The 481087-nt window shown below is 39.6% G+C and overlaps 6 protein-coding genes and 1 non-coding gene across 30 annotated transcripts; 3 read left to right on the forward strand and 4 right to left on the reverse strand.

Annotated features, from left to right (window-relative positions):
• Positions 1-9469: 9469 nt before the first annotated feature.
• ACACA (acetyl-CoA carboxylase alpha) lies at positions 9470-281533 on the reverse strand. 6 transcript variants are annotated; one of them, XM_039256327.1, is made up of 56 exons: positions 235263-235452; positions 225394-225440; positions 222329-222581; positions 199943-200075; positions 197397-197535; positions 191195-191304; positions 190330-190411; positions 188800-188898; positions 187384-187490; positions 182947-183057; positions 177524-177733; positions 173985-174155; positions 172929-173090; positions 172404-172567; positions 168606-168756; positions 167540-167643; positions 165020-165101; positions 164449-164594; positions 163458-163608; positions 161651-161785; positions 161148-161294; positions 160618-160806; positions 159837-159937; positions 159078-159166; positions 154004-154128; positions 146883-146996; positions 144997-145110; positions 143918-144007; positions 142052-142170; positions 129493-129516; positions 126717-126860; positions 125833-125929; positions 124808-124915; positions 120229-120285; positions 119951-119995; positions 112115-112156; positions 111093-111308; positions 109395-109550; positions 106818-107021; positions 102085-102240; positions 100180-100326; positions 83714-83983; positions 79181-79278; positions 75074-75194; positions 74396-74506; positions 52572-52715; positions 51861-51981; positions 48090-48186; positions 44862-44958; positions 43621-43756; positions 36634-36811; positions 34786-34898; positions 21344-21498; positions 20501-20671; positions 13557-13693; positions 9470-11828 (listed from the first exon to the last, which is right to left on the reverse strand). In XM_039256327.1, the coding sequence occupies exons 3-56, from the start codon at positions 222553-222555 to the stop codon at positions 11705-11707; spliced, it is 7041 nt and encodes a 2346-aa protein (XP_039112258.1). In that variant the 5' UTR covers positions 222556-222581; positions 225394-225440; positions 235263-235452; the 3' UTR covers positions 9470-11704. The 6 variants fall into 6 exon arrangements, with proteins under 6 accessions (XP_039112258.1, XP_039112254.1, XP_039112253.1 ...); XM_039256323.1 differs by lacking the exons at positions 225394-225440; positions 235263-235452 and adding an exon at positions 281456-281533; XM_039256322.1 differs by lacking the exon at positions 225394-225440 and having other exon boundaries at positions 235263-235349.
• LOC120248130 lies at positions 28750-28941 on the reverse strand. The gene has a single exon (XR_005532499.1). It is a non-coding gene; the product is annotated as a U2 spliceosomal RNA (small nuclear RNA).
• CUNH17orf78 (chromosome unknown C17orf78 homolog) lies at positions 246721-261656 on the forward strand. Its single transcript, XM_039256328.1, has 5 exons — positions 246721-246778; positions 248668-248754; positions 249456-249701; positions 256717-256880; positions 261578-261656. The coding sequence occupies exons 1-4, from the start codon at positions 246721-246723 to the stop codon at positions 256803-256805; spliced, it is 480 nt and encodes a 159-aa protein (XP_039112259.1). The 3' UTR covers positions 256806-256880; positions 261578-261656.
• Positions 281534-282024: 491 nt separating the features above from the next.
• Positions 282025-334140, forward strand: TADA2A (transcriptional adaptor 2A). 4 transcript variants are annotated; one of them, XM_039256359.1, is made up of 16 exons: positions 282025-282078; positions 284469-284594; positions 292893-292999; positions 294017-294076; positions 303361-303452; positions 305311-305468; positions 306727-306815; positions 308474-308546; positions 317693-317756; positions 319561-319604; positions 322734-322844; positions 324939-325010; positions 328386-328518; positions 329317-329360; positions 331424-331497; positions 333016-334140. In XM_039256359.1, exons 2-16 carry the CDS (start codon positions 284570-284572, stop codon positions 333199-333201), a joined length of 1332 nt encoding a protein of 443 aa, XP_039112290.1. In that variant the 5' UTR covers positions 282025-282078; positions 284469-284569; the 3' UTR covers positions 333202-334140. The 4 variants fall into 4 exon arrangements, with proteins under 4 accessions (XP_039112290.1, XP_039112293.1, XP_039112292.1 ...); XM_039256360.1 differs by lacking the exon at positions 282025-282078 and adding an exon at positions 282923-282942; XM_039256361.1 differs by lacking the exon at positions 284469-284594 and having other exon boundaries at positions 282057-282078.
• Positions 334141-342373: 8233 nt separating this feature from the next.
• On the forward strand, positions 342374-366909 carry DUSP14 (dual specificity phosphatase 14). Of its 4 annotated transcripts, none has more exons than XM_039256369.1 (3): positions 342374-342609; positions 363831-363913; positions 365572-366909. In XM_039256369.1, exon 3 carries the CDS (start codon positions 365664-365666, stop codon positions 366258-366260), a length of 597 nt encoding a protein of 198 aa, XP_039112300.1. In that variant the 5' UTR covers positions 342374-342609; positions 363831-363913; positions 365572-365663; the 3' UTR covers positions 366261-366909. The 4 variants fall into 4 exon arrangements, with proteins under 4 accessions (XP_039112300.1, XP_039112301.1, XP_039112298.1 ...); XM_039256370.1 differs by having other exon boundaries at positions 342374-342592; XM_039256367.1 differs by lacking the exon at positions 342374-342609 and adding an exon at positions 343490-343621.
• Positions 366910-370452: 3543 nt separating this feature from the next.
• On the reverse strand, positions 370453-453861 carry SYNRG (synergin gamma). Of its 10 annotated transcripts, none has more exons than XM_039256341.1 (23): positions 453823-453861; positions 447036-447076; positions 443614-443735; positions 429962-430092; positions 429240-429345; positions 428595-428706; positions 423567-423776; positions 422128-422361; positions 421146-421223; positions 417115-417311; positions 416269-416517; positions 414219-414352; positions 408856-408974; positions 408591-408653; positions 404023-404970; positions 393678-394136; positions 391776-391939; positions 390921-390974; positions 390048-390144; positions 387836-387984; positions 372506-372616; positions 372118-372153; positions 370453-371109 (listed from the first exon to the last, which is right to left on the reverse strand). In XM_039256341.1, the coding sequence occupies exons 2-23, from the start codon at positions 447070-447072 to the stop codon at positions 370978-370980; spliced, it is 3942 nt and encodes a 1313-aa protein (XP_039112272.1). In that variant the 5' UTR covers positions 447073-447076; positions 453823-453861; the 3' UTR covers positions 370453-370977. The 10 variants fall into 10 exon arrangements, with proteins under 10 accessions (XP_039112272.1, XP_039112265.1, XP_039112264.1 ...); XM_039256334.1 differs by having other exon boundaries at positions 393678-394271; XM_039256333.1 differs by having other exon boundaries at positions 393678-394271; positions 423474-423776.
• Positions 453862-457043: 3182 nt separating this feature from the next.
• On the reverse strand, positions 457044-477826 carry DDX52 (DExD-box helicase 52). Of its 4 annotated transcripts, none has more exons than XM_039256355.1 (15): positions 477722-477826; positions 476479-476674; positions 472008-472138; positions 470885-471070; positions 468934-469077; positions 468228-468339; positions 467074-467146; positions 466363-466566; positions 464352-464442; positions 462211-462300; positions 461927-462077; positions 461660-461735; positions 460323-460394; positions 459667-459759; positions 457044-457317 (listed from the first exon to the last, which is right to left on the reverse strand). In XM_039256355.1, the coding sequence occupies exons 1-15, from the start codon at positions 477806-477808 to the stop codon at positions 457260-457262; spliced, it is 1764 nt and encodes a 587-aa protein (XP_039112286.1). In that variant the 5' UTR covers positions 477809-477826; the 3' UTR covers positions 457044-457259. The 4 variants fall into 4 exon arrangements, with proteins under 4 accessions (XP_039112286.1, XP_039112285.1, XP_039112288.1 ...); XM_039256354.1 differs by having other exon boundaries at positions 462211-462333; XM_039256357.1 differs by having other exon boundaries at positions 462211-462333; positions 476479-476640; positions 477722-477799.
• Positions 477827-481087: the final 3261 nt, after the last annotated feature.

Raw genomic sequence — 481087 nt, forward strand, 5'->3', positions numbered from 1 at the left:
TTAAGCGTCCGACTTTCGCTTAGGTCATGATCTCGCGGTTCGTGGGTTCGAGCCCCGCGTCGGGCTCTGTGCTGACTGCCAGCTCAGAGCCTGGAGCCTGTTTCAGTCTGTGACTCCCTCTCTCTCTGACCCTCCCCTGCTCATGCTGTCTCTCTCTCTCTCTCTCTCCTAGAAATAAATAAAATAAAATAAAAGCACCAAATCTTAACCAGCAGCCCACCAGAGATATCTGAGATTAATATACCTTGATTTTTTCTTCCCTTTCCCTTGTGTGATTGCCATATTTGTTACATTTACATATGCTATAAACCCCAAATACAAAGATACAATTATTGTCTTTTTTTATTCAACTATTTTTTTCTTTTTCTTTTTCTCTTCTTTTAGAGAGAAAGCATATGAGCAAGTGGGGGAGAGGGGCAGAAGGGCAGATGGCAGAGGGGGTGAGAGAGAGAGAGAGAGAGAGAGAGAGAGAATCCCATGACCCAGAGATCATGACCTGAGCCAAAATCAAGAGTTGGATGCTTAACCAGCTGAACCACTCAGATGTTTTTTTTCTTTTTTTTTAAATTGAAGTATAGTTAAAATACAATATGTTTTATGCAATCGTATCCATGTATTTACCTTTTCAAATGCCTGTTTATTTCTTTGTGCAGATTCAAGTCACTGTCTGGAATAATTTCTTTATAGCCTGAATGATTGCCTTCAATATGTCTTGTAAGGTGGGTCTTCTAGCAATAAATTCTTGTGGTCTTTTTTTTCTGGAAATGTCTTTATGTCATCTTTTTAAGAAAGATTTTATTTTTTAAAAGTAATTTCTACACCCACTATGATGCTTAAACTCACAACTCCGAAATCAAAGGGTGCATGTTCCATCAACTGAGCCAGCCAGGCACCCCCTCATCTTTGTCTTAAGGATAGTTTGTCAGATATAGGATTCTTGTTTGACAGATTTTTGTTTGTTTGTTTTTTCCCTTATATCACTTTGAATATATCAGCCAACTGCTGATATTCCATCTTCCATTGCTGTTGTTTTTTGTTTTGTTATTTCTCTATATATGATGAGTTGTTTCTCTCTGGCTCCTTTCAAGATTTTCTCTTCCTATTTCAACAGGTTGGCTACAGTGTGTCTAGATATAAATCTCTTTGTGTTTATCTTCCTTGAGATTTACTGAGTTTTGTGGACCTACAAATTGTTGTCCATCATATTTGGAAAGTTTTCAGCCATTATTTCTTCAAATATTTTTTTCTGCTCCCTTTTCTCTCTTCTCTCCTGGCATTCTTAATATATTTTTTTAAATGCTTGCTTTTGAGAGAGAGAGAGAAAGAGAGAGAGAATGAGCAGGGGAAGAGTAGACTGAGGGGGAGACACAAAATCCAAAGTGGGTTCCAGGCTCTGAGATGTCAGCACAGAGCCCAAAGTGGGGCCCAAACTCATGAACTGTGAGATCATGACCTGAGCTGAAGTAGGACATTTAACTGATGAGCCACCCAGGTGCCCCATCTCCTGGCATTCTTATAACACATAAATTGGTATACCTGACTTTGCATGGGTCTCTGAGGCTCTGTTCTTCACTCTGGACAATTTCTATTGCTCTATCTTCAAGTTTACAGATTTTCTTCCACCTTCTTGAATCTACTATTTAGTCCCACTAGTTAATTTTTCATTTGTTATTGTACTTTTAAACTCCAGATTTTAAAAAATTGTGGTAAATATACATAACATAAACTTTACCATTTTAACAGTTTTTAACTATACAGTTTGGTGGCATTAAGTATACTCACATTGTTATGCAACTATCCCCACTATCCACCTCCAGGACTTTTTCATTATCCCAAACTGAAACTGGCACCAGTTAAATGATAACTTCCCATTTCCTCCTCCCTTCAGCCTCTGGCATCCACTATTCTATTTTCTGCCTCTCAATTTGATAATTCCAGATACCTCATATAAGTAGAATCATACAATATTTCCTGTTTTGTGTCTGGTGTAATGTGTCATTTTGTATAAATGTCTTCAAGGTTTATATTATAGCATATATCAGAATTTCATTCAAAATTTCCTTTAAAATTTTCTATCATAGGTGATTTGAAGTTTTTATCTGTTAAGTTGAACATCTGGACCTACACAAAAATTGTTTCTATTGTCTATTTTTTGTTTCTTCTCCTGAGATGAGGATGGGCTATACTTTCCTGTTTCTTTGAATGTCTCATAACTTTTTGTTGAAAATTGGACATTTTTGATAATATAAAAATTATGGATTCTGGTTTTTCTCCCCAAGGTTCTTTTTGCTTTTGTTTAATAACTTGACTAGACTAAACCTGTAGATTGTGTTTCCCTTATGGTGTGCAAATGCTGACATTTCTGCTCAGTTTTTCTTTTTAAAAATTCTTGTTCTTATTTTTTCTCTTGTTCTTTTTTTAAAGATTTTATTTTTAAGTAATCTCTACACCCAACATGGGGCTCAAACTCACAGCCCTGAGATCAAGAGTCACATGCTCCTCTGACTGAGCCAGCCAGGTGACCCGCTTTATCTTTTTTTTTTTTAATTTTTAATGTTTATTTATTTTTGAGAGATCGAGAAAGAACAAGAGTGCGAGCAAGGGCAGGGAAGGGGCAGAGAGAGACGGAGACTTGAACTCAAGAGGGCTTTGACCTCATGAACTATGAGATGAGACCTGAGCCAAAGTTGGACACTTAACCGACTGAGTGACCTAGAAGCCCCTCACTTGTTCTTAAGTCAAACTTCATAGGTCTCACCTTTGTGCCTAATGGTCAGCCAATCACCTAATGGTCAGCCAAAGATCTGGGCAGATGTTGTGCTCAAAGACCTTGTGCCATTAAGGCTTCTGCCTTCTGTTGATGCGGGGTGTGTGTGTGTGTGTGTGTGTGTGTGTGTGTGTGTGTGTTGGAGAGCATATTAAAAAAGCAGCTTTTTAGCCTGCTCTGGCTTTTGCATTTCTGATGGAAATGTTTCTTGCATTTCCTCTACAAGTGTGTACAGGATTGCAGCCACTTAGGGATGTGTGGATAGATTGTATCCTCTCTGGTCTGTGGCATGGAGAGCTTAAAAGACTTCCTATAAACTCTTATTTCTCATATATGTTAAATTTTTGGCCAGGCTGCTGGTCTGTTGTTTCCCACTGAGATTAATAATGATACTGACAACACCACTGGATATGGTATTTTTACCCAGACTTTAGCTTTATCCATGATACCAGATTAGAATCCTTCTAGGTATGGAAGAGATCCCAGGGGTATTCTCATTTAGCCTTCTCCTTATGTACTCTCTGGAAACCAAGACTCCCCAAAGCCTTTGAGCTGCTCAAGACCCCACCGTAAGGACAGCCAGACTTAGAGCTTAGCCTTTTCTGTCTTAGTCCATTTGGCTGCTGTAACAAAATTCCACAAACTGGATCACTTATAAACAGTAGAAATTTATTTCTAACAGTTCTGGAGGCTGTAAGTCCAAGACCAGGGACCACATGAGTGGGTGAGGGCCCTCTTCTAGGTCACAGACTTCTTGTTACATCTTCAGCATGGCAGAAGGGGGAAGAAATCTCTCTGGATCCTCTTTTATAAGGTACTGAGCCTATTCATGAGGACTCTGTTTTCATGACTTAAGCACCTCTCAAAGGCCCCAGCTACTAGTACCATCACCTGTAGGCATTAGGATTTTAGCATAATTTTAGAGGTGGGAGTATAGACATTCAGACCATAGCATTCTGTCTCTAGCTACCAAAATTCATGTCCTTATTACACGTAAAATACAGTCATTCCATCCCAACAGCCTCCAAAGCCTTAACTCATCCCACCATCAACTTAAAAGTCTAAAAGTCAAAGTCTCATCTAAATAGCATCTCTGTCAGACATGTGTGAGACTCAAGGTATGATATATCCTGAGGTAAATTCCCTTCCAGCTATGAACCTGTGAAATCAAATTATGTGCTTCCAAAATGCAGTGGTGGGAAGTACAGCATAGACTTTCTCATTCCAAAATAAATCCAGAAGGAAGAGGTGGCAGGTCCCAAGTTAGTCCCAAACCAATAAGGCAAACAACCTTAAATCTTAAGGTGGAGAACAGTCCTTTTTTTTTTTAAACGTTTATTTATTTTGAGAGTGTGTGAGTGGGGGAGGGGCAGAGAGAAGACAGAGAGAGAGATTCCCAAGCAGGCTCTGCCCTGCCAGCACAAAGCCTGATGCCGGGCTTGAACTCATGAACTGTGAGATTATGACCTGAGCTGAAACCAAGAGTTGGACGCTTAACTGACTGAGCTCCCCCCGGTGCCCTTAAAAACAATCTTTACAACTTGCTACCTTCCAGGTACACTGAGTGGGAGGCTCATCTTTCACACTGGACCCCCTGCAATGTACCTGCCCCCGCCCATGGCTTTGCTGGGCACAGTCCACGTGGCAGCTCTCCCAGGCCAGAATAGTGTCAGCAGCACTACTGTGGAGTCTTCAGGAGGGACTCCACGCCCACGGCTCTGCTGGGCAAAGGTCTGGTCTCCACAGCTTTGGGGTGGGGCTCAACATCTGGCTAACTGAAACCCCGCCTTTTGAAACTGAGGCAGCTCTGATTGTCTCTGAATTGCCTTTGGGGTCCTTCTTACCTTGTCTTAAAGAAAAGAGCATGTTAGAAGTAGAATAGTTCTATGGTCCCATCCTGTAAATCTAAGCCCGGCAACTTTCCTGCTTTCCTTCCTGGCTCCTTCCCCTTTTGTTCAAACAGGCTGTTTTCCTGCAGGGGTGGTTGATTGAGACTGAGGTTCTCACCCATGCTAACCAAAGGGTCACTTGGCCATACTCTTCATGTTCTCTTCAGAACATGCTTCCTAATTTTTTGTAATATGGGTAGATGGAGAATTTTTCAAATTTTGCATTTCTGCTTCCCTTTTAAAATTCTGTCTTTAAGTTCTTTCTCTCTTCTCATATTTTACTATAAACATTTAAAAGAAGCCAAGGTGCACCTTCAATACTTTGCTTAGAAACAGCTTCAAACAAATACCCAATTTGCTTGCTCACAAGTTCTACCTTCCACAAAACACTGGAACAGGAGCATGGTTCAGGCAAGTTCTTTGCCTCCCCACCCACTTTTTTTTTGAGAAGAGCGGGGTGGGGGGGCAGAGAGAGGAGAGAGGGACAATCCCAAGCAGACTCTGCACTGCAAGCATGGAGCTTGATGTGGGGTTCGAACTCACCAACCGTGAGACCATGACCTAAGTTGAAGTCAGACCCTTAATCCCAAGCAGACTCTGCACTGCAAGCATGGAGCCTGATGTGGGGTTCGAACTCACCAACCGTGAGACCATGACCTAAGTTGAAGTCAGACTCTTAACTGACTGAGCCATGCAGGTGCCCCTCTTTGCCATTTTTTTTTTTAAACAAGGATCACCTTTCCTGTAGTTTCCAATATCACCTTCCTCATTTCTGTTGAAAACCTCATCAGAAAGGCCTTTAGCATCCATGTTCCTATCAACATTCAGTTCACTGTCATTTAGGGATTCTCTGAGGAGATGGAGGCATTCTTTACAACTCTCTTCCTCTTCTGAGCCTTCACCCAAATCAGGTAAAAAGGTCTCTACATGGCAATGTAGGTTTTTTCTAATATGGACCTCCAAACTCTTCCAAAGCCATTTCTACATTTTTAGGTTTGTTACAACTCCTCACGCCTGATATCAATTTAAAAAAGAAAATCCAACTTTATTGAAGCATAATTGACATACAAAATTGTAAGGTATGTAAAGTGAATATTGTAGTGATTTGCTACACATATACATTGTGAAAGGATTCACTCCATTTAGTCAACACATCCATCACCTCACTTTTTTTGTGTGTGTGAAGACAGTTAAGTTCGACCATCGTCAAAAGTTCAATTATACAAGACAGTGTTATCAACTGTAGGCACCATGTTGTACAATAGTACTACATTGAATAAAAGCAATGACTGCGCATCCTTATGTTGTGCTTGGTCTTAGAAGAAAAGCTTTCAGCTTTACACTGTTGAGTTTGATGTTAGCTGTGGGTTTGTCATATATTTATACTATGTTGAGGTACATTCCCTCCTTATCCACATTTTCAGGTTTGTACGGCAGCAGCATCCTGGTTGTTTTTTGTCTTAGTTCATCTGGGCTGCCACAACAAAATGAAGTCTGAGATTAAGATGCCAGCACGGTTGGGTGAGGGCTCTCTCCTGGGATCCCCGACCTTAAGTTGTATCCTCACTTGATGGAAAAGGGAAAGGTCTCTTTGGATCCTCTTATAAGGTGCTAATCCTATTCATGAAGCCTTCACACTTACGACCTGAGCACCACCCAAAGGCCCCACCTTCTAATTCAGGGGATGAATTTCAACACATCAGTTTTGGGGGACATTCAGACCCTGCCAACTCATCAATGACACTTTTGCTCAGTGTCCATGTAACTCAGTGTCCGGAGACAATCCCTAGATTCTGCTCAGGTGAGGGGGTGGTTTTCTGAAAGTTTCATGAAGAAGACACTCCAGAGTGACGATAAGCCCCATATCTTGTGAGCACAAGGAAGGGGCAGAGCGTGGAGAACCCTAACATGTTGAGAATTCGCTACTAATGCCCACTGCTTAGTTTGTGTCAACTGACTTAAGGTAATTTTTCAAAAAGCCCCTTTGAGTTGTTATTATCTGTATTTCACACATTGAGAAGGCAGGAAGTTTTCCAAAGAAAAGAATGAGGGACCAGATAGTTGAACCCAGCTCAGGCTTATACCAAAGTCTATGCTTTTATTTTCAGAATTTTTAAAAATTTTATTTTAGAGAGAGCAGGGGATAGGGGCAGAGGGAGGCAAGGAGGGAAGGACGGAGGGAGGGAAGGAGGGAGGGAGGAGGAGAGAGAGAGAGAGAGAGAGAATCTTAAGGCTCCATACTCAGCACAGAGCCTGATGTGGGGTTCGATAATCATGACCTGAGCTGAAATCAAGAGCTGGATGCTCAACCAACTGAGTCACCCGTGTGCCCTATGCTCCTTTAAGTGGCTATGAATGTACCTATTTGTGTTAGCATGAACAAGAGTGCTGTTAGCTTTTTCCTAATTCAGAGGTTGGACGTCGTTAGTAATTTCTGTCTCTCCTTACCCCCAGTCCTTCCTGCTAACTCCAGAAGACCAGTGATAGAATGTTTGGGATTAGGCCCATCATACAACCATCTCTGAACTACAGTCTATTTTCTCTCCTTACAGTTCCCAATGGGTAGAGCCCACTGGGTGGTTCAGAGTCTTCTCGGAGCTGAGGTGCCGTTATCATGTCCCACTCCCATTCCCTCCAACCCCTGCAACCTCAAGGAACCCAGTTTTTGAAGATTTTGCCTACACAAACATGCATTTGTGAAGATATCCTGTTCCCATGATTTATTATCATTAACTGTCCATTGGAACTTCTGGCCAAGATGAGGTGGCAAGTACTACCTGAGTTGGCAAAACTGTCATCAGAGACCATGGTGAGCTTTAGCTGCCTGAGGCACACATGGGATTTCTGGAGTACTGAAAATAGCTGACAGTTGCTTATTTATCTCTATGCATCCTGGGGTGTCCTGGACTAACTGTCCTAGGTGACCCCCAGCTCAGTGACATACACACATGGGACTGGGTCTGAAGCTAGATTTCTTGGCATCCAAGGTCTTTTCACTGTTACGCTTTCTAAACTTTTGTACTCAGCCTTCCCATGCCCCTAGACCACCAAAGGTTTCCCACTCTCTCCAGGACATAGCTTCTTCCTCGGCCTAGCACTTCTATAAATCCATGGTCTGTCACCTGGTTGTTTTTCACATATCATTGCTCATCCTCCTGCAGAGCACTGCTGTTCCTTTCCAATGTTCCTAGCGTCCCTTGATCAACTGGCAAATGTGCGTGCCCTGACTTGAGACACCTTGCCTTCCTTTCCCATCTGGAAACTACACTCTACCAGGAGCCTTCAGAGCTTATCTATACCACTCATGTGGTCCTTACAGCTTTCTGTCGCACTGTGTAGATCAGGCAGATTCAACCGGTGCTCTTCCTGTGCCCAGGCCAAGGAGCCAGCATTGGGGTGAATGTTCACCTCCCAGCTCAGTTCCTCTCCAGGCTTCTCACCAAGCCCTGCACACTGGAAGGGTCCTCCCTGTGATAGTCATTAGACACCTGTATTCATCACTGTGTCCTTGTTTTTCAGTTGGGGAAATGTAGGTGGGCCTGGGACTAGATCACAGAATCACTGCTGTTCAAGCTTTTCCTAGTAATACCAGTGGAGGTTTAAAATTTTCTTCAAAAGAAAGCAATTTCCCAGAGGCAGGAGCAGAATTTTTTCCCATTCTTCCTGCTGACCATCCCCAGAAGCACCAACAGGTGTGGGCTGAGAGCAAGGACAGCTGAAAGTTCACATCTTGGGGTCTGCTTCTGATGTGTCTGCATAGGGAGGAGGGAAGGCCCAAGGCCTCTGTACTGACCAGGAGGCCCTGCGGCAGCTGGAGGCCAAGAGCAGCAGTTTTCCTCCTGGGTCTCCCCTTTTACTCTAAGAACATTGACCTTAAGGGGATTCAAATGGATGTATATGTACAATATATTATATATATAAAATAAATATAAAGTATATTTAAAATAAAGCATTTCATTAAAAAAAATTTTTTTAATGTTTTATTTCTCTAGGAGAGAGAGAGAGACAGCGTGAGCAGGGGAGGGTCAGAGAGAGAGGGAGTCACAGACTGAAAAAGGCTCCAGGCTCTGAGCTGGCAGTCAGCACAGAGCCCGACGCGGGGCTCGAACCCACGAATCGTGAGATCATGACCTAAGCGAAAGTCGGACGCTTAACCGACTAAGCCACCCAGGCGCCCCTAAAGCATTTCATTTTAGAAAAAAACATCTCTATCCCAGAGAGACAGACATAGCACACGGAGTTTAATAATCAGCAACGGCCAGTGCTTCCCCTTCCTGATCTCTTGTGGCCTCTTTCTTTGTAAATGTTTGGGGACTGGTGTTTGTTCTTGCTTCAACCATGTGAATTTAGAGAGAAACTGAGGCAGAGGGTTGAAGGCACACAAGCATGAACTTCCTGCTCCTAGTGCCTTTTTGTACCCAAAGACAGCCTTCAAAATCCATTAAGCAGCTAAATTGAGAATCTACCTTTCCATAAAACTGGCCTGCAGTGAGTTCTGAATATGGTCTGCTATTAGCTTGACCCAGAAAATCCCACAATCCCGCATGCAAATCAAGAGGTTCAAATCTTCGTGTTCCTTTTAGGAACACCCCTGAAGCTGCCCAGGCCATCAAAGGTATGTGTATCTGAAAAGCCTCCAAATCTCTGAAAGATGTCACTGTGCAGTAGCAATGCATGCATGCTGTTCTGTCACGATAATGGCCCAGCTTTCAGCAGCAGGGCAGGGGCTCAGCCTACCAGTGCTGAAAGCTCCCTGCTTAGAGTGGAACACGAATGAGGTGGCTGGGTGTGGGTTGAAATGATAAACAGTGACTCTTCTACAAATATGGAAGTTTATTTCAACAAAACATGAAAAGAATACATTTGATTGACACTCCTTGTTCATCAGGGTATGTGTCCATCGATTTCTCAACGAGACAAGTGAAGGCTGCTTTGTGAATGAAGTGAATATGGCGATCTCAGCTCAAGCAAGTCTTGGTCAATACATCCTTTATACTCCTCCTCACTCAGTAACCTTGCCTATGTAATGGGCTGGATCCCCCAGGTTACTCACGTTCAATGGCTCTTCCTGACTTCTCTGTATGAAAAATCCCTGTCTGGGGTAAGACCTACAGTGAGGTACTCTGGGGATAGGGGAGGAGGCATCACAGACTTTTAGAGAGGAACCATATTCATTTACTGAATCATAATTTGGCGAAGGGAGATTGGTAACACGAGTGTAACCCACTCTGCCTCTGAAGAAATGCCAGAGCAAGCACAGGTCAGGTGGGGCGTGCAGGGGGTTTGTGCTACTTACAGGTATGTGCGATTTTTCTAATTCCAAAAAGTATAATCTGGTCCAAGATGAATCCAGTTTTTAGTTAAGCAGACACCAGCCACAATGGATGCTTCTATCTGGACTGAACATTGTTCCCCACCTTTTCCTGCCCTCTCTGATGGTGCTTAACACCTGTGCCTTGCACCGGGGCAGCCTGGCTGAGGCTCCGAGCTCTAGCAGGCAGTCAGTTATGTATCCGGCTACACAGTGCCCATGTGCACAAGTGGTTCCTGAAAAAGGGAGGTGGGGCTCTTTCTTGTGCGTGGACTGTAGGGTTAAGGCTCAAAACTGTAGCTTGTACAAAAGTGTTCATACCACTGCTTCCAAAACACCTTAGTGATATCTTTCCTCCTGGGCCATCAGGGACAAATGCAATTAGCTGCACCGTAAGAACTGCATGCTATACCAGCCCTGATCACCTGCCACTCCTCCTGTAGGAACACCAACGGGGGAATCAGTAAACTCTTTCCTTGGATAAACAGGTTGTTGAAAATAAACTCTCTCCACCATTGGTGAGGAGGCCCCTGCCGCTGGCCAGGGAGGGACCGGTGAGCCTGGGAGACAGCAGCACCATGACGGAGTTGTAGGTAATCTTAAGGTAATGTGGATTCCGTGTTCCCTGGAAGCCTGCTCACATTGGGGAAGGCCAGTTCCTGGTGCTTACAGCAGAGTTGTCACCAGGGTTCCTTTCAGCAGCTATGGGGAGACCGGCTACACCTGCTGCTTGTGAACATTTCGGGGAGAGATAAGACCCAAAGGAAGGATGAACGTTTGCTGCTGGGAGAGTTGTCCTGGAAAAAGAGCTGAGTGACTCTGTAGGCACTATTGACCTTTTATAACTATCAAAGCTCCAGGCTTAATAGTAAGTAATAACCTTCCAAATCCTAAAATGAGAGACATTCCAGCCCACTCTCTCTGTGGCATGAGTAACTATAGTCCAGCACTGACAGAGAGGGCCGCTCCCCCAGCTCCGGCTCTCATGTTGCCCGCACAGTTCCCATCAGGTGCATGCAAGGTAGTGGTAGGTGAACCATCTTTCTGTTTGTTCTAAGAGAACCAAACCCACAGCTGATGTCCCTAAATCAACAGCAGTGACTTGGTCTACCTTTTTTTCTCTGCTTCTTAGATTATGTTTTTGCCCTCATCTTCAAGTTCCTAGGGAGCTTGCAGATTTCATACTCCATGAATGATAAACAGGTACCTTGGTGTGATTAAGCTGGGAACTATTCCCCTCTTGTACCTAGTGCGTACCAGGCTGAACGTGAGGGTAAAAAAAACAGCGGACTCGAGGCTTCCTCCTCACTCCAGCCCTCCTCTGCTGCCCGTGGCTGCAAGCTCATGGGGCCAGAGGTGAGTAAGGGCTGCTGAGTACCTCCCTGGGCGGGTACCAAGGAGTTGTCCAGATAGGAGCAGCAGCCCTGCTTTTGTGTTGTAAGACCTCATGGTACATGCTTGTACCCTTCATTGCCTTCTCGGGTCCTTGCAGGGAGAGAGGTTCGTAGTCATAGATATGGCAATAAATACTGAATGGATGGGTGTGACCAGTGTGGGCTTTGTGACCCTATGTCCAGTATGTCATGCATAACCTGACAACATTCAAGGGGAAGCAAAATGCCACTTTGATTCCAGTGCTGGGTCTCCTGTGCCTTCTCATCAGAGTGGTTTCAGGTGTAAGAGGCAGCTCTAGCCCTTTGCTCCAGAGGCAGGGCAGGGATGGGCAGGAAGCTCTTTCTATGTTGAAGGGGAGTCCATCGTGGAGAGGATCCGTACGACTTCTGCTCGCTGAGTGGGTGAGATGTGCTGGGTCATATGGACGATGGAATCCATGGCAACCTCGGGATTGGCCTGTACCAAGCTGGAGAGGAAGATTTGGGATAGTGAAGAAAAGAGAGGCAGCAGGCTCTGGATTAAGGTGGCTTAAGAATTGCCCAATAACCTGCTAACAGAATCCATGGCAGACACTTCAGTCACCACCTCACCTGATTTGTTTTCCTACTTGAAAAAAGTCCCCCACAGCAAGGCAGGTACAAGATGGACTGGACACATTTTGAAATGTCAAAAAGTAAGGAATTACTTAAACAAACAATGGGGACATGTCACAAAGAAAGTGGAACTGGCACAAAGGCACTGCCACTGGCTAAGTCTTGGACATTTTGGGCATCGAAGTAAATATAATAATGAACTGCAAATTATTTAAAAAAATAGACACTTGTTGCGATGAGCACTGGATGTTATATGTAAACCAACTTGACAATAAACTATTTAAGAAAAAAATTAAAAAAATAAAAAATAAAAAAACAGAAACTCATGATTGGTGTGGACTAATGAATCCACACACGACTGAGGAGAGAAGACTTCCTGCTTACATGACAGCTGGAATGGGGACTGTGGAGGATGTGGAGTTGGAAAGTTGTCTGGGGTCAGACAAGAGTCATCCGGGGACCCAGGGGAAATCCTGACAGCAGGATATTTGCATGGTCTCAAAGTGTCTCCCCTCAGACTGCGGGGAGTCATTAGGGGTGGGGCGGGATCAGTAATTACACACTGGGGAAACTGAGCAACATCCTGACCAGATGATTCAAACATCAGGAGGGACAGATGGCATCAGGTGTCCAGATGTGGTACCCTGTGAAGGCCACTTCATGTATGTAATATACTAGTGGAGAGTGTATAACCTGAATCTAATCATGAGAAAACATCAGACAAAATCAAAATGAGCAACGTCTTACAAAATAGTGGAGGAGATAAAAGCTTCTATCAATGTTAAATTTACTAAAATTGATCTTACTGTGGTTATGTAAGAGAATTCTATCTTAGCAAATGCACACTTTAGTATTTGCTTTACATAGGGGCACCTGGGCGGCTCAGTCAGTTAAGGATCCAACTTTGGCTCAGGTCATGATCTCATGGCTTGTGGGTTCGAGCCCCATGTCGGGCTCTGTGCTGACAGCTAGCTCAGAGTCAGGAGGCTGCTTCAGATTCTGTGTCTCCCTTTCTCTCTGCCCCTCCCCCACTCATGCTCTGTTTCTCTCTGTCTCAATAATAAACAAACATTAAAAAAAAAAGTATTTGCTTTATATATATATTGGAGAGCAAGGACCCTCACAAATGATAAAGCAAATGGGGTAAAATGTAAATAACTGGTCCATCTGGGTACAGATTTGTTCTCTGCACAGACATTTAAAAATGTCTCCCAACAGTCTCCTCATCCATTCAATGGAGAAGACTGAAGACTCTAGAATAGAACTAACTCTTGGCTGAGGGAGAGGAGGAGATAGTTCCCTAAGAAGCTGCCATGAAATCAGCTTTTCTCACAAGATCTGCACTTGGAGCTAATAGTTGGGCACAATGAACTAAGCCTTCATCTAGCTGAGATTACTAAGTGCCCCTAGGGACCAGTAGCTGAGAAAGAATTGCATTTCAAGGCTCTATTTTTATCTGTGGGTCAACTACAGCAGTCCCAAACAGAAAGAAACCACAAAGATTGTTAAGGCATCATTTTACAATTTGTTCTTAAATCTTTGCTCCTTCCAAAGAAGCGGGCCCAATTTTTCTTACATAAGCCCCCCACTGAGGGTCTCACCTGCGGATCTGCTTGAGGACATAGTCTCTACTGATGTATTTGATGTTTTCCTCAATTACTGAGCGAGCGCCATCTTCCTCAGTTAGCTGTTTCTCCAGCCACTCCACCAGATCCTTGTTATTGTCCCAAACATAGGCCTGCAAGAAGATGACCCCGGGTCAAACACCTGGGGCCAGGCCAGGCTGGACACCCAGATTATTCATTATCTGGAAAGCTTGTTCACTGTACAATAGTTGTTCATGATTCCCCACTATTGTTGGCATTATAGTAGTAAGAGGAAAGAGGCCTCAGGACAGGAGCTGTTCTCATTCTCTCTTTCCTTCTGTTGGTACAAGATACATCTTTGAAGTATCCAGTTGGGCCCCTGCAGGTGTTAGTGCTCACACTCTGAACTCAAATCTTATTATTCTAGGTCTCTACCTATTCCACCAAGGCTGAGACAAGGTAATCGCCTGATGAACTTGAGAGAAAGAGTCAAAAGCCCAAACTGTTTAGTAAAGTGCTGACTGAGAGGCACCTGGCTGGCTCAGTCAGTAGAGCATGCAACTCTTGATCTTGCAGTAATGAGTTCGTGGCCCATGTGGGTGTCGAGTTTACTTAAAAAATAAGGTCAACATGTGTTAAAAAAATGAAATGTGTCTTTTTTGAGGAAGTAAGACATAATTCTTAAAATGTAAGTCTCTGGCCCCTGCTAGGCTGGCAGATGGGTTGCCTGGTTGTGGGAGTCTTTCAACAGGGCACGGAGGGGGACTGATGTGCGGGAAGTCTTGCTGCTAGGGGAGAGCCACTAAGTCAGAAACCTAGCCTCCATTTTACTTACTATGAGAGTATTCCAATGGGGCCCGGCATCTGTAACCCTGAAAGTCTCAACAAACCACCTTGTGCCTTTATCCTGAGATCATTTAGCTGAGTATTTCCTAGGTAGTTGACTACATAATAATTCAGGAGTGTGTTAGAAACCTAATAGCCTTCTCCTTGCTCTCCTCTCCTCTCATTTTCTTTACAAATCATTTAGGAATCGTTTTGTTAATGGTTTCCGGAAAACCAAGTAGCACCATTAGGGCTCATTCATATTTATGTCATTTTGTTTGGGTAATTAAACACAAAGCTCGTCATTTAAAGGTGCACTATCCTTCTCTGTTATCACTAACGAAGTCAAAGCCAGAATGACAATGAGTTTGGCGCTGTAATTTAATAGGTGGGTGCATCAGGGACTCTCAGAGGCTTTGAGGCTTAAGATGCGGCTCAGGAAACCTTGCATACAAGCAAAGGCATGGGAGCCATGGCTGGAACTTCAGGACCTACCTGTGAGGCACAGAGGGAATGTCTTCTTCACACCCCTCAAGGGCAGTACGCAGTCAGAAACTGAGCACTGTGCAGTTTTCGAACTTTCTATTTCATGTCTTCTAAAGTAATGGCTTCTTGCAGACTCTCACCTCCTTATTTCTAACTTAGCTGGTGAGTTAGCTGTGACTGGTTATTTATTATGTCATGTAACTGACTTCCACATTTTAAAAATTCTTAAGGAGTCCTTCACAGTTGAAGGATTAAGGAGGCCAGGATTAAGGGTCAGCAGTTCACCTTTTCTGGTTCTTTTGTGCAGTTCTTTTTCTGGTGCCCAATGTGCCTGTCTGCTTGGAATCGAGGCTACACAGGTCGGCTCTCTTAGGGTGGGATGGCCACACCAGCCTAAGCCTGAGCTAGTCTTCCCACTTCGTTGTGCCTCCGTCAGGACTTGGCTGCCATCTCTGAGGCAGACGGCAGGGAAGTGTCTTGTTTGAAGAAAGGGAGGTGCTGCGTCATTCTACTGACAAAGGGGGTGGGTGGTGAGGTTCCCCCGACAAGGCAGTGGTCTTCACTCTGGCATCCCAGCGCCTGTGCGCCCCACATGTGGACTGGATACACCAGGACTCTTACCTACTGCTGTCCAAATTTGGACATTTCCATCTCTATCATCAGTAATTTAGATTTCTCCAGGGTTTGAGGACTTGTGCACTTGCCCTTACTTATGCAGATTTGGTGGGGGGGTGGACGGAAGGAATAAAACAATGAATGCTTCTTGGGTTTCAGATTGGAAAAAAAAAAAACCCTAGATTTACCCAAGAATCCCAAAGCCTTTAGTTTAGGAGAATATTTAATACTCTTATTAATCATTTTTAATCCGTTTGCTTTTAATTAAGAAACAGCATGATGCTTTCCTATCAACATATGCCAGGGAGCAGATTAATTGTGGCTTAAGATAACTCTCCTTGATTGGTGTAATGTATTAGCTAACGAGATGCCTGCTTCTAACGATGCTCAGACACTATGCTGGAAAGCCAGCTACCCTCTAGAGAAAACTCTTCTGCCTTCCCCTCCTGCAGCCACAGAATATACTAGGTGTTTAAATTAAACATTAAAAAAAGTTCCTAGACAGGATTAAAGCAACCCATTCCAAGTTTTGGAGTTGTTGCTCTAAAGTCTCCTCTTTGAAAATATGGTCCCCATGTATGAAAGATTTGCCTTTCACTCAAAATACAATTGGATGACAACCACCAAGCAGGACCTCAGTAAAGTTTAGGTCACAGAAAAGTATACGAAGGCAAAGGGTTGCAAATCTTGGTCAAAGCATTTTTAGCAAGAATAAAACTTAAGTACCCACAACACTACAGGTTTTTCTTAACACACCTGGGATGGTTTAATGTACTGTTTTGCCCTAACTTCCTTCCCCTGGGTTAAGGAGTCTACAGTTCCATGTTTGCCTCCTAGAACAGAGCTGTAAGATTCATCATTCCAGCCATACAGAAGGACGGGCCGGCCTTATTCCCAGAAAGAAAGGAATTATCATTTCCCTCCTTAAAATTATGAAAATGTGGCTGATTATTACCATTATTCCAGCGTGGATTTTGAGCAAGTGTGAAATGCTGGGCTGCTAATCTCATGACAGGCTTGGGCTCTTGAGTCATTACCTGCCTCACACTAACCCCAATCACAACATTTTAGTACCAATAAAATATTGATAATTAAACATCACAATACTGGTCTTATAGTAAATGCTCAGTAGATACTTTATCTCTCTCTGCATCAGTGGATAAGTATCTCAGGCACTACTCAACCTCACTAATTGTATGTAGTAATTAGTCTATCGTACAAAATCTAAATGACCTGTTTAGAAAGTTTCATTTCTAAGTATTGGATAGCTGTTAAGCCCTCCTTATTCAATGTACAGGAGGACCAGAGAGTGACCAGGGCAGTCTGATGGATGGGAGTCCTGATTACCATGTCCTGTAGATAACTCACCTAGTGAGCTGCCTGGAGACACTGCTGGCAATGTGATTTTTCCCGAGACTTTGGAGTAAAAGAGCAAAGAGCCATGTGGGCTGGGGTGGCCTGTGGACCCTGTCTCCTTGGAGGTACTTCAATCTCAGCTGCAGGCCCACACAGGGCCAAGCAATGTTTTCCAGGTTGCGCCTTCCCTCCTCCTTCCCTGGCCCTAAATCAAAAGTTTTGTCCAGGGGTAGCATGAGGCCAGCCTTTGGGGACAGTGAGAATCAAACAACCCTATCAACGGTGCTTTTTCCCTCGGTCATCCTTACAAGGGCCTCCAATGGCCGACCATATCATTTGAAAATCCAGAGTAAGAGTGTATGGGTAGTTATCTGGACAATAAGGATGTACTACGGCCTCCTAGATCATGGATAAGTTAGAGGGAGCCAAATCAAAGGACATTTACCCAGAATCTACTGTGTTCATGGCTCCTGCCAAGATCATTAAGTTATACATCTTTAACTCTTAGCTGACGTTATGATGTTTTACCTTCTGGCATGCTGTGTGGAGAGAAGAGCAGCAGATTGGCACATTCTGAGTGTCTACTGAGTGCCAAACATTATGTCCCACACCTACCTTATAATGTCATCTTAAACTCACTGGACCCTGTGAAAGAAGCATCATCTCTATATTACATATGAAGAGATGGAAGCTTAAATAGATAATATGTCCAAGCCAGCAAATGGCAAAGCTGGGATGCACAAAGTTTGTGAGATTCCAAATACTACTTCTCACTGTCCCAGGTAGAGTTCTAATCCCATTGGGGCTGGGGAAAAAATTAGTCTGTCTGAAAAACCATATACCTCAAACTGTGGATCTAAGAATCAAGAGAAGAAGCCTGCCTGTGAAACAAGCATGCATCGTGTTCTTATGACCCAATTTAAACCCAAGTTCTTGTTACTGTTTTCAGGGAACTGCAGTGATGCTTTTCTCCTCTCTGCAGTGAAACTCTGAACCATAAACCGTACTATTTCCTACAACAAGACTATCCTGGTGGATTCAGAAGAATCCTATAACTCAGGCTAACAGATTTCTCTATGGGAAACAAAAGAATTGCACTGCTAAGGTATATAACATCACAGTATCTTCAAATTTTCTGTCCACAGATCTCTTTCTTCAGGGTTAAGATAACAAACAAAAACAAAAAACAAATTCTCTGGGACAAAAGGACACCCACATGGCTAACAGATGCCTATAACTAAATGTCTTTCCCTACCAGTAACTACAATGAGGCTCAGAGGGTCACTTTCTGGTGCAAGCAAAGCCAAGGTCTAGAATCAGCCAGTGTTTGTTCCTGAGACACAGTGCACACTATCTATCACTGTTTGAAGAACCAAAAAAAGGGGTGGGGGGTTGTGACATTTTTAAGGTTTTAAGCCATTCCCAAACGCAGGACAGATTCTATGGAGGCATCACAGACGGCTTCTGAACGCTGCAATACTTTCTTCTCTCAAGGGTGCTACAGATTTTATCATCCACCCCACACTAAACTAGGTCCTGCTGAGCCTGCAGAATACAGAAAGAGGTTTCAAAGCCACATCATAGCATAATCACCATTCCTTTCTTCTCCTCAGCTGTCCTCCTGGACTAAAGAGCTCAAGGGAACACTGTCTTTTGTAGACGGGAGGGAGGGACTAGCCTTAGTTCTTGGGTATAGCTGGTTCCCAGTGTCTTAGGCAGCTTCCTCCTGACCTATGGGGCTGGGGTTGTCTCCCACACTTGATTTCTAGCGTGGAGTCTGTGTACATACAGCCAACTGTTCTCTCCATATCTATAAGATGGCAATGACCGATTTCTCCAGACCCTGGATACAGGATGCTAAGGAACAACGGAAGGGCCTATCCACTCACTTCATGCTCAGAGGGAAGCTATTCCTTCTCCGCATCTTGTGCTTACTGAGGCCCTGCACGTCCATTACTGACTAATGTGGTAGGAAGGTGGTGCGAGCCTCTCCTGGCCACACACACACACACATACAACACACCATTTACCTAGCCAGCCACTCTTAACTCGAGAACAACCTCTTATTTTACACTTGCGTGACTTTCAATGCCAACTTCCACTAGAAGCTGCCAGTAGCCACTGACAAAATTGTCTCACTCAATTATGATGCCACAGACTGACCTTAACCTGAACCAGATGTCGCATAAGGCTGTGCTCGCCCACTGCACATCTGAAATATTTATCTAAAGAAGCTTTTCAGTCATAAAGAAATGGGTAGGCTTAACACAGAGGTGAATCTTAGAAGCACCCAGATTCACGAGCTTTAATAATGACAAATCTTGGAGTTCCTTCCTGAGAAAAGTCAGCAGAGACATCAGGCCACACTTTGCAGGAAGAGGCTGACAGGCCTGCCCTCCCTCAGTACTCTTAACCCAATAGGCGCCGAATATTTCGATCAAAACAGCTATCAGGAAAAGACACTTTCAGCATACACTACCAATATTCTGATAAGATTTATATATGACTTACTTTCAACCCATATAATAACTACCAAGAACAGTTTCTTTTTCTTAGTAAAAGGACATAGAGAGATAAAAGTTCCAACTCTTTCTTCCCATCCTTCCATGGACTGTCCTGTGTAGACCACAATTCTAGGGGAAAATGTTGGTGCCTGGTCACCCTCAGCCCAGACCCCTCTCATCCCAGCCCTGGGGCAAGAACACCAAGGACCATCTCAGCAGGGTCACTGGTCCAAGGCATGTGTCCTCACCATGGGATCATCCCAAGAGGATTTGGGATTCACAGTTCCCTGAAGTCAGAGTGGACATTTCCTTTCAGCTTAGATGTGAAACCATAAGATCTTTAGTTGAAGCCTAAATAAACCATCACCTCCCATTAGACTTCTTGTACTTGACCCCTTTCACTTCTACCCTCCACACAGCCTCCTGAGCAGTCTTCCTATAATGCAAATTAGAGTATGTCACTCTGCTGCTTTACATACCTCAGTGGTTTCCCACAGACCTCAGTCCAGACCCTTAACACAGCTTCTATGGCCCTGCAGATCCTGATCTGAGCCATTCTGAAATATTTACAGTGCTTTGGATGTTTGATACTCTTGCTATCAGGCTTTGAAAACATGCTACTCTTTCTTCCTGGAACATTCCTCCTACCTTCTCCTGATCCCCTGATGCCTCTACCCTAATCCCACCCTTTTCTTCTGGTTCATTCCTACTTTGTTTTCAGGTTGGCTGAGACACCACTTCTATAAATCCTAGACTCTCCTCCTCCTTCCCAGAGTGGCTCAGGTGTCCTTCTCTGTATTCCATGATGTGCTGGGTCTGCTGTGTTTAATACCAGCCACACTGTTGTATGTGACCTCTTGGCTAATCCCATCTCCTCGTTGAGATGGTAAGCTCTGTGTGGATGGGAACAGTATCTGCCTCTTTCAATTTTAGGGCCTAATGCAGTGTCGGATATATAGTAAATACTCAAAAAGGTTTGCTGAATGATACAAAGAGCAGCAAAAAATGTCCTACGACCTCTTGTAACAACCCATCATGACCTATTACAGTGTGGGGAGGAAACAGGGCTTAGGCTTGTATGCTTCCCTTCCACTTCTGCCTTCAGAGGTCTGGGGATCCTCAGGTGGGGGTGAGGAGCACAGCACCAAGATTCCTTCTAGGGCACCCACCTACCTTCACAGTTCCTTCCACTTCTACAAACCAGCGCCTTAACATGGCCTGGATCTGACCATCGGTGAGCTCTGGGTTGGCATTGTGGATTTTCTTTTTGACCAGGTCCTCCAGCAAGAGACGCCTCAGCCGCCAGTAGAAGAAGGTACGGGATGTTTTCCAATCCAGAATGTCCTACATACAGATAAGAATAAGCTTAGTCATCCCAGCCGTAATTCCTGCTCAGTGACTAGTCCAGAGGGAACTCCATACACACAAAACCCTATCCTCTAGCAACCCCTTCAGAGACTTAAGAACTGGCCTTGACTTTCAGCCCTTGCAGCTATCTCACCAGTTCAGAGGTGCAGTGCTCTCCAGAGCACTGTGCACAGTAATGGGCCTTGTTAATGCTAACCTCACACATGGCTGAGACGTTCTGGGGAGGGGCCTGTGACTTTCCAGATAACAGGACAGTGAGCCCAAATTCATTTGGAGCAGAATGGCTCACACAACATATACATAGATCAAATGTGAATATGGTGCTGCTGGAACCCTGACACTGGTGTAATCCACAGCCTGAGGGCCACCTGGGTAGCTGTCCCCAGTGAAAGCACATGAGACTCAGTTTCCCACCAGCAAAATGGAGTTTGCCTCTCAAGGAGTCCCCAGTAAGGTAAATCATAAATTGTTCTGGGGTGATCATGGATATACAAAAAAGGGAAAAGTCTCTCCAAAAAAACTGAAAACAGTTGATCTGCACAAGCTGTTTTAATCCATCCCTGCTTGTGATCCTACGAGCATGAGACATACACTCACTCACTCGCAGGTCTCTGACAAGTCAGGAGAAGTGGCAACCACTGTACTTACGTTAATAACACCCTTCTCCTGCATCCGGCCTGGTGTATCGTGCAAGTCAGCAAACTGAACGGCTACCTGATGGTAAATGGGAATTAGGAATTCCTCCCGCTCCTTCAACTTGTTCTCCAGCTCCTTCCGCTCAACTGGGCTTAGCTCTGGGGTGCCTGCAATTAAATAAACCTGCCCATCACACTCTATGGTGACCAGGAGTCTTTCTGTACAGAAGAAGCCACAGTCAGGGGAAGCACAAAAACACCCCTCCCCCTACTTTGTGCCCTGGCTCTCCAGTGTCTTCACCACCTCTTTGCTGAGTAACAGGACTCCGAGATGCCAGACTGGTCCTTATCTTGCCATGGGGAGCCCACATGTCCTCCTTGCCCTGTGGAGGTCACAACTATAAAAGCAACCAAGGGAGTTCCTCTCCTCAAGTCTTCCCTGAGCAGGTGCAAACCACCACCTGGGGGCCTGTGTCTCTCATTGTTTCACTGACTGACAGCCAGACCCCTCCTTCCCCATGCAGGACACCATGCCCATACCTGGCTGACCAGTATAAGAGCAGCTGGACTATTCTGAGTGTGGGACACAATAGGGGAACAGCCCCTATGCCTTCAGGCCCAGACCAGCAGCCTCTTCTCCCATGTCCACACAAGTCACCTGTCCAAGGATTCCAAAAGTTGCAAGCTGCTATTACCCCACAGCTTCTAGTCTCAGGTTTGAAAACTTTTAACCTGAAATTTGCAGAATCCATCCTAATTAGAGCCAGATTTGTGTGTCTTATGCCAGCTCAGTAGATTAGATTAGCCAGCTTCCTAGTCTTTTGCTGGGCTGCTACTGCCAGAAACAACCCCTGACCAGAGTGATAAAGACATTCTAGTTCTTGGGCTAAAAGTGAAGGAAGAGGGGAAAAAGAGAAACACAATTCACAAATCTCATTTGGATCACTGAGCTCATAAACACACAGTACCTTCAATCAACAGATTCCTCTAAGGGATCTGGAATTTCTTACGACAGGGAGGAGGCCCCGCCTCCCTCCACTCAATGGTGTCCCAGTAGAGGTACTGCTATATTGTGCTTTTTTCCCTAATTACTCTCAGAATGGGCCTTGCAATCAATATCGAAAATTTAGTTGCCTGCCTAGTAAAGAGGAGTAAGTCCCGCTGAAGGAGCAATAGGTGACAGCCCCTGGTGTTGGGGACAACCTCAAGTGCTTTGTCACCAAAGCTGACAAATAAATACATGACCACAGGTGATGGGTTGCAGAAGAGAAAGTTCTATTTCAAGCATGTCTGTCTGGGAACAGGCCTTGCTTTTTATGCCACTATGAATCATAAGGCATAAACAGCCTTGGGCTGCTGAGTGAGCCGTAAGTACTATACATAAACACATGTAAATAGAACAGGGATGTAGCTATAGTGCCTAGCTTCATTTTTATGAGATTTTTAGATGCCCACCTCCACCTCTTCTTCTTCTTCTTTTTTTTTTTAAAGCCTATCATTACTTGAAAACTGTGAGGAAGAGAGCTGAAGGCTATCTCTTCTTGGGCTCTCACACAGAGGGCAATCACTGACCCATCACATGGGAGCCCTAACACTTCAGCAGCCTTCTTTCCACTCCAGGCAGTAAGCAGGACTGTGAGATGAGATGAAGGCCCGTCCAGTCTAGGGTGGATCTGCCCAGAGAGTCCATGGAGGAGAGAGAACTGGTTTCTTCTAAGATGAGACTGTCTCAGTAGCAACATTGATGATGGCAATTCTGACAGGGAAGCAAACATTTTTCCTTCTCTAGTAAGAGGAACCAAGACTCCTTGGAGAAACGATTGATTCTAGGGCTGGGGCAGGAAAAACAGAAGATGAGCCTGGAACATACTGTCACAAAAAGCAAGGAAGCACTCAAGAAGTGATGGAGACATGTTAAAAGGGCATAGGAACCAGTTTGAAGGTGTTCCCACTGGCCACATCTGGGGCAGTCCGAGTACCAAATTTATCATAAACAGCATGATGATGTTAGTTATCAGACAGAATATTTGTAGAATGAAATCAGAGCCCGTGAGTGCATCCTGATATAAATAATTAGATGGGGGGGGAAAGGGAAGGGAAAGTTCTCGTCTCCTCCAGTAGAATAAGAATTCAGGGACACAGAAGGGATGATGGGTTTAGGAAAATCACATTCTTGCCGCCATCACAACAATCAATTCTGCCAAGAATCATGAATGGATACTAAAACTAGTGGGTGAGGGTTTGACGGGGAACAGGATATTTACATAGTCTCAAGGTATCTCCCCACAAATTACTATTAGTGAATAAAACCTTAAACAAGTAATCAAAATTACCATCAACAAGAATTGGACAAACTGACACATGCCTCCTGGTAAGATGTTCTGAGAAGATCATAAATAACCCTTTTGCAATATTCCTGCCAAAAATGTATTATCTGAATACATTAACCATGGGGAAATGTAAGACAAACCCAGATTGAGGAACATGCTATAAAAAAGTGGCCTGGAACACCTAGCTGGCTTGATCAGTGGAGGTGACTCTTGATCTCAGGGTTTGTGAGTTTGAGCCTCTCTGATTAGGTGCGGAGAGTGCTTAAAAAACAAAACAAAAACAAAAATAAAATAAAACAAAAAACTCCACCCAAGGCCAGTGACTTCAAAAAAAGCCATGATGATGAAAGATAAGACCAAAGAACTATTCTAGATTAAAATAGACTATGGGCACCTGGGTAGCTCAGTTAGTTGGGCTTCTCTGAAACTGAGCCCCACCTTAGGCTCTGTGCTGGACATGGACCCTGCTCAGGATTCATTCTCCCTCTCTCTCTCTACCCCCCAAACCTCCCCTACTCAAAGTCACTCTCTAAAATACATACATACATACATACAATAAAACAGATTAAATACTTGAAAACAGATTACAGTGTGTGGCCTGGGGTTAGATCTGTGATCTGAACAACAACAAAGTCTGTAAAAGACATTGTTGGGACAACTGGTAAACTCTTGATATGAATTGTGAATTAGATAGTGGTATTGTATCAATGTTACAGTTCCTGATGTAGATAAATGTCTTGGGTTACATAAGAAAAAGTCTGTGTTCTTAGAAACACACACGAAATATTTATGGATAAAGCAGCACGATGTCTACAGATTATTGTCAAATGGTTCACAGAAAATGTGTGTGTGTGTGTGTGTGTGTAGAGGGTGGGCAAGCAAGCACATGTAGATGAGCACAAAGAAATAATAAAGCAAATAGGACAAGATGTTAACAATAGGAGAATCTGAGAAAAAGTCATCAGAAGTCCTTTGTACTAGTCTAGTAACTGTTCTGTAAAATTTATCAAATGTAAAGTTAAAATACAAACCAGGCTAAAAAAATGTTTTTCCTGGCTCCCCAATGCTTGAAATCAGAAATGAAAGTAAATATTTATAGGGTACTGGGCACTATTCTAAGTGCTTTGTATCTATTAACTCACTTAATCCTTACAAGCACCTTAAAGTTGGTATTCTTACTATCCTCATCTTACAGGTGAGTAAACTGAGGCACTGAGCATTTATGTAACTCACCAAGGTCTCAAAACTAGGAAGGGGCAGAGCCAGGTCTCAGGTATAGCAGTGAGCCCCTGAAGATTTGGGGCACTATGTTACCTTGTCTCTTCTTGTTTACTTGGGGCAGAGAACAAGTAAGTCCATCAGTAACACAATTTCTTTAATTTCAGAAAAGGCTAAATGAAGATGGCAGGCTCCTGGCTGATAAAGATGAAGTTCCGTTCCATAAGTGAGACCAAGAGAGTATCTCCAATAATTTCTGCTCTATAGACCTAATACGGTTTCTTGGGCAGGTCCAAGATATACATTTTTAAACTTTATCCTAATATTTGTTACAAATATTGATCATAATATTTACCATGTTACATTTATTAAAAATTTTTTTTTACATTTATTTATTTTTGAGAGACAGAGATTACAAGTGGGGAAGGAGCAGAGAGAGGAGACACAGAATCTGAAGCAGAATCTGAGCTGTCAGCACAGAGCCTGACATGGGGCTCGAACCCATAAACTGTGAGATCATAATCTGAGCCTAAGTCAGACAAGACACCCAACCAACTGAGCCACCCAGGTGCTCCTACCATGTAACATTTAAAATATGTTTATGATATTACCTCCTGAATCAGGAATGATCGTGGAACCATTTCTTTATATCCCAAGTTGCCTACAGCATTACTAAATATCCATCCTCCAACTCTCTTTACATTCTACTCACACACATTCACACTGATAAGAACACAGGTGTCATGTGGATTTGGTTGCACAATTTTAGAACACTGCAAGTGAAGTTTTTATATTAGCCCAGACCTGGTTCCTTGGTTGCCAGGGTGAAACAGAAATGTATACTTTACTCTGTGAGCAAGCAGTGGTCTCTACATCATCCAAGAAAGTGCCGATTCTAGACTTGTTCATTACAGTGATTCAAGAACTTGTCTTTTGATACTGTTGGGGAGTATTTATTTTGTTTTTTAATTTTTTAAAATGTTTTATTTATTTCTGAGAGAGAGAGAGACAGCGTGAGCAGGGGAGGGTCAGAGAGAGGGGGAGATACAGAATCTGAAGCAGGCTCCAGGCTCTGAGCTAGCCGTCAGCATAGAGCCCGACGCGGGGCTCAAACACACGAACCGTGAGATCATGACCTGAGCCGAAGTCGGAGGCTCAACCAACTGAGCCATCCAGGTGACCCATGATGGGGGGTATTTAAAAGTTCATGTAGATGGTTTCTGTGACATGGGACCTGAAAGGCACTAAGCCTTTCTATTTCAAATGCCACCTTCACTGTTTTCTACTCTTCTGTCTAAACCTGCCCATGACTTATAACTTATGCACACTTATCACTAAGGGCAAGTACTTGGCATCCTCTGTGTTTTACTCCTTAACCAAATGGTAAGTCTAGCTTGGGAGAGTACGTCATTCACTCTTGTGTTGTAGAAATAGCCACATTCAGGCACAGCAATTCAGGCAGGAGACTGGTTGTACTGGGGGACCACAGTTGTACAATACTTCTGTACTGGTTGGCAAACAGTCACAGTCCCAAGCACTCTGGGCATCCACTTCCCTCTCCTGGGTACTGCAGCCACTCATGCTCCAACCCCAGGATCCCTGAAACCTGCTGGGCAGCCCTAAGATTTAAGGGTAGCTCCTTATGTTATTGTGAGATCAAGAACTAACATAACAGCAGGTAAAATCACAGCCCTGCTTGGGGCGGCGGGGACGGGGAGGCAGGGTGGTGGTAGGGATAAGGGATGGCAGAACTGTGGATATGGAATGAATGGGAAGTTCTAGGCCCTCAGAATATCCTCCATCTGGGTAAACAATGAACACTGTGCTTGTACATGTATACATATGTACATGTACATATAAGTGCATATCTGTAACATATACATACCATTTACTGAGCACCTACTATGTGCCAGGCACCACACTTCAAGCTTTCAGGATCACATAGCTCATAAGTCACCATGCACAATTCAGACCTAGGTCTGGTCAGCTGTTAACACTGCTGCCAAGCAGGAGACCTCAATGTCAGAGTTGAGCTTCCCAAGTTGCTTTACATACATTATCTCTAATCCTTAAAACAACCCAACCTTATAGACAGGGCATCTATTTTACAAATGAGAAAAACAAGGGTCTGAAATGTAAAGGTATTTGCCCAGTGGTATCTAGTTCTTAAGTAGCAAAGTCAGGATTTACACTTGGGTCTGGCTACCTTTAAAGCTTGTGTTCTTCCACGTGAAATTATACCAATGGCAGTAGACGGGCAATCAGTTGGAGAGTTTGGTTCACTGTGTTAGAAGAGTTAAGAGCAGAGCTCAGCACTGGGTGCAGAGGTGGAGGACTTCTGGGCTTAGGAGCATGGCATTCTGGAAACAAGGCCTTGCTTTACCAAGCTGGAGGGACAGAGAAGGCTGGCTCCTGGACTAACAAAGGTCTTGTCTACCCAGTCAAACTATTCCAGAGCTTTAAAAGAATAATGACATAAACACCTACAATGCTCTGGCCCTCCTGAGACTAGGAAGATCACAGAACATTCCCCCAAAGGTTGCCTTGTTTGATTCCTTTAGTAATGCCTCTGATTGTAGTTCAAGACCTACCTCAATAAAGCATCAGAGCAAGGAAAAGACAGAAGTAGAGGATGTATGTATTTTAAAATGCACATGAGAAAGTCAAGGACTTGTGTGCTTTAAGTGGGGGTGGGGGGGTGGGGGGGAAAAAGATTTGCAAGATTTTCTAAAAATAAAAGGCTGCTTTTAAGCTAGTTAGACCCGTGTGTAGCACACGGAGGACCCCTCTCTCCTTGTACAGCAAAGCAGCCAGCCCTGGTAATGATTTAGGGGAGATTAACAAATATGTCAATGTCTATTTTCTGCTTAATTTAAAAGCGGCGTCTATAAAGATTTTTGACTTCTGAACCCTGTTCTCCTGAAAGAAAGAAGGTAAGAATGAGGAGGGGGATAAAGAGTGATTATCCTATCATTGATCGTTTGTCAGGAGCATTTCTTATTCACTGGACTATTGTAAAAAGCTAAGCTCTCGATCAATCCTGTAAGCTCCCTGTACAATTAAATATCTTGGAATGGTTTTCTTTCTTTTCTAGCCAGATTGCAGGGCCTCAGGGTTTTTAGGAAAGCAAGTCGTTGTGTGAGTGTGTGAGTGTGTTTAAGAATAAGCTACAGAGAGGAAAGTCATTCTTTTCTAGAATCCTACTTACTTCAGGAGAAGAAAGGTAGATTACTCCCATCTCTTTCTTCCCAAAATAAAAAGTCCCCATGAAATCCTAAAAATCCAACCTTATAGTTAAAAAATGTTTTCAATTTAAAAGAGCTAAATACAGAAGAGTAATAGTCCGTACTAGTCTGATCCAATAAGAAGAGGTAACTTTACTGAGATGTTACTATGTGCTAGAATTGCTTAAGTACTTTTCATCTCATTTAATCCTTGCAAACACCCTAAAAGATGACTACCTTATAGATGAAGAAATAGAGGCACAAAAAAGTGGAGTAACTTGACCAAGGCTGCAAAGCTAGGAAACCATGGAGCTGGGATTTGGGCTTAGGTAGTAGTCCGGCTTCAGAGCCCATGCTCTTTTTATTTTTATTTATTTTTTAATTTTTTAAAATGTTTTGTTTATTTCTGAGAGAGAGAGAGAGGTAGAGCATGAGCAGGGGAGGGTCAGAGAGAGAGGGAGACACAGAATCTGAAACAGGCTCCAGGCTCTGAGCTAGCTGTCAGCACAGAGCCTGACGTGGGGCCCAAACCCATGAACCGTGAGATCATGACCTGAGCCGAAGTCAGACACTTAACCAACTGAACCACCCAGCACCCCACCCATGCTCTTTTTAAATTTAGTTTTTACTTTTAAAATTTCCCCCAAAGTGGGTGCACAGTTCCTGGAAGTACTGTAATACCAGATGGACGAGTGGAGTGGATGGAGCAAGCTCCTATTCCATCTCCTAATTCCAAAAATCCATTTAATATATTGTCCTCGGATAGAGGACATATCAGATATTAAACTGATAAGAACAGATACTATACTTGATCTTAGCCAAAAAGCCTGAGAAGCAATATAGAGCCAATGCCCTTTAAATGAAACAAGTTAAATTGACCTACAAGTGCCCATAGGGCAGCAGCCTGTCAGGTGTTCCTGAGGCCAGGACATAATGAAAAGCCACGTCTCTCCTCCATGGGGTCAAAGCTGCAGAGAAGCTTCCAAGGAGAGAGTTGATTTCTGCAGCAGGAGGTGTTTTTTACCCAGCCATGACACTGAAGGAGGGCAGGAGGAGGTGAGCCTCACCCTATGGATGAGGAGATCACATCCTATGGTATAGGATTTGGGGGGAGGGGTGAGACCCTCCTCAAATCTTAGAATGAAAATCAGACTGGTAGGCTGAAAATTCTCTGCTCAGCCAAAGGCACTAGGTGACCTTGCAGAAATCTCTTTTCTGTGCTCAATTTCTTGTTTATGTAACAACAACTCTAAGCTGGCAAAAAGGAAAAATGTTTTATAAAAGAATGTGATTTAAAGTGTTTTTTTAAAAAAATTTTTAGTTATACTAAGAAGGCTTATGTAAATTTAAACCCAATTTCAACTTTTATGGGCCCTTCTTCCTTCTCCTAGGAAAGCAATTTGCTTTGATTGGTTAAATACTTATGAAACTAAAGAAAAGGACTAGACCACCCACCCTCCCTCACTCAGCTCCAGAATATCTCAAGATATAAGCACACACACCCATACCTCAACCTTGAGACTCAAAAATCAGCATACAAAAGACTGGAATCTTATTAAGATTCAGAAGTACAAACATAAGTAGATGTTTAAAAGATCTGTGTAATCACATTTTCAATGTTGAAAGAAATTTCTCTATAAAGACAGTAAGATAGGGTGGGGGGAAAAAAACCTTGCAAAACTATTTCTGTATCCATCACAGGTGTGCCTTTCTTTACACAAAAGCATTCTTGAAAAACTGCGTAAATCAGATCCTGTTTTAAATGCCTTAAGGGAGCTATTTTAAGGAACCCTGCAGTGAATCCTTTGGTAAAGCAAATAATCCTTTTGTAATGGGAATAATTTCTCCCAATGTATCTAGTTTTTTTAAAATCCCATTTTCATATATCTGCTTTTCTTCAAAGGGGGCCATACCTATCTAAATACAGCTGCATTTGCATATTGATTTTAACAGTGATCCTCTCAGGGATGTTTAACCCTAGGTTCCCTGCAATGGTGTTAGTGCTCTGCTGTTCATATTTTTAAAAATCATTATAGTAACCCAGAGGTTTCCAAATTGGAATGAAACAATCTATTACCCCCTCTGCAACCCTGTCCCCCGTACTCCCTCATGCAAACAGTCCACACACAAGAGTCAGGGAGCCGCACAGAATTCTCTGAATTCTCATGGCAGTAAGTCTTGAAGTCTTAACAATTTTCCTCTCCTTTGTTGCTCCCCCTGAATCTACCCGGGACAGGGCTCTGGGTCAGCTCGTGCCAGGTGGGAACAGTGCCTCTCGGACATATTCTGACAACAGCCTGAAGGTAGGTAGAAGCTTAGGTTCAGTCCAACAAAATGCCAGCCAGGTCTCTCTGCCTGGTGGAACTGTGAATCTCTGTTTCCTGGGAAGAGGCAAGCCCAAGTGCTTTTATAAATACAATCAGGTTAATGGATCAGATCAAAACAACTCCTTCTCCTTTTCCCAGAAAATGCTGTCACTATTGCACCAAATTGCATCAAACCAAAGAGCTTCTGAATCAGTGTGATGAGGTGTGTTGTAAGCTGCTGCTAATTAAGGGAAATGGAACCAGCCATAACCTTCCTGGGCCTGCCTACCTGGACAGCCACGGTACCAGTGAGGATGTTCCGTGTGTACTACAGGTGACAGGGCAAGAGGCCACATCCCAGGCATTAGTATTAGAAGAACCTCTTTCCTTAACTTTCCAGGTTAAGGATGCTGCTTTCTGACTCAGACAAGCAACTCCAGCTCTTTTCAGCTTACGACTTCTTGAAGATGGACGCGAGATGGAAAAGCACACACAGCTTGGACACTTTCATCAGTCCTGTCAGAAGACCAGCTTAACTCCTGAACCCTCTTAACCCAAGGAAGTGTCTTTTTCTTGTCATCTGGCCACTACAGAGAAGGCTTGGGGTGAAGGCTTTCTAGAAGATGTCTACAATGTCTACAGACACATTCATCCTCACATGCAAGCCATAATACTCCCTCTGGGTGCTCTGGGCACAAGGCGTGCTGGTGGAAGGGCCAGGCACAGGCCCGCTGCAGTGCTCAGCCGGAGTGGCCTCTGCCTGTGTCAGACAGGCACTCTTAGGGAGTGCAGTGTGGGCACAGCCGAGGTGCTACATGGCAGGCTGCCCGGGAACAGGGCCACGTTCAAAATGTGAGTCTGGAGCAGGATAATTTCACTAAATGGCTCCTTTACCTAGAGACTATTTGTGTTGAGGGAGAGGGGCAGTGGGGAACTCATGACTGCTTCACAGAGCAGCTTGCTCTCTCTTTCTCAATTGATTTGTAAGGGTAAGAACTCTGGAGAAAAATCTTAGGTTTCTGTGTCAAGAGGCCAGGCTAGGAAGGTCATCCTATCCCACACCACTCCTGTTCCTGGCTCTCTGAGGAAGTAGAAGGATGTCAGAGAGACATAACCGGGGCTCTATTTCCATAGAAGGAAGTGAATTTCCATAAGGCAACCAGACTGGTAGGATGTTATCCTTTCTGCACAGACTCTACCAAGGCTGTTCTGAGAATCCAACACTGTAAGACTGTGGTATTGGGGCTTATATCACATTCCTTTCTCTTTTTATTTCCACCAGGAACCAAATATGTATTATTTTCATTGGCTATGATAATCATAGGACTACAATTAGTAATTCACCACCTTCTACCCAAACTATATAAAATGATGAAAGGTCATTTTTTAAAAATAAGAAATCTGAAAGAGATGAAGTTAGCTTTTCAGAAATTAAATATTACTCATTATCCTTAGAGAATAAATACTAATTATGTTTTTGAACACAGTCAAATCAGTTGTGCTCTAAGTGATCTGACAGCGTGCTCCCCAGTGCAGAGGCCAATCCGGGAAGAGATTGGGAACATAAGATAACATCCACCTCTACAGGCTTTCTCCTAAATCAGATTTTTCTCAGTGGAATTGGCTTTAGATGACAAAGGGAAAGAATTCCTGTTTAATTTTGATCAGGCTCAGTATTCAGCTGAGGAAATCCTGACAAATGCAGAACAGAGGGAACCAGAATTCCACTCTGGGCGCTGCCATACATTTATTCTGTATCTTAGATGATTTATTTAAATCTTCTTTTTGCCTTAATCTCTCAATCTAGAACATGAGGTCATTTGTACCCACTTTGTGTGAAAGTATTTTGGCAATCTTTGGGTCTAGGCATAGAGAAAAGAGCCAAAAGCCTAAGTGAACCCAAAAGGAACAGAGTTCATATCATGTTCTGCTACATCTTTGCTGGCCTGTGACCCCACAAAGACACCTGGGTATGTATGATCTCCCTGAAAAACTGCAACTGCCTGAGGGACAAGACCACTTTTTCTACTTCTTTTGTATTTCCTTTCCTATACCACTTGCCCCAAAAGTATACCTGTGCTACAGAGATAGCAAACATGGCTATCTCCCTCTTCTGATAATTAAGGTGGGAAGGAAATGATGCCAATCCCCATGTTTGAAAAATGCTTCACAGATTCAAAATGAATGAACATTCATCTGATCTTCACAGTGGCTAGGTCAGGGCATTATCCCCACTTTCTAGATGAAGAAACTCATGATCAGAGAAGTTAAACAATTTACCTACAAGCAACCTAACTGAGGCTTACACATGATTATTTTTATTCTAGACCCACTCTCATGTTTCTGACCTGCCCTGGGCCAGAGCTGCTTCACATTTAGCAGACTAAGGAGTCTTTCTCCAGTGGCATTTTGGTCAAGGTTAAGTAAATATGGTTTTCTTCAATGCAGAGAGGAAATTGATAATGAGATGATTTGTAACAAATGATTAAAGGGCCATCACTTGGGAATCTCCTCCCTCTCCCCTTCCTGTATTTCAAAAGTTAAAAGGTGCTGGGTGAAGATGGGAGCGATATCACTTTCCTTCAAGAGAAAGTAGCTTTGGCCCCACACCCCTCACCATCCGGTTGCTCTGCAAACAGATGTCAGTGAGGATCCCTCTTCCTACCACCCAGTTACTCTGAAGGGATGATAACAGCCATTGGGGGGTTAAAAAGAGGCAGTGAACCCCCAGTTAATGAGTAGGAATTCAGCAGGCAGTGTAAGATAAATGGAGCTCTCTCTGCTTCTGCTAGAGTCAGCATGAACTGCGGCCCTGCGGCTTGTTTGTGGCAAATGGAGTGCGCGAAATATCAAAGGGCAGTGATCCAGAAGAAGACCGACTTTGACAAATTTTAAATTGGCCAGAAAGAAAACCAGCAAAAAAGAAAAAAAAAAAAAAGAAGAAGAAAAAATGAAAAAAGGGAGAGAGAGAAAATTATGCAACTCACTGTGTCCTGCAATTGTGGCATTGGTGCCTTAGAATTTAGTGGTAAAAACAGCAGAACGATTGCCTGATGCTGGGAGCAATTATGAGCTATCTAAGTGAGATGCTTATCAGTGGCTGAAGCTTTTAGAGCTCTCACTATATACAGTTGTGAGGAACTTGCTTTTGAGCTGCAGTTACTTTAATTAAAGTCTATGGGGTTGGTCAGAAGTAATTATCCTGTTTGGAGAAGAGACAGAAAAAAACCACCTCAACAATTCTGGGTGGCAATAGATTTTAGAAACAGCTTGGCCAATTCTTGTTGTATGTGTGAACGTCCCATAAATGGATCAGGCTCTGATGGGTTAGACTTATTGGTGGTTGTTACCTAATGGCAAACAATGGGAGGCACACAAGTCACTGTGTCTGGCAGGCAACCTGATTCGGGGCTCCAAACTACCAGGATGTGTGGTCTCCAGAGTGCAGGCAACACTCAGAAGTTTTTGTGTCTAGATGGTGAGCATATAAAGGGTCCACAAATGGTACTTTATTAATTAAATTACTATTTGAAATATAAATGAACTAGCACCTCTCCTTTTTATGCCTTCCATTCATGGAGTTTCATTACATTTTAAAGACACTCTGTTCCTAGAAAAAAGAAATCCAAAGCAAACTAACAAAAGGACCCCAAGCAATTATCTTCACTAGCCTAGTGAGGGGCTCAATGGGAGGTCTGGGCAGAAAATGAATGTTTTAAAAGAATCTGAAACACATTCAGTCTCTGGACTTGACATAGGGTCCCCACAGCTTAGTCCTATATGCAAGCCACAGCCCTTCCAAAAGCTCCGAAAACAAATGAGCAACAGAGCAGTGGCTGGAAGTATCACGCACAAATGTTCCTAGGGCTGTGTGCAGTCTTTACTTCTATTTCTCTAGCTTGGGATAGCCCTGGAACTCCACCTGGGTAGGTCTCCAGCTTGTCTGTCCCATGACATTGACTCACATCCCTCAGAAATGAGGCGGGCTTGTCCAAAGAGACAACCAGAAACAGGACTCTTAAGACTTCTGAAGTCTTTTAAGCATATTCTCTGCCTGATTAGCTTACCCCCAATAGCAACTTCCAGCTAACTGTTCTTTACAAGGACATCCACAAGGCCAGAAAAATGGACTGTGTGAATTATAAGAAAATATCAGAAGAAAACTTGGGTGACTTTTGCTTTTTTTAGGCCCCACTTTCCCTCCTATTACATACACTATTTCATTCTACCAAGGCTCTTACCATATAGAGGACAGTAAATAAAGATTATCATGAATTTGATCAAATGCTTCAGTGCCTCCTCCCCTGGCCTATGAATGCACTCATTACAAATCAGTTGAATGGCTCATTGATTTGCCAGGAGGACAAGCAGACATACCCAGTCGCTCAGCCAAGCTAATGTAGACTGGGTCCACCCGACGCATGGTTTTCACCAGATCCTTTTTGCGGAATTTGATTTCTACTGTCCCTTCTGGCTCCAGAACCGATCCCCTGGATCAGAGATAAAGAAAATAAAACAGAAATAGAGGCACTTTAAAGGAAGGAGACAACTGAATGAGGCTGGTTACAATATGCAGACCAGGAAATAGCTTCATTATGGCTTTGGCCACCCATGGCTCACAGGAGTAACCCTAGGGAGAGAGGCAGGCATCAGAAATGTCTAAGTGGGCTGTGAGAAAGGCCTGGCAAAAAGCAATTAAAATAATTCTCATTACCACATTAGTCTACTTCCATCTCAAAAGAGGAATACAGATTCCACCATCTACAGCGGATAAGGGTAGCCAGAATCACATTATTTTCCAGGAGGGGAAAGAAAAAAAAGACAATGTAGGCACTGTGGCAGGGGGACAGCCTCCAGCGCTTAGGCTGTACGATGAGGGGTCGATGCTGATCGGTTCCACAAACAGCTGTCAGTCTGCTGGCAGGATGACACACTGGGCCGGGCCAAGCAGGAGAGAAAATGTTCTACCTACTGCGATGGAGAGGTCTCAGGGTTATTTCTAGTGCATACTAATTTTGTTCTATTACCAGGAACTTTACCCTAGACAATTTGAAAAAAAACAAAACACAACTTTTCAATAAAAAAAAATTACAGCTAGTACTTAGTATATATATACATGGCACTGTTCCAAGTGCTTACACATGAATCTTCACAGCAGTCCTAAACCCAGTCTACATTCTCTATGAGAGAAGTTACTATTATCTCCCATTTTACAGATGAGGAAACTAAGGTAGAGCGTGTTAAGAGACTTGTTCAAGCCTAACAAGTAAAGCTGCATCTGAAACCCAGCGGTCTTGTTTCACAGTCTGCAGAGAAACTGTTTGTGATCTGGTATCAGATCAGGGCTAGATTTGGATTTAAAAATAATAAATCCCTGGGTGTAGACTGCTAGCTGACTGATTTGACAATAAAACTACTGGCCTCTCCCCAGCAGCATTTGAAGTAGAGCTAAAATTCTGTGGAAAGAGAGAAGCAGGTACTCTAATAAAATGATCAGATACAGGAACTGGCATGGAAAATTTCTTTGAAGAAATACAATGTGAAATATCCCTATTTTGGAAAGGGCTGAAAACTGATTGTGAAAGGAAGCTGTCTTACTTAAGTGGTTTTGGGGACCACCTCTTGAAAAAAATCTGGGACTTTCCCTTGCAGTTCTTTGGATGCTGTAAACACTGTTCTCCAAGTGTCCTAGAATGCCAGAGTGCGACACCGGACTCTGAGGGAGCAGCTCTGGTTTGGAATTACAGAAGGTGGGTGCTATGGTACACCTCGGTGACGGCCAGCTTGTTCCACAGACAAGCAGTTCAGGAGAGTACAACTCTCCAAGTTCCTCGCCAGCCGGTTAAGGCTTCAGAACTCTGGACTAACAATTTAGTTTTTCTACCCCAACTCAACTTCAGCTCTGTCTGCTCCATATCTAAGAAAAAGATAGTGAAGAGACCTATTTGAACAACAAGCAGAGAAGAGAATCTCTCTGAGTCTGGGGATATGTGGGAAAGAGGACTTCCTGGCAATAAAAAATCTAGGGTGGGGGACCCCACTGGGAGAGCCTGCTTTCTTTCTCATCCTAGCAGACGCTATTTAGGAAATCTATTTTTCTGACCTTGGAACCCTCTGGAAGTAGAGATTCAAATAAAATTCTCTTGGTTATAATGTTCTCCAGGAGGAAACCAATAGCTAGAGGATGCCCAGAGGCAGTAAATGGAAAAAAAGAAGAAATGCTACCTGCTTTCCCGGTCAGCATACATCTCCATGTGCCGGGGGTTGATGGTGGGGTCAATCACAACCCAGGAGCCACCCCGGAGCTCAGCCTGAGGAGGAATGTAAACCAGCACAGGCTGGGAGCACTCCCGCAAGCCATCCACGATGTAAGCACCAAACTTCAGCACTTGGTCATACATATCTATGGAGAAGGAGATGAATTACAAATGATGAAACAATGCTTCCAAACATTGTTCACATCATGGCATACATAGAAAACAGTATTTATATGGTAAACTATGCCTCTACGAGGAGGTTGTTCAGACCAGAAGTGACAGGTCTGGGGGTTCAGCCACCTCTGGTCCTGTCTGGCCACCCTAAAAACTGAAAGGACAGGGATTTCCACCTGTATGCTATTCAAGACTCCACAGGATTTTCAAAAACACAAGAGAAGTGCACTTTCACGAGACAGTGTGCAAGCCCTATGGATTGCATATCCATTTTATATCCTTTCTGAATTTCTGGATTCTGGTTTCATCACATTAATTCACACTTGCTCTACAAACACTGAGTATTTTTCATGTCAGTATGTGATCTCTCTCACTACATTAAGTTTTCTGAAGGAAGGAACTATTCAAGCTCTTTTCAAGTCTCCTCATAATACTTAGAATATGACAAGCTCTTAAAATGTGCAGCTAATGGAAATGGAGCCTTCAAAATTTTTATCTTCAAAATGGCATCTTTCCTCTTGGTATCCCCAGTGTCTTGTCCAGTGCCTGGAACATAGTTAGCACTCAAAGTAAGTATCTGCTGAATGAATGGGTGAGCACATAACACACTTTGGAAAGAATATAATGAGAAAGAAAAACAAGTTAATTCTTTGACAGTTCCATTTTTACTAGGGCATCAATATGAGAAAACATTTAAAATGCATATGTCTTTATTGGAAATATCACACAGCCACATAAAAAGAAGAGCTACCTCTTCATTTTGCAAAAGGGTACACTTTGTAATCTCTCCCAAGGCCAGGAGCAGCCTGAAGAAAAGCCACCCTGGTGCATAAATAAAGTTAAGTCCTTGGAAAGTAGGATCAGTTATTATTTATTTCCCAACAACTTATGGACTTCTTCCCATTTCCTAGCTCACTGAAGTCTGCACATGGCTTAAGTTTTGGGTTTATGATTCCAGATGTTTAATGAGCAGTTCAGCGGAACCACAATGGATCCTTTCTAAACACAAAATAACAGGTTCAACTGAGTTCAAACTTTCCTATCAAAGCAAGGATCTCAATTTGGAATAAATCAATTCTGGAAATCCAGAGCAAAAAAGCATTTTTCAGAAAGTTAAGAGCAAACCCAAATAGAAATTGCTTTCATTGTAGTTACTGGCAAATTAAACTGCCACCTTCTTCAAAGTAAAAATGGCTCTTTTTATACAAACCATCAGTGAGCACAGTTAACTGCAAAGTATATGCCTCTCTCCATTGCCCAATGTGGCTGTCTGTGAAGACTTCAGAAACTCCATGAATTCAGAAGTTGCTCCAGGAAAAACTCCCTACCCTATGAGGAATGTGTATGGTCATATACTCTGTATATAGGATCAGAGCAAAGACATTTATCCCTTTGGGAGAAAAGCAAAGACCAAAAAAATTTACTGCTAATTACACAACTGCTGTATGAAGAGCAGAGAATAAAGGACTTTAAGCGCTTTACGCTAATTCTGTGGTTATGAAAATAATTGCTCAGTTCAAATTATTTTAACTAAATTAATTCTTTAGTGGATATTTCAACCAGTGCTACATAATAAAATAATTGTGTAATTAGCAGTACATTTTTCAGTGCTGCCAAGAGTACAGTCTTAGCCTCAGAACAAGTAATAGAAAGGAGTGGCCCTCAGTGGTGTCATGCACAGAGAAGAAATGGAAGACATGGATAAAAGGAGAAAGTAAAACAACAGAAAAAAAGCACACAAAAAAGTCGTCCTATGTGAAAGAGGAAAAAGTAAGTTAGAGGTAAATGAAGACAGTGTCCAGCCTCCTCATTGACTTCTGTTTCTTAAAGATATACCCACATCAAATTTTGTCTATACAATCTATGATTAACAGACCCAGCCCCCAGAAAGGCCTTTATTTAAAATGTGTGTCCATTTATTTAATTTTTTAAACTCAAGTTCATATGCGGGCCTGGGTGGCCCAGTCGGTTAAGCATCTGACTTTGGCTCAGGTCATCATCTCACAGTTCGTGAGTTTGAGCCCTGCGTTGGGCTCTGTGCTAATAGCTTGGAACCTGGAGCCTGCTTTGGATTCTGCCCCTCCCCTGCTCACACTCTCTCTCTTTAAAAAATAAAACGTAATTAAAAAAAATTTTTTTTAAACCCTCAAGTTCATAGTATATGCAAATAGTTTGGGATGAAGCTGAGTGTGCATTTTTTACTTTCTGAAATAAACTTTGGTCCCTCTTCATCATCACGGCTAGTTTACTGCATATCAGGGAGCATGATTTCATCCACATACACACAGATGAATCATTTAATCATCAGAAAACCATGTTCTTCTACTCAAGTTATAGGTGGGTACACTGAGGTTTAGTTAAGTGAGTAAGTGGCAGAGAATAGGACTTGAACCCAGATCTTTTTGACTCTTTAAGTCGACTTTCTGCGACCTCATTCTTACTGGAAGGAAAGAGCGTGAGGCCGAGGTAACCTTTCTAGCATCTGAATACAATGGCTGAGTAAAATAAAAACCAGAAAAGAGACTGGAATAAAAGACTAAATATTTAAATTTAAAATGTAAATTTAAATGTTAATATTTAAAAAGTATTTTAAATAGTTCCTAGATGACACTACCAGCTATGTGAAGGGCTTGGATCTGACTGCCAAGCAATTACCTTCAAGCCTCATGACTGGGAGTAGAAAAGGGGCCCCAGGCTTCATTAAAGCTAACAGGCTTGGAATCAAAAACAATGCCTCCATCTAACCTGGAACACCAACAGACCTGCAATCCAACCATCAAAACACACGAAAAGCAACAAAAGGCTGTTAAAATATAAACTGACAAACACAAAACAAACTACAAACAACACGCTCGTACTGATCACAGCAGCCCAAACCTCACATTCTGAAGGGCACGCTGAAGTATGTGGCCATAGTCTGACACATATTTGTCTGAAATCCCTTCCTATTTGAGATAGAGCAAAAGCACAGCCAAGAGTAGCAGGGGAGTGTATTCCCAAGGGTTTAGGCTAGAAATCAGTCTAAGGAATTTTAAAGCTATGCATATGCTGACTGTCAATTCTCAGGCCATGGGAAAAGCAACTGAGAATGGACAATACTGATAGGTTCTTCAATGACGAGGAGGGGGCTTGGCACTTTCTAACACTGTGAGCAAAGCGCATCTGCATATGATCACACAGCCTTTCTAGTGCTCTCAGCATTCAAGCACCAACCCTGCCTGGGGCATTCATTGTTACACAACATGGATAAACCATGGCAGCCACATGTACCAAACAGGGGAGCAGGGTGGTAGGGTGTTTCCACAGTGCCCCATACTCTTGAAACTGGAATAGATCTTATTGGCTTGGGGCGAGATTATCTGTTAGAAGCTGAAGGTAAACATTAGGCATATACAAGCTGCATACACATAATGTCAGTTCATAATGGCCGGCTGACATAGTCTTTCAACATCCAAGTAATCAGAGAATTTAAAATAGACTTTCATTCCGGTTAAAGTTTTCAATAAATGTTTTTTTATTGTTATTTATAACCTGTCCCAGGAAAAAATAATAAGTATAACATGAAAAGCCAACTGAGAGTGACCCTGTAGCACCAGCAGTGAGGCAGCTTAATATCACTGGGATTTGCATCCTATCAAGCTATTCATGCTGAGGCTGGGACCCTGGTGCTAATTTCTAGTAAATTTCACGCTTGATGTCTCCCTGTTGTGGGTCATTGCTGGTTCGTCTAAATAAACTGCTTCCAAATGGCTCTTCCATCTAAATATTCAGCCAGTTTTTATAATTTAATTTTGCATTATGCTGAATAGCCTTCCGGCCAGATAGAACTCATTGGAAAAAAAGCACCAATACCATCTTGACATACTTTTATTTATTTATTTATATTTTTACTGCTCGAATTAGACCTCCTAGGCTGACTAGTAAAGAGTTTTTTTCTCTCTCCACTAATGTCAATTTTCAGCATAGCAAGAGCTGTCTCTAATCTTTTCCTACTCATTACACACAATTTTGGAGTCATTTTACCCACAGTGCAGTCGGCTCCTGGCTGTGTGTTTGTGTGCACTGAGGGATGGCATAATTGTTTATTTTCCCTCCCTGCATAATCCCCAGCCAGTATTGAAACCAAAACTGCAAACATCTCCCCAAGGGATATGGAATGACTCTCAGCTTAGGTCCTTTTACATGAGATAATATGTAGAAAACATCCTGACCTGTATGTAAATATGAAAGGCAATGTTCTTCCCCCTCCTACATTCACACCGATCTCTATCTTCCCCAAAGCTTATTTATCTTAAGTGATAATGGATGCAGCAGCACCAAAACTCAGAAGGCAGAACTAGCCCTGGTCTGTATCAGGCCAGTAACTCATTTTTGACCAGGGGCAGGGGAGAGAAGGGAATGGGGGAAATTATTGTTTAATGGGTTCAGATTTTGTGTCAAGGATAATGAAAAGGTTTGGGGTATATTTAGTGCTGATTGTTCCATAACACTGTGAATATATTTAATGCCACTGAATAGTACACTTACAGATGGTTAAAATGATAAATATTATGTGTACTTTGCTGCAATATGAAAAAAAAAAAAAACTCCTATCTGAGCACTTGAAGTTTCTTATCACAATGACCAAGGACAGCTTCAAAGCAGAGGACAGGTAGGTGGTTCATAACTTTCTCAGGAACCTACACAGTCTATTCTAGGATGTTCTAGTAGACCTGGTTTGGTCCTAGGCTCTAAACTCAGCCAATGGTGTTGGAGGAAGTCAGACAGATCTGGGTTCCTCTCCCAGCTCTGTCATTCTTTAGCTAAATGATCTTGGGAAATTTACTTAACCTAAGTCTCAATTTATGTAAAAAGTAGATAAATAATATAGCCTACCCCTCAGAAGTGCTCATTATGATGATTATGTAAAATAGTACACATAAAATGGTTAGCGCAGTTTCTGGTGAAAGGAGCTCAGTGACTCTTAATTGTTGTTGCCCTTATTGTTACAGGGCTAGCAGCCGATCTGGGACTGAGCCACAACATGCAGCAGAACTGAAGCTTTTCCTACAAGCAGCAAATTTCTGAACTCTGAACTCTTTAGGACAAAAAAGCCAGGCTGACTTACTGCTAAGGAAGGTCAGAAAGAGTGAATTCTCAGTGCCTCTCAGGAAGACAGGGAACTAAGGAGTACTGGTATTGCATTCTCTCCTCTAAGTCTTGATGCAAAACATACAGCCAAGAAATCTGGGATGAGGTGAAGCCGGATGCTAAATAAACCTCATATAAAGGAATGAAAGGAGTCTCAGGCTCCTCCCCGAGAAAAAACACTTCAGAACAGTATCGGACTCCTTGGAACACTGCAGTATTTTGTTTATACTATATACCTTATGGCTTTATCTATCATTCTGCCCGAGACCTTTTCTTGACTCCTTGAGGCAGTGTCTGTTTCTGACTCAGTTTTGTTTTCTCGGAAACAGCTAGCATAGTTCCTTGCATGTAGGAACTCATAACATGTGCAGGATTGACTTGTTTAACCTACAATTTCAGTATCTTATGGCATTTCCACTGATTTATCATCTTTGTCACAAAATTCACCTCAGAGTCTATCATAGTATATAAACATTAATTTGCACGTATAGTCCAAGTCTCCCCCCAATTAAAGTGCAAAATGTGGTGGATTTCCAGCAAATATGGGCAAAGGGAAACTTTACAACTAAAAAAAAAAAGAAAAAAACCCACCTAGTCTTCTACACTTTGCCAGCAAAGCCTGGCTGTACAGGGCTTTTCCTAGCCAGGTGAAGGCAAAGTTGTTGGTACAAGGCTCTAATCTCTCTCCACACACAGCTGATAACCTATAAAAGGGTTAACCTCCTCAGGCTTTTCCTCCCTCAGAGCCAGAGGTGCTCCTGCACCAAGCTATTTCTGGATTCATTCTTTTGCATTTAATACGTCTGCATCTCTGACCACCCTACTCCAGCACTGCCAACCTCTCCCTCCTTGCATTGCCCTCACTTGTTTCTACTGCTTCAGAACCCAGATATCTCCCCCGGTGAATGAAGCTGACATTCATCAGTGTACTCATCGCCTCCTGGTATGTAGTTTCTGGCCTCAGCATGGCCATGAATCTCTGGCCATTGGAGAGAGAGTTTTGCTGCTGTAAGAGGTAGAAGGTGTTTCCTTTGGCTCGCCTTTTCAATCCACAGTGGCTCTGCACAGGGAGGATTCTCAGTAAATGGTGATATTAGCTGCTGAGATCACTGATTCCCATAGTACAGAACAGAGCCTGTATAATGATGGTCTAATATGCTGGAGCCACAGGCCCACGGCTGTTGTTGGATAAGAATGAAATACACCATAAATTACCACAAAGAACAGCCTCTGGTACAGAATTTGTTTGTTTTCTTCTGGTGAAGCCTAATTTCAGTATCTACCTTGGTCATTATAGAATGTTAGAGCATAACATCAACAAAGAGTATGCTCAGAAAAGAGCAATCAGATTTCCCCAGGACCATCAGAACAGTCTATCATTCACCTGGGAAAGCAAAATCCACAACAGCAGCCCATCTAGATAACACCAGTAGATGGTTCTAAAATTTTGTATGGAATTGTAAAACATAATTTTCCCACTCAAGTTGCAACTCAGAAGATATATTTCAGAGGAAGTATAATCCCCAAAAAGTCTAGGGTGAAGACTGTCAGGATATCCATTAGCTCTGCCCAGTATAAATCCTCCTTCCTTGTGCTGTTGAGGTTCTCGGGAATCAGTTATGCCCCTCCAGCCCAGAGCCAGGCCAATCACCTTTCATCCCACCGGAGAAGCCTCTCCAGTTGGCAAAGACCATCAGAGGTAGCCCTTCACGGTTGAAGTCCTTGATAGCCTGATAGGTCTTAAACGCAGAATCTGGAAACCAAACCTGGCCAGCCTGCTGGATTATCTATTGGGGAAAGTCAAAGAGGAAGACACAATTAACAATGGGGCTTGAGGGGAGTCTCTCCAAGGTGAACAAGGTTTTACTGGTTTACTTTAAAAACTCAACCAAATCAAACAAACAAAAACCATTATTCATCAAGAGGATCATCTTTTCGGGTGCCTGGGTGGCTCAGCTGGTTGAGCGTCCAACTCTTGATTTCAGCTCGGGTCATGATCTTATGGTTTTCGTTGGGTTTGAACTCTGCCATTGGCCGTGTTGACAGTGTGGAGCCTGTTGGTGTTCTCCCTCTACCTCTCTCTCTGATCCTCCCCCACTCATGCTATCTCTGTCTCTTTCAAAATAAAATAAAACAAAACAAACAAACAAACAAAAAAAGGGATCATCTTTGAAGTAAAGAAGAAGAAAGGATTCTGGATCTTCGACTTTGTTAAATACTCCTCTTTTTAAGTCCTGAGTACACCACCACTCCTTAAGTCAGAAAGAGAAAACTTTACTGCTTCTAATGGATGAATGTGTTCTTGGGAATCCTCATTCAAGGTTTCCCGAAGGTAACTGTAAGCAGCTCACCTACGCTAGTCCTCAAAGCAAGCTAGCGGTATGTAGTTTATAGTCCTCTGACTTCTGTGCTTAGCACAGCTTTCTCCATCCTGAAGTTGATCAGTAAACCATTGATGTGACACTGCTGAGTAACCTCCTCCCTGGTTTCCCCCACCCTCATTTGCTGGATCTTATCAGAATGTAAACACATAGTCTACCCTTTTAAAAAAGTAGATGGGTGGCAGTGTTCACATGTGGCCATTAGGGCAGACTTCTTATCTCTGTGTGTTCAAAGAATCTGGGACCAAAGAGCCCTCAGTTGCAATGAATCTAGACTGTTTTCCAGCATCAACAAGATGACTGTAAAGGCCTAAGTAATTTTTCAGGTAGACTGTAGTCCATTTAGAGTCACCTTAGAAGTGAGCACATGATGGTCTGAAATTATTCAAGGATGCTGACTATCATTCCCTCCAAAATTGGTGGTTGGCAATGCCTCTGATATGTCCACAGGTTTTGCAGAAGGGAAATCTGGCTCCGAGTACAGGAGCACAGGGTACTTGAGGTCACCTACCTTGGCTTCAGAATCCAGGTTTGCAGGGTCGGCTGGGATACTTAGCTCCACTGTTCGGGTTTCTACGGCAACTACTCCTACAGGTATTCCTCCTAGCCTGATAAAATAAGAGCCAAATAAGAACCTGATGTATGAAAACGTACAGATAGTCATTTATTTTTCCAGCCCCACATCAAAACACTGGGTTGGGGGGACTGGAGATTACAAATACAAAGAATAGAGGGAAATCTGACTCTTCTAGGGGTGAAATGTGAGGCTCTGGATTTGATAAATACTATATATACATTTTTATAAATCCAGGGGAGCCTCCCCTCAGAATCCCTTCTAATCTCCACATGATAAATTCAAACCAAGGGTTGACTAGGGGAGCCTCAGCAGTTAAAACTTCACAGTTTAGATGTGTGTGTGCACATATATGCACACACCTATCTCTGTGGATGCCAAATGAAATTTCTCAGCTCACTCTAGAGCATCGTTTTGGTGAAAACAGAGGGAATAGGTCTGAAAGGTAGGAGGCACCTGAAGCTTTGAGTAACTCTTTTTTTTTTTTTTTTTTTGAGAGTAATTCTTTTAATAAATGCTGATGTTGTTAGAATAGAGCTCTCATTTCTACAGAGTACTAACACTGTGGTTCTGGATAAGATTATTTGAGGGTACAGTAGGTCCTACACTGGGTATATGAATGGGAAATGTGTAGATGTGTTATGGAGATGATGAATAAGCCCTTAACTTTCTCTCATTGGAAGAAAACAGGGATAGCTTGCAGTAGTAACTTTGGTAAAATAGGTGATCTATATTGAAAGTATACATTTAATCTCCAACATATGTTAATTTAAAAAACTCTCCAGCTAAAGTCTCTGCATCTATGCTCCATCATTCCCTCCCAAGTTGGTCCTCAGAAAGATTTCCTGGTAAAAATCAGGAAGAAAGAAAAGAGGGAGATGGCAGTTGCTGCAAGGTATGGTATGAGTGCTTGCTCTGGAAAATGTGATTCAGGCTGCACTTTCTCATCTGTGTTCCTTGGGGCTGGGGCTGGGATGGGTTATAGTCATTCGTTCCCCACAGCATCTCCATAACAAACTTTTCCATGAAGGATGGTCTTACACTGGCTACTGGAAATGGATTCTTGTCATCACAAGAGACCTGACAGGGGCCTGAGTGGGGACCACCCACCCCCTTGTCACTTGCCTGCACTGAATCAGAATCAAAAGCCCTCTAGACAACCAGACAATGAGCAGGAGGTACACAAGAGGGTTTAGAAATATTTCTGTTCACAATGATTAACAATCCAACTGGAAACTTGTAATTGCAAAAGCCACCCTAAATCGGTAACTTGTAACTTATATATTAGGGCCCATGTGCCCTAATAAAGAACATCTTTATCCGAGTATTACAGTTATTTATTGAACTTGAAAACAGCTCAGAACAACTTCTGTTTTCTATTATACTTCATATAAATTTTATCAGGCTAGCACATGAAGATGCTACATCTTGTTTTATAGTGTGTCCCTGGACAAGGTGCCATGGAATAATAAAAGACAATTTACAGCCAATAGCACACATATTCCAAACATACATACCAAAGATGAGTTTTGGCAGCACTTACAGTAACAATCCCAGAAGAATACATTTATATTTATTTCTCGAAATGCCACTGCTTTTGAAAGAAGCTAGCTCCATTTGTGTTTTATATACTTGGAAGCATGTGTATATGTTTGGAGTAAGAGGCCCAGAACTCATCAGACGGAAAGAAAGGAAGAAGTCAGAGTGGGTGTTGCAATAAACAATGGCAGAGCTAACTAAAGCCAAGCTTGACTGATCTTGCTCATAGAACAATCCCTATTCTTCCAATCATAAGTGTAAAGCATTATTTTCCTGTTTCCCGTCGGAGAATCTTAAAGACCTAAACTAAGGTTTTGCTTTCTGAGGCTTAAAATCTGTCATGTTTTTTACAGACAGGAAAACTGAAGCAGAATAGGTAACAGACAAATTTTCAAAAAAGTTGGTCTGAGTATGATATAAGGGCCCTCCATAATAAACCAGATTCTGGTAGAAGGGTTCTCTCTCCAGTGTACCCCCCTCCACCCCCTCCTCAGAAGGAATTTTACCAGGAACAAGGAATAGTTCTGGGACCCAGAGGCCTGTGGTGAGGGAGAAGACCTGAGACATGAGAGAAAATGGGAGTTAGCCCCTGAGAGTTTCAGTCTGAGCTGACTCCAGGCTTGCCTCTTAGGCAGAGTCACAGTGGAAGACCCTATCTGTTGGATCTTCTGTCTGATGGCTCCTTGTCACTGGCAGCGTGAGACATGCTGACCTGCTGTACTGGGAGAACCACGAAGACTAGAGTTATTTTCAAGGCTAAAATCTAAATCTCAACCCAATGTGGCATGTTTGAGAATCCTGAGCAAGTGCCACTTTTCACCAAGATAAGGAAAACTGATTGCCCCCGGGAGGAAGGTGAATTCCAGATGTGGGTCCCTGGGGCAGCATGTCTCCGCAGTGCAGAACAAGATTAGGATCAGCCTTGGCAGGTGCTCATTATAGCGGGCGCTACAGATGATTTCATGCAGAGCTTGCTATTGAGTGAAGCACTTCTTAGAGGGGTATTAAAATTTAATAGAAACTTCAAATTCCCATTTGAAAATTATAGGTAGTCCAGCAATCTATTCCAGTTTATTTTACTAATTCCTGTTTCAGGCAAACTTATTTATTTGTTTGTTTGTTTGTAATTCAAATCTGATGATAAACCAATATAGTGAGTTTGTTACTTTAATAATCTCACTGCCAGGAAGGGACTCCTTCTAGGGTACATAGATCTTTTGGGTTACATGGAAAGGTAGATGAGTCTGATTCATTTGTCACCTGCCTCTGAAAGAAAATGGTCTTTGGGGAAGGGGAAGGTCATTGGTGGGCTATGGCTATTGTATTTGGGCTTTATAGCCCTCAAAGAGCTTTTCTTTCAGCATTATAAAAAGGAAATGTCAAAACCAGACTTCAGACTAAACGCATCATTGGAGTGACACACTAAATGACTACTGGAAACCAGCCCTTCAGTTATGCTGCCTTGGGCATGACTATAATCCAATATTCTTAGAAAGTTTAGACAAAGAGAGCATTATTGGTAAAACAGAATAAAACAAAACAAATCAAACCTATATAGCTATGGCCCTTTACTCTCTTGTTTTTAGTTGGGAGGAAGAAGAGCTTCCAAAACAAAAGAACTCTTACCTGGCTCTGCCAACCACCACAGTCTGCGCCCAGGGTTGCATGATCTCAGAGAAAGATCCATAGTCAAAGAATCCACTCAACCACTGACCTTTTTGGGCTACAGAAGGGAAAGAAAGAGAACAAAGGGAGAATAAAGACCATCAATCCACTGAAAATGCACTGGAACTGGCAAATTTAAGGTTGGATTTGGGGGATTATTTTGGGGAGTTTGTTGTTGTTTTTAACCATATTATAATAGATGCATGCATTAGGCAGCTGAATGTTCATCTGCCTTCAGACATCATCTCCTATTTCATTTGCTAGTCTGCATAAAAAGAATCATTTATCAGCAAAAGCATCATTTATTGTTAAACGATGGGGTTCAGCTAGCAGAGAGTTTGCATGCTTTTAAGTAAATAACTTGGCTTTTTTCAAAACACCACAAACATTTGTCAAAAGGCAGCCAAGTCATTAAAGTGTTTTCAAAATGTCTATTTCTATTTTAAAACTTAGCTTACAATTTTTTTTGATTCCACTGACTTTTTTGTATTGGAAAGCTGAAGACAGTCAATGATAAGTATTAATGATCAGATGAGGACCCAAATGTGGGGAAAGGAAAAGGGGCATGGCTTCTCTGCTAGAAAAGCAGCAAGATACAACTACTTAACTTATAGCTGACAAAGTATAATCTTTCTCTAAGGGTCATGCCCACATACTCTTGATACTTAGAAAAATAGAACGGTTAATATGCACACAATTAATGTCATTAACCACCCTTGCACATAGAACTTCCTTCACTGGCAAGACACATAACTTTCGACATCTCAGGTTAAGAAAAAAACTTTTGTCCCACAGGTATCCATGTTTGACCAAGGCCCCATAAAAGCTTCTGCAAATAACTGTTTCCCAGCTTGCCCCTCAGCTCATGGTTTCTCAGTGATCCTTCTAATTTGAACTTGGCCCTCTGCCCCTTAAAAACCCAAGTCCAAAACCAATTAAAAGTGGAGATCCGAGCAAGCTAACCTCTGCTGACTTAAACAGGATGGAGAGTGTTTTATCAAGACTAAATTTGTAATTACTGTGTTCTACATTCCTTGCCTCTATGGCCCCAGTGTAAAATGTGATCATCCATCTCAAAATTATCTCTCTATCGTGAGCCCAAAGCTGATCGTTTAGATTCTGGTCTCGTGTTGGGCGTCAGTTTGAAGAATATCACAGCACTATCTCCTCTAATAAATGACTTTAACTTTTCACCTAAAAGATATCTGCTTTAACTTATCACAGGGAATCATCTGCTTTCTTTAACGCTTCCACTAAATTAAAATCTGAAGTCACTCGATTTGGGAGCGAGTGCTAGCTGCACATAGACAGCAGGATGAATTACTAGGGAGTCGATGAAAAAATATTATCCAAACACAGAAAACTTAGTTTATCACAAATTTCATTTTATTCTGTGGATCTCATTAATAATGGCCAGGATAATGCCCACCTGCATACACACACATCTGTTCACCCCATGAAAAAGGGCTCAAATTTTTAAATTTCCAAATCAAACTTCTAAATGTATCAGGATACTGAAATTTTAACTTTGTATGGTTGGATCATTTTATGACTCTTATTTCAATAATAATGATTTGGAACCATAAGATTCATCAAAATGGAAAGACTTTCTTCTTTTAAAACTTTCCCGCCTTGTATTTTGACTAGGGGAGGGGAGTCACCGGTAGGCTATGGCTCCTGTAGGTGGACTTCACTCCCCTCCCCAAACCTTGAAGAGCAGGTTGTGTTCAGTTCAGATGTAGAACTTAGAAGTCAACTAAGATGCTCCGCCCCCCTCCCCACTCCCGCCATCCTCCTCATGATTCCCAGGAGAAGTTTCACTGACTCTTATTCTGAATTCTCCCAGAAAAGTTCTGGATTTTAAGTATGACAGGATCTTAGGTTCATAGTTCTTATCATAATCATGGCACACATATTAGAGGTAGGGAGATTACTATGGTGATTTTTCTGGCTATGTAGGAAAAACTATTTTGTTTTATGAAGAATAACAAGAAAAGGAAGGCACTGAAGACAACAGGTAAAAATTGAAATTGAAATTCCTCTGGTGAGTTTTCTATACTATCTATAGTTGGGCTGCAGATTAAGTTCCAATTCCTAAGTAATAGCTGTGTGACCTTGCACAAATCACTTAACTTCTCTGAGCTTTTAAAGTGGTGACCTCGGGGTGCCTGGGTGGCTCAGTCGGTTAAGCGTCCGACTTCAGCTCAGGTCACGATCTCATGGTTCATGGGTTCGAGTCCCGCGTCAGGCTCTGTTGCTGACAGCTAGCTCAGAGCCTGGAGCCTGTTTCAGACTCTGTGTCTCCCTCTCTCCCTGACCCTCCCCTGCTCACACTGTCTCTCTCTCTCAGAAATAAATAAAAAACATTAAAAAAATTAAAAAAAATTAAAGTGGTGATCCCTCTCTCTCTTTTTTTTAATCTCTGAGAAGTAGTAAGCCTAAAAAAGATAATGTATATGCAAGTGCTTTGCAGTCCCACCTAGCTCAAAGTGGGTACCCACAGAGGTTTAGTAAGTCTTCCTTACATAGACTTCTTTTTTCTTTCAACAAAATCACAATGACTCGTAAATTTAATGAATTATCTTCTGCATTCTATTCTTCTTTGAGATAAGGCTTTCTTTGAAACAGTTGCAATAAATATGCAAAAAAGAACACTTTCTCAAACAACCTGAAAAAAATTAGACTCAAAATGTAGTTGGGGCTTCACAAAAGAACCACCTGAGAAGTAAGGTTTGTTAAAACAGCCTAATCGACTGGCAAGTGAGAATGTACATTCACCTTACATGGAGTCACCACTGTTTTTCTGTTTCATTTTTGTTTTACAGATAGGTCAAATCAGTCACAAGACAGGGATATATGAGATAAACATGGAGGAAGGGCTTGTTCTCACTCGCTGTATTTATAAAATCAAGAGTTCTGAATAATCTCATCATGAATAATGACCTTACAAAATAACCTCACGTTAATAACCACAGCAAGTCCCAATACTATTACCAATATCATATAAGAAAAGAAGAGCACATGCAGGCTGGATACTCAGAAATAGTATGCTGAGAAGAGTTGTGGTCATGTTCTACACTGAAGAGTCAATGTCTTTCCTAAAACTGATCTGATGAATCTCTGTTTACAGAGACTGGATGGTCAGAGATTCTAATGACTTTATTGCTTAGATTTAACTGTTCTAAAGTCTTTGAATCCATTAAGGAATAAGTGCTTTAATAACAGAATTAACAGAAGAAAACGTATTAATGATTATTGCTTATGACTCAGAGACCGACTTGTACATCTAATTTCTTGTTTCTCATTTGTTCTGGAAGTGTTTTCCATCTAGATCTTTGGAGAGCTGGGTTGTTTTTTTTTTTTTTTTAATTTTTTAATGTTTTATTTATTTCTGAGAGAGAGAGAGACAGTGAGAGCAGAGGAGGGTCAGAGAGAGAGGGAAACACAGAATCTGAAACAGGCTCCAGGCTCTGAGCTAGCTGTTAGCACAGAGCCCGACGTGGGGCTCAGACCCATAAACCGTGAGATCATGACCTGAGCCAAAGTCAAACGCTTAACTGACTGAGCCACCCAGGCACTCCTGGAGAGCTGTTTTAAAGATCTGTCTCATTTCCAGAGCTACTAAAGTACCTCTGTTTTGTCATGTACTGTTGTGCAGAATTGGTTAGTGAATAAAAGGAAGACGGACAGCCTGAGGGCCTGGGTACCACAGGACCCTCAAAAAATACATACTTGGGTGAGGACGGCCTGCTAGCATCCATCGAGGATCATATGGGGCCTTCGTAGGAACAAATTCGATGATTCTATCTATAGGATCCTTGGAGTTCAGGATAGGTACTAAACTGTGCACATTCTGAAAGGCAGTGAGGAGGAAAGAGGGGAGCAATCAGTGAACAACAGGTCTCTAGTCTCAGCTCAGCCATAATCGTTACAAAGGTATTAGGGATCACATAGGGAATCACACCCATCCATCCAAGTCATCAGCGAGAGGCATCCTGACTCTATGCCAAGGCCTGAGAACATGCACAGGTCTCAAGTATCATGCAGGGGCCTGGCAAAACGTGGTACATTCTGACTCTTGATTTCTGTGTACCCATGCTTTCTGGGAAGCTTCCCAGGGGGATGGATGGCTATTACAAAGGAGAAAACCCACAGTGAGGAAGAAGCCTTGATACGGTGGGATCTGAGCCCAGATAGGCCATGAAGACTTCTATGACTGGAAAACATCAGAAAGGGGCCTATACCAATGAAATCCATTATCATTTTAAGGTAGAAACCCAAAGATAGCTGCAAGGAAAAGAGAAACCAACAACTTCCAGAGGAGTATTTCATAAAACAATTTCTCCCCCATAAGGAGGAGACCTTAAGCAGAGAGGCCCTGTGATCTGGGATGGAAAGCTCTGGTTCTGTGGGCTTTGTCAATGCTGGGTAGGAAAGGCTCACCTTAGGCATGTAAGACAGCCAGTGCAGGACAGTGAAAACCCCTTCAAAGTCATCACAAACGGTGCTGTGGGTCACCCCATTGTTGTGCATGATCTGGATGCCCCCGAGCTGGTTATTGGAGGTGTATACTTCCCGCCCAAGGACCTAGAGAAACAAGCAAGAGAAAAGACATTCATCTTGACAGAAATAAAGGCAAAGTCTATTTTGTGATTCCCACTAAAATGGGTTCTTTTCTCTACAAGACACAGATTCCAGTCTCTGTGGTTCCTTTTGTCTTAAAAAGAAAGCTTAGAAAAATCAAATAGGCTTTTGTATAATCACATATGTCATGGCAATTTAAAATCCAGCAACCCTCTCTCTCTCTCTCTCTCTCAGCTGCCATAGACACATGGCACACTTCGACTCAGCTACAGCCATGGTGCTGGGTGAGGCTGGGACCCTGAAGTGCAGGCTACCTCACCGTGAGCAGGCCAGCGGAGTTGCTACACATCTATAGAAAGTGGTAACATGCATGGCTTTTGTCAATCTTTAGTGACAAGTCTCAGTTAAACAAATGCTATGAGGTTTAGATTTCTAATTTTTTTTTAAAGGATTACTTTCCCCCTTACAACATTTGATTTTTGAAGCAGGTCCCCACACACAGCCCTAAGGCTGGCAACATCCTGAAGTGACCCTTGATACACACACAAACCCTTGAGTCTAAAGTCCTCTTTGTGTGCTGAGTGGAGGGCAGTGATTTATACCCAAGCCTGCCTCTCCTCTGTCTTTCTCTCCCAAGGTTCCAGGGAATACACAGGGCCTCCATCCCTGGTGTATCTCTGGAGGAGTTTAACCCGTGTGACGGTGAAAGGTACCTGCAAGTGGAAACCACAAAGTTTCCCTCAAAGAAGAAAAAAAGGAAGAAAAAGTATTCGTGGACTTGGAAATTGTAGGGTTTCTTTTTCCCTCGAAGACTGGTTAATAATTTCTTTCGGGGAGGGAGGTTTTCTGACCCAGCAATGGAAGCTGGGCAGCTTGATCACTGACTATTGCAAACTGCTGAGTGGGTAGTAATTGCCAGTCATCCAGGGTAGCCCTGGAGAGCTCTAAACAGTTGTAGAGTGCTTACTGTATTTTACCTTTTTTTTTCCCTCTCCCCTCCTCCTTCAGAAAATAACAACACAATTTTTTCTTCCATAGTGGTAACTTTTACTCATTTTTAGTCTCTGGGAAGAATCTAATAAATGAAAGGCCAGCAAAATCTACTTGTATATTCCTATTTTGCCCCTTCTTGTTAGGAGCTTTGAGATGTTCCCCTTCATGCTGGGTCAGCCCCTACATCAAGACGGAAGTTGGTGACCAAAGTAATCCCCTCAGTATGGCCCAGCTGGCCTCAGACCCATTTAACTTCAGCTAGGAAGGATGGAAGAGACTCTCTGAAAGGAATATAGAAAGCAAAATTGCTCTCAGATTACTACCTTCCTTGGTGAGGAAGTGCAGAGAAGCAGTATTTGCAGACAGCCCTGAGCTGGACGACATGCTGGCGACTCCTCTGAAGGAGGGGAGACCGTATCTGACCACTGGGCTCCCCTCCTCCTCCCAGTCTGTCTTTAATCTCAGCCCAGGCACTGTGGCTCCTTTCTCATTCTCCTGCTGTCTCTTTCCATTTGCCCTCTCTCTGACTGATACACTGATCTCTCGGTCACTCGGCTTTCTGCTCCACTGAGTCCATATTACTAATAACACCTCCGCCACGGCCAGTTTACCTCATGAAGGCAGGAGCACATCATTACAAAATAAACTCATAACTTTGACATTCTAGCAAATACACGCCGTTTGTTATTTTGATGGCTTTAGTCTTTCTAACAGGCAGAGGGCATTACATACCTGTTTCATTTATATCTTTAAATGTGTGCACACATGTACAGTCACACATGCATCAGGAAACAAAATAGAACAAAAAATCAACCCAAAACAAATGTCCAAAGCAGTCAGTTGATGGGGGACCCTGGTGGAAGCAAAAACCCTGTCACTCAGGAAGGCCATGCTCTGATGTGGCTCTGGTTTTATGGACGTCATAAACCTGATGGCCCACAACTGGTCCTTCTGGGACAGACTGCCTCTCTGCCAGAAGTCATTCAGTGTGATCAGCAGTATTTTTAATTATTAAAATAAAACTGGAAAGAGGGAAAAGAAATAAAAAGGAGACACTGCACTGACCCTGAATATCTGATATTCACAATCTATGTCAGGAGCCAAGAATTCCTTGCTGCCTGGAGAAGGACAAATACCATATGTTTGCACGTATAGGAGGATTAGGAGGAACTTGACGGAGGACCAAGGGGGAGAAGAAGGGGGGAAAGGGTGGGGGAAAGGGAGAGAGGCAAACCATGAGAGACTCTTGAATGCTGACAAAAACTGAGGACTGATGGATGAGGGGGGGAGGGGGGACGGGCATGGAGGAGGGCACTTTGGGGATGAGCACTGNTGGGCATGAAGGAGGGCACTTTGGGGATGAGCACTGAGTGTTATGTAGAAACTAATTTGACAATAAACTATTTGTAAAAAAAAAAAAAAGAATTCCTTGCTGCCTGGAAGAGAGCTGGGGCCATTTTGTACTCAGAAACATGGTTTTCTTTCATATGAAAATGAAACAGTACTTAGTACATGATAATGTCCATCTGCTTAGAGCCTCAAACTCCTCCAAAATTAGCGGACGGACAAAGGACCAAATTTGGAAAAAGGGACCAAAGCAGACCAAAAGCTGCTCAGCTATTTCAAATACACCTTCCTCACACATCTTTGTCCCTCATTTAGAAAGGGAAGATGAGCACTGGGTATTATATGGAAACCAACTTGACAATAAACTATTTAAAAAAAAAAAAAAGCAAAGAAAGGGAAGAGCATCCAGGACTGGGCTCCTCTCTGAGGCACTGCCACTTGCCCATTCTACCCCATATTCCTCTAAATCAATGGGAGACAGACTTGGAAGGAGGAAGAATTTAATCACTTAGCACATCTTCCCTTTAGAAATAAAACTCAGCTCTGACTCTTTGGCATTGTTCTCAAAGGCAGTATTTGTACACTTCAATGGATTCAGAAAGAAACCTAACCAGGGCTTATGACTACCAAGGACACTATGTCTGGACTAAAAAAATGTTTGTCGTGAGAGAAAATTCATTTACTTTAGCAATTAAAGGGAAAAATTATAGGATAGACTAAAAGAGTATCCAAACGGCGGTGACTGGCCTTATCTTAGGAGACGGGGGTGGGGAGAGAAGGACACACAGAAAGGAAACCTGCTTCACTAATCACAAACAAATGCGAACAATCATAGATACTTAACAATCGGCGAAGAGAAAGCAGTCCCCTCCAGTTCATCTTCAATGACTGTATGTTTGGAGCATGCACCAGTAGAATGAGGGCGCACACAATAGCTCCTGATTTATAGGAGTCGTTGCTGACTCAAGTGGTTTTAATGATTTTAGAATACTTCACAACAAAAGCTCCAACCAAAGAAGCAGAATCTGAGCTAGGACAAAATCCATTCTGCCTAACTCTGAAATGATCGCGCTTGGAACAGTTACGCAAACCCTGATCAGTATCCAGAGAGGCAAAGAAAAGAGCCCACACAGACAGTACCACTGTTTTATTACTTGGTGTTGCCCTAGCAATTTCTCACAGAAAAATTTGGGGCACACAACCCTCACCAACATAGTATCTTCACGAAGCAGGTGAGCTTCATTCATCAGTTTTCCAGTTCTGACATACACATTTCTATACAAATCAAGCTGCTTGCCATTTTCCATTTCCCAAATTACTTTTCTCACATTTCCTACTGCATGATACAAACTTTTAATTTCTCTTCCCAACAAGCATCAATAACACAGGAAGAGCCAGTCAAGCAGAGGTGGCTCCTGAGGTCACATTTTGCGGCTCCCCAGGTGTAGGTGGAGAAGCAGTACTACAAAATATTAGGAACAGGCACTGCCTCAGGGTTCCCCGCTAAAGAGTGCCCACACCGAAAGAACTGAACAAGGGCTGACTCCAAGAGGAAAGAGGATCTTCATCCACTCAATATAAACTTAAGCCTCATCCCTCACTTCATTCACTGAAGCTGGCAGACCCGAGAATTAAGGGTGCCACATAAACGCCAGTGATTAGCAGAGACACCATTGTTAAGGGCTCCAACAAAGATGCTACACAGCCTTTAGAAATTTGAGATACATGAGAAGTACAAACGAAAGCAGTCATACATACATGCTAAGGCCTCTGCTGCTGCTGCTGCTTATCCAGAGAGACTGCAGACAGCTCAGGTTTACCACAGCTGACAGGCAATGAAAACAGTCTAATATACCGCCTGCTTTCTCCCTTAAATCCCTTTTTGGAGACCAAGATAAACACGTTCTTCCTCTCCCCAGTGCTCCAGATGTTTGACTGAAGTGGCAGAGCATTGTGAGGTTCTGTGCAAATGAAATCACTATGTAATACTGAATGAGTATAGTATTTACTTGTCAGGATATTTGTCAGCACAGGCATTGAGATTTCCAAGTTTCATAGATGCAACTTAGCTCAAGTTTTAAAAAACTGCCCTTGTCCTGATATACACATTATGTTGGGGGCCTTTAGACTTATAGGCAAATATTTGCAATCATTTGCTGAAGATGTGAACAAAACGGATACCTATCGATGGAATAAAAAGTGAAACCTACTGCTGTTTTCCGAACCCCTTTAGCCAATCATTCCTCCTTTAAACAATTCTTGGTTCAGGCAATCTTCTATTTAAAGAAGCAGGAAGTGGGGCGTCTGGGTGGCTTAGTCGGTTAAGCGTCTGACTTTCACTTAGGTCATGATCTCACGGTTCGTGGGTTCGAGCCCCGCGTCTGGCTCTGTGCTGACTGCTAGCTCAGAGCCTGGAGCCTGTTTCAGAGTCTGTATCTCCCTTTCTCGCTGACCCTCCCCTGCTCACGCTGTCTCTCTCCTAGAAACAAATAAAAATATTTAAAAAAAAATAAAATAAAGAAGCAGGAAGTACAAAATTCCTCTTGTGTTTAAGAATTTAGGCTACACGAACTGAGTCCTTGCTGCATTCCTCCTTCTCATTAGGGTATTTCCATTCTCAAGATGATCTGAGGAATTCTGTAAATTTCCCAAGCAATCATCATCACTGGACTTTATTCATGATTCCAGACATTAAAGTCACTCTAGGATCGGTCAGGTTATGCTAAAGGTTTGGCTAAGGCATAAAAAAGATAGATATGAATAAAAATAAGTGGGAGCAGAAAAAAAGTGGTAAAATAGAGACAAAAGAAAGGAGGAAGAAAGAGAGAGGTGAAAAGGGAGGGGGAGAAAAGAGGAAGCGAAAGAAAAAATATGCAATAGCTCATCTACTCATGCTGCTAACACCCTCCTCTCTGACCTGAGAGGACTACATTTTTAAAAGCTGACAAGTAATTCAATCTCCAATTAACAATTTTAAGTGGTGCAGCACATATTCCTGTGTAAATGTTTCTCTAGGACTATATCCAAGGGTGAATGGAATTAAATCTCTAGGGAGACAGAACTGGTGTCTTTGCGACTAAGAATGTCTTGGGGTTCCCAAAATATAGCCTCTTAATACACAGACTCAGGGTGTCAACTTCTTCTCTCTTCTTCACTGGCACTTGTCACTGGCAAACTGGAGTGCTGGTTGGCAGCTGGTAGGCTAGGGTTGTGGGTAGAGAAGGAGCACAATGACCCACTGCTGGCATAGGATGGGAAAGCTTCTGACCTGAGCCACAGCTAGATTAAAGACCATCCGTTGTACGACTAAAAATCTCTCTATGAACAGCAATATTATGAAGTAATCAGGTCTGTGGATGGGTAAGTTGGAGTAAAAGGGACTGTGCAACCAGAGGAGGGAGAAGATATTTGGCCAAAAAGAGACTGAGATACAGGACACCCAAAACACTGGAAGACCTCTGCTTATGGAGGGGGAGAGGAAAATAGAGGAGTGAATTAGATGGTAGAAGGATGACAAGGATTTGAAGGTGGACTGTGTGAAGAACAAAAATGAATTTTCAGTGGAATGGGGGTAAGAAGAGCCACATGACAGTTTACTTGTCAAACGTATGAGAAAAGACATAGGTTTCCAGAGTGAAAACTGACTGTCAAAAAGAAATCACTTGTCTCAGGGATCCGTCAACTGCTCATTTAGCTACAGATTGGAGCATACTGACAATACATTATTCCAAATATAAAAATTTTTGAAAAGTCTAGTTTATTGAAGTATAATTTACATATAGAAAAACAATCTACTTTTAGGAACAGAATTCTATGAAGTTTGACAATTACAGATCGTCATATAACCACCACCAAAATCACCCCAAAAGTTTTCTTCACCCAAAATTTCCCTCAACAGGGTGGGATCAAGATGGCAGAGTAAGAATATCCTGGGTTCACCTCCTTCCATGGACAAACCAGAACTACAATTACATATAAAACAACTATCTCTGAAAATGAATTGAAGACTAGCAGAAATGATTTTTACACAACTAAGAACAGAAAGAAAAAGCCACACCAAGATGGGTAGGTGGGGCAAGATGTGGTCTAGTCAGGACCCACACCCCAGCTGTGGTGACCCACAAGTGGGAGGGATATCGCAACTGTAAAGGCCTTTCCTAAGGAATGAGGGGTCCAAGCCCTATATGGGATCCCCAGTACAAGGGATCTGCACCAGGAAGCAGATCCCCCATAACATCTGGCTGTGTAAACCAGTACGGCTTGTCCTGGAGGGCAGCAGGAAACTGAGACTTCTAAGATTTTCAACTAATTTTAGGGCATGTGCTAGAGGGGCAGATATCTGTTAGAATATTCTCCAGGGAAGAAAGCACTGGCAGGCACCATTTTCTTTACCCCTCTTCTACCTAGTTAGCCTGGGTGATGGTGAAAGAACAGTTTTGACACTCTCCGTCTCCTGTGCCAGCACTACTCACCATACCCCAGCATTCCCATGTGGACTCCCCAGCCCCTATCCACCTACTCTGGCAGAGTCCTTCCCAAGTGGCTCCCCACCCTGTCACACCCACGGGGTAGCCTCCACCAACACCAGAGCCCCTCCCCTCCAGTGGCCCCTGCTCCAAGGGGCCAGCCTCACACACCAGCAAGTCTGCACTAACTGTGGCCCAGCCTCAACAGGAAGGTGTGTGCAGCCCACAGGGGAGACCTTGGGGCCGGGGAGAGGGGCAGGTACTTGGGCTGAGTGACCAGGGTAGTTTTGTGCTACTGGCCCCATAGGATATCCTCTACATAAAGCCACTTCTTCAAGATCCGAAGATAAAACTGATTACCTAAACATAAAAACAAACACAGAGAGTTAAGGAAAATGAGGAGACAAAAAAACAAGCTCCAAATGAAAGAATAAGACAAAATCTCAGGAGAAGAACTAAATGAAATGGAGAAAAGCAATCTACCAGATAAAGAGTTTAGAGTAATGATCATAAAGATGCCCACTCAACTCAGGAAAGGAATGGAAGAATATAGTAAGAACTTTAACAAAGAGATAGAAAACATAAAAAAGATCAAATGAGAAGTAAAAAATACAATAACTGAAGTGAAAAATACACGAGAGGGAATCAACAACAGATTAGATAATGCAGAAGAATGGATCAGTGATTTGGAAGACAGTAGTGGAAAACATACAACTAGAACAGCAAGAAGAAAAAAGAATAGCAAAAATGAAAAAATAGAGGTATTTAAGGGACTTCTGGGACAACATCAAGCATACTAACATTCACATTATAGAGGCTCCAGAAGGAAAAGAGAAAAAGAAAGGGACAGAAAACCTATTTGAATGGCTGTGAAAACATCCCTAACCTGGGGATGGAAGCAGACATCCAAGTCCAGGGCACATCAAATAAGATGAACACAAAGAGACTCACACCAAGACATGTTATAATCAAAATATCAATAGTTAAAGAGGGAATCTTAAGGGAAGCAAGAGAAAAGCAACCAGTTATGTACAAGGGAACTCCCAAAAGACTACGAGGTGATTTTTCAGCATAAACTTTAGAGGGCAGAGGGAGTGGCATGATATATTCAAAGTGTGAAAGGAAAGGACTTATAACCAAGAATAGTCCACTCAACAAGGTTATCACTCAGAATAGGAGGAGAGAGAAGGGGTTTCCCAGACAAGCAAAAGCTAAAGGAGTTCATCATCACCAAACCAGTCTAACAAGAAATGTTAAAGGGATTGCTTTACTTTTATTTGTTTTATAAATAGGTTTCATGCCCAGTACAGAGCCCAATGTGGGACCTGAACTTACAACTCTGAGATCAAGACCTGAGCTGAGATCAAGAGTCAGACACTTAACCAAATGAACCACCCAGGTGCTAACGGACTCCTTTAAATGGAAAGGAAATGGCCATAACTAGAAATAAGAAAGTAATGTAAGAAAAAAACCTAACTGGTAAAGGTAAACATATGGTAAAGGTAGTGGATAAACTACTTACATAGTTAGCATGAAGGTTAAAAGACAAAAGCCGTAAAACTGCCTAGACCTACAATAATTAGTCAAGAGATACAACCAGAAAACAATCAACAAAGTAGCAATAAGTACATGTCTCTCAATAATTACTTTAAACGTAAATGTACTAAGTACTCTCATCAAAAGACATAGGGTGGTCGAATGCATAAAAAAATGACCACCAGGGCACCTGGGTGGCTCAGCCAGTTGAGTGTCCAACTCTTGATTTCAGCCCAGGTTGTGATGTCATGGTTGTGGGATTGAGGCCCATGTTGGACTCTCTCTCCCCCTCTCTCTGCCCTCTCCTTGACTCACATGCTCTCTCTTTCTCAAAATAAACATCAAAAACAAAACAAAACAAAGCAGAAAACAAGACCACCTATATGCTGTCTATAAGAGACGCACTTCAGATCTAAAGACACACATATATCGAAAGTGAAAAGGACAGAAAAAGATATTCCATGCAAATGGAAATAAAAGAAAGCTGGGGTAGCAATACTTATATCAGACAAGATAGACTTTAAAACAAAAACGGTAACAAGAAACAAAGAAGGGCATTAATAATGATAAAGGGATCAATCCAACAAGAGGATATAACAATTTCAAATATCTGTATACCCAACATAAAGGGACCTAAATACACAAAACAAATATTAACAGGTATATAGGGAGAAACTGGCTGTAATACAATAATAGCAGGGGACTTCAATATCCTACTTACACAAATGGATATATCACCCAGACAGAAAATCAACAAAGAAAACAGTGGTTTTGAATGACACATTACACCAGATGGATATATACCTACACACATACACATATATATCCATGCATGCACACACACACATATGCACACACATCTATATATAGAGAGAGAGGGAGGCAGAGAGAGAGAGAGAGAAAGAGAGGGAGGGAGGAAGGGAGAGAGAGAGGGAGAGAGAGAGAAAAAAAAACATTCCATTCAAAAATAGCAGAATACACATTCTTTTCAAATTAACATGGAACATACTCCAAGACAGATCACATGTTAGGTCACAAAACAAGTCTCAATAAATTTAAAGAGACTGAAATCACACCAAGCATCTTTTCTGACCATGATGGTACAAACTAGAAATCAATTACAAGAAGAAAACTGGAAAAAACCACAAATATGTGGAAGATAAACAACATGCTCTAAATAACCAATGGGTCCCTAAAGAAATCAAAGAGGAAATCAAAAAATACCTGAAACAAATGAAAAGGGAAACGCAATGTTACAAAATCTACAGGATACAGCAAAAGCAGTCCTAAGGAGAGAAGTTTATAGCAGTGAAGGCCTAACTTCAGTAACAAAAAAATTTCAGATAAACAACCTAACCTACTGAAACTAGAAAAAGGGCAAACAAAGCCTAAGGTTGGCGAAAAGAAGGCAATAATAAAGATCAGAGTGGAAAAAACTAAACAGAATAGAAATGATCAATGAAACTAAGAGCTGGTTCTTAGAAAAGATAAACAAAACTGATAAACCGTTACCCAGATTCATCAAGAATAAAAGGGAGAGGGCCCAAATAAAAATGAAAGAGAAGTTACAACCAATAACAAATCTCGGTGTCAGGTCTGTGAGATCAAGCCCCGTAACAGGCTCTGCACTGACAGCACAGGCCTTTGTTCTCTGTAGTAAGAGTCTGATTTTTTTTTTACTCTTTTTTGTTTTGTTTCTTAAATATGAGTGAAACCATGTGGCATTTGTCTTTCTCTGACTGGCTTATATCACTTAGCATTGTATCTTCTAGGTCCATTCATGTTGTTACAAATGGTAAGGTTTCATTCTTGTTTATGGCTGGGGTAAACTTTTTCAAAGTGGTTGTATCATTTCACATTTTTAGCAATATTTATGAGAGTTTCAGCTGTTCTGCACTCTCACCAATACTTAGTATTTTCAGTTAAAAATTTTCTCAAAATTTTTTTCTTTGAGTGGTGCCTAATCGTGGTTTTTAATTTGCATTTCTCTAATGACTAATGATAAGCAACCTTTCATGTGCTCTTTTGCCATCCTCCTACCTTTTTTGCTGAAATGTCTGTTCAAATTTCTTAAGAAAGTTAAATTTAAGCCATTAAAATTTTTTTTTAAAGTTTATTTTTGAGAGAGAGAGAGAGACAGAGCACAAGCAGGAGAGGGGCACAGAGACAGGGGAGAAGCAGGCATCAGGCTCTGAGCTGTCAGCACAGAGCAGGTTATGGGGCTCAAACCCACGAACTGCAAGATAATGATCTGGGCCAAAGTCAGAAGCTTAACTAACTGAGCCACCCAGGCGTCCCTGAATAACAATCTTCTATCATATGCTTTCAAAAGATGGAAATTAAAAAAAAAAATCCCAGTAGTTTTCTGTTAAGAACAGAAGATGTGAGGTTGGTGTGGAAAGACAGAGGGCTGTGTGACTGTCTGTGCCCACCAATGGCTAGGCAAAGAGTTTGGTGCTCACTGTGGTCTGGCTTCTTGTAGAGTAGCACTTAATGGTTCATCTTGGCAGGTTTTTTTTTGGGGGGGGGAGGGTTTTATTTATTTATTTTTTTTAGAGAGAAAGAGCGAGAGGGAGAGGGAGGGAGAGAGAGAATTCCAAGAAGGTTCCATGCTGTCAGTGCGGAGCCTGACGTGGGGCTGGATCCCGTGAACCGTGAGATCTTGAACTGAGCCAATATCAAGAGTTGGGATGCCTAACCAACTGAGCCACCTGGGCGCCCTTGGGCAGACTTTTCATTTGTTTTCTAATTTATATCATGTGGGCAGCAATTTACTTTTTAAGTTTAGAACACACGAAAAGCCTGCTATTGTCTTTCAAGTCTAAATTTGAAGCTCCATGAAAGCAGAAATCGTAACCATAGCATAAGAACAGAACTTTACACATAACAGGCATGTAATAAATGCATGTAACTGCCATAATTCTTAGTGTTCTACAAAAACTCAGCTTTGATTTATATTTTCAGCAAGCTGAATCAATATAAGCAAAAGAAATCTTCCATGTTAATGTTACAATGTGCAGCAGCTTTTTTTTTTAAATAGTTTATTGTCAAGTTGGTTTCCATATAACACCGAGTGCTCACCCCCACAAGTGCCCTTCTCCATGCCCATCATCCCCCTTCCCCTCCCCCCACCCCCATCAGCCCTAGGTTTGTTCTCGGCATTCAAGAGAGTCTCTCATGGTTTGCCTCCCTTCCTCTCCCTCACTATTTTCCCCCTTCTTCTCCCCCACGGTCCTCTGTTAAGTTCCTCCTAATCCTCCTATACCTGCAAACAAATGGTATCTGTCCTTCTGTGCAGCAGCTTTCTTAAACAAAATGTTTTTCAATTGTCCCATCCTTTTAGTTTTCTCTATTGCAGACACTGGGTTTTTATTTCAAAATTCCTTACCTGAGCTAGATTTAAGCTAGCAGCTCTACCTAATATAAAGTCATATTATATTAGGGTTGCTCTACTGAGCTGCACAAACCTGCTTTATCTGTTGAGAAAAGGCATATTTTATCAATGGGTCAGATAGAAAATGAAGATATTCAAGACTTGATTGTATGTTCCAATGGTCCTCGCTTCTATTTGCATCTTATGCTGTTAGTGAAATTTGGGTGGATTCTTTTCCTTAGTAACACGTATTTCTCAATTTCTCTTAGGTCAGGCTATTTTGAAAGGCTTAAATTCCAAACACTGAGACATTATTAAAATTAGGAACCAGTCAAGAAATCAACCAGAAAAACCTGAAGCCTGGGTTTATAATCTGCAGCTCAATCTTAACAGCTCTTACAGCTTCTCCTTTCAGAATTCAACACTCCTGACTGTGTACATTAGCTGATTAGACTGTATGAGGATGGCCACTCTGAGAGGGGACATAGCCAGATTTGGATCCAGCATAGGGAACATCTCCTGGAATGATGAACAGCCAGGAGCCAGGTTTCTAAATAGTTTCATTTCCTGCATTTTTATCATATTCACACAGCAGTCTGTGCACAGTCAGAGCTCAGGTCTGTCTTTCTTCTAGGAAAGTCTGGAGTCCTTGCATTCCTAATCTACCAACGTGTGCAGTTCTTGCACTTTTAATTTATGAGTGTTTAGGGGGGAAGTCTCTGACTTGGGAACATATTGGCTCGGTCTAATGCTTGAAGATTATTAAACTTGGAGCTATGCTCCACTATCAAGTCTACAGATCTTTTATTTAGAAGATATGGTGCTCTAAATGCACAAAGAGCTCCCTGTCACCTTCACATTAAAGCCCCTAGTGCCTGGTAAATGGAATTATATAGCTGTCATCTCCTTTCCCCAAAGTTTTAAGAGTACAATGGGCTCATTTTTTCACACTCCATCCCAGCTTCAGAACTAAGAGACCTACTTTGTATTGATTTAAGGTCTCAGAAATAAATAAACCTGCTTCACTGCTGTGATTCACAACAAATTCATGATACACTATTGCATGATATATTTCAAGCTCTTGCTCTGGCTCTCTTTTTCCTCTGGTGAGTGATGGGGGAGGTGGGAGGTAGTGGGGAACTGCAAAGCTGACAGCCTGATGGTTATTGGAGATGGCTGCTGACTGCAAATCCAAGAAAAGACACTGTTGGAGGACTATAGCTTTTTTTTTTTTTTCTTTTTTTCTTTTTTACTGGGGAGCAGGGGTGAGAAGCTAATTTCCTTGTGTTTCAGGCTCGGGTTGGGGAGAAGAAAGGTTAAGGGGAGAAGATAAGGGTAAATGGAGTAGGCAAAGCTTCTAGTGAACACTAATTTGCAAAGACAGACCTACGAACATTTGTAGAAAGAGAGAAAGGTGAAGAAAATCCAGCATAAGAAGGTGTAACATAGGACTGACTGGAAAAGGAAGCAGCTGAACTGCTCCATCTAAGGGATCAGTTAACAGTCCTAAGAAGGCACTCAGCTGGAGTGTAGGAACAATGTTTATTAGAGGCAGAAAGCGCAGAGACCCTGCATGCCACAGAATCTGTGAGATAGGGGTTATTTCTTCACTCTTAATACTCAGGAAGCAGCATGATCCTGGAAGTTGTCTACTCCGGAGACAGGGTAGAGAAATGACAAAGGGCCACAAAAAAAAGTGAGCCAGAGATTGCTGAAGTGAGAGGGTAATAGATTCTAGTATTTTAGATTTGGCTGTGTGCCCTTAGAGCTTTAGAGTACCTCAGTCTATAGTCATCTTTACTGAGTCCTTAAATAAGTACTATCTAACTGTGGACCCAATGAGTTTTAACTAAATACAGTTTTATCTAAATACACAGAACCCAAGGCATGCCTGGGTCACTGTCAGTTAAGCATCCAACTTTGGCTCAGGCCATGATCTCAGCGTTTGTTGGTTTGAGCCCGAAATCGGGCTCCATGCTGACAGTGTAGAGCCTGCTTGGGATTCTCTTCTGCCTACTCCCCCTCAAAATAAATAAACAAATGTAAAAAAAAAAAAAAATACACAGCACCCAAGAAAACATCCTCCAACCGTGTAGAGGGTCAACAAGGCAAGTGATGGGGAAGCAGGAGATAATAAGGCTCTCAAAACCTTGCATGACACTGTGCGGCAGACCCCTAACCTTCTCCAGAGTACTTCCAAGTTGTATGCATTTTAGCTGCTTCTCTTATAATTACTACTTATTTCACAGTTTTGGCTGGCAAGAACATTATTTCTGAATCCAGTTTCCTTTCTATCTTTGTCATCTTTACTCTGTTCTTAAGACAAGCCCAGATTCTGAAAACAAAGTACATGGGAAAGATTTTGGTTCCATTCAATTCCATACAGGTTACACCCTAACACTGGGAGTTGCTTTGTTAATTCTGAACACAACTTTTTAAGAGGAATTGGTCTGTATAATCGAACAGGCTGTAGCTAAATGTGAACTTCATGCAGATGAAAGCGATTGGCTCATCAAGTACTGAGCTCCCCTTCAGTTGAGTTTTTTAAGCATAACTGAATGGATGTTAGGGAGTAACACGTTACAGAGGAAATTCCAACACCACTTGAGTGGTTGGACTTTTGAGGATATTCCACTCCCAATAATTATAATTCTGTGACTACCTGCTGTCATCAATAGTTAACATCATTAACACCACCACTATCACATGGCATTTATTTTTCTGTAATATGAATAAGAAATGTGATTAACAAAGTTTTCTTTGTTTATTCTTTATTATTCTTTACAACTCTTATTCTGAATTTTGCTACTATGTAAAAACTTCACATATCACTAACATGTAGTAATCTCACTAGGTATATAATATCCTAACATGTAGCAACTATTTTATTTTATTTATATTTTTAAGTTTATTTATTTATTTTGAGAGAGGTAGAGACATTGTGATTGGGGCAGGGGCAGAGAGAAAGGGAGACAGAGAATCCCAAACAGACTCTCTGCACTATCAGCACAGAACCGGATGCGGAGCTTGAACTCACAAACCGTTAAAATCATGACCTGAACCAAAACCAAGAGTCGGACACTTAACTGACTGAGCCACCCAGGCACCCCTGTAGCAACTTTTAGACCATACCTACCCTCCTTCCCAATCTATCCTCTCCCTCCTCCAGCCTAATATGGTTTCCTGGCTACAAATCAATAGATACCTTCACAGCATAACAGAATGCTAAACAGTAAAGAGAATTTAAGATTAAGAGATCCTCTGGTCTTCACCTTAGGATGGGAAATGTATTTTATAAAGAGGAAATTGAGGTCCCAACAGATTACAGTCCAAAATTATTTATCTAGTAAATGGCACGGAGCGGAATGATGAAAAGTTTTTTGTTTGCTTTTTTTTTCTAACCTAAAAGTTCAGCATTTTAGATCAGTAACTTCAAAAAGTTTCAGCATTTATAATATTGTATCAAACACAATAATTCTTGAGTCTATATTTAATGCTCCAGGTAGGGCCTGAGAGCGCTGCTTCCACCCAGAGGTTCAGTACTGATAACTTGTTTTAGGTTCTCCCAAGTCATTAGTCTCCAAGCCATCCATACAGGGCTCTCTTAGTCAGAGGCGATTTCTCTAATGAAGCTCTCAGGGAAATTCTACCCTGCAAGATCTCTAAACCAGACAGCTGGAGATCAGGCTGAAGGCAGATCATAATGACTCACTATGGAGTCAAACATACCTGGTACAGTTTTCTACCAAACCTGAGGAACATCAAATAAAAAAACAAAAGACCGCCCCCCCCATGGGGCTGGGTTTGCCCATGTTTTGTGTGTGGGTGTTGGGGGTCCAGGGTAATAGGGTTTGAAAACTAAGAAGATGTACCCATCACAATCTTTTCTGAGAACCCATTCATAATGCTAAAGCGAGCCTTACTCAGAAAGGAAGCTCAAATGCCCTCTTTAAAAGGAGAGCTATCCCATCTGGAGCTTCCGGAATACAGGGACTGTCTATTGTGAAAATAGGTAGTTAGGGACTTTTAAAAATGCAAATTGCTGGTCTGATCCTTAGAGTGATTATGGGCTATTGTATCAACAAGTCCTTAGGGACTACTGTAGACAGATGACTGACACATATACTACCCTATCAGGACCCAACATGGTGCCTCTGACGTTAATGGCTTTCCAAAGTGCAGTGATTGTTTTTAGATAACACCTATTGGGAAAGTCAATACATGAATGTACTGCCAAGGCCAGCACGGACATCTAACATTTTCTTAAAGGAATTTTTGATTTTCAAAGGATCAGAAAGTATAGAGAACGTTGTGTTTGTATTTCCTTTCCAGGGTTTGGACAAGGTGCTGCAATGAGAAAGTACCCTAAATTCAGCTTAGGAAACACTACAACACTGTCAGTGATTTACCTATATTAACTCATTTAATCCTCATAAGACCTGGTAAATAGGTACTATTATTATCCTCATTTTACAGTTAATACAACTGTGACCCAGAAAAGCTAAGAAAATTGCCCAAGTTCACACAAGCTAGTAGGTGACAGAACCAGGAATTAATAAACCCAGGCAATTGGGCTTTAGTGTCCATGATCTTAACCACTGCAGCTCTTTAAATTATGTGAATGTTACAATGCTGCCTCACTGCAAGAGCTAAATAATCTCCCATTCTTTTTCAAAAAAATATTTATTATTTTTTTAAAGTAATCTCTACACCCAAAGTTGGGCTCAAACTCATGACCTCAAGACCAAGAGTCACATGCTCCCCTGACTGAGCCAGCCAGGTGTCCCTCTTTCCTTCCCTTCTTGAGCCTCTGTAATTCTCTGATGCTGTGTGTCACAAAGTCAGGGGTGAGTATGGAGAATGCCCAGTGCAGGTTCCCAGTCCTACAAGATTGTGGGAGGAGCTCTGATATGGCACACAACGGAGTGAGCAACTACTTCACATTTCATATTGCACAGATACATAAAAATATGTATTTGCAAACTGAGATCTAGAGGACTTGTATCAAGTCTTAAAAACAAGATTAGAATACAGACCTAACATATATAGCCCTAGCGACACCATCATATAATTTCTTTTTCCTTGGCAGATTCAGTGGAAACAAGGGCCTGATCTCAATTAGGGAGATAAGATTATGGCATTCCCCTCTCCCTAACGCAGAAACTTTATTTTTCATTTATTTTTTTTAATGGTTACTTATTTTTGAGAGAGACCAGAGCATGAGCAGGGGAGGGGCAGAGAGAGAGAGAGAGAGAGACACAGAATTGAAAGCAGGCTCCAGGCTCTGAGCTGTCAGCACAGAGCCTGATGTGGGGCTTGAACTCAAGATCTCAAACTGCAAGATTATGAGCTGAGCTGAAGTTGGACACTTAACCGATTGAGTCACCAGGCGCCCCAAGCAGAAGCTTTAAAATGTCACATGTCAACTCCTGAACGAATCTATAATCCCATCTCTCACAGCCATCAGCACATGCCTTACCTCCATAGACAATAAGGACAGGCTATAAATTGCAAATTCTGATTTCTCTGTGTATACTTCAAGTCTGGGGGATGGACTGAGGACTAGCAGGCTCTAGACTCCATCAGTGTTCCCTTACAATGCTAGGTCCTGCTAGCCTATCCAACACCTAATGTCATCATATTAGAGACATTATGTACAAACAGGAATGGTGGAGTAGGGGAAGTAAATCCGAAAGTTACTGGAAATATCCACTGGCATGTTGACTCAGAAGTCTGTGACAGTAGAAACTGTCTCAGCCCCTTAAGGCTCTATCTTAACCAGTTCCCCAAGCATACTGGTTGCTATCTTTGCAAGGCTAATATGACACTCTTCCAGCAGGCAAACATCCATCAGGTTTGCCTTATCTCTCAGTGAGGCATTCTGAGCAATCTGACACCTACAGCCTACAGTTTGTAGAGCTAAGAACCTATGGCCTTCTTGGGGGCCATGCAATAGCAGACCTAGAAAACCCAGATACTACACCCCTCCTCAACTTGGTAATATTTTGAATGTTTTAGAAATTATTACAGGCAGAGAACAAGATAGACAAGGAAAGAGAATACAAATACTGAGATAATGGGGGAAAGGGATAAAAATACGAATGTGGGAAGCACCCTCCGGTTTTGGAACAAAAGACACAGTGTGGCAAAGGATGATGCCTGTGAATAAAATGTGTAAACGTACAGTAAAACCACTGAAAGTAAAAAACAGGAAACCTCCAGAACATTTATATTTTATTTGCAGGTTACTACCGTTGGCTACAAAAGGAAATCCTTTACAAAGTAAGAGTCTTTGGAAGCAAAAGGTAGGAAGGTCTGAACTAATTAAAAAAAGGTCGGCTAACGACAGGCAACATCACGTGTGCACTGAGATGGAGTGTAGCCATAAAAGCTTGACACATACATGCAATGTATTAAGTTAGGAATGTGTCTCTCTCCAGCTTCATATCTATTAAAGGAAAAATTTACATGTTGCTGTATTATAGAAGTATGATATGTGGTGTGCCAACCCTTTCTCTTCAAATTGAACCATGTTAAGTCAAATCAGCGATGGGGGGGTAAGGGGATGGGGAGGGGAGGAGAAAAGCAGGGAGAAAGAAAGTTTCAAAAAAATCTCTGCCTCAGCAAAAGTTTTCATTAAAATTTTAGACAAATGATCCCTGTGTCCTTCTCCCTTGCTGCCTGGGGCTCCATGCTATTTCTATGCAAATAACAACCTCGTGGTTTATATCTTATTATTTCCACCGGAGCTGCAGCGACATGACCTGAGACGTGTAAGAGCTGGGGGGGGGGAGGGGGGCGGGGGGGAGGGGACTTGAAGAGGAGAGAGAAAGAGAGAGAAAGAGAGAGAGAGATGGAGTGGGTGTTCACTCAAGTGTGAAAAAATATTGTCAGGAGTGAGCATCAAGAACAAAAAAAAATTGCAGGGATAACGTGTTTATTTCAGTCCCCCCACCCCCAGCCCCCACCCTACCCCCCCTTGCAAACCGGCACCTTTTAAAATTCATTGGGCATCAGGCGATCATGCACAATCCATCTGCTTTCACTTTATCATTTGCATTTCATGCCTCCTGGCTTTTGATGTGCTGATACTTTGATGCAGTCAGGAGACGCGCATTATCATTATTTCAATTTTCAAAGGGGTCAACGGGATCGGCACTTGCACACACAGATTTCTTTTTTCCTACAACCTCTGCACACCCCCTCCCTTCCTATTCTTCACCCCAATGTTTAACATAAAGGATGAAGACTCAAAAAGGTGGGGGTCAAATGTTTACAGTCTAAAAGCTTGCGTATACCACCTACATTTCCACTTTGCACAGGTACACGCATACTCAAGCAAAATGGTCAAGGCTTAAGGAGACTCTACAGTGTTTTCAGACATGCACAAAGACTTTCTCACACATGGATACTCAGGGAGGCACACAGAGAGAAACAGAGGGATCTAGAAGCAAGATACAGACACAAAGAAACAAGAGACCAGTACTCACGCAGGAAGAGACACACACTCTAAGTGATCTGCACACACCCATAAGAGACAGATTCCCACAGTAAGAAAGGCAAAGAGAGATGTCGAAAGACACCAATACATACAAAGACAAAACATGCAAAAGGAGTGAGTCAGAGGAAGCAATCTATGTTTGCAGCTTCCGTATAGTTTCCTTTTTCATAGTGGATAGGCGAAGGTGCAGAGAGGACATTCTGAATGAATTTGCATGAAATCCGGTGTCTTCCAACAACACGTCTGTGTACTTAAGAGGCACTGACGTAAAGACAGTGAAGCAGGCAGGGCAGGATTAGGTAACCTCTATAACTTGATCACTCCCTTCAGCTATAAATGATCATTTCCTTCTGTAAATGAGCATTGTTTGGTAAGTTACAGCTGCAGCTTTCTTTTCCTTTCCCCTGCAACCACACTTCTCCTTTAACAAGCAGCCCTGCAGGCTAGGAAGAAGGGGAACATAATAAATCTGATCAGAACGATTCAACCAGATTTTAAGAAAAACTCCCTAATGCTTCTTTTATGGCACAAGTAAAATTCAACTGGCAAGTTTTTAGGCAAAAAACAAAAAACAAACAAACAAAACCCCCCAGCAGCAGCAACACCTTTGCTTTTCATAGTATTCTTTGTGTATAACACATGAATAAGGAGAAAATAAGAAAATGTAATGAAATACCCTTCAGAAATTAACTCTCTGTCCAGGTATGGGAATACTGGTGTCTTCTTTAAGTTCCATACTTACAGATAATCGTACCTACAATTATTTTTGACATTTATCAATATCTCATCCTAAGAAAGTATCCAAAAGAGCAACTTAAAAAATTAAACTTGGCAGTTTCTCCCACTGCAATAATCTCCTGGCAGTTCACAATCTCTATTTCTAAGTTACTCTCTAAAGGGGAGTGGGGTATGCAAGTTTGCCATTGTTAGCATGGCTTTTTGCTTTTCCCTAGAGGGAAAAGCAAGCCCAGAGAAGGATACAGACCTCTTAGGAATGCAAAGAGCAAACTGCATCAGATGATTCTCCTCATTTCTGACATCTCCAAAAGCTAATTGGACCAATGGTTATGTCCACTTTTAAAAAATGAAATAACAAGACACTTAATTCCTATCCTTCCACTGGAAAGTCAAGGCTTGATAAAGTTTGTGCAAGTCCAGTAAACCCAGTATCTGATACAATTCAGTGTGCATATAACTCCACAAGATAAATCACCAAACTGTACAAGAGAGAAGAAAAGGGAACTGAAATTGTAATGAGGACCAACACTTTGTGCCAAGTGCTAGGTATTCTTACTTATGTTTTCTCGTTTGATCTCCACTGTATCATTTAAGCGTGTAAATTATTATCCCCTTTTGACAGACAAAGAAAGCTGAAGAGCTGAGAGGTTACATGAGTTGCACAAGGTCAGCCAACCAGTCCCAGACTATTACACATTCCTGGCTCTGGAGAGAAAATAATCTTCCTATGTCTGCAGAGAAGTCAGAACTACATTGTCTTATGTATATTCAGGTATTCTTAGATAGTTTTCACTCTTACAAGCAGTGACCTCACCAAGCAATTTTTTTTTCCTTTGGAAATGCCTCTGTGAGCTTGAATTGAAAAGGCGCAAGAATTTCTTTTGAAGGGATGATAAATCTCTGTCATACTCTTTCCCAGAAATCCATCCATGCATCCATCCACCCATCATTCCATTCAATATTTACCAATTACTTCCTCTATGTACAAGGGATCATTGTTAAGTGTCCTTTTTAAGAGGTTCATTCGCAAAGTTCTCAGAACATTAAAACTTGACACGTTCAGAAGATGTTTCAGAGACAGCTCCACATCTGGGAATAGATCTCTTCACTTACTTATAGATGAGAGAAAGGGAAGGAGGGTAGGGAAAAAAAAGCATTCAATTAATTCTCTTTCTAGAAGGACACTAGAATGTAAGCCCTTCATTTAAAAAAAATTTTTTTGTGTGTGTGTTTTATTTATTTCTGAGAAAAAGAGAGACAGCATGAACAGGGGAGGGTCAGAGAAAGAGGGAGATACAGAATCTGAAACAGGCTCCAGGCTCTAAGCTAGCTGTCAGCACAGAGCCTGATGTGGGGCTCGAACCCACGAACTGTGAGATCATGACCTGAGCCAAAGTCGGACGCTTAACCAACTGAGCCATCCAGGCGCCCCTAGAATGTAAGCCCTTCAGAGCAAGAGTTCTACATGGATTATTCATGAACATATCCACAGGACTTGGAACAGTGCCTGGCACAGAGTAGATACTCAAAATATTTGTTGAATATGATGAATGAATGAATGAATGAATCATTAGGTAAGCAAGGCAATGGGCAGGAAAGATGGAGGGAGATGAGAATGATTCAGGGAAGCATGGACTGAATGGCTTCTCTTCAATCAGGATCTTGAATTAGGAATTCACAATCATCTTCATATAGCTTCACACACTTCCCTCTGACCCTAGAAACTTACTTTGTTGAGGGCTCCAGCTCCAGTCAGAATTAAGTGAGAATTTTCAACCTGGATTGTTCTCTGTCCCAGCCGGACAAGGTAAGCCCCAATTCCAATAGCCCGGCATGTAACCTTAAAAAAGATTAAATCAAAAAGGGAGAGAGAGAGAGAGAAAGAATAAATTCTACATGTCACATATTTATGTCCCCTCCCAAGCTGTAAGAACTAAGGCACAGATATACAAAATCTACATTAACAGGAAAAAAAATGCTTTTTATAAAGTTTGTTAAAAAAGCCCCACAATTCCCTGGTCAAAGAAAAGAAGGTACAGAATTCACTGAATGATTCAAGTATAAGACACAAAGGTTCATAGGTCGTTTACTTCTCTTATATTCTTCCCATTTCATAGATGCTTGTCATCTATACTATAGGTAAGAACAAGAAAAGTAGTTAAGAGAAGAAATTCAAGCTATTAAAACTTTAGTAAAATATTTAGAGAAACAAGTTAAACTAAAGGCTAAAGTGAGGTGCTAGGTTTTTCTAGGAAATTCAATTACTTACATTACCATGTATAATTAAAATCATATTGTAAATAATTTTTAAGAAATGTTCTCATATCTGAATAGCAGAGATGGGACCAAAAAAACTCTTAGCCACACAGTCAGTTCTTCAAAAATTTCACATTCTGTTAAGATTTACCAAGCTGATGGTGATGATCTCATCATAGGCCAATGAGGATTCTCCAGCAATCATTCCAGAGCCTCGAAGGTTCTCTGCTCCAAGTCCCTCTTCCTTCCCAATAATATCGGTTATCTTGTACCTATCAGATACAGCCATGCCAAATTATAAAGGTTAAACACAAGAACAACAATTCACTAAAAGAATAATCACTCTTAAAAGGCTGCTGAAAGCATACTGAAAGCTTATTTAATGCCAGGGCTCTATACTCATCTTATACTTTTCATTCATTTATCTTTCCTTCTTAGATTGGTGCCTATTTTTTCTGGAAGCAATATGGAATAGTCACAAGAGCCAAATCTGGAATTAAGTAGACAGGTTTAAAACCCTGCTCTGATACATACAGCCATGTAACTCTGGAGATAATAGTAACTCTATAAAATGGAGATAATGGTGTCTACCTCTAAGGGTTGACAGAATTAAATTAAAGGAACAAAGAGAGGGCTTGACACATAGATGGCGCTCTGATTTTAGATGCCCTCTCTTACTTTCTAGAACAAGTTTCTTAAAAGCAGGGTGAATGTGTATCTCTCTATAATCAGCAATAGCCATTAAATCAACAATTTTAGATACACGTTACAAAGGAGTAAAAAAAAAAAAAAAAGAAAAAGAAAAAACCCAGAGGCATAGTGAGAATGCTCAGGTCAGTTTCTCAAGTCAAAAAATTCTTTCTCCTTTCAAGACAGGATGAAGGGCAAGATCAAAACAGTGTACTCCTATTCCTACTCTTTTTTAAGTATCAAGTGCATACACAGAGGGGTCCTGGCTCTAGTCTTTTGACTAGAGGGGCAGGTAGAATGTGTGTGGAAGTGAAATGCTGGCCAAGTTGTCCAGAAAGCATCCTGTGGATCCAGTGGGAGCTACTCGTCTGTCTTCTTGGCAGGGGATTAGGAGTGATAGCTGATAATGGGAAATGGGAGATGGGGAGTGGAACTAATAAAAGAAAGGAAAAATATAAAGTTGGAAGCAGAGATGGGCATATATTATTTACAGTTCCATGTGTACCCAGAAAGCTTGGCACTAGGCATAGTTTTATAAATTGAAATAATAAATAAATATCCCGTAGTGGCTCTTAAACTACTATTTTGCCCCCATCTTTCTCTAATCCCTTCTTTCTTTACTTCTAAACTTCCACCAATTCTTTCCCTTTGCCCTTGCTGTTGGCCTCTGGCTTTGCATTTCTGCTTCCCAGATTCCCTGGCCTTTCTATCTTTAGCCTCTCCCAGGAATTCTCCATTCTTCCTTTTTCTCTGAATCTAGGCTTTAAATTCTAGAGTTATGTTACAGGTAAAGCTAATCTCCCTTAAAGGGTTAATGAGCCAAAATAATTGGAGGGAGGGTTAATATGTCCTTTCTAGAAGGCTCATATGCCATATAGTCACAAACACTCATGGGCCCAGTCAGCCTTCCCTACAAAGCAGATCTTTTCCTTCCTAAGGATTACATATTGCTTCACAGCTATTCATGACTTGTTAAGTGGCATTTCTCCCTTTGTATTACATGAAAAAGAATACAAATTTCCTGTTTTCTCCTCTATGATCTGAGTCTTCTACCATTGAGACAATCATTCTTTAAAGTAGTATCAAATTTTAATGTTATTTGTAATAAAAATCTTTGTATAGTGTAATACATGTATAGTGTATACATTTTGTACAGTGTGTCTATGTATACATATAAAAGACATAGTATTTTATATATATATAAAAATTTTGGTCCTTACAACAGTCCAGTGTTATAGGTAATATACTCTCCATTATTACAGATAATAGCAGCCAGGATTTTTGACTGCTTACTACGTACTCAGTGCTATGCTAAGGGTTTTACATATATAAATTTACTTGATCTTCATCTTACAGATGAGGAAACTAAAACTTAGAGAAGAAAAATGACTTGCTTTAACAAAAACAATATGTACAATAGCCTTATAAACTATCAGTAACAAAGAGTTAAAAAATATAATGGGGAAGAAGAATCCATTCAGAATAGCAAGAAAAAATATAAAAAGGGATGCCTGGGTGACTCATTTGGTTGAACATCTCACTCTTGATTTTGGCTCAGGTTATGATCCCAGGGTTGTGGGATCGAGTCCCATGTTGGACTCCATGCTGAACATGGAGCCTGCTTAAGATTCTTTTTCTCTCTCTTCCTCTGCTCCTCTCCCCTGCTTCTACTCTAAAATAAAATATTTAAAAATGCAAAATACTTAGGAATAAACATTAAAGAAATGGCAGACTCCATTTTATACCCACACTGCAGTGTGTCACAGCACCTCAGGTGACACAGTGAACTGCCAGGGGCACTTCAGGGTATTTTATATATTTTAGAGAAACACTATGAAATGTAGTATCTGTTGGATCCCATGTTACTAGCATTAGGTGGTTCATAATTAAACATTAGATAATGCTACATTCCTTTTTACAATGTCTTATCTTTGCAAAGCTGGGTTTTCATAGTTTCTGTGAAAAAACAACAACAAAAAAAATCCCAAGTCCTACGCAAAAATCAATGCAGAACAAGAAACAAGAGTGGCTATATTCAACCTAAATCCAAGTTTTGAGAGTTCCTATAGGTGCAAATGTCCCATCTGTAAGAAACTGTAATTATTTAAAAGTGATAAAACTTCCAATTTATGTGTATATTTTCAAATAGTTATTAATTTGTTAGAGTATAAATACTTATTAAGTTCTCTGGGTCTGACTACTTAGCTTTAAGCTCAAAGCTGTAGTGAAAAAATTACTGAGACAGCAAGGGTCTTATGAACCAAGACGGACTGAGAACTTCCAACATAACCTATATGAAGAAAACCACAAAATTTTTAAAGATACACTTGAAAAAAATGGAAAAACATGCTAAGTTTTTTCTTGGGAAGAGTTAATAATCATGAACATCTTAGATTTCCTAAATTAATTTATAAACTTAATGTAACTTGAATTAAAGTCATTATGGAAAGTTTCTGGTAATTAAAAACAATGAGACAAATATAAAATGACAAAAACAGCTAATAAAACATGGGGAAAAAGTAAGGAGGGAGGAAATCTGCTGCATTAAAACAGTTAAAGTAATGTGGCATTAGCCCAAGAATAGACAGCACAAAAAAACAGATACAAAACCTAGTAATTGAATTAAGATTATTAGAAAAGTGAGAAAAGTATGAATTACTCAATAATTGATACTGTAGTAGTTGATTAACATTCTGAAAGTACTTGCAGACAGATTGTAGAAATGGTGAACCTCACTAGTATTCAAAAGTATCAGTTAAAATAACTGCTGTTTGTATCCTATTAATTGACAACAATCAATATTGGCAAGGGGGGAGAAAAATTAAAGGGGAAGAATGCAGTATGATATCTGCTCATGGAGTATGGGTCTTGGGAAGGCGATCTTTAATTATCAAAAATATCTTTAAAATGGACATACTTTTTGACCAGTAATTAATTCCACTTTTTAGAAACTAGCCCAAAGGGAATAATAAAAGATATTCCTAAAAGTTTATTTAAAAGAACACTCAGCCCAGGAATATAGTAGTAAAAAGTTGGAGCTGTCTGAATGTTCAAAAAAGATAAAATTAAATAAAATTTTATCATAATAAAATATTATCAAGCCATTAAACATATTCTCAAATAATATTTTAAGAATATACAAAATTTCCCCCAAAATAATTTTTAGTGAAAAGTGCAAATTACAAAAGAGGTTTTTCTATTGTGATTCTGATTATGTAGAAAAAAGTTGTATATATACAGAAAAGACAGCAAGAATATAATACACATTAATCATGTTCTCTCTTGGTAGGTTTGTAGCTGATTTTTATTTCTTCATAATTGTTTAGATGTTCCAACTTTTCTAAAATGAGTAAATATTATAAACATAATTTAAAAACCTTAATCAGTAAATAAGGTCTTTAATTAATTAGTGTTAGAGCTATGATAGAAACCTAAGACCTCCAGATTATGTAATAAGCAATCTTCATTGCTCTTTCAAGGTCATGATCAGCAGGGCAGTGAGAAAGAAATGATCATATTCACCTTTCTTTAATCCATGGCTAAATTATTTTGATACATATTCACCTACCTGGATTCTCCTTCATCCTCTACATGTTCACAATGGACAGAGTTGAGAGCACTGACTCTCTTATAATCCTGAGGGGTCAGATATAAGTATTTGTATCCCTGTGAAGCACAAATAGTTTTTAACTCATTATTTGCCATCATCACATACCCAGAAGACATAGCAAAGCATGCATAAACACTTTGTTCCAAAATGAGCTTTAAATTGCCACATCACTTCCTAGAGTTATCGTCTAATAGAATACTAGCGTAGACAGTTCTCCTTTAAAGATGGAAGTGCCTATTTCTCTAGTCACTGACTGTCCTTGAAATAAGATATCTTGTAGCTACCACTGTGACTATATTCCAGTCATTTTTGATCTTTTGTGACACCTCTATTAATGATATCAACAAAAAATTAAAGAAATGTGTGCATTTCTTTAGTAATGTGAATTACCATTCTTTACTTTTTCAAATATGATGGGGTTGCCTGGGTGTTCAGTCAATTGAGTGTCCAGCACTCTAGATTTCAGCTTGGGTTATGATGTCACAGTTCATGAGATGAAACCTTAGATTGGGCTCTGTGCTGACAATGAGGAGCCTGCTTGGGATTCTCTGTCTCTCCCTCTCTTTCTGTCCCTCCTTTACTCACGTGCGTGTGTGCATACTCTCAAAAAACAAATAAACAAATTTAAAAAAAGAAAGTAAATGGGTAAGAGATAATTGAGAGGATAACAAAAATGGGAAGGCAATATTAAAACCAGAAGTCTATGCAGTGATAATCATCAATGAATACTGAATTCATGCCTTTTGCATTTTTATTATTTTTTATTAAAAGATTTTTAATATTTATTTATTTTTGAGAGAGACACACATACACACATACATAGAATCCAAGGCAGGCTCCAGGCTCTGAGCTGTCAGCACAGAGCTCAATGCGGGGCTTAAACTTAAGAATCGTGAGATCGTGACCTGAGCCAAAGTTGTATACTTAACCGACTGAGCCACTCAGGTGCCCCTGCCTTCTGCATTTTTAAATAAACAACTTGTAATTCCCACTTACATTTAAAAATTTATACTAAGTTTTCGTAATTATTTTTACAAATACATACACACCCTCAACAAAATAGTTATATGTGTTTAACAAGTGAATTAGTCACTCAGCCAAAAACAAAAAGGGTAAACAGAGGAAGATGTTTTAAATACTGTGACAAATTATGCCTACCATTTAACTCAATGAATTTGTCCCACAATGAGCACAACATGGAAAAGACATGAATCTGCCACTGAATTTGTATGACTTATGACAAGAACCTTGTAGTGCTAAGGGTCCTGAAGTATGTCAGTTGGCATGTTTTATTGAGTGCCTCTTATGTGTAAGGTACTGTTCTAGGCACAAGTAAAACAGGAATGAACAAAACAGACAAAATTCCCTGGCCTTATGGAACTTATGCTCTAGTGAGAGAGACAGAAAAAATACAAATAAATAAAACATACAATGTTAATGAGAATAATGTTTAAGTGAAAAAAAACAGAGTCGAGAAGGGAGACAGAGCGTTGTGACAGGTGAACTTGTAGAAAGAAAAGCCCACGGAAGTCTTCATTGAAAGTCGCTTCACTGAAGAGTGGAGGAAATGAGACATCAGGATATGGGGGGCTGGGAGAGGAAGTATTCTAAGCAGAAGGAATTGCAGGTGCAGAAGTAGGGGGATATGAGTGTGCCTCAGAAAGAGTTAAAGAGGCCGGTGGAGCCAGGGTGGAGTGAGACTGTCTGAAAGAAATGAGGAAAGGGCAATATTGGAAAGCCAATCTATGTAGGGCCTTGGGTTAAAATTCACATAATACTGGCCATTGTTGTTTTTGTTTTGTTTGTTTTTTAGTAATCTCTACAACCCAACATAGGGCTTGAACTCACAATCCTGAGATCAAGAGATGCATGCTTCCCCAACTGAGCCAGCCAGGTACCCCAAAACTGGCCATTTTAAAGAGTTTTTAATATATCCTGATGTTGTACACTTATCACCACTCTCTGATTCCTGGCCATTTCCATCACCCCAAAAAGAAACACTGTACCTGTGAGCAGTCACGAACAATTTCCATACACTTTTAATAGGAATTTTGTCTAAGTATAATTTACATGCAATAAAATCCCTTGACTTTAAGTACTGTAGTTTGGTGAGTTCTTACAAATGTATACACTCATATAATCACCGCCACAATAAAAATATTAGAATATTTCTATTATCCTCTGAAACACTCTTACATTGAAAAGATGTCTTAGCAAAGAAAACTGAGAAGGAGCAGTTAGGAAGCCAAAAGGAAACTATGGGTCCTAGAAACCAAGAGGACAAAGTATTTCAAGGATGAAGGAGTGACCAACTGTGTCAAATGCTGCTAGGGCATCAAGTAACTCAAATGAAGACCAAGATTCATGACAGAATTTAACAGTATGGAATCCATGGTGACCCTGACAAAAGCAGCTACTGTGAGGGTGTAAGCCTACCTGAGGCGGGTTCCGGAGAAATGAGAGGAGAGCATCTGGAGGCAGCAAGAAGAGACAATGATCTTAAGAAGCTTTGCTGTCAATAAGGGTAGTGATTGGGGGGTAAATATTTGTAAGCTAAAGGGGTAGATTCGGTAGAAGGAAAAAGTGATGATTTAAGATGGAAAGGGTAAGTGTCCAGGAGGACTGACTGGCTTGGGACAGGGGCAGGGACTGTCCATCCAGAGTACAGAGGAGATGGCAGAGAATAAAGGCACAGATGCAGATACGTGGGAGCTTGTGGATGCTTTCTTCTCATTGCTTCCATTTGCTCAGTGAGCTGGGGAGCAAGGTTATCAGCTAAGAGGGAGGATGGAGCAAGACTGCTTTGGAGTTTTTTTTTTTTTTAATTTTTTTTTTATTTTTTAATTTTTATTTCTAGGAGAGAGAGAGAGAGAGACAGCATGAGCAGGGGAGGGTCAGAGAGAGAGGGAGTCACAGACTGAAACAGGCTCCAGGCTCTGAGCCGGCAGTCAGCACAGAGCCTGACGCGGGGCTCGAACCCACGAACCGCGAGATCATGACCCAAGCGAAAGTCGGATGCTTAGCCGACTAAGCCACCCAGGCGCCCCAAGACTGCTTTGGAGTTTTAAAGAGAGAAGGGAATATGTGAAACTGTCCATCAGGAGATTTGCAAACTTGAACTGAAAGTAAGCCCAGTCAATAGCAGTGGGTATATTTCTCCATCAGTGTTCAGCTATGCAGGTTCATGTATGTGAGTACATGGAGAATACTGGATTTACATAAAGTTTTTTTTTTTTAGAAGAGACAGAGTAAGCAGGATGAGGATGAGGAAAGAGGCAAAAAAGTTGAGGGTGTAGAAAAGGTGGTTATTATAATATTATTATAATGATTAACCTATGACTGAAATTGGAATGAAAGCAGACAGGAACGAAATAAAGATGTAAAGAAGGAGTGAAGGACAGAAGAAAGGTTGTAGGATCAACAGATGGAGATTCTGGAGGGTTCAAAGGACTGTTGGAGTTGGTATACTACAGAAAATGAGCTGGAAAGATAGGATGGAGGGGTGGCAAAGAAAGGGATGGTTGTAATTAAGATTATAGGGAAGAAGAGGCTGAGCTAGGGTAGAAGATAGGAAGTCAGGATCTATGAGGCAGGATTACAGAATGGATCATCTATATGGATACAGAAGTTACCAAGAATTATAACAGGGCTAGTTGTACCGGAGAGAGTGACAATGTACCAGCAACTAAAAGATGCAAAGAATGAGGGATGACCAGAGTTGGGGACCACTATAATAAGTGGTGGTTTGACACAATTTCATCACATTAAATTCAAAGATGGGGGTTTTCAGTGGCTCAGCTGGTTAAGTATCTGACTCCTGATTTCAGCTTATGTCATGATCTCATGGTTCGTGAGACTGAGCTCCATATCAGGCTCTGCGCTGATAGCACAGAGCCTACTTGGGATTCTTTCTCATTCCCTTGCACTCTTTCTGTCAAAATAAATAAATAAACACTAAAAATAAAAATGGGGGTTTTCAGAGAGAAAGGAGGGAAAAGGGCCTGAAAGTAGCAATAAGGCATTAGGAACACACTCTTCTCCCTCTAGGTTCAGTGGTACACGAGAAAGAGAGAGATCAGTCACTCGTTAAGAGGGCTAGGGGAAGCAGCCTTTAGAGGACAGGCAGATTTCAAGTAGAGAAGAAGCTGAGGATACAAGGGCTTTAGTAAATGATCATTAAGTCATGGAAGCCACAGTGGAATAGTTTAAAGATAGGTATTTCTGGCTTAACATGTCTCATGATGAATGCATATCTATCTTCTCTGATGTTCAACTCAAGAAACAAGCTGGAGAAAAAAGTCAGTGAATATATTGATAGAATTTGTCTCCAATATGGTTATAGCTCACTTTGAGTGTGGACTTTTGAACTTAAACCTCTACCTTTCCCCCTACCTCTTTACATGTGTAGATACACACACACACACACACACACACACACACACACACAGAATGATATACTGTCTTGAAGTTTTATCTTTTCTTAGTCTGTACCTTGTAAGGATCCTCAGGGTCTACCCAGGCCACATGAAACATATGACGAATTTCCTCTGCCAGTCCAATTCGTGCTCCGCTGTTGGCTGCTACAAAGATGCGTGGGATGCCCTCTGCCCTGGCAAACTCAGAAGCTCTGAGAAACAGCAAATCTTCTTGGGGCCCAAAGGACCCAATTCGGTATGTGATGTCATTGCCAATAACAATGATATCTCGGCCTTCTGGATATTCAGGACTTTTAAGGGTCATTTTCCAAGCTACCATGCCAATCTGCAAAAGCACAAACAAAAAAATAAATAGAAGCTTCTTACATGCTCAATTTTTTTTTTCAGGTTCCCCGAAGGTATCAGACTATACCTAGACACAGCCTTCACGTGAAGATATGCACTGCTAAAGAGCCAAGTTTCCTCTGGGAAACTAGAACAAACATTCTAATTCTAGCATATTTTTTTAGGTTATGGTGAGAACAGCTGGCTTGCTATGTATTTCACAGTTGTTTCAATTCCTTCTTCCAACCTGCTTAGAAAAGATGAAAAGCCAAAGTCTAATACCCTCAAGATACATGTGGAAGAACGCCATGCTACAGGCAATTAAATCCAGAACTCCCTAACTTACTATTCTAACTACTAAGACACTAGTTCCATCTTCAGTGAGATTCTTTCTGAGAAACTTCTTACACAGGAGAGAAGAGGAGAAAGAGAATCATCTTTCACAGACTATACAACTTCTGTGATCCTTGGTCCTTTTACTGTTCTCCAGCATTTGATAGGAATACCAGCAACATTCTTTACTGGCTAGCTTCAGGTATCCTCCATTTCTGCAAGAATTCACTATAGCTCAACATTGCATTCTTGCTCTGAGCATCTCTTGCCACTTTCTCCCAGTACCAGGAAACCAAAGCATGAAGAAATGATATATGTAAATTTCTACTCTCTGTTCAGTAGCATTTGACCAGCTACACAAATAAATGATATTGACTTAAAAGGCAGGGGTGACATGTCTCTTCCCAAATCCTCACAGCCCTCTCTTCTTTTAATCCCCTTCTATATGAGATCTAGTCAATCCTTCTACTTGTTTATTTGCTAGTTCCATTTCTTTTCCATTCACTCATACGCCAGTTACAGCTGCAGTTTTTCATGCCTGCCTGTCTGTTTCCCTATACCCGGATAAGTAATGCTTTCCATTCTTTTTTCCCCCTATTTCTTTCTGTCTCCCTCCCACCCCCCACTGCACTCTCATCTTCCCCCCTCCCCCCCACCACTTGCTCCCAAACACAAAGCCTACCAGATAGGCATTCCTGGTCCTGCCTAATGGAGCCCAGCCACATCTGCAGCCTTGGTCCCTCATCCCCAGGCTGCTGCATATCACCTCATTGGGGAGCCGGCCATCAAGAAGGACCATTAACAGATGTAAATAGCAGCATCCCTGGAAAGCCACATGCATCACCCAGACTCAACCGGGCCAGTGATCATAAGCTCTGAGTACACATTCCTCAATCCAATTGCACATCCACTGTAATCAGGCTGGTTGAAGCTTTCCACACAGCTATTTGTGATTCTCAGCATTAAGAAATATATATATGAAACACCTACAGATAAATATAAGCTATTTAATATATCATACCATTGGCCAAATACAAATCAAAATGGGTATAATACACAGAAAAGAAAATCCAATCACCTTCAGAGATAAGGTATTATTCTATCTGCTCGTTATAGACACAAAAAAGGAAGGAGAAACAGATCATCCAAAATATAGCATGGAGAAACTGCAAGTATCAGGATAACTTTGGACACGGTTTTTAAGAAGCTGGCTAATATAATGCTTGTGTGGGGAGAAATATTTTACCTGCCTTCTCACGTGGCCCTCTAACCTAACATCTCTTTTGTTTTTCATGAAGGAAAAGCTATTTCCTCTAAATGCATTTGTAGTTAGGAAGACTGGTTTTACACCAAATTTTATGATATATTAACCTTAGCCACCTAGGCTAGAAGTAACTTAGAAACAAGCCTTGAAGAATCTACTTCAGCATTTGCATGCTAATGCAAACATTGTGTCTGTGTGGTACTGGGCAGGCAAATAATACTCTTATCTTTTGTTATTACCTGGGGACTCTGTGTCACTTGGGCAGTCAGTTCAGCAATTGGCTAGGTCATTATACTTGCAATATTGACTTCTAATTAGGTGTCAACACAGCAGCACCAAGAACACACTACTCTTTATCAATGTCTTTCCAAAGTGTGTTCCTCATCGACCACCTCCCTCCCCCTTTAAAAAGTACCAACACAGAATGGAGAGCACTATCCCAGTTTTCATATAGTGAGATTCCCTAGTAGAGGAGGTTAAGTTTTGAGTAAGCATAATGGATAAACATCCAAGAAAGCATCTATTGCTCAACTCATACAGAAATTTAAATTTTTTAAAAATTTTATTTATCTTTGGGAGAGAAAGCATGTTCATACATGCATGCATTGGGGAGGGGCAGGTAAGGGAGGGGGCGGAGAGAGAGAGAGGAGAGAGAGGAGAGAGAGAGAGAAATGGGGAGAGAGGGAGAGAGAGAGAGAAAGGGAGAGAAAGAATGAATCCCAAGCAGGCTCTGTGCTAACAGCAGGGTTCGATCTCACAAACTGAGAGATCATGAACTGAGCTGAAATCAAGAGCTGGATGAGCCACCCAGGCACACCCCTGAAATTTATATTTTATTGCTAATTCAACAATAGGGAACATAATGAAAAAGATGGGCTTTGGAGTTAAACTAACTTGGATCCATATCCAGGCCCTAACACTTAGCAATTGTGTGACCTTAGAAAAATAACTTTATTGAGCTTCAATGTCCCCACATACAAAATTAATACTCCCTATGGGTTTGATGAATAAACTATTTGAAACAGTAACCTATTATATTATCTTCAACATACAAAATTTGCCCCTTTCTCTCCTCTCAATCTATCCAAATCTTGCCCATTCTAAAAAGATTCATTCAAATTTCACTTCCTTAGTAAAGCTTCACCTAGTCTAAAATGACCCCTTCCTTCTCTGATCTCCTACTAAGACGTTCATGTAGAGAATTCATTTGATAATTAATCATATATTGCCTAGGACCGTTTCTAGCTTGCCAGCCTAAACCATTTTATCATCTCCTCCAGTGTCTAGCAGGATCCCTACACGTAATACGGGAGTAATAAATATTTGCTGGTTCCATAGTCATTTCATTTTTTAAATGATTCTTGGAAAATAGTCAACACCAAGGGCTTAGAACACTGTCCATGACTTATCTCTAGGGATCACAGAGTAACAGTCTTAAACATCATTCAACTCTTCTATTTTTAAATATAGTTGTTTTTTCTTTTTAATGTTTGTTTATTTTTGAGAAAGAGAGAGAGACAAAATATAAACAGGGGAAGGGCAGAGAGAGAGGGAGATACAGAATCTGAAGCAGGCTTTAGGCTCTGAGCTGTCAGCACAGAGCTGGACACAGAGCTCCAACTCATGGACCTCGAGATCATGACCTGAGCCAAAGTTGGATGCTTAACTGATTGGGCCACGCAGGAGCCCCTCTTTTATTTTTTAAAAAATAACAAGAGTAATAGCTCCCATTAAGTGAACATCTATCACATGCTGTACTATACTAAATATTGACAAATACTGATAGTAGTTAAGAGATTAAGCTGTGGAGTGTCAGCCTACGTTGGTCCAATCTCAGCTTTCTTATAGCTGTATAATCTTGGACCAATCACTTACCCTCATATAGCTTCAATGTTTCCAATTATAAAAAGTCTTCAAATTATTAGTATTAATTCAGAAGCAGCTGTTATTATTGCCATGAGAAAACTAAGGTATAGAGAAATTAAATACCTAGTTTTATACCTAGTATGTTTATTTTTTAAAATATGGTTCACATTATTTCCTTGACTAGAGAAATTATGGAAGTATGTTCTAGACTAGGGCCACTGTAGTTAGCAGAAACAATACAGCAAGATGAACATTAGTTATAACACAAACATAAATGTCATCAATCCTTAAATTCAATGTGGTATTCTGGAACAGAAACACAGACATCTGTAGAAAAACTGGTGAAATCCAAAACAAAGTCTGTATTTTACTTATAAGTATTATAGTAATATTAGTTCTAAGTTTTGATAATTATACCTTGGTTATACAAAGCATCAACATTAGAAAAATCAATGGTTTCAGTTAGATCTATTTTCACACACCTCTTTCAGTAGACATAAAGATTATTTGAGCAATAGGAATAATGTAAGATGTTAACATTAGGTATACAGGAACTCTTTCTACTATCTTTGTAACTTTTCTGTAAACCTAAAATATTTTAAGATAAACCGTTAAAAACATAAATGTCATGATGAAAACTTTTTTGGAGGGAAGTAAACTGGCTAATAAGGTCATCATTAGTGTCCTGTACAGCCTTGCAAAACAAAAGCTCTGAAGACTATGGACAGCATTTTAAAATACCCATGATGTGGGGTGCCTGGGTGGCTCAGCCATTGAGTGTCTGACGTCAACTCAGGTCATGATCTCACAGTTCGTGAGTTCAAGCCCCATGTCAGGTTTTGTGGCAACAGCACAGAGCCTGCTTTGAATTCTCTGTCTCCCTCTCTGTCTCAAAGATAAATAAACATTAAAAAAAAATACCCATGATATAATACTATATTTGAAGAGGTAGTATAACAAAATTGTCTTTATATGATAATAATTATGAGAGGCAAAACAGTGTGGTGGTTAAGGGCAGATACTCAGAAGACAGATTTGAAGAATCCAAATCTAAAAGAACCTGACTGACAGAACAGAGAGTCAGAGTTTTCTAGCCATTTTAAGTTATTGACCTCTATGTGTTTCAGTTTCCTCATCTGTAAAACAGGGCAATAGGACCCTATTTCTATTAAGTTTATTATAAGGATTAAATCCATGGTAAGCCTTAGAACAGTACCTGGCACACAGTAAGTGCATAGTAAGTGTTACAATACTGCATCTAAAGGCATGCTGGGGTGGCAGGGGAGAAATGAAAGAAAAGAACATAGCAAAATGAAATGATAATTATTTAGAATGATGGGATTGTGGTTTTTTTCCATTTTCTAAATCTTCCTTAATGTGTTTATTAAATTATCAATGCAATACAAGTTTAAAAGGTAACTAAGACTACCAAATAGTTCATTGAGTGACAGGTATTGTATTATCTTTACTTTAGTGTACATTTGAGCATTTCCACAATAAAAAATTTTTTTAAGGAAAAGCAGCTCACCAGCCTAAGGATTTTTCATACTTTACAAAAACTGACTCCAGGTTTCAGTCCTGCTACAACAGATATTTATATAAAGTTAGGAGAGAGATAAACACATGAAAATTAAAAATCAAGACCCACCTGGAAGGGAGACTATCAAGCACTGCCTTAGTTTGTTGGGGCTATCATGTCATTTTTAAGAAAGAAATGCTCTGCAATGATGCTGCCAAATGTAAACATATGTATCTATAGGTTTATATAATATTAATATCTCTACCTGAGAAGTAACTGCTTCAGTGTTTTTCTGGTCTGATGGTTAAATACATATTTATACTTTTAAAGTCAATATTTGTACAATAGACAAGAACAGTGCCTATCAGCTAAATACATATTTAGGACTGTACCACATGTATTACAAACATGTACTAAAATCGAAAGCTTATATTTATACAGAGCTTTTCATCTTGAAGGGGGCTAAAGAGCTTTACAAACATATGTACATAAAAGGACATTCACACTGATAGGCAGGGAAGGTATCAGTACACCCACTCCTCTGTTCCCCAGCAGTCTGGGTAGGGACACATGGCGTCAACAGATGTGGCTCCGTAACAGCTGCAAAGACATGTAACACACTAATCCACCTTGTGGTGTACAGTCACTGGAAGAGGGCTTGCTTGCAACTTGAGAAGAGCAGCTGCTCTCCCTCCAGCGGAGAAGCAGCCCGGCCATTTCCAGCTTTGTGTTTTTAAATTATTCTTTACCAAACTCAACTAATCACTTGACAAAATTGAATTTGATACTGGAAATGGTTTCTGAATGCAAAATACTTTCTGTCTGATGATGAGAAGTAGGCTGAAAAATGCTTCCCCCTGCCCTTGTTATTTTTTTTTTTTTTTTGGGCGGGGGGAGAGTGGGAGAGAGAGAGAGAGAAGGTCATAACTTTCAGGAGAAATGGTTCAAAATATTCTATCTAAGAATAGCTTCATCTCAGAGGATTGGGTCATTACTTCAGAAGACAGTCATATTTTCCCCCCATTTAATTAGGACACTGTTAAGTTTTTCAGTCAAATTACTTTATATAGATGGGTCTATCTATATTATATACACAATGGAGACTTTATATTGAAAATTCTGCAATCACTATAAAAGTATACACAAGTGTGACAATGTGATTAGGAATGTGACATTTGCTGATTTCACCTAAGCCCAAGTTGCCTAGTATATGAACTGAAAAATAATAGCCAAAGGAAACTCCATCACCGAATCCCCTTGTTCCACCTTCTCTCTCCCTCTAATGCTTTTATGCAAGTGAAACCTAGTGAAAATGACACTCTAGGACTAAGGGTTAAGGAAGCAACAAAAGGGCAGTGACCTGAGAGAGTCTGCAAGTGTGGGTGGGTTTATGGCATAAGGAGGTTCAGACTCAGGCTCCGTGGCCCTGGAAATACACAAGCTTCCTCCCTGACCACTGACTTACCAAATGGTTCTAGGCAGTTCCTGCCAATTACATGTTCATTAATATAGCCATAAATTGTTTAAAAATACATAATTTCAGATTATTTCTGATAACACAGGCTCCTTAGGTTTAAGGTTACCAAACTAAACTAAGGCGAGGGAAAAAGGGAAGAGGATCAAAAGAGTTACTGTGAATAAGCTGAGGATGAGCAGAAATAAATATCTGCCTTATACAAGTTCTAAGGAAGAAAATATTTCTTTGGCCACCATCTGATTCTGGAATAAACACATGCAAGTGAGGGAGGAGGGAACGGGGAGGAGAAAGCAAGCACAGGAGAACAGTCTTATTTAACTGTTTTTATGTGGGTAAAATGATTTGTGCCACAGTATTTCCATAAGAAGTGGGACCATTATTTTCCTGTAGAAACACATTTGGTTTGAAAAGTATCACTGGACAGGATGTGAAAATCAAACTGAATGAATTATTCACAACCCCCGATCAGAGGTGATCATTATTTCTGATGCTCCAAACAGTGATTAGGATTCTGCCCTGAGATGTCATTTTCTCGCTGAGTAATACCAGCGACACAGAAAGGCATTATCTATCTATCCATACATGTATTTTTTCTCCTGGGAGGACCTTGGTTTAATGTTACTATAACAGGTACTAAAAACATGACAATATTAACATTTATTCTGATGGTGCTCATAAATGCCATTAGTCTGACACAAAGCGTCAACACTAATCATGATCCAAAATTAACATCAAAATTGACATCAACATTAATTGTACTACCAGTGTGAAGAGAATGTGCAATTGCGCACACGCGCGCACGCACACACACACACTTTCCAAAGCTGCTGTTACTACAAAATAAAATACTAATATTAAGCTCAACCAATAAATTTGAAGGGAAAGCTAAGGGGCAAAACCGGACAGGATTGTGTTTCTAAGAATGTAAGAAGCATCCATCAACTGTAGCTATCTATGCTGTGGGAAGCAGTTAAAGTATATCTTTGCCATGGTTGCCTTTCTTCTATCTCCTCACTTTGAGTTCAGCTGTAATAATATTTTTCTATGTAGACTTAAATAGAGGTGAGACTGTGGCTTTAACATTAAAGCTTTATTTTCCATGCTAAAAGTCTAACAGTTGAAATTTTCTGGCAAAGCCTCCTGTAGCTATTGTGTTACCACTGCTAATGCCAGGAAGATGACCATTCTGCAAGGCCCTGGAGCAGCAATACAAAGAATTCGCGAGCATTCGAGCTGAAAGGGACCTAAGCATGATTTGCATTGTGGAGATGAGAAAACAAAACGAAGGCCCGGTAAGAAAGAATTTGAACTTGAGTTCCTTTACATACACATAATAAAATGTTACCTCTCCCCACTTTTATATCTTGTATGGAATGTTACATCTTCACTTTTAGTTAGATATTATCAAAAAATAATGACAGTATTAACTCACGTTAGAATTTCATGAAAAAAATATACTCGATGGAATAGTAGAAAAATACTGTATAGGTGTTAAAATGTGCCTTTTTAAACCACAAAGCGATACAATGTTTGACATAATTTGCGCAATTCAGAAAAAACATGCTGAAAAAAATGTCAATGCCTTTCCATATTGTATTATCTGCTAGATATCATATTCCGTTGCCTAGTGTTGTATGATCACATAAAAGAGCTGAAGACAATTTTCTTAACAGCTGAAAAACTCTTTTTCATGCTTGGATAATTCAAAAATGGCTGAACAAACTTACCTCAACCTTTCTAAAAGCGATAAAAGAGGAAGAAAAAAACATTTTCAGAGCAAAAAAATTTTCATCCCAGAGGTAATTTTTTGAAAAATATTACTGATGATTAGAAATAATAATTTCTAATTGAATAGGGGAATTAACTCTCCTGCAATATTTATAAACATGAAACCACAGTAATTTTATGCATATACAGACGCAATGCTTTTAGTAAACATACCAATTTTTTTTTTAAAAAGCATGCAATAGAGCACATACAAGCCAGTGGTATTTGAGAAATGGGGCACAGGAGTAATTGGATGATATGGAAATTAACCAAGTTGGCCTACTGCAGTTCAAGAAGCCTTGCCCATTAATCATACAAACGAATGTTGAACTCTGATGCTCCATGCTACACCTCATCCTTGGGTGTCATCTGTTGCTGTCCTGATGTTCATTATTGCCTTTAGTTGGAGCTGTAAAGTCTCTTGAGATAGGGTACTATATCACATCTTATTTTAGTAAAATCTTAAAACTTAAGGTATATAAAAATGCTGGCAAGTATATCCTTTTGTTTAAAGGCTATCTTATCTTTAGGACCAACTTTTGGAGGGGACTGAGGAGCCACTCTGGTCAGCCAATGGATGTATTAGGATTTTCAGTCAACCTCAATAGGCCTTGGTTCGCTAATAATGAAATGAGTCAAACGAACTAATCCACCTGTTGAAAAATCTCCAATACCAATAATAGCCACTCAGGAAGAATTCTAAGAAAAGTATATGCAAAGTAAATAGGTGATGGGTACTAAGGAAGGCACTTGTAATGAGCACTGGGTGTTGTACTGTAAGTGATGAATCACTAAATTCTACACACTTTATGTCAACTGGGATTTAAATAAAAATTTTAAAAAAGAGAGAAAAGTATATGCATCTCAAAAGAACAGTGTTAAAATTCATTAAAAGTAATTCCATGGCAGGAAGACATACCTTTCAGAATTAGCCACAATATTTTTCTAATGAGGGGCTCAACTTTGGTTCCAAGGATCATTTTATTTATTTATTTTTTTAAATTTAAGAAGCTTTTATTTTTTTTATTTTTTATTTTTTACAAATAGTTTATTGTCAAATTAGTTTCCACATAACACCCAGTGCTCATCCCCACAAGGGTCCTCCTCCATGCCCATCCCCCCTCCCCCCCACATCCATCAGTCCTCAGTTTTTGTCAGCATTCAAGAGTCTCTCATGGTTTGCCTCTCTCCCTTTCCCCTACCGTTTCCCCCCTTCTTCTCCCCCTCGTTCCTCAGTTAAGTTCCTCTTAATCCTCCTATACGTGCAAACATATGATATTTGTCCTTCTCTGCCTGACTTATTTCGCTCAGCATAACACCCTCAAGGTCCATCCATGTTGCTACACGTGGCCAGATTTCATTGCTTCTCATTGCCATGTAGTATTGCATGGTATAGATAAACCACATCTTCTTGATCCATTCATCCGTTGATGGACACTTAGGCTCTTTCCATGTTTTAGCTATTGTTGAGAGTGCTGCTATGAACATTGGGGTGCATGTGCTTCCAAGGATCATTTTAGACAAAGACTTGTAACCAAACATGCTCATTCAGAGGATAAAAGAAAAATGCATAGTATTTCTAAATAAAACTATCTTAAGCACATATTTCATGTCTTTTTCTGTATTTGAAATTCCTATCTTGTTATCCCTAAAGGAGACTCAAAACTGGGATTTGGGGAAGCTGTTGATGAAAAACAAGACAAGCATAAATTATGAATGCTTATATGTAATCAGTGGTGTGTGATACTTTTCTGCTAAAGATCTCAAAGCACTTACACTTTCCCATCTTCAGGGATAGATTGGTGGCAAGGACCATTAGTCTCTTTTTATAACCTGAACAATCAGTGCACAGACCATGGTCCTGTTTTTCAGATTTGCCTTCTTCAGGTCTATTTCAAAGCTCAACTTCAGCATACTACAATACAAATATGCCTCTCTTCCAACACATATCTAAAAGATTGACATGGACTCAATTACTACACCCAGCACGAAAAGGTAAACTGACAGCAAAACAATGAAACAAAAGCACAGTAAAATACATTCAAATTATATTTACATTCAGAGAACTATTCCGAGGCTAAATTGAGTAAAACAACATACAAAAGTCTAATGTTAAACTAGAAAAATATTTGGGTTCTATGTGCTTGAGAGATGGACTCAAGCCCACAAACATGCACAAACTCTCCCCAGTCAGAGTTTCAGAGAGTAATAGGTTCCACTAGAATCTAAGTCCAGGATAACACAAGGAATTCCTTTGAGAGGAGAGAAAATGTCAACCAAGTAAATTCAGACAGAAGGTTATAGTGGTTTTTCTAAAATAAGAGGTCCTTTGGATTAAAAGGGCTAGCCTAAAATTGTCAAAATGGGTCTAATAATTAATTTCTTACAATCTTTCAGGCTTCTATAAGCTTACCAACTTCCTTTCCTTACCAACCCCCAATGTCTTTTTGTTTGTTTTTATGCTCAAATTAGAGGTTTCAAAGAATTATAGCAACATATAAGTGAGGAACAGTGTCAAAATGATAAGATTTGTTTAAGCCAGGGGCGCCTGGGTGGCTTAGTCGGTTAAGCGTCCGACTTTCACTTAGGTCATGATCTCGCGGTTCGTGGGTTCAAGCCCCGCGTCAGGCTCTGTGCTGACTGCCAGCTCAGAGCCTGGAGCCTCTTTCGGTCTGTGACTTCCTCTCTCTCTGACCCTCCCCTGCTCACGCGGTCTCTCTCTCTCTCTTTCCTAGAAATAAATAAAACATTAAAAAAAAAAGATTTGTTTAAGCCAGTCAGTAGATGTGGGAATATTTGATATATCACTCTCCATATTTTTTTAAGTTTGAAATATTTTATAATAAAAAAATTATAGACACTTACACCTTGGTGAAACCAGATTATCAGCATGCTGCCAACAACTAAATATTGGCAAGGCTGAGCAGATCTAGGATTGAATTCCTAATTCCCACCATCCCTACCCTTTCACCTCAAGAACATAAAAGATACCAGTCATGATGGCAACAAGTCTTTAAACTTTAATTTCCACTATTTTTTTCCTCCTCAATCATCTTCTTCCTAAAAAGATGTTTCTTGTAAAAAATGTGTAGGGCAAGGATGTGATAAGACTCAAAAGATCTCCGCCAAAAGAGTTAAAAACGCAATTGCATACTGGAGGAACACCAGGCAAAACCTACCACACTAACTGAAAAAAAAAGGAAGGATACCACTGGATCTGCCTCACCAAACAGGGCAATTCAAGAGGCTTGTCTGAATGCCAAGCTGCTGAGAAGGAAAAACCCTGACACCTAGTGCCTATCTGAAGAAATGAAGCCTTGGAGCAACTCCAATTCTTAAAAGAGTGATAGTGTGTGTGAAGGTAGTCATCAAATTGTATTCAATTTGGAATATGCTTATCTCCCAGAAATATTTTAAGGAAAAAATTTAATGCCACACAAGAATTCCAGTCTTTAGTTGCTGATCCTTTTTGGAATACACATCCTGTACCTGATTATTATAGCTGATTCTAAAGAGAAATCTTCCTCTTATCTCAGTTTTTCATTATGATAGGAGAAATGAGGGCGAGGGTTTGCATGGTTAAAAAGGCCATGTGCTGACAGAGTAAGGAAAACAGGGTCCTACTTTCTGTCCACACTGAAGGTGCTATAAAAGTTGCCTATCATATCCTTCATTGCTGCCCAGTTTCGACATTCATGATTTATTTCATGGAGCAGTTAAAGGAAATATAATAAAAGAATGCTAATAGCATTTTAGAACAAATAAGAATATAGTCTCAGGAAGGCTAGAGTTTTCTTTGTCCTACACCAAGCAAAGTTAAGTTGTTCTCTGTCAAGGCCGTTACCGCCCTTGGCTTGATCTTAGCCTGAGCCTTTTAATAACAGGATTTAGTGCGAAAAGTAGCTGCAGTGGATTGTGAACTGTTACTCAAAATGTTCCCACCTGCAATTACAGCTTCAACCAAATGATCAAAACAGGTTAGCAAACTGGCAGGAAAATGAAAACAATTCTTCCAAAATTGAGAAGCAGTAAAAGTAGAACAGCAGTTTCTTCCTCTGTATCAGAGGAACAGTACTTCCTCTGTATCGAGTCCCAACAGCACACCACTCATCTAGCTGTGAATTTACATATACTGCCCATCACTGTAGCTTCATAGCAGCTAGAATTGAAATAAGTTTAGTCTATTTTGTAATCACATTTTCCACAATTTTCATCTTTACTTGAAACTATTTAAAAAATCCTAGACAACTCATCTTTGGAGCTATTTGCAAGTAACAATTCACAGATTTGGTCTACATCTCTTTTATTCCTACTCTAAATTCATACTAAATGCAATGCCATTCAAACCTGACAATGAGAAAAATGTGTTCTCTTACACTTCTATCATGAATAAGGTGGCATTCCTTCAGTTACATCTTTCTTGATGGGAAAGGGACAACTAGGAAAATAGAAAGAAGAAAGTGGCTAACACCACATCAGAAAATCTCTTTTTCTCCTGCTTTTAACATGGGGACAATGTTCAAAATGCAGGTCACATCTCTGCTGAAACAGCCAATATTCTTTCTCAAATGGCAAACAAGTTACCTAAAACTAAATGGTACTGAATTGTTCCAAGTCCTGGTCCCATCACCATTTTACCTATTTACTGTCCTGGGGGGAAAAAAAACAGGGAAGAAAGAGAAAGCCTGGCCACCCATATAGCCAGTGCTCTGATAAGTACAGGTTGTCTGCTCTTGATTATGGGGAAAACCATCTCGATTCATGGGGAAACTCTGTAGCAATCTCTCATTTACCTTTATTCCTTATATCCATGTGCTAGCTTTTAAACCCAGAAACTCCAATCCTTGAAGGTAATGCAGTATCACCCACAATGATGACCTGGTAGAGCCGTCACCTTTGGAGAACACCACATTATGATGATTTAATGTCTATGCAGCATCAATACATTTACATTGAGTCTTGGCTCTCAGAACATTAAGAGGTCAATTTTTTATTCCTTTTTTAATAAAACGATTTCTCAAGGTTTTGTTCAGATGCCCATTCTCTTTGGGACAGGACAGATTTGCTCCAAATCTCATCAGCTTGAGCTCTTTTCCTTCCCTTCACATCACTCTTGGGGTAATGCGTAGAGTGCCTGGCTCATGACAAACTTGTCTCTTTGGCCAAAGAAAATTAAACTGAAATAGCTGAAAGTCAACTTGCTCTGATAAAACTGGGCTCAGCATGAGGAAATACATCCCACTGATGCCTCATCATCTCTTAGGCACAGCTGTCCCTCAGAATTCTGACTGCAGAAACTCCATCTTCAGATTGGTTGGCTTCTCAGTGAACGTGCACCATTGTATGCTCAAGCTATTGGTAACAGAGTTTTGATACTAATACCCCAACCCCATTCCTGTTGTGCAATACCCTATGATCTAGCTACAGCCACTGACTGACTTACCAGCCATCCCAGGCATTAGTCACTAACTGCTCACAAAAGAACATTGGTCTCACTCCTCCCGAGCTCAAAGACTCAGAAACAGCAAGCTAACAACTCAGCCTCAATCCCAGTCAATCATCTGAAGAAAAGGAAAAGAGAACAAAGAAAATAGGCAACCCTTTAAGGAGGGGAAAGAATGGAACAAGAAAGTGAGAACCGACAAAAACAAAAATAAAAAATTTAAATACAATTAGATTTCTCAATTTCAAGATTATTAAAGCACTGGGCAAAGGGAAACATATGGTCCCCAAACTGACTCTACTGCTTGTAACTATAACACTATACAGCTGTTTAAGACATCCCTTTTCTACCCAGGTTTTTGTTTGAGTCTTAAAGGGGTTAAAAAAACCTTTAATTTTTTTTTATTCGTGTGTGTGTGTGTGTGTGTGTGTGTGTGTGGTCTTTGGGTACAGAGTCCCGTATAATAAGACTATTTGTATTCATACTGGCAGAGTAAACACTACATGTTCATGCCCAGGCAGCTCTGTGCTTGTAATTTCAGCAAGAACAGAGCTCTGTCCCTCTGGGACTTCACTATTCCCCCAGTCTCCATTCGCTCAAACACAGAATGAGAGCAGAGAGAAAGCAGGAGAGAAAGATCATGGCAAGAGGTTTAACAGAGCAGTGCAGCTAGCTCTTGTCTGGCCCAAAATCTCATTTTTTGTTTTAATTACATTAGTTAAGACCATTTTTCTCTCAGCCCCGTGTTCACAAGGGGGTCTTCCATTCCTAAAGACTACACTGTTGTGTAGTTGTGTAAATCAGAATTTAGGTCTAGCACAATGAAGCTTTTCTTTGCTGTTGTGGGGCTCACTATGTAGATGCCACACTGTGGCACAAGCCTCTGCTGCAACTTGGTGTGTTAATGAGTACATATCTATTCTTCTGAAAATTCTATGCATCTTCCCTCCCTAGCCTCTTGCCTTTGCTATTTGTTGAGGCATTCAATTAGAAGAACTGTAAGTCTGATACTCTCCATCTGGTCCAATGGCTGCATCCATCTTAATACCAATTCATCTACTTTTGGCATCCACTGGTATACTTACCAAAACAGCATACACCTTGTATATACGGTAACATTTTTTGAAAAAGATACTGCACAGAATGGAAAATACCACATATTATCTCCAAAGGTCTACCCAGCCTGTTTATGGAGAACACCTGGGTAAAGATTACTCTTTCTAAAGAATGAGATTTATTTAGGGATTCTATCTAAGGTTGAAATAAAATCCTATCTCTTTTTAGGTTTATTATTGTTGTTTTGGTTGTAATTATACCTTAGAAACATAGTTAAAATCAGGAAGAGGAGGAGATATGGTATGACTCTGTATCATTATTAATAGTGCACCATAAGAGAGAGGATTCCAATGTCACAAAATGAATTCTTAGATAACTCAGAAATGGGTCTTCTGCTACATTCTTTTATGTTTAAACCCCTGGTTCTGATTGAGCCCCTTTAAGAATATATTTACCATGATCATAACAGCACTAGATCAAATTACTTCAGTACAGAAAATATACCAAAAAAGGTGTACTAGTATGTAAGTAACCAAATTAAAAAAAAATCAAGCAAAACAATACTTTAAATGTTTTTATTATAGAAAACGTCTGGGGTGCCTGGGTGGCTCAGTCAGTTAAGCGTCTGACTTCAGCTCATGTCATGATCTCACGGTTCATGGGTACGAGCCCCGCGTCGGGCTCTGGGCTGACAGCTAGCTCAGAGCCTGGAGCCTGTTTCAGATCCTGTGCCTCCCTCTCTCTCTGACCCTCCCCTGCTCATGCTCTCTCTCTCTCAGAAATAAATAAAACATTAAAAAAAAAAAAAAGAAAATGTCTCAGGGGCACCTCGGTGGCTCAGTCAGTTAAGCGTCCAACTTCGGCTCAGGTCATGATCTCACGGTTCATGAGTTCCAGCCCCACATCAGGCTCTCTGCTGTCAGCATGGAGCCTGCTTTGGATCCTTAGTCTCCCCCTCTGGCTGCCCTTCCCCCACCTGCACACTCCTGTGTGCATGCTCTCTCTTCTAAAAAATAAACATTAAAAAAAGAAAAATCTCAAAATTTCAGGTATATACAAAAAAAGAGAAAGCAGTCTATTCCTATGTATATATCATCTAGCTTTCATTAACAACTCATGGCCAGTTTGTTTTTTCTATATTCCTGCACTCACCCCTCTATTACTCTGAAGTAAATCCAAGACATTGGATTGCTTCACATGTGATTATTTTAGTAGTTATGTGTAAAAGAAAACATTACTGTTTTTTAGAAAGCAAAACTATAATACCATTTTAAAAAGTACATTATCACACCTAAAAAATTAATAATTCCTTGATTAATGTCAATGTTCTCTCCCTAAAGAACTCTACCAACAAGACTACTATGTGCCTATGCAGCATCTAAATTAATGCTACTCAATGGCCATCCTTACGGAAACCTGCTACTAGCAGGCACAGAGATAAGAAAAGTGGGGGGTGGGACTCAACGACTTGCCTCATTTCCTCCCGGAAGCCTGTTCATGCGGACCAGCTGACCTTGATCATCCAACACGAGCTCAGTATATGTTAGTATGTCAGAAGGCAGGGGGGGTGATGGAAGGAATGCTTGAGTGGACATAGACTCCCAGAGTTTGATCAGAGACTAGTGGAGGAGAGAAGTTTGACTAATCAGTGACAATAAATATTTCAACACACACAAAAATAAATATTAAGTAGCAATCTGATTTTGCTCTTTCCTTTCTAAGTGTTGTGCTGAGCATCAAAACATTAGACCAAATTCTGTAGCTCTCATTCTGAGTTAAAATAGACTTGTCATTATTTTTCACATAACGTTATTTTTCACATAACGTTTTTTACATATCAAAATAAGGCACTTTTCCAACAAAGTCAAATAAATTACTTAGTGATTCTGAATCAGCACAAGAGCATTAACAAATACAATACGCCTAACAAACATACCTAATAATACCCTAAGAAAATTAAAATAAAAAACTAAGTAGCATTAATCCTTCTTTTTTAAAAAAGAAGACAAATCCTAGAAGAATAGAAAAATAGCCAGGAAAAGTGATATGACACACAGCTAATACCAAAAAAATCTAAGAAGGCAAGAATAAAGTTTCTACTAGAGGCTCAGGGGAAGCATCCTTTTCCTAATGTCTTTTCAGATCTATAGGCCCATATGCAGGAATTAGCTCATCAGGGATGTATGACTATTTGTAAATGTGCAGATCAATTCTGCTCAAATTTGAGAAGACAGACACACCTATTCATTTTAAAACCATTATGATTTCCATTTCCAACTTCCTATTACCAGAACAAATGCCTCATGAAGTGGGAACTAGCTGTTTCTTCGGTTGTCTCAAAATATTTAAAGGCAGTATGATGCATTCATACCAACATATTCCAATCACAGTGTTTATGTCTATTCTATAGGAAGAATTACATAAAGTGTCATTTCTATTTATAGTTCTGGCATTGGGGAACAGAACATTCAACCTGTAGGGTAACAATGTTGGCAATACTAAATAAAGGTAGCTGTGTTTCCAGAGAGAGAACTTATAAACAAATGACTACATACAAGAAATCTCTTGTATTTACGAAGGCCATAGAATATTACTTTATTAAAACTCAAATGTGGTAATACTAGTAGTATTGACTAGAAGACTTGGAAAAATCCTGTATTCATAGATTTTTTTTTTTAAAGGACAAATTCAGTATTCTTTTGATATTCTATCTCTTGCATTTTCTGCTGCTGATGTACTTTTCTTACCTTCTATTGATGGAAGAAAAATCTGCAGCATAGAGAGGATTCACCATACAGATCAAAGGAATTTATTTTCAAATAAAGGATGAGAATCATAATGTATTTTCTCATACTAGTTTTTATTCAGCTATAATAAATCTCCCATGAAAGAATTGATACTTTAAACTGTGTATCATGAACTCTATATCCATTTGTATGTCATCAGTATTGATTCTCATCATATTAACCTATCAGCTAATAACCTGGGTTATCTTGGAAAATAGGAAAAAGAGAACTAGAGTTTCAAGGTTTTTTTAATATCCATAATTTGATTATAACTCAGGAAATATACAGCTGAACATAACTCCTCACATAGGTCATGGTAAACTACCATCATAGGCATGCTGTCTCAGTTTACTTCCTTCTCAACAGAGGCTTCTATCCTCACCATTCCTCCTATTAATTCATAAAGAACTATCCAATATTGGAGTTGGCAATCACCAAATCCCAAATGAGACAGAAATGAGAGTAGTGTCAAGATATTTCTTGGCCTCTGGGCCATTCCAGGCTAAGCTGCATCTAATGGAAATTCAGGAAAATCTTGTCTCTTTAGAACATATCAGAGCCACCCCCTCCCCCTCAGGTTGGCACCTTTACCTGTCGAAACATCTCTGGGATATCATATATGTATGTTGTCCCCAAGGATTGTGCCTGGAATCTCTTTGATTGAAGGAGGTCTTTGGTGACATATGGAGTGTTGATTAACATTCCATGCAATGGTCCCTGTTTGTCTCCATATGCCTGAAACATGATCTGCAGGAAAAAGAGAATGACAGGGGGAGTTAAGAGACAGAGAAGAAAATCAGCTGCCTAGAGGGGCTTTTTTCATAAATGTTATTTCTTGACACACGTTTTTGGTGGGTTGAGTAGCTAAGACATGCCTTTACACATTGGATAGTGTTCTCAGTTCTCTATAGATTAACCAACTCCAAAACATGGTATGTGACCAATGATACACCATGGGTTGCTCTCACTTTTGGATTAGTTGAAATCAATAAGAAAGCACACTGTAAATTTCACATCTCAGAAACATACTGACAATGCGTGCCTTCTAAAGTGACTTGAATTCCATATACTCAGAAATGAAGTATGTCAATTAATCCAGCATAGTTCAGCTTTATGCTGAAGAGAATTCTGCTCTTTCTCTAACAGTGGAAGTCCAGGTCAAGACTCTACCCTATTATCTGTGCTTTAGTCTACCCGATTAGAAGGTGCTTCATAAGTGTTAGCAGCCACACAGAGGCTTCAAAGATTTCTGCCAGAAGTGGATTTCACCCATCCATCTAGTCAGTTCTTGTTAGCTCATTAGACATAGCCCATAGTAAAATAAATGTATTTTATATATACATACATATATATAATATAGATATATATTTATTTATACCCTCCAGTGTACTATGTCTACAACTACTGAATAGCTCCTGCAATACCTATACTGTCACATAATGAAATCACACTAATTTTTAACCATTTCAACTCAAGTATTTCTAGAAGAGTATTTCATACTTCATATATGTAGATAGTTTTATTTGCTTATAAATATTGTTAAGGGATGCCATTACTTCAACTCAGTTAATATTTATTAAGTGCCCAGAGAGTACAAAACATTAAAATAGGCACTTTATGCACGAATACATAAAACCTAGATTCCCAACACAGTGAATACAAATGGAGCCTGGGAAATAAGGATATGTGGGTATACACAAATATCTATTCTGGTATAAAATGTATAAGCTTAAATCTACCATTAAGGAATAGATTTGTGAACATGATATATATGTCTAACAACATAATTAAGTACTTTCCCAAACCCTGGATACCATTTAGCTAAATGAATCCTTAGCCCCCTAGCTCAGAGAAACAAATATGTTCTGCTGACTGGTCAGTCAGGTTCTATACTGGGCACAAATTGTCTTGGGCCACTTAAAACCCCACAGTATGGAGCTTTCAGTCCTATTCTATATCACTAGTGGTGAAACTCACTGGGTGGGAGGTAGAATTAGCAATGTCTTAAGTAGAAATGGTAATGTTTTAAGAGATTCAAAGTGTTAGGTGTAGTCAAGGTATTAGAATGAAAAAACTGGACTCCTCAGAGAAGATAAACCAAATTAAAATAAGAAAAAGGAGTAAAAGCAGTAGGTCCTTGGAGCTACATTCCTGTCTATTAGGAAAGACAAGAGCTGTGGGTACAGAATCTTAGGCTCACTTTTGCCAAGATAGAATGAAGTTAGGCTGGTCAGTGGTTAAGCGACATAACTATGTGGACTGAGAAAGGAGGCTGATGAAAGCCCTCTAGGTACTCTTGCTGCTGGTGGGACTTTAAAATGGTAGGACTACTTCAGCGAATAGTTGGGCACTTTTTTATAAAGTTAAAAATATACTTCCTGTGACCTAGTAATTACACTCTCATGTATTTACCCAAGAGAAATGAAAACATATTCTACATAAAGACTTGTAAATGAATGTTCATATAGCCGCTTTATTCATAGTAGCCCAAACTGGAAAATAAAGCTTCAAATGTCCACCAATAGGTGAACGAATATAAAAATTTTGGTACACTCATAAAATGGAATACCACTCAGCAATGAAGAGGAACATACCCAGGGTCTATGAAACATGGATGAATCTCAAAAATACTATGCTGAGCAAAAGAAGCCACATAGACACTCTACATAGTGTCTAATTTCATTTATATCAAATTCTAGGACAGGCAAAACTCATCTATAATAGAAAGCAGACCAGTGGGTGCCCAGAACTGTGACTCTACCTTTGACTGCAAAAGAGAATAAGAGACCTTTTGGGAGTATCAAGATGTTCTCTATCGTGACTGTGATGGGGGTTATACAGGTTTATACGATTTCAGAATGAACTGAAGTATACACATAAAATAAGTACATTTTATTACATGCAAATTGTATCTCAATAAAGGTGACTTAAAAAATGTATATTTCTCCCTTATACTACACACTGGGAATCAAATGACTCATGCGACGGATTACCCAAATCTCTTCTCCCCACTGTGATGGCTGGTATCAGTGTTCAATTACAGCTAACACCACAAAGACTTTACAAGGAAAATGAAACAAAATGAAGCTCAAGCCACTCAACCTTGTTCCTTGTTGTCAGAATAAACGATGTGCTGAACAAGAGGTTGATGGTAATGGATAGCACTGGATGATCAGCTACCTCCATTAATTTCATTTTCTACTATAATGGACATAGTAGTTAAAAACTGGTAAAGTGTTCGTCTTACAGGTTTATGAAAATATACATCTATTTTATATATCATACACCTTTCATCAGTGGCCATCCAAAAGGCTTCTCTTGGGAAACAATCTCTGATCCCATAGTCTGTTCCCTTAGAACCTTGTACCTATTTTATGATAGCACAAATCATAATCATATTACAGACAAATTAATTATCTGTCTTCTTCCACCCTGATGCAAATTTCCTAAGAATAGAGATCACTTTGAATCCATAGTGCCTGACACACTATATAGGTGGTTAATCAACGTTACATCAATTAACAAAATCAATGAATGATACACAGGGTTCTACATTATTTTGAATTCATATAATGACTCACTAGAACAAAGAAAGGGAAAAAATAAATTGGCAGTAAGTATCAGGCAGGCATTAGGAGCGCCAGAGCCGACTTGAAGGCTGTTCCTTTTGCTGGTTCCCTCCTCTGGCCAGTGACTCTGGGGTTCACATTCCACAGTGGCTGTTGAACTCTCTCAACTGAAAAGCCTGAAGGAGACCTCTTCCTTTAGGGTTGCCTAAATAGGTAGGACCCATGGCAATAGGGGTTCTCCCTCAGGCAAAGGGTAGCTCATTCATTCTTTCAGATACTTATTGAGTACTTATTTTGTGCCAGGCGTAGTACTAAATCCTGATTGAAGGCATCTGAGCCTTTCATGCCCTTGTGTCACCACTAGCCAAAATGAAGGAAATCTAAGAGCTTTCTAATAAAAGAAAGGTAAAATAAAGTAGTTATGAAGAACAAACATATTTATCAAAAACATTAAAATCTCAAGTGGCCATCTTATTTTTCACAAGAACAGACCTGCCTTGAAGCCATTGAAGAAGTTAATTAAAAATATCCCTGCCCATGGAAAGCTCTGACTGAAAATGTCTTTAAGGCTGTCTTGAAAAACATCAAATGCAGCAAAAATTATTGAATACTCTTTCTCTTGTTCACCCCTTGCACTCTTGTGCGCACACTCTCTCTCCCTCTGTTTTAACTGTTCACTTCTCACTGGATAGATTTCTCTGGCCATCTAACTGGGAATCAAAGCACAAAATAAAAGGTCACTCTGACAACTATCCAAACTCAGATTTTTAAAATTCATCTTCAAAATACTGGCAAAAATGTCTTTTCTTGCCTCTGCTCTTGGATTTAAAAGGACATAGATAAAAACAAGAGACATATAATCTCTTCCTGGCAACCCAATGCATAGGAGAAATTGAAACCCTTGTGTACACGTACTGAAGCAAGGTCATCCTTTAAACAGAAGAAATGCACTTCCCAAGTTCAGGCCAAAAACCTAAAATAACACCTCAGTTCTTAAGAAGATGTGAGCAATGGTGAACCAACCCAGATCCAGTATCACAGCAAATGGCACAAATATTTAGAAATGAAGGTGGTAACACAGATTAAAAGGAGTTCTCTGTTATGACATAATCTAATGGAAGAGTTATCTTCCATTTTCACATTCTTGATTTTTCTACTGAAAAAGGGGTTAAAATTTGCTACTTTGCTCTTTTGTAGATTTATAATACTCTTAACTCTTTGGAGGAAAATAATGTGTGTAAATGGAATAACATAATGGGTAAATATGAGAAAGTCACTGCTTGACATTGCTCAAGCTATTACATTATGCTGAAATCTTCCTTAAGATCAAAGCTGGTGACATATTTCAACAATTTTCTTTTCTTCACTTGCCAATGAGTAGGCTATCAAAGCTAAAAACAGGAAGAACAGGTCAGCCCAGAGAAGACAAGACTGTTCAGGGAGCTCAAGAGCCCTCTAAAAAAGAATGCTAAATTGCAGAATTACCTCTGGATTGAGGTTCAGCTGGCATCTGTTTGGGCTCACCAGTACGTACGTCACAAAATGTTGAGGGTTTCATAACATCATCATTAAGAACACAGGCCTATCTTATAAGGCAAACGAAGTTTTTCAAATTCATGTGTGCACTGAAGCTGACAGAGGCTAACTCTGCTACATGAACCAACAGGACTTGTGAGTTTGGGTTTTCCATAACAAGGACACATGGCTTATCTTTAGGACCAAATCAAAAGTCTGAGGAGCCCTTGACTACTGTACCTGTGCTGTCCTGGAGTCAGTCACTTCCTTGTACAAGCTGATGTCCAAGTAATAGCCGGACTCGTTTGTCAGGAAGAGGCGGATGGGAATTGCTTTTCCAGTTGGTGTAAGGCGAATGTTGATTTTCAGTTCTGCCTGGAGGACACGTAATTTCCACAGCCGACTTCCGTAGCGCATTACCATGCTCCGCACAGATTCCTCAATCTGTCAGAGACACGTCACTAAGCACAAAACTTAAAACACCTTGTACCTACCTAGAACCTGTTTCAGGTCTGCCCATCTTTGGGAAAAAAGGAATGGAAAAAGATGCTGGTTTCTGGAGATGTGCACTGCATGTATACCTTATAAAAAGTAAGATAATTTCTCCCCAGCCCTACATTTGCTTAGAAACAAATTGGGGACAATTTCATGCCAGCCTGGCATTTGAGTGGGGTTCTCTGGTTCACAACACCCAAATCTGTGCAACTCTCTACCCGTTCCCCAATTATATTCATATTCTATATCAAAGATCTGCAATATCTAAAATTACAAGCCATGGGATTTAAGAAAAAGCCCAAATAAGAATAAAATCTCTAGTTAAACAGCTATTAAGTAGCATTTATATGCATGGTAACTATGTTTCATTGTACTTACAGGACCTCAAATCATCATAGCAATTACCACCATGAGCTTTTTCCTATACAATTTTATTAAACTTTATAATATATGCCTCTTGGTAAATTGCACAAATTAAAGACAGGCAATTTGTAGGTGGTGCTAGAATGTTCTCTCTAAACAGAGCTCTGAAGCTCGGTCCAACTGGGATTTAAGTAGATGGGAAGATATTCCATAGTTTCTCTAAGGCTTATACCCAGGCAGCTTAGTGCTCCTAGTTTTCAGGGTTTGGCAAGTTATTTGGCTTTAGATGGGATTTTCCTTCACTGACAAATGGAATTTTGTTTTCCCAATATGGCTGAAGGCAGCCAGGACATACTACTCAAAATTAACCCATTTTCTTAAATGAAGTATCTTCTAAAATGCTTTCTCAACTTAGAAAGTATCAAAAATATCTTCTACCACCCTTCTCTTATGGTTTTTCAGAAGTATGTGCCACCCTTGCAGTTTGTTTTAGCACCACAGAATCTCAGGTTAATGGATTTCAAGGAGTGAACTTATCTAGTTCCACACTTGCTTGTTCACCAAAGGGTATCTACCTATTCTTTTCTGGAGAGAACAATAGTCAACAATTTCTACATTCAGGAAGGAACCTGACAGTTATCTTATCGATGATTAGAAAGACATAGCTAGGGTGTATGGGTATTTAGAGTGGAAGCAGAGAGACAGATATTAAAAAAAAAAACTCACTGAGAAATGGTTAAGGCAAATCTAAAAATATATACAGTTAAATAGTGTCCTGGCCATGTTTTCACTCCTCCAGCCTCAGCAGTCCCAGAATGCTTAAGAGAACCTTCACTTAAACTAGATGATGAGACTTGATACTCAGTGAGTAGCCCTGCCCTTGGCAACCTATCAGTAGTTTGGAGTCTTGAAGAAAAAAAGCAGAAAATGATTTTTTAGGTCTTAGATATTAAGTTCAAAAATCTAAAGTCCGGGGCGCCTGGGTGGCTTGGTCGGTTAAGCGTCCGACTTTCGCTTAGGTCATGATCTCCCGGTTCGTGGGTTCGAGCCCCACGTCGGGCTCTGTGCTGACTGCCAGCTCAGAGCCTGGAGCCTATTTCAGAGTCTGTGACTCCCTCTCTCTCTTACACTCCCCTGCTCATGCTGTCTCTCTCTCTCCTAGAAATAAATAAAACATTAAAAACAAAAAAAAAAAAAGAAAAAAAAATCTAAAGTCCATGCCTACAATTGATCTTGAGAAAGGGGGATACTGCTTCTAACCAAATTCCACAATACCAAGAGAGAAAAAGGTTAGAGCGAATATAAACAGAGAGCAGCCTGTCTTTATTACACCTGGGATAAAAGGTCAAGTATAGAATCACCCTGTTTACCTTTCTTAAACTATACGGGATGCATTTTAGAATAGAGCCTCAGGACAGAAACCATATATAATACATGTGAAAATTCTTTATCAACCAAATTGTCTCCCTGTGGAAAAATACTGAAGGGAAATAGGTTAGACACTTTGGAAAGTTGTACTGCCTCCCTAAGGCTACCAGGTAAGTTAACATTTAGTGAAAAACAGCAGTAATTTTGCCAAAATGTCCAAAAATAGCAAAGTTATTCCAGATGAGAAATCCTCAGGAACTATATAAAAACAGGACAATTATGATGACAACTATCAAAAGCAGGTACCAATGGAATAACAGAAAGAAACTTTATGTTTTTGTACTGCTTATAAATGACCAGCAAGATAACACTGTACCACCTTCAGCTTTTATGTCTGCTTTCAATGGCTTTATCAAATTTTTTACTCCCTCCCAGAAATCCTGTCTCATAAACATTCTGTAAACTTTAAAGATCAAGGGCTCACCGAGCTAACCAAGTGTACTTGTTTCCAGGTTCAAGTGAGAATAAATATGGATGAATTTCTCTACTTGTGCTTGGTAGTCCTGGGAGAGAAGCTAAAGAGAAATGTACCTTTGATGGGTCCATAATGACTGTGGGCACAAAGTTGAGGAAGATATGGTTGCAGTCAGTGCGAACATTTGTATTATTAAAAGCAACTTCCAATTCATCCATGGCCTCCAGGAGCAGCCTCTCCCCTTCATTTTGTAGATATTCAAAAGAAGCTTCCTATATGAAATGAAAATCACCATCAACATTAGTATATTTAAAAAAAATTTTTTTAATGTTTTTATTTATTTGTGAGAGAGAAAGGCAGCGTGAGTAGGGGAGGGTCAGAGAAAGAGGGAGATACAGAATCTGAAGCAGGCTCCAGGCTCTGAGCTAGCTGTCAGCACAGAGCCTGACGCGGGGCTCAAACCCACGAACTGTGAGATCATGACCTGAGTAAAAGCTGGACGCTTAACCAACTGAGCCACCCAGTCACCCCATCATTAGTGTGTTTTAAAAGAGTCAGTAGGGGCGCCTGGATGATTCAGTGGGTTGAGCATCTGATTCTTGATTTCTGCTCAGGTCATGAACCCAGGGTTGTGGGATCAAGCCCCCATGGGGCTCCACACTGATCATGGAGCCTGCTTAAGATTCTCTCTCTCCCTTCCTCTGTCCCTCTCCCCCACTCATGCTCTCTAAAAATAAATAAATAAAGGGGGGAAATCGTGGGGGAGAGGGAGGAAGGCAAACCATGAGAGACTCTTGAATGCTGAGAACAAACTGAGGACTGATGGGTGTTGGGGGGAGGGGATGGGGGGTGATGGGCATGGAGGAGGGCACTTGTGGGGATGAGCACTGGATGTTATATGGAAACCAACCTGACAATAAACTATTAAAAAAATAATAATAAATATTTAAAAATGAAATTCAATAAAGAAATGGTTATTATACTAACTTAACAGTGCTATGTCATGAATCATAAGGCACCTGTTGCAGATGCTATCTTTCTCCCTAGAGTCAGCCCAATGACCACAGGAAGAAGAGGCAGGCAACGATCCAAGAGTTCCTACCAGCCCTTCCTCCTGCCTCCTAGGGTAACACTTCCTTCTAACAGGTGGAGATGTGGGGCATCCCCAGAGCTATACTTCCAACAGGAACACATTTTACATATACCAAACAGAGGAGTTTAGAAAGGAAATCTGTTTAGAAAGTAAACATTGAAGAAAGGGTATAGATATGGGATGCAGTAATTAACATGCTGGGAAGTGTCTTGCTATACACAGAAACTATCCTACCTCTAGATTGGCTTACAGTGGGGCCATCACTAACTTTTCTCTTTATCTTCTATCATCACCTAACTAACCCTGTAATTTTTCTGTTAAGATGCTTTTCTTTTTCTCCAATGAGTGCTTTTATGCTTGCATTACCAAGAATAAATTTTTTTATGAAAAGATTTATGAAATATTTATTTCTGTGAGAGAAAGGCCTCTCAGACTTCTAATGGCTACTGGAGAGTGGGATGAATGAGAATACAAGCCTCAATTCAAAAAATAAAAACCCAGGGGTTTTCCTGGTTCAGAAAAAGTAGACTGAGGCTGGCTCAGTCAGTAGAGAATGTGATTCTTAATCCCAGTGTCATGAGTTCAAGCCCCATGTTGGGTGTGGAGACTACTTAAGATTTTAAAAAATTAAAAAACAAAACAAGAAATGAAAACCTGATTTTGAATGACATCTGTTTCTCTGCCCCTTCCCTCAGAGACAGCTTCCCACCAAAGTACCTACCTTGGTGACCAGATCAGAATGTCTGATGATTGCACGAACAAAGAACCTGTAGTCTGTCACTTCAGTGCCCACTTCCACCTTGGCTGCCCCAAGATACAGGTGCATTTTATGATTAGCACATGGAATGGCAGTAAGGTCAAAATTTCTCATCCGGTTCAGCTCTAACTGGAAAGCTAGGGCAGGCTCCAGGTGACGATAGATACGATCCTCCTCAAACTGAACCCAAAATTGGAGAATAAAGAGCTCACAAGAGGCAGTTAACAAAATTATATTATGAACATATACGTAAAAGGGACACTTGAAAATAGAAACATAAATGATGATGTGCTAATAAGCAACAAAAATGAGCTACATACAAGGATAATGCTATAGCTTACATAAGATTAGGGACTAAAATACCTATTTACTTCCCAAGATTTCATCATTTATGCTTTTACAAATGGTGATGCTCTCCATTAAAAACAAGCAAACAAAATACCAATTCCCTCAGAACTCCTACTGCATTACTGTCTATACAGTTCATTTCTGACAATTAACCACAGACTGCTTCACATTAATATCTACTTCACATACTGGTGTTTTGTGTTTATACAACTAAAATGCTTACAGGCAGGGTCCAGTTTTATACTCTTATCATTTCTGGCACAGTACAAAGGACACAGTAAATACTCAACAAGTAAACATCATGTAATTTTTAAAAACAGAGATATTTGGCTTTGGAATATTTTATATCTAAAGATTTAAAAAGAAATAATACTACTAAGGACAGTAGTCCTTTAATATATCATTAGGATTGTCCTAAAGCATAGTGATGATTGTGAAAGTTATCGCTTTCCATGGGTAGCTCAATACATTGGACTGTTTCCTACACCAAATTCTTTCTGAAGGGAGTCCTCCTAGGTTCTAAGACACATGTAAGGCAAAGGGAAGTGCAAGTTCAATTAGAGAAAGGAGAATGGCAAGAAGAGCACATGGCAAAGAGGTGGGAGGGCAAAAAAAGGTGGGAGGGAATCAGTCCTTACCTTATCCCTTGCTCGGAACGTGAAAAATTTAGGAAATTCTCTCTGTGGTAAAGAAGGGGAAAGTATGTCAGTCTTTCAAAGATATGGCTCTTTGGGGATAAACACATAGTAAGTACAGAAGCAGTCAAGCATTTAGAAGGCAGTTCCTAGAGTACATGCTCCTTACCTAAGCTTAGCCCAGGGAATAGGAACAATCTTTTGGGTAACCACCACTGTGACCCCATTTCCAAATTTAAAATCACCACACTATTATCCTAACTTCAATAGCTAACCTCTCCTAGGGAAAATAAAATTAGTATTTTTTTTTATCTCCCAAGTGGAAAAAAGTCTTCCTTGGTGTTGCTTTAGGCATAACCTGGCAAATAAAACCAAAATACCCTATGCTGCAGCATTGCAATAGTAGTTACTGGACTGATTTCCCAAGTTTCCCCTTAAGAAAGTCTTCAAATGTAAACTAGCCAGATACCACAGTATTCCCCAATCCATGTTTTTTCTACATTCACTGTTAAGTCAGTAATTCCAAGCATTTAGACAATAACATTCCAAGACAAAGAAAAGTATAAGATGATACTTTGGTCACTACCACCCTATGTATAGGAAAGAGGGGGACAGAACTAGTGAACTTGCATTCATTAGGTCTTACTGCTCTTTTGCAGGGCATTATACAACAAAGCAGCCAATTTCCTAGAACCTTATTAATTAACAAAGATGAATTCAATTAGCAGAGTCCATTAGTTTCTGAAATTTAACTTACTAACACCAAATACCCGTTTCTCGGATGGGAGGCTCTACTGGCAGTGCTGGAATCATGTCATTACTATTTGCCTCTATAGGAGGTTTCATTAGGTATCTTCTTCATTATGAGTGCAATATAATCAAACACTTATTGGTCCAAGGCAGAGAAACCAGGACTAGCTGCCTAAATATTCCTCAATGAGCTTTAGGAAACATGAAGGAAACATGAATGGAAAGCCTTCTAGGTGGCAGGTGCTCTCACATGCTCTCCCACTGAATGCTCTCAACAACCTCTCAGGTATGTATCATGACCCCATTTTACAGCTGAGGAAGCTGGGGCCAAGTGATATGCCCAGGATCATAGAACCAGAACATGAACTTGAGTCTAATACCAGAGCCCATACCCTTTCATTTCTACCACTCTCTCTCAAGTATAGGGTACTAACTTTCTATAATCCAAGTTCCCTGTTTAATCGATTTCTCTTTGTTGAGATGAAAAACAGAAATTAAGACTTTAAAGAAAAAAACAAATAAAGCAGAACTCATGCTGAAAACTTGTGGTTCTTGAATTTACTGAGAACTTCTTGAATACTTTCCACAGGTATTATACCTCTCTTACTTTAACTAAAGCTTACACAGTTAATAAATCTTTTTACATTTTCTTGGCATTTCAACTGTAAAACTGCATTTAACAGGTTTCTAGGAGCTTGTTTAGCAAGCCCAGGAAATCCCTTGTTCAGGCTTGGGTCTTTAAAAGCCTTTTGAAAGTGGGTTTTACACAGCACTGATCTTTTACTGATAATGTTTTGTTCTAAATAATTCCCCCGAATGATAGTGAAGAACATGGGGATGACTTCAAGGTTAAGCAGGAAGATGTTCAGTTGAGTTGTCAGTAGATTTCATGCTCATGGCTTTATATAGCCTAGTTTTGATTTTATTCTTGAGAGGTACGGCTTTCAGAGCATTAGCTAAAAAAGCAACATAGGTCAAAAAAAGAAAAGGTAACAAAAAGTCCTTTCATGAAATTTTCTGAAAGAAGAGTCAAGGTAAGTGTAATAAGATCTTTTAAGCATATACCCTTTTATTCTGCCAGAACTATTAATTAATTTAAATATATTTATTTAGTATACCATTTATTCATGTGTGTATATATGCAGAATCAAAATCACTTTCTTTCAAAAACATCACAATAGTAACAACAAAAAAAAAGCTGTCTTTACCACTCAGCCAATTATGAAAATTTGTAGTAACCAAAAGGCATGGAAAGCAAACAATCCTGAATGGAAATACCTTCACAACAAATAACAAAAGAAAACTAATTTCTTGGCAGGGATGGGCAAAGACTTACCAAAATTGGAAAAACCACTTTCATTAAGATTAGCTTAAAAAAAGTGTTATGAGGGGCACCTGGGGGGCTTAGTCGGTTAAGCGTCCAACTTCAGCTCAAGTCATGATCTTATTATGGTCTGTGGGTTCGAGCCCCATGTCAGGCTCTGTGCCGACTGCCAGCTCACAGCCTGGAGCCGGTTTGATTCTGTATCTCCCCTCTCTCTGACTCTCCCCTGCTCACACTGTCTCTCTGTCTCTCAGGAAAAGAAAAGAAAAAGTGTTATGAGATGATATAAACTTTTTTTTTTTTTTAAATAACTTTGGAGCAATGTTTTAGCTCCAGTGGGATCCTCAATTTAAGTGTGAGGCACTCAAGTCACGAGACGGCCAGAAGTTCTGTGCTATGAGAAACCAGGAATAATGAGAGATTCTTGGGAAGACAGACAAGTTCTGAAGACTTTTACAGCAAGTCACTTCCTTCAGTGCTCAAAACACTGCAGAAACAGAAAACACAGAGAAGAAAAGCAGAGGTCTGATCCTACAGTTGTAGTCAATTCCTTCACCCTACCTCATCCTGAGACTTCCAATTTTTTCACTAACAGCATTCATGCTTATTCCATCACTAATGTAATTGCTTTCCAGGCATTCTACTAGTGTTATGGGCAAATATCATAATTGAATGTACACAAAGAAAAACCCTTTTAGTGTACTGGTACCAAAAACCAAAAGAATGCAACATTTCTCAGGAAGAAATTATACCCCTGCTGTGTTCTAATCAGCCAACCATCATCAAGACAATCAAAATAATTTGCCTAAATTAGCCAATCAAGACACCCTGCAAATCAGAGAATGTGAAAACCTGCCACAGAAAACATCATAGCTGATTATGATACTAATAATCGTGTTAAAAACCTAATGAGATGAAGAAATTGGAAACTTGCCGGTGCAATTCTCTTTTACCTCAACATGCTGAGAACTAATTATATAGACTGTAATTAAAACAAAAACCCAAACCAAACCTTCTAAACAATAGATGATCCACTAGCAAACAAAACTACCAATTTTTTCCAATTTTATTGAGATAAAATTGGCATATCAGTTTTTTAAAGAAATGAACTACTAACCATGATAACTATTTTAAAACATTTTTAAAAGTTTATTTATTTTGAGAGAGGCAGAGACAGTCAGAGAGGGGCAGAGAGAGGGAGGGAGAGAGAGAATCCCAAGCAGGCTCAGTACTGTCACAGTACTGTCAGTGCAGAGCCTGATACAGGGCTTGAACTCACAAAACTGTGAGATCACAACCTGGGTCAGAGCCAGGAGTCAGACGCTTAGCTGACTGAGACACCCAGGTGCCCCACCATGGTAACTATTTTTGATGGTGGGTTCTTCCTTCAGACCCAAATAAGTTAGAATCGATCATATAAAACTGGTAAAACTACAACTATCACCTAGGTGATTTATAGTAGAATTTTTTTAATCGCCTAAAATTGTAAAAGCAAGACCCAAAAGGAAACTTACATGCAAAACTGATTAATCAGTGTTTGGACCTAATGCTTCTGTTTCGGTTGCCAAGGATCAGAAGAAATAGGATTTTTAGGAAAATTCGCACTTCCATATCCTTAACAAAACTTTGGTGAGAAAAATATGGAAAGCTTCAAAAAGCTTACTACTCACACTCCAATCAAACAGTACCTACTGCTACACTTTCTGAAATTCTAGATCTGAAATGTGAGTGAAACTAAGAGACTTAAATGCTACATAAAGCTGGAGAACTGCAGCTGATACAGCTGCAGAAATTCAAAGACCCTGTCCTTTTGCTTTGAAAGCTTCCATTTTTTTTAATAGGAAGGAGATATTTATAAGGATGGGTTTGTTTCTTCTCAAACTTTGTTTAAATATCAATGTTAAGCAGTTATTCAAGCCCCGTTATGGGCACTTGATTGGGCACGGAAACAGCCTCAATATCAAGACTCCTTAGTCCTGGTGGATACTGCCAGCTCCGAGGAGCAGGCTCCATGTTCTAAACGATTCTCTAAGAGACTAAGGCAGTAGCAGACAGTCCAGGGCTCAGCTCTCTGGGACTGTGGTGATAGACAACAAAGTTTTAGAAATGCTTACAGTGTTCACTGGCATCTGAATAAGCACCTAACAATATATACACTTTCTAGGAACATTTACTGTGGCCCTCATTTGTCTTGTTCTGGTTATAAACCAGCATGACAGACAAGGACCATGTAACAACGGCACAGGTGCTTCATTCCACACCAGCCAATGTTGTTCTTGAACAGCCTTGGTAACCTTCCTCCTCTCCTTGCCCCCTCATGTGCACATTTTCTCTTCAATAATATAGGGATTTCACAGTGTAGAACAGGGGAGGCTGCATACATCACAGTGGATTACCCAAAAGCCAGGGAGATCAAGGGATTCATCTCTAACACTCCCAGAAAGCTTCCTCTTTTTCACACTAGACTAACTATGGGGCAAGCACATATCAGATGACATGACAGAGGCTAAGCATCCTCCATGAATGGCAAGCTACCACCAGCAGAGGAACTCACAGCAGCACCAGGACAGTGAGCCCTGGATTTGTACAACTCCTGCCAAGGCTTCCTGGCTATTGTAGATCCTGGCTGGAGCTCAGTAATAGTTGCCCTTGCCCCCTGCATAACCACTAATAATTTCTAAGGAGTCTCACATAAAAACACCCCAACTCCTCTGCCATTCAATGCTTCAGAGAAAATCCAGTCCACACTAAGCCTTAATGTTTTCTATGTCCTAAAGCAATCTTTCCTACACTCGTGACAAGTCACTTGATAATTTAACTTATTTCTCACTTGATGCCACTATAAATAGGAACTGGACAATGATCCCAGGGGAAGACCAGCTGCTGGGTTCATTTCCTGGCAGATTTTGCCTATATGTGTCCCTATTCAACCTATTGGACAGCTGGGAGAACAAAAAAAAATGTTTTAAAGCTGTAGATACACTCTAGGACATGACAAAGATCCAAAGGTAAGAAAGTACAAAAGAGGGGTGCCTGGGTGGCCCAGTCGGTTATGCGTCCGACTTTGGCTCAGATCATGATCTCGCACTTCATGGGTTCGAGCCCTACACAGGGCTCTTTGCTGACAGCTAGCTCAGAGCCTGGAGCCTCTCTTCAGATTCTGTGTCTCTCTTTCTCTCTAAACCTCCCCCGCTTGCGCTGTCTCTCTCTCTCTCTCTCTCTCTCTCTCTCAAAAAAAAAAAAAAAGAAAAAAAGAAAAGAAAGAAGGAAAGAAAGAACGAACAAAAGAAAAATACTGTTCATTGGGGCACCTGGGTGGCTTAGTCGGTTAAGCATCTGACCAGCTCAGGTCATGATCTCGTGGTTTGTGAGTTCAAGCCCTGTGTCAGCGTCTACACTGACAATATGGAGCCTGCTTTGAATTCTTCTTCTGTCTCTGTTCCTCCCCTGCTCATACTCTCTCTCAAAATAAATAAAAATGAAAATGTTAAAGAAAAAAAAAAAAGAATGCTCATGGAAATTAATTGGTTTGGCTTTTTAAAAATTTTAGTAGAAAGTTTTAATCCATCATGGAATGCTTATTACAGGAAACCAGTTACTGTGCTATAGACATCAAGACTCCATCTGAATTATTAGGGAAAAGGAAAATAATTTTACAAGTTCACTATTATTCCCCAGAATATTATATTATCCCAAAGTCAGTGGGAAATGAAATATCACATTAAAACTTAAGAATCTAGGGGCGCCTGGGTGGCTTAGTCGGTTAAGCGTCCGACTTTCGCTTAGGTCATGATCTCGCGGTTCGTGGGTTCGAGCCCCGCGTCGGGCTCTGTGCTGACTGCCAGCTCAGAGCCTGGAGCCTATTTCAGAGTCTGTGTCTCCCTCTCTCTCTGACCCTCCCCTGCTCACACTGTCTCTCTCTTTCTCTACTAGAAATAAATAAAAATATTTTTAAAAAAAGAAAAAGAAAAAAAAGAATCTAGTCCAGTACTCTTTTCAAATCCAGCTCTTGGCTCTGGCATGTCTACCTTAGTTCAGATCAGCATTTAACAGCCATCCTATTTATTCATGGGCTTCCATATTCTATCCCAAGTATCAATTTTATTCTCTAAGCTCTTGATTTTTCTTCCTAAAGCTCCAGGGTTCTCTTTAAGCTCCTCATACTTTTCCACTGCCTCTAGTTTCCTATCTAAAGTTATTGATTGATATATATCTGCATTCTGCTTGATTTACTGACATCAATAACACAGGGGAGTTGTGCAGTCCACATTTCCTAAAGAATTTTTAAAAATCCTAGCTCTTTAACTTGAGGGTAGTCTGTCTTGTTTCTCTATAGACTAGACCAACAACGTGAGCTGTGAGAAGAAAAACAAAATGTCAAGTGCTACAGACCTAATAAACAAAGGGCAATAAAAACAGTCACACATAGGTCTTTGAATTTAGAAATTCCTTTCCAGAACCCAAAGGCTATCTTTATTATTACAAATGAACAGTGCTTGAAAACTAACTGAATTATCTTAATTGTTAATGAACAGTGCTTGAAAACTAACTGAATTATCTTAATTGTTAAAACAAAAAATTTTTTTTAACTTTTTTAAGGTTTTATTTATTTTTGAGAGAGACAGAGCATGAGTGGGGGAGGAGCAGAGAGAGGGAGACACAGAATACAAAGCAGGCTCCACACTCTGAGCTGACACGGGGCTTGAACCCACAAACCATGAGAACCTGAGCCGAGGTTGGACCCTTAACCGACTGAGCTACTCAGGTGCCTTGAAATTTTTTTTTTTTTTTTAAGTTTATTTATTTGAGAGAGACAGAGACAGCACAAGTTGGGGAGAGGCAGAGACAGAGGGAGAGAAAAAGAATCCCAAGCAGGCTCTGAGCTGCCAGGTGTAGAGCCTAAATCCACAAACCGTAAGATCATAACCTGAGCCAAAACCAAGAGTGGGTCACTTAACTGACTAAGCCACCCAGGTGACCCCCAAATAAAATTCTTATCAGGAAGATTAAGACTTCCTGATATCTTCTGGAATCTTACTTAGCTATGGTTAGATAAATTTTTAAGGAAATATGTTAACAATAATCACTCATTTCAGAAGATAACATCTTGATTGCAAACTGGATTTTTGACCTTACTACTATCATTACAATGGGTATGATTGTGGGTATACCATAGTCTGGATGGCAGGCTATTAGTTCTGTTTTCAACAAAATTTTTAATTTCACAAATATTAACAGTTAATTCCGTTAAATGGGAGAACAAGCAATTTAATGCTTCATTTTATTTATTTCCTCCTCCTAGAATTAACCTAAGACAAAACACCAACTTGAATTTTGTTAAGACATTTTAAATAATAAATGATTGGTTTTCAGAATTGAGAATTCTCAATAATAGAACCTGAATCCAACTTTGGTAGAAGCTAAAACCTCAAAGTACAATCAGCAGTTCTTGATTACTGAGTCCCTATATTCACTCTGCACAGAAGATATCAGTAGTTCCCACTTCTTCCTTAGTCATCTGGATAAACACTTGTGTTCATTCTTAACTACTTCTCAGAGTTATACTGAGAATTCATTATAGGGTTAAAAAAAACCCTTTAGCTGGAACACTAAAGAAGAACTGGAAGATTCATTTTAACACTTCCTAAAAGAACCAAACATTAGTCCAGCCCTTCTAAATAACTCACACATACTCTATATTTAAATAATTGGTGTCAAGCAGATAAAACAGTAAGTAATCTTTCATTGTGGCTCCTTTTACTTACATGAAATCTCTGATCCACCTCATAGTTGACCTGTTTTCTGAAATCCTTTCAAATGAAAGACAGAAAAGAAGAAAAAACAGAAGCTGGCAATTAGTAATAAAATTAAAGATGAATTAAGTAAAAAGTGATGAGTTAAATTAATGTCTTTTTCTTGATTAAATTTATAGAAAATAGTTATTAGATTCTATAAGAAATAAGTGATTATAATTCCATATTTTATTTTTAAAAGTTCTAGCAGCAGCATAAGACAGTGGGGGGTATCACTCATGTGCCAGTACCTTTTGTGCAACCAGGAAAGTAAGGCGCCGTATCCCATGCTCAACCAGGGTAGCTTTCTAAGAACAAACACGTAAACAGAAGATAGATGAGATCTTCATTCTTCCTAAGTTTTACCCCATTTAGTCTTCAGAAAGCTCTGAGTGGGCAAGCATCCTTTTTTGAATATCTGCATCTTACCTCAGTACCTTTAAACTTGCAAATAAACAAGTCTCAACCTGGCTCCGATGGAATAGGTTTCATATATTGATCTGAACAAAACTGAAAGAGAACTCTGTGGAGAAGGATCACATGAAGTCACCTAAATTCTCTAAGGACTGATTTACGTCAGTAAAGGTGGACCTTAACACAATTTCTGCTTACCAAAAATCACATTAGTGGGTCTGTATTCAAATGTGAAGATTCATACTGATACAGAAGCTAAATGTAATCAGGAAGAGGGAAAAGAAGAAATTTCCATAACAAAGAAAATTCAGGTCCTACATTCCTACTTACAGATACTACCTATTATCAGATACTGCATTCCTAGAATTCAGCAGAACAAGTCCTGCCCTTTCTAGTTCTATTTCTCCCCTATTTTACATGAAGGTATTTTTAAAAAAGATTCTCTTTTAAAATTGGCAAAATCAATGTTTCACAGGCTTTTAAATTTAGTGGTTATTTACATCTCCACTTGGCATAGGCAAGCAGCACATTAGAAGGCAACAGACCCCAGAGATTTCAAGACAGATTCTCATATAAGTCTTGGGCCTTTGGATCTAAGCCTTTGTCTATACCATACCTCTCACTTATCTCACAAGTAGAGACTAAGAAACAGGTTAATGAAATAAGTAAGGGACATATTTTTAAAGGTCCCTAACAAAGAGGGGCTACATGGCAACAAAGAAAAAAGCAATTTTACTAGTTGAATGCCCTGAGAGAATATATAAATAATACAAATAGAAAAGAAATGTGGATTTTCACAAACTGCATTTAGACTTCGGTTTGATCACATTCCTTGCTATAACTCGAACCAAGAGCTATGTTCTTAAGCCAATTCTTCACTCTCATAGTACTATGTATTTTTAAAATCCAAATTAGCTTCCCCTTATGAACAGGCACATGCCTGAGCCATTTTCCTCCTACTTCCCCATCTCTACTATGGCACTGCTTAGTAATAAAATTAACTTACAGCATAAACAAAAGATAACTGGAAAAATTAATTTTCTAATAATAAATCCCCAGGCCAAACATGAATAAACTTTGGCTTAATAACATTTAAAAAGGATCTGTACTGGCATCATACCCGTTAGTGTAAATAACCAAGTATCGATACTACAGTAAGAAAAAACTGTTTTAGAAAAACAGAGTGGAGTGGGGGCTGCAGTAGTTATCGGTCTTTAAGCATGCCTAGGAGCAGAAACGTTTTTTCCAGCACCAACTACACCACTACAGCCAAGTCCTTCAAAGACAAGCATCAATAGCTATGTTCTGGCAAGGGAAGAAAATAACTTTAATAATGCCATGATTTAAAATCAAAATTGTTATTGCTTTTAAAATTCCACAAGTGGCTGACAATAACAGCAGAGCAACAGGATTCTGATTACATTGTAATAATGCGGGTCTCACAGCAAGTCCACAGCTATTACCCAGCGATTAGGCGTCAGCACCTGGAGAAACTCCATTTACACTGACTGCTTCAATCTCCTCCACAAGTCATTTACAAATATATGATCCTAATTTCTATGAGAGGAAAAAAGACATGCTGGGACTAGAAGATTATTTGGACAATTTGGATCAACCTATTTGATAGTTTAATGTGTGCTTAAAAAAAAAAAACTTTTTCTAAACTGCTAGGAGCATGATCATGAAGTGAAAAACAAAACTAGTTATTATTTCAGGTTTTTTTAATTGCTTTTCCTTCCTTTTCTTTTTATGTTTTCTTTTTCAAAACAAGGAAGTGAAAATGTCAAATATTCCTGGATAAGCACAGTATCTGATGCAGTTAATAGCTTCTTTAGGCTTAGAATGTCAGAAGAGTGTACCCTTAGCCTTTCGAAAAGCCATAGACAAAGATGCTGGATTTCTCAGTGCCTCAGTTTACAAGTTCAGTAAAGGAAAAAGGCAGTTTCCTATTGCCAGTTAATGTTACAAATATATGTAGTAAAAGGGGCGCCTGGGTGGCTTAGTCGGTTAAGCGTCCGACTTTCGCTTAGGTCATGATCTCGCGGTTCGTGGGTTCGAGCCCCGCGTCGGGCTCTGTGCTGACTGCCAGCTCGGAGCCTGGAGCCTGTTTCAGTCTGTGACTCCCTCTCTCTCTGACCCTCCCCTGCTCATGCTATCTCTCTCTCTCTCCTAGAAATAAATAAAAATATTTAAAAAAAAAAAAACAAAACAAAACAAAACAAATATATGTAGTAAAACTAAAATAAAGAAACTGCTTTTTTAAACCAGTGTGTGATGATATACAAGACTTGGATTTGAGGGTAGTAAAAAGCCTAAACAATCAAATATAGGTCAAAACAATCAAATATAGTCAATTAGTGCCTCAAAACCTGGGAATAAATGGTCATAGATTATTCCATTCAAGCAGCAGAGTCAGCAGCCACACACAACAGCAGGTCTCTTGTAGCTAAGGTTACCTTGGTTACTGGTCTCAGGTAATTTTATGAGGTCACTAGTCCAGGTCAAGAAGGAAGGTAAATTTCTCTTCTAAAGAAAAACTCCCAGGCATGTCCCATACTTTCACTTCTCTGAAAGTACCTTTTCCTCATCTTGGCCACTATAATCTCACAGTCAGTTTGTGTGCTGGGAGAGTATAATGGATTAAAGACTCATCTGAAACACAAAGTTACCATCTTTTCCTGAGTAGCTACTATCAGCATTACATGATGTGAATACCTATGGCACTAATTGCTTATATTGCTAAATTAAAATTTAAAAAACATCTACTGAGCTCATTCTCTATAAGAAGCAGTATGAGTTAGGTGCTTTCTATTCAAAAGAAATACATGAGTGTTGTCATTAAGGGCAGCTGAAAAGAGGCGCTTTGGCATCTATCATATGTCACAGTGAAATATAACTGCAGATTATTATTTGAGCCTGTCTAACCATTCCCTCCAATCAGACTATAAGCATCTTCAGGGCTAAGAATGTATTATTTACTAAAGCACCTAGATCTGTGACCCCTAGAGCTGGCATCACAAGCCTTAAATTCTAGTTTTTGGTATATCATCTACCAGTGGGTGATCAAGGGGCCTTAATCTACTTGGGCTTGAACTTTCCCCCACATGTACAATAGATAGAATAATTCCTGACTAATCCACTCCATGAGATTGTGATAAGGTGCAAATAAAAAAAATTATGTAGAAGCTCTTTATAAATAAAAAGTGTCATTACTGCTAATAAATGTATGATGACCAGTTAGAAATGCAAGGACGAAAAGTACATTTTAGTGAGGGCTACTCAGAGAAGGCCTCATGAAAGACGTGAAATTTGAGACAGCTCTTTTAAAAGCAGAAGGAGGGAAGGAGGGAGGGAGGTTGGAAGGGAGGAAAGGAAGGAAGGAAGGGGAGAAAGAAAAATTGGAAGGAAGTTAGTATGAGTAGAAAACCTTCCAGGTGAAGGCAACAGAAGAGATGAAGTAAACAAAGGTAAATGAGACAAAGACTAGATTGTGAGCCTTTGTTAATAGGATGATGTTAAATATCAAGTTACGGACGGATGTATCTTGAGGGTAAGAGCCACTGCTAAGTGGGAGAATACCTTGGTAAGGGGGCATTTTGGAAATTTAACTTTATGGAAGTGAGCAGAACTGAAGCTGGCAGGAGAACAAGGGGAACAGAAGTGGATCACAAGTAAACCTGTTGCCATGCCTCAGTTGTGAGGTAAGGGTTTACACTAGAATGGTAGCAGTGAGAATTTAAAAACTGAGAGGAAAGAAAGGGTAAGAGACACTGTAAAGAGAAACCTCAGAGATCCTGATGTCAGACTAGATGGAAATAAACAAGTACAGATTGTGGGTAGAGGAGTAGATTAACGGAATGGCAAGGGAAGGAAGAAGTCAATCATTCCCGAATGACTAGGGATAAAGGGTTTGGTTACTTTTGTTTTGTTTCTTGGGGGTGCTTGGAGGAGTCATAAGAGGTGAAGGAAAATGATGGAAATTTAGGTTTAAACTATGAAGTTTGATGTCAACAAGATAGTCAAGTGACACAGAAATGAAAGGAGGATGAAGTGTAACTTATATTTTCAAGGGACAGAAGGCAAGGATAGAGAAGGAAATTTAGGGAAATCTGGGCTTAGATTTGTGGAGTTAAGTCACCAAAGGAAAATATTTAGCAGGTGAATGGAAGTTCAAGACAGAGCTATGGGAAAGGTTTAGGAACACAACTTACTTTCCTTAAAAACATTTTGAATATTTGAGGTCTATATTTCTTGACATAAGATATTCATTATATACTATTAAATCACTTTGGAATTACCCCTACAGGCAGAACTATGTAAAAGACATAGCCATTACCAGTGATAAGATAAAAGGGTGGATAGGATACAGCAGGAGGAAAGTGGCCACCATCAATTTCCACCCAACTGAGGACTTACATTTTGTTGGGTAAACTCTCTGAACATAGCTGCCAGTCTGTCATCCTCAATATCACAGTCAGTCTTGATAGCCACATTCAGAATGTGAATTGGTTCATCCCTGGGGACCTGTAACTCAAGAACACAAGACAAAGAAATTAGGAGGCTGGTTAATATAGAGGCAAGGAGAAGTTACAGTACTTGGTAGAATGTCTGAAAAAGAGATACACCTCACAGGACATTCTGGTTTGCCCACTAGTATGAATAAGCAAATGGAAACCATTGACCATCATCCACAACGGAGGTTAAATAAAGTAAAACACCTAACTTTTCAAAGATAAGGTGGCAAAGGCATTAGCCAGAGGCAGCCTCAAATCTTGACTTGACATGAATTCAATGAAGACCACTGTGTCAACTTTTTCACCAATAAAATGGGAATGAAACCATTTGTCCCATTTCTTCACAGAATGTGAAGAAAAATGAGTGGAAGAAGCCATCTGAACATATTCTCATACATTTCCTAACAATTTATCAAACAGTGGAAGGATCAAACCATGGGAAAATCACATCAGGAAAAAACAGAATTATTTGTTTACTGTGAAATGAAAAGAAGGGATTTAATAAAAGGACAAAGTTTTAAACAAAATACCTATTCCCCCCCCTGCTATCTAAAGTCTACCATTCCCTGAGTACTACGATAGCACCGTTCTGCAAATACATAAAACCATCACTAAGAATTAAAGCAACCACAGCTCGTGTCTTGAAAACAACATTCAGAGACTCGGAGGCCGCTGCAAAGGATATAGCTGAGTCTATCTGCTATTCACACTATGGATTCCAAGATTAATAGTTTGTTCTTTTTTAGGTTAGAATTTATATTCCATTTGTTCCCAAAAATATTTTGATGAGGCATATAAAATTAAATAATATAAAGTAGGGTAAAAAGATGAGTTTTTCCCTATAATGTTCCAAAGCCAGAAAGATAGCACATACTATAAGTCCTGTGTCTGAAGTAACAAAACAGTCTCTCAAAGGGAACACTATACCTTGTCTTCATCATACAGAGGTGTGTGACCTGCTTCAGGGAACGTGGGGCTTTGGGGTGGGGAATCACAGAAGCAGCCCATCACTTCATCAAAGATCCTGAAAAATACCAGAGAAATGCCCACCATGAAAACCCAAGTGGCAGAAAACCTAAGTCGCAGGAAACTAATGCTGTCATTGCCAGCCCAGTCCACAAGAAGAATCTATCCTACTCTGTGCTCAATAGTCAACTGAATAGAATCACCGTGGCTAGAGGTGACATGCAAAATTTCACCAAGTGGCAGAAATTAGGAGGATGGATTGTTTAACCTTTAATAAACCATATATATATTTTCTTTAAAAAAAAAAAAAAGAATGATCTACAGCTTTTTTGTTTTTTTCATATGTAAGCTATGAGCACCGCTGTCATCATCGGTCTTAAAGTAACAGAAAGAGCCTGGGACTGGAGCAGTGACAGACCAATGTAATTACCCCTCCCCCTAGGGTAATGCATCAGTATACATCAAGAGATAGATGCTGAATGCATTTAATCAAAAGATGTATCGTCTCTGGTGGGGCTCACTCTGGTGTTGTGTTTAATTTCTCCTGACATTTCACTCATCACAGAGCAGACAGCTTCTTCTGTTAGCTCCTAAGGAAAAGATGGTTTTTGTTTGTTTCTTTTTTTCTGACCAGGCTCATATAACAAGTAGAGGCTTGTAGAGTCTGAATAAGAAGTAGAAATGGTAGAACATACACCTCTCTAAGGACATATACAGCAAGGGCTATATCTCTTTAGCTGGCTCATGGCTATTCTGGGGGCCTTTATTCATTTGGCAGAAATCAGAGACCCCAAAGCAGAGATGCCCATGGCTCCCTTTGCACAGACAGTTCCACAGTATCTTACCTGACAAAATCTTCAAAAGTCCGAAAAGAGACCATTCCACCCATCCGCTGACATGGTGGAGTGAATGAGTTGTCCAACAGCACATCGCTGACACTAGCTACGTGAGTCATGCCATAGTGGTTGAGGTTGGAGGAGAAGGACATTCTAAACAGTAATTCAATCAAGTACATTAGACAAGGAAGTTAGGAGCAGGACTGGGAGAGTAACAATAGAGAAAAGGAGCAAGAAAAAACTCTAAGGTAGGGTCAGGTTGTAGAGCAGATTTGGTTTTTTACCCACTGTGGACAAGACTGGCTTGATGGATTCACATTAACCCTTTCATTTCAATTTTACCCCACACAAGCTATTTTTAGCACCCCAAAATTTCTCCAAATAAAAATCTTAGGATAGTGAAGACTTATATGGCAGTTACAAGGACGCCATGGCATGTCTGATGAATGAATAGCACATGGGGTTAAAAACCATCCTGCATCTTCCCCTTCCCTAAAACATTCCTTCTTTTAAAAGGAAGAAAGCAAGCCAAGTGGGTTGTAACTAGGCAACACTTAATCTACCATAATTCCTAGAGAAAAATGCCGTTAAGTATTCGCAGATAGATATATGCACGTACAACAACAACTAAGTCATTTGGAATATTTTAGTAAATCATCATAGAAAACATTATTTATCATATAGAAACAAGTCACAGTCTATAATAGGAACTTTACTGAGGTATTTACTTCTTCCTTTACTGGGCTATTGGGGACAGCAGTTGTAAGGATTATATAGCTCCTCCCTTTTTGAAAAAGAGACATTTTTCAACTCGAAATTGCAAAATTTCCTTTTTTATATTTAAACACTCCTATTCCAAAGTAAATATATCTTCATCGAAAGCCCTTAAGAAATCCTAGCGAGACGCAAAAGGGCAGAGCATGGGTCTCAAAATATGTGTAAGCATGGCAAACAGGTGCTAAATGGAGATGCTCCAAGAGAACTGTTTGTTCAATCTAAAAACATAAGGAGTCTGTATATTCCTTGATGTACCTCAGCAGTATGTACTAAAAAGTAATACTGGGAAGTATTTCCAAATGCCCAGTCAATCCGGACAGACTGTTAGGAAGGACAAAGTAACAGCTGCCTTCAGGATTTGTCTGACATGTTACTGGCATACTGATCAGAAGCAAGTTCAGAACAAGGTAGGGGCACCTGAACTTTGGGGAGCTGCTCAAAAGTCTCCTTAAAGTGCACCACCTGCAGTGTCATGGGGGAAGAGAGGCAGCAATGCAGACTTGAGATCTGGGTACATACTGTACTCAATTCAAATTGTCATTATAAAAGGCAATGGAATTTTTCAGGGGATGGGAATGCTGCTCACACAGACTATAGAGCCTGACACTCCAGTTTTTATTCCTTTGGCAAATTAGGACTGAAAAAAGCACTTCATCTTCTGATAGTACCAGAGAATGGAAAGGCAGAGTGGGAGAGGAAACCACTGATATCATGAATGAAACAAAACACATGAAACACATCAAGCAAGTCTTATGCATGGTGCTCACTAGAAACTGGGATTCAGAGTTGTATGAACTCAGAAATGCTATCATCCTCTTTTCTAGGATCACCAAACATATTTACTAAAGGAGCAAGTTTGTGAGGCATTGTATCTTTTTCTACCTGCCTGGCATTAGACCGGAAAGATAAAAGGGTTCCACTTAACACTTGAAGGGAACTCCCTCTGAATAAGCTAACAGGCTGTGTTTGTGGCAAACATGGGGTTAAGTATCCTTTTCACTGGACTGAACCCCAGGGGAAATCCACTGTTCGGTTTCCCCCACTACTATGCTCAGGAGCCAGGGCATAGATCTGGCAGGCAGGAAAGAACCAAGCCCCCTTTCCAAGGGCAGACATAAAGACCAAACCAAAGCACTCCCTTTTCTTTCCCCATCCAAACTGAACTCTAAAAGCTATAATCAGTTTTGATTACTTAATATTTAAAGGGAGAGGAACAAAATAAATGTAAGTCTATAAATATTTCAATGTAGAGAACTGATCATCTAGAAGGAACTTGCCACCAACTTGCTTGCTGCTTTGGCATTTTGTAGATTCAATTCCAATCAGAACTGCTATCCTCTCAAACTTGCATTGTGTTGCCTTGCTTGGCTCAGAAGCAGGTGGAATCAAAATTACCAAAATATCACATGTTATATATTGGCCTAGAAACTTCTTCACAGGGCTACATACATCAAAGACTTAAATACACTTTTCAAATGTTAATCTTGTAAGTCTGAAATAAAATTTGATTTTCATATCATTGTAACACTTTAGAAAAGTAACTAACAAACTGATAAAACATGAGATCAGCTATTTCTGCATTTGCATTCTGCTAAAAGGAGACGCAAACTCGAAACTAAAAATTGAAACAATTATGAACAATTTGCCAGGGGAGGAGTAACCTTAAGGGTCTCCTCTGAAAGCCCCACACTAGGTAGAGAAGGTAGCAAAAGATGTTTATGGCAGAGCTGAACAGCAGGCAGACAACTCCCCTGTCATATATAGCTAGATGGGGGGGGCTTCTCCATACTGAGGCTTTCCAAGTGTTGCTTTTTGAACAGCTGAAGAAAAGCTGAAGACATGTTTTCCAAACAGAAAGAATAATTTAGTATGTCCAAAGAGGAGCTCAGGACTCCCTAGCAGAAGACGATACTTGTCAAATGTAGTGTTAATTTATTTCCCTGATTTCACTAGTCTAAGTTACAAAAAAGGTGCTTTTAATTGGAAAAAAAAACTAAACATACAGTACCTGTTAAGCGTGGGGATGTTCCCTCTGTAATTAAACAACCACAGTTAGTTACTGGTAGGTTAGTGAAAGCCATAATAAAAGAATTGTCAGAGCAGTTACAGACCGGACATGAGGAGCTCCAGCCTGGCAGCTCTGGCATTCAGCAGACATAATTAAGTGCTCATGACCCTTCACCCCCCAGGGTGCCTCCAAAGAGGCATGCCTCCTGACCTGCCTCACCACAGCAACTGTTGATGGAAAGGGTCAAGATAGATTTACTGTGGATTTTTAAAAATATGTCTATTACAAAATAATAATGCAGAGTGGTGATTAAAACACAGCCTCATGAAAATTAATTTAAGCTGTATGGATATGGTATATTAAGCTTCAACATGAAATGTCATTCTTGACAAGTCTTACAGAATCTTCTTTCTTATTCCTATTTTACTGAAAATTTAGTAAAGAAGTCCAGAGAAGTTGATTCCACAGCCCCTCCCACCTTAACTGCTTGACTGGGATATGAGATGAACTTATAAACTCTCCTCCAAAGAAAAGTAGCTGGGAATCTAGATTTTTTGGATTTTCTTTTCTTGGATCTAGATTCCCAGCTATCTTTTCTTACACCCCTTTAACCACGTCTTCCTCCCACAGACCAGGGAGGCGAGGGGTGGCGGGGGTGTTGGAAAGGAGGATACTCGGTACTATGGAAGCTTAAAAAACTGAAAAACATGCAGAAATGTAATGATAAATGATTCTATGACTAGAGTGATATACTTTGTTAAAAATCAAATAATCTATACTTTTTAATGATTTTAGGGTAATAATGACTTTTTAAGATTGTTGAAAATTCAAAAACTCTAGGCCTCTCATAAATAAAACCACACCTAAATTTGGCTAGCCATAGAATTTCCTGACCAGGTACTTATCAAAATTATGAAAAAAAGTTTAGGGCAAGAATGGAAATTGTAAGGCAAGTCTCCTCCATTCTCTTTAGTCTTTGCCACCAATGCTTTTTTTTTTCCTTTCCCTTAATTTGACGTAAGTCATTTCCTCAACTGAAAAAAATAATAAAAGGAAATTCTTATTTTCAATGTTAAAAGGGCAAAGTTATACTTCCCACCCACAATTTAGGAGTACTGTAAGGGCATTGATTGGTTGATATCTTAACCTTCTAACATTCTTTTATCAGCATTTAATCATTGTTGGGATTTTCTGGCACACACAGGACTTAATGGGCAGAACATAGTGGGTGGTGCTGATGATATGTGGGAAGGAGGAGAGAGGGAAGAAAATGATGCACTTTCCATGGCAGTGAAAGCAGCAGAATAGACTGAGCTGGCCATATAAATAAAATGCTGTGACATATCACTGCACACAAACTGTATACCTCATGTGATTTGTGAGTAGCAATGCTCTTTGCATCAAACCTGTATCACAGAGCTAATTCATAAGGCAGCAAGAGCAACCTCTGAGTGCAAAATCCTGTGCCTTTGCTGTTTGGGTTCTTTGAGCCTCTCATTCAGGGGAAGGGCTTTCAATTTACAAGAGATCCTTAGCCAGCAAAAAGTATGCACAGGTTCTAGAGCAGAGGGAGTTGTAGCTAAGCAGAAAACTAACAGTAAAATGCTAATGAGAATATAGGAATGTCTTTCTTTTAAGACATCAAGGATTCTAAAGAAAGGACCACCTGCACAGTCTCCTACCATGAACGTCAATTCAGAGAGAAGAATCCTACACCCGAGGCAATCTCAGGCTCCATCTATTCAGGTTTCTGGAATTCAGAAACCAGTATAATCTCTCTAAACTGTTAACCAATTTCTTAAACTATAAAATGGTGCCACTGCTTCTGTAGCTACACTCTAATCCCTTAGGGAGTCTTCACAGGATGAGGGCTAAGTTTTCAGGAGAAAAGGGCCTGAAATGAAAAGAACATCACCAACCAAAAGCCAGCCCTTTTTCATCAGCAATTCTCAAGCTCTCATAGGGAGCCCCCTGCTGCTTTGTTATAGGAACCAGGCACCATCTACACAGTATGGGGTAAGAACAAAAACTCCCAATACCTCCAGTTTTTAACAGAAGGGCCCCAACTCAATCATACAACAGATAAGTAGAGGCAGCTTATCCTCTTTCACAGAATAAGAATCTGTAGGGCTGTACAGGAGATGAGCAGGGAAAGAAGGATGAACTCTATCACCATGTAAACACTTAACCATGTCCATAATCATCGTTCATCTATTGTGTTACCCTTACATTGGGGATATTTGCTCAATTTAAGAATATTACCAGTATGGGATACTGCACACTACTGTGACACACTATAAAGTAGAACCATGGTCTACATAAAGATGAACAACCAAGGTAGAGACTATATGAGTCAAATATGCTATTTATATAGCTTTTAATAAGATAAAAACTACCACATTTCACTGCATACTCATCATGCAAAAATAGTCAAACTACTCAATCTCTGATAAGGCAGTCATCTGCATTTTCAAATACATCACTTTTCATTACTACACATTTGCTGTTTAAGTTTTTGGACACACTTATAATAGATCTTTATGTAGTGTTTTAATAAATACTGGAATCATTTTCCTTCCAGCAGATTAGTTCCATTTTACAGATGTGATAACTGAGAAAGCAAAGGGAATATTTTCCAAGAACATTGCTTAATATACTATCATAAACCAAATTATACATTTTCTCGCCTGTTCCTGAGACTAGCATTCCACTTCAATTTAGACTAAATTTAAAGGACAAGAGAAATCCTTTGAATTCTGAGGTTCTTGGCATTACATCACCTCTGATTTTATTGATCTGCCTGCACAGAATGGCTGGAAAGCCTGCTTCAATATGAATGCAAAGTCAGAGTTGCTGTCTGCTAGCTGAGCCCTCTTTATTTAAGGAACACTGACTTCTCTGGAAGTCACAAGTTCTCTCAGCCTTTTACCATCTCCCTTCCAGCTGAATTTCATTTTGCTCAATTCCAGCTGGCCCTACATAAATCTTTTATCATATAAAAATGCTCCCAATTCTTTCACCTTCTAACTTGGGGGGGGGGGGAAGACCCTATATGAAAATGACAGGGATGCATGCAAACAAGCAGTGGTTACATCAAGCTGTGACTGAAAGCCAGTATAGGGCAAATCTTTTGAAATAAGGCAGCAAAGCAGAATCAGAAGAGGTCGGCTGAATAACCTACTAGCAGTCACTAACAGCACTACCATAGGAGAAAGAGCAATTTGGCTGGCTGTGACCAGTGGTGGTCTCCTTGTGTGACTATATTTCTGCAGGAGAATCCAAATCAAGAGCTGTAAAACACATCTGAACCATGCATTTCTATTTGGCATCTACACACACACACACACACACACACACACACACCCCTTGCAGTTCAGATGCCCTGATTCCACAGTAGAGCTTTAGTTTACAATAAAATGATCATTGCTTCATTCATTTGCAGCTCCTTCAAAGCCCCTTCTTTACTCTGCTGGAAGATTTTGCTCTTTTTGAAACAAGTATGCCAAGAGAGCTACAGCATATTACTGTTGCCTGCTGTATAATTAGCTACAAACCCACAGCACAAAACTACAGGGATTTACAGGTGCCCTGGATTCTGCTTTTCCTTCCCCCTGGAATCAGCTAGTCTTCTTTGACAAGAAGGGACCTTGGGCTACCTTAATGATATATTGAGAGTTTTAAACCCAGCTCTCCAATCTTAAAAGTCTAGAGTGCCAAAATAACACAGCAGAGACTAGAAGCTGAGCCATGGATACAGGAAAGCACTATGGGAAGCACTTAAACCTGCTGAGAACCTTCTCTTCAGTCAGATGCTTGCATCTTATCAGCAGACTACCCTGAATGAAGGAAGCAAGCACTGTAGGATTTTATTTATTTATAGCTCATTCTGGCCTGCTAACTACAACCAAGTGCTCCCAGTGCTAAAAAATGCCACAAGTTGGATAACTTTTGAGTGTCTCAGTAAAATCCAAAGAACAGTCTAATCTCTGGGTGTCAGAGATTATCAGAATTCTCAAGAATGGCAGCAGGCTGCTCATTAGTCACAAGGAAGGCTTCTGATTTCTAAACTTCCTCATAACCTTTATAAGAAGGTCCAGAGGCCACCACTGACAGCTAAACACTGAAGGTGCCCAGCAGCCTAAACTGAGTCATGACCAAAACCTGTGCTTTCATGGGAAAGAGAACACAGCCAACCTCTTCTGGATGTGAAACATAAGAAACAAAGTGCTTGAATTAAAATATTATAACATAGAAGGCCAAGTTCAGAAGGAGCAAACAGCAGAGAAGGTGCAGTGCCAACATGACTTAACTAAAGCATGAATTTCCATCTAAGAAACAGGTGGAAATAAACACCAATAGCTCCTCACCCATTTATATATGTACAGAAACATACAACAAAGTATACTTCTATCTCCTGCATCAATTTTGATGCTTATTTGAATCGCAGATTAAAAGTTAAAAAAAAAAAACTATCTTCACAAATGCGTATTACTTATGAAAATCATTTGTAGTTTTAAATTTCACACTCTCAGATTATCATAATATGCACAGCCACAGAGTTTAAAGGATAATACTTTACATTTGTTTGTATGAATACAGCTATATTCTAAAAGATCAAATACACAGACTGACTAAAAACTTATTTGTTTACAGATTATCTGAGTTACTTAATGTGCCCACAGTTAAGTAAAATTCTAAATGTCAAATGATTCCATGAATTGTCGAAAATAAAGACTTTCAGAATGATGTGTTAGTTTAACAAGATATTCCATAACCAACACCAGAGAATGATAAACTAGGGTTTTGGAATGGGAAAAAAGATACACACACACCCCCTAGGGCTCTAAACTCTGAGTGTTACTAGAGGAAGGAAGAGAAAAGGAAATGCTGAATGATCTAGTCTGAGCTCAAGGATCAATCCATGTAAAATACTGGCTGAATTCACTAAAGAGCTGGGCTGATGGAATCTCAGACAACAGAAATAAATCCTACAGGTCTAGATAATAATAAAATGCTCTTTTAGTGCAGACCAGATGTCCTGACGATTCCTACACCAAGAGAATGACTGAAAAAAACTCACTCACTACTTTAAAAACAATTGCTAACTGGTTACAAGGCACCTTTAAAAAAAAAAAAAAAAAACACCTAAAAAACCCAGGGATACATGGTTGGCTCAGTAGGTGGAGCATGCAGCTCTTGATTTCAGGGTTCTGAGTTTGAGCCCCACGTTGGACACAGAGATTACTTAAAAATAAAATCTTTTGTTGTTTAAAAAATGCTTATTTATTTATTTTCAAGAGAGACAGAGAATATGAGTGTGTGCTGGGTGGGAAGGGGGTTGCAGAGGGGGAGAGAGAGAGGAGAGAAAGGATCTCAGGCTCCACACTGTCAATGGGAGCCCAATGCAGGGCTTGAACTCACAAACCGTGAGAATCATGACCTGAGCCTAAATCAAGAATTGGATGCTTAATGAACTCAGCCACTCAAGCACCCGAAAAATAAAATCTTTAAAAAAACCAACATTAACAAAATCCCCTCCCCTCAAAAAAAATTCTCATACAATAAGAAATAGCCTTTATTTTTTTCTTTTTCTTTCTTTCTTTCTTTTTTTCTTCCTTCCTTCCTTCCTTCCTTCCTTCCTTCCTTCCTTCCTTTCCTTTCTTTCCTTTCTTTCCTTTTCTTTCTTTCTCTTTCAAGAGCAGGGGAAGGGGGAGAAGGGTAGAAGGAGACAGACTCTTAAGCAGGCTCCAACACTCAGTGCAGAGCCTGACATGGGGCTTAATCCCAGGACTCTGGGTTCACGACCTGAGCCAAAATCAAGAGTTGGACCCTCAACCAGCTGAACCACCCAGGTGCCCTGAAAATAGCCTTTAAATCTCAGAAGAAACACAAAGAAATACACACACACACACACACACACACCCCACATATATAGATTTCCTATTATGCTTGAGCCAGGAAAATCTCTGCAGTTTCTGTTCAAGTAAAGGGAATTTAAGAAGAAAAGGGTATATTTATACCAGAAGATTCTCTGGGTAAAGCTCTAATAACTGGATCTTCTGGTTAGTAAGACCTATAGATGTCAAAAAAGTTGCAACTACAGCTCCCAGAAAAAACTTGGAAGTCTTGGGTAGAAGATCAAGAAGAGAACATACCTCAAAGATGTTTTTAATTTTTTTTTTTCTTTGAGACAGAGTATAAGTAGGGAAGGGGCAGAGAAAGAGGGAGACACAGAATCCGAAGCAGTTTTCAGGCTCTGAGCTGTCAGCCCAGAGCCCGATGCGGAGCTAGAACCCACAAACTGTGAGATCATGATCTGAGCTAAACTTGGACACTCAAACAACTGAGTCACCAAGTTGCTCCAAGTAGATAACATACCCTGCCTTGACTGAAGCCTACTTAGCAGGAAGGATGATTCAGAAAGTCACAGAGATTAGAAACTGTTCCATCATCTTTTTTAAAAATGTGTATTTACTTATTTATTTATTAAATGTTTATTTATTTTTAAGAGAAGGGTGGCTAGGTGGCTCAGTTGGTTAAGCATCCGACTTCGGTTCAGGTCATGATCTCACAGTCTGTGGGTTCGAGCCCCGCGTCGGGCTCTGTGCTGATAGAGCTCAGAGCCTGGAGCCTGCTTCAGATTCTGTGTCTCCCTCTCTCTCTGCCCCTCACCCGCATGCTCTCTGTCTCTGTCTCTCAAAATAAAATAAAGACATTAAAAAAATAAAGTTTTAACAGAGAGAGAAAGAGAGGGAGAGGGGGGAGAGAGAGAGCGAGCACGAGCAAGAGAGGCGAAGAGAGAGAGAATACCAAGCAGGCTCCACACTGATGATGGATAGCACATAGCCTGATGTGGGCTTGAACTCCCAAACTGTGAGATCATGACCTGAGCTGAAATCAAGTCGGACACTTAACCAGCTTAGCTACCCAGGTGCCCCTCAGCTTTTGTTCTGTTTTTATATTGAGAGGAGTATTAGAAAAAAGCCAATGGTCCAATTATACTGAAATATACAGTAAGTAAACCTCAAGCAAAAGCTTCAAACAAAATGAATAAGCCCTAGAGATCTATCATAGAACACTGAACCGAAAGTCAACAATAACGTATGGTACACTTAAACATCTGTTAAAAGGACACGTTAAGTGTTCCTTCCATAATCAAGTAAGTTCTGAAAGTCTTTGAAAATGTCAAGCAATACAAAATTCCATGATGAATTTAAACAAAAATAAAAAAGACTTAAACAAAAATAAAAAGACCAAACATGTTGGCCATACACTAAATGTTCAAAGGGTGTCTTCTCCCTTCTTAGAGGCTGTTCCACTTATTTCCAGTGGAATCTGTGTTTTACCTACTGCTCTAAAAATCAAAACATGTACCAATGGGATGGGTCTTCAATGTAAACAGTATCTAAGGTGTTTTTGAGAAAAAATACTCTGCTGTCATTAGTTTGCAGAGAGCCATGTTTCATCTCAACTCATGAGGGTTAAATCACTAGTCAAAAACAAAATGTAAAAACGGAATTTCACCAGGTGACACATATCCAACAAGAGACAGTAGTCTTGCTTTGATAATATAGCTTAGCAAGCTGCTTCTAAGGATTGCTAGACAAAGTTAATCTACTACAAATGAATGCCTAGCGAGGAATGTGAAAAACAAGCACCAGGAAAGAAAATTCAAAAACTGGTTTAAGAATGTATCTGCTTTCTCCCACAAGAATTTTTGGTTTGTTAACCCCAACTGTGAAAAATATTGTAAAATTCTGTTTTGCGTTGAAAAGTAAAATATGTATATTCATATGCCTGTTCTCTGTTCTCATTGAGTAATTTTCAAAAACTATTTACTTGTTTATTTATTTTAGGGAGATAGCAAGCAAGCAGGGGAGGGGCAGAGAGAGAATCTTAAGCAGGTTACATGCTCACCATGGAGCCCGACACGGGGCTTGATCTCAAAATGGTGAGATCATGGCGTGAGCCAAAATCAAGAGATGGATGCTTAACCAATTGAGCCACCCAGGCACCCTTCATTAATTTTTAAAGTATGCATAAAATATTGTAGTAGAATATCTACACTATCAGATGTGGATAATTCTGTAACTAGTAAGAACAAGAAACCTAAGAATAAGAGGTATTTGTTTTTTTCTTAAACCCATCCCAGGGGTACTACCATTAACATAAAATAAAAGAGGGCTCAGTATGACTGTCCTAATTAATTTTTGGTCTAGAGCTGAGCTGCCCATGTGGCTAGGTAGTGTTTGAATTAGGGCTAATCTGTATTGAGACATGCTGTAAATGTAAAAACACACTCTAAATTTCAAAGACTGAGTATGAAAATTATCTCATGAATAATTTTTTATTACATATTGAAATGGTATTTTGGATATGAAGGGGTAAAGAAATTGTTAAAGGTAATTTTATCTGTTTCTTATTACCCTTTTAAATGTGGCCAACAAAAACCTTAGAATCACATATGTGGCTTGCATTGTATTTCTACTGGACAACGGTCTAAGTAGCAGTGATTCTTAACTGCAGGTGCTTATCAGAATTATCATAAGAGCTTTTTAAAAAAGTGGTTCCCTGGAGTCTGGTTCAAAATAAAGCAAAATCATGGTAGTCAGCACTTAAAAAATATTTCCTAGGGCGCCTAGTTGGCTTAGTCAGTGGAATGTCCAACTTTGGCTCAGGTCATGATCTTATAGTTTGTGGGTTCGAGCCTGGCATTAGGCTCTGTGCGGACAGCCTGGAGCCTGCTTCAGATTCTGTGTCTCCCTCTCTCTCTATGCCCCTCCTCTGCTTGTCTCCCACCCCCTTTCTCCCTCAAAAATAAATAATTAACATTAAAAAATAAAAAATATTTCATAAATAATTCTGAGACTCATTAACTTAGAGGTAGGTAGACACAGTTGTGTCCTTGAGCTTTACAAGCTCGGGACTGGAAGTGACACTGGTAAATTGTCTCCTGAAACTTATTTCTGTAGAATAAGAAACAATATGCTCATTGCCTGCTCATTCAAAACAATAAGAATAGGAAAGAATACTACTACTAAAGCTGGAAAAAAAAAGTTGAAACTTGCATCAAAACTAGCTAAAATGAAGAGACCCTAGAATTCTCTTATAAGATGAACAGGTCTATTATATAATAAAGAATTGACAGGCTTTTGTCCCTGCTTCCTAGAAGAGAAATTCTAAGTCCTTGGATTTCTCAAAAGAAACCGAAGTATCTTCATTATTCACGAGTCCCTTGGATTACATCTAAGTTTATGCTAATAGGTGTGGCAACTCAGGACGAGCTGCTCATAGAAAGACCAACCCTATGATTAGAGGGTTGGGGGCTTTGAGCCAGCTGGACCTTTGGGGAGGGGAGAGAGGTTAGAGATTGAGTTTAACCCTGTGGTCTGTGATTTGATCAATCATGCCACTGTAATGAAATCCTGGTAAAACCTCAGGACACTGAAACTCAATGGAACTTCGTGGTTGGTGAACACACTGAATGCTAGGAGGATGAGTACCTGATTCCAAAGGGAAAGAATGGGAAAGCTCTGTGTTCAGGACATGCCTAAACCTTACTCATCTGGCTGTTCCTGATCGGTGTCCTTTATAATAAAACTGTATTCATAAGTATAGTGCTTTCTGATTTAAGTTGTTCTAGTGAATTATTAAACTGGACAGGCTGATGGGAACCCCAAATTTGTAGCCAGTGGTCAGAAGTGCAGGTGGCCTAGGTACCCCACTTGTAGCCCCAACATTTTAGTGAAGGAACAAGCCCTTACTTGTGTTACCTGATCTAACTCAAGGTGGATAGTGTCAGAATTCAATTTCAATACACCAGTTGGTGTCAGAATAAGGTCATACCTTCAAATTGTAACAAAAACATTTGTAAGAAAATATAAAATCTTAAAAAGCTAAATTCAAGTAGCAAATCTATGATACGTGGAAAGGCTGTACTCTAAAATTGAATATATCATTCTGTGATTAAATCTGGTGGCACATTTTATATTCCTAAACTAACAAAAGGACTTTACATCTAAAAAGGCATTGAAGCAATTTTAACATTTTTTTGGTTTTCACAAAGATTATTTTTACCTTTCCTCCTTTATTTGTCCTTACGTTCACCTTCCATCTATGCTGCTGCTACTAACACAGCAGATTATAATTTTATATACACATAACCAAGAAAGACTAGAGACAGAAAACAGGATCAGATCACAGTTCTGTTCAAGTCTGGTCTTTGGCTATAGGGATGTGTAGACTTCAGATGCTGGGAGGGATGAATAACCACATTTTGAAGCCATAACAGGAATAGACAAGATTCATACCCTTGAGATGGAAAGCTGAATAACATTTCTTAACTAACAGTTAAGAAACATTTCTCTTATTTTCCAGTAGACTTTCCTTCACCAAACTGGAAACGTATCCTCAAATAACAAAGTAGGACAGGGAGAGCAATTCAAAAAGACAAGGGGAGCAATGAGGAGGGAAGGAAATCTGAAGCGGCTCTGCAGCCTGACTACAAATCACTGCCCACAGGGAAGAGGCAGTAGAAAGCAGGAAGAAAAGGAGAATGTCCTGAGAATTACAAAGAGCATTAAGTATAGCATGTAGTTCTCTACAATTATTCAAGGAACGCGAGAGAAGAAAGAAGACTGAGCGCTGAGCCCATGTGTGCTGTGAGTACCTCACCGCTTGCTGAAGGACAACCATTCGTTTCTAGAAAATGAGATTCTGAAATCCATGGAGGCAAAAATGTACCAAGAGATGCTTGCTAAATCAAGGATATATGCTTTTCTCTGCCAGCCATAAGGTATTTTTGAGGTAGAGATGTGAAAGGATCTTCTGAGACAAAGAAGAGAAGTACTTTTTCTGAAGATGCGACCGCTCATCTGCTGGCCTCTGCTAGATCAACAGTGGCATCCAGTGGCCAAAAGTCTCAGCACAGACTTCTTTGTCTCTAGGAAGGGTTTCTATTGCTTTGGGTGAAGTGGCAATTCAGAATAAAACCATTTCTGTTGTCTATAACTAAGGATCCCCAAAGACATAAGTGAAGAACCAAAGGCCATAAAGAAGAAATGGAGGGGGGCGGTTTAAGATTGGCTGTGGTATTTATATTTCCTGTGGTATCACTAAAATGAATGAAAATACAGGAGGGGATGAACATATGTGTGGTTGGGAGTCTTAGGTTTTCACTGCTTCAGAATACTTTAAAAATAAATCAGTATACAAGATATTCTTATTTTAAAACCAAAGAAAAACTGCAAAAAATTTCCACATGCACATTTTATTTCTTAAAGGGCTTAGGAAAGAAAAAATAATGGAATTAGCATGGCTTAGTTAAACAGTTTACTTAAATTTCAGTTTACATCTGAAGTGTGATTTTAAAAACTGATTTGATTTTCAGCTGCTAAATTTGGATGTCTGTTTTAAGGGAAAGAATGAAATTGGCTCAGGTATAGCCTTAACCTATAGCAAATATATAGAAAGGAAAAACATTCCGCCCAAGATATTTTCATGTTCCAGCTGCTTGACTTATACTGCTAAAAAAGCGATTTTCTGGCAGTGTTCCAGAAAGTAAAATGACAGTATATTCTGACTTTAAAAAAGAAAAGAACTAATTTCCTCAGTGACATAATACAAGCAAACATGAATGATGGAGTAATCTTAAAATTTTTATCTTACTTAGATTATACTTCATCTCTCCAGGTCAAAGATTTTTTTAAAAAGTGGGTACCAACCATCAACAGATGAATGGATCAAGAAGATGTGGTTTATCTATACCATGGAATACTATATGGCAATGAGAAACAATGAAATCTGGCCATGTGTAGCAACATGGATGGACCTTGAGAGTGTTATGCTGAGCGAAAAAAGTCAGGCAGAAAAGGACAAATAACATATGTTTGCACGTATAGGAGGATTAGGAGGAACTTGACGGAGGAACAAGGGGGAGAAGAAGGGGGGAAATGGTGGGGGAAAGGGAGAGAGGCAAACCATGAGAGACTCTTGAATGCTGACAAAAACTGAGGACTGATGGATGTGGGGGGGAGGAGGGATGGGCATGGAGGAGGGCACTTGTGGGGATGAGCACTGAGTGTTATGTGGAAACTAATTTGACAATAAACTATTTGTAAAAAAAATAATAAGAAGAAAATAAAAGTATCCCCTTCCTTTTATAATTAAAAAAAAAAAAGTGGGTACCAAGAGGTTCTTCTCTCATGATTTAAATCTGTGCATTTTTGGGGCACCTGGGTGGCTCAGCCCTTTAAGCATCTGACTCTTGATTTTGGCTCAAGTCATGATCATGGTTCATGGGATCAAGCCCCATGTGGGGCTCCATGGAGCCTGCTTGGGATTCTCTCTCTCCCTCTCTGCTCCTTCCCTGCTTACACACCTGTGCATGCTCTCACTCTCTCAGAATAAACAAACCAAAAATAAATGAATAAATACATTTATTTTTTGCTCTGTTTCTAGCCAAAACCAAAACCCCATGGAACTGTCATATACATTACTCTCTTCAACTCTCCTCATAGAGATGTGGCTGGCTCAGATGCACATCCCAGCTCAAACTCACCTGTTTGGATGAGATGTGGGCAGCATGAACTGGAATTCCACCACGCAGGTATTGTCCTTAAGCTGGCGATGCTGTACGCTGTTAAGTTCATAGGCAATGTAAGCCCTTCGAACATAAACCTGGTTAAAAAGTAACCTTCAGTAAATATACTCCTTCAGAAACAAACTAAGAGATGGTTAGCCAGGAAAAAGATAGTCTTGAGAAGAGGGATGCAATGAAGAAGAAGGCTCTGTACATAAATAACTTGCTTTAATTAATAAAGCTGCAGTCTTAGGGGCACCTGGGTGGCTCAGCTGGTTGAACATCCAACTTTGGCTCAGGTTATGATCTCACAGCTCATGGATTCGAGCCCCTCATCAGGCTCTATGCAGACCACTCAGAGCCTGGAGCCTGCTTCGGATTCTGTGTTTCTGTCTCTCTCTGCTCCTCCCCTGCTTGTGATCTTTCTCTCTCTCACAAAAATGAATAAACATTAAAAAAAAAAAAACCTACAGTCTTAAAACTACATCCATGACTATAAATGAAAATAAAATTAGCCTGCCTTGTCTGGACACCCCTGGCTGGGCCATAAACCTTTCACACTAACCCAAACTTGGGGAGAAGGCTTCATCATTAGTAAAAGAGAGCATTATTTCGGTAGAGGATAAAAGCAAGCAGTGAGAAAAATGAAAGGTACTGATCTGAGCCCCCTGAGGAGAAAAGGCAGAAGACAGAAACAACTATTGTACAGTTCAACTCATTTACTATCTTGTATCTTTGTTTTGTTGTCCCACTACCCCAAATTATTTTAGATTATTTATATCCCTCAAACCCTAGGCAAAAGCAGTAAGGCATAATTTGATATAACATCTCAAATATACTAACCTGCCTCAAGAGTTAAGAAATAGCAACAGGCTACATCTCAACAAAAACCATTAGTGTGACCTTGTGCACTTCACAGCCAATTTGCCATGCACATAAAATTCTATCATCATGTGAGGTATATAAGGAGATTTCTCATTAAATGACATGGAAGCACTCTAAGACATTTAGATATTTTTTAAAATTTGGTATTTACTGAGTAGGATATGTTACATTCTATCCACAGAATCCAAATAAAAAGCCAAAGGAGCTTGCAACAGACTGCAATGATGTCATATTACATAAAATCATCTAGAACACTTTTCTTCCATCTTCAAAAAACATCTACTTGGCAATTTTACAGCCATTTTCAGGGCCTGCAATTTTTGTGCTTAATGAAGTAGTATGCTGGAAACAAGAAAAGACTTTGAGCCAGACTGACCTGGGTTCAAATGCAAACCCTTCTGCTTATTATCTATGTAAATGTGGACCAGTCAGAGTCAACCTCTCAGAGTCTCACTTTCTTTTTGCTTCATGAGGTAATTGTAGGGTTAAATGAGAGAAACAGTAAAGCACCTAAAACACAGTTCATCATATGTTATTACTTTCTTTCTCATGACAAAATATTTCAATAGAGCTGCTTAAAAATTCAGAATATAACTAAAATCCATTTTATTTTGCCCAACTCACAAAATGGTACATGTTCTGGTCAGCCATATATTTTTCATTTATTGTTTTATAAGGAACCCTAATTTATTCTGAAATGAGAGAATTCAAATACCTGGAAAGTAAAGACAATTGAAAAATGCTGGCAGCTATTATCCTGTGATTGGAGCCCAGAAGTGGTGATTAGTTCAGCTGAAACACTTAAGTAAAGCAAGCATTTGTTTCAAAGGAAAAGAAGACTCTACTCTTTAGCACCAACCTTAAGGCCAACGAAAAAGGACTGATACATTAGCCAAGTGGACAGAACAAATCAGCTAGACGCCAAGAAAAAGGTGATACCATATTACTCTGAAAACTCACCTCCAGAGCTGCCATCCTCACTACCTGGTTGCTGTGATAGAAGAAATTTGGTAGAACATCAAAAATAGATGTTTCAGACAAGATGAGTTTCTGGAAGGTACAGAGACAGGTTAAGCCATTACATCCAAAAGGGAGCAATTTCAGTGGACGATATTTAGCATTTTGAAGCATGTAGAGATAGTAACCTAAGAATTCTGTCTAGGAATGTCATGTTATGAACTCACCTTCTTTGTGCCCCAGCTTCCTCAGCTACAAAATGGGGGTGTGGGGGGGAGGAATAACACCTATCCTCATGGGTCTGTTGTGAGCATTAGAAGAATTAATGTATGTAAAATTCTTAGAATAATGCAGTAATGCATTATATGTTAATATTAGTGTTAAAGACCATAATTAACATCCTTTCTGACATACATCTGTGCTCAACTTCTTACTGTCTCAGTCCTCCACTATGGTAAGCCACAGATTTGGATCCCAGTTGAAACCCTCTATTTCAACTATGAACCAAATAAACAAAAATATCCTTTCCCCCTTTCTAAGTTCCCCAGAAGGAAATCTGACAGAAAGCCTGAAGATTTCCTTGGCTAGACAGACCAATAGTAGTCTTATTTACAGGTAGAAACACAAAGTCATTCCTGAGAAAGTGGTTCTGTCTAAAAAATAATAGTTAAGGTCCTTCCAATTAATAGTAATATCAGCCAATATTCTTTTATAAAATTGACTCTGTATAAAGCTTACTAGTAAGTATCATAATGAAATAAAACTTAAATGACTTAAGTGGCTTTGCCTCTAGAAGACTAACAACTACATGCTAATATGTCTGATTCAAATACTAGATATCAACTAGTGCTACCACTTAATTCTAGCCTAGAATACTTTCTAGATAAAAAGTACAAGAGGTAGAGACTTCATTTTTAAGCTAAACCACAATTCTAATAGAATATTTTATGAAAACAATAACATAAGTATAAATCATTTTATAAAGTTAGGCATGAAACTTCATTACAAATTGATTAATTGAACCGGGCTTAGGAATAGAGAAGACAAGAGTGCACAGTGGTAGACAATGGCTTTATGTATACCTGCAGGTTCTCAATGCAAAACTGATGTCCATACATGTCAATAGCTGAAAGGAAGATAGACTCTACTTGGTTATGGCGAAGCTCATACGATGGCAAATGGGAGGCAATAAGAACCTAGAGTGAGAGCAAAATAAGAGGCATAAGTTCCTGAGGGAGTGATTATTCTAGGCTCCTATTAGGCAGCTCTGATACAAAAGCAATAAATATAAATCTGTAAGTGCAGGCATCAAAGATAAAACAGAGACCAAGTAAAACAACTTCTAGGTCCTGTAACATAAAGTCAATGCCACCAAATACTGCATCTCAGTTGACTCTCACCATGATTTGCGTTGTGGGCAATTTCCCACAGGGAGGCAGGGGGAAGGCAGAGAAAACAGCTTCAATCAAGTTCCCTCAGTGCATGTGATTTACCATTGCAAAGCCGCTAGTCCTGGGGACTGCATGACTAGCCGTTAATTGGGAATCAGGTCTGGCAGGGAGCAGCTGTGGGGAAGGTGGATGTCACAGAACTAGGCTTTTGCAACTCTGAAGTAGAAACAAAGAGTAGGAAAAGCTGCTCTGAAAGCCCCAGGTACTCAGTATCAAGGGGGAGGTATCAGGATGTAACCCCAATGCATGTGAGAGGCAGAGAGAGTGAAAGCAGTGTCACAAACAAACAGGGACACGGTAGGACCTGAATAGTCTCAGCAGGTCACTGAGAGGTTCAATAACTTTGAGTAGTTCAGTGACATGGATACAACTGTAGAGAAAGCAGAAGGTCACTGAACAGCTTCAAATGCTGCTTCCTTGTCAATGCTCGTGCACTGAAACACAAAGGGAGCACCACTTCTTGGCTTCCCCGCTGAAACCTTTTGGAATGGAAATGAAGACTATATAGTGAAACTAACTGGACTTCTTCGGGGTTGTTCTGATTGCTAGTACCTAAAAGTCACTGCATTATCTTTCTGCTTTCCACACTTGATTTTTTCTTACACACTTATGAAAAAGTTTTCACTTGCTTCTAAGTTCCCTTTGGGAAATGAAAAATATTGAGTTCATTCCCATCCCTTAGTTTCCTTTCCCCACGTGACCCTGCTTTACTATCATCACAAGACTACTAGGACAGTCAAGGAATCATAAGAGAATTTTATCAGAGGGAAAAGACTTCTATTTTAAACAGACTCAACATTAATGTTTTCCTTTCTCTTTAAAATAACATACTAAAGGGGTGCTTGGGTGGCTCAGTCAGTTTAGCGTCTGACTTCAGCTCAGGTCATGATCTCACAGTTTCTGAATTCGAGCCCCACGTTGGGCTCTGTGCTGATAGCTCAGAGCCTGGAGCCTACTTCTGATTCTATGTCTCCCTCTCTCTGCCCCTCCCCTGCTTGTGTGTTGTCTGTCTGTCTGTCTCTCTCTCTCTCAAAAATAAATAAACATTAACAAAATTTAAAAAATAAATAAACATACTATGTGGGGGCACCTGGGTGGCTCAGTCGGTTAAGCGTACAACTTTGGCCCAGGTCATGATCTTGCAGCTCATGAGTTTGAGCCCCATATCCAGCTCTGTGCTGACAGCTCGGAGCCTGGAGCCTGCTTCTGATTCTGTGTCTCCCTCTCTCTGCCTCTGTCCTGCTCATGGTCTGTCTCTCTCTCAAAAATAAAAATAAACATTAAAAAAATAATTTTGGCATTATCTGCCAAAACTACAAATTCTCTCTGAAAAATAAATAAACATTTAAAAAAAAAATACTACGTGAAAACATTTGTTTTGAGGGCCATGAGAAGATGTACATAGAAAATGGCATGATCTGTATCAAGTGATTCAGTAAAAAGCTCACTGTATGTAAGACCTGTGCCCAATCTATGAAAACCATTTCTCCCTCATGATAAACAACACATGTCCTTACCTGGCGTGCTCGCAGTGCCACTTTGGCATTGGTGGTCTTACTGAGTTGAGTTAGCTCTGTGAGGATATTCAGCAGCTCATCAGTGAGAGTAGGGTCCCGACCACACAACTGATCCTAATTGTTAATGTGAAAAAATATACATCCACATTAAAAAGAAGTGTGGACAGAACTTTGAAATGGGAAAAGAGAATAAAAACAAAGCAAACACAGCTGGATTAATAAGAAAATGGAAACTTCCTATTATTTGTATCCCAAACAATGTCGTAAAGAAGATCCCAGAAGAAGCCACTGTGAAGGAGAAGCCCAAATCCCTCAGTCATTCAGATTCAAAATTCCTAGTGAATTTCTTTATCACATTATACTTTTAACATGCAGAAGAAATCATCAAGGACCATTAAAAGGGGCCAGGGGATTCTGAGGAAAAAATAACAGATGATGCCTCCAAGTTTTAAGAGGTTTTAAATAACATAGGGACTGGGTCAGGCTTTCCTGTTCCCTCTCCCATTTTTGGAAAGAAGGCAGAATAAGGCAAAAGGAACCACTCCTGGTGGTTTTCATTCCAAACACCAAATGTTCAGCATCCCAGGAGGGTGCAAAACAGAAACACAAGAGCAAATTATTCATTTATAAACACACACTACATAAAAACACTATCTCATATGCTGACAATTCTATGCCCAAAATCATTTATCCCCTTGCTGTACCAAGAATCATTCCATGATAAATAAACATGGTGAATCCTTAGATGGATTAGAGGGAAAAAAATCAAGCTACTACTATACAATCCATGGGTTCATTCAGTTGGGTCCTTCTTCTTTTAAAAATTAAAATTAGTAAAAAAAATCTCTATCATATTTTGAGAAAAATACTTCTCCAGTAGAATATTAGTTCATTCCCTAAATTCATCCATTATCCATGTAATTTTCAACTAAGCTGAAAAAAAAGTGCAGATGTGGATTTTATAAATGGCTGTCCTTTTTGAAATCTATAGAGCTATTTATAGAAATTCTAAATACCAGGGGCACCTGGGTGGCTCAGTGGGCTGAGTGTCCAACTTCATTCAGCTCAGGTCATGATCTCATGGCTTGTGAGTTCAAGCCCCACATTGTGCTCTCTGCTGTCAGCACAGAGCCCACTTTGGATCCTCTGTCCCTCTCTCTCTTCATCCCTCCCCCACATTCTCTCTTCTCAAAAATAAATAAATATTAAAAAAAAATCTTAAACAATATCACATAAATTATGTTTAGGCATAGCTCCCTCTACTTGGAGTTTGAAATAATTGTTTTTATATTGTAGTGAGTTTTTATTCTCCTTCTACTATAAATAGGACATGAAGATGACCAGATCCCAAAAGGCTTCCTGTTGCTGCCTTTTAAGTTTCTTCCTTACCTTGATTATCAGCCTTTTCCCTGAAAAATCTCCAGTTCATACTTAACCTTCCTCATCTCAGAGACACTCTTTATAGAGTGCCTCTATAAACACAAGTATTTAACAGTATAAACACCAAGGTATAAACAAAAGCTTGAGACTTTCAGCTTTTGGGGCATTTCCCAAAATACCTTTTCTACAACCCCTACTGCCTTCCACACCCAGGGTAAACGGTTTGGGAGTACTCAGCACCACTATGCTGGGAAGAAGGCTTCTCAAACATTTTAAAGCAGGAAATACCTCCTGATCCACCCACCAGAAGTCTGCTCCAATTATCCAGAGGTATAAAACACACGATGGGACTTACAGTTAAAGAAGTGCAAGCACTGTTTTCACATGTTGAACACAGGAAATTCACTGATCTGAGGGGGAAATTTCACCTGTTTGGCACAGAGAATTCACTGATCTGAGTGGGGAGGAGAAAGCAGCCTATCAAGTGACTGTAAATCCAGGGTTTGGTTGAGCATGCGGTCATAGACCAGAGGGCCTGTTCCACCTATCCTAGGGCATAAAGGAAAAAAGGAGGGTGAAAATGCAACTGAGCTGCATCTTTTCTTGAGACTGAAGGAATGAAATAGAATTTCAAGGGAATGTATAAAATCACCAGAGACAAGATCACAGGAAGACAGGAGAACAGACAGATCACAGTGAATGAGGAAACCAAGATAAAGTTTTCCTATTAAATCCCTCTTTTCCTAATGTTCCTAATAGAGAAAAAAATTCCTTTCTGAGGTACTTCCTCCATTCATAAGAACGACTCATTGAAAGATCTAAAAACATAACAGGTGTCCTGAGAAGTAAAACTAAGCTGCTCTGCAAAGGGCCAGACTAAAGTCTCCACATCTAACAACAAAAACCAACATAACAAAATAAGAACCTACTACCTACTTTTTCAGACATGATAGCTTTGGAATATTTTTCCTTGAAAGGAAATCCAGGTTTACCTTTTGAGATTAAGCTAAAACAAAGAAATAAAAATGCAGCGATCTTCTTGCCTAACTATAGATCTTGCCTAACTTAAAACAACACATGAAACCCTTTTCTGAAAAAAAAAACATCAAAAAAACACTTTTTTTTTTCCTTTTATCTTTCCACTATGAGAGAAAAGGAGGGAGAAAAGAGGTAGGGAAAAAGAAACAGTATCTGAAAGAAAAGGAACTATGGAGATTTAAAACAATAATCAGGAAATAATTATCCATTCACAATCACCAAATGACAACCTTTTCCCGGGCTCCTTGTGATAAAGTACAGAAACCAGGTCTTTGTGGGATGTAAAGTATCAAATACAGTAGCAATAAACCACTATGTCCATTAGTTTATCCTGACTTGGATATTTTCCATTCAAATATTATTTTGTCCACTGTCATCATGAATACTTAGAAAAGGTTTGGCAGGGTGCTTGGGTGGCTCAGTCAGTTAAGTGTCTGACTTCAGCCCAGGTAATGGTCTCATGTTTCGTGGGTTTGAGCCCTGCATTGGGCTCTGCGCTGACAGTGTGGAGCCTGTTTGGGATTCTTACTCCCTCTCTCTCTGCCCCTCCCCCACTCGCTCTCTCTCAAAATGAATAAACTTAAAAAAAATTTTAAAACAAGAAAAAGATTGGCAATAGAAAATTACATATAGAGTAACCTTCTCAACCCTTTCTTGTCTTTGTGTTGAGGTTCTAAAAGAAACCACTAGACACTGAAGACAATTCTACCCATCAGAACCAATTATCCGAAGATACAAACATCCAAAAGAAGCTTATGGCTCTCCAGCCTAGAGACAGGCTTCCTTTGGGAGGCCCAACATCATCATCTAATTCTGGTGAACATTTTGTAACAATGACATTAAATGGTGACTCAGTTAGCAGATATATTTCCTCAATATAAAGAGGTTCTTTTAATAAACCTACTTGCTGAGTCTGGGATTACAGGTTACTTGCATAAATCTGCAGGCCAAAGTAAAAATAATTATTCAGTAATGGTTAAGGTTGGTAACACATATTTATTTCTTGTGTTTATTCTTAACCTGGATGGTGGCTAACTGCAGAGAATATTTCAGATGTACAGATATAAAAGAAATGTGCTTAAGTGTCAAAACCATAACCAAAAGTATGCAGCTGACTGCCAGAAAAGCCCAAAATAATCTAACTTGATCTTAGCAACCTAAGATACGAAGACAATTCAGAATGGAATGTGACCTAATGTGTAATGCTCTCAAGACATTAACTATTGTTCAGGTAGGTGAGCACTAATCCCAAAATCAGCTATGGACTGGTAGCTTCTTCCAGTCGCAGCTGGACTTTTTGAAATTCCAAGGATGTCATAGGACAAGTTTAACAAGAAATTGCTAATACCACCCTTATTCAGTAAACTAGGATTCACTGAGACACACTGGATAAAATTATTTGCAGTCATGTTAAGAAGAAAAGGCTTCCAGTCTAAACCAAATCAAGGTTCACAGGCACAGTATTATTCATAAGGAAGCATGGTTTATATCATATTCATGTGGCCCATACCAAAAATAACATATAAGTAGTGAGGGGAGGACTACTCAGCATCAAATTGGCTACAGGACATGTACGCTGTTATCTAGACAGCTAACAAAGTAATTTTTATTGGTGCCAATTTGCCTAATTTGGCTAAAGAGTCTCTTAAATATCTCTAAGTAAACATAAATAATATTTCCAAGCTTTTTCCTATGAAATTAAATTTAAGAAATAAAATGAGCTTTCAAAAAATAAATCTGGCTTTCCAGACTTTGGTTTTAATTGAGGCACCATGTTCTTCCAAATGGACTTCTGCATTTTACTTGATATTCTACTTTCCAGATAGGATGAAAAATTAGAACAAATTTGCTCAAGAGGAAAGTTGCCTGAAGCAAGGTACTACTGGGCAAGCTGCGCTAATACCTGGAGGAGATGAGGGGTTCCTTGGAGCAGCCCACATTTCATAACACTGATTCACAGAGTCTGATTGTCTTTATCCCTCCCTCTAGGTTCAAAAGCCCCAGAAATCATCATCAAGCTCAGCAAAGCACACCATCAACATTCCTGCTTCTAGAAAGCAAAGATTGAAATGCTGGGCACATAACCATCAATCAGGAAACCAAGGTAAGCAAAGAAAGGGGAAGTGGCAGAGAACGCAAGCTGTAGAATTCCAATGCTACCATGTCCAGATGGTATCTGTAAAAGACAGTGAGACCTATAGAAAGAGTGATCCAAACCAGTAAAATAGCTTTTATCAGCTACCAACATTAACGCAGATGTAAGGTGGGGTGATGGCAGTGAGACCCTACCATTACCAAAGAAGGAATGAGGAAACCCATACCTGACACTCAGCATTATCACATCAGAAAGGAGCACCTCTCAAGCCTTCATCCTGCTGCACACGACATGACTACCTGGCTCTCAGCTCAAGCGTATCAATTAACTTCTTGATTTCCAAGTCTCTAAGATGAGGTGAAAGCAGCTGATATTTCAAAAGAAACTCAGTGATATGAAAGCCTACAGATCCTACGTTATTTACAGAGTTTTGGTTTGTTTTTTTAAAGAAAAATGTGAAATGCTAAAATAAAGAAAAGGACAAATCCATCTTTCTGGTTCACATCTTCAACCTTTTTTCTCTTCCTCTTCCTCCCCCAACTCCTCCTCTGCTCACCGTCCTATGCATCCAAACCCAAACACTAATGACAGCTCTTTTCTCCAAAGAGCTCAGCCTGTTGGAAAGAAAGTTTGGGCACTATCCAAGCAGGTAAGAAGTAATCAGGATGACAAGGTGGGGAAAAAAGAACAGCAGCAAGTCAGAGTCCCATTGGCTTCTGCCTGTCCTGACTGGCAAAAGCAGAAAGCAAAGCCTCAAACCAGTTCTCTGACAGGGCCCAACGCCTCTGCAGCACCCCCCATGTAATTACACACTTGAGTGACTGGACTCTGAAGAAAATTGAAGGCCTGAGCTCCGAACAGCTGCCATTTTCTCTCTCCATCACACCAGCGTGATTACTTGAGAAATGAACAGCCCCGGCTCAAAGCTACTCCAGAATTCTCAGAGGAAATATGGCTCCGTGTTCCAATAATGAGATTCTTAAGGCAAGCGTTACTTACAATCACTCCGCAAAAGGAGCGAGCCGAGCCCCTATATCTTACAAATTAGAATTTAAGAAACCCAGCGACAGTCTTGGACGATCATTACTCTTCTGCTGCTCCAAGGATTCTGGGCTTTGGTCTATTTTTAGTGCAGAAAACTGTTAAGTCCTTAAAAAGGTAATCATAATAAAATGAAAACTTACCATCATTAGCTCCCTAAAAAGGCAAATACACCTCATTTTAGGTACAAACTGAGAGATTCTTCCACTCTCTCCTCATTACCCTTTTCTGCTGGAAAGTCTTGTTTTATCCAAATGAGAATTAGCAATCCTTGTATTAAAATTAAAAAAAAAAATCTAACTAGTTAGAGATTTCTTCCTTCCTTTGATTGAAAAAAAAATCATCAAATTGCCATAGATAATAGCACTTCTTTGCTGAAACCTGTTACTTGGGGAAGTGGAAATATTATATACTGCCAATACATATTTTTTTCTTTCAAATGCATCTTCTGATTTCCCCACCATCTAGCCATTCTAGGGCAGCAAAGGTAATGAACTCTCCTTGTAATTACATGTTTTTAAAGGTGGCTATTCTAAAAAATATATATATCCTTGAGAGTTAACCAGCTAGGCAGACATGAAGTTGTGGCACTGTTGTTAAACACAAATGTGAGGTAGGTAGTTTCTCTTTATTCTAAACTATGAAAGAAAAAACAGCAGTGGCAATTTATAGTATTTTTTTTCCTCCAAGAAGAAAGGATGGAATCAAGATACCAAAAATTCCAATTCCACAAAGGGACAAGAGAGGAAACTCTAGGTGTAAAATGGTACTTTGGCCCCCAAAAAAGATAAAAAGGCAGTCACAAGGCAGCTGTTCATGGGTTGGGGACTCTAAGAATAGTCCTATTGTTCTCTGATTCCAAGAACTAACTCAATCAGAAGAATCTAGGAATGAAGGACTTATACACTGTGTTTAAAAATCCTTAAGTCCACAAAAATTCTACCCACTGGTCAAATGTACATTAATTCTATTCACATTCTCACCTCTCACTCCCACTTTCTAGTAGTTCTCATATTACGAAGTAATAGGGACAAAAGCATGCATCCTCTACAAGAATCTGATCTTGGAGTTCTATGTAAGTAAAACAGAAAGGGACCAAAGAAGATGCAGAATTAATCTGAATTTCTTTGGTGTAAGGGGCAGTACTGTATTCCTAACACTGGTTTTTCATTCTTACCTTCTGGAACCTAACAACCATTGCTGATATTCAGGGAAAAAACAAAAGAGTTATAGGGAAAAAGTATACTGGCTAGATAAGACAAATTTTTAAGTTACAGTCATGAGTGACACCAGGAAGCACAAGGCATCTCTCAGCAGAGTCAAAAGATTTGAGTTCCTGTGCATGATTCCATGCATAATAGCCAGAACAGCCCCTTCCTGACAGGAGCAGGCTCCTTCAGGTCAAGGACAGAGGTAGAGGTGAGAAGCTGTTCATCTACAACCCAAGCGCCATTTGTGCCAAAATTACAAAAGACAAGGAGCTTTTCCTCTGACCACAGAACCTCAGAATGAGAAACATTTTCTCAATAACATCACATCCTTACAGGTTCTGAAAAATGGTACTCACAATAAGCATTGTGACCAGAAGATTCTTCTTGGTGACTTGAGCGTGAGAGAAGATATAGTTCAGCACAGTGTTCATGTCACTCTTGTTTTCTTCTCGAAGGGCGAACACACATTTGTCATAGTGACCTGCAAGCAGCAAGAAGAACTGGTCATCATCCATGGATGAGTGTTCACGTTTATATGATATTTGTTTGTTGTTAATATCTATAATTCATCTGATAAGCAGTGAAAGGAAACATTTTAAGAATTTGCTTGGATAGGAGTACCTGGGTGGCTTAGTTGGTTAAGTGTCCTGCTCTTGATGTGGGCTCAGGTCATGATCTTGTGGTGAACAGGAGCTCTGTGTTGGGTTCTGCACTGGTCATGCAAGGCTTGCTTGGGATTCTCTCTTAAGAGAGAGAGGATAGTCTCTAACTCTCTCCCAAAATAAACAGAAATTAAAAGAAGAATTTCTTGGATGGATTTGTACAGAATTGGCAGAGAGGTTTAATAAAAGAAATGCTGGGGGGCGCCTTTGTGGCTCAGTCAGTTAAGCGTCAGACTTCGGCTCAAGTCATAATCTCACGGTTCATGGGTTCGAGCCCTGCATCGGTCCCTGTGCTGACAGCTAGCTCAGAGCCTGGAGCCTGTTTCGGATTCTGTATCTTGCTCTCTCTCTAGCCATCCCCTGCTCATGCTCTCTCTCTCAGAAATAAATTTAAAAAAAAGAAATGCTGGACTAGGAGTCAGGCAATCTGGTGTAAATTCTGGGCTCAAAGCCCAGCTCTATTACCAGTTTCCCATGTGCTTCTTGGCAAATCGCTTTACCTCTTTGAGCCTCATTCTCACCCTCCCCTCCCAAAGATAGAAGGAAGGTTTGTCTTAGGATATGAACTGTTGGTGGTAATTCCAACCCCCCACCCTTACTCTAAACTCTTTCATTTAGTTTCCTGGAATGATTTCCTTAGAAAAGAGGATTCTGCTGCTTAAAAAGAAATGTCAATACCATTAAACTTGATGATCTTTAAAGTCTGCCCCAGCTTGAGATTCTGGTTTCAGGTCTGACTCAACTGAAAATGTTTCACCCTAACTATAAGGAACAGGTTTCTGTTTTTGTCTTGGAAGACAGGGTTGATGGAGAGTGAGAATCCCAAGCAGCTCCACGTCCCGCACAGAGCCCAACAGGGAGCTCAATCTCACAACCATGAGATCATGACCTTAGCCTGAATCATGAGTTGGATGCTTAACTGACTGAGCCACCCAGGCTCCCCTAACTATATGGAACAGTTTTAGCTCAAAAATAAAGCCACACAAACTTTTTTATTTAAAAAAAATCTTTTTTAAATATTTATTTTTGAGAGATAGAGCGTGAGCAGAAGAGAGCAGAGAGAGAGGAAGACACAGAATCTGAAGCAGGCTCCAGGCTCCAAGCTGTCACCCCAGAGCGTGACATGGGGCTCAAATTCATAAACCACGAGATCATGACCTGAGCCAAAGTCGGTCACTTAACCGACTGAGCCACCCAGGCACCCTTCACACAAACTTATCAGTATCTGTAAGAGGGATGGCTGCTACCTCTGAAATCATCGTTTTGCCCTATGAATCCATAAAACAGCTGAACAACATGCAGGCATTCCAAATCCAAACTAAGGCACAGATCAAGGAGAACCTTGCATTAAGAAATTTTCAAGTTTCTTATAGTGATATCTACCATGGTATATAAGTAATATTCTTCAGAAAACAGCTGACCCCAGAATTAAATTTCCAAGTAAAAGAGAATTAGTGTTTCAATAGTCTCAAGGTCAGGATTTTATGAAATCATGAAAAAATTAATGGATTTTCATCTTGGTTCAAATTCCATTTTAAGTTACAAACCAGAACAGTTCGACTGCATTACTATGGATTCCTAGAATACTGAATACGTTCAACCAGGGTAACTCGGCTCTGAATTAAATATTAGAGATTAATATAAAACTTTTTCAAAATGAAACTAAATATATCTGAATAAAAAACTTAATTCAGATATATTTGAATTAAGAATTGACAATTTCACATAAGACCTATTTAGAACAAAATAGAAGCTGTTTAACAATTCGTTGTCTTATAAAAACTCATACCTTTCCCAACAGAGACAACTTTGAAGAGACAACAGAAATAATATCTTGGTAAAGTAAATTACTAGGACAAGGACAAATAAAAAGAATATTTACCCAGGGAAGAGATGCAGAGACACTAAGCAGAAAGAAAGCAATGATACCACATTTTAAAAAACTTTTTATTGTGAGATATATATACAGTAGAATAAATAAATACCCATGTAACTACCATCTCTTAGAACATTTTTAATAATCTTTGAAGGATCCTATGTCTCCCCCCTGAGGAATACCTACTAAGCTGAATTTTATGTTACTCACTCTTTTGCTTTTCTTTACATTTATTCCATTTATGTCTCAACATTATATATTTGAAATTCATCCTTCTGTTCATATGTATAACTTGAATCATCAACTTTCACTGCTGTATAGTAATCCATTATAGAAATATACTAGAATTCAATTATTTATTCTACTTGTGTAATCTGAATTGTTTCCTGTCAATTTTGCTATTATGAATTATGAATAATGCTGCCATAAACAGTCCCATATATGTCTCTTTACAAACATGTGTAAGAGTTTCTCCAGAGTTTATTATCTATAGACAAAATTACTAGGTTGAAGAATACATAAAACATTCAACTCTATTAAGTTCTGACAAACTATTTTCCAAAGTGGTTTGCACTTTCAAAATTTGCACCGTCACTTACAAAAGTATTAGAAGATGATCTTTTTAATTTTTGCCAATCTCATTGTGCTTTTGGCTTTCTCTAATTAGCAATGTGACTGCATATCTTTTCATAAATTTGTGGATCATTTGTATCCTCCCTTTTATGAATTATCTTTTTATATCTTTTGACTATTTTTCAAAGAGGTTGTCTGTTACTTATTTATTAACCCCTTTCTTTAGGTGTAGGTTTTATAAATACCTTCTCCCGCTTTGTGGCTTATGTTTTCAGTCTCTTTATGGCATCTTTTCATGAACAGAAGCTCTGAAGTGGGGTCAAATTAATCAGTCTTTTCCTTTCCAGTTTACACTGTGTGTGTCTTCTATGACAAAATCTTCCCTACTCTGAGGTCATGAGGCTATTCTCTTAAAAATTTAGTACTTTTGTATCTTTAGAACACATTTAAATCTTTAATTCATCTGGAATTGATTTCTTGTGTATGGTTTAAGGTGGGGATACAATTTCTTTTTTTTGGTCTTGCAAATAAAGTCTATCCTTTCTACATGATCTATAATGGCTGCTCTGTTATAATGTAAATTTTCATATATGTGTGAATCTGTTTCTGGGCTACTATGTTCCATTGGTCTATTAATCTTTCCCTATACCAATATCACAATCTCTTTATTAATATAGCTTTAGATTAAACCTTGATATTTCACTGGACAAATCCTCCCACCTTGTATTTCTTTAGAAGTATCCTAGTTATTGTTAGATTTTCCTTTAATGTGAATTTTAGAACTAGCTTGAAAAATTCCATGAAAATACCCTACTAGGATTTTTACTGGATTATCAATGAATCTACAGATGAATTCCAGGAGAATCAATACTTTGCAAGTGTACATTCCAATCTAAGACCGTGATATTTATTTAGATCTTCTTTATTATTGTTCGCTCGTTATAATTTTCTTCAAAAGAGGCTTGTACATTTATTAGACTTATTCCTTAGTATTCTGTATTTTGGGTTGCTATTTTAAATGGAGTATTTTTCTAAACTGCTTCTCTAAACACTTGTACTATAAAGACACACAAAGTTCAAAATACATTCGAATTTTGTATTCAACAACCTTTTTAGGCTTTAATTCTAAGAATAAATATGTGGATTCTTTGAGGTTTTCCAGGTAGACATCATGTCATATCATATCTAATAGTGGGAGATTTATTTCCTTATTCCTTTCCAGTCTACATACCTTTTAATTCTTTATCTTATTGCACTGGCTAGGACATACAGTATGGTGCTGAACAGAAGAAGTGAGACCAGGTGCCCTCATCTTATTCCTGTCTTAAAGAGAATGCTCTCAACAATGCTTTCAATTATACCATTATGCATGAGGTATCCTACAGATTTTTTGTGGGGAGACTTTACATGTTTAAAGAAGTTCTATTTTATTCTTCATTTGTCAAGAGTTTCTCATGAGTGAATATTAAATTTTTTCAAGTGTTTTTCCCCCATATCTTTAGGTGACCATGTTTTTTCCTCTTTGAATCTCTTAAATGATAAATTATGTTAGTTGGTTTTTCCAATAGTAATCAAGCTTGCATTAGTAGGATAAAGACATTTTGGTTGTGATGTGTTATTTTGTACATACACTGATGGATTTAATTTGCTAATATTTGCTTGAGGATTTTTGCTGGTTATGAGTGGCACAGCTATCCTTTAAAAGATGCAAAAGGAAGCAAAATATGTAAGAAAATGTTAATATTTCAAGTTCTATGATGTTTCACTGCCACCTTGTGGCAGGAAGCAATATCAGCAGTATGTAGCTTTTAAAATCCTAGCCAGAGGTGTTTCACATTTAGAGACTTCATAAAGCATTTAATGAAGCTCTTCAGAGAAAGCCAGGGATAAATTCCATCTAAATGATACACTGAAAAGTACTGGAAAATCTGAGCCTTCTTCAGATGACTGTGGTTCAATCCATGGATTAGCTGCCAAGAGGCAAGCTCTTCAGATAGAGTTTTTCAATTTCAGCCTGGTCATGACTCAACCAACTCTCACTAAACAAGGTCAGGAAGACATCAACAGGGAATACTAATCTCTACTAGAAAAATTATCTCAGCCCTTTCCCAGAAGGCACACCAGATTCACAATCTCATCAAGCTGTTTCTGTTGTTCTTTCTTTGTCACTAGTGGGATTTGGAGGTTTAGTTTTTAAGAACGTGGTGAGGGGGGAAGAGTTTGTTAATGGCAGGTGTTAGTGACTGGATAAACTGGCTCAGCTGCTGCACAGTCCTACAGGGAACCTTTCTCAGAAACAGTCCTCAGGAAGAGGCTTACCATTCTGGAACTGTGTCTCTACTCTCAGGTACTGCCGCAGCAGATCCATCACCACAGCCTTCATGTGGCCTCGGATGCCACTTCGGTATCTAGGCAAGCAGAAAGAACCTCCACTGAAAAAACCGACGACAGGCTAATACTATTAGATAACAGACTATTTAAACAAGCTCAGAGCTTAAATTCTAAGTCTCAGATACCTGCCTATAGACAACTTTTTTTTTAATAAAAGGAAAGAAAAAAGGAGAACAAAACAAAACCAAAAACCACTTGACAGCCCTACCTAACAACACCCTGGTTCAGTTCCCACTGCTAAATAGAAATGATCATTACACTCCTGAAATGGCTACAGGATATCCGAAAAATTTATGAGCATCTTAGAGTTGAAAATGTTCTGTGAATGTTCCTTCAGTCCTATAGTGGGCTATGTAAGCTAAGAAGAATGAATGTCTTACTCGGCCCTGTGCCAGAAGAAAAATTAACAGTTTCATCAAAATTACAAGGGAAAAAAACAAAAGAATGAAATGTCTGTGCTTTAATAATTCACAGAAAGATGTAGAACAGAAAAAAGTCATCAGAAATATTTTAGCTCATAGTTCTAAGATATTTAAATATCTAAGATATTTAGAAAATACCTATATTTTCCAAGACAAAAGTGCTTTCTAATAAGTCAAACCTGAGATAAATTTCTTGGTGAGTACTCAGAAGAAAGAAAGGTATGGTTATGAACAGGTCTGGGAATCTGTAGTGATATGTAATTACCTCTGTACCAGCTGGACAATGCTCTGAGTGTTCATGAAGAAAACTTCCCGTTCAGATTTCCGGTTCAATGTAGCTGCATGGCTATCTAGGATGTTGGCAATCTAAAGAAGAAAGAGAAAAAAAACTAACGCCCAACCCAACAAAGGGACCTAAAGCATTAGCCTATGTAGCATCACTACCGGTAATCTTAATTATAACACAATAATTTCCGTCTTTCACATGCTGGAAGCAGCTGTAAGTTACTGGGCATAGTTTAGAGGCTTGTGTTAAATAACCAACTTTTATTTCTTTTCACACTTTCCCAGATGAACTAATGAGTGTATCACAAAAGCTACCATCCTACCAGAGGCCCTTGACAGGCAAGAAATGCTTACGGTCAAGGTTCAAACTTTATTCCCCACTTGCCTAGCTTAACTCCCTACATGTAAATTAGCTTTAGAAGCAAAAAGCAAGCATGCTGCTGGGGTAGTAAGAAAGTCACTGCTAATAAAACTACAAATATCCTTCCACTTTAAATTCATAAAATTACTCTAATTAGGGCACAGGCTCAATAATAAACCTCTGTAAAGTAAAAGGCCAATATGTTTTTCTCATAACCACAAATACTTTTACATTTCACATATAGTACTTTCATTACAGGGCTTCTATCTTGAGACACATTAGTGAAGGGCACAATGCTCAAGACTGCAAAAGTCTAACATCCAGACAGTATCCAAGCAAGAAAGAATCCCACAACATGAACTCCATAACTGGTAGCTAGTAGAGAAATGTAACTCTCTACCTGCTGGCTGGGAAACTGACAGAGGACTGATGTGATGTTACTGGCATATTGAGCCATTTCCTTCTTGATAGACTTCTCCACATTGGGGGGAATACGACCAGAGACACTGGTCATGATATCTTGCAATTCTAGGAGAGGCAAGGAAGGATCTCTGAGCGTCTTCATTAACCGCTCCACCCAGTCTTTTACCTGAGAAGGAAATAATAAGATCCAGACAAAATTAAAACGATCTCCAAAATAAAGTGATGTATCTGGATTTAGTATCATGCAGTTTTTACTATCAAACTGTAATACAGGCATCTAACTCTGTCCTTGTTCTCTGGTTTAAATCCCAATTAAATGTGAAGTCAATGACACAGAGAAGCAGCAAGGATTTAAAGACTCCATATCCCACAACTAAAGGTGAGAGAGTTTCAGGCCAACCAGCCTTCTTTTCCTCCTTCTTAAAAAATCCTTATGCGTTTTTTAAACTACCTGGGAGATAAGGTATCGTATTTGTAGACCCTTTCCCCAAGAGAAGTGATTCATACCCTGCTGCTAAAAAAAGGATCTGGAAGGCAGTATCCATTCATTACGTTGACCAGATTATCCAGGACATAATGGAACACTCGATGGAGCTTCTCGCCTCTCAGTGCTGTGCTCTGGTTCCGTGGTAGACTACCTGTGTGAAGCTCAGCCTGTCAACCCCAATGAGAGATCAAGTCATCCACTACCTTCCAGTCAAGTTACACACACACACTGCAACTTAAAGTCATTCAAAATCAAGATCTCCCTTTACTACATCCAGCTACAAGGAGAGAAGTCAATGGAGGAAGCATTTTGAGGAAATCATAGAATCTTAGGATCATAGTAATTCCTGCAAAATCTAGTTCCATAACACTACAGCCACAAATGCAAGGCACGAGATCAAGGGGGGAGAGAGCATCAGAAAAACTAGCAAACTAAGCCCTGAAATCATCTGCCCCCTCCAAACTACCCCTACACCATGTAATCAACTCCTGGAGAGCAATATTAAAAGTAACTTCTGACTTACCTGTTGGACCTTGCTGGGGTTGTCTAACTGCATTTTGGCTATTACACAGCCAGGGTCAAGAGCTGTTCCAGGCCGTTTGACATAATGGATACAGCCAGACTCTACAGCTGTTAAGGTCATTACCATCTTCATCACCTAAAACAATAAATAAAATTACAATTTACTCTCTCTTTAAAATGAACGATTTAAAGTAGCTAGTTTTCCCTTCAACATCTAAGTCACACCACCTCTAATTCTAACCATAATAATGAGAATATTGAAATCTACAACAAAGTAGAAGAAGGGCAATTAGAAAATCTTTCAGGACCTAGCTTTAGTGATTAATGACAGCTACTGACATTTCTTGTTTCTAATGTTTAAATTGATTTTGCCCTACTTTGTGTTTTATATTTAGAATTGATTCATAGTTTAGCCTTCTCATACCCATGATCTAGGTGTTAAAATACCCACGCCAAAAGCTGACGGTCATTCTTTATTCTTCTTTCTCCCTTATCTACCAATTACCAAGCCCAGCCAAATTTCTCAAAAATCTTCCTCTCTTACCATCTCTTTGGTTTAGGGCTCATCATACCAGTCCTAGAGTACTTGAAAAACCTCCCAACAAAATTCCCTACCGCTATACATCTCCAGCGAGGTCACTAAATGCAATCATTCTATAGCCCAAATTTTGTTGTATCAGTTGTCTGTAAAATCCCTCAAAAACTCCTCACTGCCTCCAGGGGAGCCTAAACATCTCAGTGTGTCTCATAAGGTCCTTCATGATCTCAAGTTATGATGACTTACTTAGCATGTTCGCTTGCCACTTCCCATTAAACCTTAGACAATTCTCAACAATACAAATATGTACTTGCAGTTTCCTAAATATACTACACTCTCTTCTGTGCCTTTGTACATGCTGTTCTTCCCTTTAAACATTTGTCCTGCCCTTCTTCACCTGGTATATTACTATCTACCTTTTAAAGATTTTTTATTTATTTTAAGTTTATTTATTTATTGAAAGAGAGAGAAAGGGCGGCGGGGGGGGATCCCGAGCAGGGTCTGCACCATCAGTGCAGAGCTCAGTGCAGGGCTTGGACCCACAAACTGCAAGATCATGACCTGAGCTAAAATCAAGAGTCAGATGCTTAATGGACTGAGCCACCCAGGCACTCCTAAAGAATTTTTTTAATGTTTATTTATTTTTGAGAGAGAGAGAGAAAGTGGGGGAGGGGCAGAGAGAGAAGGGATAGATGATCTGAAGTGGCCTCTGTGCTGACAGCAGGGAGCCCAACGTGGGGCTTGAACTCACAAACCACAGATCATGACCTCAGCCAAAGCTGGATGCTCAAATGACTGAGCCACCCAGGTGCCCCAACTATCTATCTTTTAAAAGCAAGATCAAAGTCCCCTTTCTTTCAAAAGGTCCTCACTTGCTATCCACCACATCTACCAGCTGCACCCCAATTTGGGTTAAGTGACCCCCTGTACTCTGTGCTTAACTCTCTCAGAATTCATATTTCATTACTTGTCTGTTTTGTGGACCCACTCCACTTATCTTATTTTTTCTTTTTATAACCAGTCCTTTGACTGATTCCTGACACTCAGTAAGTGCTGTTGTTGCCTAGTATCTATCTTTGGAGCAAGAGATTCCTCATCTGTCAAAGAAAAACTGTAGCTTTTTATTTGTTCTTAAAATCATGTTCATAAGCCAATTAAGCCAACTGATGCTCTTTACTATTTCTTTTCTGTTACTCTTCAGTCCTAGTCCATCCCAGCAGATGCTTTTCCCACCTTCCGCCCTATGCCAAAGCCCCACCACCACACTGACCTCAATCTCAGCATAGCACTGGCCAGCAAACACATGGCCTCCATCCTCCACAATATACTGGATTAATTTCCCAGCAGAAGGTGAACGCATCACTGATGGGTCATTTTCCTTCTCAAAAACACAGGTCTTATTGCCAATTGTGATGCGATATCTAGGAGATAAGTAGGAGTATGTAAGCCAATAAAGCACCTTGGGTTGTAAAGGAGAACATCAGAATAATGTCAATCTGAAACAAAACAAAACAAAAACGCAACAAAAATCCACAACCTCCCCCTCCCCAGACTGAAAAGTTTATTCTACATACACACAGGAAAACAGAACATTCATTTCATCTTTGCTGGCAATGCACATAGCCAAATTTCCTTCAATAAGGGTCAGATTAAGTAAATTACAGTATATCTATATAATGGAATACCATATTACCATTAAAAAGAATAGACACTTCTATTAAAAAAAAGAGAACATGAAAATGATGATGATGATATAATAACTAACATTTCTTGAATCCTTATTATGTGTCAGGCAATGTTCTATGTACTTTATACGGTGTTAACTCATTAAACTGTCACAAAAACACTGAATGACTGGTGTTGAACGGTCTATGATAGATATTAAAGGAAAAAAGAAAGCGCAGAACAGTATCTAAAGGTTATTTTTATTTGTGAATGTATGCAAAAGAAAAACACAGTAGGTAAATATATAAAAATTATATATACGTATAAAATTTCTGCAAAAATAAACTGTTAACAGTGAGTGGTTGATTAAAAAGATGAGAACTTATTTTTCACGGTCTACTCATAATGGAGTGGCAGAGACACAGTGCTTCTAATTGTGAACACTTTTGTACTCTTGAAATTTTTAAGTACATGTACTATTCTTTTTACTTAAAAAAGAATACCTAAATAGGCTCTGAAAAATCCCAAGAACTGGTGGCTACTGTGAGGAAAGGCTGATACAATGACCAGCAAATGGACCTCACACAGCCCGTTACCTATCCACTTCCTCCTTCATGTATGTGGTATAACTGCTGCCATCATAGGACAGGAGCAGCCCTCCGTCACTCAGCCGATGCACATCTACTTCTACGCATGAGCCGTTCATGATCACCACGTAGGAGTTGGGGGACTGTCGAGTCACCTGTAGGGAACAAAAACCAGAAGGGACAAGTCAGTGTGTCCCTTCCAAGTGGAGCCCCAGACAAAATTTCAGTACCCCAAAGATACAGGTTAAGAAAGATCCGTCAGAGAGGAAGGTGCTCTTAGCATCAGTATCTGTGGGCATGTTGCAAACTAACAGGGTGACCTTAGATGCTTTTCCCTAGTCTGGTTGTTCTCTGACTTCTTTATCTTCTGGCTGCATATGTCACATTGAAGAGCACTAAAACACTTTCACAGAAACATCAAATACTGCTTCAGGCTACTGACACAAATAATTGACTGTGATTTCACTAACACTCTATACTGCAACAAACCAAATATTTCCCCCATCTCTTGACCGAAAGAAAACAAGCTAACAAAGAAAGACAAAAAGTAAGCTATAGTCTTCAGTTGGGTTCAGCATACCTTAAGTACATATTTGACTCCCTCATAGATAAGCTCAACATCTACTGTATTCAGAAGTGTATGAGCAGGAAGAACTTGACCCCTGAAAGAACAACATGAGACACATTTACTCCTAGAAAGTTCCAGAAGTTCCTAAGGAAATCTCAAAGGTTATTAATTGTATGACTTCCTGGAATAAAGACTGGAAACAACCTAAGGTCCATCAGTAAGTAACTGATACATGAATTATGAAAAAGCCTTATAATGTAATATTATACAGCCATGAAAAAGATGAAAACATTTATGTACTAATATGAACTACTCTCCAAATTACACTGTTAAATGAAAAAGGTAAGTGAAATTGAACACTTTCAGAGTATGCTACCATTTGTGTTCTTTTTAAAAAAATTTTTTTAACATTTATTTATTTTTGAGAGACAGAACAGGAGCAGAGGAGGGTAGAGAGAGAGGGAGACACAGAATCTGAAGCAGGCTCCAGGCTCCGAGCTGTCAGCACAGAGACGGACGCAGGGCTCAAACTCACAAACCACGAGATCATGACCTGAGCTGAAGTCGGCCACATAACCGCCATCTAGGCCCCCCATTACCATTTGTGTTCTTAAAAAACAGGGGGTGGAGGGGTGTCTGGGTGCTTCAGTTGGTTAAGTATCTGACTTAGGCTCAGGTCACGAACTCTCAGTTTGTGAGTTCGAGCCCCACGTTAAGCTCTGCTGACACCACAGAGCCTGCTTTGGACCCCCTGTCCCCATCTCTCTCTGCCCCTCTCCAGCTTGCACATATGCACTCTCTCTCTCTCAAAAATAAACATTAAAAAATAGGGGGAGGGGAGAAACAAATATTATGTGTATATGCTTATATATATTTATAATATGTCTGGAAGGTTACAGAAGAAACAGGTAACATGGGTTGACTGCAGGGAAAAAAAACTAGGTGGTCAAAGAACAGATAGAAGAAACTTTTCACTATCTACCTTTTTGTGCCTTTTGAGCTTTGAACATGTGAACATATTACTGGTTATTAAAAATAAATAAGATTAAAACTTAAGAAAAGAGAAATGCTCCACTAAAACCAACACTTATTTACTCTTATCAACTGGGACTTCATTTGGGGTATTAAAAAAAAAAAAAAAAAGGCAACAGGCCATGGCCAAGTTCAGGGGAAAGGGAAGGACACTGCCAAGGAGGGAAATACTATCTATCAAGAAAGAGTTTTGACAATAGAAAAAGGGAGTGATAAAGCAAGTGAGGCAAGAGGTTAGTAGCTGGTGGATCTGTGCAAAGGATATAAAAAAGTTGTTTGTACAATTCATGCCACTCTTCTTTATATCAAATTATTTCAAAATACAGGTTTTAAAAATAAATAAAAAGTAACTAACATTAAGAAGGTGGAGGGGGGGCGCCTGGGTGGCTTAGTCGGTTAAGCGTCCGACTTTCGCTTAGGTCATGATCTCGCGGTTCATGGGTGTGAGCCCCACGTCGGGCTCTGTGCTGACTGCCAGCTCGGAGCCTGAAGCCTGTTTCAGTCTGTGACTCCCTCTCTCTCTGACCCTCCCCTGCTCACGCTGTCTCTCTCTCTCCTAGAAATAAGTAAAAATTTAAAAAAATTAAAAAAAAAAAAAAAGAAGGTGGAGGGAAGCGTGCAGAGATTACATGTGACACGTTTGTACACTAGTAGGCAAACCAAGTAACTAGATTAGAGATTGCATGTTGAGGAACATGAGATTGCATGTTGCAAAGCTGAACTGGTAGAAAGGGGCCAAAGTATATAGAGAGTTGAAAGTCACACTGAAGGATTTAGGTTTAATACACAAGGGTAATGTGAGCTGCTGAAGGTTTTAGTGCATGAAAGCAACACAATGAAAGATATTTATCGTTAAGACTTGAATAGCTGTGCAATCTCAGTTCAATTTTTAAAAATTTTTTCTCCCTTTCAGACACCTTAAAAGAAAGCTGATAGACGTCTAATAACACAGAAGCAAATACAGTGCCTGTGATTAAAGTGCTTTAAAATGATTAACCCCTTGGACCATTCCTCTAGGGACTCAAAGGCAGAGCTTAGTCTCTAGAGCCAGAGTTAGAAATTAGTTGAGCTCCCAAACAGTCTGATCCTCTACTTGAAAGACTTATGAGGTCATCCTGAATATCAGGCTCAATTACGAATTCCTGAAAGGTGTTGCAGGTAATATATGAAATATTCAGGGTTCAATGCCAGTGGGAAACACCAGATTTTCATCTCTGGGGTGGGTTGGAAAGATTTGATGCTTGTATGGGAAGGAATGCTTACTTCAGCTGGATTTGTTTTTAAAAAGCAACCCATTCTAACTTTGGATAAGTTAAATTTCTAAAATCTGTAGAGTCCCAAAATAATTTGCCATGAAAACTCCCACAACTTTTCTCGCCCTTGACTCCATGGTCACTGAATAATAGGTAGCATTCACAAACTGCCCAGGATAGAGAGAAGAATAAATGGATTTTTGAACCAGGACCACTGGTTAGCCTGTCTACGAGCAACAAAGCCTACCTTTCTAAGGAGTGAAGGAAGTTAGAGATGCTATTCCGCAGGCTCACATCTGCCACGTGGAGAGCCCCACACACAACTCCCAACATGGTGTCAGGTCGCTCTGCCTGAATAAAAGAAAGAAAAAGAGGGCAGGTCAAAAGCATAGTCACTCGGCACCATGGTCCCTCAATTTAAATCAGAGCCAAATCTGCTGTGAAGAAACAGCTAGCATTGAGTATCTACAACCTTATTGTTCGATATTTGACATAAAAACACAATTTACTTTTAGAATTTGAATAGATACTTCCATCGATTAGAAATGAAAAACATCTTTGTCTATACTCTCCCTTTTCCAATGAACCAATCAAAGAGGAGATCAAAAAAGAAAGATTTTGTCATAAACAATTCAAGGAGTGCCTGGGTGGCTTAGTTGGTTAAGCATCCAACTCTTGATGTCAGCTCAGGAGCTCAGGTCATGATCTCATAGTTTGTGTGATGGAGCCCATGTCAGCTCTGTACTGACAACACAGAGCCTATTTGGGATTCTCTCTCTCCAGCTCTCTCTCTCAAAATAAATAAACAAACCCATTCAAAAAGGTACAAGGATCTGGCTACTGATAATCTCAAAGAAAAATGGAATATAATCAAAATCTGGACCTTCAGATAATTTAGATGCATCTAAGGATTCTATACAAAATCTTATTCAGACTAGCCCGGTGACTCAGGAACAAAGGGTAACTGCTGATTTAAATGTGACCCCTCTCATCAGCACCTGGTAGATAGATGTAAAAGTGGGTAACCCTGAAGCAAACTTAACATCAAATGAGGACAGACGTATTTCAAATCCCGGATGCCTCTCTTCGAATGTATTTTAGAAAATAATACTAGAACATATAAAAATGACTGTTTAAGAGGCACAAGAACTTTATATTGCCAAAATTACACTGACTTCTGAATTTTTCCAAGTAGATCAACAATCACTTACATTAGAATCAAATAAATTTTCTCTAGTGACATGGACTGATCACACCATAATCCTATAAAAACCCAATCCCAAAAGCTGTATGTCAAGTGGGGAAATACACACCTGTACTTTTTCTGCTATCAGTCTGTCTAGCCAGCCAGTGTCAATTCTATTCAACTGAAAGCTCTCGGTCTCCAACAATTTGATGAGATATTCAACTGTAGTTCGAAAGTCACCCCGAATAGATAGCTCCTTCAAAGCTACCACCATGTTTCTGGGAGAAGAACAGAAGCAGATCTGTTTCAGTAATAAGTGTTTTAGTGTTTTTCAGTCATTTTAAAGAGTCCTTCCAATTCTTTGGAGTCTTAGGAGGGAGGAGACAGGCAGCGCCACAAAGAAATGACAGTATAGATGTGAAGAGTGCTCATTCACGTGCATTCCAGACAGGATTTTGTAAGCCAGTAAACTTAGGGGTTCTGACTGATATTACCATAAAAGCATCAGCAAATTACCTTTCATTATGTAAAATACATAAAAAACTATGTGCAAACCACCCTCAGTTTTCACTTACTGGGTTTTCACCATTCTATTCATTTATTGATGGCTAACTAGGATTAGGGCATAATTCTCCCCTCCTTACACCTTATGTACTTTATTAAAGTATATTTTACATATAATAAAACATACTTAAGTATACTGTTGAATACATTTTAACAAATGCTAATACCTTCATGAGGTTTCAATACAATGAGACAACAGGCTGGGTACAGTCAGGTTAACAGCCTGACCCTGCATGTGAGAGTGTTTTTTAACCTGCATTTTAGACATTTGTGGAAGGAATTGCTCATTAATTTTGTTACTTCCCAATTAGGTGCAAAATGATCTAATTTTAACAAAATTTCAAATGCTGTGAGTTTTTTCCTGTACATTTCTGCCCGGTGACTATCTTGCAAAGGGCAGGTCCTTACTTCAACAAATACTTAATTTATTGTTAATTAGGTATCTCACACACTCAAGACACATAACTAGACTCATAAGGGAGAGAGAATATAGATACAATTACCGCTTTCAAAATATATGGTAGAATATGATAAATTCCAGTAGAAAGATAATCAAAGTGCTGGACTAGTTTTAAGAAGGGAGAAAATCCACCTCCCTATGGTTTCATGAGGCGTGTGGAATCTGACATGGGATAAAAGTATAGGTTGAACAATAGGAATATCATTCCAGTGGTCCAGGCATTCCCTCAGCCTAAACCATTTTTTTGTTTCTCACCTCCATCCTCCTCTCTACACCCTCTTGGCCTGGCTTATTCCTATATGCTTCTTAACTGTCTAGATGTAACTTCTTTCTGGGAAATCTTCCCTGGTCTCTCCAGACTGAGTTAGCAGACTCAGCTATATATTCCTATAACGCGTTTATGTAACCCCACTATTACAGACAGCACTTGCTACACTGAGTTTAGTTGCTTATTGCTGTCTTCTTGTGGATTCTAACGTCCCATTAGAACAGAGACTCTATCTGGGTCCTCATTATATTGCCATCACCCACATATATTTACTAAACACTTACTATGTTCAGGGAATACGGCAGCAATAAGATAAACATGGCCCTGTTCTCATGGTATTTAGATTACCATCTATGGGAAATAATGCTGAAAATGGGGACTAAGGCTATTCTGGAGAATAAGAATATAAACACCAAGCTGAAATATATAGATCCAATGTGACACAGAAAGAAGAAATGAACTGAGCTGAAGAATGAACTTCTGGCATGTTGTCAAGAAGGAAGGTTATTACAGAGACCATATTTTTAATATGCTAGAAGTTAACCTTGTTAGCTTTGCACTGTAGAGAAATGTATAGAGCAGGTCAGGAGGTAAAGGAGCAAAGGCTTCTGAACCAGATTAGAGGACATGTGCTATAGAAAATACTGAGTGGTCTCTGTAATCAGGAGTTTAAACCTAAATACCAATAGAGGCCACTCTGGGAATGTAAATGAGTGAGGAAGAATGGATGGGGGCTGGGTTAGAGAGTTCATGTTTCCTCTAAAAGCAGCAACCAAACAAAGCTTCAGTTAACTTTTACCAAGAGGAAGCAAAACCAGTGTTATCATTATCATCCCATTTTTAAGAGAAGAAAGAAATCTATATATTTATTTCAATCTCCCAATTTTTAAATATTGGCAATTTTTAAAAAATTAACACTCTGCAAGCCAATCAAAACACATCTGTTGCTGTGACTAGTCGGAAAGCCACCAATTTTACAAGCTCTCGTGTAAGCTTTCTTCACTTTCGTAAAGCAGAATATGGCTGCGAAAGAAAAAAAGCATCTTTCTAGCAGACAGTTTTTCTGGTAGTGTTGCTTTAATTTTGAAAAACTTTACTTACAGTTTTGAATAAATGGGAGGAACTGTAGAGGATAGAGAAAAATTAAGAGTTCCCTACTTCTGTATACATTATTTAAAAACCAACCTTATTAATAAGTAGCTATTGACTACTCAGTCAATGGGTACAGTTCAAAGGTCAAGAAAATGGTTATAAATACTTGGTTCAAGAAAATATACAATTAAAAAATAGAAAGAACTGGGGCACCTGGGTGGCTCAGTAAGTTGTGTCTGACTTCACCTCAGGTCATGATCTCACAGTTTGTAAGCTTGAGCCTCGCATCAGGCTCTGTGCTGACAGTATGGAAAGCCTGGAGCCTGTTTCACATTCTGTGTCTCCATCTCTCTCTGCCTCTCCCCCATTCATGTTCTGTCTCTCTCTCAAAAATAAATAAACATTAAAAAAAATAGAAAGACCTAGTTCAATTTTGATAGATAATCTAAAATATCTGAAGTGTTAAAATTATCTCCTGGAGCCCTACTTTTTAGGAAAACACAATTGTTTGTAATATTTTTAATGTTTACTTAACAAGATAAATGATAAATAAAAATTGTTTAATATTTACGTTTAATAGAATATTGATAATACTTATGACATAGCAGTCATATGTATATAAGCTGTGTGTATATTTCACATCACACTGAGGTCTCATAAACAGTGTGGGTAGTTCCCTTATATAGTTTTCACATAACAAGCAGTTTAATTTTATTACTTAAAAAAAGATTGGGGGGAGGTGCAACTGGGTGGCTTAGTCGATTAAGCGTCAGACTTCGACTCAGATCATAATCTCACAGTTCATTGATTTGAGCCCCACGTCAGGCTCTGTGCTGACTGTGGAAGCCTATTTGGGATTCTCTCTCTTTCCCTCCCACTCTCTGTCCCTCCCCCACTCATGCTTTCTCCCTCTTTCAAAAATAAATGAATAACCTTTTTTAAGAAAGTAAAGTATATATATATTTATTTAAAAAAATTTTTTTTGAGAGAGAGAAATAGCAGGGGAGGGGCAGAGGGAGAGAGGGAGAGAATCTTAAGCAAGCTCCATGCTCAACAGCCATGAGATCAAGACCTGAGCCAAAAATCAAGAGTCAGACCTTTAACTGACTGAGCCACCTAGGCACCGTTAACTTTATTATTTTAAATGACTATAGGATATTTACAGCCATACCTTTATTTTGATGACAAGCAGCAGATCCTACCTATGATTTTATATGATGCCAAACTCTTGGTCAAGAATCTACCACCCCCACCAAAACGTTTCTGTGGAAAAATATGATTTCTTTAAAGCAATCAATTTTATAAACTTACCAGAATTTTTGAAAGTAAGAATACTTGAAAAGACTCAGAAAAAAACAGAAAACATCTGCCAAACACTGCATAATTTAACAAAACATGAACCCAAGTACAACTGAAGATGTATTTCCTCCAAAACAGTATAGTACTTCTCCGGCAGACAATTTCCATTCCTGTGCTCACACATTCACTGAAGATTAGAATAAACTTATTTTTTTAATGCAATCAAATGTTGTTATACTCACGAAATTGCTTCCTCTCTGTTTTCTCCCCAGGAGAAGCAATGACCAAACTGAGAATCAGCAAATTCATGAAGGCCCCCTGCAGCAGCAACACTGAAATAACCCCAAACATTCTTATTGCTACGGAAATTCAGTTCCTGAACTGTTCCTGAGCTGGGCTTAAAACCCTGTTAGAGAATGAAGAATATGAGAAACCATATTATATTTCCAAGGAAAAGAACATACATATGGACACTACTTAGGCTCTGTGTTAATCACACACAAAAGCAGAAATGATGCACAAAAATCAGAAAGGCTCAAGAGCCAACATCCAGTGCTACCCGCCCAATGAGGACTTCATAATGACTAAAACTGGACTAAATGGCCAATGGAGCAGTGATTACTTATTTGTCTGCTCTGATGAGACTTCTATAAATTTCCCTCTCCAGAGGAATCCACAAGATATTTCAGAAGCAGACCTTCAGATACCATATTAATATTAAAGTTCACAAGAAAAAAAAAGTATAAACCTTTTAAGTGTTGGGTTACCTCATCTGGATTTTCACTAGTGATCCGAGCAGCAATAACATGGCCCCTTGGGCAAGGAACATGAGCAGAATTTTCAAAATCAATGGGAGCATCACCCCAGGGAGATACTCCATACATCATACGAATATCCTTGATTCTGTACAGAGGGATCCCCATGGCAATCTGAAAGGAAACATATCACTCATTTTTCACAGTTACTTTCCTTAAAATGTGGAGGCTATCAGATTACCTACAAGATTTTTCATTTTAGTAACCTCCACCTAAAATACTCTTTCTATTGTAGCCTGTAATCTACATTAATTGAATAAGTAACTAAGTTGTGTGTGTGTGTCTACTGCATTAAAAGAGCAGAATTAAAATATATATGAGAAGAGACTGCATAAGTGGCTATCCAAGAAGTACAGACAGCTAAAAAGTCCTAACTGTGTCATAATTATTTCATAATTATTCCCACAAACCACTGGAGAAGGTAAATAAATCTTTAGTCCTTAATGGGAACCCAGAAAGAGTTCTCAATGTGGACAAAGAACATATTAGATACAAATAATATCATACCTCACCATTAGCTATTAATTACTGCTTCCATAATAATTTTTTTCCTGGACTAAGTGGAGAAGATATTATTGATAGCTAGCACTTTAAACATTATAAAAATAATGTGCTGCCATCGTATTGCCAGAAGAAACTACAACCACCACTATGATGTGGAACTGCTTTAATATTGAACACATGTAAAAAGGAGTAGAGAACACTTACAAAGGTTTTTTCCAATTAAAATAATCATAAAGCATATTATTTGTACAGTTTCTTTCTAAAATATGACAGTTTCTATCAGATGTGTCTGGCTAAAAAATATGATACTATTACTAGATTTGTACCCCATCAGGAAAACCAACCCATACATCACAGCCCATACAGCATGAGATGAACATTAGATGAGACTCAGATAAGAGGTGCTTTTCTTTATCAGACACCAGGTTAAACCAGTTTCTCAGGCATCTCTGATATTTGGAACTTCTCCAGGCAACTCTCTGAGTCACGATCAGAGTGACTCACCTGGAGTTGTGCTGCAGGGAGGTTGACATCAGCTACCATCTCTGTACAAGGGTGCTCCACCTGTAGCCGAGGGTTTAGTTCCAGAAAGTAGAAGCTTCCATCCTGGCTGTAGAGGTATTCAACAGTCCCCGCACTCACATAACCAACCATTTTGGCAAGTTTCACCGCACACTCAAAGAAGAAAGATAAGTCAACGTAAGTGTCTCACCTTGACCAGCTGGTGGACCTCTACAGCTTCTCCCTGACTCAAATATCCACTGTTTATAAGAGCCATTAAAGGCCTTTGGCTACATAAGAGTAATTTCACTCTCTCTGATTATTATACAAGGTTCCTAGACATGGGTGGCAAACTCAATCCAGAGCTGGGGAAAACTGTTTTTCACCTGGCCTCATAGGCAACCTCACCCTACCAGTTTAAGTTGTATGCAGGCAATAAAACACTATGGCAGACTATTCAGTGTGCCCTGGGTTTTAGTATTCCTGGTAATCTTCCTAGAAACATAACTGTCCAGCTAGAGACTACACTTTTCAATGTCTCTTTACCCAGCGACTCATTTTTTACATATATGTCAGCATTAGTGAGTAATATGTGTAAACCCTGAATCAGGATTTAGAATGAAACTACTTGTCCTCTATTCCTAATTTTCCCCTTTCTGTGGATTGGAATGTAGTAATAGTTCAAGCCAGTTTCCACTATGAAGATGAGAACACACTGAGAATGGCAGAACAAAACAGGCAGAACTTGAATTACAAGACAGCCTCAGGAAGCAGAACTGTCCTACTAACCCTGGAGACCTTACCTCAGATTATGAGAGGGAAGGAAAAATAAACTTCTATCTCATCTAGGTCATTGTATTTTTTGGATCTCTTTTTTAAACAGCTTAACCTGTATACTAATCCATACAGAAATTATAAAATTCAGGTAAGATGCTACTATTTAAAAAATTAAACCATGGGGATGCTACCTTAGCAAAAGAGTAGTGGGTAGCAAGGAAATAAATGTTGCAGACTGAAAAGGTTATGGTCTCATTGTTAGGCATAACAAAACATTTGGTAAACTGTCTTCTACAATAACCTGGAACACCGACAACACACCAACTCTAAGAAAAATAGTTAGAAAAAGTCATAATGTGAAAAAATAACAACTATTTTTGTATCCCCAAATCAGATTAGATTCTCACCCTGAAGCAATCCAGTATCAAAGATCCACTAACAGAGGAAAAATTACTATCTCTAGAAATCTTAGGGTGTGGTTACTCTTACCTGAAGCTACCTGGAAGCATATAGACCAGAAACTGAATTTCAAAATTGTATTTCTAAACATACCACAAACCTGGCCTTGAAAAGCCTGTGACTGATAACTACAATAATATTTGTGGCCCCACTCTTGCATCAACTCTGCCAAAGAAGGCACAGTCTCTAAAGGCCAATCACAGAGAAAACTCAATGAGGAAGAACTTTGCAGGGAATAAAGCCAGGTACTTCAGGGATGATAGAAAAGGGATTTACGGCCAGAGAGCAGAACCAGAGGCAGCCAGGGGGCCAACTGAGGTATTACTCTAATACATGGCAGGAAATCATCATAATTCCTGCCTAAAAGGATTTGGTAACTGTTATGTACCAATGATTACTGTATATTTTTCATCTTCTTTTTTCCAAATGGGACTTATCCTGTTCATATTCCACCACTGTATACTGGGTATATGCTAGAGGGAAGAATAAGGAGTATATAGCTTGTATTTTAGGTCACTGGCCCATGAAAAAAACCACATGAACATTTAATGGAGGGAACTGTACATTACCTAGAGGTCCCAGACTCTGGGCTGAATGTAGTAATTGGATGGGACTTTGGGCTGATTTCGTTGTGGAAAGACTAAATATGTTCTAAGAATGAGAAAAAGGGTATGAAAAGATAATGGGTAGCCAGAGGAGCAGACTGTGGCAGATTATTAAATGCTCTCTAGTGATTTTTCTTTGTGTCATTTAGTAATAGAATCTCCTGAATTTCAGCTGAGTATATGACCACTGAGTTAGTGACCACAATTCATGACGCCCCTACAGGTAGGTGTGATTGTGTAACTAGATTTTGCCCAAGGGGATATGAACAAAATATGGGTAACTTGTGGATCCATTTTTACATGCCTGCCCTCTAAGTCCTTTCTCTCCCCCTCCCACAAGCTACAATATGAACATAATCTTGTGAGAGAGCTTTAATCATGAGGATAATGACACCCTAGGGCAAGGGTTGGCAAACGTTCTCATTAAAGGACCAAACAGTAATTATTTTCAGCTTTGTGAACTATAAAATAAATAAATTAATATGGCTGTGATCTAATAAATTTTTATTTACAAAAAAAGTTAACAGGTTATGGGGCGCCTGGGTGGCTCAGTTGTTTAAGTGTCTGACTCCTGATTTTGGCTCAGGTCATCATCTTACAATTCGTGGGACTGAGCCCCGCATCTGCTTCTCAGCCCTCCCCCACTTGTTCGTTCTCTCTCTCTCTCTCTCTCTCTCTGTGTCTCCTCCCACCCCCACCTCTCTCACAAAATAAATAAGAATAAAAAAAAGTTGGCAGGTTGGATTCGGCTTATAAGCTATAATTTGCTCTTCCCTTTCTTAGTGAATGACACAGCAGTAAGGCTGGGTCCCTGGTACCAACTCATCTCTCAACAACGGTGAGAGAGAGGAAGACAACTTATACTGTGTTTAAGGCACTGTATTTGGGGGGCACCTGGGTGGTTCAGCATCGGACTCTTGATTTCAGCTCAGGTCATAATCTCACAGTCGTGAGACTGAACCCCGTGCTTAGGATTCACTCTCTCCTTCTGCCCCTACCTGCCCCCTACATCTCTCTCTTTCAAAAACAAACCAAAAAAAGGCCACTGTATTTTGGAGGCCTCTTTAATTACAGCAGTTAAAGAATGATTCTTAATAAATTCACACACATGTAGGAATTAAACTTCCAAAACAAATGACCATATATTTAGCTTGTTTGGAATTCAGGTGAAAAGAAATGGAAAATATATTTCCAGTAAGATGAAGACTAAGTCATTGTTTCAGAAAAGACCGTGTTCAGACCCCTAGACTACAACTGTTTCCAAGGGACCTTGCAAAACTGCTGAGAATTCTTTTCTACACAAAATCATAGAATATGTAAACTTTAAAGATGCTCACAGGACCTTCTAAGAGATCACAGATCTGAATAAAGACATCTGAAGACTCAATGATAACTACAAAATGGAACTACCTACTTATCATGAGCTTGCTAAAAAAAACTCAAACTAAGATTAAAAATCCCCAAACATTTTTCTTTTTTACCTCTACTCAAAACAGTACACTGATTTTTATCAAAAAACTAATTTAGGGCTAGAAATATTTAGAGGGAGAAGAGTAGGATTATTTTTCCTCTAGGAAAAGGATATAATCTTATCAATTATCTAGAACCACTTGAAATTCCACTATTCTCAGATTGGTATATTATGAATTGAATGAGTAGTTCTGTGTAAGAAAGCAAAAACTACAGTTTTCATACACACACCTGTTCCATATGTTCAAATACTGCTGGAGTAGCAATAGCAGCTGGTGCTTCTTCAATAATCTTCTGATGCCTGCGCTGTACGGAGCAGTCACGACCAAACAGAGAGATAGCATTGCCATACTGATCTGCTAAGATCTGTACCTCCAGATGACGGGATTGTTTGGCTAGTCTCATCACAAATATAGGAGATCCAGGGACTTCAGTTTGAACCTAAGTTAGAAGAGGAAATAAAACAAAGAGCTTAAGTAATAAGCACTTCAATTCCAACAGGCAGATGCCTATAAGTGTCAGGGACCATGTTAATTAGCAGGAATACAAAAATGAATAAAATACAGTTCATGCCCTCACGTATTTTTAAAATGTTGCATTCTTAGTTATATAACCAATATTAATAGAAGACTGAAACATGTACATCCATCCAATGTGTTACAAAAGTGAAAAATAAAATAATTTGAAAAGACATACACACAAATCCCACAAAAGGATAAAATACTGCCATCAACTCCAGACAGCCAAATGTACAACGGGCTCCAGACTAGATGCTTTCTTGGTTCACATCACGTCACAGAGGGTGTTGTAGTTGAAGGATTCTGATCTTCAATTGTGAAGCATAATGCCGTTAGATACAGAATTCTACACTGGTGGTTACCTTCTTTCAGCACTTTAAAGATAATCCAATGTTTTCTGGCTTCCACTGGTTTCTACTGAGATGTCTGCTATCAATCATTACTCCTCTGAAAGCAATATTTTTCCAGCTGCTTTAAGATTTTATCCTTTTCTCTCTCTTTTTTTTAGGGGGTTGAGGTAGCAGATTTAATCTGTTAATCTTAGATGTGGTTTTCTCTGTATTTGTGCTGTGGGGCTTATAGTACTTTTTAAATCTGTGCTTGGTAACTTTTATATAACTTCAGGATAATTCTTAGCCATTATCTCTTCAAATACCATTTGTGTTCCATGATTTCTTCAAATATTGCTTCTGTTCCACTCTCTCTCATTTCTGAGACTCAAAGTGCATATTAGATCATCTCACTGTATCCCATATGTCATTTATGCTGTTTTGCTATGTAGCAAGTCACCCCAAAACTCGGGGGGTTACTTAGGACAGCAACCATTTTATTTGCTCATGATACTGTTCCTCATCTGGGCAGTTGTTCTCTGCTCTTGCCTGGGGTCACTCATATGCATATCATCATCTGGTAGTTCGAGTGGGGCTGAATGGTCTCACTCAAATGTTGGGTGACTTGTGGTGACTGTTGGCAGGTAGGTCAAGGGAGCCTTTACTGGAACAGCTTATCTCTATAGTATGCGGCCTCTCATTCTCCAATGTACTAGATCAGGCTTCTTCAATGCAGTGATCCAAGACGGTGAGTGCAGAAGCTGCAAGGCTTCACAAGCCCTAGGGTCTAGAACTTAAACAATACCACTTTTGCCACATTCTAATGGTTTAAGCAAGCCACAGGGCCAGCTAAGACTCAAGGGGTGGGAAAAGAGATGCCACCTCTTGATGAGAGGAAAGGCAATCACATTGCAAAAGGATATATATACAAGGATGGGAGGAGTTATTGCGGCCATCTCTGCAAACAATCTACTATGGTCCGCCCTCTGGCCACAATAATTCATAGACCTCCCACATGCAAAATAGACTCACCCCCTCCCAAGACCCCCAAAGTCATCCAATCATGGCATCAGGCTTGACGTCCATTTTCTCATGAATCATGTCCAGTTGTGAATAAGACTCCTTGGGTGCAGCTCCTCAGGTGCAGTTTCTCTTGATCCAACGATCTGGGAACTAAAAAGACAAGTTACCTGTTCCAACACCCCCAGTATTTAATGATGAGATGGGGAAAGGTTAACCATAAAAGATATTCCTGTTCAAAGAAGAGAGGGTAGGAAGTACACAGTGGTCACTGCTCCACAGTAACTCTCTGAAGTCCAGATGGGTACATGTCAGGTTCCCTTACTCTAGAGGCAAGGAAATTTTTTAGGGTCTTGTTCTGGTCCCTGGGAGTGATTTTCATAATCCATGGCTTATGACTCTCCTCTGCTCTTAGCTATGCCCTCTGGGCTCCTGGCTCTGCTCTCTGACAAATCTCTCTTTTTATTAGATGTTTACAGCTTAATAGCTTTCTCAGTCTGCTTCCTGTTTATAGGAAATTGAACACTCAGAAGCCTCTTGGAAGTCTGAACTACCTCTGTCCCTTTTAGGCCCTTTGGTGTGATCATCAGTACAAGTCTATTGAAAACTGTAGATTTCCTATGAATCATACTAGGGGATTTACTCCTTGCCCCAAAAGATACATCCGTAACCTTTCTGCACAGACATATCTATACTTTAGGCATATCAGACTGCTGTAGGATAACACCTTGAAGATTCTTTAAAGCTCTTTCCTTTTAGCTGAGAGGGTAATCTACCAGGGAGTGTCTTAAATATCTCCAAGGCCTTAAAAGATCTCACAGGCATTCTTGACTTGGCCTTCACCCTGAGGTCACTTTTTACTTTGAGGATCTTTGTGCCAGGTAGAGAGACTGGGAATGAAAAAAAGTTCTGTTTTCAAACTCAAGTTTGAAACACCTTCTTTAGCTCACCTCTTTCTTACTATTCCTTAGCATAAGTAACCAGAAGGATTTAAGATACTTTCAACACTTCATCTAGAGATTTCCTTAACACTGATCATTTTATTTTATTTGTTTACAGCAATTGAGTGGGGCTCAGTTGGGTATTTCTTCTGTTCTGGACCAGGAGCTACTAGTCATGTAGCTGTAGTCATCTGGCAATTTAACTGGGGTTGGATGGCTTAACAGGGTCTCACATCATGACTCAAATGTGGTGCTGACTGTCAACATGTAGGTCTAGGAACTCTCAGCTGGGATAACTCAACTCTACTTCGTGTGGCCTCTTTTTCCTCAAAAGGCTAGACTGGGCTCTTCAGTTATCAGTCTGAGGCTCAATTCAAGAGGGCAAGGGCAGAAACTACAAGACCAGTTGAAGTTTAGGCTTCAGAACTTACACAGCATTTCTGTTACGTTCTCTTTGGTAAAGTAAGTCACAAGGCCAGCCAAACTTCAGAGAGTGGGAAAAAGAGTCTTTCTTGATGAGAGGAGAGGCAAAAATCATAGTACACAAGGGCATGTATATATAGAGAGAAATTATCATGGTCATCTTTGCAAATAATCTCTTACATGCTCTTTTCTGTATTTTTCATCCTTTTGTCTCTTCATGCTTCAGTCTGGATTTTCTTCTGAGCTATCTTCCAGCCACTAATTCCCTCTTCAACTGCATCTAATATGCTATTAAACGCCTCTACTTACTTCTTAATTTTAGTTATTGTCTTTTCAGTTCTAGAATTTGTTTCTTCTTTATAGTTTCCAGTTTTCTGACAAAATTATCAATCTTGTCTTTAATTTCCTTGAAAACATTAAGTATAATTACTGTAACATCCTTGTCTGATGGATCCATTATCTAAACTTTCAGAGGGGTCTGTTTACTGACTCATTTTTCTTGATTTTCAGTCATGTAATTTGATATGACTGCTTACTTTTAAATGGTTATTTGATACCACACTCAAAAAATTAATAGAAACAATTTGAGATTCTAGATGTTATTATACTTGCTTCTTTTTGGTGGTTAGAGACACCAGCAATCCTAGAACTCCTTGCTTGAATCAAAGGTTGAATATTTTGAAGCTGAGATTAAATGCCTGTGAGGGTTGGCCTATTTCCAGTTTATTTTTACTCCTAAGGTGTAGTTCCTTCAAGATCCCAACCTAAAATGTGGGAAGTTTCCCAAGGCACCCTCCTTAGAAAACCCTGAAGTCTAAGTTTTGTCTTTTTAGTCTTATAAGACGGTTGAAAACTCTAATCATCTTTTCAACTACTTCTCAAACCAAAAGATGTCACTAGGGAAAAAGTGGCCTTAAATGCCACCTACCTGGGTCTCCTTCTTCTCCTATAACTTAGCCCCTTAATTCTTTACTGTCTTGAAAGGTTTCGAATGCCTTGAAATAGATTTGTAAAAAAATTTTATCCAGCTTTTCTAGTTTGTTCTCAATGGGAGGATTTGTTTGTTATTTGGTTAATCATTATTGGAACTTACGGACTTTCACATAAGACTTCCTAATCTTAGAGTTCTAGATTCTTGAAAATAAGTAGTTTTGAAATACCTTAAGGAATTATACTTTTAAAAATTAACATGCTTTTCCTTTTGCTCCTAAGAGCAAAAGGCCTTTCTTTTAGACCCCATGAAGTATTGATCTTCCTATGAAATCAGGTAAACTATAAAAGGAATGTAGAGTAAAAAGGAAAAAGAAGGAAAAATATTCAAAATCTGACATTCAAAATAGGATAATGCAGCAAAACAATAGACTAATCACCTTTCTCAGTTTGCTGTTGAATGTTATTTGTTTGTTTGTTTTTTAAAGAGGTCAAATAGAAGGTGGCCAGAGATACTAGTAAAAGACAACACAAAGTAAAAAAATGCTGTGAAAAATAAGAACAGCAGGAAGCTAGAAAAGTGAAAGCCCAGAAGGTGTCCAATTTTCCTTTTTTTTGGTTCATCTTTTTCTCGTAGGAGAAAAAAAGTGAGTCAAGTATGTGAGGGTAGCCCAAAGACAGGAAATAGAGAGACTTCTGTCACCCAATTATCTAAGATTCTGAAAAGAGATCATTTCTTTAGCCTCCACAAATAACTTGTAGTATGGCCACACCAACATGGCTGCAAATCAGAGTGTCGGGCAGACAGAGATCTAAGGTTCAGCTTTCCTAGCCAACCCTCAATTACAGAATGCAGACCTGCCACAGGCTTCCTGTGCCAGGGTGCAGTGGCCATGCAGCACAGACTATGGTGCAGACTGCTGAGGTGGCCGACTAGACACACAGCATAAATCCTGGAGCCTACAGTCAATTTGAACTGAAGTGAGGTAGTCAATCCGAAAGCCTGAGCCTGGCCAAGCCAAGAGCATCCAGATTAGGAGCTAACCACATACCTTATCTACAATGCCAACAAAAGAGAAACATAAAAATGTAGAAAGGCTTTCTGACTCTTCCTTATCACTATGAGATCCTGTGAGCCACATGGACCATATAGGGAAGAGGTATCTGAGAAAATGAACACTTTTATATTAAGGAGAATAACTACTGTTTGAATTACCTTATTGAATAAAGCCTTACACTGAATTGGACATTGCTAATAAGCAGGTATGAGCTAGAGAGAAAGACTAGAGTACTTACAGATAAAATAAAAAATTAAGTATTTTCTGGACATCCAAATTATATGATTTATTATTATCTTTTATTTTATTGAGGTATAAGTGACATACATTAGTTTTTAGTGTACAACATAACAGTTTGTATATACAGTGTGAGTTAAATCATGTATCTCTGATACACATGTAAATTCAAGCAAACAAAAACAACTTATATTCTACCTGTCTGAAGAGGTTAGGGAAGTCATCTGCATTATTGACTTTTCTGATTCCTTTCCCTCCTCCTCCTTCTGAGGCCTTGATCATTACTGGATATCCAACTTCCTCCGCTGCCTTCAAGAAGAAAGAGAAAAGTAGAAATAAGAGTAGTATTAACAGGGAAGGAGAAAACTGGCACTTTCTCTCTTTAAGAATGCTGCCATTGGTAGGCCCAAAAGCAGTAAAAGAGAAAGGTCCTGAAGACATACTATTAGGTTAAAAAAAAAAAAAAAGGTAGTAAAACAATATTTGTAACATTAGGTTGAACCAAAAGAAACTGCTTTTTTTGTAGGTAGAAAAATGGTTGAGTATTGGCAATTTCACATGGTTCAATATAAGACAATCCTGTGTAGGTCAAAACAAAATAAAACTGTATGTTTATACATAGTTATGTATTCTTTCATACACCCATATATGTGGGTGCAAAAAAAAGGCTACAATATTCACCAGTAGTGATTTATAAAAAGATAGATATACTATATACTTTTTACCATAATTATTTCTATATTATTAGAATTTCTTATAGTATGCAGGTCTTCATGTATTACCTCTAATTTTATTTTTTTAAAAAGGTATAGATAGTCGATGGTCTCAGTACAATTTCTGACAACATAAAAGATTCAACAAATCAGAACTCTCACATATCCAGAAATTATTTTCTCACTTTTTGTAAAAGATAAAAATAACAAGACACCCAAATATTTTTTTAAGTTTTATTTATTTATCTTAGAGAGAGCGAGAAAGAGAATATGTGAAAGCAAGGGAGGAGTGGAGAGAGAGAAGAATGAGAGTCCCAAGCAGACTCCACACTGCCGGAACAGAGTCCGATGTGGAGCTCCAACCCATGAACAGTGAGATCAAGCCCCAAGAAGAAGTTGGACACTTAACTGACTGAGCGACCCAGGCGCCCCAAGATACCAAAATATTAATAACATTAGTTAGAAAAATAATTTTATTTTATTATTATTTTTAAATATTTTTATTTATTTCTAGGAGAGAGAGAGAGAGCGTGAGCAGGGGAGGGCCAGAGAGAGAGGGAGACACAGACTCTGAAATAGGCTCCAGGCTCTGAGCTGGCAGTCAGCATAGAGCCTGATGCGGGGCTTGAACCCACGAGCCGCAAGATCATGACCCAAGCAAAAGTCAGACGCTTAACCGACTAAGCCACCCAGGCGCCCCAGAAAAATAATTTTAAAAATATATTCTAAATGTGGTTTTCAAATTTAGAGCATTTGATAATGATCAGGTAATAATTCTAAGCTTTCTGAAAATTTATTACATATTCATTAAGTAGGGAGGTGGTTAAATCAATATATGCCCATCTATTAGAATACAGTGCAATTATTAAAAGGGATGAGGTAGCTTTTATATATAATGATATGGAAAATGATCAGGCTGTATTGCTATGGCAAAAGTAAAGGGGGCTGAAGTTAACCAAAATTTAAAATAACTAAGTCATTCCTTTGTCAAAATAATCTAGTGGTTTATGGTTTACATTAATAACAAGACCTAAAATTGTATCAACAGGACACCTGGGTGGCTCAGTCAGTCAAGCTTCCAACTTCAACTCAGGTTATGATCTTGTGGTTTGGTTGGGCTCAGAGCCTGGAGCCTGCTTGGATTCTGTGACTCCTTTACTCTCTACCCCTTCCCCACTCGTGCTCGGTTTCTTCCTCTCTCTCAAAGATAAATAAACTTTTAAAAAATTATAAATAAATAAATAAAAATAAAATTGCATCAACAGAAAGAAGACCATTTCAAATGTGTTAGTTGATTGGCATGAAAATCTTCCATTCACAATTCCATCTCTTCTAAAATTCTCTTAGGTCTATTCACTTCTAGGCTTATTAAACAGCATGATGAAATAGTGTTAGCAAAGAAAGGATTATCCCTGGGTGATAGGGATCAAAGAACAGCCATAAATGTGGAAAAGACTTACAAAAAAACAGGATAGTTCACATGATATCAGTAAGAAGGCAGGCCTTTTAAAAAGATATAAAAACTCTAGTTCATAGCAGCATTCTCAACAATAGCCAAAACATGGAAAGAGCCTAAGTGTCCATCAACGGACGAATAGATCAAGAAGATGTGGTTTATCTATATGATGGAATACTACATGGCAATGAGAAAGAATGAAATCTGGCCATGTGTAGCAACATGGATGGAAATTGAGGGTGTTAAGCTGAGCGAAATAAGTCAGGCAGAGAAGGACAACTACTATATGTTTGCACATATAGGAGGATTAGGAGGAACTTAATGGAGGACCGTGGGGGAGAAGTAGGGGGGAAATAGTGGGGGAGAGGAAGGGAGGCAAACCATGAGAGACTCTTGAATGCTGAGAACAAACTGAGGACTGATGGGTGTGGGGGTGAAGGGGGTGAAGGGCATAGAGGAGGGCACTTGTTGGGATGAGAATTGGTTGTTGCTGGAAACCAACTTGACAATAAACTATTTATAAAAAATAATAAAAATAAAAAATAAAATAAAAAATAAATAAAAAGATATGAAAACTCTAGGCACAGGTCATCCATTTAGAATATTTGCGAAGAAGTTTAATCTCAAGAGGAAAATGCTTATATAATATAAAGTAGCAAAAGAAAAATAGGATTACAAAAATACATATATATATTGTTAGGCCTTAATTTATACTTACCATAATAATTATAAATATGGGAATCTATTAATAAAGATGATCACTATAGGATAATAATATATACTACAAATCAAAAATAGGCCGATAGAAATATATGAATGTGTTATAAGTATGTATCTGTCTCTGGATGGTGGGTCTAGCATCATCTCTTTTCTGGTCTTCCAGATTTTCTACCAGAAATTTTTATGTTTAAAACTGAGATGAGGGGCGCCTGGGTGGCTTAGTTGGTTAAGTGTCCGACTTTCGCTTAGGTCATGATCTCGTGGTTTGTGGGTTCGAGCCCCGTGTCGGGCTCTGTGCTGACTGCCAGCTCAGAGCCTGGAGCCTGTTTCAGTCTGTGACTCCCTCTCTCTCTGACCCTCCCCTGCTCACGCTGTCTCTCTCTCTCTCTCTCCTAGAAATAAATTTTAAAAAAAACATTAAAAAATATATATATATTTAAAAAAAAAAACTGAGACGAGATGGGGCACTTACGTGGCTCAGTTGGTTAAGTATCCAACTCTTGATTTCAGCTGAGGTTCATGGGTTCAATCCCCATGTTGCTGTCAGCACAGAGCCTGCTTGGGATTCTCTCTGTCTCCCTCTCCCTCTGTCCCTGCCCCACTCATGCTCTCTCTCTCTCTCTCAAAATAAACTTAAAAAATTAATAAAACAAAATTATGACCAGGAAATAAAGGAATTTCAACTGATAAGCAAAATAACTAGTTCCTTACAAAGGGCTTCTACTGTTGCAAATTATAGCAAATAGAGTATGAGGTTGGCAATTCAATTAGAAATATTAATTTTCTTATTAAGGAGATTACAAGACAATGTGAAATGCCAACAAAAGAGGAAAATTAGTTGAGCACTCAGCATTCTCCTTGAATTTATAACATACAATTTAAACACAAGTAGTGTGTTTTTCTAAAATAGCCTCTTTCATCATCTACTTGGAAGCATAACGGACACTTCCAACTATTTAAAAAGTGAAAGGGAACAAACTGAAGAGAATTTATAAAAGAAAGAAAAGGCAATGCTGGAGAAAGGATGTCCTTTTGCTTGGGTTCATGTTTCCATAAGGATGGACTGTAATTAGACATTTTCAGCCTCTATTGGCTCCCTCACCCCTCCTCAAGGGAAAAAGAATGAATTATATGATTGGTCAGTTTGGAAGGAGGAACTGAGCATGCACAACTCGGCCTCTTCACCTTTGGGATCAGCCCACTACACACAGCATATGCTCCTTGTCAGCTCTCAGTGATACAAGAAGCTGAATGGCAAAAAGCTCTATCTCTAGAGAGGAACATCTGTGGTTTTTCAGCACCACCAGTACCCAGTGAGTAAGCATGTTTACCTCTGACGTTCAGTTTACAAATCTGATTGTTGCTAAATACTTAAGCCATCTCACCAACATCTCTATTTATAATAAAGCGACATTTCTCTATCTGCCTGGCTTCTTGGTTCTGAATTTAAGCAGGGGAAAAGGTGTGTTGTTTGTTGCCTTCCCCACACACACACACATACTAACAGGTGGTACAGTGGAGAATCAATACTTCCTTAAAGCTCTGATTTAGCCACCTAAGAAATGTTCTGTCCAGGTGAAGGCTTGCTTCACAACAAATTTAAGTTATTTTTGTTAAGAAAGTTATCTTTCGGTCTTACAATCTCAATGTCATCATGGGTGCCTATCATGAATCAGATTTCAAATTACTGTTTGTGACTACAATTGGTCAACTGAAAGACACCACTTCCTAGAGTTAGTAACCTACCTTCAGTCCATCATCCACATCCTTCACATAACCTTTTTGATATAATTCCTGGGGAACATTTAAGATACGTTTTGAAAAGTCATTTTCCTGCCAGTCCACACGAAGACCTGCAATAGATAATAGTGAGTTAAAAGCTGCTTTAAAAACTTCTGTTCTGGTCAATTTTCTGCTATTCCTTCTTTAAAATGCTCTCATATTTATCCAAAATTAAGGATATGTGAGAAAAAAGGATGCTATATAACCATCATCAGTCCTCAGGGTTAACAGCATTTACCTCTAGAAGACCTGACAACTTAGGTCTGGTGAAGCCAGGAAAGCTAATAGGGAGCAAACTTCTAAAAATGCAAGGACATACAAGACCAAAAAAAAAAAAAAGATTTCTCACAGCAACTCAGCAGGCAAAATACCTTCGATTTGTGTGCTCAGGCCTGCTCCAGGGCCAGAGGTCTGGGAAATAATTCAATCTTTATGAGCCCTTGGAAATGGAAATGGCGGTTTTATTGGCCTCAGCAGAGTCATGATTCCATGCTCCCTGAATGTTCCTGTACTCAGCCACAAGGGGAATGCTATAGCCTCTCCATTCAAACAGGAACAAATTCAACCTTTTATTTTAAACTGTTTGACCCAGCAGGTCTGGAGAGGATATTGCAATCCCTCTGGAGAGCCAGAGTAACAGGAGTTCAAATTTGTTCGGTCTCAAGACAATGGTCATTCTCATTTGAGAGACGTTTTAGTTTGCTCCCTGTGCTTGAGTTCTAAGCAAATTTATATTGTTATTACTTATAATGATTCACATGGTACTCTTAAAGGGATTTGTCTCATATAAATCATTTTAAGAAAAATTTTATCCTTCTGTATGCCCAAAAGAAAGCTTGGCTACTGCCCTCACTTTCTGCATCAAGGGTAAATGAAAGTTTGAATTAAACAGCCAAACTAAATAAATCATCAATAGATGGTAGGCTGACATGAAGAAAATGACAATAAACATTTGAGTAAGTGGGTTTTAGGTTTTTTTTAGTGATCCAGCTCACCTGCCAGGCAGGTTCAAAGACCTAATTCTGCCTAAGTCCATCTCTGATGAAGATTCTAGCCTGTCCAGAGTAGATCCAACTCTACAGAACCATATGAGTTTTCTTTCCCAGAGTTTCCTCAAATTCAAATTAAATCTCAAGATCACTTAAATCACAGTTTAGCATCTGTGTAACTGGTACAAAATTTATATTCCTAAGACATGATAAAATCACAGTTGGATCAATTAATCTAGCAGATATGATACCATAAATCAACCTAGATCCTATTTCTTATCCTGAAGAATCCAAATAACACTTTAAATAACCTTAAGACCCAAGCCATAGTCCCAAATATCTTACTGAACTTTTCTGCACCTCAAAATACAAACAAGAAATATTTTCTTACCACTGCCACTCCAGGGAAGAGTTGGGATACCAGCAGTTTGAGCCACTATGGAAGATGCAATCTTATCCCCCAAAGCCCACATAGCCTGGCTTGGAGGACCTAAAAACAAGAAAAGAACCCTGATTGTAACATTTTGGCCTCATTTCCATCACATAGGTTTCATCTTCTATAGAATTATTTTTGTATTTGTCTTGTCTCCTCTACATCATATATCATGGAAATCATGAACTTGATTATGGGGATTGCTGTGTTATGATTCAGCTTTGTACCCTTTAGAGAACTTAATGTAGTAAACTTTTAGAACACAGTGAGAGTTCAGCATGTATACTGAACTAAATTCCTGACAAATCTAGCCCTGATTTTATCATCGTTCATGATCCAACTTGACAAGATTATTGAAGTCCTTTTTTTTTTAAAGCAATCTTAAAATAAAGGACTATAAATAAAAACTTTTTTTAAAGCAATCTTAAAACAAAGGACTGTATATAAAACCTCTAAAGAGATTAATCTCTTTAGAAGATTTATCTCTGCTAAAGGAGAGCAGAAAAGTCTTACGAAACAGCTCTCACTTATAGGAATATAACCTATATGCTTAAATGTGAAGGAGCTGATTCATATTTAAGGGCACAGTCTTAGCATATCCTAATATTCTGCTACATAAAAAAGAGGTCCTTTGGGGCGCCTGGGTGGATTAGTCGGTTAAGCGTCCGACTTTTGCTTAGGTCATGATCTCGCGGTTCATGGGTTCGGGCCCCACATCGGGCTCTGTGCTGACTGCCAGCTCAGAGCCTGAAGCCTGCTTCAGATTCTGTGTCTCCCTCTCTCTCTGACCCTCCCCTGCTCGCGCTGTCTCTTTCTCTCCTAGAAATAAATAAAACATTAAAAAAAATTAAAAAAAAAAAGAGGTCCTTGGTCTACATATTTTCTTAAGGTTAATGCAAAGTTTTAGGAGGCCAGTGTTTTAGAAATCAAAGCCTCCTCCATATCTCACGGAAAAGAAACCAAGGACAGAAAAGACAATCATGATGAAGAAAGATAAGTAGGATGTAAGAAATGAGGACGAGGTATGTGGAATTTGAGAAACTTAAAAGAAGACAATGGGGGAAGGGAAGGAAGAAAAATACTTTCAAAGGAGGAGGCAAACCATAAGAAACTGTTAAATACAGAGAACAAACTGAGGGTTGATTGGGGGGAGAGGGGAAAATGGGTGATGGGCATTGAGGAGGGCACTTGTTGGGATGAGCACTGGGTGATGTATGTAAGCGATGAATCATGGGAATCTACTCCCAAAGCCAAGAGCATACTGTATACAATGTATGTTAGCTAACTTGACAATAAATTATTTTTATTAAAAAATGAGGAAGAGAAAAAAAGAGAAAGAAATGAAGAGGGTTACTCTGAGAGTCTGACTGATGAAAAATAAGAGCCCAGTGCATGTTAAACAGAAGAAAAGCAGAATATAAAGTGGAATATAGGCAAAACTAACAGAGAGAACCAGAAAGACAGGAAGAGTATGTTAGAAAGGTTTACCCATGAAGGCGATGCCATTTTTCAAAAGAAGTTCTGGGAGCTTGGGATTCTCAGAAGCATGACCCCAGCCAGCCCACACTGCCTATAAGGGAAGATAATATGATTCTTTCTTAAAATTCATACTGAAATAACATGATAAACTGTACTACTCTCTACCAAGACTGGCCCCACACTATGAGGTACAATAGCTCCACAGCAGTCTAATCCTTAATTCAGCCTCCATACTTGATTCTTGGCAAACATTTTACAGAACAAGAATAAGCAGTCCATTGGGTCAAAACCTCTGTGAAGAGGTCAAAATCAAGTTGATGTTGATATTAAGATCCAGCTAGTCTTGTTGCTCTTTAGGAAACTCAATTCAAAACCTTCCAACTAGACTCTATAGAGCCTTTTCTAGAAATATTAGTTTTCTTTCACAGTTTCAATTACTTTGGCCACCCAACTTCACATTTATATCTAGTGGTTATACTGACATATACATCTCTACTTTTCTCCTCTCTGGACATTTACCCTAAACTTCCCAACATAATATAATAGGGAAGAAATAATCTATTTCTATACTACCATATTCAAAGCTAAAAATGTTCCATCGGAAACAGGAACTTTTACTTGAGAGTTTGAAGGTGAAATGGATAGAATAAATAATCTCTGAAAGACCCTTACAAACCTTCTGTTTGTTTTATGTTTATTTTTGACTCATTCATTTTTTTCCATCTTTTTCCCCCATCTGTTATACTCATTAAAAAGCTTTATCAATTTTCAACAAAGATGTTTTATATAAAATTTAAAGTTTTTCTCTGGATAGCCGGTGTCTAACAGTAAAATAGCTAAATTTCGTTTGAAAGGACACACTGGCATCTCTTACTTGTACTGGGATCCTTTTAGCAATATCGAGAATTAATTCCACGTTCGCGTAATTGTTGTTGTTTGGTCCTCCTGGCACGGGCACATAGTGATCTGCCATCTTAATGTATTCTGAAAATGCAAGCAAATTAATAGAGAACACATGATTTATTTCCAGAAATAGAAGAGCAGAGCAAAACTACATAAAGGACAAATACCATCACAGTTAACAACTGGACAAACTGCATTAATGGCGTACATCCCAGGACCATTTAGTTAGAGGCTCTGACTTTGTTAAGTCACAGGTGCTAACATGCTAATCAGGAAGTTCTTCTACTCAAACAACAGTTCTCAAACATTTCACAATGTAACCTTTTTGAAGGGCCTTTAAGACCTTTCAAGGATAGTGTGTCACTTAGAGACCTCTGTACATTTATTCTGATAAAAAGTTTTAGCTCTGACACCCTTTATCTTTAACTTGCACTGTACTCTGAGAAAGCCCTTTTCCTGATGTTGAGCTCTGACAAACTGTGAAAGAGCGCAGAGCCTGAAGGGTTTGCAGACTGGCTGGACAGGAAAGGTTAGTTACAGGTATATACCAAGAGCTTGAAAAGAGTTTATCTGGAATGTTGGAGATAATATGTATTTGAAAGACACTTTTAAAAGATAACTTCTCTTTTCCTCCTTACATTTTCTTTTTTTTTTTTTTGCTCAGTATTCCCGTTCAAATTTGTCACCTGATGTCTCTCTCTTCCTAGTCTGGCAATAACAGTAAAGAAGCTACAATGTATTAACAACTATCAATGCTTAATACAACTGTATTAAGCAGTTTATATATATTATTTAATACTCAGAAATCTTATATGTGATAGATATTATTGGCACCTAATTTACAGGAAATTGGCTTGAGCAGTCAAATAACTTGCTCAAGGTCCATCTCCACCATATTTATTAACGTTCCTTCTATCTTATTCTTAATTTTTAAAGGTTTTATATCCTTCTAAAAAAAAATTCCATTCAAAGTAAGATACAATAACCTATAGTTTGTTCAAAATAAAAACAGGTTTATTGTTCTCTTTGACTATAAAAGGGAAAGCATGTTAATTATTTTTTAAAAATTATAATATGTCAAGAGAATAATACTATTTAACAGTCAAAATCGCCCATTATCCCACCACTCAAAGATAAGAGTTCCCGCTCCCATATATTAGAAACTATCAACTGTTAACCAATTTAACAATATACTGTGGGTATCTTCCCATGCGACATAGAGATATATTTAATATATATTTAATGTTTTATATACATTTAATATAGACCTGATATTTCAATGAATGCCTACCATTCAAAAATGTAACAATTCATAATTCATTTAACTACTAACTTAGTGATGGACATATAAGTCATTAATAATTTGGAAAATATTAAAATAATAGAATGATGAATGTCCTTATACTGCTGTCCAATTATACCCTCAGGATATATTCCTAGAAGTAAAATGACTAGGTCAAAAGGTATCCACATCTTCAAAGATTCAACCATGTTAGACTCTCATTAGCAACTTGGATGACAAATTGTACTCTCACCTATATTAGGCATTATCACTCTTAAATTTTACCAGTTTTATAAACTTAAAAAAAATCCCCATCTACTATTGTTTGAGTTTGCATTTCTTTGATTACCATTAGTATCAAATTTCTTATATGTTTACTGTTCCTTTTTCATTCTTCTTTTATTATCTACCTAATTCCTGTTCTCTCTTCCTTTTCTATCATTTTCTCTATTATAGTTAGACATTCTTTGCTGCTAGTATGTTCTTCCAGATTATCATTTGTCTTTAACTTTCTTTTTTTTATTTCCTAAATAGAAATTTTTATTCAGTCAAGTCTATCTAACTTTTCTTCTGTGGTTTAGTCTTTTCTGAAGTTCAGTAGCCCTAGGTACAGGAAAAAAAAAGTTACTTTAATTGCTGACCTACATCACACACACACGTGCGCACGCACGCACACACGCACACAGAATCTGCAAAGGTACAGCTATCACCAACCAACAACAGTTCAGAGTTCTATAACAATCAATCTTCTGTTATCATTACTATAAGACTCTAAAGAGAAGCCCTGGTAAGTAGAAAAAGAAATTGCATCTTAATCACACAGCTTGGATTTCTCCATTATCTTCTGGTTCCCACAACTGCCATAATCACCACCAGAGATGCTATTCTAGAGAATACTCACAAATGAACAAAACTCCCCTCAAAGGAGAACACTCATTTCTTTACTATGGTTTTCATTAATCTTACACCTCTCATGATACAAAAATATGCAACTGGGTCAATCACTACTACCCTCACCATCCCTTAACCTGTCAAGTTGGCCCACTCCCCTCCAGGACTCAGGATAAAGTCCTCTCCTCTTGTTAATAACCAGCTCTTCCATCTAAGGCTCCTTCTCCATAATCTTTTAAATTGTAAAAGTAATGGTGTCTTACACTGGAGTCCCATAATGACTGCACAATGGTAAAAGTTTACTAAAACTCACAGAACTATGTACTTTTCAAACGGTAACTTTAATGGCACATAAATTATATTCAGAAAGCCACTAAAATAATTAACTATTATAATAGAAAGATTAGCAAAAAGGAAAAATCATCCAAAATAACTTAATTCCATACCACTGGTATCCTAATCCTTTCTAGAGTTCTATTTTTCAAATAACTTTTAAAGAACTTGTAAAACTGTATAAACGCATTGGAAAAAGAAGAAACAGAAATAAAAACACCCCAAATATAACTAGTATTGCTGTTGGTATATGTCATTATAACTTTTTTTTCTAACTATGCACATGTCTTTTTCCCTATTATATCATGCTACCAATCTCCTTCCGGCTAACTTTTTTCTTTGCAATTATGATGGACGGTCTGTTCCCATGATCCCAGTTTCCAGACAGTCTCACCTTAAAGAATCCCCTCTCCTTGGGTGTGAACAGTATCTCTGACTTGCTAGCCAAGAGAATAGGGCAAGGGTGGGGAGCTGTCACTTCTATGATTATATTACATAAGAAAGTAACTGATCTTTTACTAGGAGATTTTCCCTTCCTGGCTTTGAGGTAGCAGGCAATCATTTTGGGATGACCCACATGACAAGGAGTCCATACCCAATAACCAGCTAAACATTCAGGCCCTCAATCTGACAGCCCACAGAAAACTGAATGCTGCCAACAACCACCTGAGTTTAAAGCAGGTCCATCCCAAATCGAGCCTCACATGAGACTACTACAGAGCCAGCTGACAAATGACTGCAGTCGTGTGATAACCTGAAGCAGAAGACCCAGCTAAGCCAAGTTCTGACCTACAGACACTATGAGATAATTTCTGTTGTTTTCAACAGCCAAGTTTATGGTAATACTGTTATGTACAAAAATAGTAAATAACGGAGCAATTTATTAGAATGCATTTTCAGACCAATAAATGTTATTGTATGAAATATTTTTTAATGTGTGCATGGTATTTCACAGAATTGGTGTTGTGTATTATACTTAGCTAATCTGCTCATATTGGACATTTAAATTACTCCCAGTTTCTCATTATCTTAAATAACACTACAATGAAGATCCTTGTACACATACATTTGCTTCATTACCGATTTTTGTTTTCCACACTAAATACTAAGAAATATGCTTATTTTTGTCTACCTGTGCTCTTGACTGCATTCCCTTTCATCTCCTCCAGGTCCCCGTGTACTTCCACCCCTTTCCCTCTTTCTCTTTGACTCCTTCCTCTCAAATTATAAACATTCCGAAGTCTCTCACTCTGAAAAATAAAAATCTTCCCTTGGCCCTGTATTTCTCTTTAGTTACTACCTTTTCTTCTTCCCTTCTCAACCAAAATTCTTTAAAAAAACTCATCTATATTGTCACTTCCCATTCATTCCTTAACATCCAATAACAGTCTGCACACTCATACTGTTCCACTGAAACTATTCTTGCAAAATGCCAATGGTTTCCTAATTACTGGAAGGTTCTATTCCTAATTTATTGGACTGCTGACACATTTGACCCTTCCTTATTGAAATTCTTTTTTCCTTTTTCTCTCTTCTGTTTCTTCTATCTCTCCAATTATCTCTTCTCACCACTGTTTAAGGGCCTATCTTCCTGAGTCTATTCCTAAAATTTTACTCTTCTATAAAACTTCATCCTTAGTCCTCTTCTCTTTATTTTCCACCTATTCTTTCAGGGTGTGGTGTTAACTACCACATGTTTGGTGATAATTTAGACTCTTAGTCTCTAGCTCTCATTATTTCTAAGCTCTGGAAGGATATATCCAACTTTTTACAGGATTTATAGGATCTACTTATACCAGAAGTACTCCAAACCTAATCTGTCTACCCATCCCCCTGCCAAAAAAAAAAAAAAAAAAACCCTGCCTCTTCTGGCTGCATTATTATTTTGCCTAGTTGATGGTACTGGCATCTAATTTCAACCAAATTAGAAACCTAACAGTAATCATTAATTCTTCTCCCTATCACCAAATCTTGTCAATTTTACCTCCTAAGTCTCTAAACCATCCTTTTCTTTCTCTTCTCAGCCTCATCATATTCTCTAGTATTGCCTTCCACAAATGGATCTTTCAAGATGCTATCTGAATTATCCATCTAGTTTCTTATGCTAATTTAAGATACATGTGAAATAATGTATCTAGGATTTGCTTTAGAAATTGTGTGAACAGGGGGAGGAGGTGAAAGTAGAGATGAAACAAGATTGGCCATGAGTTGATAACTGTTGATGTTAGATGATAGGTAAATAGGAAGGGATTCATTACACTCTTCTACTTTTAAATTAGAAAAACTAACAACTAATCCATTTAAAATACCAATCCTTAAATGTCCAACACAGACACACACACACACACACATCCCTAAAAAGACAAAGTCTATGCTCCTGAAGATGAAAACCTAGGCTACCTCTGAGAATATTAAATCACATCTTGTACTTTAACAAGCGCATCTGTAGTTTCCACCAAACCACTGTGTCACACCTTCATACATATGCATATACTGTTCTTTCTGCCTGGAACACTCTGCCTAGAACATCCTGCTAATTGCTTACTCATTCTTGGCTACGCATATCTTCTTTCAGAGAACTTTCTCTTAACCCTGCCACCAAGAGCATGGTTAAGATGCCTCAACTCCGTGTTCCTGTAGTACCCTGTGCATATTTCTATTATAGTACTTATCTCACTGTACTGAAATTATTTCTTTCCTAGAGCAAGATCACATTTTATTCAACTATGGGTCTCCATGTTCACTGAGTGAAGGAATAAATGAATTAACAGGAGCATCAGGTAGAAATACATGGGAGAAAAGAAATCATGCAAGGTAGTTTTATGTTTATTACAGACAATTTCATCTTTATAACTATGCAGTGAATTAAGTATTATGATCCTCCTTTTACAGATAACAAAAATTGTGGCTCAGAGATGTTAAAGGGTCAAGCTAAATGATTTCACATAATAATATATGCTTCCCAATAACCTGTACACTATTTCTAAAAAAGAGAACATAAAAATCCCTACTCCTTAGGAATAGTTAATATCATTGTCTCAATAGAGAAAGAACATACACACCAAACAGGTTTAAAATGATAGCTCTTCAAAGAGCTAATGTTATCTATGAGTACTCTACTTTAGAGATTATACTTTAGTGGTAAAAAGAGAGGAAAGACCAGCCATATCTGTCAACTATACCGATAGTCTTTATTTACAACTCTCAGATGGAGGACCATCTGAGTAGAGAGAATATGCAGAAGAGATTACAGAACGAAACCTACTGGGATCCCTCAGGAGGAGGGTAAAAAAGAATCTTAACCCTAAGACTCTCTAAAATTTTCTGAGATGAGCTTTGCTCATAAGGGAAATAGCATTTCCTTCCACATCTTTCCACGTACACATGCTAAAGTATGTAGATTAGCAAATACCTGACACTCGAATAGCATACACCTAGAAACCCCAATAAACACTAGTTAAATTTCTACTTATTTTACTTAGAACATAGGAATCAGTGTTAAGGTTAAATATAGTACAACCACTTGTATATGCCTATTATTGACACTCTTTAAAAAAGAAATCCTTAGGTTTGGGACTCCCCCTAAGTTAACATTCTCCTACTTAAAGACTTTGCTATTCAATGCATTATGCTCAAGGGTGATGCTTTCTCAATGCTAATCACTTACCTGCATTGGCTTTCAGGTCTTCAGGTGTGACCATGACAACAAATCGGATTGCACGTTCATTTCGAAACATCTCATAAGACCACCGACGGATGGATCGCATGCATTTCACTGCAGCAATGCCATTGTTGGCAATAAGAACCTGGGAGGGTGGCGGGACAGGAATTGGAGAAAAGAGTAGAAGAAGCAGGCAATGGCGGAGAAAAAGAAATGAGACCATTTCTGTAAACCTATCTTTCTCTGAAGAGCCAAATTTTCAATACAGAATTTGTGGGGGCGCCTGGGTGGCTTAGTTGGTTAAGCGTCCGACTTTCGCTTAGGTCATGATCTCGCGGTTCGTGGGTTCGAGCCCCGCGTCGGGCTCCGTGCTGACTGCCAGCTCAGAGCCTGAAGCCTGCTTCAGATTCTGTGTCTCCCTCTCTCTCTGACCCTCCCCTGCTCGCGCTGTCTCTCTCTCTCTCTCCTAGAAATAAATAAAAAAAATTAAAAAAAAAAAAAAGAATGTGTTGCTAATTTAGGCAGTTAGGAACCAGCTCCCACATGACCAAAGAATATTTTAAAATGTTAGCCAAGCAAATATTTTAATATATGCCAGCTTTTTTACTTAATTTCTTGAAGGGGAAATTCACAATTTTTCAAATCTTGAGAGCTTGATAATTATTCTACCACACCTGTTACTAGGGAACAGAAGACAAACTTTGGAGGGGTGATGTATTTATTAAGGAATGGAGGAAGACTAAACAGTGCAGTGTCATTCACTATTCTCTGTTGTAGTAAAACAAGGCACAGAGTCCTTTACATGTGTATGAACCATGGCACCAACCACTGCCTCTCTCCAAAATGCTAAACCATAAATGCCTTAAAAGTGACTACCTTACAAAGAACGGCTACGAGAAGAAGAATAGAAGAATCAATGATCCTGAGACTTCTCTGTAAACAAACTTTCACCTCCAGACCTGTCTTGCAACCATGGCCCCAGGATAACACAGGCTAGGGTATACACTATCTTTATTGGAAGATTAACAGAAGGACACCACTGGAATGAAACTTTTAGGAGTGGGAATACAGGCCCCCATCCTTTAATCTTTCAATCACTGCAAGCTATTTCAACCAAGTCATTCTTTCAGTTCTAGCATGGTTTAAATAAAAGGGGCACAGAATTACTCACAACATTTCAAAATATTTGTAATCTCTTTAAGTATCTCATATGGCATATTCCCTCTAAATATCTCAAATACCCAGTAGAAGCCATTATATCACAGTGTATCAAAATATTTAAGCCTTCACTCCCTCAGCTCTCAATCCAATGTGACATAGTATCTCTTCACCACCACCCCACAAGACAATTTCCCATACCCTCTCAGATCTGTGCAGCCCAATCCCCTAAAACCACAGCTTCTTTTATTTTTATTTTTTACAAATAGTTTATTGTCAAATTAGTTTCCACATAACACCCAGTGCTCATCCCCACAAGTGTCCTCCTCCATGCCCATCCCTCCCTCCCCCCCAAATCCATCAGTCCTCAGTTTTTGTCAGCATTCAAGAGTCTCTCATGGTTTGCCTCTCTCCCTTTCCCCCACCATTTCCCCCCTTCTTCTCCCTCTTGTTCCTCAGTTAAGTTCCTCCTAATCCTCCTATATGTGCAAACATGNGCATAACACCCTCAAGGTCCATCCATGTTGCTACACATGGCCAGATTCCATTGTTTCTCATTGCCATGTAGTGTTCCATGGTATAGATAAACCACATCTTCTTGATCTATTCGTCCGTTGATGGACACTTAGGTTCTTTCCATGTTTTAGCTATTGTAGAGAGTGCTGCTATGAACATTGGGGTCCATGTGCTCCTATGCATCAGCATTTCTGTATCCCTTGGGTAAATTCCTAGCAGTGCTATTGCTGGGTCATAGGGGAGTTCCATTGTTAGTTTCCTGAGGAACCTCCACACTGTTTTCCAGAGGGGCTATACCAGTTTACACTCCCACCAACAGTGTAGGAGGGTGAACCACAGCTTCTTTTAAAGAGAACGTTCCAGAGCACGTGGGTGGCTCAGTCGGCTAAGCCTCCAACTTCGCCTCCAGTCATGATCTCGCAGTTGGTGGGTTCCTCGCAGTTCGTGGGTTCCTCGCAGTTCGTGGGTTCCTCACAGTTCGTCGGCTCAAGCCCCACACTGGGCTCTGTGCTGACAGCTCAGATCCTGGAGGCTGCTTGGGATTCAGTGTTTACTTCTCTCTCTGCCCCTCCCCCACTTGTGACCGCATGGGCACACGCTCCCTCTCTCTCAAAAATAAGCATTAAAATTTAAAAAATAAAAATAAAAAGACGTTTCTGACCACTTCATCTTTTAATTAGCTGTGCCTAAATTACCTTAGTGGTAAATACACAGGAAATAGTGAAATTAACAGGATGCTAATGGAGGCAGAGGTTAATTCTGCAGAAAAAGGCAGTTAGTCTCTTAAAACTAAATGTTGGTTTTGAGCAAATCTAGACATGTCTAGGCATTGAATCTCAGGTCCTTTGAAAAAAAAAATTCAGCAAGTTATAACTTACCTTCTCAATCACTTTATTCCCCCCAAAACGAGTAACAAATTCTGCTGGAGAAGCTACAGTGAAATCTCGCTGTGAGTCTATTTTCTTTCGGTCTCGACCTTGCTTTACTAGATGCAAGCCAGACATGCTGGACCTATAAAAATAGAGAAAGCATGAAAGTCTCTAGATGTGGTTTCTTCACACCATCTATCTTGCCTGGGGGTCTGCTTTTCACTACTATACTTATACTATAGTATAAGTACTATACTATACTTATAATACAGCACTTTCAACTGTACCCTTGTGGAAATTTAAGAAAAAAAATAAGTGTTCTTGAATAATAAAAGATAATATTAAGGTTTACCAATGGATATCTTCGAGATAAGCAAAAGATCAGACTGAAATGAGATGGTAGAGATAACAGACTCAGAGAGACTGGGAAAACTAAGAAAATAGCAAGGCTGTCATTAGGTCATGATTCTGGAATACAGATGACCTTCACCTCTGTATCTCTACCTCCATTCTTCTTATGAAATGCACGCTTTTAACTGCCTACTGTTTCTTTGTATATTCCATAGGCATTTCAAAATCAACAACTTCAAAACCAACTACTTTACAAGGCAGCATAATAATATATCATATTCCATCAATTTTAAGACATTCCTCCTTTAAAAAAACTTTAAAAAATATCTGAAATTGATGTGTATCTTACAACTGATGGTGTGCTTTATTTAATTGGCAGTATTTTTTTTCTCAGTGGTACATACAATAATGGTGCCTCTAACAATCAATGGTGTTTTAAGAACAGATAAAACATGGTACTGGAAAAGCATAGGGGTAGGTTTAAAACCAGATCTGTCCACTTAATATCTCTAATGATCTTAAGTAAATAATTTAACTTTACTCAGCTTCCTTTTTCTCTTTGCAAAATACACAGAGTATACACTGTTCTGGTCATTTGCCTACTATCTCTCAACTCCAAGCCCACCCTTTTATGCTCTGCTCTAAGACTCTATAAACCTAATCAGTTCTGCCAATGGAAAAGCAGAATGGTAAGAATAGGGATTTTATTTTTGTTTTTCAACTTTTATCATCATTGTTCCACAGCAACAGAGAGTTAATTCCAGCTTCTAGCATCTTTCAATATTCCTAGTGGGAGCCTCTTTGCATCCCTCAGCAGTACCAGTAGCAGCAGGCTGTGGCTCCTTGGCAGAGTACCAGCCTTGCCATGTTCACCCACCTTCTGGACTGTGCTGCCTGGGCCTATCAATCATGTATGGGTCAGGCTAGGCCTCCACCCATTCTGAACACCAGCTACTCAACGCTTATTTATTCTCAGAGGTGAAAGCATCAGCCCTGACGGGCCTTCTGTCAAGCTCTTAGGTTCTGGTAACCCTACCTCTTCCTTTTTGTTCTCCCAGCCCTAAGAGTAGTAGCTGCTTCTTGCAAGTATTAATTTTGGGGCTACTCCAGAAAATACCCAACTTACTACCAGTTCTCACTCTTGAATGACCACTGGTTTATAATACCTAATGCAGTTTCTCTTTCTCTTACTGGATCTTGACTGATAGACTCTCTTTGAAAAGATGTTTTGGTGGTTAAATGAGATAATGGCTATAACTAAGCACTTACATACACTGTTTAATGGGTAGCTCTTTTCTAATTCCCACCTGTCCTTCCTTTCTCCTGTACTCTAACCTCAATGCTGCAGTAATTTCTTTTCAAAATAAAAGGATATGATTAAAATCTTCCCACAAAGAAAATACCAGGTCCAGACAGTTTTAAAAACCAAGTTCTCGGGGTGCCTGGGTGGCTCAGTCAGTTAAATGTTTGACTCTTGGATTTTACCTCCAGTCATGATCTCACAGTCGTAAGATTGAACCCCACTTTGGGCTCTGCGCTAGGTATGGAACCTGTTTGGGATTCTCTCTGGCCCTCTTTCTCTGCCCCTCCCCTGTTCATGCTCACCCTCACTCTCTCAAAATGAATAAATAAATAAATAAACGTTTTTTAAAAATTGTAAGGGCTCAGCGGTGGAAAAAAAAGAATCTTTAAAAAATAAAAAAAATAATAAAATAAAAGTTCTCTAAAACTTTTAAGGGCAGTAGCTTACCAAACTTCCAAACAATAAGAAAAGAAGTAAAACTCCTCAGCTAGAGTAACACTGATACCAAAACCAGACAAATATGTCACTTATTAAGGGAAAAGTCCAGGTCCATTGTATTCATGACTACAAATGCAAATTCCTGAATAAAATATTCTAAATAGTAGGGTATTGGTGCAAGGATGGGTAAAATATTACTTTAAAAAGTTACTCCATTACCAAGTTGAGTTTGTCCCAGATATGCAAGGATGGTTTAGTTTTAGAAAATCCATAAATGGATTAGATTTCCTAGCAAGCACAATAAATTGAGAAAAAATAATTAGAGTCATTAGGATTGCTAGGGAGGAAATTAAACTATATTTGTGAGTGATATAACCATTTACACAGAAAACACAAAAGATTCTGCATATTATTAGAAATAACAGGAGACCTCGGTCAAGTATCCAGAATTCCAAAAATATATAAAGATTATGTACAGATTATAAATTTAAAAACATATCATGATGTTAAAACAACTAAAATATATACATATATTTTAGATATATATATATACACATATATAAGAAATACATATAGATACAATAAAACTATGTAAACAAGAAGATGAAAAAATGTTATGAACATGTGATGAAGGAAAATGATCATCTGGGTGGGAGAAGGCAGGGAGAAGTACTAAGGAGAAGAGGTCATATAGTTAGATGGAAGTGATGGTCAAGAACCTACCTTTGTTACAGATGGTGGGTTTTCAAATGCTTTTTACATTATTCTTCAAAATAATAAAATAACTAGCAAAATAAATAATAGTAGACCATAAATGGACCAATGAATGTGCCATGAAGGATTATGTTATATAATTCTATACACCTAAAGTTAAACACACACTCCTCAGAGATCAGCTGTCAGTTATTTAGGGAGGGAGCAAAGGGATAGGTAAATTATAACTTAGAATCAATAAGGAGCTACCGGAGTATAAGGAAGAAAGGAAGCAAAGTCTTTATTGATAAAACTAAAGAGGAGAAGTAAATGGTCATAAGATTTTATCAAAGGTTTAGTGAGTTCTGAGAATCATTTATCATCAAAGAGGGGAGAAAAACAAAACTATGTCTTACTTTTAATAATGGGATCCCTTATAATATTCTGAAGTGAGGCACCATGCTGAAAACAAGGGTAGAATAGATCTCAAAATCTATACCTCTCATCTATCTTTTCTCAGGAAGCTATCAGAGAATGCTGTCTTCCAAAAGGAATGAGTAAACCAAGAAAAACGAAACAAAGGGAAGCAAGAGGAACCAATACCAAAGAGAAATGAATTCTCTAAATGACTGTTCAAATTGGAGGACAGACTGCTCCAGGAAAGACGCCTCCATGAAAACAGCGGACAGATTACCTGTTACATTTGCCCACAGAGAAACAAAATTCTGTGTGTGTGTGTGTGTGCGCGCGCGTGTGCGTGTACGTGCACGTGCAAGTGTGTGTGTGTGCAATATATATATGTGTGTTCTGTTTATATATGTGTATATATATGATTGTTTTATATGTATAAACAATAAAACAGTATTCCATAAAATGCTTTTACATACATAAAAATCTTTTTTTTTAAATCTTAGAGAGAGAGCAGGGGAGGAGCAGAGGGAAAGAAAGAATCCCCAGCAGGCTCCATACTCAATGTAGAGCCTGATGTGGGGCTCAATCCCATGACCCTGTGATCATGACATGAACCAATATCAAGAGTTGAACACTTAACCAACTAAGCCACCATGTGTCAAAAATCATTTTTAATTATATATATACATTATGAATGTGTGTATTTCTACAGATAGATAAAATAGCTCAAATGTTTTTTTATTTATTTGACACTCATGGAAGTTTTACTTGATTTTTCCCCCAAAAGGGTGGAAGAGGTCAAATGAAAAGGAAAAGGAAAGGATAACTGTTCTATAGACAAATTTTGTCAACTTGATATTTATTGCTAGTTTTCTGTTTCCACCAAGGTCCAGTTTAATTTTCAGGTAATATTGTTCAGAATAAAAACTCTAGATTGCAAAAACAAGCAAATAAAAAAAGATAATGGAGGAGCCCTTAATGACTGCTATCAAGCCCATCATTCAGGTCTTTCATGTTACTCCTCTGATGGAGAAGTACAGAACTGCAAGAGGCTTGAAGAAGGCCAGGAGGGTCAGACTCATTTCCTCTTCAGCCCCAAGTTCTACCAGTAGGAAGAAGAAAGATCCCAGGGTAAGAGAGCTTGGCACCCTCAACAACTCCAGTCTGGCTGCCCCTTGTCACATTCCAGGACAATGTTGGCAGGCACCTTTCCCAGCCCCAGAGACACATTTTTTAAAAGTTTTCTCAAAACTTTTCAGAAGGATTTTCATACTACACAGAATTGGTATTTCCATTTGCAATAGGTGAAGAGACTTCACTCCTGAAAAACCAGCCAAAGCCAGTGAGCAAATGTGGCTAACTGAGTGAGATCCCTTAAGGAAAGAATAGCACAGCAAGGTCTGTGCAGGGGTGGGTTTTTTCAATACAGCTACAATAGCACATGAGTGCCTGGGTATCTTTGATTCAAATTCTGAATGTAAAAGAAAGGCTTAGAACAGGAGCAAATATAAGAGTTTTTACTCATTTCTTTTTTTTATTTCTAGGAGAGAGAGAGACAGCGTGAGCAGGGGAGGGTCAGAGAGAGGGAGTCACAGACTGAAACAGGCTCCAGGCTCTGAGCTGGCAGTCAGCACAGAGCCCGACGCGGGGCTCGAACCCACGAACCGCGAGATCATGACCTAAGCGAAAGTCGGACGCTTAACCGACTAAGCCACCCAGGTGCCCCTACTCATTTCTTTTAAATAAAAAAGTTTCTGGGGCTCCTGGGTGGCTCAATCGGTTGAGTGTCCGACTTTGGCTCAGGTCATGATCTCACTCACAGTTCATGAGTTTGAGTCCCGCATCGGGCTCACTGCTATCAGAGCAGGCTCCCCTTTGGATCCTCAGTCCCCTTCTCTCTGCCCCTTCCCTGCTTGCACTCTCGGTCTCAAAAATAAATAAACATTTAAAAAATAATAATAATAAAATTTTAAATAAAATTAAAAAGTTTCTTATAGGTACAAAAAAATCACCAAATCAAATTTCCTATAAGTTCCAGGGCTTAGCCGTTAAAGCCTTACTGTTTTTTAAAGATATATATAGCCCAAATAGGGCACCCTAAAACTTACCTTTGAAGCATGTAATATCTCATTTCCTTTGGAAAACCCTCCATATCAAGATGGCAAAGGAATGGAAGCTTTTTCTTCAGGCTTCAGCCTTGTAAATACAAGCTGCAGTCCGTCTCCTGTTGCAGGTGCTTAAAACCCAGGAGGACAAGAGATACTGTGCCTTCTGCTACTTCTTGGCCCTGCTTCAGTCAGACTAGAGTATTCCTGATGGCCTCAAACTACAGTCTTTTTGTCTACTTTGTACCCAGTTTCCATATTTCCCCACCTTTCCTCCTTTTTGTATTTTCTCCCCAGACTTGGTTCACACACAGAATTGGTTGATTTCCCAAGGGGATTAAGAGGAGAGGGGGAGAAATAGAAAAGCTTGTATAACTAGAAAACAGATCTCAGCTCTGCATGAGCCGCAGCAAACATGTTTCAACAACAGTCACTTTCTTCTGACAGTCACCAGAGAAAAGCTCCACAAGCCTCTCCTGGCTGCCAGGAGCACATGACAGGGAGGGCCCAGGGCAAAAAGAAGACGAAGTCTACAAGGACAACTGAGCCAAGAGAATAATGAGGTCATGAAATCCAGAGGGAGGAGGACAGCACCACCTAAGTAGGGTAATTTCTGAGATCCAATCAAAACAAATAATACTGATTAACAGACTGCAAGAAGGGGAAAAACAGGTCAGACAGTAAAGAAAACAGGCAGAAAGGACAGACATCCCACTACTGAGGAACTTTTAATTAAGTGTGAGCCACAATTTTAATTTTTAGCCCAAAGTAGTGATACATGCATGCAAAAACCTTTTTTAAGTAAAGCAACAAAATCTAAGATTTTATTCACCCAAACTTGAAAGTAAGAACGGAACTAGGACGAATGGGATATAGAGAAGATGTGGATAAACTTGAAAGGAAAAGGGGCCCAGACAAATATTTTACACACAGAGGTCTGACCCAGATTAAGCAGGGAAGAGGAAGGGGGAGGAAAAAAAAAAAAAAAAAAACCTGCTTAGAAAGGCTAGGGACATGGATATTGCTATAGAAGCAAATGAGCCAGAAATAGATCTCTTTTAAAAAATAAATAGTGGCTGAATGTTATATAGTAACAAAGTCCTACTTTAGCTTTTAATAAAACAGATGCTAACACTATTGTTCCCTTGTAATGGGAGAGACTTAAATCTACAGAACAGAATTTCTTAGGATAAATCCTCAGGAAAAGTATAATTCACCAGAGTCATGTGGTAACTTCATTCATGTACCACAGAAAAACTCTTTCCCACCAAAATGCTGGATAGAAATAGTTAATAATCTGTTAACAACTTTGCTGAGAATCTATTGATCTTCCAGAAAACCCTCCAAAACAGAAATATACAAATAACCTGAGGCAGAGAGATAGAAGATAAATGATCAAATAGAAAACACATGATTAAGACAAACAAACCCTGATCCTTAGGACATTCAGACGACTCAACCTGAAAAGACTTAACCAGGCCACTCAACATGACCACCAGCCATAAGAGAAAACGTACGTCCTGGTTGTTTTCTGGTCTAGAAAACATCATTTCTTACACGCTATGCCAATGTTCAATAAAGTTTAGTCCAGTTTACTTTTTCCTTTGAAGACCCAAGCTGATGCAGAGAAGCCCTCCTATTTATATGACTCTTCTGAATAACAGGTCTCAAAGAGCACTGAGGTCTTTATTCAGAATAATTACAGTGACCACAGCTGTAGGAGCAGCTTGGTTTTACACATATCTAAGTGTCTCCAGATGTCGGCAGATTCCAAAAGAGAATCATTCTCTGCCTTTGTTATATAAGGTCAACATTCAAAAACAAATAAAGCCTTGGGTATAGAGTAAAACAGGCTATTTTTCACTCAATTGTATCAGAAAAATATACTAAAAAGGTACATTCAGTAATCAAGTCTGTGTTTCCTTTTACCAAAGGGAACTTTCTAAAACAACCGAACACAAACACAGCACACGCAGATCCAAAAACAAAGCTTGAGTTTCTAATCTTTTATGGATGTTGCTCACAATCCTTCTGTAATATTAAAACACCAGAAATAAAAAAGCCACATTCATTCCTCCAACTTCAAAGCATCCCCACTTTAATCTACCATGAATAGTGAGTGTCCAAAGCAGACACATACCTGGCACAAAATCCAACTAGAAGCCCACAATGATCCCAGCATTGTAACATGCCCAGCACCCAGGATGACGTAGCAGTTTATCCAGCAGAGAGTGATGCATGAGCTGGCTTGATTGCAATGCAGTCTCAGTCCTACTGCAGCACACACTGTGAGAGACTGTTTTACACTGGGGCTTTTCCAGGTAGAGAAACCTTGGATCAAGGATAGATCTCTTCTGAAAATCAACCGACCATATATATAAAGGTTTTGTTGTGGACTCTAAATTCTGCTCTTCTGATCTATATGCCTATCTTTGCAGCAATGCCACGGGGCCTTGAAAATTATAGTTTTATAATAAGTTTTGAAATCAGGTAGTTACAAGTCTTCCAACTTTGCTCTCCTTTTTGAAAATTGTTTTGTCTATTCTAGGTCCTTTGGGTTCTCATGGAAATTTTAGGATCAGCTCATCAAACTCTAGAAAGAAAAAAAAAAGCCTGCTGGGATTTTGATAAGGACTATGAGTTTACAGATCAATTTAGGGGAAATTGCTATCTTGACAATACTAAATCCTCTAATCCTTGAACACGGACTATCTCTCCATTTATTTACTTACATCTTTAGTTTCTCTCAGCAATGTTTTATAATTTTTAATATTCAAGTCTTATACTGTTTTTGTTAAATTTATTCCTAAATATTTTGCTCTTTTTGATACCATTATGAATGGAATTAGTTTAATTTTGCTTTTTGCCTGTTCAGTGCTCTTTCCTCTCTCTCTGCCTCTCCCCTGCTCTCTCACACACACATACTCTCTCTCAAAATAAATTTAAAGATTAAAAAAAAATTTAGTATCTTATACTAAGTGCAACAGGAAATCAGGGGGCAGAGAATCCAGCTGAATGACCATTCTATTAATCCAAACAAGAGTTGACGGACTAAGGCTTAAACTAAGACGATGGCAAGTGAATGTATTGAAGTAAATACTGGAGACAGAATCAACAGAACTGAAGTATGATTCCCCAGGTTTCTGACTTAAGCAGAGTGGCCAGAGGTGATATTTATAAGAGGTGGAAAACTATGGAAGGATCAATTTATAGAGGATAGGGAGAAATCAAAAGTTCAGGTCTAGAGATGGTTGGCTGGCTCAGTCCATAGAGCATGCAATTCTTGGTCTCAGGGTCATGTTCAACCCACAAGCTGGACGAAGAGCTTACTTAAAAAAAAACAAATAAAATAAAAAAATAAAAAAGTTTGGGTCTACAGGACATTCAAATGAAGACTTCACATAATTAGCTGAACATAACCAGTCAGATCAGAAGATAGGTATGGGATGGATATCATAAATAATGGGTGTTACTGGCATATAAATAGTAGCAAAGGAATGAGATTAGTACACATTAGAAAGAACTTGTATATCAAGTAAAAGGAATAGAAGGTTCAAGACCAAGCTGGACTAAATGATGGAAGTAACATGAAAAAGGAAGACCTTGCAAAAGAGATTAGAAAGAGTACCAGGGACATAGGAAGAACGACAAGAAAGCATAGCTCTCAGCAGAAAAGAGAAGGCTGTGTTTCAAAGGAAAAAGTAGGCACCTATATAAAGCTACTGAGAGGACTAAAAGGATGAGAACTGAGAAGCACCCACTGAATTTAGCAATACAATAGTCACTGGTGATTTTTAATGTGAGCAGTTTCAGCAGCATTGTAGGGTAGAATACACACTAGTGCATCTCGTAAGAAGGAATGGGAGAAGAGAAAAAAGGAATCGTTCTAAAAAATCTTGGCCCATGATGTGGGAGAGAATTAGGCAGTAGTCCAAAGGGAGTATGGCTATCAAAGAAGGATTTTATAAAGATGGGAGTCATCTGAGCATGTTTGGATGCCAACATGAATGATTTAGTAGAAAAGGAGACATTTAAAATGTAAAGAAGAAGAGGATGTCCAAAGGAAGGAGGATCTTGAGAAGTCCTTAACAAGAAGGAAAAATTAAAATACGAATACAGATATATTTGAAATTAGATGTTGGAAGAATTTCCAGTATGATAGTTTCTATTTTCTCAATGAAATATGAGGCAAAGTTACAAATTCAAAGTGTGTCTAGAAGTGACAGGGGCTAGGGACGGGTGGTTTAAGGACAATGGAGAAAGAACATAATTGTTTTGTGAAAAATGAAAGGCCAAATAACCAGAAGAGAAAAACAAAACAGGAGAAAGAAGAAAAGTTTCACAGCACAGGCAGCATTTGAGAAGGACCTTACAAAATGATGACCCGAAAGGATTAATGGAATTCCAAAAGTCAGGGGAAAGGCATTCCAGAAAGAAATCACAGAGGGGGAGGACAAGAGAGAAAATCCTACTATCCTCTCAACTAGCAGTTCTATTTTCTTCCTTGCCATCAACTTCTCAACACTGTTGACATTACTGTTCCTTCATTTACTACTACTTAATCTCTTGACATCTACTAAAGCTGTTTACCTCAAGAGCCTCGTATGCACTAACTTCAGTGCTTTTTCTTTTTCTTTTTTAAATGTTTATTTATTTATTTTGAGAGAGAGAGAGAGAGAGAGAGAGAGAGAATATGTGTGCATGCAGGCACAACCTGGGAAGGGGGGGCGGGCGGGGTGAGGTGAGGAGACAGAATCCCAAGAAGGCTCCATGCTTCAGCACAGAGCCTGATGCAGGGCTCAATCTCACAAACCAACCTGAACCAAAATCATGAGTTGGATGCTGAGCCACCCAGGCGCCCCTCCAGGGCTGCTTCTCAATCTTACATCTCTTTTCAACACTGTATGTTACATCTCCCACCATAAAATTATCTTTTCCTTGTTTTGTTTTGTTTTGTTTGGTGCTCCTTCTACCTTACTGATCATTTTCTGTCTCCCTTTCTCCCCTCTCCTTCCACCTAAAAGACATTTCCATAAGACACACTTCCCTCCTACTTACTCTCCCTCATAGTGATCTAATCTACCTGCATAACTTTAATTTCAATGCAACAAACATTTATTAAGCATATATTATATGCCAGGCATTGTTCTAAATACTAAGAGTCGTTCTCAGCTCAGGTTTCATTATCAGATTCACCTAGAGAGTACTGGCATGAAGACTGCTGGGCTCAATGACCAGAAACTAATTTAAGCAGTCTGACACACCGCTTAGGAATTCATAGCTTTGTTGTTGTTGTTGTTGTTGTTGTTGTTGTTGTTGTTGTTGTTGTTTTTAATGTTTTATTTATTTCTGAGAGAGAAAAACAGCGTGAGCAGGGGAGGGTCAGAGAGAGAGGGAGACACAGAATCTGAAACAGGCTCCAGGCTCTGAGCTAGCTGTCAGCACAGAGCCCAACGCGGGGCTCGAACCCATGTGCTGTGAGATCATGACCTGAGCTGAAGTCAGACGCTTAACCGACTGAGCCACCCAGGTGCCCCAGGAATCCATAGTTTTTGAAAGCTCCACAGATGTTTCTGTTCACAGCCAAATCTAAGTACTGCTTTCCATTTTATATATGTCTCAGTATGACAGACAAGATGCTTAATGATCACACCTTCATCTTACCAGCCTCTTCCTTCAGACACTAAACACCCTGTCTCCCTCACATTCCAATAATACTCAATGACTTATAACTGCCTGAATGTGCTAGATGTCTCAGTCTAGTATCTTTGCACATGCTGTCAACCCCACCATCACTAGTGTTCCTGCTATATACTTATCTCTGTTGCTTGTCTGTTTTCTGTTCATTCCTTCAAAACTGAGTTCAAACAAATCTGAACTATTGCTGATACCTTAGACCCCAGCACAATAATGATTAAAGCTCTTGTATTGGAAATAATGTTAAGAACCTGGCACAATTTTTGGCTAGACACTAATATATCCTATTGGTAAAAAGGACTCACTGAAGTAATGCTATGAGATGATCAGTTAACCTTTTAGAAAGATCCCAGGGGCGCCTGGGTGGCTTAGTCGGTTAAGCGTCTGACTTTCACTTAGGTCATGATCTCGCGGTTCGTGGGTTCGAGCCCCGCGTCGGGCTCTGTGCTGACTGCCAGCTCAGAGCCTGGAGCCTGTTTCAGTCTGTGACTCCCTCTCTCTCTGACCCTCCCCTGCTCACGCTGTCTCTCTCTCTCTCTCTTCTATAAATAAATAAAAACATTAAAAAAAAAAAAAAAAAAGAAAGATCCCAATGGCCATGTGGTACTTATACTGAAAGAAGAACTAAAATACTCTTGCTATAATCCAAATAAAAAATAAAATAAGCACAATGGCAGCAGCAATGGAAAGAAAATAATGTCTCAAGAATTACTGGGGCACTTGGGTGGCTAAGTCAGTTAAGCATCCAACTTTGGCTCTCAGGTTATGACCTCAGGCTTGTGAGTTCAAGCCCTGCATCAGGCTCTGTACTGACAGTTCAGAGCCTGGAGCCTGCTTTGGATTCTATGTCTCCCTCTCTCTTTGCCTGTCCCCTGGTCATGCTATCAAAAATAAATAAACATTAAAAAATTTTTTAAAGAATTATTGGGGTATGGCATCAATAAGAATACTTAATTAGGTGTGAGGGGTAGAGAAGAGAGGAATCTCACATAGCACCCATATTTCTGGCTTAGGAGACCAGAAAAATGGGGATACTATTAATTAAGGTAGATCAAGAAAGAGGTTGTGACCTACAGAAAAGAGCTAAAGCCAGGAAGCTTTGCAGAAAATCAACAATTAAAAGGCATGTGGAAAAAGCCAAACCTTTTCAAGCACCTGAGAGGGTAGAGTCAGAAAGGAGAACTGGGAAAGAATGTTACTAAAATATAAGGTGTAGTTTCAGGAATGAGTGAAAAGTCAACAGTGTCAAATTCTGCTCATTAGGAAGTCACTGGTTTTTTTAAGTGTAGTTTCAGAGAAGTGGTAGAAGCAGAAGCCAACTGCAATAGACTAAGGAGCGAATGAAACTACCAGGCGACAGTAACAGACAGAGCATTTGTTTATTATTATTCTCTACCAAAAACCACACAAAAATGACAAAAAAATAATAAAAGAAACATAAAGACATAAGAACAAAGAAAACGAAAGAGGAGGAGGACCTAACAGATAAAGACGTCAAAAAATTTTGGGAAACAGAAAATGGGTAGTCAAGAAGTAACTCAGAAACCAAAGAGCCTATGGTATGGAAAGCCTCTTAGAAACAAGCATGATTCGGGGCGCCTGGGCGGCTCAGTTGGCTAAGCGTCCGACTTCAGCTCAGGTCATGATCTCATGGTTCGTGGGTTCAGGCCCCACGTCAGGCTCTATGCTGACAGCCAGCTCAGAGCCTGGAGCCTGCTTCCAATTCCAACTCTCTCTCTCTCTGACCCTCCCCTGCTCACGCTGCCTCTCTCTCTCTCTCTCTCTCTCAGAAATAAATAAAACATTAAAAAAAAAAAAAGAAGCATGATTCTAATTTAGCACTCTGGAAAAACTCAGGAATTAGAATTGTCCAGTATATCTCTATTAGCAAGGGTGGAGACAGAGCTGAAAGCCAAATAAAATCTATAGTTTACTTAAAAGTACTATACCAATGTTAACTATTTAATTTTAATAAATAGAGGATTGCTAGATAAAATACAAGATGCTCACTTAAATTTTGCATTTCAGGCAAACACAAATAATTTTTTATAGAAGTATGTCTAATGCTGTATTTGCAGTATTTACTTTTTATATGAAAAATTATTGCTTATCTCAAATTCAAAATTAACTGGGCATTGTCAACTCCAGATAAATGTACTATGGTTACAAAAAATATTAATAGTAGGGGAAGGTGAGTGACGGATACACAAGAATTGTAACTCTTCTGTAAACTTAAAATTATTTCAAAATAAAAACCTAAAAAAATTAAGCTAAAATATTTTTAGTGACATGAGAAAATATTGTTATGTGGGAAAAAAGCAAGAAATAGAGCTGTGCATTATGATATCATCCACTTAAGTATTTTTTAATGAAATTTATCCTTAAGGTGTAAACATCACCAAAGAGTAACACTAAATACTGACAGCAATTATCACTGGACAATCATATTATGGATTCTTTCTATTTCTTCACACTTTTTGGATTTCTAACTTGTCTATACTAAACATACATCTAATAAGTTTAAAAGTTTTAAGTAGTAAATGCAAACTTCATTTGTAAATTTATGTTCACAGGAAGGAGGGGGAAAATGTATGCATTACACTAGAAGTAATAAAAATAATAAACATTGTCAAGTGGTTGCCCTGAGACCTACTTACAAATATTCATAATTTCATTTCTACAGTTAGCTAAATTTATGGAATAAAGTCTGGAGATTATAATACATACAAAGACAGTTTCTGTTTTCTGAATGGAAAGAGTAGGTGGGAAATAGAGCAAACTATTGCCTTCAAAAATAGTACCAAGTTGCAGATCTCATAATGACCTTCTCTGTCTACTCACTTCTGAGGCACCATGGCAACTGGGAACCTCAGAATATCAAGGAAGGAATATTGAGAGTAAAGGGTTTGGAAAGCTGCTGGGGCAGGGAGAAAGCTCAGGAAAGCTGAATGAGAAATGCTACGAAAGCCTAAACATAAGAACACTCTCACAGGCCCATCTACAAGCTTCCTTCTTTTCGATGTTAAAGCTTGAGACAGATGAGCCAAAGTAGGAAGGAAAAGTGAAATTTCCTGCCATCTCAATAATGGTTATTCTCAACATCTAAACTATAACATTGACAGTATATGTGTACTATAATTAAAGTCTTTCAATCTAAATATCCAAGGTTTAAACCCTAATATGCAAAAGCCTTAAAAAGGTTTCTCTAGTCAAAAAATATTTATTTCACAAAGGATTCCTTCATAATAAATAATATATTACATAGTATGGCACATTTTACCTTTCCAAAAGCTTCTGCAGATATTATTTATTTCCATTACTAGATTTAAATGAAATCACTTCAAACTCAAGAGTTTATTTTTTTATTATTTTTTATTTTTTTCAAATTCAGGAGTTTCAAGTGAGAGACTGAGAAGGAAAGAGAATTTTATTCCAGGTCAAATATAAACATATACCCCTAAAACTGAAAAGTATTTCCTTTATAGCTTTTGATCTAATCACACTGTATTTTATAATGTCCACTTTCATTTTGATTATAAAATTCATTAAAATATCATTAGTGCAACAAAAAATTATTTTGCTACAAGTACTACAGCTATAAAAAGTGTAGAGTGGCAAATTATCCTTTATTTTTCCTTCCATTTCTCTCTAAACCACCAAACTATTACCAGCAGCCTTATACCTTCATGATTTGCTAATGTCATTTTAAACAAGTCACTAGGCACTGTCACACAAAAAAAGCAGTGGGGGCAGAGGGAATATGATAGTTTAAGAAATTTAAGAGACACAATACACAACGTGTGGTCTTGGATTGGATGGGAGTTTGATTAACCAGTATTTTGGAGCCAACTGCACAAATTAGAATATGGTGTGTATAGTAAATGAAATGAAAATTTACTGAAATAGAAAGTGGGAACTTTTGGGGCCACCTGGGTGGCTCAATCAGTTAAATGTTGGATTCCGGTTCAGGTCATGAAGTCGTGGTTCATGGGTTCGAGCCCCACATTGGGCTCTGTGCTGACAGCTCAGAGCCTGGAGCCTGCTTCAGATTCTGTGTCCCCTTCTCTCTGCGCCTCCCCTGCTCACACTCTCTCAAAAATAAAAAATTTAAATTAAAAAAAAAAGCAGGGGACGCCTGGGTGGCTCAGTCAGTTAAGCGTCTGACTTCAGCTCAGGTCATGATCTCACGGTTCATGGGTTTGGGCCCCGCATCAGGCTCTGTGCCGACAGCCAGCTCAGAACCTGAAGCCTGTTTAAGATTCTGTGTCTTCCTCTCTCTCTGACCCTCCCCTGCTCACACTGTCTCTCTCTCTCTCAGAAATAAAACATTTAAAAAAATTTTTAAAAGAACATTTAAAAAATAAATAAAAAATAAAGCAGGAAATTAAATTTTTTTAAAATATTTTATTCATTTTGAGAGACAGAGAGATACAGAGCACTAACAGGGGAGGGGAAACACGGGGCTCGAACCCATGAACTGTGAGATCATGACCTGAGCTGAAGTTGGACGCTTAACCGACTGAACCACCCAGGTGCCTCAAAAAACGGGAATTTTTGACAAAAAAGAGTGCTGATTATAAAATAGTATAGGGGCTCCTGGGTGGTGCAGTTGATTGAGCATCCGACTTCGGCTCAGGTCATGTTCTTATGGTCTTTGAGTTCAAGTCCTCATGGGGCTAGCTGCTAATCAGAGCAGAGCCCGCTTCAGATCCTCTGTCTCCCTCTCTCTCTGCCCCTCCCCTGCTCATGCATACATGTGCGTGCTCTCTCTCAAAAATAAATAAATAAATATTTTTAAAAAAACAGTGTATATAGGATGACCTTATTTCAGTAGAAATGCATACATATATATGCATAGAAAGAATCCAGAAGACTGTACAATAGAGTATTAGCAGGAGTAATCTCTGCATGGAGAATATACAAGGCTTTATTTCTACCTACTTATATTGCTTGTAGTTTACTGCTTCTTTAGAATATATTTTCTAACTTTAAAATTTTTTAACTTCAAAATATTTTTTACTTAAACTTTAACATTTGTTTATTTTTGAGAGAGACAGAGTGTGTGCGGGGAAGGGACAGAAAGAGAAGGAGACACAAAATCTGCAGGCTCCACAGAGCCCTCTATGGGGCTCGAACCCACTAACTGTGAGACTGTGACCTGAGTCAACATCAAACACTTAACTGACTGAACCACCCACATGCCCCCCAAATTTTTTAATAATGTTAACATTTAATTAGAGAAAAATTATTCAAAGAGAACATAAGCATATCTATTATACTCAGGGTTCCCATTTAGCATAGTGGCTAACAGTATGGGTTCTGACTGGATTCAATACAGTTAGCTGTGTGACCTTCGGCATGTTACTTAACGTGTGTTTCAGTTCCCCATCCATAAACTGGGTTCATGAGGTTGTTGTAACAATTAAGCATAGTACTCCACATAAGGCACAGCAGTATCTAGCATACAGTAAAGCACTTGATAAAGTTATCTATTAATTACTACTATCATTCTAATTAGTCACTGAGAAAACACAATTGCTAATTCTTACAGGTAATGTGAAAAACAAGACAGGATGTAGCAGCAATAGGTCAGCTTTATTTCTCACTATTCTTGTCCCCTAAATTTCTAAGCTTCCCTCTTGAGCCAATGGGAGCAAAAACTGAAAGCCACTCAAAGATCCTCTGAGAATCTCACCTCATTGCTATTTCCTCTGGATGAAGGTCCATACAGCTCTAGGATTTTTCTTTTTTAGTTCTAGTATAATGTATAGTGTGTATACAATAAAGTGATTCAATTCTATATATTATTCAGTGCTCATCACAATAAATGTGCTGTTAAACCCCTTCACCTATTTCATCCATCCCTCCACCCACCTCCCTCTTCAGTGTTTTTTAAAAGTCTGTCACCAGGAAGGGCACCTGGGTGGCTCAGTCAATTAAGTGTCCAACTTTGGCTTAGGTCATGATCTCATGGTTCATGGGTTTGAGCCCTGTGTCAGGCTTTGTGCTGACAGCTTAGAGCCTACTGCTTCAGATTCTGTGTCTCCCTCTCTCTCTGCCCTTCCTGTACTCATGCTCTGTCTCTTTCTCTCTCTCAAAAATAAATAAACATTAAAAAAATTCTTTTAAGTCTATGACCAGAAGTGGTATCTAGCAGATAATCCCCAACTCAGTATATTATCTGTTTGCATTCCATGGCTGGTATGATTGGACAAACTTTACAGATTATATCTAATTACAAAATAGCTTCAGAACTCTCCACTTAGATTCTTCTGAATAGTCAAAAATACATCATAGGCAATCACTAGCTGAATTCTAAATTTTCTAAGATATTGAAAAAGTACTTTCTAGACCAGAAAGGAGCCAGTAATGTAACTAACCTGAGTGAACTTAATCTCTCTCTTCTACCAAAACAGCAAACATTGTCTTAAACCCAGCTATAGAACATATGATGGATTTATGTATACACAAATAACAACAAATACAGACTGTTCTCAAATGGAGTCATGCTTGCCACATTAGGTGTTCGATAGGGCCTTGAAGAAGTTTAAGGGAAAACTGAGATGGAGTTTTCAATACTATAACATGAATTATAAGATAAAAAGGTTTAAAGAAATCACACTACCCTAAATGAGACCAACTGTGGGGCTCACCTGTTTCCAACTGGACTTCAACAAGGAAGTCCATATACTAGTTCACAAAATTGATTACAATCTTTGGTTGCTAGCATAACTGTGGGGTGATCTGGATTTACATACACTGCAATGTAAATATTCAGGACAATCTGAACTCAAGTGGCATCCCACAAGGAACAGACATTAATATCCATGCAGCTACATTGCTCTATTATATGCCACCAAATCATACCTGTTATCAAAATTAAGATGCCCACATTCAGTCTTCAATAGTCTTTCTTTTCAAATATTCAAATAAATATTAATAATGAGGTTCAGAAGTAAATCAACGTAGCTGATATATCAATCCCTAACTGATCTTCTCTAAAAAAGCCAGGGCACCTGGGTGGCTCAGTCGGGTAAGCATCCAACTCTTGATTTTGGCTCAGGTCATTATCGCATGGTGGTGAGATTGAGCCCTGTGTCAGTTTCTATGCTGTTGCATGGAGCCTACTTAAGATTCTCTCTCCCCCCTCTCTCTGTCCCTCCCTTACTCACACTTGCTCTAAATAAATTAATACATTAATAATGCCCAACAATAGTCGTTTACAATGAGGCTTATATACTGTCACCAAGCTATCACAACTTTCTTAGGGTATTATTTTCAAGTGTTTGGGTCATAAAGCTTAGAAAGTGATCCATCTACTCTTTCAGTGCTGCTCTAGAAAATATGTGATGCAAATTCATCTCCATCTCTGGAAAAGTCTAGTCTCTGTTCCTACCTATCCACTACACCCATTAGACTTCTCATTTAGCATCAAAAAACAAAGCCCTTGGGGCGCCTGGGTGGCTTAGTCGGTTAAGCGTCCCACTTTCGCTTGAGTCATGATCTCGCGGTTCGTGGGTTCGAGCCCCGCGTCGGGCTCTGTGCTGACTGCCAGCTCAGAGCCTGGAGCCTGTTTCAGCCTGTGACTCCCTTTCTCTCTGACCCTCCCCAGCTCACGCTGTCTCTCTCTCCCCTAAAAATAAAAATAAAAACATTTTAAAAAAAAAACAAAAAAAAAAAACAAAGCCCTAAACTTGAGAGGCCCACTCTCATCCTATACTATGGCAGTCACATTACTTGGTTTTAGATAACCTCTAGTAAACACCTCTTAGGAATGTACCTGCCCCTTTAATCTACATCTTCTGGAAAAGATTAGATTATTCATTCAGGAAACTAAATCTTAAACTCAACCAGTCTCTATCTCTGGGTTCAAAGAGTGAAAAAGAGTATTTAAACCAATACTTCACATTCATGGATGAGGAAAAGGAGTCCAAAGAGGTAACATGAATTCTCTGTGGTCACATACCTTAATTGGTGGCAGATGCAAGAACAAAGTTCTCTCTAAAATCAAGAGAATTTGACTCAATTTAAATTAACCTCAAGGACATCATATCCACAAATGACTTACAAAATGTATCAATGGGAAAGCTGTGTTCTTCTCAACATTAGCTAGTTGAGAAGCAAGTGGGAACTGGCACTGTCTCCTTCCCAGGCTGCTGATCACACTTCAATCCACGGCTCCTCCACAAGCTATGGGCATGAGTTTTGCAACAGTAGGGCATGCAAAAATATTCTCAGGCACTCATACCACTGACAACAGAGTCCTTGCAATATGAGCCATCAACTTTGGGAATGACTTGGCAACTGCAAGCTGCCTTGCAAATCACTGGCTGAGTTTCCTATAATGGTATTTATCTTTATTTATCTTACCATTGCCAAACTCACAATTTCCTAACCCAACAAATGGATATTCTGTTTCACATGGTCTCAAATTGGACAAATTTCTCAAGGTGCTGTGTGGCTTTTAGGATTTAGATTTAACCTAGTCTTTCTGAACAGAGGCATTATGACATTTTGAGGACAATTCTTTTTGCTATGTGACATTATCTAGTACATTGAAGAAGGTTTAGAATCATTGGTCCCCTCATCTTTAAATGTAAGGGTACAGTAGTAGTCCCCCCCTTATCTGTGGTTTCGTGTTCCGAGGTTTCAGTTACCCACAGTCAACCACCATCCGGAAGCAGATGATCCTTCTTCTGACAATATTGTGAGAAGGTAAACAGTAGCCTAAAGTTACATCATAATGCCTACATCATTCACCCCACTTCATCTCATCATGGAGGCATTTTATCATCTCACATTATCAAAAGAAGAGTGAGTATAGTACAATATATTTTGAGAGAGAAAAACCACATTCACATAACTTTATTACAGCATATTGTTGTAGCTATTCTCAGTTATTACTGTTAATCTTTTACTGTGGCTAATTTATAAATTAAACTTTATCGGGGAGCCTAGGTGGCTTAGTCGGTTAAGCGTCCAACTTTCGCTTAGGTCGTGATCTCGCGGTTCGCGGGTTCGAGCCCCACATCGGGCTCTGTGCTGACTGCCAGCTCAGAGCCTGGAGCCTGTTTCAGTCTGTGACTCCCTCTCTTTCTGACCCTCCCCTGCTCATGCTGTCGCTGTCTCGCTGTCTCTCTCTCTCTCCCTCTCTCCTAAGAAATAAATAAAACATTTAAAAAAAATAAATTAATTAATTAAACTTTATCACAGGTATGTATGTATAGGTAAAAACATAGTTACATAGAGTTCAGTACTATCTGTGGTTTCAGGCATCCACTGGGGGTCTTAGAAGGTATCTCCAGCAAATGAGGGGAACTACTGTAGTCCCACCAGTTACAACCCCACACATTTACAAATGACCTTGAAGGGTTAAGATACCACCACCAGTATTAGCCTTCAGGCCAACCATAAGTGAACTATAAAGTAATAAAAAAATGTTTACATAAAGACTTGATCCTTTAAAAAAAAAAAAAAAAAGACACCTCAACCCCTTTTATCCTGCCACTACATATCGCACTCTATTCCTGTTAGCCCAGACATTAGATTGTTTATCAATTCCTTTAAAACCAACTTGTCTGAACTACTTACATAATTAAGACACTTTTATTGTCAGGAAAGTAGAGTAAAAAAATTATTGAAATGAATCAGGACACCCAACACTGAATTCCAGTTTTCTGGCTATTCACTCTTAGGCAAGTTATTTCCCCTTTTAAGGCCTCACTTCTCTCATCTATTTAAATAAAAGGCATTAGGCTATATCATATCTCTGGTTCATTGCAATTCTAGGAATCTGTGACATAAAACATAATTAACTTGCTTAACTCTTTTCTTTTGACCTCCACATAGCTAAATAGGGGTGACCACTGACAGTAACTCATCTTTCAGAAGCAAGGACCCCAAAGTCCCAGGGATAACCAGAAGGCAGGAGAGTCATATTCAGCCAGACTCAGTATGAGATTTTAATACACAGCCTATATCTCCAGTATATAAAAAGAACCTTAATTAAGACCCATTAATAGAAGCACCAAGACTTACTAACAGCAGTAGTAACCCTAATGTTTATCTGAGCTAGACCTATAATCTCAACCTGGATAGCTTTAAAAAAAAAAAAAAAACCCAGCTCCAAACCAAGCCAATATCAAATGAATCAGTCTCTAGAATTCTGGAAATGAGGCTCCTTTCTTAAGGCTCCACCAAGTGATTCTGATGTACAGTGAAAACCAAGAACCACTAATCCAGGCCCTTTGATCTAAGAAGTGCAAAGCAAATGACTCAAGGTTAGTATATCACATACTGGTTGTATAATCAAATATCAATAAATAAGAATAATCCAATGTTACTATTTATGGACATTCTCAATTACATATAGAGAATTCTATTTCTAGAGAAGAAGGAGAGGTCTATACCAGCCCTTTGTTCCTGCCACAGGTTGTTACTGAGGACTGGCCCTGCCAGAAATGGAATATACCTTTCTGACACGAAAGCAGTTCAAAGAAAGATTACTACAAATTTGCCCAACCCTGCATGTCTTATCAGCCATTAAAATAGTTACTTAGGCTCTTTCCATGTTTTAGCTATTGTTGAGAGTGCTGCTATGAACATTGGGGTACATGTGCTCCTATGCATCAGCATTTCTGTATCCCTTGGGTAAATTCCTAGCAGTGCTATTGCTAGGTATTAGGGGAGTTCTATCGTTAATTTTTTGAGGCACCGCCACACTGTTTTCCAAAGGGGCTGCACCAGTTTGCATTCCCACCAACAGTGTACAAGGGTGCCCGTTTCTCCACATCCTCNAGTGTAGGAGGGTGCCCGTTTCTCCACATCCTCGCCAGCATTTAGAGTTCTCTGATTTGCTCATTTTAGCCACTCTGACTGGCGTGAGGTGGTATCTCAGTGTGGTTTTGATTTGTATTTCCCTGATGAGGAGGGATGCTGAGCATCCTTTCATGTGTTTGTTGGCCATCTGGATGTCCTCTTTGGAGAAGTGTCTTTTCATATCTTCTGCCCATTTCTTCACTGGGTTGTTTGTTTTTCGGGTGTGGAGTTTGGTGAGTTCCTTATAGATTCTGGATATTAAAGCCATTAAAATAGTTACAACAATGTTAGTCAAAGTAGTACAGAAACCAGGATTTCTCACCTCTCACTTACTAGATGTCACTAAAACACCCAGTATGTAGAAAGAAACAGTTGTGAGGAACATTTAGGAAAAGACACTTTGAAAACTCGCACTCGCACTCCAGGCAAAATGCATTATTTCCCATTTCTTCATCAAACCTTTAAGTCCAGTGATATAGAAAAGGTGGAGCAATCCTGGCTAAAATTATTCTTGCTCTTTCCAGAATAAAATCAGTGAAACCAATAGGTCAATAAGGTCAAGTAAAATTTCAGTCTTACCTCATGTGCAAGGCCAAGCCGTCCTGTAGGCTGGAAATCCCCAAATCAGAGAGTGTATCTGAGCCAACGGAAACTGGTGACAGAGAGCCCTCCTTCTCCTCCAGTAGGTCCAGCTTCACCAGGTTGCTGATTTCATCCTCTGAGTTATCTTCAGACACAGAACCAATTATGAACCGAGAGTGCTGGTTCAGCTCCAGAGGTTTGGCCAAGGGGGATGGTTCACCCATTATTCCTTCAAAATGAGCTCTCAGAGCTATGAAGAAAATAAGTGAGAAAAGCTAGGTTATAGATAATAACCTATATGTGAGGATAAGTTATTCCTAATATACTATGGCAGGCACTTGGAAGCAGGGTAGCATCTAGAACTAGTTTCTTTGGCTCTTCTATTTCAGGGCTTTGGTTTTCCACAAGAGAGGAAACTCCAGATCATAGTAACTATGCCTAAAAAATTAAAATTAGCTCCCTTTTCCTCAAAGAAATCTCTTTCAAAAAACTGTAAGCCATTCCCAGTCTCTTTATCAATTTGGTAATATCCAAGAGATAATTATGAACAATGGAGAAACCTTTGTAGTAGATGAAAGCTGCTTGTAATACTGTGATTTTGGTTGTCAGTACTGGGGAGAATGTGGTATAAGGATTGGGGAGAGTGGATGTCATTTCAAACTAGGTGTTTAGAGTAAACTATATAACAATCACCTAGTTCCAAACACTATATTTTGAGAGGCTATGAATTTTACCTAAGTGTATTTTTGTTAAATATACACACACAAAATATATTGATATTGATATATATCCATACAGATAAATATATATAGGTTGCTTTAAAGCAAACTCCAGATGGGTTTCATAGTTGAAAAAGAAAGAAAGAAATCTTTACTTGGTCCTCATGAATTTTTTCTTAAATTACATCTGTTAAAAATTCACCCAAGAATGTCTGCTTTTGATTCTAATGTGCTGACATTGATAGGGAGAAAGTGAATCTACTATCAAATTCAAAATCTCTAATTAAAATAAGGGAGGTGTCATCTCAATTAAATATAAGTTTTCTAGATATAGAGCCTTATTAGTCATAACTGGATATTTCCAACAACTAGCAAACTAATTAAAAGATCAAAGCATGGTTCAAAGTCCACAAGAAGAAATAAAACCAAAACTAAACAGTATTTACTCTGTCATTCAAAAGATCCTATTAAAAAAAAAAAAAAAAAAACCTTCAGAACTGCACATCAACTTAGTATTGAACTGCTTATATCCTAACAATTTTAATTCAGAAAGCAATATTCCCAATCTTATTTTGAGGTGCTCTAAAATATGGTATATCAATAAATAACAAATTTATTATTAATAAGTTGTTTATGTTGTACACTTTGAAGTGTAAGAGTAGGTGGCAAGCAGTGTTCTTTGACATTAGATAACAAAACATAGGGGCACTCGGGTGGCTCAGTCGGTTGAGCATCCAACTTCAGCTCAGGTCATGATCTCACTGATCATGGGTTAGAGCTCCACACTGGGCTCTGTGCTGACAGCTCAGAGCCTGGAGCCTACTTCAGATTCTGTGTCTCCCCCTCTCTCTGCCCCTCATGCTCATGCTCTGTCTCTCTCTGTTTCTCAATAATTTAAAAAATGCTAAAAAATAAATTTTAAAAAGATAACAAAACATCAAGATTTTAATATCTTTGGGAATCACCATTAAACCTGTTAAAATTCCACATGCAACATTATTGTTATGTAATTTGTGAATCAGAGCTTATTCATTTACAAAGAAAAAACAGTATTTATAAATGATAAAGCAGTGGTTCTCAAAAAGCGTAATTTCCAGACCAGAGGCAGCAGCAACACCTCAGCACATGTTAAAAGTATAAATTATTGGGCCTACCACAGAGAAACGAACTGTATCACAATTTACAGGTTGAGGCCCAGTAATCTATACTTTAACAAGTCCTGAAATCTGAGAACCACTCTGCTGGAAGAATGAAACAGTAATAACAAATTGCCAGAAATGCTAAAAATATTACTTATAGATATTTCTTAAAAGTGAATTAGAGATTACTTAAGTAACTTTTATTTTAAAAACTAGAATCAAATATAAAAATATCATGGAACAGGAAAAACTTGACATCTAAATTTACTATACATTTCTCCTTTGGAATATTAGGTTTCATTAAAATAATTGTTTTTAAATGTCTCTAAAGTTTATAAAGACATTCACTTCCAGAACTTTAAAAAAAATCCAAATCATTTAAAAAGAGGAAAAAGGGAGAGAAGAAGAAAGTGAGGGAAGGGAGAAAAGTTCTAACAGATTGACCAGTCTGAAGAACACTAAAAGGTACAGCAACAAGAAAAGCTACTTATTTCACATTTTAGAGCAGTAAATAATTAACTTAAAAAAACAAAAAAACAGGAGACCTCCCTCCCCCGCAAAATTCCCAACTCCATCTCAACTAACACATAAAATAATGGCTGCCTACTTCACAAGAGAAATAAGTAAGGCACTCTTCTAGTCTATAGTCTGACTGAAATTAGATGACTACACAAAAAAATAAAATTCAGGAGAAAGGAGCAATTCTCTGATTCCATGGGAGAAGAAAAAGAAATGATTAACTAATAAATGAGAGGCTCCATAAGGTCAACTTCAACTTCAAACTTTCCTTTCCTAGCCAAGAAGCACATGAAGGCTGCCTTCTTAAAGTGTGGCAAAGACTGGAAGCAGCTCAGCTGTCAGCAGCTAAAGAGCACTTCTACTGAGCGGTATCCCAGCCACAAGCCTGCAAACCATCAGAAAAGAGAGGTCATGTATGGAAAATCACTGAGTAGCTATCCAGACACTCTAGAAGCTACTCTATAGCCCGTCCCATTTCCACTGATTCTAGCCCTGAATTAAGGAGAAAGGGGATGGAATACTACCACTGTCAGACCATTCACTTCAGGTTATAGCCCCCAAATCTGCCTATGTCCTTTCATAGAAGGTAACTTTTAACATTAAAGCCTACAGTTTAATATTTTAGCACATGAACATAAACTTTTTATGACACTGTAAACATGAAAGAGCATTATTTGTAACTGACCTCTTATAAGTCTTACTGTCTGAGCAGATATCCACCTCCAAAAAGAACTAAAGAGAGAAAGACAGAGAGATTTGAAGTGTTTTGGTTTTTTTTTAGGAAACCCAAATTTTAGCAATTCCTGTTTTGCTCAGTATAATACAAAACTGATAATAAAGTATCATTTCTCTAGTCAAATCTATTATTTAACTTGAAACATACAGTTCAGTTGTTTAACTGTTCAAATCTATAAGTCAAAAACATTACATTCGAAGACTTATTTTTCATGAGAGTGATGAACAATAACCAAGCTTACCATTTCACAAGTGGCCTTTTCCAATTGCATACTTCGATGAGCACATTCCAACCTTAGAACTTCCAACATTTCATCAAAAAAAAGAGGCAGTGGGAAGAAGAGAACCACTAGATTACCTACAACTCAGTTAGGCTCTGATTATGTTTCCAAATGGTTTATAGCCATGCACAAAGTTGGAAGCCAGGAAGAGGACAGATCTCTCATTAAATTAAGTTCCTAAAACTTTAAGGGACCAATGAGTCTCTACTTACTTCCCAAATCCTGGGTTTTCCTTCTATGCCAATGACTTAAAGGTATCCAGGGTAAAAACTCTCAACTTTGATTATAACAATCACCAGTGGAGCTACTTATTTATTTAAATTAAAAAGTTGTTTTTTATTTGGATATGATTGACACACAATGTTACATTAGTTTCAGGCCTGTGGAGATTTGTAAAAACATGTATATCCAAACTCCACCCCAGCTCTACAGAATCAGAATCATTGCTGGAGGCCAAGAGATCTGAAAAGAGTTGCTCAGTTGACTGACACTGATATATATCCAGGCTTGAGAACCACTGGTCTTCAGTGGGGAAGAAATTCAGAACTTCTAAGAGACGACCTTGAATGACAAGCGACAGGACCGGGGACTGTGCAGATACATTAATTGAAGAAGCTGGATTTGTCCAATTATATAAATTACGTAGTCTAAACTAGCATTATTCTCTACAACTGAGGTAAGGAAGGGGAGTGAGAAGAGGAAGAAAAACGAAAAGTAGTTTGGATCAGATGTAACCAGAGGTGCAGAGATGGAGCTAGAGTCAAAATCTAGGACTCAAGATCAAATTCTGACTCTGCCAAATGCTCGCAGTGCAAACTTGAACAAGTCACATAACGTCTCTGAGCCTTCTCATCTGGAAATATAAAAAGGTCACATGTACCTCAGGGACTGCTGTGAAGACTAAGAGTATATGAAAGGATTCTGTAAATTAAGATGTACTAGACCAGTGGTTTTCAAACTATGGGTTACCACCAAGCAAAATACTAAGAAATAAATTTAGTTGATTATAATCAACGTTTTAAAAATGAAGGAGCAGGCACCTGGTTGGCTTAGTCAGTAGAATATGCAACTCTTGATCTCAGGGTCATGAGTTTGAGCCCCAAGCTGGATGTAGTCATTAAAAATGAAACAGAACAGGGACGCCTGGGTGGCCCAGTGGGTTAAGGGTCCAGCTCTTGGTTTCACTTGGGTCATGATCTCACAGTTCTTGAGTTCGAGCCCTGTCTCCATGCTGCAAGTGTGGAGCCTGCTTGGGATTCTCTCTCCCTCCCTTGCTCTCTGCTCCTCCCCTGCTTGTGCTCTCTCTCTCTTTCTCTCAAAATAAATAAACTTAAGAAAATGAAATACAACAGGGGTGCCTGGGTGGCTCAGTTGGTTAAGCGTCTGACTTTGGCTCACGTCATGATCTTGCAGCTCATGAGTTTGAGCCCTGCATTGGGTTTATAACCTTTGCCCATCACTGTTCATCTCCAGAACTTTTTCCATCTTGTAAAAGTTGGAACTTTTACAACTGAACCTCTGTACCCATAAAACAAGAGTTCCCCATTCTCTGCTCCCCCCAACCTCTGGCAACTACTATTCTCCCTTATTGTCTCTGTGATTTTGACATCACGTAAGAATCATACAACATTTTTTTGTGACTGACTTATCTCACTTAGCATAGTGTCTTCAAGGTTCATCCACACTATAGCATATTGCAGAATGTCCTTCCTTTTACAGGCTGAATAATACTTCACTGTATGTGTATGTCACATTTTGCTTATCTATTCATCCACCAGTGCACACTTGGCTTTTTCCATATTTAAGCTATTGTGAATAATGTTGCTATGGACATGGATTTACAGACTCTTTGAGAGCCTGTATTCAATTCTTTTGGGTATATATCCAAAAGTGGAATTGCTGGATCATATGGTAATTCTATTTTTAATTTTTTGAGGAACTACCATACTGTTTTCCATAGTGGCTGTACAGTTTACATTCCCACCAGTGGTCCCCAAGGGTTCCAATTTCTCCACATCCTTGCCAGCACTTGTCTGTTTTTTTGATGGTGGCTATCCTAATGGGTATGGGTTGGTATCTTATTATAGTTTTGATTTGTATTTCCCTAATGATTAATGTGTTGACCATATTGATGTGCTTATTGGCCACTTGTATATCTTCTTTAAAGAAATATCATTTTAAGTTCTTTGCCTTAATTCAATTCAAAACCCAAGTTTTGAATTGGGTTTGTTGACTTTCAGGAGTTCTTTATATATTCTGGATAATAATCTCGTATCATCAGATACACGATTTGCAAATATTTTCTCCTGTTCTTTGAGTTGCCTTTTTACTGTGTTGATAGTGTCTTTTGATGTGCAAAACTTTTTAATTTTCTAGAAGTCCAGTTTGTCTATTTTTTCTTTTATTACTTGTGCTCTTATTGTCATATCCAGGAAATCTTTTCCAAAGTCAGTGTTATGAAGCTTTTGTCCTATATTTCTTATAAGAGTTTTATTGGTCCAGGTTTTAAATTTTAGAGCCTTGATGCATTCTGAGTTAATTTTTGAATATGGTGTTTAAGGAAGTGTCCGACTTATTTGTTTATATGTGGAAATCCAGTTTTCCTAGCACCATTTGTTGAAAAGGCTGTCCTTTCTTCATTGAATGGTCTTATTAGCACCTTGTCAAACATCATTTGACCATATATGAGAGGGTTTATTTCTGGGCTCTCTTTTTTTTTTAATTGATATATAATTAACATATAATGATACTAGTTTAAGGTGTACAGTATAATACAATAATTCTAAGCATTACTCAGTGCTCATCATGGTTAAGTGTACTCTTAATCCCCTTTATTTCACCCTTCTCCCTTCCCCTACCTTTCCTCTGGCAACCACCAGCTTGTTCTCTGTTTTTAAGAGTCTGGTTTTTTAGGGCACCTGTGTGGCTTAGTCAGTTGAGCATCCAACTCTTGATTTCAGCTCAGCTAATGATCTCATAGTTTGTGGGATCTGGTCCCACATCAGGCTCTGCTAGAGGTGCAGAGCCCACTTGGGATTCTCTTCCCTCTCTCAGACCCTCCTCCATTTGTGCTCTTTCTCTTTCTCAAATTTAAAAAAAAAAATTCTTTTTTAAATCTTATTAAAAAAAGAGTCTTTTTTTTTCTTTATTCATTTGTTTCTTAAATTCCACATGAATGGAATCATGGTATTTAAAAAAATTTTTTTTAATGTTTTGTTTATTTCTGAGAGAGAGAGAGAGATACAGTGTGAGCAGGGAAGGGTCAGAGAGAGAGAGGGAGACACAGAATCGGAAGCAGCCTCCAGGCTTTGGGCTAGCTGTCAGCACAGAGCCCAACGCCAGGCCCGAACCTACGAACCGTGAGATCATGACCTGAGCTGAAGTCGGACGCCTAACCAACTGAGCCAGCCAGGCGCCCCTGGATCATGGTATTTGTCTTTGTCTGACTTATTTCACTTAGCTTTATACCCTCTAAGCCCGTCTGTGTTATTGCAAATAGCAAGATCTCATTCTTTTGGGGCTCTCTGTTTGGTTTCACAGGTCTATATATCTGTCTTTATATTATATGCAGCTTTGTAGTAAGTTTTAAAATCAGGAAGCATGGGTCTTCCAGTTTTGTTCTTTTTTAAGATTGTTTTGGCAATTTGGGGGTCCCTTGGGATTCCATGTGAATTATAGGACAGGCTCTCTTTCAGCAAAAAACATTTCCACAGATAAAATCATGTCACCTGCTTTCCCCACCCCCAATTTTTAATATTTTCTTGTTATACATAATCCCTCTCTTCTAGCTGCACTTTTTTTTCTACAGATAGTTACTTGTTTTTGATTCTTTCATGTTGGAGGTTTTTCTCAGACATCTAGTAATCCTTAATTGTCTGTTTAATTTTAAGAGGGGGGATTGATTAACTTCGTTGTAGGCTGATATTGTGTGACAATTCATGAACTCCAGTATTACTACTCGAGGTTTTTTTCCCCTTGATCTAGTTATATTCTTCAAAGAAGGATCCTTTCAGCATTTCCCTCCTGATTGGTGGGAAGAAAAAACCCAAAGAAGATATACAAGTGGTGCACAAGGTTATAAATGTATTTAATACTGAACTATATGTCCTTAAAAGGTTAAGATGGTAAATTTTATGTATATATATTTTACCACAATAAGAAAAATTAAAGAAAGAAACACCTCAGGGCACTTGGGTGGCTCAGTCGGTTAAGCAACCAACTTGGGCTCAGGTCATGATCTCATGGTTCATGAGTTCGAATCCCATGTGGGGCTCTGTGCTGACGGCTCAGACCCTGGAGACTGCTTCTGATTCTGGGTCTCCCTCTCCCTGCCCCCCTCCCCACTGGTGCACGTGCACATGCGCTCTCTCAAAAATAAACAAACATTTAAAAAAAAGAAATTAAGGAAGAAATTAAGAACACTGCTGGCTTCTGGTGGGTAGAACTAGGTGACTGCAAAACAACGTTGGGGGAAAAAATGTCCCTTTGTATGTTAAAAATTTTGAGCTATGTGAACAGCAACTGAGGATTTTAAATAAGTTTCATAAAAAGTTTTACCAAATTAATTCCATGCCACTCTGATACATTATCCCATATCTTCCTGAACATCTAATCAGACAACAGGCATGTCATTACAGTAACAGTCAACTGTACTGTTACTGTACAGTTAACTATGAGTTACCTCTTCAATGAAGCTGGGAAAAGTTATTATCTCTTCTGATGGTTTTAGATCTATCACCCCCAATACCATGCAATGCTGTGTAAACACTAAGCCTTTGCAGGATGAATGTTCCCTAGGAATTTAAATGAACATTGGAGTTACAAAACTGGGAGACAAGAGACCCGTGTTTATTTCAAATATTATTCCCTAGGAACATTTGGAAGCCTCCAAGTAAAAAGCCATTTTGCAAATTCAAGTCTCTGGGATTATGGGGAAACCTAGCTGGCTCAGTTGGTGGACTGTGCAACTCTTGATCTTGGGGTCATTAGTTCGAGCCCCTTGTTGGGTGTGGAATCTACTTAAAAATTTTTAAAAAATAATAAAATAAATAAATTTTAAAAAGCTCTGGAATTATGAATCAATTCATGCTTATTACATTATTTCATGGAACAGCATTTAGAAAAAGCTGGAGTCATAATTTAGGTGTGTTAGCTTACTTCCTGAGCCTCAAAGATAAGAACAATTTCTTTCTTGAAGAAATATTGCTCTTTTTTTGTTCCCCAAGTCCCCTGGATAAATTAAGTCACTGTATTTCATATTACCTGGCAGAGATGTGAAACTGGAATTTCTAATCCTCTTGGAGTTATAACATCTTATGTGGTTTTAGGGAGATAGTTTTAAATTGAAAATAATGAAGAACTCTCAAAAATTAGTTGCCCTGTCTCTCTTCCTTTCTCAAACATAAAACAAAACAAAACAAAACAAAACCCTTAAAAAGCAGTGCCTGGGTGGCTCAGTCAGTTGAGTGTCACTTCAGCTCAGGTCATGATCTTGCTGTTTGTGAGTTTGAGTCCCACATGGGGCTTTGGGTTGATAGCTCAGAGCCTGGAGCCTTTTTCAGATTCTGTGTCTCCCTCTCTCTCAGCCTCTCCCCCACTTGTTCTCTCTTGTTCTCTCTCTCTCTCAAACATAAAAAAATAGAATAAAATAAAAATTAGTTGCCCTGTGATGCATTAAGTCAGATGATGGCCTGCCTCTACATCAGGTCAGTATCAGATAAAATATTCCCATATTGACTGGAAAACCATACTAAAAAATTCCTAAGTTACATTCCAACACTTACATGCTCTATTAAATTCTTAGATTTTTTAAAAAATATTTATTTATTATTGAGAGATAGAGAGAGGCAGAGCATGAGCTGGGGAGGGGGAGAGAGAGAAGCGGAGACACAGAATCCGAAACAGGTTCCAGGCTCTGAGCTAGCTGTCAGCACAGAGCTTGATGTGGGGCTCAAACCCACGAACCGCGAGATCATGACCTGGGCCGATGTCGGACGCTCAACCGACTCAGCCACCCAGGCGCCCCTTAAATTCTTAAGATTTTATGAGATGGAATCAGAGGGATATTATGTGGCTTGCTTTGTCAGGGCCAGGAATACCACTAAATGCTGAAGCACAAAACACAAACCCAGCTATCTATCCTTCTAGTGCTAATCTACTGGTATTATTCCTACTGAACTCAACCTACTATCCCAATTTGGCATGTGTGTAAATATATACACAGATATGTGTGTCAACTTACATGACTAAGGACAAATTTGAAAGCTGTCTACAAAAACAGAGTAATTTCTAGGAATGTCCTTAGCAAATGTACACTCTATTTCTGTAATAGGAGATAGTCAAGTATTCATAAATGAAACCTTATACTTCTTGAAGAAGATTCTCCAAAACTAAATCTGCTTTTCAAATTTAACTCCATGAATTCAGTTAGAATTTTCAAACTTTTGCATTATCATTTCAAAGATGAAAACCAGAGGGCACCTGGGTGACTCAGTCGGTTGAGCGTCTGACTTTGGCTCAGGTCATGATCTCGTGGTTCTTGAGTTCGAGCCCCACGTCAGGCTCTGTGCTGACACCTCAGAGCCTGGAGCCTGCTTCAGATTCTGTGTCTCCTTCACTCTCTGACCCTCACCCACTCAAAAATGTCTCTCAAAAATGAATAAACTTTAAAAAAATTTTTTTTAAAGATGAAAACCATTTATACAAGGTTATTCTGTCTGGGATGACCACGTTAGAACCCGTACTGCCAGGCAATTTTAATTCCTGATGTCATGTGATGATAAACACTACTATGGTAAAGAACAGTGAGCTTGGGGCGCCTGGGTGGCTCAGTCAGTTAAGCGTCTGACTTTGGCTCAGGTCAGGATCTCACAGTTGGTGGGTTTGAGCCCTGCATCGGGCTCTGTGCTGACAGCCAGCTCAGAGCCTGGAGCCGGTTTCAAATTCTGTGTCTCCCTCTTTCTCTGACCCTCCCCTGCTCATGCTCTCTCTCTCTCTCTCTCAGAAATAAATTTAAAAAAACATTTAAAAAAAATTTAAGAACAGTGAGCTTGGCATGACAAAAGGATAGACTGAGCCTAAGTCCCAAATAACATCTTTGGAAGGCAAAACAAATGGGACACTAACCTTTGGATGAGGCACTTAACATCTTGCTGAAGCCACTTTTCACTTCCTTCTTAAAACATCCTGAGACTAGATGGCTTAGGGTAGCTTTAATAACAAATTGATAAGAGAATTGTACCCTTAGAGCATACAAACTAAGTTTGGTTGGTTGAACTCATAAGAACATATACCTTATCAATCAGATCAATATTCTTTGTGTTCATGCAATGTCCTTACAAAACTATTTGTCATAGTTTCCTACCTATTTAACATCACCTTCACTTAGTCTATCACATTCAAATGGTGAATACTAAATTACAAAATTAATGAAAAAGACAACAACTAGTTGGGCAATAATACATTAAAGTGGAAGATCAATGAAGACTTCCTTTAAAAATGTTAGTCACCTCAACAGGTATAGAAATATTTTTATGAAGGGTTTGGGAAGATGCTCGATGCATAGCTTTTATTATTATTAACCTTTAAAAACATCCTAGATAAAAATATAACATCCTTTTTTCTGAATTGTAAAAATACTCCTCCAATTAGAAATACTAAATTCCAATGTCTAATTCCAACAATTTTTATTTTACTTCTTTCTTCAACTAGGACTGTTAGGATACTAGCTACCAAAAAAAATTTTTTTAAATAAAGAAAAACACTAGCCCTAGACCTGTTAAGCTCGTCTGTGTGACAGGTAAAAAAACGGTCCTACTCATTGACTGAAAAAGAAATAGAATGTTACACAGTGATCTACACCTGAACCTGTTCACAGAATTTAGAGAGGTCAGTATCAGATGAGAGAGTTCTGAGGCCAGCTTCCACAGTGACAGTTCTTTGATATAACCTAGTCATTATCTGAACTGTAAGTTTATTAAATCAAATGACACCATTTCTCCACCTTTCCTCCCATTTTAAAACAATTAAATCATGCTTGATATATTTCTATTCTGCACTGCTAATTCAAAACAAAACTTCTGCAACACAAGTAAACACAGGCAGAATTGTAAACTAATACTATGACGTTGATAACTTTTATATGTCCATTTTACAATGTTTGTTAATTATTCCTGGATTCACAGAAGTCCTCCTGTTACTAGAAATGAGGAAGTTGAGGCAAGAGAAGTGGAAAGAAACTTGCTACTCTGTAGCAAGCAGGCACCTACCTGGACACTACAGCTGCTCTCCTACTCTATTGGACTACAATCCTTTCCTTAAAAACTGCCTATCAGATAGCACAGAACTCATCACAGACATCCAAGGCATCCCCACCAAGAAGTAACAGACAAATCAGAGAACTACTCCCGGAGGAAAAGAAACCATGCAACCAAATCCAGTAACCTTCTCAATCTGTGCTTTGGAAAGGGGGGGCGGGGGGAGAGAATGAAAAGAGAAATTCAGTGGGGCCAACTTCTGTAACTGAAGACCAATACTATTAGGTATACTCCACACACTGGGAAATTACAGAAACAATGGTTAAGTAGAGATAAAATCAGGAAGTCCCCAGGTCTTTGATTTCCATCCTAAACTTAAAGCTCCCCCAAAACAAACAAAAACCCTGAAATTAAGTATTTCCCCTAAGTAGTTGTATTCTTATACGCTTCTATAAAACCCATAAGGCCTACAGAGGTCCCTGATATTCATAGCTGCTTGCAAGTGTTCACTAGTGTTTACTTTCTATCTCCAAACCCAGAATAGTGTTGGCACTGACCCAGGCAGGACCTCCACGCACATTTCCCCCTGAAATCGTTAGCTCCACATCCACTTCCCTAAATTCCATCTCCGATGGCTTCCCTTGGTCAGTATGGCAAACGGGGAGGAGAGCAACGACAGGCATGTACATTTCCTACGTCCCTCACAGAAAACAATAAAATCTCAGGAGCAGGAGCAGGCAAGGAACAACTCAAACTGGCCCTGGCTCCCACCACGATACAAAGACACAGCAGGAGCAACAGAAGCCAGGGGCTCTGCACCCCACACCTCCCTCTGCAATATAAAAAAGACTTTCAAAGCCTGAACCCAATCCTCAACATCCCTTTCCCACGTGGGTCGTCTCCCTCTCCTGACCGCTGGGTCGGATTGGAGAGAGGTCTGGAAGGAATCAAACCACGCCAAGGCTGGGGAGGAAGATGGTAGCGAGCTCCAGGCAGACACCCCAGCCCCTTTTTAGAGGCCCTGGACTCTACGATTCCCAGTTCCGGGGTTTGAGTTCCCACTCCACCCCCCACCCCGAGACCCCAGGCCCCTCCGCGTCTCCCCGAGAGGGAAACTCACGGGCCCTGAGCTGCGGAGAGGGCAGGGCTGCCCAGCACAGGTCCGGACGGGATAGAGCCCCGGCCGCGTGCTGGCGGGAGACGGCCCCCGGCTAGCGACGCTTCTCCCCAGGCCCCAGCCTCCCCAGGTCGGATCACCGGCTCTAGAACGACTGTCACCTCACCTCAACGCGGCGGCGTCCGTGGTCCGGCGGCCCGGGAAGCCTCTGCACAGAGGCGGTGCTGGGCAGGAGGAGAGGCCGGCAGCTGGGGCGATGGCTGACAGGCTCGCAGCACCAGGCCTGCCCGGCACACGGGGAGGGGGCGGGGCTTCACGGCCCCCGCCCCCGCCCCGCCCCGCCCCTGCCTCCCACCTCAGCTTGCGAGCCCCATGAGGCGACTACGTCCGGGGTTACTCCGGGCCGTTCACCTCCGACCCCACTCTCTGCTGCAGCGCAGTGTGGCGGGCCACGAGGAGAGGCGCGGGCCCCGGGGGCCGGGCGACAGCCAATGAGAGGGAGGCGCGGGGCGGAGCGACGTGAGGCGATGCAGATGGTCCGAGCGCCGCTCTGCCATTCGGGGCCCAGCGGCGAGAGGGCGGGCGGGTCCCGGGCGGTGGCGGCGCCCCTGGCTCACCCTTCGCCACCCGCTTTGGTGGGGGTGGGGGTGGGGGTGGGGGCGGGGCTGGCCAGTCCTTCCCCCTCCCGGCGGAGAAGGAGCGGGGTGGGGGAAATGGCCCGACGTGCACCTCCCAGGAGGGAGAAAGGCACCCGGGCCGCAGAAAGTGAGAAGCCAGCCGGCTTGCAATACGGGAAGGAAGTCCGGGACCAGAGGACCGAGCGGAATAGATGGTTTTCGGGCCCGTAAGGACCTTATCGTTTTCAATACTAACCCCTTGAAGAGGTGGGTATTGCATGCTTGAATTGCCCAGGATCACACAGACTAGTTTCCAAGTTAGTACAGGAGTACAGGCTAACTAACCCCTATTCTGGAACAACATAACCAGCCCCCCTGGCTTGCTAGGCAGCCCCAAAGCAGCCCACTCAAAGACTTAAAGTGCAGGATCCTGGAGTACTGAGGGAAAGCCTCAGTAAAGGAAGCTCAGTAAGAAGGGCAGAGTGCCAATGGACAACAGTCCTTTCTCCCTGCCTTGAGCAGGGGAAATAAATGACAATAAATTCCTGATTTCTCAGATGGGAGCAAGCCTCCCAACCTCCATTGTGGTTCCTCCAAGTCACTGAACAGAAGCCAACCAGTTCCTCTAGCTTTAAAAGTTACTTCACAGCAAGACTTTCAGGTGGCTGTGTGTTGAAAAGTAACAGAGTTTCAGTATATAATACAACTATCAGAAGAAAGAGAAAGAAATTAGAGAAAATTGCACTTCAGAAAAATGGGGTGAGCTTAACCCTTTACAAGAATTTAATGAAGCACCCAGAGTACTTGTCTGATCTTACACAGTCTTGTGCTAAAGGTTAGGAGAAGGACAGTGAATGATAATTTCATGGGAAGAAGTTCTTATGCCAGAGGCCAAAAAGTAAATAGGGTAGAAATACACACCTGAAGTCAGTTCTTGGGCTGAAGCAGAGGCAGAAAGATTGGAAGGTTCATCAACAAAGAATATTCACGTAGGATTCCTCATAATACCACTAGGTGGTAGCTTCTCCAAGAGTTTAACAACCTACTTTTTTAGAGACTGGAAACAAATTTGGAAATATTTGGACCTTACAGAGCAGTGAGCCATATTACAATATTGTGTGTGTTGTTGAATGCATCTGTCAAGGAACAGAGATAGGAAAGTCAGAACTTAAAGGTAAATGAGCATAACTTCTGGTTTTAACAAGATGTTTGACTTGACTGACTGGGGAGGGGGGCGGGGGGAGGAAGAAGGAAGCTTTGCCTCTCCCTAACAGAGCTCTCTCAAGCTGGCAAGAAGGAAATGACTTTGGAAAGAACTAAAAATCTTGAGGCTGCCTCTTTTATTTTTCATATACCTTCACCTCCCTATTTCTAAGTAATAGGAATTCTGCCCCCAGTATTCCTTCTTAGTGGTGATGCTGTATATCAGCCTTAGGAGCACTGCAAAACCAGGGGGTTTTACTCTTGGGAACTGTCCCAACTTACTCTTGGGAACTGTCCTTATGTGAAAATTCAGCAAGTCCTTACCTATCCTGCTTCTGACCTCACTGAATATTTGAAGTAATTGAACTCTGAGAAGAACCAGACGAGGAAAGGCCTGATTTAAGAACTACAGTGGAAGAAAATAAAGGATAAGTTAGGATATATACCTAGAACACTTAACATAAAATCTAGTTATTATCAAATATTAAGATGAGTAGTCAGAGAACTATGTCTTTGAAACAATGCATCTAGAATTTCAACAGTTCCTCAGTGTTGTGTTGTTACATGCCACAACCTGCCCATCTCTAGGCTCTTTAGAGCTGTTTCATGAGTTCTTGCCACACAAGCCAATATATCTTTAAGAAGCGGAGGAGGAGAGCCACAGGGTGGAGAGAACTTGCTATACAAGACTAACAGGTGGAACTGTTAGTGGAACTGTTCCACTAACAGGTGGAACTCACTCTCTTCTCGAGTGAATGTAGTGGCATACTTCTAGAAGCTGAAACTAGACAGCTAGGGGCTAAATTGTATTCCAAAATTCGTATGTTGAAATCCTAACCCCCAGTACCTTAAAATGTGAGTATTGGGAATAGGATCTTTAAAGAGGAAATTAAAATTTAAAATGAGGTCGTCAGGGTGAGCTCTAATTCCAAATGAATTGTGTCCTAATGAGGAAAGGAGTGGTGCCTGGCTAGCTCAGTTGGTAGAGTATGCAACTCTTGAGCTGATCTCAGGTTTGTGGGTTCAAGTCTCACATTGGGTGTAGAGATTACTTAAAAATAAAATCTTAAAAAAAGAGAGAGAGATTAGGATACACGGACAGAGGGAAGACCATCTGTGAATCACAACTGATGAAGCACTTACCAGAATTGTGGCTCTTATGCTGGAGAAGATGGCTATCTACAAGCCAAAGAGAGAAGCCTCAGAAGAGACCAACCCTGCGGACACCTTGATCTTGGACTTACAGCCTCCAGAACTGTGAAGAAATAAATTTCTGTAGTTTAAGCCACCCAGTTTTTGATACCTTATTATGTCAGCCCTAGAAAACTAATACAAGCTCCCAAATGTCAAATGGCTTCCAGGTCTTTCAGGACTGTTAAACAAAGGTGTCAGGGACTTATCCTGAGCATTCCAGCTACCTTCCAGCCTTAAAGATGGCGTCTCTTCCTACTGTGGAGAAAGTAAGAAAACTAAGCAGTTTCTGTCTTTAAGGTGATTACAAGCTAGTTAGGAAGACAAAACTAAACACCAAAAACAGTGTCTATGTCTTAACTCCTTAGATGATAGCCATGTGAATTTTATAAGAGCCATAAATGGGAGAGGATAAATTCTCAAAAATGAGTAAGACTTGAGGCACCCGGGTGGCTCAGTTGGTGAAGCTTCTGACTCTTGATTTCAACTCAGATAATGATCTCAGAGTTTGGGAGGCCCACGTATGGCTCCACGCTGACAGCACAGAGCCTGCTTAAGATTCTCTCCTTCTCCCTCTGCCACTCCCCCACTTGAACTCTCTCCGCCTCAAAAATAAATAAATAAACATTATAAAAAATGAGTAAGCCTTGAAATACATAAACAGGAGGTGTGTCAATGTCCAAGCCATTTTGGCACTTTATTTTCAATTCTATTTCAGTTTAGGGCAGAGTTTCTCAATGTTCCACTGACCACCTGAAATAGAGTCACTGGGTGCTTGTTAAAAATTCAGATTCCTGGGTCCCTAGGTGGCTCAGCAGTTGAGCGTCTGACTTTTGCTCATGTCGTGATCTTGTGGTTTGTGGGTTCAAGCCCTGCATCAGGCTCTGTGCTGATAGCTCAGAGACTAGACCCTGCTTCGGATTCTGTCTCCCTCTCTCTCTGCCCCTCCTCTGCTCACGCTCTGTCTCTCTCTCAAAGATAAACACTCAAAAAAAAAAAAAAAAATTCATGGGGTGCCTTATCCAGTTGTGAACGCCTGTGCTGACAGCTCAGTGCTTGGAGACTGGATTGGATTCTGTGTCTCCCTCTTTCTCTGCCCCTCCCCTGCTCATGCTCTATTTTTTAAAAATGCAGACATTTTTTTTAAATTAGTAATTATTCAGTCTGAAGTTTGGGGCTTATCATTATTGTTCCCCTCTGCTGCCAGTGTCTCTATTAAACAGCAATGCCTCCTACACCTGCACTTCTAAGACAGGAAACTCTTATTAGGTCAGACCAGAGTTAAGCCAAGGGAGGAAAGAAAGTGCCTTAATGGGGGGTGCCTGGGTGGCTCAGTAGGTTAAGCATCTGACTTCAGTTCAGGTCACGATCTCATGGTTTATGGATTCAAGCCCTGCTTTGGGCTCTGTACTGACAGCTCAGAGCCTTGGAGCCTGCTTTGGATTCTGTCTCCCTCTCCCTCTCTGCCCCTCCCCCACTCATGCTCTGTTTCTCTCTGTCTCAAAAATAAATAAACATAAAAATTTTTTTAAAAAAAGAAAGAAAGGACCTTAATGGGAAACTGAACAGTGAAGAGCCCACCTGTCCTGGTGGTTGGCCATGATTCCAAATTCCTTAAGTAGCAAGATCAGTGATCAACTTTTAGACCAGAGGATAGAGGAAACACTGGGATATTATTTTCCACTCGCTTCCATTATATAATATACTCTCTAACCTGGTTTCTAGGTTTTTTTTTTAATTTAAAAAATATTTTAAATGTTTGTTTATTTTTGAGACAGAGACAGAGCACAAGCAGGAGATGGGCACAGAGAAGGAGACACAGAATCTGAAGCAGGCTCCAGGCTCTGAGCTGTCCACACAGGGCCTGATGTGGGACTCAAACTTATGAGCCATGCGATCATGACCTGAGCTGAAGTTGGAAGCTTAGCCAACTGAGCCACCAGGTGCCCCTTAAATTTTTTTAATGTTTTTTATTTTTGAGACAGAGACATAATATGAGCAGTGGAAGGGCAGAGAGAGAGGGAGACACAGAATCCGAAGCAGGCTCCAGGCTCTCAGCTGTCACCACAGAGCCCCAAGCGGGGCTCAAACTCACAAACTGTGATATCACGAAGTTGGATGCTTAGCCAACTGAGCCACCCAGTAGCCCCAGATTGCCATGTCTATTTTTACCTTGGCTGACATTAACAAACTCATCTTTCCTCCTATTTTCTGATTATTTCTAATCCTTAGAAGTCCCATTTTCTCTAAGATCTCTTTTACTTCTCCAGCTTCCAATGATCTCTCCTCTGAATTTTTGTAGCAGTCTGGTCACAACCATGTGGTTCAGCATTTATTTGGCTATAATTTTCTATGTGTATGTTGCTTTTAGCTCTCCAACTGAATTTTAATAATCTTAAAGGCAGAAAGCATTTCTTATAGTTTGGTACTCCCCTCTATAGCTCTTAGAGTAGGTGTAGGTATAAATATTAGTAAGTACTTCACTGACTGAGATAAAGATTAGCTCTGTACTTGAGAGGCCACTCTGTTCCGGCTGTCTGCTTATCTGTCTTCATGTCACTTCTGGGAGGGAAAGACTCCAGTAGGGTACTTGGCCTTTTTTATAGATGGACAGACTTCATCAAGAAAGTCAGTGCCTTAATCAGAATTGTGGCTCCAATGTGAGATAAGGGAAAAAGACATAAAAGCCTTATCTGAACACTATGCTTATTTGCTCTGGTCAGCCATTCAGGTTCATCCAGAGTTAAGAGCCTGAGGGAACTTCACACCATGAGGTCAGAAAATGTCCTCAGGGAAGCCACTTTGTAAGACTGCTTCTAATGTCGAAAGGTAGGATTACACAACAAAGAACATAGTTCATAGTAGAGATTCACCACGATATTTTCACATGGGTACTTTGGTTTTCACAAGGCATTTCAGTTGTCCCTCCCTCCTGGTTATCCAGTCCTGAACACATAGTCTCTATCCGTATTTGGTAGTTACTCAATCTTAGCTGCTTCTTCCATAACACCTCCAATATCGTTTCTTTTTTAAACCTAAGTCCTATATACCTCACAACTCAACAGCTAAAGAAAGTTTAAAGGGTCCTTTTACCTAAAGGCAGGAAAATGGACAAGATGACTCATTTAGGTCTTGCCCAATGGTGGGATTTTGACATTTTATATTGATCAGCTTTACAATCTTCTCATGGCTAAACTCATTCTCCTGCAAACCAATGAAAATATTCCTGGTGAATTTACTTTTACTCCTGTCCTCACCTCTTCAGACTCCTCCAGTGTCTCCATTACTCCTTATATATCAGAGTAAGCCTTTTCCTGCTACATGTTTAGGCCTCTGCCTGTCTACCCCAGATACCCTCACTCTTCATTGCTATTATTATATATGCAACACAATATGTAATACATTAGTAATTTTTATTGAGCCTCTATTTTTGAGGAAAAGTGAGCTATCACTCAACTTCATTTCATCCTTTTCTTCAGTCTTAAAGTTTTCCCATATCATAACTTGGACCAGAAGATTTCACAAAGTTCCTCTCCTTTTTTACTCTCTCCTCTAGTCAACACATTAGGCCAGCAGGTAGAAGGCCATGACATGTATGATAAACACAAGTCTTGTTTATCAATCGATCTGATGTGCTCATGTGCACAGCAGAAAGGATAAGGGAAAACAGAAATGAATGAAAACAAAATACAGTTTAAATCAATGAATGAGATAGCCATAATCAATTGAATAGCATAGTTTTGGGGGTCAATAGAGGCAAGCAGAAATGAGAAGGACTGATTTTTGGAACTGGCAATCTAAGCCAAAATACTTCAAGAGCAGCAGGGACTTTGCCTTCTCTGTGTTTTGTATTGTAAAGAGCTTGAGCTCTTTAATCAGATAGACCAGGCTTTAAATCCTGACTCTGTCACTAATTAGCTCTGTGACCTTGAGCAAATGATCCCTTTTCTGAGCCTCAGTTTCCTTGTCTATAAAACTGAGGTGTATATAATAGCTACCTTGTAAGGTGATGTTTTGGATTAAATGTTATAACCAAAATGTAAAGTTTCTAACAGAGTTTGGAACATAACAGGCACACTGAAAATATCACTTCCCCTTTTCCTTCTGTGCCCCTTTCCATTTCCTATGAGTGCTCAGTACAAGAACAAAATATCCTATGGATGTTCAATCAATTCAGGAATTTTTATGTTATTAAATTTACCACCCCACTCACCCGAGGCCAATATCCCATAGAGCATGTGATCAGAGACCTAGAGATAATCTGAATCCTTTACCCTGATTTGGAGGGAGCAAGCAAACAGGAGAAGTGACTGGCCTGAGCTTCAGAAAACCAATAGAAAGCTGGCACTCTGAGTCTCATGGTTGTACCACACTGAAAAGGCTCTTTGGCCTCTTTGGAAAGGATGTGGGACAACAGGAACATTCATGTACTGCAGACAGAAGTTTAAATGGGGACAACCTCTTAGAAAACAATTTGGCATTAATTAGTAAAGCTGAACACACCCTGTCCACCCTATTACCCAGCTTCCATTTCTGAATTTATACTCCAGAGAAACCTTTTTTTTATTACCTTTTTAATGTTTATTTTTGAGAGAGAGATGTGAGCAGGAGAGGAATAGAGAGAGAGGGAGACACAGAATCTAAAACAGGCTCCAGACTCTGAGCTGTCAGCACAGAGCCCGACACAGGACTACAACCCAGGAACGGTGAGATCATGACCTGAAGTTGGACGCTTAACTGACTGAACCATCCAGGCACCCCTCCAGAGAAACTTACCATGATGTGCCCGGGATCATTGTTCACTACAGTCAAAAACTGGAAACAATCCCATGTCTCTCAGCAGTTGAATGAGACATAAAATTGTGGTACATTCGTACAATGGAATATTATAAAACAATGAGGGGGCGCCTGGGTGGCTCAGTCGGTTAAGCATCTGACTTCGGCTCGAGTCATGTTCACACGGTTCGTGGGTTCGAGCCCCGCGTCGGGTTCTGTGTTGACAGCTAGCTCAGAGCCTGGAGCCTGCTACAGATTCTGTATCTCCCTCTCTCTGTGACCCTTCCCTGCTCAGGCTGTCTCTCTCTCAGAAATAGATAAAAAACATTTAAAAATTTTGAAAAAGAAGATAAACAGCTTCTAAGACACTGCCATTGTTTAATTTCTTAATTTGAGTGATGGCTATATGGTGTTTACATTATTATTGCTGTTATTATTAAAATTACACTTCTGTTCTATATATTCTTCTATATGTATGATACAATCATCCCATAATAAAATAAACCAAACAAAAAGATGCATCTTTAAAAAAAAAAGGGAAGCAGAGAATGGTATTAAAATAGTAATTTTAGAGCTGCAAGAGGCCTTCAAAATCATCTTGTCTAACCATCTTAAGAAACTGGAACAGAGGCCAGAGAAGTTAAGTGACTTACTGTGATTCAGAGGCTAATCTAAAACATAGGTAAACCTCCTGGCTTCTTGTCAAGTGCTCCTCCCACAGACCCACACTGATTGGTCCATCCAGTTCTAGTTTCCCACTATCTTCCAGAATCACCTCTCTCACCTGCACAAACCAGAAAAGTTTCCTAGAGCATTTACTTTCAAATGCCCCCTCTCTGTAAAGAGAGCTTACATACTATTCTTATTTTCAAATCTTATACTCTAATATAAACTTTTGCTGCTAAAAAAAAAAAAAGGAAAAAAGATAACTTACCTATGTTATAGCTTTCTTTCCCTCCTAAATTAGAAATGTTTGCTTTGGAGGGGCACCTGGGTGGCTTAGTTGGTTAAGCGTCCAACTTTCACTTAGGTCATGATCTCGCGGTTCGTGGGTTCGAGCCCCGCGTCAGGCTCTGTGCTGCCTGCCAGCTCAGAGCCTGGAGCCTATTTCAGAGTCTGTATCTCCCTCTCTCTCTGACCCTCCCCTGCTCACGCTGTCTCTCTCACTCTCCTAGAAATAAATAAAAATTAAAAAAAAAAAAAAAAAAGAAATCTTTGCTTTGGGGAAAGGAGATCAGGAGAGAGTATCCTCTCCTCCACAAATACTCCAGCCACTTCGAAAACCACTCAAAAGATCTAGGAGTACAGAAAAAGACCCCGGTATTTTGCCTTGTTAATGCAGCTCTCTTGCTTCTCTGTATCCTATAGTATAGCCACACCAATATGCATGCTGACTTTTGGGCCTTTGAGAAACAAAGGAAAAGGAAAGGGTCTAAAAATCGATAAAAGAAAACTCTTCCTCTTTATGTTTGTCCAAGCACAAGGTTTCCTTTGAGAAGAGTGAGCTCTTCTGCCACCTTGTGACACAGAATGACAACAGCGAGCCCCAGATCTTTTCCTACCACAGCTCCAAGAGGACAGCACTATAATGTGGCATCTAAGAAGGAACAAGTCTATAGGATACTTCAAATAGATGGTGGGGGGCGGTGCGGGGACAGTGTTTGATATCAAAAGGGAGCAGAGAATCATGTAATCATGTTAAGATAATAGTAAGCAAAAATCATGAAACTCAGGGAAGGCAACAATGGAGCCCCTTTATTCTCTCTACCTACCTGCCCTGCAAAGTGAATCAGGCAACTGCAGCAGGGAATGAGGCAGTATTGCTCTGGACCAATAAAGATCTAAAATATGTCCCCTCCATTCAGTGGCCTGACTCTTTCTCCTTTCCACAGCAAAACATCTCAAAAAAGTTAGGTACACTTCACCTCTGATTCCCTCTCAGTCCTTCCCTGCTTCGGCCACTCTGCTGGAAATGCTGTCACAAAATTGTCAAATCCACCAATATGGTCTTTATTATGCACAACCTCAACACTCAGCATCTGACCAACTGACTCCTTCCTCGAAAGACTCTCCTTTATTGGCTTCTATACCATCTACTCTCCTGGTATTCTCAGTTCAGATATCACCTCCTGAGAGAAGTCTGCCCTGACCACGCTAAATGTAACCTCTGCACCTTATCACCTGTTTGCTACTTCACAACTATCACAACTTCTAATTATCTTGTATTTGCATTTGCATATTATCATTAGCCCACCACTATTTTGTTTTCAACTGTGTTTATAGTCTGCTTCCCATCTTTTATGTGAACACAGACTTGGTCTGGCTCACTGGTAGAACAGTGACTGCCACACAGTAGGGCCACAACACTTGTTGAATGAATGAGCCACCATGGCTGAAAGTTCAGCACTTCTTCCACATTTCAGGAAATATACTGTCCTTTGGTGACATCTCTTTCCATTCTGTTTCCCTATCAAAATTTCCTTTGAGCTAAATTTAGCCAATTTTAACCGGAATTAAAATGCCAGGAAACAGAGTAATATCTAAATTACGATTTGCCTTGGATCTCATGAACTCCCTCATGGAAAGTCCTTTGACTCAAGCTCCCTTCACATCATTATCAGAGTATCAGGCTCCAGGACCTTCTTACACATAGTCCAACCTATGTTGGTTCCAATGAATTAAATTTACAGTGAGTAGAAAGACTGCAGAAGTTCTGGACTTAGGCAGAGGATCTGAGTAAATCTTCACTTCTGTTGTATGATCCACCTAGCTATGCTATCACAAAGTCTACAGAGTATAATAGATATATACTCTTTGCTAAAAGATAGTTTTAGAAAAATCTTCAGGGGCCCCCGGGTGACTCAGTCGGTTGGGCGTCTGACTCTTGATCTCAGCTCAGGTCATGATCTCACCGTTCATGAGCTCAAGCCCCATGACAGACTCTGTGCTGACAGTGTGGAGCCTGCTTGGGATTCTCTCTTTCTCTCTCTCTCTCTCTCTCAAAATAAATAAATAAACTTAAGAAAAGAAAAACCTTCAACAACAGCTACCTAAGAAAGCCTTCTCAAACTGCAGACTTTCCTAGTGTTCTTAGCTCTTCCTCACAACCTCTCAATGCAATAGTCATGGCAATGTGGTCTACCTATACTCACTTCACTATTCAGGGATGTGAAAATGTGCAAAACTAGGTAGGCATGTTTGTGCTAATATGAATTTATGTGTGTAACTGAATAAGTTCTACGGATTACTTGGTTGGAAATTCTCTAGTTATAGAGGAGAACACAGATTCAGAGAGGTCAAGCAAGTTGTTCAAGGTTATATAGTTAACAGGGCTTATGCTAAAACCCAATTCTATCAATTCCTAGTCCAGTGCTCTTTCCAGTATAATTCACTAACTCATTCAATCCTAGCTTCCTGTTCTATTCTTGAAATCACCTTGCTTAAAAGAAATCTCTACATCTCATGTATAATGTCAGTGTATAAATCTATATGCCTGTGTCAGTAAGCATGCATGTGAATGTCTACGTGTCTATCTGCAAGTATTTGCAAACCATATCACTGAGTGTTTATGTCCTTTATTCTAGGGAAAATTCTAGGTAATTACAGTTCCTTATGTTGGCACCAGCAGTGAAATTGGAGGAAGACTTTTTTGAATCAATCATTAACAGGCACATTTGGTACTCTCTCCAATCAGCTCTATTCCTAGGTTTTTAGGAAATGGGGCAAAATAGTTAGGGTGGAACTAGACTCTCCCAGGGTCAAACTTGGTTACAGGGCAGTAAGAGCACCTAGCAAGAAAACTAAGAGGCTACTTAAGAAGCATGTGCTCAAGCTAACATGGATACCATCTTGGTTTTCAGCCTAATCATTACATCCTATGATGTCAGCAAGAAAGGTAAATACAGGGATCCTGGGTGGCTCAGTCAGCTGAGCGTCCAACTTTAGCTCAGGTCATGACCTTACAGTTTGTGGGTTCAAGCCCCGCATCAGGCTCACTGCTGTCAGTATTGAGCCAGCCTTGGATCCTCTGTTCCCTTCTTTCTCTGTCCTTCCTCCACTCATTCTCTGTCTCTCTCAAATAAATAAACTCTAGAAAAAAAAAAAAAAAGAAAGAAAGGTAAGTATTTTTGTAATCTAATATCCTAGAAAATCCAAAGAGACCCCTAGAATGTGTTTGCGGGCCCATTCCACCAGATAGAAATAAAGCCAATACTCAGTAGGTGAGGTTGTACAGTCATCCCCTGTGTTCTCTTGCTTCTAGGCAGGACTGTAACTTATTTAACTCAGAGAGATAGTTGTTTCATGGTGCAAAGTCTTTAGAGAATGTGATGCATTTTTCTGTCTTATTCATATGACTAACATTGAAAGTCCTCTCACTGATAGATGGCTTTCTTTACTGGAGGGTGCTGTCACACTTTCAGTATTAGCAACACCTAAGACTCCCAAATTCATAACCCTCATAAGATGTTGTCTTCCTTTTTTAAGGTGGTACATCCAAACAGATGGGATATTCTTGGGTTGGGAGAGGTCCGAGTCAGGGTGGTAGGGTGGAATGGCACCATTTGCTTCTCTGTGATAACTGTTTATTTAAAACATGATTTTTTAAATGTTTTATTTATTTCTGAGAGAAAGAGACAGCATGAGCAGGGGAGGGTCAGAGAGAGAGGGAGACACAGAATCTGAAACAGGCTCCAGGCTCCAAGCTAGCTGTCAGCACAGAGCCCAAAGCGGGGCTCAAACCCACGAACTATGAGATCATGACCTGAGCCGAAGTTGGACACTTAACCGACTGAGCCACCCAGGCGCCCCAAAACATGATTTTTTCAAAGTGTCCTAAGATTTCATCTCCAAAACTACCTAATCAGAGTTAAGGCCAAACAGTCAAGGTGCAGAAGTTCAATACATTTAATAAATGAAGAAAACTCACACCTTGTGAATTATGTGCCAAAAAGCATAAACTATGACCTACGGTTTCATGGAAACCTGAAGAGGTACCTTGTTCAAAGTTATGTTTAATAAACTTTCAAAAGGTTATTTTGGGGGGAGGAAAGGGGGCAGAGTGGGATAGAAAGCGAATCTTCAGCAGGCTCCATGTTCAGTGTGAAGCCAGGCATGGGGCTTGATCTCATAACTCTGGGATCATGACTCAAGCCAAAATCAAGACTCGGATGCTCAACCGACTGAGTCACCCAGGCATCCCTCAAAAGTTTAATATAGGAAGGCAGGGGCTCCTAGGTGACCCAGTTAAGCATCCAACTCTTGATTTTGGCGTGGGTCATAATCTCATGGTTTGTGCGATCAAGCTCCATGTCAGGCTCTGTGCCAACAGCGTGGAGCCAGCTTGGGATTCTTCCTCCCTCCCTCTCTCTGCCCTTTCCCTACTTGTGATCTGTCTCTCTCAAAATAAATAAATAATTTTAAAAATATTTTAATATAAGGCAGATAGAGCAAGAATAAGAAGAAATAATAAGCCGCATTTGAAGGAATGGGTTAGTTATCTTTTCATTAACTTACTAGCTAATTTCACTTAACTTGATTTCACCTTCTTTTCCTCCTTAGTAGATTGGTACTCAGTATTCTTTGTGCTAGGCTAACTCCTACTTGTATATATTTTAAAATCTTTTCTGATAGTATTTGATCTCCCAAATTGCAAGTTATATGAAAAGGTACTGCATTATTTTGCATCTCCCTCTCCAATACCTGAAATCTGAAGACTACCCAATAAATTATAAATCCTGACCTTTTCTCTCTTTCTCTCTCTCTCTCTCTCTCTTTTTTCCCTAGAACTCAGAGATAGCAACTGTCATGCGAAACAGCTGCCTGAGCTTTTCCCAAAGGATGTGAGAGGAATCAGGGATGTGCTAGTGCAAGGCAGGGAATGGGCCCTTCCTAAAAAATCATTTTGCCATTCCAGAAAGTCTGTATGTTTAAAAGATGCCTGTCTCTCCTGTTCCCAGCCCAAATCTCAAATATCTTATTTTAAAAAATATTTTTAATGTTTTACTTTTGAGAGAGAGAAATGGAGTGTGAGTAGGAGAGGGGCAGAGAGAGGGAGACACAGAATCTGAAGCAGGCTCCAGTCTCTCAGCCCAATGGGGTCTCAAACCGACGACGAGCTGTGAGATCATGACCAGCACCATGCTTAACCAACTGAGCTACCAGACACCCCTCAAATGTCCTATTTTAAAGATATGTATCCCCTTAAGAAGCTTTCTGGAAGCCAATTTTTAATTAACAGTTATTACTTAAGGCATGGCTATATAAATCAAATGCTGAGGGTGAAGAAAGAGAAGGAGACCACACCCAACCGTCTCTGCATTAAAAACAATCTATGAGCACTTCTCTGGGCTGAATTTACTGCAGTCATCTATCTTCATGAGACCCGTGGCAGGAAGGAGGGAAGGCAGGGCTTGTATATTTAGAACCATAAATGCATGTTGAGGAAGAAGTGAACTAAAAAAGAGAAGTACAGCGTGGAATTTTAACAGGTATCATGAATGGAAGTTGTTTAGCTGGGTACCATTCAGATTAAGAACTGGCTTCATTTTTCTGTCTGGCTTTTCTTCTTCCAGAGGATCAAACAGAAGGCAAAAGGTCTACATTCATTCAAAATCAGGCTGTGGCTACCCTGCAGTGCCTTGGCTCTGGGAGCAAAGTGAAAGTCAACCTTGTATATTCAGAGAAAAGGTCAAAGGTCAAGCATACTCTGAAGAACTTGAGAGTCATTGCTGCTCCCCACAGAAATGGCACTGCCTCTCCAAACTGTCACCTAACCCCCACATCCAAGTTTCACACTGGATCCTTTCTAACAGGCAAAGGTGAGACTGGCAAATAAGATGGAGGTAGGCACTGAGTTTTAGTTGACATCCTTAAAAGCAGGTGGGGCCTAGTATAGCTAAAGCCTCACGGAAAGGGATTATTCTCTCCTTGGGCAGGTCTATGTCTTCTCTGAAAATCAGTTTGCTAATCTCTACAGGTCCTGACATGCTGGAATTTTCATGCAATCTTCATTTCTGATGGGTCCTCTTTTTTTTTTTTCATTTTATTTATTTGAGAGAGAGTGAATGAATGAGCACATGAGTAGGGGAAGGGCAGAGGGAAAGAGAGAGTCTTAAACAGGCTCCACACTCAGTGTAGAGCCCATCATGGGGCTCAATCCCAGACTGTGGGATCATGACCTGAACTGAAATCAAGAGTCAGATACTCAACCGACTGGGCCACCCAGGTGCCCCAATAGGTCTTCTTTCGAGAATTTTCTTATTCGAATTTTATTTATTTTGAATGTACCCAGTAAAATACTCAAATTGCACAGATTTATAGTGAAAAGTGCTGACAGGGTGGAGCCTGCTTGAGATTCTCTCTCCCTCTCTCTCTCTGCCCCTCCCTGCTCTTTCTCTCTCAAAATAAATAAATAAACTTTAAAAAAATAGTTGATAGCTATTACTAAATTACCCTCCATAGCGGTTACTCCATTTTGCACTTCCTCCCACACTGTGAGAATGCCTGTTCCCTCTCACCTGCTGGGCTGCTTAACCCTTAAGTTTCTCTGCTCTGCCCTCCTTTCCTTCCCCTACCCATTCTGTCTGTCTGTCAAATAGTTTATGGTTTTGGCAGTTTCCCTTTACATATAGGCTAGATACATATAGGCAGTTTCCCTTTACATACAACCTAGATGCTACTGCTGGAAAAAAAACTTGACACTTTTAGAGAAACTAGAATAATGGGGGAAAAAACTTTAAAAACCAGTCTGTTTAGAGGACTAGAGATTGGCAAATTAAGTAGATAGATTCTTGGGATGTGGCCTAGGTACTGTAAATTATATATTCTCACAGGACATGCATGAATGGTTTCATTTCCTTGATTGTGCTTTCTAAAGTTCATATGGTAACAATTTGTGTGTGGGGGGGGAACCCTCTTATTAAAAACGTAAAAGATTCTGGGGCGTCTGACTGGCTCAGTTGGTTAAGTGTCGGAGTTCGGCTCAGGTCATGATCTCGTGAGTCCAAGTCCCACTTCGGGCTCTGTGCTAACAGCTCAGAGCCTGGAGCCTGCTTCAGATTCTGTGTCTCCCTCTCTCTGCCCCTACCCTACTCACACTCTGTCTCTTTCTCTGTCTCTCTCAAAAATAAACATTAAAAATTAAAAAAAAAGATTCAGATAGCATTTGGGTTTTTTTAATCACTTGATATTAATGTAAAGTAATTCAACCAGATTGTTTTCCTCCTAACAGTTAACATCCCCCTTGAGTCAATGGCAGGTGTCAATATAGTGAATTTAAGTCATTCTGGAGTCTAGAGCAGTCTGTACAAGGTGGATTTTATTTTGATATAGTGCTGTGCATTGTAGGGTTCTGGGAAATTAAGGACACTATTTCTTAGAAATTTGGAACAAAGAAAACTGGGATATTAAGGGGGTGAAGGGATGCCAGAGATCATCCTGATGTAATTCAAAAATCTTCCCCGGGCATGTTTCTTCTTCCTTCCTTCATGGCACAGTGATTGGTTCCCGAATGCAGAATTTAAGCTAATACCCTGTACTACATGAGACATGCAAAGGGATTAAATGGAGATTTGTGGGTTAGTTTGCAGACCTAATTGTCATTCACATTACATTTTGATGGAACAATGATGAATTCCAAACAACCAATTTATGAATGGACTTTTGAAAAACCACCCATTTAAAAATCTGAAACTGCCCATTCTGAACTTAAACTTACATTGTATACCAGGATGTAAGAGACTCCAAGTACGGTAGAAATAAAAATTAAATAAACAGTCAAATATACAAGGTCATAAAAGAGATGCCCTCTAAAATTACAACACTATGGTTGACATCAGTCTGCACAGAAAGCTGTCCCAGAAACAGTTTGTGAAAATGTTCACAAAGTAGGAATTTGAAACTGTAAGGATGAGAATATACTACAACAGTTAGTCATCAGAAGATGTGGGTCAACATGGAATATAGAAAAATTTATTCTATTTATTACTGTTTATGGAATTTGGCAGATGAAAAGATCCTCTATTATAAATATTCTAAAATTTCTTTCTGGTGGAGAAAGAAGACTCATTAGGTCTTTATTACTAATAGTTTACACCATCTAGTTCTTATTGTTCAGATTCTGTATTAGTCAAAAATTTCTAATTAGATTTCAAAAGAACCTATATATTTATAACAGGGTACCTAAGAGAGAAAAATCCTACCTGATTTGATGGATACATTCATTCTCCTATGTAATTTTTTTTTAAGAGAGAGTGGGCATGCAGGAATGTAGGGGGAGGGGCAGAGGGAGAGAGAGAAAGAGAGAATCTTAAAGCAGGCTCTATGCTCAGTGTGGAGCCCAATGTGGGGCTGGATCTCACAACCCTGAGATCATGACCTGAGCCAAAATCAAGAGTTGGACGCTTAACCAACTGAGCCACCAATGTACCTCTCCTATGTAAGTTTTTTAAACTTTAGTATATAGATTTAGTATATAGATTAGGCTCTTTAAAATTTGATTAGTGTGAACCAACTCCTAACGACTGTTTACCCCATGTGAAACTGGGGTATAGAAGTAATAACATCAAATGAGAGTTTATTCTGTTATTAATATCATTTATGACAAGTTACTTAATTTCTCCAGTGCTTAGTTTCTACAGCTGTAGAATGACAGATTGGACCAGATGATATAATTTCTAGATATAATAAGTGAGGTTCAGATCTGAAGTACAAATTCAACAGAATTATGAATTATGTAAGGCCTCCCAAATAAACTCTTGGTATTATTACAGAATAATCTCCAAATGTGATTTCCATTTAAATATCTATGCCTAATGTTCCCTATTTAATATAAATTCTTTTGTAATAAAGCAAAACATCATCTCTTAAATTATCCATTTCATACATTTGGAGTTTGTATGCCCTTAAAGGGGCATTCTTGCTCAAATATCCTTAGCTAAAGAAAAACAATATTACAATTCCAGCATCACTGGGAATGGAGTGCTTGGATTTACAGATGTGCTCCACCTAAATGCTAAGTTACTTAGCAGATGAGACCTAAAAGAACTGCCAATATAGATGGACATTAATTCTGAAGCTTAGGCAGAACTGAAAACACAATGACAGATGAAGCTTATTAAGTAGACTCTGAAACTGGGCCTCCCAGGAGCTGGGAAGACATGCCACACTGAAATACCATTATCCCTGTAGCTAGAGGGCACAGTTCTACTAGAGGATCACTAGGTTTTTCCTTCTCTTTCAGTCTTAATATATCACTCTGTTTGCAAAGTATTTTCACACCTGGTTCCTCATTTTTATTTGTTTCTGATCTTCACATTACCCCTGTGAAGTAGGTAGATTGAGAATTACTTTATTATAACCATCTTACAGAGAAAGGAAACCAAAACACAGAGCACTTACTTGACTTGTTCAAAGTGAGATTTGTTTATCTTCCATCTCCTCTGTCTCATGAACACTCATGTTATCACTTCACAGAACTGATTGGCATCATGCTGAAAATACTTTATATAATTTCCTCGTTTTTCCTTTTGAACCTGTTGGCTCTCCATCTCTGCCTATCTTTGCCAACACTGTCTCCCTGATTAAAGTGAAATCAGGGACTATTTCTTCCTCTGTAATTTCATGTGCAGTGCCAAGTACTCTGGCCATTGGCCTCTGAAGTCAGGAACTATCATTTTCACATGGACTTAATCAAGACTTGGGAAAATAATTTACAAAAGTCAAGTAGGACTTACAGACCTTAATTTAATAAGCAGTGATAAGAGACCATTAAAAATGAAATAGGAACCAGTGTCTGAATTGGAGTAGGTCAATTTTGGAGCCAAATGGTTAGTTCCAGATGACAGCCAGAACCCATCCGTGTCTCAACACTTCCACAGCTGGTTTAAGTCACCATCATCTTTCATTTGGATTTCTGCAATAGCTTCCAAACAGGTTACTTTGCCTTGACCCTTGTCCCATATAGTCTATTTCTAACATAGCTGTCCAGTGGTCCTTTAAAACAAACTCAACCATCACCCCTCTGCTCAAAACCTTGCAATGGATCCCCCATCCAATCAGAATAAAAACCAAAGTCCTTAAACTGGCCTCCAAGTCTCCTGATACAGACCCATTTCTTTAAGAAATTTCCTCATCTCCTACTACAGTGCCCTGTGCTCACTCCATTCCAGTGTCACTGGCCTCCTTGCTTTTCCTGTAAAACTATGTCAGACACACTCATTCTGCCTCTGGGCCCTTTCTAGCTGTCCCCTCCCCCTAGGTCACTGCTTTCCTAGGCCTGTGCTTAGCTCATCCCTCATCTTCTATAAGCCTTGACTTACTTCTCATTTTTTCAACGAAACCAGCCTGTATTGCAGGTTGCCCAGCCTGTATCACAGGTTGCCCAGCCACTGCCCACTCACACCCCCAGACTGCTCCCTTACCTTGCTCTGACTTTTTTTTTTAGTAGCACTTACCCTCTTCTAACATACCATAAAGTTTACTGTATTTACTGTTGTCTGTTTCCCTGTCTCCCCTCAACCCTTCTTCCCCTTGCTTGTTCCCTTGCTCGAATGCATCCAACTGATATATCCAAAGTACTGAAGCAGCCTGGTACAGAACAGAGATCATTTGCTTTCTGAAAGAATGAAACTGAGGAATGTATGAAGTTGGGTGGTCTTTCATTCTTCTAGCTCTCTCTCCTTTCCCCAAACTGCTCTCAAAGTAGTTGACTTAGACTTTAGGCAGACAGACTTGCAGAGGTCATTAAGGCAAATTATGGTATTTCACATCCTTCCTTGGATGTTGGAGCCAACTTTTTTAAAGGAGGAAACTTTCAACAGTGTTACACTCCCCATCCTTACTATTATTACAGGCTGAAAAATGATAAACAAGACATGGTCTACTACTTCACTCTGATCCTACATTACTCAAGGCCTCATGGGGATTTACTCCATATCCCTCACTACTATCTCTATCCTCATTTATTCTTGGCATATTTTGTATCCACACCCTAAACCTATGGGCAGATCAATGGGGTCAATTAGAAGTTTAGTATCAGCTGGGTAGAGATAAGGTTTTGTCAGGTAAAACAAAGGCAGGATGAAGTTTTCTCTGTTGTCTTTTCATTGTTTCTTTCTTGTTTTATTGCTTTTTTATCAGGGATCTCCCAATGTAAGGTCTATGAAGTGATGAGGGCTGTATCAGAGACTTTTCCTACCACCACCTCAATAACTCCTGGTAATAAAGAAGGAGAGAAAACTACAAGTATTGATGATTTTTCTAGCCCTTTGAAACAAGGTACAGAATAAGTGGGAGTGAGACAAGAACAGAAAAAAAAAGAAGCATTTTTAGCCCCAACATAAGTTTGGGTCTTCTAGGATTTGGGGGGAGGTTGAGAAGTTACATGGAGTTTACACTAGAAAATAGCTCCATTTCTTATAGAAAAAAATCAGCTTCTCTATAAAGAAAGTACTAGAAATGCATGTAGTTTGACACTATTAATAAGCTTTTACCTCCACACAAGTGAGCCTGCAGCCAGATTTAGAGACAGAATGAGTTGTATTTGTGTGGTAGGTCATTCTAGCAATTACATGTACAGGCAGACAACATTTAAACACTAAGCATCATTACAGTGAGGACAACAACGAAGAGCATATTTTCACTGGCACTGTTTTTAGGAAGTGGCTCTGCCTAAACTGGCCAGGCCTCAATTTCTGTAGATTTCAGGTTAGGTTACATCCCAGTTCCAACAGGAGAAATGTAAATGCAACATTAGTAATAACAAGATGCATATGAGCAATTTGCCCCAAGCTTGCCTTTTGACTCCAAAGCAATGCGAATTCACCTTTGTTCCTCCTAATCCCCACTAAAGCCAAGAGGAGCATGGGAAAGGTTATTTTCCAATTACACACAGTGCGTCGGTCTAAGAACAAGGGGAGAGACCCTGAGAGGGGCTGGTGAAGGACAAGTTCAGAACTGCTGTACACCCACCCTTCTTCCTCCCCCGAATGCAATGCCAAGAATCATTCCTACTTGATCATGGCAAATCTCAAATACCAGAGGAGATAACTTATTGGAAGAGGCTGCAAAGGAGGTTAGAGCAGAGCCCATGATGCCCACCCCACTCCTGACTCTGAGTCTGAACTGGAAATTCAGTCTATTGCCTCTGAATCAGGCTAGGCCTAGTAGTCTGGGGAGCCAGAAGACCTTCAAGTCAGACAGTCAATCTCTTTCCTCTCTCAAAGTTTTTCTTCTCCCTCTTCTACTCCTCTCTCTCCTTTCAGACACAGATGAGACCCTAGAGAAGAGGCAGAAATTGAGCATTGTGGTCAAATTTCTGATTGCTGTCACCCTGTTGTTAAGTGGAGTCGCCATTATAGTATTTGTCATTTTTGAAGTCCCATGACCCGTAAGTTTGTTGATGTACAGGGTCCTTGGACTTGATGATAAGACTTTCTTCTGTTCCAAAGGCAGGTTGGCATAATGAAAAGAGCATGGACTTTGGAGTTTGGATAGACCTGCCACTCACGCTTACTAGCTGAGTGGCTTTAAGAAAGTTGCTTGACTTCTCCAATGTCAGTTGGCTCATCTGTAAAATAGGACTAGTGATATTTGCCTCTCATGGTGTTTTTAATTAAGATCCTGTGTGAAAGGCACCTGGCACATAGGAGGTGCCTGCTTATTTGAGTTCCCTTCCTCTGTTGTACTTAGACATTCTCTCGGGAGGGCAGATCCAATGGGACTGAATATTTTCTTTAAAAAAAGATAATTTTCTTTAAATGGCCCAACAAGAGGTTTGGGAGATAACCAAATGCATAGTAGCCACCTGAAATTAACACCATTTTCTCCCTTCAGAGTCAATGTCAGGGAGCCAGACAGCTATGCCAATGCCAGAAGTTGTGCAGAAGGTAAAAGAAGGAAGGACAGAAACCTGGGGCAGATGAATCTCAGCTTGACTCTCAGCCCAAGAAGGAAAGTGGTCTCTGTATGGTTTATGTCATTTGCTTGGAGAAAATGAGGTAAATATATATGTGCTGGGAGACAAGAGCTACTTTGGTTATGAAGCAGATGTTGGTAATTCTTTTATGTGTCAGGAAATAGGTAGGTATTTGTACTCTTCTTTTGTTTTCTTATGATCAGCCCAGCCATGGAGTGCCTGGGTGGCTCAGTTGGTAAAGCATCAGACTTTGACTCAGGTTATGAGCTCACACTCTGTGAGTTTGAGCCCTGCACTGGGCTCTGTGCTGACAGCTCAGAACCTGGAGCCTGCTTCAGATTCTGTATTTCCCTCTCTCTGTTTCTCCCCCACTTCTTGTCTGTCTGTCTCTCTCTCTCAAAAATAAATAAAAACATTAAAAATTTTTTAAAAAGAAAATACATTATTTATGAGCTTCAGATACAAACAATCAGAACATCTACAGTGGGGCCAGGAATTTTTTAAGATTTGTTTAAATATTTTTTAAATGTTTATTTATTTTTGATAGAGGCAGAGAGAGAGGGAGACATAGAATCTGAAGCAGGCGCCAGGCTGTCAGCACAAAGCCTGATGCAGGGCTCAAACTCGCGAGCAGTGAAATCATGACCTAAGTCAAAGTTGGACACTAACCAAGTGAGCTATCCAGGCACCCTTTACTTTTAAGCTTTCTAACAAGTTCCCTACGTAAAGGTGGATTTACTGTGAAATTAATGAAGCTTAAACTTCAAGACCCATGGGACTTACATAAAGCTTGTATCCAATTCTGTATTTTTAAAATTTGTATTCTTTTTCTTTAAAAAGGGTACCCTCAAATTTTAAGAGTTCAGCATCCCTGCTCCTACGTAACATATATACAACAAAGCTTAGGAAACACTGCACTGAAAAGTTTGAATATTTAGCAAAGCAGCTTCTTTCCTCCTGGCCCTTGAGTTTCCTGACAGCCTCATAAGCTCGTAATGCCCTTTGGGATCTAAAACAGATATGACACCACTGTTTCAGCATGGCTGCTTTAAAACCAGTTTCCCTGCCAGAAGTGGACTCAGCCTTTCAATACTAGAAAGTGATGTGTGTCTTCTCTACAACATCCACAAATCCTCGCTAAGATGAGGTCTCTGATACTTTTAAAATTAAAGTTGGGGGTGCTAGGGTAGCTCAGTCAGTTAAGCATCTGACTTTTGACTTCAGGTCAGGCATTGATCTCATGGTTCCTGAGACAGAGCCCCATGTCAGGCTCCATGCTCACTCTCTTTTTCTCTCTCTCTCTCTCTGATTCTCCCCTGCTCACTCTCTTTCTTTGTCTCAAAATAAATTTAAAAACTTAAAAAAAAAATCCTACATGGTGTACTAGAAGCTGAATAAGTTCTGGAGATCTAACACATAACATAGTGATTGTAGTCAATACTATATTATATACTTCAAAATTGCTAAGAGACTAGATCTTAAATGTCCTCACCACAAAAAGAACCACTAATCATATGACATACAGAACTGTTACAATGGTAATCATATTGCATTATATAAGTGTATAGTCAACACACTGTACACAAACTTACACAATGTTCTATGTAAATTATATTTCAATCTTTAAAAATTCAAGCACAGCAGGGGTGCACCTGGGTGGCTTAGTCGGTTGAGCATCTGACTTTGGTTTGGGTCATGATCGCACAGTTTGAGTCCCTCATTGGACTCTATGCTGACAGCTCAGAGTCTGCAGGCTGCTTTAAATTCTGTCTCTGTCTCTCTCTGCGTCTCTTGAAAATAAATAAAACACTTAAAAAAGTAAATAAAATAAAATTCAAGCACAACATTCTTTCCACCCAGGCATGGCATCAAGAATAATTCTTTTTTTTTAATGTTTTATTTATTTCTGTGAGAGAGAAAGAGAGAGAGAGAGAGACAGCTTGAGCAAAGAAGGGTCAGAGAGAGAGGGAGATACAGAACCTGAAACAGGCTCCAGGCTCTGAGCTGGCTGTCAGCACAGAACCTGACACGGGGCTCAAACCCACGAAATGTGAGATCATGACCTGAGCCAATGTTGGATGCTCAACCGACTGGACTGAGCAACCCAGGCGCCCCAAGAATATTTCTTATGACAGTGCTCCAAGTACCCAATGGCAACTTATTTGTCATCTCTGGTGTAGGTTACTATTTTCTATAGTCCTGTGTCTGCTAATATTGGATGATAAGCTCATGTAAATTAGCATGATTTAATCAAATGGATGTATGTTTAGTTCTTTACTCCAATCTGCATTATTTTTTTTCTTAAAAAGTTTATTGTCAAGTTGGTTTCCATATAATACCCAGTGATCATCCCAACAAGTGCCCTACCTCCTCCATGCCCATCACCACCCTTCCCCTCTCCCCCACCCCATCAGCACTCAGTTTGTTCTCAGTATTCAAGAGTCTCTCATGGTTTGGGGGCGCCTGGGTGGCTTAGTCGGTTAGGCGTCCGACTTTCGCTCAGGTCATGATCTCGCGGTTCGTGGGTTCGAGCCCCGCGTCGGGCTCTGTGCTGACTGCCAGCTCAGAGCCTGTAGCCTGTTTCAGTCTGTGACTCCCTCTCTCTCTGACCCTCCCTTGCTCACGCTGTCTCTCTCTCTCTCCTAGAAATAAATTAAAAAAAAAGAAAAAAAGAGTCTCTCATGGTTTGCCTCCCTCCCTCTCCCCAACTATTTTTCCCCTTCTTCTCCCCCATGGTCTTCCATTAAGTTCCTCCTAGTCCACCTATACGTGCAAACATATGGTATCTGTCCTCTGCCTGATTTATTTCGCTCAGCATAACACCCTCAAGTTCCACTCATGTTGCTACGCATGGCCAGTTTTCATTCTTTCTCATTGCCATGTAGTATTCCATTGTATAGATAAACCATATCTTCTTGATCTATTCATCCGTTGAGGGACACTTAGGCTCTTTCCATGTTTTGGCTATTGTTGAGAGTGCTGCTGGGAACATTGGGGTACATGTACCCCTATGCATCAGCACTCCTGTATCCCTTGGGTAAATTCCTAGCAGTGCTATTGCTGGGTCATAGGGGAGTTCTACTGTCTATTTTTGAGGAACCTCCACACTGTTTTCCAGAGGGGCTGCACCAGTTTGCATTCCCACCAACAGTGTAGGAGGGTGCCCGTTTCTCCACATCCTCGCCAGCATCTATAGTCTCCTGACTTGTTCACTTTAGCCACTCTGACAAGCGTGAGGTGGTATCTCAGTGTGGTTTTGATTTGGTATCTCAGTGTGGTTTTGATTTGATCAAAACCTGATGATAAGGGATGCATCGTTTCATGTGTCTGTTGGCCATCCGGATATCCTCTTTGGAGAAGTGTCTGTTCATGTTTTCTGCCCATTTCTTCACTGGATAATTTGTTTTTCGGGTGTGGAGTTTGGTGAGTTCCTTATAGATTTTAGATACTAGCCCTTTATTTGATATGTCATTTGCAACTATCTTTTCCCATTCCGTCAGTTGCCTATTAGTTTTATGGATTATTTCCTTTGCCATGCAGAAGCTTTTTATCTTGATGAGATTCCAATAGTTCATTTTTGCTCTTGATTCCCTTGCCTTTGGGGATGTGTCAAGTAAGAGATTGCTGCGATTGAGGTCAAGGAGGTTGTTTCCTGCTTTCTCCTCTAGGGTTTTGATGGTTTCCTGTCTCACGTTCAGGTCCTTTATCCATTTTGAGTTTATTTTTGTGTATGGTGTGAGAAAATGATCTAGTTTCATTCTTCTGCGTGTTGCTGTCCAGTTCTCCCAGCATCATCTGTGAAAGAGGCTGTCTTTTTTCCATTGGATACTCTTTCCCGCTTTGTCAAAGATTAGTTGGCCATACACTTGTGGGTCCAATTCTGAGTTCTCTATTCTATTCCATTGGTCTGTGTGTCTGTTTTTGTGCCATTCATTATTTCTACTGACCACTGGAAGAAACAGGCCTGAAGGCGAATAAAAAGTCTAGTCCAGAGTTAAAGGTAAGTAGCAACATGGATTGCTCCAATTAACAAAATAAGCTACTAAATGATAAAGGAATAAAAAGAATAAGCAATTTTATAGACATTACCTCATTTGAGCCTCACAGAAACTGATATTTAAACATTTTATTGATATTTAAACTGAGGCCCAAAGAGGTTATGTGACACAGAGCTGACAGACACAGAACTAAACTCCGGGTCTTTTATTCCTATACCGAAGTTTTACTGAAAGCCTTCTGTGTGCCAAGCTCCTTACCTTTAAGAGGCTCACATTGTATATTCATAATAGTTAAGTATCTAGAAAGTACACAGAAAATCAGATGGGCCATGGAATCAGATATACTGAGAGTGGAATAGGATCAGTAAAAAATATTTTGGTCTACAGAGAGTCAAATCTGCCTCTTTTCAAATACGGTGAGATTGTGTGAGTCTGATTCAAGAAATGAAGTGGAATCCCTATACATTTGGGATCCAAAGTAGATGAACACTCAGGGTCTTTTCCATTCAAGGCGAACAGGTAAAGCAAGGGGTGGATGGATTCTTTGCTAGAGGGTTATAGGGTCCAACCAATTGTAGGTTCTCATGCATAAGTGCACCTTGCTGATATTTTCTCAGTGTAAATACAGTAACTTTTCCTAGAATTACTGGGTAACAAAGAGGCAAAATGATGTGTACTTGGAATTAAATGGAGTTTTGTATCAAGCCATCTCTTTGTTGGTATATGAAGAAAAACCCATTTGCATCCTTCTTTATCTCTCATATTTCTTTTCAATCTCTAGGTTGAACAAGATACTCCCAACTCGTCAAGCCCAAACAAAGCTGCAGGAATCACTGTCATTCATTAGACATACTTCTGAAAAGTTCTTCTCCACTCCACACACTGAATGGAGGATACTACACTGTCTTCTCCCTATTATTAACCAATGTTGGCAGGTTCTTGTGGATTTTACACTCGTATCTTCAATGGGGACATTACAAGCAAACAGTAATGCCAGCCCAAGAAGGAGCCCAGGCTTAGCAGTTAGACTTACTCTCATGCAATTGCTACTGACTTAGACACAAGCCTCTGAGATTCACTTCGTCCATCCACACGAAAGGGTATCTTTTCATCCCATCCAATGAGAACAAAAAGTCTTCCCTCTGAGCACTATGAATGGACCTATTGCTCTCTTTGACAAAAGATTTAAACATAGCCTCCAAGGAAGTGGGCAAAGCAGTCACTAGTGTGGCACAGTTTACCAACTCCTCTGTTATCCTCACAGCTCTTTTCATGCTCACTGGCTTTCAACCAGCTTAGGGTGGGGGGGTTCCTGTGTTCCCAGGCTGATGTTCATAGGGTTATGATTTAACCTCCGCCACTATATGTAGCTGTCTACACACTGGTGAGGGGAACACGACCCTGAGCATTCCAGAAATCCTCCTTCTAACTCATCTCCAGGGGGCTTAGGGACTGCATACAAATAGGATACACATGCGGTCTCCTGATAATCCACAACTTTTCCAAGGGAGCCTGACATTACACCCTACACTGTAATGGTGAGCTGAGTATATTTTGTTTTTGTTTTTAAAGTTAATTTATTTTTGAGAAAGAGAGAGACAGAGTATGAGCAGGGAAGGGGCAGAGAGAAAAGCATACACAGAATCCGAAGCAGGCTCCAGGCTCTGAGCTGTCAGTACAGAGCCCAATGTGGGGCTCGAACTCCTAGACCACGAGATCATGACCTGCGCTGAAGTTGGATGCCCAACCGACTGAGCCACCCAGGCACCCCGAGCTGAGTATATTTTGAACAAGGGTTCCAGAACAAAACAATTACGATGATCTTTCTTACAAAGGCATAGCTCTGAGAAAGTCTGACCTGCTCAAGTAAGTCTGGTGAGAAAGCAGGACTAGCTGATCTTAAAAGGAAAAGGTTAAAAAAAAAAAAAAAAAAAGAACACTAGGAAGGATAAGACTGTTGTTTTCCTTTTATTATAAGAGTCTTGAAACCATTCCATTTCATTTTGGTGAAATGTACCTATTTCTAAGTAATTCTGTTTTCTTAGTTCTCTGGTAAAAATCATACACAAATTGTATCCTTCTCTCTTTCACTTCAAGTACTGTCCAAAAAAGTGATTCTCAAAACAATACAACATGGGAAAATATCTTGCCTAAGCCGTTATTTAAGATTCAAGGTGATCCTGGAAGAGATAAAACAGATACAAAGTACAGAAGATGAAGTTTTGCAAATACAGTAGGTAGAGAGGACAGAGCACTGGGGCTGCCATTTGGATAAGTGAGTATATTATTTGCATCCCACCACTGATTCACAACATCACCTCCAGTTTATCCTGCCATATGTGGCTCAGTCTAACCATGAGGTGGCAGGGGTGGGGAGTGGGTGGAGGAAGCTTGCTCTTTCCTAAGACCACCAGGGAGGATGATTAAAAAACATTCTATACTTAGAAGCTCTTGGTCTAAGACTGATGCCTACTTTCATCCCCACCCTTCCCAGACCACTCATGGCAGAATATCCTTTAACCCAGAAACATGAGGTTCCCTAGGAGATGAAAACCGTGGCAAACTTTATGCTTCTTAACTATTCTGCAAGAGTATAATTGGGTAACATTTATACTGACTTTCTTTATAGAAATTCACTGATGGAGGGCGCCTGAGTGGCTCAGTTGGTTAAGTGTCCAACTCTGGATTTTGGCTCAGGTCATGATCTCACCCTGATCAGCCCCATACCAGGCTCTATGCTGGGGCCTGCTTGGGATTTTCTCTCTCTCCCTCTCTCTGCCCCTCCCACTGCTCAAACTCTTGCTCTCTCTCTCTAATAAATAAACTTTAAAAAAATTCACTGATGGAATCAAAATGGTCTATTTTGCTTTGGGGACAATTGGTTTCCTCCAACAACACAAGGTTCCTGAGGATTTTCTGACTCCCTAATTAGTTAACAGTTTTGAATCCCATATACCGGTTGGGATCTTTAAAAACTAAGAGATGGGGGAGACGGCAGAAGGGATTCAAAACTGGGATGTGAACTTTAGTCTGCAGATCCTTTCACAGCAAGGCACCATTCTCCCTGTCTCCACTAGAGGCTCAGTTAGAGACTCAATAAAATACTGTTTCTAAGGAGTGCCAATTATTTCTCTGGGAAGTGAGAAGTCAGTACAATTAAAAAAAAATTTTTTTAACGTTTATTTATTTTTGAGACACAAAGCATGAATGGGGTAGGATCAGAGGGAGACAGAATCCAAAGCAAGCTCCAGGCTCTGAACTGTCAGCACAGAGCCCGACATGGGGCTCGAACCCACAAACTGAGATTATGACCTGAGCTGAAGTCAGATGCTTAACCAACCAAGCCACTCAGGCACCCCAAGCCAGCACAATTTTTATTGCAAATTCATTCTCATTAAGTTACCACACATTGTTTCTCGATTATTAAAGTATATTCTCATTATAATAATTTTTAGGAAATACTGGATGGCATAAAGAATTAAAGAAAAAACAAGAAATTATACCTAATCCTCTCTCCCAGGGATAATCAGTTGATACTTTGATATGTCTCTTTATAGATTTATAAATATATACACATACATATAAAAGACATGTTTCACAAATAACATCATATTCTTCATCATTCTAAAACTGTCCTTCTTTTCGGGCACCTGGGTAGCTCAGTTGGTTAAGTGTCCGACTTCAGCTAAGGTCATGATCTCACCGTTCATGAGTTCGAGCCCCACAATGGGCTCTGTGTGGACAGCTCAGAGCCTGGAGCTTGCTTCAGATTCTGTGTCTCCCTCTCTCTCTGCCCCTCCCCCCCCACATAAATAAACATTAAAAAATTTTTTTAAACCTGACCCTCTTTTTGGACTAATATATTACTGGTATGTTGGTATGTTTCCAGTTAGCACAAATATTTTTTGTTTTATGTTATTATTATCTTATTATTTTTAAGAGTTAGTGGTTTTGTTTATTTCTGAAAGAGAGAGATAGAGTGTGAGCAGGGGAGGGGCAGAAAAAGGAGACACAGAATCCAAAGCAGGCTCCAGGCTCTGAGCTGTCAACACAGTTGACTCGAACTCAGGAACTGTGAGATCATGACCTGAGCTGAAGTCAGACACTTAACTGACTAAGCCACCCAGGTGTCCCTAGATTTTTTTTGAGTATTCTCTATGCCCAAATGGGGCTCAAACTCATGAACCCAAGATCAAGAGTTATATATTCTACTGATTGAGCCAGCTAGGTGTCCCTAAATTTTTCCTTCTTTATTTTTAAAGAAATCTCTACACCACAATCCTGAGGTTAAGAATCATATGCTGTACCAACTGAGTCAGCCAGGCACCCTAACTGGCACAAGTATTAAGTTGTGTTTTTAAAGTCTTAAAATTGAGAAGGCTAGAAATCATTCCACCTTTTTGAAAGGGCCTAAGTCACCCCAATACTTTCTGACAGGCCCACCAATTAGGGTGGATAATTGCTTAGGACAAAGAAGGCACATTCACAGAAACTTCCAATTTAAACTTTTAAAGGCATTACTGAAACATATTAATAGTTGCAATTGTGTGTTAAAAGCATAAATTTGTTCAATATAAAGACTTGCAATATACAACAATTTTTATCTGTTTTGCTGTTTCTTCATTTAAAAAAATTTTTTTAAGTTAATCTATTTTGGGGGTGGGGAGAGGCAGTGGGAGAGGGGAGAGAGAGAATCCCAAGCAGGCCTCACACTGTCAGTGCAGAGCCCAACATGGGCTCAAACCCACAAATGTGAGATCATGACCTGAGCCTATATCAGGAGTTGGATGCTTAACTGACTGACCACCCAGGCACCCCGCTTCTCCATTTTTAACCTGTGATTCATTTATATACCTGTGATCTCAAAAATCAAAAGCAACCTAGGACTCTCTGGACCTCTGAAAGGCCTTGACCAGGCCCTTAGTATCCTTCCTTTTCTCAATTACTAATTAGAGAGGGACTTAAGGAGGGCTCTATTCTAATCATTCTCTATCCTCACCCTCCTTATTTTATAGCTTTATTAAGCAGTGTACAGCAGATTCTGACCTTGAGCATTTTTCCTATGTTTATGTCTAGAAATAGCCATTTTCCAAGGAAGAGTTGCTATATGTTCTTATGACTAGGAGGTAGGAAACCTCCTTTCTTTTTCTTTGCCCTGGACAGGTTAACAATCTTATGGTCACTCCTCCCCTCCACTCTCAGAAACAATTCTATTTCTGTAGCTCACAAGATGGTCCTCATGCTGCCCTGAGTTACCATTTATCTTTTTATGTATACTGTCTAGTTCTTATGCTTAAAGTCTGTGGTTGCTGTGTCAATGTCTATATTATTTTGAATCCAACAAAGCACCACGTTCATAGCAGACACTCAAAAAATATGTTGATAACGTCATACCACTAAATGGATAGCTGAGGGTAGAATAACTTTCTAGAAGAAAATGAGGTAATCTTTATTTTTAAAAAATTTTTTGAAGTAATCTTTATTTTCAATCAAAACTGCTTTTGGTTACCAGGAAGATGCAGACCAATGAGAGGCCATCCTGGAATTGCTGGTTAACACTTGAATTCATCTGTCTGAATTTATATTCTTTTCTCTCATATTTCTTTATCTCTTCATCTTTCTCTCTGTTCCTTATTCTATCACTTTTCTTTTTCCTTCTTTTTCTTTTTCTTTGCCTTATTTAATGACCTGACTTACCAGTCATCTATTACCAGAAATTTCATTTAATCTGAATTCCTGGGGAACTTGGACCCATATCTATAGTTAAATTTCAGGCTCCCAAAGCCTTTTTTCTAACTAACCTTCCTTCATGCAGTACAGTGTAGCAATGGGTGAGCCATGGGTTGTAATGCACAAACTTTTACCAGATTTGTGAATTTGCGCCACCCAGTGGCTGAAGTTACTAACTTCGTCCTCTGAAAAAAGTGGGCATAGATAAATGTAAAATAAGCAAATGCAAACAAATGTTAAGTCTGTACATATTACTGGCCCAAAGGGGCCATTCTTAACAGTCACATACTGTCCTATTTTAAGTCTATTTTCTAAAATTTATAAAATAGGATAAAGAAGAATACATTTAGAGGTATAGTGTCATGGTCTCCACAGAATAAGATGATGCCAAGAAGACTTTCCAAGGATTTATTCGGGTTACTACTTCTCCCTCATGTACTGGAAAAGAAGAATAAAAGTGCAGACTATACTACAAAGTCCGTATTGCTCCCTAGAAGAATCAAATATTCAACAGAAAAGACACTGAATTTATCCTCAGGTTTTCTCTTGGTTGCTTATAACCTTTCCCTTTTTTGGGGGGTGGGGGTTGTTAGTCCTTTTGATTTAAAATAGATTTTATTTTTAAGTAACCTCTATACTCAACGTGAGGCTTGAACTCACAACCCTGAGAATGAGTCTACATGCTCTACTGACTAAGCCAGCCAGGCACCCATGTTAATCTTTTTTTATTTTATTGAATTATAGAAGTCTGTATTCTTGGCCATATTCTTGGACACTAATCCTCTGTCTGTGAAACATCTTACAATCAAAAGTGTATTTCTAAGATATTCCTTGACATGCAGATTTACACATATACAAACTACTGTCAGGCTCTGAAGCTGTGGAAATCCCCTTTGGCTCCAAGAATTTGTTCTGACTTTGCCTTCTATGGCTGCATTTAAAAAGCTATTTGAGGATTGCCTGGGTGGCTCACTTAAATGTCTGCTTTCGGCTCAGGTCATGACTTTATGGTTTGTGAGAGAGCCCCATGTGGGTTGTTCGTGACAGAGCCCCATGTGGGTTGTTGTCAATGCAGGGCCCACTTGGGATCCTCTGTCATTCCCCACCTCCGCCTCTCTCTCTCTCTCTCTCTCTCAAAAATAAATACATAAACTTAAAGAAAAATACATTAAAAAATAAAAAACTATCTGACACATCTACAACTCCCACAAAACTTAACATATTTCTTAGAAGGATTTCAAGGACTCCCATCTTGTAGGACTCTGCTTTGCCAACACATACATGACAAAATAAGGTAGCTGGGTCATCAGAATATTCCCACCCTATTCAATTATTTATGGTAGGAAGAGGAAAAAAGCAGGTCTCATAAAGCTACTACTGTCTGTCACTGTCTTATTCTGAAATTAAACCAGCTAGTAATGCACATGTTCAATTTCAGAATTATTTATTTAGATACTTTTTTTCTAGGCATTTGTAATGACTCAATAGTGTTGAAAAGAATCGTAACATGCAGCAGCAATAGCTAAACTCCTCAGCCTATTTTCCACTAAAAAGCACAGAGCTCTCCATAAAGTATCTTTGCCCAACATTTTTATCTGCCTAAGCACAGGCAAGATAGTCCACATGCCAAAGTAACATCACATTAGGGAAACGTGGCCTCCTTTTCTCTCTGCTGTGATGTCACTGTTTACCCTTTTCAGCTCCCTCCTTCCCACCTAGATAGGAAATAATCTCAACTATAGAAAAAAGGGGAAGCTGAGAAAAAGAGAGATAAACTGATCCAGGAACACGAAAGGAGAGTTCAAGAGCTGAGTGACACAATTGAACGGAACAATATCTGTATCATAGGAATTCCAGAAGAGAAGAAAGAGGGAAAGGCGCAGAAAGAGTCCTTGAACAAATTATAGCAGAGAACTTCCCCAATCTGGGGAAGGAAACAGACACTGAAATCCAAGAAGCACATGAACTCCCCTCAGATGTAACTAGGATCGACCTTCTGCACGACATATCATAAGTAAAACCGGCAAAATATAAGGACAAAGAGAAAATTCTGAAAGCAGCTAGGGAAAAGGGGACCCTAACATACAAAGGGAAATCTATCAGAGTGGTTATAGACCTATCTACTGAAACTTGGCAGGCCAGAAAGGAATGGCAGGAAATCTTCAATGTGATGAACAGAAAATATATGCAGCCAAGAATCCTCTATCCAGCAAGCCTGTCATTCAGAATAGAAGGAGAGATAGAAGTCTTCCCAAATAAACAAATATTGAAAGAATTCGTCACCACTAAAACAGACCTACAAGAAATCTTGAGGGGGACTATATGAGGGAAATGTTGCAAGGAACACAAGGTACCAGAGACACCACCACAAGCATGAATCCTACGAAGGACACAATGACTCTAAGCCCATATTTTTCAATAATAACACTGAATGTAAATGGACTAACTGCTCCAATCAAAAGACACAGGGTAGGGGCGCCTGGGTGGCTTAGTCGGTTAAGCGTCCGACTTTCGCTTAGGTCATGATCTCGCGGTTCGTGGGTTCGAGCCCCGCGTCGGGCTCTGTGCTGACTGCCAGCTCNAAAAAAAAAAATTTAAAAAAAAAAAAAAAAAAAAGACACAGGGTAGCAAAACGGATAAAAAAACAAAATCCATCTATTTGCTGTCTACAAGAAACTCATTTTAGACCTGAGGACACCTTCAGATTGAAAGTCAGGGAATGGAGAAATATCTATCATGCTACTGGAAGTCAAAAGAAAGCTGAAGTAGCTATACTTATATCAGACAAACTGGACTTTAAAGTAAAGGCAGTAACAAGGGATGAAGATTATATATATAATTATTATATATATATAATTATATAATTATATAATATTTTTATATTATATTATATTTATATATAATAATTATATATATAATAATTATATAATAATTACAGGGTCTATCCATCAGGAAGAGCTAACAATTATAAATGTCCATGCACGGAATATGGGAGCACCCAAATACATAAAACAATCACAAACAGAAACAATCTTAAGGACAAGAATGTGCTAATAGCAGGGGTCTTTAACACTCCACTTACAGCGATGGATAGATCAACTAGACAGAAAATTACTAAAGAACCAATGGACTTGAATGACACATTGGACCAGATGGAGTTGAAAGATATATTTACAACTCTACATCCTGAGGCCATGGAATTCACTTTCTTCTCAAGTGCACATAGCACATTCCCCAAGATAGATCACATACTGGGACATAAAGCAGCCCTCAATAAATATAAAGAATTGAGATTATACCATGCTCACTTTCAGATCACAATGCTATGAAACTTGAAATCAACTACAGGAAGAAGTCTGGAAAACCTCCAAAAACATGGAGGTTAAAGACAAATGACATATCAAATAAAGGGCTAGTATCTAACATCTATAAGGAACTCACCAAACTCCACACCCGAAAAACAAACAACCCAGCGAAGAAATGGGCAGAAAACATGAACTGACACTTCTCCAAAGAGGATATCCGGATGGCCAACAGACACATGAAACGATGCTCAGCATCTCTCCTCATCAGGGAAATACAAATCAAAACCACACTGAGATACCTCCTCATGCTGGTCAGAGTGGCTAAAGTGAACAAATCAGGACACTACAGATGCTGGCGAGAATGTGGAGAAACAGGCACCCTCCTACACTGTTGGTGGAAATACAAACTGGTGCAGCCCCTCTGGAAAACAGTGTGGAGGTTCCTCAAAAATTGACAGTAGAACTCCCCTATGACCCAGCAATAGCACTGCTAGGAATTTACCCAAGGGATACAGGAGTGCTGATGCATAGGGGTACATGTACCCCAATGTTCCCAGCAGCACTCTCAACAATAGCCAAAACATGGAAAGAGCCTAAGTGTCCCTCAACGGATGAATAGATCAAGAAGATATGGTTTATCTATACAATGGAATACTACATGGCAATGAGAAAGAATGAAAACTGGCCATGCGTAGCAACATGAGTGGAACTTGAGGGTGTTATGCTGAGCGAAATAAATCAGGCAGAGGACAGATACCATATGTTAGCACGTATAGGTGGACTAGGAGGAACTTAATGGAAGACCATGGGGGAGAAGAAGGGGAAAAATAGTTGGGGAGAGGGAGGGAGGCAAACCATGAGAGACTCTTGAATACTGAGAACAAATTGAGGGCTTATGGGGTGGGGGAGAAAGGAAGGGGAGTGATTGGCATGGAGGACACTTCTTGGGATGAGCACTGAGTGTTATATGGAAACCAGCTTGACAATAAACTATTTACAAAAAAAAAAAAAATCTGACTCCCATATCTATGCTTTCAATGAAAATCCTTCTCTCCTAACCACTTATTCTTCCTGGGGATTAATCTTATACCTTTTATCCTCTAACTGTAGACAGTAGTAAGAACCAACATTTCCTATACATCTTACACATCTACTATGTAAGAATAAAAGCTTTGTCTTCTGCTAAATAATGTTAGGAAAGTAAGTAGGTTAAGGAGTACATTGGTGGCCTAAAGTACCACAACTGCCTCTATCTCCCCATAGCTGCTCTCTTGCTTCTCTTTAATCTGTACACAGTTCTCCACCCTGTAGCCAGAATGAGCTTTTCAACATGCAAATTTGACCATGTTACTCTTCCGCTAAAAACCATTCAGTGACTTCCCACTGCTATCAGGATAAAGCTCAAAATTTTACCAAGACCCCTAAGGCCCTAAATAATCTAGCCTGTCTTCTTCTCTACCCTCATCTCCCCCCACTGTACCTACTCTAGCTTTGGCCACAGTAGACCGGCTTCCTTCCTTCTTGCCAGAGACTATGCAGTTCTCTGTGCCTCAAATACACTTCCTTAGCCCTTCCTTTCCCTTCCTTCCCTACTATTTGCCTATTAAACTCCTACTCATCTTTCAGTTACTGGCTTAACAGCTACCTCCTTCACAGAGTCCTCCCTGACCTCCCAAACTCCACCAGGTTTACAGTGTAAATTTCCTCCTGTGGTATTCATCTGTTTGTAATAGTTTTCCTCGGGCATTTGTTGGGTGCCTCTCTCATAGGTGAGCTACACTAAGAACAGGGGACCATGCCTGTTTTATTTACATCGTGTCCTTATTTCTAGAGCTGTGTCTGACATTTGTAGAGATTTCATAAAGAACTGCCCTTAATGAAAAAAGAGACAGATGGGGCTGAGTGGTTCTCTTTCCTTCAAGGTTCCCAGATCCTAGAAATTTAGAACCCATCTTGTCTGTCTTTCCTTCTTTTACCATGAGTCACCAGCGTCACCCTCATTTCACTTAACCCTCTGAAGGAACTACAATTATTATTTGTACTTTATGGAAGAGAAAATTAAGGATCAGCCACTTGCCCAAGGTCCCAGAGCTAGTAAGTGACAGAGCTAGGATTCCGATGCAAGTAGGTGACCTCAAAATCTCCACACTCTTAACCACTACCAATTTACAACTTTCATTGATATTTCTCTTGCTGGTTGACCTCTTCCTTATCTACTTCTTTATATCTGGAGGATTCGCTCTTTGTGATATGAGTTGCAAACATTTTTTTCTATTTTCCCATTTATGTTTTGACATTAAGGTGTTATTTTGTTCTGCAGAAACTGAGCTTTGGATAGTCAAATTATTAACGTCTGCTTTTATGCCTTTTTTATTTTCAGTCATAATTAGATTTTCCTTCCCCGTGTCAAGATTCTAAAGGAATTTTCTCATATTTTCTGCTTTTAACTTTTATATTTTTATTTAAATATTTAATCCATTTGGAGTTTATCCTGAAATGAGGTACACACTGATATTTATTTTTTCCAGATGGTTATCCAATTGTCCACACCATTTATTGAGTAGCATTGCTTTATTATATACTAATTCCTGTATTTATTTTGGCTTATTTCTGTATATTTTATTCTGTTACATTTGTCTTTCCATATGCTTGTATAATTGACACTTTTTTCCCCAAAGAACATTTTCTAACCTTTTTCTTTGACTTCTCTGTAGTATTTGGCGCTGTTGACTAATTCATTTTCTTTGATGTACTTTAGTGCTATATTGCTAGATTACTGAGTAGGTGAATGAACACATACTTAGGGCACTAACAACTCAGGGGAAGCAAAATAATAATGAAGAAGATATAGGCAGAGAGGTTACCACAGGAAAAATAAGAATTTTGTTGGACTCCCCTTACACATACATTCTATCTTACAATATTTTTATTTGAAAATTTTAAATAAACTCTATGCCCAATGTGGGATTCCAACTTACAACCTAAGATCAAGAATTGCATGCTTGGGATGCCTGGGTGGCTTAGTCTTGATTTTGGATCAGGTCATGATCCCAAGGTAAGAGGATGGAGCCCCACGTCAGGCTCCACACTGAGCATGAAGCATGCTTGGGATTCTCAATCTCTCCCCCTCTCCACCCCTCTACCCAGCTCATGCGCTCTCTCTCTAAAAATTAAATAAATAAATACATACATACATAAAAGAATCACATGCTCTCTCAACTAAGCCAAACAGGCACCCCAATATTTTTATTTAAAATTACACAAGAAGTACCATGTTTTCAGTTACTTAGGGCCTACAGGGTCTTAATAATGCTCTGCTGACCACCCCCAACCTCCCATCTTTATTGCCACTTCTCCTAAATCTACTTTCTGGACTGTGGGCTCTTCCTCTGTATCTTACCTGTTGTCATCCAGATTTCTATTCTTTACCTTTCTTTTCTCTTTTTCTATTCACTGAACTCAGGCAATCTCATTCTCTCCTTTGGCTTCAAAATTTCCAGCAATTTGTGCTAACTCCCTAATCTGTATTATCTGACCTAGACTTCTCCTTTAGCTTTTGAATCTGCCTAGCGAAGGTCACCTGTATATCCTACAGACACCTACAACTTGACATATCCAGAACAAAACCTGCCCTGTCCCCTACAGGTCTGCTCTTTGCCTGATGGTTCCTTTCTTGGTAAACAGCACCACCATCCATCTAGTCAACCACGCTGGACATTTGAAAATCATCTTTAATTCTATTACTGCTCACTTTTCTCCCCCTAATTAATTACTTTTTAAACACTTGAAATCCATTCCATTTCTTCTTCCTCATCCCTATTCTAATGATGCTAGTTCAAGCCCTCATCATCTCTTACTTGGACTGCTAAAACCCCTGGCCTTTCATTTTGTTACTTTTCAGTCCACATCACTGCCAGAGAGATTTAGGTCTAAAACCCAGATGGAATAATGCCACTTCCCAAATCAAAATGCTTCACTGACTTTCCATGGCCTCTGAGTAAAGTGCATAGCCCACTACAGTCTGACCTCTGTCAACCCGTATAATATCAAGTACAGTGGCCCTCCTTTCCTGCTCTCTGTACTCCAGTCACATAGACCAAATTGGCCACCCTATTTCATGCTTGTGGTCTTTGAATAATTTGTTCCTTCTGCTTGGAATTTCCTTCCCACTCTTCTCCAAGACTTAACTCATCATTTCCCAGGGACTTACACCTTAATTCTCCCTACAACTGGTGAGTCCCTTCTTGGAGCCCTTAGAGTACCTAGCACATCTGTTACAGCATGTAATATCTTGCAATTATTTTTATGCCTGTCTCCCCAACTTGACAATGAGCATCTTTTTGAGAACAGAGACCATTTTATTAGTCCTGGTGCAGTCCTTGGCCTCGAATAGTGCTAAGTAATATTTACAAAGTAAAGGAATGAACACATAACAATGTTCTAGAAGTTTCAAATAAAAAGTTATGTTTTGTAAGTTAACTTGTTGAAGACTGGTAGACTTTCTGTCAGAAGACCTCTCAGGCTGTTTTACAGGCTTAGAAACCCAAATTTTCCATATACAGAGAATGGCCCCAATATTTAGAAACAGGTTTACCCTAATCAAGCTCATATGTAAATTTATCAATTACAACTAATAATAGAATTGTCATACGTACAAAAATACTATCCTCTGTACTAGCATATCCTGAACCTGAAAGTAAGCCTGTATGGGAAGCTTTATTATTCATGTATAATTGTTTGCACTCTCAATGGAAGAGAAAAAAAATCTTATTCTTGAGGGGCAAAAAAAAAAAATCTTACCCTTTTTATGTACCATATATATGTATATAAATATGTTTTTATATATAAACAGACATCTATCTGTAATATTAGAACTTCATTGCAGGAAGCAATTAGGAGAAAAAGTGTTTAAAAGGCTCCTTAGGGCTGATAATAATGATAAAAATCTTGAGAAACACTTAAAGTTTAGCCCCTATACTAATTCTTTCTTCAGGAATTAGAATTGGCAGGTTAGTTCTAAAATTCAAATATTCGATGGCATTAGGCCATACAGTAGCCTGTTACAGGGTGATTATGCATAAAATTCATTAGCCAAGACTCTTTCCTTTGAATGGGCACTCAGAAAGTCAGACTCCATAGGCTTCAACTCTTCCATTACTAACTAACCCCTCCTCTTTCAGGAGGGTTCATTATCCCTTTGGATATGCTCAGTATGTATTCAGTATTTTTCAGGAGCCAGACCACTTCTTAAAAACCTTTATATACCTTGGTTGGGATCCATCACCTTATCTTCTGAAGTTGTGAAAAGTAGTGCTTACAAGTTGGAGGTTGAAATTTGAATCTCTACTATGCAGCCTGCTTACCCTCTCTGAGCATCAGTTTCTGCATCAGTAAAATGGGAGTAACAACACCTCTCTTAATGGGCTTTTAAGAACTAAAATGAGAAAATATATATAGAAAGCCTTGAGCAATAGCTATTTCTAGTACCAAATTGGGAGGAGAACCCTGCTGTTTCATTTTGAAAATGTGTTTCTGTGTGTCTGTGAGTACATGATTCAACAGTAGAGTCAGGGAAAACTATTGTCCTTGGCATGATTACAGATTCTAGAAAATTAATAAGGTGAGCAAACACTGAAACTATGTAAAAACAACCAATTAGTCCTTTATGGAAACAGTTTAACATTTAAGGCCTAATTATCATGCAGCACAATAACAATAACATATATCATTAAATACGCATCAGATTAACCTCATCATAAGTTTTACTTGATTATAATAGTAAAGTACTCATTCTGTTACTCTAAGGAACAGTCTCATAGTTAATTGCTCATAATGCATAAGTCTGTTCACTATTTACATTAAGTAAATGGGATATAGCTCGAGTTTGTTCTGTGCTAGCTAGTGGTAAAGCTGGATTATCCATCCTTGATTGCAACTATGTATTGATTTTGTGACCTATGAGATAATTTACACTCTTTATTATGTATAGAAAGGTGCTAAAGAAGCAAGCAGCAAAAGAAATTCCGTTTAATTGCTTAGTGTTCTGGAAACCTACAGGTTTCTAGTAGGTAGATATGATTCAAATAATGAAAAAAGTCTAAGGTTGAGCATTGGCCAACCTAGCCTAGTTCAACTTCTAAACAAGTCCCAGGGTCATCCTGTGGAGCCCTTCTAGAATTAGAATTACAATTATAATTTATTTGACTCTCGCCATGAACTAGGTATTTTATTTTTACACTTTTATTTTTTTTATTTTTAAATTTTTTTTAATGTTTTATTTATTTCTAGGAGAGAGAGAGAGAGAGACAGCGTGAGCAGGGGAGGGTCAAAGAGAGAGGGAGCCACAGACTCGGAAACAGGCTCCAGGCTCTGAGCTGGCAGTCAGCACAGAGCCCGACGCAGGGCTCGAACCCACGAACCACGAGATCATGACCTGAGAGAAAGTCGGACGCTTAACTGACTAAGCCACCCAGGCGCCCCTATTTCTTTTTTTTATTTTTAAGTAATCTCTACAACCAACGTGGGGCTCAAACTCACAACCCTGGGATCAAGAGTTGTATACTATACCAACTGAGCCAGTCCCTGAACTAGGTATTTTAGTTATATAGCCATATCCTTACAAAACTCTTATGAATTAGGTACCATAATTTTCATTTTACACCTGAGGAGAAAAAAGGCACAGAAAGATAAAAGCTTGCTTAAATACTTGAAGGTAGTAAAGGGTGAAGGTAGTAAAGGGTAGTAGTTAAATTTGGTAGTTAAAATTTTTCTGATCAACAGAAGTCACTCAGCAGCAATATATTCCTAGTTCACCTTTTCAGATTCTACCCAAAGCCTGGTGACTCATGAGACAGATATTTTGTACTTTGTATAGATCAAACAGAAGTCAGTGTGGTGAGGAAGAGGCAGAAGACGTGGGAAGCAAAAGCCCAGATTCACGAACACTTTGCTTAATGGCCATGGCATTTTGAAAAATCCTGACTATCTGCTAACTCTTCAGTTTTAAGTTACATTTGGGCCATTTATTAGCTACATTTGGCCAGATCTGTTTTTTTTTTTTTTTAATGTTTTATTTATTTCTAGGAGAGAGAGAGAGAGACAGCGTGAGCAGGGGAGCGTCAGAGAGAGAGGGAGTCACAGACTGAAACAGGCTCCAGGCTCTGAGCTGGCAGACAGCACAGAGCCCGAAACGGGGCTCGAACCCAAGAACCACGAGATCATGACCTAAGCGAAAGTCGGACGCTTAACCGACTAAGCCACCCAGGCGCCCCTGGCCAGATCTGGTTTTCATCCTGGCTGTGCTACCCTGTGACTAAATGACTTTCGGCAAGTGTTTTTTTGTTTTGTTTTTTTACCTTTCTGAGCCTTATTTTTCCTTATCTGTAAAGTAGGATGCAGCAGGGCCCTGTAGGAGAATTTTTTTTTTCCCCTCTTGTTCATCTCTGGGATCTTTAGGACCCTCTTACTTATGCAGAAGCATCCCAGACAGTCTACCATGCAGAGAAAGGACTACATAGCCTTACATTTCTATAAATAAATTAGCAGAAGTGCTTCAACCTTACCTCTGCAGGCTGGTCATAATTGGGGTAGATCAAGTTAAATAAGCAGTTTAGAAACCTTCTGGAAAGAAAGGGACTGATCCCTTAACTCCTTTGACTAGGGTGGTCACAAAAAGAGAAAGAAAAGGAGGGAGGAGTAAGGGGAGTAAGAATGAGGAAGGCAATGCTGCTGAATGCAAGAAGCAGCAGCAGAGGCTGAGGAGGCTAGAACCACTCCTGAGTTGGGCCATAGGGGAGTCTGTGCTTCTATGAAAGTAGCTCAGCATGTGAACTCCAAAAGCTGAGAGCTAAGAACTATAATCTTTGAGGTTCATGTCTTCTGTGGGGTGAAACCCTCTCTACTAAGTATGTCATGGAAAATTCCTTGCCTCGAAGGACCCCTGTAACTGGCAAAGGACTCTGTCCCAGGACCTAAATCTCTGGCTAACTTACATTTACTAGGTATACCTCAGAATTTAAAGGGGAGGAAGTTGAAACCCACAAGAAGGCATAGACTTTCAGACTTTCTGGTTTTATCTATTTGTATACCAAACGGCAAAGAACCACTTCAGTTACAGGAAAAATAAGTATTAGACAAGACAAAGTTTATAAAGACTTTCAGCACTCAGGACAAGTGAATAATAAGAAATGGTAGACAAGCCTTTCCATACAGAGGGAAGCTCAGAAACTGCACCTGATTCCAAACACAGCAGCTTAACAGTTGAAGAGGAGCTATTTGGATATCGTGGACTTGGTCAATGGCACCTACATCACAGACCCTGGCAGTAGGATAAAATTTTCCCTCTTGGATTTCAAGTTCAAAAGCCAATCTCCTCCATTAAGAATGAAAGGGCTTCAGGGCACTTGGCTGGTTCAGTTGGTTGAGTGTCTGACCGGCTCAGGTCAGGATCTCATAGTTCATGAGTTCAAGTCCCATGTCGGGCTCTGTGCTGACAGCTCAGGGCCTGGTGCCTGCTTCAGATTCTGTTTCCCTTGCTCTCTGTCCCTCGCCTGCTCATGCCCCCTCTCTCAAAAATAAATAAACATTTTTAAAAATTTAAGAATGGAAGGGCTTCAAAAATGTGATATCGATCCGTCCTGAAGTTCAATCTTCAAAAATATTACTTCAACATAAACTGATCTTGATATTATTAAATTTCTGTCTTATGAGGTTTTTATCATGTTCCTTTACAGACATGTTGAGTGAGGGGACAAAGAAGGCACTTGGTTATCTCTGCTGTAACGAGTTGAATACAAAGTACTCTAGAAGCATGTTCAAAAGGCTACCTTAACCCATGGGGCACCTGGGTGGTGGAGCCTGCTTCAGATTCTGCGTCTCTCTCGCTCTCTGCCCCTTGCCCACTTGTGCTCTGTCTCTCAAAAATAAATAAAATCTTAAAAAAAAAAAACACACACAAGAAGGCTATTTAACCCAGAGTTTAGAGGGGGTCCTGAGGAAATGATGTCTAGGTTGAAGTGGAAGAACCTTGGCAAAGGAAGCCTGGAAGTAACAGGGGAAATGCAGGTACTTCTGTCTGGTTGGGAAATGAAGAATAAGATGGGGCAGTGCTGACAGAGAAATAGGAAGACGCTAGATCCTGAAGGGCTTTCTACAAACAGTGGCCATATAATTTATTGTACAAACTGAGACGCTTCTGAGAGTAAAATGAGGCAATATTACTAATTACAAGGGGACAACAAGAACAAATCAGGGCTGTCTTAAGCAAATTGGGGCTTATGGTCACCCTATTTTTTTTTTAACTTTTATTCTGTGTGTGTGTTTGAGAGAGAGAGAGAGCTGGGAAGAGAACCAGGGGGAGAGAGAGGAGAATCTTAAGCAGACTCCACGCTCAGCGAAGCGGGGCTCAATCCCATTACCATGAGATCATGTCCTGAGCCAAATTCAAGAGTCCCGTGCTCAACTAACTGAACCATCCCAGGTCACCCTACTTTTAAGTCATGTTCAGGTGCTTGGACCTCCAGGGAAAGCAGGTATCTTCTTCTTATGTATATATTTAAGGGTACTGAAGTTACAAATAAGAATGGACATAGTGTCTGTCCTTAAGCCCTGTCTAAAGAAGAACATATCTAAAGAAACAATTTTAACAGTTATACAACTTTGGTACTAGTCTCTCCTCTGAGCTCTAAATTTACATATATCATTTCTACTGGGACTGCAAAACACAAATCCAAAACAGAACTTTTAATTTTTCTTCCTGCAGCTGGTGTTTCACTTTCCCTCAGCTGGTCGTATAATTGATGCCACCATCCACTACATTGCTGAACACAAAACCCCAGAAAAGGGTTAATCAGTGTTATCCTTCCTCTCACTATGCATTTTAATTCCTGCACATCTTTCTTATGCACAATAACTAAATTGAGGCTTAGAATTCTAATGAGAGCCTAACATCAATTGAAGCTCAGGGTAATTTTCAGGTGCTTGAATGCTATGTTTTTAATGAACAGATCCCAGGATTATGTGGGGATTGTTTTTTCCACAATAGTACAACACTGATGACTCATACTCAATTAGTTGACAATCATGACGTCCAGATCTGGATATATGCCTGAACCAGTCTCAAAAACTTCAGTTTAGGTGAGAAAGACATTAAGATAAATCCTCGAGTGTCTGACCCTATCTCATCTTTGTGGAGATAGTGAGTGGTTGCAGAGGTGTAATGCATACGTGAAACACCAATGTTGATAAACTACCTGTTGAACGACTGCTGTGTAAAAGGACAATTTATGCTTTAAAGAGTAGTTTTAACATTTCTACCATCTACTCTCGACACAGCTGTCAGAGTGATCCTTTCAAAACAAATCTGATTACCTCCCACAATACACACATCATGGAGTCTTTCATGAGCCATCTCTGCAAAGAATCTGCTCTAAAATACATAAAATCCAAATCCACACTCTTTGACAAAATAAGTTTTCCAAATTGTTAAACTCTAAATTAAAGTTTCCTTCAGTCAAAAATTTAAAAAATCTGATTACTCCTTAGCTCTCAACCCTTCCATGGTACTCTACCACATCCTCCCAAAATCCAAAGTCCAACCATGGTTTATGAGATGATGCATGATCTGGTTTCTGCCTGTTTCCCAACTTATTTCCCTAATTTGCTGTGCTGCAGCCACATTGGTCTCCTTGCTTCTTCTCCAACAAGTCAAGCAAGTCAGTCCCTGTCTCAGAGCCACTGCAATTGCTGCTTCTCTTCTCCTAGAATAGTTTCCCTCTGGGAAAATCCACGTGCTGCCTCCCTTATTTAATGATTAGGTTTCTGCTTATGGGCTCTTTCAATTAAGAAGCCTTCCTTGTCTACCTCATCTAAAATGCCATGCCCAACATCACTCCTATCCCTTTATTCTGATTTTTTTTCCATTAACTTGTCACATTACTGGACATTATCTATTATCTAGTAATACGTGTATTGTTTATTGTCAATCTTTCCCACTATTAACGTGAGGCAGAGACTGTTTTGTTCACTGCTGAATTCTCAGCACCTGGAACAGTGTCTGCTCATTAAATATTTGTTGAATAAACGACTAAATAGATTTTCAGGATACATCAAATGTAAAACTACACTATAATGTATCTACTGACATGACGCATAGGATAATGTCAAAACGTTAACTGCTTATTTAACACGGTGGGAGCTGGTTTTCTCATTATTTTCGCTTGTGTGAACTTCCTGATTATTTTTCAGAATGAATTTGTAGTATTTATATACTGAAATATGAATAAAGAGGCTACACCAGCAGAAAATGCAAATGAATTCAAACTGAGACTGGGCAAATTTACGAAAGACAGACTTCTAAATAGATGTAATCGCATAATGGTGTAATTAACCACGGCCTGAATCCCCTTCCCAGCCTCGTGATCCCAAGTTACTTATAAGCCAGTCTCCACGTCTTCACCTGGAAGATGGGGATATTAATAGTGCCTACCTCACAAGGTTGTTTTTGAAGATTAAAATGACACCACGGATGTAAGCTCCTTTGTACAATGCCTGGCATGCAATAAATACTCGACAAATGGTAGCTATTATAATAATTAGTATAAGTCAAAAGAGATGTTAGGACGTACCTAGCCCTCAAGATTGACATCAGAGTGGACCACCACATCCTCTCATCATTGCGCCTCAATCTGGGCCCCTGAAGCCCAAAGAGGGGATGGTTCTTTCCAAAGAGAATTTCGACGTTCCAGAAGCATCTGAATAAAACGTACCCTGTATACCCTTACACCATTCAGTCAGTCTGGTTAATCCACAAGCAGCACAGCAAGACCCGACTGGCCCCAGTTTCCGTCGCGGCAACAGGGGCGAGGGGTGGGAATGTTAGAAACACAAAAGCAGGACGGTATCCGCCCGCTCCACCTCACCGCACTCTGCCGCGGATCGAACGGCGCCACGCACCAGCAAGCCTCTGGCGACCCGCAACGCGCCACACGCAAAAGTGACTGCTGCCTGGACTCAAGCCAGGCAAGCTACTCAGTCAGCCCTATCCCCCTCCGGGCCTCTGCCAGAGGACCGCGGCGGGCGTACGACGAGGCCGGGGCGCGGGCCGAGGGGGCGGCGACAGGGCCGCGAGGGCCGGGGAAAGGCGGCGGGGGCGGCGCGCTCGCGCCTGTGCCGGTCGGGAGCGAGCACGCACGCCCGGGGACGCGCGCGACTGGCGGCTCCCTGGCGCGGAGGAGGGGGACGCGACGAGGTGAAGCACGAGGTGTTGTGGGGCGGGTGGCGGCGGGCGCGAGCTCTCTGGCGGCCGAGGGGGTACCGGTGACCGCGAGGTGCGGCGGGGGAGGGGACGGGCTGTGAGCCCTGCGACTTGGGAACAGGGCGGGCAGAAGGACTTGAGGCGCGGGGCTAAGCTGCGCTTGGAGGAGGGCGGCGCGGGCCCGGCCGAGACCCCCTCGGCCCCGCCCCGCGGCGGGCCTGCGTGCCCCGCCCCATGGGCGGCCCTCGGCGGCAGTGCGCGGCTAGAGCTTTGGCATTCCTGTGTTTACAGTGGCGCGCCTAATTACACTGGCAACAGCAGGTCTGGGCCATGCACCTAACCGACGTTACTTTTTAGGTCTGCAACTAGGCCTTGCACACTAGGTACTTAAGCTCCACTTTGGAGCTGAGGCCGACTAGGCTTAGGTAAAATGACCTGCCCAAGATGACACAGCTCAATAAGGATCGCAGCGAGGAGTTCATCTTTGTCTGCAAAACTCCAAAGCCTGCACGTATCCTCTGCGCCGCACAGAAGGCTGTTCTTCACGTGCCTGCCTGCCTTCTCCCCGTCACTTTGATTTTGGCAGATGTTAATTTGGAGCCACCACCCAACCTTTCATGGATGTTGGCGTCAGAAATATCTCTTGTGAGAAGAACGGAGGGGAAAAAAGAAAATTTCTGCTTATTGCAATATTGTGATTGTGATGTGGAGTGTTTATACATCCTTTACTTGATCAACCTATGTTGAAATATCCCTGCTGTTTACTACCTTGAAGACTGTCCAGGTGGCAGTCTTTCAGAGCTTCCTTTCCTTCTTTGAAAAAGCAGCATGCCTCAGAAGGTTGTGAGGATTCAAGAGGTAATCCACGTACAGTGGGTACAGTACCTGGCCCATGAAAAAAGTTCAGTAAATGTTGGCCATTATTTTATATTACTGAGTATATAATGCCTCTTGCTAAACCCATTTTTCTTCAGAGACTAACCTTTTCTGGGAGTAGAGCAGGCAGAGAACCATCCTATCCCAGCCAATTTCAGAAAAGACAAGTTGTTGATAGCCAATGCTATCTGAATGTCATGCACACTTAATGATTAATTATACCTCGGGGCGCCTGGGTGGCTCAGTGGGTTAAGCATCCGACTTCGGCTCAGGTCGTGATCTCACGGTTTGTGGGTTTGAGCCCCACATTGGCTTCTGTGCTGACAGCTCAGAGCCTGGAGCCTGTTTCAGATTCTGTGTCTCCTTCTCTCTCTACTCCTCTCCCACTCATGGTCTGTTTCTGTCTCAATAATATATAGACATAAAAAAATTTTTTTAATGATTAATTATACTTCAAGCTTAGAATACCAGGTTAAAGAAGTCACTCCAGGAGACTAAAGATGAACATTTAGTTAAAATGAACATTTGTCCATTACATTTTATTTACTGAGTTCTTTCTCTGTTTGCAGTTCAAAGCATACAGATGTGTATTGGATAGTAGTTCCTGCTTTTATTTAGTCTAGAAATGGAAAAAATATGCATCCAGATTGTAATCCTCACAAAGTAGAATGTGAAAAATGTCAGAAAGGAGATAGCTAAGAAGCTTTGGGACTATAGAAGAAGGATGGATGTTTTCTTGACTTAGTCTGAAGTATGATTTCATTTCTACCTTCAAGAAAATAATTTGTACATTGTACAAACATTAAGTATTTGTTCAAAGAGTGAACTAAGTGAACAAATGTATCTTGTAATAATAGGGTTCCTTGGTGTCTACTAACAAAGCCATTCATATTAAACTATTATTAGAGAGGTAGAGGAATGAGAAGTAAAACTGAACAGTTGGGCCACCCTTGGGGATGAGGATCTCAACAGCCAAAGCTTATGGATCAAATTCTTTGATTACTGAATGACTGGGCTCCAACTGCCTTCTTCCTTACATGCCTTACTAAAGATTCAGATTTCCACAAGATAGTTGGTTGCTTTAGCTGTGGGGGTGAAGTATAGAGTATTGTGGTTGAGAAACTGACTCATCCACATTTCATATAGTTCTGGTGGGGTTACCAAAGGAAAGAGCATTAATGACAGAAGTGATACTGGGTAGAGAAAAACAGTGGTTGTGTATTAGAGATCTATAACCTTTATACAGGGCTTACTGTGGGTAATGTACCAGGCACCGTGGTACATTATTTATATGGATTTTGGCTTTAATCCTCACAATAACTCTAGGAGGTGGATTCTGTTTATCATATTCACTTTACAGAAGAGGAAACAGGCTTATAAAGGTAAAATAATTTGCTTATCATTACAAAGCTAGGATGTGGTATAATAGAGTACATTGCATCATCTTCTCTGTATCTTGTTTCTTTGAATTATTTCCTGATCCATGTGCCACTTTTGTTTGTTCTTAGGAGGGCATCAGGCTTTAGTGTATGTTTTGGCCAGTTCTGACCTCTACTTGAAGAGCACTACATTGAGGAAGATCAAAGCAAGACTGTTTGCAAATTAGAGAATGGATCGTTTGGGTTCCTTCAGCAGTAAGTATAGTAGGAACAAGTTCCAGGTGAATTTTAACAGCAAATTGAAGTAGAAGTTGATTAAAAAGAAAAATAAGCACTTTGAAGTGAAACAAAGCCCTGAGAATCTGATCCTGAAGGAATAACAAAGCCCCGAGAATCTGATCCTGAAGGAATAACAGTATCAAATCAGAATAAAATTAACAATACTTAGGGGCGCCGGGGAGGCTTAGTCAGTTAAATGTCTGACTTGGTCCAGCTCAGGTTTCTCATGTTTTGTGGGATCAAGCCCCATCTCAGGTTCTGTGCTGACAGCGTGGAGCCTGCATGGGATACTCTCTCTTTCTTTCTCTCTTTTTCTGACTCCCTCTCTTTCTCTCTCTCTGTCCCTCCCCCACTTGCTCTATCAAAATAAATAAACTAAAAAAAATTTTTAACAATACTTATTGATTGCCCACTAAGCACATCACACAAATGTAACACTCTAGGTCTTGTAAGAAAACTGTGCTCAAGCATAGTATGATTAACCTGCAGTTAGACTTAAGAAAGCAGTTGGATTTCTCTTTAGAACCAGTAACATATTTCAGATGCCTTGTTAAGAAATAATGTCCATGTGGGGCACCTGGGTGGCTCAGTAGGCTGAGCGTCCAACTTTGGCTCAGGTCTTGATCTCGCAGCTCGTGAGTTCAAGCCCCCTGTTGGGCTCTGGGCTGACAGCTCAGAGCCTGGAGCCTGCTTCAGATTCTGTCTCCTTCTCTCTCTGCCCCTCCCCCGCTTGTACTCTGTCTCTCTGTCTCTGTCTCTCTCTCTCAAAAATAAAAACATTAAAAAAAAAAAATGTCGGGGCGCCTGGGTGGCTTAGTTGGTTAAGCGTCCGACTTTCGCTTAGGTCATGATCTCCGGTTTGTGGGTTCGAGCCCCGTGTCAGGCTCTGTGCTGACTGCCAGCTCAGAGCCTGGAGCCTGTTTTAGAGTCTGTATCTCCCTCTCTCTCTGACCCTCCCCTGCTCACGCTGTCTCTCTTTCTCCTAGAAATAAATAAAAATATAAAAAAAAAAAAAATGTCAATGGTAGAATAAAAGAAATGCTCCTCTCCCCCTTCCCTTTTAGGTGGAACTTGTGTTCAAAGAGTGAACCACACTATGATAATCAGAGAATTATGGTGTATATGTGAAGTAAATTCAGGTGGCTACAGCTATGGAGAAAAAAGTATACTGCCTTTTCTTTGTTTCTAAGAGATTTGGCAGAAATAGGAATCCTATTGTTAGGTATTAATAGTGTCCTAATGAGAAGAAATAGAAAGGCACTTTTGGGTGTTGTTTCCTTTTCAGCAATTTCTTTTTTTTTTTTTAATGTTTATTCATTTTTGAGAGACAAGAGAGAGATAGAGCTTGAATGATGGAGGGGCAGAGAAAGAGGGAGACACAATCTGAAGCAGGCTCCAGGCTCTGAGCTGTCAGCACAGAGGCTGATGGAGGGCTTGGACCCACCCACCTCTGACCTGAGTCGGAGGCCCAACTGACTGAGCCACCCAGGGGCCCTCTTTTTTTTTTTTTTTTTTTAATGTTTGTTTATTTCTGAGGAGGGGGGTGGGATTCCCCAACAGGCTCCACACTGTCAGTGCAGAGCCTGACATGGGGCCCAATCCCACAAACTGTGAGATCATGACCTGAGCCAAAATCAGGAGTCTGACGCTTAACCAGCTGAGCCACCCAGATGCTCCTCAGCAATTTCTTTCTTTTTTTTTTTTTTTATTTATTTCTAGGAGAGAGAGACAGCGTGAGCAGGGGAGGGTCAGAGAGAGAGGGAGATACAGACTCTGAAACAGGCTCCAGGCTCTGAGCTGGCAGTCAGCACAGAGCCCAACGCGGGGCTCGAACCCACGAACCGCGAGATCATGACCCAAGCGAAAGTCGGACGCTCAACCGGCTAAGCCACCCAGGCACCCTGCTCCTCAGCAATTTCTTAAAAGGCCTCTTATTTACTGTCATCACACTCCTATGCAAATTTAGGACAGAATGAAGTCTTCAAACACCTCTGGTTCAAATCTCTCATTTTACATATGGAAAAAACCTGAATGAATTTTCCTAATGCTGGAAGTGTAAACAGAAACCACTCCTATTTCCATTTTTAAGATAATTTTTAGGGACGTCTGGGTGGTACAGTCAGTTAATGTCTGACTCCTGGTTTCAGCTCAGATCATGATCTCACAGTTCATGAATTCGAGTCCCTGCTTGAAATTCTCTCTCTCTCCCTCTCTCTGCTCCACCCCCACCCCGCCCCCGGCTCCAGTCTTGCCTCCAAATAAATAAACTTTAAAAAAAAATTTTAAATATAAAATAATTTTGAAACTTTTTTTCTGGAAATAATTTCAAGTTTACAGGACAGTTGGAAGAATTGTACAAAGAATCCCTATACACTTGTTAACCTCTTACTCCATTTGCATGTATTTTCTCTTTCTCTGCGAATGTATATAAGTACATATGGTATATGTAATATATATTTATGTACTGTAGTATATACTTATAGGTAGACATTTTTTCTTCAGAGTCATTTAAAGGTAAGGGACATAGATCATGTCTCTTTACCACTAAGGACTTTATTGCTTATTTCCTAAGAACAGGGATATTCTGTTATACAACTTTAGTAAAGTGAGCAACTTTAGTAAATTTAATATCAAATAAAATATTTTATCCGGTGTACTCCTTGTAGTTCAGTTTTGTAAGCTTGACTCAACAATGTCCTTTATGGTGTTTTTTTCATTCCAGTACAGGATATAGTCAGGGGTCAGGTCTTACATTAAGTTGCTGTGTTTCTTTAGCCTCCTTTAAACTGAAACATTTCCACAGCCTTTGTCTTTAGTGACATTGATACTTTTGAATAATAATGGCCCTACTTCAAAATAGAGGTTTCTCGTTTTGTGTTTGTTTGGGTCTTGCTTTACCCCTCCTTGGCGATAATGGTTTTGAAAACACCATCATGGTGTCTGAGTTCTCCACTGTATACTCTGTATTTTTCTCTTGCATATAATAAACAACCCATAGAAGACACTTTCAGGCCATAAAATATCCTGTGCCTCATCAAAATTTCCCCCTAGATTTAACATCCATTATGATTTTTGCCTGATCTAATCTTTACTGTCATGGTTGTAAAATGATGATTTTTTTCCCCCCAAATCCAGCAGTCTCTCTAAATTTGCTAGTTAGCACTTTCATAATTATATATGTATTATATAATTATATGTATTACACATAACGTATATGCGTTTTGTAATTTCTTGATTATATAATCATGACACCTCCTGTCTCCCTTATTTAATTGACTTAAGTATGGACACATGAATTCCTATTTTCAAGGGGTTATAATTCATTATCATACTTAATTATTTTGGTTTTCAGATTGTCCCAATTTGACCACTGCGAGCTCTTTCATTCAGGTTCCTGGATCCTTGTGACATAACACCCATCACTTTTTTTGAGCATCTCCTTACTTTTTGGTTATATATTCCAGGTGCATCTTGTGTCTCCCCTGCCCCAGCCCTGAAATTAGCCACTTTTCTGTGGAGCCCTGGTCCTTTTAGAGGGGAATGACATTAGAGACCAAGATCTAGTCATTTCTCATTGCTACTAGCATGTCTTTATTTTGGTTCTTTGGCCCACAGAGCTATGAAATATATGTGCATATATGGTGTATACATGTATGCCAATATACATTATATCTGCTCATACATACACTTTTAAGAAATCATGAGTTCACACTGATACCCCCAATTCGCCTTCATAGGCTTTTCTCTTGTTTTCCCCCATTCTTTCATCATGAGAACCTTGACTCTCAACATCAGCGCATTTACTCATTTGCTCAGTTTTTAAATACACTCAAAATTATTTCAGAATTGATTTTTATATACCACTACGTAAAACAGACCTACTTCAGCAAGTTCAGGATTTGTTTGCAATTCTCCCCTGCATTACCCAGGACTGAAGGTGAATGATTAAATATTCGTAAGTTACTTGGATTTTTTTTCCTTTTCAGTGTGGTTATAGTATTCTTTGGAAGTACTTTTGGGCTCGTTTATTCTGCTTTTTCATTTTCCCTTTTTATATTTATTAATTTGTTTTTTGTAAATTTGTATAACATAGATACACTTCCAAAAGTCAAAACTATAACAAAGTATATAAAGAATTGTTACTCCTTCCTATGTCTCTTCCACTCTATTCCGCGACCCCTCCCCCAACCCCTTTGTAGGTGTCCAGCTTCATTGTTCTCTAGTTTATCTGTACTTTATTCCTTTTTGCAAGGAAAAGCAGACATATATATGTTTGGGTCCCCCCCCCCCCATTTCTTATAGGAAAGGTAGCATCCTGTGTATGTTTTTTTGCAGTTTGGGTTTTTTTCACTGAATAGTATCTTCTGGAAATACTATATTAGGTTATAAAAGTCATTCTTATTCTTTTTTTACAGTTGCATAGTACTCTACTGTGTGGGTGCTATAGTTTATTCAACTACTCTTTAGTGCTTGGATATTTAGGTAGTATTTTGTAATTACAAATAATCTTCTAATGCATTCCTATTGGCAGTGTATGAGAATGCCTATTTTTATACATTCTTACTAAGAGTATTATCAAGCTTTTGAATTTTTGCCAATCTGATGGGTGAGAAGTTATACCTCAGTATAGCTTTCTCTTATGAGTGAAGTTGAGTGTGATTTCTTATGTATAAGGGCCATTTTTAAATTTTTCTCTCTTTTTTCTAGTTATGTCTTCATTTCTTTTGCAGTAGGACTTTTTCCCCCCCTCAGTTTTTAAAAGTTCTTTGTATATAGGGGACTTTAGCTCTTTATCTGTATACATCTGCAAATAATTTCTTCTAGCTTATTTGCCTTTTTTCTTCCTTATGGCATTTTTTGCCAAGGAAGTTTTTTGTTTTTGTTATTTATGTAGTCAAATTTATTCATCTTTAATTGCCTTTGGATTTTGAATGATGGTAAAAAAGCCTTTCCATACTCATAGGTTCTAGAAAAATTGTAGAATGTCTTTGTGAAGAATTGTTTGTCTACGTGTATCAGAACCCCGCAGTATGCTCAATAGTTCTAGGAAAATGTATTTTCTGAGGCATACAACAGCATTCTTCATAATAGTGAAAATTTGGAAACAACACAAATACCTACCAGTAGGGAACTGGTTACATTTGTTGTTTTCAATTTTATAAGACTCCATGTTTTCTTTTTTAGAGTATTTTTAGAGCCCCTTCACTCTTTGGAGATGAAATACAGAGATAACATAGCACATCTACACCCATGATTTCAAAGAAACAGAAATAATAATGCCCTAACTATAATACAAAGGATAAATAAAAGAGAATAATGAACTAATGTAATTTATAATAAAATAATTGGTATCTCAGTATGCTGAGATATTTCAGTAGAAGACATAATAATGACAGTCAGATGCTTAACACCCATATGTTGAATCATTGTGCATCTTACAACTACGAAAGCACAATGATTCACATGTGTTGTATTGGTGACTCAGAAACCCCACAAACTTGAATAACTCGGTAAAGTTCCGAACAAAACAAGATATAATCTCCTATAGAAGTACGTGCAGTTGCCTTCCTAGAAAATTAAATGTATTTTAAAACTATCAAAAACATTTTGTTTTATACATAATATGGAATTAATTTCTAGGTCATGTAATTATGAACAGGTTCTTTAGCACCTTGAATGTCTGTTGGGACACTGAAAGTTATGTAGGACACAGGCCACTTTTTTGTTGTGTAGGAAGGTCTCGAGTCTTACAGGATATCTAGCATCCATGGTCCCCAACCTGCTAAATGCCAGTAGTGCTGTCTAGTCATTGTGGCAATGAAAAAGCATTTCCTCAGATTTCCAAAATGCCTTCCTACGGGGCAGTGGGAAAACATTAGGTTAGATAATTGTTACACTAGAATGTTATTCATCCATTAAAAAAGAATGAGGATGTATATGTACTGTCATGAACGATGTTTGACAATATATTGTCAAGTGAACAAAAAGGCTACAAAACATTGTGTATGGTATCTCACTTTTGTTAAATATATATACACCCACACATAAAAGAAAGACTAGAAATCAAAATGTTAACAGAGGATGACTTTATGCGTTTGTTGTCTAAAATATTTTAACTATAAATTGGATTACTTTTACTAAATTATTCCTTCTTGGGGCACCCGGGTGGCTCAGTCAGTTAAGCATCTGACTCTTGATTTCAGCCCAGGTCATAGTCTCAGAGTTGTGAGATCAAGCTCCGTGTTGAGCTCTCTACTGAGTGTGGAGCCAGCTTAAGATCTCTCTCTGCCGGGGCACCTGGGTGGCTTAGTCAGTTAAGCATCCGACTTTCGCTTAGGTCATGATCTCGCGGTTCGTGGGTTCGAGCCCCATGTCGGGCTCTGTGCTGACTGCCAGCTCAGAGCCTGGAGCCTGTTTCAGCCTGTGACTCCCTCTCTCTGACCCTCCCCTGCTCATGCTGTCTCTCTCTCTCTCTCTCTCCTAGAAATAAATTTAAAAAAAAAAAATTTAATTAAAAAAAAAAATCTCTCTCTGCTTATGCTCTTCTCCCTGTTCACAAGTGGTCTCTCTCTCTCTCAAAAAATAAAAAATTGTTTTTTGACGTAAGGATTTAAAAGCTCTTTTACTTGGGTCAGGGACTGATTTTTTTCCCTGAGGAAAGAAAAACAAGCTTATATCGTTAAAAGGATCTGAGGAAGAAGGTAATTTGGTGAAACTTGTCATCTGGCACTTAATATAAAACTGTTTTTGTTGTTCCATGTCAAAATTTAAAATGGGAGAAGTTAGGTAGTTACTGTTCCATATATTTATTTTTAAGCTATTGACAGAAGGATTATGCTTCTTTTCCCTGTTCTTTTCCTCCAGGTCTTAATTTAGAAACAAATGAAAAGAACAATAAATAATCATTACTTGAAGGAGGGAAAGGTGCCTTGAAGAGTGTTTTTTGGACTTTAGGAAGGAAAGTGCTTTTACAGAATGTTAGAAATCCTGCACTAGGCTATAAGCAGCTTAAATCCGTTCATTTTCCTTCAAAGCCTGTGTTTTCTTAGACTCCTGCTGTTGATCATAGAGAACAATTCACCTAGATTGCCCTGACTCTAGAGGGGCAGAGTTCGGGGCAACCAGGGACACACATATCATCCTTTAAATCACTTGAGAGAGTTTGGATTGTACTTCTTGCCTTAATATTTCAGAGATGATATGGTCATTGGAAATGGAGGAAGGTCTGCTTTGTTCTCTCTCTACCGTGAGAGGAAGAAAGGGAGCTTTCCTGGGTTTAAATCTTACTCAGATTTAAAGTTGTATATCCTAAGACATTTATTTATTTGTTTGTTTGTTAAGTTTGTTTATTCATTTTGAGAGAGGGAGAGACAGAATCCTATGCAGGCTCCAACTGTCAGTGCAGAGTTCAATATGGGACTCAAAACTCATGAGCCTTGAGATCACCACCCAACCTGAGATGAAGAGTTGGACACTCAACCAACTGAGCCATTCAGGCACCCCTCAAGACATACATTTAAAGGAGTTTTTCCCTCCAACTTCTTATTGAAAATTTGCAAACTTAAGGAAAAGTTGAAAGAACACTAGAGTGTAAAAACATTAAAAAAAATTAAAAAAAAAAAAAAAAAAAACAGGGCGCCTGGGTGGCTTAGTTGGTTAAGCATCCGACTTTCACTTAGGTCATGATCTCGCGGTTCGTGGGTTCGAGACCCGCGTCGGACTCTGCTGACTGCCAGCTCAGAGCCTGGAGCCTGTTTCAGTCTGTGACTCCCTCTCTCTCTGACCCTCCCCTGCTCATGCTGTCTCTCTCTCTCTCCTAGAAATAAATAAAAAACATTAAAAAAAAATTTTAAAAAAAAGAACACTAGAGTGATTATTTGTTGGCTACTACCTACATTCAACAATTATTAACATTTTGTCTGATCTGCTTTACCCAAAAATATATGTGTTTAATAGGCATGTTGCCATTTTCTCCCTTGCAGAAATAACTAGGACAGGAAACTTGTGTTTGTAAATTTCTCTGCAGGGGTCATCTACCTAAATGGTATGTGTAGTAGTAGACAACTACTATAGGAAGAAATGAAGCTGCCCTGAAGCAAAAGGAACATAATTTTTGTTTTTTCTTACTTAGAATGAGCTCTTCTTATTTCCAAGACAAGCAGAGTCTTCCGTGTAGCTCACCACCTGTGTAGTTATTTACAAATTTTCATCTTCTTGGCACTTAAGGTAATCATAACATGTTTTGAAACTAATATATTTATCTCTTTGTTCTAGATGATCCCTCTGATAAACCACCTTGCCGAGGCTGCTCCTCCTACCTCATGGAGCCTTATATCAAGTGTGCTGAATGTGGGCCACCCCCTTTTTTCCTCTGCTTACAGGTAACTTATTAAGGACATGCTTGCTTCTCCTGGCTTAATTTTATGGATATAATAAATTCAGAGGTCGCTATAGATTATTCAGAAGGACCATACCTTATTAAATCAATTCTTTCTACTTTGTCTTCCATTATACATTTTGCCAGTGAAAACTTGGGGAACAGAGCAGATGAATGACACAGACTGTTGAATATTCCACATTTCTGCGTCAGCCTAATGCTCAAAACTGTTTTTGCCAGTAGATTTGAAGTATTGGGATACAGGAAACAAAATTGGAAGATTATTCCTTTTGATGGTACCTATGACACTGTTTATTGTCTTACTGCAGAGTGATCTTTGGGCAGGTGACAAACAAGGGAACAAATCATTCTGTGATTGATGATAATAATAATAATTATAAGTGCTTGGTCTGTTGTCAGGAACTCTTTTGAGTAATTTATATGAATTAACCTTTAGTTCATCACTGTAACCTTATGAAGTAAGTATGATTAACATCCCCATTTTATAGAGAAAACTCAGGCAAAGAGAGTTCAAGTAATTTCCTCAAGATCACACAGCAAATACGTATTTTATTGGATCCAAGACGCTATTTATTATAAGAAACATCCTAGTTTTAGAAATGTTAAATGGCTGATGGAAGTTGTAATATACTTTGTAGTACGAGATGAATCCTCATTTCAATTTATAATATGAAAAAAAAATACATGTCTCAGAATTGCCTAAATACTTTAAGTATGGAGCTAGGATTCAAATGTAGTCCATCTGATTCCAGGGCTTATACTCTAATCAAAAGAGAAGATGTCTTAGGAAAAAGTCTCCCCCTGCCCCAGATTGTTTTCCTTTGTGAGGGCCACTGAAGAGCCATGATCATGAATGTAGTCATCCTCTTGTGGCTGCAGACAAGATTGAATTCTTAAAAACGCATGACAAGAGTAGAGTACCCCCAAACCATCTTCTATCCTGTAAGAAAGCATTCCAAAAAGTAGTTTTTTGGTAACTTAATTTTCCTTTCTTTTGCAGTGTTTCACTCGAGGATTTGAGTACAAGAAACATCAAAGTGATCACACTTATGAAATAATGGTAATGATGAAGTTGTAGGGAATTTCCATTCATTTGTCAAGTATTGTATTGAGAATGTCTTTTTTTCTTCATCTTCAAGTATCTCCTTGCCTTTTTTTCCTCTTCTGAATTAGGTAATCATTTCCCAGTGAGTGTTTTTTTTGTTGTTTCTTTTTAAGTTATTTGAGAGAGAGAGAGTGAGTGTGTGTGTGTGCGCGCGCGCGCGCATGTGTGTGGGAGGGAGGGAGGGAAGGGCAGAGAGAGAATTCCCAGAAGGCTCCACACTGACAGAGCTTGACACGGGGCTCGATCCAGTGAACCGCGAGATCATGACCTGAGCCAAAATGAGAAGTTGAACGCTTAACTGACTGAGCTACCCTCTGCCCCGAGTAAGTGTTTTAGGGTCTTATGGATCTACTAAGGCATTTAAGTCAAAAAATCATTTTACATGCTCAGATTTTTGGAAGGAATTTAAAAGTACTTTTTGAGGGGCAGTCTCAGTAGAGCATGACTCTTAATCTTGGTGTTGTGAGTTCAAGCCCCATGTTGGAGATAGAGTTTACTTTTATTAAAAAGTTTAAAGATTTTATATATATATATATATATATTTTTTTTTTTTTTTTTTTTTAAAAAGGTAGGCACATCTAGGTTGTTCAGTCAGTTAAATGTCTGACCCTTGGTTTGGGCTCAGGTCGTGATCTCATAGTTCATGAGTTTGAGCCCTGAGTCAGGCTCTGCACTGACAGCGCAGGGGGTGCTTGGGGTTCCCTCTTTCTCTCTGCCCTTCTCCCTGCTTGAACTCTCTCAAAATAAATAAATAAACTTTTCCCCCAAATAAATAAATAAAATTTAAAAATTAAAAAAAAAGCTTATTGAGTTTTACTAATGTAAGTTTAAGAGGTACAGTGCATTTTAGGCTATTGATTAACATATAGTAAATGTATTGTTGCTGTGTTTTCACTAATGATATTATGTGGTTCTTGTGGGCAGTGGTGAAGTTTATGTCTGGCACTCCCTCCTCTTGTCTTGGAGAAATTGGTTACCCTTTGAGAGTTAAGTTATAAAATGAACACAGAGTGAATAGTATAATACATAAAATCACTTTGAAGAGACAGACTGGCTTATGAGCCAGAATAAGACTTGGCTGTAACTTGATTGTTTGTATTGCTGCCTCTGAAGAAGGAATGAGAGGCAGATGCTGGTAGTGTCCTTCCAAGTTCTAGCCAGAGGAATGGGCCCTTTAATAAGTGAAAATGAATATCTGGTCTACTTGGCAGGTATATGTATCTTTGTCAAGATAGTTTTGTCAGTTATTAGAACATAACTCTTAGTTCCCCAAGTAGTTTTCTTACATTTGCCCTCCCATTGACTTTTTCTTACAGGAAAGAATACTGGCTGGGCATCTTAACAGTAATAATTTCACATTGTGGATTAATCCGTTGATATTTATATTAGTTTTCTATTGCTGTCATAGCAAATTATCAAACATTAAGTGGCCTAAGACAACACAAATTTATCATCTCACAATTCTGTAGGTCAGAAGGCTGTTAAGCTCCCCTGGCTTGCTATAAATCCCATAATGTCAAAATGCCAGCCTGGGGGCGCCTGGGTGGCTTAGTCGGTTAAACGTCCGACTTTTGCTTAGGTCATGATCTCGCGGTTCGTGGGTTCGAGTCCCTGTGTCGGGCTCTGTGCTGACTGCCAGCTCAGAGCCTGAAGCCTGTTTCAGAGTCTGTATCTCCCTTTCTCTCTGACCCTCCCCTGCTCACGCTGTCTCTCTCTCTCCTAGAAATAAATAATAATTAAAAAAAAAAAATGCCAGCCTGGGCTTTTATCTAGAGGCCCTGGGAGAAAGTCTGCTTCCAGTCAGCTTTCAATCTGCTTCCATTCTCAGGTTAATGACAAAATTCACTACCTTGAGGTTATAGTACTGATGCTACTCTTCCTTTAATTGGCTGTTGGCCCCGGGCTTGCTCTAGGCCTCTAGAGGCCTCCCTTCCTCCATGTTTGAAGCTAGCAATGGCTAAGAGTTCTTGAGGGTTATTGATGAAATGCCTAGAGCCTCTCTGACTTCTGCCTCATCTTTGCTGAATCTCTCCAACTCTCCTGCCTCCCTTCTTTTTTTTTTTTTTTAAGGAAATTTTATTTATTTATAACAAGTAATCTCTACACCTGTGGGCTTGAACTCACAACCTCGAGATCAAGAGTCTTATCTTCTTCTTACTGAGCCAGCCAGGCACCCCCTCTTGTCTCCCTCCCCTACTTTTTTTTTTTAAAGTTTGTTCATTTAGAGTGAGAGATCGAGTATGAGTAGGGGAGGAGCAGAGAGTGGAGAAAGAGGGAGAGAAAGAATCCCAAGCAGGCTCTCTGTGGTTAGCACAGAGCTGCATACAGGGCTTGATTTCACACATCACAAACCATGAGATCATGACATGAGCCAAAGCCAAGAGTCCCCACTTATCCGACTGAGCCACCCAGGCACCCCTCCATCTTCTATTTTTAAAGGCCCCTGTGATTACATTGGGCCCGCCTAAATTATCCAGGCTGCTATCCCTATTTTAAGGACGATGATCAGTCCCTTAATCCCAGCATAATCCCTTCAGCAGTATCTAGTTAGTATTTGATTGAATAACCAGGAATCAATAATCTTGGGGGGAAGGGGCACATCTTTGGAATTCCGCGTATCACAGTGTCATGATGTATCTACATCAGTCTCTTAAAAATTTAGAAAAGGTGGGGGCGCCTGGGTGGCTCAGTTGGTTAAGTATCTGACTATGGCTCAGGTCATGATCTCACTGTTCATGGGTTCGAGCCCTGTGTCAGGCTTTGTGCTGACAACCAGCTCAGAGCCTGGAGCCTGTTTCTGATTCTGTGTCTCCCTCTCTCTCTCTCTGACCCTCCCCTGCTCATGCTCTCCCATAAATAAATAAAACATTAAAATTTTTTTAAAAATTTAGAAAAGGTGAAATTTAGCATCTCTGATTATTTTGGGGGTCCTGCTTAAGATTAGTTTCTGGGCCTGCAATGCTGAGAGTCAGACCCTGGTCCATAATTAATTAAAGAAATGCTCCTTAGAGTTCGCAGCCAACTGGCTAGACTCGCTCACTCTTCTAAACACTTTCAGCCTTCTAAATAGTTTCTCCACTAATTATAAGAGTTAGAATAATTTTTTTTTATGTTAGACTTTGTTTCATAGAGCATTTATAGGTTTGCAGCAAAATTGAATAGAAAGTATAGAGATTTCCCACATATCTTCTGCCCCCTCCCACACATAGCCTCTCCCATTAACAACATCCCCCACTAGCGTGGTACATTTATTATAATTGATGAACCTATGTTGACACTGCATTATTATCCAGAGTCCGTATTTACATCAGAGTTCAGTCTTGGTGTTGTACATTCTGTAATGTAATATATAATGTCACATATCCACCATTATAGTGTCTCACAGAGTAGTTTCATGGCCCTAAAAATCCTCTGTGCCTTGCCTGTTCATCCATCCCCCCCAACCCCCCACCTCTGGCACCCACTGATCTTTTTACAGTCTCCATAGTTTTTTAGTTGCTTTTCCCAGAATGTCTTAAAAACAGAATCCTGTGGTATATAGTCTTTCACATTGGCTTTTTTCACTTGATAATATTTGTTTGAGTTTCCTCCAAACTCACGGCTTTCATGGCTTGATTGCTCATTTCTTTTTAGCACTAAGTAATACTGCATTGTCTGGACATAGCACAGTTTATCCAGCCACCTAACTGAAGGACATCTTGGTGAATAAAGCTGTTATAAACATCGATGTACAAGTTTTTGTGTGGACATAAGTTTTCAGCTCCTTTGAGTAAATACTAAGGAGTGCAATTGCTGGAGGATCACATGTATAAATATGTTTAGTTTTGTAGGAAACTGCCAAACTTGTCTTCCAAAGTGGCTGTATCATTTTGCATCCCCACGAGCAACAAATGAGAGTTCCTGTTGCTCCACATCTTTGCCTGCATTTCATATCAGTGTTCTGCATTTTGGCCATTCTAATTGTATATAGTGGCATCTCTGTTTTAATTGGCATTTCTCTGATAAGCTATGATGTGAAACATCTCATGAAAATTTTTTTTCTCTTTTGTCAATTGCAAAATGAATGAAGGGAAAATGTGGTTAAAGTATCTATGACTTGAGTTCACTTCAACATATCAGATCTTCAGAAAGCTGGTTTATTCTTCTTATATTCACACAAAAGTGCCTGGAATCAGAATACAAATTTATTCATTTGAATTGTGAAAACAATTCCTTTAAGGAAAATTTAATGTAGGCAGGGTAGATTGATGGTTATCCACTGTAGGGAGAGTGACCGTGAGCTCTCTCCTGCTGTTCTAGGCACCTTGCCTTCTGCATAATCCTGAAAACACTAAATTTCACTCCAAGTCCAATTAATTCTTCTGATTACATCATCCTTTTCTCACATATTCAACACCCATACAAACACATTTCAAAATCCAGTCCTTTGGGGAGTTTTGGAGGTTCCTAATACTTCTTTTTTCCCTGTAATCTTATCTATCCCCAGATACAGAAAAGAAGAATCCTTCCTTCTGTAGGAATGGTGACCACATTTTGACTTTCTACACATGAAGCCACTAAAAACTTGATTTTTTCCTTTTTTTCTTTTCATATGAAACCACAGAAAACTTTAAATGGTTTTTTAGTACTTTTGTCATCTCACAGTGCTTTATTTTTGGAAGTTACTCATGCTGTGGTAGGTGGTGCATTAATCAAGATTTCTGAGTTCTATGCTTATTTTTGTCTTATAATTCTTAGAACCTTGAACAAGTCAAGACACCTCTTTTCTGCCACACCCTTTATACCAGTGATCTTAAAACTTTGGTACCTAAGAATTACCTGGGAACTTCTTAAAATTGTAGATTCCTAGCCCCTGCTCTTAGAGATTCTGGTTAGTAAGGCTGAGATTGTGTTCAGGATTTGAATAACACTGATTCAACTTTAAGAAAACTACCTTATGCCTATTTATTTATTTGTTTATTTATTTATTTTGGTATAGAAAGTCTTTCTTATCTCACAGTAAAGTTGTTGAAGGCTAATTAATATTCTAAAGCATATTTTTAGAAATAACATAGGCTCTTTAACCATGAATTGTCCTATGTATTTATTGTGATACTTGCCAGATTATTATGAATATAGACATAGACTCTGAATATATGATTTAGGCTTCTCTTTTGGATCTGGTACCTCATGTGCTGTGCATATTCATAGTATATGCTCAGATTTAAAACGTATTGCTTATATCAGTGTAATTTCACAAATCATGGAAAAAAATTTTTTTTGTCATCAACAAAAGGTATAACAATTTCTAAATGCCTGTGTAATCTGAAGACCTCTGTGTCACCTTTTTTAAAAAACTTAGAGAAGGGGTGCCTGGATGACTCAGTCGGTTGAGCATCTGACTTTGGCTCAGGTCATGATCTCACAGTTCATGGGTTCGAGCCCCGCATCTGGCTCTGTGGTGACATCCAGCTCAGAGCCTGGAGCCTGTTTCAGATCCTATATTTCCCTCTCTCTCTGACTCTCCCCTGCTCATACCGTCTCCTCTCTCTCTCTCTCTGTCTCAGAAATAAATAAAACATTAAAAATTTTTTAAAATAAAAATAAAAAACTTAGAGAAGATTTTATGCATATACTGAAATAGAATAGTGTTTCAGTTCTTTGTTGCTACCTAATAGCTACTTCAAAACTTTGTGGTGTAAAATAATGAAGGGTCAGGAATTCAGATTGGGCACAGTGAGGGTGGCTTTCAGTTCCACAGAATGTGTTTGAATCTGAAAGTCCACAGGGCTTTTTTCACACCACTTCTGGCACCTCAGAATGGCTGGAATTGGTTGGGAGTAAGCTGGAACATCTTAACTGTTACTTCTCCAAGTAGCCTTAGGGCTTCTTCCTCCCCATGTGGCCTATCCCCATGGTCTTTCCAACAAGAAAGGTGAGGTTTCTTACATAGTGGTTCAGGGCTCCCAAGACCACAAAAATGGAAGTGACCAGGCCTTGAGCAAGTCACAGGTCCAGCCGATATTAAATAAAAAGGGATTGGGGGCGTCTGGGTGTCTTAGTCGGTTAAGCGTCCGACTTTTGCTTAGGTCATGATCTCGCGGTTCGTGGGTTCGAGCCCCACGTCGGGCTCTGTGCTGACTGCCAGCTCAGAGCCTGGAGCCTGTTTCGGAGTCTGTATCTCCCTCTCTGACCCTCTCCTGCTCACGCTGTCTCTCTCTCTCTCTCCTAGAAATAAAAATAAAAATATTAAAAAAAAAGGGGACTGAACTGTGATTCTTACTACCTTTTAAACCTGTCAACTCATATCTTGTTTTATCTAAACTCCCACTTTTCCAGATTATTTTGAAGCAAATCCCCCAGATATCTATCATTCATACAATTTCATCTACAAATGTTTTACTAGATCTCTCTAAAATTTAAAAGTAATTCAATCACTTTTCACATTTCCCAATCATGTCATAAGAGCTTTTTAAAAATATCTCTGTTCCCTTCTCTACCCCTGAAATAATTACTGTTCTGATTTTTATCATCATAGATCAGTTTTGCATATTCTAGAACTGCATATAAATGGATTCATATTGTATATACTCTTATTTCTGGTTTCCTTCAGCATATTTTTGAGATTTATTCATACTGTGTCTAGTAGTTTATTCCTTTTTATTACTGAATAATATTCCACGAATATGACACTTGTGAGTATGACACTGTTGATGGATACCTGGGCTTTGCCTAGTTTGGGGCTTTTATGAATAAAGCTGTTTTGAACATTCTTGTATAAAGGCTTTCTGTGGACATATATTTTTGTCTTTCTTGGGTAAATACTTAGGACTGGAATTGCTGACTAGTTGTAGTGTTTTACACCTCTGCCGGCAGTGAATGAGAATTCTGATCATTCCACATGCTTGCCAACATTTTAGCTTTTCTAGTGGGTTTCGTGTGTAATGGGATCATACATTTTTTTAACTTTTATAGTGTGTTTTCATTGGAATACAAATAAGGTCCATACATTCCAACTGGTTTCTTCTTACGTTTTTTTTTTTTTAATGTTTATTCATTTTTGAGAAAAAGAGAGAGAGCTCAAGCAGGGGACAGGCAGAGAGAGAAGGAGACACAGAATCTGAAGCAGGCTCCAGCAAGCTGTCAGCACAGAACCCGATGCAGGGCTCAAAGTCCCAAAGCAAGAGATGCTGACCTGAACCAAAGTCGGCTGCTTAACCAACTGACCCATCCAGGCGCCCTTCTTACATGTCTTCTATTCTGTGGGTGCCTTTCCCCTACCCTCACTCTTTCTCTTGTTTCTTTTGGTTTATTTGATTTTTTAAAAAACATGAGTTTTTTGTCTTACAGATATTAGTATAGTTTGGATTTTTCTGATTAACATATTCTGCTGTTTTCTGTGTTCCCTATAAGTTGGTAGTTACATATAGCAGCTACATCAGATTTATTTATGATCATTATGTAGATCTGTTCATTAGGAATTGCAAAACAGTTATCTTTTAATCTTAGCACTCTTAATTTATGAGATAAAACAATTCTATAAAAAGAAATACCTCATTATATCTATGTGGTCACCCTGAGGTGAAGTTTGTATAGGAAAGGCAGGATAGATAACATTATTTCCCTTTATGTACTGGGTTTGAATGTATGAGATGGTTCCCTGGCATCTTCTAGATATTTAGAAGAGTTGATGCATTTCAATTCTTTGCAGTTATTATCTTTATTAATGCTCAAAATATTCTATGCTTGGTTAATGGGAGCATCTATAAGTTGGCCTCTTAATCCTTTTGACATGACCCTTATAGTCTTTGAGAATATCCTTGCTTTCCATTATGACAAAATGTTCTGGTCTCATCTGGTACATTTTCTGACGTAGAATCAGGGCTTTCTTCAAAGAGTCGTTTCCTTTAGTGGGGAATAGTATTTAGTGACTGCATACCGCACATTAGAAGTGTTCATTGCTATTGGGTTGGTCATTGTTTCCAGATTTTTTCATTGAACAGTGTTAGGAAATTATTCTTTTGAGACAAAATACATCATAAGTTGATACTAAAACTTTCAATTCAAATATAAGACTACAGACTTTTTACATAGTCTCATAGATCTTATATCTTTTTAACCCACAGCACAATTACTTACTTGCTTCCCCTTATCCCATAACACATCTGCATACAAGAACCTCAGAAAAACATTACCAACACTATTGAAAACAGTTGTTTTTTGTTTTTGGGTTTTTCTGAGAGAAAGAGTGTGTGGGAGTGCTCATGTGAGTGGGGGAGAGGCAGAGAGACAGAATCTTAAACATACTTCACGCCCAGCACGGAGGGTCGATTTCATATTGTGAGATAATGACCTGAGCCAAAATCAAGAGTCGGCCAACTGAGCCACCCAGACACCTCAAGATATTTTTTTTGGCAGTTCTTTTTACTTTTAAGATGTATTCTACCAGAGATTTGTAATCAAATCACTGTGTTTTAAAGTCCTATGGGATGGTTTCTTTCTGTGATTAGGCCTTGAAATAAATTCGTGGGTTTATTTGTTACATTTTTGCTTCTGATTCTTAGGATTTTAAATTTAGTAGTTAGCATCCAATATATACATTTCATTCAGATCTCAAAACGGAATACTCAGAGAGGTGTAGCTTCTATCCTTGTCCTTTTCACCGTTTCCTCCCTCCCTGTGCCATAGGTAACCATTATTTTAATGTAAGGTTTATTCTTCCATTATAAGAAAAATATAAATACATATATGTTTGTATTGCCCTCTTTTGTAGCTAAGTGGGAACATAGTATAATATTTATCTTTTTCTTTGTGCTAAGTTTAAAATAGTATATCTCTACATGAGTTACATGGCATTTATGAGTGATAATATTTATTGGAAACTCTTTAGCCAGTGATGGAAATAGAGGTTGGGGAGATGGACAGCTCATAAGAATATACTTCAGGGGTACCTGGGTAGCTCAGTAGGTTAAGCAGCTGACTTTTGATTTCCACTCAGGTCATGATCTCACGATTTGTCAGTTCGAGCCCTGATTCATGATTTCAGACCCTGTGTCAGGCTCTGCGCTGACAGCTGTCTGTCCCTCCCCTGCTTATAGTCTCTCTCTCTCTAAAAATAAATAAATATTTTAAAAAATGTACTTTAGGAACCTCTCAAAACCATGAGAATGACAGTAATTTGAGTACAAATTAGTATTACATTTAGGTTTGCTGGGTTCCCTTTCTATATCTGTTCTTAGGCAAAACTTTTTCCTCCTTAGACCTCAGATTTTCCTGTTCTTGACCCCAGCTGGACTGCTCAAGAAGAAATGGCCCTTTTAGAAGCTGTGATGGACTGTGGCTTTGGAAATTGGTAAGAGCTTGGTATTAAGGGTTATCCTGCCCTAGTGGGCTCTGAGAAGAAGGTGCTCTTGAAGGTAAAGGGAGGAGCCTCAGAAAGAGGAGTTTGGGAGCTATATGTTACTTTCCTATTGACTCATGACTTACAGATAAGTTCTCTTCCACTCTGCATGTTATTTTCCAAGACTGAAATGGCTCACAGGGACATGGTATGTTTAGTTGTCCATAACTTGGCAGTTGTAAAAGGCCACTTTGGTTTATATCAACATGGGGAAGGTTGGTTATGTCTCTCTGAATATTGGGGAAGTTGAGATGTATTAGTTACTCCTTCTTTCTAAATTTACGAATTTTTCTTGACTCCAGATATCCTCATCATTTAAGTGAGTCAGACTCTAGGTAGATGGTCATAGCTTACTTGCGACTTGAGTTTGGGAAACTTCTTATTCACATTCCCTGTTTTTAGCTTGCAAATACCTGCCTCAGTCCACGCCTAGCAGAACTGAAGAGCACTAATTGCTGTTGCCCCTAGGAGACAGTGCCACCTAATAATAATATTACCACTTTTATTTTTATCTTTTGAGAATATTTTCACAGTAATGATTTCATTTTATGAAGTAGATACCAGGGGCTTTATTAAATTATATTTTGTTCACGAATAATCTGAAACTTAGGGAGATAAGATAGTTTCTTGTGATCACATAGCTTATTAGTGAAGGACTCCTAACTAGATCCTCCCTGTCCTGACTTTCTAGTAGTATAAGTAATCTAATAATAATAGCACATTCTATGCTACCTCCGTTATGCCCAGAGCCCTGAAAAAGGAAACTTGAATTCACTTAACATTTTGCTTGTATTTATTCAGCATTTAGTGAGTATCATAAAATATTGTGTCCAGTGGAGAATACCAAAGAAGATAGAAAAAATCACTCATGAGGAGCTTGCTAGTCATCTTGGGCCTAGTTTTTCATTTTTTGCTTGCCATTCTAATGTTCTAAGATGGACTGATCCTCTCTGTTCCCCTTCAGCCTTGGTAGAGACCACACACAAACAAAAAACTCTTGTTTCTCTATCAACTTTGGGAAAGACACGAACCTTGGTGGTGAGGATGGTAGAGCTAAAAATTATGACATGTATCCTGTCCTCAAGAAGCTTATAGTCCAGGAGGAAAATCAAACTATACATACAGATGATTGGAGTACACAAAACAGAGCATAGGAGAAGGGCAAGTTAAGTGCTGGAGAAGAGACGGGTTGAAGGGGAACTAGAGAGCTTTTACCTCTACCTCTTCATCTGGGCATAGGAGTCAGGATTCTGAAGTACATATTCTGGCTTTGTGCACTTACAGGTTTAATTTTCTCGAGCAAGTTTCTTAATCTCTTTGGGCCTAATTTTTTCTCTGTGAAAATGAAATAATAAGTACTCAACACTACATAGATAACGCAAGGATTAACTTACGTTGTAAATGTTTCTAGCTTAGTGCTTGGCCTATCATAGGCATTCTAGTAAAGAAATGTTTGTTGATGTGAAGTGTTTTATAAACTATAAAACATTATGCAAATATAAAACTGTACTTATGTACATTCTGAATGTTCTAAAGTGGCTTATGATAGCAATTCTTCTCCTGAGGCCTAGCTCACATGGAAATTTACAGATTTTCTAGTGATCTTCCTTTCTTTTGGTGGAAAGGAAGGAGCTTTTCAGATATTATTTCTATATCTTGGAATAGCAAGATTTGGCACATCAGTTTACACCAAAATTGGGCTGTATTTCTTTCATTGTTCTGCTGATACCTCCATGACGTTGGTTTGGAGTTTATCAAATTCCAGACATATAGAATATGGTAAGAACAAACCTCTCTTTTTCTCATCTAGGCAGGATGTAGCCAATCAAATGTGCACTAAGACCAAGGAAGAGTGTGAGAAGCATTATATGAAGCATTTCATCAATAACCCTCTGTTTGCATCTACCCTTCTGAACCTGAAGCAAGCAGAGGAGGCAAAAACTGCTGACACAGCCATTCCATTTCAGTGTAAGTACCTCCCAGTATTGGTAAGAGATACTTAGCTCATCCTTGGGCCCTGTTGCAGTAGCAGATAAACAGTGTTTTGGGCAAATAAAGAGCTTATGGAAGATGGGAGGAGTTGGCATGGCAGTTACTGAGAGTCAGGCCTATAATGGGGTAAGGAGGGGTCGGAGTTCTATACTGGAAATCACGGTGCCCAGATCTGGTGTGTTGTCCCACCCACTCTGAGGCTTGTGAACATGTCAGGCAACTTAAATGCTTCTGTGAGATGAGATGTCCAAAATGAGCCAACCTTCCAAGCTTTGGAGGGTTTATGATTGTAGATACTAGTTATTTCAAGAGTCCAGTATTGAACTCATTATTAATCATCCCAGTGTTAATGTCAAGAAGCAATTTGTTATTTTAGTTCATTTAGTTGTGGTAATAGCTAATTAAAAAAAAAAATCTCATGTGGCTAAGGGACTCATGGGTCTCCTAACAAAACATAACTAAAACTGTGTTGAGTTATAAATGGACGTCTTTCCTAAATGACTCCTAGAGCACAAGTAATAAGATCTGAATGTTTTCTTCACCACCACCACCACCACCTCCTGCCCCATCCTCATACGCTGAGGAAACGGTTTCGTAGCTGACTGACTCAAAGCCTGATGATACCTATTTGGAAAACACTTTGGTTGTTAGCATTTTGTTCTCAAATCCATTAGATCATTTGTTCCTCATAGGAATCCCGTGAGATAGCAGAGGAAGTGCTTTTGTTTTATACATGAGGATACTGAGATTCAGAAAGGTTAAATAGTTTATGCCTCATGGGACTAGCAGATGGAGCTGGGACCCAATTCCAACTAACTTTCAAATTCTGTAAGGTTTTTTTATGCTGCTGCTTCGGGTGAGATTTGTAAATTGAAATTATTCCTAAGGGGTAAGGGAGCTGAAATAGTGTAAATACTTTTGTTCTGTTCTGTAATATAAAAGAAAAGATTCTTGGTTTTCTCTTATGTTAAGAAAGCACAAATCAGAGGGAATTTCCCCGTTTTATTTAAAGAATTCCTTAAGTCTTAGTTTCCTTTTTAAGAACTTGGTCTGTTTCCATAATACTTTATCTTTCTCACTTTTCCCTTTATAAAAATCTTTTGAATTTTATTTATTCTCTCAGACACTGTTTTTCTCCAAACAAAAATATTTCAGTGTAAATGAAGACTATTTCTGTGTCACTTTTTCATGCCAATACTTTACTGAGTAACTAAGAAAACCTAAATTCTTCCAGCTACAGATGACCCTCCCCGACCTACCTTTGACTCCTTGCTTTCTCGTGACATGGCAGGGTACATGCCAGCTCGAGCAGATTTCATCGAGGTAGGAGAAACTTGTTTTTGTTTCATGTGAGACTTATATCTCTTGCCTACAGGTTCCAACCACTAAAAAGAGATTTTTGAAACACTGTAATTTGTAGGGCCTTTGGCAGCCACATTTTCTTCCATTTGAGTGCCTTTTCTCATTCATAAACATGTTCACATATAAAATGTAAAAGTTCTTCAGACCAGGAACCTATTTCTTAAGTTGCATTGATGTTGGCTCTCACTTCCTTAATAGGCATTGAGTTTCTACTTCTCGTTTCACCTTTAAGGGGTTTCAAAGTTGTGCAGTATCAAGGGTTGGCAGACTTTTTCTTTTAAGGACCAGATAGTAAATATTTTCTATAGACCAGAAAGTCTCTGTTGCGGGGCACCTGGGTGGCTTAGTCGGTTAAGCGTCCGACTTTCGCTTAGGTCATGATCTCGCGGTTCGTGGGTTCGAGCCCCGCGTCGGGCTCTGTGCTGACTGCCAGCTCAGAGCCTGGAGCCTGTTTCAGTATGTGACTCCCTCTCTCTCTGACCCTCCCCTGCTCACGCTGTCTCTCTCTCTCTCTCTCTCTCCTAAAAAAAAATTTAAAAAAAAAAAAAAAAAAGAAAGTCTCTGTTGCAACCAAACTTTGCCATTGTTGTGTAAAAGTGGCATAAATAATATTTAAGCAAACAAACATGCCTGTACTCCAATAAAACTTTATTTTCAAAAACAGGGAGTAGGTTGAATTTGGTTCAGAGGTTACAGCGGGCTGACCCCTTTTTTGTTCACAAGTAAATAAAGAATGATGAATGTAGATAAAAACTGTATTTTACTTGTTCATCCATGGAGTTAAAAGCCATGTGAAAGTAATTACAAGTCTCTTGATTTATCATCTGATCCACAGTTACAGTGCTCCTGGAGATAATTTGAAAGTTTAGCTAACTACAAATAATTTTGCTAGCCCTACCCAAACCAGCATTTTGTTCATGGCAGCTCTTACTGTAAAGCTATCCCATGACACTGCTCCTACAAATTGTACTCATTGAGTAGAATATGAACATCTACCCACTGAACTATGTAAGCAATATTATCAAATAAATAGAGCCCTCAGAAGGTAGTAAAAAGGCAAATGAATTAATGCAAACAATTTTCTTATCTAAATACTTGGTGGCCTATTCAGAGTTTAGATTTTATGAACAGACTACTTTTAATTTTTTATACAGTAGGTTTGGCTTTATTCTTGGACTCATATTCTCATATTTTGCTGTCTTTACTGTCTGAAAGTCTCTCAAGATTTTTCCCATGACTTCCTATTTCTTATTGTAGTATCATAACCTTATACTCCATTCAGTATTTTTTTTTAAATATATATTTTTTACTTTAGAGAGAGAGAGCATGAGCAGGTAGAAGGATAGAGGGAGAGAGAAAGACAGACAGAAAGAAATCCCAAGCAGGCTCCATGCTCAGCACAGAGCCCAACGCAGGTCTTGATCCCACAACCCCGAGATCATGATCTGATTCGAAATCAAGAGTTGGATGCTCAGCTGACTGAGCCACTCAGGTGCCCCTCCATTTAGTACTTTTTAACAAGTGTTTGTTTATTTTCTCTTTGTTTCTAAAGCATAGCTACTATGAAGGCATTACTCAGTGCTGATGGGTTTGGGTTGGAAATTTTTTTCCCCAAACAGGAGTTTGACAATTACGCAGAATGGGACTTGAGAGACATCGATTTTGTTGAAGATGACTCGGACATTTTACATGGTAACATTCTATTTTTGCAAATATTTTTATTGATTATAAAGTACATGGTGACACTGTGTTATGTTGGGTGCTAGGAATATAAGGATGAATAAAACATGTTCCCTGCCCTAATGGGAGTCAAAATCTGGTAGTTAAGTTGCTAAATTTATCCTGTTGTTGTTTTTTGACCTCAATAAAAAAGATAATTTGTGATAATGGTGAGAATATCATGTAATGATAGCTGCTATCCCAGTCTTGGACTGTGTGGTCTTTCTTTTGACTGAGGCGAGCCTACACTGAGGTAATTGGTTGAATGGCTCTCACTACCTCCTTAGAAGGAAGGGAATCAGTGTGAACACCTTAGGACTTCAGTAGCAACTAACTGATGGTGTTAAATGCTCACTGTAAATTTGTTACCCCAAATTTCCCACAGTAGAAGAAAAGAATGGAAGTTCTTTAAGGGTTTTTAGACCAAAATTGGGAATTTCTTATTTCTCAGAACTGTTGAATTTTTAGCACTTCTAAATTCTCATATAAGATTAGTCCTCTAAGGATTTATGTCAATTCTTTTGTTAAAATGTAAGTACTTAAATGCCAACAGGGCTGTTAAAAGTAGATGTTTAGACTTTCATTGAATCTCTTTTTCCCTCTTTCCATATACAATAAACTATGTACTTAAAAAAATCCCCAGTCTTCTTTCATTTTAGTCCATAATTGAATGTGATACAATAGGTAAATAACGTTTCTTGTATTCTGTATTTTCCAAACAGCGTCTTTGTTTTTTCTCTCTCTCTCTTTCTCTCTCTTTTTTTTTTTAACATTTATTTATTTTTGAGAGAGAGAGAGAACACAAGCGGGGGAAGGGCAGAGAGAGAATGAACACAAGTGGGGGAAGGGCAGAGAGAGAGAGGGAGACACAGAATCTGAAGCAGGCTTCAGGCTCTGAGCTGTCAGCACAAAGCTGATACGGGGCTCAAACACCTGAACTGTGAGATCATGACCTGAGCCAAAGTTTGGTGCTTAACCTTCATAGATGCCCCCAATTGTTTCCCTTTAATCTGTATCCCAAGCAGGAAAGACCAGTAAAATCCTTGTTGAGTTTTAAGTCCTGTTTTCATGATGCATTAACTGGTACTCTGCCACTAGAAAGGGAATTTGATTTTTCTCTCCATAGAAGAACTATTTAGGTATTTGTTACACCATATCTGGAACCAAAAAGAGTCTTCATAAAAATTTTACGTTTAGGATTTTCTGTCTATATATTTCTTAAGCTGTTTTCTTCTCAAAATTTCATTTGTCCCCTTTTCTCCCATACAACTTTAAGGAAAGTCCAAGTGACGCAGATGGAACTAAAAGAGGAAAGCTTGAAAGCATACTACTTGAGCATTCACTAGATAACACAGTACTTGTTCAGTCTTCCATGTCAGTCTTCTTTTCAAGCCCAGTAACTTGTGTGATGGTCTTTTTCACCTCAGGTGGTATCTCCTTGAACACAATGTGTAGATTGCCATTCAGTATTTCTCATATACACCAGTTTTCATTAAAATTATATTGTTTCCTGGCTTGTATCTTTCTTATTCATAATGCAAAAAAGAAAGAAAAAAGCTACGTAAACATCAGCCTTTGAGATACTGTTCAGAAGTCCCTACTTTTGAAAATCAGAATTTTTCATGTCTTTAACGGCTAAACTATGTCAAAGATTTGCCAGATCACTTCTCCAAGGTCTTCATTCTTTAGCTTCAACATTATCAAGAAAACTGTAGTAATGGTTGGTATTTAATTTCACTCTTCATTCTTTGTAAAAACAAGATTTACAGTTTCTTCCAGTGCTTTTGTGATCCTTTCTATAATTAATGGAGGCAACAGGAAAAAATCAGAAAGAAGCTATTGATTAGCAATTCTTATTTCAGTTAGCATTTCAAACCTACAGCATACTTGATTTGTGTTCTTCTACAATTTCTACAGCATTGTGAGTCATTTAATTTTAGTTAATTTGAATTAGAATCAAAGCATCAGTTACTGATAGTTATATATGAAGCAGCTTTAACAGAATGTAAATAATAACCCCTGCCTCCCTTTTCCCTCTGTCTAGTAGCAAACTATAAGATGTTGAGATGGGTGTTTTTTTGTTTTTTTTTTAAGTATATTTACATATTTTGAGAAAGAGAGAAAGCATGAGCGGGGGAGGAGTAGAGAGAGAGGGAGAAAGACAGAATCCCCAGCAGGCTCCGGTCCTGTCAGTGCAGAGCCTGACACAGGGCTCACCAACCATGAGATCACCAACCATGAGATCATGACCTGAGCCAAGATCAAGAGTTGGATGCTTAACTGACTGAGTCACACAGGTACCCCTAGATGGGTGCTTTTTAACAGATGTTAACATTTAAAAGAAGTTTGGCAGTGCTTGAGATCTAAGGGATGATTGCTGGTACCACAAAAGAATGCTTTGTTTATGGCTCTAGATTTCTTATATTAGCTCCTCTGGCAGTGTGACCCACTGTCCAGTGTGGCATTTGTATGGTCCCTGAGCTAAACACTTTCTCCCAGAACACTCCATGAAGGTGAGGAATTGGAGCCCACAAACACTGAAGAAGGAACAAAAAGGGGATTTCTAAATATACTTAGAACAGAGAGAGGGGCACATATTTTGTGCAATGACTACCTCAGGCTTGCTTCTGAGTCACTGTGTGACCTTGGTCAAGTCTTTGCAGTCTTGCTTGCTGTTTCTTTGTGTCCACTGTCTGTAAAAAATGGGTAACACTGATTAGTCAGTGTCAATATCTCTGATGAAAGAAGGTACATAATTGAGATTGGTGTTATTACCATTCCATGACACCATTATACTATCAATATTACTGAGCATTAATAACATTCCTTTTATGTGCCCTCACTTCTTTAACTACTGCAAGGAAACAGACTGGCTGGGTTTTGTATTCCAACCCAGAGCTGAGGCCACCAAGCCCTTTTCCTCACCCAAAGTCTTTTGCTATGATTCATGGAATTTGTCTAATAAGATGAGTTTGGTCCATTATAGAGGCCTGGGACACAATGGAGGGGTAATTAATTGCATGCCAGCCATACCAGAAGGCTGGGCCTAGAAAGGATACACAAATGAAACAGTGTCTAAGGAAGAAAATAAGGAAGTTCTGGGATCCCTAAATGACACCACCATATATTTTATTGAAATAAGTAGAAATTATTGGTTCAGAAAGACAGATGCAGAAGACATAACTTGGCACTCTCCTGTGTCATGGTATGTTTGGGATCTCAGTGCAGGTGTACAGTATTGTACCTTTTTCCTGGGGTACCATCTCTTCCTAGTTTGCTTTCATTTGGGAAAATCTCTCCTAGATTTATGGACTCCCCTCTCCCAGAGTTTCACAGGCTCTAAAACCCTGAGTGCAGCATCTTCTAATTGCTGTCCCATAACCTAGGCAAGCAATAGGCTTTATGAGCTCCTTGTTATGTGTTAGGTCAGTGTTTCCAATACTTCATACAGTTGCCCATTAGGACAGTTTACACTCCCTCTATTTGGAAAGCTAATTTCAGCAAAATTTCTTGGCTAGGCATGGATACTCCCTTACCTTTTTTTTTCCTTTAAACTCTTTGACTCATATTGTCAGCCTTTAGATCCTTTAATGGTTTGTAGATCAGAGGTCCAGCCTTGTCACTACGTATTACCTACTTATTGGCAGTGCCCTTCCCTTTAAAGGCATGTAAAGCATGTATAAAGTTTGTGCTTAGGACATTTTAGACATAAATGATACTACTCATAATAGCTATTACATACAACCCTTACTGTTTACCATGCTAAGCCCTTAAACACATGTGACCTCATTTGATCCTCACAACACTCTGTGAGTTCAGTATCATCATCATCATCACCATCATCATCATCAATCTCCATTTTATAGATGAAGAAATTGAGGAATGGAAATATCAAGTAACTTGCCTAAGGTCATATAGCCTGCTAGTGGCAGAGCCATCTCCAGGGTATATGCTCTTAATATCGTACTATACTTACTGTCTTTACAACCTTGCATTTTTGTTGCTGTGTGTGTGTGTGTGTGTGTGTGTGTGTGTGTGTGTGTGTGTGTGATGTCACATTTGTTACAGCTTCACTGCATTGCTCAGAAGTAGGGTGGGTACTTTCCTATTTTGTATTCAGGAAAATGCACAAAGGACTTCAAGTAACTTGCCTAGGGCTTCCTAGTTCCTGACTTTAACCATTAGGTCACATTGCCTTCTTTCCTTCCCAGAATTAATTTTGTACATCTTGACCACAAGCTTTTGAGAGAGATGAATTTTAAAGCTTTGCTTCTGGGGAATACTTGAGTCACAGGTTTGTGCTTATGTGGTTGCAGTAGGGATTTTGATTGGCTTTGTTGCAGTTAAGTCCTCTGAATTGGTTTTCTTGCCAAGCAAGCAGTAAGTGCCTTCTGTCAGGAAAACAGAGACATGTTGCCAGCTATTTTGAACAATGTTAGAAATACACTGCAGTGGGAAGGAACTGCCTCTGACTTCTGCCCACTTCTTGAAATATTTTAAGGCCAGCCGTTTGGAAACTTTGTTATCAGTCCCCATTGTACTCACAGGAAGACAATTCTTCCCCCAAAGCTGAGATTTCAGGAGTGACTAGGTTATGGGTGGTTTGGGTTTGTTGTTTTTAATGATCTCTACTTCTTTGTTTTCCCGCTTTACTGGAACTTCCAGTCACTTAAAGTAGAATGTGAACCACTGCTTCTAATTCTTTCAGTGTCTGCCTTCTTTCTGTTCTGCCTGCCATGCTTTGGTCCTCCCTGGGTTATTCATGCAGTTAAGATTTTCTAATCAGTTGCTGCTGCCTGTGTACTTGATAAAGAAAAGAGACAGCTTCAAATATGCATTTTCCTCTGGGAGAATTCCAGTTCTCCATTAGTTTCTCCTTTCCTTTCCTTTGTTCTCCAGAGCCAGTTGCACAGTTCAAACTGCTGAAATGATCCAGCAGTGAAACCAATCATCAGTGCTTAAAGATTTTTTTGGTAAAATAGTCTCTTCATTTTTTTTTTCCTGTTTTTTGGGTTTTGGGGTTTTTTTTTCTTTTCTTTTTTCTTAATGTTTTTTTTTTTTTAATTTCTGAGAGAGAGAGAGAGAGCGAGAGCTAGAGAGCATGAACAGGGGAGGGCCAGGGAGGGCCAGAGAGAGAGGGAGACACAGAATCTGAAACAGGCTCCAGGCTCTGAGCTAGCCTTCAGCACCGAGCCCAACACGGGGCTCGAACCCACGAGCCGTGAGATCATGACCTGAGCTGAAGTCAGACGCTCAACCGACTGAGCCACCCAGGCGCCCCTGGGTTTTTTTGTTGTTGTTGTTGTTGTTTTTTAAATAGATTCTACCAGTGTGGGGCTTGAACTCATGACCCTAAGATCAAGACCTGAGGTGAGATTGAGAGTTGGGTGCTTAACCGACTGAGCTACCCAGGTACCCCTTTTTTCTGTTTTAACTAAGTCATTCCCACCCAAGTCTCAGGAAACAATGTGATAAGTTAACATCTTAGAAAAATAACAGAACTGTGTTTTCAGAATTAGCAGTAATTTCACTGGATCTTCCAGTCATTTTTTTCCTGTTGAACTCATCTTGTTATTAGGTAGATAAATGAGATAAGACACACCAAGAGCTTGGAATGTGATGAATACTCAGTGTGTATTAGCTGTTTACTTAGTTTGTTGTTGTTGTTGTTGTTTTTGGTTTCTCTTTCTGCCTTGAACTGTTGACTACCTAACTCTGTTTCTCATATGAAGAAGAGAGTCCAATAAAAAACTTGTGCTTGATTAGAAGACATACCTTTTCCCTGATCCTACCTGCCTATTCCACCACACAGGCATGTAAAGTGCATCTCACCAGCATAGCAGTCTAGAGCCTATCATTCCATAGCAGTGTGTTAGAAAGCAATGGCAGTGTATGGGGTATTTCATAGTACTTGAGCTTTTATATGGAACAGCCCTATAAGTCAAGAAAGAATTCACTTATAGAAAGTTCTACCAAAAAAACCCCACCAAACACTGTTATTTTTTTAAAGCTTATTTATTATGAGAGAGAGAGCACAGGAAGGGCAAAAAGAGGGAGAGAGAGAATCCCAAGTGGATTGTGCAGGGCTTGAACTCACAAACCGTGAAGTCATGACTTGAGCCAACATCAAGAGTTAGACGCTCAACCAGCTGAACCACCCAGGCACGCAAAAAGTTTGAAAACCATTGCCTTAAATCTTGAATCTGATATTATTGATTTCTTTTTAATTGTGGGCAGTTATAAGGAAAAATAAAGGAGTGTTGTTTAAATTTTTGAACTTATTAGAAATGAACAAAAAAATCCATAGTAATTAAAACTTTTTTCTTTGTACATAAACTTTAAAAAACAATGCATCCACTCACCTCTTCACATCACCCAGCTAGAACGTGTGTTCTTATCTCAGACTCAAAGCAAAATAGCGTAGATAAAATATTCCTGGTCATTTCCCAGTGATTGAAGTTACCTACATATATAGTGCATTTGCTCATAGATTAGATTTTGTTAGATTTTTGTATTTCTTCCTTCTAATCTGAAACTATCCTGAGGGTAGATAGCAGTGAGATACACAATAATGAGTCAGGATGGAGTATCCAGAATTTATTTCTGTTATCAGGGATACCATATTGACAGTGCATCAGAATTGTTCATTGCTCAACTTTTGTTGCTTTTATTGGTGAAAGAAATTAAAGATCCCAATGAGCCATTATGTATTTTACTTGATTGGTTCCATTTTTTTTCCTGCCTGAAAATCTAGTTTCAAGGAAGCAGAAGTGTGAGTTTCAGACTGTTCCATGGAGGTACCCTCAGGGACTACCACTAGGAAAGGTAACTGGAGATAGAGTAGGGAGAAGAGGTTCAGCTACAACAGATCTAACTTGTCTGTTCCAAATAGGAACATATTTTAAAACAAAGTTTAAAAATTACTCTAAGATAACATGTAAATCTATATTGACTCATTGCCCCCATAGGCTAAACTTGAATTTGTATCACACATCCTTCTAATGAGCAATGAGACTGTATTGCTTTTTTTGTTCATCAGTATTACAGAGACTCTAGGCTCTATTTTGGAATGAAGCTTACTATCCTGGATGATGTGATTGTCATATCTTCTAAATTCTTTGCTGCAAGACTTGGTGTGTTAAGAATTATACTACCTAACCTATGAATAGCATATTTCAGTTTTCAAAGGACACATGTCAGGTCATTATGTTTGCTCTAGAGCCTCTTTCTTCTGTGAATACATTGAGTAATTAAAACAAAACCCACTATGACAATAACCTATTTGTAAAAAAAAATAAAAATAAAAATAAATAAATAAATAAATAAACACTAAAAAAAGAAAAGAAAAAAAAAAAAACCCACTAAACTCTCAACTTACACAAACCCTAAGGAGGTAACAAGTAATTAAAATAGTTCCAGAATCTACTAAAATTATTAAAATTTAAGATTCCTTCAGAATCCATAGATTATAGATAAGAAGAATGGTTTAATATAGCATAGTGCTAAGTTAAGCAGTCTTCATATTTTCTTCTAGAGCTGTTAATAGTTGGTATTTATTTCTTAACTGTAGAGGGTCTTCAGATTATAAACCTGTGGGAGTTTTTTACTTCGGAGTGTTTTTTTTAACATACATTTCATTTTTAGATAAGCCAGATTTAGAACATGGGACTACCACAGAGAAGGTAAACATGTTGGGCAGTTTCAGTGCCTTTCCTACTCAAGGCCCTAAAACCAGACCGTCTGGGTTTGGATACTTGCTCTGCACTTAGCAGCTATGTGATCTAGGACAGACTGTCTCACATGCATGGTATATAGGGCATATAAGGGAATGGTACGAAATGAGACTGGGAAGATAGGCAGATTCAAGACAGTAAGGGGTTTTATATAATATGCAAGGGTTTGAACTCCAGTAAATAGATGGGAAGCCACTGGAAAAATTATCAGCAGGGGAAATAAACCATCAGATTATGCTTAAAACCATTACCCTGGTACCACATGAAGGGTTGAATTAGAATAAGGTAGGAGTGGAGTTATTAAAAGAGTACATGCAGTGATCTAGGGGACAAAAGACGGCTGAGCTAAGTACTAGAATTAGGGACAAATAGGAAGAGAAATTTGAGAGAGACTGAAGCATTCAGTATAGATAAAACTGAGTAGATATGGAGAGACAAGAGGGAGAGTCCCATTGATTTCTGTCTTGGACAGCAGAGTTCAGGGAAAGGTAGAGTATAAGTTTGTAACTGAACACATGTGAGTAGAGATATCCAGATAGGGTCTGGAGCTTAAAATAAACATCTGAGTGTGAGATTATGTACTTTGATGGTACCTAGAACCATAGGAGTGGCTGAGTTTATAGGAATAAGGTGAGCAGTGAAAAGAAAGATGAGAACAGAACCCTGAGGAACTCTGAAGATGGAAAAATTGGCCAGGAAAGAAAGAGAACCAGAACTATTGTACTGAGGAAACTTTTGCTGTCTGCAGTTTTCTCCTAATTCCCTGTGTCCTTAACATGAGACTAAAGCCAGAAAAAGATTGGAACATGAGTGACAAAGCAGGACATAGTTTTGGGGTTATTAGGCTATTTAGTGGAACTTTCTAGTACTGAGTGCAAAACCATCCCCTAAATAATTGTTACTCCCCAACTGAAAACTGCTACTCTGGGAAAATGTCTTTACTATACGTTATTTACATTAGTTTTGTTTTGACATCGTCTACTTGAATTTATGCCTATGAGGTTATAACTTCAGTCAGTATTTATTTTTATGACTATTCTAATAGATGCAATGTCTAGCCCATGTATCACCAGAGTTTAGACTCCTGTTCTATGAAAGCTAGTAATATACCTCACAAGGCATGGCCAAAAGAGGTGTTCAGTAAAAGCAGAAGTTGTTATCTATAGGATAATGCCATATAAAATGTGTACACAGGAAAAAAGAACTTTACTGTAATTTACTGATAAAGAAAGTCAGTATCCTAGGACATTTTTGTTTCCAAGATACAAATTGCCTAGACCAGTGAGTGTGGAATAGTTAGCAATATGAGGTTCAAAGTTTAGGACAATTTGGATAAAAGATTTATTTTTGTCTTGGCTTTATATCTATGTGTCTGTCTGTTTATAGCTCTGAAGATGGCTGTAGTAGATATCTATCATTCCAGGTTAAAGGAGAGACAAAGGCGAAAAAAGTAAGTACAGAAAACCGTCCTGCCTTCTTTCAGGTATTGACTATTAAATACCATGTATAGCCCATAAGAACATTCTACCTGTGGCTCATCTTGTCACCTTGAGGAAGACACTGATCTTCCTTGATCCTTAACTTTTCCATCTGTCAAATGGAGGTAATAATGCTTGTCCTTTTTTTGCTTTTTTACCTCCACCTTTCTAACCCTTTTTTGAAGTTATAATGGCCATGAATAATATGGGTACACTGTTGTTGTTGTTGTTGTTGTTGTTGTTGTTGTTGTTTTTTGAGAAACAGAGCAAGTAGAGGAGGGGCAGAGAGAAGGAGAGGGAGAGAATTCCAAGCAGGCTCCACACTATCAGCATGAAGCTCAATGTGCGGTTCAAACCCATGAACCATGAGATCATGACCTGAGTCAAAACCAAGAGTCAGACGCTTAGCCGACTGAGCCACCCAGGTGCCCCTAATATGGGTCCGCTGTTGTAAGGAGAAAAGGAACAGTTAAACTCAAGTTGTTATCAAATTGTTATGCTTTTTTTTAATGCTCTCATTCTTTTTTTTTAAATGTTTATTTATTTTGAGAGCGAGAGAGAGTGCAAACAGGGTGTCAGGGCAGAGAGAGAGAGAGAATCCTGAGCAGGCTCCATGCTGTCAGCGCAGAGCCCAGAGCAGGGCTTGATATCACAAACCATGAGATCATGACCTTAGCTGAAATGAAGAGTCAGGCGCTTAACCAAGCCACCCAGGCGCCCCTTTATTGCTCTCATTCTAATGGCTCATTTTTATGAGATGTCTTACCTAAAAGGATTTCAAAGAAATCCTGAACAAGTTTCAGATACTCTCAAGTTATTCCTTCTGTTTGCAACAGAACAAAAGACATACATTCAGACTGAGAAATTATGGATCCCAGACACTTTTAACAGTTAGATTACAGAGACTTTTAACTGTTCAGAGAAAGGTATGCAGAGGGTATGAGTGTGCATGTGTGTCACCCAAGAAACACTGTGACATCACAGCAACAAAAATGAGAATAAGACTTGGGAGGCACTCTTGCAGGACCAAGATGTGCCCTAAAGTAAAGTTTATTCTCTGTGCCTGGAGTTAGGTTCAGAGAAATACTGAAGAAGATTACTCAGTTGCTGTTGTGAGAAGCTTCATTACTAGTTATGAATAAGTGTGATATAAAATCAAAGGTTCCAGTCACATAACTCTGCATGGTTTACTTAAATTTTATTTTGCTTAAAACACATAATTCAAGCTAGACAGTATTGTAGAACTCAGTGGTTGAGGATGCTGTTTGATCTTACATTTTATGGAGACCCTTCCATTAAACATGCATGATATTTATTTCAAATAGCTTCAAAGCATTATGTGAATGTACACATATAAAGTTGTAAATGTTGAATGTATGATCATGGTGCCATTTTATGGTTTAGCGGTTTCCCTTAAATGGCTATTCTCAATTATCAGTTCCCTAAATTTAGTAGTTTAATTTTTATGACATGGACACAGATTCCCTTCTGTTTCATGCCAGATTACAGACATGTTTTTCAGTATTTGTGAGTGTTCATTCACTTATCCAGCAAATAGTTATTGAGAGTCTACCATGTCCAAGGAAAGGAAAAATATATGATGGTTGAAAGTTTAAAATTGTGTTAGCAGACTCGCTGCTCTTCAGGAACTTGTGGGGAGTCATGTCTTTATTATTCCACCCCATAGTGTTTCAAATGCCTAATAAACGCTGTGTGTGGAAGAAGTATTAAATGTGAAACTAATTATAATATACATTATTGTGGTTTTCATCCTAGAATTATAAGAGACCATGGATTAATCAACCTTAGAAAGTTTCAGTGTAAGTATTAGCTGCTTTCTTTATTTTAAAATTTCTTCCAACATTATTGAACAGTTTTGAACAAATCACTTACAGCAGTAGTTCTTAATTCAAGTTGCATATTAGCATCAATAGGAAGGAAATCTCCCCCTTTTTTTTAAAGTTATCTTCACACTCAGCATGGGGCTCAAATACATGACCCCAAGATCAAGAGTCACATGCTCTCCTGACTGAGCCAGCCAGATGCTCCAGCATATCATGTAGAAAGCTTTAAAAAATTCTCATGCCTGGGTATCAACCCAGACTGTTAAGTCAGTCTCTGAGGATTAGTGCTAGAGCATCTTTATTTTTAAAATATCTTCAAGGCAGTTCTATTACATAGAGTTAAGAACCATTAATATGTGATCAACGTTTTTATGGTAAAACCTTTTTTTTTAAGTAGTATAGTAATTACAGCATGAATATTAATGGGTCATTTTCTGGAACTGGATAGGAACTGTATGTTAAACATAACCGTGATCATCAGATTGTTAAACATTTTTATGGAAAAATCAACCTGTATTGTGCATGGTAGTGGACAAACAAAAGACATTTAGCTCTGTGTGATGGTGAGAGTGAAACTATAATAATTTTTAAGTGAATGCTTACTTTGATGTTACTATTTTAAAATATTGGAGTTACCTAAGCTGAGCAGAAAGATTCCCTGTACTTTTTCTTCTTCTACACTGCAGTTTGTTCAGCAAATAAGAACAATGATCTCGTAATAATTACACTGTTTTTATAGAAATGTTTATAACACTTCTGTGTCACAGTATTCTTTTTTGTAAAAATACCTGATGATTATTGTGCTTCGTATCCTACTTGATAGAATTTTATAGTGTTTGACACTCTGTACCATTGTAGGATGCAGGTCATCTAGTCAGGGGTTAAATGTTTCTGTGATCGTAAATAAGTATGTTACATTTTTTTCACTTTTTGTTAGATTTTTTCAAGTGATTGTGGTGATTTGAGGATGCCACTCTTTTTTTTTTTTAATGTTTTATTTATTTCTGAGGGAGAGAGACAGCGTGAGCAGGGGAGGGTCAGAAAGAGAGAGAGACACAGAATCCGATGCAGTCTCCAGGCTCTGAGCTAGCTGTCAGCACAGGGCCCGACGCGAGGCTCAAACCCACAAACCGTGAGATCATGACCCGAACCGAAGTCGAACGCTTAACCAACTGAGCCACGCAGGTGCCACTGAAGGTGCCACTCTTAATAGTTACATAATATGTTGTGTATATATACATAAATACATAATAGGCCTAATTTAACTTTTATTAGATAATTAGCTTTAGTTTTTTAAATCATTATAAATAATCCTCTGATGAATTTGTGAATAAAGCTTTATATATTTAGAATTTTTTTACTGTTTATTTATTTTGAGAGAGAGAGAGCAAGGGCGGGGCAGAGAGAGAGAGAGAAGAAGAGAATTCCAAGCAGGCTCCCCACTGTCAGCACAGAGCCCAATCCAGGGCTCGAGCTCATGAACTGTGAGATCATGACCTGAGCTGAAATCAAGAGTCAGATGCTTAACTGACTGAGCCACTCAGGTGCCCCATAGAATTTTTTTAAGGTGGATTCCCAGAAGTGGAGTTAATAGGTGGAAGAATGTGATCATTAAAAATGCTTGACATCTGCTGCCAGACTGCTTTCCAAAAAATGGTTGTATCAATTTATAGTCCTTCTAGTAGATGAGATTGCCTCTTTAATCCTATTGAGAACTGTGGGTTTGCAAAAATAACACAATCAGATTTCTATTGCCCTTTTTATAGATAATAATTGGTCATATTCTTATAGCTGTGGTAGTTGGTTCCTGTGTCTGAATGCCTGGGCTTTCAATAACAGGTCAGTAGGATTTTGACCTTTATTCATAGTAGAACTTGACTCGTATAAATTCTGTTCTCAGTTGGTAAACAGAGGTCAGTTTAGCTTGATTATTCTTTTAACTGTATTTTGTCCATATAGAGCTGAGAGGGGGCTTTGTGGCTTCTGAGAAAGAAGTAGCATTGTACAGTGTGGTTTCAGAGTTTTCAACCTCCATTATAGTGAGTGTATGTGACCTTAATATCATAGGCAGAAGGGTTTTTCCAGCAAATTTAAAATTTTTACTCCTAATTCTTCTGTACCATCCCTGCAGGGTGTGCTTGTGTTTTTTTGTTTGTTTGTTTGTTTTGTTTTGTTTTGTTTTTTTGCTTTTGGTTTTGAGAGTTTTTTGGTAGTGAAGATAATCAATCTGTGGCTGCCCATCAAATCAGCACCTGAAATTTGTGGATAATAGTGTCTCCTACAAAGGAAGAGATTGAGCTAAAAAGAGACTTAATTTTCAATAATGATCTTAATTGAAAGCCTGTATCTGTAGTTCAAAAGTGCTCATAACTAGTTTAGTTACTGATCAGCTCATCTAATCAGGACTTACTAATTAACTCATCTAATCACCTGGTTTCAGTGTAGGTCTTCTGATGGAAATGACCTAGTAGCAGTTTTTGGCACTTCCTACCTACTCCCCATGCCCTTTGCTGATACCTCTTTCTATTAGAAATTTGGTCATTAGTGATCCTCAGAGTTACTGCCTGAGGATCAAGTATCTGTATACACAGGATACAGTATCCTGTGTATATGGCCATTTACTTGGATGATAGTTATCAAAATATAACTTCGTAGAAAGAGATCACACATTTTTTAGGCTAATCTACCTCTTCTACGTGCACTTTCCTTGTTTTCCTATGGAAGTTCATACCAAAATTTTGCCCAACATTGTTCCTAAGAATGCATGATCTGCCTTTAACTGTCTTTTCCATTACTGCCAGAGGTCCCCGCCCCTGTACAGATTAAGAGACTGAGGTGTGGAGGTCACCAGGGTGCTCAGTAATGCAGATGACCTTCAGTTCTCTGGTGATAAGAGCATCCCTGTGTGATAGTCACTGTGATGCAGTTATCATTATGATTAATGTTTTGCATTCTTGGCTTTCCTGTTTGCTTCCTGTCATGGGTAAATTAGTCATGTGAGGTTAGGAATAGTATCCTTCCATTTCCCTTCTTGTAAAAGAAATGCAGAGACTTTAGAGATTGTTATATTCTCTATGGCATGGTTGTGTTTTATTTTCTCTGTAGTAATGGAACGGCGGTATCCCAAAGAAGTCCAAGACCTTTATGAAACAATGAGGCGATTTGCAAGGATAGTGGGACCAGTGGAACATGACAAATTCATTGAAAGCCATGCACGTAGGTTGCTTTTTGAGTTTTGTGCAAGTGTGTGTGTGTGTGTGTGTGTGTGTGTGTGTGTATTTATTTAAATAGAGATAATGGTATGTTTTAGGTGAAGTTCTATAAGTAAGTAAGTGAATATTTAAATCTTTTCTTCCTTTTATTACCTTGAAATGACTTGCGGGTGGGACAAAAGCAATTAAAAAGCCTAGTAGCTTTCTTTTTCCCAGATAAACAGTAGTTTTTTTAGTTTCTTCCCTGTTTATTATGGGAGTTTTCAAACATATAAAAAAGTAGGTCTGACAGTGTAACGAACCTCCATGTATCCATCATTTAGCTTCAGCAATTAACACATAGCCCATCCAGTTTGATTTCTGTCACCCCCTCTTCTCCCATCCTCAACTGGATTATTTTGAAGCAAATCCCTGACATTATATCATTTGTTCATAAATATGTTAGCATTAAAAGTAGTTGTTAAAATGGGGACAAGAATTGGATGACTCATGGAGATAGTACTTCCATCATTCTCTCTCTCTCTTTTTTTAAAATGTATTTATTTTTAATGTTAATTTGTTCTTGAGAGAGAGAGAGAGATAGAGCAAAAGCTGGGGAGGGGCAGAGAGAGAGGGAGACACAGAATCCAAAGCAGGCTCCAGACTCTGAGCTGTCAGCACTGAACCCAGCACCGGGCTCAAACCGACAAGCTGTGAGATCATGACCTGAGCTAAAGTCAGATGCTTAACTGACTGAGCCACCCAGGTGCCCCTCTCTCTTTTTTTTAAACATTAAAAACAATGTTTTGTTTTGTTTTTTTATTTCCTTAAATAATTTCTACACCCAGCATGGGGCTAGAACTCACAACCCCAGGCACCCCAGTACTTCCATCATTCTCTTGCCTGTCTTTCTGAGAGACCTTTGCCCAGTTATCATTTGATTTTTCACGATAAAAAAAAAATTAAAGTTGTTAAGGCAATAAGAGCTACACTTTAAAATAATCTGGATTGGGTGGCTTAGTCTGTACCTTTCATTATGAGATTTATGTATTTGACCCTCAAATTTAGGGAAAATGCTTTACCAAGGCTCTGATCCTGTTCTCAACATGCAACTATGCCATTGCATGGCATTAAAGACACTTATCTGTGCCTGGTTGGTTGTCCTCATCAAACACCCTGTTTGGTTGGCATTTTTGTGTGGTTTCTACTGGGTGACTGATCCTTTACTTCCTGTCCCAGTTTGTGTCATCCCTGATTTATGTGTCACTCTAAAGAACTCACTCCATGGATTGTCCAGGCTCTTCCTTCATCCTCTGTTTCAAAGTACCCAAATTTGAATATTCTACCACAAAATAACCCAAGCAGTGCAACCTGATCTGTGTGCACTCAGAGGAGGCAGAAATCTTTGGTTTATGGAAAACAATGCTCTTTTGTTCTTATAGGAGAAAAGCTGTAAAGAAACTATCTGCGACTTAAGCACAGAGCTTTTGTCCTTTCCTTGCAAAAGGGCCACAACAAGTAATAGTAGAGATGGCTTTTATAAAAGAATTTGGTTATGTAGATAGATAAATAGAGGATAAACAGAACAAGGAAACTTAGTTGTTTAAAAAAAATTATATTTCTTCTGTAGCTAATGAATTCAGCCAGTTCACTATGCCATTTTCTGGGAGACAGTTCCAACTGCTTTCTCCAGTTGGAGATGGCAGCCAGAAGACAGCTAGAGTAGATTTTGCTCAGCTCTTGGATAAAATGGTTTTTTTTATGTTTATTTATTTATTGTGTAAGAGAGAGAGAGAGAGAGAGCAGGTGAGAGGCAGAGAGAGGGAGAGAGAATCCCAAGCAGGCTCCACAGAGTCCGACGTGGGGCTCAAACTCATGAACCATGAGATCATGACCTGAGCTGAAATCAAGAGTCAGATGCCTAACCAACTGAGCCACCCAGGCCCGCTCTTGGGTAAAATTTCTAATGAGATGGCATCATTATATCGGATTTCCCAAATGTAATTGCCCAGTCTTTTATGTAAGACAGAATTACTGAAAATACTCAAAAGCAGAAGTATACCTTGATGTTGATTTTGGCTTTCCAATTTTTCTTCTTCGTTCTTTTTGGGATAAACAGTGGAATTTGAACTCCGAAGGGAAATCAAGAGGCTCCAGGAATACAGAACAGCAGGCATTACCAATTTTTGTAGTAAGTATACTTAAGCTACACATTATATCAGTAGCCAGTATCCTCTTAAATTTTTTTGTTTTTTAAAGGAGGGGGAGGAGAGAGAGAGAGTGGGGGAGGGGCAGAGAGAGGGGGAAAGCAAAAGAGAATGCCAAGCAGGCTCCATGCCCAGTGCAGAGCTGGATACAGGGCTCTGTCTTAAAACCATGAGATCATGATCTGAGCCAAAGTCAAGAGTCAGATGCTCAGCTGGCTAACCCACCCAGGCTCCCCGGCAAGTGTCTTCTAAACACATAAAGGAAGTCTCTGAGGCTTTGAGGATTTTTTTGGAGGGGGGGCTTTGTTGACTTTTTAAAAATAAGTTTTCCTTTTTTGAAATGAGTTTTTGATCTTTCCAGTAAAGTTTCTTGTGTATAATCCGTATAAATACCATTATGTGGTTATCTCAGGTAAAATAAAATTGACAACACAAAAGAGAGGTGCTGCTTTAGATGTGGGAATCTGCTATGGCCTCTAAGAAAAGGATTTTGTATTCTCTTTTTTTTAACAATGATTACTTTATTCATAAATTTTAATAGGCCATAAGCTAATTTATTGGTGTCTTTAAGTGTTTACTTTAAAATTAAAACACTTCTTGGGGCGCCTGGGTGGCTTAGTCGGTTAAGCGTCCGACTTTCGCTTGGGTCATGATCTCGCGGTTCGTGGGTTCGAGCCCCGCGTCGGGCTCTGTGCTGACTGCCAGCTCAGAGCCTGGAGCCTGTTTCAGTCTGTGACTCCCTCTCTCTCTGACCCTCCCCTGTTCACGCTGTCTCTCTCTCTCTCCTAGAAATAAATAAAACATTAAAAAAAATAATAAAATTAAAACACTTCTTGATCCATTCGTCCATTGATGGACACTTAGGCTCTTTCCATGTTTTGGCTATTGTTGAGAGTGCTGCTGTGAACATTGGGGTACATGTGCTCCTATGCATCAGCATTTTTGTATCCCTTGGGTAAATTCCTAGCAGTGCTATTGCTGGGTCATAGGGGAGTTCTATTGTTAATTTTTTGAGGAACCTCCACACTGTTTTCCAGAGGGGCTGTACCAGTTTACATTCCCACCAACAGTGTAGGAGGGTGCCCGTTTCTTCACATCCTCGCCAGCATCTCGCATTCTCTGATTTGCTCATTTTAGCCACTCTGACTGGCGTGAGGTGGTATCTCAGTGTCATTTTGATTTGTATTTCCCTGATGAGGAGGGACTACATGGCAATGAGAAAAAATGAAATCTGGCCTTGTGTAGCAACATGGATGGACCTTGAGGGTGTTATGCTGAGTGAAATAAGTCAGGCAGAGAAGGACAAATATCATATGTTTGCACGTATAGGAGGATTAGGAGGAACTTAACGGAGGACCATGGGGGTGAAGAAGGGGGGAAACGGTGGGGGAAAGGGGGAGAGGCAAACCATGAGAGACTCTTGAATGCTGACAAAAACTGAGGACTGATGGATGTGGGGGGAGAGGGGAGGAGGATGGGCACGGGGGGGGCACTTGTAGGGATGAGCACTGGGTGTTACATGGAAACCAACTTGACAATAAACTATTTCTAAAATAATAATAATAAAATAAAATTAAATTAAATTAAAATACTTATTGTTGACTATTAAATGAAAACTATAAATTGATGACATTATTTGTGAATGGCATTGTGGTGCATGGTCTGATTATTTGTATTAACCAAGCTTCAAATGGTTCTTTCTACATGCTTGCATCCCAGTTACTTGAGGTAGTAATAATAATTATATTAATAGCAGCTTTCATCTTTCACCATGCACCAGATCTTTCACTGTGATTCTTGTAATAAACTTAGGAGATAGTCACTGTTATTTCCATGTAATGAAGAAACTAAGATATAAAGTGGTTAAAGAAGTAGTTGTAGTAGAGCCAAGTCATAACGGAAGGCAGTGGATTACAGTAGGTAGCTTGAGATCTAGACTTGGGCAAGTTGGGCTTGGATTCTGGCTCTCCTGTTTACCAGATTTGTAACTCTGTTTAGGTTTCAATTTTCCAAGTTCTTAGAACTAGTAAGGTTAGGTTAGAAATAATGCATGCCAGCACAGTACCTGGCACACAATAAATGCTCAGTAAATGGCAGTTTCTGTTGTTTTATTGGAAAGATCTTTAACATTCCCTCCTTCCTATTGATTGAAAGCTATCACCCACTTCCCAAAGGAAGTAGCCTTGTTGGGTGTAAGTTCAGCCTAATGTAATGGTTCTTTATTTTTAACAATGGAAACCATTGTAAAATGGAATTTTATGTAGTGCCTAGTCTGTAAATAAGATAAAGTAGAACTGCTTTGAAGTCTGGTGGTGCAGGTTATGCATGGAAACCAGGACCACCAGTACATGATGCTACCTCTGCTCTTTAGTAATCCCTGAGATATTTTCATGATATCCTGGGGTTTATGGAATATAGTTTGGAACTTTGGAGTCTATACAGCTTTGTTAACATGTAAAAAAACACCATGCAACTTTTGTTTGACAAGATGTATGAAAGAGACACTGATGCCAGGTTTTGATTACCTGGTATTGATTGGTTCTGGGAAAGAGGGGAAAGGAATCAAGCTAATCAATGAGGACCTATTTTTATTTGTCATTTTAATTGTTTTTTTAAAAAGAGTATCCTTATAGCACTTGTGTAACTTCAGAAAACAGGAGAAAATAGAACAGGGTATAAAGATGACAGTATTATAAACTTGTTACTTTTGGAAGTGGGAAATATGAATGACTCTTATTTGTTTTGTACTTCTCTGTTTTGCAGGCTTTAGTCCCCATATTTCTTTTTTTTTTTTTAAGACTTTAAGTAATCTCTATACCTGACATGGGGCTGGAATTTACAGCCCCATGATCAAGAGTCACATGCCCCACTGAGTGAGCCAGACAGGTGCCCCTGCCCCAAAATTTCTTTTCTTTTTTTTTATTGTTTATTTAATGTTCATTTGTTAATTTTGAGAGAGACAGAGAATGTGAGTGGAGGAGGGACAGAGAGAGAGACACAGAATCCAAAGCAGGCTCGAGGCTCTGAGCTCTCAGCACAGAGCCCAACGTGGGGCTCAAACCCACAAAGCATGAGATCATGACCTGAGCTGAAGTTGGATGCTTAACCAACTGAGCCATCCAAGCACCCCCTGTCCACAAATTTCTCAAAGCTAGAAAAAGAATAAAAATATTAATCATTTCTTGTCAAAAAAGGGATTTCAAACTAGGGGTTATCATGTTTCTCTTAGAAAAATAATTGCGGAAGCAGTTTTGCAAAGGAAACCAAAAAAAGGCAAACTATTTGCTGGTCAGCTAGGAAGCCCTTCAGTTAGTTCTGCTGCATTGTAATCGCAGTTACGCTGTCATCTACACCTTTAGGCGCCAGAACTTATGACCACCTCAAGAAGACACGAGAGGAGGAGCGCCTTAAACGTACCATGCTCTCTGAAGTTCTCCAGTACATCCAGGACAGTAGTGCTTGCCAGCAGTGGCTCCGCCGGCAAGCTGACATGTAAGTAATTAGTCCAGGGAGAAGGAGCATCTTCTTGGATGCTTTGGCTTTTACATGTAGTTTCAGACATTTCCATGGGTACCCCACCCACATAGCAGAGTAGTAATAATTGGGTAGCCAGCAAAACTGAGAAAATTTTAGCAGTCTATCTCAGAAACACTGTGATACTGACAATTTGAGGAACATAGCTGGCCCCCTACTTTGCTGCTTTGATCTTTTTTTTTTTTTTTTTAATTTTTTTAATGTTTTATTTATTTCTGAGAGAGAGAAAGACAGCGCGAGCAGGGGAGGGTCAGAGAGAGAGGGAGACAGAATCTGAAACGGGCTCCAGGCTCTGAGCTAGCTGTCAGCACAGAGCCCGACGCGGGGCCCAAACCCACAAACCATGAGATCATGACCTGAGCCAAAGTTGGACGCTTAACCGACTGAGCCACCCAGACGCCCCTTTATTTTTTAAAATTAGTAAATTCCTCCACCCATGCCTCCTCTCTCCCCCATATCTATTGGAATGATTTCCATTGGCGAGTTGTGTCCCTGTCCTTTCCCTATGATTGGTCTCCATTATGTTCCAGACTAAGAGCTCTTCTGAACAAATCCAAGTGATTTCTTACACCCCACAGAACAGATTTCCCTTCCTCTTTAGTATAGTAGGATATCCTGTAAAACAGTGCAGTCTACCTCATTACATCCCTTTAAAGTAACCAACCTGATAAATGGTACCCAGTCCACGTGGGCTTTTAGAAATTGCCATCTTTGGTGTCGGTGTGACATTAGTTAAATTCCTCTTCTTTGTTTTAGTGATTCTGGCCTGAGCCCTTCTATTCCGATGGCTTCGAATTCAGGTAATTATTTTTCAGGCTGGAGCAAGACTTGATTGTGAAGTTTTCATTCACCCTTTCTGGGAGCAGGGTGCTTAAACAGCTTAATGGGAAGTGTTATCCCAGTTTATAAACATCAACAAGTTTTCAGAATCTTCAGGGTTTGAGTACAGAAACCAAATAAGAAAGAGCTCCAGAGAGGTGTTTTCTTTATTTTACCAGTGTTCATGAGCAGTTCGTTTGCTTCAGTTAGTTGTACCTACCACAGCTTTTGAGATTTGTCTCACAGGGGGCCAATTAAAGGCTTTGTATCCTGAGCAAATTTTCAAGGATTTCTTAATAATTGGGAGATTTGAGGTATTTCTGTTTGTTATCTTTACCTCTTTGGGTGTGTCCTCTATTTTGGGGTTAGTTGATAGAGCAAGATTAAACCATACAATAATCTGGTAATACTTGGTTCTTGGTAATTAGTGAATGGTAATTTGGGGTGGAATGAGTTGTAGAGCTCTGATCCAAAATTGTGGTGTTTCTTTGCCAGTTTTCTTGGTGTTATCCTGCTCCATATGCTAGATTCGCCACTTTTCCCTTATCAGAGCACCCAGACCATGTTATTGTAGAACCTGCACTGGTCAGAAAGATGACGCATCTACACTTTTACCATTCTTTGGAAGCTTGAAACAGTAGACCTTTGATCCCGCTTAAAGGCTCTCAGATTCAGAGTCTAGACCAGGCTCAGAGAAGACTACTTTAGGGATACTTTTAAAAAAAATTTATTTCTTTGTTTCAGGTGATTATTTCTTAATACTTAAAAGAGAAAAGAGAGTCTTTTAGCAAGTAGTCAGGACAGCTGAATCCAACTTTTAGTTTATAAATTTCTTACTTCTAACCCTGTCCCCCGAATCTACATACAGAAATACCAACAATAATAATGTAACACAGTAATAATTAATAATTTGGTATTTGTGCTTTCTGAACCATTTAGTCTGTACTCATTTATTCTTTGTTGCTTCCTAGGCTGGCGTTAGCCTTTCTCACCTCCTGAATTTAGGTTGAGGAGACTCCGTGCTCTTCTTCATGCTCTCAGTTGCTCCTAAGGCAGTGCAAAGTAGAAAGTTTGGATCATTCATTACAACCTAGCCTCTGGTAACTTTGGTGAGGGACCAAATGATTTTAGTCTCCCTTTTTTAGCATTTAGGGTAAGTCTAGGCCTGTTGGTTATAGAGAACCACTTATCCATTTGTCGATACTACAGAGAAGCCTGTTTCTAGCAGAGCAGCCTATAACAGTCCCTTCTCCCTCTTCCCACCTCCTAAAAGTCAACACCAGTAAAACTTGTTAATTTATTATTCTACATTTTCTTTTGCCTGTGTATCCCCCACTAATCCCAAATATACATTCAAAACAAAATAAAAAACTTCTGCCCATCAAACGTCCCATCCTGAGCAGTGACCTCATACTTGGGTTTCTTTCCCCGTGTGTGAGTTCACCTCAGCTTCTAGTTTGCCATATAATGGCTCATTGTTTCTCTGTGTGTATCTTTCAGGTAAACAGGGCTACTTTGGAAGGAACAGATATTCCCTCACATAATAAATAAGAAGGGCCTTTTGCTGGCCTAACAGTCTGCCTTTGATCTGAAGGCAAATGGTACTTGGTTAATTACCATGTTTGCCTTGTACTCCTGGCAGAGTAGTGAGGATTAGGAAATGTCTCTCCTGCAGAGTTGTTATTTCCATTCATCAGCTGTCAAGTGAGGCAGCATATGACCTTTCATAACTGGATGACATCTGGGCTTTAGATTTTAGAATCTCCTACTGGGTGAGGAAGAATAGTCATATTTGATGCTAAGGTATATGTAATTGTGTATTTTAGCAGAGCAAAGGGCACGTGAATTACCATTTATATTTTCAGGTGAACTTTGGGGTGCCCATGTTGCACACCACACTGAGGCCTGAGGAGATGGGGAGAGATTTCTTATCACTGCACATAGTGATCTTGTACCTCAGTGGCCTGGCTGGACTTTGCTACTTTACACCTGAGGAAGGTGGTATGCCTATGAAATATATACCTTTTTTTGTCTGTGTCTGTAGGTAGACGAAGTGCACCACCCTTAAACCTCACTGGCCTCCCTGGAACAGAGAAGCTGAATGAAAAAGAAAAGGAGGTAACAAAAATAAGGGGAGCTAGAGGAAAGAGAGTAGGGTTGATTATTCATTGAGTTGTCATTAAAACACATTATAGAATACAACCCACTTGGCTCTGTTCATGTGACATACATGTGTAGCTCTAGTCTGTCCTAGAATTTAAAGAGCTGAAGAGCTAACCTCAGCAAGTTTCAGAGAATTGCTTTCCTTATTACCCTGCTACTATTCGCCTTTTAAGAGAAGACCATATGGTATATAAATCTAAATAATGGCAACCATCATTTATTGTTACCATGTACCAGATACTATACTAAGTGCTTTATGTGAATGAAATTAATTTTTTATAAATCTAAAATAACTCATATATGAAAATGGTTATTTCCTATTAGAATGGTCACTTTGATAAGTCCTACACTTACTCCAAAAACATAACCTCACTTAAAAGATGTTTGGAATTGTCTCCATAGTATGTATATAAGCTATAAAGAAAGAACTTCATCATCATATATCATCACGTACTAATTTTGATTAAAAACGCCATGACTACTTTTGTTTTCCCCTATAATCATCAGACTTGTCTTCATATTACTTTTGGTTGTTTCAAAAATTTAAATCCAGCTTCAAAAGAGTTCTCCTCTAACATTTTCAAAAAAATATGTGCACAGCTCTGAAGTCCATTCCAAAAGATGAATTCCTCTTTTGTTCCTCATGTGCTCCTCTTACAGTTCCCAAGATCAGTCTCCCCATCTGCCACTCAGACAGTGAGGAAGAGTCATGGAATAGGGCTGTTAGCCTTTTAATTTATCCACCAGAAACAATAAAGATTAGTTTGTGAATAGAAAGAAAGAAATGTTATATTCAAGTATTGCTGAAGAAGGTCACAGGCCATTCTGAGTCAAGTATTGAATGACCTGGGGTTTCAAGCAGTTTTTATTCTTTCCCACAAACAGTGACCTCACACTGCTAATTGTCATGAGGTGTCATGGCAGATGAACTAGAATGGAGCCAGCTTTCTAGATTTTCAGCAGCTGAAGTAGCCTCTTCGCAAGGTCTCTATATTTCTTCCTCCTCCAAAGTAGGAAATGTAATCACAAAAGCAGGGACAGCTACTTTATGCTAATACTAAAAATAATGTGATTCACACTTGGGAATCCAAGTATCTGCACCCTCGCCCCTACTGTGCCCTATGGCTCTTCCCTGACTGGCTATGTTGGAATGTGCTGGGTTGAGAGTTGTGTGGACCTAGGCTTCTCCTCTGGATACAAACTTGAACTCCTTGACAAACCCAGGTGAGCCAGCTGACACATGCTGAAGGCTCTCCCAGCATCATTCTCTGGCTTTCTCTTCCTGAGCGTCTGTCGTTAAGGAGTATTCTCTCCAAGGAAGAGACTAAATGGAATGTGGTCCAGCCACCCAGCAACTCCTATAAATAGTTGGAGGTTGATGTCACTTTTAAAATTTTATTTTGGCTATACCTATTGGATTGAATTACGAGAATGACAGATGTTAATGTTTATTAAATTTGCCATGTCTTGCAGCTCTGTCAGATGGTGAGGTTGGTCCCAGGAGCCTATTTAGAATACAAATCTGCTCTATTGAACGAGTGTAACAAGCAAGGAGGTTTGAGACTGGCACAGGCAAGAGCACTCATCAAGATAGATGTGAACAAAACGCGGAAAATCTATGATTTCCTCATCCGAGAAGGATACATCACTAAAGCCTGAGGCTCTGAAGGCTTGGGATCAGAAGTCACAAGTTTGGAATGTGTGGGCCAAAGGACAGTTTGGGCATTCTGGAGAGTTTCATGTCTGAGCTGAATTCTCATTGTAAATAGAGGAGAAAGACAAAGGAGACCTTAAGTTGTATTAATACCTACTTTCTTCTCCGCCCTGCTTTAAAAACACTCCTGTTGTTGGTGTTGTGCTGCAGAGTTATGTGCTAGATAAGCTATTATTAAATGTGAGTGGGCATTTATTCCTAACACCTCTTGTAGCTAAAACAAGAACCATAGTACCTCACATCAGAGTGTTGGTAGAAATAGAAATGAACCAGTCTTTAGTCCCAGGAGTCCAGCTCAGATCTTTGTACTTGGGAGGTTGGTTTTCTGATTATCTGTTTCACCTTCAAACATTACAGAAAGATTTAAAATATAGAAAAAGGTTATGGAGCATGAGAAAGCTTTCTCTTCTGAGGATTTTTTTAAGCTGACAACTTCTGTTTATGAGCAAAGCGGAGGAAAATCTCCCTGTGATGGTCTTGTCCCAAACTACATCTTTCCCTTTAATGTCTGGCTTTGTACATTGCAGTCTGACTGTCTAATCTGCAGTAGACTTTTGAGGAGGTGGCACCGGATATTAAAATGTCTCTGTTATTTTTAGAATTAATGGATTAAAATGTTTTGCTACTTAATTTGTGGGCGTGTCAAATATTCTGGTAACTAAAGCACACTTAGGGTGTTGAATGCCCGCCTCAGCATGCTGCACTGCCACTGCTAACATGTGTGTCCTGGAGTCACCCTGGTCTTACCGTGGGTTTCCCAGAATACCAGGCCCCTGAGGATGGAGATGACACAACTAACCTTAGCTTTGTTTGGATTGAGACCTGAACCCTAATTTCTCAATGGTGACAGGCTAGCCTGCAATAAAAGCTACTTTTAAAACAAAGTATGTTTTAAAATCAGTTTTTTATCAGTGAAAATATCAGTTTCATATATGGGACTCACTAGATATGAGGATGAGTAACCCCACTACATCTGAAACTTGATCCTCAAACCTTTGTACAAAATAAGCCAAATGCAGAGTCATGGTTAATCCATTTCTGTTAGAAGCAAAGTTGTATATAGAAAGAATTTCAGAATCTGCACAAATAGCCCTCAGTAGCTGACTGATTCTTTCTTTCAGCATTCAACATGTCTAATTAAAATATATGCTTTGGTGAAAGTATTTGCTCAAACTTTTTGACTGATGTAAATATGCATGCAACTTGCTGATAGAGTTATCTAGGGGGTTATAAATGAAAAGGAGACTCTTAGGATCAGAGGGAATTGGAATAAAAGACTTCAATCTTGAAAAAGGGTGGCTTGTGGAAACTCTTTTCTTTGTACTGTCATACCTCATAGAAAATGTACTCTTCCACTACAATCACCACTATTTGGTTGTAAAGGGATTGCCTCTTATTCCTGAAAGCTAATTCCTGTTCTAAAAATGGAGGAAGGATGCATTAGACAAGGATGTCAAGTGATGTCTGTTGTAGTCCCAAGAGTCCCTAATCTTGATTAAGGAAGGCTCCCTGAGAGAGGTGAGCTCTCGAAGCAATGATACGATCGAGAGGAGAGAGAGAAAGCAGATGGAAGTGGGAGACTGTTCCAGACATGGTGGGTGGAGAATGAGTGGAGGCAGCAGTGGGAGTGAGGAAGATGGTACCAAGAGGTGTAGTTGGCTAGGACATGGGGGTAGCTGTAGTAGGAGTGGGAGATGGGAGGATAGTCTGGTAGAAACCTTGGAACTAGTCGAACTCTGAAAACACTGGGGAATCGGTTGATTGGATGAGAAAAATGGCATAGCTGAAAACTGATAGAAAAATAAGGCTGATTTCAAATGACTCGATTTTAGAAAGTAGGATTATTATTGTGCATTGCATCCTTGTCTAATGCATCCTCCATTTTTATTTATTGTGGTTAAGGTTTCTCAAGGTTCAAGCCATGTTTGGGGTAAGGGTTACTCTTTAGTCACTGCATAACCATCTTTGTGCATTTATAATAGGAAAGCACTTGCTGATATTTGATGTGGCTGGCTTAAGTACATTATTTCCTTCCATGTTCTTATCTCCAAAGGAAGGCCTTTTGTGTTCTTAGAAATTCAGAGCCAGCAAGGGCCTTCAAAGTATATCCCAGCCTTCCCCTTTGCTGCCAGACAGAGTTGGCCTTAAACCAACTACACTAATCGAGATCTCTCTTAGTCCATATCATTACGAAGAGAGAGCGATTACCCTGAAATTCAATGACATCAGTAAAGACCTTTTCCTGTTAGGGATTTTTATTGCAATTTGAAGTTAAAGGTTTCTGCTGGAATTTTGTGCATATCCTTCTCTGCCAGTGGTGGGAAATAGAAAACAAATTTATTCCTATGTCATGACACTTCCCATGCTCAAAGATCTAGACTATCTCTCTTGAGACCAACTAACTCAATGGTTATCTCTTTTTGGGTTCCGGTTTTCATTCTTTGTAGTATCCCCTGTGCCCCACCCCCATCCCCCATTTAAATCTGAACTCTGTTAACCAGTCCTTGCTGAGAGGTAAAAAGCTTCCAGTTGAGTAATGAGACAAGCTTGTGGCTAACTGGAAAGGGGAAAAGACCAATGACATTCATCAAGAACAACAGAATTCCAGGTGGTAAGTCACTCTAGCTTTAGGAAATCTGTAGATATGTAAGAAGAGAACTAAAATTTCCAGTGTAAAGAATCAGAGGCCCAAATTGTAAAGAGAAGCTTGGAAAAAACTCATTCATAATACCCTTCCACTTGTCTCAGGGCGGGAGAGTGGTACTGTGTTCTAAACAGTATTCTGGAATACTGTCCATCCATTTTTCAGGATGTCTTTGTGGGTACCTTCAGGTTATACACTGTATTTTTGTTTTGTAGTTTTTTGTATTTTTAGAGGCAGAGCATGAATGGGGACAAGGGGCAAGAGGAGAGAGAGAGAGAGTCATGCTCCACACTCAGTGTGGAGCCCGATGTGGGACTCAATCCCATGACCCTGGGATCATGACCTGAACCAAAATCAAGAGTCAGACACTCAAATGACTGAGCCACTCAGGCGCCCTTATATTATTGTTAACACGAAAAGCTTTCCCAAAATTTCTGTGTTTCATTTGTTTGGATTTTTTTTTTTTTTTTAAGTTTGATTCAGGAGTTACTGATGTATAAGTTTTGCTTTCCTTTCCAATATACCTAGACAGATCTGGTTAACATCTGCCAGAAAGGACCATGTCTGGTAGAGTGGGATACTGCCGTGACTGTGGCCTTGTATCTAAGTTAAGACAAAGAATTTCTCTTCAATCAGACATAATAGCCAGCTCTTCTGAGTGCAGTGTCAGTGAGATTGAGCAGGATTTCCATGTGCAAGTAGGGTCAGAACAGCCTGGTTAGGAGAGTAATGGGCATGCTGACATAGGCACTTAATTTGGGAGAATAGTAGCGAGCATTTAGTGAGTATTTTGGAAACCAAGTAGCCTATCTGCGAAGTAGGCATCAGAACTTAGTTTGCTGCTTTTGACAGTTTGGGGGCTACGGCGTGGGGACACAGATGAATCATTGCTGAGTAGTCTGGAAGGCCAGTTTCTAAGTCTAATAGAGTTCTTTCTGTTAAGTTTTGCCTGCTACCTTAACTTCTCTAAGGAGTACCTCCGCCCCCAGCAACTACCTTGCTTACTGCCTTCATAAGAATATCAACTGCTCTTCAATTGGACTGACCAGGCTTACAAGTCAAGAGATAGCTATTTAAGAGAACGGTGAATGTCTTACATCTGGCATTAAAATTCCTTTGTCACTATGAGTTACTTGCATGTTATGTATTGTATGCTGGGCCCTCTTCCCTGTTAGGAGTAGGAATAATAAGGAAGTTGAGATAAGAATCCAGAAAGTGACCATCAAAAGATTTAAAACCCAAAACTGAGAGCTACAAAAAATTTTGATTTAATAGATGTACCTCTCTTTGTCTTTGCAAGCCCTGTAGTTACCCTTTGCTGGCCCAGACTTGTTTTCTGTCTTTCAGGGCTGGATAATTAAGTCTGGTGCGCTGATTTTCTACTTTGGAGCACAGGAAGCAGACTTCTTTGGCACCACACTAATTATTTGGTGGAATTAATCTCATTCTTAACCAAGCAACACTGTTTTCCAGCTTGCTCTGGTTTCCCCTGAGGTCTTACGTGGCAGAAAGTGTCCACGTGGCTTGCTGACAATGCTGCCTTGGTGCAGGTTACGTTGAACAGAAGTAGCATTTTAGGAAGTGTGGAAGGGAAGAGACCTCATAGTTGTTTTAAGAAACCAACACTTTATTAATCAAAGTAAAAATGCTGAAATACTATTGTCTTACCACCCGTCTTTGGTCAACTGACAGCTAGGTGCCAACTCATGACACTTGTAATGCATCGCTCTTCTCCTTGGAGAGCTGTCTGCCAAGTGTATTCTATTTCTGAAATTTTTTGCAATGACCTAACCTGTTATCTCCCATTCAACAATAGATAACTCCTGATTTGGATTTTCCCCTCCTATTTAGCACCCTTCATTTAGAGAATTCCTTAAAAACCTAAACATTTATTATTTTATAAATAAAAAATTAATGGAACTTGCACTGTGGAGCTTAATTTTAATGTTCCCAATCAGTGTCCCCTGTGAGAAAACTGGTATTAAATTGGGGCTAAGTGTTTTATGTTTTATTTCCCTTTCGAGTCAGGATGTTGTCTGAGATGAAAAGGGCAATTTTGGGGGTAATATAATAGCCTTCCCTCCATAAAATACTGAAAAGAAGTGAAAAGTTTAGAAATGCTCTGAAGACACTGGCTCCCAAGAACCAGGGGCCTTAGAAATGGGCAGACCCCTTGGGAATATGCTGTCTGCTTTGGGGAAAATAGAACAGCTTATCACACAGTATCCTCGTTAGGAGCCTCTTTCTAACCAACGGCAGGCTGCAGCAGGAAAAGCGACTCTACTGGGGGCAGGAGCCAGAGCCCTTATTTTTTATTTATTTTATTTATTTATTTATTTATTTAGCCTATAGGATAGATAGCGCTTTGATTTATTTTTACAAAAGGGCATTTACCTAAGCTCTAGCCATAGATATTGTGACAAGGATGGCGAGCTCACCTGGCAGCCCTCCTCCCCCACCCCAAAAAAAAATCTTTGCCTTGTTTAGGGCGTGCGTGGTTTCAGATTCAGGACACCTGTCAGATCTAAGTCAGCATAGGTTCAACTTCATTAAGCAAAGTAAAACGCTTTTGAGAGCAAAATCTCCCAGGAGGGCCTCCGCCCCCAGCAACTGCAGAAAAGAAGGCGTCTGTGGGAGAGAAGGGTGGCTATAGACGTCATTGTATCTTCCAGATCCCAGCTGTGACCTGGCTCAGAGTTTTACAGTTAAAAATAACCATGGCTTAGAGTTGGGGGAAAAAAGTAAACTGTTGGGTCTCCATGGAAACTAGGAGAGGGATAAAAACCAAGCCATGGATTTCCAGCAGATGTGGCAAGATGGGGTAGATGTTGGCACTGGAGCTTAGAGGCCCTCTGGTGAAAGGGCACATCCCCAGTTAACATCTGGTTAATGTAACCAGACATTGCTCCAGGGCAGCAGGGACACACTTTGCAGCAAAGTTATGTTTGCAGTAACAATGTGTACACCTTAGGTCTGGTAAAGAATTATGTGAGACAGCCAACTTCCTATAACGTAGATTTCCTACTATTTGGCAAAGCAGAGAGCAGGTGAACAACATAGGTTAGATGCTGCCTTTTAACTAATCTAAGAATCTCTGCTACTCCCTCCCCCACTCTTTCATTTATAAGGTCAGAGGTGTGACCTTAAGTAACAATTTAAAACTATAGGAGAAGTCTTCAGATTCTTGAGTTAACATGGACTTTTTCTCCCTTTGAGTAGCACCAGGTTTTTTTTTTCTCTTTGATGTCAGAGATTATGCAAAATTAATTACCTCGGATGTCTTTAAAAGTGTACCTCTTACCGATTAACTCTTTCTTGGGGGAAATTAATTCTATTTTTTCATTTACCCTTTCTTAAAGGTTTCTTCAAAAACATGTTTTTCAAGAAATACATGAATATACTCTAGTTGTAAAAAAAATCACCCCTCTTTTTTCAAATTTATTTATTTTTGAGAGACAGAGGACAAGTGGGGGAGGGCAGAGAGAGAGAGAGGGAGACCCAGAAACCGAAGCAGGCTCTAGGCTCCCAGCTGTCAACACAGAGCCCAACACAGGGCTCAAACTCATAAACCATGAGATCATGGGCTGAGCCAAAGTTGGGCACTTAACTGACTGAGCCACCCAGGCACCCCTCTTTTCCTTTTATAATGACAGCTATATGTTTTCTTGCTTACCTGCCCCAGTGTACTGGAAAGAGCTGAGTGCTAATCTTTGTTCTGCTATGTAATTAATAATAATGCAACCTTGGGCAAGTTTCTCAACCCCTCATGTCTGAAGTGTGGTTGATAATATCTATCTGACTGGGGAGATAAAAACGAAATGGGATAACACACGTGGCACCTTTCTTTTTTCTTCCCATCAAGACTTTGATATTTTCATTATCTCCAACAGGTATGAACAAGCATTTGATTTTTCTGTACCACACAATTCATAACCATGCTAAAGTCTCACAGATGGACACTAAGATCTAAAAGACACAGAGCAAATGTTAAAACAGGCAGATGTGTGTTTTCCAAGGATGTTTATATTGGGATTCTCAGCACTGCATCATTGGTACAGCCCCACGGTTGAATTAAGGGCAGAAAACTTCAGAGATGGATATTAAATGACCTAGTTATCACAGGCATGTTGTAATATTCCCTTATATAATGCCTAACTCAAGAAGCTCGAAGGGCAGAAAACTGTATTTACACTATGATCGTAATTGTACAAATAAAACTAAAAGATCATGCGTAGAAAAAAGATCAGAGAGAAGAGTTGCTATTTGTTGTTCTGGTAAAGTAGTAAATTTATGTGTGATGTTTTCTCTCTCTTTCCTCCTTTTTCGGTAATACGACATTTCTTTATTAATGGGAAAATAAATTCTATGAGAATTATGAAAACTTTCAAAGTAGAAGTTTAGGATGTTTTACATAAGGTGCTATCTTTCAATAAAATAGCACAAGCCTTAGGCAAATTTCTGTAGTAGATAAAATGTTTGGGGACTTCTATCCTCCTAGTTCTTTTATCTTCTCCATATTTATAGAGTGTCCTCCAAGATGCCTGTAATCCACTGTTCTCCAACGTGTCAGAAGACAATATTTAGTTCTTTAGGGGATTTGCATCTTTATAGCTATCAATAGCATATACTCTGGAATTATGAACATCAGCAAGCAGGTATTCAAAACATCCGTGAGCCATGAGACCTGCTGGCACCCTGAAATCAGACTTCTGTAGACAGGTCACCCCTAATCACAGCTGTTCCCCAATGCTGACAGATATAGCAAAGCTGCTGCCAATTTGTTAACCAGAGGCAATGATAGGAATGGAAGATGCAACCATTTTTTCTAAGGGACTCATAAAGGTCTGATTAATCTAATCTAAGTCATTGCCCAAGCAATTAAGGAAAATATTTTTGGGAAGGCAGACTTCAGTAGCCAAGTAGAGTAGAAGTTTCCACCCTCTACTTACTGCATCTAATCAGATTAGCTCTCATTCTGCACAGAAGCTGCACTGCTTCTAAAGCTCTGCTTATTTAGATGTCGTTGGGAGCAGCCATCCCTTCCCTGGGCATAGACAAGTCTTTTGTAGCAGACGGCCTCTAAGATGTATTTACATCTAAGATAATTGATACCTCTAAAAATACCTACGTACAGTCTAGTTATGTGCTGTTCAATAAGGTAGCCTCGTGTCACCAGCCTCATGTGGCTATTTAAATTTATTAAAATTAATTAAAACTAAAATTCAGTCTCAGGCACACTAGAGCCACATTTCAAGAGCTCAAATGCCACGTGAGGCTAGTGGCTACTGTATTGGACAGTGCAGATACAGAACATTTCTATCATACCAGGTTGTATTTATTAAACAGTGCTGATCTAGAAGATAATACCTTCAAATTGCATTTTTGTTGTATGTGTTTGTGTTTTTAAGAGAAAATGCAAATTGGGGGAGAAGGGTGGAGATAGTTTTTTTTTTTTTAAAGTTATTTAGAGAGAAAGAATAAGCAGGGAAGGGGTAGAGAGAGGGGGACAGAGGATCTGACGCGGCCTCTGCGTTGACACAAGAGAGTCCAATGCAGGCTCGAACCCAGGTACCGTGAGATCATGACCAGAACCCAAAGTCAGATCATTAACCAACTGAGCCACCCAGGCTCCCCAGAGAGAGAGAAGCTTAAGCAGGCTCCACTCTCAGGTGGAGCCCAACTCTGGACTCCATCCCACAATCTTGGAATCATCATCTGAGCCGAAATGAAAAGTTAGATGCTCGACGAACTAAACCACCCAGGGGCCCCTCAAATTGCATTTTTGTAGAGGCATACCAACACATTCTGTAAAAAAACACAAAGCATCACCCTGCCCACAGGCATATATAGTCACTAAATGATTTTACTGACTTCAGCACTTCTTCCTACTTTCCTTAATCTCTAGATCTTTGCACATACATCACATTGAACACAAACTATTTTAGCCCTCCTCCCTCCTTTTCACTGATGAGGATATGATTCTTTAAGGTAGACTTAGTTCCTATAATCCATGAAAATGCCTCTTTGACACTAAAGCTGTACTGGAAACCTGCCTTCTGTGTAATAAACAAGCTTGAATCTGAAGACGGATGTATCTATTTGTGTTGCTGAGTCACTGAATTGACTGAAGGAAGTGGGGGTGGAGAAACCAATGAAGTGGCATACAATCGTTTCTATTAGAGATTTTGCTAGTTTGGTGTTCGCATGTCAAAATAAGTCACTAGATGGGATTGGTGGTGGAGAAATGTAGTGTTTGGAAGATGCCTTTCCCAGGCAAGATTTGAACTAGTGTTTTATTCTGAATCAGATTCTGGTTTGTTCTCTTGGAGAAAGATTAATTTTGCCTAACTTTAAAGTTTTAATTCTTCTTTATGAAGGCAAAAATAAACAAATCTTTCCATAGCAGGCCTTTTTAGCTCTCCTAAGATTATCACTAAAATGCCTTCATGTTATATTTTTGTCTGGGAAACTTTTAGACATTCCTGCACCCACGGGATGACTGAATCCAGTCAGAGATCAGGAAGAGCATGAAAAAGCCTCAAAGCTTTTGGTTGAAGATGCCGGGAGACGGAAACCCAAAGCGCAGTTTTTGTTTTTTGTTTTGTTTTTTACTTCCTTCCCCAACCCCTCCCCCCAAAAGTAGGACTACTCATTTGACTCTTCAGCAGTTCTGATGCCAACGATTTGCAACGGTGAGGAGCTGGGTCTGGTGAGTAAAGGGCTGGCTGGGCGTGGTCAGGACCCTTAGGTGTCTGACTCACTGCGGAGCTTTGAGGAAGTCCTTCATACCTCCCCTCACCTGCCAGGGCAGGTTGGGCTGAAAAAATCCGTTTGCATCTACTCCTGTTACAGACGGGCAAACCTAAATTTAAAAAGACCCTCACAGTGACACAGCAGATAAGCCCTCAGCGAATCCATGTGTTAAGCCAGATATCGGACGCCTTATGGCTCTACCTTTGAAGGTACGGGTTTTGGATCTGGTGTTTTGAGACTCCGACGGCACCTGCGGTGTATGGCAGTGGGTTGGCGGTCTCGGGTCTCAAATCTGTAGCTACTTTCGAGTATCGTACAAAATAGCCTCCCAGAGTTACTAGAAACTGCCTGTACCTGCCCAAGCAAAATTCATCCAACAGTTGCTATTTATTTTCCCTTCGGCCCCAACTCCTGGGCGCTCTCGTGCTGGATACAAGGTGGGGGTGGGGTGAGAGGCGGTGATTAGTCACTTACTGCAGTCTTCACACCTTTTATATTTGTATTGTCTTGTCTTTAACTCCCTCGCATCCAGAAAGTACCCCAGTACACCATCCCTGCGCCCCTGACCCAGACCCGGTTTGTAGGTAGACGCTGAAGAGACGACGAGAGGGGTCTTATGTTGTGAGGGGACCCCTGAACCAAAGAGCGTCCAGGCGAGCGGAGCGCCTAGCGCCGCAGCTTTGCTCGGCGGCGGACGGCTCACTGCGCACGCGCGCAGCCCGCCGCTCCGCGCGTCCGCCGCCGGCTTACCCCCGGCAGCGCGCATCTCGCGCCGAGGCCCCTCCCCTGCCCCAAGCGCCCCCCCCCCCCCAACCACTCGGAAGAAGGCGGCGGGGCGCAGGGAGCGTGCGCGCGGCCCGACCCGGGCGCGGGCGGAGGAGAGAAGGAGGGGCGCGCGCGGCGGGCAGCCCGCAGAAGCCGGGAGCCGCGCAGGAGGACGGAGCGCCCGCCGCCGCCTGGCGGAGCCGGTAGGGGGCCGCGGGGCCCGGGCAGGGGCTGGGGGCGGGTGGGACTTTGCGGCTGACGCGGCCTCGGGGGGCTGGCAGGACCGGGCGGCTGGAGCCCCGCGCGACCCTCGTCTCTGGAAACTTTGTACCGGCGTCCACACCTGCCTCCCCCTCCCCGCGGCGGTTCTCGCATCCTCTGGGCGGCGGGGAGCGGCGAGGCCCTGGGCCCTCCGCGGCGCCCCCTCCTCGCCGGCTCTGGGCGCGCGCCCTCCGGCCGCTCCCCAGTGCGGTGGACGCGCCGGCCCCGCGTACCGGTCCTGGGGCTCTTTCGCCAGCATGCTGTCGGCCCCCCTTCCCTCCTCCTCCCTCCTTCCTGACCCTCTGCTTTCCGGCAGCGCCATGGTCTCTCCACCTCACCCGCCGTCAGCATCCACCCGCTCTGAGCCACTGGAGCCGTCGGTGGCTCTTCACATCTTCCATAGGTTTCTGGTGCATCGACAGAAGCAACTTGACTTTCAGCAATGCCAAGTACTCAACTTGAGCGTTTCTCTGCGGTGGTAGATTGGGGTGCACAGTGCTAACGTGTCTTTTCAATTCTCCTAACTACCCTCGCTTCAAAGCGAAGTTGAGTTGTTTGTGTGCGAGAGGAGTCGCCTGCTGGAGCTGCCTTAAGTGGATTGTATAACTATATTTTATTTAGGTGGATGTTGCCAATGGTACCAGCCAGTGTTATGGTAACTGGGCATCCCAGAGGCAAGGGAAGGAGTGACTTACAAATGCAGTTCTACTGTGTGGGGATTTTTTTTTTTTTTTTTTTTTTTTTTTTTTACTGCCTTGCACTTTTCATCCAGCAAGACCTCAAGGCATTTGGCATGTGTTAACTTAGCTGTTCATTGTAGTTTTATAGGAGAGGTAGGTGGAGAGCATTACCATCCCGTTTTACAGATGTAAAAACGGAGGCAAAGAACCAAGTCCTGATTCTCTACTAACCTTAAAGAAATGTGGACCAAGAAACTTAACCCTGAGTTTCTTGGAATTCCTAGTCCATAAGGCCACACAGAAGTATAATGGAATGTTGGAACCTCTTCCCTGAGATTGTACAGATCAAGTAGAAAGTCAGAGAGGCTGGGGCCAGGCATCTGCATCTCCGTGTGAGAGACTCAGCTCTGTCACAAAGTTAAGTGATACTGGACAAGTCACAGCTGCTCCCTGCCTGTTTCCTGTTGTTTAAAATGAGGGGAACAAAGGTGCTGTTTTTGTTTTTTGTTTTTTGTTTTTTTTTTTGCAAAGTTGTGTGAGTGTGCCTGGAAGCTCCACTCACTCTGTTGGGCTGCATTTGGTGATAGTTGTTGTGGACTCATAAAGGCTCCCATTCTTGGGCTCCCTTTAGAAATGCAGGGAATGAGGTGCCCCCAGAATGAATAACTGCCTCCTTTTCACTAGGGACACCTGAGAATTCATGTCAAGGACAGGCTGAGGCAGGGACCCTGACCTGGGTGGGAGGAGAGGGCTGTCGGGTGGAGGTAGGAAGGCACCCTGCACAGGCGGCTTGACACATGGGCCCTGTTCCTGCCTCCAGCTCTGACTCATCTTCTGACGCTTGGGGGAGGAGAGGTAGTTGCTTGATATTTTTGGCTTTCCCCCATAAAACAGGAGACAGTTTCCTTCATTCCAAGTCCCTGTAACGTCAGTGTCAAACGTGTCTATGCTGAGTTCTCATCTGAAATCTTTCATATTGGTTGAATGCAGGTATGATTTCGGTAATATTCCTTAATAGAATGGTATAAATGTGTTTATATATATATATATAAACTGTTCAGGTGTGTAAACCCAGGAAATCCTTTAAAACTTTAGCATGGAAACGTTAGCATTTTTAAATGATGGTCTTTAGGGGAGGAATGCGTGTTTGGTGAATTCCTTTGCAACTCGATTTTAAGGCAAGGTGGATTAAAAATGCTTTTTCCGACTGTCACCAGAAATTCATTAATCATTCTCTCTGTAAAAATTAAAACTTTACAGATAAGGTTAAAGCTTTCTTTTGAGTATTGTTCCCAAAAGTAACTGCTGGGTGTATATTTATTGGTCTGTGTGTATCCTCTCAGACTTTTGTAAGCGTTCTTATGTCTATTTGCACAAAGTGATTTTTTAATTGAAATGAATTGTAAAATTAACCAGTCTTGTTCATAGAGATTTGGTTTCTGTCTAGAATAGGTAGCATGGGTTTTAAGTACGGCTGGTTGTAAAGGCTTATTATTTCTGTAGCATGGTAGTATTTCTCAGGACAATGGGCAAATGGCCCCTTCTTAAACACCCTCAAAGCAGTTAAATCATTAAGATCCTAGGCATTACTCTCGGTTGAAATGAAAATTTTCCCATTAAAAAAATATCTTGGACTACTAATAAATTCCTCTTTGCTTATAAGGAAGCATAAAAGGGAGCGGAAGCAGTGTGTGTTGGGGGGGGGGGCGGTGTTGCTAAAGCAACAGCACCTGGGTATAAACTTACAGAGAACATTTAAGGTAGTAGCTTTAGTTATTTATGAAAGCTTCACTGGGAGACAAAGGGAAATGTTAATATGGGTACAGTTCAAATCAGTAGTTTCAGGAGATGGGTGGGTTCAAACAATTCCTATCAAGAGTTTATATGTTAGAGGACTTTTGCCATGCTAAAGGTAAAATCATTAAGTGCTGAATATTGGGGTAGCAGGTGAATAAGGTCCCTGACCTCATGAAACTGACAGGCTAAGAGTGACATATAGAGAGGAAGTGCTCTTTCCTCACACTGGCCAGAATTGTAATGGTTCTGAATTCCTGGACATCAATGTTTTATTTACTTAACCTTTTTATTGTGAATTATAACACACAGAAAAATGTATAGAACATAAGTGGATAAATTAATGAATTCTTTTTAAGAACAGTAACACCTTCCCTCCTATACTTTCCCAGTGACGGCGTCTCTCCTCACCTCAGAGGTAACCTACCCTAATTTTTGTAGAAATCACTTCCATTCTTGTCTCTCATTTTCACCCCCTAAATATTAATATCTGAACAAGTGTCATTTTTCCTGTTTTCACTTTTATGCAAATGGAATCAAAGTAGGTATTCATTTAAATATTTTGGGGGGGATTAACATTGTATACGTGTGTATATTAAAATGTGTATATGTAAACATATACACACACTCATAATATTTTTTAATTCATAGAGTATGGTATTTCTTTTTGCGATTCATTCAGTTTGTTACCAGTGACTCTGATTAGTTCATTTTCATATGAACATACCACAAGTTATTTATCTATCTGTTGATGGACAGCTGGGTTGATTCTGGTCTGGGGCAGTTATGAACAGGGGTCACATGTGTATGTATCTGCAGTTTTACTAGCTGATGCCTAATTTCCAAAATAGTTGGTAGCAATTTACATTCCTCCAATGGTGTCAGGCTTGAATTTATAATCTGCAGTATTTGTTGTTTAACCATACTGTATTTGGATATTCACACTGTGAATGAATGAATGCCACCAAGGCAGTCTGGTCCCTGGCCCTTTGTGTAGCAGAATATTTATGTATACTTGTTTAATTGTATGGTTTGGACTACCGTACCACCCAAAGGCTAGAGATGATGGTTTTTCCACTCTATATGGTTGACAAATACCCAACAGAATCACTCCTTCCATTTTTTTTAAACATATAGTTACAGGAAAATATAAATATTCAAAGTGAAGTATTAAAAAAAGTATCTAGTTACCTAGAAGTCTTATTTTTGTAAAGAATTTTTTTAGGTTTATTATTATTATTATTATTATTTTAGTAATCTCTAATATACCCCCAATGTGAGGTTTGAACTCACAACCCCTTGATCAAGAGTTGAATGTTTTTCCAAGTGAGCCAGCCAGGTTCCCTTTTAAAGGTTTTGGGTGAATCCTACCTCTCAGGCCACCATATGCTGTGACTTGGTGACTTGAATTGCGCTGGTGAATGCCTGCCGTGTACCCAGCCCTGAATGTGTAGACCAGCAGCGCTGGCTTTTGTGTGTGATGTGTGCAGTCCTTGTTAAAGTATCCTTTGAGGACTCTCTGAGAATGCCCGTGTGCATGTCCAGAACCTTTTTAAAAGGCACTGAGCCAAGGCTCATCCTTCCTTGGCATTTCCAAAGGAATCACAGCTTCTTGGCTGTGGGAATAAGTTACTCTTTTACAGTGTTTAAAATGTACTTTTTTCCCCACATCTGCGTTGGTATGCCATAGTAGAGGTAGTTAAAACTGGATTTGAACTAGAGGATTTCTGCTTTTGAGTAGACAGTTGCCAAGTTAACTTTAATTGCTTGAGTTTGGTGTTGATAGCTGGGTTTAAAGCTATGTGTGTGTGTGGTGGGGCGAGTGTGCTTGAGAGAGATCTGGGGGAGGGGAATGAGGGGAAGGAAGGGAGAAAGAGGGTATGGAGAGATGGGGAGGTTATGTCAGGACAGTTATTAAATTATTAAATTCAGGTATTTTGTTGAGTATCTATAGTGCCTAGTATTAACTGCTAACAGTTTCTTTCTGTCCTTAGTGTAGAATGTTCTACAATTCTGTAGGTTTAGAAAATCCCCCCAGGGATATCCTTTTTCTTAGTTGGAGGGATAAAGAAGAGTAAAGAACCCAAGGAATGTAAGATTTGTAGTTCCTTTTTTATTTCTTCTGTAAGACATCTTAGAAAATGGTTGTATGCTCTATTTTTGGGCTTTACATAAATCATGAGTACTTTTTTTTTTTACTTCTGTATTGAAGTTTTTTCAGATTCTCTAAAATAATCATAATTTTAAAAACTACTTAACTATAAATTAAAAAGTTTTAAAGAAAGGATCAAAAGTAGCATCAGAGGATCTTAATTTGAGTGATAGAGGTAGAAATCCTACTTGTGTTCTTTTGGTACCCCTTTGAGTGGGCAGTGATTTATGGAGGAATTCTGTATTCACCTGTTGCAGGGAAAGGGGCGGAGTGTGGGTGCTGAGGTCATTGCTCTACTGGCCACATAATGTGACATCCACCCACAGCCCTCCCTGCTCACTTCTCATTCCTGCTCTTAGCACTGACAGAGGGTGACCTCCTGTCCAGTTTGGCCAGCTTTTCCCCTGCCTTCTCAGTCTCAGTGAACAAAAACGTTCTTTTGAAACTCACATGCAACTGCTAGCCTTAACTTCTGCCCTTGTCCCAGAAAAGTTTTAGCATCAAAGGCCTTAGGCTCAGGTCTTCTTGACTCCTTATGTCTTTGAGTTTGTGGATACACGTGAGAAAATTCTTCCAGTAGAGTATGTTGCTTCTGTTGACTAGTGAACACGTATGTGGCAGATAGAGCATGCCAGGCACCAGCTTTCCATGCCTGGAAGAGAGAGACTATGAAGTGAAGTTTTGAGAAAGTACTAATAAAAATAAAATCCAGTAGAGTACTGTCAGCGTACAAGTTACATACACATTTGAAATCAAAATTTATAATTAGGAATTTATTAACTTAGCCATTGTGCCACTCCGGTATCCTTGCCAAGTTCTCTTACCAGATCAACTGTTAGTCTGGCTCCCATGTGAAGAGCAGGTGCAGGCCAGAGCCTGGAGGGAGTGGTTCGGGTTGACAACCATTTGTTGCAATTAGTTTTCTTCTATTCCAAATAACTTTTGTTTTTAGAAATTGCAATCATATGGAAAATTACAAAGAACAAGTTTATATCATTACCACCCAAAATTGGTCATACTTATTTTCTTTTATTTAAAAAATGCAGGGTGAGGATTATAAAGTTGAAGCTTCCTTGGGCTCCTTTCCTTCCTTCTCCACTGAGACCGCCATCCCCCATGAATATAGGTTTCACTCCAACCTACTCGATTTATTTATATCTGTTTATTTAAAGTTAAACTGCATTTTTCCTTCTTTTTTTAAGTTATTTATTTATTTTGAGAGAGAGTGCGCGCGAGCGCATAAGTGGTGAGGGGCAGAGAGAGGGAGAAAGAATACCAAGCAGGCTCTGCGTTGTCAGCACAGAGCCTGAAACAGGGCTCGAACCCATGAACTATGAGATAATGACCTGAGCTGAAATCAGAGTCAGATCCTTAACCGAATAAGCCACCCAGGCGCCCCTAAACAGTACATTTTTGATGAATGTCAGAAGGACACAGAAATCTTCAATAGCACTATCACATATGCCATGTTTAGGGGACAGAACTTTCAGGATTAGATGTTGTATATCATTTCACATGGTTCTTGCTAAAAACTGGAGTATTCAGTGTTTGACAGAGTCTCAACTACCTGGTTAAACTTTCAGCTAAAGAGGATCCAGAATGTAAATGAAATGAAACTTGTTTCATACTGGATTATGTCTTAAGTCCAAATAACTACTGTATTATTTTATTTGAAAATAATTTTTTTAAATGTACATTTAAGGAGTTTCTTGTTCCATTTATGCTTGTACAAAGTACAGTAAATAATATTTATCTTTTCCATAATAGTTTAATCTTAATATGATTTTAAATTCCTTTTACAAAGATACTTGCTAGAAATATAAGTTCTCAGACCTTTACCCCCAGAAATTCTGATTATTATGTCTGAGTTGGGGCTTAGGAACATGCATTGTAACCAGCAGCTCACATAATTCTCATGCAGGGGTCCTTAGGACCACGCTTTGAAAATATTCCTTTGGCATATTCTGATGACTTCATAACATAATTTCAACCAACCTTTTCTGTAAAGAGCCTGGTAGTAAATATTCTAGGCGTGTGGGCCATACAGTTTCTGCAGCAACTGCTTAACTCATTTTTGTGGCAGGAAAGCAACCATAGTTAATATGTAACAAATGAATGTGTCTGTTACAATAAAACTTCATTCACGAACACTGTCAGTTTAGTTTCATATTGTTTTTATATCCCATGAAATACTGTTCTTTTGACTTTTTATCCATTCTTAGCTCATGGGCTATACAAAAGCATGTGGCAGGCTAGACATGATCTGCCTGCCACAGTTAGCCAGCCCTTGATTTGAACAAGAGTAGAGTGAGGTTCTAAGGCCATTGCATTTCTCATAGCATATAAATAACAGTAATATAATCTAAAAAGAGTTATATATATTGTCTTATTGTATTAGACTCTTTTTTCAGGGGACAGTTAAAGACAAGGGAATAACTTCAGGGTCCTCTGCCTTTGGACTTCCATTTAGCTAAAAACTTGATTCCACCCTTTGCTAGAGGGGGGACAGACAGTCATTTGTCCTCAGTGGCAGGCCTGCTGTCCCTCCGCAGGGAAAGGGTATGGAGCTTCATGGGGTTCCCCCTTTCCAGTTAATTCAAGAGATTTACCTCATTATCTTACTGTGCTCAGAAACTGTAGTGAGCAGTTAGATTTATTTGATTTATAAAGAAAAAGGGGAAATCGATAAATTAATCGATACTTTATAAATGAAGTTAATTTGCTATAAAATCCCCCCAAAATGTGGAATTGGGCCATAAAGTATGATAAAGAAATCCTTGTAAGGAGGGGCGCCTGGATGGCTCAGTCCGGTTAAGCGTCCGACTTCGGCTCAGGCCATGATCTCACGGTTCGTGGGTTCGAGCCCCACGTTGGGCTCTGTGCTGACAGCTCAGAGCCTGGAGCCTGCTTCAGATTCTGTGTCTCCCTCTCTCTCTCTGACCCTCCTCTGCTCACGCTGTCTCTCTCTCTCTCAGAAATAAAATAAAAACATTAAAAAAAAAAAAAAGAAAGAAATCCTTGTAAGGCAAAAACTGAGGCTCACTGATTGGGTTTTAAGGATGTTGTTACATCCAATAAGACATGGGACTAAAATGATCAAAGGGAGGTCAACTATTCACTTTTGAGCTCTTAATCCTGTGAACTTGATTCTGATTTATAAATTCTTTTTTGTCTTCCTTAAAGTAATAACTTTTAAGGATTGAGGACTTATTTATGAAAATAATCTGCATTTTCTGAGATTTTGTAGGCTTGCTTCTCAGAGGGTAGTAGTGACTTTGATAACTTTGAGGCACACTTTTATCTATTTTGGGTTTCATTGCTGTGTGTAGTTTTTTTCTTTTTTTTTTTATGTACTCTGCATCTTGATGTTCTGACTTCTATAAATCAAAGTTCACTGCTTAACCAAGAATCTGTGATTCATATTTAATTTTTACCACTTACTCCTTGAAGATTTTAAAGGCTCTGCCAATAATTGGTTGCTAGTTATCACCAAACAAATTTAAATGTGATTGTAGGATTTTGCAAACATCTTCTTGGTTCAGGGTTATCAGATTTTTTTCACACCCTAAGACCATCTCATGCCAAATAACAGTCTAGGATTTTTTAGATTCATATCCAGATTATAGATAAAGCACAATCAGACTGACCTTATGTTCCTTAATTTCTTTTCTTTGCAGTTTTTATTTTCTTCCCCAGTGAAATGAGGACATTTTGGTAGTCTTTAGATCAGTTGACCTGTTGTGGTCAGATTGTATGACTAATCAACAAACAGAAAACTCATGGAAAAGGGGTTCCGGCCCCAGTGGGGTTATTACTTTTCTCTGTAGAGTCTGGGAAAGCCTCTTAACCTCCATTTACCTCTGATTCCTCATCTGGGAGCCATGACAGCAGAACGATACTGATCCATGTGAGGCTGAGTGTGTTTATATAGCTTAACCAAAACAGGCACTTGAGATTTTTCCAGCAAGTCCAGTGGGACAAACCAAGGCAGGTTGAGAGCCATGCCTCTCACACTTTACTATGTGTATAGGTCGCCTGGGGTCTTGTCAGCTGTCAAGTCCCATTCCATAGGTCTGGGATGGGGCCCAAAGTTATGCATTTCTGTCAAACTCCAGGTTGGCACCGCTGGGTTTTGGATCACACTGGTAGTGAGGGTTTGTAGAAAAGGGCTTGTGTTCTCCATTTGGAATCCGAAAGTAAGGAGGCTCTTGAATGGCAAAAATGGCACTATGTTTTAAGTGGATTGAAAAAAACCATGCTAGTATCATCTATGAGGCACCTCCCCGAGAAACAGCTCTCTTTTCCAGCCCCATTGACTATTTTACTTTGCTTTGACCCTGTGCCTTCTCTGAATTGCCAAGGCACCCATTGTTTGCACTGCTCATTCGACTCAATGTTAGTCAGTCTTAATCAACTTTTATATGTGTATCTTGTGTCATCTCTTTAGGATGATAAAATTCTAGCATGGGGTGGTGGCTTATGTTACCTTTTTATCCCTGTTCTAGCTATTGCTGCATCACACACCATTCCAAAACTCAGTGGTGTAAAAACAACCATTTTTATGTTGCTCACAGATTCCTGTAGGTCAGGAATTTGGACCTCATGTAGTGAGAACAACTTGTCTTTGCTCCACTATAGTCTGGGGCCTATAGTGGGATATTCAAAGACTGTAGGTGAATATCTGGCTAGGGGCTAGAATCATGAATTTGTCTTTACTCACATATTTTGTAGCTGATCCTGGCTGTCAGCTGGAACCTCAGCTGGGCTGCTGGCTAGAACACCTATGTGTGACCTCTGCACGTGGTAACCCTACTGAGCATAGCAGCTGGGCCCTAAGAGCAAGTCCCAAGACCACAAGGTAGAAGTGTGTGACATGCTTATAAACTAGTCTCTGAAGTGTTATTTTTGCTGTGCTCTTCAGGGTGAGCTGGTCACACAGGAAGAAGGTCAAGTGGGATGGGGGAGATATTGTCATTTGTGGGAAAGACATCTTGCCACAGTCCCTGCAACACTGAGAAGAGGTTGTTGAACACGTGACTCGAACTCAGTAAATACTGTTGTGTGAGTGAGTGACAAGTAATTTAAACACCTAGGTCATCGGATGAGGACTAAATTAAAAGATAGAGTTCCAAATATAAACCGATTATCCCAGAATACCAAAATAAGTATGTGTTCTCACCTTTTAAAGTTATTGACAGTCTCTTCTCCATACATGGGAATAATCTCTGAGTTTATGGAGCTAAAGGTTTTTGTTTTTCCTTAGAGAGAGAGTTTGTGAGTGAGGGGATGGGCAGAGGGAAATCCAGAGAATTTTAAGCAGGCTCCATACTCAGCACAGAGCTTGACATGGGGCTTGATCCCATAACCCTGGGATCATGACCTGAGCTAGGATCAACAGTTGGGCGTTCAAATGACTGAGCCACCCAGGTGCCCCTGGAGCTAAACTTTATAAAGTCTGAACTTTTGTATATGTTACCATATTGTCATGCTTTTTTTCCTGCTCTCTTTGGGTAGACTGCCTATGTCATTCTTTGGACTGTGGTATATTTTCCATCCAGCAGCTGGTTAGAGTCTTAAAATGATTGGCCTTTGGGTTCATGGGATGGTGGTCCACATGAAGACATTGAGATGGTCAGATCACTACACGGGCAGTTGCTGTACAGCACATTATGTGTGCCCTGTGTGTCACACTGGGGGAGTATCTGTGGCCAAACCAGAATGGTAACTCTGTCATTAGCTTTATATGTATTATGGGCATTTATCCTCATCCCAAGACAACTTCTATCAGTTAATTTATGTAGCGGGAAAAGCAAACACAACCCCTCCTCCAGAAGTAAGATGTTGAGGTGGCTTAGCCAAATTATTAAAGCTTTCCAGATGAGTGAGAACATTTTGTGAGTATCTTTTATTTCATTTTTTTTTTTTTAATCTTTATTTTGGAGAGACAGACACACAGTGTGAGCGGGGGGAGGGGCACAGAGAGAGGGAGACACAGAATCCTAAGCAGGTTCCAGACTCTTTGCTGTCAGTCCAGAGCCCGATGTGGGGCTTGAACCCATGAACCGTGAGACTATGACCTGAGCTGAAGTCGGATGTTTAACTGACTGAGCCACCCAAGTGCCCCTCATTTTATTATAATACAAACCTAACTCAGCATTTGTTTGAATTTTATTCTTAGTGTTCGATCAGAAAGGTTGAAAGATTGCCACATTATGAATTTTATTTGTAAGACTATTTTAATTTTTTCCCCCAATGGAACACATTCCTGATTTAATAATGAAAATTAATGAGAAGAGTAACATTTATTTATTTATGGCAATGCAGGCTAACATGCCTCTTTTAAAAAGGGCACGTTAGTACTTAAAAAACAAAAATCAAAAAACCTTGAACATTTAACTGAAGGAGAAAATGTGATTACATAGGCTTTTCAGGTATTAAAAAAAAAAACACTGTAGGCCTCCAGTATATACTGTGCCCTTCTGAAATTCCTAAAGCTAAAAATTATGTAGTCAGATCATTTTACACAGTCATTTCTAGCATCGTTATGGTCATTTTCTGCTTATTCAGTGTGAGAAGAGAGAAGGCAATAGAAGGAATTTCAGTTTTTAATTGCTAATTCTAGTGGTTATTTGCTATGACTTAGGAAAAAAAGGAAGAAAGAAAAGAAAACTAGCCGCCATGCCCTGGGCATGGATGCTCTGGGTAAATTGTGACTCCAGGTAGCTCCAGGTATGGACACTGGTGCTAACTCCAGGCTGGTGCTCCTATCCCAGGAGTTCTCCAGTGCAGGGAGCAGTCAGGTGTTAATAACTTATGCACTTAGATTACAGGCCACCTGGACAGACATTAATTCTGCATTTTTGCTTAGCACTTTAGTGCTTTGATGTTTATCATTCACACAGACCACCAGCAAGACAATTTCTTACAACTTGTTAACAAAGAAGTACCTCTCGGGTTGGCTTAGGACAGCTCCTCCTTTTTGTCTTGCACTCTCTTATTCCCCTCACCCAGAAAATATTTTTTCCTCCAAGAAGTAAATGCAGCTGCCAGAGCAACTTGGAAGGACTGAGTTGAACACCACGGACAGCAACATGGCCATGGCCATTCCTCTGGTCATCTTAGACACAAGTATGCTGCAGGGGGAGTGCATGTTCACTCAGTGCGTTGCAGTCTTTAATCCCTCAAACATGGCTCAGTCTCTTACTCCACTAATAGATACCCTTCCTCTGTCTTCCAGTACATATTTACTGAGCTGATTTTGACAAAGCTGTGTTGGAGTACACATCTGTCCTTTATGATCAGACTCTCCTGAGCTTGGCACTGAAGCATATTAGGGCTTCTTGTTGTGGAGCTGCTCCTTGCTGAGGCCCCTCTGCTATCAGGGAGCTTTCTGTGTCCTGAAGGGTACCCAGGTCTGTGGCAGTATGTCCCTATTCTGGGCGATAGGAAAAACTGGAGTTTCCCATCTGGGCTTTTCTGTCAGTAGCAATTACACATTCTTCTTAGGCAGATCCAAGACCCTTTGGACACACTGAAGGCGCCGGCTGGTGATGTTGGGAGTGCTGTAAGACAGGTGCTGAGCTACTCCCCACAGTGACATAGAAAGGCAGTGTGTGGGCTTCAGCGAGGAGCCCGGACACCTTGGTTCTTTTCCTAGTTCTGCTACGTATCTTCTCTAAGTTGAAATCATCTCACCCTTTCTGAACCTTCTATTTTCTGATCTGTTAAATGGGTCAGGAGTGTTTGTCAGAAGAGCATCAGTTATATCTGTGCCCTCTGAGTGCTTTCTGGGAGACATTGTTTTTCTAAACCTTGGACCCAGCTTTGGCATTTTATGCAGGTTTGTTGGCACAAGACTGACTAGCAGCAGCAGGGAGGGAGCATCATGTCTGTCTCACTTGGATTCTGCCCTGAGGACTCACAATCTGTTTTCTCTGCAGTACCAAGTGGCTTAGCACTGCCCAACAAAAGAGAATTAACAGAGTAATTTGGGCTTCCAGGCCACCCATTACTTATCCTTGATGGAGACCCTTCTGCTAAAAAGATCAGCAAGTCTGGAACCCTTTCCTCAGGAGGGCAAGTGACTTCCCAAACAGAATGATATTTGGGAGACCATAAGACTGAGTCACTATTAATTACACAGTAACCAAGTAACCTGATTGGAAATTTGATTACCATCTTCCAGATTTTCAAAAGGGGAGTTATCACCAGCAGTTTGAGAGCCTAATTTTGTGTTTGTTACTGCAGTGACTTTGCTTTTTTAAATCACTAGGATCGTGCCAGGGGAAAACTTGGAAGTAGCATGAGACTGCTCTGCGGCAGGACAAGATGTTCTCATATAAAAGTTCTGTCCATTTCCATTTACAACTAACACACACATCTGCACACATTTCTTTACGCGACTGTTTCTTGTTCCTCTTCATGATGTGATCTCACCTATATACTTTGTGTATGCCGTCATCAGATAGGGGTCCCCAAAGAAGGTTGTAACCTTGGGTGGGGCAGCACCCTTCAGACACCCTTTCTGGAAAGGGACTTGCATCTATGTGCTCCAGTACTCTGAGTGCCCCAGTCTTGAAGCAGGGAATCTGGATGGCTCACTCCAGCATTGACCTCCACAGTGGTTCTCAGAATGTGTCCTCTGATGGGTAGTATCACCTAGGAAATGCCAGGTATTGAGCTCCACTCCAGAACTACTTAAGTGGAAACTTTTGGGTGTGGTTCAGCAATCTGTTTTAACAAGATTCTGATGTATGTTAAAGTTTGAGAACCAGTCCATTATGAAGCTATAACTTATTTTTTATTGAGGTATAATTGATACATAACATTATGTTTCCGGTGTACAACATAAAGATTTTAAAAAGTTTTTTTAAGTTTATTTATTTTCAGAGAGACAGAGACAGCATGAGCAGGAGAGGGGCAGAGGGAGAGAGGAGAGAATCCTAAGCAGGCTCCACACTGTCAGTGCAGAGCCCATCATGGGGCTTGAACTCACCAATCATGAGATCATGACCTAAGCTGAAATCAAGAGTCAGATGCTTAACCAATGGAGCCATCCAGTGCCCCTAACATAATGTTGTATTTTTTTCAAGTTACTAAAAAAAATTTTTTTAATGTTTATTTCTGAGAAAGAGAGACACACAGAGTGTGAGCGGGGGAGGGGCAGAGAGGCAGACACAAAATCCAAAGCAGGCTCCAGACTCTGAGTTGTCAGCACAGAACCTAATGTGTGGCGCAAACTCACAGACCATGAGATATGACCTGAGCTGAAGTCGGACGCTTAACCAACTGAGCCACCTAGGGGCCCCTGATTTGGATATTTCTATTAGTACAGAATGATCATCACAGTAAGTCTGGTTAATATCCATCACTATACATAGATACACATTTTTTGTGTGTGATGAGAATTTTAAAGATTTACTCTAAGCAACTTTCAAATATGCAGTACAGTATTATTAACTTGTAAATTACATCCCCGTGATTTATTTATAACTGGAAGTATGTATCTTTTAACCCCCTTCATCCATTTAGTGCCCCTCCCCCACTTCTGGCAATGATCAGTCTGTTTTCTGTATCTGTGAGCTCCAGTTTTCATTTTCTTTTTTGATTCCACATATAACTGATACAGTATTTGTCTTTTTCTGACTTATTTCACTTAGCAAAACTCCTCAAGATCTGTTTGTTATCTCTAAGATTTTCTTTTTGTGTGAATAATATTCCATTGTGTATATACATCACATTTTCTTTATCTCTTCAATCTGTTAATGGATCTTTAGGTTCTTTCTGTGTCTTGGCAATGAACATGGGGATGCATATGTTTTTTTCAAGTTAGTGTTTTCATTTTCTTAAGATAAATACCCAGAAGTGGACTGCTCGATCATATGGTAGTCCTATTTTTTTTTTTTTTAAGGTAATCTCTAACCCCAACGTGAGACTTGAACTCATGACCCCAAGATCAAGAGTCACATGCTTTACCAACTGAGCCAGGCTGGTGCCCGTGGTAGGTAGTTCTATTTTTAATTTCTTGTTTTCCATGGTGGCTGCACCAGTTTCCATTCCCACCAATAGTGCACACAGGTTCCTTTTTCTTCACATTCTTGCCAACACCTGTTGTTTGTTGTCTTTTTGATCATAGTCATTCTAACTGTGAGATATGTAATGATATTTCATTGTGGTGTATCACATTGATTTATAAATGTAAATCAGTGCAATCATGCTTCACTGGAACAAATTCCACTCGATTGTGATATATGATTCCTTTAATGTATTGTTGAGTTTAGTTTGCTGATCATTAGGGATATTAGCATGTAATTTTCTTGTGGTGTCCTTCTCTGGTTTTAATATCAAGATAATCCTGACCTTGTAAAATGAGTTTGGAAGTGTTCCCTCCTTTTGTATGTTGGAAGAGTTTGAGAAGGGTGGTATTAATTCTTTAAATGTTTGGTAGAATTCACCAGTGAAGCTCTCTGGCCCTGGACTTTTGTTTGTTGGAAAGCTTTTGATTTCTGATTCAATCTCCTTACTAGATATTGGCCCATTCATATTTTCTACTTCATGATTCATTCTTGGCAGGTTGTATGTTTCTAGGAATTTGTCCATTTCTTTTAAGTTGTCCAGTTTGTTAGGTATAATTGTTTATAATGGTCTCTTATGATCTCTGGTATTTCTGTGGTATCAGTCATAACTTCTCTTCTTTGATTTCTGATTTTACTAATTTGAGTCCTTTCTCTCTTTTTCTTAGTAAGCTTAGCTGAAGTCTTGTCAGTTTTGTTTATCCTTTCAAAGAATGATCTTTCACTTTCATTGATCTTTTCTATCGTCTTTTTAGTTTCTATTTCATTTATTTTCACTTTGACCTTTGTTATTTCCTTCCTTCTATTACCTTTGGGTGTCATGTTTTTTCTTTATATAGTTCCTTGAGGTGTAAAGTTAGATTTTTTTTTAGAGTTTTCTTGATTGTTGATGTAGGCATTTGTCACTATGAACTTCCTTCTCAGAACTTCTTTTGCTGCATCCCGTAAGTTTTGGTATGCTAGATTTCCATTTTCATTTGTCTCAAGGTAGTTTTTTATTTTTTATGACCCATTGGTTGTTCAGTAGCATGTTGTTTAATTAATTTGTTAATTTTATAGTTTTATTCCTGTAATTGATTTCTAGTTTCATACCATTGTGGTTGGAAAAGATGCTAGGTATCACTTCAGTCTTTTTTATTATTTTTATTTAAAAAAAAATTTTTTAATGTTTTATTTATTTCTGAGAGAGAGAGAGAGAGAGACAGAATCTGAAACAGGCTCCAGGCTCCGAGCCAGCTGTCAGCACAGAGCCCAACGCGGGGCTCGTACCCACGAACCATGAGATCATTACCTGAGCCGAAGTCGGACGCTCAACAGATTTAGCCACCCAGGCGCCCCACTTCAGTCTTCTTTATTAAGACTTGTTTTGAGGCCTAATATATAATCCATCCTGGAGAATCTTCCATGTGCTCTTGAAAATATGTATTCTCTTACTTTTGGGTTAAGTCTATCTGGTCTAAGGTGTTAAGGCCGGTGTTTCCTTATTGATTTTCTGACTTAGATGATCTAGCCATTATTGAAAGTGGGGTGTTAAAGTCCCCTACTATCATTATATTGCTGTCTATTTCTTCCTTTAGGTCTATTAATATTGTTTTATATCCTTAGGTGCTCCTGTGTTAGGTACATAAATTTTCTGATATTTTTAAAAAGTAATCTCTAAGCCCAACATGGGGCTTGAACTCACAACCCTGAGATCAAGAGGCGCATACTCCACTGCGTCAGCTAGGCAGCCCTGTATCATCATGTCATGCCTTTCTTGTCTCTTATTACAGGCTTTGTTTTAAAGTCTTTTTTGTCTAATGTAAATATAGTTACCCCAGCTTTCTTTCAGTTTCTATTTATACGTAATGTCTTTTTCTGTCCCTTCACTTTCAGTATGCTTGTGTCCTTACGTCTGAAATCAGTCTTTTGTAGGCAACATATAGATGAATCTTGTTTCATTCAGCCGTTTTATCTTTTGATTGAAGAATTTAGTCCATTTATATTTAATTATTGATAGGTACATACTTATTGCCATTATTTTTCATTGTCTCCTGGCTGTTTTGTAACTCCTGTTACTTTCGTCTCTTTGTAATTTGATGATTTTGTGGTATGCTTAGATTCCTTTGTCTTTTGTGTACCTACTATAGGCTTTTGATTTGTGGCTGTGTGGCTTATGTATAACAGCTTACAAGAGTCTGTCTTATTAAGCTGATAACAACTTAAGTTTGAATACGTGCTAAAGCTCTATAGTTTTACTCCCTCCCATATTATGTATATATAAATAATTTTTCTATTTTATATTTTTGATGTCACATTTTATATCTTGTATATTGCTCGACTAATTATTGTATTTATAATTTTGTTACTTTTTTAATCTTCATAGTAGTTTTATAAGTGATTAATCTGCCACCTTTACAGTGTTATTCTAAATTTTACTATATTTGCCTTCACCAGTGAGATTTATACTTTCATGTGTTTTCCCGTTACTTTCTTTTTGGCTTAAAGAAGTCCTTTAATATTTCTTGTAAGGCCAGTTGAGTGGTGATGAACTCCTTCCTGTAGCTCTTGCTTCTCTGGAAAACTCTCTCCTTTACTTCTGAACTACAGTTTTGCTGGGTATCCTTGAGACTTTTCCTTATTGCCCTGAATGTGTTGTGCCACACCCTTCTGGCCTGCAAAGTTTCTTCTAAAAAATCTGATGGTCTTATGTGGCGGGCGGGGAGTCCCTTTTATGTAACAAGTTGCTTTTCTTTTAGTGCTTTGAAGATTTTCTCCTTGTCTTTTGGCATTCAACAGCTTAATTATAATGTGTCTTAGTGTGAGTCCCTTTAGGTTCATCTTATTTGGAATTCTCTGAGCTTCCTCAAACTGGATGTCTGTTTCCTTCTCTAGCCAGATTAGGGAAGCTTTCAACCATCATTTCTCCAAATACATTCTGTGCTCCTTTCTCTTCTCTTTCTGGGACCTCTGTCATGTGAATGTTCATCCACCTGATGTTGTTCCATAAGTACCTTAAGCTGTCTTCACTTTTTTCATTCTTTTGCTGTTCTGTGTCATACAGGTCTCCTGTTGAAACCCTTTAGTATATTTCTAGTATATTTCTCAGTTGACTTAGTGTGTTCTTCAGCTCTATGATTTCTATTTGGTACTTTCTTATATATTCTGTCTGTTGAAGCTCTGTGTTCACTCTTCTCCCAAGTTTAGTGAGCATCTTTATGACCATTATTTTGAAGTCTTTATCAGGTAAATCACTTCTCTCCATTAAGGATTTTTCCCGAGATTTTATCTTGTTCTTTCATTTGGAACATATTCTTCTGTTTCCTCGTTTTTCCTCACCTCTGTGTTGGTTTCTATGCATTAGATAAGATAGCCACCTCTTCCAGTCTTCAAGGAGTGCCTGGTGCAGGAGATAAACCTCACTGTTCAATACTGCCTTAGTTTTGGTTTTCTCTCAAACCTTTGCGATTGTCCAAGTAGCCTATTTATTTTAGTGGCTCCTAGTAGTTGGCCATGTGACAAGACCTATCATGTTCTAAGGGGAGGATCTCAGTCAGCAGCTTTAAACATATGCACAGATATATCATAATCCTGTGGAACTGCGAAAGTGTCAGTCCCCTGGCCAGCCAAGCCAGATGATCTAGAGGTGCCTCCCTGGGCAGCAGTCACAAAAATCGGGGCACCAGGCAGGTATACAAGTTCCTTTTCAGGAGATACTGGAGACTTGTGAGCGGGGCAGAGGGAAAGCAGGGAGACGGCATCCCCTGGCCACCGCCCCAAGGCTCAAGCTCCAGAACAAGCAATAGCCTTTTTTACAGAAAGGCAGAGAGTATGTTTCAGTTGGCTGTTTGTGCAGCGCCCTGGGGGCAGTAGCCAGTTGAGAAGGTCTCTTCAATTCCAGTAATCCCATGGAATGCAGGGGCCTGTACAGGCCACCAGAGCTGTCAGGCAGTGGGTGTCCCCTGGTGGCAGCCAGCTAAAACCAGGGCACCAGACACATGTAGAAAGCTCCTTGCTGGGAAATACTGTCATTTGGGAGAGGATGACAGCGGATGCTTATATCCATGTGTGTTTAATTAGAAGCCTGCCCCTTGAGCTGCATGTTATAACTTTTTAAAGCTTTTAAAAAATGTTAAATATGAACATGTCATAGGATCCGGCCATTCCAGTCCTAGGTATTTAACCAAGAGAAGGGAAGGCATATGTCCACAGATACTAATTTATGAATGTTTTACACCATGTTCTACCTCAACTTTACTTGTAATAGCCTCTAACTACAAACAATTTAATTTCTATCAGTAAGTGAATAAACCATCTATACCATGGAATACTACTCAGGAGTAAAAAGGAATGAACTGTTGATACATGCAGAAACAGAGGAATGTCAAATTAACTATGCTGAGTGAAAGCCAGGCCAAACAAACAAAACCCCTATATTATCATTCTATTTTATAAAAATCTAGGAAATGTAAAAATAATGACTGAAAACATCAGTTGTTGCTTGGGAATGGGGCTAGAAGGTGAGGGAGGAATGAGGAGGAAATTTGGAGGGGGTCATGGATTGAATTTTGTTGAGGCCATGGTGTGTCGAATGTATGCACAGAATTCAAAACTCATCTGGCGCTTGAGTGGCTTGGTCGGTTAAGCGTCTGACTCTTGATTTCAGCTCAGGTCATGATCTCATGGTCAGTGGATCAGGACCTGTGCTGAGTGTGGCTCTCCCTTGGGATTCTCTCCCTCCCCTGCACACGTTCTCTCTTCCTCTCTCTAAAAATAAAAAATTAAAAAAATTAAAAACTCATATCAAGTTGTACACTTGGTCAAGGTGTGTATCAACTTGCATGTCAGTCATGCCTCAACAGAGCTATAAAAAATATTAAATGTGATGGGAAAGGCAGAGGGACAGGTAGGGGAGGAACCCATTTTTAACGATGCTCATTGGTGCTCATCATACTGTTAGATAAATGAAAAAAATAAGAGGTCCAAAGTGGCAGAGAAAATGAGATTCCCAATGCTGTCTGCAGCACCAGCACCTCCTCCTGCAGGTGGCATTTATGAAGCTGGCTCCCTGATCCTGCCTTAGCTGCTGGACCTCCTGAGTTGCCCAGCACACTGCACGCGGTCTCCCACACCACTGGGTTGACTGAGAGCACATGGAAGGGACTCTAGCTTGTTCTGCATCTCTTCTGGACCCAGTGAGCAGTGCCTTACATTTCCTTTCAAAAACTAGTCATGGACAAAACTGCACCTAAACGTTTGTCACGCCGTGGGTTACATATCATTAACAAAAAGCTGAGACTTAAGTTTATATTTCTTAACTGGCACATCCTTTAAATGCACATCTAGATATATTTAGCTTGCTTTCCACTACTTAGATTTATTCCAGTCAAACCCAGTTTAGTAGTAAAAACCCAGGAGGAATTCTTTTGAACTTCCTGATTGGCCACATTGTTGCCTCTCTGTCTTTCTGCAGATCTGATTTATATCCACTGTGATCAACACTCAGGACTTTCCAGATCGTGACCCAGGACTGCAGTGTAACCAGATTCCTCACAAGTGAGTGGCTCCGTGAGCACCACCTCTGTCCATGGAACTGAAAATGTTCTTATCCAACTGAAATCTCTTCGGGTACTCCTATCCTACCCTGGGTGGAGATGAACACACTTCCCATTGGGCCCAGACTATAAAACGCTGTGAGGAAGCATTGTGTCTAAAATCTCAGGAAACCAGTATTTCCATTTCTTTGTTACTGGTGTACTATATGGGCATTATATAAAAGTCTTTTTTTTTTTAATTTTTAAATTTTTAATGTTTTATTTCTTTCTGAGAGAGAGAGACACACAGCATGAGCAGGGGAGGGTCAGAGAGAGAGGGAGACACAGAATCCAAAGCAGGTTCCAGGCTCTGAGCTGGCTGTCAGCACAAAGCCCAATGCAGGACTCGAACCCACCAACTGTGAGATCATGACCTGAGCTGAAGTCAGATGCTCAACCGAATGAGCCGCCCAGGCGCCCTATAAAAGTCTTTTATATCAAATATTGTACTAATGAGAATGTAGATCTTCAAATATTAAACTAAATGTTAATTTCAACATGCATATGAAGCCAGTGGGATTCCTCTTGCAGCTGAGATTTGGCTGAGGAAGGTGATGTTCTCATTTAACCACAGCCAGGGTCAGGCCAGCTAAAATGGCTCATGAACTTAGACTAATGTATTTTTTTAAATTATTTAACTTATTTAAGTAATCTCTACACCCAACATGGGTCTTGAATTCACAACCCTGAGATCAAGGGTTGCATACTCTGCTGACTGACAGTATGCAAGCCGGGGAAGTGCAGAGAGAGGGGGACAGAGGATCCATAGGGGGCTCTGCTTTGAAAGCAGTGACCCCAATATGGGCTCAAACTCATGAACTTTGAGATCATAACCTGAGCTGATGTCAGGCACTTAACCGACTGAACCACCCAGGTGGCCCAAGACTAATGTATTTTTGAGATCATGGCCTTCAAAGTGCCTTGGATTATTCCCATGGAGATGCCATAGCACACGTTACTATTTAGCTTTTTTTTTTTTTTTTTAAAGAAGGGCTAAGGTGACCACATGTCCTGGCTTTTCTATAACTCCTCCTGAATTCAGTATCTTTTTAGTTCATAAAGGCAGTTCCTTTAATATATCACTTAATGTGATATCATTTTTATACCTTTTGTAAGATCTCTGTGTCTAGAACTAGGTTTAGGAAGATACAGGAACCATAGCTGCAGAAGTAGGCAAGAAGCGTATGAAAGAACATGACTGCAAGAGTGATCAGAATTTCTCATTTCTTCCTAATTACCAGGGAACACCACTCCCTTTAGTATGAGCAAGGCCATGCAAGATTGCTGTTCAGGAACCAGTTGGGCATGTTTCTGAGTTAAGACTATTTCTAAAATAAGATGACTATTTGCATTTAGTGCCTTTTTTTTTTTTTTTTTTTTTTTTTTTTTTTTTTAGTAGAATCACCAGAGAGTTGAATTTTAACATTGATTTTATATGTTGATGTCTTAGGCTACTTGTCCTGTTAATAGAAAATGATTTGTCTACATCCTTGAAAGAATGTAGTCTGTTATAGAAAATGACCATTTCTAATCCTTTCACCTTCCCATTCCATAAAACTATAGAAGGTCCTGATGAATCGATAGCATTTAAAGTACTGACAGCTAACCTGTGTTTTGCAGGAAGGACACTGTGATTTTGGATTCCTTGGTGGAGGAACACAAAGCTCTCTGGTCTTGCTGCCAACAATGCAAGTGTGATTGCTGGCATCTTCATGGGCTCCAGAGGTCACAGCACGCTCCCACGGACTCTCATGGCCCCTCGGATGATTTCTGAGGGAGACATAGGAGGCATCGCTCAAATTACCTCCTCTCTCTTCCTGGGCAGAGGCAGTGTGGCCTCCAACCGGCACCTCCTCCAGGCTCGTGGCATCACCTGCATCGTTAATGCTACCATTGAGATCCCCAATTTCAACTGGCCCCAATTTGAATATGTTAAAGTGCCTCTGGCTGACATGCCCCATGCTCCCATTGGACTGTACTTTGACACTGTGGCTGACAAGATCCACAGTGTGAGCAGGAAGCATGGGGCCACGTTGGTGCACTGTGCCGCAGGGGTGAGCCGCTCGGCCACTCTCTGCATTGCTTACCTGATGAAATTCCACAGTGTGTGCCTGCTGGAGGCGTACAACTGGGTGAAAGCCCGTAGGCCCGTCATCAGGCCCAACGTAGGTTTCTGGAGGCAGCTGATAGACTACGAGCGCCAGCTCTTTGGGAAGTCGACAGTTAAAATGGTACAGACACCTTATGGCATAGTTCCAGACGTTTATGAGAAAGAGTCCCGACACCTGATGCCTTACTGGGGGATATAATGCCACCAAAGCCTGCATCAGCAGCCCCTTGAGCAGTACCAGCATCTGCTACACACCGTCTGTTCCCCTCTTCACCTTTCTTTTCAAATGGTTGACTCTTGGTTCTCCCTGAAGTGTTTTTTACACTGGGTGTTCAAGTTTATTTTAAAAGATAGGGAGGGGGGGAGGAACATTAAGGGGAATGCATACATTGCTAGTAACATTTTTAAAACTAACATTTTGGAATAGTGTTTATGAAAATCTTTAACTGGCTTTTAATCATCATTTTTAACAATTTGAACAGTTTAATAAACTGTTTGGTTCTGCTATATTCTGAATCCCATGCCTTTAGGCATTATGGCAGGTGCCGAAGGAGCTCAGTGCAAAAATCACTTTGGGTCCTCATTAACCCTTTAGAGACAAGCTTTGCCCAAGGCTGCTGACCACACAGATGCTTAGGGAAGATTGATACCAGCTTCAGTCTCTACTGGATTAGCCCTACTCTTTCCTTTCCTATTATTTAGTGACTCTGTAAGTTAAAAAAATAAATAAATAAACCTTTGTTATCTAGTTGTTAAGTAATTATGAAATCTGCTGCAAACACCCTCTTGGAATCATTGTGCCCCAGGACTATATTAGCACTATTTTTAATAAATATATCTGCATAACATACTAGAATTTTTACTAAGAACCCCAGGGTATGTGTATATGTGTGCTGATGCTGGAAGAAAGATGCTCTCCAGTAACCGCGTTAAAATCCGGCTCCTGTGACAACTATGCAACTTAAAATAGACCTCTCAGCTGAACTATGTCAACGTTTCACATCCTTGCAGATGGGCAGACATTGATACCAGTCACAGTGCTAAAGCCATGGAAAACAGCACAGAGTGTCCACTCTGATAAAAGGTATGGTTTTCGGTTGTCTCTTGGCAACTGGAGTGCACCAAAGCAGTGAGTCCTCCATCAAAGAAATTGTTTTTTAACAAAAGCTGTGCCTTTGCTTGACACAAAATGTCCTAAACCAAACCTCCATAGAAGTGACCAGCAAATAACATTGGCTTCCTGTGTTGAAACTTGGAACCACATCACCCAGTTCACTGTTCCTAGTAAATATGACAACATAACTCATCAGGGACTTGGTAGAAGTTTAATTAGTTCTTCCCTATTCCACACTCCTCACAAACTATTAGGAACCATCAGATTACCCTTGCTCGGTCACAGTGTTGCTTTATTTTACTTCATTTGCCAGGTAGGTTATAGCTTGCTTTTATCCATGGAATAATTTTTAGATTTTTGGCCTGTCTTGACAAGAAGCCATACATACAATGCCAGTGTTACATATTTATATAAATTATATTTTCTAGATTTTACCTGGTCCATGGCAATGGTTTCCATCCAAATTCTACCTTGTCTCATCCTAGTTACTCACTTTCTTTTCTTTTTTTTTTTTTTTTATTTCTGAGAGAGAGAGAGTGTGAGCAGGGGAGGGTCAGAGAGAGAGGGCGGCACAGAATATGAAACAGGTTCCAGGCTCTGAGCTGGCTGTCAGCACAGAGCCCAACGTGGGGCTCGAACCCACGAACCGTGAGATCATGACCTGAGCCAAAGTCGGACGCTTAACCGACTGAGCCACCCAGGTGCCCCCCTAGTTACTCACTTTCATAAGCATGCACTACTGTCTAAATAGGAATATTAAAATAAGTTTTTATGGGAAATCGGAGGAACCCATAAATGCTACATCAGCACATGATTGAAAAGCAATCATAAGAACAATAAAAGAATCTGTGGCTGTGGAGGCTATGGCTTCTCTGGTATGAAGGCAAACTGTTAAGTCGTACAGTCTGTGGATAAGAGTCCAAAAATAACCACTGTACTACAGTAAGAGAACACTGGGTGACAGATGTTCTTGGTAGGAAAATTGCCTGCAGAAATCCTGGCCAACGACAGTACTGGGATGTAACTAAGCATTCTCAGTACTTAAGAAGCCTAACACCTTTCTAATCTAAATGTCAGACTTTATTAGCTGGTCACAAAGGAAGGCGTGTGACCTAGAAGGTGTTAGGGGAATTTCTGTAGTGATCACTGGTGCAGGGCAAGCTTCTATAATATAGAGGCCCTATAATCTTTCCAAAGCTTAAGGTCACACAAGTCATCCAATAAAAGGCAAGCAGATGGCATCTTTAGACAGCAACAAATATGTACATGTATATACAATATTCAAATAACTTAGAATATGCAACCTATTTAGAGTGTTAACTAGTAGCCATAGGACAAATACAGCATAGATAATAACACCCTGTGCCTCTTCTACCTCAAGCGTGTCCAGACAAAAATTAAATTACACACTAAGCCAAAAAGCCTCTAGAAGCAAAATACAATACCAAAAGAAAAGCGCTTATGCACCGCCACTCAGGCAGCGGGGCAGGAGCTGCCTGCACTTCACGCAGTACAGAAATAAGTAACCTTGGTTACTGTTTCCAAGGACACTGGACTCTGGCTCGTAACAGCCGAGGTGAAGATGAATGCAGTGTTGAGTCATCTGAATAAACATGCACACATAAAGAAAATGCAAGGATATGATTCCACACTCTGGAAATCCTTACTTGTGGTATCTGAGTGAACATTTCCACTACTAAACAGATGCCAAAAGTCATGAATATCTTTCACAGCAAAGGTTTTTTTGTTGGTGTCTGCTGTATTTTCCTCTTGCGCCTCCCATGGAGTGACCAAACCTATCGTACCTGATGATTATCCTTGCACTCTGCAACCTCTCTAGGAATGGAACCATTCTAGTTAGCAGGTGAGCACACTTTTTAAAATGTCATTGACATAAGCCATTGCGACAGAATAGTAGTCTATAAGGCATTTCCAGAAACTGTCTCAGTGCTGTAAATTTCTGTCAAACTGGGAGGCATTCTTATCGCAGGCCAAGGCAGATTCGGTCATCCTGCTCTACTATGGAATGTATGAGACGGGTCAGAGGCCTGCTTTAATCCTGGTGCCATGGTGAAACTAGGCCGCTGCTCAGGCTGAAGTGGAGACAGAGACCTCAGGGAAGCCTGAGGACCCAGCTCGCTGCCGCAGGTACTAAGTCAAGTAGCCCTGTGGAGGACAAAGGCCCTGAGGGTAATGATTCAGACAGGCTATGTCAGTCATCCCACTGGAGAGGAATCTGGAGAAAATGAGAAGCACATTTATCTTGTCAATGCTTCCCTGTGCATTCTGGGGCACAGCAAGGTAAAACAGAAGCCTCATCAACAGCTGCTTAAGGAAAACATTCTGTACCTTTCTTGGAGAAGATGGCGGTTAAAGGCAGAAGATAGAACAGAATCCCCTCCAGTTTTGTCCCAAGAAAGGAAAACAACCTACTTAATTATTTAAAGCAGCAATTTTATAGACAAGACGATCTTGTTCAGTTTACAAATAAAAACTGACTTGAGGTCAGAGAGCCTAAGTCACACAAGGTGAAACACAGGAGTCAAAATCTCTTCGTAAAGCCCAGAATTTATAAGCCAGAGAAGTGTGGGTCCGAGGTTGGCCTGTTCTTCCCAGGGCTTCACAGCTTCACATTCCTTAACCACTTCGCTTTTTTCTTCCCTTTCTGATTTTATGCAGTCTAAATGGCACATTCCCTACACCAGACAGCAGGCATGAGCCTTTTCCTAACAGAATTCCTTGCTGTTTTGGAGTAATTTTCTTCCACTGTTTCTAAGTCATGTACCTCTACCATAAATATACATCTATTTGCCTCTATAGGGCAGGAGCTCCACCTTCTAACCCTGAATTAATTTTCAGGTCTCTCACATACTACTGCAAAGTCAGGCAGTATTGGTCCCTATGCAGTCATTTCTGGAAATCTGGACAAAGGCCACTGCCAAGAGGTTTCATTCAGCTGCCTTTCCAAATCTTGTCTGCAAAAAATACTACATTCACAGTCTTTGAGGCAAAACAAAGTTTTCAGTGAAGGCTCCTAAAGGGGAAGGGTATTTATTCATTCCGATACACAAAGATTTGGGCCTCTGTCAAAATCAATACTCAATCCATTGCAAAGTGTCCAGGTGTGCTTTGAGAACATGTCTTCTTGATGCTGACAGTTTGAGAAATGAACAAATGGATAACTGGTTCAGCTGTGACCGCAAAGTCCGTTCAACCTGCCCTCACCCACTTCCATCATCCAATGGAGCTAAGCAGAAGTCTTTCGAGAAAAAAATCGTCAGTTTAATCACAATGTCTCCTTTTTATTCATTTCAGATAGCAAACTACATGTGGATAAATGCATTCTACTTCACAGGACAGCAGGGTTCTAGACAGAAGCAAGTACTGGCTCAAAAACGTTCTTGCCAATTCCAGTCCTATTACAATTTATTTTTCTTCAAACGTCAATTCTTCACAGTTTTAATACTGCAGCAGCAAATGATTCCTTAAAGAAAACTGTGGTCCCATATTTTAAAACATCTTAGCAGAACTTAGAAGTTAGCAAACTTCTGGTGCCACGTGCAGTTTGGGCAGGGCAATTTTACCTCAAATCCCTAAGGCTGGCAGTGGGATCTAGGGGATAAATGTCTGCGGGAATGACTAGGAGCCCGGCAGCTTCTCTCTCCCCCTTACCGCCCGGGGAACTCCTCATACAGGTTCGTGGAGGTGAACGGCGCAGTCCTGCATTCTGCTCATTGGTCCCTGTCGCCTCCTGGGGTATGATGGACAAACAAACCCAGTAGGTACTTCAAAGAGGTACTTTTCAGAGCAAATCAGGCAGGATGAGGCCGGGAGGTTTTGGTTCAACACAGTTGATCCAGAAGTTGGCACAGCTGGCGTGATACTGATGACCTCCATACGCCAGCTTGAAGCTGTCTGTTTCCGAGTTGAATGCCTGCCAAAAATAAACAGATATGTGGGGCGAGTCAGGCTTCTTCTGCACCTGAGAGTTCATTGGCACCCAGCACGCAGCCCTCACCAGGTACAGAGGCTGAGGCCACATGGCGCACACACAAAAGCTGAGCAGGTGGCTACAGCAATTCAAGTGAGAAGGGGTTTTGCTGCTAATTAAAGGCATAAAAAAAAAATCTTTACCATTAAACCCAGTTTCAGCAAAAGAAGGCCAAATGAACATTCATAGAAAGGGCAAACCGAGGCTACAGGGTGTTGTGTGGGGGTGTTCGTGTTACAGGGAACGAAACTAGCCAAGGGCTATGGAGAATTTTTATCCCTCATTGTGCCGAAGGAAGCCCAGCCCAAAGCCTGGCACTGAATGATACATGCAGTGCCTTCGTTTCTGTGACTGATTACAGTCCTCTCGTGGAAAAAACAAAAGATTAAAAGCTCTCAGGGTCTAATGCCACTGGGACCTGATAACGGAATCAACAAAATTAAAAAGTCTAAATAGGTATAGGGTTTGTAAAAATCAAGATATTAAACAGGTAAGAATTACTTCCAGATGACTAATGCTTACAGGTAAGTCACAGCCAGTCAGTCCTCACCTCAGCTCCCTGAAGGGTGTCCTAAAGCACTACAAAAGTAAACAACACAGAACTCTAAACCCCAATTTGTTTTTGTCTGATCACTGCTAAATCATGATGCTCTCTGATCTCGTTTTGTGTCACAACTTCCAGTCTTCCAGAAGTTGTGCATTTCTCTGTTCATCACAGAGAAAATGACTGTGATACCAGAAGTCAATTACGAGCTACAAGCATGCAAACGAGACAAGTGGACCCACACAGACACTCTAGTTGGTCAAAACAGACACTATGGGAACAGACATGACTCAATAAAGGAAGGATTCATGATCAGAAGAGTCAGGATGGCAGTGGAATCATCTGATTTGCTTTCCACACTCAAAATTAAGATGGAGACGCTAAGATAATGTGTAACTCGTTCATACTTTTTTAGGATGTTCTTCTGCAGGCTTCTCTTCTTTCTGAAATAACGTTGAAACCATAAGGTCAACAAAATTCCCAGAACAGGGCCTCTTGCCCCCAAACAAAGCTTTACAGGCTTCACCTCTCTCTACCACCCCACTGTGCACAGGGCACAGGCACGGTGCATACAGCATTCTGTTAGAGAGGGAGGAACGGCTTCCATTCACTCAGTGGCTTCCCCTACCGCACTTTTGTAAGAGTACATGTACTTCCGTAGTCAGATTTCAGGGCTTTCTAAAAATCCCCACCTGTGGTCATAGACCTTGCAATGAAGTGGGCTAGATGGGGTCGCCACCAGGGGTCATGTCAGGGAAGTGCTTTGCCATCTGCAGGGGAAGGTATGTCACTCACCCGGCTTCTGGAGTCCACGTTTAAAAGGCACACCCCACAGGCAAGTTCCTGAGCATTTTTAATCCCAGGCCGTAGCATACAAGAGGAAAAATCCAGTGAATTCTCATCAGGCTAGAAGGACAAGACAAACAGGTAAGGACCCAGCAATTCCAAGTGCTGCTGGCCTTATTCCCTGATCACTCATCCCCAATAGGTCTAGCAGCAAATGAAGTAACCTCTAATACCATCGATATAATTGTTCAAATATCTCAAATACTTATTGAGAGTTGCTGTGTTCTAGGTGCTCAGGACGCTAGCGTGAGCAAAACGCAGTACCTGCCCTCTGAGAACTCACAGCCTAAGGTGGGGGCAAGTGGGTAGCAGGTGGCACAGGGCCACAAGGACCACACCAGGGCACATGGGCTGGGCGGCACTTACTCCAACCGGAGAGGAAAGGAACTGGATGGCAGAGAAGCTTCCTAGCACTTACAAACATCCTGAGTCTTGACAGGTAGATGCTAGGTAAGGGAATGGGGAAGGGCGAGGTAAGGGAAGGAACAGTATTCTGTGTAGAACAAGCAACACAGGCAAGGTGGCCTCTAAGCAGAAGATGGGGTGTGGGAAGAAATCCAAGGGGTGGGAGCCCAGCTTATGAAAGGAGGGAGGAGACAGAACTCCAGCACCAAGGTCTTGGAAGGAATAGAAAAGACTGTATCTTGGGAAGCCATTAAAGGTTCTAACTAGACCATGACAGAGATCAGGTTTGTGTTTCAGACAGATCCCTCTGGTTGATGCGTGGGCAATGAACTGTGGATGGTGATCCTCAAGGCCTGAACCTCAGTTACAGCACCGTTGTAAGGGGTCCGGGAGACAGTGAGGAAAGTTAGAACTAGGGAAGCAATAGCAGGGGACGGCCACCTGAGAAAGCCCAGGTGATATGTGAGATATGCAAGGAGGGGAGAGGCTTAGGCAGCTGGGAGGGCTGAGCATAGTAGGCAAGCGAAAGGAGACCCACATTTGGGGCTGAGGCCTGGGAGGAGTTCGGTTTGGTCTAAGCGGAGTTGGAGCTGCGTGTGGGACAGCCAAGTTCTGACACTAGAGAAGTAGGAAGACAGATATATAGGCCTAGTGCTCAAGGATGAAAGAATGAGGTACTATCAGCTAGAGAGAGTAAATACACATACAGCTATTATCAGTGAAGCCCTTACATGCTAGACACCACACTAAGCTCCTTATGTGCATTATCTAATTTCTTCCTTACAACAAATCTATGAAATATGGAGTAACAGGGCAGGTCCCAACTTTGGAAAGCTGTTAATTTTTAAACATTTTTTAAAAGTTTTACTTGTTGAGGGGCGTCTGGGTGGCTCAGTCGGTTGAGCGTCCAACTTCGGCTCGGGCCATGATCTCATGGTTCATGGGTTCGAGCCCCGTGTCGGGCTCTGTGCTGACAGCTAGCTCAGAGCCTGGAGCCGGTTTTGGATTCTGCGTTTCCCTCTCTCTCTCTGACCTTCCCCTGCTCATGCTGTCTCTCTTTCTCTCTCAGAAATAAATAAAAAACATTAAAAAAAAAAAAAGTTTTACTTATTGAAGTAATCTCTACGCCAGCTGCAGGGCTCAAACTCCCAGCCCTGAGATCAACAGTCACAAGCTCTACCAATGGAGCCAGCCAGGAGCCTGTGGAAAACTGCTCATTTCTTAAAAGTTAAAATACATATCTACTATATGAACTTATATGCACTTCCACTCCTTGGTATTTATCCAAGAGAAACAAAAACATGTTAACAAAAGCCTTGCACAAAAAGTATTCATAGTAGTTCTATTCACATTAGCCAAACTGGAAATAGCACGTATCTATAAATAAGAAAGTAGATTAAAAACTCATGGTGTATTAGTACAATGGAATATTACTCACTGAAAGGGACCAAGTTCTTACATGCAAAAATGTAGATGAATTCCCTCCTTCCCCGCCCACCCTTTTTTAATGTTTTATTTATTTCTAGGAGAGAGAGAGAGAGAGAGCGTGAGCAGGGGAGGGTCAGAGAGAGAGTGAGTCACAGACTCTGAAACAGGCTCCAGGCTCTGAGCTGGCAGTCAGCACAGAGCCCGACGCGGGGCTCGAACCCACGAACCGCGAGATCATGACCTAAGCGAAAGTCGGACGCTTAACCGCCACCCAACCGGCCCTGCCGCCCACCCTTTTTTAAGTAAGTGCCATGCCCAATGTGGGGTTCTGAACTCACCAACACAAGATCAAGAGTCACACGCTCTACCAACTGACCTGGCCAGTTTTTTTTAATGGATTTTTTTTTTCTTTTTAGATGAATTTTTAAAACATGCTAAGAAGCCAGACAGAAAAGCACATATATATTACATAATTTTATATAAAGTTCTAGAACAGGCAACTCTCTGATGACAGAAGTCTATGAAAAATAGTGGTTATTTTTTGGAATCAGATCAGGACGAGAAGGGACTTTAGGAGGTGATGAAAATACTCCATATATTGCTGGGGTGTGTGTGGGCTTACATGGCTGAATGCATTTCTCAAAACTGATCCAACTATGTATTTAAGATCTATGCATTTCACTGTCTGTAAGTTATCTTACACTATCTGCAAGAAAAACACTTGAATTACAAAACCAAAACAAAAAAAAAAAAAAAGGAAAAAAAAGTTTCAGAAGAGCTGTATATATTTTTTTAAGATTTTATTTTTAAGTAATCTCTCTACACCCAACACAGGGCTCAAGGAACTCACAACCTCAAGATCAAGACTCACATGTTTCACCAACGGAGCCAGCCAGACGCCCCAGAAGAGCTACATTCTTAACGTACAAAGTTTTATATGTACCTAAACCAATTTGTTTGGCTTCTATATGCCCTAGAGCAGAGGTTTCTCAAATCTCTGCCACCACTGACATTTTAAGTTGGATAATTCCTTGCTGTGGGGCCTGTCCTCTGTGCTGTAGGATGTTTAGAAGGACCTCTGGACAATTTGGAGGCAAAATCATCCCCCTCCTCCACCATTAAGAACTGACTTTACAAAAAAAAAGACTTTCCAAAGAGAAAGAAATGTGCACATACAACACATATACATACATGCGTACATGAGCTTATTATAATTTTTTATTGATATAAAGACTGTGTAGCACATAATTTACAAATAATAAAACATACAGTTATCTTTACTGATAATTTCATATAATCCCTGACTCTCATGATGCTTTCTCTGAAAATGCCCGACCCTGGGATCCACAGTCAGCCTGTGCTTGTGCTCACCAGAGTGTGGATGTTGTAAATGCCGGCTGGTGTTTCTCTGTGAAGGGCTAAGACTGAAGTGAAGCAACAAACACATTCCAGAATGTTCATCACCTGTCAAATATGTTAGTGACTCTGCTGAATTGGGCAATTGTTCTCAAATGCTGGAGAACATTCCTTCGGCTTTGTGATCTATTCAAAATATAATGGCTATAGACAGTATACTTTGAAGTCTGAGCTGCATTATTAACATCCACTCGATAACCTCCATAAATATAGACAATCAACAGTACAACAAATTAAGCACTGATCTGTAGCAGTTGCGGATTTCCATGGTATAAATACTCCCACCATGGCTGATGTCAAGGTACCAACAACGTGAGGTCACTGAACACGGCACTGGGAAGGGATGCCTGCGGTACCGTCATATAGCAGTTCCACATATGGACAGATCAGATCAGGGTGACCAGCTTCCTAGTTTGCTCAAGACCTCCCAGTTTCAGCTCTGAGAAAATCCCTCAGCTCTAACCAAACCGGCATTAGTGGTCATCCAAGGACACACATAAAGAACTTCAAAACCTAAGGACTAAGCAGGTAGAAAGGAAGTGAGGATGGGAGTCACTAAAACAACTGTCCTATCTTGAGAAATTGAAACAAGCAGTGTAAGCCAAGCATGAGCAAGTTAGACGGCTACCAATTTGGGCTCAGAAACAGCTCTGAATTTAAGATGGCACAGGGACTGAGGTGTAATGTGACCATGTGAGTGGATGGCAAAAGTGCCATGGAGACAAAGGTCTTGGAGTCCAGGGGTCAAGGATCTGGGAGCCCTGACGTGTTGGCTGGTCTCTCCTACAGGATACTGATGTGACCCAGGATGATGGCAAATTCCTGCCAACATAATAGCTACATTTTCTATAGTTAGTTGAGGCATAACCACCAAGGAGTTACTGACTTTTGTATTTGAAAAATTTTATTATTTTTTCCCTAGGGGAAAAACAATGGGATTCTCCCCATAAAACTGTATAGATTATATATGATGTTTGCCTGCCCCTTTCTGATTTGAAATGATAAACCATGCATTAGGTCCACTAGCCAACCAACCTTCCTACCTTCCTACCTACCTTCCTTTCTTCCCTCCTCCCTCCCCTTTCTTTCTCTTTCTCTTTCTTTCTTTCTCTCTCTCTTTCTCTCTTTCTCTTTTTCTTCCTTCCTTCCTTCCTCCCTCCCTCCCTTCCTTCCTTCCTTCCTGAAACAGATGATACTGTTTGCTTGTTTATTCATTTACTTATTTATTTAGAGAGACGGGAGCAAGCAGGCTCCATGCTCAGTGTGGAGTCCTATGTGGGGCTCAATTCCAAAATCATGGGATCATGACCTGAGCTGAAATCAAGAGCTGGACATTCAACAGACTGAAGCATCCAGCCCTCCCACCCCAAATCTTTCTTAAAGTAACTTGAGCTGGATCCATTCAGATCACCTCTAGGAAAGGAAGGACAGACAGTTCTCAAAGAAAAGAGGAGGCAGATGTTTCAACTATGTGCAGGAGGACTCTGACCTTGAAGTGAATCTACATGGTCTTAACAAAGCTAGATAATAATTTCCCTTTTTTCTTTTTCTCTTTTTTATTAAAAAATTTTGTTTTAACATTTATTCATTTTTGAGAGAGAGAGAGATAGAGTGCAATCAGGAGAGGGGCAGAGAGAGAGGGAGACACAGAATCCAAAGCAGGCTCCAGGCTCCAAACTGTCAGCACAGAGCCCAACATGGGGCTCGAACCCACGAGTGGTGAGATCATGACCTGCGCCAAAGTCAGATGCTTAACCAACTGAGCCACCCAGGCGCCCCTCCCTTTTTTCTTTTCAAGCGCAGTCATGGCCAAGTCTGGTCAAGCCTAGAGGCAGCTTGTACTATTATTTGTTTGCTGTTGAATTCTGTCAACTTTAAATGGTTAACAATTACGTTGTCCTATCTACCTTCCTCAGTTGCTGTTGGGACCTTCAGATATATAAAAAGTGCTCTGAAATGCTCTAAATGATTAAAATTATTCAGTTTGACAAAAGCTAAAAAGCTTTTTTTAAGAGGTTAAAAACACAGCAGTATTTCCATAAACCTACATTATAGATATTTATCATGTTACTGAATAGGACTATTTGAGAAATAACTAGAATCAAGGAAAACTCTGAATCTTGAAATCAATCCAATTACAAAAAGCCCTTTAGTATCTGTTTACCAAAGGCATAAGGAAAGCAAATGAAAAGGTCATTTTGTAATCTCCCATGAAAATCATAAGGCTCTGCATAAACTACTCTGTGGTCAAATTAATCTTTGAAATAATAAAAAATTAACCTTTATAAATACACTACCATAAGCGGGGGGGGGGGGGGGGAGGGTGCGGGGTACACACTGTGTACTTGGCCATAATTCTTTAAGAAAGTATGCCCTCTACAGGCCATTTTAAATTGAACACCATCTACATCAGGTAGCAACTGTTTGGTGCATTTAGTAAAGATTTCCAAAGTAGTTATATTATAAATGACCTGCATACACTGAGTTCCCTGAGTCAGACTGGGATACATAATCCTGAATCTTTAGCCAATAATAAGCTGCTAAAATGGTGTCCAAGAAAATCATCATTGAGGAAGAATTTGGTAGTAATTAGTGTTCTTTACAAACGTCCTCATTATAATTCTTCTGGACAAATGGTAGGATGGGCCTTTCTGATCCCCTTAAATTCTGCAGAGCCGCATAACTTGCACAGCCATCTGACTGTGATCATAAGTCACACGAGGTACTTCTGGAAGGAAGCCTTTAAAAACAATATGCTCTTTGTCACGTCCCCTTGACCCTCCCACAGGGATCAGCTACATTTTACATGGCAGAGGCTTTGTCAGCTAGGTCCCTGAGTGAAGAACCTGTCCACAGAGACCCCTCCAATTTGAGATGGTCATGTAGCAGGAGCAATACAGCTCTACTGTTCTACATCACTAAGACGGGGTGGGGGGAGTTGTTACATCAGCACAACCCAGCCTAAACAGATACCAAAAAACTTTCTGGACACTGGTTCCACAAGCAATTCTAGACTTTTTGTTTGGGTTACAATGTAACCATTTGGATTCTTGGTTGCAATGTTTCTCTAATTTTCACTATTATTGCTATAACAGAGTAGCAAAAATTTAGGTACTTAATATAACATATTCTCTCTTATAGTTCTGGAGGTCAGAATTCTAAAATAGGCTTGCAACACAGTGTACTTTCTGGAAATTTTAGGGGAGAATCGGCTTCTTTACCTTGTCTAGCTTCTAGGGAATACCTGTACATTCCTTGAATCATGGTCCCACCTTCCAACTTCAAAGCCAAAAGCACAGATTCTGCCAGTCTTCCTCTTTGCTGTCAAATCGCTCTTTCCCATGTTCACTCTCCTGCCTTCCTCTTTGTGAGACACTGGGCCCACCCAGATAATCCAGGGTAAACCCCCCATTGAAAGACCCTTAACTTCATCACATCTGTGTGATCACAGGTCTCAGGGATTAGGATATGGCTATCTTTGGTGAGGGAGGGCGACATTATTCCATCTACCCTATCACCTTCTGTCAACGAGGACAGCCATGCAGAGACACAATGAAGATTCAGTCTCAGGGGAGCCTGGATAGTTCAGTCGGTTGAGCATCCAACTCTGGATTTCAGCTCAGGTCATGGTGTCATGGTTCGTGGGTTCAAGCCCCATATCGAGCCCTGTGCTGGTGGTGCAGATCTTGCTTAGGATTCTCTGTCTCTCCCTGGCCCTCCCCTGCATGCGCGCACACACACATACATACACACACTCTCTCTCTCTCTCTCTAAGTAAATAAACTTAAAAAAAAAAAAAAGATTCTGTTTCTAAAACATTGTGTGGTACTGGCAAGATGACAAAAATGTTGTCATATTAAAAATAAACTGATTTCCTGATAGGCCACAGCAACAGCAAGTATACACTCTGAAATTCACTGCTTATTTCACATTGAAAGTAGGTAAGTACGGGAGTGCCTGGGTGATTGAGTCGGTTAAGTGTCTGATTCTTGGGTTTTGGCTCAGGTCATGATCTCACGGTTTGTGAGTTCTAGCCCCATGATGGGCTCTGTGCTGCCAGTGCAGAGCCTGTTTAGGATTCTGTCTCTCCCTCCTTCTCTGCCCCTCACCCAATTGTGAGTGCTCATGGTGTCTCTTTCTCTCTCTCAAAATAAAGAAATAAAAACTTTTTTAAAAAAGAAAGGAAAAAAGAATTATATTATACTGAGGATAACAGTGAAAATCAACAGCCTGTGTGATTTTCAGTTGACTAGAGGTCAGGAAAATGACAGGACTTGTCTCTCTTCAGAGATTTTATATGGCAAAAGTGTATCAGTTTTGTTTTCCAGGCCTGAATCTTTGTTCCAAACCTACTGAACTTCAACCCTTAGGCAACAATTCACTCATCTCACTAAAATAGAGGATTTCTACCTCCTGAGAAACAACCAGCTCCTTTAGTCTGTGCCCTAGAGATGTGCTTCTACCACAAGGGGGGGTTTGAGTCCATGGATGACGTCCACACTGAAGGGAAACTTTCCACTATAACTTCTAGCTTCAAAAAATATCAGGGAGCCACAGTTTGGAGTTTAGGATTGTGTACTTTGCTTTCCTTAGCCCAAGCATTACTACCGTGATGTAGCACTAATATTCTAGGACTTTTTCACTGAAAAAAGGTTATGTAGCCACTTTTTGATGGGAACAGTTTCATGATGTCTTTATGGAAGAAGAGCATCCTCAAAGCTGACACTGACACAATAAGAAAAATGGACTTTTAAAACTACGAGGTGCCTTCGAATCCCTGATCTGTCAGTTTGGGGCAAGTTACATCTTTGAGCCTCAATCTCTTCACCTGTAAAAATGGGGATTATACTACTGACCTTATAGGACTGTTAACCAGGATTAAATGAGAATGAATGTAAAGCATACAGCACAATGCCTGGCAGGATCCAGGTGTAAATAAACTATTATATTACTGGAATCAAAGAGCCTGGCAATGGCAATTTGGCTCATTAAGGAACTTTAAATTCTACCTAAAACGAAGCAGGGGTACAAAGAGTTAAAAGCTTCTACCATAGCCTCAGTCATGCCCCTCTCTAGTGATTTCTCTGCAATCTAGTGATTTCTCTGTGTCCAAGGTCCCTGGGGCTTGCAGAGTTTTGCTGCATCTGAAGTGAACTCCACAGATGTTGGTTTGTCTCATTTACATGCACACCTCTATTTTTATTTATTTATTTATTTAATATTTTTAATTTATTTCTAGGAGAGAGAGAGACAGCGTGAGCAGGGGAGGGTCAGAGAGAGAGGGAGTCACAGACTGAAATAGGCTCCAGGCTCCGAGCTGGCAGTCAGCACAGAGCCCGACGCGGGGCTTGAACCCACGAACCGCGAGATCATGACCTAAGCGAAAGCTGGACGCTTAACCGACTAAGCCACCCAGGCGCCCCAACACCTTTATTTTTAGAGTAAAATCTTCTTTGTGACAAGACTTCTACTTCCTCTGGAGGCTATATCCTATTCTTCATGCAGTGGGCAATTCAAGTAAGTTTTATAGACCAAAGACCTACCAGTTAATCAAGAGGAAATGACATGGTACAATCAGGAATAATATCTGAGCAGAGAATGGTTGTTTTTCTGTCACAGCTAACTTGGTAAAAAAAAAAAAAAAAAAGAAAAGAAAAGAAAGAAAGAAAAAAGGTACTTATAACTGGAAAAGCATATGTAAATACAGAAATGAATACTCAATGGCATTCATATATAATTTGCATATATAATATGCATTCCTGTATTGTCTAGTTGCAGACTAATCTCTACTATTATCCAGTGACTAAAAAAATGTCAGGTAAAATCACTCACTGGACACGGAAGCTAGGTATGGAAGACCCTTAGGGGAGTCTGAATGAGAGGACATGAATGCCTGGCAACTCTTCCCATTTACCTCACGTTCTGATACACTGAGGGATTAAAATCACCCTATGTGAGCAGGGCAACACCTCCCAGGTTAGAGGGGTAACCAGACCCAGGAGGCTTTCTCTAAAATCACAAAAGGAAATGGTATTTTTTTAAATTTTTTTTAAAGATTTATCTTTAAGTAACCTCTACACTCAATGTGGGGATCAAACTTATAACCCTGAGATTTAGTCACATGCTCTACTGATGGAGCCAGACAGGCACCCCTCTATGGTTTCCTTAAAAAGGTCTTGGGGCGCCTGGGTGGCTTAGTCAGTTAAGCGTCCAGCTTTCGCTTAGGTCATGATCTCGCGGTTCGTGGGTTCGAGCCCCGCGTCGGGCTCTGTGCTGACTGCCAGCTCGGAGCCTGGAGCCTGTTTCAGTCTGTGACTCCCTCTCTCTCTGACCCTCCCCTGCTCACGCTGTCTCTCTCTCCTGGAAATAAAAAATAAAAAAAATAAAAAAAAAAAACATTAAAAAGGTCTGAACAGGGGCACCTGGGTGGCTTAGTCAGTAAAGCGTCCAACTTCGTCTCAGGTCATGATCTCAGGGTTCGTGGGTTTGAGCCCCGCACTGGCCTCTGTGCTGACAGCTAGCTCGGAGCCTGGAGCCTGCTTCAGGTTCTGTGTCTCCCTTTCTCTTTGATTCTCCCCTGCTCACGCTCTCTCTCTCTCTCTCTTTCTCTCTCAGAAATAAATAAAACATTTAAAAATTTTTTAAAAGGTCTGAACAAAACTAACCCTCGGTATAAAAACTCAAAATAGGGAATACCTCAGAGTGAAATGATGACAAAAACGGGACACAAGGAAATGTGGAATGATGGATATCCTCTATCTTTTAGAGGGACATTGGTTATTACTGGCTATTATCTGGGGTGTGCGTTTGTCAAAGCTCACTGAATGATTTAAGTAACAAAACTACTGAATGGTAGAACTGAGAGTTTTGCATTTTCCTACAGGAAGGAAGGCAGGAAGGCCCGGAAGGGCAAGGTCTAGAAGGCAAGCCTTTCTCATGAGCAGCAGTGGCCTGTGGGAGCTTGGACGTCTAGGAAGATGTACAAGGATGAAACTGGCTTCCACCTCACCCAATGACAGTGGGTCCTTCCTCAAGAAGGAAATACAACATAGCAAGCAACCCAAGCCAGGATTCTGCTCAATTATCCTCTGTGTTAAACTGAAAAGGATTGATACATAATGAGCTTGGTTAGTGCTTGGTCTTTCGTGATAATTTTTCTTCGAAGAGCTCATGGCAAAGAAAGATACTTTGCTATCATGGCCATTTTTTTCTACCAGCGCTAGAAGAGAAGAGATGGGTGGCTGATTTGAGGGTCTGTATAGAAATCTAGGTTTCAAAGCATTAATTACAATGAAAAAAATTAGAAGTGTTAATAAGAAAGAAGAAGGAAGGAAGGAAGGAAGGAAGGAAGGAAGGAAGGAAGGAAGGAAGGAAGGAAGAAAAGAAGGAAGGAAGAAAGGAAGAAAGACAAGAAATCTTAAAATCTAAATGGAAAAGGGAGGCTAATCTTTAAGGTGCTTTCTAGTCCTGGGCTATAAAAAAGGGGAAAAATGTACAGAAAAGAACTTGACTCTTTCTATCAAGTTGCTGCCCAGTGAGATGCCTAGTGTTTCACCTCATTGACTTTGATGCTAAGTTAACAATCCTCTTTCCCCAAAAAGGCTTTTGCTCAGCCCTGGTTTTACCCAACCAGCTTGCCCATTTCAAGAAAGGAAGAGAGTACAGGGGGTGAAAAGCAGACTGAATCCAGGTCTAGTATCTTGGTGCCTCAGTTTTCTTCATCTGTAAAAGGGGGAGAATAATAGTATCTACACTCAACACTTCTGTATTAAGTAAATTATATGTATATAAAGACATATAGGGTATAGCACATGGTTAAGCACTCAGTAAAAGTTAGCTAATGATGATATTCAGGCTTCATCTGGTTCATATTAGCACAAAGTTAGGAAGCAAAAGATGGGTGAATTAGGAGACAATCAGACACATGCTGACCTCTAGATTGCCAATGCTTGGTTTTAGACATCTCGTTGCTATAAAAACATGCCACAGATGAGTTTTAAGGTAAGACCTCTGTGAGACTGGGTGAAAATACTCTGATAAACAACTGGTAACACATCCTCCTCTATCCTATAGCAATCCTTGAATACGTCATAAAGTGTAGTGTCAGCTACACTTTATTTGTAGCTGGAGCTTAGAAATATTTTTTTAAAAACCTCATGGTTTTGGGGGCTCCTGGATGGCTCAGTTGTTTAAATGTCCAGCTTTAGCTCAGGACATGATCTCAGTTTGTGGGTTCAAGTCCCGCATCAGTATCTGTGCTAACAGCTCAGAGACTGGAGCCTGCTTCAGATTCTGTGTCTCACTCTTACTCTCTGCCCCTCCCCTGCTCATGGTCTGTCTCTTTCTCTCAAAAATAATAAACTAAACATTAAAAAAAATAAAAACAAAACAAAACAAAACAAAAAACCCTCATGGTTTCATCATCCAAGCACAGTCCTATTGCCATTCTGGCACATTCTCTTCCAACCCCGTAGTAATGATTCTGTGTTATTTCAAACTTTGTGCTCCTTTAAAAAATGGCTACACAACATCCTAATATTATGCTTTACACAATTTGTTTGACTGACCCTCTTGAGTTTTCACTTTTACAAAGAACAACTTGTGCATTTAACTAGCTTCTTTCTGTGAGCTTGTGTTGCCTTAGGAAGTTTTCCTAGAAGTGGAATTGCTGAGTCAACTACTCAGAATGTGAGTCCTTTTATTCATTCAACTTTCACTGGATATTTATGCAGTACCTGGCACTGTGTTCAGATTGAGAACAAAATGTGGTCTTGGTCCTTGTCCTCAAGGACTTCACAGATGGGTGGGGGTTGGGGAAGTATCTTGCTAAATACCCTTTACATAGGATGGTACCAATTTATGTTTCCTAATAAATAGTCCCCATTTTACCACATCGACACTGTTAGGATTACAATAAACAAGCCAAACAAAAACTGGGTTTATTATTAGGTAAAAAAATGAAACCTGCTTGAATCTGAATTAATGTTTACTGATGAGCTGTGCCTCCCCTTGTATGAATCGCTTCATGGTATTGCTCGGTTTCTAAGGGGATGTTGGTATATTTCCATGGATTTGTAGGTTTTCTTTATGGAGCAAAGATGTGAGCCCACCGTTAGAATGCACTGCTGTGCTATTTCCTAGTTTCCCATTTAGTCTATTTTCCCACACTTAGAATGACTCCAATTTGTATTTGGAGCTATGCCATTTGGCCTATCCTGAGAGATTTCATAAGAAACGACTCACTGAAACCTATTGCTTCATCTGCTGAAAGGATCTGTGGAATACACAGGTTACATTCGTTTCCTCTTTACAAGAGCCTACAAAAGGAATTTCTTTTTGGTATCAGTACCAGGAATAATTATGCGTCTCCTGAATAGTGGGTTTTTATGTTATGAACACAGTGAATCATGGAACTCATCATGTCTTCCTTACATCAGTTCCTAGAAAGGGAAAAGTCAACTAACTACCGCTCACCACTAGCAAACATAAGCACTTTAAAAGCACTTTCTCTTATCTCTCCTCCTTTATTATGAGGTATAAAAAGTGTGAAAAAATTGGAAGGGTCAAGAGGTATAAAAACAAAACGTACAACGTCCCACCAAACACTGTGTCAGAATGCCAAGCAATAAAGGACACAGTCCGGCTTTTAGGGAGCAGACAACCCAGCAGGCGAGAAGCAAACACATGATTACCAATACACGCAGTTAAGTGCGAGGACAGAGAGAAATGTGCTGTGGACATACACAGGAAGGGTGTTGAATTCAGATGGAAGGGCTCTCTGGAATGAGTTCTGGGGAAATGATGCAGAGTCCAGAGGGAAGAGAGGCAAAGGCAGTCCAGGGGATAGAAAAGGCCTCTTACACTGAGCTAAGGAACCAAAACTTGGTCCTGCAGACTATGGAGAGTCCACTGTGAGATTTTAAACGGATTTGAATGACATCACCAAACTTATACTTCAGAAAGAACGGGCTAGAAGGGCGTGCAGAAGAGATTACGATAGGGGTTAACAAAATGAACCAGCAACTCCAGCTATGTGGTCAGAAGTGATAAGGATTGGAGTAACTTAATGCATTAACAAAATAAGGTTCCCATTTTTATTATACTTTCTAGCTAGTATTCATATGTAAGAATGCTATGATTTTTGCCAAACTCAATAAATTCAACTGCTTGAATTCAGATTTCTATAAATATTTCTTATCACCAAACAAACATAATTTTCTCTCTTATTTTCAAATATTTGTATCTCTTGTTGTACTGGGCAGAGCTGTATTTTTTAACAAATAATGACCCAAACTGTAGAAACCAAAAAATAGTCCAAAGGAACAAAACAGAGAATCTGGATATGATTTAAACTCTTTAAGAACTTAATACTACAAACCAGAAACAACAAACACCGTGAGAGGGCCTGCCGTCTGATGTGTGCTAGGACAGCTACCCACCCACCCCCACCCCCGACTGTGGGCACAGCTCAGGAACAACCGCATCTACCACGTGGCCTCAGTCCTGCTCAGAGGGACCACCTAGTTACATGTAAAGAAAAAAAGAAAGATAATGCAATAGCATATTTCTTCCAGATTTGAGAGGAAGATAAATTTCTGACTTTTGTGAAATAAAGGATATTATCAGAGACAAACTGACAGTATGAATATATAAAAATAAAGTAGTTTTACCCAATGAAATGGAAAATGAAGGGAACAAATGACGAAAATGACTGATAAAAGCTTTCCTGTATACGTGCGTGTGTGTGTGTGTGTGTGTGTGTGTGTGTGTGTACACATCCATTACAAATACAAAACACGTGGGGCACCTGAATGGCTCAGTCGGTTAAGCATCAACTTCGGCTCAAGTCATGATCTCATGGTTCGTGGGTTTGAGCCCCATATCAGGCTCTGTGCCAGCTCAGAGCCTGGGGCCTGTTTTGGATTCTGTGTCTCCCTCTCTCTCTTACCCTCCCCTGCTCACGCTGTCTCTCTCTCTCAGAAATAAATAAAAACATTAAAAAAATATATATATATATATTTCACTGAACATATGGTCAAATGGTAAGACAGATAATCAATTTACACATAAAGGAAACAGAAAGAGTAAATTATCATTTGGAATACTGTAGAACCTCTGCAAAATGAAACACCTATAAAAACACCTTTAGTGACTCAACATACACTCACTAAATGAAAAAGTGGACAAAGGAAGCTAGAACACACTGTAAAGAAAAGTATGCCTGCATGTTGCCAGCAGCACCGCCAACTAGCCCGAGCTCTCTGGAAAGCTATGTAATAAAAGGAACAGCTACATACGAACACACACACATTCTGACTTCTTAAGTCGTGGAGGCACTATATCCCTGAAAGGACACACAGTCATTTGTCTAACAATATTCAGAGTAGAACTGAAGGATATTCAGAGTACTAGTATTCATTTACTAAATAATATTCAGAATAGAACCATTCAGAACAGGAAGAAATGGCAATAATTCACAGACCTAAAAAAGGGAAAAGGCTAAATGAACCACATGACAGCAACAAGACAGTCACTCTGAACAGTTTCTAAAGAGACACATATGGGGTCATAAGGAACTAGAAGTGCGAAGAGAGGAACTCACAGTGATGTTCTGCAAAACATGCATATACAAAAAAAAAAAAAAAAAAAAAAAAAAAACATGCATATACACATGTGCCTTAAGAAGGAGGTAGACAGGAGCCTGGTGGCTCAGGCAGAAGAGCATGCGATTCTTGATCTTGGGGTTGTGAGTGTGAGCCCCGCGTTGGATGTAGCAATTACTAAATAAAGAATCCACAAGTGAAAAAAAAGAAGGATGTCAACAGAGTGAATGTCCTCCTGCAGTCTCGTTTTATGGAGGCCCCACAGGCCTCAGCGCTCTCCAGAAGCCGAGCGGTGCTACTCAGCAACCCGCACAATTATCTCCTTCCTTTAACATAACACGATCCAGCAGGCACCTCACCGTCACCTTTCAGTCAGGGCCACCACTGAACATAAGGAAAGCAAGTGCTGAACACCTAACAGACTTACCGTGAGTGTGGCCAGGGACATGAAGCCAATGAGGTTATTCCACACTTTATCGATGTCCTTCAGCAGCTGCTGGAGTTTCTCACTGCACACCGCGGTGGCTTTTATCCCCAGCTCCACACGCTTGGTCACTCTGTACACCTCAACAACACCTATAGAGTGAGAGAGTGGAGTCGGGCGCAGGCAGTGAGAGGTGGGTGGCACAAGGCAGCACTCCTGCACGCTATCTTAGCTGGAAACATGGATTGTTCCTACACAGAAGTGAACTTACTACTCCTGGGGACCGATCCACCTCCAGTGCTGCAGAGTGACTTACTGGTAAGAGCACAGGCTACAGCTACACTCCTTGGGTTCAAATCCCAGCTCTGCCACTTACTAGCTGTGTAACCGTGAGCAAGTCACGTAACTTCTCAGAGCCTCACTTTCTTCATCTGTGAAATGGGGATAATAAAAGCACCTCACCAAACAGATTTAAATGGGTTCATACTGTAAAAGGCTTAGAACAGTGCCTGTAGAACATTAGGCACTATGCAGTATTAGCTCTTTTTTTTTTTTTCTGGCTTTTTTGTAAGTCCATCTGTTTAAGTTTGGGAAATCCCATCAAACTGGCTAAAAATGGGAATATCAAAAGCTTAAAAGAATCTGAATGTCAATATCATCACAAGGTAATTAAGAAATGATTCACTTCTCTGAATGCCCAATGATTTACAAACTGTGTGGCTTCATGCACCTTTTATAAACCTAACAAAACACAGGATGGCTCTTTTCCTGTAGTCTCTGAATTGTGGCTGAGTTCTTCAAGCAAGGAGGACAAATGCCAAGTATGTTCACATTCTAAGGACAGTCACCAGACACATCCCAACCTTTACCTGAGCCTCTCAAAAAGAGGACTGGAGGAGTCGTCTTCAGAGCTGTACATTGTCAGCTTGTGTACAGCCCACTATGGCTTTTCTTCTTCTTTCCCCAATCCTCTGGGGAAAGCAGTCACTGCCTATCCTACGCCGAGTGAGGGGACTTCTAGACAACCTCTCACAGATACTCGGTGACGTGTACAAGGAAAGACAGGCGCCCTACTCGCTGGTGTGCCCCGCAGCAAAGCTGTGGCCAGCCGAGCAGGAAGGAGGAACAAGAAAGAGGTGGGGGAAGTGCAGGAGAGACCACATCCCTCTGCCGTTCACCCACCCAGCAGGTACTGGTGAGGGACTACTGCGTGCCAGGTGCTCAGGTACATACTAGAGACATTCGCAGGGAACAAAACAGACCAAATCACTCCCTTCTTGGAGGTTCCTTCCAGAGGAGGGAGGCGGATAATAAATAGTAACAGGTAAAACACAGAAGATATTAAAGGTGACAGGGCAAAAGAGAAATCAAGCACAGAAAGGGACAGGAAGGACGAGGGTGGGGTGAGAGGACACAGGCTTGAGAAAGGGAGGCCAGGGAAGACCTCCCTCAGCAGGTGACACCTGAGCGAGATGTGACAAAGACTAGGGCCCAGTGTGCGTGGCTCTGGCCACGGGCCCAGCGGGAACTGCAGGAGGAAAGGAACACTGGAGTGGACAGAGACTGGAGTTTCCATTTGGACTGGGACATTTAACAGCTGAAGGTAGTCAGGGAGGTAAGGAATCAGTGATGTCCTGAAGGGGTGGAAAGGAAGAATCGACAGAGCATGGTAAGGCATTCATTGGAGACCCAATGTTTTCATTCCAGTTCAGATTCTTTGATAAACCAGGAACACAGATGCAATTTTACATTGCTGTTGCTAGTATGTGTATAATAAGGACTGAAAAACTTTGCCACAGATACCTTAAGTCAAATAGTGTGGTTTCTGTCTGTGACTTAACCATCTCACCCACAAATGAAGATGCTACTTAGTGAAGTCATACATAACTTGAAAGATCTAAATTTTTTAACGTTCTGTTTATTTTTAAGAAAGAGAGAGAGAGACAGCGTAAGCAGTGGAGGATCAGAGAGAGAGGGAGACACAGAATCCAAAGCAGGTTCCAGGCTCTGAGCTAGCTGTCAGCACAGAGCCCGACACAGGGCTCGAACCCACAAACCGCGTGAGATCATGACCTGAGCCGAAGTTGGACGCTTAACCGACTGAGCCACCCAGGCGCCCCTTGAAAGACCTAGATTAAAATACTTAACATAAGGGAAAACTGAAAATACTGTCAAGTGTCAGGATTTTGAATAAGTAAAACATAAAAGAACGTACCTAATAAATATTCCATGCCTTGGGCTGACTGAATTACTTCTGTGCACACAGAGCTACTACTGATTCCATTTAAGGTATCATTTGCCTTCTTAATGACCTACAAGAAATGAAATCACATCACCTTATATAATCAAGAAAAGTCATTGCAAATCAATTTACTGTTAGTAGAGAACCCAACAGGGAAGCCAAGAGGTGTGAAAAAGCATGACTGACTGATATATGTATATAACCATGCTGAAACAAATGTGAGAATTTAATTTTAACCTTGAAGAAACCATCCTCCATTTCTTTGGAAGAGAAAAGACAGAGGTTCTTTAGTTTAAATGTTATTTTAATTTAGGCAGCATTAATGATATTTATTTTCTTTTTTTTATTTTTAGAGAGATAGAAAGAGAGCAAAAATGTGCACATGTGCGTGGGGGAGGGGCAGAGGGAGAGGGAGGGAGAGGGAGGAGGGATAGAGGGAGAGAAGGGGAGAGAGAGAGAGAGAGAGAGAATCTTGAGCAAGCTCCATTCTCAGCATGGAGCCAACACAGGGCTCAATCCCTGACCCTGGGATCACAACCTGAGCTGAAATCAAGAGTCGGATGCTCAGCTAACTGAGCCATCCAGGCGCCCCTCATTTTGTTATTTCTTAAACACAGTGACAGGTGAGGGCACAAGTGACAAATGAGCCAGTGTTTGCTATCACACATGTGAAAGAAGCCTCACTTAAGACATATGGGTTTCCATTCGGCTTCCCTTTGCACAAGGCCATGGAGAAAGTGCTCTCCTCAGGTTTTCCTCTGTCCATTCAAAGGCACCAAGGAGATGTCAACGTGGCACAAGACAGCACCCACACACGAGAAAGCACCGCAAAAGGGACATACTCACATCTAGGGCACTCCCCAGGCACCTCTGCCATTCGTATGCATATCTCTCATTCTCCTATGAAATTTATAAAAAGAACTGGGTTAAACAGGGAGCACTGGAGTCCTCTATGGTTTCTGTCAATGTAAAGAGCATCGGAAGGCTTTACCTTTTATTAAAACCACAGTACTTCAAGCATAGTTTCTCTTTTGAAACCCCTGATGACTCTTCATAATGACTAAGTGTACCTTCTGAGCACATGATCTGTGAGTCTGAGGGGATGTTTCATAGCAGTTCCCTCTGTAAATGTTGCCTCATTGGTTCTAGTGATACTGTCAGCTTCTCCAAAGGCACTCCCCACACCGGTGCTTAGTACAAGAGCTAATCCTAAACCACCAGCTTCCCACTCCACAGTTAGGATGCCTTGTGTGCATGAGCACGGATGAATGGTGAGGAGGCCACCGAGGAGAGTTAAGAGCATCAGCTGTAGGAGGAAGCCAGCGTGGGACTAAGACGCAGCAAATCCTGAATACCTTCCCCGTTTCCTCTATCTGGTGTTTGAACATTCACCAAGTCTAAAGTGATGAAGTCTAAGTGCTCAAAGAAAATTTCCCCCAAACACCCTTCCTCGTGAAGTCTCCCGAACAATTTCCATTTTAAGGTCGCTGACTCCTCTCAGTAGATGTCCCACCTGAGAAGTATTTTCACCCATGGCTAATGCTGCCATTCTCTCATTTTAATTGCATATTTTGTGGCTGGTGCCATGTGACTTTCTGCTCCTCGCTTCCCCATATGAAAGTTGAAAGTGGTTTTCCCCGAGGCCCTGAGTGCTTGGCTGGTCTTTTCCCTACCCCCCGCTGTAGAAATGCCCCTGCTCACCTCCACCTCTCCTGTCAGATCTTTGTACTTGTCACGGATGACAGGCAGAGCCGGCTTCTCACTCAGAGTGTTGGAACGGTCCCTGAAAGGCTGCTCCAAAGCCGGAGAAGGAGAAGAACGGCTTATTTCTTTATCACCAAGGCTCAAACTCCTTTTGTGTGACCCTGGAGAAGTGGACGGCACAAAGGTTCTGATTACTCAGCTTAATTCAAGCCGAAGCTTTTCCTTGCTAACATGAGTCTCCTCTTTAGATGTCATGAGACATTCAGAAACACAATCCCTGTTCATTCTTCTCTGGCAAGCTACCCAGCCATAGCTTGGAGATGTTGCAGCTTTGGCTCCCAACCACATCGATAAAGGGAATATTGCAATAAAGTGAGTCGAATGAACTTTTCGGTTTCCCAGTACAGATAAAAGTTATTCTTACTCTACGCTGTAGTCTATTAAGTGGGCAATAAATAGCACTATGTCCAAAAAATTAATATGCGATAGATTAAAAAAAATACTTCATTGATAAAAAATCCTGGCCATCATTTGAGCTTTCAGTGAGTTCTAATCACTGACCACAGATCACCATAGCCAAGTAATATTAAAAAAGTTTGAGATGTTGCGAGAATCGCCAAAATGTGGCACGGAGACACAAAGTGAGCAAACACTGTTGCAACAATGGCACAGGCAGACTTGCTTGACCTAAGGCTGTGACAAATCTTCAAACTGTAAAAAAAAACCCAGTACCCAGAAGGCACAATAAAATGAGGTATGCCCTGTGGTGAATCCTTCTGATTGTTCATGTCTGCTTGGTTTCCCTGCCTTTAATTTTCTCCATTACTATTCTTTGATCTAACACAATTCTTCCATAATTCTAAGTGCAAAACCACTGAAGTCAGGAGGACAAAGTGTCTTTTTAAATATCAGTGCATAAGAGTCGTGTTGCGTTTCCAGTCATTAGTCACGGATTTGCACTGAGCTCCCACATACTCTCAATCCAACAGAAATCAAGAATGCCTCCGTCAGGATGGGATTAAAGCAGAGGGGCAAACTCAAATGCCTTCAGAGAGCAGGCAGGTCAAGTGCATGACTGAAGTGGGTCAGCCCATTTCAGACAGAAGAGATGATGGGGAGTGTCACAAGGGGGACAGCACACCACATCTGGTGGAGGGGGCAGTGCCACTCAGCTCCACCGGGTTGTCAAAAGGGAGGATACAGGCCTTGTATTGCCAAGAAATAGCTTTTCAAGAAAAGCTAGAAATCCAGATTGTGAAATCTCATGATTCTTATCAGCTGGCAGCACATTAAAAAAAAAACAACCTTCTGTGCAGATCAATCAAAACAAGTCTGCAGGGGCACCTGGGTGGCTCAAGTCATTTAGGCAGCTGACTCTTGGCTTTAGTTCAGGCTGTGATCTCAGTTTGTGAGTTCAAGCCTCACATCAGGCTCTGTGGTGACAGTGAGGAGCCTACTGGGATTCTCTGTCTCCCTCTCTCTCTGCCCCTTCTCCACTCATGCTCTCTCTTTCAAAATAAATAAATAAACTTCCTCTGGATTAAAAAACACAGTCCACAGCCAGGGAATAAGAGCAGGGCTGACTTGTCCACAAGAGCATCAAATCCATCTCTGGCTCTTTTACCACAGCACCCCTCTAGCCAACAAGCTAATGAACAAACTACATGCTGTGCTTGTTTTTAGCCCAAAAAGCAATTATCGGAGGGATACTGGCTTGACTTCAGTTTAGCTGCAAACTTTTCTTTTTTTTTTTTTTACAGCCATCTATAATAGACCCTGATTGCAGAGGCTGCAAATCCATTTCTCACTAAACCAGAGACCAACTTTCTGTTAGAAAGAATGTCTAATACGTCAGCAGAAGAAAGTACTACAGTACAATCAACACTGAAAGCCACTCACCTTGAACAGAAAGGTCAAAGGTCGCCAGCTCACTCTTGATCATTTCTTCACTGGATTTCATTTTGCTTTGTGAATTGGCCACCAAAAAGTCAAATTTGCTGATTTTGGGCTTTTCACTTTGAAACTCTCCAAAGTCATCTGCACATTCTTTGGGGGTGTCGTGAGAAGTGCCGCTGGAGGCTGGGCTTGGACAGGTGGCCTCGGGGCTCCGCTCAACTGTAGGCAAGTCCTGTCTCGTGAAATCTTTATAGTCCCCACTTTCATATTCCTTTTGCTCACTGGTCTGAGGAATCACATCTTTAAAACTGGCAAAAGCTGGGAAGGTGGCCTCTGGAAGAGCATCTTCACTTGTGAAGGTTGTTACTCGGGAGAGAGAGGTCATGGTGATGTTTTCGGAACTGCCAAATGAAGTCTCTTTCTTTTGAAGAACCAAGGCAGCTGAGGAGGGCCCGCTTCCTGCTGAGAGGACAAATGGAGAGAGTTTTCTGCCCTGAGATGCATCATCCCTGTCTGACCAGTCATAGCTCGTAAGTGTGCTCACTGCAAAATTGCTACTGTAGGTTCCAAAAGCAGCATATTTTAAGTCCTCTATATCTGAAAGGGAAATAAGACCCCACAATTAGAGGCAAGCTCATGATTTAGGCAAGATGCCCTAAACTCTGCAGAAACAAAGTGTCTAGTGTATTTGATTAGTTTTATGCTATGTTGGAGTTAACTAAATTTAGAGCTTGTACTAAAATTAAAGGAATCAGGCTGTAAAATCTGATCTTTAAAACCCCATATTAGCTTTGAGTTGGCATTTATACTTAGTTACAAAGTTATTTTCTTTGCATATAAAGATTACTATAATAAGACAGGAATATCATCTACCAACATATGACATAATTAGGGTTATTTAATAAACTGTTCACTTATAAGCTTTATTACCCCCTGCCTATAACTGGTGCCTTTTGTCCCAACTTGGTTGAGGAATGTTCCTTTAACACATGGATGGACAAAATGTACATGACAAACTACTTAGAAACTGACAATTTCTCAAAAGTAAAGTGCAAGTAATGTCACCTAACTTTTAACCCATCCTTAGGAATCTGTTTTGCTAGGTCAAACAGAAGATTTTAATTAAGTGGTTACTTACCTAGTTGTTATTTTGGTCAATATGGACGTCATACTGCTGTGATGGAGTATATGAGGAAAGAAAAATCAACCTAATCTACTTTAACCTCTAAAAAACATAATCAAAGGTCTGGGTCCTGGTGGGCTCCTGTTTCTCCTTCAACTATATATTAGCCCCTTATTAAAAAAAAAAAAAAATAAGAAAAAAGAAAAGAAAGAAGAAAACGAAGGAAATGCTAGCATAGAAGACTCATTTCACAAAGCATTCTTCATAGACGTTTAAATAATCTCAGAGGGAGCATAAAACACTAGAGAGAATGTAGGTTTTTGATTTAGATGGATCAGGGTCCAACTCCTAGCCACCTACTACTTGTGTGAAGCCGGGCAAGCTACTTAATGTTTCTTAACCTTGGCTTGCTCATGGAAGGGCCTGTGTTGTGTCGACTCCCCAATAATGTGGGTAAAGGGCCCTGCTCGATGCCGGGTGAGCAATACGTAAGAGCAGCATCTGTACAGCAGAGTCGCCACCGGCCTCCATTTGACATTCAGGTGCTGCTTACAGCCTACGATGGAATTATCTCAGAGTGAAAATGAAGGGCCAGCTCATCATTTTAAAGGTCTGATAAGGGGCAGTTTCTTGCCCATTTTCAAAAAGCACAGCCAGCTGAGGCCAAAAGCTACTCGAGTAGAGCACCCTCGTTTCAGCAGCGTGGTCTATGCAGCCTGGCTGGCGGGCTGAGTGTCATCTGGGTCGCTGTGTCGAGGGAGGCCGGAGGGCCGATGCAGACTCCCTCTCTGACGACCGCAAGCGTACTTTACAAGGCCAATGCTCGTCAGTTCACTGATCCAGGTTTTCCGAACTAAGTCTATATGTGGACCACACTCAGTAATTTTCTCTTTCTTCCTCTGAGGGCTAAGGGGCTCCTGCCATGTCCATAGCTCTCCTGACAGTATATGTCACACCACTCTCTCTTTAAACTCAAGTAGGAAAAGGGTACTAAATAAATAATAAAAGTGGAAAACCCTAGATTACATGAAAGGCAAACCAGCCAAAAGCGGGTACCAGGTTTCACAGAACAGTATGTTTTAAACCTCTATGGTGCAAATGGTACCTTTCTAATTTGGCTCATTAAAAAATGGGAAACAAGGATTCAGGTGAAAACTGTACAGTTTAGAATGAATTAAACAAGGCTTCAGGCAAAATGCTTTCTTAATCTCTGGCTGTAGCGTTTCATCCCCCGACCCCCAGCCACCACTATTTTTTAAAGGGATCAGAAGGCGCACTGACCCCAATGAGGGGACCTTCAATTAGGAGGCAGATGCAATGACACACGAGAGTAGTCTTCAAGGGGTGCGCATTCAGAAAAATGTCTCACAATATGGATATTTTTATTATTCGACCCTACCAGAAAGCTTTTTGGGGAAGCTGTATTACGAACTGCTTCAAGAATCTCATCCCATAAAGGGGTAGCAATTTCCCCCAAAACCAAAAGTAAATTTATTAGAAAATTAGGCTCTAGTTTGAAAACCACAACCCAGCTGCTATAGCAATAAAAAGATCCTTTTGTGCAATTATGCAGTAAGAAAAAAACAAGGGTTTTTAAAAACAACCAAAAATGGCTGGAATATAATGAGGCAAAAGGCATTATAAGCAATAAGGGACTACCTTAGCTGAAGAGCTTTTAAATATTTTCAAAATCTTATTTTTACTAAAAATGAAAGAGAGGCATAACATTTTGACTTTTGGAGCAATTCACAAAAATGACCAAATGAAGGATTTTTAAAAAATGAATTATTTTATAATTAAAAAAAGAAGTATAAATATACAAGATATACCAAAATCCAGCCTCAAGGCTTATTTTAAAAGTTTACTTTTGCTTATTTCTTGGCTAATATTATGTAAAAAAAATTACTTAAGTGCAATTCATTTGAACACATAAGGAAATACTAAAGCTGAATTACATAAGGAATATGAGAACATGGTATTCCTAAATCTTAGTACTTATAAATAATATTAAAACTGAGTAGTATTTCCTGGCATGGTGAATATTAGTAAACCGTTTTCTAAGAAAATTGTGGTAAATCAATTCACTGAGGGTAGGTTAAACCAAGAAAATTTCTCATTGCTCCATATTAACAGTTTTACATTCTCTAAGCAAATTCCATGTATTATTGTAGGACAGTCTTAAAAATATTAAAGTTCTGTGAGACCTACGATGTAAGTGATGGAAGCCTGTCTACAAAAATGATATGGAATAACCCACATTTTGTAATCACTGAAGTTTCTATAGGTGGGTCTTCCATTCAATAGCTGAATTCTGAAAATTGCAAGAGAAAAAGGAAAAAGAAAACAGAATGGCTGCCATAAAACAAACAGAGAATCACTCCAATTCTACCGGAGAACTCTTAGGCTGTGCTAGGTTGAACTGCAATTGCACACAGATAATAGGCCAAACTGTGTGCTGTAATACAGACATTTGTTTACTACCAGGAATGTCCATTACAAAGGCCAAAGGAATAAACTATGTGAGCTCCTTTCCATCATGGATCTCAAATCAAGACATGGATTTCTTGCTTATACTGGCAAGTAACCCTATCAGTCTTTTCCAGAACCTCTATTCTGAACGGATGCTGAACACAAAAACAACATATTTCTTGGAACAAAGAATGTGAGCTGCCACAAGACACAAAGGCCATACCAATTCCTATGGAAGTTTTCTAAAGCTGTAAGCATATACCCAGGTGATTATGTTACTGGCTTTTGAGAAGGGGGTTTTAGAAAAAGAAGAAAGGATACATGTGCAAAGTCCACTATTCTCCAGTGTTTTATATAGCAATAAAAATGTGCACTGGACTGAGGAAGAAATATCTTTTAATTTCTAATAGTGATTTAAGCCAAACTTCAAAGCAAACCATGAAATACGTATACATTCCAACTTCTTTCTACCTTTGGCCCTATTCTACCTTTACATTCTCTATTAACTATAAACCCTGGGCTGTGTCCTGTAAGTCTCAAACACTCTGAGAATTATTGAAGAAAAGAGGAAAATGATCACAGTGTTAAGTATGACAGGCTACAAAAGACTGCTGTATGACTGCCTTCTAGTGTTTTCTAATTTGCATGGACACCTCCCATTCTTCATTTGTACCATCTCACATACATCTAGGGTTTGAAAGATAACCACGCTCTCTGTAAGCACCTTCAGGTTCCTGTGTCAGGGCTTTAAGTTCAATAAAGAAAAGCAGTTATTCTGTGGGTATTTTAAGTCAAAGGGGGCTAGAAGGACAAGGAATGGTGTCAGGACATACCGCTGACCCTTGAACAACACAGGTCTGAACTGTACAGGTCCACTCATACCTGGATCTTTAAAAATAAATACAGTTTAGTACTGTAAATGTTATTTTCTCTTCCTTGTGATTTTCTTAGTAACACTTTCTTTTTGCTAGCTTACTTTACTGGAATACAATATGTAATACAATATATGTGTTAATCGACTTTATATTATCTGTAAGGCTTCTGGTCAATGATAGGCTATTAGTCAAAAGTTGTATGTGGATCCTAGACTGCACTGGGATTAGTGCTCCTAACCTCCATGTTGTTCAAGGATCAACTGTATGTACAGTAAGACTGCTCATGGTCATCATTAAAAATCTCACCAAATGAGCACAGAAGATGGCAATTGCATTTGGGGCCTTTTGGCCATGCGAGAGAGAGAGAGAGAGCCGCACCCAGAAGACCCTCCTATGCACAAAATCTTATTATGCTCTCCAAGCCACCAGGCCAACATTTTCCAAAATAACTTATCAAGAGTTCAACTGATAGAAAAACAAAGCTAGAAGCAGCTCTTTAAACATAATTTGATTCTGAGGGACCCGAGGCTCAGTTGGTTAAGTGTCTGACTTTGACTCAGGTCATGATCTCCTGGTTCATGAGTTTAAGCCCCACATTGGGCTCTGTGCTGACAGTGTGGAGCCTGCTTGGGATTCTCTTTCTGCCCCTCTCCCACTTGTATTCTCTCTTTCTCAAGCTTTTTTTTTTTTTTTTAAAGAAAAATTGGGGTGCCTGGGTGGCTCAGTTGGTTTAGTGTCCAACTCCCACTCAGGTCATGATCTCACGGTTCATGGGTTCAAGCCTTGTGTCAGGCTCTGTGCTGACAGCCAGCTCAGAGCCTGGCGCCTGCTTCAGATTCTGTGTCTCCCCTCTCTCTGCGCCTCCCCTGCTCACGCTCTCTCTTTCTCTCTCTCTCAAAAATAAACATTAAAAAATTTTTTTAAAGACAAAAAAATAATAATAAAAATTCTTTGAGTTATTTTAGGATTTAGCCCAGCTTCTTTGATACTGCCAGCATCCCTTTCTTGTTCATTTGCTACTTTTAAAAATCTGTAGAGATTTTAATGTGAACAACAGAGTGAATGTAGAATATGAATACAGATGTACAACTGCTCATGCACTGATGTCTGACGTAAGCACTAACTGTATTACTTTATTTGGCATACGAGTAAACAGAACAGGATTCATTTGTTTGCTTGAACCTATAGCATAGAGTTCTTCAAGTCTTTGTTGCAAGTTTATATTACTATATTAGTAAGACTTCCTCCCTAAAAAGTAATGTTACTCTGGAAACATTAACCGCTCAGTTTATAAATGTGATTATATTTTACACACAGTTCAGCCTGCTCAGATAAATGCAGGAAGGATAAAATAAAGCAGTCCCAGATGGGCCAGTTTAGCATTAGATAATTTCATTGACAAAGGAATTTCTTAGCCAAAGCCACCACAAGACTGGTCTTAGACATAGCACTAGAAAATTCTAAATAAAGGGCAGTTGGTATTATCACTAGATGGAGGCTACACCAAGATCTCTTTCTTCCAAATTAGTTAGCAGCATACATCATAATTAAAACATAATATATTTTACACAAGGTTTCTGAAACCAAGTATTATCCAACTTTATACAGCATTAATTTATGGAAAACACAGTAGTTTGAATTGGCAGACTCAGCTTTTCTTTGAATTAATCTAAATGTTACTTAAAAAAAATTTTTTAATGTCTGTTTATTTTTGAGAGAGAGAGAAAGAGAGAGAGAGCAAGTTAGCAAGCAGGGGAGGGGCAGAGAGAAGGAGACAGAATCCGAAGCAGGCTCCAGGCTTGGAACTGTCAGCACAGAGCCGGATGTGGGGCTCAAACTCACAAACTGTGAGATCATGACCTGAGCTGAAGTCAGACATTTAACTGACTGAGCCACCCAGGTGCCCCTCTTTGAATTAATCTAACCCCCAACATGCAACCTTTTTCTTTTTCTTTTTTTTTTTAATGTTTTTTATTTATTTCTGAGAAGAGAGACAGCGTGAGCAGGGGAGGGTCAGAGAGAGAAGGAGACACAGAATCAGAAACAGGCTCCAGGCTCTGAGCTGTCAGCACAGAGCCCAATGTGGGGCTCGAACCCACGAACTGTGAGATCATGACCTGAGCCGAAGTCGGCACTCAACGGACTGAGCCACCCAGGCGGCCCCACATGTAACCTTTTTCTTTCTCAAATGGCCTATTGCAGATACTGTAAGTGATCTCTCTGGAATCCTCTTCAAAATCCTCATTTTCAATGGTTTAATTTCCTTTCTGCCTCAAATTTTTAGAAAAGAACTAAAATTTCAAAATACAAGAAAAAAAAGTAAACCATGGGAACAATCCAAATTGGTCTTGGGTTTATGATCTAAAAAACCATAGTATTCCCAAGGTTTTTTGCTATTAATATACTCTTAAGATGGAAAATATATTTTCCAGACTTAGCATTCTCTTATTGCTACCTTTTGTGTGTCTTTCTAGAATTATCTTCTTAAAAATGAAAGTGGTTTAAAGCTTACTTTGAGGACATCCTCAAATCATTTTAAGAAATTGCTTTATGGACTGTGAGCTTTATAATACATTCTAAAACTGGAGGGTATCATGCTCTACAAGTAGAGGGCGAGCACCTATTTCAGACCCACACTGAATTTAGTCCTGAAGACTTCCTAGTATTGACACTGACCACTCTCCATCACATAGATTATCAATTTAAATTCAGTTTGCATGTACTGTGCTCAGAAGTCCATCCCAACACCACTTCATGATTTACTTTAAATTAAATTTACAGACATCTGGTTATCAACAGATATATCCCCTGTCCCCAACACTCAACCGGTAGATCTGCCCCTCACCTGCACCCCCCCCCCCCCCCCCCCGCCCCTTCACAGTGTAACTCCTTGTTGGAGGCAGGCTCTGTGAGGTTTACTAAGCAATAAAATCGACTCCCGTTTTCTCACTAGATGAAAGGAGTAACTTTCCCTATTACATAGTGGAAGGTTTACACTTATTCTTCAAACATTTAAAGTTACATTTGAATCCAGTGCCATGTTAAACATTTGTATCAGTGGGATTATAAGGGGGAAAGGCTAAACCAATACTTTCTTAGGAGAAAGGTATTTGGAGAGACAAAAGGGAAAAAACCCCTAATCACAGGAGGTGCTACTGCTTTACCCTTGATACGGACCAGGTATTCTTTGGTCTAACCCTGAAAAAGTACAAATTACACACATCCCCACACTTTCAAAATATGCCAAAGAATTATTTATTAACATAGGACTTACAGATCACAAAAGAAGTAGTACAGAAGAGTGGAAAAGAAGTCATCAGAATAAGCATGCAGATCAGTATTTGCAGAGGAATATACCAAAGCAAGTTCAAAAAGGCACATTCACACAGAAAATGTCTAAATTGAAAAAAAGACATCAGATAAGCAGCCAAAAAGAAAAAAAAATACTGATAATAAGGCGCTGATTAAAATACAACGATTTTCAAAGAAGAGCTACTTTACAGGTAGGTAGGGAGCTACAGAAGGCTCACTAACCCTTTGAGAGTGTCACAAGTGAGGGTAAGCTCTTGCTGCCAACAAAACCAGATGATTGTAATGACTGCACATCAAGATGCTTCGGTGCCAGAGAGATTAAATTTAGTGGTGGGGATAAAGCAGCCTCGTTGAAATTATATGCAGCAAGGGCTCAAAGGGTTAAATGTAATAATACGCAGAGAAATCAGGCAATGTTATTATTAGTATTATCTACCTTCCATACAAAGAATTATCGCAAGAGTTAAAAGAGACAGTATCCCCTTCAGAGTTAAGTTAGGGTTTCTTGACAACACTAAGGTCTACAGAGATAGCAGTCTACTAGGTTTCATTCTCTTTTCATCAGCCCACTTTTTATTTCTCCAATGAGAAGTACCTTTAACCCTCAGACTAAGAGAGCATGAGATACTGCAGTCAACATGAGGATAAAGTAAAACCAAACTGCATTGAAGAAGTTCCTGCCATTTCCCTTCTATAGTACATTTATGCAGCAGTTTTGCCCAACAACAATATAGCTCACTGGTCAGACATCAAACCCCTTGTAACAACCGCTCTAAAGGGATACTGCTCTTTCTGACAGGAGGTTTACAGATCAAAAAGAGGAAACAATCTTCTTTTAAGGATATCCTCAAACTGAAGAGACTTGGCTTGAACGTTACAGGTTCCAAGCTGGAAATGTTCCAAACATACATAAAAGAACATGTGCACAGAAGATTATTTTAACAGGTCAATCAGAACAAGCTCAGTCAAAAAACCTCCCCTCCCCAAATAAAATGGAAAAATCTTAAAAGAAGGAAAAAGAAAGACATCCCAAACCTGATTAGACTCATCTCATAAAGACATCTAGCTTGGCACTATGAAAGAATATAGATTCACTTTCAGAAAAATAGCTTTTACTTAGGAACTTGAGAGTCCAGAAGGCTAGTATACATGTTATGAGATTTTTAAGTAAAAATCAGATATTGTTCAAAAAAACAGAGCACTCTGCAACCAACCACGGTGGCTCAAGCAGCTCGTACAAAAAAGAGAAACAGAATCACTCTATCAAACAAAGAGCAGCAAAAACAACACAAACAAACATAAAAAACACAAAAGGGAAAACATCTGAGGAAAACCACAAAGAAAGGAAGTTGACAGGGGCACAAAGCGCCCCGCAGATGGCCCACCGCCCCGGACAAAGTCTCAGCAAGCCACCGCGGGAGACACGCAAGCTCTCTGACACACCTGCTCTTGGTTCAGCACCCCGTTTAAGGATACCTCCAACACTTGAACAGCCAAAGCATGGGTGCAATTTTGTTTTTTGACTTACCAATGTGACACGTGCAAAAGCCGTAATACTCTAACATTTCTGCCAGAATCTGTAAACTTGGAAGTGTCTTACAGGTCCCTCTCTAGTTTAAAAAACAACAAACCCTTCATATGCATAATACGTTTTCTAAAATAATACAGTAATACTGAGATAGTTCCCGTTATTAAAGGCCACAAAATGGGTTTATCTTTTTATATAACATACCAAATAACAAAACAAAATAAAAACGAGGACACTTGGGAATCTACATTTTATGACAGGAAGTTGGACTAGAGAATAAACTGCCACATGTAAATCCGTACAGAATTTAAAGAGGGCTCCCTTAGAGGATGTTTTCAAACATTTTAAGAGAAAATGAGTAGTTACCCTATTCTACCATCTACAGATGTGTTACAATTTAATACCTTCAGTAATAGAATTAACGCTGAAAACCCTACCCGAACTCCACTAACGAACGACTCATGCCCTCCTCCTTGCCAGACTCTGGCTCACAGGACATCCACACACACACTCTTTCCCTCCTCTCTTGTGGGGACGTGGCAAACTGCAGTATGACTGGCTAGACTAATTTTTACTAAGACTTGGCCTAACAAGAATCAGTTCTGTCAGCCAAACAGAATACTATATTGGCAGCTGCCAAACAGACCCAAGAGAAAAGAAAAGGAGAGGAAAACACTGACCTCACTCACAGAAATGGAGGAACAGTACCGAGCACTGCAAAAGTCTTTATAAAATTCCTGGTGATGTAGGGTTCATTTAGAGCGGATTTTTATGTGTCTCTAACACCAAGTTGGTGTTAGATTTTGAAAATAAAAATATTTTAGCTATCCAGTCTAAGTTCCAGAGTATTCGTGGGATCCATATATCCAAGTACCCACAGAATTGAATTTAACACTGCATCAATGGCACTGGCAATGAAGAGGTTATTAGAAATCCATTAAGGTTAAGAGCCAGAGCCTTACCCTACTGTAAATCAACACCCACCGAACCATCTTTGAAATCTACATCACCATCACCAGAGTAGTCTCACCAATTCCTCACCTGCAGCAGGAGGATGCTGGCCACTAACTGTTGGTAAATCCAAAGAGCTATCAGACATGACATGCTTAAGATCTCCTCCCACATCAGCCAGTTTCATGTCAAACTGAACAGAGAGTGCATCTTCAGAGTCCTCCTTGCCAACACTGCTGCCACCAATGGACGGGAGATCCAAGGACTTCACTGAAGCAGAGTCCTCTTTGGTGTGTCTGAAAGCCACTGACTTCTCACCTAGGGATTTGTCTGAGTTCATGGAAGAAAATTTACTGGAGTGGAAGTCAGCAAAATCATCATCACTTTTTCCTGAAGGGGTGTTATCTTTCAGTTCTTCAATCCCCTGCCCAGATCCTTCCAGAGAAAGTTGTTTGAAGACATCATATTTGGTAGATGCGGCAGCGGAGTTTTGTCCACTCTTCACTGTGCTGCTTGAGCTGCCACTTAGAGGAACAGGGCTAGCTTCCTCCTTAAGGGCTTCATATTTGTCATCTGCCTTTTGCTCAGATGAAACAGAGCTATTACTGAAAGCCATAAAATCTGCAAAGTCATCCTGTTCCCCAACAGATGCTGGGCTAGAATATTCCCCAAAAAGGTTGAATTCTCCAAAATCATCAGCCAAACTAGACATCTTAGTTGATGCCAATGCTGTCGTAGCTGCAGCAGATCCTGTTGGCTGTGGTCGTGTGGAAACAGATTTGGATGCACTAAAAGCAGCTGAAAAAGACAATGGTTTCTCACTGCTGCAGTTAACTGAGGAAAACATATCTAGGTCTGCTAAGTTCAGAGGATTTTTCAGTTGTATTTGTTGTTTCTGTTGTACAGCTCCTGAGGGGAAGGCTGCTGGAAAAGTTTGGTCTTTTGTTGGTGGCTCTAGTGGTGATAGACTATCGGCAGTTTTAAAATCGGTGAAACCGTCATCAGTGCTTGCAGATCTGAATTCTGCAAAGTTTTCTCCTGAAAGAGAAAAAGATGTCCAAATAAATAAGAATGCTGAGCTGAACACCGTATGATGCACACCATATTAAATTACAAGCATACTTCTAGAGACCTGTCCCTCGCTGGCTTGACATGATTTAACCACAGCTTACACGCCACTAAAACAGTTCTTTGGACACTACACACCTGTTTCCACACCAGAGGCTAGTGATACCAAAATAAATAAAAATCAAACCAAGAGCACCTAACCATGTCAGTTTCATTTGCTCATTTTAGTGTGCTATGTCTCCTAGTGCCAGACCCTTCAGGTGGCCAAAAGCACTGCTCTCAGGACTTTTTCTCACTACAGCCAGCTGGCCAACCACACGAGAGAAGAAGAAATGGGTGCTGGAGGTTCCTGAAGAGAGATACATTAAAATGATGATCCTTTAAAAATAAAATGTTTCACATGGTGATCAATCAGGAAAAAAGTATCGCAGGTACCACTGAAGTATTGTGGAAAATCCTGCATCTCGTATTTAGGATGTGAAACACCTTGCTCAACTAGGTACTTCAAGCATACTGTTAGCTATTAAGTGGTCTTGCTCAAGTATGTGGAGGCATTCATTTGAAGGTAACTTTGATGGAAAAGTGTGAAAAGGTATCTAGTTATTTGCAAAGCATTCACGCTAAGGACACATTTTAAAGTGGCTTCTCTATAAAACAAATAAGCCGAATCTCATGGAAAAAAATCTGTGAGCACTTGGGCTTATCTCGAAATCAGCCATCTCACTGTATCAATGAGCATTTATTCTTATTTATTAAAATTCAAAGGGAACTGAATAAATACCAACTCCATTATTAAAAATTTCAAGGGACAGGATTTAAACTTTAGTTTATATTGTGCTACTCTGAGAAAGGAGTTACTGAATTTTAAAATTATTTTTTAGAGAAAATAAGGTACTAATGTATTCCTAATGAACAATTAAATAGACTCTGTTAAGATGCTGATAAAAATCTGGACCCATGATTCTAAACAGAGTTTCTTTTCTTTATTATGAGAGTGATGTTATCACTCATAAGTATGAGGTTAGGATGCAGATGATCTCGGTTTTTCTAATGGTGTCTGAAGGTCTTCCATAAAATCTACTAGGTTTTACCAAGTTATGAAAATCAGAGATAAACCAAATATAAATACAGCTATACAAAATCACCTATTATTTAAAAATATTATTGCTATTTCTGGAGAGTTATAAATTAGAATATAGGCTTTAATTCTTCATCCATTTTTAAATTCTATTTGTCTCTAAAAATGAGATATAGAAATATATGAGCCATAAAAGTGTACTTCAAACCAAAATATAATTCTTAAAACTGTCATTATAATATAACAGGCTTTAAATATATAGCGCTTATAACACAATACGTACTTTAATATAAGAAAAAGCACGGAAAACAATGAAAGCTTAATTTTCCTCTTAATCTGTGATACTTAATTCACCAGCATAATTCATCAACACAGAGAAATCTATTTAACATTATAGGGAAGTTTTAGAAAGAGAGGAACAGCATTCATAATTTCTGTATTTTATATATTTAAGACACACCACTAAAAAGACTAAAGTCAATTTCACAAATTGACAGAAGAAGCAGACGTAAAACTTAAAAAAAAAATCACCCTATGTTTTAGGTAAGTATATCACTGATAATATTTGTATCATTTCCCTAAATGAAAAGCCGATTTTGTCACCGTGTAAATTTTTGATATGCTACTTTGAAATATCTGTGAAATTGACAAGTTTTGCTATTTTTTAAAAAGAAATCACCACAGCAAACTAAACTTACTGAGGAATTGTAAACGTTTCCATTAGAAATGTAAGCTGGGTGAAAGGGTCAAAAAGAAATAAAAATGGGTAGGTTTAGGAGTTTAAAAACAAAGTGAATTGGGGGGCAAAAAAATTAGTTGCAGTCAACAGAAGCCTGCATATCAGAGGGTACATTAATCCTCTGAATCCTTCTGAATCCTCATAAGTTCTCCTCTCTCCTGGTCACTTTTTAGGTCCTAAAAACATTTCAAAAGAGATCACTTTTTGCCAAAACTTCAGTAAGAAGTACCACTTCTCCATAAGAACATTTTCCTCCTCTCAAATTTATGAAGCACTAAGGTACTGCTTACATTTTGGTGACACTGCCATCTTTCCCAGGAATAACATACCTATGATATAATCATTAATATCACACTACACAAAGAGCTCTGATAGTAAGCCATGCTGTTTACTCCAAACTCACCTTGCTCCAAGAGGTGATGAAAGCACTGCTAGGAGTCAAAGACCAATTAACAAGCCAAAAGTTCCTCTAGAGCTTATCTCTGTACTCCTAGTACATAATACAGGTACCGAGGAACAAAGTTATTACACCCTAAAGGCTTCAATGAAACAGAAGGAAATACTTCTAGAAGCTAACAGTTATAAGGGATTGAATTTTTTTATTTTCAGTGTTTTATTTATTTATTTTTGAGAGAGCGAACGAGAGAGCGAGCGAGCGAGAGTACCTGCAGGAGCAGGGAAGAGGTGGGGGTGAGGAGAGAGTATCCTGAGTAGGCTATGTGCACCACCAGCACAGAGAGCCCACGTGGGGCTTGATCCCATGAACCATGAGACCAGGACCTGAGCTGAAATCAAGAGTGGGACATTTAACCAACTGAGCCACTCAGGAGCCCCAGGGAGTGAATATTTTTAGGACAGGTAGATTTTCCTTTTTAGAGATGTTTAAGTAGTATACTTTTCCCATGAACTTTTACTCCTATATTACCTTTCCTACAATCTCCTCTCATCCCCATCCCTTGGACAGAAGGGTGACAACAAATGAGTAAAGGATGTTCTAAATTTGAGCATTCAGTATACAAAGGCAGAATATGGCACTGTCCCCAGGAAGAAATCCTCATGTGAGTATGCAAATTTCACAGCATGCGCACTTAAGCTCTGAAGGACATGATTTGACCTATGGATTATCTAAACCCTACAAATCCGGTTAGGACTTAACCACAAACATAACTTTTGGTCTTCACACATATGGCTCTCAAACTATCATTCTATAAATCCTGCTTATTTCACTGTATTAAATTATAGCCACGTTTGAAAACCTTGAAAAGACTGGTTGCTGTAAAAGTTCTGCATAGTCCACAGATCACTGCACTGCCAACACTTCCAGTTCTTGTTAAACATTAAAATAACTGAGAGCAGTCACAGCCCTCCATTTGATACGGAAGTCTAACAGGGCTTGAAGGCTTCCAGTGAAAGGGAACACACTAGCTTCAGAAGAAATTGCCTCATTTGGGGTTGGCCCTAAATTTTAAAAAAGAATTTCCAATAACAGAACCACATTTTGTTTCCTTGTAATTTCCAGAGGCACAAAGCCAAAAACCTCACCCACACGATATAATAAGGATATGTTCTGGAGTGTCCCTGAATGAATCATCAAAAATATCTTTTATTAAAAACTGAAGGGCGCCTGACTAGGTAAGTCAGAAAAGTGTGTGACTCCTGATCTTGGGGGCTTATGAGGTTGAGCCCCACACTGGGTGGAGAGATTATATAAAACAAATAAATAAAAATTTTTAAAAAATTGAAATTTATCCACTTAAGGAATCAAAAACTTACCTGAAGATTTGCCCTCTGTTGTCTGTTCAAGTTCTCTGAAAGCACTGTATTTATCACCAGGCTCTATGATGAAAAGACAGAGTCTATTAAGGATAGGAAATTTGAGATTAAAACTCAAGCAAGTAAGGAAGGCAGACTGGGTTAACCATACATACTTGACAAGTGGTGTAAGCATTTTATACATTTTTCATAAAAGGTCACCATTAAAAAGGCTCTCATTCATAGGTTACATTCATAAGTTTATGAACTGACAACATGTTTTTACCTCCAAAGGGAATGGTATTTTCAGAGGATTTGTCAGCTGCAATTCCTTTAAACACAGCATACTTATCCATTGAAGTTGATGCTTTTGTGCCAGGAAGGGGAATCAACAAAGAAGAGACACTAAAAGGAAAATGAAAGATTTCTTAATGACTAGAACACCAAATCCTTCCCTTATCATCAAGTAGGAGCTTAGAATTGAAATAGCAAATAGGTACCTGGTTAAAACTCATGGCTCCCTGCCTTAAAAGTTAGAAACGATGTATATATATTCACCACAGAGGTTTAAATCCTTTTTCTTGGAAAAATATATTGAAACACCTCCCACATGATAATCCCTTCTTGATTATTTCAAGATGGGTCAGACCCACACCGACCACCTAATCATCTTTGTAAGCCACAAAAACAATTGGAATGGCACTGGAAATAGATTCTCCTAGAATGATGACCTCCAAGAATGTTAACTTAAGGTCCATAAAACTGGAAAAGTAAACTGTTCCAAATATGTATACCCAATATTTTAGAGTAAATTATGTTAACCTTAGTATAAATCATTCTTTTAAATGGGCTCAGAATGCTGAGGTGGAATAGTTAAGATAAAAATCTATTTATGAAATGTTGTTTAAGCCAAGATGTAAATTGTTCTTATTTGATCTTACTGCATTGCTTACTGGCAGAGAAGTTCACACATCTGATAAGCAGCAGTGGAGTTAATACAATTTACATTTTACAAGGATCACATCAGCGGTTCCAGAAGCTATCTTTGTAGCAAAACACAATCACTTCAAAATTAGATAAAGATACTTTTGCCTGTGGACATATTTCTCTCTGGATGGAAAAATAGTGTAATGAGTAGTATCTGTGTGGGTAATTCTTGGATGGCTTAAACACATACTATAAAAGCACTGCCTTTTTTTTTTTCTTATCACACCCAGGCAGCTCCCTGGAAGAACAATTTTACATATGAATGACTACCTTCCCCCACTAGTTTGTGTCATTCAATACCACACACACAAGTTATAGAAATGGATTTCTATGGAGTTCTTTGCCCTAAAGCAAAAATCTTTCCATAGTCATTTAAATCGTCTTATCAGGGGCCTACAAGCAAGGTAAAAAACCCAGTTCTTGCACAGCCATGCTAATGGAGGTCTACAGTGCTTTAGGACTCAGTGTATCAAATATTAGAATTTCACATCACTACCAAATAGCTGCTACATATTTGATCTTGACAAACAGGTCATCCCCTATACATTATAGGTGGATTATTTTTTAAAGCTTCATAAGTAATTAAACTACAAATCATTGAACAGCATGCTACATATTAATAAAATATTTGATGAAAAAAATCACAAAGTTGAACAATTTGTTTTTTCATGAATTGCCAAGTTTATCTGTGGTCTTAGAAAGCCCATTGGTAAAGTCTTCTACTAAATGTGACATTTAATTGATTATTATTTATTTCAAAATTATTTTCAGAATTGGGAAAAAAATAGATGAACTTCAAGGTAATGAAAAACTGATGGAAGTCAACAAAATAAAATTCCACTCAAAAAAAAAAAAGGAGACGCAGACTCTGATTTTATGCATATTACAAATGAATAATTCATTCTAGTTCCATGAAATTATTTAAAAGAAACAAACTGTAATCACCATGACAGTGTTTATGCCAGTTATATAAAGTAGTTATCTATTCCAAACATGAAAACCATTACTTCTACTCTTTAATACTAATGAAAGGTACTCAATGAGGAGGCATATTGTTTTAAAATTTAAGAACCTGCATTCCATTGTAAGATAAGACTTAAGTGAATCGGACCAAAAAAAAAAAAATTTGCTTTTGCTCTCGTGAATCCATTTGTTTTCCAATCACTCCATGTGGCTGTAGCAGATGATTTTACTTAGTTGCTTACCCTGCTAAATGTAGAGATGTTTTAGAAAGCAGGGGTGAGCGATGGAAACTTGATCAAGGCAAAAGGACCCACAGCAACCATTTGGCTGAATACAGACAGACCCATGGGGTGACCCACCTCAAAATATCTATAGACCCTAACAAACCAATGGACTACTTACAACCAGGCACAGTTTTGCCCCAAAAAGGGCACAATTTGCCCCAAAAAGGGCAAATTTCATTCTTCACCAGCCATAACTACTACTCTTCTCCCTTTAAAAATGACCCCACCCACTGCCTCCTGGCAGATGGTCTCTCCTTTCCAGTCCTGCCTGCCCCACCCTTGCAGTGTATTCAGTGAACTATCTTTGGGTGAATCCTTTCACACACCCCCACCCCACACACACACACCACCAGCTTCCACCAGATCATCACCAGGGCATCTGGGGGCTTCCATTGGATTGGACAGACACAACACTAAATATAGCCATTTAAAAAATAAAATTAAATTAACCAACTCAAAACCCCTACACCTTAATTCTTTGTAAACAGTTTATCATCAGTTCCCCACATCTGTGGTGTTTATTATTCTAGGCTCCCCAGTGCCCGGCACACAGTAAGTCTTTTCTGGATGGATAAATGAAAGACATTGCTGACTTCCAGACGCCCTTTCATGCTGGTTCAAGTACTCTTTCTCCTTTGACATCCAGTTCAACTCTGAGCCTGACCAATTTCTCAGACACATACTTTTCAGTGCCTAACTCTAAACCCAGAGTACCCCCATCATCTCACAACAGGATTACTATGGCAGCTGAATTGATCCCACACGGTAGGCAAGATCACTTTTATCATGCCACTACTTATTTCTAAAATGCTTGACAGATTACGTCACAAATCCTAAGACATCCCACATTCGTGCTGCCCTTAACTAATGAGATTTTTTTTCACAGACTAACAATACTCTCCACTCCAGCCTTTTTTTTTTTTTTTTAATATTTTTTATTTATTTCTAGGAGAGAGAGAGAGAGAGACAGCGTGAGCAGGGGAGGGTCAGAGAGAGAGGGGGAGTCACAGACTGAAACAGGCTCCAGGCTCTGAGCTGGCAGTCAGCACAGAGCCAGACGCAGGGCACGAACCCAAAAACCGCGAGATCATGACCCAAGCGAAAGTCGGACGCTTAACCGACTACGCCACCCAGGCGCCCCCACTCCAGCCTACTTCTAACACCTTACTTGTCTTTTCATCTTCTCTGACAAATAATGCCCATTTTTTGCTTAAAAACGCTGCCCAAAGCAGTCTCACTTAGGCTTAGCTATTTATATTGTGATTTAATAAATATCCCCTTAAAATAAACTCATAGATTACAGATCATAAACTAGGGAATTCATTATACCTGTGTACATGTACACACACACACACACAAATGAAGGACCAATTCTAAGAGAATTTTATCAGATAATATAAATACTGAGATAAAACTAAGCTTCTTTACAGCAGGAAATGCGCTTTCTGCTTCTGTATTTCTAGTGCCTACCCCAATGTCTGGCATTCAGCAGATGGTAAGTAAATGTTTTTGAATGAGTAAATAAACAGTGAGTGTGGATTCTAAGACATGAGCAAAATGTTTTCATGTAAGCATGGAAGTAATCAAGTCAGAACTGAAAAACAAGTCTACAAAGTAGGACTGTGTAGGAAAGTAAACTATTATGTGGAGATAATGACACACAAAATTGCTAATATCCCATATATCTCAGGACTGGCCACCATCTTACAACTTTCTATGTCCAAATTTCAATTTCATCTATTGAGAGTTTTTCCAGATGAGTAAACCACTAATTTGATCAATCTGGCTTATAACCTTCATACTACAACACATTCATCCAACAAACCTTTATTAATTACATATCATGGCTAAGCACTACATACATAGCCATGAAAAACTGTCTTCAGGGATGACAGCCAAGTGAGAGTGAGACAAAGAGTTGGGTAAACCAGTAATTATAATCAGGGTACAGATGTCCATAAGGCACCAGGGCAGTAAGTGGTCCTCATCTTTGAGGTAGGGGACTGATGTGGAGGGGTTAGTAAAAAAACTTCCTACATTAAACTGAGTTTTTAAATAGAACTAGAATTAACTATAGATAGAATTTCAGATTGAAGAAGGTAACGGGTCAGAAGCCTGAAAGAGCATGATTAGTCTGGAGTTTTTCTGGCATGGCTGGAGCATAAGCTGTAGGGAAAAGGCAACAATTGAGAGACTAGGCAGGAGCAAGATCACACAGAGCCTTTTTCCATGGCAAGCAGAGCTGACAGAGTTGATGGTGGTTAAAGGAGAGAGCGGGGAGCCAAAAATAAATAGCATGTTTCTGATTTGGTGACTGGACATGGTGACATGATTTCACCAAGGAAGAGAATGGTGATTTAACAAATTTGTATTTAGCTTTGAGTCCCAAAATAATGAATCTAATTTTATGCAGGTAATTTGAGATGCCTTGGGTCATTCAGGTATGTTCTACATAGTAGTAGAACTTATACATCTTACTCGAAGGAAAAAATCTGAGAAATATTACGTGTCTATCAGGTCAACATGTGTGTGTGCTGGTATAGTGGGCTTGGAAATCCCAGTACTTTAAGAGTCTCACCATGCAAATGTCTCTCCTATGCGTCATTCCCTATAATGCCTTATCCTTTGGTTCTTGTTATAGTGTCCATGCAGAAAGCATCAAAAGATACTCATTTGGTTAAAATGGAAAAGAAGAATGATACTGCACAAAAAGGAACATAAGCAAAGTGATATATGTATCTTGACAAAAACAAATTCCAAAAATAACCAAAGAAATTCACATTGCTTTCTCAAAGTCTGGTATATTCCACTCTCTGGAAGAAGTACTATCTAAAAGCTTTTTAAAAAGTTGGATGATGGAAAGATGTTGCTGACAGGCTGAGTCAGTTACTGAACCTAAAAGTTAAGCTAGTAATACAACATTAGAGAATTAACTTATGCAACTGCCTATGCAAACAAACAGAAATCTGAAGGCCTAAAAGTCACTGATCTCAAATATAAGACATGAATAAATAATTGTATTTAGATTTTTGAGCTATGATTTCTGTGGAGAATCAACAGTACATTATATTGCAGAAATACCAAATTATGTTCCCCTGCCTCAAAAGCTTTTCAATAGCCAAGGCATTTGCTACAAGAACATGAAGTCATCACAACAAAGGTATACTCTGCTATAATCAGGTTTATGACAGGCACAAAATTAGCAAGCAGGTGTATACTGGGAGGGAATGGTAGTGCTCAATTTTTAGGTGGACAAAGGGGAGAAAAATTTCAAAGGTACAAGTATGAATAAAGAGGGAATAATCAAGGAAGCATGAGAGTAAGTCGTCTTAATTTTCTTACTTAAGCTTATCACTGTTGACATCTCTTTCTCAATTATTAAATACAACGTTAACTATATTCAATTCTTTCCTACCTGCTTCCATGCTGGGAATTACTTGTTTTTGAAGAAGCAGGCAACTCTTGAAAATCACTGAATGAATCATCAAGGGATCCTGACTTAGAAGCATCTTGAAAATCCTGGAAGTCGTCTTCTTCTGGTTTTACCACCTAGGTTTATAGAGGATATTTAAGTAGACTGAATTGATAAAATAGAAACTGACAAATCTATAACTGTCAATCTCAAAAATTACCTTTTAAATCTCCTCATTTAGGTACCTGAATTAGTTGGTGTGACTACCTAAGTTTAGAAGAACACACTTTGTGGGCACCTGGGTGTCTCAGTCGGTTAAGCATCAGACTTCAGCTCAGGTCATGACCTCTTGGTTCAAGGGTTCAAGCCCCATGTCAGGCTCTGTGTTGACAGCTAGGAGCCTGGAGCCTGCTTCAGATTCTGTGTCTGCCTCTCCCCTGCTCACGCTCTCTCAAAAATAAACATTAAAAAAATGTTTTTAAATGCACTTTAGATACAATACCAACTCAAATATCTTGAGCAAGAATCTGTCTTGTATTTTTAGATACTCTCTTGCACAAATTGTAAAAGACTGTTAGAGAACTAATCTATACAATTTTTAAATAGATGAGTTACATTTAATAGATTACTGAGAACTGGCCATCTTTAAAAAACACTTTATACGTTATATAAATTACACAAGTGATACAAGCTTGTTATAATCCATCATGTGTATGTATAAAGTCAACAATGAACACTGACTCCAATCACATTATCTGGAAATAAGTACTGTGAATAGTTCATGAGTTTATGCTACATCGTTCCACTCTTTAAAAAAAAGATATAATAATATCTATAAAGTAGACATTTTTTCCATGTTGTACATGTAGTAGTTCACATTTTAATGACCAAATAGTTTACCACTGTATTAATGAGACAAATTTTATTTAACCTTCCTTTGTGTTAATGTTTATTTCTTTTGAGAGTGTGAGAGAGACACAGAGAGAGAGAGACAACACGAGTGTAGAGGGGCAGAGAGAGAATCCCAAGCAGGCTCTGCACTGTCAGCTTGAACCCATGAACCATGAGATCATAACCTGAACCATGAGATCACAACCTGAGCCAAAATCAAGAGCTGGAAGCTTAAACAACTGAGCCACACAGGTGCCCCATAACCTTTCTTCTTCTGATGGACAGTTCAGCTATTTCTAACTTTTTACTCTAAATTTTTTAAATGTTTTTTATTTATTTCTGAGAGAGAGAGAGACAGCATGAGCAGGGAAGGGTCAGAGAGAGAGGGAGATACAGAATCTGAAGCAGCTCCAGGCTCTGAGATAGCTGTCAGCACAGAGCCCGACACAGGGCTTGAACCCATGAACCATGAGATCATGACCTGAGCCAAAGTCAGACACTTAACCGACTGAGCCATCCAGGCACCCCTCTAACTTTTTACTCTAAACAATGCTACAACAAATATCCTTGCATGTTTTTTGCTAATTTATGTTTTCTAAATTTTTTGCTAATCTGAGAAGTAAAAAATAAATTTCAGATTTAGTAGCTTCCCCAAAAGACACAGTCTTTTAGTTAGCCTTATTAAGCTTGATGTTTAAAATGTATACACTATAAAGAACTATAAACTTCTAGCCAAAATCCAAATCTCTTAAGGCTTAAGAAATTTCATTGTTTTTAAATAACGAAAAATTAAATTTTTTGTTTGTTTGTTTGTTTTTTTATTTCTAGGAGAGAAAGAGAGACAGCGTGAGCAGGGGAGGGTCAGAGAGGGAGTCACAGACTGAAACAGGCTCCAGGCTCTGAGCTGGCAGTCAGCACAGAGCCCGACGTGGGGCTCGAACCCACGAACCGCGAGATCATGACCTAAGCGAAAGTCGGATGCTTAACCGACTAAGCCACCCAGGCGCCCCCGAAAAATTAAATTTTATATTATTTTAATACTGCCTAATTACCCCCTCCAGTGTCTGTCATAATACAGCAATCTTCTCTGTATCCTTGGGAAAAAAGCTGCCCACATTCACTTTTAGGGATTATTTGGAATACATATAGCTTCTCCATTTACCTGATTTGCAGGGTAAGTTGGCATGAAGCCACTGGAAGCCTGGGCTGCAGCTCCCCCAATTGGTCCAACAAGGTTAATGCCCATGACCGGCTGCCCAAGGTTGAGGGGTATGGAGCCTGCAGGGCCTGAAGACATCCCAGTTGGCTGACTCACCGCAGTAGGCAAAGTCATAGGAAATCCACTTAAAGTTGGAACAGGAGCTGCTGGAAATTGGTTTAAAGCATCAGGACTCATGGCAGGAACACCCCTCTAAACAAAACAAGGAAAATGGAAACATTTTAGGGGACTACAAACCACGTACAGTCTAAATCCAGCAAAGAGAGACCTAAGCGTAAAATCTGTAATCCTGGTATGTTTCCATTCTGACTCCCAAAACTCATGAACTTGATATAAGAAAATAACTTACAAGGTTAATGTAAACCTAGTATCAGGCAAAGAAATGGTTGACATATAACAATTGTGGCACTGCACTCTCTGACATGTTTGGTTAATTCATTATAATCAAATCATTTAAAGTGATTCTGTATTATGACAAAAATTGCTAGCAGATCAAGAATACTTTAAAGAATTTTAAACAAGGACTTCAAAAACAAAAAGAGTAATTTCACCTATTACTGAGTAATTTTTAAGTTCAGAAAGGATACAGTTAGGTCAGAGAATGCTAATATATTAAGTAGTCTATAAAAGAATATTTTGCTAGTATGTGCATGATACAAACCGTACATTTTTGAAGCACTGTATCCTAAAAATAATCTAAAGTTTAATATACAAGGAGTTCTACAAGATTGTAGTCAAAAGGATTTATTCTGAAAAGTTATTTGATCTAACTTAAGAAACAGCATCTACCTGTGTTACTGCTATCATGGCGAGAACAGTATAAAGTTCTTCCTTAGTAAGTTTGCCAGGTGTAGTTCGATTAGCTAAGGCCCATATCTGTCCAAGAGTTTCCCTGGGCAGTCCAGATGACATCAGAATGGGATAAAGTTTAGCAGTATCTATTCCAGTTGGAGTCACTGTGATTTCTAAAATTTTCTTATAGGCATCTATCAAAGGAAAGACCAGATTACAAATGTAAACATATTACAATGATTGCTCTTTTTTGTTGTTATTGTTGCTAATACAAGAATAATCTTGGGGTGCCTGGGTGACTAAAACAGTTAAGTGTCCTACTTCCGCTCAGGTCATAATCTCATGGCCTGAGGGTTCAAACCCTGATTTGGGCTCTGTGCTGACAGCTCAGGCCTGGAGCCTGCTTCAGGTTCTGTGTCTCTGTTTCTCTCTTGCCCCTTCCCCACTAACGCTCTCTCTCTAACATAAATAAACATTTTTAAAAAATTTGTTTTAAAGAATTATCTTGGGGCGCCTGGTGGCTCAGTCCGTTGAGCGTTCGACTTCAGCTCAGGTAATGATCTCATAGTTCGTGGGTTTGAGCCCCGCGTTGGGCTCTGTGCTGACAGCTGAGAGCCTGGAGCCTGCTTCCAATTCTGTGTCCTTCTCTCTCTGTCCCTCCCCTGCTCATGATCTGTCTCTCTCTCTGTCTCTCAAAAATAAATAAATGTTAAAAAAAATTTTTTAATAAAAAAATAAAATAAAGAATTATCTTAAGTCAAACTGCTTTAATAGAACTGAAGCTGTGTCAGGGTTTGAATTGCTGTAAAGATCATTCAAGTGGAAATATCTAATACAATTAGGGTCTGGAGGTTAGAATATAGCTTTGTTCTAAAATGAAGATTTGGGGCCAAAGGTCAGAGTAAGTCTTATAATTCAGGAGAGGATAGTAACAACATTAAGATGAAGGTGGTATAAACAGATGTTTTGAGTTTTATTTTTTTATTTTTAATGTTTATTTATTCTCAGAGAAAGAAAGTTCAAGCAGATGAGGGGCAGAGAGACAGGGAGAGAGAAAGGGAGAAGGAATCCCACACAGGCTCCGCACTGCCACTGCAGAGCTCAACATGGGGCTTGAATTCACATACGGTTGTAAGATCATGACCTGAGCCAAAATCAAGAGTCGGACACTCAATCAACTGAGCCACCCAGGCTCCCCTAGACGCTTTGGACTTTAAAATAGAAGCTGTAGATTAATGATGGTGGAATAGTTTGAAAACAGCGGTGGGGAGGCAAGAATTGTACCAATACCACCTGTCTCCTGCCCCTGTCAATCAGAGACTGAGAGAGAAAGCATCATTGGATAAGGTGCTATGGGAATAGAGCCTTCAGAGAAAGACAGTTTCAGTAAAGATGAGAAAGAAGAATACGTGTTTGAAAAAAGAAGGGACTAACTGTTGGAGTTTTTCTGCAATCAAATGGGGTTTCCAAAGGACAAGGTGAGAAAGGCTGTTAGAGACGAGGTTGTCATATAAAGAATGCTAATACTGCATGGGACACGCTTTTATACTAAACAATAATTTACTATTTACCTGAAATTCAAATTTAAATGGATGTAATATATACTTATTTGTTAAATCTGGCAACCCAAGTCAGAGGAGTTTTAGACAGCTAAGGCAGACAGAAAAAAAATGTTTAAATCAAAAACTTTACATCCAGTATTCATTTTTTTATTAAAAAATGTTTTTAATATTTATTTTATTTTTGAGAGAGAGACAGACAGAGCAGGAGCAGGGGAGGGGCAGAGAGAGAGGGGAACACAGAATCTGAAGCAGGCTTTAGGCTCCCAGCAGTCAGCACAGAGCCCAGTACAGGACTTGAACTCAGGGACCACGAGATCATGACCTGAGCCGAAGTCAGACGCTTAACTGAATGAGCTACCCCGGCGCCCCTACATCTAATATTTAAATATGGATTATAGGTTAGTAGGCTGACTATAAGAATACATATTTTGGTTAGGAAATTATGTGTGCATGTATGTTTAGAAGGAGGAAAAAAACGAATACAAGCTGGCAGAAAATGGACAGAACTCCAAAATATACCAGAATATATTAGCTTTTTGTTCGTTTGGCTTGAAGACAGAGAGGAAGATAATGTAAATTATCTAATGGGCACTTGGAAGAAAACCTACTATTTTTATGTACAGTTGAAGTACCGCAGGATTTGGGGAAATTAGCCTTTTTTTTTTTTTTACGAATAGTTTATTGTCAAATTGGTTTCCATATAACACCCAGTGCTCATCCCCACAAGTGCCCTCCTCCATGCCCATCTCCCCCCTCACCCTCACATCCATCAGTCCTCAGTTTGTTTCTCAGCATTCAAGAGTCTCTCATGGTTTGCCTCTCTCCCTTTCCCCCACCATTTCCCCCCTTCTTCTCCCCCATGGTCCTCAGTTAAGTTCCTCATAATCCTCCTATAAGTGCAAACATATGATATTTGTCCTTCTCTGCCTGACTTATTTTGCTAAGCATAACACCCTCAAGGTCCATCCATGTTGCTACACATGGCCAGATTTCATTCTTTCTCATTGCCATGTAGTACTTCATGGTATAGATAAACCACATCTTCTTGATCCATTCGTCCATTGATGGACACTTAGGCTCTTTCCATGTTTTAGCTGTTGTTGAGAGTGCTGCTATGAACATTGGGGTACATGTGCTCCTATGCATCAGCAGGGAAATTAGCCTTTGAATTGGTGAGTATGTGATTATGATGTAAAGTAGATATTACTGTTTTTTTTTCCAAAAAGAAGTTCAGCTACAGAGATACTTGCATGAGTTTTATTTAGTCAAGCATAGAACAACTTTAGCCTAATGACCAATCTAGAAAAGATCTGATGAAAGTTACCTATAGTTTTCAAGGGGTTGGAAAATAGAGCAAAGTGAACAAGTCACAATATATTTAAACTGATTAACATATGCTGCTGTAAGAGTCACCACTGTATACACATCAGCCATGGCTTAGACTGTTTTCTGGTATCACTGAATATTATCACAGAATGTGCACCTTAGTGATTTTATTGGTTCAGCAGTAATAATATCTATAAAGAGAAAAGTAAACACCACATCCCCAACGTTGACTGAAAAAGATGTCACTCGTCTTTTACTTCATATTACATGACAAGTCATAAGAAAAATTTTTTTCTAATGTTTTATTTATTTCTGAGAGAGAGGAGAGAGAGACAGTGCAAGCAGGGGAGGGTCAGAGAGAGAGGGAGACACAGAATCCAAAACAGGCTCCAGGCTCTGTGCTAGCTGTCAGCACAGAGCCTGACACAGGGCTCGAACCCACAAACCGTGAGATCATGACCTGAACCGAAGTTGGATGCTCAACCAACTGAGCCACCTAGGCACCCCTATGTTTTTAAATATATAAATTAATCACTAAGAGTTCAGAAAATTACATTAAATGTATTAATACTATTTTTGGTAAGTTATTAATAATCTATGAAATAAATAATAATTTATTTTATTTTTTTTTATTTTAGAGAGCGCATGCATGAGAGAGAGCATGTGCATGCGTGAGTGGGAGAGAGGGGAAGAGAGAGACTCTCAAGCAGGCTCCACGCTCAGTGTGGAACCTGATGCAGGCATGATCCCATGATGTGGGATCATGACCTGAGCCAATATCAAGAGTTGGACATTCAACCAACTGAGTCACCCAGGTGCCCCAATAGCAATATCTGTTAAAGCATGATAAATCTAAGAAAAGCTTTTAGAAATAAAAGTCTATGACGGTCAATAAAACATTAAAGCAAAACATTTCTCCTATATTTATATAGCTATTTCACCTATAAGGCTGTCTTAAATACTGGATCCTTTTTAATTTTCTGTACTTTTTCAGAAAAATAAATAAACAAGAAAAAAGTTAAAATTCCTTCTGCATATCTTATAATCACAACAGCAGATATCACAACTACGCTTTCAACATCTGAAGCTAAATATCCAGATGGGAATCCCGGACAAAGCAGCTTTTTTTTTTTTTTTTACCTGGAACCAAACTCTCATTGTAAATCCAAGGTGGCATTCTGGGCTGGACAGGATCCTGTGATGGAAATACTCCCACACCTAGAAGATAAGAAAAACCATTTAACATACAGAACAGTCCATGCAGAAGATGGGGAATTTGCAGAGCCACCGTTTTTTTATGAGCGCTTGCTGGAGGTACTAAAAAAAAGTCACCAATACAATGAAAAGATTTGGTTTCTAAATTACTCTTGTACATTAACCATGTCTTAAAGAGTAAACAAACAAAAAAAAGATGTACCAAATCAATACTCTGAGTCCTACAAGGCTTGCACCATTTCACATGAATTACAAATTAAAGAAGAAAACATGAGAGTTGCTGGTTTAAAAACTACCTATGTAAAAAAGTTAATTGCTCAAGCTTTACTTAAAGCTTTTAATAATATTTCTTTGGAAACTGATTTTTTTCCACCTGAATATGACACTGCTGCCTTAGACGTAGAGGATTTTTAATTTTCATTTTGTTCAGTAAAATATCCTCCAAAAGTTTGCCTCCTAGGCTGCCCAAATTCTATTTTATTTCTGCAAGCTAAGTTTATAAAAATTTGGACCTTTTAGGCAGCAGTGTATATGATTAACTTCAGAGAAGCAAAATCATATTCTCATTGGTGACTTTTCCAGTTAAATTTTAACTTTCAACCCTTATAGAACAGAAAGTGTAAGAGAGAAAAAAGTTTTTATAAAATAAAAGGGAAAAAATTTTGAATTAGGAATAATTCTGATTAAAAAATTGGTTATCAAAAAATTTTAAAACGAATAACTGCGGAAAGAATTCAGAGCAAAATCGTAGGGGTTAATTGGAGAAAGGAATGCATTAAAAATATTTTAAGCAAAATACTGATTAGCAAAAATCAAGCAGCATTCACTTTAAGATTAATGCTTAAGGTGTTAGCATTTGAGCAACATTTGGTTAAATAAACTTTGGCTGAATATTCCATGAGCTCACCACTCTCTTCAATGGATAGGTTTTGGTCTGAAGTCTTTTCTGCCTCTGCAATGGTGGTACCACTTACACGTCCATCTATAGCACCCCCGATTTTGGCCGTTAAACTGGGATGGTTCTTACTGGAACCTGGGCCTAGGGCTTTGTGACCAACTTCAGAGGTATTTAATTTAATTTGTTCCTGCCCGGACGTACTTATATCACAAGATACTAGGAGCTTCTCCTCCAAGGAAGGGCCTAAACAAACAGTATGAAGGGTTACTTGTATATAATTGCAAATTTCTGATTTTTTTTCAATCATCCATTTCCACCCCCAGGTTCTAAAGGGTATGCCCTGTCACACATAACGTAGATTTGAAATAATCCAATCACTACACACTTGTATAGGGCTTGAAAGGCTTTAGAGAGTTTAGAGAACTTAAACATCATTACATTGGTTCTCAAGAACTCTGTAAGCCAGCAGGTCGAACGGTATAGTGGAGGGAGTACTACCTTAGAAATCTGGTGACTTACACAAGACAGACACTTCCCCTCACTGCTGGGGAGACCATTGGCCAGTAACATCATCTCTGAGTCTGTTTCTACAACTGCCAACTGAGGAAGTTCGGACTAAGTCCATGTCTGTTAACATCTTTCTCAGCACAATGTCTCAAGAAGGAGTGTATTAGTGCCTCCCACCCCCATTAGTTCATAAGTGATAAAACTGAGGTTCAGCTTCAAAACTTGTCCAAGGACATACTGACAATAAACAGAGAACCGGGCTTCTGACCCCTAAGTGCTCTACCACCGAACCACAGAGAGCACTTTCTTTTTTTTTTTTTTTTTTATATTTTTTTATTTTTTTATTTATTTTTTTTTTTACAAATAGTTTATTGTCAAATTAGTTTCTACATAACACTCAGTGCTCATCCCCAAAGTGCCCTCCTCCATGCCCATCCCCCCCTCCCCCCCACATCCATCAGTCCTCAGTTTTTGTCAGCATTCAAGAGTCTCTCATGGTTTGCCAGAGAGCACTTTCTAAAGCAGCTCTTCTTCGCTCATTACTCTGAACAAAATATTGGTGATTTTCCCAAACAAGAGTAATCTCCTGTAGAAGTCACTTTGCTTTTAAATTTCGAAGGTGGTTTAAATAGCTCCTAATTTAGGAGCCAAAGTTTTAAATCATTTTCCCAGAATGTGAGGCTCCCAGAATTAAAAATCAAGATTCTTATTTTGGTGAATTTCAATAGTACTCATATATTCAGGTACATGTTTCTTTACCAACATCAGTGTATTATTCTACTTACATAAGAGAAGTAAATTATCCTAGATTATCTTAAGAATACTTTCATTAACATTCTCGGAGTTACCTGCTTTCTGTGCATTGTATGAAGCTGCAGCAGTAGAGAAAGAAGGAATTTGCCCAGGGACACCATGTAAGGCAAAAGACACTGGAATCTGACCTGGAGGGAGAGGCTGTGCCCCAGCCTTCTGTGTATGCAATTGGCCATATGGGGTGGTGGGATGGAAAGACTGAAAAGGCTGGGAAGTGGAAGAAGGACCACATGTGGGAACTTCAACGGGCCCCTGCATAAAGTCACTGAATTCTTCTTCATCAAGAAAGGCAGGTGATGGGGAGACAGTTTTAGCAGAATGAGATGGTGTGGGATAATCTGCAAAACGGAAAATGGCAATGAAACACATGGAAATGAAAATCAACAAGGAAAAAGAAATTAAGATGCAGTACAATCCCAAAAGAATATACTGAAACATGAACAGCAGAAGTGAATAAGAAATAACATGTAATGACAGCCAAATGGAATTAAATGAATGAAAAATACTTTGATGGCTACTTACACACAATTCATTTTTCAAAAAGCAGTTTTATAGCTATTTTAAATTTTGTTCAAAAACAGAAAAATGTAAAACTCAAAACTTCTTTCCTTCTTTTATTAGGTTAATATCACTTTTTTCCTCTGAGATGACTAATAATTTATATCAAAGTAGTGACTTATTTTAAGTGGTGATTACTTTTGACACCCAAGTGATCTCTTTGGAGAATATCCTCTCAATCACTATGTTCCATATATTAGAAAACTTATCTATATCATATATCTATATGCTGCTGAATACACTTTGGACAGATACATACCTGATCATTAAATTCATTATGCCAATTAGAAACAATGCATGATATGAACTTGTCATTTTTGATATATCATGTTTAACCATACACTTTGCATATGTAATTCACATCAGTAAAGTTACCACATAAGGAATGAAAATTACAAAAGAACATTACACACATTACCAAGGAGATATTGTAAAAAGCATCAAAATCAAGACACCATAAAGTGCTAAATCAAACAACTCAACAGTCCTTTTAAGAAAGTAAACCCTGACTGACGACTATGTTTAAAAGATCTTTGGCTCTAACATCTGTCAACATCACTGGGGCTTTTAACTGTTAAACGTGAGACTTACTTATGTAATAAGCCTTCTCTACAAGAGGGGCTTCATTTAACAATATCATTTTTGCTTCTTCATATTTTTTCAAAATCCACAAAATTTAAATAAATCAACTTTTAAAAACTAGAGTCACAAAGAGGGGCCTCTGTGTGACTCAGTCAATTAAGCGTCCAACTCTTGATTTCGACTCAGGTCATGATCTCATGACTCATGAGATCCAGCCTTTCCTCCCTCCCCAATTAGCCCCCCGCGGGGCTCTGCGCTGACAGTGCAGAGCCTGCTTGGAATTCTCTCTCTCCCTCTTTCTCAAGATAAATAAACATTTAAAAACTAATACATAAAAGCTAGAGTCACATATAGACAGGCAAATAAAGGTGACATCATCCCTATCTCCATCTCTGTCCCTCCATCATCCACATCCAACTTCAAACTGGACCAAGCACCTCTCAATCTGCCCTTTTTGTTTTTGTTGAGGTACAGCTAACACATAACATTATATAGCTTCAGGTGCACAATACGGTGATTCGATATTAGTATACAATGTGAGATGATCACCACAATAAGTCTCATTACCATTTCACCAAAGCTATGAAAAAATTTCCCCCTCATGAGAACTTTAAGCCAACTTTCAAATATGCACTACAATATTATTTATTTCCCATGCTGTACCTTACAACCCCATGACTTATTTCATACCTGGAAGTTTGAACCTCTTGACTACCTTCACCCATTTCACCCACCTTATACCCCCCAAGTCCCCAGGCAACTACCATTCTATTCTTTTTCTGTTTTTTTTTTTCAGATTCCACATACAAGTGAAATCATGGTATTTGTCTTTCTCTGACTTATTTTTCTTAGTCTAATACCCTCAAGATCCATCTACATTGTTGCAAATTGCAAGATTCCATTCTTATTTATGGCCTGGTATTCCACTGTATACATATACCACATGTTCTTTACCCATTCATCCATCAAGGTACATATAGGCCGCCCCCATACCTTGGCTATTATATATAATGATGCAATGAGCATAGGGGGTGAGTATATTTTTTGTTAGTGTTTCCATTTGCTTTGGATAAATATCCACTGGTGGAATTTCGCTGGATCATATGGTAGTTCTATTTTTAGTTTTTTGAGGAGCCTCCCTACTGTTTTCCACAATGGCTGCACCAACTTACAGTCCCACCAACAATGTATGAGGGTTCCCTTTTCTCCATATCCTTGCCAACCCTTGCTGCTTCTTGTCTTTTTGATTCCAGCCATTCTAACAGGTATAAAGTGATATCTCACTGTGGTTTGCAATGTGATTTTGCATTTCCCTAATGATTAGTGAATTTGAACATCTTTTCTTGTGCCTGTTGAACATCTGTATGTCTTCTCTGGCAAAATGTCTATTCAGATCCTCTGTCCATTTTTTTCCCATCAGATTTTTTTTTTCTTTTTTTGCTATTGAGTTGTAGTTCTTTATATATTTTGGATATCAGCCCTTATGAATCTATGATTTGCAAAAATTTCCTCCCACTCAGCTGGTTGCCTTTTTATTTTGTTGGTTTCCTTTGCTATGCAGAAGCTTTTTATTTGATATAGTCCCATTTTTTAAAATATTTTTTTTAATTTTTTTTTTTTTTAATTTATTTCTAGAGGAGAGAGGAGACAGCGTGAGCAGGGGAGGGTCAGAAAGAGAGGGAGTCACAGACTGAAACAGGCTCCAGGCTCTGAGCTGGCAGTCAGCACAGAGCCCGACGCAGGGCTCGAACCCACAAACAGCGAGATCATGAGCTAAGCGAAAGTTGGACGCTTAACCAACTAAGCCACCCAGGCGCCCCTTAAAATATTTTTTTAAAGCAATCTCTAAACCCAATGTGGGGCTCAAACTCACAACCCTGAGATCAAGAGTCATATGCTCCACTGACTGAGACAGCCAGGTGTCTCTCACTTGATTATTTTTGTGTTGCCTTTGATTTTGGAATCAGATTCAAAAAAATATAGCCAAAACCAACATCAAGGACTTTATTGCCTATGTTTTCTTCTAAGAGTTTTATGGTTTCAGGTTTTACATTCAAGTCTTTAATCCATGTTAATTTTTGTGTATGGTGTGAGATAGTGCTCTGGTTTCATTCTTTTGCACGAGCTGTTCAGTTTTCTCAACACCATTTATCGAACAGACTGTACTTTCCCCATTGTGTATTCTTGCCTCCTTTGTCATAAATTAATTGACCATGTATAGTTGGATTTATTTTTGGACTATCCTGTTCCACTGACCTATGTTTCTGTTTTTAGGCCAATACCATACTGTTTTGATTACTACAGCTTTATGGCATAGTTTGAAATCAGGGTCCATCATGCCTTGAGCTTTGTTCTTCTTTCTTAAGACTGTTTTGGCTATTCAAGGTCTTTCATGGTTCTATAAAAATTTTAGGATTGTTCTATTTCTGTGAAAAAATGCCACTGGAATTTTGATAGGAAGTGCACTGAATCTGCAGAATGCTTTCGGAAACATGGACATTTTTAACAATATTAATTCTTCCAATCCATGAGCACAAAAACACCTTTCCTTTTTTGTGTGTCTTCTTCAATTTCTTTCATCTATGTCTTAATGTCTTCAGCATACAGGTCTTTCACCTCTTTGGTTAAATTTATTCCTATTTTTATTCTTACTTATTTCTATTTGATTCAAGGGTAAACGAAACTGTTCTTTTAATTTCTCTGATAGTTTGCTCTCAGTGTAGAGAAGTGCAACAGATTTTTGCATGTTGACTTTGTATCCTATAACTTCACTGAATGAATTTGTTTACACGTTCTAACATTCTTTTGGTAGTCTTTAGGGTTTTCTATATGTAAAGCTTCTTCACATTTTTAACTACTTTAAATTGCTTTAATATTTATGAAAGTCTAATGTCACAGAAGTAGTTTATTATTTAACAATGAGATTGTTAAACTACACCTAGTTGTTCAAAAAGGGTATTCTCTATGGCCAGAACATGCCCTAACAATGACCACTCCTCTCTGTCATCTTCTCCTTCTCCTTCTTCTAAGTTCCATGCAAGGTTCAGTTTCAGCACCCCAAACTCTATTTTTAAATTACTTCTTGACTAGCTTATTCAGCTTATAATTTTCATTTTAATTTATGGTTTTCCTTTCTGAATTCAATCTGATTCCTAATATTCATTCTCTTTTCAATATTGCTGTATATTTTACTTTGCATCTGAGTATATAATATAACAAGTGAAATTAACAGGATGGAGTTAAAGCTGTCCCAGAAAGTCAAGAACTGGTCACTGTGCCAATATTAGATTATTGCCTCCTGATCCCATCTATAAAAGGTACTACAATATAGGGGTTTAGGATAAATTTTATCAATGTAATCTATGCCAGCAGAAAAAGTACTTGGTTGGCTGAATGATTTGACAACTCCTCACCTATTAATGATATGTTATTCTTACCCTCCTGTAATTTTTAAAACATCCAAATCTTTACTTAGCTTGAAGGATGAGATAATCCCCACACATACTGGTCAATTAAACACACAGAAAATCACCTTCCAACAAAAGAAAAAAAAATTTATTTATTTTTGAGAGAGAGAGAGAGAGAACACATGTGTGCATGAGCGGGAGGGGTAGAGAGAGAGAGAATCCCAAGCAGGCTCTATTGTCAGCACAAGGCCTGATTGATGTGAGGCTCAAACTCACAAACCTTGAGATCATGACCTGAACTGAAACTAAGAGCCAGACGCTTAACCAACTGAGCCACCCAGGTGCCTCCAAAAGAAAATTAAAAAAAAAAAAAATTTTTTTCTTGAACGTTTATTCATTTTTGAAAGACAGAGACAGATCATGAGCGAGGGAGGGGCAGAGAGAGAGGGAGACAGAATTCAAAGCAGGCTCCAGGCTCTGAGCTGTCAGCACAGAGCCTAACATGGGGCTCAAACCCAGGGACTGCAAGACCCTGAGCCAAAAAGTCAGACACTCAAAGACTAAGCCACCCAGGTGCCCCTCTAAAAGAAAATTTTAAATTAAAATTACCTGGTTTCTTAGGGTGCGATGCTGGAGTAGGATGCATTTTAGCATCTCTGGAAAACCCATCTAAGTTTCCTTTTATGGCTTCCAAAGCATCATCTCTACTCTTCTCTCCTGTCTAGGAGACAATAAATGTATGGATATATCTTCACTTATGTCTCACTTCATCCTAGATCCTCCCAAATTAAAAGTACAGACATTGGTCTATTTTCAAAATTTTTACCACACACTTCTGATAGGGAATTCTCTGAGTCAGAAAAACACTGATAGGTGTTGTAAGTATCCCAAAGGCATAAAATGACATTCTATAAAATACAAAAAATATCAAAAGGTCCATTTATAAATACTTCAGGATACAACTGACATTAAGTATCCCATATTAATTAATATCAAGATCCGTGATTAACCTTCCCAAGAGAAGATCGCCAACATACCAGTGGTAGTAAAAAGGAGTTGAGAAGATGATGGTTGATAACCCACCCTCTTCAACCATACAATGTCTTACAGGAAAAGAAGAATTCTTCACTTGTAGGCTCAAAATCAACCAAGCACACACCCCAAGCTTGGGCTTGTCCCCCAGTGACAGAATCCACTGATTGAGTGTGAGGCACACACAGGGCATGCAGGCTCTGTGGCCCTGGAAGAGATTACCTTGGGTTTCACACTACTCAGAAGTCTGAGCTTTTGCTTCTGCTCTTCAAACTGGCGTCTTTTTCTTTCTTCTTCTAAGAGCTTCTGTTGCTGTTCAAATCGTTTTCTGAAGGAAAAGCAACATAGTAAAGAACTAACTGCAGCGATTATCAACTGTGCCCTATTCATACTTCTAACAGTTTCAGCAATATCACCTCATAATTCTATAACAACTTCATTGCTAATTAGATCTAATTTTCTTATGACAATACTATTTCCCTAATATATTAATTTCAAAATATATGTAAGGAGTCCAAAGAAATATTTACCTAAATCATAGACATGAATTTATTCCTTGTAATTTGCAAGGGGAAGAGACAAATCTTTTGCATTCAAAAGTAATCTCAAAAAACAAGGAAGTAGCCAAAAAAGAAAATCCTAACTTGGGAAGGCAGTATCTCACAGGAGAAAGAGCAATGCTTTGGGCATCAGGAGGCCTACATCTGCTAGTAATTGTGTAATCTGGCCTGACAAAGTGGCTTCATTTCTCTGAATTGCCCTTTCCCTAGATGTAAAATTAGAGAGTTGAATTAGAGGATCTTGCTCAAAACTTATATATAATAAAGTATTTCATGAAAGGCAACATGACTGTTTGGGCATCAAATGTGCATCAGAAAACATTTGACCATTCTGAAAATAACTGCTATCATGCGTCCTCATGCTTGAGTCCTTAGGTCTCTTACTGCTGCTCTTCAGCGAACTGCTTCTGCATGTCTGGGGTGTACTGTGGGCCTGGGGGACGCATTCCCAGGAACGGTGTTTGTCCGAGGTAAGGCATTCCTGCTGCTGGCATCGGTCCCATTGGTATCCCTGCCTGAAAGAAACAAAGGCTTAGAAAACACAATTCTTCCTCTTAATTATTTCAAAGAAAAACTGTAACTTTCATAAATTCTTCTTAATATTTTTATTAACAAACTATGGGATTTTCTTAAACAACAGAGTCAAAAAACACAGGCTAAAAATGGAAAGTTCCCCTTACTATCTCACCCCTTTCATTTCCTTGTCTGAGAGGTGACCACTGCTAACAGTCTAAGGGTGTGTGTGCGTGGAAGCACACGTGCACACATGAGATATATTCTACTCTTTGAAAAGAGGGATCATATCTTACATGTCTTTGTATTTTCCAGCACAGATAAGAGGCTGGCACACAGTAGGTAATCCAAAAATGAGATTAAAACATGCTTTTCCAGGGGCACCTGGGTGTCTCAGTCAGTTAAACGTCCAACTTCAGCTCAGGTCATAATCTCACAGCTCATAAATTCGAGCCCCACGTTGGGCTCTGGGCTGATAGCTCAGAACCTGGAGCCTGCTTTGGATTTTGTCTCTCTCTCTCTTTCTCTTCCCCTCCCCCACTCACACTCTATCTTTCACTCCCTCGAGTAAATAAACATTAAAAAAAATTTTTTTAAATAAAACATGCTTTTCTAATATGTATGATAGGATAATGAATATTTTCATGTTCAGTATCACAGGCCTGATATCCAAACTTATACAGAAAATAAAATATATTTAATCAGTAATAAGTTCTATAGTAATACCAAAGTATAAAGTTTACTCAAGCATCCAGAAGAATATTATCACACAATAGCCAAACACAAAATCTAATAATAATGATGATGATGACACTGATAATAATAATAATAATGGGAAATTTACACTGAGTGGACATTCTTCTATGCTTCAGCCTTCTCCCTAAAAGGCTCCCTTTCTGTTCCCTAATTGAAACCTGGCTGTCCCGGAAGCCCTCTTATTTGGAGATTGCTGCTTCCCTTCCATATTTCCTGTAAAAGGGGAATATTTCTCCTTGCTTCTTCTAAACCTTTTATCCTCTCTTCCTTCAAAAAACGTGACTGCTTGCATCCAGCCTTGCTAGTTGCCCAGATTGCCTAGTCTAGTCCAGGATGGCTCCTTTCAGTTACAGGGGATGAAGGATGTGTCTGTAATAAAGTGTAACTTCCCTACTTACATAAAATTAACATAAACCACCAGAAGTTAAATTACTTTAAAGATTATATTCATACTACTGGATTCATTTTTAGTGAAGTGTTTTGTTCTTTTTTTTAAAACAAGACTAAGATATTGATTTTAATCTAACAATGTTTGTTGAAGAAATCCTGTTAGTATTTCCCTCAAAGCATTTGTTTTAGAAATTATCAAAAATACCACTTTGGGGTGCCTGGGTGGCTCAGTCAGCTAAGTGTCTGACTTTGGCTCAGGTCATGATCTTGCAGTTCATGGGCTCAAGCCCCTCGCTGGGCTCTGTGCTGATGGCTCAGAGCCTGGAGCCTATTTCAGATTCTGTGTCTCCCTCTCTCTCTCTCTGCCCTTCCCCAACTTATGCACATGTGCTCGCTCTCTTTCTCTCTCTCTCAAAAATAAACGTTAAAAAAAACTTTAAAAATATCATCTCTACTGAACCTTCAAAAAAAGTGCACCTCAGTATAATAGTGGAGGATTGGAGGATACAAATAATATAAAATAGGTAAAACACCTAGAACATTGTGTAGCATATATGAGTTAATAGCAGCTATTATAATTATTAAAAGTAATACTGACGACAAGGCAGTACTCTCTCAAAAACATTAATGATCCCATTCTGTTCCTGGAATGAAGTAAGATTCTACAAGCAAATACAGAATTAAGGCAACTAGGTAAGAAAAATGAACACTTGAACAGCTATAAGTACCATTTTATTGGGTTCATGCCATATGCCATCTATAGAATTAGGCATTTACATACATTATTCTCAATATACGTAAGATCCTTAGAGTTAGAGAATTTCTGATAATGATCAACAAGAATATCTTATTAATAACATTAATGAAGCCCCTACTATGTCCCAGGGACTTTTCTAAGGGCTTTATGTACAATAATTAACTTAATCCTTATAACAAACCTACGCAGCAGGTGCTACTGTTATTCTCATTTTACAGATGAGGAAACAGAAGTACAAAATAGTTAACTTCCTTACTTTCTGCTAGTAAGTGGCAGAGCCAAGATTAGAACCAGGCAGCTTCTGGTTCCAAAGTCCATATTCTCCATCATTATGGAGAATTACACTGCCTCTCCAATTACAACTACCACAGATTCAGACTTAAAACAAGTTTTAATGTGTTTTTGTATCTATTCATATGCTCAAGCATATACTTGCTCAATGAGTAGTAGCTTGGAAGGTTCATGAATGGTTTTTAGGACCTTACAATGGGAGTTACAAGTAATATATATTGCTTAATTACTAACACTCTCTATGCTAAATCTTGGGTGGGGATGGCTATGTATACTTACTTTTAACCACAGTGTAGTTCTCCGGGTGCTAAAAATTAGTACTGTAGTCCTAGGATTACATTTTTTTCTACCTCTATTTAAATAAAATAATTTATTTAAGCAATTCCCTACTTTTTCCAGCTTTACTGAGCTATAGTTGACAAAATACTGTAATTATAAGGTATGCAGCGTGTTGATTTGATACACTTATATACTGCTAAATGATTACTACCACAGCATTAACTAATATCTCCATCATGTCACAAAATCACCATTTCTTTTTTGTGGTGAGGGATTAAGTTCCTTTTTAAATTGACTTCATTTACCCAAGGCACATAAAATGCAAAAGAAACCACTCAACTTCTACAGACTAACAGACCAGATATTCCACAAAAATAATAAAGAATAAAAGAAAGAAAGGTATTATGCACATTGCTTTCCTTAGAAAATTCTATTCTTCCAGAATATTCAAATTTGCTAAATGGCATTTTGGCTTTCTCCTATTTCTGAAAAGTTAGTTTATACATTCATACAGCCTAATTCTTTTAAAATCTAGATAAACCAAAAGGTTAAGAAATATTAATCATTAGTTACACACTGGATGAATGACAGGACAAAAGAAATAACTCAGAAATCTGAGATACATCCAATCAACTGCCAAAGACATTCAAGAAAAAGAAGTTCACTCCCAAGATGAAGAATACTGAAGGCTACTGAAAATTTGAGTGATTGGAGAGATACCAGACTAAAAAAGTAAAAAATGTCAGTTTTAATAAAAATCCCAGCATATTTTATGTGGAATTTGACTAGCTGATCTTAAAACTTATCATGAAGAGGAAAGAACCATGAATAGCTATAGTTCTTTAAAAGAAGAACAAGGAGGATCCACACTAGCAGATATCAAGGCTTATCTTAGGTTAGAATAATTAGGAGACTAAGATACTTATTGATGCAGGGACAGTCAGAAATAGCAATGGGACAAACATGCTAATCCAAAGCATATAAAGAAATTGGACAGTACAGGAGTCATCTTGGAAATCAATGAGTAAAGAATGGGATATTGATTAATGATTTGGAGAGAACTGGCTACTCAAATGGAAAATAATAAAATTAGACCTTTAGATACACACTGATAGCACAGAACAATTCCAGGTTGATTTGGTAAGAACATACAGAAGAATAATATTATGATCACAGGGTTAGGACTAGGTCTAACGAGACACACAAGAGATGAGACCATCAAAGAAATGATTTATCCATCTGACATAACTTCTACATGATTGCACCAACAAAATCAAAAAACAAGCCAAAGTATAGAAGGAGATATTGGCAACACAAATAACCACAAAGGTAAGAATCTGTAATATACAATGAACTCTTAGAAATCAATAAAAACAAAACAAATAGCAACAAATTGGAAGCAACTTACATGTCCATCAACACAGGAATACATACTCATGCACTGGAACACTAAACAGTAGCTATATGAATATATTTGGCAGCACTTTATAACACGGATAAATCCTGGGGCAAAACAACGTCAAATAAAAAAATCAAATGCAGGAGAGTACAAGCTTACATAAACCTTTAAAACCCGGAAAATATATAACATTCAGGAATATTCAAACATGTAAAACAGGAGAAGTATAAGAATACATATGAAAACACTAAGCACTCAATTCGTGATAGTGATAACTATCTCTGGGGAAGTAGAAGAAGGGAATTACAACTGTTTTGTTCATTTCTTTTAAAAATGTGAAGCAAATATGGCATGTTAAAACTGGATGAAAGGACAGGACTATCTCCATATAAATCCCAAGGAATCTACAAAAAAATTCCTAGAATAATTGAGTTCACCAAGGTTGCAGGTTACAAAACAAATATACCCAAATCAACCATATTTCTATATGCCAGCAATGAAGAGCACATTGAAATAAAAATGACAATGTCATTTACAATTACTCAAAAAATTAGATGTAAATCTAACAAAACATTTAAAGAACTTAAATGCCAAAAACTATACAATGCTAATGATAGAAATCAAAGACCTAAATAAATGCTCATATTTTGCAAGAATCTACATTATTAAAGATGTCAATTTCCCCCAAATTGATAAAAAAGGTTTACCATAATTCCTATCAAAACTCCAACCAGACTTTTCATAGGTAGATATAGGTAACATTATTCTAAAACTTATATGCAAAGACAGATAAACTAAAATAATTAAAACAATTTTGAAAAGAAGAATAACAAGAGAGGACTTGACATAGAGCTACAGAGATTTACTCAGTAATCAAAATCTCCCAACAAGAAAAGTCCTGAACTTAATGGCTTTGCTGGTGAATTCTACCAAACATTTAAAGAAAAAACAACTTAGACTTCATGAAAATTTTAAAAATTTGTACATCAAGAGACATGACCCACAGAGTAAAAGAGCATCCCACAGAATGGGAGAAAACATTTGCAATTCATTTATCTAATAAGGGATTAATATCCAAAATATATACACGATGCTCACAGTTAATTCACCAACAAAAAACCCAGTTCAAAAAAGGACGAAAGACTTGAATAAGCATTTCTCCAATGAAGATATACAAATGACCAATAACCACATGAAAAAATACTCCACATCTTTTATTAGAGAAGTGAAAATCAAAATTACAATGAGATACTACCTCACATGCATTAGGACAGCTACTATCAAAAACAAACAAACAAAAAAGCACCGGGGGCACCTGGCTGACTTATTGGTAGAGCATATGACTTGATCTCAGGGTCATGAGTTCAAGCTCCACAATGGGTGTAGAGTCTACATAAGGAGGAAAACAAAAACAAAAACGAAAACAAAAAAACTGAATGGGAGTAGTTGCGGGAAGATAGCAGAGTAGGAGAATCCTGAGCTTACCTCCTTCCATGGGCACATCAAGACAGGAGCTACATCTATGTGACTAATACTGGAAACAACCTGAAGACTGGCAGAATAGACCTTCCACAGTTAATTATATAGAGAAAACCACACACACACACAAAAAAAAAGAGTAGGAGGGGAGCTAAATGAAATGGAGATAAGCAATATGCCTGATGAAGAATTCAAAGTAATGGTCACAAAGATGCTCACTGGACTTGAAAAAGTGGTAGAGAATCTAAGTGAGACCATTAACAAAGATATAGAAAATATAAAAAAGAACCAATTAGGTCTAAAGAATTCAGTAACTGAAATTTAAAAATACACCAGGAGAAATTAACAGCAGATGAGAGGAAGCAGAAGGATGGATCAGCAACCTGGAAGACAGGGTAAGGGAATGCAACCAAGCTGAACAGCATAAACAAAAAGAGTAATAAAAAATAAAAACATGCTAAGGAAACTTTGTGACATCATCAAGCGTAATAACATTCACTATATAAGGATCCCAGAAGGAGAAGACAGAGAGAAGAGGGCAGAAAACTTATTTGAAGAAATAATAGCTGAAAATTTCCTTAATCTGGGAAAGAAACAGACATCCAGATCCAGGAATGAGAGAGCCCCCAATAAGAAGAACCCAAAGAGGTCCACACCAAGGCACACAAGAATTTAAAAAGCAGTGATAGAGAATTTAAAAGCATAAGAAGAAAACAGTTACATAAAAGGGAAACCCCTTTTAGCTGATTTTTCAGCAGACACTGTGCAGGCCAGAAGGGAGTGGCATGATATACTCAAACTGCAAAAAGAAAAAAACCTGTGAACAAGAATACTCAACCCAGTAAGGTTATCATTCAGAATAGGAGAGATAAAGAGTTCCCCAAACACACAGAAGCTAAAGGACTTCATCACTAAATCAGCCTTACAAGAAACGTTAAAGGGAATTATTTGGAAAGAAGGCCATAATCAGGAGTAAGAATATTATGAAAGGGAAAAAACCTCACAGGTAAATGCAAACATATAATAAAAGCAGATTAATCACTTATAAAACCAGCATGGAGGTTAAAGCACAAAAGCAGTAAAGCCAATTATAAGAATCAGCCAAGTGACTTGCAAAATAGAAGGATGTAAAATATGACATAAAACGTATACATAAAATATGAGGGTGGGAAGTAAAATCAAGTGCTATTATATGGGCTCAAACTTAAGTGATCATCAACTTCATAGAGACTGCTACATGCAAAAGATGTTATATAAGAAACTAATAGTAACCACAAATCAAAAACCTGTAATAGAAAAATATAGAGAGAAAGGAAACCAAACACAACACTATAGAAAGCCATCAAACCACAAGGAAAAAGGGCAAGAGAAAAAGGAACAAAGAAGAATGACAAAAACAACCAGAAAAGAAGTAACAAAATAGCAATAAGTACAAGCCTATCAATAATTATTTTATTTAAATTATTTTATTTTATTTTTTAAAGTAAGCTCTATGTCCAACGTGAGGCTTGAACTCACAACCCTAAGATAAAGAGTTGCATGTTTTACTGACTGAGCCAGCCAACTGCCCCTCAGTAGTTGTTTAAATGTAAATGGACTAAATGTTCAAATCAAAAGACATAGGGCAGCTGAATAGATAAAAAGCAAGACCCATCTATATGCTGCCTACAAAAGACGCACTTAAGAGCTAAAGACACATGCAGATTGAAAGTAATAAAGGATGTAAAAACATTTACCAAGCAAATGGAAGCGTAAATGTTGTTACCTTAGCTTTCTTTTCATTGGACAAAATAGACTTTAAAACAAAGACTATAACAAGAGACAAAAGGACAACAAGAAGATATAACAATCATCAATACCTATACACAACACAGAAGTACCTAACACATAAAGCAAATATTAATAGACATAAAGGGAAAAATTGACAGTAATACAATAATAGTAAGAGACTTTAATGCTCTACTTACATCCATATGGAGATCATCTAGAGAAAAATCAACAAGGAAACAGTGGCTTTGAATGACACGATGGATCAGATGGATCTATTTGGAACATTCCATCCCAAGACAGTGGACTACACATTCTTTTCAAGTGCATATGTAACATTCCCAAGGACAGATGACATGTTAGTCCACAAATATCAATAAATTAAAAAAATTGATATCATATTATGCACTTTTTCCAAACACAACAGTACAAAGCTAGCAATCAACCACAGGAAAAAAACCTGGAAAAAAATACAAATACATGGAGACTAAATAGCCTGCTACTTAACAATGAATGGGTCAACCAAGTAACCAAAGAGGAAATCTCAAAATAGATGGAGACAAAAAATGAAAACACTATTGTCCAAAATCTTTGAGATGTAGCAAAAGCTGTTCTAAGAGGGAAGATTATAGCAATATAGTCTTACCTCAAGAAAGAATAAAAATCTCAAATAAAGAAGCTAACCTTACACCTGAAGGTACTAGGAAAAAAAAACCGAAAGAAGGAAATAATAAGATTACAGCAGAAATAAGTGAAATAGAGACTATAAAAACAATAGAACAGATCAATGACACCAAGAGCTGGTTCTTTGAAAAGATAAACAAAATTGATAAACCTTCAGCCAGACTCACCAAGAAAAAAAGAGAAGACTCAAATAAATAGTCAGAAATGAAGGGGAATTAACCATAGAAACACAAAGGATTATAAGAGAATACTATGAAAAATTATATACCCAACAAGTTGGACAACCTAGGAGAGATGGATAAATTGCTAGGAATATGTAACATTCCAAAGCTGAATGAGGAGGAAACAGAAAACTGGAACACACTGATTACTAGCAATGAAATCGAATCAGTAATCAAAAACTCCCAAAAAACATAAGTCCAGGACCAGATAGCTTCACAGGTGAATTCTACCAAACATTTAAAGAAGAGTTAATTCCTAGTCTTCTCAAACAATTCCAAAAAATAGAACAGGAAGGAAAACTTCCAAATTCATTCTACAAGGCCAGCATTACCCATATACCAAAATCAGATAAAGTCACTGTAAAAAAAAACAAAAAAAAACACAGAAAACTATAGGACAGTATCTCTGCAAAACATAGATATAAAAATCCCCAACAAAATATTAGCAAACCAAATCCAACAACACATTAAAAACATCATTCTCCATGATCAAATGGAGTTTATTCCAGGGATGCAAGAGTGGCTCAATATTTGCAATAGATAAATCACATTAACAAGAGAAAGAATAAAAACTGTATGAAGAGGAAGCAGAAAAAGCAATTGACAAAATACAACAACCATTCATTAGTAAAAACTCAACAAAGTGGGTTGAGAGGGAACATACCTCAATACATTCAATAGTGAAAAACTGAGAGCTTTTCCTCAAACATTAGGAACAAGACAAGGATATCCATTCTCACTGCTTTTATTCAACATAGTACTGGAAGTCTTAGCCACATAAATCAGACAAGAAAAAGAAATAAAAAGTATCTAAAATGATAAGAAAGAAGTGAAATTGTCACTATTTGCAGATGACATGACACTATAAAAAGGAAAGCCTAAAGACTCCACCAAAAAACTATGAGAACTGATAAATGAACTCAGTGAAGTTCCAGGATACAAAATTAATATACAGAAATCTGTTGCATTTCTACACACTAATAATGGAAGTAGCAGGAAGAGAAATTAAGAAAACAATCTCATTTACAATTGTACCAAAAGTCATAAAATACCTAAGAATAAATTTAAATAAGGAGGTAAAAGGCTCATACTCTGAAAACTATAAGATACTGATGAAAGTAACTGAAGGTGACACAAAGAAATGGAAAGACAGACCAAGCTCATGGACTAGAAGAATCAATGTTGTTAAAATACTCATATTCCCAAAGCAACCCGCAGATTCAATTCAATCCCTATCAAAATACCAACATTTTTCACAGAACTAGAACAAATAATACTAAAGTATATTTATATGGAACCGCAAAAGAGCTCTATTTGCCAAAACAATCTTGAGAAAGCTGGAGGTATCACAATCCAGATTTCAAGATATACTACAAAGCTGTAGTAATCAAAACAATATGGTACTGGTACAAAAAGGGACACAAAGAAAAATGGCACAGGATACAGCTCCTAGAAATTCATGCATATATGGCCAGTTAATCTATAATGAAAGAGGCAAGTTTTCATACAATGGGGAAAAGATAGCCTCTTCAACAAATGGTGCTAGAAAACTGGACAGTTACATGCAAAATAATGAAACTAGGCCACTTTCTAACACCAAAAACAAAAATAAGTTCAAAATGGATTAAAGGACTAAATGTAAGACCGAAATTATAAAACTAGGAGAAAACATAGACAGTAATTTCTTTGAAATTGGCGCAGAAACATTTTTCTAGATATGTTTCTTCAGGCAAGAGAAACAAAAGCAAAATTAAAACTATTGGGACTACACCAAAATAAAAAGCTCGTGCAAAGCAAAGGAAATCATCAACAAAATGAAAAGGCAACCAACTGAATAGGAGAAGATACTTGCAAATAATATACCCTGTAAGAGGTTAATATTCAAAGTACTACCTAAAGAACTTCTATAACTCAACACCATAAAAACAAGGCAACTAAAAATGGGACCTCAATAGGTTTTTTTTTTAAATTTTTTTTTTTTTATGTCTTATTTATTTCTAGGAGAGAGAAACAGCGTGAGCAGGGGAGGGTCAGAGAGAGAGGTAGGCACAGAATCTGAAACAGGCTCCAGGCTCTGAGCTGGCAGTCAGCACACAGCCCGAAGCAGGGCTCGAACCCACGAACTGCGAGATCATGACCTAAGCGAAAGTCAGACGCTTAACCGACTAAGCTACCCAGGCGCCCCTCAATAGGTATTTTTCCAAGGAAGACATTCAGATGTCCAACACACCCATGAAAAGATGCTCAACATCCCTCATCATCAGGGAAATGCAAATCAAAACTACAGTGAGATCATCACCTCACACCAGTCAGAATGGATGAAATAAAAAATACAAGAAATAACAAGTGTTGACAGGGATGTGGAACAATAGGAACCTTCCTGCACCTGTGGTGGGAAGGCAAATTGGTGCAGCCACTGTGGAAAACAGTAGGGAGGATCCTCAAAAAATTAAAAATAGAGTTACCATATGATTCAGGAATTCCACTATTGGGTATTTATCCAAAGAAAATGAAAACACTTATGTACCCCTACATTTAGTGCTGCATTATTTACAACAGCCAAGATACGGAAGCAGCCCAAGTGTCTACTGATAGTGTCTACATGACATCTTTCATATATATATATAATGTACTATTACTTAGCCATAAAAAAAAATGAGATCTTGCCATTTGTAATGACACAGAAGGACCCTAGGAGTATAATGTTAAGTGAAATAAGTCACTCAGAAAAAGACAAATACTGTATGATTTCACTCACATGTGGAATTTAAGAAACAAAACAAAGGAACAGCTCCCTCCTCCCCTCCAACCAAAAAAAACCAAAAATCAAAAAAAGAAAAGAGAGACCATCCAAAAAAAGCAGACTCTTAAAGAGAGCTAGTTGTGCCTGGGTGGCTCAGTCAGTTAAGGGTCCAACTTCAGCTCAGGTCATGATCTTGCAGTCATGCGTTTGAGCCCCACACTGGGCTCTGTGCTTACTGGAGCCTGCTTCGGGTTCCATGTCTCCATCTCTCTCTCCCCTCCTCGAATCACTCACTCTCTCTCTCTCAAAAATAAATAAACATTAAAAGTATTAAAATAAATAAAGGGAACTAGTGGTTGCTAGATGGAGGTGGCTGGGAGGAGGGGTGGAAAAAAGGGATCAAGGTACACTTATCTTGATGACCACTAAGTAATGTATAGAATTGTTTTAAGTTTATTTATTTTAAATGAGAAAGAGACAGCACACAAGAGGGGGGAAGCGGGAGGGAATCCCAAGCAGGCTTTGTCAGCGTCCCTGTATAGAACTGTTTAATCATTATACTGTACACTTTTTTTTTTTTTTTAAATTTTTTTTTAATGTTTTATTTATTTCTAGGAGAGAGAGAGAGACAGCGTGAGCAGGGGAGGGTCAGAGAGAGAGGGAGTCACAGACTGAAACAGGCTCCAGGCTCCGAGCTGGCAGTCAGCACAGAGCCCGACGCGGGGCTCGAACCCACGAACCGCGAGATCATGACCTAAGCGAAAGTCGGACGCTCAACCGACTAAGCCACCCAAGCGCCCCTATACTGTACACTTTTAAATAAAAAACACAACATTGCATTCTATGGTAAACTGTTTCCAGCTATTTGCTGCCTTTACTCTAAGATTACACGTTCCTATGTGATGTGCACTCTTCCTGGTATATTCTTTCCCCTACTGACGTTCGTTTTGATCACGCTACTTTGGTAAGTAGAGGTGACTGATGAATGCTACCTGTGAGAGGAAGCTTTAAAAGTTACAACAGCATTTGGCCATCTCTTTTCCCTATGCCAAAAGTCTGGGATGTCCTAGGTAAGAGTCTCAGGATAAAGAGAACATGGAGCATGGTCACAGCCAACCTTCAAAGGACATGTATCACAAATGAGAAATAAACCTTTGTTTTTGTAAGTCAGAGCTTTGGGATTGCTTTTTCTGCAACAAAACCTAGCAAAAGTGGAGTAACATGGATTTAAAACCTACAAAAGTTCAGGGCGACTGGGTGGCTCAGCTGGTTAAGTGTCTGACTCTTGCTTTCAGCTCAGGTCATGATCTTACGGTGAGATGGAGCCCCACATCGTGCTGAGTGAGGAGCCTGCTTGGGATTCTCTCTCTCTGCCCCTTTCCTACTTGTGAACGTGCATACTTCCCCACTCAAAATAAGTAAACGTTTAAAAGAAAAAAACCTACAAAAGCTCAATTTATTCTTATTTCTTTCTACTGGAGATGATTAAGAATGATTCCAAAAGTCTGCCCAAATCTTTACATACAACATAGAAGCTTCATTTGCCTATTTAACTTCAACATAACAATAGTTTCAACTTAAATTTTGATTATAAATTCCAAATATTACTTATTTATACATTACATACAAAATTAAGTATTACTTATAAATTATATACATGTGTTATTGTACTGATACATCATATACATGATAATCACAATGAAATAGAAAATTTTAAATAACTGGTTAAAATAAAAATATATGACATCAAAATATTTTTTAACAGTATGGAAACTCTTTTTATTTTGGCTTATTTGTGAATGAATATGTTTATTTCAAAAAAATAATACCATAACACTTTGGATTCAGCCATTCAAAGATCAGACTCCTAAATTTAGTTTATTTGGTTACTTGGTTTAAATGGATATCATAGCTAGAGAAGACAATTTACAAAGACATGGAGATCCAAAATGGATCAGCCCATCTTAGGCTGTGCTTATTAAATCCTGATACCATCATTTTCATTTACCAATTCTAAAATAAAAATGTAACAGTATTTGCTTTAATCAGTCAACATCTCACCTGCTCTCACTATATCAGCCTTTTAATGATTCTCCTTCCATCCATTTTTGCCCTCCTCTCTCCCTCCAATCATTCTCTAGTCAGCAGTCAGGATGATCTTTCTGAAATACAAATCTGATTGTGTCATTCCACTGCTTTAAACTATTCAATGGCTCCCTAATGCTCTTGAGAGAGAATTCAATGTATAAGTTGGATAATACAGACTTACTCAAGACTTAGGTTCAAATTCCAGCTGCCTGTGCAACCTGAGCATCCTCACAAAGCTGCAGATTCCTCCTTAGAAAAATGGAGACACTACCTCTTTTAAAAGTTGTTATGGGGGTTACATAATTCAATATAAAGAAGGCCCCAAGTCTTCCAAACAATGACGCTGCTCCTTTCATGAGAACAATGCGACTTCTTCTAACAATGCTACTTCATGGCATCAGGTCCCCAAACTTCCCAAGGTGTCATTCTAAAATTCTCCTAAGTCACTAATCAAATAAAGTAGTCACCAGATTTTCCTCAAATGATTTACCTTGGTTTCCCCTCCCACTCTTATGAACATATCTTCATTATATTTTGAAGGAAACCACCTAACATGTAGACTACATTTACTGCCAAATAGAGCACTAAGCTCCTAGAATGCAGCTCTTAGTATGTGACACATAACAACAAACAATGGCTGTGTCAACTATTGGTTAAAGAAACAAGTACCTGCATGGCCATAGGTCCTTGGGGCATCTGAGAGCTGTAACTCATCCCTATCATGCCTTGCATATTAGGCTGCACAACAGAGACCATAGGAAATCCTTGTTGCTGCATTGGCATCAGTCCTGCTGAAAAACATAAGGGCATCACTGAAGTCAATACGTTTCATTTTACTTATTTTTTTTTAACACTTATTTATTTTTGAGAGAGAGGGGCAGAGCATGAGCAAGGAAGGGGCAGAGAAAGAGAGGGAGACACAGAATCTGAAGCAGGCTCCAGGCTCCGAGCTGTCAGCACAGAGCCCGACGCGGGGCTCGAACTCACGAACCGTGAGGTGATGACTTGAGCTGAAAGTCGGATGCTCAACCGACTGAGCCACCCAGACGCCCCAAGAAGTCAATACATTTTAAAGTTTATTTTCCAAAAACTGTAAGGATATAAACAACTCGTTGCTTGGGAGGCAGCACAGTTTAGTGGGAAAAGCACAGGCCGTGAAGGAGGACAGACTTGAATATGAATTCCAGCACCAGCAGTTAGTTACTTAGCTGTGTGATCCTGGGCAAGTTACAAAGCTTCATCTGTAAAACGAAGATAACAATACCTTTCTATGGAATTTTTGTACGTATTTAAAAAATTAACATATGGCCTAATTGTGACATTTGGCCTTCAAGATAGACCCCAGCAATCTCTGTCCTTTGGTATTCATTCCTTTTGTCATTCCTTCCCACACCGAGCAGGGCTCACCAGTATAAAGTATAACCAATACGATATGGTGGAAATGACACTGTGTAACCTCCAGGGCTAGTTCTTAAAAGCCACTGCACCTTCTTCCTTGCTCTGAGTAAAGCTACCGCCACATCACAAGAATACTCAAGCAGTCCTACAGAGAATCCATGTGGCATGGAACGGAATCCTCTTGTCAAAAGGCAGCACAGTTTGTCATCCATGTGAGTGAGCCATCTTGGAAACATCACCCAGCCCTAACAAACCTTAAGATGTCTACAGCCCCAGTTGACATTGTTACTACAATCTCTTTGGCCCTGAGCCAAAACCATCCAGTGAAGCCATTCCCAGATACCTGATCTGCAGACACAGTGTTAAATAACAGAATGTATTTTCTTTTTGATGTTTTCAGGTATTTCTTACACAGCAGCATACAACAAATACAATACCATATATACTAATAGCATGGACTCTGGATTCCAACTAGAAATGTCACTTGGTACCTCTGCAACTTTGAGTAGCTTGCTCAACTTCTATGCCTCAGTTTCTCATCTGTATAACTGTTTAATATCTAATATGCTTAAAGGAATGATTTTCCTCTTCTCTTTCCTTATATGAATAGCTTATATAACATTTACCACAAACAGCCATCAGCATGACAAGTAAATGATGCAATGGCAGGAAAATGACCATGAAAGTATGACTCCCAAATTTTTCCAACTTAGTATTCCCAAGAGCAGAGGAGACTGAAGAAACACCCTTTTGGGAGTTTAATATATACTAAGTGCCTACTATATTTTAGGCACAGTTCTAGAGAGCTGGTATACAACTGTAAATAAAATAAAATACCAGGGTGCCTGGGTGGCTCAGTTAGTTCAGCATCCAGCTCTTGATTTCAGGTCATGATCTCAGGGTTCATGAGATTGAGTCCCATGTCAGGTTGACAACGCAGAGCCTGCTTGGGATTCTCTCTCCCTCTCTTTCTTGAAATAAACAGATAAACATAAAAAACAAAATTCCCTACCTGTGTTGGATACAAATTTCAATCCAATTTTGCATTTTATTACATCTACATTATTTCTAACTAATTAAAAAAAAATTAAAGGTCTGAGACAGTATACCATGCTTACCTTGTGGGTTCTGTGTACCTAAAAGTAACCTTAAAGGTTACTTATTCACAGTTTAATTTCAGAAGCATGAACATCCCCATTTATAAGTGACATAAGCAGAGGCATTCATTTATTCATTCAATCATTTGTTCAAATATTTGAGGGCCTACTCCTTGTCAGGCACCATTCTAGGGACACAACAGTGAACAAAACCAGGTCCTTGCCCTCATGGAACTTACCTGTTTTCCCTTTTGCCTCCTTGGGCCTAAAGTTTTATTCATTTGAATTATCGTTATTTAATTCTTGACTGGGTAACTCAGGTATCTGGTACAGCATTTAAAGGCATAAAAGTATGCGCAGTGAAAATTCTGGTCTCTCTCTCATCTCCTGTTCATCTACTCATGATCTCTTGATGACTCTCCCTGTCAGGTCCTCATATATGCTTTCAGAAACAATCCATGCATAATTTAAAGTCTTCTAATGACTGAAAAGTCTACTCTAACATACTTTGTAAAAAGAAAAAAAAAAATCTCAAAACAATTCCAAATTCCAGAAGAAAAAATATCAGGCAACCTTTGGGGCTCTCTTGTTGCTCTACATATAGAGTTTTACTTGAAAGTTTATAAAAATGCAAAATCTTGGGCCATGAAAATGAATAACTGCAATGTTTTCCTAAAGCACAAAAGATCTCAAACCATTCGATCTAAATCTGGGACACATCTAATTATAGATAGCTTAAATAATGCATAAATGTGAGCACAATGAAAAGAATACAACTGACCCTTGGAAAAATTTACCTGAAACTCAACCTCCATCACTGATTACAAATGGAGACAAAGTCAGTACGAGCCACTGATCACCTGCTACTGAGCCACTCATTATCTTTCGTCTCTATTGGTGACCTGGGAGTCTGTTTCTCCAGCAATTCTACTATAAGCAATCAACACTGGCTCTCTGAGAAGCACCAGCTTCCAGAAGCAGATTGGTATGTGTCGGGGGTACAATGAAGAGGGTGTGAGCAGAAAGAAGAGAAGGGCAGACATAGTCTTTCTTCAACACTGTATCCCAGCAGCACATCACCAGGAGTCAAGATTATATCACTCCACTATGGTTTCCCTGAAGACACAGCTAGAACTGACTTTGGTGGGGCCTTGTCTGAAACAGAGAAAAGGAATATACCCACTAAAGAAAATGAAAAGAATAAAACTGACACGTACTTTATACTGAATCAGAGTATGTGATCTTTTATATGCATAAAATCAAATTCATACAGAGAAAACATGGTTGTATAAAATAATTAAAGAGGTTCTTTTATCCATTCAACAAACATCAACAGAGCCCCTATAATTTTCTATCAGCATACTGGGTGCTACAGAAACCGATGAGCATAAGGCAGACATAGCCTTTGCCCTATGGAGCTAATAATCTAGAATTACACAATTTTTGAGAAATTTCAAGAATAGCTGGCATACAGGTTCAAGACTACAGGAAAATTTTACTCTATTTGGCAGCAATAGGACTCATTATGCAATTAATTTCCAAGTTCAGAAACATAATAGTGAAAAATAAAAGTTTAAAATTTCAGCTTTTACCTACCTTGTGGGGGTCTTATTCCCCCTGCAACCGGAAACATGAAGCTAAAAACAGAAGAAAAACAAATCAGGATCTTCATATGTATAAAGATTTCAAATAATACATGTAATTTTTTACATAAACAAAAGAACTGTGGACAGGGTCTGGTCATTTGTTCTGTAGTACCATACTGAACTATCCAATATCAACACAGATTGAACATCCATAGGGTGCCTGGCAGCATGTAGCATAGGGAGAAAAGTTTTGAACTAGAAGACAGAAGATGTTGAAGCTAGTCCTGGTCCTGTCACTGTGTGACTTCCTTGGATTCCAATTTCTCCATCCATAAAATGAAAAGGTTGGATTATATTCAAATCAGTGCACATTTACTGAGTAACTACTACGTGAAGGAACTGAATTAGTGCACAGTCTTGCTGAAGACACCCATGCAGGCTACTAGCTTTAATATCGAATAAAGTGTGCTAAATGCTATGAGAGGTCCCAAATACTAAGAGTTGAAAAGAAAAATATTAATTTGATGGGTTATATTTCAGGGACTTTTGTGAAGGTATCTTTTAAGCTGAACCTCGAAGAGAGTCATACTATATAGTTTGAGCAAAAGCTCTGAAGCCAGAGCTTTGTGTTTAGAGATTTAAGACTGAGTAAGATATAGAAGCAAGCAGACAGTAGAGGACCTTTAAACTGTTTGATTTTACTTTGAATATTATATAAACTCAGAGACTGATTGTGGTAAAATACACATAACAAAATTTTACCATTTTAACCGCTTTTAAGTGTACAGTGTGTATCATTAAGTACATTCACAACGTCGTACAACCATCACCATGATCCATTTCCAGAATGTTTTCATCATCCCTAACAAAGACTATACCAGTTAAACAAGAACTCACCATCACTCCCTCCCCAAAACCCTAGTAGCCACTACTTTTTATCACTATGAATTTGCTATTCTAGCTACCTCACACTAAGTGAAATCATATGATAATTTGATATTTCGAATCTAGCTTATTTCACTTAGCATAATGTTTTCAAGGTTCATCCATGTTGTAGCAGGTATTAGCATTTCATTCCTTTTTATGGCTGAAAAATAAATACTTCATTGTATGTACATACTACATTTTGCTTATCCATTCATCTGCTGATAGACACTTGGGTTGTTTCCACCTTTGGCTGTTGTAAGTAATGCTATGAACATTAGTATACAAATATCTGGTGAGTCCCTCTTTCAATTCTTTTGTGCATACACCTAGGAGTGCAATTGCTAGGTCATAAGGTAATTCTGCGTTTATTTTCTGAGAAACTGCTAAACTGTTTCCACAATAGCTGCACCATTTTATATTCTCAGCAGCAATGCATGGGGTTCTAATTTCTCCATATCCTCACCAACACCTGTTATTTTGTTTCCGTTTGTTTGATAATAGTTATGCTAAGGGGTATAAAGTATCATCTCACTGTGATTTGGATCTGCATTTCCCTGATGTGAAAAGTTCTAAATAGGTGAAATGATCAGAAATGTGGTTTAGGTTTTTCTAGGAACAGGATAAGGCAGAGAAGATGTGAAACAAAAAGAACCACCAAAGAAACTAGCACAATCTCTCTTTTTTTAAAATTTATTTTGTGAAAACGTACACGTGAGTAGGGTAGGGGAGGAGAGAGAGGGAGAGAATCTCAAGCAGGCTTCATGCTGTCAGTGCAGAGCTCAGCGTGGGGCTCAGTCTCGCAAACCATGAGATCATGACCTGTGAGACCAGGAGTCATACGCTCAACCAGCTGAGCCACCCAGGCATCCTCTACCACAATAATCTTAATAAATATGAAAAGAGCCATAACCAGAACAGTGAACTGGAAAAGACAAGGTGAATGAAAGCTATTCAAAAGGAAGAATCAAGAGGATCTGGCAATTGCCAGAATGGGGAAAAACAGTGAAGCAGCAGAAAGAACTGAAGATGATGCTGAGATTTTGAGCCTGAGTAAATGGCAAGGATGGTGATGCTGTTTCCTAAAAGAAGGAACGCTTGAGTAGGATGGGGGAGGAGGTAGGTGTGCATCCTTGAGGATGCACTCAAGCTCAGGACACGAGTCTAGGTCAATCTAGCTAGGCTTTTTTATGTTAATGTTTATTTAATTTATATTAATGTTTATTCTTGAAAGAGAGATTGACAGAGCATGAGCAAGGGAGGGGCAGAGAGAGAGGGGGACTCTGTATCTGAGGCAGGTTCCAGGTTCTGAGCTGTCAGCACAGAGCCCAACGTGGGATCATGACCTGAGATGAAATCGGATGCTTAACTGACTGAGCCACCCAGGTGCCCCTAGCTAGGCTCTTTTAAATATAGGCAAATTAATAATAATAATAATAATAATAATAATAATAAGCAGCTATGGTTGTGAATGAAATAGCCAAGGGAATGTGCACATAGAGGGAGAAGACAACAAAGATCAACTTGGAGAATTCTTATGGTGACAACTGAGTAGGGGATGGTCACTGAGAAACAAGGGACTTGGTCATAACTGCAAGTTATAACTAAGGAAGAACCATATTTCAAGAAAAAGTAAGTAGTTACCAGTATTTAATACTGTAGAAAAGCTGATCAGAATGAGGATTAACAAGAAAAGAACACTGCTTCCGAAAATGCTGATCTTTGAGTAAACAGTTTCAAGAGGAAGAGAAACTCTTGGGCCTGTAGGGAGAAAAGGTTTAAGATACAAAAGATGTGGTTAGACACAGCCTGGCAGCAAAAGGGATCTGCTTTGAAAGGAAAGAGGGGCTTCTTTCTTTGAGAATAGAGGGAAAGAAAATGGAACAATTCAAGGAAGAGAACGTCTGAGTGGGAAAGATTCTTAATCTGGGAGTCGAGGATCTGAAGGGGGTTTCAGATAATCTTAAAAGGGTCTAGTGAAATCCAGGAATTATTTGTCAAATTTATGTGTCCTTGGAGTTTTCTACTGTGTAATACCCCCCTTCCCAGGAAAAAGACTAAAAACCAAACTTTACAGTCTTTTGGCTCTAAAATATTTTTCATTAAAAAACAAAATGAAATTAAAAAAAAAATGTTGTCACGTGGTTTACCAAGTTCTAGTGGGACATCTATCTAGTTATATGTTAGTTATAGCTTTGAAAAGGATATGAACTGTTAGCAAATTCTACTGCTGAGAAGCAGGCATCCAAAAAGAGGACTGAAAAGGAAATGGCTTTTCCATGCTGCACACAAGATGTATTAGCTAAGTAATTTGTTAACTGGATAGAATGTTTAAACTGCAAGTTGAAATTTAGTAATATATTTTTTGAAAAGTACTCACGTACACGAAGTTATAAACTTAGAAGCAATGCACTTAGATAATCAACTTGTCAAGACTTTTCCAACTCTTAAAAATTTACAATTACCAGTATGGCTTAGTGGCTAAGTAAAAACTGGAAACTCAGGTTACGCTTTTTCCAGTTCAGCCATAAATTAACCGTAAAGCTCCATGCAAACCTCTTCACTACCCTGTCCTGTTTCCCCTGTCAAATGAGGACACAGGACGGCAAGTCTGCCAAGGTCCCAACTAAGACAAATAGACAATAGTAAATGTAGAGACACATAAAGGTTACCTTGAAAACATAAACAAAAACTAAATGAAGAACATTACTGACAAACATGACTTGCTCCAGTAAGTATTTAGCAACCCAAACTCCTTGGTGATCCATGTACCATTCCTATGATTCTTTGGAATGTTTAGACCAATAGCAACATGCTTCAAGACTGGTTGGACAAGCAGCTAAGACACTGGTAAGACAGCATAAGTTTGGCAAAAAACCCAAAACCAAACACGCAACCTCCCCCCACCCCAAAAAAAAATGGCAGCAAGATGACCAACAATTTATTTTCAAAGGTAAGACCCACTATTTATTACTCATAGCCTAGTATGAGAGCAGAACTGAGGTGCACTTGCCACATGACTAGCTCACTCATCCCCCCCTTTCAGCTACCTTTGCTACTAACCTGCACTTCTCAGGCATGGACTCCCAACAAAACTTCCTCAAGGATCTCCCACCTACAGACTCTGTGAAATATGGCTCCTAAAGCACAGGTGAGGTGCATCTTCCTAAAGGACCATTTGACAAGGCCACTATTGGTGTTAAAACTATGTAATGATATCCTCTTAAACTGAATTTCCTTAGTTTATATCCAAGGCCTCCTTCTGTTTCAGCACAATTTTTTCAGTTTTATCTCAGAAAACGCATCTCCCCCTTACTGCCACAATCCATCTGGCCTACCTGCTATCCCCTTGTGTTCAGCAGGCCCTCATATCTCCGAAGACAGTCCCCTGACCTCTTCCTCCTCCTCCTCCAACTGAGGCCCAGCTGAAATAGTCCTTTGCTTTCAATGTACCCTCAATCCACAAATATTTACAGAATGTTTTCTATGTTAGAATGTGCTAGAAGCAGTGGAAGAGGAAAAGATGAGGAAACCTTTAAGGAGTTTTATAAAAGAGCAGGAAAAAAATTAGACAAATGATAATATCTCAGAAGGATAGAGACTAATCATGATTTTTCTCTGTTGTACTTGTCTTAAAAATTTTTTTTTCCTACTTCACATCTCTTGGGTAAATTTTGCCTTTTTTATATAACTCTACCATTTATTTTAAAGTAGCCAAATCAGGATACCTATCAAAAGTAGGCTAACATTAATAAAGCTGCCATTGTTTTTTGTTTAGTCTATTAGAATAGAAACAAGTATCTAAGAAAAACGGTACCTAATAGCTTCTTGGTTTTCCTCCACTAAACGCTGGGAAAGGTTGCCTGGCTCTTTTTCGCTTCCCTTAACATTTATTTATTTATTTATTTATTTATTTATTTATTTATTTATTTTTTGAGAGACAGAGAGAGACAGAGCAGGAGTAGGGAAGGGACAGAGAGAGAGAGGGAGACACAGAATCCAAAGCAGGGTCCAGGCTCTGAGCTGTCAGCACAGAGCCTGATGTGGGGCTCAAACCCATGGACCATGAGATCACGACCTGAGCCGAAGTTGGACGCTTAACCAACTGAGCCACTCAGGTGCCCCTTTTTCCCTTCCCTTAAAAATATACTTAGGATACCATAGTGTTAAAAACCATACTATTCTTTATTGAGCATACAGCTTTTCAGCCCCAGAAAGTTTCCAATATATGTAACACTTACCATACATTTTTCAGGTAAGGAACATTTTAACTACTTTTCCTTCCCATACATCGTCTAGAGTTTTAGAATGCAGAAGTTACTCCAACCAAATTTTATAGATGAAAGATATTTTAAAATCAATCATTCTCACTTCGATCACAACTCAGGCCACACTTATTTTAAAAATGTGTGTTCAGTGAATGATGACATTAAAATACTATATAAACTAATGAGAATGATCCACTCAACTTTCTGCACCTTAGTTACCCCTCTCCCCCAAAAGAAATCAAACCAAACAACCAAAAGAAAACACCTTGGGCCTAAAACACCAAATACATTTAAGTTTATATTTTTCCCAGAACTTAGTGCTATGATTAATTATATACTTGATCAAATTACTGCCATTCAAGAACATTTTAGAAACTGTCATCACATACAGAATATACATTATTACACATTTCCCTCCTGCAGCCCAAACCTGACTTGTATCAAGGATGCATAAAAGCCTCTGATGAAACAGCGTAAATTAGAAAACAAAAGATAAGTTTGAAATCTAAAGTGAAAGACGTGTAGAGGCAACAGAAAATGGGGCTGCACACAGGTGGTTTATTCAACAGCCACTGCCTTTTTTTCCTATGCTATATATAAACACCTGCAGGAAGTGATAACTTTAAAGACTACACTTCAGTAGTGCTTATGACTCCAAAATTAAAACACTGCCTATCAAAAACCTAACACTTTGTTTTCCAAAAATAATTTAGGATGCGGAAGATAAAAAGCTAATTTTATCTTCAAATGTGTATGTACTATGTGTTGGCTAACAAAACAAACTCGGGCTAGGTCATTATAGAAGCGGGGTGACAACTTCCCAGAACAAATATTTCCTTAAATGATGGACTTGTCAAGCTGCAAACGTTCTTCATCTTTACCATTCTGGATATGAGAACCACAGGCAATTATATGACAGAGGGCAGATTTGTTTAAAGGGCTAAGTCAAAGCCTGGAAGCTTTGTTCTAATAACTGCGCAACTGCTATTTAATAGTTATTTGATTTTAATAAGGAGACAAGACTTAAGAGTTACGTCTACAAGCGCCCATTCAAACGTCTTCAGATTTTCCTGCCGTCTGTCGTGCGTTAAGGAGATAAAAAGGACAGGACATTCTAAAGGGGGGAAAGAGGAACAGTACACACACATCTTGGAAACAGCTGTTCAGCTCCGTGACCAGATTTTTCAGAGCCTTCCCGACCCTATCCCTGCTCCAGCCCGGCAAGTACTGGGAAAGAGAAGTCTGGTCGCTCGGGGCCGGCCAAGGCTAGAAGCGAGGCGTCGGGGTTGCTGCTCTCCCTAGCCCGGCCGGGCACCAGCCCAGCCGAGCGGACCCTCACCTCCTGCTCCTCCTCTTCTCCTCTCCGCACTGGGACGCTCTCGCTCACTGCTCCGCCCCTGCACCAGTGCCCCTGAGCCTGAGAAACAGGACACGGATGTCGGGCTTCCCCACCCCCTCGGCCTAGATCTCTAGGGGACCCCTTTCTCCCGTAGACGAGTGCCAAAGAAAAAGGGGGTCGAAGCGGGCGAAAACCGTCATAACCACCAAACAGCCCTTGCCCCGGCGGGGCCGGCCCTGGGACCCGACCCTGCTCTTCACACCCACCTGCCTGCCCCGGCGGCCCCCGCGCCGGCTCCCGCAGCCCCGCCGCCGCCAGCTCCCGCTCCTGGCCGCAGCGCCATCTTACTCCGGGGCCGCCGCCGCCACCTTACAAGCAGCTGTCAGCTGAAGACAGCCACTTCCGGGGCAAAAGCCAGTCCCACCAAGCTGCCACTCGGCGACAGGGCGGGGCCATGCGCCCACGTGATCCTCCGCTCCCCAGAGGCGGGGGTGGGGGTGGGGGTGGCGGCGGTGCGCTCTCGCCACGTGACTCGGCCGCCGACTGGGGTCGTCCAAGTATTTCTAGGTCTGGGACTGGGCGGCTCGGATAGCTGATTCATTGTCTGGCAAGGCCCTCTGCACGGCCCGGCTGGCGGCCCAGCGGTAATGCGCTGTCGTTTCTCAGTTTGAAAGCCCAACTTGTTGGTTAGTGAAGAAATCGAATCCTGCCTTGAAAACTGGAATGATGGGTGCACGGGTATTCCTTTATGATTTTTACACATAAAGAATAGACGGATCCTGGACGCTCCTTTGATAGCTTCACAGCGCTGATGAGTGATCTCTCCAGTTCCCTTCCCCCACCCCCCAGAACCCGGCAGCTTCCTTTTGGTACCCACCCCAGAAGATTAAGGTATTTAAATTTTGATTTAGTAAAACAGCCTAACGCACATAAACTCAACCCATATAGAAATCTCCAACATGATGTGTTTGGTTCTGCCACCATGCCACCCCAAATCCCTGTTTTTCCGGTACTTGCAAAGAGGGGCAAAACAATGGTGTTTGGAAAGCAGGTCATCATTACTCTGAACCCATCTGGGCATATTTTTACTGATTTTTTTTCCCTACGCGAGCTACTGTGAGTAAAATACAAAAGTCCAATGTAAACTTGATTTCAAGTCTTCAAGCAGTTTGCTTATTAGCAAGTAGTGGATTAACTATAATTAGTTTTATCTTTCACTCTTGCCTTAGGTCTTTTACAAGGAAATCATTTGTTTAAATGTTTATTTTTGAGAGAGAGCCAGCACGTGCACACGCACCGAGCTGGAGACAGGCAGCTGGAGGGAGACAAAGGATCCTAAGTGGGGTGGGCTCTGCTCACTAAGCAGAGAGCCCTATGCCAGGCTGGTACACTTGAACTGTAAGATCATGACCTGATTGGAAGTAGGATACTTAACGGATTGAGCCACCCAGGCACCCCCAGGGAAACCATTTATAATAGTTATCCTTTATTGGGCACAAATCACTGGTCGGGAACCTTACCGAATTTTTTTTAATTCTCAATGTCCCTAAAAGTTAGTATTGGAATTTTACAAGTGAGAAAACCAAGGTTAAAAGAAGTTGTAATTTGTGCAGGTCATAGAGCTGCAGAGCAGTAGGACCAGGATTCTAGTCCAGGTGTTTCACATAAAAGCCCTTGCTCATTTCACTAGACCAGCTATCAGTTATCACCGGTTCTCTTTTCATAACTAATTTCATTCCTCCTTTTCTTTAGGTGTAACTGAAATTTGTGTAGCATATAGTTCCAACTGACATAAAGATGCTAAATTCAGTATGAATCCATTGATAAACGAAGCTGATACAAGTTGATGTCACCATTGTTATTTAAGGGTGGGTAGTTACACAGGAGAAAATAGTTAAAAAAAAAAAAAAAGAGAGAGAGAGGAAATAAAGTCAAATGAAGGGACTATATCAAGGATCAAAGAAGATGTGATCTCTTGTTTCTGCCTGGATAGTTTGTTTTCCTTTGCTTGTGGATTCCTACATCTACTAGACTCAGCACAGAAGGTCAGCATTCCATGACATGTTAGATGCCATCCTCTGATGCTTCAGCACCTTGGGCTTATGTATATCACAGCATTTGCACACTATCTGTTCCCTTACTCTGTACCCACTGCTACACTCTAAGGGCACAGACTGTTATTAAGCTTTGTATTCCTAACCAAATAGATGATGTTTGTTTAAGGAATATTTGGCATGAATTTGTAATATGTCAGGCATAGAGCTGGGTCCTTCCAACGTTGAGACATAGTTGTTATTAACCCCAATTTCATACGTGAAAAAACAGAAGCTCTGAGAATTAAAGAATTCAAAGTCACACAGTTAGCAAGTAGGTGGCACCATCACAACTACCTCTAGAATATATAGTGTCAAGGATCTGTTTGCAAGAACAAAGAAAAATCACAAGCTTGTAAGTTATTTTTTGCACCTTATAACAAATGGTCTCCATTTACATAAATTCTGAAGATGAACAATTTGTCTCATTTAAAATTTTCAAGTTGGAATCTACCTGTTCTGACTTTAGAACAAAAGTCTAAGAATAAAGGAAATTAATAAGTGTAATTCAAATGCTACTGAGCTAAGATTATTTACATTATAATAATGTAGTAGTGTTGATAATAACTAACAATCTTAGCAGGTGGGAGCGGATTTTTTATACCAACTGTACAAGACTAGCGACTAAGAAAAATCTGCAAAGAGTGAATAGTCTCTATCACTATATAACCTTAACTCTCTAGCTTTGGCAGAGACCTGTTTTCTAAATGGATGCAGGGCCCAAAAACCTCAGGAAAGACAAGCTGTAAGAGAATGCAGCCACAGGTATATCAAGTAACAGGAACATTCTTCCTTATCGGGATAAAGTGTTTATCAGTTTTCAAGCAAAGTCATCTTGAATGGAAAGAGACAGGAAAGAGCATGATTAAATGATGGAAAATGGAAGTAAGAAAGGGAGAGACTGACCATAATCTTGCACTTGCAATACTATGAGAAGTAAGGTATAAGCTATCTTACCAGTGAGGTATAAGGATATTTAATAGACCAAAGAATTTAAAATCCTAGGGAGCTTGAATAACCAGCCACAGAAGAGGCTATTTGTTGTTGCTCATATATAAAAGGCCATCAACAATGTAAGAAACAGTAAAATAAAGAGAGTAGCAGATGGTTTCATTTTGGTAGACAGCCTGTGCTGCTTCTTGTCCAGCACTCTCCCCCCCTCTCCAAAAAGTGAGGGTGGAATGGGTGGTGGTGGTAGTAAGGGGCATTCAGTCTCAAGGCTCTACTTTGAAATCTAGTTCCAGATGACTTTCCACAGCATACATCACACCTTTCTTCATACTTGAAGGAAAAATCCTTAAGAGTTCACACATTTGAGTGTTAATTTTAGTATAAGCTTTTGTTCTTCTATAAGAAGTATCTCTCTGGATTCAAACCACAGAAATGTCAATGAATGTTATTTCCATTGTGTAATCACTTAAAAGTCACCTACAAATTGAAATTTAACATGATGCATGGATAGTTTAGTATCATTTTTCATCAGTCCCACGTTCTTGTAGTTGCTTTCAAATGTTATAGGTGATTAAAGGATTTGAAGTATTCCATGAAAACAACATTCATGCTGGCTCATAAAATTCCATTTTTTATAAAGTCTTTTGAAAAGCCGGTTTTTAACTTTTGTCTTCAAGAGCTACTTTCTTCTTGTTGTTCTGACAAGTGACATTTTTCCTGTGACAAGGAAATTAAAGCAAGCTGAATCCAAAATTCTAGATATTCATACTGCCAGTTTAAGAAACATTTCCTGAAGTCTACTGTATTATCAAGTACGTGAGACACTAGGAACACAAGGATGCATTGTGGTTTCTGCCCTTTAGAAAACCACAAACTCCTAAGTGAGACAGAACATCATAGTAAACCACACTACCAACATGGTATAAAAGACAGTCTGACTCTGGCCTAATACTAAGAGTTCACATTGATTAAGTGCTAGATACTGTTATAAGTGCTTCATACATATCAAGTCAGATAATCTTCCAACCTACTTATGAAAAAGATTCTATTATCACCCTCATTTTATGAGGCAGAGTGGTTGAATAACTTGCTGATCATCACACACTGGTAATAAATGTTAATATGAGCCCTGACAGTCTAATTTTAGAGTTTGGAGAATCCCATCAATTAAGTGTTAACAAAGAAAAAGGAAACAAGTTTTGAGAAGATAACCAATGTTTGCATACTATAGTTTAGTAATGCAAAGCTCCTGGATGTATACTAACTCATTTAATCCTCAACCAACCTTGAGTAGCAGAGTAGCAATGATTTACATACTTATTTCTATCAGACATAGGGGTGACTTGTCTAAAGTCACACAGGAAAAGGTGGTATTAGACCCAGTTCTTCTGACTCCAAATCCAATTTTACCCTCCACTGTACCAGACTGAGTTTATAGTGTCTAAAGTGAGGTCTACTAGGCAACAGGATTCAGGTTTATATGGAAAGCTGGGCCTAAAGATATGGACTTCAGAGTTATCAGCAAGGTGTGGGTAGGATCATTAAAGGAACATCTAGTGTAAAAAGATGAGCTAAAGTCAGATCAGGTGTTGTTTACATACTCTATGAAGAAGGATGGCTTTTAAATATAAAGACAATGGAGACAGCCACAGCATCTTACATGGGAGCTGAAATGACAAGATTTATACCAAGTGTCCTCAAAGTCTCATAGCACAGCTTAAAGTTTTAACACCTCAAGTGTAAATGCTACAAACTTCCAAAAATCAACAAAGTATAATTCTTTAAAATACTGATGTTTCTTATTAATATTCAACATAGCCATCATCTTACACTCTAGTTGATTTCTGACTTTAGTTAAAACTTTCATCAGCTGCTTCTCAGTGCCTGAAGAGATTACATTTCTAATTCTTGCTTTAAGATCACCCAAAGAATAAGGTTCTGATGTATTCACCCAAAGAATAAGATTCTGATGTATACACAACAATTCTGATAGAGCCCACCACAAGAAAAAGTCAAACACGATAGATTAGGTAACCAAGGTGGCCAAGCACGGTGACCATTTCTACCAATCCACTGGTTTAAGTGTTACCCAGAACTGCTGCAACAAATAATTTAAAAATGTATTAAGAATTAACAAAAATGAGTACATACAAACAAAATTTAAATGTTTTAAGTTTTCACATGACACTTTTGTAAGTTTGTAGCATTTAGTCTTCCCAAGTTATTAAAGCTTACAATTGCACTAAAACTTTGGGACACCGTGTTCACTCTACATACTTGAACCAAACATTACTTCTCAAAGCCAATACAAAATGTCAAATAAGACTCTTATTTGACTTAGAAGGAAAGTGCAATGCCAGTTGCCATGCCTGTCTCTTTTATATGACCTAAATTTTACCTGTTCCTAAAGACAGTTCTGCCTCCTTGAAACTTCTTGTAACTACAATTCAGAATATTTCCAATCTCTAAACTTCTATTTTATTTAAAAATTATTCTCTAATGTTTTGTCATGTAATGTTTTTTCTTTAAGTAGCATAAAGAGTAGTATTGACTAGCATAGTTTTGACTACCCCATCAAAAGGGTGTCTTTTGTTGTGTGTGTGCTAAAAAATCAATGCTTTAACATCTTCATAAAACTGAGCTAATCCACTACAAATTTACCCAAGTCATACTTTTTAGAGGTGTTACAGTGTGCTTCAGCATAAGCCTAAGATCGTACTGAAATCCCGCCTAGAATAGGGAGCTTCAGGGACAACTCCATCAATGTGAGTCAACAGCCCTAACTGCCTCAGCAAAATGTCCTGAGGTAAGCTGTGTGGAGGTGGTGGGTAGTGCAATCCTAATTCAGAGTGAACTGAAATCATACATTCAAAGATGGAAAAAACATGATCATTAATATATGAATACAGAAATATTCCAAGACTGAATCATCCAAGTTCCCAAATCACAGGCAACCTAAGATGTATTACTTTTATTACCTACTATTGAACCTATCAATTCTACCTCAAAAAATTTATCCTAAGGAAAACTAATGCCAACTAGTAACTTTTCTCATCATATACTTACTGCTTATTCTTAGCTTTTTCTAAGAAATATTTTGGAGTTGTACTAATGCTCTCCCTTTCCAATGGCTTCTTAATCATCTTTTTCTTTTGTTTGCTGCAAGTTACAAAGAGAGGAAAGAATTAAATTCAGTGGAACTTAATCAAAAAGAGTTAAAGCTAAAACTGGTTTTGATCCTTGATCACGAAATTCACTTTTTAATCTACTTACAGGTTTATGGTGACACTATATCCACTTTAAAATGCCAAATTACCTAATAGCATTTAGAGAGGTACCCAAAAGGATGATAAATTCAATCAATTTCTTAAAAAGGCACCAATTATAATTAAAATATATTCTGTGTCATGCTTATAGCCTGTGCCAACAAACATTAAAGTTTGATTTGGGGCACCTAACTGCTTTCTATTAGTGCTATGAACTAAAATCAGTTCTAAGCATTGAATAATTTTTTTAAAATCTGAATACTTAACATTTCAAGAATGAAAAAACTGACAAGGAAAGAACAGATAATATTCACACATATTAAAAAGGAAAACTTTTATTTTAAAATTTCTAAAAGTAGTAGTATTGCTAGAACTGTAATTGTAAGAATGCAAAAGCAAGAGTGCATACACAGAGAAAGAGAGAGAGAGAAGATCTAGATAAATTCAAGATTGTACCTTGGTAGTTTTTGGAAGCCTTTTATGTATTCTGGTACCGGACATCCAGCCTGCTGTATAACATTGGCAATACTGAAAAAGGAACCCATAATCATAAGTCTGTATCTGGTTAAAGTGATGTTTATGCATTTAAACCCTCTGTACAATTCAAAAGGAACTAAAACTGCACAAACAAGAAAGTAATGCAGGATAGTGTTCTTCTGTAAATTACCACCAGATGTAATCACACTAGATTAGAGAGAGAACTATTTGCTAGACTGAAATCCACATGACGATAAGGAATTTTATCTAGCAGTTATTTCTCCTTAACATTTATCAAGCCCTGAAAAGCTACTAAACCCAATCCTGGTTGAGGGACTGACTAAAGAAGGCGCAAGCTTCAGTTTATTAGATACTAGTCCTTACTATGCACTTGGCATTGTCTTAGGCTTTTCACGTACATGGTAATTTATTCAACACACACAACAACCCTTTACTAACAAAATACTATCATTATCCCCATTTCCCAGATGGAAAACCGAGAGGCAAAGTTATGTTGATAGGGAAGTCATCACATTCACATTCTTGGAATTACTGAGGAGACTGTAGGTGAATCTAGGCTGTTGGAATATATTCCCCTACACATTAACTTGAGAAAGTCTGCTCAAAGTGAATCCAAGGCTGCCAGAGCCAATGTTCAGAAGGCACAAATCAAAATCTTAGCCAAAACTGATAAACCGATTAAAGTACAAACTACTTTTGGCCACAACTCAATTTCATTTGTTAGAAATGAAGTACTATCAATTATTATGAGTCTAAATTCACTGTAGGCAGCCAAAATGTAGGAAACTCTGCTTTTATTTTAAAATCTACTATGACAGGCTAAATTAAGACCTAAGGTTCTAAAAGTGTATCATATGTTACCCAGGCTTCAAGGGGCTACAACTGAATCATACTGGAATATGTCACTAAAATAGTTTTTCCTATGACTAAATATAAAACTCCATCTGCCCCTAAGAGTAAAGGGAAGAATGCACAATGGTTAAGGAATAATTTTGACTGAGATGAAAAGACTCAGGGGTTAACTTTATTCACTAATCCAAAAACCTTACTATTAAATTGTAAATAATATCAGCCAGTGGCTATTGAGAGAATCCTGAGTCTGAAATTTAACAATGAACATTCCATTATGAATACTTCCAAAATCTAATAATAGATGGGCAAAATTGAGGCCCTTTGCTCATTTTTCCCTTGGTCATGGCTAGAATCTGGTTGACTAACACCATAATAGAATTTGGAACCTGACCATTTTGTAATTATCTGTTAATTATGTGTGCAAGTTATTTTTCCTAATTTACCTTCTTAATAATGGCTTATCATCCTCAGTGAAAAATGTAACAGCTTTTCCTTTATGTCCTGCTCTTCCAGTTCGACCTAAAGAAAAATAAAATCAGACCATAAAAAACACTTTTCTGGGGAGAGGGAACTTCAAGATTTACATAAGTCACTGGCTTTTCACTAAAATGAATACTAAAAAAATAAGCACATTGGAAGGGAATATGAGGCACTAAAATGAGTGGTGCACAATAGTAGCAGTGGGGGTGGGGACAGGAAAGACAACTCACCGATCCGATGGATATATTCCACTGAGCTGGTTGGAAAGTCATAGTTGATCACCAAGTTCACACCTTTAAAATCAATCCCTCTGGCTAGCAAGGCTGTACATATAAGAACCCAGATTTTTCCAGCTCTGAAGCTGTGGACTGTGTTATCTCTCTGGTTAATAAAACACATGTTAAATGTTTTAGTACCACTCTAGGAACAGAAAACAAGTACTTCATAAATTTCATGCCAATATTTTAAAGTTTAGTAGTTCTTTATCATTTTGAAAGTATACATTTGGCTTTACCTGTTGCTGTGTTCTGTCTGCATGAATAACATCCACATTAATACCTTCATAAATGAGCTCATGAAATAGTTCTTTAGCCCTTTCAATGGACTGAACAAAAACAAGAACAGGTGGGTTGAAACCCTAAAAGAAAAGAGGCAAAAATCAGCACATATAACCCATAATCAAGAATAAAGTCACAGTATTCATGTGGTTTTAGTTCATAAAAGCACCCAGTTCAATTTCATGTACTTTTTATTGCCAAATTTCTCAGATCAGAGGTCTATACCTGACTCCATCTTCTTCACCACCCATTCTCTACTCAACTTGAACTCTTATTTTCATCTTGCTAATTCCAATAATGTCTAATGAATCCCCTTTACTTTTCTATAGTGATAGATGCCCACTCCTTAAAACAGTCATCTCTTGGCTTTGGTGCCTCAGAGATTTTTAAATTCTGCTAAAATGTATTAACTGTTTTTTTTTTTATTCATTGTTTATCCTAATTGTGGGTGTTTCTCCAAAGCTTAGTCTTTGGTTCTCAGGTCTCTCAATATAACCACTATCTTACTACGTTAGACTCTCAGTTATCAACTACCAGCTCTAACCAGATGATGTTTGTATTTCTATCATCAAACCCCACCTCTCTTTCAAAGCAGCCTTCTATATTTTCAATTGCTCTATTAGGGCTTAACCTTTTTACTTTGGCTCACAAACTCCCCTTTTGGAATTTATTGGGGCTATGAAACTTTCTAATAGGCAATCATGTGTTCACACAAAATCTGACATATTATTTCAGAGGGTTTAGAGACCTCCTAAGGATCAGACATGGCTAGAAATCCCTGATGTATAATCTCTAGTGAGTATCCATGTGTAAAAACCTTAGATTTCCCAGTTTCAAACGATATCTTTAAGAATATTGATGAAACTAATGCACATAGCATCATATGCCAAGCACTATTCTAAGTACTATGTTTATATTAACTCATTAATACTAAAACTATTCTATGAGGGAGATATTATTATTTCCATTTTATAGGTGACAAAGGCATGAGGTTAATTTGCCTAAAGCTAGAATTCCAGTCCAGGTAGTCTGGCTCCAAGGTTCAAGCTCTTCGCCACTTCTATAGTCATTAGGTACTTGCAAACACCTTCCCCTTTCATCCTCCAACTACTCTTAATTTTCCACCACTGAGGCTGTCACCCGCATTTCCTTCATTTATTTCATCTCTCCAACCAGCCAAATTAAACAACCTACTAATTGGTTTCCTTACTTTCAGTCACTGTTTAAGTAATTTTCCTTAAAATTCTTCAAAACGTCCGGTAGTTTCTCTTAACGTGAACCCTACTTTCCTGTCCAACCTGATCTTTAATTCTCGCCATAAACTCTTTGCCTCAGATAGGTGACTTCTTCAGGAGTCTCCAAACCCACTGTGTTCACATCCACTGCTTAAACTTTGCTCTAGCTACTCCTCCAACCACCACCTACCCCACACTTTTATCTCACAGGTCCTTCAAGGCCCACAGTAGTAGTATTTCCTCCTTAAGGCTATCGCCTACCAATTCAACTCTCCCTCTTGGCCCCACGAAGACTACAGGGATGCTTAAGAAGAGCCCTCTCTAGCCTTTAATGACACTTTATCACAAGTTTTCTTACATAAGCATGTTTCTTTTATCCCTTAAAAGAGAATAAATTCTAAGAGCAGGGCTTAGGATTTCTATTGTTTCATTATCCCCTACCCTGACCCCTCATAGTTAACTTTTTAACTACAGCTTCTACTCAATACTTACTGAAGGGATAAAAACAGAAAACCATACTCAGTGTCCTACTCATTCTATAATGTTCCAGTCTATGAGAAACCAACAGAGGAATCAGGGAAGATGAAGGGAGCCAATACAGACGTGGAAGATGTAGAAAAAAGAGGATTTCAGGGCAGGAGGTAGGTCTTTTCCTAGCCCACCCGGAGCTGGGAACAGAAAACTTAGCATATTCTAAGTGGTGAGCCTCCCGCCCTGGGACAACAGCTGACCTAATATGCTTACAAATTTACAAATTTACCACCAGATTACTAAATATGATATGAGAATAGTGCTCAGCCTCCCACCAGTCATATAAGACTTGATGAATTTCATCCAAATTCAAGAAGATAGTCCAAATATACCTTTTTAACAAGTTCTCTCATGGCCAGAAGTTTCCCAGTCTCAGACCCAACAAAGAGAAGCTCTTGTTCTACAGTCTCTACTGCAGAATTCCTGAAAGGACAACATAACTGAATTCTAAATAAATGAAAAAATTTACACATAACCCCAACAGAATCAACCTTTCCGTTGTCAATATAAGGATTTAATTATTTATACTTAATCTGAAGACAAGGTTATTTATTTATTTTAAAGTTTTATTTAAGTAAACCCTACATGGGACTTATACTCACAACCCTGAGATCAAGAGTTACATGGTCTTCCAATTGAGCCATCCAGGTGCCCCAAAGTTATTTTTAAATGTTTTATTCTAACTATAAATGTATTCTAAAGAAAATATGATTGGGGCACCTGGGTGGCCCAGTCGGTTAAGTATCCAACTTTGGCTCAGGTCATGATCTCATGATTTGTGAGGTCGAGCCCCGCATCAGGTTATGTCCTGACAGCTCAGAGTCGAGCCTGCTTCAGATTCTGTTTCCTTCTTTCTCTGCCCAACCCCTGCTTACATTCGGTCTCTCTCTCTCAGAAATAACATTAAAAAAATTTTTTAAAGATAAATTTGAAAAATGTAAACAGTAAAACCAATTGTCCATAATTCTACCATTTTGGAATAAATTTTACGTTTTGTTGTAGTCTGGTCATAAATTTTCATGTATCTAATTATTCAGTCACAAAATATTTCTAAAAATAAAATTACTGGATCAAATAATGAGAATAATTTTAAGGTTGTTATTACTTGTTTCAGCTTTTTTCCTTAATGATTAGCAAGAGGTTTTTTAATAGTCAGTTGGGGGTGAGGTATCTTATGGCTTATAAACACTGTAGGATGCTGTAGTACATTATACTATGTCATAATTATTTTTTCCCTTCTGTTGTCTGCCTTTATGTCTATGATGAATTTGTTCTTTCTTTTTTTGTTTTAACTTTTAATGTTTTATTTATTTTTGAGAGAGAGAGAGAGAGCTTGAGCAGGGAAGGGTCAGAGAGAAGGAGCCACAGAATCCGAAGACAGGCTCCAGGCTCTGAGCTGTCAGCACAGAGCCTGACGCGGGGCTCAAACCCACAAACCGTGAGATCATGACCTGAGCTGAAGCCGGACGCTCAATCGACTGAGCCACCCAGGCGCCCCTGAATTTGTTCTTTCTTTTTTTTATTGTTTATTTATTTTGAGAGCAAGTGCATGTGCACATAAGCATGTGCAAGAGTTGGGGAGGGGCAGAGAAAGAGGGAGACCGAGAACCCCAAGCAGGTTCCTGTGTAGTCACTGCATAGCCCAACACGGGTCTTAAACTCACAAACTGTGAGATCATGACCTGAGATGAAACTAAGAGTCAGATGCTCAACCAACTGAGCCACCAGGTGCTCCTACTTTCTTTTTATATTAACACAAGTTTTAAGTTTAAAGTAGACAGGGTATTCTTTATTATTCCATTTGGCTTCTTTTTTTACTTAATATTATTAAAGTATTATGAATACTTTTTCATAATAATTTTGATACCTATCATTTCTTAGGATGCATAATATTCTATAAAGTGGCTATAATTTCCTACAACTTTTTTCTACTAATACACATTCACTTAGCATAAAATGTTCCCCCCAAGTATTTTTTAAAAGGAATTATAAATCAAAGGGCTCAGTAACATCAGCTTCCTCCTCTGTCATCCTACTTAATTAAGACATCAAAGAAACTACATCTTCTGGGTGGCTATAGAACTCAGTTCATGATTTGTGGATGGGAAAAATCAACTGAATGACAGAAATACTAACGTAACAACTTGAGAATCTCCCCTTGGATTATTCTAAAATAGAAAATGCTTAATCAATCTTGACTTTAAAGAATGCATGACTTTCAGTAAAACTTTCCCTGTTACTAATCTAAAGCTAAATAACCTATCTCCTTGAGTCTAAAACAGAAAGGACTTACATTAAAAAAAAAAAACAAAAAATAGTGGAATAATACAGAAGAACAATTACCTTGCTCCAATGGATACAGTGATGACATTGTCTAGGTTGAGTTTGCACCACTGCTCCACATCATATGCAAAAGTCGCACTGAACATAGCTCTTCTGACCTTATGGGATGTGCAGGCCAGGAAAATGGAAGCCAGCTGGTCTCTGAACCCAGTTTTGCCATCTTCAAACAGTTTGTCTGATTCATCTACTACCAGCCACTCAACACTAAGAAATAACAACACAACATGTAGGTATTGAACTGGAAGATCTAAGATACTTCATTAAACTGTGGGGACACAAGAAGTCAAACCATTATGCTCCTTCTCAGGTCCACACATCATACCAGAAAAAGGTAAAAGAAAAGTCATCAGGAAAAAGGTAAAAACAAGATAAACATAAAGTAACATTCTATTCTGTTAGCCTCAAAGAAATGAGGTCCCATTAGCAAAAACAGAGCTTCACTTAAACCTTATAAACTCCATCACCATTGCTGAAAGCTGTGAAAATGTCTAGGGGAATTCTGTACTAATGGCTTATCAGGATCTGTAACTTTCTTCCAGATCAGATAGTTATTTTCCTACGTGTTTAATGAAAATCATTGTTCTCAGCACAAACACTGACTGAAAGTTGGCAGATAGCAAGCTCCAAAAGCCAATAATACAAGCAATCAAGGACAAAATATAATCAACTAAGTGAAAATACACATAAGAGAGATTAAAATGTTATCTGTACCTTGTTAAGTCTATTCCTGGAGGATCCTGCTTTAATAAGTAGATTAGTCGATTTGGAGTAGTCACAAGAATATCTATAGGAGAAACAAATGGTACAAATTGCAAAAGCAAGATTCATCTCTCTCTCAAACTAGGGAATTAAGCCTCCTGAATTTCAGTGAATAACCTGAAGAGGGGAGAGGAGGGAGAGGTTATACTTGCTATCTTACTAGACCAACACAAGTTCTTTCTTATTTTTTTTTAATTCATCATAGCACAAACTATGCTTACTCTCCTTTTATTATATTTGATCTGCCTACTCAACTTCTAAGAGGCAAGAACACTATAACACAACAGTGTTATTTTCAAATACTTCATTTTGTTTTTCAGGAAAATCTTTTCTTTTTTTAAAAAAAAATCTTTTTATATTTTATTTATTTCTGAGAGAGAGACACAGCATGAACAGGGCAGGGTCAGAGAGAGAGAGAGACACAGAATTCGAAACATGCTCCAGGCACTGAGCTAGCTGTCAGCACAGAGCCTGACATGAGGCTTGAACCCATGAACTGCGAGATCATGACCTGAGCCGAAGCCAGGCATTTAACCGACTGAGCCACCAAAGTACCCCAAAAATCTTTTCTTTAAATGAAATTTTACTTAGAAGCTCAAGATGAAAGACAGGTAAAAGCTGGTTTTCTGACTGATACAAGGGTAGGGATGTGAGCCATTCTTATGTGCTGAGTATTTCCATGGCAGATTAAAAATCAATAGTATAAGGCAGGGTTTCTCAGCCTTAGCACTACTGACATTATGGTCCAGATAATGTTTTATTGTAGGGGAATGTCATGTGCATTGTAGGATGTTTAACAGCATCCCTGGCCTCTACCTACCACAGGTTAGTAGCACTCCAGTTCTGACAACTTAAAACGTCTCCAGATATTGCCAAATGTCCGTAGGGTGGAAGGTGGGGTGGGGGCAAAATTGCCTCTGGTCGAGAATCACTGGTATATATGTATATAACTACCGAGTGGGAATGGGGAGATCTCTTTCAGCTTCTCTAAAAACCAAACTAATTGTGTGCACAACTATATTTTAAAGAACTTTTCAGTGGCAGTAAGAATATTTATAAGTTGTAAATCCCTTGCATGCTCTACAGCTCAAGCATGAATCCCTTACCAAACTTCTTAGATGATTTAGGTCCAAATTTCTTGGCTGCCACTGCTGCTTTGTGGATCATGTGTATCCTGAATCCTGTTCCCTCAGAGATTTTTACTAACTCTCGGTGAATCTAAAATGGAAAATGACAAAAATATTAGCTGCTAAGATACTTAAATAAGATGTATTGTCTTGTTTGCATTGTTAAAATAAATTGCCAATCCATGAATAACTGAAATTAAACCCATGATAATATGTACATTAACCTGGAATCTCAGAGTTTTCCAATCTGCTACATACTGTTTTTAGAACACAGTGCTATTATAAAACTATTTCATGCTTGGCATGTATTTTCTATTAAGCACACTGGAAGGATAGAGGTCACTGTATGGTTTTTCTGTCTCAAAAACTGAGATGAGGTTCTTTTGTAGGTGAGAAAATTACATTTTAGAGAGGAACTATATATTACAGTAGCCTCAACTTAAAAGATCTTAGAGCATTTATCAAAGAAACATCATTAATGTTAAACTCATTGCATTAGAACATTATAAAAAGACTCAAAAAACTTGCCCATGAACAGTGAGATACAGAACATAGTGCCCTGTACAGAATACTTGCCCATGCCAAAAAACAAGGGTCTTACTCTTTTTGAGACCTTTTTATTACCCTCAAGTAAGAAATGACTGAAGCAAACACCAAACCCATCTTTCGAAGCTACAAGTCACACCTGGTTGGCAAGTTCTCGTGTTGGTGATATAATCAGGGCTCTGAAGCCTTTATTTGTGGGTTGTTTTAGTTGCATCAAAATGGGAATGCTAAAAGCCAAAGTCTTTCCAGATCCAGTAGGAGCAGAGGCCAAAAGTTCTCGACCCTAAAAACAAAGTATATGAACATAAGCTTTTCCTAGCCTGGTTAAGTAATGCAACCAGCCAAAGAAATAATAAAATAATCATAATGAATGCAATCATTCATATTCCCATTGTTAATCTAACTTTCCCCACATTTGCTTTTCTAACATCATCCACCCCTACCACCAGTCCCCCAGTGGAGTTTCTGAGCATTGCCACTAAATTCCATTTGAACTGGGTAAAGAATATGGATAACTAAAATCCAAAGATAATTCAAAACCTCAAGTGTTTCTATTATTTCAATATTTTACTAAACTCTTATCAAAGCAAAATTATAAAACCAACTCTCCCCCAATATCAGTATTGCTCGCTCAATCCCTAGAGAAGGTGTTTTTTTTTTTTTAAAGCTTATTTATTTATTTTGAGAGAAAGAGCTAGTGAGTGAATGTGGGGGAGGGGCAGAGAACAAGGGAAAGAAAATCCTAAGCAGGCTCCACTGCTGTCAGCACAAAGTCAAACTCGAGGCTTGATCTCATGAACCATGAAATCATGACCTGAACTGAATTAAGGGCTGGACACTGAACTAACTGAGCCACCCAGAAGCCTCTCCACAGGGAAGGTTTTAATAAGTAACAGAATAGCTTATGGTAACAGATAAAAAGTGGCAATAGCCTGAGTGACAGTAATTTATAGTTGACAGTCTTCAAAGTCACTATGACTTTTAAAGCTTTAAGCTAAAGTTGTAACAGAAATAATCTTAAGTGAAAGATAGAAGCAAATTTACTACAATGTGAGTCAACATCATTCAGATGTACTCTCACTTCAGTTCCCAAAGAAAACGGAAAGAACAAGTATGGATGAAAAGATAACACATGTCTTTTGGCTACCAGAACCAAAGGCCATCTTGGCTACATGGGGGAAAACGTCAGCTCTCATCGGTATAGAAAGAAACCTCAGAAAAATTTAATTTCCAAAACTCTTAAGTTAACCCATACCTCTAACAAATCAGTAGATAAACAAATTGTGGTATTTTCAAACAACAGAATACTACTTACAAACTACTGATAAATGCAACATGGATAAATCTCAAAATCAATATGCAGAGTGAAAGAAACCAGAAATAAAAAAAATAAATAATGAATGATATCACTTACATGACATTCTGGAAGACGCAAAACAAATGCATAGCAATAGAAATTAGAACAGTGGCTACTTCTGGGCAGGGGTGAGGACTGAATGGAAAGGCACAGTAGAATTTTTGGGGACAACAGAAATGTTACACATCCCCATTGAAGTGACAGTTATATAGGGTATGCCTTGTTGGAATCAGTGAACCATGAACTTAAAATCTATTCAGTTTTATTATATATAAAGTATACTTCAATAGCAAGACGTGTTGGGGGGCAAAAAAGTCAGGCTATGTACAAGAATTCTGTATTTCAGGAATAGTTCTTGGGAATTATAAATGAAATCATGGATGAATAAACAGAACATAGTCCCTATTCTCAGAGGGTTTACACTCTAGTAAAATGCAAAAGGTACACATAATTAGTATAAATATAGAGTAAAGTGTAAGATAAATGTTATAAGAAAAAGAACACACTGAATACCTTGGAGAACTGGTGGTAGAGGAAATAGTGCTGGTAAAAGAACAAGAGCACATCAAATTGTAGTGATATGGTGACACAGGCATTTGAGATGGACCTTAAAAGTAAAGGGAGCATTTCAACAGGAGGAGATAAGGTAGAAAGGAAAACTTCAAAAACAGAAGAGAATGAGCTAACACACAGAGGAAGGAATGTTAGAGGCATCTTAGATCTTTATACTCACATGCAGCATAACCGGAATGGCTTGCATTTGGATTGGCGTAGGCATCTGGAAGCCTGCGTCTAGAATGTTCTGAAGTAGTCGAGAATTGATTTTATACTCCTGGTCAAGTTGCTGAAATGTAGCAATTGGGTCTGGAAGATCAGTTCCTTGGACATGAATTTTGTGTTTATTCCGGAAGAAGTTTATCTGAAAAGTGAAATAAAGGGGTCACCATAGCTATGGTCATATACATTGTAAGATGTTATAAAGCAACATTAACAGTTTCTAGGAGAAGCTTTAGTTAACATGAAACTTTTCGGTTAAATTCCAAGTGCTAAAAGATACAGGTATTAGATATATTTCATGCCCTCACAGAGAGAAGACCTTCATTACAATAAAACCTATCCATCCACTTTCTTCATATTAATGTGTCAATGCCATGAGTAATGTGTTACTCATATTAATATGCTATCATGATAATCATTAACTTGTAATTTTATATAAGCTTCTAGAAGGCAGACATAGAATCCATCTAGTATTTTTCTTTATATGGCACTTACCACACAGTGCCACTGCTTTTTGATGATTTACTCTAAACTCTACTTATTAAAACCGAGGACCAAATGCAGAGTCTAGAGTATTGATTTGGTTTATTTTCCATTCTCTGATAGACAGCCAAATTCTGGATTCTGGGTTCCTGAATTGAGCTGAACAGTATTCTCCATCTGCAACATGGCAGGCGTGCAATAGACATGACAATGGTATATTTGTTGTTTCTTCTGTATTCTACTCCCCCTAGTCCCAAGGCATAAAATGGGTCTCTTAAGAATTCTAACTCTCAAATCCCTGTCAGAGGAAATCTTCCTAAACCAGTGAGCTTAACAAAGGGGAGAAAGGGAACAGATTTTGTTTATCAAAGGGGATATGAAATTTTTAAAATTTCATTCCAAATACATTATCTTGAAATTTGAACAGGTCAAGAAATTACATAGTATGTAGTATATAAGTGCAGCAGAGTTTATAATAGTGTGTGACTGTGTGTGTGTGTGTATACACACATACCACATTCACTTTTACCAACAGAATAATCCAAGGACAAGGAAAAACTCACTAGAAAAGGAACTGAGGCTAAGATTTTTCTAACCTTTTCTTTTCTGAGATTCTCCAACTTTCCTGAAGTTAGTTTATTTTCTCTTTTAATTTTTTTATCTTCAATCTTTGCTTCCACAGATGACATCCATTGTATAGTGGAACCTTCTTCTTGAGAAGTAATTTCTACAATATATATCAAAAAAATTAAAAGATTTTAAGTGCAACATCCTTCTTTTCTTAATGTTATTCATTTTTGAGAGAGAAAGAGAGCACGTGAGCAGGGAGGGGCAGAGAGAGAGAGGGAGACAGAGAGTCCAAAGCAGGCTCTAGGCTCTGAGCGGTGAGCACAGAGCCTGATGCAAGGCTAGAACCCACAAACTGTGATATTATGCCCTGAGCCAAAGTCAGATGCTTAACTGACTGAGCCACCCAGGCACCCCTTAAATGCAACATTCTTGAGTGTAGCAAACAGGCCACAGCTTCACACTAAACAAAAGTAAAGCATTAGCTAATACAACTAGAGAAAAACTAATAGGAGGTATAAAAACTGGAAACAAAGAGGCAAGTTCTCTTTTGGTAAAATCAGAGCCCTGAAGTCTTCTCTTCCTTTTGTTAGTTATTTCAGCTGTGTAATATGTAGATGACTGTATGACTTGAAAACATTTTCAAATTGAAAATACTTAAATAATAGATTCCTATTATTTAATAGGAATAGGAATAGGAATAGGAATAGGAATAGGACGCCTATGTGGCTCAGTTGGTTAAGTGTCCAACTCTTGATATCAGCCCAGGTCATGATCTCCTGGTCCCTGAGATCGAACCCTACATGGGGCTCTGCATTGACAGCCTGGAGCCTGCTTGGGATTCTCTCCCCTCTTCCCCCAACCCTCCCCCCCTTGCTCTATCTCAAAATAAATACATAAAAAACATTTAAAATTTTTTAAGAGATTTCAAGGAGGCAACCAGCTTTTACATATGTAACCAGTTAGAAAATAACTATGAAAGAAAATATTTCACTTATAATAATAATGAACATAGCACAGTAAGGATTACTCACTAACATAAAGATAGCAATTCTCACTAATCTATAAAATTAGTTCAATGAAAAGTAATGACAGGATTGTTTTGGAAACCAAAACTAGCTGACTTTAAAATTCATGTGGCGGATACCTGGGTGGCCCAGTCAGTTGAGTGTCCAACTTCTGCTCAGGTCTCATCTCACGGTTCGTGGGCTGGAGCCCTGTGTCGGGTTCTGTGCTGACAGTACAGAGCCTGCTTGGGATTTTCTCTCCCTCTCTCACTGCCCCTATCACTATTGCACTCTCACTCTCTCTCAAAAACAGATGAATGACATTTTTAAAAAAGTATAAATTTGAGAAATTTTGACACATACATACACCTGTTAAATCATCACCACATTCAAGCTATATCCATCACCACCCTGAATTTCCCTGTGGCCCCTTTAACACACTGCCCCATCCCTATGCAACCACGTATCTGCTTTCTCACTGCAGATAATTTGCTTTTTCTGGAATTTTATACAAATGGAATCCTGTAGTATGTGTTAAATTTAGTCTGGCTTCTTTCACTCAGAGTATTTATTTTGAGATTCATCCATGTTGAAGCATGTATCAGTAGTTAACTTTTTTATTTATAGGTAGCATTCCATTGTATGGATATATAACTTGTTTAAGTATTGAAGGACAATATATTGTCCTATTGAAGGACATTTGGGTCATTTCCAGTTTTTAGCTACTGAAACTAGAGCTGCTATGAACATGTGTGTAGAAGACTTTGTGAGATCATAGGTTTTCCTTTCTTAGGTAAATTCTTGGAGTGGAATAGGTGGATCATGATAAGTGTGTATGTCTAACTTTTTTTTTTTTAACTCCTTTGTCAATTTCTACCCAAAAAGCCTATTGGAATTTTAATTGAGTTCGTTTTGCATCGATTCTACATTATCATCTTAGGGAGAAAATATTTAGTTGACCAATCAAAGCATGGCATGCCATGGGGCACCTGGGTGGCTCAGTTGGTTGAGCGTCTGACTCTTGATTTTGATTCGGGTCATGAACTCATGGTAGTAGGATTCAGAATCTCTCTCTCCCTTTTTCCCTCTTCCGCATGTGTGCACATGCAATTTCTCTCTCTCTCTCAAAGAAAAACAAAAACATGGTGGCCACACCACTCTGCACTATGCCACATATGTGCTAAGTTATAGTACCTATCTGTGTGTTTCTGGTTGCCTAACATTTGAATCCTTTTTCCAAGTTTGTGGCTGGTCTTTTTTTTTTTAAACTAATCTTGGTGGAAGGCTTTATGAAACTTCCTTGCAACCAGGGAAATAAAATGACTTTTATCGTGACACTGTAACAGCAAAACTGTGGAAACAAAGTAAAATGTCCTTACACAAGGACTTGTCAAGTCAATTACCTAATAACATCCCTACAATGTGTGATGGCATAGTACACACTATGATTCAATGAACACAGCAGTGGACTTCCTATTGATACAATGTTTCTGATGGACAATTCCAAAATACCTAAAGTTAAATCATTTGTTAACACTGAAATTCCATTTCTTTTTTTAAAAATGTTTATTTTGAGTTAGAGAGAGAGAGAGAGAGCCCGCGCGAGCGAGCTCGCCAGGGCATGCAAGTAGGAGAGGGGATGGGAGAGAGAATTCCAAGCAGGCTCAAAGCTTAGTGCAGAGCCCAATGTGGGGCTCCACCTGAGGAACATGAGATCACAACCTGAGTCGAAATCAAGAGTTGGATGCTTAACCGACTGAGCCACCCCAAGTGCCCCTGAAATTCCTTTTCTAAGAATTTATCAGATATTAACCCCCAAATACACACAAAGAAAAGGGGAATGGCATTTATTGCCAACACCATAATAACAAAAGTGAGGAAACAAACTAAATGGACACTACAATGGAATTTGTTAAATTGATGGAATTACAATGGGATACTATTTTGTGTTAAAATGAGAAAGGCACTTCCTACTGATTGCAAACAACCTCCAAGATATACTGTTGTTGTTGTTTTTTAACAAAGTGTAGGAGGAGGGAAGGTTCAGAATAGGATAACATATATAGTATGCTATTATTCAGGTATTAAAGGGAAGTATAAATATAGTGAATATATATCTTTACAAAAATACACAAAAAAATGATTAATAGTGGTTGCCTCTGGAGAAATAGGGGACTAGAAATAGTGAGAAGAATGGGAAGAAAATTTACTTTTCATCTCTGTATAACTTTTAAAAGCCATATATATGGATTAACTTTATTGAAAAAAGTAAATGGCTAGAAAACTTCATAGATATAGCAAAGAAGAAGATACAGTAGAGTACAGAAAAAAAACACCTATGAAAAATAGGCAAAGAGTAAGAACAGATGGTTCACAAATGTTGAAATGTAAATATCCACTAAGGCATAAAAAAATGCTCAACCTCAACAGTTATCAAGAAAATATAAACAAAAAAAGTTTCATTTGTTAGACTGACAAAGAATTTAAGACCAGTAGCATCCAGCATTGACATGGGTGTGGGAAGTCATTTTTCAGTATCTCTTTAAAGAAAGAAGTGAGCACACCCTTTCAGCCAGTGATTCCACTTTTGGAATGCTAATTACAGAAGTAACAGGACCAGGGGGCGCCTGGGTGGCTCAGTTGGTTGAGCATCCCTGACTTCAGCTCAGGTCATGATCTCAAGGTCCATGACTTCGAGTCCCGCATCAGGGTCTGTGCTGACATCTCAGAGCCTTGGAGCCTGCTTCAGATTCTGTGTCTCCCTCTCTCTCTGCCCTCCCCCATTCTCTTTCTCTCTCTCTCTCAAAAGTAAATAAATAAACATTTATACAAAATGAAAAAAAAAAAAAAAAAGAAAGAACAGGACCTATGGAGCATCTGGGTAGCTCAGTCCCTTGAACGTCGTCAATAGGACTCTTGATTTTGTCTTAGGTCATGATATCTAGGTTTGTTTATTCAAGCCCCACCTCAGGCTCTATGCAGACAGCAGAGAGTACAGAGCCAGCTTGGGATTCTCTCTCTCTGCTCCTCCCTGCCCTCAAAAATAAGTAAATAAACACTTATTCAGATTTTTAAGAAAAAAGAAATAACAGGATCTGTACAAGAGAATATATGTACAAATATCTTTTTTTTTTTTTTTTTGAGAGTAAGCAAGAGAGCAGGGGGAAAGGGGCATAGAGAGAGAGAGAAAGAGAATCTTAAGCAGGCTGCATGCTCAGTGCAGAGTCGAACTCAGAGCCCGATCCCATGACCCTGGGATTGTGATCTCAGCCCCAAATCAAGAGTCAGAGGCTCAAGCAACTGAACCACCCAGGCCCTCCACAAGGATCTTTACTATAACAATATTTGTAATGGCAAATACCTGGAAATAATCTGAATGCCATTAACTAATGGAATGACAGTAACTATCTGACTTGTAACCTTAAGCCTGTATTAATTTTTTTGTAACTGAAAGAAAATAATAAAGAGGTGAAAAAAGAAATCAAGAACTAACCTGAAGTCATCGTCTTCCTCTTTTTCTTGTTCTGCTCCCTTTTCCTTTCAATTAGGCTTTCTTTTTTCTCTTCATCTTGAAGCTCCTGATGAGTTCTTGATGCTCCACACTCACATGGGACAGACTTCTTGTTTCCAAAGAAGTCCAGTCCCTGCAGCACCTCTGAAGAATCAAAGTCATATTTCCTTTTTCCTACCTAAAACCCAAAAAATTTAAAATGCAATCTACCGACAGACTGACATTGCTTTCACCCAAGCAGTATTGGCAGTAAGGATGTGGGTATAATAACTCACCAACTTTCTTTTTTACTCTTTCACCAAGTATATGTTGAACTGACAAGTGTGTTTTGGGCAAATGGAATACAAGATAATAACTTTTCTGACCTTTTAACAGTAATAACAATCATAATAGCAATCACATATACCTTTATCAGCATAACACCTATATGCTGTCAGGCAGATTTCTAAGTATGCTTATATATATTAAATAACTTCGGTCTTCAATAACGATAAGAGATAAACAGCGATATTACTGATGAAAAAAATCAAGGCATTAGGAGGTCAAACAACTTGACCAAGGTCTCAAAAGTATTTGGACCCAAAAAATCTGGCTCCAGAGTTCAAACGCTTGACAACTAACACCATACTGCCAGAGAAAGGTGAAACACACGTGCCGCCCAATGACAAGACTGATACTGAAGATTTTCCATAATCGGGCCCCAACTAACTTCTCCCGGTTTATCATTCACCCATCACTTCCCTACGTAAGATTCCCTATTTTAAACCACTCTTCTCATAGGTAACCTAACATGTCATGAGGTTGTGGGAATAAACAGACCCATGTCCACTAAAGCTATATGCATGCCAAGCCAATCTGGGTAGACTCCAGTAAAAGCAACTGTTCTCTTCATTTTGGGTTAATTCTGTTTTTGAAATCCCTTTCCCCCAGTTCTGGAGAAATAGAATACTTTTGAAAGTATTCTAACTATACTTTGAATAAACTAGAAAGCGGGGAGGGGAGAAGTGTTTCCGTCCCAGTCCCACGTAAGTCTATAAAAGAATAGTAAGAGTTCACTCCGAAGGCAGGTCTTGGCCCGGTAGGTCTGCGCACGAGCCCAACACAAAAATAAGGGAAATGCCCCAAGACCAAGCCGCGGTCTCTGAGTGCCGGCTCTACCGGCAGCTAGATCATTCTCGGGTTCCTGCGCCTTCTCAGTTACACAGACTTGCTCCGCACACAGTACCTGGAATCGCGCTGCGTCCGCCGAGAAACGTCTCACGTCGAATTTGGCCCCCACGCCAAGCCGGCGAAAAAGATCGTGAGCATCCATTTTTACCCAGAAAGCTCGGCGCCCTCAGGGCGCGTGCGCAGAGGACTTCCTCTCCCAGAAGGTCTGGGGCCGGGCCGTGGGTGGAAGTGGTTCTAGGGGGGCGGAGCCTGGCGACTCTGAGAGGCTAGATCGGTTTACCTTCTATAGTCTGTCTTTATTTGTTCATTCAAAAATTATCAAGGTGCTCTTATGCCGGGCACTGTTCCAGACTTTTATGGGTAGTTTGGTGAACGACACCTTAAGACTCCTTACCTCAGGAAACTTGCATTTTAGTGGAGACAAAATTGTTAAATAAGATAATTTCTGAAAGTGAAAAGCGCTATGAATGAAACAAGTAACGGTGTAATTGATAGAGAAAGGGACGGGGAGCCACTTTTAGGCGAATTAGTCAGGTTCATTCTGAGGAAGTGATGTTTGAGCTAAGAGAAGGCAGGCTTTCCCGCATCTGGGAAACAGCATTCTAGGTAGAGGAAAGATGTGTTTGTTGAGTGGGGGGGAGTTTGGAACATTGAGGAAATAGAAAGTCCAGGGTAACTGGAGCCAAGTTTCAATGAGGAAGTGTGGTACAGTTAAGGTTGGAGGTACAAATAGAAACCAGATCTCATAGAATATTATAACGAGGTCATAGTAAGGAGTTTGGTTTTTAATCTAAGCTCTCTTTGAAAGTACTATTTACTTATTTATTTTTTTGCTGTGAGAACATGATTTAGCATACTACTTTATATTTATTTTCTTCATTGTATTTGTACTGTACAAAATTATTCACTTATGCATTGCCTCTCCCCTTTCTAGAATGAAAGTCCATGAGTACAAGAATCTAATTTGCTTCACAGCTGTATTCCCAGTTTCTGTGCACTCTTCAATAAATATTTGATGATTGAATGAGTGAATGTTTTATAAAAGATTACTCTTGCTATTTGAAGAATGAACATAGAAAGGCTAAGAGCGGAAACAGGGAGGCTAGTCAAAGTAGAAACGATGGTGGTGGCTTGGATTAGAGTGGGTCTCTGTGTGAATAGAGAAGAATGGATAGATTTGGAATATATTTGGAGGTAGAACTAAATGCACCTGATTGATTTTATGTGGGGGTGAGGGAAAGGGAGGAATCATAGAGATCACTGCTAGGATTTTTGCTTGAACCCCCGTGTAGATGGTTTGCCATTTACTGAGCTAGGAACCACTATGGAAGAAGAGGTTTTTGGTGAGGATGAGAGTGGGAGTGGTGGTGATGGTGATGGTGAGGAATTATTTTCTTATGTTTTGAATATGTTAAGATACTTACTTGACTTTAAGTGGAGAAGTCTGAGTAGAAAATAGTGTAATTCCTGGGGCACCTGGGTGGCTCAGTCGGTTAAGTGTCCAACTTCTGCTCAGTCATGATCTCATGGTTTGTGAGTTTGAGCCCCATGTTGAGCTCTGTGCTAACAGCTCAGAGCCTGGAGCCTCCTTCAGATTCTGTCTCCCCCTCTCTCTGCCCATCCCATGCTTATGCTATATCTCTCTCTCTTTCTCAATAATAAATAAAAAATGTTAAGAAAAAAAATTTAAATAGTGTGGGTAATTTCTTTACATTCAAGGAAAGCAAGTGTGGAGTAACCACAAAATGGAGGATGTAAATCTGCTGTATTCTCAGATGGAGTCAGTCCCCCACTTCCCACTCCCAGAGGGAGAATCGTCCAGTTCAACTTGTGTCCACTTTTTAAAAATAAGTATTTTTCATGAAACATGACCCATAAGTGAAAGCCCTAAGTACTTTATCTGTTGCTTCATGAAAACAATTTATCTCAACATGGGAGGAAAATAATTGACTTAGAACTTATTAGGAAGTGAAGTGTTGACCTTCAATTTAGCATATAAATATGGTCACAACCATGTAAAAACTCAACATGTGAAACTGCAAATACCATACTTTACAGGTGATTTAAGGAATTTCTAAGAATAATTCTATTTCGAGGCGCCTGGGTGGCTTAGTCGGTTACGCGTCCGACTTTCGCTTAGGTCATGATCTCGCGGTTCGTGGGTTCGAGCCCCACGTCCGGCTCTGTGCTGACTGCCAGCTCAGAGCCTGGAGCCTGTTTCAGTCTGTGACTCCCTCTCTCTCTGACCCTCCCCTGCTCACGCTGTCTCTCTCTCTCTCTCTCTCCTAGAAATAAATAAAAAACATTAAAAAAAAAAAGAATAATTCTATTTCATGAATTTTCTACTCTTTATGAGCTGACTTCAGAACCCAATCCCTGTGTAAGTGCTGACAGGCCATATCTAAAAGCAGAATCATGTGGCCAGCAGACCCATGAAAAGGTGCTCAATATCATTCATCATCAGGGAAATGCGAATCAAAACTACAGTGAGATATCACCTCATACCTGTCAGAATGACAAAAATCAAAACCACAAGAAACAACAGTGTTGGCGAGAATATAGAGAAAAAGAAACTGTCTTACACTATTGGTGAAAATGCGAATTGGTGTAGCCATTGTGGGAAACTGGATGGAGGTCCCTCAAAAAATTAAATATAGAACTACCTTACGATCCAGGAATCGCACTACAGAATATTTACGCCCAAAATACAAAAACATTAATTCAAAAGGATACATGCAACTCTATGTTTATTGTAGCATTATTTATAATAGCCAAATATGGAAGCAGCCCACATGCTCATTGATAGATGAATGGATAAAGAGGCTGTGATATATATATATGAATACTAGTCATATATAGGAATATTAGTCATATGTATAGGAATATTAGTCATAAAAAATGAAATCTTGCCAGTTACAAAAAATTGGATGGAACTAGAGAGAGACTATATTATGATGCTGAGCAAACTAAGTTAGTCAGAGGAAGACAAATACTATATGATTTCATTCATTTGTGGAATTTAAAAAGCAAATGAGCAAAGGAAAAAAAAACAGAGACAAGCTGAAAAACAGACTCTTATTTAAATTGTTTTTAATTTGGGAGTATATATATTTTTAAATTTTTAACAAAAAAACTTTTTGAATGTTTATTTATTTTTGAGAGACAGAGCAACGAGCCCCTGCTTGAGGGGCAGAGAGAGAGGGAGACACAGAATCTGAAGCAGGCTCCAGGCTCTGAGCTGTCAGCACAGAGCTGGAGGCAGAGCTCGAACCGATGAAGGATGAAATCATAACCTGAGGCAAAGTTGGAAACTTAAAAACTGAGCCACCCAGGTACCCCTTATTTTTTTAATTTTTCTTTTAAAAAATTTTTAATGTTTTTTTTTTTATTTCTGAGAGAGAGAGAGAGAGAGAGAGAGAGA

The sequence above is a fragment of the Hyaena hyaena genome, unplaced genomic scaffold, assembly GCF_003009895.1.
Source record: "Hyaena hyaena isolate Hyena2069 unplaced genomic scaffold, ASM300989v1 scaffold_568, whole genome shotgun sequence".
NCBI lineage: Eukaryota > Metazoa > Chordata > Mammalia > Carnivora > Hyaenidae > Hyaena > Hyaena hyaena.

Bases quoted from the DNA above. Each gene is read 5' to 3' on its own strand.
- ACACA (XM_039256323.1), bottom strand. From the start codon at position 222,555: ATGGGTGAACCATCCCCCTTGGCCAAACCTCTGGAGCTGAACCAGCAC. The intron at 146,997-154,003 runs GTGAGTACCATT...ATTAACAATTAG, and splicing joins TTCTGGTCACAATGCTTATT to GATCAGTTGTGTGGTCGGGA. The intron at 48,187-51,860 runs GTATGTATTTTT...TCCCTTCTGTAG, and splicing joins AGCAGGCCGTCCTCACCCAA to CCCAAAAAGGTCAGTGGTTG.
- DUSP14 (XM_039256369.1), top strand. From the start codon at position 365,664: ATGGGCTCCAGAGGTCACAGCACGCTCCCACGGACTCTCATGGCCCCT.
- TADA2A (XM_039256359.1), top strand. From the start codon at position 284,570: ATGGATCGTTTGGGTTCCTTCAGCA. The intron at 294,077-303,360 runs GTAATGATGAAG...TTTCCTCCTTAG, and splicing joins ATCACACTTATGAAATAATG to ACCTCAGATTTTCCTGTTCT. The intron at 319,605-322,733 runs GTAAGTATTAGC...TTTTCTCTGTAG, and splicing joins CAACCTTAGAAAGTTTCAGT to TAATGGAACGGCGGTATCCC.
- SYNRG (XM_039256333.1), bottom strand. From the start codon at position 447,072: ATGTTTCCGGTTGCAGGGGGAATAAGACCCCCACAAG. The intron at 408,975-414,218 runs GTAGGAAAGAAT...TTTTCCTTTTAG, and splicing joins AATTCCCAGCATGGAAGCAG to TGTCTCTTCTTTGTTGATTC. The intron at 408,654-408,855 runs GTAAAAACATGT...TTTTCATCATAG, and splicing joins AAATACCATTCCCTTTGGAG to AGCCTGGTGATAAATACAGT.
- CUNH17orf78 (XM_039256328.1), top strand. From the start codon at position 246,721: ATGGATACCATCTTGGTTTTCAGCCTAATCATTACATCCTATGATGTC. The intron at 246,779-248,667 runs GTAAATACAGGG...TTTTTTCCCTAG, and splicing joins CTATGATGTCAGCAAGAAAG to AACTCAGAGATAGCAACTGT. The intron at 248,755-249,455 runs GCAGGGAATGGG...TTCTTCTTCCAG, and splicing joins CAGGGATGTGCTAGTGCAAG to AGGATCAAACAGAAGGCAAA.
- DDX52 (XM_039256354.1), bottom strand. From the start codon at position 477,808: ATGGATGCTCACGATCTTTTTCGCCGGCTTGGCGTGGGGGCCAAATTC. The intron at 476,675-477,721 runs GTACTGTGTGCG...TTTGGGTTTTAG, and splicing joins CGGACGCAGCGCGATTCCAG to GTAGGAAAAAGGAAATATGA. The intron at 457,318-459,666 runs GTAAGTATATGA...TCCTTGTCACAG, and splicing joins GAAAAAGCTAAGAATAAGCA to GAAAAATGTCACTTGTCAGA.